Source organism: Felis catus, chromosome B2 (genome assembly GCF_018350175.1).
Source record: "Felis catus isolate Fca126 chromosome B2, F.catus_Fca126_mat1.0, whole genome shotgun sequence".
Classification (NCBI taxonomy): domain Eukaryota; kingdom Metazoa; phylum Chordata; class Mammalia; order Carnivora; family Felidae; genus Felis; species Felis catus.
The window spans coordinates 60,537,396-61,114,111 of NC_058372.1; the positions used below are offsets into that span (position 1 = coordinate 60,537,396).

Below are 576,716 nucleotides of genomic sequence, written 5' to 3' on the forward strand. Positions count from 1 at the left end.
AAATTTTTGTTTTGATAGCCTAAGAACTTTGAAATGAAGTGGTAATGGATCTTGTCACATCAAGACTTGTGCCTGATTGCAAATGCTTATATGAATATGCTCTCCAATAGCCTACCAGCTACCACTACCAGCATAGAGGTTAGTGAGAAAAAGGAAGAAAAAATTATTTTAACACAGTTCCCTATAAGCCACTTACATAGAACAGTCCAATTAAACGCTTAATTCAAAGAGGAGCCAAGATGGCCGAACAGCATGGAAGTTTTTTGTGTGTCTTGTGTCCATGAAATACAGCCAGACCAACACTAAACCATCCTACACACCTAGAAAACTGATTGGAGGATTAACACAACAATCCGCACAACCTGAACCACAGAATTCAACAGGTACACGGTGCGGAGAGATGAATTTGGGGAGCTAGAAGCCGCGGAGTGTAGGGAAGAGTGTAGGAGCACAGGTGGAGAGCGTATGGAGACTGGGGGAGCAGGGGGAGAATACAGTAAAATCACCCCTCCCCAAAAGCAGCTGGAGAGAAAGTGGAAAATTGGAAACAGCTTCAAGGACTAAACTAAAAAGGGAGAAAGGAGAAACAAGAGGGTTTAAATTCCATTAAGACTGTAAACAAGGGGAGTGCAAAGGCTGCAACTCCACAGCTCAATACCTGGCAGTACTCTGGTGGGACGGGTGAATCCCCAGAAACAAAGTGGGTCTGGGAGGTTTGCAGGCCACACAGGGAAAAGCAGTTCCACTGCTGGAAGGACATTTGGTAGAGACTGTTGAAGCCACCTGGTCCCAGCAGACCACAGAAAACAGCCACATTCTCTGATGCTGGAACAAGGGCATTAAGGGTGAAGCCTGGTGCCAGATGTGTGTTGTGATTTTCCATAATCCCTGAAAAGCTGCTGCTACTCTATCTCGTGAACTTTTTCTGGGGCGGGCTGGCACTTGGCCACAGTCTCAGGGCTCCGGCAGCAGCAGGGTCCCAAAAGTATTCCTGGGTGCAGCTGACATTTGTCCATTGCTTATTTGGGCATTGCTCCATGAGACCCTCCCACAGAGGGGCGGAACTGGTCAAAGCAGCAGTCCTTCAGAAGTAAGGGACTGGGCAAACCAGCCGCATCTGATACAAAAATCTGGAGAGAGGTACTGCCTGGGGCCTGGTCACAGAGAGTGAAGAAGCTGGGAGTGGACAAAAGCTGAAGACAGAGAATGGGTGCACGATTGCTGATCTGTGAGAACAGACTGGGTAGCTGGGAGGTGCCATTTTCACGGTTCCCGTGCATGCGCATAGGCACCTATAAGCACCTCAACAATCCACCCCAGTAGGATGGCAGTGCTATCTACTGGAGAGTGGAGCTGTTACACTGAGCCCCGCCCAACTGGGCCAACTTCACTCTTCAAGAATACAAGTCTCACTGCCGGCTTAGTCTATGGACTATAAAGTACTACATAGACTGACTTCTAGGGGAAAACAAAGTAATTTCAGTCCTACTTCAATCTGTTAGCAGGTCCATCTATCCAATTTTCTTTCTTTCTTTTTTTTTCCTTTTCCTTTTTCTCTTTTACACTTCTTTTTCTTGAATACACAAAGAGAAAAAAATCATTTTTATTTTCAATTTTTATTAAAAATATTTTTCTTTAATTTTTATTACTATATTTTTTACTTTTGTGTAAATTTTTTCAAATTCTATTTTACTTCCATCATTTTATTGTAGTCTACTTCAGTGTATTCACCTTTTCAAATTTCAAACAATTTCCTTTTTTTCTTTCTTTTTCTTTTTTCTCGTTTTCATTTCGTTTCTTTTTCTTGAATGCAGAAAGAGAAAATCTTCATTTTTACTTTCAATTTATATTAAAATATTTTTATTTAATTTTTGTTACTATATTTTTACCTTTATGTAAATTTTTCAAATTCTATTTTACTTCCATCATTTTATTTTAGTCTACTACAGTATATTCACTTGTTCTAATTTTCAAACGATTTCCTTTTTTTTCTTATTTTATCTTTTTTTTCTTTTTCATTTCTTTTCTCTTGAATACAGAAAAAGAAAAAAATAATATTTATTTTTAATTTTTATTAAAATATTTTTCTTTAATTGTTGTCTACTATATTCTTTACTTTTGTGTAATTTTTTCAAATTCTATTTTACCCCCATGATCTCATTTTAGTCTACTTCAGTGTATTCGTTTTTTCACATTTTCAAACAATTTCCTTTTTTTCTTTCTCCTCCCCCCTTTTTTTCTCTAATCTGTCAAAACACTTTCAATACCCAGACCAAAACACACCTAGGATCTACCATCATCTATTCCATTTGTGTGTGTGTGTGTGTGTGTGTGTGTGTAATTTTTAATTTTAATATTTTCTTAATTTTAATACTTTTTAATTTCAATTTTTCTACCTCAATTCCTTTCTCCCTTCAAAATGACAAAACAAAGGAATTCACCCGAAAAGAAAGAGCACGACAAAACAGCAGCCAGGGATTTAACCAACACAGATACAAGCAAGATGTCTGAACCAGAATTTAGAATCACGATAATAAGAATACTAGCTGGAGTCAACAATAGATTAGAATCCCTTTCTGCAGAGATAAAAGAAGTAAAAAATAGCCAGAATGAAATTAAAAATGCTATAACTGAGCTGCAATCACAGATGGATGCAGCAGTAGCAAGGATGGACGAGGCAGAACAGAGAATCAGCGATACAGAGGAAAAACTTATAGAGAATAATGAAGCAGAAAAAAAGAGGGAGATTAAAGCAAAAGAGCATGATTTAACAATTAGAGAAATCAGTGGCTCATGAAAAAGGAAGAACATCAGAATCATAGGGGTCCCAGAAGAGGAAGAGAGAGAAATAGGGGTAGAATGGTTATGTGAGAAAATCACAGTGGAAAACTTTCCTAACCTGGGGAAAGACACAGACATCAAAATCCAGGAAGCACAGAGGACCCCCATTAGATTCAACAAAAACCGACCATCAACAAGGCATATCATAGTCAAATTCACAAAATACTCAGGCAAGGAGAGAATCATGAAATCAACAAGGGAAAAAAGTCCCTAACCTACAAGGATAGACAGATCAGGGTTGCAGTAGACCTATCCACAGAAACTTGGTAGGCCAGAAAGGAGTGGCAGGATATATTCAGTGTGCTGCATCAGAAAAATGTGCAGCCAAGAATTCTTTATCCAGCAAGGCTGTCATTCAAAATAGAAGGAAAGATAAAAAGTTTCCCAGACAAAGAAAAATTAAAGGAGTTTGTGACCACTAAACCAGCCCTGCAAGAAATTTTAAGGGGGACTCTCTGAGGGGAGAAAAGATGAAAATATATATATACCAAATACACACACACACACACACACACACACATATACACACACACACATATATATACACAAAAAGCAACAAAAGATTAGAAGGGACCAGAGAACACCACCAGAAACTCCAACTCTGCAAGCATCATAATGGCAATAAATTCATATTCAGTACTTACACTAAACGTCAATGGACTCAATGCTCTGATCAAAAGACATAGGGTAACAGAATGGAGAAGAAAACAAGATCCATCTATATGCTGTTTACAAGAGACCCACTTTAGACCTAAGGACACCTTCAGATTGAAAGTAAGGAGATGGGGAGCCATCTATCATGCTAATGGTCAACAAAAGAAAGCCTCAGTAGCCATACTTATATCAGACAATCTAGACTTGAAACTAAAGACTGTACCAAGAGATGCAGAAGGGCATTATATCATAATCAAGGGGTCTATCCACTAAGAAGTCCTAACAATTGTAAACATTTATATACCAAATGTGAAACACCCAAATATATAAATCAATTATTCACAAGCATAAAGAAACTCATTGATAGTAATACCATAGTAGTAGGAGACTTCAACACCCCACTCACAGCAAAGGACAGATCATCTAATCAAAAAATCAACACGGAAACAATGGCTTTGAATGACACACTGGACCAGATGGACTTAACAGATATATTCCGAACATTTCATCCTAAAGCAGCAGAATATACATTCTTCTCCAGTGCACATGGAACGTTCTCCAGAATAGACCATATGCTAGGACACAAATCAGCCCTAAGTACAAAAAGACCGAGATCATACCGTGCATATTTTCAGACCACAACGCTATGAAACTCGAAATCAACCATAAGGAAAAATTTGGAAAGGTAACAAATACTTGGAGACTGAAGAACATGCTAACCAAGTAGTTAAAGAGGAAATTAAAAAGTATATGGAAGTCAATGAAAATGACAACACCACAACCCAAAACCTCTGGGACGCATCAAAGGCGGTCATAAGAGGAAAGTATATAGCAATCCAGGCCCTCCTAAAGAAGGAAGAAAGATCTCAGATACACAACCTAATCTTATGCCTTAAGGATCTGGAAAAAGAACAGGAAATAAAACCCCAAAACAGCAGAAGCCAGGAAATAATAAAAATTACAGCAGAAATCAATGCTATTGAAAAAAACAAACAAACAAAAAAAAAAACCCGAATAAAACAAAACAAAAAAACAAAAACAAAAACAAAAAACAAACAGTAGAACAGATCAATGAAACCAGAAGCTGGTTCCTTGAGAGAATTAATAACATTGATAAACCCCTGGCCCGTTTTATCAAAAAGAAAAAGGAATGGTCCCAAATAAATGAAATTAAGAATAAAAGAGGAGAGATCACAAGCAACACAGCAGAAATAAAAACAATAATGAAAGAATATTAAGAGCAATCACATGCCAATAAAACGGGCAATCTGGAAGAAATGGACAAATTCCTAGAAACATATACACTACCATAACTGAAACAGGAAGAAATAGAAAATTTGAACAGACCCATAACCAGGAAGGAAATCAAATTAGTAATCAAAAATCTGTCAAAAAACAAGAGTCCAGGGCCAGATGGCTTTCCAGGGGAAGTCTACCAAACATTTAAGGAAGAGTTAACACCTAGTCTCTTGACACTGTTCCAAAAAATAGAAATGGAAAGAAAACTTCCAAACTCTTTCTATGAAGCTAGCATTACTTTGATTCAAAAACCAGACAGAGATGCTACTAAAAAGGAAAACTATAGACCAATTTCCCTGATGAACATGGATGCAAAAATCTTCAACAAGATATTAGCCAACCGGATTCAACAATACATTAAAAACATTATTCACCACGACCAAGTGGGATTTATACCTAGGATGCAGGGCTGGTTCAATATCTGCAAAACAATTAACGTGATTCATCACATCAATAAAAGAAAGGACAAGAACTATATGATCTTCTCAATAGATGCAGAAAAAGCATTTGACAAAATACAACATCTTTCTTGATAAAAACCCTCAAGAAAGTAGGGTTAGAAAGAGCATAACTCGAGATCATAAAAGTCATATATGAACGACCCAATGCTAATATCATCCTCAATGGGGAAAAACTGAGAACTTTCCCCCTCAGGTCAGGAACAAGACACGGATGTCCACTCTCACCACTGTTATTCGACATAGTATTGGAAGTTTTCGCCTCTGCAATCAGGCAACACAAAGAAAGAAAAGGCATCCAAATCGGCCAGAAGGAGGTCAAACTTTTACTCTTCGCAGATGACAGGATATATGGAAAACCCAAAAGATTCTACCAAAAACCTGTTACAATTGATTAGTGAATTCAGCAAAGTTGCAGGATATAAAATCAACACACAGAAATTGGTTGCCTTTCTATACACCAACAATGAAGCAACAATGAACTAAATTTTGTGTTTATATTACCAATGATCAATTTGCTTTTGTTACAGGTTGGTTTCCTATCACAGGACTTAAATATCAGAAATGAACCATTCTTTCTTTATATCTGACATGATTTAAGAAATCTCTAGTGTAGATTTGCTGGCATTGCCAATGAACTATATAACTATAGGAGACAGAGGTTTTCATGGGTATTCAGTAAAAATAAAACAGAACAAAAAATAAACCACTAAAGATTACATAACTTCAGTGTATCTTAAACAAAAAGAATGTGTTTGAATATAAAATCTGAAGTAAATACTTAAACTTAAATAAATAATTACATACAAATGCAACCCATTTTCTGCATGGGTTTATAATAAGTATTCCTGTTCTGACAAGTCTTCCTCTCTGGACCCTTTCTCTCATCTAAGCCATAATACATCTAGTCACTTACCCAACCCTTAGATGCTGGTGGTCAAATGGTAAAGATAAATATGGTCAATGAACTTAAGAAATACAATTGTGTTCTAGGACATAGATAATCCATCAGTCCATTAAACACAACATTAGAAGTGGCTCATGAAGGGCTCATGAAGAGATAGGGAGAATTCTTTCAGGAGCCATTAAAAGGATACAAGGGTTGGGGTGGGGGAAACAGAGATTATAGAGTAACTGAAAAAAATCTAATATGATCATAACAAGGGGAGCAAGAAGAACAGGAGTGATGAGGCTAAAAGGTAACTGAGTCCAGATAAGCCAAGGACTTATAAGGGTATATCTGATTATAAGGGGAAAATAAGATAAAGTATTCTGAATTGTTAGGAAATGTATTTATTACTTGTAACAGTAACATGGTCAGCCTTCATTCTTTACTGTTAATAAAAAGCAAAATATTATTCAGCTAACTTTATGAAATGTATTGGTTTGTATTTAATTTGATTTATTCTCTGTGATTTGTATTTAATTTAATTTATTATCTGTTTCCTTTATCTATATACTATCTCTTCATCCAACAAACATTTTGACATGAATAAAGTCTGCTGAATTTGAGCTAGCCTATAAATTGAGTTAAAAAGGAACTTTTGTTTATGTCAAATAGATACCATCTAAGTCTTGATTTAAAACTAATTATTAGATATGTAAATTCTAGGGGCCCCTGGGTGGCTCAGTCCGTTAGGTGTCTAGGGCTCAGGTCATGATTTCTCAGCCTGTGCCTCGAGCCCCACATCGGGCTCTGTGCTGACAGCTCAGAGCCTGGAGCCTGTGTGGATTCTGTGTCTCCCTCTCTCTCTGACCCTGTTTATTAAAAAAAAAAAAAGTTCCATTCTAGGAAATTATATTCAAGGACTCATGATCAGTAATAAGAAAAAATTATTCAAATATTTAAAAATAATTTATAAAAAGTGAAATTCGTATACTGTAAAATTAACCATTTCAAGGCAAACAATTCACTGATACTTGGTATATTCACACCGATGTGCAACCATCACTTGTATCTAGATACAAAACATTTCCATCACTCCAAGGCAAAACCTGGTAACTATCGAGTAGTGTCTCTCCATCCTCTGGTAACCACCAATCTGCATCCTATCTCCATGGATTTATCTATTCCGGATATTTCATATAAACAGACTCATGCAGTCTCTTGTAACTGACTTTTGCACTTAGCATAATGTTTTAGAGGTTTATCCACCTTGTTGCATGTATCAGTATTTCATTCCTTTTTGTGGCTAAATAACATTCAATTGTATGCATAGATCATTATTTCCTTATCCATTTATCCACTGATGGAATTTTGAGCTGTTCGCACCTTTGGTTTTTGTGAGTGCTGCTATGAACATGCTTAGACATGTACTTGTTGAATTTTAAGTTTTTGTGGTTTTTATCTAGGAGTGGAATTGCAGAGTAATATGATAGTTCTATACTTAGCTATTTGAGGAATCACCAAACTGTTTTCTTTTTTTTTTTTAATTTTGTAATGTTTATTTTTGAGAGAGAAAGAGAGAGCGACAGAATGTGATCGGGGGAGGTACAGAGAGAGAGGGAGACACAGAATCTGAAACAGGCCCTAGGCTCTGAGCTGTCAGCACAGAGCCCAACGAGGGGCTCAAAATCCACGAACTGTGAGCTGAGCTAAAGTAGGACACTTAACAGGCCAGGAGCCCTCACCAAACTGTTTTCTGTAGCAGCTAAACCATTCCCACAGCAGTGTATGAGTACCAATTTCTTCACATCAGCATCAGCCGTTGTTTTCCTTTTTTAAATATTCTTAAAACCATACTTGTGTGTGTGAAGCTGTATCTAATTATAGTTTTTATTTGGATTTCCTTAGTGACTTACAATGACATATTTTTTTACTTGCCAAATTGTTCTAAAAAGTAATACATATAACTTAACCATAACATTTTACACCAGTCAATTGCAGGAGCTTCTTCACTTAACAATGGTTTTGAACAATTGTTACTTTTCCACCCTGAGAGAGTTGCAAGTTAGGCAAAAATTGATGAATGCTTTTCATCAGTCCTCACATATCCTCCAGAAGAGTTAGAAAGGGCAAACACAGTGCTTTGCAAATCAGATACACTCTGTTCCTTTCAGGACCAAGGACCTTGGTCCTACATTGAGAATAAAGGCTGCCACCTTCAAGAGTGCTTCCGGGCTGGCAGAGCCTAGGGAAAGAGGGAGTTAAAATGCTACAAAACTTTCCTACCATTTTTAAGCTGCACTTTTCTTATCATTATTTGCTTGATTTCTATAAAGTTTCATTTTGTTTTCAGTTAGGACAATGTTACTTTTGAGATTTTCTGCTTGCTTTTTCCATGTTTGAGTGAAGGGATGGGCATTTGAAGTTGCAAACTCTACCATTATGTTGATAGTACTCTCCCTCCAAGTGTTTTTATTTGTACTCTTTCTACCTGTGTGTTTGTACCTTCCTGTGTGTATGTGTAACTATCACTCCATGTTTAATGTTAGTAAGAATTTAATTTACTTTTTTAGACTTGGTTAAAGTCATTTGCCAACACAGCTTCTAACATTTTCTTCTATACCATATCACCTTAGGAAGTTAGTAACTAAGGTACAGATACTCCACTTGGGAGATTAAACTTTGCAACTGTGTAAAGACCGTCAAATATTTAAAAAAAAATTTAGTGTCCAGAACTGGAAAGATTCTTTTGTCAATAAACTGTGGAGTGATGTTCAATTATACTTACATCTTAAGCCATTTCTCCAAAATATGCTGGAACGTATGTAAAAGGTGTAACATTATGATTAACCACTGCATGAATGTTAGGAAACATAAAAACTCACACCATAAAAACATGTAAAGATAAATTTCTGGAAGAAAAATTTTTGGTCCGAAGTATGTACATATATGGAGAGAGTGTCATAATTATAAAGGTGGGAACTATGAACATGTAAGACTTACAATAACCAGGAAAATAGGACAAAGCATTGTGAGTCCAGTATTGTGCATGTGTACAGAATGCACTGAAGCAGAATATACAGAAGATATGTTTTTCTCATTCACTGAGTATGTCAACTGATCAGATCTATATGCTGTGTTACATAGTAGAGTGATGTAGACATTTAAGTTAATATTTTTTAGGATCTTAAGTGTCAGATCCCTTATTTTATTGTATTTTATTTTATTCTTAGATGACAATTCTGTTATTTTTAAGAAACAATTTTTAAAATAGATAAAATCATCTCTGATACAGATAAAAATCTGTACAGGTTTTACAACTTTATTTAACTTATTATTAATAATGCTACACATGTTACAACTTTAACTTATTATTAATAATGTCACAACCAGCTCAAAGGAGAATGCACAAATGAGATGCTTACAGATGAGGGATATTAGAAGTCACTTGCAAATGGACAGAAAACTAACTTTTTCACACTGGGGGAGGTTGACCAGAATTCATTTACATGGATATATATAATCATTTCTAAATATAAAATCTAAATCTAGATAATTTCTAAACTATGTACAATTTACAGAGTTGTGAAATAGTTTAAATAAATCAATTAGATATAAGTCCCCACTTATGCCATTAAAACTTCAAGGAGTTGGACCGGTGGGAAGTTCAACCCTGTTCTGATGGTGAGACAGACCATATCTTAGAACTAAATATCTTAGTTCTAGTCAGTATGTAAATCTGTGGAACACATAGTTATTTAGAAAGATGGTTTTATGGAAAAAAGTTAAACCTTTGTATCAATGAAAAAGTAAGCCAAAAATTAAAATTAACTAAAATGAACCGAAAATGCCACCAAACAGAGAACCATCAGCAAATTTGTGAACCAAGAAGGAGACAATTAACGTACACTTATTGGCCCAATATTGCACTAAAATATACAGTATATCATATCTTAGATTAAACAGAGTAAAAATACCTTGAATTCCAAGACAGTAATTCACAATTGATTTAATACCAGATTCAAAATAAAATTTAATTTAATTTTCAAAGAGAGTATCCTTTATCATTTTCCTAATCAATGAAATTACTACTGCCGTTTACTGCTGTATTATCTAATAAAAATGAATAGCTCCCTGATTTCAGCCTGCATTTCCTACTATATGCAGGACACTCAGTTTGTCACCAGAAATAAATTCAAACTAAAACAAAACACCTAATCTGAAAAATCCTTATAGTTTATTTAGAAATGTAAATTAGAGGTGCCTGGGTGGCTGGGTCAGTTGAGCGTCTATTTCACCTCAGGTCATGACCTCACAGTTTGTGGGTTCAAGCCCGAAATCAGACTCACTGCTGTCAGCCTGTCAATGTCAAGTCAGTTTTGGATCCTCTGTTCCCTCTCTCTCTGCCTCTCCCGTCCTTGAACTCTCTCTCTCAAAAAATAAATAAAACATTAAAAAAAGAGAGAGAGATAAATTAGAAGAATGAAATAGTATACATTTGGGTTGAATGTTTTGCTCAGAACTTACATTACTCTTGAAAATTTGGCTTCCCTTTACTATAAACAATAATGATAAACATGAATATCCATTAACATTCTTCCCTTTTATTCACCTAGAAACAAATGCAGAGTACGGATTTTATCTTTCTGAGAAATACTTATAGATAAGATAGAGATTCAAATTTTAAAATATTCAATTAAAATACAATATGCATTTCAGATTTTATTCTATGCCATTTTTTCTCTAAAACATTTGATAAATTTGAAGCATTTATTTACCTAATCTGTCATTAATGATCATGGATTATTGTAAATGACTCTTGGCAAAATATCACACAACTTAAGTTATATTGGCATTTAAAATTTCAGGGGAGGTCCAAATCAATTTGATACAATTATTTTGTACTGACATTCTAATGGTTAGTGGTTAATCTGAAGCTTGTCACATATTTGATTAAACAAGATTGCACATGAAAAGCCCTTTCAAATTGTGATAACTCATTAAAACCTCTGCCTGTACAGCAAAAGAATATAGGTCTACTAGCGAGTATTGAAGGGATTAAAAAAAATTTAAGAGATGGGTGAATTTTAATTAGAATGTGTGTAAAAATAGCACATCGAATATATTCTATCATTTTTTTTAAACACAGAAATGGCTAAGGTCCCCAAAATGAAGATTCAGTTAATTAAGTTAAGTCAAAGCTTCAACAGATATAGGAAATGTTAGTGAGAATGAAGAAAAAGTAGTATGGAATGACCTGTTTTATTGGTAAAAGAAGACTTACAATAAAATTTCTATAAGTAACTGATACTTTAATTTTTCTAAAGGTAGAATACTCAGATCATGGAATTAAAAAAAATAAAAATTAAAGAAAGAAACCACCACACACAACCCTATATTTAATTTAATAAGGTGTCCTGTACTCACATCATAAGATAAAAAAAAATCCCTATATTCAATTTAACAAGATAGTTACTTCCATTCTTATTATTCTTCATGCAATTTAGGGTCTTATTTCTATGGAAAATGAAACAAAATGTTAAATATAAAATAACAAATGCCCATTTGGTTTGAAAAATTATATGGTATATATTAGCTAAGATTCCATATTTTAATTCATTCATTTCTCAATAACTCAACAATTAAAAGTCCAGTTTAATAAGTACTCAAATACTAGGTATCTTTTCTCTTACCTTATGTCCACTTTTGATCTTGTATTAATTTTTTTTACGTTACAGAGCTTTAACTTCTATGTTAATTGCAAATATTAGTAAATTCAGATTAGTGAAAACAAAAAATTGTAGCCTTAAAATGAAATAAAATCATTTAGATAATTCCAATATCCATACATGAACATCATTACTATTTTGATATATAATCTTCATATTTAAATTTGTACTTGCATACATTTCTAAATACAAATGCAAATATTAATGTACATAGATAAATGTGTCAATCTTTAGTTACATAAATAAAAAGATTCCTTTATAAACAAATCACAGTTCTTTATGAAATCATTTAAGGCCTACTTTTCATTCAATGACAGATGATACTCATCTTTGTCAATGTGATTTTGGGGAATCATATAGAAATGTGTTCTTGTCTTGACTCTGCTCCTTACTGGCTATGTAGCACAGGCTAAGTTCATGTACCTGTGAAATACGAATAATCCTAATAGCATTTTCTCATACCGATATTATGAGAATCAAATGAGATCGTGTATAAAAGTACTTGAGGCCATCCCCACCATCCCCACCAAGTTTACCCTTCTCTTCCTCTTGACCTCCTCCCCTTCTTCTTCTTCAAGAAACCTAAACATTCTCCATTGTTGAATCATCCTTATTTTATCAAACTAATTCTGGTTGGATATTGCTTATTGCTGTTTACATGATATGTATTTCAAAATTTTAAAAAGCTTTTAATGTGTGTTATGGAAAATATATACAATATAGTAATGATCTCCTTTTTTAAGGTCTAGTGTAGAAATTCCTCAGAACGTTGACTTAACCTAACATTATAATGCTATTTTGTGGTAGATTTTTTCATTTTAACTATTGTTGATTGATTGAGATTTTCTGCTTTTGAATTTACTTAAATAATTTGCATTTCACAGAAAAAATGTTCCATTTTAATTCCTGTTTCAAAAGTTAGCATAGACATTCTGTTGGTCCTTCCTCATAAGTAAATTTCTTATGTATATAAAAGAAGAATTCTTTTACTAGTTATGGGTACCCTGTATTAGTGAAGGAACACTGTAATAAAGAATATGAATCCTTTTTTTTTATGTTTTCCAGCTGATAGCTTTTGAGACTCATTTCCCCCTCTGCACTTTTTACCCCAAATTTGAGCTAATGATGAGGAAAATCTAAAAATTTCTCCTTTGGTGTCTCTAGGAGAAGCAAACCATGTAAGACCCCTGATGCTCATGAGAGCCCTAAATCTTGTCCGCATCCAACAACTACAAAAATCTGAAACCAAGTTTCACTTATTGCTTTTTCTCATAATATTTTCAGATCAGCTTCAGACACACGCCTTGTTCTCTCACAAGACCTTATTATGTTATTAAGCTTTTTCATACCATCTTGTGTGTTTGTGTACATGTGAGTGTGTTTGCATGCACATGTGTGTGCAGAATCATTAATTTTAGCATTCAAACCATTGGGGGTAAAGTCCATCCTTTTTCTTCAGGATAACTAAAATAAATGCAAACATGACAGTATCCTTATGAATAACCTTTTAATTTGTCATAAAATCCTTAAAATAATTAATACATTTATTAAAATCTCTTCAAAATTAAGTTCACTCCAGAGTTTAGGTATCCATATTAATTTTACTGGCTGATATGAGATAAAGAGGATAGTATGTTCACATATGTGCTGTTACACAACTAAATAAAATGTCTATCACTCATTTTTGTTCTCATTCCATTTATTTTCTATAATGGTAGATGCTGAGTCTGCATAAACAACTAAAAACATTCTTTTTTGTTTATAAACTCAAAACTTATCTACCTTCTTTGTGTAAATCAAGTTCACTAGGTCTCATCACTCTAGACCTTTATCTCTAGTCAACATAAAGACAAAGGAACGCCTGGGGCGCCTGGGTGGCGCAGTCTGTTAAGCATCCGACTTCAGCCAGGTCATGATCTCGAGGTCTGTGAGTTCCAGCCCCGCGTTGGGCTCTGGGCTGATGGCTCAGAGCCTGGAGCCTGTTTCCGATTCTGTGTCTCCCTCTCTTTCTGCCCCTCCCCCGTTCATGCTGTCTCTCTCCCAAAAATAAATAAACGTTGAAAAAACAAAAATTAAAAAAAAAAAAAAAAGACAAAGGAATGCCTAAATATGATGCTAAACAAAAACATGGTCTAACTAAAGTGCAGATCTCTTTATACATAGGATTGTGTGTCTAAAAAAATAATATTTTAAAAACATTGCACTACTTCTATTTGCATACATGAAATTACTTTCAAGTCTATTTTTCTTTCCCATGAGTGGTTAATAGAAAACAAATTACTTGGGAACCCAACTCTCTTCTGGTATATATTTGAAGTATCTGTTAAGACATTGCTTCTTTGTTCAATTCAGCTTTTTTTCTTTACTGGGAATAAGAAACCTATGATGTCCACGGCACTTTCCTCCCCCAGCTGCCTATTATGGAAAGTTGGGGTTTGAGCATGTCATTGGCACAAACAGAAGTGCATTCAGTATTCACAAGGGCCTGAGAGAGCAAGTATTGTGAATTTAGGGGTCTCTGACACATTTGCCCCAGTCTCAGAATCTAGACCTTCCTTGATATCCTTAACTAACCCATAGGGATAAACCATTTGAAAGATTTGCTATTCACTTCAACCTTTCCCTCCAGAACCTCTGTCTCTTTTAGACAAAGAAACCGTGTATTTATGGACCTTCTTTTTCATATGGCTGTAATGTCTTATCACTTGTGCCTTTTTTTTCATCTTGTTCAGATACCAGATGTAGAGACATAAAAATAATGTACCTTGAGTACCTTGAGTTTCCCAGATTTACCAGGTAAATCACTAACCAGTAAGGAAACATACACAGAAGCATACAGAATCCAAAATCAAGAGAGCAAAACTCAAATACCATGCCATCGTTTGAAACTCTGCATTCTGCTGTGTTCAAGACTGTCTACCGCTAAATGTATCAACCAGGTATTCCCGGAAAGTTGTCTCAGCATGTGATTGAATTGTTTTTTCAATAGAATCAAAATCTTAAATTTACTTTTTACATTTTAAGGACATTTTCTTTCCCATTAAGCAGAAATTATATTTTTATATAAATCAGTCATACATGTTTAAAGAACAAGTGTTAAATTAATTAGTTATATTTTGTGCCTTAAAAAATGATAGGTGAGATTTTTTTTTTTTTTCAACGTTTATTTATTTTTGGGACAGAGAGAGACAGAGCATGAATGGGGGAGGGGCAGAGAGAGAGGGAGACACAGAATGGAAACAGGCTCCAGGCTCTGAGCCATCAGCCCAGAGCCTGACGCGGGGCTCGAACTCACGGACCTGGCTGAAGTCGGCCGCTTAACCGACTGCGCCACCCAGGCGCCCCGAGATTTTTTTAATTATGATGCAAACATTTGGAGTTTTGTTAATTTGTGAATAATATACTGATCTTTATCTTTTATTTTTTTCACTATTTTACTTACGAATAATGTGGCAATTACTAATTACATTGCTGTATTCATTCAAAATTCATTAGTAGAATTTTTTTAATGTTTTTATTTATTTCTGAGAGAGAGAAAGAGAGAGAGAGAGAGAGAGAGAGAGAGAGAGAGTATAAGCATGGGAGGGGCAGAAAGAGAGAGAGAGATACAGAATCTTAAACAGGTTCCAGGCTCTGAGCTGTCAACACAGAACCTGACACAGGGCTCGAACTTGTGAACCGTGAGATCATGACCTGAGCCAAAGTCGGACACTTGACAGACTGAGCCATCCAGGTGCCCCAGAATGTTTTTTGTTTGTTTTTTACCAAGTACTAGGTGATGGCAATGCAAACATGATTAAACAACTAAGTTTAACATATCATTTTACCTTACATTTAGAAAGTCCACATGTAACAAAGACCTAAAACTTTCAGGTAAAAGTTGAAGTGACTTCTCTCTCTGACATATTTAAAACCCTACTTATAACTTCACCTGTATGAATTGAGAGTGAAATGGCTTCTTAGAGAAAAAGTTGGAGTTTATTTATATATAGGGTTACTATTATTTCTATCTTTTAACCCATTCTACAGCTGTAATACATCCACTTATTCTTAGTCAAGTAGGAGCCACTGCATTATGCATCAGTCAGAAAAAGAAAACCAAACAAAATACGACAAAACACCCCAGGGATTATAAGATGCAAGTACAGGGAATTAGGTGCTTTAAAACATTTCATCACAGCAAATAAAAGTCGAGAATGAGAAGGCTTTATTGGTAACTTGTGTGCATTTAAAGAATAATTAACACCAATTCTTCTTAATTGGTTATGTTCAATTATGTTATGTTCAATAAATATAAACAAATCAATCAATGAAATCATAGTAATAGAAGGAAAATATGATTATCTAAGTTGAAAAAAAGGTATGTGACAAATTTAAATACTTTTTCATGATAAAAAGAACCAGAAAACAAGGAAAAGAAACTCATTCACATGACAAAGGACATTTATGAAAAACCCACAGCTAACATCACACTCAAGTGGAAGACTCAAAATTTCCCTACTAAATAAAAAACAAGAAAAGAATGTCCACTTTCATCACTGCTTTCCACATTGTACTGTAAGTTCTAGCCAGAACAATTAGGCTAGAAAAAGGAATAGCAGATATCCAAATTGGAGAAGAATTAAGACTATGTATACTTGCAAATGATGCATTACTATATACAGATTTTCACACAAAAAATGGACAGGAATGCCTCTAGAAATAACAAATTTAATTGCAGAGTACAAAATCAACACTCAAAAAAAGTTCTCTTTCTATATACTAGCAATGACCATATAAAAAAAGAAAATAATTTTTTTTATTTAAAATAACATCCAAAAGAATAAAATACTTAGGAATAAATTTAACCAAGAAAGTGAAAGATTTGTACCCTGAAAACTACAACACAATGATTAAAGAAGAATATAAATACATTGAAAGAGCAAATTATTTAAATAAATATTCTTCCAAAAATCATAAACAAATGGACAGTAAATACACAAAAAGGTATTTAACATGATCAGTCATTAAAGAAATGCAAATTAAAGCCAAAATGAGTTATCACTTCATACCTATTACAATGACAATTAACTAAAAAAAAAAAATAGAAAGCAACAAGTGTTGGTGAGGTTCTGGACAAATTGTAACCCTTTTACTGGTAATGACAATGGTAAGGGCATTGTGGAAATCAGTTTGATTCTTCATCAGAAAGTTAAACATTGAATTACCATATGACCTAGCAATTCCCCTGTTAGGCATATACCCAAAATAATTCAGATCAGAAACTCAGATAAATACTTGTTTATCAGTGTTCTTTGTAGCACTATTTACAGTATTCAAAAGATGAAAACAATACAAAGTTCATTAACAGATGAATGAATAAACACATGTGTTATAAACACAGTGTGGTATATGCATGCAATGAAATATTATTCACCCATAAAAAATGAAATTCTGACACAGGCTACCATAGGGATGAACCCTGAAAACATTACGCTGAGATAAATAAGCCAGAAAAAAAAGGACAAATATGTGATTCCACTTAGATGAGATATCTAGAAAGGTAAATTTCTAGAGACAGAAAATAGATTAGAGATTGGCAGAGGCAGAGGGAATGAGAAGTTATTGTTTAGTGGTCACAGAGTTTCTATGTGGAATGATAAAAAAAAAAAAAACTTTTGAAGATAGTTGTGATGACTGTAACTGTAATAGATGATTTTGAATATAGTTAATGCCACTTAGTTTTATGCTAAAAATTACAGATTTTATTAGATAGATGGTGATGATGATGAAAATTATGGTGATGGTGATATAGATAGATAGATAGATGATAGATAGATAGTACCATAAATAAACAACAAAATTGGAAGGTTGGAAGAAAAATGTTCATGGAAGACCACTGTTGCTTTCAGGACATTAGAAGTCTACAGAAAGCACTGAAATCTGCCTTTGATGATACTGGTACCTGCAGCACTGACCTGGGTGACACATCTAAGAAATCCTGCAATCTAATGTAAATTTTACACCTGTATTATGGAGAAAAAAACCTAACACTTCCAAAGGAAAAAAAAGCCTTCACCCCATCTTTTGCATTCCAATATTGTACCAGAGTGCTATGGAAAAGAGATTCTAGAAACTAAGTTATCAGATGTTTCTCCTATTTGTAGATGACCTTGCAAGAGCATGGGGTCGATTTAAAGATGATAACAAAACAATATGAAGTGGTCCATCAGCTTGTCAATTCAACATCCACATATACTTTTCCATTTAAATTTAATTGCAAATAAAAATAATAACAACTATATTACTTGTCTTCCTGACATGATGCAGTTATTCTTTGTTTAATGATAGTGCTCATCACTTCTCCAAAAAGGAGCACCGAAGACTCATTTGTCATTTGCTATTTGCTTCCTCTTCTAGACCAACTACAACCTACCCTTTGATAATCTGTAACCTAAAGATTAAATTAGAAAGTTGACTAACATCATCACACCTTTTACAAAATAATAGGAAACAGGCAAGAAGAAAAAATACATTACAGGTTAATATTTTTTAAAAATCTACATAACAAAGCAAAACTGATATGATTATAGGCATTATAATTCTTCTTTCATAGCTAGCTGTAAAGCAATATTTATTACCTCCTTCTTTCATTACTCACCCCAGGTCACTTTACTCTGAGTTAACATCTCAGCAAGTACCTTAGCTAGACAAGGTACCTTACCTGTTGGGGTGATTCAAAACTCATTTCTAGAGGTTTAGAGTTCTTATTAATCCTGCCTAAATTGAGTTTTATTTGCTTTCTTTCAGCATTTACCCTAGAGATAGTAAAAATAACCTTTCCCAAAGTAGGGAGTTCGTTGGCTTCTTAATATATGCCTCCCTACTATTTAGCATCAATTCCATTTTTTTTTTTTTTTTGGTGGTAGGGTTACCCTGTAACCCTGTAGTTACTTTGAAGTGTTAATGAAATAAGATCCCATATACTTAGTAGAAGTCTCCACTACTAATCAATAGAAAAATGGTTATCTGCTTTCTCTGGACAAGGCATTTTTCTTTTTGCAATTAAGACCTTATAACCATTCAAGAATAAGCTTTAGAAACAGGAGGTCCTACACACACACACACACACACACACACACACACACACTAGATCAATTGTATCAGAATATATTCCACATCTTGTTCAACAGAACAAACACCAACATTTCCTAGCCAGTGCCACAACTGATATGTCATTAGAATATTTTACCAGCTTATCTGGCCAATTTGTTCCTGGTGATGATATACAAGGATGGACCAGTGAATCTCATGAGTGTAAATGTTTTCTTCTCACTTCCTCACTTTTTTGTTGTTGTTGTTGTAAAATTTGTTACATGGTCAGAAAATGCCTATAAAAATGGTGAACATGGCATTTAGTAATTTCATTTATGGTTGTGCAGGCCAAAGAATTACTGGCAGAAAAGGCAATCAAAACATAGATTAATTATACTTTCCAGTGAGAACAAAGCATTAACTCTGCATATCTAATATAATCAACCTACTCATAGATGGCTGGCCAGTTCCTCCAGAAATGATCATCAGCAGTGATAATATTGGTTTTGGTGAGGTGAATACCATTTGCTCAAGCTCATGCATAAACTTCATCTTTCTTGATGACATTGGGATGGCTGGGGAAGAATTGTTAATAGAAAGGGTTATTTGTGCATCTGGTTATTGAAAATCTCTTCTGCTATGTGGGTGAGCATTCTCATAAAGACCAAAAAAGCACATAGTCATTGGTCCATTTGTGAGACTCTATCCATGTGAGTCTTTTTCACACCACCTCATTAGTAATATTTCCATTTGTTTCTTACACGTGCTTCATCATAAAGCAAGCCACTAGCAACTGCTTATGAATAATTTTTTTTTCTAGCTATCACTGTCTCTAGACAAATTTGATAGGCAGATTCACTGCTAAAGATCTATTTATTAGAGTCTTTCACTTTCTCACTGTTCTTCAGGACCACCTATGATGAGGATCACAATGCTGTGACAGTTACTTTTTATCTGGTGTCAAATATTGAATATAACAAATTATAATCCAAGACACATTTTTTTCTTGTCAGTTCTTCATAGGAAAAGTGTGTGTGTGTGTGTGTGTGTGTGTGTGTACACATATGTGCATGTGCATGTGAGCATACATGAACAAATGTGTGCTTTTTTTCCTCTGAGGTTTTAGATTTGAGAAATTTGATCTAGAGTAAGAAAAATCAGGTAGGTTTCCAAAGCCTGAGAATAGTGCCCAAAATGCTACATGTGATTACCAACATGTGGGCAGGCAAATAGATACAAATTCTCCTTCCAGAGAATTAGCAGATGTGTTACATCTTACTCCCTTTCTTTGCCTCATTTTAAAAAAAGAAAAAGAAAAGCAATTGCTTTCTTCTATTTAATCCTGTCTATATTTATTGGAGTAAAACCTGTAGAATTAAAGAAGTCCAATTTAGAAATTTCAATATTATCTCACAGTTTAGAGTAGATGGTATAATATAAAATTCCTATTGAAATAATATTGTGATAAGTTATTTCTTTTCAAGTGAAGATAATTGCTAATTCATTTTGAAACTTTACTATATGTAGATAACATTTCCTGATCAAAATAAAGTATTTTTCTATTTTAACTTAGAAAAAAAAACTTCTTTTTAAAGAGTAAGTAGAGGTAGAGGAAAAGAAAAGCTATTTCCAAGTAAAAAAATGTTGTTAACTTTAAGCATCTTCGGTATTGTTAAAATGTGACTCAACTCATATTTACCATCTTTAGCATGATTATGTGAAAACAACCCTGATTCCTTAAGTAACCATGGCTGTGAGCCAAATTAAATATTTCTGTTTTCTCAAATATCTTAAAAATCTTAAATAATGCTAGAGATTTTACAGTGGAAATACAAAACCTATCTTATTTTGTTGTGGTGGTGGTGGTTGTTGTTGTTGTTGTTTCCTGAGAAAATAAAGAGGATTCTTACTGGAAAAATTGAGAGGTGGGAAAAAGCAATGGATGAGGGCTCAAGAGCCAGACTGGCTGGGCTACTCATGCTGACTCTCCTACCTTCTAGTAGGGTGATATTTGACCAGTTTTTCTTTATGCTTTATCTGCAAAATAAGGATAATATGTATGTGTGTGTGTGTATGTGTACATATGCGTGTATGTTTGTAATATATATATATATATATATATTTATTTATTTATTTAGAGTGTGTGTATATATATATATACACATATACATATATACACTCTAAAAGGTTGTTTTGAGCATTAAATAATTTCAGTGTAAAGTTATTTAATATATATTATGAAATTAAATTTGCCTGTCACATATCAAAACTCGATAAATGTTAGGTGATAATATTATGATGAGAATTTCTGTCAGATCGAATGCAATTGAATATAAAAAATTAAATATAAAATTATTCTTAGTAAAGAATTAAAATCATGTGCTAGGCATGGCATTTTTTTATCCACTACAATGTCATCAAAATAGATTATATTCAATTCAAACTGAGGTCAAAAGAAACACATCCTTCTTCTTTTGAGGTGCATTTATATGCAAAATCTGTGCCTTTAGTGATTTTTGTGCTGCAGATCAAAACAAGTATGGTTTAAACTAGATAGATGACATTTTATGAAATCACAAAATGTGCCTTTAAACATCATAATGGCTTTAATGCATTTTAATTAGCTATCTGGCAAATCAACAGATGTACATGAACAAGCTTGCATAAATTATCTGCTAACAATAGTGTTGGTCCTTTTTAAGAGGTTGTAACACTGCCTGCATTAACGCTTTTAATACATCATTGATTTCTGGCCTAACAATGTGCAGTTGTTTTAAAAACAGTACCATTTTGAAAATGTCAACAAAATATATGTTTTCCATAATCTATGCAGATGCATAGTCTGGTACAAGTAATTTCTCACAACTGACACTAGGGTCTGTCAAAGGATATGTCACAACTTGGAGTTTTCATAGATAACGAGTTATAATCTATACCAGAATCTAAATGTCCCAATTTATTTTATATTTCCTCAAGGAAGCATTTTTATTCCTAAAGTTGCATAGCATATTGGTTTAAGGGTCACACTCTGGAGGCAGATTGCTCACACTTAAATACTGCTTCTAGAACTTCCTGGCTGTGTGACCTTGGATAGCTTATTTAACCTTATCAAGGCTTTGTTTCTTTAGTGTGTCATGTTTGGTAAATAAAAATAACATTCTTGTTGGATTGTTGTAAGGAAGAAAAATTGTATAGGCATGTGAAGATTTTTTCAGTTAAGAATTTATTTGGTTTTACATTTATTTGATGAAATGTGAAATCAATAACTTCAATCTTGTTTTTTGTCAAATATACGAAAAAAGATTATCTTTTTTAAAAAGTGTATTTTGCTCTTTATCATTGCATCTTGGAGACTTCTACTGTTGCATTGTTTCATTCAGGAGGCAGAGTAATGCTAGTTAGTAACCCTTCAGGAGCTTCCCTGGTATAATCTGAAACTTGCCCCTGTACACAGAGAACAGGAAGAGATGGAAGAAAGACACAGGCCACTCTATGTTGCTGGTGGCAGTTTTAAAAAGCAAAGGGGAATTATGTACAATGCTTGTCTTGGGTGGCAAGAAGACAAAAGGATCTCCACAGCCATCTGTCCATTCTTAAAAGTTTATAAAGAGGCCTTAACTGGATTTAGTCATGAATACCATTCAGGGGTTCTCTACACCACATCACTATCTCAAAGCTATTTTCTTGGAGGAGCCTCTTGGTATGGGGAAGGTAAGCAGAATCTGTATTCCAAGGAGGTGGGGGTAAGGAGTCTCCTTGAATCTGGGTTCAGGTCACAGGTCTATCAGCAGTCACAGATTTTTGATGATGTTCTCCAAGACTCCATTCTTCATGACCAGCTCTTACAGTATCATGTGACTTACTTTTCCATAGTGGTCCCTGAGCAGCCAGCAAAGGGTTTCATTAGTAAGGATATAGTTGTTCTGGAGGCTGTGTGGCTGCATTGGAGGTAGATGCCACAGTAGCAATACAGGCACATGCAACAGAAAACAAAGATAATTATGATAATAATTCCCCAAATCATTGAAAACTTTTTCCACTAAGAGCCCGAGGATCTAAATCCTTGATTTACTACGTCCTTTAGGCTGGGGGTTTCAAGGCGTTCATTTGTGTCCATGCGATTTAATGAAGATGATTCATTAGCAGACTTATCAGGTATTAACATCTAATATTCTGTTTGGATAATGGCACAAGAGCCTCATTCTGAGGCAGTAATAAAGTCTAAGGCCAATTTATTTTGGAGAATGGCTTTTCTTTTCAGAAACATTTCAATGTTCTGTAAGGGTAGGCTTTGTTTGCTATCATTTAAGCCTTGCTGAGTGAATTAATAAGGGCTTTCATGTGTACTATAATGTCCTACAAGCCAATCGAGAGAAGAAAGACAACAGCCAAATGATCTTTCAAAATAAAATATTCCTCCCCCCTATCCAGCCTTGAAGAGAGGGAGGTTGGCAGCTTTAGTAATTTGACCTAGTTATATATACCATATGTATTTACTGGAGCAACAGCACTGTCAGGCATGAGGAGATGGCCTGGGGGTGAGACATGCTACACCAGGAACCCCATCTGTTCCCCTCTTTCAAGTGATCATGCCCCATACCAGGTATAGTGTGTTGCAATTGGTCTAGCTTGCAGGAGGACAATGGAATCCCAGTGAAGATTGAGTAGTTCCCCTTCACCCAGTGGTGCAGAGTAATTCACCCATCCCACTGAGATGTCCCATTGCAAATTCCAGGATATAATTTTTTTCCAGGTGTGATGGGACTTGGTGTTCTTAGCAACACAGCATGCTGATTTACTGAGAGAGTTGGGGCAATTCCTATTTACCATGATTTACACAGTTTTGTGATATTGGATGTCTAGGCAAGTGTCCCCAGTCTGGTATATGGGACAACAGGCCCTACTAGTAGAACATTCAAATATATTAAAGACTGGAATAGTATTTTAGTTCATCCAGCCAAGGTGGTTTTACATGTTAACAATTTAATTGGCTGCTTTAATATTTCATTCGTCTTTTTACCCACCCTGCTACTTGTGCGATTATGGTGGAGATGGAACCTCCTTTCAAAGTCATGTTCTTTTGCCCAGTCTTGCATATCATGACCTTTGAAATGTGATCCCTGATTATTATCTATTCAACAAGGGTATCCATATATGGTATTCAGGTTATTTAATCCCCTAATAGTGGCATCCTGGATTGAATGGTGGCAGAGGAAAGCTCAGATTCGGTCAAGTGCAGTGCTCACATAAATCAAGACATATTTAATACTCTCACTGGGAAGAAGGAAGCCAATAAAATCAATATGCCAATTCTTCACCAGCTGGAAACTCTGGCAGATAAGCTCCAGATTCTTTTGGCATTTCTTTGGGACTTGTTAGAACATTTAGGAAAGGGCATCTGGGTGGCTCAGTTGGTTGTGCATCAGACTTCAGCTCAGGTCATGATCTCGCGGTTTGTGAGTTCAAGCCCTGGGTAGGGCTCTGTGCTGATAGCTGGGAGCCTGGAGCCTTCTTTGGATTTTGTGTCTTCTTGTCTCTCTGCCCCTCCCCTGCTTGTGCTCTGTCTCTCTCTGTCTCTCAAAAATGAATAAATGTAAAAAACATTTTTAAAAGAACATTTAGGAAATCCTTTACTGCATTAACTAAGTCACTGTACTTCAAAGGTATTCCAGTATCCTTGGCAACATAGTATCATATTGAGGCACTCTGGTGGCCACTCTTTCTATGCACCCAATTGGCCTTTATCTACTGAAAGGTCAGTAGTAGATAGGGCTTGTACCTGAGCAAGGGCATCAGCTTCCTGATTGCCAGGGGGTGTCCGTGCCCTATTAGCCGGGACATGAAAAAATGTGAGGATTGTCCCAGGTTCAGGCAAAGAAACCCGAATGTCTCATATGCTTCCTGACCCCACAAGGGATAATTTATGATCACCTACATTTGGCTTCCCGTTGTCCCAGACAGAGGGTTAATTCATTTAAAATAAGACAACAGTCAGGGAAGAGGGTTAGTGGCTATGGTTCCAGTGTAACCACCAGCCAGACCAGTTTGAGTTCAACCCACTGGCTGAGGCACTGGGTGCTATGTGAGAGGCTCTATCCCGAGGAGTGCTGTGTATACAGCTAGGAGCTGTTGCTGTATGGGATTATATCAGATTTTTACACCTTTCAAGAGCTGGGACTAAAATCCCACTGGTATTCTCCCCTTTTGTGGTTTTTGGCACAATTCACAATTCATACCTTCTATAGTCAGAGCACATCCAAGTCAAATGTTAGCTTAGGAGATGTACAGAGCTTTAATCTGTTTCATTAGTATTTTTGTCTTCTCAAAGGTGGTTATTGCTCTGCTTCTTAGTCCCATATGTTCCCTTCCTTTACCAGGTGGTAAAGAGATGAGGGCACTGTGCCAGGTGGATATTGAAAGTCTTCCAAAAGTCCAAAATTCCTACAGAGGCTGGCTTGCACCTCTTTCACCTTCTTAGGGGTTGGATAGGCTTGCACGTTATCCATTATAGTTTTGGGGACAACATGTGTCTTATCCAGCCAGACACCCTAAACCTTATGACAGTGCCTGGGCCTTCAATTTTGTTTGGTTCACTGACCATTTTTTCCCTTGAAGATGTTCCAGAAAAGCCTGCAGGGTGTCCTGCAGGAGAAGTAAATCTTTACATGTTAACATTATACCAGCAATGTAATGGGCCCATTTTGTTGAAGTGAGGAAGGAGAATCAATGACAGGTCCCCAGCTAACATCTCATGACATACTAAGAGGCTATGTGGGTAGCTTTGGGGCAGCACTTGAAAGGTTCATTGTCCCCCCTTCTCTCCCCAATGAAGTAAATTGATTTTAATTATCAAAAAACTGTGCTTGTCAAAGTCTTCCACAAATCTTCTTGAAGCACTTTTGCAGGAACATTTTTTTTTGTGCCATAGCATTAGATCAAACAATAACTGTCTGTAAATGACAAAAAAAAAAGCCACTTAAAAATGGCCACAGTTACAGATAGGATGAGACTTCATTATAATGTAATTGACAATGGAACTTCTACAGGAGTTTATATTTTGAAAAGACTTCCCCCAACTTCACATATTTTTTCAGTGTCTATAGACAAATATTTTGGTTATCTTTAAGATGTTCATATTTCAAACACGTGATAAGATTTACAATTGCAGAGATAGAGAAAGAATTCAAGTTTTCTCCTAGGCATTTTGGGGTAATTTCTGTTTAAAATTTTCCTTTTTTTAGGGGTCAGAAGGCATGGAACATTTTGTCTGTTTCCTCAACAATTACCACAAAATATTTCTCTTCATTTTCCTTACTTTTTAGAGATTCCACCTCATAAGGTCCTGACCAGACTTGGTCACAAGTGCCTGGATAGTAATCTGAGGCAGTGTGCACCCTCCTAGCTTTGCAAACCAGCACACTAAGGTCTAAACTTATCCTACTCTCCTGCCTTGTCCACTTGCCCTAAAACCATCAGGCTAGTGGACACTGTCATGTGCTTCTCTAGTCTTAGCTGACCTTCTAACATGAGCTTCAGCCTTCAGTAGAGGTCAGTCTACAGTGGCTTCCATGAGCTTCCTTCCTTTCCCTTCTGCAATGCATTATGCACAGTTCCACCAACAAGCACTTTAGACTGGCTGCTATTTGGGGGCATCCTTGTACGGGGCAGCCCACAGGTATCTAACATATGGGCCGTCCCTCTCTCACATAGATGTCAATGGCCAATCTGGGATTTCCCCCACGAATGTCTTATTCCGAAGGCCCATTTCTTCAGTCTCCTGGCTCACTAAACAATTGTTCATTTTGTACCTTTTTGGGAGCTTCCAGGATGTAACATGAAACTGGGCTCCTGCATGTGAAGGTCAAGGAGAGAAAAAAGAAAGAGGCCCGCCACTCCAAGTTGGTAAGTGGCTATTTTAATAAACAAAGGTAACTTACAAATAAGGCTTAGTTTGGACAGCAGCAAGAAAAATGGATCCCCACACTCACCCGCCAAATCTTAAAAGTATATAAAGAGGCTTTAACTGGTTTCAATTACATACACCATGCAGGTGTTCTCAAAATCACATCACTATCTTATGGCTATTTCCTTGGGTCAGTGCTTGAAAGTGGGAAAGGCAAACAGAACCCACATTCCAAGGACAGGGGTTGATAATAAGGAGCCTCCAAGTGCTTGGGTTCAGCTCACAGGTCAATCAGTGGTCAAGATTTTTCTATGATATTTTACAACAGTAACTAGTTTTTGGAAAAGTGTGTGTATGTACACATCTGCAATCATGCACAAATGTGTTCCTTTCCTCACATTTTACATTTAAACACTTTGACCTAGAGTAAGAAAGATTGTATAGATTTCCAAAGCATAACAATGCTCCAACCTCTTATATAAAAATATAACCTTTCTAGTGTCGGCTATGGTCCTAAACTAGCAAATGACTGCATGCGATTCCAATTAAGCTGACTTGTCACAACCTATAGTGCCTCTTATTATGCCTGTGCTTTTTGCCTTTTGCCTCCAAATGGACTTTGGTCAGGATAAGAAGATGCTGTGAGACTTTCTCAATGGCTAGAAATGCACATTCTTAAGAGAGATGAGGTAACTCATGGACAACTATTTGATCAATGAGAGAGAAAAACCATTCTCTAGCTTCTCCCCTTTCCTGTCTCTGAGCAGAAAGTACATAATGGAAATGGAGATTAAAAGGTTAGGAAAGCATAAGAAAGAAGGAAACCTCAATAAAACCTTGTTAAGTCTATTACAAATGACTTGCTTTTAAAGAATACAACTATGATTCAAATTTTATTCTCTGAGAAGGAAGCCTCTCTAAGTAGAAGGATTTCTCCAAGATCAATTAATAGAGCCAAAATTATTTTTTTCTGGAATATTTCCTCCAATTGAAATTATTTTCCCAGGACATGGAGTGTGGACAATGACTAAAATGACTGCCATTCTGTTAAGTGTAAAACTGAGCTCTCTAATGAAGATGGTGAGGTATTGACAACAGAAGACATAAACAGGTCAATGGAATAAAATAGAGAACTCAGAAGTAGACCCAGATAAATATATTCAACTAATCTTTCAAAAAGGGGAAAAACAAAACAAAACAAAATAACATTTCCCTAGTACTGGAGTAATTGGACATCTACATGCAAAAAAAAAAAAAAAAAAAAAAAGTCTAGACAAAGGCCTTACATTTTTCACAAAAAGTAACTCAAAAGGAGTCATACACCTAAATGTAAAACACAAAACCATTAAGCTCTAGAAGATAACACAACAGAACCTAGATGGTCTTGGGGATGGCAATGACTTTTTAGATACAACACTAAAGTCATGAGCCATGAAAGCAAGAATTGATAAACTTGATTTCATTCAAATTAAAATTTTCAGCTCTGTTAAATCACTGTCTGTAGATTAAGAGGGCAAACCATAGACTGAGAGAAATATCTGTTCAAGATATATTTGTAAAGGACTTATCTAAAATATAAAAAGAATTCTCAAAACTCACATTAAGAAAAGAAGCAACATGATTTTAAAAAGGGGCCAAGTAGCTCATAAACCACCTCATCAAAGAAGGCATGCAGATGGGAAATAAGCAAATGAGAAGGTACTGCACATCAGGTGTCATAAGGGAAATGCAAATTAAAACAAGTATGAGGTATGACTGTACTGCATTACTATGATATAGTTGAATGGCCAAAATCCAGAACACTGACACCAAATACTGACAAAAATGTGGAGCAACAGGAACTCTCATTCATTGCTAGTCAAAATGAAAAATGGGACAACCACTTTGGAAGAAAGTTTCAAAGCTGCTTCTGAAACTAACCATAGTTTTGCCTTATGATCTAATAATCATGTTCCTTGGTGTTTGCCCAAAGGGGTTGAAAACTGGTATCCACACAAAAACCTGCACGTGGGTGTTTATAGCATTTTTATTCATTACTGGCAAAACATGGATGCAATCAAGATGACCTTCAGTGGAAGAATGGAAAAAAAAATATGTGGTACATTCATATAGTAGAATATTATTCAGCACTAAAAATAAATGAGCTATCAAGCGATAAAAAAAACGAAACAGGAAACTTAAATGCATATACTAAGTAAAACTCATAGAATATACAAAACTAAGAATGGAGCTTAATGTGAACTATGGATTTGGGGTAATAATGATCTGTCAATGTCGGTTCATTAGTTGTAGCAAATATATTCCTCTGGTGGGGAGTACTGATAATGGAGGAGACTGTGCCTGTGTGGGATAGGGCTTGTATGGAACTCTCTGTACTCTCTGCTCAGTTTTGTTGTGAACCCAACACTGCTTTAAAAAAGAAAGTCTGGTAAAAAAAAAAAAAAAAAGAAAAAAGAAAGAAAACAACTGAGTTGTTCATTGACCTTGTTGTCTTCAGATACCACCAAATCTCTGCATTCATCTTGGGCAATACTTAATATTGTTTAATAAGAAAGTAAAATAGCCTGGAATAAATTCTAAAATACTAGGTATTAAATTGCACTCTAAGAGCAATAGGTGAGCAGAAAGTGTGAGATGTTATCGTGTGTCCTTGCACACTATAATACTTACATAAAATGGTCACATTGGAGACATGGCATTGAACTAATTCACCTTCTGAGATCCTGAAGGATACATATTTATTCACCTGGTGGGCAATGCGAAAGAAATTTCAAAAAGTCCTCAGGTTAAAACTGACAGAATTATGAAAAAAAAGTTGATTTTAATTCCTTTGGAAGATTCAACTCACAACATGAAAATACTTTGATTTGTTTCTTTTAATTCCTTTTAGTCTTTGGGTTTTGACTTGCAAGGGGATTTTAATTTCTCCCTGGAAATTTGATAATGATGTGTATAAAGCAAATGTGTGATTTTTCTATGCTACTTGCATTTTCTTTTTGACATAGCCTTAACATTTGATTATTTGAGTATATTTATGATTATGTTATTTTCACTATAGATAAAACATGTGATTGGGAAATGCAGATAGATATCTTTGGGGAAGTGAAATAAAATAGGGTATGAGCTTTCAAGTTTGAGCTTAACATGTCCTTATAATAGATGTACCTCTTTTGCTATTTGATCCATAAGGACAAGAAATCCACTGCTCAAAAATAGTTCTATGAATATTCACAAAGGGAAAGTTTGTAAAGTGTGAACCTACTCATGAATATGGGAGATTGATAGACTGCTATTCCCCTACCTAAGGGCAATAGCCATATTCCTGGTTGAACATCAGCTTAAGGTAGGAACTGAAAAGACAGGGGCTTAGAAATGTTAAAATTTCTTATGGCAATTCCTTACAGGTAATTGATCTTAAGAAATTACAGGAGCTTGGTAAACTATCTCTGAAAGACTCGTTCTTCATTCAGCATCTGTTGCCGGATCTTCAGATCTGAAGTGTAGGCCATCAGGAAGTAAAGATGAATATAGAGTAGAGTAGATCAAAGCTGGGATGGATGCACATGCATCAACTGGAATCCCACAAAAGAGAAGTGAAACTCGTGTCAGTTTTTGTTGTTTCTGACCTTAGTGACTACTGAAGGAGACAGTAGCCAGAGCCCTTCCTCAGAACTAGACACTAACTTTTGATACACTGGTGGGAATATCTGAGGGAGGATTTATGGCAAGGCAGAGCAGGTGCAGGCTCAACCATTGCATTAAGCCAATGAGATGAGTCTGTAGGTCAACAACAATGTGTGTGGATCACAAAATGACTTTTTGCTTTCCTCCAAACTCAAAGTCTCTCAAGATTTTCTTGAATCCCACCCTTATAGGAAATATAATGGTGGAAATTCTGGGAAGTAAATAGTTCAGCCTAACAAGTTAACATATTATAAAGCCACCACACTATTCTTTTCCCTGTTCAAAGAGGGGGAACTCTGTCTTTGAGACTCTATCTCTGGCTGTCTTCAACTGAATCCCTTCACTCTTCCCCTTGATAGAGGTAGAGCAAGTTACGTGATGATGGTAGTAGTATTTACTTATGGTTTTGGATTTAGGAAAAGGAATCTGTATAAATTGTGGACATAGCAAAAAAAAAAAGTTCAGCCCACTGGAGGCAATAACCTAGAAAAAAGAAACTATTCTGTTCATTCAATCTATTCTCCAGTGGGCTGGAGAGTAGCTGGTTAGCAAGTCTGCTTGGCTCTCACAACTAAGCCAAATTTTCCAATATGCTTTACAGCAGAAATAAAGCTTCCATTTTGTTTCTACATTTTTTAGAGTTAAATGTTTTGTTTCTTAATTTAGAAATTGGGATGGGAGAAGGATGACATTTATTGGCCTTTCAATGTTATAATGGAGATAGGAATTCAATATTTCAAACTGTAACATATGTACTAAATACAATTAAATGTCTTTAAAATTGTATTCTTTTAAAGGTGATACATTTTCGGATGAATTTTGGCATTAAAACTTGCCTTGAATATTGCCTTGAATAGAGAGTTCAGGTTTCTAGCTAAAATATCCAGAGGGATTATTTAAAGTCTTTGCCAAAATACTAAAAATACAAAATATATTTTTGAAAATGTTTATCTCATAATGTGAAATGAGAACTGTGCAAAATTATATCATATAGACACCTGCCGAGTGCGTATATGGATGTGTTTTCCATTCCTATAATTAATACTACCCCTTGATAGCCAGTGTTTCAGGATAAGGTTGTAGCTGTTATAATGGTATAACAGTGTCATACTATTGCTATTTGTCCTTCAAAAACCAAGATCTTGTATATTTAGTTATATCTTTGAGAAAATTTGTCTAAAAGCTTATTTTGTTCCTGATTAAAATCCTCCTGGACTTGGAGAAGTATTATCAGAGTGTCTGGAACTGGAGTGGCTTTCAGAAAGGGTATACAATTTGATCTTCCAAAACTGAGCCCCAGGAAGTATGATGACTCTTTACGATACATTGGGTTTGTAATAGATGAAGAATTTGCCTGTGTTCTATTTTGCACCTGAAGTTCTGGAATGTAACTTAATATGAAGACCCTAATGTGATTATGAACAACAGAGATATCAATGTGACATAACTAGCTAAAAACTCCCATAATGACTAGAATATGACAAAATAACATTTCTTTATGTAATTGAATTAGCTAAATTAATAAGACCACATCATTCTTCAATGATAAGTATTTATATAATAATCAAGTAGAAACTTTTACTATAATCATAGCATGCCTAGAAAAAGAGAAATATAAGATAAAACATGATATGGGAAGGAGTACAAGCCCTACAATACTTGAAGAGCTGGTAAAAAAAAAGGGGGGGGATTAGACTTAGGTGAAATCATTAAAAATCATGGATATAAGGTCACCAGGAAAGGCTCTTCTTTACAAGAGCATATGAGAAAAGAAGCTATGATAGCACTCTTTCTCTGGCAGTTCTTCTGTGATATGGGAAGAAGGGAGCATCATTGGTAAAGGACTATCTTTGATGTAGATAAATGGCCCGAAGTTGGGCTAGAGGATGGCATAGGGCATGTGGCAGATATGGAGATTTCCACATGCCTGTTTTTGAAACACAGATATGCCAAGAGCTCCCCAACTGACCTGGGCTTGTGTAGAATGTCCAGCTGACCAAATGCAATGATTCTGCTTTCAAATGATCCTACAAGATTATATGTGATTCCACATGACTGATACATTGCCACATAATTACAAGTGGGAATAAATAAGGGACATGAGCATCTCAGTGGAAGTCAGAAAAAGCCTCAAAGACATCAAATGGACCAGATTATGCTCCTAAAGATTCACTTCCTGATTATAGAAATCCAGAAGGAATCTAATTACAATTTTGCCTAAATCAATGATATTCACATCTTCCTTCAAAACTTCTTGAGTTTTGTGGATTTCTTAGTAGCATTTTAATGTATTATTATTATTACTAATTATTATCATTTGTTATTACAACTTGTTTCTAATTAAGAATTTGATCATGGAAAGCAGGCAGCAGAAAATAGAAAATTGTAAGATACTTGAAATTGGTTATTGTGTTTAAATGTGGTAAAAGACAATTATTAGGAAATGCCCATCCACAGTTTGGAGTTAAAAAAAATTAGAAACACATGATTTTCAGAGAGAAAAAAAATTACCATGCCATATCCTGTACTTATCTGAGCTCTTGTAGTTACTGAGAATATTTCTTTGGGGAAAATATATATGTTAGCTAGCATAGGCCAATTAGTAAGTACTTGGTGATTCAACTTTAAGAAACTGGAATTCTGAGTCATATTTGTCCTAATCTACATTCCATGGGACCTCCCAAAAAACTACTTTCCGTCATGCCATGAAGAAAAATCGGTAGAGAAATGCCATAATCTTTGAAGAAATAATCGTTGTAGGGTTATTTTTTTTCCTTTTCAAGTTGGGATTATAGGAGATAAGAGTTTCTATCATAAAGAAACTTTGATATCAGCAGAAACAGAAAGAAACTGAGACACCTGAGTCTATTCACTGTATTTAACGGATCAATATAAATGTGTATAAGGTTAATATAACAAGCAGTGGAGTAAGCATGCTAATTGGATTCAGCAAGTAGTATACATGCTGTGTACTTTGGATATGGCTAATTAATCATGGAGCTCTTAGGAAAGAAATCAACAGGCAACCCATTCACAGAGCTACCACAAAATTTGTATATACTGAGAAAAGTACAAGGTATCCATGCCTTTGGAAAATAAATCTAATTTAACCACCAGTACAGATAGTTGCAGGCTCTACCTAGGTCTGTGTCACCGACACAAAGCCCCTTGAATGAAGTCCATGTACCCTTGAGGAAAGACTGTTCTAACACTACACTCAATAACCACTAAAAGTTCTTTGTAGTCATTTCCAATACAATGCGTGGCTAGTTTCCAAGGAAACTGTAGACTAGGAAAAGCAAAATATCCATATACTTCAGGGATTATTAAATTCTGGAACTAATAATAATTTCAGGGAACATAAAAACATCTTGGCCAACTGTTTGTGTGGAGTTGGAATTCAGGAATGCCATGTGATAAATGAAGTGGAAATCAAATTTTGTATCACGCTAGGATTCTTGAAATTCTAAACATAACTGTTGTTTTTTATTTTTGAAATTGTGTAGAATTGCTATTGTTTCTGTCTCAAATAGCTGGTAGGATTTACCAGTAAAGCCACTGTGGATGAAGTTTTGTTTTGGTTTGGTTTGGTTTTTTTTTTAGAAAGGTTTTCATGCAAATTCAATTCCTTTGTTAGACTGGTTGTGTTCTCTTTCTTTTTAAATGATTTTGGTAGTTTTGTCTTCCAGGAATAGATCGATTTCATCTAAGTTATTAAACTTATTTGCACAAAACTTTTCCTACTGTCATGCATTATCCTTTTATGTCTGTGTGATCTGTGTAATATGCCCTCCTTTGTTCCTGATATTGATAAGTTGTGTGTTCATATTTTTTTCTTGGTTTGAATAGAGTTTCAACAACTGTTTCTGACCTTAAAGCATTGTTGGGGCGTCTGGATGGCTCAGTTGGTTAAGCATCTGACTGCAGCTCAGGTCATGATCTCATGGTTTGCGAGTTCAAGCCACACGCCTCGGGCTCTGTGCTGACAGCTCGGAGCCTGAGCCTGCTTCTGATTCTGTGTCTCCCGCTCTCTCTGCTCCACCCCCGCTTGTGCTCTGTCTCACTCTGTCTCTCAAAAATGAATAAACATTAAAGAGAAAAGTTTAAAAAAATAAAAAACATTGTCTTTTATTATCAAGTACAATATTAGCTATAAATTTTTTATGGGTTATCTTTATCAGAATGAGAAATTTCCCTTATATTCTTTTGTTGTTGTTGTGGAGTGTTAGATTTTGTCAAATATTTTACATGCATCTCTTGTGATGATGTGTTTTTTTGTTCTTTTTCTATCAACTTGGCATATTATATTAATTGATTCTCAAATGTTTAACCATTCCTGCATTTTTGGGATAAATCCTACTGTTTAATTTTTTTGAAAACAATTTCAAAAATTGGTATTACTTATTCTTTAGTTGTTTGGTAGGGTTTGACAGTTAAAGCATCTTTTATTTTTTGGAAGATTTTAAATTATGTTTCTATTTCTCTAGCTACCCTCAATCTCCCTCTTGTTCTTGCTATCTTTATGAAAGATCACTGAATTAAATTTTCATTCATATCATACTTTAAGAATAAATTCTGTTGCTGGGATTTGGAGAAACTCAAATGAAGTTGTTATACCCATATTTCTCATTTAAATCTATTTGCAATGATATACTTTCTGAGTATTTAAAAAAAATTTTTTTAATGCTTATTTATTTTTGAGAGAGACAGAGTGTGAGTGGGGGAGGGTCAGAGAGAGAGGGAGACACAGAATCTGAAGCAGGCTCTAGGCTCTGATCTGAGCAGCACAGAGCCTGACACGGGACTTTAACCCGTGAACCATGAGATCATGACCTGAGCTGAAGTCAGATGCTTAACTGACTGAGCCACCCAGGCACCTCTCTGGGTATTTTTGAAGGGTTTTGATTTTAATTTGTAGCTATTATACTGCGTAAGATGAAGTTTCTGATTTATTTTTCTTGTCATTGTTTTTGTTTCTTCAAGTAAGACATTACCATCTATAATCAGAAGTACTTGAGAATTGTTTTTTTTTTATTTTAATACTTCTTTTATTTTAGGATACTTTCAGCTTTACGAAAAAATGTAAAAATAGTACAGAGAGTCTCCATATAAACCATTACCACCATTTTATTAGTATAGTACCTATGCAACAATTAATGAACCAATATTGATTGACATCTTATTATTGACTGGAGCATATACTTTATTCAGATTTCCTTAGTTTTTAGTTAATATCCTTTGTGTTTTTAATACCCTGATGATCCTCTTCCAGGATCCCATTTAGAATATTACATTACATTTAGTTTTCATATGTCCTTAGGCGCTTTTTGGCTGTGACAGTTTCTCAGACTGTCCTTCATACCTTCCATCCTTCCTTCCTTCCTTCCTTCCTTCCTTCCTTCCTTCCTTCCTTCCTTCCCCCTTTCTCTCTTTCTTTCTTTCTTGCTTGCTTGCTTGCTTATGATCATGAGAGTTTTGAGCAGGGCTGGTCAAATGCTTTATAAAATATCTTTCATTTGGAATTTTTCTGATTTTTCCTTATGATTAAATTGAGGTTATGAATTTTAGAGAGGAAGACCACAGAGGTAAAGTGTCATTCTTATTGTACCAGGGTGCATATTATCATCATGACTTACCACTGTTAATGTTCATGTTTACTACCTGAGTGATGTATTGCTTTTCAAGTTTCTCCACTATAAATTTACCATTCCCTCCTCAACTCCCCACTTTATACACTATCCTCTTTGGAAGGAAGTCACTATGTATAGCCACACTGAGGCAATGGGGAATTATGTCCCACCATTTTGCCTATGGAATGTCTTCATAAATCATTTAGAATTCTTCCACATGGGAGATTTGTCTACTTCTCCCATTAATTTATTTAGTTATTCAATTATGCAATTATGGACTCATATATATTTACTTTGTACTTTTATTTATTTTATTTCTCAAATCATTCCAGCTTTCTCCTTTGAAAGACCTTTGATTTGCCTTTTATGTCCTTTTGACATAGCCCCATCATTGTCTCTGCATATGTGTGTGTGTGTGTGTGTGTGTGTGTGTGTGTGGTCCTTGTGTGCATATGTGTTGGTTTACTTGTTTGGTTGTTTGTTCTTGAGCACTTCTTTTTGACACTATTACACTGGAGGTTTATCCTGTATATTCCTTGTCTCAGCCCAAAAATAAGCTGTTTCTCCAAAGATTTTTAACTCATTTTGGTTGGAGAACAATATTAGAAATCAAGATCTGGGGATTACATGCGTTTCTTGCTACCAAGGAGGAGTTGCTTCTAGGCCCTCTCTGCTTATAAAGCAAGAATGTGTGTGTGTGTGTGTGTGTGTGTGTGTGTGTATACTAACAAATATAAATGCACATGCCTATAAATATTTCTGATATAAACATCTATATTAAGTCAGAATTATTTTCAAAGGGCAGAAATATGATAATATTTTAATTTAGGGTGATAGCTATTCATCTGTGAATAGATATAATGCAGTAAAGAAGAATCAATGTTGGAGAGACAATGTATGAAGATTACAGTGCAGATGGTAAGAATTCTCTTTATTTGAAATACATTAAAATCATTCAAAAATTCAGTGAATATGGATAATGAGTAACAAGGAAAAGTTACTTTCAATTTTTGTACTTTGGATAAAGCAAAACTTTAAATATAAGAAAAAATATAAGAGGGACATGTCTTTGTCTATTTTTTTCTTACCTAATGGTGGGAAAATCTGTCTGTCTCCAATCACATCATATGAACAAGGGCAAAAAGTTTTGAGAGAATATGGGAAGTAAGATGAAGACTGAATTTTTAATATCTTTTGTCTTTTGTCTTTTAATTTTGTTTAATAGAGGACTATATAAATGTTGAAGAAGAAACAAACATTGTTAAGTTCAGTTTGTTTCTTATTCATTAATTCAAAGTCTTTTGGTCCAGTATGTGAAGAAAATAAAATAGAACTCAAAGGTCAACTAGAACCTACTTTGTTCTTGAAATTAAAATACCTTTGAGTTGCATCACTATTTGTTGCCCTCTAGATGTTCAATGTCAGTGCAAAAGATCTACATTCCAAGGGGTCATCTTTAAATTGAAAAGACAGCTTCCCGGAGTTCACTTATTGTCCTACATTGCAGTTTAATATGAAGAAAATAGCCCTTCTTTTGATATGCCTCTAAATTTATCATCTTCTAATTTATTAAATTTTACTGAACATACTGTGGGTTTCCATAGAAAGCATGTATTTCAGCATCAGAAGTAATTTTGAAAGGTGAGTCAGCCTTTCTACCCTTAAAATTGATTCTTTAAAATTATTTTGGGGGCGCCTGGGTGGCGCAGTCGGTTAAGCATCCGACTTCAGCCAGGTCACGATCTCGCGGTCCGTGAGTTCGAGCCCCACGTCAGGCTCTGGGCTGATGGCTCAGAGCCTGGAGCCTGTTTCCGATTCTGTGTCTCCCTCTCTCTCTGCCCCTCCCCCGTTCATGCTCTGTCTCTCTCTGTCCCAAAAATAAATAAACGTTGAAAAAAAATTAAAAAAAAATAAAAAAATATAATTATTTTGAATAATTATTAAATTTCCTTACCGAATGTGTCCCCTTCCTAAATTTGATTAAATTTATCTCCAAATTTTTTGTCTCTCACATGCAGTAAAATATAACTCAAAGTGTTTGAAGCAGACTATCTTCATCTTTATCAAGCTGTAAATCTACCCTTGGGCTATTTGGCACCATTTTTATCTTTTCAGAAGTAACATCTCTTCATGACATCTCTAAATGCTTTTTCAGATGTTTCCAAAAGGTGACAAATGATTGCAATGATAACATAAATTCTCACTTGTCTTCTTGCCTCTTCTATGTTGGATCAATGATAGTTGAAATAGAGAAAAGTTAAAAGGTCACCAGGACTTTTTGTTTTCTGTGTGGGAGAGTGAAGAGCGTTCTTGGATCATTTGGAGTTAGTTTTAAGGACCAAAAAGAATAAAACAGAGAAGGGGAAGCCTCTTTACACAACAACAAAATATATAGTGAGAAGGCAAAAGTTGATGGAAGTTGAAAGAAAATAAAATATCTGCTGGAAAATTTTTGAGAAATAAGGACTAGCCCTCCTCTTAAGCCATCTCATTGGAGGAGAAGAGACGGGGTTTGACAACCTGACAGCTTCCCAGTCACACTGCAGGAGCTGGGCTCTTTGTGGTAGGATAGCATAACCACAAAGAGCCCAGGCTCAGGGTCCAGACTACTCAGTTGGATTCCTAGTTCCAACAATGAATGGCTTGTAATCTTTGACAAGTTACTTAGTTTTTTCCTGCCTCAGTTTCCTATTCTATTAAAAAAAAAAAAACAGAGACTATACCAGTGTCTACCTCATAGGTGTTATTCTGAAAACATAATGTACTAATATGTGCAAAGAATTTAGAGGAGAGTAAAAACAATAAGTGTCAGTGATGAACTTGTCATGTCACAGAAATCCAGCTCTCATTTGGAGCTACCTAAAAACGTATCATGGAGTCAAGTGTTTGTATATCCCATCAGTCCTTTTTTTTTTAAATGCTGAATATAGATCATTTATCATTGGTCAGTGATATCAGTTCCAGCTGATCTTTTCTTGAAATACTCTAATATAGATTAGATATCTCACTAAAAGAAAAACTACAGTAAGCCAATAATTGACAATCATAAACAAGTAGTCAATAAGATGGCTAAGAAAGGGTATGTGATATTTAAACAGAGTAATTTTAGACTGAATTAGTTTACAGATATTTTACAGAGTTCTACAATATTAAATTAAATTCTTGATTTTTTTGCAAATCAATATACTATAATTGGATTTTTTTAAATCCTAGAATTTTACTTTTATTTAAAAGGTATAAGAGCCATGATGATATAATGATTTATATTTCCCAGTTTAAAACCTACATGTTTGCTTTTATCAAAAAGATACTTTCAAAGGGAAAATTCATGAACATGTAAACATCTGTGTTCATTGAATATTAAAGCCTAAAATACCAGGTTGTCACTAATAAATTAGAACCTGATACAGAAAAAGTGCTTTCACGCATTGATATCTTTTTAAAACATACTCAGTTCTGTGCCTCATTAAGTATCATCTTTTTCTAAAATAGATTAATTTTCCCTCAAGCACAAAATTTTTCACCATTTAAATAGAGAAAATGAGTGCTTTTATATTGTACTGATTGCTCTCCTAAAATTCTTCACATCACTGAAAACTATTTTTATGTAATGTGTTCTTATATAAAATTTCAGTATATCAGGTAACTAATAGCGATATAGCTGCACATTCATTTTTTCTCTTACAATGCATATAGAGCTTCTGCAAACAAATAACATAAATAAGTGAAACATAAGATGTACCTTATATTTTGAAAGTACAATATCCATACATTGAATTACATAGAATTCTATAAATAGCTACATGGGAAATAAGTTGTAATTGGATCCATACATCCGTATATTCATTCATTTGCCATTAGAGTAGTTTTCCCTTGGCTTCATGGAAAATTTATCTGAAGTGTGCATATAAAAAAGGCCGAATCTAGATCCTGTGCCCCTTTCACCATGCGAAGACACAGCAAGAAGGCACAGGCTATGAACCAAGAAATGGGCCCCTATCATAATATGACCAGGCAGGCACTTTGATTTTGGATTTTTCAGCCCCTGGAAGTACGAGGAAGCAAAATTTCTGCTGTATATAAGCCACCAAGTGTGTAACATTTAGTCATAGCAACTGGAATGAAAAAGACACATATTTATATGGTATATTTGGGTGGATACACACCATGAGAAGGCAGAGGTTTGGGATAATTAATTTATATATTACCAAATGTCCTTTAATTTAAATATTGCTTTAAAAAATAACTAAAATATAGATTATATTATCATTATGGAAGAAAGCTGTACTTCAGGTCAGTAAGAAGATCAAATAAAGATTTTTTAATTAAATTTCAGAAAAAAAATAGGGATGTTATTTTGATATAAGTGTCCATGTGTATTTACATTTTTAAACTACTAGCAAAATCATTTCTATTTCTCTTGGGAAATAAATTAGTCAGTGCTTAGGAGGCAAGGGGGCTGTCTTTGCTAGGTGATGGGTGAAACACATACCTGACCAAATTTCATTCAAGCTTATTTTCTGTGTAAAATAGAAAGCTTATCTTTCTTGAAATTATCTTTAGAATTCGCAGTGTCTGGATTCAGAGTATTACAAAAAGCAGGGGATCCCTCTCAGTTATGCTAGTTTAAGAGGAAAAGTCTTCCATTTGAAGAAAATTAAGAAATGACATAAAAACACATAAGGTCTTTCTCCTCATCTCTGACACAAGGAGTAACTTAGAACAGAGGTTTGTTGAGAGTCCACTGCTATGTGGATTATCCGTCTCACCTTGCTCAAAATCAAGTAATCCAAAGCAGAATAGCTTGCTGGGAAATATCCTTATCCAAAAAATGTTAGCAACTCATCTAGGCAACAGATGTCTGGCTATATTTAAACAGTTGTTTAGGAAAGTCATAACTTCTTGAAATATTGAATCATTTTGTAAGGACTGGTGACATCTAAGTTACAAAAATCTATTTTTGTTTCATATGTATTTTTGTCTTTGTATATATAAGTGAAAAAAGTACCAAAAATAATATTTTTGTTATTCAGTTCTGTTTCTCAGAACCCCAAATAATAAAACATTATTTATAGAAGAATCTACATAAAAACCTGTAGTCATTATGTATAATATTTGGGTAAATTAATATTGTGATGCATGTGTAAATAAATTTTTTTTAAAAATTTTTTTTCAACGTTTATTTATTTTTGGGACAGAGAGAGACAGAGCATGAACGGGGGAGGGGCAGAGAGAGAGGGAGACACAGAATCGGAAACAGGCTCCAGGCTCTGAGCCATCAGCCCAGAGCCTGACGTGGGGCTCGAACTCACGGACCGCGAGATCGTGACCTGGCTGAAGTCGGACGCTTAACCGACTGCGCCACCCTGGCGCCCCAATAAATTTTAAAAATGTATATATGTATGTATGTGTGTGCATATATATATATATGCATATATATATAATGTATTTATTTATTTATTTACCACCCATGGAACAATGAAAAATTTTTGTTTTTGTTTTTGTTTTCAGAAAAAAACAATTGATTGTGGGCCTTGCAGTTGTCTGTCAAAATATTGAGAATATTTCAAGGAATGGCATATACCTGCATCTGTGAATTTTTGCTGTGAATACATGCAGTGTTTTGCATTTTAATAAAATTTTTCCACAAGTAATCCCAGTACCAACCCTGATCTATCTTTTCAGCTATTGTTTTGTATTCTAGACAATAATGGGACTGAAATATTCAGGTATCCACAGGTATATTAGAGACTAACTGAGAGGAAAAGATATTTATCTTCCCTTTGAGGCAAGAGAATGAAAAGGAGAAAGAAAGGTTAAGTACTGCCATGAACTTGAATTGGGACAATCAAACCTCTTATGCTTGAGCATGCATGCTTTGATATGAATTATAATTATTGTTAATTTAGGATTTATAAATATTATTAACTTAGGAAACAAAATAGAGAGTTTTATTTCCAAGAACACCAGAGAGGAATATTCCCTGCATGGAAAACTCTTACAAACCTATTTATACTACTACGCATCTAAATCTCAATATTCATAATAAAAGCTATATTCAGAAAATATTTCAAAAATGTTAACTCTTTAAAAACGATATAGAACATTATTAGCAACAACTCTTGTTCTGTAGAGAATACAGATGGGAAAAATCAGAAGTCATTCCTAAGTCCACCTTCATTATGCAATAATTCTAAGACCTGGAAATAACACCCCTGTGGCTTTAAATATATCTCTTAAGAGGCATCTATGAGTGCATTTTCCCCACCATAAACAAAACATAACCTTAGGATCAGTGTACCATGGTGATTACTTATGTATTAAGTCTACTTCCCAATATTGAAAGCATACTAAATTAATTCATCATATATAAATGAGTACAGCATCAATATATCTGTTAAGGTACTGAAGTAATATTGTAAAGGAATTAAAATTATTTTTAAAGTTATGAAAATAATAAAGCAAATCTCTTTTAAAATGGAGTCAGGAAGCCCTAAAGGGGAAGTTCTCTTGCATGTGCCACTCACTGAGACTGCCTAGCTAGCAGGAAGAAGAAAGGTAAGAATTACTTTGACAAGTGAGGACATGTTTCATATAGGAAATTTACCTCCTGCATTTAAAGAAAAGAAGGAAGTACCCTCCCTACCCTAACAACAAGGCACTAACCACCCATTACAGGGAATGAGAAACTGCCACAACCTCAAATTTCCATTCAAAGCAGCTCTCCTGGATTTTCTCCTAACCTCACAAAAGCTTACCTTTTCTTTGTCTCTTCAGACTTGCCTATGGTTCACCATAGCTTGCTTGTCCTGACTTGTTATTCCTCTGCTACTGTGTTAGTAAAATGACAGGCTATTTTACTTTTGAGGTTGACAAAGTTGAACACGAATGATTATTAGAGTTCTAGGTGACAGCCAAAAGGAACTTTAGAAAATTGAATGAAGATTGGAAACATCTTTTGGTAAAACTATGCTCTAGATTTGAGTATTCCTGACACACAGCCAAATGCATGCAAAGAAGAATGTAGTTACTATATTAAAGATACTGCATATAAATTTGCAAACTGGAAGTTTCTGTAGACATAGAGGTCATCTTATTTCATTTATAAGGCCTTTTCTCAAACTGGTCATCTGTATAAGTTACTTTGGAGACTAAGAATTATATATCTGTGAATGGACAGATAGATGATATAGATAAATAGATAGATAGACAGATGATAGATAGATAGATAGATAGATAGATAGTTAGATATAAATTTTAAGCAAGAGCTATAGAACTAGAAATTAGAGAAAAATATGCAGAGAATAATGCCATACATGAAAGATGACTTTGAATGATAGAATAGGATTTTGTAAGTGAGGAGTCAATGGTGATGGAATGACTTTGTTAAAACTGGAAATCATAAAAGCCTCCACCAGTGGTCCAGTGATAGAATGTCTAATTGCATTTGAAAGGAGGATTAACATGATAAGCATTTGTGGTATCTGTGTTTTGAATTTATTATTCCAAGTAAAATGGTAGAAGAGAATTATACACTTTGAGTTTGAGCTCCAGCTTAAACTGCTGGAAGTTTCGTACTGCTAACACAGATTTTAGAATTAAGAACAACTGAAGCAGATGATGTAGGAATGACCAAGCTTGGACGGGAAAGTTTAGGTTTCAGAAGAATTGGGGTAGAAAAAAAGCACCTTTTGTAAGAAAATTTTCACTCTAAATTCTCACCTATTTAATTCAGTGGGGGGAAAAATGTAAGGGGGAGATCCTTGTTTCCCTCTGGGAATAAGACTAGATCTCTGAATATGGATTAGAGTTGATAATGCAGACATAAGGATCTTCCCATATTGGCATGTTTCTTCTGAATACTCTCTTCATCTTTTTGTTTTTGTGGTAACTTTTCTTTTTTGATCCATGATTGCATTGCAAAAAGTAATCTAACTGCTGTCAGATTATTTGTTATTTGTTCAAATAATACATTTATTCCATTCATAAAAAGTGGAACTTTCAATGACTAAAAGTGATAGAAATCGATTTCTCATCTTGCTTTATACAGTAAATAGTTCAGTAAGTATTCCTCCTTTATGAAATAATTAAAGGAATCTGGCAGACCACAGGCTCTACCATTTTGAACAAAACATTTTCTGAGGTTGTCTTGGGGGTTGATGTCAGCTAGGCATCTGGAAGACAAAAATACAATACAGTACAGTAGGGGAACTTGGGATATTTTATATGCCAGAATCAGAAGTACACTTATCACTTGTACCACACACTAATGTTTCAAAAAGCCATACCTGATTGCAAGAGGTTTGAGAATCATAGAACTTGAAATCTAATTTTTGGTAAAGTTATGCGATGCTACAAAGGAAAGCATAATTTATTGGTGGACAGCTAACTCCACCAGCAATCCTAAATCTCAAACTAAGTCTGTTTGTTATTCATCATTGGATTGGGCTGATTCTTTATTAGTAATGTGTTAGTTGACAACAGTTTGGGGAGGAAGTTACTGATTAGTCAGGCAAAGCAAGTAGCTTCATTTAGGTGTTTTGTGTAGTAAATATGTTGTCAAATTGCCTAATAATGCATACTTTTCTCAGAAGTATCATTGCTAAATTCTTTATCCTACAAAGAAGGATTGTGTGATCAGTTTAGTTCTCTTAAACTAATTATGAGTTATACCTGAAGTGTTTATTTCTACCTATCACTTCTATCCCACCTTTCTAAATAGACAACCTGTTTCTAGTCTCACCCATACACACAGATTTCTGCAATTGGGTTGTGAACATACCTTTTGGGAGATTCCATTCAACTCACTACACTGACATACTGGAAATACTACTACTGATGTAAAGGACATGGTACTATTCTGCCTAGAATTTTGTTGTATATCTCACTTATTTTGAGATTTTGAATTTTCTATAGCCCTTTTCTCAATCTCTTATTAGTTCAGCCAGAAATAAGGAAAATATCAGTTAATTCACTTGTACACTCTTGGGAAAGTGGCACTCTCTTTTTAAGGATATGGTTATTCTTAAAAGACAATGCAATTCTAGAGTGGCTAGTGACCATTGTTCCCACAGCTTGATTAAAACCTGACTCAACAAGAGAATAAACACACCAGAGAATGTTTAAAACAGCATATATTCCTAAGACCATCATTGTATTCTTATAACCACCTACGTCTCTATCCATTACTCTTTAACTTGTTAGATATACAAATTGAACACATCCCTACCTGTTAATGCTACTTGAACTTGAATTTCTGTCAGTTATCATACAAAAATCATTGTTACTTTTAAAGAAGGTAGTATACATAAAAACACAGCACAGCACTTAAATATTTTTTTTATTTCCTTTATAAAGTGAGTTCATTTCCATGTCACACATTTTAGTTTTCTATATTTTCCTCCAGAGTGAAATAAGTTCAAAAGCAGAGATACTTCGTCTCTATGTTTTTAGTGACTAGTATAAAGCTACCATATGGAAGAGAGGAGATTCTGTGAGAAATAGTACTAATCTAATTAAATGATTTAATGGCCTGAACCACCTTTTTTGTAGAGGATTTTCCTGCTGGTTTTGCTTAGTGTAGTAAATCCCAAAACTTTATTTGGCTACAAACACCAACTGTGTTTGAGAGTGTGAATTACAGACCTGATGAACATGGAGCTTTCTGGGTTGAAGTGGGAGAAGGAGCCTAGCAGCACATCTATTTGTTCCTTTCATAAACATCTGCCAGTAAAAGCTACTGAAGTGCCTCATGGTCTCCCTTAATGTACTTGGCACAAAATACATCGTTCTTGATCAATCTATACCAAATAAAATCTATCTAGCCATCAGGAAAATTTGTTGCTAGAATAAATAATTTTTTAAGTTTATTTAATTTCTGAAAGAGAGATATAGAGAGTAAGCAGGGGAGGGGCAGAGAGAAAGGGAGAGAGAGAATCCAAAGCAGGATCCACACTGTCAGCACGGAGCCCTACGTGGGGCTCGAACTCACAAACCATGAGATCATGACCTGAGCCAAAACCAAAAGTCCGATGCTCAACTGACTGAGCCACCCAGGTGCCTCTAGAACAAATAATTGTGAAGCTACATTATCATTGTGGGATACATCACTCTCAATTTTTCTTACTTCTCTGCAAATCAGCAATAATTATGGAACCCTAGCCTTAAATTGGTCATCCAAACAATCTGAGTCCACACGAAAATAATCTGAAAATATAAATGCTTCTGTTTTTCTTCTAGCGTGAAGAATCATTGGTGGCCTATTTGTAGATGGCATTACTATGTGTAATTAATTATATAGCAAAATACTGATCATGTATTATATTTATACTATTTTCATGGAAGCCTTTAATACAAGATGTAGACTTCTCCACCCAATGGTCTAACAAATATTGGCTACAAAAACTTACCAATGCATTACCTAAAAATAAGGAAAAGCAGTTAAAACATGACCAATCTCATGTATGAACTATATGCAAATCCTATTATACTGAGTCTCATTCAGCCATTGAACTGACAGTTATAACATACAAAAGCCCTGGAAATTATTATATTTGTCAAAAGTTATCTATAATCCTTAAACAAATAGATTATGTGTATGAATCTTGGTGCTTGCAACTCAAACCAATTAATCAAGAATTCTAGATATGAATGTAATTATGTGAATAAGATAACATTAACCACTTACTGTTGTTTTTTGAGTACTTCAAATTTAAAAATTCTTAATTATTTCTAATCAAACTGAGTCATCAATAAGGATATAAAAATAAGTGGGCTAGTATTTTCTACCATTTTTTATGAGACTAGTTATACTATATATGCACTCGGTAGTGGAAATCTATCTGGCTGATTGAAATATATACTCAATTCTCCATGACATAAAAACAAACATGATTCTGTAGCAACTTGTAAAGGTTCTGCTTATAAAATTGTCAAATCCTACTCTATGGAGAATTAGACTGATTCTCTATGATCACTAGAGAGAATGGTATGTCCTATGTTTTCTTGATACTAAGATGGATAATTAAACTCTGGAGTCAGTATTTTCTTTTTTTTAATATCACTTGCTTAACCCAAATGAATCACCTCAGAAATTATTTTTTAATTAATAGACTTCATTTTTTAGAGCAGTTTTAGTTTAAGAGAGAAAATTAAACAAAAAGTACAGAGAGTTCCCACATTCCCTTCACTGTACTCTTCAATTTCCCTTATTTTTAATACCTTGCATTCATTAATATGGTTTATTGGTTACAACTGATGAGCTAATATCAATACATTATTATGAACCAAAGTTTACAGTTTAAATTAAGTTTCATTGTCTGTGTTGTTTATTCCATGGGTTTTGACAAACATATAATGTCATGTATCCACCATTACATATCATACCAAATAATAATTTCATTGTCCTAAAAATCCCTCATTTTCCTCTTATTCCTCCCTCCTTTCTCCCCCCACTCAACCACTCATCTTTTTACTGTCTGCATGGTTTTTTCTTTTCCAGAATGTCGTATAGTTGGAATCATACATAGATAGCCTTTCCATATTGGCTTCTTTCACTCAGCAATATGCATTTAAGTTTCCTCCATGAATTTTTGTAGCTTGATAGTTCATGACTCATTATGCTCAATAATATTCTATTGTATAAATTGCAGTTTGTTTATCTAATCGCCTACCGAAGGACATCTTGCTTGCTTTCACATTTTGGCAATTATAAATAAAACTGCTATAAACATTCATGTGCAGGTTTCTCTGTAGATAGAAATATCTCGTTTAAGTAGATATTAAGGGGTGTGATTGCAGAATCATATGGTAAGAGCATGTTAGTTTTATAAGAAACTGCCAAACTATTTTCCAAAGTGACATACCATTTTGCATTCCCACCAACAATGAATATTTCTGTTGTTCCATGTCCTTGCCAGCATTTGATGCAAGGTATAAATTTTAATCCATTTCAACATATGTTAAATGTTGTCTAAATATCAAATATTAAATAAATATTAAATAAAATAACAAATAAATATAATTAATAATAAATAATATATAAATAAATAATATAAATAAATAAAAAATAAATAAAATATATGAATGTTAAATAAATTTAATTTGCCATAGAATTGTTATAGCTAATTAAATGTCAATGTAAATAAAAAAGTAAAAAAAATGAAGCCACTAAATATATCTAAATGGATTTAACTACCGTATTATGTTATTTAATTTTTAAAAATGTGAATCATTATTCTTGTCCACTACCGTAATTTCAGTTATTGCCTTGCACATGAAGAGTCTGGGTTTATATTTCTAAGATATTAACTTGAGGATTTTATTTTTTAACCCCAACACATCTCCTTATATTTGATGTTCAAAACAAATATTTACATGTCTTGCATAAAAGAAATTTCATTCACATTATCTGTTGTTTCTATGGTGCTGTTTAAAACTAAAACATTACAGGGGCATCTGGGTGGCTCAGTCAGTTAAGTGTCAGACTCGGTTTTGGCTCAGGTCATGATCTCAGTTTTATGGGTTCGAGCCCACATTAGGTTCTGTGCTGACAGTTGAGCCTGTTTGAGATTCTCTCTCCCTCTCTCTGTGGCCCTCCTCCAGAGACATGCTGTCTCTGAGAGAGAGTGAGAGAGAGAGAGAGAGAGAAACAGAGTATGCATGGGGGAGGCGCACAGGGAGAGAGGTAGACACAGAATCTGAAGCAGGCTCCAGGCCCTGAGCTGTCAACACAGAGCCAAGTGCAGGGCTTGAACTCATGAGATCATGACCTGAGTCGTAGTTGGATGCTCAACCAACTGAGCCACCCAGATTCCCCAACTTAAAAAAAATAGTTTAGAAAATAAATAAATAAAACTAAAACATTATATATAAGTATATATAATTATATACACATATAATTATATATAATTATTGTGCTACTTTATTTACAACACAATATTCTATGCCCTGAGGATACAGTAGTGAACAAAAGTGTTCTGGCTACATTGCTCATAGATTTTAGAGGGAGGAGACAGAACATAAGAGAAATATTAATATAAAATATAAGGTCAGGTAAGGGAAGGGAGGTGTAATTCAAAAGGATTATTCAGGAAGGATTTCCTAATAAGGTAACATTTGAGTAGAAGCCCAAATGAAGCCCAAATGAGAAGGAGCCTTGAGGATATCTGAATAGAGATAATTCCAGAGATATGGGTGAATTCAAAGCCTCTACAGAGAAGGCTGTTTGGCTCATTCTGATGACTTATAGTCAGCTTGTGAGGCTGGAAGATAAATCTGATCTGAGAACAAAGACAAAGAAAACTGGTAAGAGTAATGAGTGTGTGATAGTCTGAGTGAAAGGAGGAAGACTAACTGGAAAGTAGCTACTGTATTCCAGACAAGAGAGCAATGTTGTTTAGAGTAGGGTGTAGTTCTAGGTTTGGTGAACAGTTGATAGATTTTTGAAGTTAAGGACTCCATGCAATTTTATTGATAGACTATGCGATAATAGGAGAGACAACATTACGGATGACTCCAGGGTTTTTATCCTGACCTAAAGACTGTACAGAAATTTGCTTTGTTAAAGATGGAATGATAACAGAAGCTACTGCTTTTCAGTGAAAACCAAGAATTTGGAGATAGGACAGAAATGCTTTTTAGATATCCATTTTGAAATGTCTAGCAAACCATTCCAATTATTATTAAGAAATTCAGGGGCTGTAATTGGAAGCCATCATTTGGATTGGATGAAATCACCTAGAACTACACTGTTCCATAAAGTACACACCAACCTCACATGGCTCTCATATTTAAATTTAATTTAATCAAAGTTAAATAAAAAAATTTAAATGTAGGTCCTCAGTTATGCTAGACACATTTCAAATAGCTACAAGTGGCTACTGGCTACCATATTGGATAGTGCAGAACATTTCCATCATCACAGTTTGAATCCTATATACTAGGACACTATTTCATTTGATGAAAAGGTTTTATTCTTTTCCTCTATAGCTCTATTTGTCACCTAATAAAAATGAAAGATTTTATTTAAGATTTAAACCATACTGACACTTAACCTAATACATTGCATCTACAGATTTATTTCTATGAATGAACTGAACAAGGAACATAAATGTTGATCTCCATGCTCTCCATCCCCACACAAAGACACATAAACACAGCTCAATTCAAAAGCACATAAGCCAGCTTGTTAGTTGTTCTTGTTGTTTTAGCAGGGAGGTTTTTGTGCAAGAAAAAGAAAGTTGTGTATATTAACACAAAGTTATAGTTCTCAAAATTACCATCTAGCCTCAAACCCTCTCTGAGCCTTTCCCAGCTGTGTATATTTGGTCAAATTATTTAAACTTTATAAGTCCTGTTTTCCTCATGGGTAAAATGAGAATAATAATGTCTACCTCAAAGTATTTTTATAAGGAATAAGAGAACTGATGGTGGTTATAAAGTGCTTTGCACAGTAGCTGGCACATAGTAAGTATAAAATAAATATTAGCTTTAAAAATATCAACAGTAATAATAACACTATACAACTATATAAAAATAAATTGTTATTACTCATATGTTGGAAAATACCATAACTTTATTAGATTTTAAGAGAAGGAAAGGAGATGTTGCAAATAACATTACCAGGGTTGGTATGTGACTTTTGGCTGTAACATTAATAGAAATATTCAAAAATTTTTGAAGCATTAGTGAAAATAGATGTAATTAATAAAACATCAATGTTTATAAATCTCTGGAATCATGCATTTAAAAACTATATATTTTGTATATTCAAATCTATATTAGAATATTTTCTCTACTTTTAAGTTTAATACCAGATTTCAATATCAGACTATGTTGCAGCATATCTAATCTTCTCCTTCATGTCAGAAGTCATTAGCGGTATAAGAAGTTGTAGACAACAAATAAAAGCAGATTTGGAAGATGGAGATAAAAATAGTACTGAATTATTGGAATCTTTGATTAATTCGCTTGATATATAGTAGTCTCCTTTTATTTGTGGTTTCACCTTCTGCAGTATCAGTTACTTGTGGTCAACGTTGGTCCAGAAACAGATGATTCTCCTTCTGACATCATCAGAAGGTCAGCAGTAGCCTAACACAATATCACAGGGCCTCTGTCATTCACCTCACTTCATCTCATCACATAGTCATGTTATCATCTCACATCATCATAAGAAGAAGGGGGAGTACAGTGCAGATATTTTGAGAGAGAGACCATATTCACATAACTTTCATTGCAATATATTATTATAATTGTTCTATTTTATTATTAGTTATAGTTGTTAATCTCTTACTATGCCTAATTTATAAATTAAACTTCAGCACAGGTATGTATGTATAGGAAAACCCATAATATATATTCTGCAGTTTCAGGCATCCACTAGAGTCTTAGAATGTATTCCTTATGGATGATGGAGGTCTACTGTATAAGTAAACCTCATCCTCCAATTTGCTATATAGGTTTAAAGATCATCAGTTTTCCCAATCTTGTATAAAGAAAAATACACAGAAATCTGGAAAATGGTCTTTGGACATATTTGTGAATAGCAGGTAAAAATCATAGCTTCTCCAATGAGCTCCTCTTTTTCCATGTCATGCACTGAGATCCCTTAGGGCTCATCATCTTATTATGCCTGTTCATCCTTAGTTAACTGAAAATGAGGAGTCCTGTGTGAATCCACAAATGTTTCTTAAACTATAAAATTACTCCATAAATGTTATCATTATACAATAATAATAGTTTGCCTTCAATTTTTTTTAAAGTTTGTTTATTTTGAGAGAGAAAGAGAGCATGAGTGGGGGAAAGGCAGAGAGAGGGGGAGAGAGAGAATCCTAAGCAGGCTCCCCACTGCCAGCGTGGAGCCCGATGTAGGGCTCGAAACCACGAATTTTGAGATCATGACCTAAGCCAAAATTAAGAGTCAGACACTTGACCGACTGGGCCACCCAGGGGCCCCAGTTTGCCTTCGATTTCTAGTTGGCTGAAATGTAGTTGCACAAATGCATTTAAGATCAGTGAATGATATTCACTGAACAATTATAAATTGAGCAACCAATACAAGCCTAGCAGGAGAATTATTTCTTCATACTGTAATGTTCATTACACACAATACCATGATTTATTACCAAGGGTAGACTATTTGCATTTCAACACCTGTTATTGGTTATAATGAGCACAATAGAAGTAGAACTAAAGCTGTAACTTATAAAGCATAACAACTCAGCACTACATTTGAGCCACTGAATACTTTGCTGAAAAGACATTCTTTTATTTACTTTGTGTTTTCCTTATGTACATATTACAATTATTAATTCTTCTTCAAGCCAAATTCAAAGGTTAAGGTCAAAGGTGATGGAGGAGACTGAGATACAGAAATTATGGAAAGAAGGTCAAATAATCAATTAGATTTTTCCCTATTTCCATCAAATATTTAATTACTTTAATTCAACAAATAATAAAACAATGATTGTTGTAAAAGTTAACATTTTTCAGAAAAAAACAATCTTGTTATTAATATGAAAAGATACAGAGCAATAGCTTCTTTATTATTATCAATGTTGTCTTTCATGGAAACAAATCACTTAATTTCAAAATTTTTGATAATACAAGGTCCCTTAGGAACACCAGTGATCAAATTATAGAAGAGAAAGTGTTGGACTCTGAGACACCAAGCTGACTAATAAGTTGCCCACATCTAAAGGGGCTCAAAATATTTGAACAAAAAAATTTGAAATGTAATATGCAACATATAAAAATAGAGTATTTTTAAAAAAATTTTTTTTTCAACGTTTATTCATTTTTGGGACAGAGAGAGACAGAGCATGAACGGGGGAGGGGCAGAGAGAGAGGGAGACACAGAATCGGAAACAGGCTCCAGGCTCTGAGCCGTCAGCCCAGAGCCCGACGCGGGGCTCGAACTCACGGACCGCGAGATCGTGACCTGGCTGAAGTCGGACGCTTAACCGACTGCGCCACCCAGGCGCCCCAAAAATAGAGTATTTTTAAAAAATGTAGGATGGAAGAAAAAGTGCATTAACTTTTCTTTGAGAGTCAGTGAATAAGTCACAAAAGAGTTTATCTTTGAACTGAAGCTTTAATGACCAAAAATAACTAGCCAGAATTTTTATTTCTGGTAATAGTTCTGTTTAAATAACTAGATTACCTCCCTTGTAAACAAAACTAAATTAAACTAAACTAAACCAGCAGTAAGGATTTGCTTGTTATGGCAGTGATGGGAAAAAGTCTTCTTAAATGTGTCCGTGAGCTGGGAGACATAAAGTAGCTTTCTTACCAAAAACTAAGGGAGGGAGAGTAGCGAGAGAGATGTAAAAATAGTGATAAAGATAGCTTTTGGGTCCCTGGCATTTGTATGTTTTGGTGAAGTTGAAATCTGGTTCTCATTGTTTCAAAGCACATAAGAACAGAATGCAAAATTCACAGCATTCCCCAAAAATAAAAACTCATAGAAAACCCTCCTCATCTCAGGATGAAAGTGTTAAAGTGTGAACCAAATAGGCTTTTTTTTTTTTTAATGTTGAGTAGAAAGGGAGAGAAAACAAAAACCATTGTCAACATGTTTTCTCATTAAAATAGAAGTCTTAAAAAACATTAAACATTTCTATTATTTCTTTCCAGGGCTGTTTATGACCTCTATTTGATTAGAATATAGAAAGGGAAAGGCTAACATACAGCACAGCTGGCCTGATGCTAGTGGCCATCATGAGATCAAAAACTATTGCTGAGTGTCTGAAAACTTAAGTATTTTCTGTCCTTTGTAAATACTCGGGCACTTAGAACAAGTTTGAGGTAGTCATCAGATTATTTGAAAAAGAAGAATGAAGGATATATTTGATGTTCTTTTAAGACATTTATTTCACAGATAATAATTTTTCTTGTTCACATACTATACATAGTTCTAGTCCTGCATTAGCTGCTCTTTGTTACTGGTGAATAATAATACAATGACTTGATTTATATTAAAATAAATATAAACTGGTACTGTTTTATTTTGCAGGTTCAATAAAATTTAGCAGGGACAGTAATGTAATAGACCTACCTCAACTTTCATTAGCTGTAGGTCCAACAATTAATATTTGTTTGTTAATCACTTTTTCATGTATTTTTTCAGTAATTTACATTATATATTTGTATAATTTGCTCCATAAGATATTTTACTTTGTGAAAAAATTACTTACAAGTAGAAATAACTTACAATTTATATTAAAAGATTATGCAGAAAAGATTATAAGGCAAGGAAAAACGTGATTTGGGGTCAATATTAATTAACTGTAAAATTGGGACAGAGATAATCCACAGGCATTTACAATTGCTATTCTTGAGTGATCATTTTAGTGCTAACCTTCTTGGTATTTAATGCTTCCAGAAAATTTGTATCTCAAGATCTATCAGGAAAAAAATGTTGATTTAACTTTTTTGGTACAGTGTCTTTGTTTAAACAAAATACTTTTATATTCCCGAAGGTAAACTTCTTTGCCCATTGCCCTCTGTATGCACTTTTCTTGCATGAGTTCATTCCATCTCTATCAAGTTATATCCCTTCCTTCAAATTTTGGAATTTCTTATAATTCTTTTATATATTTCCCACAAGGTCTTTCACAACAATCTGCATTTTAAGATGTCTAAAACACTCATTTTCCCGCCTTTCTCCTATTATATCCTTTTTCTTTACTTTATATCATGGCTAGGTCCTTCTCACTAGCAACCCTACTGGAATGAATGTCTTCCTAACCTTTCCTTATGCTAACTCATGAAACCAAGCACCAAGCACTGCCCTATTTTGCCATTATTTTGCTTGTTTATTTTTTTCTTTTTTTAAACTATTTTTTTTAATTTTTTAATGTTTATTTATTTTTGAGAGACAGAGTGTGGGCAGGGACAGGGCAGAGAGAGAGGGAGACACAGAATCTGAAGCAAGGTCCAGGCTCTGAGCTGTCAGCACAGAGCCCGACTTGGGGCTTGAACTCACGAACTGTGAGATCATGCCCTGAGCCAAGTCGGACACTTAACGGACTGAGCCACCCAGGTCCCCTGCCTGTTTTTTTTTTTTTTTAATAACCATATTCTTTCAAGCCAGAAATCTAGTTGTAACACAATCTTTCCATTCTGTTTCCATTCTCACAATTTTTCTAATAGCCACAAAGGTGATCTATGCAAATACTTCTCAGTTTTCTTCCCCATCTAAAACTCTTTAATAGACCACAGCATTTACTAGATAAAGCTGGTATGCAACATCAACTACGCCAGTGCTAGAATACATCTTCAGTCCTAACATTCTCCTACACCCTTCAAACTACAAGAAAGCCAAGTTCCCCTTATAGTTTCCCAGGCATAAGATGGAATTTTTGCAGATGTACCTTGGATTTTGCTTTTTCCGCTGCTTACAATTCTCTTTCGCCCCTCTTCCTGCATCTCCTTCATTTCCAACAAGGAACAGCCACCTCATCCTACAGGTAATTATACAGGTAATTACTTTTCCAAGAATTGATTTAGTCTTCCAGGCTGAGCACCACTCTACTGCCAAATGCATTATCTTCCATTGCCTTCAACTTTGTAAATAATAATTATTTGTCTATCTCACAAATTAGATTGTAGACTATTGTGGATGCTATTTAAGTCTCATTCTTTTTTATGTATCCTTTATATCCTCAGCCACCAGCACATTTTAGAAGTTAGAGATACCATAGAATATAATTTTCAGTGAGTGAATGAGAAGAGATACCCTTGTTTACTTATCTCAGTACAACTACATTTCTGTTGCAATTTGAGTTACGGCTTTTTGAAATGTGCTATAACTTGTAAAATAGATTCTGCTCACACATGTTTTTATTTTGCATAGAATATTTCCAAAAATAGCATGTCTTGCTATCACTTTTTCTGTTCGTTTTACAAATGAATGTGGTTTAAATAAATTATGAGTACATGAAATAGCATAAACGTATTCTTCTTGCAAGCTTATATTTGTAAGCATTGAGAACGTAATTCAATTCTGATCTTTCAAATTTTTTCTTTAATGTAACATATCAAACTTGTATATCTCCTTGAATACTTCTACTCTTCACAAATGTGAGGGTTTGGAAATCTTTGAGATTTTGTATACTTACTATTTTTTGGTTTAGTTTTGCTTTAAATAAATTCATTTAAATTCAAGTTAGCTAATATACAGTGTAGTATCGGTTTCAGGACTAGAACCCAGTGATTCATCACTTACATATAACACCCAGAGATCATCCCAACAAGTTCCCTCCTTAGTGCTCATCACCATTTAGCCCATCCCCCCACCCAACATCTTTTAGCTGGAACCCTCAGTTCCAGCTCAGTTCCAGTATAAACCCTCAGTTTATATTCTATTTAAAAGTCTCTTATGGTTTACATCCCTCTCTGTTTTTATCTTATCTTTCCCTCCCTTCCCCTATGTTCATCTGTTTTGTTTCTTAAATTCCACATATGAGTGAAATCATATGATATTTGTGTTTCTCTGATTGCCTTATTTAGCTTAGCAGAATACACTCTAGTTCCACCGACATTGTTGCAAATGGCAAGATTTTATTCTTTTTGATCATCAAGTAATATTCCATTGAATATGTATACTTCCATTGAATATGTATACATACATATGAATATGTATGTATTCTTTATCCATTCATCAGTCAATAGATATTTGGGCTCTTTCCATACTTTGGCTATTGTAGATAGCACTGCTATAAACATTGGGGTGCATATGCTCTTTTGAATCAGAATTTTTGTGTATACCTACTGTTAAAGGAAATATAATGAATCTATATATCCTTGGGTAAGGAATCTAATGAATTCCATAAACAAGATGATATAATCCAGATGCATATGATCAGGTAAGGGATTCTTTCCATGGGGAGAATGCTGGCTATGCCTTAACTCAGCAACTCTAAGAAGGTCCAGTGGTCTCTACCTGTTTTGCTACTGGGGCAAAATTTAAACCAGAGAAATCACAGTGATAAATACAGATTTTTTTTTCTTTCTTCCTTTGAATCATTTTAGGTTTACAGGAATTTTCAAATATCATAGAAGATTTCTGTATACCCTTCACTCAGCTTCCCTTAATGTTAATATCTTTTATAACAGTAGTACACAACCATATAAAAAGTAACTTTGTTACAATATCATTAACTAAACTGAAAACTTTATTCAAAGTACATCAGTTTTTCCACTTGTCATTTTGTGTTCCAGGGCCCAATCCAGAATCTCATATTAGATCTGGTTGTCATATTTCCTTAGTTTTCTGAATGCTGAGACAGTTCTTCAGTCTTTCCTGGTCTTTCATGACCTTGACACCGTTGAAGACCACAGACCAGTTATTTTGCAATGTCCCTCAAGCTCAATTTGTCTAATGTTTTCTCATGATCAGATTGAGGCTGTGCAATTTTGGCCAGAATACCAAAGAAGTGAGGCTTCTTATGCATCCTGTACCAGGGGACATTTTACTGATGTGTCTTATTACTTTTGACGTGACTCTTGGTCACTTGTTAAAGTAGTATCTGCCAGACTTCTCTACCATACGGTATATATTTTTTCCCCTGGGTGATTAAAAAAAATTTTTGTAGGATACATTTTGAACTTTGGAATCTTTTATTTTCCTCAAACTTGTGTTCACTAATTTTGCATCCATTGGATGTTCTTGCCTACAATAATTATTACTGTGTTATTCTAATGGTGATTTTCTATTCTCCCCCTTCCTGTGTTCATTAACTGAAATTTTTCTGTAAGGAAAAAATATTCTTTAATTGAAATTCTTCTATAAGGTAAACTTGGCTTTTTTCCTCAGTTTATTTATTTATGTTAGTATGAATTCATAGATATTTATTTTATTGTATGGGGTAGGATACAATGCTACTGTTATTTGATTTGTTTCCAAGCTTGTTCCAGCTTTCACAGTTGTGGTCACTTTCATGTTGGCTATCCTGCTTTTGAAATATGCCTTCCTATATTTTTGAGGACTTTCTTACTTTCTGACACTATGAGATGCTTCTGGTTCATTTTGTTCCTTCTCTATCACAGCTCTGGAATCAACTAACTCTCAAAGGAGTCATGGTTCCTTTGATTGGAAAGTGATATTTAAAAGCAAAGATTTGGGACCTTTACATGTCCTATGCTCATTTTTACTCTTGTGTCACTCTTTCTGAGCCTCCAGAGGATTGAGCTAGGAGATATAAGTATAGATACTAAGTCATACATACTTATATTAATATATGTTTGTATTTGTGTTTGCTTCATGAACATTAGACTTACAAATGAGGTAGGAAGTGTTAATTTTTCTTCTACTTTTTGGAAAAATTGAGTAGAATTGATGTTATTTTTTTCTTAAATGTTGGTGGAATTCACCAGTGGAATATCCCTGGAGTTTCCTCTTGGAGAAAGATTTTTTTTAATTTTTTAAAAATTTTATTTTAGAGAGAGAGAGAGAGCACAAGATGAAAAGAGTGAGAGGCATAGGGAGAGAGAGAGAGAGAAAGAATCTTAAGCAGGCTCCACACTCAGAACAGAGCCCCACATTGGTCTCAATCTACTGATCCTGGGATCATGACCTGAGCTGAAAACAAGAATAGGACTCTCAACTGACTGAGCCACCCAGGAACCCCCTTTTATAAATTGAATTAAATTTTATTTTAGAGAGAGACAGAGAGAGACAAAGTTTTTAATTAAAGATGTTACTTTCTTTAATAAATATATTACACACATAGTCTAGACAAGAAGTGGAAGGAAGAAGAATAAAAAGTGTTTCTCCACTATCTGTCTTAATTTTAAGAAGCATTTTCAGAAATCCAACGCAATAAATTCATTGAGAAAAAGTTAGTTTCATAATCATGTGTAACTGCAATGTAATCTAAGAAATGTAATTTTTACCTGGATACATTGCCACAAATACAAAAGTTTTATTACTAACTAGGAAGAAATGAATGGCATTGGTGAGGCAATTAGTTTCTTCCCCTCAGTAATATTAGTGATTAGCTAAACAATATTAGTAATTAGCCAGAATACTATATTAACCACAGAGGATCTGAAGTACCAGTGGGTCAATCTTGATGAATATTCAATAAATATTTAAGTATAATAAACTGGAGCATGAACTTCAGATAAAAATGGCTTTGTGAATTACAATTGTGTTGTGACATGATGAGGATGAATAAAGGTTGAGGAAGAAATTCTATGCTAAGAACATATAACTAGTAAAGCACCTAATCTAAACAACAACCAAAGCTGTGACACTGAAGCAGAGTGTAATAATTTCTACTGCATACTAGATAGGTTTCCAGTAAAGACTTCTTATAACTCTTGACACATCCAAGAGTATCAGTTACAGAGGACGAATGATTGTCTGTGTAAACAACAGGGAGACACCTTTTTTTCCGGTTCTTGTTTATGATATAGAAACTGGAAAGTGGAAATCTAGAATGGCAATGTTTTATTCTGTTTTTATGCTTAGTGTTCTGAAATATCACAGTGATATGCTTTGGTGGGGATCTTTTTTATTTATATGGTATGCATTCAGTGGACTCCTTCTGCACTTGCTTTTATTACTACTTGGATAATTTCCTCTGCATATTTTATGTGGAAATTATATTATTTCAATATTTTGCCTCCCAGCAGGTCTTCTTATTGTCTTTTATACTATTTTCATTTTTGTATTTTTCTTCTCTTTTTTCCTTTTTAAAAGACAGTCCCAAATTTACCATGAATTAAACTTTTTTCCTATCATATTTTACACAATATTATATCTACTTTGGTTTTGCATATATTTAGATTTTATTTTCAAGGCTTTTTTACCCCTCTTATCTGTGTGTCTTATTTTCCTAGACATCCTATCTTGTTTTATGAGTGTAACAATATCTTTAATATTTGAGGATATTATTAACTATGTTACACAAATATGTTTCATTTTTTCTTGCTTTCTGTATTTCTCTGTTATATCTTAGCTGTCCTCCCCCATCTTTCTTTTGTAAGAGCTTTTGAAATCCTCGATTAATCTCGGATCATTGCCATATTTAGGAAATAGTCTTTGTTTCCTTGGATAAGATTTGTCAATAGAGAGTCTAATATTAAGGTGATCTAGCAGGGGGATTGGACATTTTTGTTGAAAGATTCTGAAATGTTAGAGTTGGTGGTCTCTTAGGCTTTCCAGTTTTTCCAAAAGGGATTCTTTTATTACCAGACAATTTTGAAGGTGACAGCTAGCATTCTGGAAGCTAATCAAGAAAAATGCTGGATTTTTAAGCATTCCATGTACAGAATTATTATTTATTTCCTTTCCTTCTTTCAACTGGGTATGTTTTCCCAAAGTTGAGAATCCCTTGTTCAAGTTCCACTAACAATAATACTTGTCTTCTATCACTGTGAAGTAGTCAAATAGACTCTGTGTTGGAGATAATCTATTTGGAATCCAACTATAACTTAAATTATCTGTCACCAATTCTCTGTTTAGTGCCATTCAATGACATATTTTCTTTTTTTTTGAGTTTTATTTTTTATATTTTTAAATTTTTTTAATATGAAATTTATTGTCAAATTGGTTTCCATACAACACCCAGTTTTTCAAAGGTACTGTTACCCACATTTCTTATGACCTTCTTGGATTTTGTGGCACAATTTTACATATTATTGACTTTCTGTGTTGAAGGTTCTTATTTAGAAAAAAGAAGAAGCAGATTTAAGTCAATTATCACTCATCCATCTGCAAAATATCATAAACAAATAATTTGACATTTTTTTATCTACTCTCGTCACCTCTAAGTTCTCATTGTCCTTGTCTCTTCATGCTATTTTTATTGTATTCTAAGTGTAGGATTTGAGAATGGAGTAGAGATAAACATGTTTTATCCTCCAGCTCTAACTGCAATTATGAATAGATGTGATTTTCTTCCTTATTAGTTCTTTTCTTCTATAAGTCTCATATCGAGCATCAGTGCAGGAAATCTGTGTTTACTGCCACAGAAACATTAGAAAAATGGTGAAAAAGCCAATTAATTCTGTCTTTACAATCCTCCTTCATTATTTCTTAGTGTTTCTAGTAATTATGTATAGGAAAATGTTTTATATTTCTAAATCTTAGTACTTCTATATGAGTAGGTCAAAATATGTTCTACAACTTTGATATGTGAAAATGCCTGTTGGTGTTCTCGTTTCTCTTACCTAAGGATTAACATAATTAAAAAAAATTAATGTTTATTTATTTTTGAGAGAGACAGAGACAGAATGCGAGTGGGTTGGGGCAGAGGGAGAGGGAGGCACAGAATCTGAAGAAGGCTCCAGACTCTGAGCTGTCAGCACAGAGAGCGACGTGGGGCTCGAACTCAGGAGCTGTGAGATCATGACCTAAGCTGAAGTCAGGTGCTCAATTGACTGAGCCACCCAGGCGCCCAGGATTAACATAATTTTTAAGACAGTGAAGGAGAAGGGAGTAAAGCAGAAACATAAAGAATAGAGATAGGTGGTATTGGAATGCTTGAGAGAGATTCTGTGTCTAGTCTCCCTTCAGCCTTTTTGTCACTGGAGCAAGAATATGATATGACCTCTAGGAACATTTAGTGAAATTTAAGAGTGGAGAAAATTTTGTTTCCTCACTCCCTGCTAGTACTCTGGAAGGTGAGAACTTGGTAGAAATTCCCAGCACCTCTTTGGTGTGACAACACCGTGGGTGTGTGAACAGGAGGAAAAGGTACCTGCCACAGGTTTACCAAACCTCTTGTTACCCTAGAGTTGGATGAGGAAAGAGCTAAATATTCCTGTGACACTCAAAAACATGGATCATTTAATAAAAGGGAGAACCTTCAGATCTTGAAGGAGACTTAGCTGCATGGATTCTTCCCCTGAAGACCAACTTAGCAGTTGCTACTATGGAGAAAGAGTCAACCAGAACAAACGTGTGTAGGCCTCAGCCAGATCCCGAACAGGCAGGCACCACCAATGACCAGATGCTTTTCTTGGTGCCATAACAGAATATAAACTTCCAGAAACATAAACAGTGTCCTAGGAAGGAAAAGCAGCTAGGAAATAATTGAACCAAAGCTCGTATTAACAAGGCATAATAAAGCAAGTCTGTTTATATTGAACTGACTACAGTTTTTATTTTTTTTGGATTTTACAAAAATGAGGAAAAAGTTGTGATTTAGTTATCAAAAAATAAAGTCCTATTTTCTTTGCCACCTGGTTGTTGTTACTATCATTATTATTTTATTATTATTCTAAAAATCATATCTGTTGTGTGTCATGCTCAGAGAACTGAATATGCTGAGATTTCAAAATGAGTGTCAGATAAAAAGTTGTGATTGGAACATGAGGGGTTCAGACACTGCCTATAAGTACAAGGCAGAACTGTGGTTAACAGGCCATGATAGTTAATTTTGTGCATCAGTTTGAAGGGTGTTTTGGGATGAGATTAACATTTAAATGGGTGAACTTTGAGTAAAGCAGATTGCTCTCCATTATGTGAGTAGGTCTCATTCAATCAGTTGAGGTTTGAATAAAACAAAAAGACAGACCCTCCTGTGCAAGAGGAAATTTTCTATTGGACTGCTTTCTGACTGGACCTGGAAAGTCAGCTCTCCTGAGTCTCTGCCTTCCAGCTTTTGGACTAGAACTGCACTGTTAGCTCTCCTAAATCTTGAGCCTACCACCCACACTGCAGGATTGGGGCCAGCCAGTCTCCATAATCATGTAAGACAGTTCCTTACAATAAATCTCTTTCTATATGTGGAATCCTATTGGTTCTGTTTCCTTGGAAAACCCTGCCTGATACACAGGGATTAATTTACTTGTATTTAACTGTCAAACGAGAGATTATCATTGCTCGATATTTGCTATATTATCCCAAGATATGCTACATGATGTAAGTAAATTTGAAATGATTAGGTAAGCTCATATGATATTTTCATAGTACATAATGAAAGATTAAGGTGTGTCCAATAGGTCTTCAATTGAAAATACTTGATTCCATGTGGTACAGCCATATCTTCCCATAAAATAGTCCTAGAAATCTCTGTCAAGAATGAATTTAGGATTAGAAGGATCACTTGTGTAACCCAGTATGACATTTCTTATGCTCTCATAGAGATGATTTCATTTGGCAAAAAGATTTATGCAGCCTCTAAGAACACAAGGCAGATGACAAGTGCTGCTAATAATTGATATGGTCACTATTCAGATAGCAAGCCAGGATTCAGAAAAAAGCTCTTCCATTTGCCCAGGCTCTGCCCCACAGAGCAGCAGAACAACAGATCAATTCAGTCAATTTCGTCCCACATCCCAATGATTTGTGGAGAAATTGAACCATTTTTAAGTCTCACATTAAACTATTAGCGGAAACTGGTAGTTTAAAATTTTGCCATATTAATACTAATATGTAAGATAATTTTATTACACTGTAAAGCACATTGAATGTTGAAATGTTGTTCTCCTGATGAATGAAACTGTTAAAAATAATAATCATTTGAATATATTAGCAAGATAATGCAAACACAGGAATATGATTTGCCTCATAAGCACATAGAAATTTCCAAGGAAATATGAAAATAGAAAGAAACAAAAAAGCTACCTCTGTGAAAGTCTCTGCAAATGGTAACAGCCAGATGTCAGAAGCTTTAAGCATAGGTTGAGCAATCTATAATTTTTTCCGTCAATAAGTCTATTCCTCTCTCTACACACATGCAAGAAAAGATTTATAAAGTTATATCCAATAGAGTATGTAAACAAAAAGTAAATTTTTGCTAGAATCTTCCTCTTGGATCTTACGTGATGACATACAATTTCAAGAAACACAAAATAAAACACTTTTAGACAAATATTCTGTGCTGAAATTGCTTATAACCTCACCAACTGGATCAATAAGCTTGTAACACAAACTTACATTATCCAGCATTCAAGATATTTCCATGCATATTACATTATGCATCACCACTTTTGCTTGTTCTCTGACCCACTGTTATTCTCCCTCCTTAGCCACCTATTATTTAAAGTGATAACTAGATATAGTCGAAAATTTTGAAAGATGATTAAAAGGGACACTGCTTAATTGTGTTTCCTTCCTTTTTTTTTTTATCTCTTTGGTGATTAGTCAGTTAAATTAATTTCTGTGAGGACACAATAAAACTACTTAAAATGGTTTCTTGAAGAGAACACATTTTATGTCTGTTTTGTTCCTTGTACCCTAAAATGTTCTCTAACTCCACATAAAACCTCACTGCATTCTAGTTTTTCCGTACAAGCATTTAGTGGCCAGGGTCTATCCGGAAGAAAAGAAAATCCTTGCATTTTTGGTGTAGATCCAAAATATCCCCCTGGAAGGTAAAATGCATTTTTCCTTTGCTTGGTTGTAGCTCAGTAACAGTGAAATGTTGTGGTGACATTTTATTATTTCTTATTTATTTATTCATTTATGTATGTACGTATTTATTTATTTATTTATTTATAGAGGGAAGGCTGTATTTCCATCATGTAAATTAATTTAACATATAAATTCAGTTTGGGATTCACCTCATACATGTAAGCAAACTGCCACCCCAACATACTGACATGATGAATCCCATTCCCTGCACTTTTCTTGCTGAAAAAATGTGTGTAGAGCTTCTGTGTTTAAGCTGGGGACTATCAAATGTATTGTCATTATTTTTACTGTTTATCTTTTCTTATTAGACTCTACGTTTATGAAGACAAGAGAACATATTTACTTGTTTAAGGATGTATCCCTAGCATAATGCCTAGTGCCTGTCACAGAGTAGGTTCTGGATAAATGCTTATTGATTGATTGATTGACTGAGCACCTATTCTCTCATACATATTATATTTATTCCACTTTCTTATTCATCCTGCTCCTTTCCCATAAATATACTTTCCTCAGTGCACAACATATTTTCTGATTGGCTTATTTAACTGATAGTAAATTTGAAATACAGGTATTTTTTGTCCTTTTTTTCACTGCAATTGGATTTTTGCTATGCTATGCACTAAAAGATAAAACCAACAATAATTAATTATGTGCTAGCTCTAAGAAGCAGTACAAGGTACTATGGAGATACAAAAATTTATAATCCATGGTAAAGTTAAATCCATAAAAAGTCTAATCTAGTTGACATAATAATATTTAATCAACTGAAGGATCATTTGAAAAGTAAAAGGTTTAAGAAATAGTTCAAAACAAAGATAGAAATCTGTAAAAATATGAAATTAACTTTACTTCTGCTATCAAATTGAGCCAAAATTGCAGTAGAAATTTGAATAAAAGTAATATCTTAGCATTTGACAAATCAAGGAAATCATCACAGAGGAGATGGACTGTGACTTCTTTTAAAGAATGTTAAGAATTGTGTAGGCACACAGGTTCAAAAACAGCAGCAACTCACTTCATATTTAGAATTTGAATTTCCTTATCTATTTACCTTATTTAAGTTTTTATTGCGTAGAATAAACCCCAAATAAAACTTGGTTTTAGATACTTTTAAACCTAGAAGAGGTTTTCTAACTAAGACCACCTTCTAACATATATCATTATATTTGTTAGGTACCATTTCAAAAGTCAGATTTTTCTAAGTCCCATCTCATTATTATTCTTTATTCATACTTCATTGAAGTTTGATTGGGCCACAAAAATGACATTTTTCCTTTTCCTGCCAAGTCCCAAACTGACCAAGAAACAGACATAAAGGATAATATACCTACAGATCTACACATCGTTTTCATTATTGAGATTGTTGATAAAGCACAGTGTGATCTGGGCATGCTGCAGTAATGGATTTCCTAACATTGAAAAAGGACATTGAAAGATTTCTGACCTATTCACATGGCATGCTATTCACACAGGCCCCCCAGTCTGGGGACTAGTACTTGGATAACTTATGACATGAAAAAGCAGCCCACAAAGCAGTCCTCTGTTCAGGAAGACAAATCCTGAAAACAAGAAGAAATAAGAAGCTGAGATATGCCCACTACCTCTTTAATTAACCAATAAAAGAGATCACCTTTCTATTCAGAGTAGGAGTAAATGGGAGAGAAGGAGCTAGGAGTGCCACGTTAATGGATAACCATCCACACAGAAGGAAACATCGAAAGTAGGAATAAAATTTTCCATGAGCACTTTTAAAAAAATAAAAATTTAATGTTTATTTATTTTTGAGAGATAGAGAGAGAGAGGAAGAGAGGCAGAGTGTGAGTGGGGGAGGGGCAGAGAGAGACAGAGACACAGAATCCAAAGCAGTTACCAGGCTTTGAGCTGTCAGACAGAACTGAGCCCTAAGTGGGGCTCCAACCCACCAACTGAACCATGAGATCATGACCTAGGCAGAATTCAGAGGCTCAACTGACTGAGCTACCCAGGCGCCCCTTCCCTGAGCACTTACATGTCTCTTCCTCCAGATCATTTGCTTCTGATGGAGCTAAGATTTTTGGTTGCTTTTGTTTGTTTATTTGCTTGCTTGATTTAATTTCAGAATGAAGTGCACTGTAATGACAAGACCATTAGTTTTGATGTAAGGAAAATATGGATTCATATTAATCAATTCTTGGCCTAACAAGTTTTACTCAATATTTTACAATGGTATTATTTAAACGAACCTTTTAAAATTGGAGAACATATCAGATGTATTTCCTCCAATATGATTAATTTGTATACTCTTAGTCTTTTCTTAGAATTATTCAGAAACTTTAAATATATGAAAACGTTTAAAATACCCTCTTAGGTGACAACATAGTCACCTACATAGTATATCTTGGAAAGTACTACTTTTCCTTTGAGTATTTGGTTCTGAGAATCAATTAATACCGTGTGTGTGTGCCTGTATATATGTGCTTAATTGGATTTACTTTTGTGAATAAAAATGGAAAGCCTCCCTAAAGAGGTGACATGTGATCTGGATAGTTAAAATGAATTAAGCATGTGAAGACAGAACTGATATAACTCATGGAAGCTACACAAGGCTTGGCTTTATTAAGGAACTGAGAAAGCATGTCAATGGGATAGGATTAGACTGAGTTAGAGTAGCAATACTAAGGAGTAAAGTTGGAGAATTAGTCAGAATGGAGTTAATCAGACTTATTGATCATGGAAAGAAGTGTAGATTTTATTTTAAGAGCAATAAAAACCCATTGAAGCCTTTAAGCATGGCAATGAAAGAATCTAATTTACATTTTTAAAGGGGTGTTTCTCTATACAAGGCTGAATGGATAAGAGAAAAACAAAGTGGAATGAGGGGTTTTACTAATCAAGAGGAAGCAGATTTTGGTTTGGATGAGTAAAAAGTTCACTAAAGACTTTGGTATTCCTTTAATATTTTATAGCAACTTCCCTACCAGGGAAAATCTTACTTAGTTTCAAGTTTCAGCATTAAGATGCCACTAAGAGAAAAGATTAAATTATCAAAAGAATAAACTTGAGGACAATGGCAATTTTTATGGAAAACTTAGTCTCTGCAAGTTCCTTTTTAAAATTATTTTTTGTTAATATAAGAGTCTTTTAAAATGAAAACTATAAAGGACATCAGTAAATCTATAATTAAGATTATTTTTTTTCCATTGAAATGGGCCCATATCTGCTAATAAGATTAATGTATATTTTTTGGTGATACTCTTAACATTTGTAATTCTTATAGTTGTGATGTGCTTGAATTAAGCTAATTTAGGAGAAAAATAAATGAAATTTTCAAAGATACAACTTTGCATTGAATTATTCACTTTTTATTCATTTCCATGAAGCCTGATGTGAGTCAGAGTAAAGACAAAAACAAAAAACAGTAACAACCAAAAAATCCCAATGTTATCATTTAGTTGTTATCTGAAACAACAGAGTTGATACATCACAAGTAGGGGCTAGATAACATGGAAGGATAGATAAAACAAGGTTAAAGAAAAACTCCATGTGGATTAAGACTATGAGAATAAGAGAAGCCAGAATACTCCCTACAATTTATTCAGTTATTTACTTTTTACCCACTTGTACCTAAAATAGGATCCAACATGATTAAACATATAAACAAGTTAAACACATGCACATACACACACACAAATGAAACCTGATTCTCTGACTCCACACAGGGCAGAAAACAGCAATACAGTAACTGAGCCATTGGGCAGCCCCTAATCAGACATCAATGAAACGAATCACTGGTGTTCTCCAAGAAAGATACAAGGAATTTGACAGGGATTTCTCCCTCAGAAGCCTCCTCTGTGCCTGTCCATGCCACATCTACACATTAAGAATAGTTGGGGCGCCTGGGTGGCGCAGTCGGTTAAGTGTCTGACTTCAGCCAGGTCACGATCTCGCGGTCCGTGAGTTCGAGCCCCGCGTCAGGCTCTGGGCTGATGGCTCGGAGCCTGGAGCCTGTTTCCGATTCTGTGTCCCCCTCTCTCTCTGCCCCTCCCCTGTTCATGCTCTGTCTCTCTCTGTCCTAAAAATAAATAAACGTTGAAAAAAAATAAAAAAAAAAAAAAGAATAGTTGAAACAACCCCCATGCAGCATATAGGAAAAGCACTACCATCAATGTATTTCTCTAAGTTAGATTCCAGGCACTTGTGAGAGGTTAAGTAGAAAAATATGTTAGATCACAAGAATTATTTGGAGGTCTACTTTTCACATAACAAATTGATGATACCTGTTTATTTTACTTCTTTTTTTTTTTAATGTTTATTTATTTTTGAGATAATGTGAGAGAGCTGTCAGCCCGGGGCCCAACATGGGGCTTGAACTCATGAACTGTGAGATCATGACCTGAGCCAAAGTTAGGTGCTTAACCAACTGAGCCACTCAGGCACCCCTCTCCTTCCGTGTAAAGTTACAAATCCAAAGAAAACAGAGAGTACTTGAAAATTCATTGGAGTGTCATCAAAATTTAGAAAGTCTGTAGAACAACTTTAAATGAATAAAATCTTTCCTAATTAAAGATATAAAAAGGTAACATTAAAACTAAAATTATGTATGATTGTCTTTAATTTATGAATGTATTCTAAAAGAAATCAAAATAGAAAATGTATTTGCTGACTTTTCTCAAAGGTATTATTTACAATACATTTAGAAAAATCTACCACTACATATCTTTATGTTGATCCAACTGTGTATCGATACTACTTTTATTTTGTTGCTGTTCATAATTAATCAGATTTAGTAATATTGTTGCAGGATTTTTTTTTTACCTCAATTCCCGGGGTTCCTCATCTTGCAGCTTCGAAGAATAAAGAGGTGGACACAAAATAAGTAGCAGGCAAAAGTTTATTACAGTATAAGATCAAAAAGGAAGAATAGTATGAAAGCTGTCTTTATAGAGAGGGGACATTTGAAGGTGAATACCTGCGACTGTAGACAAGGGGCCTTGTCTTAGAAGGTTCTCATCGCCCCCTCCTCTTTTTTTCCCCCTCGTTCCTTCTCAAGTACTACCCTTCCTTATTGGCTTAATAACTCTAGCTACTGGGTTTTCCATTCCTGATTGGCTCAACTCCATTGTGGGAGAGATGGTCAATGGCCATACAGTTCCTTGTGGGTCACAGGTTTTATGGTCTACTTTTTTTAGGCAGGTGTTTTGTCAAATTCCTAAGGGGAACTTGAGGGGCAGTAGGTGGTGTCTGTTACATTCTTAAGAGGAACATTATGCCTGAGGGGGTTTGCTGTGATCAGACACTCCCAGCATTGTTTCAAAATATGTGTTTTTCCCCAACCAGGGAACTCATGTCCTAATTTTCCCTCTCTGTCTATTTTACCCTCTCTTTTCCCTATCATAATATTTATATTTAATAATTTAATAATTTTATATTTAATTTGGGAACATTCTTAGTTAAGGAGAAATTTCTTATAACATTTACTGATTTCAAGAGTGTAGGTGTTACTAAGAATTAATTCAGAAGATTGTACTAAAAAGCAAGAAAGTACAGCAATAGTTACTTGTTTGTTTTTATTTTAGTACAATCTCTTAAGAATTGACAATTATGATTGTTAAGTGCTATTTTCATCACTCAATAGATCCATTCATCTGCTTATAAATTACTAATTTCATTTTTCTTCAAAAGTATACAATTTATTCTTAAAAGGAGAGAGGTGGTCATATGTGTCATATGTACTAGTAAAATGAGAAAAACACAAATTAAATATATCATTAATTTACTTCAAATTTCACAAATAAAATGAATTTTTTATTATTTAAATTGTCAATGATAACATGGTAAATAGACTTCATCTTGTTAGTGACATAAATGCAAAATTAAATGCAGATTACTTTTAAATAGCAAATTATTTTGTATAACTCATTAATATTAAAGCCATTCTATGTTCAAAGTAGAGTAAGGGGTAAAATACTATATATGCTATAAAAAGTACTCTAAACAATTTATAATTAAGTAGATGAAATTTCAAAAGCATAATTAATGGTTAAAGAATTTAATAACAACAAAAAATGTTCTTTGAAATAGGTAAGCAGTGTTAAAATGAGTCATAAGAATGCTTACTTCCAGAAGATAATCTAGAAAAATATTATGAGTGAGAAAACACTGATTTAGAACCCAAATTTTAGCCTTTGAAATCCTAGTAATTTTTGAATAATCAGAAATAAGAGGTAGAGAAATTACATATAAGAACAACTTTGTAAGTAAACTGAAGGCATGCAAATAAAAAGAAAAAAAACCTTCAAGTTGTTTGTAACACAGAAATGTCTAAAAGAGAGGAAGAGCATGAAAGGAATATTGGGAAGCTGGATTATTAAAGTTCTTAAATACAAGGCTAAGATATATATATATATATATATATATATATATATATATCTTGTATATATATCATATATATCATATATCATATATCATATATATATCATATATATATATTGTTATAATCTAAGGGACAAATGACAGGGATAAGTAAGGTTTGCATTTGAGTTTGTTTAGGATGACAATAATGAGTTCAATCTTCTACATTTTCCCTTAAATGTTTGTACCTTGCAGATGGTTAGACATATGGACCTTCCTTTCTAGTTGTGATAGAGACTGAATTATTCAGTCTCTGAGAGAAAGGGTCAGAGGAATTCATTGTAATCTTGTGACAAGTCTAGATCATTGAGGAAAGCATGCAGTCACACAAGGGCTGTGACCAATAAGTGAGTTTGGCATTGTGGTGAAAATGAGATAATCCCAAAGTAAAGCAACAGTTCTAATAGTGGTAGGAACTGAAAAGCAAAAAGTAGTAACTGAATGTATGAAGGGAATATTTGTAAGAATGAGACAGCAAAGGAGACTAAAGTATGAATGTTGTGGAGGCCAAAGAAAATGGCTGTAGGAGTTTTTAAGAAGGAGGTAAATAGACATAGGTATCAACTCAGTAAAATGCTGCAGTATAAGTGGAAGTAAAGAGCAAGGAATAATGGGGAACAGGAGGTTTACTAGAAGTACAGTTATTTATTTATTTTTATTTTTATTTTTATTTTTATTTTTATTTTTATTTTAAGTAAGCTCCATGCCTGACATAGGGCTTGAACTCACAACTGTAAGAACAAGAGTCACATGTTTGGGCACCTGGGTGTCTCAGTTGTTAAGCATCTGACTTTGGCTCAGGTCATGATCTCACAGTTGGTGAGTTCCAGTCCCACATGGGGTGAGCACAAGCCCTGCTTTGGGTGAGCTTATGTTCCACTTCAGGTGAGCATGAGCCCACCTTGGGTAAAAACAGGAGCCCCAGGTGAGCCCCGCTTCTCTCTCTCTCTCTCTCTCTCTCTCTCTCTCTCTCTTTCTCTTTAAAAAAAAAAAAGTCACATGTTCTGACAGAGCCAGTCAGGGGCCCCTAGAAGTGCATTTAATGATACCTGTGTGGCCTGGCCAGAGTTCAGAATATGGATACACATGCCTGAAATGCTACCCAAACCTTAGTTAAGTCCAATATCTGGCAAACTCAAAGAAAACGTACTTAATATTGCCTTTTCATTTTTTATTCACATTCAGATGGAATCTTTCATCTTCAATTAGATTGTAAATCACAAACAAATAAATATGACACTCAAGGAATTGATGAAGAAACTAAATTTCAGGAAATTAACTCATTAAAAATTTCTGACAGAAGAGTAACTGGATGTGAGTGAAAAATTACAAATGTGTCATTATCGAAGAGGATAATTTAGCAAAGGAATTCTATCTCCTAGAATATATTTTACTTGAACTATTCCCAAATTCCACACTGTAAAATTTTATTGACTACCATTCTCAGATAATGGTAGTAATGTGGATTATCATTTATCTCTGATCTGGCTATGGAAAGAAGAATACCATGGGCTTTAGTGATTATTTTTATTTTACTACAGTATATTATAATTACTATTCAAAAGGAGGAAAAAAATCAAACGAAAATATACTTCACCACAATGTTTGCTAAGTAGAGTAACTTGCTTCTTTAACAACGCCTGGTTAAATGAGAACTGACTCTATAAATAATCACATTTGCTGATGTTTAGAATGTAAAACATATAAGAAAATTGAAAAAATAATAAATTCATGAGCAAGAAAAAAATTTAATTTAACATTAACTGTATAAGGTGACTTTAAAAGACAAGGTATATTGATTATTTACATTAACAAAGTAGGCATGATCTCGTGCATATATATTCTAAGTTAGTTACATTTAGATGACTATTAATTCCTGGTGTAAAGACTATAATTCTTAGACATTAAATATAAGTAGATTTTATCACAAAGAAGTGACAACAATGTGAAACATAAAGGAAATAAGAAAGATTTTGACTAATACTTGGAAAAATGACTCTTTATATTGAAACAAAATACATGAGAAACTGTAATGTATTTTTAAAATAATTTATTTTCTTATAATCAATCACTTCCATATTGTACTGTCTTATAATATATTTTCTGTTGAATAAAATTATAATTTCAAAGATTATATAATACAATTAGCTGTCCTTTTGTTTATTTTATTTTTCAGTTTTGTGTTTGCATATTTAGAATATACTCTACACGCATGTATTTGCAAAAACTGAAATTCCAGGTCAATTTTAAAATTGAATAAAAATTTTTGGGAAAAATATTTTAAGTGTAAAAGAATGGAAACATATGGTACTGAAAACATACTGAATTGCTAAAAGAATAGATTTTAAAAGTCATCATAGCAAGAAGAAAAAACAATTTCTATCACTAGGTGTGGTGGTGCATGTTAACTAGACTTACTGTAGTGATCATTTGGCAATGTATGCAAATATTGAATCATCATGTCATACACCTGAAACTAATGAACTGTTATATGTCAATTATATCTCAATTTAAAAAACAAGACTAGAAAGAGATCTCTGCAAAACCCCACATTTTCATGCTGTGCATAAGGAGACATAGTCTATCTTTTACACAAATATAACATTGTATCTGCTCACTCAAGCCATTTTTCAACCTGTTGGGAGTCTGTCTGGCTTTCTACAAAGACCTCATTAAGTATGTAATAAAGAGGCGCCTGGGTGGTTCAGTCGGTTGAGTGTCGGACTTCAGCTCAGGGCACGATCTCGCGGTTTCTGAGTTCGACTCCGTGTCAGGCTCTGTGCTAACAGCTCAGAACCTGGATCCTGCTTCCGATTCTGCGTCTCCCTCTCTCTCTGTCCCTCTCCCCTTCATGCTCTGCCTCTTTCTCTCAAAAGTAAATAAACGTTAAAAATTTTTTTTAAGTATGTAATAAAACTTTCTATCCCCTCTTGGAACATGTATAGTGATATCAGTCTGAGCATCCAAACCAAATTTTGGTTTGGGACATGCATCTCATTTCTGTGAAGTCACTATAGTGCTTCATAATTGGTTATACAAATACAATTTTAATAGTATTTGATTATCCACTCAGTTTTAAAACTATTATGAATAACTCAAAAGAGAGGTGAACCAACCTAACACGAAATTCTGGATTCAGTTTAATTTACTTTATTTTTATGGCTCCGTTATTTTGGTGAATGACTCAATTTTTTAAGCTGATGAAACTTTTTGCTGAAACTAATATAAACATCTATGTTTAGATGTTTTTTTTAGTGTTTATTTTTGAGAGAGAGAGAGAGAGAGAGAGAAACATGAGTGGGAGAGGGACAGAGAGAGAGGGAGACACAGAATCCAAAACAGGCTCCAGGCTCTGAGCTGTCAGCACAGAGACCAACACAGGGCTCAAACCCATGAACTGCGACATCATGACTTGAGCTGAAGTCGGATGCTTAACCAACTGAGCCACCCAGGTGCCCTAAACAGTATGTTTATATGGAGGCTGCCTAAAGTATACAGCTTCTTGGTGTCGGTTTTACAACTTTAACAATAATGTTTTTGATACCATATTCCAGTAACACCTGCTCTAATGGAAATGTGGGAAATTTACAAAATAAGGGATGAAATAATTTCTGATAAAAAAGTTGAAAGTCCAACATGCATAAAATAAATTCTATAGTAAATAGAATTCTTAATAAAAATATAAATCTTCTAACACTTGGGGCACTTCAAGTTAGCATATGAGTCAACATTGATGCTGTCGTCATTAAGAACAATTAGTGCTTAATGTGTGTCAAGACACAGGAGGAAGAAAATTTTGTTAGGACTCTTCTGAATGAAAACGTTTAGTTCCTGTGAGCAGCTGCCCTTAAGGCTTGACTTTCACTTTAGTAGAATGAATGCCCTTTCATTTCTCCCTCCATCTAAATACAAGTCCAAAACAGTATTTCAGAATGAAATCTGAAGAGGAACACTAAAGAGCCAGTGCAGGCCAGGGGAAGCAACAGTAATTACCCCTCGAGTTGTTTTTATTGTTTACATGAGAATAATCAATTGACCACTTGGAGTAATCAGGCAGTCAGCAGGGAATCTCTCCAGTCTGGACAAGTCAGTGAAGATACAGCCCAGACTTGCACTTGTATTATCTGGGGCTCTCTGACTCTGGGTGGGAGCCACGGCAAGGCACATCCACTCTTGATGTGTCTAAACCCAGCCAACATCAGGGAGCCAAATCTCATCACTCAACTCCGCCTGTGTGAATTCGCTCGTAAAATTATAAATTTGAACCACATAAAGTTGCTATTTTGCAGGTCAAAAACATTAAAAAAATCAGCATTTTTTTAACAGATCAGTAATATCTTTCCTTTTGATGTAATAAAAGTAATTGATACCTCTTTCAGTGTGACAGAGCAATGACCTCATTATAATTTTAACTCTGCAGCTCAAGGCTTGTGCCACTAGAATTATTTTTTGTATACTAATAAAGTATCTCAAATAGTAAAGAGTCTGATAAATAATCAAATTAAGCAATAACTTATTACTACAAGTCAAATTTCTCTGAGTTTATAAAATTTTGTAACACAAGGGGAGTTTAGAGGAAAACTGACCTGTTTATAGACATTTAGCTATTATTTGAAATCTAGATACTCATAAGTAGTCAATGAATGCTAAATATAATTTTCACAATGAGATTATTGAATATTTTTCTGGGTTAAATTTTGTATAAGAAAATTACTATGAGACTAATTTAAATCAAAATCACTTATGAAGCAGCTATAGAGTGGCATCTCAAGAGATGAATAGATTGATATTTGGAAAAACTCAATATTTTGTGGCAGGTTGTTAGAAAATGAGACTTCCAAAAATACTGTCAGAAGAACTTTAAGATTTTAGAATAACCATGCAGCTTGGGGCTTGGAAGCAGGTAGATACATACTTGAAGTAAATTATCTGTACTGGTAATCATTAAAAGTCAGGATGCACAACAAATAAGAATTTATTACCATTGCAAAACCTTCAAAAGTATCTCCTGATATAGGGCATGCTTTTGATGATAATTGAGGTACAGATAAGATACCCATATTTTTCTAATGCTAATATGTATGTATCTTTGGTCTTCTGTTTTAATCAGACAAATGACATTCAGTGAGCAACACCGATCTTGGTCTTCTCCTTGCAGTTCAAAGCAAGAGGGGGCCAGTAACAAAACAACTTTTAACATTCCACTCTTCACTCATCTTTATTGATTTACGTCTTGTTTTCAATAACCTGGCCAATAAATGATCCACTCTTTGTTTTAAAAATTCAATTTAAGAAGATATAACCAACTCTCTCGATACATTTCTTGGCATTTAGTATTAAGACTTGTGTCGGGCATTTATTTTTATAAATTTGGGGGGTGAATAAGGCTTACTCTTGGCTGCTTTCCTTGTATGTGACCGGCTTTTGCTAGCCAAACTCTGAGGCACACATACAGTGAACATTACGTAGAGTCTACTGTCTGGCAAGACAGTGAAAAGTAGACCAAACACACCAGGTCAGACTCTCCCTAAGGGAGGGGGACTTGAGATAAAGTGTTGAAGTCAGAAACAAGAATGTGGACTATGGAAGAGGATCTACCCCCCACAGGTGTATATGAGGGCCAGCTGCCCATGAGGACGAGGGCTACAAGGGTAGTACAGTGCCAAATGCTTCATTGTTGCAAGAGGAAGAATGATTGAACAGTTTAAACAATCTTTTAGCTTGTCTGTTCAGGGTTGGTTGAATGAATGCATCACTGTGCAGGCTGATTGTTTAATGCCAAGTACATTTTGATTTTTAGGAACTGTGTTGGCCTATTAAGTCAGTTAGCTTGAGTCTAGAGAGTATAACTTGAGTTCCCATAGCAGTGAAACTATAACTGCTTTCTATTGATTTTAACTAAGTTTCAAAAACTAGTTTCCCACTTTATATTCTCTTAAGACTTACCTAGTTGCTATCTTTAATTTTTCATAGTGTACAGGCTCAAGGCTCTAGAAGTTATCAACTTCATGAAGCCCACATTTCCTTAACTAAAGGAACTCATCTCTCTTGATTGAGCTGATTAATAGGAATTTTAGTAAGGGGAAGGGAAAATCTGAAGCAGGCTCCATCCAGGCTCTGAGCTATCAGCACAGAGCTTGATGCGAGATTCAAACCCAACAGTGAGATCATCACCTGAGCCAAAGTCAGGTGCTTAACTAACTGAGCCACCCAAGCATCCTAAAAAAGCTGGATTTTTTTAAAAGTTAAGTGCTTCTGCTCTTAAAATACACTGTAAAGAGAGGTAAAGAAAACATTTGCTATTACATGTCTGATAAAATACTTGTATCCAGAATATGTAAATAATTCCCAAAATTAAATAATAAAAATTGAAGAACCTAATTTAAAGTGTACATAAGATTTGAACAGCTACGTCACCAGGGAAGATACCAAGTAAGCAGAGAGAAAGATATTCAACATCATCAAGTCATTATGAAAATACCAATTAAAACCATGATGAGACACCACATCTATTAGAATGACCCTGTTAAATATTGGCAAGGAAGTAGAACTACTGGAATAATCATATCATTGCTGGAAATATAAGATTTATATCTTTGAAAGTCAGTTTAGCAGTTTTCTGGAAAGTTAAACACATACCTAATATATGCTCAATCTATTCCACTTCAAGATTTATACAAAAGAAATGAAAGCAAATTCCAATACATTGTGTACACATGTAAATGTTCATAGCAGCTTTATTCTTAATAGCTAGAAACTAAAAACAACACAAATGTCCATCACTAGTGAGTGAAGAAATAGATTGTGGTATATCCATACAGTGGAAGGTAGCTCAGCAATACAATTTAAATAACTATAGTTATACACAAAAACGTGGATGGATATCAATATTATACTGAATGAAAGATAACAAAAAGTATGTATATTGTATATTTATATGAAATTCTTAAAAACATAAACTCATATATAGTGAAGAAAACATGTTACTATTTGCCTGTGGAGAGAGTTTGGGGATGGGGACAAGGAAAAGCTAGAGGAAGGGATTGCAAAAGAGCACAAGAAAACTTCTGGAGGTAATAGTTACATTCATTATCTTGATTGTATTGATGATTTCTTTGGGTAGACAGATGATAGAAAGAGGATAGATTAATAGTTAGAAATATATATACATAGGTGTCAAAAGTTATAAAACTATATGCAGCTCAATGAATTTCAATCATACCTAAAGAAGGTTTTTCTAAAAATACTAAGTCTGTAATAAAACCATTTGTGCTATCTGGTTGGCAAAGGTTTTATAAAATGTCACCTAACTGGGTAAGTCATCAGAAAGTAAAGTCCCATTATTTTTTGCAGTTGTATGAATTCCTATGAATTCTAGAGTTTAAATTAGCTATATATATATCAAATACATGAATCTCCACTAACAGTAGTTATTCAACAGGATATTAATGTAACAGGATATTAAAATGAGAATCTTTCTCTCTCAGAGTTGACTGAATTTTTAGATGTGAAAACACTACAACTGTGGCAGGGTAACTCCATATCCAAAAACTAAATGTTAATCTGCCAGTATATGAAAATCTAAAATGCTATAAAATCCTTTTGGCTAAAATTAACTATCACTCACCTTGTGGGTATAAGTGTTGAGGTAAGAGGTTTGCACGTTGTGTATGGTGCAGGGAGCTGATAGCATTTTTTTCCTTTCTTTCTTTCTTTCTTTCTTTCTTTCTTTCTTTCTTTCTTTCTTTCTTTCTTTCATCTTGAGGAAAGTGAATTGGGGATTCATAGGAACCACATAAACATCTTGACTTGTGTCTTGGCATTGTGAGGAGGTAGGGCATGATGTTTATAACTTCGTGACTGCATTAATGACTAGGTAGATGCTTTGTTGGCTTTGCTGTAGATAAGTAAATAAACCTAATGGGGGATGGCTGCACTTTATGGTAGGACACGGCTAAAACTTAATGGATGTTCTGCTGTCCTAATCAACCCCAAGATATTTTTAAAAGGACCCTGAATAGAAAAAGGGGTAGAACTAAAAATCAGCATCTAAAATTCAGCAGAGAAGAAAAAAACAGGACAGAGTTTTTATTTATATTTCATATACATGATTCTTATTATAATGTTTTGGAAGCTCCCCATGAAGTAATATTTAGCATTTTATCAAGATTACTTACATAGAGGAAAATGGTGAGTTTTTGATTTATGAAAAGAAACTTGATGACTTTCTTTTATCTAGAACTATGAAAATCAATGTTCAATGATGCACAAATGTCAACCACAGTCCTACCAGATGCAAGTATGCATGACAACCGAAGGAAAGTCATTTAAAATAAGACGGATGACTTTTTCATATTTCCTCTAATTTTTAAAAACTATTTTCAGTTACTGAGTGAATTTTTTTATTCAGTGTGTATGTAGATTCCTGATAATACCATAGTCCTAGTAAAAGAGCAAATACGCAAGCCTGATTTTTCCACCCAAGAACGGACGGACATTTGAATTTGGGATTTGTCCAACTCCTTTTGTAAAGAAAGAGAAAATTGCTTTTTTGCCAACTTTTAAGTGTTTTTGCTTTATAGGTGTGTACTGGGTATAGGTGTGTTTGCTTTATAGGTGTGCATAGGTGTGTACTGGGGCCCATGGTTAATGCAATTCCCTGCATCGTACATGGCTTTCACTTTTCCTCTCACTCAATTGTTGTGCGATGCAAACAAGAAACAATCAGTCTTAACTATGCAATATAGGAGAGACACTAAGCAAGTCAACGTATTTTAGGGATAATGTAAAATTTTTACAAAGTTATATGTTTTGTTATTATTTTGGCAGCAGGAAGTTAGAAGGGACAACGCATCGCCTCTTTGTGTACTCTAACAAATTTCATTAGGAATCATTTGTGGCGCCCCATGTGATTTCATCAATGCTTTGTTGGAAGAAAGCAGAGGCAGAACATGACAGCCATACACAATGCACCCATGGAATAGTCAAATTATTTTGTTTCCCAATGACTTCCTCAAGGTCCATACTTTGCTGCTGTAAATTTAGAAAATTTTCATTGATTTTTCAAGAAAATGAAAGCATTACAAGATTGTTATCATTTTGCATTTCTTGAAATAAATAAACTTTCATTAAATGGAACCCACCTGTTCCATACATCCTAGCAAACATTTAAACTTTCCAGCTTGATGACTTTACTCTTCAACTTTTCAGAGGTGGGACAAATTTCACTTCATTCCTATTTAGTTTACCTTTATACATCCCAGTGGAACTAAAGTAGTGAGATGTCAAGGCAGGGGCTCAAGCAGTCACCCTGCAAATCTTCTAGTTATTTCCTCTGAATCTTTAGCAACCACTAACATATATATAAGTTAAAAAAATAGATGAAATCTTATAAGACTAAAAAATATCACTAACATATATATATATTAGTAGAACTTAAGAGAAAATCTACAGACTACAGATTCTAAAGTAAAAAGTATAGTTAGTTAACACAATTTAGTGTCTGGAAATAACAATTATTTTATATTAAAAAAACTATGATGTGTGTATATAAAATATCTCATATATACAAATATACACAAAGAAACAGAGAGTTTCTTATAAGAATAAATAAAAGTGTTTTATTTAATTGTAATTCATTACCTGATTAGAAGAGTATATTTGAAGATCTAATTTATATTTTTAATTATGTTAAATATAAATAAAGCTGTAGAAAAATGCATCTATAATGAAGTGGCAATCATATTTTATCCACTCATATTTTTCAAGATATCTTCAATAAGACTCAAGAAGATGTAGACACTATGAGACAAAATCCCAATCAAAAAAGTTTTATAAAAATTGAAAATAACAGGATTTATTTAATGACCATTCTTAATATATATTGGACACTGCTAGATTTCATAATGAGATTTTTATTAATACAAAATTGGACAATGTTGTGGTCTAAAAATAAATATACTCTCTATCTTTGGGAAATAGTAATCATGAACAAATAAAGCAACTTAGGACCATAGTGAAATATAGTAAAATAAAAATCATACCAAATTTTGAAAAAAAAAACCTAAAATATTGAGTGTAATAACTCCTAGAAATATCTGTATTCATCAAGGAACCCAATTGGCCTAATTTAACCTTGTTAACTGTGCCTCAACTGAATTGACTCTAACTTGGCCTCCTTTGGCATAGCTAGGCTTGAGCCCCTGTCATATATTTCTGTGCTTAATTTAGGCTGCAATTTCTCAGCAAATATGGTGTATCATTTTTCTACTCAGGTCTACATCTGAGTGTGATCTTGAATCATGGGAAATTCTGGATGGGTTTTTCCATGAAACATGCAGTCAAGAGAAACTTGTGAGGGCGGGTGACAATGTGAACCTACTTTCCAATTTTCTGCCTAAACCCTTCACACTAACCTCCTACTCACCAACACAAGTCTCCAATTCCCCAACTCTGCTGGATGGACTAGCAGTGTGGGGTTCCCTGTCATGTGGTGTTCATTATGCATTGTTTAAAGGAACTCAAACTCTCTATATCATTTATTTATTTATCTAATTCATCAATCTATCAATTAAAAAGCTACAGCTGTTTCATAAATGTCATTTACTTAAATTAACATGTGTCTACATGCATGAGTATTTATTTTTATAGAGTTTACTGTCATCATATTCATAGTTTTAAATTTAGCAACGATGAAGTTAGGAGCTACTATGTAGTATCATTATGTATAAATTGCTTATAATCCAAGTTTATTAAATTTTGTGTTCAAAGTCATTTTGACAATATTATTTATGGTACTTTAGGAGCCCAGGCAGACTGCCTCATAATGTAACACAACAGCATATTAATTATTTTGAATTTAAGTTACCTGGGAAACACTCAGACCCTCATATGTGCTCCCCAAACCAGGAAATAAATTTCCCACATGAAAAGTACCCTCCCTGTAATAATAAGTAAAAAGGCATTCTTACTACCAGATCCAGGGACTTTAAAACAGAAAGCTGTAGAAACAAATCTTGTTACATTTTTTACTAACCTATTACCTCAGTCCAAATTCCACTTAGAGGTCCTTACTAATTAAGTTCCCAAATCCCTTTTTTTCTTTTTTTTTTTGCATGTATTTATTTTTTGAGAGACAAAGTACAAGTTGGGGAGGGGCAGAGAAAGAAGGAGACACAGAATCCAAAGCAGGCTCCAGGCTCTGAGCTGTCAGCACAGAGCCCGACGTGAGACTTGAACTCACAAACCGTGAGATCATGACCTGAGCCGAAGTCGGACGCAGTCTGAGCACGCAGGAGCCCCTAAATCCCTGTTTTCTTTATCCTATCAATGTCTCACAAATTTATTGTCTCTCTGTCTAAAATATATATAAAGTGCTTGCCTTGGTCATTTCTTTCAGTCTCCATTTCATTATTGTGTCCCCATGCTTGCATAATAAAATTTTGTTTTTTTTCTTCCTGTTAATCTGTCTCATGTCAATTTAATTCCTAAATCAGCTGGAAGAACCTTAAGAAAAGAAGGAAAATTCTTCCTCCTCTATAGTACCTTTATATAATAATAATTTAAAAAATTACTGCAGTGGTATTAAAACAATACAAAAACTTCATCACAAGACCTTAGAAGATTTAATACATTTTTAGCATTTTATCACCTTTGTCAAAAAAGGTAATGGAAGTAAGAACAAGCACCTGTCGTGAAATTTGATCTCATTCCGTATAACAGTGAGCTCTGATATTGGCTAAACTTTATATTGTTCTGCCTATTCGTCTATAAAATAGGAACCATAATATGTTCTATTTGCATCACTGCAATGTTAATGAGGATTAGTGAATCAATATATAAGTCAAGTGGTCTTAGGACACAATTTGGTTGTAAAGAATCACTTCATAGTTGAGAGAGTTATATGATGTAGAACAGGCTTTATTGAGAATAGAGTATGTTTCACTGATTTTGTAAATTGCCCCATTACATACCAGATTTCACTTTTTCCAGTTTATTGACAAGAAATAATCTTCAAAAATGGACATGGGACATTTGTCAATGTCTATCTGTATCATACAATTGCAACTAAATAGGCACGGCAAATACATTTCAGTCAACTGGTCATTTCATACATGTTAGCCAATGTGATGATATATAGGATATAGGGAGGAGATGGGCCATTTGTGATGAATTCAATTGACTTCATTCCACACCAATGGACTCTGAATAGCTGAAGGTACCCTCCCTCCTACAACCAATCTACTGGCTAAGATTGACCAATTGCTTTTAAAATAAGATGTAACAATTATCCTTTCATATGTTTTATGTGAGCATGTCCACTTGTGAGAGGAAAGTTATGAATTATTGACACAGTTGTTTTTCCCCTTAATAAGGGAGGATATTTTTTAAACATTCTGACACTTTATTTGCACCTATAAGATATAATCAGTCTCTCCAAAACTTTACTAGAACTCTTTCAGGCTTTGATAAAGGTGTTTACTTTATGAAAAAAAAAAGTGCTTATTGAAGAATAATAACTCATGAATGCCTTTCTTAAAATCAACAAGTCAAATGTACAAATAAAGTAACTAATATTTTTTTTAATGGGGTTAGAGCAATCAATTATTTTATATAAAAAGGTGACCTAGGATTGTCCTCTGTGCTGTTGTGACATTTTTTATTAATGACTAGTCCAAAAGCAGATTTATCAAAATCAGTTTTGCATATTCATTGTTGTTACAATGGGTATCAAGAGATAGATGATATTTCATCTTATCTTAAAAGATATTCCTTCAGAAGTTATCAGCTTTATTCCCCAACTTATTCTGAAGAATTTATACTTTGGTAGGCAAAGGGCTAAAAGAGCCTAAAGCCTACCTATCTTCTAGATTCTGTTCTGGAATTGTGCTTCTGGGTATACTAGATTGTTTTTTTGTTGGCCAGAGGACAACTTGTGTGGCTAGAAGCTTTGCCACTTTTGAGTACACTGAGATAACATGTACAATCTCCATCTTTCCCTAAAGAAAGAAGCCTTGGGAGCAGATATGAATGAAATCTTCTGCTTTATTTTTGTAAACAGAGACAACAATCCTAACAGCTCCACATAAATGAGTCAGCTTTCTCTCCACTTTTCACAATCCATTGCCTATCTTAATGGTCATAAATCAGGAGTACTCTCATTTAGCTTGTAGAATTCTACACTGATACTTACCTTTAGAACTAGACATTTAACATAAGCATATCTGGTATGTTTTAAATGAATATTTTAGTTAAATACTTAGTTTTTGATTTTATAAAGGGATATCATATCACTTAAATTATCATCGCCCATAGTTCAAATCTACATAATGAAGTAAAAAGAATCCTGAGAGCTATAATGATGCATGTCTGCTAACTTCTAGGAATTCGGTAGATCAAAAATTCTTACTTAGACTGAGGCTGGGGGGAACTGGGTGTCTCAGTTGGTTGCCAGGCCAGCTCTTGATTTCGAATCAGATCATGATCCCAGGGTCATGGGATCGAGCCTACTGTTGGGCTCCACGCCAAGCACAGAGCCTGCTTAAGATTGTCTCTCTCTCTTTCTCTCTCTCTCTGCCCCTATGTCCCACTTGTGCTTGATTTCTCTCTCTCTAAAATTAAAAAAAAAAAAAAAGACAGAGGCTGATAGAGGTATCATATTCACATGTTTGTTATTTGAGAATATGTTAATTAGAGTGTAGAACCATGAGTGAATCAAGAGTCCGAATTACAATAATATTTAGGGGTCAGTGATGGATCTGGATATTTTGTTTATATGTTTTTTTCTTCTATTAGTAAGTCATCTGGAATTTATATTATACAAAACTTCTTTCACAAGCAGAATTTTTAGTTTAGTTTGTATTGATTGTTATCTCAAGCATTTTACTTCCAAATAAAGCACTGAAGATAGTCATTTTTTGGAATTAATTTGTAAACAACAAATTGCATCCAAATTACATCTCCCTTCTGCAGAAAAACTGGAATTTATTTTGAAAATCTTTGTTTATCAAATAAATGGAATCACATAAATCTTAGCAGAAAATAATTTAATTCTTCAATGTTAATTTCCATATATTATAATACAACTTTTTAATCACTGTTGCTAGATTTGCCAGTTATATATACACTATTTTAAAGTCATTGTTATTATAACTTATGTACAATAAAATTCACCCTAAAGTATTGAATTCTATTGAATTTTAGTGAATACTTATAGTCATGTAATTGCCATCACACTCAAACACAGAACAACTCCAACACTCCAAAAATTTACTTGTGGACCTTTGAAATAAATCTCATGATTTGAACTCTACCCCGGTAACCACTGATCTATTTTCTGTCCCTATAGTTTTACCTTTCCAGAAGATCATAAAAATAGAACTAAAAAATATGCAGCTTTTTTAGTTTACCTTAGCTGAGCATAAATTATTGGTGGTCCAGGTATCAGTTAATTGTTCCTCTTTTTTTCTCATAGTAGTTTTCCAATGTATAAATGCATTGCAGTTGGTTTATCCATACATTTGTTTAAGAGCATTTGGACTGTTACCCATTTTTGGCATTTATGAAATAAAACCACTATAAATGTTATAGGTAAGGACTGTCTATGGACATCAATATTCATACAAATTTGATTAATACTTAGGAGTGAGATCTCTGGAACATATGGAAAACACACATTTAACTTTTTAAAAATTGGACAAACTGCTTCCCAAAGCTGTTATACCATGCTGAATTCCCACGAATAATGCTGAGAGCTCCAGTTGTTTCTCACTCTACTCAGCCATTATTATTTTCAGGGTTTCTTTAATTTGACAATTACTAATAAGTATTTAAAGGTAAATAATCAGGGTTTTAATTTATATTTTCTTAATAATTAATGATGTTGAGCATTTGTTCCTGTGCTTGTATGTTACCCATATATCTTTGATAAAGTATCTATTCAAGTCTTTGTCTACTTTTAATTGTGTTATTTTTTCATTCTTATCCGATAATTGAGTATACCTGTATGTGTGTGTGTCCAGCAAATTTTACTGTTAGTAAATTATATATGTAGATATTTGTTTTATGTGTTTTTTTTTCCCAGTCTCTCAATTTTCTTTTCATTTGCTTAAGCATGTCTTTTGAAGGGCAGGATATCTATCTATATCTATATCTATACCTATATCTATATCTATATCTATCTAGATAGATTTTTTAATGTTGAAATCTAAACATGTTGAAATTGAAATCTAAAAATGTTGAAATCTTAAGCATGTCTTTTGAAGGGCAGGATATCTATATCTATCTATATCTATATCTATATCTATATCTATATCTATATCTATCTATATCTATATCTATATCTATATCTAGATAGATTTTTTAATGTTGAAATCTAAACAACACTTTTTTTTTGCCTTGATGAGGTGAGTATAAATTCCTTATCATGTTGAATAGAAATCATGAAAGTAGATATGCTTGACTATTTCCTGATACTAGGTTAAAGCATTTGTTATTTTATCATTCTGCATAGTGGGAGAGTTAGTCTTACCATGGGTGTCCTTCATTAGATTGCAGAAGTTTGATTCTTAATTTGCTTAGTTTTTTTGTGTTTGTTTTTGTTATTTTGTTTTTTATAAAGGTATGTTAAAATTTTTCAAGTGCTTCCTTTGCATCTAGTAAGATAATTATATGGGTTCTTAGCACGTTCATGTGGCTAAATAAATCTTTTTGAATGTTGAAACTACTATGCATTTCCAGGATAAAGCCCACTTAATCATACTTTTTATATATTACTGGATTTAATTTGCTCATAATTTTGTTGAAAATCTCTGAGTCTATGTTTACAAAGAATATTAGTGTGAAGTAGTTCTTTTCTTTTTCTTCTTTCTGATTTTGGTGTCAAGGTAATGCTGACTTCAGTAGATGAGTATCCCTTTCTCTGACTTTCTGTGAGAACTTGTGTAGAACTGGTATAATTTCTCCATTATTTGATTGAATTCATCACTGAAGTCATTTGACTATGAGATTAACTTTGTGGGAACATTTTTGACTAAGAATTTAGTTTTTTAAGAAATGTAGAACTATTATGATTAACTATTTCTAAGTGAACATTGCTAATTTGTGTTTTTTAAGGGATTTGTCCATTTCAGCTATGTTGTCTAATTTATTGTCATAAAATTGGATATGATAGTTTCTCCTTTAAATATCTATGAATCTCTATGGTGATGCCTCCTCTTTAATTGGTGATATTGGTAATTTCTGTCTTCTCTGTTCTTTTCTTGATCAATCTAGTTATAATATTACCAAATTAATATTTTCAAATAATGTGTTCTTGATTACATTGATATTCTCTATTGTTTTTAGTTTCATCAATATCTGCTCTATTTTCTTTTGCTTGTTTTGGGTTTATTTCACTCTTCCTACTTTGTTAAAAAGTTAGTCATGCTAATAGCTTGCAACTTTTTTATATAAATATTTAATATCACAAATTTATATTTAAATGCTGCTTTAGTTATGGTTTATAAATTTGGATATGTTGTATTTTTATTGTCGTTTATTTAAAAATATTTTCTAATTTCCATAGTAACTCCTTGACTCATTCTCTCTTATTTTGGCCCTATCTGCTTAAGAGTTGTTCCTTAGCTTCATTGATAGAGACTTTTTCTGCCTTGTAACTGATGGGTGTTCTGCAAGAGAGAATGTCTTGCCTCTTTCCCAGAAGGAGGAGACCTCTGATGAGATAGGGTTTAAGGGACCAGTACTGTTTCTTTCCCTTACAGAGTGTAGAGGTCTTTTCCTTCCCTTTCTTCCAACAACATGGGTCTTCACTTGAGTCCTCGGAGTGATGTGTTTGTTGCCTCTTTCTCAGTAGAGTAAGGCTGTAGCTCCATTTGAAGGAAGAGTCTGCAAATGGAATTAGGGATTCAGACCTTTTTTATCATTAATTTCCACAATGCCTCAATTCCCCATATAGAATCTCCCCAGTGTTTCTCCTCAGTACCCTGTGGAAGTTGTGAAAAAGAGCCTACCAGAAAATGTGAGCTCCTCTTGTATCCATCTCCCACCACAACCCCAGAGTAATTCACACTAGTTCACATTCTGCTCTGAGCAGTTTATTAAAATGTTATCTGGTTTCTACTTGCTTACTTGTGTGATGGTTAGAATATTTTCCTTCCATGTTTTGCAAAAGTGTGAAAACGTGCATGTGCCAGCCCACCTTGACAATTGGGGAGCTGCTTTTTTTGTTTGTTTGCTTTGTTTTGTTTGGTTTGTGGTGGGTTTTTTTTGTTTTTTGTTTGGTTTTGTTTGTGTTGTTTTTGTATGCTGCTTGGGTATCCTGCAACCTCAGCTCTCATGGGTTGAAAGAAAGTCATGCACTTGTTCATCCAAACAAATCACTGTTAGACTGAGAGTGATGTTCTTTCCAACTTTTTACATCCCAGACAGAAGCTACCACCACCTTCACATTTAGATAGCACATAATCTAGGCAAAATTAATTTCTAATATAGGCATATTTCTTCCTTTTTTTCAAATACTGGGAATTACTGTGCTTTCAATATGGAAGTAAAAATAAAGACAACTAAATAATTATTTTGTGTCTACACAATAAAAATAACAATCTAACTCCAGTTAATGGTAACCCTTCTTATTTATCTACAGAATAGCCACAATTTTTTAGTTTTCTTGAACCCGGAAAGGTTCTTTGATATATTAAACTACTAAAATTTTTAAGAGGTTAGATCTTAAATATTCTCAACATGATTTTATTTCTTTTCAGGGAATCTGATAATTAACAAAAATAATATTTCTAAAAACAAAAGACAGATTAATTAGTAGATTGTTCAGAACATATTACATATGGAATTTTATACATTAAGAAGCTATTACAAAAATAATAGCATGCTTCTAAAAAAATAACACATATTTTAATTATTATTAATTATGATCTTTAAACTATGGTCCCCGGATCAAATTCCTGACCTGATTTTGTGCAGCCTTCAGCTGATAAATGTTTTTAAATTTATTTTACATTTACATTACATTTATAGAATATTAAAACAAAACGAAATAAAGAAAAAATATGTGAGTGACTGTATATAGCCCTTTATGGAAAGATTGCTGGCCATTTGTTAAATAAAAATAATTGCATGAGTTTTATAATCATCAATGTTATTATTCAGTAATTAATATATTTAACATTGAAACCATTAGGAGGGTACTTAGCATAAAGTTTAAGAGGGCAAGAACTGGATTAAAATTGTCTGAGTAAAAATCTTCTGTCTACCATTTTTTTGTTGATTGATCTGGGCAAATCTATTTAATTGGCTTTTCCTTGTATTGCCTCATCTGTGTAATGAGGCTAATAATACTAGATATCTCCTTATTTAATGGTAAAACGTAAGTGAAGTACTGTAGCAAAAGCACTTAGCACAGTTCCCAACATATGTTAAGTATTAGTTATACATTTAAACAAATGAAGGAAACATACATCACATTTTAAATTGTGGTAATGACAAAGATGTGAAGGTTATAGCTACGAATCACAAAAATAGTGGTAAGCAAAAAAAAAAAAATCCTCTATGTTAGTACTACTTAAGAAAATACATCTACCATTTTGGATGCTATTATTTGGGTACCTTTTGGGCAGTACTTTTTATATTTTCTAATTTTGCCACTCAGAGCAAAAATGAAAACTCCATGACAGCAGATTCTTTTAATTAAAAAAAAATTTAATGTTTATTTACTTTTGAGAGAGAGACAAAGTGCGAGAGGGGGAGGGGCAGAGAGAGAGAGAAAGAGATACAGAATCTGAAGCAGGCTCCAGGCTCTGAGCTGTCAGCACAGAGCCCTAAGCAGGGTTGGAACTCAGGACCGCAGGATCATGACCTGCGCTGAGGTCGGACGCTTAACCGACTGAGCCACCCAGGTGCCCTGACAGCAAGGATTCTTATGTAATTTTTTTTGCTTCCATAGGTATTGACACATAGTAGATGTTCAATATACATTTATAAAATGACTGAAGAGAAATCTTGTTAGGTGAGCATTATAATTAGTCCTACTTTACTCAGATACAGAGGGATTAAGTGACCTGAATATAAATAGATACTTAAAATATATGAGAAATAAAAATGAAACTACCAATCTTAATTTTAAAGCTCAGAATTTTCATATTACACTCCAACTTCCATGCTTAGTCCATGGTGCATCATTGAAGCATTTATAAATTTTTAAACTTTTAAATTTCTTAATCCATTACTGCAGTTAAGGAGACTTTTCTTTATGTAGGCTACCATAGCACAGCTCTCCAAAGAGGAGCAATCTGCAATCTTCCCAGTTAGGTTTTTATAAAATAAAATTTTGGAAAAATCATTATTGATTCTACTACATAATCTTCATGTTTAGAGCATCAGGCTTGTTTTGGCCATCATTGTGTCTTTACATCTGACATTGTACCTGGCAAAGGCAAGATGCTCAGGAGGATATTAATAAGCAAATTAGTTTGGGATTTATATATTATATATATTATATACATATTTACATGTATTATATAAATTTATAGATATAAATAATATTTATATATGTAATCACTTTAAGGAGACATATCTTCATTTCTGAGTATTTTAAACCTGAAAGGATGAGTTAACTAGACAAGAAATGGCAAAAAGAATATCAAGTCCAAAGATCATGTATCATCAGGAATATGGTTAAGGCACTATGACTCTAAGTAGTTAGAGCCTAGGAAGCAAGAAAGTTACAGGTGTAAGATAAGATGGAAAGGAAAGTAGAGACTATGATGGGTCTTATGAACCATATTAAATATTTTGGAGCTTATCAGTAATAAATAATAAGCTTATAAGGAACTTCAGTAGTCAAAAAGAAGTGTCAATTTGGAAATAAATATCTAAAAAAAGTACATAGCATAATCAAAAAATATGTATTTTGAGGTTTATTAAGTTTACAGTGATGAAACCAGTATAAATTTTGAAACCACTTTTAAGTATCTTGAGTTTGGATTTTAAAATAGATGTCTTCATATATATGAGAGAATTGATTTTCCAAAATTTATGTTCACCAATAACAAACAATATTAACTTTTATAAAGTAGATTAGCAAGCACAAAAAAATTTAAGTTTTACCATACTTATTTTTTTCCTACATAGGATTTATATCATTGAATCATATGTTCTGTAGAACTGCCATTACTGGAAAAAAAATGAAACCATTTGTCTTTTGGAGTTATGACTCTATGATTATTAATTTTTATCATGGTGAAGATGTACAGATCTAGTTAATAAAAATGGAGCAGAGCATAAACAGTTAATTCCTTGTGGTGGGAAAAATCAAAAAGACTTTCTCGAATACACCATCCATGAAGGACCTAGATAAGGACTCAGCAGTGAGAGAAGAGTATGAGACAATTGCTTTGAATGCATGCCAAATTGAGGTGTAGGCATATTAATTCAAAATATGTTTGAGGGAAAAGCTACTTAAAATTTTTTTAATATTTATTTAATTTTTGAATGGGAAAGACAGCGTAAGTGGGTGGAGGGGCAGAGCCAGAGGGAGACACAGAATCCAAAGCGGGCTCCAGGCTTGGAGCTGTCAGCACAGAGCCTGACATGGGGCTGGAACTCACGACCTGGAGATCATGACCTGAGCTGAAGTTGGACGCATAACCGACCCAGCCATTCAGGCTCCCCATTTTTTTTTTCAGGGCAAAAGAAGCTAGCGTTAATAATCAGTGGTAACTGTAAATGACTAGGTTTCCCAGTGGACTGTAAATATTAACCAGTTTCCTTTGCAAGTCTGTGAAACTGCCTTTAACATTCTCATATTTCACTTTAGGAGTTTGCACAAGGAAACAAATCCTTTCTGAACTGAAATTCATGGGAATTTTTTAAATGTGGTATTGCAGTCAATCTCTGAACTAGGTTTCCTCGTCTTATCAGCTTTTATGGTGTAGTTAGGAACTATTGTGTCTATCTTTCATGAATTCATTTAACAAATATTTAATAAACACTTTTTATGGACCAGGATCCTCTAGTTTTAGAGTATACTCCAAGGAACAAAATAGATCTACCTGCTATTGTATTTGAGTAGACAAGCAACAACATAAATGGAAATATATACCAGGAAGTGGTCATTTCAATGATCAAAAATAGAGTAGGCTGTGGAGAGCTATTTTTTATATGTTTCATGTAAGACTTCTTTCCTATAAGAACTTTTTATAGATAATCAAAGCTCAGGAATTTTATATTTTATTTCATTGGTTGAGTTGAGAAGGTTTGCACAGGATAATCTTTTTGAAGACAGCCTAATAAGAATTCAATCAGTTTGAACAAATTTAATTGACAGATATGCAAGCATAACACCTTTATTTAAGCAATTTTATTGTGTTTTTTTTTGTTGTTGTACCTACCTCTAGAAATTCTAAAAGTATGGAAAAATGATCTGATTATATACTAATATCAAATATTTGGGAACATTTTTTGGAATTCTCTTTTGGAAATAATTCCAAACTATTTTTTTTGTAATTTTATATTATGTAATATTTTAAAAATATCTGGAATTTGGAGGTTTTATATTCTTCAAAAAGGAGCTATTGAATAACTGAATGGTGACAGATGATAGCTACACTTGTGGTGAGCAGAGCATAATGTATAGAGATATTGAATCAATGTCATACCCCTGAAACTAATGTGATATCTTGTGCCAACTATACTCAAAAAATTAACTTAAAAAGAACTGCTGAATAAATGAGATAAAATCATTGACTTATCTTATCTTATTTATTTATTTATTGATTTATTTATTTATATTTGATTAGCATTTGATATTACTTGGTCTGTGGGGAATTACATTAGCCTATGGTGACTCTGACATGCCAAGGAAAGTAATTTCAGAACATTTTCTTCTGTTCCCCCTTCTCCCTCTCTTTTCCCCTCTCCTTCCTTCTCCCTCTCTCATCTCCTATCCCTCCTCTTCTTCCCCCTTTTTCTTTTTCTTCTTGGAATAGTCATGCAAGTAATTTCTCATGACCTTTTGTTATTTTTAATATTCTCATGGGAAGGTAGGATGGATACAAATGGATAAAATAAAAATAATCCTCAGCAGATTTGTTAAAAATGCCTGGCCTCAGTCTCTCTCTCTTTCTCTCCCTTTTTAAATATAAACCAGAGAATTGGGCAGCTATCTAACAAGTAGATACAAATATTATGAAATAGCAAATGGTATATTCATCAAATCTAAAAGATGAGACAAAACTGTACAAATGTACTTACCAAAAAGGTTAAAGAAATTCTGAAAGAAAAGGAACTATAAAGTACCTGTAATAGTTGAGAGGATTTTTTTATTTATTAGAAGTGAAGCAGTATAATCACGGATTCAATTTCTTCACTAGTTATGGGCCTGTTCAAATTTTCTATTTCTTCCCGTTTGAGTTTAGGTAGTGTGTGGGTGTCTAGGAATTTGTCCATTTCTTCCAGGTTGTCCAGTTTGTTGGCTATAATTTTTCATAATATTCTCTGATAATTGTGTTCCTGTGGTTTTGGTTGTGACCTGTCCTTTTTCATTCGTGATTTCATCTATTTGGGTTCTCTCTTCTTTTTGAGAAGCCTGGTTAGGAGTTTATCAATTTTGTTTATTTAAAAAAAATCACAGCCCTTAGATTCATTGATCTGTTATACTGTTTCTTGGGGATTCTACACTGTTTATTTCTGCTCTAATCTTTATCATTTCTCTTCTCCTGTGAGCCTTGGGATTTTTTGCTGTTCTGCTTCTAGTTCCTTTAGGTGTGCTATTAAATTTTATATTTAGGATTTTTTTTGTTTCTTGAGAGAGGCCTGGATTGCAATGTATTTTCCTCTTACGACTGCCTTTGCTGCATCCCAAAGGGTTTGAACTGTTGTGTTTTCATTTGCATTTGCTTCCATATATCTTTCAATTTCTTTTTTAATTGCCTAGTTAACCCATTCATTCTTTAGTAGGATGTTGTTTAACCTCCATGCATTTGGAGGCTTTCCAAACTTTTTCTTGTGTTCGATTTCAAGTTTCATGATCTGAAAATATGCATGGTATAATCTCAATTCTTTTATATTTACTGAGGCTGTTTTGTGACCCAGTCTGTGATCTATCTTGGAGCCCTGGGCCAGATGGCTTCCCAGGGAAATTCTACCAAACATTTAAAGCAGAGTTAATACGTATCTTTCTCAAGCTGTTCCAAAAAATAGAAATGGAAGGGAAACTTCTGGACTCATTCTATGAAGCTAGCATTACCTTGATTCCTAAACCAGACAGACACAAAAAAGGAGAATTACAGGCCAATATCCCTGATGAATATGGATGCAAAAATTCTTAACACAATACTAGCAAAGTGAATTCAATAGCATGTAAAAAGAATTATTCATCACGATCATATGGGATTCATTCATGGGCTGCAAGTCTGGTTCAATATTTGTAAATCAATGTGATACATCGCATTAATAAAATAAAGTATAAGAACCTTATAATCCTGTCAATAGATGAAGAATAAGCATTTAAGGAAATACAGCATCCTTTCTTAATAAAAACCTTCAAGAAAGTCGGGATAGAAGGAACATACCTTAACATCATAAAAACCATATGTGAAAAGCCCACAGCTAATGTCATCCTCAATGGGGAAAAACTGAGAGCTTTCCCCGCTGAAATCAGGAACACGACAGGGATGTCCACTCTCATCACTGTTGTTTAACATAATATTGGAAGTCTTAGCCTCAGCAATAAAACAAAATGAAATACAAGGCATCCAAATTGGCAAAGAAGTCAAGATTTCACTTTTTGCAAATGACATGATAGTCTCCATGGAAAACCTGAAGACTCCACCAAAAAGCTGCTAGAACTGATATATGAATTCAGCAAAGTCGCAGGATACAAAATCAATGTACAGAAATCGGTTGCATTTCTCTACACCAATAATGAAGCAGCAGAGAAATCAAGAAATCGATCCCATTTACAATGGCACCACGGACCATAAAATACCTAGGAATAAACCTAACCAAAGATGTAAAACTGAAATAGTTTAGGTTTCTAATTAAGTAACATGATTCACAGTGTTAATAAGCACAATAATGCAAAATCCCCTTAATTAACAAGATGAAAGATATCACTAGTTTATTTGGAAAATGTGAATTTAATACTGAATGGAAGCAGTTCATGGTTTTCATTAATAAATCATGTTTTAAATGTCCTTTCTATTCTTTTTCTTCTAAATAAGGCTGTATAGATTGGAGTCTAGATTATTTTTGGTCAATGCCACTTAAATGTTCTTCTGACAAGCTCAAGTAATTTACCCTTTAAATAATAGAAACATTCTTGCAGTGTATGAAGTAAGAATACACATAGTTGAGGATGCTCAGCTTCTGAAGTCTTTTAGATGATGGTTCTTGTCCAACAAATAGAAAATTAGGACCTTTGCTTTTATAAATTTAGAACTTTGGGCAGAGACTTGCAGCCACATCATTAGATTTTTTTTTCATGTTTCTGTTTTATAGAAAAATTATCTGAATGAATTAGTCAATAGTCCCTATAGATATGACCCATATTGGTCCATACCATTGCAAGTTAAATGATATCCATGGTTTATTGCCCTGTAGGTCACTTTGGGTAAACAGTGTCAAATAAGAAACTCTCAGAAGATGATGGAGCCCCACCTATAACTGGATCATACATACTTTAAAAGTAATTTTACAATGGCATGCTCAAATAGAGGGACTTAGATCTCTGAACTTCTGTTGTCACATAGCATTAAGAACAATCACTGTTGGTCAAAATATCATCATATGCAGTGCAAGCTACATTCACAATTGCTTGCTTTTTAATATTTCTGTTACCCAGAAATTTTAATTAGCAAAATATTTTTAAAACAACTAAAGCAAACACAGTGGAAGAAAGGGAAATTAAAAAAAAAAAAACCAATAAATTGAGTAAGGCATAAAAAAATAGAAATGATAAAATTGTAACCCCAAGCATATAAACAGTGTCCATTATTAAGAAAAGCATGGCTTAAATAATCCTTACAATTGTCAATAATAGTAAGACAGAAGTTTATTAGAGAGTAAATGTTTAAAGTACTCTTTTGTAGTTCCTGGATTTTGGGGATTTAAGTCTAAAATCACAACTAAAAGGCTACTCACCTCTCAACCATCAAATTGTACATGTAACAAAGCATAAGTATATAAATAATTATAGAATATGAGTTAAATTAGTTTATAAGATTTGGAACAACCCAAATCTCCTGAATCAAAGCTAAAGAGTTAAATCCCTTCTCTCACTTTGATAATTCTTTGAAGATTCTGTTCAAGTTGAAAAAAATTAGCTTTGGTTTCAAAAGTTCCCCATGTGTCTGTGTATTTTAAGACTACCTTAAAATAAGAGTAAAGAAAATTTGATGGTAGATATGGAAAGTAACTTAGTTCATTCAGCTCCTGTGAGAATAACAAATCTTTAATAAGTTTATGTTTTAGGCTCATTCTAAATTCAAAAACTGAAAAATTGATGAGAGCCCTCAAATAATAAAACATATTTTAAAAACATTTTACCTAAATTGAGTTGAATATTAATAACTTATAATCTATCATGTGTAATTTCAATTATTTGTATTAGGTCATATGCTTTTAAATTATTGATTTGAACTTCTCAATTAATTCTCCAAGTCTATAATTTATCAATACTGCAATTTGAGAGCATTTTCTATAAAGACACACAAAACATACTTTAGTTGCTAAGAATAACATTATCAAACATATAGTATTTATAATACAATATTGAAAGAGTGATATCAAGACATACCCATTGTATTGTAATAATTAATTTTGATACTGGAATTACATATAAATTTTATATCAATGATGTTAACATATTTTAACCCTGATTAGCACAAAGATAGAATGTTAATTATTACTTAGGAATATCAGGGAAAAAATTGTCAATAAACAAAAGTTATAGATTGAATAAAGCCTAAAAAAAGAAAAAAGAAAGAAAGAAAGAAAAGTAGCTAATGTGTTCCCTTTGTCTTTTATTTTAATTTTTTTTCCCAAGGAAGAAGGATTATACTCCTTACAGAGAGATGCATTTAACTCCCCCAAACTCACACATGCACACATAAATAAAATCTATTTATTTTGTGACCTTGCAAACTTAGGTGGTTTAAGATATTATAGGTGGAAAGCTTATCACGAGGATGCTTGAATGCAAAGGAAGGCAAGTTGTGAATGGGGCACATGCAAATAATAAATGCCTTTTGTCCACGTGGGCAAGATCCATTCCAATATGTGTTTCCTCCTATTTATGTGCTGAACAAAAATAAGAAACAAAAAAACAAAAACAAGTTAACATCACTGAATTTATTTCTTCATAAAATTTGATTCCTTAGCATATTACAATGGCTAAATTTTGAAGTTGGCATGTCGTTTCTTTAATTATAATATTATATTTTTTCTTAGGGAACATTTGCTTTCTAAATATTACATAATTATAGAAGGCAGATTATAAACACAGTAAGTAATTTATAACTGTAACATAGTTTGGGAGTAACTAAATTTTCCTTAAATGAAAAAACCCAGCTTGTGTAGGGAAACTCAGTATATACAAGTACATTTCTCTTTCATCATTACACTTTCCATCTTCACAAATTCACATTTCAGACGAATTAACATTTTGTTTTGGGAATGAAAGTCCCTGTTCATCTAATATCACATAGCTATAGATACAACATAAAGCTCTCATTACAGTATATTCTAAATTTCTCTCTCACATACCTGGTACCATTATTGTCACATTTTACTTGAGAATATGCTTATAAACATATGATACGTGATTATAATAATTGATTTATATAGTTAAAGATATTTTGCAGCAATCAAAATGGAAAACAATTGCATTTTACCTTCATTTCCCCAATTCTGCATCACCCTGTTTTTTTCTAAATATCAGATATTCTAATAAAAATACTTCTTCCATCCAAAAATTTCTTTTAGCATTCCCTATAGTGCACATGTGTTGAGAATGCATGTCCCAGGCTTTTTATCATCTGAGAAAAATTTTTACTTGCCCTTCACTTTTAAAAGATATTTTCTGCAGGATATAGAATTCTGTTTGGACATATTTTTCAATCATTTTAAAGCTGTTACTACATGGTCATCTGGCATGTATTGTTGCAGATGGGATGTCTACGCAAATTCTTATCTTTGTTCCTCTCAGGTTATATGTAAGTTTTCTTTTGGCTACCTTCAAGATTTTTTATGTTTTTCACTTACTGTAGCTGGAATACGATATATATCATGTATATGGTTTTCTTGTCTTGTTCGTTTATTTAGGTTTTAGTATTATGCTTGGTGTCCTTTGAGATTCTCAGATTTGTGGTATTCTGGCTTACATTACATTGGATTAATTGTCAACTGTCATTTCTTCAAATATATCTTTTTTTTCCATTTACTCTTTCTCCTGAAATTCCAATTATTTGTAATATCATGGCTTGATATTAGCCAACAACTCTTGTTGTTGTATGTATGTTACATACTTCTACAACTATTTTTTTTTTCTCTTTGCATTTTATTTGGGTAATCTCTAGCAATCTACTTTCAGGTTCACTGATAATTTCCTTGGCTTTATATAATTTGTGAATGAACCCATCAGAAGCACTTTTATTCAGTTCTGTTACTATTTTATTTTTATCATTCACATTTGATTCTTATAGTTTCTATCTCTCTGCTGAAATTAACCATCTGAGCTCTTATGATGTTAACATTTTCCATTGTAACCTTTAATATAATTATCATAATTATTTTGATTTCTCTCTTGGTTACTTTCTTTTTTTTTAATGTTTATTTATTTTTGAGACACAGAGAGACAGAGCATGAACAGGGGAGGGGCAGAGAGAGAGGGAGACACAGAATTTGAAACAGGCTCCAGGCTCTGAGCTGTCAGCATAGAGCCCTACATGGGACTCGAACTCACGGACCGTGAGATCATGACCTGAGCCAGAGTCGGAGGCTTAACCGACCAAGCCACCCAGGCGCCCCTCTCTTGGTTACTTTCAACACTTTTCTGGGTTTTTTGAATTTGATTCTAATGATTGCCTTATCTTTTCAGATTCCTTTTTTCCCCCCTCATCTTTTGATCTACTGTGTTATTTTATTAGGTTTTTTTAAGTTTTTAAATTATTTTTAAAATAAATTAATAAAATATACGGTAGATAAAAAGACTACATACACACACATATATGTATGTATATATTTGGTGTCTAGTATAATTTTTGTCTTATTTGGCATTTAGTGAGAGATATGTTTATCTAGTTAAGAGTTTGGTTTAATTTGAAGAATTTTGTTATGAAGACCAGACTTGAAATTTGTTGTTGCTGTGAGTAATAGAGGTTTTTATGGTCTTCAAGGACTTTACACTGTCAAGCAAGCCCATGTCCAGTTTTCAATAGTCCTTTAAACTTTTCTAGTTTGATCTTCCTATATATTTACATGGCATTCATCAGCATCAGCCCCAGGTAAATAAATATTCAGCCCCCATTACTTTCTGAATATGTCTGTTTATCTCCACATTTTAGTTTGCTCATTTGTTTTATGACCTCAATTATTTGATGGGTTCAAGAAAAATTATTTTGCAGTATCTCTATTTTTCCTTGTTTTATTAATGGGAATGACACTCTACCAAGTTCTCTAAATGTCAAAACTAAAAAATGGAAGTCCTTTGGATTAATCTAAAAACTTTAGTTACCTAACAAAACTCTCTATGAATTACCGATATATTTGTGTACTTAATAGTCACATTCATTTGAACTCAATATTTGAATTCCAATGCTCATCTATTCATATTACATCTCTTGGTTTTTAGTCATTTGTTATTGTCCCCTGACATGCAGATTTGATTTACATACAATATATTGTGCATACAAAGTATTTATTACAATATTCTAGCCTCTGGTTGATACTATCTTCTCCTGAAGTAGATTTAAGTTTTCAATTTTAGAACATGAGCTGAACACTTAAATATGTTTTTGAAATGAGCTGTTTAAAGCTAGGTTACAAACATGTGTGTTGGCTCATTTATTTAATTACTCATAGAACTTCAAGAACATAACCTCCTCCAGGGTCCTAACTGGTATATATACCAAACCTTGTTTGGCACTGAACACAATTATTCTCTCCACCTAGGTGAAAATGTGGGAAAATCTCATTTTTGAACTATAACTACTTGTCACCACCTTTAACTAATCTAACAGCCTCACAGTTCCCATCTTTGTATATTGGTAAATTTTGTTAAGGACAAACCACCGGAGAAAGCTGTTCTCCCTTCTGGAACTTTTCTTTCAAATCCTAGCTACTCATTTTTTTTCTGTCTTGGCATCTCTCAGATATCTTCATATACATGTTTCTTTTTTATCTCATTATTTACAATGTGATGTTTAGAAACAATGAAAATTATGTGCCATTTCTCTAGGCAATGTTTAAAGTTGGATAGATAAATATTTGATGTTACTGTGACATTTATTCTTTAAAGCTATTATTAAACATCACAGTCTTTATCATTTAGCAAAACTTCTTTGACATTCCTGGTGACCCCTTTCTCTTTTGACTCCAGTAATACATTGTGTATACTTCTGTAATAAAACTTTATGAACTATTATATATTATGTTTTGTGTTCTATAGTTATGAAGTTCATAGAGATGAATTACAATATCTTTATATACAAGCACTCATCACTTTGCATGACCCTGGTATATATGAATTTTAGTTACCACAGATAAATAATGCCTGCCTTCCAACAGCACAGTTCACATTTCTTATATCATGGTATATTAACTGTAAAAAATTGAGTAAAGCATGAACTTTGCTACAAGATCTTTAGTACACTATCAGTATCAATATGAATAACTAATATGTCACTTCTTTTAAATGAATTTGGAGAATGAGCACCTGTCACTCACTGTATGCACAGACAGCAAAGCATGTAGTCTCATAGCTTCTATTTCCTAGCGATAACTCTTGTGATGTTTTATAGAAATATATTATTTTTGGAGTTTATTTATTTTGAGAGAGAAAGAAAAAAGAGAGAACATGAGCATGCATGGGGGAGGAGTAAAGAGAGAGAGAGAGAGAGAGAGAGAGAGAGAGAGAGAGAGAATCCCAAGCAGGCTCCAAGGTGCCACGTGAGGCTCAAACTCATGAACCATGGGTTCATGACCTGAACCAAAACCAAGAGTCAAATGCTTAACTGACTGAACCACCCAGGCACCCCACAGAAATGGATTATCAAAAGAAGAAATCAGACAGGGAAAATGTAGCAAAGAAACCAAATATGATATTTCTGTAAGTGAAAGATTTTAAAATGGCAACAGCAAAGCAAATATAGGACTTGACCAAGCATGAAGTTAAGGTATGAACTATATTGAAAGGGTTTGATGAATATTTTTTAAAAAAAGGTTAACTTCTTTGGCAAGTTTTAAATTACACTATGTTTGAGATGGAATGCTTGCTTACTTCTACTTTGTAATACATGCTTCCATTAAAAAAAAAAAATCTCAATCTCTTTGGATAGAATGCTAGCCAAAAGCATTGAATTAGTTGGTACATTGAAAACAAAAAACAAAAAACAAACAAACAAAAAAAAACAATTAGTAAGAGACTGAAAACATTTGTTTGTTTGTTTGTTTACTATCAACAAGATTGGTCCCATTCAGGAAATGGAATGCATTGATTATTATTAAGCTGTGTAGTTAAGCTACTAATGCAGATTAAGTACACTGCTGTGAAATTTGGAACCAGATTCCAAGGATTAGTCCAGGCAGATGTTTGTAGCCAATAGGATGATGTTATCTCAGAGGAAGTAACAAGGGCAAAATCTTTATACCAAAGCAACTCTCAGAGATAATTCCTGACATTGAAATCAAAAAGGATGAAATGCTCGAAGCTAATCCAAATTTATAAAGGAATGTAACAATTCACTAAAATATAGAAATGAAGCTCACTTTATATGAAAACTTTAATAGTGAGAGGAAGACAAGCACTGTTGACACAATTCGTCATTAGTTTTTAAAATAGCAAAATGCCTAATTGTCAATATTTCTTATATTTTAAATTACAGTGTACTATCTAAAGATATTTTACTTATCATTTTCTTATAAATATATAACCAATTTTAATATAGTTTCTAATGTTTCACAAAAGCTTGTAAAGTTCACAAAACAAACTTTTTTTTTCCCCATTGATTGTCTATATGCAAATTCATCAGGAGAGAAAAATCTGATATAAAAAGAAAATAAAGTTTTATTCAAACTCAGATTAGGACAACTGCCCAGGAAACATGATCTTCATGGGGAAGAAAGTCCTTTGGAGATTGAACAATTATTACAGGGTTACATACCATTTTTATATCTTGTAAAAGCTCAAAAGATTATAGATTCGCACATAGGCAGGAATCATGAGTTTTAAAGTCAAGGAATGCAAGGAGTAGGACCACGGATCAATATCTCAAGGGCAAGATGGTTTTCCATTAGGACAGTCATTCACAAAATAGGTGTACAAAGCATGTAAGCTGCCGTAATTCAGGCTTTGTGTTTGAACAAAGTTTATGTATAGTCATGCTGACCTAGAAAGAAATCTACAGTGGCTTTGCTTATAGAGCAGGCCTTTAGAGATTTTTTCTATCAATGGTTAATAGAAATTTGCAAAGTTTTAGCCTTTTATGTTCATGTACTGCTGTGCAAAGGAAAAAGCATAAAGAATTCACTTAGTAATATCGTCAAAATATGCAATGAATAGGCAAATGTATTACTATCACTTTTTATACATAAAAATAATACTAAAAGCACCATCTCTGAACCCAAAAAGTTTTTAATGTTAAAAGCATGGACAGCATTTTTTCTTATTTGATGTTTGCTGTCAAAACTTCTTTTGAAACATGAACAATTTTCTGTTGTTAAATGTGTCTCTGCATGATAAACTTGGTGTGAAAGATGAAAAAAAATCTCTTTTTTCTGTATATAATCGAAGTTAAAATTTTAAATATGAATTTTAATTTTGTAAAGATTATGTCTTAACATGCATAAAAATGATACACAAAATTTAATCATGCTAAAATGAATACAGAGATTTAAAAATATTTAGGTATTGATATATTTTTATTGCACAGGTGTATAAATATATAAGTATACATACATATATATATATATATATATAATTAGGAAATCTTCAAAATTTTATGTATATTTATTTGAATTCCCCAAAAACAAAACATTGAACAAAAACTTAATTTAGGATGCAGAAAAGATATGTAATTCCTTAAGCATGCTATAGTTACTCTTCCAGATTGCTGCTGTTTACCATGTGCTGACAAAATATTCCTTTTTAGTATTTTTAAATGTTTATCTATTCTTGAGAGAGAGCACGATCAGGGGAGAGGCAGAAAGAGAGGGAGACACAAAATCTGAAGCAGGCTCCAGGTACTGAGCTGTCAGCAAGGAACCCGACACGGGGCTTGAACCCACGGATCGGGAGACTATGACCTGAGCCGAAGTTGGACACCCAACTGATTGAGCCACCCAGGTGCTCCACAAAATATTCCTTTTTATTCTTTGGATAACTTTTAGCTTGAGTAAAGCATCTATTTATTAAATAAGGGTGGTTTTTGGAATCAAAGATTGACCATGCTAAAATAAAGTTTAGTTTTGAGAACCCTATCCATATTTTAATGAGAAAGCACAGAGTTTAAATGTTTACATATGTTATTTTTAAAATTTCCTCAGAAAGAACTTTTTTTTGTGCCTGCAATAAAAACAATGAAAACATATGTCTCAAGAAAAAATGAGTTCAAAAGACTGATAAAAATTGCAAAGTTACTTACAAACACACTAATAATAACATGGCACCTTGCTTACTTCTGCTTCTATGCCAAAGAGAAAAGAAACAGACATTAAATGGGGGAGAAGATGGATGGAGGTAGGAAGTGGTGGGGGAGAGAAGGCAGGTTTTTGTTATGTTTTGTTTGTATTGGCTTGATTGGTTAACTGACATTTCAGAATTTCTGTTTAGTAGGAATGTATACCTAAGGTTTCTCTCCAGTCTTCAGTTCAATAGCTGTATTCTAATATTTAATGATAATTTAAAAACCATACACAGACACAATAGAGAAATAAAAGTTGTCAAGATTTGCCATTTTTACGAGGATTATAATTTTATCAGTTGTCCAGTATGCGTAGGCATAAAATCACAGAGAAAGACGTTTTATCTACATCAAGCTACAGAGTTGAGCATCAAGAGGGGAAAGATACGTATTAAAGTGACTTACTGCACAGTATAACATTTTAGCTACCTTCCTTTTAGTGCATACAATCATTTATGGCCCACCACACTCCTTGGATAAATGCTTATGCACTAGAAGAGGCTACCGCTTTGCAGGGCTCTCTGTTCATCAACCCTTTCCCATTTCTTCCACAGCTTTGCTTTGCAATTTCACTTCCTACTGAAAAAAAAAAAAAAAAAAAAAAAAAAAAAAAAAGGAAAAAACAAACAAAAACCAAAACCCACAAACAAAAGAAAACAATACAACAGAACACAGCAACAACAAGAGTGGCTTCTGCTGCCTGAAATAAATTCTGGGTTTACTGCTGACTCGATCTGTATTAAACCAAACTTTCCCTATGTTTTACTACAATAATACAGAATGTGGTTTAAAATTAAGCTTGGTCTACTAATTTAGAAAAGATTACATTTTGAGTCTCATGGTCTCTTGTATTTCTTCCTTGTATATAGGTTACTCCTACCCTTGATACAATGTAGAATGCAATAAGATAGACTTTAAAGTGTTTTGCAATTATAATACTATTCAATAAGATTAAAGAACAAAATAACTTTTCAAGGATGTGAGTACTTAAAAGATAACAAAATACTTGAATTCAATAGCATAAATACTGAATACATCTGTGTGAATTTTTGAGTTACCTAAATCTGATCTTTTTTGATTTATTCTTCTATCATTATTTCTTAAAATAAACTTTCAATTTAGGTGGAGATTTCTGTCATTAATTGCCCCACCTGATAGTGGTTGTTTTGTCCTTGCCTGGACACTTTCCCCAAAGGTTTCATAATTTCTCTTCTATCTTCCGATGGGAGGTAGAAAGGTGTCTGGAAATGGAGAAAATGCGATGGCATCTTCCTAAACACTAGTAATACTTTATTTCCTGATATTTGTGGTGGCTGTATAGATGTGTTTACTTTAGAAAAAAAATATATATGTACATTCTTTTTGTGCATTTACCTACATCTCAATTTTAAAAATATTTACAAAATAAAGAAATTGCCAGAAATCTGATAATTAGTGGTGTGATGCTTTCAAAGTGGTCTGGAATCCTTACAGGAACTGTGAATAATGGGAAGGTTTTAAGAGTTCTGGTTAAAATGTAAAACTAATCAGAAGGCTACAAAATTCTGGAAATTGATAGTGGCGATGATCATAAACCACTGTGAATACACTTAATGCCACTGAATCATACACTTAAAGATGATTAAGGGTAAATTAAAAAATTAAAAAATTAAATGTAAAACTATTAACTCAAGGGTCTAGAGATGTGTTCATACTGTATACAATAAAATAATTTAGTGATTTAATTTTGATTTGGAATAGAATAATATTGGAATAATATTAGTTATTTTAGCATAAATAGCTATTGGCAAAGATTCCTTAGTTTAAAAGTGGGATGAATGTGAAATGTGCTGTTACATATAAACTTTCAAGCGTATTTTATTTATCTTTCTTTGCTTTACCTGTGTGAGGAAGGAAAAATAATTTCCCTTTACTCTTCTAGGTTCCTGGCTGAGAAACCTTTGTAATAATAATAATAATAATAATAATAATAATAATAAATACCATATTAACAGGAGAAAAACAAACAGAAGTCTAATAACATGTTAACTGAATTGGACAGTGTTAACTGGCCATATCACTTGGGCAAGATCTTGCAGTCAGTGGCAAACACTGAAGGTTTTAAAGTGTGTTTAAGGTGGTGGCTTGGGCCATTTTGAGGAGTTACTCAGTTTTCCTGGGTCTCTCCCATGTATAAACAAGGTATACATGTTATTAAACTTCTGTTTGTTTTTCTCTTGTTAATCTGTCTTATGTCAACGTAATTACTTAACCAGCGGACGAACCTAGATGGAAGAAAGGAAAACTCTCCCACCCCTACAATAGCATCCGTCATGGTGTTCAAATACAAGTGGTACTAATTGAGGTTTGGTTGTAAAGTTAAATAACAATAATCCAACAGAGTAAATTTTAAAGATCTAATTGGTTTCACCGAATGATTCATAAATGGGCAGCATCCCATTAAGTGAATAGAAAGACTTGCATGTGAAGACTTGCATGGTCTCAGGCTTTAGTAGATATTGAGACAATTTAGGAAAAGGTTTACTCCCATGTATTGAATCTTTATAGGTTCTGTACTTTTTATTCACCCAATGTCAGTATTAGAAGCATCCCACAGATTTTCAGACCCCTTGAGTAAACTGACGACTTTTGGAATTCTTTTTCTTCTATATCAAAAGTGGGTTGTAAAGAACATAATAGATCAGGTTTAGGTTGGTCAGGAAATTCTCAGGTGAGGTATCCATTGGTAGCAAAATGTCCTTTAACTTTAGAAAGGAGATGTCCGCTTAATACATTGAAAAGGGCTGCATCTTACATCAAAAGAGAATGTTTTTCAGTAAAAGGTCCCAGAGTCATTTGTATTAGTTGGGATAGAAATTCTCTCTGAACTTTATACCCCCAATAGGGAGAGCTCTTTTTTGTTTTCTCCAAGGGATTTGTTTTCCTATGAGAATAGGAGTTAAACTAGAAAGCATAGCTCTAGTATCAAGTAGATTATGTCAAAGTTTCCCATTAATTTCCATTTTAATTTCAGCTTGGGTGTTTAAGGGAATTCCTGGAGAATCCCTTGGAGTCAATCAACTCAGGGAGGGACACATGTGGGGGGCCTACCTTGGCGATAGATATGGGGCAGTTAAGTTGAAGAATTTGCATAGGACCTTAGGGGATAATCTTTTTTCCAGTGTTCTAGTTGATTACAGATGAGAAATTGATTTGGGGGCCACTGTCTTCATGACAGGACCCTAAGAAGGCACCGTTTGAAAGGCCTAGGTATTATTTGAGGCCTCTACTCTTGGATTTGTTGTGGCTGCAAGATTAATAATAAGGCAAATTTTTGTTTGAAGTCATACTCCAAGGTCATTTCAAAGTGCTCATCAGTAGTCATGAGCTCAGTCAGAGGGTTGGCTTCCCATCTATATTTTCTGCCTTTTTATTAATCCATTAATCTCAGTATATAATCCATTTATAAATAGAATAGCTAGAGCAAGTGTTGTGACCTTATATAGTGTATGGAACGTGGAATACTATTGGAAGACAGCTTCCAAAAGAGCTTTGAAGTCTGTTACAGATTCATCTTTCTTTCATTTGTATGTTTGAATAATATACCAATCAATCAGTAAGGGAAAGAAAAACTCTAGGAATGGACTGTAAAAAATCAGTTGTTATTTCACAAGATCTTTCTTAGCCATAAAGGGAACACATTGAGGATCAAGGGTCTCAAATATTGTCCTCAAGGTTTTGCCATTCTTTTTGTAGCATACATTTTTGGGTTTCACTAGGTCCTACCAATATGTGCACTAAAAGATCTAGCAGCCCAGGGTCATAGGTCCCAGTGATTATTCTAAATTCTTCAAAAAAAACTTTTGGGGATCCTCTCTAGCTTGAGGAAATTCTTTAACTATGATTCTGAGTTTAGTCTTTGACCAAAGGGTGAAATATATGTGCGGAAGTTTGTCTGAAACCTCAGGTAGTTTTATTTTAAAGTATTTGAAAAGGTTGCTATTTAGTAGTATCTTCAGAATGGAAAGCCTGTTTGGACAGAGAATTAGTAAAATGTGAGTACTCATGTAAAGAAAAGGGAAGCAGTAGAAGTCACATTGGTTTTATTATCTTTTTAGTTATCTCCTGTGCCTCTAATTTTTCACTAGGCTTTTCTAACAAGTCTTTTAATGAAGCTATTTTGGAATCTTGAATTCTTAGGGAAGCTTCATCATATAAATTAAAATAGTTATCTTATTCTATTTAATTTGGGAACCCTTGTTTTCATGTGTGCTGCTTCTTCTTCCTTTAATGTTTATTTATTTATTTTGAGAGAGAGAGAGAAACAGGGAATGAGTGAGGGAGGGAAGGGCAGAGAGAGGGGAGATAGAGAATCCCAAGCAGGCTCCTTGCTGTCAGTGAACAGCCAGAGATCATGACCTCAGCAGAAATCAAGAGCAGGATGCTTAGCCAGCTGAGCCACCCAGGAGCCCCTCACGTGTGCTTCTAAAATGAATGATGTTGTCTAATTGGAACATGCCCCAATTAGGTCATTGTAATTTGAGATTATTTTTATAGGATTTTGTCAGTTTTGTAGATACTTACAGCTTCCAGGACTACAGTTCCTAACCATAAAATAAGCAGGTTTCCTGGAAGATGGTATGCTTAACTCTTTGGAATTTAAAGATCCCATTTTTTAAAAAAAATATTTATTCATTTTTGAGAGACAGAGCACAAGCAGGAGAGGGGCAGAGAGAGAGAAGTCACAGAACATGAAGCAGGTTCCAGGCTCCAAACTGTCAGCACAAAGCCCAACGTAGGGCTTGAACTCATGAACCACGAGATCATGACTCAATTCAAAGTTGGACACTTAACTGACTGAGCCACCCAGACACCCCTAAAGATCCCATTTCTTTTAGCTAGCCTTTATCTACACAAAAAAGAAAAACAAACATGTGCTTCTTAATATCTTAGCAGTTACCAAGTGTTACTGCACCCTGGCCAAGAGAAGCCCCTGTATACACATCCGACAATTTCCAGCATGGAACTTGGGACTGGGGAATGGACTGAACAAGCAGGCCTCAACAAATGGAGACTGCAATCTGATTCCACACAAATGGGGTACTGCAGCCCATGGTTTCCAAAAAGGAATCTGGGTATGGAATCAAGAACTAGAGTTTCCAAATAAATGAAGAATTATGGTCCAAACTGCCAGCAGTTCCCATTGTGGAATTAATGATTCCAAAGAGTTGGGGAATCGACTCAAAACCCAATTAGATTGGAAGCTCAACATAAAGGAGGTGGAGCTCAAAACCAAGAGGAACTTGGCCATAATCCTCAGAAATAGTGAGAAGGGCAGCGAACTCAAAAGAAGGTTCATGAGTACCACTCCTCTGTTTCTCACTGTCCCTGAATGTCATCAGAAGTTTGCTTCAGGGGCACCTGGGTGGCTCAGTCGGTTAAGCAGCCGACTTTGGCTCAGGTCATGATCTAGCAGTCCGTGAGTTCGAGCCCTGCGTCGGGCTCTGTGCTGACAGCTCAGACCCTGGAGCCTGTTTCAGATTCTGTGTCTCCCTCTCTCTGACCCTCCCCTGTTCATGCTCTGTCTCTCCCTGTCTCAAAAATAAATAAAACGTTAAAAAAAATTAAAAAAAAAAGAAGTTTGCTTCAGATTCCACTGCCACTGCCACCAGATATGTCAAATACCAAAAATTCAACTGAATTGAACATATATATATACACACACATATACATATATACGTATATATACACATATATATACATATGTGTATATATACGTATATATGTATATGTATATATATACATATATGTGTATATATGTATATATATGTGTGTGTGTATATATATATATATATATATATATATATGTTTCTAGGTAGAGTGTAGAATCTTTAAAAATAGGCATCATGTCTGTTTTTTTCATCCTCATATACATATGTCTAGAAAAGTTTTTAGAACATTATCTGGAACAAGTATAGAACATAGAGGTTACTTAAGATATAATGGAACGACTTATTTATGGCATAAATTGTTTCAGATCAGACTATTCATATCTATTTTCAAGACTACATAAAATAGTTCAAAGAAGAACTGGCCAGAAGGAAAAAGCATTCTACCAGCCCAACAAAGTCAGAAAGTACAATGTAATTTCAATTTGATTGTAAAGAACTGTTAAAGTATCTTTGTGTACTTTTCTTTCTTATAATGTGAACATTTTTAATTTATATAATATTTTATAAATTTAATCCACTAAGGTAAAATGAAATCTGAACATTTCTAATTTATAGAATATTTTATACTTTTAATCTACTAAAAGATTCTTTTCCTATGGAGTTTAGTATACATGTATGTAAAATTATTGTTCACCATGTAGGTACAGATTTTTAAACTTTATCAATAAATATTTTATTTAATTCACACAACTATTAGGGGCTGGAGTATTAAGAAACTCCTGTATGTGAGAATTTTACAAATTAAAGAGGCCAGGGGCCTTATATTGCAATCTCTTCCCATGTGAATAAATGGTACTGGCATTCAAACGCTATTCTTCTAATGGCAAATCAAGTATTGTTTTTCTTGTTTTAAAACTGGCAGAGCTGAGATGGGGAAATATAACTTAAAGCATTTAAAGACAACTCTAAAAACAAAAGACAGTGGTGAGCAAGAGTAATAACTAAAAGTCATTTTGTGTATACAGTGTTAATTTTGGATCATTTTATTCTTAAAAACAAACCACACACACAATATATATATATATATATATATATATATATATATTTCTTACTCAAGTTTGTGCTGTAAAAACTATGATTCAAAAGGTCAGTTTAATTTAGTCCATCCTCATAAATCTCAGGAAAGAAAAGACATGCTTACAAATCTCTTTTATATTAACATTCACGGTCTTAGGTCAGCGTATCATGAGGGAGTGCTGGAACATGAACTAGAGACTAGTACAAAATTTTCCCAAAATGTCTTTCACAGCACAAGGATAAGTGTTGGGAAAGGACAAGAGAAAAATTCCCTACATGGAAGTAATTTCTAGTTTCTATTTCTGGACCAAATACAGAGAAGAACAGATTCAAAAAGCATATAGAAGATTAACATCCTTTCAAATGATATATTGATAACTTCATTAAAATTATGTTAAGGCCTGTTTTCTTTTTGGTTTTTCTTTTTTTTTTTTTTTTTGAGAGAGAGAGAGTGAGAGAGCGAGAGAGAGAGGGAGAGGGAGGGAGGTAAGCAGAGACAGGGAGACAGACGATCTAGAGCTGCCTCTGTGCTGACATGACAGCAGATAGCCTGATGCAAGGCTTCAACTCAGGAACTTTGAGAACATGACTTGAGTTGAGGTCAGATGCTTAATCCAGTGAGCCACCCAGGTGCCCAAGACCTGATTCTTGATAACAACGATTCCTTCACAGTGGTGAATGTCATTTGTTGAAGATACATTGAGCCCAAGAGAACTTAAAAACGAATATGTATTTTGAGAATGTTTTGACCAAAGGAAAAAAAATTTAAGAAGGTAAGTGTTGTTGTTTGTTTTTTTTCAATAAACCACCAGATTTGTTAGCAAATAGTATAATTTTTATTTTTAATTTCTGCTCTGAAAATATTGTTATATTAATTTCAAATTATGTTATTCAGATCCAAATGGAATTACATTTAAGAAGAGGCTTTAAATGTTAAGATTTCTGGATCCCTTTAATTAGAAGACAAATACATAATCTTAGCAGCCCAGAGATTCAAAAAGAGAGTTTATGGCTACTTTAATTTATATACTATTGAATGAAATGTCACAGAGCCACATTTCAAGATGAAAGTCACAGTCATTATAAATTTTTACTATTTTTGTTGGAGTTGAACACTAATAAAGATATATATTCAAAGAGAAATTGACAAATATAAAATTGAAATTGAGCCCATAACACAAAAGCAAATATTTTGAACAGCGTCTTAAAAAACTTATGTTTGTGATTATATAGTTTGGTTATTCATATGAATAAACAAAAACAATCTTCAAAAACTTATACTGCCACATTTTCTGCCAGATTCTAATATTTCCTCCTTTGAAAATCCAAACTGAAAGGTCATATTAAACTTCTTACTTCCTCTACTTTCAGACTACATTAAAATAACAGTAAAAAAACTAAAGAAGGAATAAAACCACAATGAGGAAGATGATATGAGGGATATTTCAAAATTTTTCTAGGACATGCAAAGAATATAAACAAATATTAACTTATGAAACATAAGACGTAGCCTTCCCAAGTCCTTAAACAGCAGAAGGACCTGAGCTGTTAGGTAGGACCTTAGAGAGGGAAGTTTTCAGTTGCAGAGGTGCAGGGGTACCATCTTGCTTTTCTCTGTGACCATTTAAAATTCTGCACTTAAAAGAGTTAGAATGCTTCTTCTCTCTCTTACAGCCTCTTCCACATTTTCACACTGAGTTGCCAGCTAACAAGTTGGTATTTAGAGGCATAAAATTGAGAGGATATTCTCTAAAGAAATGGATCACAGGAACCTGTGGAAGATGGCGGCGTAGGAGGACACTGGGCTCACCGCGCGTCCTGCTGATCACTTAGATTCCACTTACACCTGCCTCAATAACCCAGTAAACAGAAAACTGCCAGAGGTTAGCAGAACGGAGTCTCCAGAACCAAGCACAGAGGAGAGGCCCAGGGAAGAGGGGCCCCTCCTGAAGTGGATCTCTGAAGGAAAAGTGAGCGGAACCTGCCCCTCACGCCCCTGTGCACCTTGCCGATCCACCCCAGCTAATACGCCAGATCCCCAGCACCACAAGCCTGGCAGTGTGCAAGTAGCCCAGACGGGCCACGCCACCCCACAGTGAATCCCGCCCCTAGGAGAGGGGAAGAGAAGGCACACACCAGTCTGACTGTGGCCCCAGCGGTGGGCTGGGGGCAGACATCAGGTCTGACTGCGGCCCCACCCACCAACGCGAGTTATTCAAGATAGCACAGGGGAAGTGCCCTGCAGTTCCGCACCACTCCAGGAACTATCCAAAATGACCAAACGGAAGAATTCCCCTCAAAAAAAAAAAAAAAAAGTCCAGGAAATAATGACAGCTAACAAACTGATCAAAACCGATTTAAACAATATAACAGAAAGTGAATTTAGAATAATGCTCATAAAATGAATCGCTGAGCTTGAAAACAGTATAAAGGACAGCAGAGAATCTCTTGCTACAGAGATCAAGGGACTAAGGAACAGCCAGGAGGAGCTAAAAAATGCTATCAAGAGTTGCAAAATAAAATGGAGACAACTACGGCTCGGATTGAAGAGGCAGAGGAGAGAATAGGTGAACTAGAAGATAAACTTATGGAAAAAGAGGAAGCTGAGAAAAAGAGAGATAAAAAAATCCAGGAGTATGAGGGAAAATTAGAGAACTAAGTGATACACTAAAGAGAAATAATCTACGCATAATTGTTATTCCAGAGGAGGAAGAGAGAGGGAAAGGTGCTGAAGGGGTACTTGAAGAAATAATAGCTGAGACTTCCCAGATCTGGGGAAGGAAAAAGGCATTGAAATCCAAGAGGCACAGAGAACTCCCTTCAGGCGTAACTTGAATCGATCTTCTGCACGACATACCATAGTGAAACTGGCAAAATACAAGGATAAAGGGAAAATTCTGAAAGCAGCTAGAGATAAACGTGCTCTAAAATATAAAGGGAGACCTATAAGACTCGTGACCGATCTCTCTACTGAAACTTGTCAGGCCAGAAGGGAATGGCAGGAGATCTTCAATGTGATGAACAAAAAAAATATGCAGCTGAGAATCCTTTATCCAGCAAGTCTGTCATTTAGAATAGAAGGAGAGATAAAGGTCTTCTCAAACACACAAAAACTGAAGGAATTTGTCACCACTAAATCAGCCCTACAAGAGATCCTAAGGGGGATCCTGTGAGACAAAGTACCAGAGACATCGCTACAAGCATGAAACTACGGACATCACAATGACTCTAAACCCATATCTTTTTATAATAACACTGAATATAAATGGACTAAATGTGCCAACCAAAAGACATAGGGTCTCAGAATGGATACAAAAACAAGACCCATCTATTTGCTGTCTACAAGAGACTCATTTTAGACCTGAGGACACCTTCAGATTGAGAGTGAGGGGATAGAGAACTATTTATCATGCCACTGGAAGTCAAAAAAAAGCTGGAGTAGCCATACTTATATCAGACAAACTAGACTTTAAATTAAAGGCTGTAACAAGAGATGAAGAAGGGCATTATATAATAATCACAGGGTCTATCCATCAGGAAGAGCTAACCATTATAAATGTCTATGCGCCGAATACGGGAGCCCCCAAATATATAAAACAATTACTCACAAACATAAGCAACCTTATTGATAAGAATGTGGTAACTGCAGGGGACTTTAACACTCCACTTACAGAAATGGATAGATCATCTAGACACACGGTCAATAAAGAAACAAGGGCCCTGAATGATACATTGGATCAGATGGACTTGACAGATATATTTAGAACTCTGCATCCCAAAGCAACAGAATATACTTTCTTCTCGAGTGCACATGGAACATTGTCCAAGACAGATCATATACTGGGTCACAAAACAGCCCTTGATAAGTATACAAGAATTGAAATCGTACCATGCATACTTTCAGACCACAATGCTGTGAAAATTGAAATCAACCACAGGAAAAAGTCTGGAAAACCTCCAAAAGCATGGAGGTTAAAGAAAACCCTACTAAAGGATGAATGGGTCAACCAGGCAATTAGAGAAGAAATTAAAAAATATATGGAAACAAATGAAAATGAAAATACAATAATCCAAACACTTTGGGATGCAGCGAAGGCAGTCCTGAGAGGAAAATACATTGCCATCCAGGCCGATCTCAAGAAAACCAGAAAAATCCCAAATACAAAATCTAACAACACACCTAAAGGAAATAGAAGCAGAACAGCAAAGACAGCCTAAATCCAGCAGAAGAAGAGAAATAATAAAGATCAGAGCAGAAATAAACAATATAGAATCTAAAAAAACTGTAGAGCAGATCAACGAAACCAAGAGTTGCTTTTTGAAAAAATAAACAAAATTGATAAACCTCTAGCCAGGCTTCTCAAAAAGAAAAGGGAGATGACCCAAAGAAATAAAATCATGAATGAAAATGGAATTATTACAACCAATCCCTCAGAGATACAAACAATTATCAGGGAATACTATGAAAAATTATATGCCAACAAACTGGACAACCTGGAAGGAATGGACAAATTCCTAAACACCCACACGCTTCCAAAACTCAATCAGGAAGAAATAGAAAGCTTGAACAGACCCATAACCAGCGAAGAAATTGAAATGGTTATCAAAAATCTCCCAACAAATAAGAGTCCAGGACCAGATGGCTTCCCAGGGGAGTTCTACCAGACGTTTCAAGCAGAGATAATACCTATCCTTCTCAAGCTATTCCAAAACATAGAAAGGGAAGGGAAACTTTCAGACTCATTCTATGAAGCCAGTATTACTTTGATTCCTAAACCAGACAGAGACCCAGTAAAAAAAGAGAACTACAGGCCAATATCCCTGATGAATATGGATGCAAAAATTCTCAATAAGATACTAGCAATGCGAATTCAACAGCATATAAAAAGAATTATTCACCATGATCAAGTGGGATTCATTCCTGGGCTGCAGGGCTGGTTCAACATTCGCAAATCAATCAATGTGATACATCACATTAATAAAAGAAAAGATAAGAACCATATGATCCTGTCAATCGATGCAGAAAAGGCCTTTGACAAAATTCAGCACCCTTTCTTAATAAAAACCTTGAGAAAGTCGGGATAGAAGGAACATACTTAAAGATCATAAAAACCATTTATGAAAAGCCCACAGCTAACATCATCCTCAACGGGGAAAAACTGAGAGCTTTTTCCCTGAGATCAGGAACACGACAGGGATGCCCACTCTCACCGCTGTTGTTTAACATAGTGTTGGAAGTGCTAGCATCAGCAATCAGACAACAAAAGGAAATCAAAGGCATCAAAATTGGTAAAGATGAAGTCAAGCTTTCGCTTTTTGCAGATGACATGATATTATACATGGAAAATCGGATAGACTCCACCAGAAGTCTGCTAGAACTGATCCATGAATTCAGCAAAGTTGCAGGATACAAAATCAATGTACAGAAATCAGTTGCATTCTTATATACTAATAATGAAGCAACAGAAAGACAAATAAAAAACTGATCACAATTGCACCAAGAAGAATAACATACCTAGGAATGAATCTAACCAAAGATGTAAAAGATCTGTATGCTGAAAACTATAGAAAGCTCATGAAGGAAATTTAAGAATATATAAAGAAATGGAAAAACATTCCGTGCTCATGGATTGGAAGCATAAATATTGTCAAAATGTCAATACTACCCAAAGCTATCTACACGTTCAATGCAATCCCAATCAAAATTGCACCAGCATTCTTCTCGAAACTAGAACAAGCCATCCTAAAATTCATATGGAACCACAAAAGGCCCCGAATAGCCAAAGTAATTTTGAATACGAAGACCAAAGCAGGAGGCATCACAATCCCAGACTTTAAACAAACATTAAAGAAGAGGATAAACGCATACAAACCAAAAATCTGATCTTAGACAATAAGCTAATACAGATAACTGAAGATAATATTTTAAAAAGACTATAATGAATGCTGTCTAATATATTTAGAAAGGTTTTACAGACATAAAACAGGAAGTGGTTGCTACATAAAAGGAAAAACTCAGATAATAGGAAATAATAGAATTTCTTTATAATTATTAAAATAATAAGTTTAATTAAAAATTAAAATTTAATTTAAGCAAGTGGAGTCAGACTAGAGTAAAGAAGGGCAATCTTTGGGCCGCAGCTGTGCAGCAGGTCTAGAGAATAATTTCAGATTGGGTGCAGAGTACAGAATTCTTGGGGAAAATAATTTTGGGGAATTGGATTCTGGAGACTGCAGTACAGTAAAACCTTGGATTGCAAGTGACTCATTCTGTGAGTGTTCTGCAAGACGAACAAACATTTCTAATAAACTTTAACTTGATAAATGAGTGATGTCTTGCAATACAAGTAGTATATGACACTGAATGTCACATGATCACAACTGAATCAATGGTTCTTTCTCTCTCGCTGCAAGATTGTGGGTGATTGATCCCATGCTTGGATGCTTGGCCTCAGACTGCAGTGTTTGTCAGAAAACAGTGATTTTTCAGAATGTCAGAAGGTACCCACAACTGGCATTAATGTATTTTTCGTAACTTCAAAGCACCCATGGACAGTCCTTTGCTTTTCCATACAAGAGTAGCTTGGGAAGGCTTTGCTTCATTCTATGTCAGGCTTTCCTCAGCTGCTTTATTGCCAGTTACATTAGATACAGTATATGACAAGAGTTTATTAATATTGTACTGTAGTCAACATCCATGCAGGCATATACAATGGCCCCCATGCAGAAAAAGATTCCATTGAGCCAAGAGATAGCAGTGATTCTGTTAGAGATAGTGAAAGTCGTCCTACATAATAACCCTCTGCTCTCCTCTCCCTCATACCAGCCACGAAAGTTTTGAAAGGTAAGTGAAGATTAATTTGTTTATTTTTCTTTATATTTTGTATTTTCTTTATCATTTTGTGTTATATTACAGTATTATAATCATTTTTATATGAATATTTGTGGAACAAATCTGAGTTTCCATTATTTTTTATGGGGAAATTCACTTTGATATACAAGTGCTTTGGATTGCAAGCATGTTTTCTAGAATGAATTATGCTCACACACTAGGTTTTACTGTACATGAGCAGAATCTTAGGCACAATAGAAGATATGACTGAATAAGTAAGTACACACACACACACACACACCACAAATATCAAGGGTGATAAAAAGCAAAGAAAAATTACAATAAGGGCACCTGGGTGGCTCAGTCAGTTGAGATTTGGACTTCGGCTCAGGTCATGATCTCAGGGCTTGGCTTGTGAATTCAATTTCCGTGTCGGGTTCTGTGCTGACAGCTCAGAGCCTGCTGTGCGTTCTGTGTCTCCCTCTCTCTCTGTCTCTCACTCACTCACACGCTGTCTCTCTCACAAAAAATTAACACTATTTTTTTAATTGCAAGAAAAGCAAAGTCCAAATATAAAGATAACAAAAAAACACCATATCCTCCTGAGAAACATTTATAATGCAGATGAGAGATCCAATGGAATTCATAGTAAGAATACTCTGGGTCATTTACTGAGAGTTTTGTAAAAGATTAATAGATCGTAATACATTTTGCTTATATTAAATAATACTTATAAAGCAAAATCATATTGGATACGTTTTAGAATAAACACAGACAGAACACTGGTGATGTCACTATGGTTACAGAAGAGAATATACACCTTAACATGGAAAGGGTAAAAATAAAGGTTCAGTTGACTAAGAAAAAATGAAAAGTGGGAGAATTATTGACAAGAGTGCTGATACCTCATGTGGCTTAGTGGTGATTAGAAGGATAAACTCTCTGGAGCAGCAACACAATAGAGAAAATGCAAAGACATTGGTATAATTTTATTAGAAAGAGGAAAGAAAGACATCGGTTGTAATTTTTTTAAATGGTTATTTATTTATTTTGAGAGTGAGAGCAACACATGAATGGGGGCGTAGAGAGACAAGAAAGAGAATTGCAAGCAGGCTTCTCGCTGTCAGCGCAGAACATGATGCAGGGCTGGAACACATGAACCGTGAGATCATGACCTGAGTCAAAACCAAGAGTCAGAAGCTTAACCGACTGAGCCAGCCAGGCACCCCTGGTTGTAATTTTTTTAAGTCCAGTAAAATTATGCATCTAAATAATTACATAAAGATCAAGGCTATAAACATATATAATGCTGAAATATAGAAGTAACCACCAGGAAACTAAAATCAGAAAAAGTTAAAAGAGGTAGTCTCTGTTTTTTTTTATTTAAAAAAATTTTAATGTTTTATTTATTTTTTTAAGACAGACAGAGAGAGAGCATGAGTGGGGATGGGGCAGAGAGAGAGAGAGGCACAGAATCTGAAGCAGGCTCCAGGCTCTGAGCTGTCAGCACAGAGCCTGACATGGGGCTCAAACTCATGAACTGTAAGACCATGACCTGAGCCGATGTCGGACACTCAACTGACTGAGCCATCCAGGCACCCCAAGGTAGTCTCTGTTATAAGAGACTAAAGAATAACGGTTGAAGAAGGGATTATTGATTTTCATTTTTAAATTACTCTCTAGCCTTTTGCAAATGTAAGAATAACTTGCTCTAAAAGAGAAGTCATAGAGAGGTGCCTGGGTGGCTCAGTCAGTTAAGAATCTGACTTCAGTTCAGGCCATGATTTCACAGTTCTTGAGTTTGAGCCCTGCGTCGGGCTCTGTGCTGACAGCTCAGAGCCTGGAGCTTACTTCAGATTCTGTGTTTCCCTCCCTCTCCCTCTCTTCCCCTCCCCTGCTTGCACTCTCTCTCTCAAAAATTAATAAACATTAATTTTTAAATGAGCAATACAGGGAAGTTATACATCAAGTGGATTCATTAATGTCACCGCTGTGGATTACCAGGTATGTTCGCCTTCAGAAACAACAGCCAGATCTTGAGACTCTCCTAAATTGGGTCCTACTTTGGAACAGGTTGGAAGGATGAATTTCTCCTGCCATTTGTATCATTCCCCGCCCCCCCATCCAAATAACTTCAAGTAAATGATTTCTGCTTCTAAATGTCTGGTACACCAAACACTTGTTTTTGCTGAAACTTATGAGTGGGTTGGTATCAATGAAATTGTTGTTATTTATCAAGTTAGCCTGAAAGCCATTTCATAATACATGTCAAAATATTATGAATTTAGTTCATGTTTTGGTTGAAAACAATTTGAAACCTTTCACTAGGCTATACCCACTTAAAAAATCCTTATTAAAATCATCTACTATTGATTTCATAAGTTTGAGAGTTTATTTTCTTCTTTTAAATAATACTAAATGATCTTAAACCACACCTTGGCAAGAGTCATTTTCTTTAGTCATGTGTCTTCTTCCAATGACTCAGGTGAAAAAATAAAAATGCTGGATTTTCTTGTTAAAAACAGAGCCTGTTGAGGCAGATGAATTGAATAATAAGGGGCTAGTCGAAAAGCAAAGAAAATTATGAACATAAGCTCTTTTAGAAATGAAATAGATTGTTACACTACTCAGACTGTACTAAAGTTATCTTAAGTACATACATTGCAGATCTATGTCTATATCTATACCATGTCTAGCCCAAATGAATAACATGTCTGACCAAAATGCAATGCATGACTGAATGGTAGGAAATCAAAAGACAGGTATTTTGTCACCTGTGCTTTATATGGGGTTAAAAGTAAATCAGATAAATAAAACATTCCTGTAGTCACCCAGCCAGTGTGAAGAGTGAAACCAAATTGTTGAAGCTTTGCATTAGAAAAATCCACTTTTTAAAAAGCTTGTTTTGGGGACGCCTGGGTGGCGCAGTCGGTTAAGCGTCTGACTTCAGCCAGGTCACGATCTCGCGGTCCAGGAGTTCGAGCCCCGCGTCAGGCTCTGGGCTGATGGCTCAGAGCCTGGAGCCTGTTTCCGATTCTGTGTCTCCCTCTCTCTCTGCCCCTCCCCCGTTCATGCTCTGTCTCTCTCTGTCCCAAAAATAAAATAAACGTTGAAAAAAAATAAAAATAAAAAGCTTGTTTTGGGGCGCCTGGGTGGCTCAGTCGGTTAAGCGTCTGACTTCAGCTCGGTCACGATCTCACGGTCCATGAGTTTGAGCCCTGCGTCGGGCTCTGAGCTGATGGCTCAGAGACTGGAGCCTGCTTCTGATTCTGTGTCTTCCTCTCTCTCTCTGCCCCTCCCCTGTTCATACTCTGTCTCTGTCTCAAAAATAAATAAACGTTAAAAAAATTTTAAAAAGCTTGTTTTTATAATTTTCCCAGCAATAGGATTTATATGTGCAAAATTGAGACGTTTCAACACTAAAAGCCATCACACAGGCAGCAATTTCAAAGTATTCTTCACACAGTGGATGTCAGTGGGTCTCACATCAATCCTAGGTAGGGCAATTAAACTTGGATTTCTTCAGTTTGCCCATCAATAAATAATGGAAGGTACTATTCTTTTTATGTAAGCCTGTAAGTGGAGAACTAAAAAAAATCTTTAATAAATGAATGAGTGCAGCATTTCTAGTCTTTTGGAGGACCAGTGGTTCACTTACTAGATGCACATTAAGCTCATGAATATAATTAATGTCTCCAATAATTTTTTAATAAAAAAATGGTTTGACTCAAACTTTTAAAGTGTATTAAATAAAATATTTTTAAATGACAGATAATAGCTCTGGACTTTAGTTTTCCATTTATTATTAGTTTCCTGGCTTGTCCAAGTACACTTTAGTGGTTTTTCTAATTTGGCAACATGCACAAAATATTATTGGCAAATATTTAAGTAGGGTTTGAAAGCTCATTCATATATTTAGTTACTCTGAAAAATTATTCAAAAAAAAAAAGCAAATGAATGAATACACTAAATAAAGTAAAATTGTGGAAAGCAATACACTGTTTCTACATCAGGGTATATTTTGTCATATTTTTCAAATGGTAAGTTTCCAATAATAATTTTGTTGAATTGCCAAAAGAGAACAAAACAATGACTTTGGTGGGAAAACACAAATATAAAATAATGAAATTAGAATTATTGAATCTATGCTAATATACCACAAATAACAAAATCTTATGTAGACTAGTTATTTATAGGTTGAATCTAGCTTCTATTAATGTATTTTTTTGTCTAAAATGACCACATGGTTCTTTTTGGGGGGGTAAGAGAATACTTAGTAAAAGCTATTCTAATATGAAAAATCATGTCAAATGAACATATAGTTCATTAAACACCATTAGTTAACTCTAGAGACTTACAGTGAAGTATGTTCATTTTAACTTATTTAAATTAAGCCTCACTTTTTAATTTGTGTTAGCATCATCCTCACATATGCTAGAATATAATTAATTCTATGTGCATAAATAAAATTTGGTTTCTGCAAGTTCAGCAAAATTTGTATTAAGCATTTTAGTACCAAAACATATATTTGTCATTTTATAATTTTTAAAACAAAGATATGGTGAAAACTAGCAGCTGTGTAATAAAAGTCTGGTTGTTTTAGACAATGATTTTTGTCTATAGAATAAGCAACTTTCATGAATCATGAGAATACCGTTAATGACTTTAAATAAAAATAATATCGACAGAAGATGAAGCAGTTGGAGAGCTTTTATCCTCTTCATTAGACTGAATTATTTCTAATGCCTTTACATTTATCTTAAAGAATTTTGAACATCCAAGCAGAGAAAGATCAAAATAGAGACATATAAAAGTTCATTGCAAAGAAAAATATAAATTAATTGTTAGATCCCACTGTTGGGTATTATTTTATGAATTAACCATGTATATGTTTCTGATTTGATTGCAAGTGATAATTAAACACTTAGAAGAGTGAAACCCTATGAAAGAAGTTGATAGGCAGCATTACCCCAGATGCAAGAGTCCAGAAACATGTGATAAAATGAGACAGAATTTTGAAGTAAAGTTCTTACGATACATAGAGAAGTTTCTTTCAGATAAATGCCCACATAGGAAATTATTATTTTTCATAAAAGCCCACTATGGTCTATATTTCTATCAGATGGTGATTATAGCCAAATTTTAAAAGGAATATATATGGAAAGCACTGCAGAAAACATTTGTATAGACAAGCATGAGATATCTGGAAGATCCTGCATTTACTCAGATCTATACTGTAAGAAAAATAGGATCATAAAAATATAGTACCTTTGGAAATCATGTGAAAAACTTAAATATTTGTACATATTGTATTAGATAATTTACATTTATCTGAAACCCAAAAGTGACAAGGAAAATGTGACTACATATCAAAATGCAAAACAAACAAGAAAGCAAACAGATATACAGAAGTGAATCATTCCTTTGTTTAGATGCATCATGATAAAAGACAGAGAATCTTTTTGAGAATAACTTCTCTTCTCTAAAAGTTTTCCTGAAAGTATATACCATGTTTTACTATAGCTTCTACTTGACTATATGCTATCTTTAGCACATTGGATACGATGTGACAATAACTCAATTATTCTGTAAGTGTGTTTGTGTGTGAATATGAAAGTACACAAATGTTTTAATTTACTTCAGAGGATGGCCCCAGTTTATTCTCTTAATAAGAAGACTTTAGATTCATAAACACAGACTCCATATACTCCATTTAAAAAATGATGCCAGGGGTGCCTGGGTGGATCAGTCAGTTAAGCGTCCAACTTCAGCTCAGGTCATGATCTCATGGTTCATGAGTTCAAGCCCCACGTCAGGCTCTGTGCTGACAGCTCAGAGCCTGGAGTCTGCTTCAGATTCTGTGTCTCCCTCTTTTTCTGCACCCCCCACCTCCACTCACTTTCTGTGTCTATCTCTCAAAAGTAAATAAACATTGAAAAATATTTTTAAATAAAAAATAAGTAAAAAATACCAAGGGGTGACTGGGTGGCTCAACTGGTTATGGGCCCAACTCTTGATTTTTGGCTCAGGTCATGATCTCGTGGTTCATGAGTTTGAGCCCCACGTGGGGCTCTCCACTGACAACACAGAGCCTGCTTGGGATTCTCTCTGCTCTTCCCATGCTCTCTCTCTCTCTCTCTCTCTCTTTCTCTCTCTCTCTCTCTCTCTCAATATATAGAGATGATAGAGATGATAACATAAATATATATGTGTGTGTATACATATATATATATATATATTTTTTTTTTAATGAAGCCAAAAGATGACAATGAGGAAAAAAGAAGTTGGTTTTAGAAGTAAAAATTTGACACAACAATGAAGTGAGTTGTGTCAGGATGTCATCACCTTATCTGTTCTCACCCATAACAACTCTATAGTTCAGCTGCTGAGAGGTCGCCTGGAGCTTATCAATAAAAACACATGAAGAAACAACCATGGCAAAGGGACATGTAGACAATGTGAGGTCTACCTGAATGGTTAGCCTGAGCAAGGCTAAGCTTTGCTGATCTAAAGTAGCTCCCCAAAGACTTTGGGGCACTTAGCTCTTGCCTTAGGCAAGGTGACTCTTACAGGCACTGGCAAAAGCCAGGTAGTGGCCTGAAGATCATCTTTTCTGTGAACACCAGCACCCTTGTTTCCTGGCAGTTTGTCCACCAACACAGGACTTTTAATTTCATGCTGGTGGCTAGATGTCAGCTTTCAGTTAGCTAAGCCAGATTTTCAGAGTATCAATTCCTAACAACGTTCCTACAAAGACATACTTTAACTAAATTTGGACTTTATTTCTTTCATCTCCCTTTGCCTGGAACAATAGTGGGATTAATCTAACATGGGTTTGGAGTACTTTATTTCTTTACTGGCGAACTTCATTATCCAGATCCCTTGTGATCTGAATAGCACAACCCAAGGTTTCAACCGGAATTAATACTCCGGTCAGCTGGATGTTGGTGGCGTCGGTAGTGATTGTATTGAAATTAAGGACTTTCTGGAGGTAACAGTGTTCAAATTATTAGTTCTTTCAAACAAATCCTAATTTAAATAACCAAATTTAAGTGTGATGCCTTAGTTCTTACAATTTACTCATTTTAAGGATTGCTACCAACTCACACAGACCATATATTGGGAGAGGTTACACTCAGACAAATACAATTTTAAATAATGTCTAGGATGACCTAGGAGAGGTGGATTTTCATATTTATACAAACTGTGTATACCAATCTTTCAAGATCAGCTCCCAAGGGTGTGACTAATAAAATGAAAAGAAACGAATAATGAAAACATGAACCCAAACCATTTGCTTCAATAATAATGTCACATTCTAGCATTGTATTTTATGTGCAAGGCCTTAGTGATGGTACCCGTATTTATTATATGCAACTAATGTAAGTAAACACATTTCAGGACCTTCTGAACTAGTTATTCATCTGATATCAGTCATTTTCTATTCTACCACCAACTTCTCTTGATGTCCAAACTAGTCAAAGAAAGCATGAACACATACAAACATACACACAGGTCTGACAAGTAAACTTAATGTATGGAAAGGTAATCTTTTAATTTCTGTCTGTAGCAACTGACCCCAGTGCCTGTTGCCATTTGTAGTCTTTTTTGTCCAGTAGTCTGAAAACTGCACGTAATACACCTCCATATTCTTACCGGCTGCCCACAGAGTTTGTCTTCTTTGCACCTCTGATTTATATTAATCTGGGACTGGAATTTACTGTATGAAGTTGTGCTTCAGTGTTTTCTATGATTACTTCTGTTCTGCTTGCTTAGAACTGTCCTTTTTTCATCCAGAATGGAGCATCTGCTTAGACATTTTGCTGTTCTCCATGTTTTGCATGTGTCCTGCAAGCAAAGTTCTACTTCAGCAAGCATCACTTCGGTATCAGAAACACTGTGTTCTCTAGGACTTAATTTTGACATGTGACAAAGATGTAGTACATAATTATAAAAACTGGTAGATACTGAGTGTGGAGAAAGTCTGATGTCATACAGACACCTAGAGAGTTTATAACCCTTTCTTTCATCTGGTGAATGGCAGAATCCTCTGCTACTTTTTGAAGCCTCAAGTAAAGCAACCTGTCTTGATTCTGTTTACTATATTTTTAACATAGTTGCATTTTTTTCCAGATATAAGCCATGTAGGTAGGACAATTCAATGGTAGATTTTATTTGGGAATTTTCAGTAAATATTTCAGTTAATGGCATTCAAGAGGCAGACTGGAGCATAGCTTCCATTTACTTCTTTCTATGCTCTGGTTTCAAGAATAAACATCAGAATATGGCAGTATCTTGATGACTATCTCATGAATTTTCAATTATGCCTCCTGCCTATAAACTGGATATTTCCCAGAGGACTAAACATCAATGTCTATATTCTTTCTTGAACTCTCATACCCAAGGCTGTGTCATAAATTATTATTTTTAAAAATAGAAATAAAGGTGAGTTAACAGTATACATTGTTATATACATACACATTTAAGATTTTTCTCTTTTGTGAATTTATCTTTATGTAATATTCCTCTTAGTTGCTAAGAATATTCATTTTTATAAAGTCCACTTGCTCTGATATTAACATGGCCACTCCAGTTTTATTTTGATTATCATTTGTATGGTTTAGCTTTTTTCTAATTTTTACTTTCAACTTAAATATTACTTATATTTAATATAGGTTTCTTATACACTGTATATAGTTTGAACTTGTTTATTTAATCCAATGTTCGTCTTTAATTGCTGTGTTTATATCATTTATATTTTTACTGAGGAATAGTTTGCATATAAAATTTTACAAAATGCATACAATTTATTTTTTTTATTTTATTTACAAAGTTGGCCTATCATCACCACTTTCTAATTCCAGAATATTTTCATCACTCCCAAAAGAAACCACATACCTAAGAGAAGTCACTGCCATTTCCTTTTCCCAGCCCCTGGAAACTACTAGTCCACTTCCTGTCTCTATAGTTATGCCTATTTAGATATTTCATGTAAATGGAATCACAAAATCTGTGAGATTTTGTCCCTGCCTTATCTATTTACCACAATGTTTTCAAAGTTCACCAATATTGTACTTTATATCATTACTTTATTCCTTTTTATAATTACAAAAATCCCACTTTATGGGTATTCTGTTTTCTATTTATCCATCCATCTATTTATGGATATTTGGGTTTCTTCCACTTTGTGGCTAGTATGCATAATGCTACTGTGAACATTCATGTACAAGTTTTTGTGTGGACGTATACTTTCTATTTTCTTGGTTACATTACTTAGGAAGGGAACTACTGAATCATATGATGATTTCATGTTTAACTTTTTGAGAAGCTGCTAAACTGTTTCCCAAAGAGGATGCACCATTTTACATTCCACCAGCAATGTGAGGTTCCAATTTATCCATAGACTTCTCAAAATTTGTTATTGTCTATATATTTGGTGATAGCCATCCTGGTGTGTGTGAAATGTTACCTCTGATATTTTTATTTGCATTTTGTTAGAAACTAGTGATGTTGAGTAACTTTTCATGTGCTTATTGGCCACTTATATGACCTCTTTGGAGAAAAGTGTATTCAAGTCCTTTGACCATTTTTAATTGGATTAGTTGCCTTTTAATTGATGCTTTGCCAAGCAGCTTTGGGTCTTGCACAGCACTCTTTCCTTTCTGTGATATCCACCCCTCTCTATCCCAACCTGGCCTTTTGATGCCTTTCTTCTTGTTCTTCTGACCAGGAAAATGGATTTCTATCCATTTCAGCCACCTGCTCTTTCCCACATCTCTGACACTAGTATTACCTTCTGGGCAAATCCTTCAGAGAAAAGAAAGAGAAAATGGGAAACAGCTTGTAGGTCATTTCTCTGAGTTTTGATTCCCATCTACTATTCAACAGTTTTGTTTACTTTCAGAATGCTTCAATAGTTACTTTTTGCCTATTGCAAAAAATTTTTAGTTATGATAATTTGGAATACAGGTTTTGTAGGCTTACCCCTCCATGCCAGAAGAACTTTACAGTCTATAGACTTTTAAAGTGTAATATTATTTAAACTCTCAATAAAAAGACAGCTTTTTGTGAATAACAGTGATTTCCCACACACTGCTTGGAATGATATTATTTTATTTCAAAGTCCTGCTTTCTCACTCCTATAGAGGTCTGTAGAGAATAGTACATTTATAGGGATTTCATGATAATTTTTACATAGCTGCAACTATTCTGAGATTTAGCATCATATATTTTTCCATTCATTGTTTTTACTATTGTTTTGCTATTCATTGTTTACATATTGCAATTATTTTCATTTTACCATTTTTTTTAATTTCACAGGTTCTTTTTTACATATATTTTTATTCATTTTTGACAGAGAGAGAGAGAAAGAGAGAGAGAGAGGCAGAGTATGAGCAGAGAGAGAGGGAGACACAGAATCCAAAGCAGGCTTCAGGCTCCGAGCTGTCAGCACAGAGCCCAATGCAGGGCTCGAACTCATGAACCGTGAGATCATGACCTGAGCTGAAGTCTGGTGCTTAACCAACTGAGCCACCCAGGGGCCCCAGAGCCTGGAGTCTTCTTCAGATTCTGTGTCTCCCTCTCTCTGTTCCTACCTTGCTCACACTCTGTCTCTCTCTCTCTCTCTTTCTCAAAAGTAAATGAAGATTAAAAAAAAATTAAAAAAAAAGAAGGCAGCAGCTCCAGGCTCTGAGCTGTCAGCACAGAGCCCGCCGTCGGGCTGGAACTCGTGAACTTAGAGATCACCACCTGAGCTGAAGTCAGAAGCTCAACCAACTGAGCCACCCAGATGCCCCCCCCCTTTTTCTTTAATTTCACGGGTTCTTATACATTATATTTATAGAATTAAGATGCACAGTAAATAACTGTAAATTTAATATAAATTAGCTTAGTTATATACCAACATGTATATTAAATTATGATATATAATGGGAATTGTGCATTAATTATAAGACACTCTTTTCCAGTTATATTAATTCACAGAAAATTCTATAATAATATTGTTCAGTTAACAAAGAATTTCTCCTCTCTCCAAATATTTTATTTCACATATTTTAAATTCATTTACCTTGGGCATATATTTGATATGAATGAAAATATTGCATTATTGATTAAAGTCTTCTGTTTGAATGTGTCTATATTTTTAAGATTTGTAATTTATTTAAGATTAAAATGGATTCTGCCAACCTGAACATTTTGAGAAGAAATAATATTACTGGGTTAGAAACAGAACTGTTTTATTATCTAATAATATTATTCTAGGTCTTGACTTTTTACAAGTTATCAAATACATAAGATTCTTATGAATAGCTATGTACTGGCATAAGGAGGTCCTATTTACAAACCTATGAAGTCCTCAGTGATACAACCAAGTTAAAAAAAGTTTTATAGCGTATACTTTTCATGACATTATAGTCCATTATTTTTTGTCCTAACTACCTATTGTCTCTTCTTACTTTAGTCAAAGAAACATCATAACAAATTTTATTCAATCTGAAAGCATCAGACATTATGTTTAGTTGAAAATAATAGAATTGAATTAATTAGTAATTAATTAAATGATTATATACCATACAACATTCCGTGAGATATGTTTTATTGTTTATATTAAAGAAATTCATTATCTAATTGGTATTTCAATGTAGCATCTGTAAAACATATACTGTAAAAGTTCATTTGAACTGATATTCCATGAAACATGTTTACATTTTTAATAATTATTATAGGTAAAGCATCTGTTAGCTGCCTGTAGATTACTCTTAATCATGATCTGTGTTCAAAAATGTGTACTTTTTGAAAGCAAATAATATGCTGGTGGTTAATAATGCCACCCAAAATAGGAAAAGCAGCAAGCAACTCTACAATCACCAAAAGAGAAGATCAATTTTCTCTTTCTATTGAAATTGCCTTTCCCCAGGTGGTCAATTGCACTTGTCATCTGTTATTTTGGAAAATGTACAAGATTTAATAGATGAGGTATATCAAACTAACTACATTAGCAATGTACCAGCTGTCAATATGGCTTCAACCCAGCATCATCTTTTGGGAAAAACAAATTCCAAACTGCAGACAGTATACTATTAGTCTGATAGAATGATTATAAGTTCTACCATCTGTTGCACATTTTACAATTAATTGTGATTTGTTTTCTCTAAAAAATGCACATTTTCTTTGTTATATAAGAAACAAGATATTATGGAACATTTCATCGTCTAGTAATGACAAATAAGGACTATAAGATAAATGGTACCGTATATCTGCACGATAATTATCCCCAAAACTAATTACAGATATTTATTCAAAAGTAGTAATTCCATGCCAATTAACTCAATTTCAGTTTTATATGGATTAAAATTATCTCTTAATTTTCTTTTCAAGTATTACTATAATGCACCTTATGAAAAATGAAATCAAACAGATGAAAAATAATTTCTGCTAAAATTTTTATATATACTAATAATTTACTCTATGACAGGGTGCTAATCCTATCAACACAGAGTGTTGGTTTATCATTTAATTTTAATACTATTTGTTACATAGAGTATCATACAGAGTATGATGTTAAAGTAAATATCTACATTATTATTTTTCAATTTTTTGAAAAAAATTGGGAAATTTCTATAAAACTGCTAATATACACAAATTAATCATTTACTCATAATCTCTATTCTGATTTTATAGCTTCCACCATTTCAAAATAAGGGAGGGTATATGTGTCTTCTGGAACATAATGTTAATTTTAACATCAACATAGTTTTAAGGCTAATCTACAAGTAAAGTTTTAAATAATTAAGGTCTGTGTCATTTCTTACTCATCTACCTATTTTTGATGGACTAATTTCAGATGTTTCTGCTTAAAGATTGGTGAAACTATACTTCCATTCTATGTGTCTTACCCTAATGTATCCATAATCTACTTTTTTGACACAATGACAAAAAAATTGGTAGTTCTTTATTTTATGTTTAAAATCATCTGTCAAAGTTCTGGAAAGTTCTGAATTACAGAATATCTAAATCTAAAATACATGAATTCACATATTTTATAATTATGAAACTGTTTTTGAATTAGAATATTACTTTGAATACTTTTGTCAGTTGTAAACACAAATAAATAAATTCTAGGACATAGACAAGTAAAAGGAACCAAAATCTAATTAGGTAAAGATTTGTGAGGTTTTCAGGAAAATTGCTTCCTAGTTGTAATTACTATTGATGGTATTTACATTATAAAATACAGAAGGCTCTTGTGCTCATAATTACTAACTTACTGTTCTATGATACCACATTTGGGAAAGTCAATCATGCACTACTGGAAAGATGCCCAGATTTGTGGACATTTTTCATACCATACGTATCAAAAGAACAATTATTTCGGAGATTTTTTTCCTAATTTAAGGTAACATTCTTTGTATGTTTCTAGAAATAAATATTTATTGTCCCCCCAAATGATGAAAAGATGTGACACAAAACAATTGCAAAAAATGAGCTATGTTGCATCTTAAAATAAAAGTATGTCTAAAATTATTTATTCAACGGCCCAATATGTCTAGGTTTTAGAATACATTAAGTAGTTAGAGTAATCTTATCAGCTGTTAACCTCCACTATGGACTGGATTCTATTAGATATCTAGGTAGAAAAATAGGACACATGTGATTTAGACTCTGCTCCCAAAGTGCTTTAACATCTACATCGATATTGAAGAAAGCTACATGTGAAAGCATATTACTAAGTTACAAGTAATACATTGATAGTGTTGTTAAATGGTTTTAGAAATAAAAAGACAATATGAACTGTGTCAAGAAGAAACATTTCATTAAAAAATTGGATGATCATTATATCTCAGCCTCATTCGGAAGAATAGTGAGATTTTACAGACACACTGAGGATCTTCTCTGTTGCAGGTACTCTACCACACACTTTACATTCATCTACTATTTTAATTCACATAAAGGTTTCATGAGGCAGAAATTATATCATTTTATAAATAAAGAAATTAGGGGCGCCTGGGTGGCGCAGTCGGTTAAGCGTCCGACTTCAGCCAGGTCACAATCTCACGGTCCGTGAGTTCGAGCCCCGCGTCAGGCTCTGGGCTGATGGCTCGAAGCCTGGAGCCTGTTTCCGATTCTGTGTCTCCCTCTCTCTCTGCCCCTCCCCCGTTCATGCTCTGTCTCTCTCTGTCCCAAAAATAAACGTTGAAAAAAAAAATTTAAAAAAAATAATAAATAAAGAAATTAAACTTTTTAAATATTTATTTTTGAGAGAGCAAGACAGCATGAGCAAGCAGGGGAGGGGCAGAGAAGGAGACAGAGAACCCAAAACAGGCTCTGCATTGTCAACACAAAGCCTGATGAGGGTTTCCAACCACGAACCACAAGATCATGAACCATGAAATCATGACCTGAGCTGAAGTCCGAAACAACCGTATGAGCCACCAAGATGCCTCAAGAAATTAAATTTTGATGAGTCTAACTAAATGCCTCTATAAAATGGTTAGTAATTCTCTGTTAGTATTACATTTCAGCAGTGTTGTAATGATTATATAAAATTATTTATAAAAAATAATGTATGAATATAGAGTATGATTATTTTGAAGACCTGGCAGTCCTATATACAACCCATTTTGGGGAACTGCGAAGGACCTGAGATTTTACCATACTTTCAAGGTAAGTTATTTTTCTAGTTTCACGGAAAATGGAAGAAGATATAAGACTCTTGGGTCAGAGACAAAGGACAATTTATTACTAACACATAACAGCAGCCAGAGTAATATTACTGTACTGATTCCTTGGACCCCAATACTTAGTGTTATGTGGTGAGAGCCAAACAACCCACACATTCAATAGTATGTGTTATAGAAAAAGAATCCTAAGATTGGGAAACCCTGATCTTATATATGGGGCTGCTAACAAACATGACCAAAATGCCATAGAGGGAGATGTCTTATTTTCCTGGATATTAAGCAAATCCAGATACATTAAATATCTCCAGAGAGAGATACTATATCTTTCAGGGATGATCACTTTAAAACTTTTTTGAAAAGATAATCTGGAGGAAAATGGCCATTAATGTCTTTGTACATAAATGGGCATAAATGTGAACAAGAATGACCTCTATGCACCTATATCTATAATTGTATTTGATACATAATAATAAATGAATAAATGTTAATCAATCAATTAATTTATAGAGTAGTCAAATAGAAAATGAAATAGTAATTCAGATGATCATTGTTTTCTAATAAAAAGATAAGTTATATAGTTTGATAGAGCATTTTAAATATTCAAATGTTTAAAATATCTGTATGATTAAGCTAAGAAAATGTATGAAATAATTTTAATGAAAAAGAGCTAAGTCTGGGCTGGAGTTATTAGAAAATAATGTTTGAAGATTATTATTCAAGGTGACTTTGGTGGGTAAGGCAAGAGATAGCAAAATGAGGTCAGCTTTAATACCAGTAGGCCCCTGTACAAGAAAATAGAAAGAGATGTTATGGTGGGCTTCTGGAAAAGAGTAGTCCTGGTCTACTAGGGTCATGCCAAATCATGGGTCAGTAAGCACTCAGTCACTAAAGAGCAATTCATTTTTGGAGACTGTATCTAGGGAAGAAACTTAAGTATACAACCACAGAGGTTTAATATTGGTTTAGAAACTAGGTGGAGATGAATCTTCAAATGGTAAATCTTTTTACTAGCAATGTAGCAAGAAAGGAGCTGGCAGGAATTGTTCTGAAAACAAAAACTTATACCCCATACAATCAAAAGATAGTAAAAGATTTATGTAAATGCAAGATGATGTTCTGCTTGATACTATAATAAATGCTTGACTTGAAAGCTATTTTGTAGGAGAGAATTGGGGTGAGGTAGGGAGAGGGATTAACATATAAAATTGTATTCAAAAGTGGTTTTTATTTACAGATGATGATGTAGATTAAATCCGTGTTTGTCTCTAGTTTCATATTATCGGATGACTTTTGACTCATAAAATATTTAGAAGAGGTAAAATCCCGAGTTGTGGCATAAAGAAGCAAACAAAATTTAGGTCTCAGTCAGCAATGTACAAATGGAAATTTATAAAGAAATTGCACACCCCAATAGAAAAATAGGAAGGCAAAAAATAACAATTCACAGAAAAAAATATCTAAAAATTTAATAATTAATTAAAAGTAAAATCCACCTCACTAGAAGGTAATTTGAATTTTAGTAAGTGTTTTATAATAAAATTATAAAATTAAAAGTATAAGTTCTAATGACAAAGCAATGGGAAAAATGTATTCTCATAGACTGCTAGAAGAAATGTACCCTCATGCCAGCTTTCTGGAAGTAAATCGGTCAAGTGGATACATATTTAATGCCTTAAACATGCTCATTCCCTCTCCAGGAATTTATATTCAAGACATCTCAGTAAGATCCTAGTCAAGATGTGAGTGTTAATCATGTGGCACAAAATGGGGTTCATTGTTCTTTTATCATCCGTACTGCCTCTGGATCATCAGCTTTAGTCATGAGTGGGTCGTTTATCAAATAGTGTGTTAAAGTTATGCAGAGAATGGGCTTAGAATTGGCTAGACCCATGACCCAATCTGAAAACTGAAGATCTAGGCAAAGTTTTACTGAGCTTGGCCACATGGGTAAATCAATTTTACCTTACGAGCCAAGGACAGAATACAGCCAACTCCCTACTGCACAGCATGTGTGAGGATAGGGTCAGTGTAGGAAGGAAAGTAAAGAGAAAAAACTTTGGTACAACAATCTGTTTGATGAACTCAGAAAGGAAATCTAATAATACAAGTCAGGATGTATTTTAGCTCCAGCCTCTGGAAGAAAATGTGAATGCTTTTCTGCTATAAGTAAGGTTATATTTTTTCTAATTATGCAGTAAATATGTCACATTTAGACATAAAGTAACTCCTTTCTCTATCTCTGTCTCTAATTATAGATATCTACAAGTCAATCCACATTATTCATGGATTTCATATTTCCTGTTTGTTTGCTTGTAAAAATTTATTTTTAACTACAAATAAATACTCATTTGCTTTCATGGTCATTCACACACATGCTGAGAAGTGAAAAATTTGAGTAGCCCACTATTCAGGTTCCCACGTAATGTTGACCAAAGTGATGTTCTGCCTTCTTGTTTCAGCTCTCATACTGTAAAAAATATTTTTTTTCCAGTATATTTAGGGTCACATTTTTGTGCCTTTGGCTGGTGATTTTGCTACTTAAAATGGCTTCCAAATGCAGTGCTGCTGTTCTGTGCATTATTCCTAAATGTGAGAAGGCTGGGATGTATTTTACTGAGAAAATTCACATGTTGGATAAAGCATCTTTCAGATACGAGCTATATAGTGTTGTTGGGTGTGAATTCAATGCTCATGAATCAACAATATATATTAAATAAGAAGTCTTTAAACAGAAATACAGGTAAAACAAGTTTATGTATTGATTAATTAATGAAAATGTTGTGACCAGAGGCTCACAGGAACCGATTCATGTCCAGGACCCATGCTTCAGCATTACTAATTCTATGTTCTTGGTAACTTCATAGAATATAACTACCACAAATTGCAAGAAACCACTATATATATGCAATATGAGAATGCTCTGTCTGTGTCTTTGCATCTCTTTCTCTCTCTATATGTACATATAAACTGTTCCAAGTGTGTATATGTCTGTTTATGTGTGTCTGTTTACTGTATATATACACAGAAATAGAAACATGGACATATAAACACACAAAATGATTCTTGTATATATTAATATATCTAAATAAATATTAAATGAACAGATTACAAATGATTTAATTTATTATTAATTTATATATTAATGTATTTATTTTATTTATTATTTATGTTATTGAACATTTCCAAATACTTTACATTTACTATTATTTTCACATATCCAAAGAAACAAATCTCACTTAAAAATCATATTCTGTTACCTTTTAGATAAAACGTTTAAATGTCTACTTATAGGAAATTTTTAAAGCAAAATAAAAAATAATATATAAAAGTAATGACTGAGAAGATGCATTATAGCATCATTTATAATAATAGTGTAAGATTGGAAGCAATTTAAATATTTCACAGTTGGGAGATGGTTAAGTAACCTATGAAATATACGTATGAGTAAATAATTTTCTCAGAGAACATTTTATAATATGGAGAAGTGAATATATATTATTCATTCCATAAAGGCAGCCACACCATTAGATACCACAGAACACAAATTTTGTTAGAAAATAACACATGTAATATTAACATGTTGCTAAAATATTATAATATGTAATATAAAATAAATGGTGTTCAAAACATATCATAAACACTTTGTATGTTAAATAATATTAAACAATATAGAGTTAACTGTACACAATGGGAATTTGATTTCTTTTATACCTACAGTATATTCTTGTATTTTGTTTTTAGTTCAAAGAAAATGTGCTTCTTCAAGAATAAAATATTAAGTGTTTGTGACACAAGAGAATATGTTTTAAATGTTAAAATGGTCACCTCACATATTAGTTCAAGAACATGCTGCACTATGTATATGTTATTCTGAAGTAATAATATTTTCTGCTTTTTTAGTAATAATAAAATGTAACTGGTTTATTCAGCAAATTTACATACTAACCCTGAGAAGGCAACTCTAAAGTGAAGGTACATTATGTTGGGGTGCCTGGGTGGCTCAGTCGGTTAAGCATCCAACTTCGGCTCAGGTCATGATCTCATGGTTCGTGGGTTTGAGCCCCGCAATGGGCTCTGTGCTGACAGCTCAGAGCCTGGAGCCTGCTTCAGATTCTGTGTCTCCCTCTCTCTCTGCCCTTCCCTAGCTCACACTCTGTCTCTCTCTCAAAAGTAAATAAACTTTAAAAAATAAAATTAAAAAAAAAATAAAGTGAAGGTACATTATGAAACATGGGTGTTATGAACAAAATGGAAAGGAATAAAAGTTTATAGTCCCATATCCATGTAGTGTAAAAGTGTATCTAGTTGCAATGAAAAATGACGTAATTGTATAAATATGAATGCATGGGACTGTGTGGGAGATGCAGAAGAGAAGAACCAAAGGAAAAGACTTCAATAGGAAAGGGCTGAAGAAGGTGCAAGGCCTTAGGACATGTTTACACAGCTGAATGTGGCTGCAGCTCATAAGGAATGCCCAGGGCCATTAACGTTGTCCAGGGCCATGACAAGTAAGAAATTGCTGCGGCTGAGGTCAGAGAGGTTTTTTCCTGCTTTTTCCTCTAGGATATTGATGGTTTCCTGTCTCACATTCAGGTCCTTTATCAATTTTGAGTTTATTTTTCTGAATGGTGTAAGAAAGTGGTCTAGTTTCATTCTTCTGCATGTTGCTGTCCAGTTCTCCCAGCAGCATTTTTAAAGAGACTGTCTTTTTTCCATTGGATACTCTTTCCTGCTTTGTCAAAGATTAGTTGGCCATACTTTTGTGGCTATAGTTCTGGGGTTTCTATTTATTCCATTGGTCTATGTGTCTGTTTTTGTGCCAGTACCATGCTGTCTTGATGATTACAGCTTTGTAGTAAAGCCTAAAGTCTCGGATTGTGATGCCTCCCACTTTGGTCTTCTTCTTCAATATTACTTTGGCTATTTGGGGTCTTTTGTGGTTCCATAAAAATTTTAGGGTTGCTTGTTCTAGCTTCGAAAAGAATGCTGGTGCAATTTTGATTGGGATTGCATTGAATGTGTAGATTGCTTTGGGTAGTATTGACATTTTAACAATATTTATTCTTCCAATCCATGAGCACGGAATGTTTTTCCATTTCTTTGTATCTTCAGTTTCCTTCATAAGCTTTCTTTTCTTTTTTTAACGTTTATTTATTTTTGAGACAGAGAGAGACACAGCATGAATAGGGGAGGGGCAGAGAGAGAGGGAGACACAGAATCCGAAACAGGCTCCAGGCTCTGAGCTGTCAGCACAGAGCCCGACGTGGGGCTCGAACTCACGGACTGTGAGATCATGACCTGAGCCAAAGTCGGATGCTTAACCGACTGAGCCACCCAGGCGCCCCTCCTTCATAAGCTTTCTATGGTTTTCAGCATACATATCTTTTACATCTTTGGTTAGGTTTATTCCTGGTTATTTTATAATTCTTCATGCAATTGTGGCATCAGTTTTTTTATTTGTCTTTCTGTTGCTTCACTACTAGTGTATACGAATGCAACTGATTTCTGTACATTAATTTTGTACCCTGCGACTTTGCTGAATTCATGTATCAGTTCTAGCAGACTTTTGGTGGCCTCTCTGACCTCAGCCACAGCAATTTCTTACTTGACACATCTCCAAAGGCGAGGGAATTAAAAGCAAAAATGAACTATTGGGACCTCATGAAGATAAAAAGCTTCTGCACTGCAAAGGAAACAATCAAAACTAAAAGACAACCAACAGAATGGGAAAAGATATTTGCAAATGGGCTAGTATCCAAAATATATATAGAGCTCACCAAACTCCACACCCGAAAAACAAATAACCCAGTGAAGAAATGGGCAGAAAACATGAATAGACACTTCTCTAAAGAAGACATCCAGATGGCCAACAGGCACATGAAAAGATGCTCAACGTCGCTCCTCATCAGGGAAATACAAATCAAAACCACACTCAGGTATCACCTCACGCCAGTCAGAGTGGCCAAAATGAACAAATCAGGAGACTATAGTTGCTGGAGAGGATGTGGAGAAACGGGAACCCTCTTGCACTGTTGGTGGGAATCCAAATTGGTGCAGCCACTCTGGAAAACAGTGTGGAGGTTCCTCAGAAAATTAAAAATAGACCTACCCTATGACCCAGCAATAGCACTGCTAGGAATTTACCCAAGGGATACAGGAGTGCTGATGCATAGGGGAACTTGTACCCCAATGTTTATAGCAGCAGTTTCAACAATAGCCAAATTATGGAAAGAGCCTAAATGTCCATCAACTGATGAATGGATAAAGAAATTGTGGTTTATATACACAATGGAATACTACGTGGCATGACAAAGAATGAAATATGGCCTTTTGTAACAACATGGATAGAACAGGAGAGTGTTATGCTAAGTGAAATAAGTCATACAGAGAAAGACAGATACCATAGTTTTCACTGGTATGTGGATCCTGAGAAACTTAACAGAAACCCATGGGGGAGGGGAAGGAAAAAAAAAAGGAGGTTAGAGTGGGAGAGAGCCAAAGCATAAGAGACTCTTAAAAACTGAGAACAAACTGAGGGTTGATGGGGGGTTGGAAGGAGGGGAGGGTGGGTGATGGGTATTGAGGAAGGAACCTGTTGGAGTGAACACTGGGTGTTGTATGGAAACCTATCTGATAATAAATTTCATATAAAAAATAAAAAATAAATAAAATTAATTTTTTTATTTTTTATTTTTTTTAATGTTTTTATTTATTTTTGAGACAGAGAGAGACAGAGCATGAATGGGGGAGGGTCAGAGAGAGGAAGACACAGAATCTGAAACAGGCTCCAGGCTCTGAGCAGTCAGCACAGAGCCCGTTGCGGGGCTCGAACTCATGGACCGTGAGATCATGACCTGAGCCCAAGTCGGATGCTTAACCGGCTGAGCCACCCAGGCGCCCCAATAAAATTAAATTTTATATCTCTTAAAAAAACCAAAACATTGTCCAGGGCCGGATCCTCCTTCACACTTGACCCTTCCTACTGTTATAGAAACCAATTAACTCGAAATTCAACCTTGAAAAGCTAAACCATTAGATTGATTAACACACTTGCTTAGCTGACTTTATGCATGTAGTCTGTAGCAATTATCCTACTAAAAAAAAGCTTCATTCTGGAGTCAGGGCCTCATTCCAACTCAAGTATGAGGACCTTCACTTAACTGCACTTTGTTTGCAGACTCATCTTTTGCGACTCTGGCCATACTCCCTGCAACAGGACTGTCTATTACATTTTTCCAAACTTTTACAAATATGGCTCTGGAGATAGGAATGGAAGAATTATAGTGTTTCTTGCATAAGACACATATTTTTTTCCAGGAAATTCTAAGGAACAGAAGCCAGGTTTAAATCAGAATGTTAGCTAAGGGTTAATGTAACACCAAGGCCTGTTGCCTAGAAGGAAATAGGTAGGACTGAAGGAATTGCTTTTAGCAGAAAAAAGTGTAAAGAAAAACTAGAGCTTTCAAGCCCTAAGAGTCACATCTGAGTCATCTTTGATTGAAACTAAAAAGTGCTGAAGACACTGAGGCTGCATTAAAAGTAGTGACTTGGATATGGGGGAAATTTATCCTCACAGAAAATGGAAATGGTAATACTGCAATGAGTTTGGGACTATGCCAGAAGTTTATCCCAAAAAGCAATTTAGAAATATAATTAATTGTGTCTCCTTTTGACCTGTTTATTTATCAATGCATGGAAAGTACATTTTTTAAAAGTACTCTCTTCCAAATTAGATATATCACCTCAGAACTTTTCCTGAAACAAGAACCTAAATTCTTTTTTTTTTTTTTTTTATTACATGGAAAGCCCTCTTCCTTCTGCTATTTGGGAATAGTATCAACCAGCATGTATTATGTGCTTACCATGTAACCGGTATTGTAAATGCTTTATATGTATTAATTCAATTGTTATTAACTACTTTACAAAGTAGGCAATTCTTTAGTCCAATTTTATCAAATCAGTGCCATAAAGCTGTCTAGTGACAGCATTAGATGGCTGTTAAGTGTCTATGTCAGTCTGGATTCAGAATCCTGTATCTTAACTAGTATCCTAGTATATAAAATTAATAACAAACTAAATATTCCACCAAGATAAATTTTAATGCATTCACTTTGTCATATTGAATAAGTTGTATGCATTTTTATCCCCCAAAATAGTCCAAGAAGGCAAATCTAATATCATGCAAGAAAATAACCAATATTTCACTACCTATAAAACCCATATTAAGCTATTCCAGTAAACACATTAGAGGAACAAGATAGAGCTCTTGGAATCTTAATTATAAAAAAGAAAGGAATGGGAAGTCACTGTATTCACATATTAAATGCGAGAAATCTCTCCACATCTCAGGTCAAAGACACAAACAGACTCATCAATAAAATAGATTATTTACATGATCACTATGCAACGTGGATCTAATTCCAACCCCATTTTGTTCTAATAATAAAGCTAAAAGTCAGATATGTATCCTATGCAGAATGCATATTTCATGGTGCAGAGGTCATTCACATGATCCTTTTCTAACTGGTAGAAGAATTAAAAAAATGATAATATTCTCAATAAACTATTTGGAGGGTGGTGGGAGACAGAAATCTCCCAAAATAAAATATCTGCATATATGCCTCTGTTTGTATATGTTCCAAGGGTATATATATATATACACACACATATATATGTATATATATATATACACACATACAAATATATATGCCCATATAAGCATGTGATATATATATATATATATATATATATATATATATATATATATATTTGTATGTATTATTCCTGGAAGTCTCACGGTGTGTTATAATTCAAATTAAAGAATGCTTACTTTTATTCTCTGAAGTCTTGTCATGTAAGTTCAATGACACACCTAGATTTCTGGGAGCTATTTATTTTATAGATATGAAAATAAAGGGTACATAATTTTTAATTGCTTAAATTTGTAATTGTCTAACCATCAACTCCAGAGTTCATATGGACTATTCTGATTCCTATCCTTGCTCATCTTCATCTTTTTCAGGAAATAAAAGACTATTTATAATTTTTTCCCAAGACAATACTTTTGTCTATATTGACATTTATAAAACTACTTACTTACTAAATTAATTTTTAAAAATTTAATATGAGAATAGTTGACACAAAATGTTACATTCGTTTCAGGTGTACATGTAGTAATTTGACAAGTTTAAGTGTTTTGTTATGTTCACCACAAATGTAGCTACCATCTGTCACTATACACTGATATTACAATATCATTGACTATATTTCTTATTCTGTGACTTATTCCTGTGACTTACTCATTCCATAACTGAGGGCCTGTAAAACTATTTTAATCAGAGTGCTCGCCAGAATCTCTATTTGGATTTTCATCAAAATTACTCCTCTTATGTCTAAAGTACTCTGAAGTTAAACCCTTAGGTGTCCACTGAAAGATGGAGAACTGAAAGTGACAAATTCTATATCTGGCCAATGTTATCTCTTATGATATATTAAGTCTCATTTGCTTTAGTTGGATAAAATGAAAATACGGTGATGTTTTAAAAAGCTGTTGCCTGAATCCTAAAAGCAAACAAGGTTGTAATTTTAGTGTTTTGGCAATTATGATTGGCCCTGGGCTACATTCTGAATATTTACTTTGTTTATTTTTTTCCTGAACATTTAGTTTAATTTGTGTCTTTCTTCCAATAAGAAAATTTCATGAGGGTAGGGATCCTATACCTTTTGCTTAATCCTGTGTTCCCCGTATTCAGTATATTACTTGTAATGTAACAACAACATTTATTCACTGAAGGAAGTAGTAAGTGCAGAAGTTATCAAATTTAGTTCCCAAATATCATGTTTATATAAATATAAATTAATTTTATAATTTACATTATATCAATATGTTTATATTAATGTTTATATTAATATAAATTAATAATGTCAAAGATATCTTTGTATCAAGGCATGATTAAGAAATAATAAAGTATATGAAAATGTATAATGTACAACAGTAAAATATTCTCATCTCTATCTTAGAATTGTTTATTAAACAGTAGAAGCAGAAACATGGGTGATTTAGTCTGATTATTTTAATAAGAAATTGGATTCCAATCAAGTTGGTAATATTCTTGAAAACAAATTCTTGTCCAGTATCAGAAAACTTTCATTTTTATACCATTTAAAACAGTAATACACGGGGGCACCTGGGTGGCTCAATTGGGTAAGCATCTGACTTCAGCTCAGGTCATGATCTCACGGTCTGTGAGTTCGAGCCCCATGTCAGTCTCTGTGCTGACAGCTCAGAGCCTGGGGCCTGCTTCAGATTCTGTGTCTCCCTCTCTCTCTGCCCCTCCCCTGCTCATGCTCTGTCTCTCTCTGTCTCTCTCTGTCTCAAAAATAAGTAAATAAATAAATTTAAGAAAAAACAGTAACACAGTTATAAAAATTATTTATCTTTTTATCCAAGTGTGTCAAATTGCACTTAGGTTTAGTTCCAAATAAATTCTAGAATAATTTTATCAATTTTGACAAAAATAAAATAAATGGCTAATATATTGACTTCAAATATGTTTGAAACTGAAACTAAATTATTTCTACATACCAGCACAGTATTTATTCAAGATATATTTCACAAACACTGAGCTCTAGAAATTCACAAAATTTTAAAACAAACAAAATGTTTATCCAATAATAAATACTAATCCTCACTTAGAACTGTGGATTTTGTGATGCTTTAATTTAGAACCTCTCCCAAACGCTAGCCTCAAAAACGAACAGCTTCTTAGCCATCAGAAAAGGTGTGCCTGTTTGGCACTCATTGGAAGTCCCATCACCAGTTTATTTTATGACCCAACATGATGTTCTCAGGAAAAGGTTCTTTCCCTGGGTGTTGTGGCTGTTTGACCTGACTCAGAGCTCAGCTCAGGAGGAGAAACCTTATTCTCAGGCAATGAAAACAATCAGCTGCAACTGTTTAACATAGGAGCTCTTTAAGACTACAATACAGTTTGGACAAATGAGCACAGTCAAAAATTTAGGGGTAATGTCTAGGAAACAAGAAGTATACGAGGGATTTTAAAAAGCTGTGACAAATTCTTGGTAATTGAGAAAATTGCATGCATGCGCAAGAAAGACTGGAGGGCTGTAATTATTTACCTCTGGCTATTCCTGAAGCATTGCATAGGTAGGAAGTAAAGCATAAAGCGGAATTATACACTGCCTGTACATTGAAGGTAACCCTAGCACACACATGCACACAAGTTCTCTTCTAAAGGAAGAAGACCCCAGAAACTTAAGGAAATTATAAGCTGACCATTAAGCTATACTGACTCCTGGGCTCAGGTAGAACTGTTAGAAAGTCAGGAGTAAAAATAAATGTGATTGATGTAGGCTAAATGTTGGTGTCCCTCAGAATTCATATGTTGAAATGTAATCCCCAGTGTGATACATTTGCTGCGGGGCCTTTGGAAGTTGCTTACATCATAAGTATGGAATCCTCCTGATTGGGATTCGTGCTATATAAATGAGATCCCAGAGAGATCCCTTTGTTCTCTGTCATGTGAGGACACAGCAAATGTTGGCTTTTGAACCAGAAAGAGGTCTCTCATCAGATACAGATCTTCTGGCACTTTGATCTTGGACCTCGTGGCCTTTATAACTATGAGAAATAAATATCTGTTTTCTGTAAGTTACCCTGTTTAATGGTATTCTGTCATAGCAGCCCAAATGGACTAAGATAATGATAATAATAAAAGCAAACAAACAAAAACATCAGAGGCATCAGCGGTTGCACACTACTGGGAATAAAAGCTATAGAGAATTAGTCTAGAAGAGTAAATAAACAGCAATAATAACAACAAAAACAGCAATAATAACCTTTGATGGATATGATCCCAGAATTGCTACAACAAATTATCTAAAACATACAGGTTTAAACAAACAAACATAAAATGGAGATTTGCAAATAAACAGGAAATTATAGTCCATACAAAAGAAAAATAAGCATTCAATAGAAATTGGCCATGAGTGGACCTGGATGTTGGACTTAGTAGACAAACACTATAAAATAACCTTTACAAATATGCTCAAGGAATGAAAGGAAACCATGTCTAAAGAAATAAAGTATGACAACTCTATCTCACCAATATCTCAATAAAGAGATAAAGATTTTATTAAAAACCAATAGAAATTCTAGAATTTAAAAGACCAATAACTGAAATGAAATTTTATTAAAAGGGCTCAACAGAAGATTTTATTTTTTTGAATGTTTATTTACTTTTGAGAGACAGAGCATGAGCAGGGGAGCTGCAAAGAGAGAGGGAGACCCAGAATCCCAAGCAGGCTCCATGCTGTCAGCACAAAACCTGAGGTGGGACTTGAACCCACAAACCGTGAGATCATGACCTGAGCCGAAGTTAGATGCTTAACTGACTGAGCCATCCAGGCCTCATCAAGGGCAGATTTTAATTTAGAGAAGAAAAAAGTCAACTAGAGTGGTTGAATTAGGGTCATTTGAATAGCACTGAGCATACCTGGCACTCAGGTCTTGGTTTCCAACACCATTTTCTAAGGTAAGGAGCTGAAACTCTTTGGAGAAATGTCTAATTCTAGCACCAGGACAGGGAAAATACAAAATAAGCCTGAAGCACCTGGTTGTACAGAAATTAAAGAACTGCTCGCATAATAAAAGGATGCGGGCATTTAAAAGGAACACAGGAGGGGCGCCTGGGTGGCGCAGTCGGTTAAGCATCCGACTTCAGCCAGGTCACGATCTCGCGGTGTGTGAGTTCGAGCCCCGCGTCAGGCTCTGGGCTGATGGCTCAGAGCCTGGAGCCTGCTTCAGATTCTGTGTCTCCCTCTCTCTGTGCCCCTGCCCCGTTCATGCTCTGTCTCTCTCTGTCCCAAAAATAAATAAACGTTGAAAAAAAAAATTTAAAAGGAACACAGGAGCCAACCTGAAAGAACTCCCAAAGACCAAAGCTGGAATAGGTAACAAGAGTACCAAATTATAAGCCAAAGAGTAAAAGAAAACCCCTAAATCCATGGATTTTTGAATAAATTAGTAAGTAAATACACGCACACATGCGCACACACACACACACACACACACACACACATGAACAAATCTCCCTTGCCGAAAAATTCCAAATAATAAATGTGAAAAGAATCAAGGGTAGAGAAAATCATCAATAGAACCCCAATAGAACCCCAATGATGTTAAGTGAGAGTCATTGAAGAGTGTTAAAATTACTGATGAAATTTTATGGGAAGCAGGACATTTGATTCACCTCCCTCAAAAGTTGTTTCTTATTACCCCTCCATCAGAGGTCAGGCTTAACTTAGTGATTTTCTTTTAAAGATAGGGTAGTATTAAAAGGGGAAAATAGTTACTGCAGTGGATAAGGTGTAATAAAAAAAGGCACCCTGGGGTGCCTGGGTGGCTCAGTCAGTTAAGCATCCAACTTTGCTTCAGGTCTTGATCTCTCAGTTCGTGGGTTTGAGCCCCATGTGGGGCTCTACGTTGACAGCTTAGAGTCTACAGCCGGCTTCGGATTCTGTGTCTCCCTCTCTCTCTGTCTCTCCCCCACTTATGCTGTCTCTGTCTCCTTCTTTCTCTCTCTCAAAATAAATTAACATTAAAAAAAAGGGCACACACCTCTGTGTTCTTCTTCACAAAAATCCATAGTTTCAGCATGTTTGGGTGAAAACATCAGACAAATCCACAGCAAGGCACCTCCTACAAAATACCTTATTACCATTTTTCAAAACTGGAAAATTGTGAAAGTCAAGAAAATTTAAGAAACTGTTATAGTTGAAAGAGACTAATTAGATAAATTATTAAAATGTAATATGGTGTCTCAAATTGGATTCTTAAAAAAGGACATTTCTTGCAAGACTAGAGGAAAAAAAGCACCAACTACAGTTTAGCCTACAATATGGAACAAATATTAATTTCCATGTTTCAATAAATGCCCCATAGTTATGTACAATACTAAATGACAGGAAATTATCAGAGTTATACATGAAAACGTGATGTACCATCTTTGCAACTTCTAAGTAAATTAAAAAGCTTAAAGTTAATAAACTTCAAAGTTAACAAGTTCAAAAAATTAAAGATAAAAATATTTAAAATGTTAAGTTTTCAATGAAAATATTAAAATCCATGAAATTAAAAAATAAAATTATAGTTAAATATTCTGTAGTTTTAAAAGTTTAAGAATTAAAAACTTAAAATATTAAAAATTAAAATACAAATGCTTTATAAAATTAAAAATGTTTAAACAAAAATTTATTGCACTCTAGAGAGCTTCTATTTATGTCATTTTATCTTTCAATAGCAAACACAGTAAATACTAAAACTGAAAGAAATAACACTATTAAGTCACTTAAAATTAACAATAATAAAACCAGTATCAGCACAAATATTTTTTAATGAAAATAACTATATTATCTATTCAAAACAATGTGCTGAAGAAAATTGTTTTATATTTGTTCAAGTCTCTTTAATTTCTGGTTTACAATAAGTCACTTCGAGTTTCATCTGCTTCTGCATTTAATCTATTGTTATATCTTGCTTTGGTTAGTGTATATGAAGAAAATTTGGCTTCATAGCCATGTGTAATTAGAGAAACAATTTTAACAGCATTTTGAAATAATTGTGGGTATTCTTCTTTGATACTCCACCTGAATTTGACAAGTGCTATAGTATTAAACGTTAGTTGCAGTTTGTAATCTCAAGCCATATCAACAAACCTTTTGCACTTTGTTATATATTATATTTATTTGCACTGTGCATTACTTGCACTATGTTATAAATTGTCTTGAACTTGAATAAAACTTTTCCACATAAATAATGTCATAATATCAAGCATGTTTCCCTAAGTTATGCAGATTTTCCAACCTTGACACATTTCATTATATTTCATCAAGAATTATTCACTAATATCATCATCTATTTCATCACAAAGGTCATAAAATACTGCATAACTGTAAAATTCACAGTGGCAAATATAAATTTTCTACAAATCTAATTTTTGCTTAAAAATTCAGATCTTGTTTTCAGCAAAAAAAAAAAAAAATACTATCAGTGCTTTTCTTAATGTAACAGTCCCACTTTGATACTTTTTGTAAAATGTCTACCAAATACTTAAGTCTGAATAGTATATATTATTAGTCAGACATTATTTCAAGTATAAATGGTGTTCTATGAAAAATACTGGCTATTTCAGCTCACAACTAAAACAATCACACTACTGCTTTTCTCAAGACAACAATTATAAGTTGATAAGCAGCAGAATGCTCTATGTATGTTTCACATAGGATAGTAAAAAGACTTGTACTAAGGAGTCAAGATTAAATAAATGTAATATTTTCACTGCTTCATCAAAGCCCTCTTTCAGCAAAACTTTCCTTGTGTAAATGTGAATGGTGGTGAAGAACACAGGACTACTAATACAATTTGGTGCTCTGCTTCATTCAGGTTAAAGTATCTGTAATTGTACCTACCACTGTTTTGCCTCAGCAGGGAAAATATCAACACAGACAAGAAGGAAAATAATATCTTAGTATTATTAGGAAAATACTTTACTTTTCATACTCCCCAAAATTATCTATATACCACAGGCTGAGAAAACCCGGTCTAGTGCAATGGGTATCAACTCAAAAAGACAGTTCAGGTTCCTAAGGAATCGTCCCAAAGCATAGTGGAAGCTGCTTCCTAGATTCTGTTAGATGTAGGACTCTAACTGCTATATACTTTCTAACTTTTTAATCTAGTTTTACAAATTTCATGAAAACAAAAGAATAACATGTTTGAGTATCTTTCATTTTCTGCTTCTTGGTGGAGATATGTAACATTTACAACAGCATTCTATGCATCTTGGATTACCTAGTCTCAGAAATCATTTTTTTTTTAATTTTTAAACTAAAACTCATAGTATGCATAGTGTTTGGGAAATTATATATTTTACTCATAAAAAAGGTCTCATGATGGATAGATAGATAAATAGGTAGATAGGTAATAGGTAGATAGAGTGATATAAACAGGGACAGAGAGAGAGACACACAATGTTCTGATCATCTCTAATGCTGGAAAGTGGTTAGGATCTATTTGTGAACAAACATTAGTTTATAAAAGATAGATTCTAGTAACACTGAAATAGTAATGCAGCAAAACCAGATATCTGGCATCTGACATCTCTAATGTCGGCAAATATATGGTCAAATACGGGTTGATATGAATATTGCATCAATTCAGAGAAAGTAACTTCGGCTTCAATTTAAATTTCAAGATTTTAGAATAATCAGAATTTATTCAAAATTTTCACCAATATACTGAATGTACTGGAATATAATAATCAGTATGTTTATTCAAAATTTTCACCAATATACTGAATGTACTGGAATATAATAATCAGTATGTATCAAATCATTATTATCAATGCACAGTAAACTATAAAAGAAATAGTTAATGATACATTTTTCCAAGTGAAAAATCAAAAATCAAAAGATATAAAGCTGTGTAAATAAACTGTACAGCTATTTCATTTTTTTTATTGCAGTAGAGACGTAGTCTGGCATGTAGGCAGTCTTAACAACTTGATTTAAAACTCTACCACTTATTATCTGATTCTTACAAGAATTCTGACAGATTTAAACAGATTAAACAAGATTCTGTGAACTAGCAATTCCTATTGTCCCTAATGACAGGTGACTTTCCTTCTTAAATCAGTAAATTGTATATCAGAGAGGTGAGTTCATAAATTTAAATTAATCCCCTATGGAGGGGTAATACTTCTTTGGTACCTCCTCTCAGAATTATGTAGGAGAAATATTTTATGTAGGTTTGGGATTAGCGTTTAGAACTGGTGACTCACTTCCTAGTTCTGTTCTTTAGAATAGTTACTTAATCTTTCTGACTTTCCATTTTTTCTAGGTAAAATTATGAAGTAAGTTTTTCTTTCCCACAAGAATAACCTCCATTCCTTCTTCCTATAGTTTTACCACTACTTTGCAGCTAACAGTTCAAATGACATATTTTACTTATAATTTTTTATATAATTTTTTAAATGTTTATTTGAGAGAGTGAGATACAGAATGTGGGGTGGGGGAGGGGCAGAGAGAGAGGGAGACACAGAATCCAAAGCAGGCTCCAGACTTTGAGGTGTCAGCACAAGCCCAACGTGGGGCTCCAAATCAGGAAACGTGAGATCATGACCTGAGCTGAAGTCGGATGCTAAACTGACTAAGCCAACCAGGCCCCAATATATTTATTTTACTTATAAAATCCAATTAATAAAATTTCAGATTAATCATTAGATATAATTGTTTATGATGCTATAAACAGTTTTTTGAGAACTTTTGTTTTCTAAAACAAATCTTTCCGATTTCTATTTGAGAGGTACTATGAGGAGCAATGAAATATGCTAACACAGGTGTTTTGAAACAGCCAGAAGTAATATGAAAAAAGAATGGGAGACAAATTAGAGTATATGCAAACCTTGAGACCAGATCATAAGAATTTGGGGGAGAATGGATAGGATCCCCTTATGAACAATTACTAGTTTATAAAAGATAGATCCTAGTAACACTGAAATAGTAATGCAGCAAAACCAAAGATCTAAATGAATTTCTAAATTTACAGGTTAAAAATTTGAACCTGTAAAATATCGGTTACTCACCACAGAAATCTGAATAGCTATATTTCAAAGTAAACTTTCAGGGATAACAGCTTTGAGTTCACTTTGTCTATGAGTTTTTATAGCATTCATAAAATACTATGAATACAGGATAAATTCAACAAATATTAATTGAGTATAATGATTTCCGTGAAACACATAATTTAAGTAATTGGGGTTAAGACCTTGCCTAAGGCAATTCATTTTACCACCTAATTCTGGCACTGTTTCTCATTGAAAATATATTATTTGCTTCATTAGCTCTAGTTAAAGTTTCTATAACAATTATTCCCAAATAGGTGAACAGGAAAACTTTAGAGAAATTTGTACTTACTTTCCTTTGATATTTTAGTTTATCCCTTATCTCCAGATATGATTTGAATAAACTAAATCTAAAACAAAAAATAGGTTCAATAAAATATAGGGAAAATAAGTTTAGCTCAAATGAGATGAAGCGTTTAGGCTGAGAAGACTCAACATATCAGACACTATGTGATTAAAAGATAAAGTTACTGCAATTTAGCATTATTAAGTCAGGCATATTTCTTCCAAATATGTATCTTAGAAACATGGTGGAGAACATAAATAACTGACAAATACAAATCAAATTTATGTCTTAATATAATTGTCAATATCCAACACTTTTTTTTTTACAATTGTTTTAATGATTAGGTTCAGAGCTTATATTATTATACTTTCCACGTTAATAAGAGTTTAGTCTCACATCAGTACTGGTAAACCCATGGCAATAGGAGAGAAATGGTTGTCATCTTGTGAATTTTCAACTTTTTTCTTATAAGAAAAATCTGATTACACATCTCATTACACAATAGATAGAACCATGTAGACAATTTCTTTTCAGGCTTATTTAAATTTCTTCTCTTATAACCTTTCAGATGAAGAAGTCTCACAACTGTTTACCTGTTTATTTCCAAGAACTGAATTCAACCAGAGAGAGTGTTCACTAATTTCCATATTTCAGCTAATCCATTACTTTTATGACATAGAGTTTAAATAAGCATGCCAGTGAGAATAGAAGTCAGAATAAATCATAGAATTTTAAGATAACTTCAAAGGCAATTTTTTTATTATTTTTATTATTTTTTTAATGTTTATTTATTTTTTGGGAGAGAGACAATATGAGCAGGGGAGTGAGACACAGATTCTGAAGCAGGGTCCAGGCTCTGAGCTGTCAGCACAGAGCCTAACATGGGGCTCAAACTCGTGAACCGTGAGATCATGACCTGAGCCGAAATCAGATGCTTAACTCACTGAGCCACCCAGGCTCCCCAAAGCCAATTTCCTTAAAGTAGAGACAACATATATATTATATTCAATATGCTAAGTTCACACACACTTTTGGTTATTCTCCTTTGTTTTTGGTATATCAGTTGCAAATATCCACAAATCTTTACCGTTTTTGGAATTATACCTAACTTTCTATGATGAGATGGAACTTACTTAACCTTTGTAAATATAGACTGGCTTTGTGATGGGCTCTTAACAGCAGAAGGCAGCAGAAGTGACACTACACCACTTTTTTTTTTTTTTAACCTTAGGAAAACATGCAAATTTCTTAAAAAACCTTACAAGGCTGCAATACAAGCTATACGTCTATCTCTTTTGCCTTCTTCACCATATTTAGACTCTTGGGTTGACTGTAATGTAGTAAAATGTTATCTTCCTTGGGCATTCCTAGAATGCACCAAGAACTTCCCTTTTTTAAGCATTTGAACATGTAATAGCTTGTAAACATTCCCTGTCTCTTCATGTCACCAACTAAGGATCTTTAAATAAAGTAATTTAAATATCAGTTTAACTGTCATAATTTTGTGCAAGACTTCTAGAAACACAGGTTCTTGAAGTAGGACTCTTATGTACTCTATGCCTATGTTTTGGAATATTAATCACATCTGGATTTATTAAACTAGCATTTTAATGGCTTTCTTTTCTCTTAATCTGTAGATACAGTCCCAAAAGAGTAGAGATGATGTATTTCCTTTATTTCTAGACTTAGCACATTGTCAGTACTCAATATTTAATTGTTGAATGATAAATGAAAAAAGGTACTCAATGGAGAAAACACTTGTATTCAATTGATAAGTATTCCCTAATAAATTTTGGAAACAGGTGAAAGTATATATGTAAACTATCTTCTCTCCCACTGCAGATATAACATATTTATGTCTACATCCTAGATGGTGTGAATTATTTCTAGGCCTCAGTGACTCCCCTCATTGAGGTCATTACCAGAAAAATTCTCAATTCCTAACTGTGCCAAGTCTGACAACTATCTATCCTGTGGAAGGAAGACCATGAGTGAGTTAAAAATATGTTAGTTTTCTTTGCCAATTTGAAATTTTAATCTTCCATCTAATCCTTTCAGTCTTCCACATATATTGAAGTGTCTAAATAAGGTGGTGTCTAATTAAATATTCTGCTAATGATCCTGCCATGTTCTGATTTCTCTATATAAGCCCACAGGAACTCATTTATTTTATGCCAGTACCTAGTCAGTTCGCTGCCTTTTGGCTTCTTCTAAGTTACCTAAGTCTTCATTTGGAAGCACCTGTACAACCTCACCATTGAACCCATATAGCACATCTGTGTAGATCACATCCCCACCTTTCTCAGTGGTACCCTACAGCCTGAATTACTCTATGGCAGTAGAAACACAGTTTAGCATGAAAAAAAACACCTGTTAGTGTTCTTCCTAATGAATATGACTGAGATGCTTAGCCAAATGGTAAAAATACTTCTAGTAATCTAACAGCAATTATTCTGGCACATGCTGACAGAACAGCATGCAGCAAAGGCAAGCCACAGCCCGCAGCCTCGCTTGGAGCAGTTAATGGTGTTCCCAGAGAAGAGGGGTTGGGTTCATTGAAGTGCCTATGGGGTATATCAAATGAAATCTTTGCAGAACCATGGAGAAGTCAAGAATTATCAATTTTTACCCTAGACTTATGTGTGCCTAAATATGTTTGTTTCATATTTAAAAAGTAAGGTTTTTTTTCTCCTCCTAAAATGCTTATAAACAAGTAAAACTTGTTATCTGGGCTTAATATCGGGATGGTAAAATTTCATTTTTCTTCATGTTTGGAAAAAAATCATTGTTGTGATGAAAAGATGGTTATAAAATGTGTGTGCAGCATAGTAATATTCCATGTAATTAATATTTTAATGTGTAATCCTAATTAGAGCTCTGTGAAATTTTTCTTATAGATAAGTGAATCACATCACAAAGTCAAGGAATTAATAAGGGTACACATCATTCACCTTCCACTTCACCTCCAACATCTTTCTGATTTTCACTTCTCTGATGAAATTACCATCATTTTCTCATGCATCAGCTCACCCATCTATTCAATAAATAGTTCCAAAGCACCTGATGTTATATTACATGAATAAACAGCTTTACTGTTAGATCTGTTCTAACCCACTCGAGAAGATGGATGATCCAAACTCTATACCTTTTCCTTGATAGCTATGGGCTTATTTTTGTAGAAAGTTTGAGGAATCACCAAACTTGAGAAATATTGGCCACTATCCTCCACACCACTTTGTAATATCACCTAAAATATTTGGAAAGAAATTGAAGCACTGTCCTAAAACAGTGCTATTAAGAAGGTAGCTTTTCAACAGACATCATAGGTTTGGAAGGATTTATTACTGTGTGTGCAATGTCCCCTTGGCATTTTGAAATCAGCACACACTGGCCTCACTCCCAACTGCCAGTTTGTTTATCTCTTTAAGAGCTTTCTCTGCTGCTGAAGTCACTTTCTCACACATGCAGCAGAATGAAATGCTGGGAGTTAATGCTCAAGTTCAACCTTCAAGTGATACTTGATAGGAGCTGGTGTTTAAAATCTCTCTATTTGCCTGTCCATGGTCTGACTCTGCAGACTTTTCCCAGTGATGTTAATTTTAAGACATTTCAGGGTAACTGGACTCATAATGCATCCACATGAGTGCTTCCTTTCCCATTTTCCTACACTCCTACTGACTTACTCTTCACCTTGCAAATAAACTACTCTTAGTGGAATCTTTGTCCCAGGATCTGCTTCCATAGAATCCAAGCTAAGGCAATAGTAATATAGTTGTTGGAATTGGAAGTTTTATAAGTTGAAGGAATTCATGGCAGAAATGGTTTGGAAAATATAAGAAATAATTCAAAACCTTTGGAGTGAAAGTGTCTCTACTCATACTAGTACATTTTCACTTACTCAAGGATAGAAACTACCTCAATTCTGTCATTTCTGGTATGAATTACAATGATACATATTTAAACCCTTCTCAAGAAAGAAAGTTATAGTGTCAATAATTGGATCATAGGTCTCCTTTAGTGTCATTCCTTTTATTTTCATCAAGAAAATTCCTACATAAATAAATGGTATAGGATAAAGATCTTTATTTTTGAATTTTCAAAATGAAATCTTAAGCTTGGATTTTCTGCTTCCTGTCATAAGAGGTGCTGAAATGCAATCACTCTAAAAAGTCCAAGACAAAGGCTGAGGTAATACTTATTTTCTGACTGGAGATTTGCACATTACAATGTGTGGAAACTTATTTAACTTAGTGAGAAAAAATAATACGGGATTTCGAGAACTGTTTTATCATGCCAAATGCAATTCCTTAGTTAAAATTATATGTGTATTTAGAAGTTTCACAACTGTTAGGCTATAGAATATTAGAAAGGTGAGGACACAGATTTTCTATCCTCTCATTCTCATTCAAGAGTGAAAGATTTTGAGTTAAATAAAGTAAATTTCCCAAAGGAACACAACATCCCCCAAATATTACAAAGAAATGGACATACTCTTAATTCTAATATCCTAACTATCCAATTTAAGTTTCAATTCCATTATTGTAAACTTACTTTTTTATGACTTTCTCAATTTTCTTTCCTATCTATCTACTCCTCTGGTCTCTTTTACCTAACTTACTTTCAAGGTTTATTGTTCCAGAAGTTCCTCTAAATTCCCCTATTCACTATGCATTCATTTGTTCTGAATTGATTCTCTCTCTCTCCTTTTGTCTCTCCCTCTTGTCCCTCTCCCCTCCTCCCAATCTCTTTCTCCCTCTTTCTCTTACTTTCTCTCTCCCTCTCTCTCTCTGTGTCACACACACACACACACACACACACACACACACACACACTTCCGCAAGGCCCTTGTTGAGTCCTCTTTGAAAACCCTTCAAATTTATATTCTGCACCATTTATCATGGACTCCCAATGAATGCTTAATTTTGAGTAAAATAGATTTTTAGTAACATGCATCTTTCTCAAGCTTTTTTTTGAAGCATTCCCCACTAATGGTCTCAAACAATACATAGAAAGTAACTTCTCTCTTTGGCTAAGTCTTTCTACAATTCTTCCATCCCTTTCATTAGTAAAAATCATAACACTTTATACTTGAAGGCAATTTCAAAATCTTCATTGCTAAGTACAAGCATCTTTATTACACATGGAAAAGTCCAGTTTATATATTGCCAGTTGAGCGGCTCTTTTGGGCAGCTTTCTTACAAGTTGTGAGTCAAGTATCTAGACAAGTTACCATGCTTCCCTATTCAATGTATGGCCTTTGGGCTAACTAACAAGAGAAAGAGAGGTAAGATATACATACATATACATATACATATACATATACATATACATATACATATAATTATTTGTATATGTATATATGTATTTGCATATGTAAATATATGTACTTGTATATGTATATATATGTATTTGTATATGTATATATGTGTGTATTTGTGCATATATATATATAATGTTTACCATTCTCATCATGAAGTGTCTCTACCATTAAGAGTCTCTTGTGGTCTCTTTCCCCTTACCATATGTTCATCTGTTTTGTTTCTTAAACTTCACGAGTGAAGTCATATGGTATTTGTCTTACTGACTTATTTTGCTTAGCATAATACATTCTAGCTCTATCCATGTCGTTGCAAATGGCAAGATTTCATTCTTTTTGATGGTTGAGTAATATCCCCTTGTGAACTTATACCACATCTTCTTTATCCATTCATAAGTTGATGACATTTGGGCTGTATCCATAGTTTGGCAATTATTGATAATGCTGTTATAAACAATGGGGTGCAAGTACCCTTTTGAATCTGTATTTTTGTATCCTTTGGGTAAATACCTAATACTCCAATTGCTGAATCATAGGATAGCTCTATTTTTAGTTTCTTGAGGAACCTCCTTACTGTTGTCCAGACTGGCTGCACCAGCTTGCATTCCCACCAACAATGAAAGACAGCTCTCCTTTCTCGCCATCCTCAACAAAAAAACTGCTGTTTTTTGTTGTTAATTTTAGCTTTTAACCATTCTGACAGGTGTGAGGTGGTACCTCATAGTTTTCATTTGTATTTCCCTTATGATGAGTGATGTTGAGCATGTTTTCATGTGTCTGTTAGTCACCTGGATATCTTCTTTAAAAAAGTGTTTATTCATATCTTCTCTATTTCTTCACTGGTTCATTTGTTTTTTGGGTGTTGAGTTTGATAAGTTTTTTTACAGATTTTAGATACTGACACTTTACCAAATATGTTGTGTGCAAATATCTTCCCACATTCCTTCAGTTGACTTTTAGTTTTGCTGACTGTTTCCTTCACTGTGCAAAGCTTTTTATCTTGATGAAGTCCCAATAGTTCATGTTTGCTTTTGTTTCCCTTGCCTTCAGCGATGTGTCTAGTATGAAGTTGCTCTGGCTGAGGTCAAAGAGGTTACTGCCTGCATTCTCTTCTAGGATTTTGATAGTTTCCTGTCTCACATTTAGGTCTTTCATCCATTTTGAGTTTATTTTTGTGTATGGTGTAAGAAAGTAGTTTCATTTTTCTGTATGCCACTGTCCAGATTTCCCAGTTAATTTGGTATACTCACTTAGCCAGTTAAATTATCTAAATAAAATTTATTGTAACATTAAATTTTTATAAATTTGTGTTATAGGATATATTGCATACAAACTATCTAAAATCTTAGGGAAAATCATACTTTAAGGTGTAATTGGTTTTGTTTCTTCTTTGGGGAGAAATTGAGGAGAGATCCTTGGGAAAAAGTAATGGCATAGAGTCTAGAAGCATAATATTAAGCTGTTTTGTGTAATGGTTGGAGAATTGTGTGTTCTTGTTACATAAAATGTCTAGTTGTTGTTGCTTTTTAAATTTTTTTTTAAGTTTATTTATTTTGAGAGAGAGAGACAAAGGGAGAGGAAAGGGCTCAGAGAGAATCACAAGCAGGCTCTGTGCTGCTAACATGCATCCTATTGCAGGGCTGGATACCATGAGCCATGAGACCATGATCTGAGTGAGCTATTTTGTAATCTATTGGCATAAACATCTCAATGGCATCTAATCACCAATGTTGGATTTAACTTTGCCCACTAAAGCTCATATAAGATTAACTGTGAATTATAATCTACTACAACTAGAGGACAATGTATTGAGAATAACTAAAATAAGGAGGAGAAGAACCTAGAATATTCTCAGAAAAATGTGAATGTGAGAAATACTCATTTACTGTGAAAACCTCACTTTCTATTTAAATAAAATTATTTCTACAGTAGTAGGTAAAAAAAGGCCAATACCCACAAACATGCTTGTTGTGCTAATTGTTGAGACACAAAGTATGACTGGGAATCAAAAATTCTCCTCTAATGTTTTTAAATACATACTTACATCTTTAACTTAATTTTTAAATTAATATGACATGAAAACCACAACAGCATCTTCTCTCATTGTTTTTTGTTTGTTTGTTTTGTTTTTATGAGCCACTAAAAAAAATTAAATAGCTACTTTCTCATAATGCCCCAACTCCAGAATACCTCAACAAATTGATTTGATTTGCAAAGACCTGAAATTTAACATCTTTCCAGGCTTCTCCTATGATGGAGAAGAAAGATAGAAAATTGCATGTGTAAGTCTTCTTTATATATTTAAATATGGTTTCCAAATATTTTCTTCCAATTCATAATTGCCCTTTGTTGATTTTTTTCCTTTGATGCACAGAAACTTTTTAGTTTAATACAACCCCAAATAGTTATTATTTCTTTTGTTGCCTCTGCTTTTGGCATCAAATTAAAAAAAATCAATTCCATGACCAATGTCAAGGAGTTTTTCCCTGTTTACTTCTAGGAGTTTTAATATCCAAAATATATGAGGAACTTATAAAACTTAATAATAAGAAATAATCTGATTAAAAATGGGCAAAAAACAACTGAACAGATACTTTCCCAAAGAAGATATCTAAATGGCCAACAAGTATATGAAAAGATGCTCAACATCACTTAATTGTAGGGAAATACAAATTAAAGGCACAATAAGATATTATCTCACATCCGTTAGGATGTCTATTATCAAAAAGACAAGAGATAAAAAATGTTGGCAAGGTTGTGGAAAAAAATAAACCCTTGTATACTGTTGGCAGGAATGTAGATTTTACAGCCATTATGGAAAAAGGTATGGGGGTCCTTCAAAAAATTAAAATAGAACTACCATAAGATCAAGCAATCCCACTTTTGGTATATATCCAAAGAAAATGAAATCACCATCTTGAAGAGTTATCTGTACTCCTGTGTTTATTACAACATTGTTTATAATTCTTAATAGCCAAGATATGAAAATAATTTAGGTCAATGGATAAAAAATATATATTTTATTACTTTATCTTAAAAAGCCTTACAAAAGAAGGAAATCTTGTCATTTGAAACAACATGGATGTATCTGGACAACATTATGTTAAGTGAAAAAAGCCAGATAAAAACACATACTTCATAGTGTTGTTACTTCTATGTGGAACTTAAAAAAAGGAAAGAGAGAAAGAAAGAAAGAGAGAAAAGAAAAGCAAAAGCACAAACTTGAAAACTTGCAGTTATAAGGTGAATATAGCAAGGTGAGTATAGTTGCAATATTGTGTTGTATAATTGTATTATTGGAATTTGATAAAAAAGAGACAGTAGATCTTGTATTTTGCTTAAAAAGGGAGAGACAAAGAGAGAGAAGAAAGAAAGTTGTGTGGGTTGTGGATCCAGCTAGGAGTGCCCTGAAGGCTGACTGAGCAGCTGGCACTTCTCTCTAAAATTCCACAATAAAAGATTCATGCTCCAGAATGGCAAGAGGTGTGATGGATCCTGTTCTGATCACAAAGTGACTATAATCTATAGGGCTGAAGGTGCCCACACTAAGAATATTCAGGGAGTTTACTGGGATCAGAATTTCTGTGAGGTGTTTTCAGCACTTGGTGATGGTTTTTTTTAAAGTTTTGTTTGGGCCTATGTGTAACTTCTGAATGACATCCCAGAAACTGTTCCCAGTCTGGTGGTTCCATCTTAGTAAAAAGCCATGAACTGATTTCCATATGGCTTTACTGCCCACTACTCCATTCCTGTCCCACTGGGGAGACATAAACTTGAAGATCTTGGCAAGCTTGTCATCTAGCTCCATCAGCATTAAGTAACCACAACTTCTGTGGCCAGAAACACAAAGTCCTGGATGAGTCTGACCACCAGTCTGCAGCAGTCTATTTTTCAGTAAAGTCATCATGAGTTCTTTTTAAAAACCACTCTATCTTTGTTTTTGGTATTGTTACAGTCCTTCTTCACATTTTCTAGAACAAACGTTCCCAATCCTGCCTGGCAAAACAAACAACAAAAAACAAAAGAAACACACACACACACACACACACACACACACACGAACACACACACACACGCACACTGAAAGATAGATTCATGTAACCCTGGGCATCTACAAAGACTATTCAGTTGCTGATATTATCAATGAAGAAGATTCTCATGGAGTTATACATATGAGTGAGACACTTGCACATTCCCAAAATCCATTGCCCCAGCACAGAAGTGCTCATTTCCTGAAAAAAAAGCTCAGCTCAATTTTCTTGACTACAAACCCTGGTTTGTGTAGGAAAAACTCATTTTCCTCTGGTAGTGGCCAATGTAACATTCCTTGATCTTTTCCAGATACTTTCAGTTTAATCTTCTCTTCACCAAGCAAGCAGAGCAACATGTGGTTTTACTAAAGAAGTTACTGGTTTTTATTCTGCCTCACCATAGTCTTGAGTAACTTTTCAAACTTGAGGTTTTAATCATTTGATTCAGAGAAGTTGAGTACTTAGTTATGGCAGTAAATGGGGACAAATTTATATTTTCAACTTCCTTCTTCTTGGAAAACTCCTTTGCCTAGATAGCTTTATGGTACTTAGACATGGTGGCTAAAGAGTTTGTATGCAAAACTGGGTCAAGATGGCCTTGTGGTAGTCCTCCATTCACACCTCATTATGAAGTCTGAGAACTTACTGATGTTATGGGGAATATTAGGTAACTCACATTGCTTAGCTTTACTTGGTATTCCCATAATTTTATCCCTTGATTACTGGTTTTGACCTTGTAATTTGTCATATTGTTTCTTTTACTTTTTTTTAAGTTTATTTTTGAGAGAGACAGAGACAATGTGAGTGGGGGAGGGGCAGAGAAAGGAAGACCGAAAGAATCCCAAGCAAGCTCCCCGGCTGCAAGCACAGAGACTGCTGCGGGTTTCAAACCCACAAAGCCACGAGATCATGACCTGAGGTGAAATCAAGAGCCGGACACTTAACTGACTGAGTCACCAAGTAACCTGATCATTTACCTTTCTTTGTATATCTTCTTTCCTAATTTCTTCCTTCACTTATTCCCTAAATAAATTCTACTTTTGACATATCCTATGCTTTTTCTTTTTTTTTTTTAATTTTTTTTCAACGGTTTTTATTTATTTTTGGGACAGAGAGAGACAGAGCATGAACGGGGGAGGGGCAGAGAGAGAGGGAGACACAGAATCGGAAACAGGCTCCAGGCTCCGAGCCATCAGCCTAGAGCCCGATGCGGGGCTCGAACTCAGGGACCGCGAGATCGTGACCTGGCTGAAGTCGGATGCTTAACCGACTGCGCCACCCAGGCGCCCCTATCCTATGCTTTTTCTACATAACTGCTCTCAATGATAACATCTATTCCAATGGCTTTCACTAACTCTTAACATGGATGAATCACAAACCAATACCATCATCATCAAGCCCAATTCTCTACCAAGTCTCAGTGTTATAATTGCAATTTTTTTGCTGGAAAACTCCACTTGAACACAGGTCATCTCTTAAATAAATGGCAATCAAAATGATAAATTCCCTTCAAAATAATCTTATTCACCAAAGTTCTGTTAATACCCAAACATAGTTCCAAATATTTTAAGCTTACTGCTCATTGCCACATTTTGTTGCTCATCTTCCTTTTGTATTTTTTATATTCTCATCATCACTACCTAGATTATACTTTTAGAGTACTCTGACAGAATATTTCAAAAGCCTATAAACTTTTGTATTCCCAATGACAAATATATCTTCAATATAAATTCCCACATTCGCGCTTCAATCATATTTCTACTCAACTCAGAAAAATGTCATGATTCCATTTCCATTCATTTTTGTATCTTACATTTAAACCCAATTTAGCATTCAAAATTTTCTTTTTAAAATGAATAATTTCAAACACTACAGCAAACCTAGATTACTCATAGTTCTCTAACATTTTATTGTATTTATTCCTTAATTCATATTCTTCCTTCCACACATAATCGTTCCATCTGCAAAATCCTTCCAAAGTTCAATCACCATCTCATAGTCTTCCTGGCAAACACTCTCCCCCTCAACGTTCATTGGTGTGATAGTTTCCTCCATTAAATTCTACAAATAACTTGAGAATCTTTGTCAAAATTTTAGTATTACCTATATCTGTATAAGTTATAAAAATAATATATGCCTGAATTGTAGCTGTAAATTATTGAAGAGTAAAAGATAGATGCTGGTAGAGACAAGAATTAGTCCAGCAAGCCCTGGAAAAAAATTTTCAAATTAGTAAGTTTTAGAGAGAGTGCCTTGCATGTCTTCATGGAGATATATAATATACTATATAAAAACCCTGAGAAATTACACACAAAGTAAATATTTATAATTTTGTACAACCCAGAATGCCAGAATGTGCTTAATACATTTGTTAACAGAATACATAGTATTCTTTCATGAAACACCTAAAAATATTCAATGGATTCAGTATTTCTTAGTGCATTAGGAAGAGCTGTAATAGCAGAATGAAAATATGCCTTTTGATAGCTAAATAACTTTGTTATGACTTTTGATGTTTTGTGTACTTTTTTAAGGTTCAGAATTTTGATTAATAACATATATTCATTGCATTTTTTTGTCTTGTTTCACACGTGAACCTACTTAAGACTTCAGGTCAAGATGTGCTCATTTACTCAAGATTATTGATAATGACAACTTGTTGTATAATTTTTGTGATGCACATCCTGGTTCTTTCTGGAATACATTTTCTCTGCTATCTCTGTCTAGAACTGTTCACTCATTACTCCTTCAGTGAACATTTACTCAGTTAAACAAGTTCCTCTACTGAGAGCCATCATAAATGCTAATAACTCTTAGAAAGTGTTATTTAAAATTTAATTTTAAAAGTTTTGGACAGTAACTGCTAAAGCTATATATATATATATATATATATATATATATATATATATATATCATGACCTCCGAATGCAACGCTACTTTATACATACTCCCAGGAGAAATGAGTGACCATGTCACCAAAAGACAAGTAAAATAATGTTCATAAAAACTTTACGCATAGTGATCCCAAATTGGAAACAACTAACTTTCCATCATAGAATAGGTATCTAAACAATGGAATATTTGATAACAATGGAGAGGAATGAACTATTGTGTAATGTGACAACATGATGACTCTTACAGACATGATTTTTTTTAAAAAGTATGCAAGGGGCGCCTGGGTGGCGCAGTCGGTTAAGCGTCCGACTTCAGCCAGGTCACGATCTCGCGGTCTGTGAGTTCGAGCCCCGCGTCAGGCTCTGAGCTGATGGCTCAGAGCCTGGAGCCTGTTTCCGATTCTGTGTCTCCCTCTCTCTCTGCCCCTCCCCCGTTCATGCTCTGTCTCTCTGTCCCAAAAATAAATAAACGTTGAAAAAAAAATTTAAAAAAAATAAAAAAAAATAAGTATGCAAGATTACATACTATATGATGACATTTACATAAATGTTAGAAACAAAAAACAAAAATCTAAGGTAAAAAACGGCAAGTAATGGTTGCCTTTGAGGGGTATTCAATGAAGAAGGCACAAAAGAGGCTTTGGGGAAATTGAAAATGTTCTATATTTTCATCTGGATGGTGGTTGTACAAGTATATCAACTTTTATTTAAAACACTGAAGTTGTGGGGCGCCTGGGTTGCTCAGTCGGTTAAGCGTCCGATTTCGGCCCATGTCACGATCTCGTGGTCCGTGATTTCAAGCCCCGTGTCGGGCTCTGGGCTGATGGCTCAGAGCCTGGAGCCTGCTTCCGATTCTGTGTCTCCCTCTCTCTCTGCCCATCCCCCGTTCATGCTCTGTCTCTCTCTGTCTCAAAAATAAATAAACATTAAAAAAAAAAATAAAAAAACTGAAGTTGTATAGCTAATATTGGAGTACATTAGTGTATGTAAATTATACTTCAACCAGACAAAAAAAGAGAAAAATTAAAAGTATACTCGTTCTATATCCATGATAGAAGTAATTATTATTGAGAACATTCTAAAAGGCTGGCACTGTGCTAGTACTATGGGCAAAATAATAAACAATTTTTCTTGTCCAATAGCTTAAAGGCAACAAGAAATAAAAATTTACTGTTTTGAGGGGGCACCTGGGTGGCTCAGTCAGTTGAGCATTGGACTTTGGCTCAGGTCATGATCTTGCAGTTGGTGAGTTTCAGACCTGCATGTGGCTCTCTGCTGTCAGCACAGAGCCCACTTCAGATCCTCTGTCCCCCTCTCTCTCTGGCCCTTCCTTGCTTGTGTGCTCTCTCTCAAAATTAACAAATAGATCTTCAAAAAAACTTGCTGTTTTTGTTTTTTTCTACATGCCAAGGACTAGGTAAGGACTAATAAATATTTCCTTACTAGTCCCTTGTTGTGAGGAAAGTATTATTATTAATTTTTTTAACGTTTATTTATTTTTGAGACAGAGACAGAACATGAATGGGGGGAGGGTCAGAGAGAGAGGGAGACACAGAATCAGAAGCAGGCTTCAGGCTCTGAGCTGTCAGCACAGAGCCTGACGCGGGGCTCGAACTCGTGAACCACAAGATCATGACCTGAGCTGAAGTCCGACGCTTAACCGACTGAGCCACCCAGACGCCCCGAAAGTATTATTATTGATATTTTAAGGTATGAAATTGATGCTAGACATGTTGAATAACTTATCTAAAGTATTAGGGAGGGTATAGAAGTTCAGATTTTCCTTACTCAAAAAAAAAAAAAAAAAAAAAAAAAAGAAAAGCAAAGCAAAGCAAAGCAAAGAAAAGAAAAGAAAAGAAAAGAAAAGAAAAGAAAAGAAAAGAAAAAAGATCAAGCAAACCAACTGTGCATCCTTAATCTTTAGGCTCAAGTGTTTCTCTGCAGATTTTTTCACATTTATTATTATAATAAATAACTTTATATCAGTATTTTGTCATTAAAACATGCAGAGGTTCTGTCATTTTCATTTTTATATTCCTAATTTATTTTTTTAAGTTTATTTATTTATTTTGAGAAAGACAGAGAGTGTGTGAGAGGGGGAAGGACAGAGAAAGAGAGGGAAAGAGAGAATCCAAAGCAGGTTATGTGCTGCCATTGTGGAGTTCATAGCAGGGCTCAATCCTACCAACTGTGAAATCAAGACTTGAGCTGAACTCAAGAGTTGGACGCTCAACAACTGGGCCACCCAAGGGCCCCCTTTTTATATTCCTATTGCCTTGCCTAGTGTTCAGTACAGGGTAGTCATGGGTACTATCTCATGAATAGATGAATAAATATGACCCTGTAAAGCAGTTCATAAATGACTGTTATGTGTTTTTTTAAATATACATTATATGATAGCTTCTATTTTAACTATTCTATTGTCACTATTCTACTTTTTGTCTACCCTGTGGCACTAAAAATTTTTTAAACAAATGTAATTGAAAAATCACACACAGATGAAGAATTACACTAGAACAGCATGCATTACACAAATACTTTCAGAAAAATTTAATCTTTTGATAAACTACCAAACATCTCCTTTGCTTATTCAGATTTATCAGAGTTTTCAAATCATTATAATTCTTAAAATAATCATATGCCTAGAGCTCTCATATCTAAATAATTTTTCTTTGGGATTGATGATGGAGGCTGGAATGAAGCTGTCAAAAGGAAATTAATGCAGATTGCTCAGAGGGCAGGAAAACTATACTTGAAATAGAAAATATGCTTTTCTCCTGACTGAAGAACAAGTTACTATTACTGCATTAAGGTGTAATCCACTTGACAGTGAAAAACATTTTTGGAATAGAGCAACCATCATGTGAATGTGGTATTATACACCTAACATGTGCAAAAAAGTGTATTTTCATAAATACTTCTCACCAGAGTCTTTTGGTACATGCATTAGCACAAAAGTGAATAGTTTTCTCTTGATGTTTCCTTTCAATTCAAGAGATTCATAATGAAACACACGGAATATAAGTTATTTTCTCCTTAAGATTTATCTTTTTTTGAAATTTTATTATAAAATACCTTATGTACAATAAGCTGTACATATTTCAAATGTACAATTAGATGAGTGTTGACATATGTATACACATGGAACCAAAATCACAGTCAAAATACATCTATGTCACACTCAAAAAACTCCCTCATTCTTTTTCATTGTCTTTCTGCAACCAGTGATTGGCTTTCTGTCATTGTAGGTTAGTCTGCATTTTTAGGCATTTACATAAATGGAGTTAAACATTATATATATATATTTTTTGTCTAGACTTTCATGAAGTATAATGAGTTAATATTCATGTTACGATTCATTACTTTTGTTGTTGAGTAAGACATACAATAATCTGTTTATTCACTTGTTAGTGGAGATTTAGTCTGTTTCAGTTTTTAATTATTGAAAACAAAATTGCTGTGAACATTTGTGTATAGTTTTTGTGTAGACATAATTTTGTTTCTCCTGGGTATATATATATATATATATATATATATATATATATATATATAGGAGTGGAATATCTGATGAGTATGATAAGTGTATTTTTAGCTTTAAAAAAAACTGCCAAACTGTCCTCAAAATTAGCTTGTTCACCTTATAAACCATTTCTAACCCAGAAAAGGACTTTATCATTTTATACTTTTGTTAAAAATATCTTCTATGTTGGGGCTCTTAGGTGGCTCAGTTGGTTGAGCATCTAACTCTTGATTTCAGCTCAGGTCATGATATCACAGTTCATGAGTTCAAGCCCCAGGTCAGGCTCTATGTTGACAGGCCTTGAATGGACAGTGTTTAGCATGCTTGGGATTCTCTCTCTCTCTACCCCTCCCTCTCTCTTTCACTCTCTCTCTCTTTCTCAAAATAAGTAAATAAACTTAAAAAAAGTATCATCTAGGATAAAATTTTCATATTTGCTTTTATTAAATTGTATAGAATTATAATTTTATTGTGTAAAATTTAAAGAGTTTTGAAAAGTAAAAAGATAAAAATTCATAAAATATCCCTAATAGAATATCATTTATTAAAATTATATACTAGGGGAGCCTGGGTGGCTCCGTCTGTTAATCGTCCAACTTCGGCTCAGGTCATGATCATACAGTTTGTGGGTCCAAGCTCCACATCAGGCTCTGTGCTGACAACTCAGAGACTGGAGACTGTTGCAGATTCTGTGTCTCCCTCTCTCTGTCCCTCCCCTGCTTGCAGTCTACCTCTCTCTCTCTCAAAAATAAATAAACATTATTTTTAAATTCTTTATATATTATTCCAGTATTTCCTATGCATTTATGAATTTAAGCAGTTCAAACTTATATTTTATCTATTCTTTTGATTTGATAACATGTACAAAGCATCTTCTCTATGTGACACACTGTTTTAGATGCTAAGGATAAAACAAAATCCAGAATACCAAGTTCTTATGATCATGGAACAAACCTTGGTGAAAAGGAGTATACAATCATTATGTCAATATACATAAAGCCAAATAAATAAGCAATATTAGTATAGGAGATAACTATGTGCCATAGAGTGACCAAAGTGGGAAGCTGTGGAAGGCTAACAGAGAATGTGCTAGCCTGTCACATACATTCTTTGAGATGAGACATAGAGGAGGAAAATGAACCAGTCATGGGAGGAGCTGTGGAAGAATTGTCCTAACACAGCCCATTGCAAACATAATGATCAGGAAGAGGGAGCAGTCTTAGAGGAGTCACAGCATAGTGAACAAAGGAGAACATTAAAGGAGTTTGGAGAAGTGGATCACACCAGACATTTACAGTCATGAAGGTCATGGGAAATCATTTTGGTTTTATACGTTTGTTTTAAAATATAGGGGTTATACAATCTTATTTACAATTGTAAAACTGCATTTTGGCTGCTAAATTGATAGCAAGGGCAAAATTCAAATCAGGAGTAAGTGTTAGGAAACTATTATAGAAGTACAGTTGAGAGTTGAAGTATCTTAGAGAAATCAGGAGACAGAGAAAGTGGACAAACGTGCAAATTTAGAATATGCAACTGTATTCATTGTTGGATTGAATATGAGTTGCAGGAGAATCTTAGTGAGGAAAAAGTTTGAATCAAGAATAGTTCATAATCTTTGGCCTCAGTCTGACTTAAGACCTCTTGAGAAGAAGGATAGAAGAACAGGTTCTGGGAGGAGGAAAGACTTCTAATTTGAATATATTATGCTTAATATTATTTTTAATGTCCACAATGATTTTTTAAGTTGGATGATGGATATAAGAAACTCAAGATCAGAAGAGGGATTAACACTGGAGTTGCAAATTAATATTCATTACAAAAGAATATTTCAAACCATTGGATGAATGAAATTACCTATCCATGGAAAAGAGATACATGTATTAAAAAGTCAGATCTAGTTACAGGAATTCCAGTGGGGTTTATTAGAGGAGAAAACAGCAAATGAGAAAGGCAGTTAAGAAAAGTATATAGTGAGAACAATGTTGTGCAGGATTATAGCTGGTGACCCTAACAGAAGTAATTTTAGCAGAGTAGTACAATCAGAAAATAGGCAGATTCAAGAGTAAATGTAATGGAGGTGTTCTTTTCAATTGGTTCTAAAGTACATTTGTATGCTGACAGAAATGAACCTGAGAAAAGGAGGAGTCAACATTACAATTGAAAGAAGGTATAATGGTAGGGAATCATTTCTTGAAATGTAAGATCAAATGGGATCCAGGACACAAGTAGAAGGGTTTGTCTTTGATAAATGCACAGTCACAACTTCAATGAAATAGAAGGCAAGGAAGATTATATAATTTATAACATTTTTGTTTTTAACTTTATAATTAATATGCCATGTAAATTTTCTCATGTCCTTCCATGTTAAATAACATAATTTGTAAACTGTGATCTTATTTTTAATTGACCGTATTTTAATTGATTTAAAATTCTCTTTTTCAAGATCCAAGGGAAAACTAATTTGGAGAATTCAGGGAATAAAAACCAGTGGCCATTAGCAAAAATTATGTGAACATTTCTTCTGAAAGATTTCTTAATGCATTCCTAGGGCTTCTGGATAATGTTTGGATCATAGTTATATAATGCATATTGTAAACACTGTTTTATTTCTTTCTTTATTTCTTTTTTTTTATTATTTTAGAGAGAAAGAGAGAGAGAGCAAGCAGGAAAGAGAGGGGCAGAGGAAGAGAGAAAGAGACGATCTTAAACAGGATTCATGCTCAACATGTAGCCTGACGTGGGACTTGATCCCATGACTCTGGGATCACTACCTGAGCCAAAATCAAGAGTTGGACACTCAGGAGCCCCTAAACATTTTTTCCCTAATAATGTATTAACCTCAATTAAAAAGGACAAAGAGTCCACCACTTTGCCTTCCAGTGTGTGTCTAAGGTGATTTTATATCTCCAGATTAGTGGAAGTCAGAGTTACCTTTCTGTCTGTTCTTCTGAAATCCTTATAAAGCCTTCCTTGTTGCTGCGTTTTGCTGGCAATGTCACACTCGGCTCATAGAAAACCACAAATGAATGCTATAAGCAAGAGTCATTTCAACTTGAGGTCATTGATTCTCCCTCTCTTTCTCATAACCCTCACCAAAGTGAGTAATCACATAGATATGCACACACACACACACACACACACACACACACACACACACAGTTCTTGGATTCATAATATCTGAAAGTACACAATAGATATCGTACATGTGACCTATTTAAAAATATATACACGAACAACTTAATACTATTCTACTTGTTTTTAGTTAATTTTTGTGACACACTTTATATCATTTTCTTCTGTGCCTCCAGTAAAAATAGTAATGGTTAATTTTATAGTATTGAATTTCACATATTGTCCCTCAAATCTTGCTATTCTACATCACTAAGCCATGGAATATGTCCGTGCAAAAAACGTTCTGTCTCAGCTCTTATAATGGACACAATAAAGACTTGGAGATCAGAACCCAATTGAAAGCAGCAAATGGTTTTATTAAGGACAGTACACTCTCAAGGTGGGAGAAAGGACAGGCCCAGAGGTGCAACCACTCTGAGGTTATAGGCTTCCTTTCCTTTTATGTGAACAAGGTCTTGTGTCATAGACAGTGTGGTCTCTGATTGAGGCTGCTTCTAATCATCTGGGGAGCTCTTTCCATAGGTTGAAAGGGGAAACCCTTTAAGGTTTGTACCAGGAAAGATTATGGCAGCCTTCCTCCAACGGTGGGGCAATAACTGCAGTGCAAATCCATTATAATGAGTCTAGGGGTTACTCTGGGGCAGAGGTGAAAGAGGAGAGCCATGCCCTGCACCTGTGGCTCTTGGTCTATTAGCCTCAGGGTCTTGGAAATGAATAGGTCAGGATGTTGTGCCCTCAGGCTTCCAATGTGTAACCTATTTATCACTGTCCTTACCTCCAGCTCATATCTAACTAAGTGCCTACTAGTTCATTCTCCCCTTAAAGACTTGAGAGTCTGTAATCTATTGGTAAAAGGATGAAGTTTCCTCAGAGTATTCCTTCCACTGCTCATATCTAGCTTCTACCTAACAAATATACATGAAGATTTATCAACAATATAAAAAGCTGTAGCCTAATATTGCATCATATTATATTTCTTCTTTCCATACTACTGGGAGTTATAAGACCACCCTTTTCAAACTTCGTAAGTTTAACTACCATAATTATGAATAGGGACTCTTTATTATCAAGTGTGTTTTCATATTTGAATATATAATTTTTTATGCAACTAGAGTTGGATAATAAATTATATATTTCTAAATGCTATATATCTGTATTTACATTTTTCTATACCTACATTTATGCATATATAAATAGCTTTAAATATATGCGATTATATAAAATAAAGGAAGATAAGATATTGCTAAGAAAGTATTATACTTGATAAAATATCACTAATTTATATAATAAAAAGATATGATATGGATATTATATAAATCATATTCAGGATACTGAATATGGATAATTAGTCTATCTGAATAGTCTAATTATGTATGGTATTTCTTACATTATATACATATTGCAAAAGAAAATCCTTCTGATGTTTATGGAGGAAACTGTCATTTAGCAAAATCATAAAATATAATGATTTAAAGTTGATTTAAAACAAGATATTGATAAATAAATATATAATAATTATAGATTCTATGCATGCAGCACTCACTTTACAAGCACTGATTTCACTTAAAAACAACAGACTGATTTTAGTAATATAGACCCATATTTTTAAAGGCTGATTATATTTACTTTTTCAACATAACTTGGAATTATGTTTCTTTGAAACATATGTTTATTTTTCAAATGAGAGACCTGCTGAAGATATAATTTTATATTACTATAACTCAGCATTCACTTAAACTAGGTTTATATTATGTCACAATTTTTCATTCAGACTAAAAATTTTCCTTTAAGTTTATTTATTTTGAGAGACAGAGACCTGTGAGTGGCAGAGGGGCAGAGAGAGAGGGAAACAGAGAATCCATAAGCAGAGATCTGCTTTTCAATTCTCTCGTCACCGCAACTTAGGACCTGTCTCTCTACAGAGAAAGCCTTATTTTGTCCTTATAAAATAGCATTGGGTGGTGCACCTGGGTGGCTTAGTTGGTTAAGCGTCCAACTTCAGGTCATGTGGGATTCATGGGTTCCAGCCCCGCATCAGGTTCTGTGTTGGCAGCTCAGAGCCTGGAGCCTGCTTCAGATTCTGTCTCCGTCTCTCTCTCTGCTCCTTCCCACTTGTACTCTGTTCCTTCTCTCTCTGCTCCTTCCCTGCTTGCACTCTGTCTCTCAAATAAATAAATAAATAAATAAATAAATATTTAAAAATAGCATTGGGTGACGATTTAATAACATATATACCTATGTATCCATCAGTACACACACACACGTGCACGCATGCAGAGTAATTGAAAGTATTGATTTTAAGTTCACAGAGAACTTGTTTATACATCTTGCATTGACTTCACCACTTGGGTGAAGATACTATCTACCAGACTTCTTTCTTTCCTTTTTTTTCTTTCCTTCCTTTTTCCACATCCCTAGGAGGATATAGAGAAAAGGGAACTTTTGTATACTCTTAGTGGGAATGTAATTGGTGTGACCACTGTGAAAAACATTATGGAGCTTCCTCAAAAAAATTAAAAATTGAAATACCAATAATATCCAGAAATTCCACATCTGAGTATTTATCCACAGGGAACCAAAACACTAATTAGAAAGATACATGCACCTTTATGTCATTGTGGCATTATTAAGAATAGACAAAATATGGAAGCAACACAAGTGTCTATTGGTATACATATATATATGTGTGTGTGTGTATATATATATATATGTGCATGTGTATATATATGTATACACACACATATATATATATTGGAATATTACTCAGTAATGAAAAAGAATTAAATCTTACTATTTGTGACAACATGAATGGACCTAGAAGGGATTATGCTAAGTGAAATAAGTCAGACAGAGAAAGGCAAATACTATGTGATTTTTCTTAAATATGGAATCTAAAAAAATCCCAAAACAAACAAAACAAAACAGAAACAACTCATAAATACAGAGAAAAACTGGCAGTTGCCAGAGGTAAAGGAGGTGGAGGAATGGGCAAAACAGGTAGAGTGGATTAAAAGGTCCAAATTTCCAGTTATAAAACAAACTAGTTGAAGGTATATAAAGCACACCATGGACAATATGGCCAATAATATTGTAATAACTCTGTATGGTGACAGATGGTAACTAGACACCACAACAATCATTTAGTAAACTATATAAATGCTACATTACTATGTTGTACACTGGAAACTAACAATAATGTATGTAAACTATACTTCAATAAAAACAAAAAAGCAATCATCTGTAAAAAAAAAGAGAGCGAGAAAATGAAAATATGTGTCTAGAATTTACATGTCCATCCAGATTTCTTTGTATTGTTTTAAAATATGAGATAAAAAAAATGATGCCTGTCAGATCTTCTCCTAATGTATATTTCCATTCTTTTGATTCGGATAACATCAATATTTGCTTCCAAATGTATAATGGCCTCCCCTCTTTTCACTCTAGAAAAATTCCTACTATTCATCTTTATGACCTAATTAAAATATTTCTTCCTTGTAAATCCTTGTTTCACTAACTTCTCTAATATTCAGACCAAGGCAGCATTTTCCCTTTCTTTGGGCTTTTACAGCACATTGTTCATAGCATGCTAGAGCACCAATTACTTGCTTACAGATCTGTCTCTTCTAATAGACCAAATTCTTCTAAAGCAGAGAGCATATGCTATTTCTTCTGATTATTCCCAGGTCTCTGTCAATGTTTATTGACTATGCATGAATACTAAATTGTTTGTAACCATAACTGGAAGAGTCATGGAAATTTTCAAACTTAATTATAGCTGATTCTCACTGTAGAGATAAACAGATTTACTAAAATTCATAAAATTAATTTTACCATTTTCTAGAATATTATTAGTAGCCACATAATAACCTTGAAAATACTTCTGACAAAATGCCAAAATAGCAAAATTTGTTATACAATTGTGGCATAATACACAAAGCAATTTTAGTAAATATGAATACAAGTGCCTGTCTCATTTCATTATTTCAAACCAACTATCACTTTGCATTTCAAATTTGTGTTCATCAAGTAATACAATAATGATAAGCACTTAAATCTAAACATGAGTACTAATCAGTAAATCTTTTTCAAAGAAGCAAGATCATTTTAATTTGCTATATTTTAACATATTGAATAAAACCAGGACAATGTCTAATAAGGAAACAAATTACTATGCATAATGTTCAATTGTTGCAATTATTTGTCAGAAGTCATATATTTAAAATCATCATAATCTAATAACATTAAAAAGAACATTCGAAGTTACTAGTCACCTTTTGTTCTGTTTGTAAATGTTTTGCAAAGCTGCTAAATTGGATATTTTATATGTTGATTCAGAAGTATATATTACATGCAGATGTATATTAGCATTTAGGCAAACTTTGCTCATACCCCTTTGTTATGCATGCATTTTAAAACTGGTGTATATTATTGTATACCGTGTCTGGGCAACCCTTCCCCCAAGGAATTTCAGCAATTCCTGTTCATGGTACTGTAATTACTTTAGAGGAACTGCAGTTAATATTACTGATGTGTTTTTAAGACTTTAGTATTATAGGTAGATTAAAGGACAACATCAGTCTGAACAAAGAATACAATTGACAGAAAAAAACAAAACAAAACAAAACAAAGTTAAGCTACTATCTAAAAATATCTTTATTCTATATATCATGGATTTCCAAAAACAATTTATGGAACTGAGAATTACCAAAAAGGAATCAAATATTTTGAAACACAAATAAACTCTCTCTGAGCCCTTCACAACAACTACGCATTATTAATGTATTTAATATCTTTCTATATTAAAAAATGTTGACACAGGTAAACAAGAAACAAAATCCACTAAATTAAAACAAAGCAAACAAAATCTTGAACCATTACTCTTTAAAATCCTTCTCATCTGCTACCTTTCTTCTTCCCTTCACACCCAGATAAATTTATTGGAAGATTGGTCTATGTCTTTACTGTCTTTTCAGTTCATACTTCAATCTAGCACAATCTTTGTCCATTAAGACTCCACTGGAATCAACTTTATTAGTGACTTCCTAATATCCTATCCTATTTTTTAATGTTTTATTTATTTTTGAGAGAGACAGTGAGCGGGAGTGGGGGAGATGCAGAAAAGAGGGGATAGAAGATCCGAAGCAGGTTCTGCGCTGACAGCAGTGAACTCATGATTTGCGAAATCATGATCTGAGCCAACGTTGGACCTTCAACCAACTGAACCACCAAGGCACCCCTATCCTCGGAGTCTTTTAAATGTCATTTCCCTTAGTTAATCTTTCTGAAGTATCAGCTTTGTTTGCCACTCCCTTTAATTGAAGCAGCTCTGTCTTCTGAGTCACTTGAGTGTTCTCCTTTTATCATTTTGACTACTTGTCTTGTGCTTGCTTCTCAGACTGGAGAATTAGAACTCACCTAATGATTGAAACAGGAAACATTTTTTTTTCTGGTATCAGAAATGTAAGATCTGACAAATTAAGAAATTGTGTAATAACCAGGAGCCAAATGTGATGACATATGAAGAAAATTAACAGCAAAAAAAAGACAGGGTTTTATAATGACAGACATAATTTTGACATTTTCTTGACATTTTTTTTTGTTTTAGAAAAGGAATTTAAAAGAAATATCTTAAAGAAGAAGTTACATTCTATTTGTGGAGCTTGAAAAGAAAATTAGTAACTACCAAAAAGAGTGAGTACATTCTCGGACAAACTTTTGCATTTTAAGATATGGAACAATGGGATGTGATGTGATTTTCCCTAGAGTCTATTCTGTCATTTCTTTTTTTCCATTCTAAGCACTTTTTCCAGTACAAGTACGTGGATGTCTATTCCTTCAACAAAGAACATATGTTAATAAATAGTAAACATATATCACCAGTCCACAACACCTCAGTCCCAGAGGACTGAGGTCCAATCATCCACTGAATCTGTGTCTTTTGATATCACGAGACATTTTAGACTTAATTGGCCTGAGTGAACTCCACAAATACAATTGTGTCATTCACCTAGAGAAAGTTCTTCAAAACATTGTACTTAAACCTCCAGGATTAATACAAATACATTAGAGTAACATGTAAATACCGTTAATAAACAATTTCTGCCTAAATTTTTAATCTCATACCCTGACATTCAGACCAAGTTACTGTATATCCTGAACGTATCATACTCTCAATCTTTTCTGGCCTTTATTTTTTCTCTGCTACTGGCACCTTTGCTCCTCACCTTCATAGCCCTGATTCCTTCTTCATGGTTTCCTCCATTTTGCTTCAGTTTCTCTACCATTTAACTCTTCGCCAGTAAGATTTTCTCTAGAAAAATCTCTCATTTTCCTCCACACAGATGGGATATAGGTGGGTGTCCCTTATGTTCCCATTGTTTACAGTTAATTAGTGGAAGACCTACTCACTCGTTTTTCAATAACTCATTTCATTTACTGATTAAACTTTGAAGACAGTCTGTAGAGACCTTAAAAGAAGAGACTGTGTATTTCTTGTATTTTCCTGGTCCAGGAAATAGCCAAAATATTGTAGGTAAGTACATTTCCTTGGATTCACTAAAATAAATTTGTCAGAAATATTATCAAAATGTTTTTAATGAGAAGTTAAGATTGAAGACTATAGGATATAAAATCTAAAATCCAAAATAATCTAAAAACATAATCTAAGATGTGACAAAATCAAATATAGATCAAAAGGAAGAAACATGAAAAGAAGAAAAGTAGGATCAAGTAGAAGAATTCATCAGAGGCAATGGCATCAGTAATTTGGAGTGTGAAAAACGGAATCCACAGTGACCAGAGATGTAAAGTAAATCAGTGAAGAAGAGGAACCAGTAGCAGCTATTCTGCGGGCAGGAAAGTGATGCATAAAAGGCACATTTTTTATTAATATTAGTGTAGATGTGATAATCTGTGCAAACTATCCTCTCCTTTTTCAGTATTTTTTAATAGATGCATCCAGTAAATATCAACTGGAGAGGTGTTATGGTCTTAATATTTGTGTCTCTCAGAAATTGATATGTTGAAGCCTTAACCTGCACAGGGATAGTATTTGGAAGTGGGTGTTTGAGAGGTAATTAGGTTTAGGTGAGGTTATGAGGATGGAGTCCCATAATGGGATTATTATCCTTATAAGAAGAGAAGAAAGGCCAACGGTCCCAAGTTGGCAGACAAAGCCATCTGAGGACACAGCAAGAAGGCAAATGTCTGTTAGCAAGAAAAAGGGCTCTCATCAGGTACAGAATTGGACAGTACCTTGATCTTGCACCTTCCAGGCTCCACAACTACAAGAAATAAAAGTCACCCAATCTGTGGTATTTTGCTATAACTCATAATGTAAGAGGGATTCACCGCATACCACATTATTATGATAATCAAAACCTTTGACTCAGTGGGGGACTACTGTATTGGAGACATCAGCCACTACCCATTGGAAAGGAAAAGTACACTGTAATAAAACCCATTTAAAATCATTAAAATTATAGGGGAATCTGGGTAGTTTAGTTGGTTAAGCACCTGACTCTTGATTTCGGCTCAGGTCATGATCTCATGGTTCATGGGATCGAGCACCATGTCAGTCTCCGTACTGACAGTGTCAAGCCTGCTTGGAATTCTCTGTCTGTCTCTCTCTAAAAATAAATACATAAACTTTTTTTAAAAAAATCATTAAAATTCAATTAAAATATATTTAATAAAAACCTATCTAGGAAGATCTTTGACAGAGATTTCTGAGCTAAGATAAAAGTTCACCTCACACAGAATGGCACTGTGAAGTTAATATAGAGTTGTTAAAATTTAAGTCCAAAGTATTTATTTGGTAACATAAGACAAATTCTTTATTTATATCCTGATGAAATAATCTTTTAATAAAATGTATAAAGAGCAAATGCGCAATGGCATAAAGTTCTTTATGCATTAGCCACTAAATTTAATGTGCATACAGTCTTTACAAATTTTAAGGTTTAAGATTTTGCTGTCATTTTATAGAGAAATATGCAAGATTATAGTGTTGTGTATTTATTTCTCTATAGACATTTTGTCTACACTTTGAGTATGCCACTAATAAAGAAATGAATGTGTAAGGTTAAAAGCCTCATGATTCAATCTCTCAGGTTTCTCAAAGATGTAGTTAATTAAATCAAAGACAGCAATACATAGCTGTGTAATTTCTTTCTTTCCTAAGAAAGAAGGGGCTATCAAGGGTTTAGGTATATGGAATCTTCTGCCAGTTGGGTATGTGAGTACTGTAACACAGTGCTAGAGACTGATGATGAAAGACATGGGGTCAGACTGCCATGCTCAGAGTTGGAGCTCTTCAAAAATGGTTAATCATTAAAGATTGTTTAGGAGCATTTTAGTAAAGTTACTATATCTAGAAAATCCAAATCACAGAAGGCTTATAAGAATGCTTTGGCAATGTGAATAAGCTCAAAATTACCTAAACAGAAATAGTAGAAATGAAACAAAGTGACAAATATGTGATTGTGATTAAAAAAAAAATGTGTTGAATTTAGTGCCTTATAGGACAGAGAGTTACAGCAAACAGAGGAAGCAGACAGAATTCTAGCATTGAAATAAGGAAGACTTTAATGTATGCTATAAACTGGCTTATTCAATTTTCTTTCCAAATTCTTACTAGTGTGCTTTTTTTAAATAATACTATCTACTATCAAGTACATACCCCAACTTCCCTTCTAGTTAAAACTCTGAATATAATTTAGGTTCTACCAATCAAATTTACTCCTAACACAATTTACATTCAAATCCGTATTAAGTGTAGAAAACTAACTGTATTAGAGGTCTTTTTTGCTGGTTAAATATTGACAGAGGTAATGTGGTTCTGGCTTCATGATGTTGTGGTTTCCTGCATTAGCGGTGGTAATACACATATTTCTTCACAAAGCCATTATAGTCAAGTTTCTGACTCATGGTTTCACACAATAATGAGTAGCTTTTGCAATCTTAGCAGAGACAGTGTAATTTGGGTGGCAGAGAGCTGTTTTAGAAGTTTTGTCTATAGCCTATTATTATTTCTACCCTTCCAATTATGTAGTAAGCAAACTAATGTCAGGTAAAAATTCTTTTCTGCTCAAACTAGTTACTGTTTGTAACAGAAACTTAACCAAAATAGTGATTAAGAGTGTTTTGATGCCAATAACAAAGGAAGGGAAATTTTAAAGAACTTAATACTTAAATGAGGGTTAAGATGAAATTTCTATTGTAATATACAAAGATTAATAAGAAGGAAAAATGGAAGGAAGGAAGGGAGGAAAGAAGGAGGGAAAGAAAGAAAGAAAGAAAGAAAGAAAGAAAGAAAGAAAGAAAGAAAGAGTAAGGGAGGAAGGGAGGAGGGGAGGAAGGGAAGATGAAAGACAGTCCTGAACTTCCCATTTGAGAACAGAAACATGGTGAGAAATATAGATTTGAGAAAAAATTACATAGAAGTGGTAGTTGACAGTAGATAAGAGAAAATAGTATTAAATTTATTTTTAAAGAAAAGATATAGGGAAAGCACAGGGACAATGGAACACAATTTATTGTGGTTATCCCATATCAAATCCTACGTTAGTGACAGCTTAGTAAGTGTATTATAATATTTAATAATAGCACAGGCTAATGGAATAGTAATATCATTGCTTAGTAACATTTGAACTTCATTGTTCATAAGATCAAGTTGTTGAAACTATTAACAACAGGGCATATTCTGGGTACATCAATCCTTGAATATGACTTTTCATTTATAAAGACAAATTGAAAATAATGTTTCAATAACCATATGGAAGTTATGATTTCAAAAATGTTTCTATGAAGTTTTGGTTTGAATTATTGCTATTGCTTTCCTTTATCAATCTGATTAATGATGTAATTACTATGCATAAATATAATGAAAGAAACATTATGCAGATGAAATTGGACATGGGTTGCCTCAAATAAGTAATCTTCCCTTTTTAAATACTGTACTTACATTGTGACCTTGAGCTAACCATCCAACCTCTCGAAGCCATAGCCAGGTTTTCTCAACTCTAAAATGACTTTATAGATTCTTAACCTTCCTGCATTCTTTTGACTTCTGGATAATCTATAGAAGGTAGGCAAGAGTTCATACTGTTAAATCCTGTGGACTTGGGTTCATATTTTAGCTATGGAATTTCTAGTGATGTGACTTCAGTAATGTATGTCAGTTTGCTGTGTCTCTTATCTTCTATAAAGGAGAATTATAGTACCGACCTCATAGAATTATTGTCAGCATCAAATGAGAGAGTATCCTAAATACATTTAGTTGTACCTTATTTGTGCATCCAATAGAGGTCAAACATTTTAAGAGGATGCAGCTCTTAATAGCTGAACTTATATTTGCTTTACTTTATGGGAAGTTTTATTTTTGTTTTATATTCTAAAACAAATAAAACAAATATATTTTTATTTTATAAAAATAAACTTTAAAAAAGAGTATTCATCATATAATAACTTACATTCTAACATTTTCTCAAATTGTCATATTTTCATTAACAAGTAAACTATCCCTAGTATTATAAGAAATGATTATCTAGTACCATATCACTAGAGTAAAGATAATGAGACTCTCAATGGCCTTAATGGCTACCAATTTAGAAAATATGTTAGTAGTTTATTAAATATTGATTACTGAAAATGTTAATTTTAATAAGAACTTAATTTTTCATTTCTTCTTATTTTATTTTTTAGAGTTTATTTTGAAAGACAGAGAGAGAGAGAGAGAGAGAGAGAGAGAGCTGGGGGGAATGGCTGAGGGAGAGGAAGAGAGATTCCTTTGCAGACTCCATGCTTTCAGCACATAGCCCGACACTGCTGGATCTCACAAATTGTGAAATCATGACCTGTGCCAATATCAAGATCAGATGCTTACCAACTAAGCTAGCCAGCGGCCCCTATTTGTCTTTATTTTCAAAAGCAGTGGTTTCTGAAATCTAAAAATCAATGGATAATTGCAAAGTTAGAATGCTTTATTCTTTTGATCAAAGTCATGCCCTGCACATGGTAAAATTTATAATCATATCTGCAAGTAACTACAGTTTATATCACAGATTACTTGATAATCTCACAATTTCAAATGAAGACACAGAGGTCCAGAACTCCTTAATGATTTTCCAAGAATAACAATGCAAGCCAGTGACATCAATGGCATATGAAGTTTCAAGCATATGACTTCTTTTTTGGGGTGTTCTATTACATCCTTCTACATCTGATCTCAGGCATTTTTTTGAACCCACTTGGTTGGCAGATTCTCAAAGATAAAAAAAGTATGCATAATATCTAGTACTAAAAAAAGAAAAAAATACCATTACAGTTTTAGTAACATCAATGAATAAAGACAGGAAGTAAAATGAGATACAGGATAGATAAGATGGATACAGTAAGATGTAAATTTTGTTCACTTTAAAAGCTAAAGAGAGAGATGAATTCTTATCCAGAATATTAAATATTAAATAAAGAGAAAATTCTTATCCAGAATATTTTCACAATGCTCTGAATATTTATACTTATATATTCAAACATGCATCTTTGAAAAGTTTTTCATAGATCAATTCTGAAAAATTTCACTTCTTAAGGAGAGGAAGATAATATGATTATAATAGCGATTGCTTCACTTGTAATGGAAATATACATTTTAAAACAATGAATTAAACATTTTTAGCACTTTATACTGTACTTTGGATTTTTAAAAAGGAAATTTAAATTTTATTTAAGTTAAGAAAAATAACACTTTATTGGAAAACTAAAAATATAAATTATTAATAGGAAAGACCTCATAAGCCATTTGAAAAGCTTGGCATCAAAATTTCTTACTGTTCATATTCTAGGGAGTTAGTAATATGTTGACTTTATTGTACAATTTGAAAAACTATATGCTTCTTCTGAGTCCTTAGGATGATTTATGCTCATTATTTATTCATATCATAACAGGCTATGAAAGTATGTGATGACTAATGAATTGTAAGTTTGAGTGACAATTTAGTGTGGACCACTTTCCATGAGTTACATCGTATTTTCCTTTTATATACTTCTGAACATCAATGCCAAATTGCAGAAGGTACATGTGTCTTTTCTCTTTCTCTTTCTCTTTTTTTGTTAATTGATTGCTTAGTTCGCTTAAGCATTTGTTATACAGAACATTAAAACATTTACAAGTTAATACTTATCTTCACTAGTTTCCTTTCCAATCAGATAGCAACTATTAACTAGCAATCTAGGAATAAGGAACAACAAACTTTTAAATACTACATTACAGCTGCTAAAAAGACCATGGCTAGTCATTTAATAAGAGGGTATCAGTGACTGACACGTACGGTGTAGAAATTACCTAAAATGGACAGGCAGAGAGAGGGACATGATGACTGCAGATTCAGTGAATGCATCAAACAGGTTAGGAATATTGACTCTTTGTTTTATTCCTACTTAGCAAGGTCTCGAATGTTTAGAAAAGCGAATGAATCATAACTGGTGTATTAACTGTGAGGCATTCCAGGTAATAAAGACTGCTTGTAGCAAGAATCAGTCACTTTTTCATTCAGTGCTCTAAGTCATGGCAATACTGGCTACAGTGTCCCTTACAAAGGGACTTTATTAGTCACAAAGAGGAGGCAAACAGTTATAGTTAGTTGAAATACTTTGCAATTTTTCCAAGACAATCCCAGGAGAGTACACCTGATTTCTCAACGTATTTTAATAGCACCACTTTCCTTCTGAAAAGTACATGAGTTTGAAATATAAAAGTATATTATCACATTATTTATAGCCCCTACAAACCTTATCTTGTCCTTCATGAGTTTTCAAAGATTGCTAATCCCCACAAAGAGAAGAATCTGACTTGCTGTTATGATATTCTAAGGCATTATTCAACTTCTGATATTTCTTCTCAAGTGAACTTGCTGAACATATATTTTGCTATTGTTTCACTTATTGGTATTTTTAAACTATGTCTTATATAAAATGTCATTACTTTCAGATAATTTCTTTCATAAACAGCTTCAAAACTTTTAACTTTTTTCAATATATTTTTTTCTGTTCTTGCCAGGGTTACTTTCTAGCACAAAACTACTACCTTCTAAATCTCCACAGTACAATCATATATTTTAAGCTATTATATTCATATTGCAATTTGAAACTTCCATGATGTTCTTCTTCGTAGCTAATTATTTGATTACTATTTATATATGAAACATTTATTGCACCAGTCTTGGGTGGCAAATCTGTTTTATTGCTTAATATAACTAAATAGTAAGCATGTATTTTTTTATAATGATAGTTGTGAACACAAATTATTTATAGCCACTCTGCTAGATGTTAGGGAACTAACAGTGAATAAGATACATATGTTTCCACTATTTGTGATACCCATGGTATCAAAAAGAAAAAAAAAATAATGCAGACAAAATGTAATATAACATAGTTTTCTGTGGGGCTAGGACAAACTGTAATGTCTGAGAAAGCCTACAAAAAACAAAGTCTAAAGAATAAATAAGCCCTTTGCAGGTAGCAGAAAGCCATGCCAGGTTTCATTTCTGGAGATGATTCCCTCATCTGCATAAGAGGGTATGCAGAAACAGGCTGCTAGATGAACTTATTTTGAAAGCTTGAGAAAGAGTCATCCAAGCAATAGTTTACAGGATTGGTTGATTGGACAAATTGGAATCTGTAAATATTTTATTCAAGAAGAAACTTCTTGGCCTCCACATTTTCCCATCTTTGTTCTAAACCCCAAGTTTCAATCACTAAAGGAGGGGCTGAAAAGCAAAGAGAAATCAGATATGAGCTCCCTCCCCACTTAAATACTACAAGACCAATAAGGAGAAGCAGTTCTATGATTTGGCGTTTTGACTAATTGCATCTGAATTAAACCTAGTCAAATTTGTGGCCCAGACAAAACTCAAATCAAGTCTGGGAGGAATCCATAGGGTTAGCAATGTGCCCTATCAACAAGAGAGAAGAGACGGTTTGCTCTCATTAAGAAATATATACTTTTTAAAATTTTTGTAAAAAGGAAAGAGAAAAAGAAAGAAAAAGATTATACTTCAATGACATTTCTCTTAAAAAAAAAAAAAGAAATCTACCTGGAAAATTAAAGGACTATGTGACATGCAAAGTAGCAAGAATATAACCAAAAAAGGAGAACAAATATATTAATTAAATAATAGTTATAGGTGAACCAGTTATTATAACATAAAAAGTATCAAATAATTCCCATAAATTAATTTGAAAAATTGCTAGAAAACATGGTAATAATAAGCAAATTATAATATATTTTAGGAGACAAAGAAACTTAAAAATATGCAAATAAAGAACTTAAAATACAAAAAAATAAAATTCATAAATCAGAATCTGTATTTCTACTAAGGATGTAGAATGATAGGGAATAAAAGAAAAAGTTAAAAAGAAGGAAAAGAAAGAAAAGGAGGGGCGCCTGGGTGGCGCAGTCGGTTAAGCGTCCGACTTCAGCCAGGTCACGATCTCGCGGTCCGTGAGTTCGAGCCCCGCGTCAGGCTCTGGGCTGATGGCTCGGAGCCTAGAGCCTGTTTCCGATTCTGTGTCTCCCTCTCTCTCTGCCCCTCCCCCGTTCATGCTCTGTCTCTCTCTGTCCCAAAAATAAATAAACGTTGAAAAAAAAAAAAAGAAAGAAAAGGAAATAAAAATGAAAAAAAATTAGGGGAACAACAATATGGAAGATCTTTACTCTTATGTTAACGATAAAAACAAAAAATTCTAGGTAAAACAAAAATCATTTTTATCTAAGGGACTTTTGAAGATTCTATATATGTGCTACTTTCTCTTTAAAATGAAATATAAAGAAAAATGTCACCTCTCAATACTTCTACTCAATATCTAACAAACTAAAGGTCCTTTATTTTTTTTTTTAACTTTTTAATGTTTATTTATCTTTAAGAGAGAGAGAGACAGGGTAGGAGGCAGAGAGAGAGGGAGACACAGAATCTGAAGCAGGCTCCAGGCTCTGAACTATCAGCTCAGAACACAATGCAGGGCTCAAACCCATGAACCGCGAGATCTTGACCTGAGCTGAAGTCAGATACTTAAAGCACTTAAACCTGAGCCACTCAGGTGCCCCACCAACTAACTCAAGGTCCTTTAATAAGCAAAATAAAGAAAACATGAAATAAAATAACTAAGGTAACTAAGGTGTTAAACTGTAGGGTTTTTTTGACAAATGTGATCATCCAAGTAGAAAACTCTAATACATCCACAGAAAAACTGATAGGAACAATGAATAAATTTAGCAAGATTACAGGATACATTGTAAATATACAAAGACCAAGTCTATTTCTTTGTACTGGGCAAAAATGTGGAATTTATATTTTTAAATTGTGTATAACACATAAAAATTAGAATTTTTAAGAATAAATTAAAAAAGTAAATTGTAAACTGTACACTGAAAACTACACAGCATCACTGAAAAGAATAAAAAAGACTTGAATATGGAGAGATTTTCTAGGTTCATTGATCATATATTAATTATTTTTAGGATATCCACTATTCCCAGAATTATGTATTAAATGTAATCACGATTAAAAAAAGAACAGAATAAAATTTTGTATACAGTTTTAATTTGATTCAAACATTTATATGAAAATTTAAATAGCCTAGAATAGCTGGAAATTTTTTAAAAGACAATAATTAGGGTATTGAGGAGGGTACCTTTTGGGATGAGCACTGGGTGTTGTATGGAAACCAATTTGACAATAAACTTCATATATTGAAAAAAAATTTTTTTAATTAAAAAAAACTAAAAAAAAGACAATAATTATAAGATCTAATACAGTTGACACATTACTACTACATTAATCAATATAGTATTTTTATGGGAAAAGCAAAAGAAATATGGTTTAATAGACCATAATAGGGAGTTATGAGTATACATTCACATGTATAGTCAAATGATTTTGACAAAAGTTCCACCTAATATAATAGGGAGATGACAATCCTTTCAACAATAGGCTTTACAACAATTAAATATCTAACTGTACACAATAATAATAATGATAACTGGGGATCTAGGTGGCTTAGTTGGTTGGGCATCCTACTATTTTGGCTCAGGTCATGATTCCAGGGTCATCATGGGATCTAGCCCCCATCAGGCTCCATGCTTAGTATAGAGCCTGCTTAAAATTCTCTGTCTCTGTCTCTGTCTCTGTCTCTGTCTCTCTCTCTCTATTCCCCTCTCTCTCTCCCCCCTCTTGCTTACACATGTGTGTTCTCTCCCTCTCTTTCTAAATATATGTTTATATATATAATATATATAAGGATAATAATAATATATATAAGGATATAATATATATATAAGGATAATAATAATAAATATATAATATATATATAAGGATAATAATATATATATATAAGGATAGTATATATATATAATATATATATAAGGATAATAATAATATATATAAGGATAATATAATATATATAAGGATAATAATAATGTTATTATCCTTAAATCACACCTTACACAAAAATTTATTCAAAGTGTATCACAAACCTAAATGTAAGGGCTAAAAAATATAGCTTAAGAAGAAAACAGTACACTTTCCCCCTTAGGATTTAGACCTCTGGAAAGAACATTGCCTGTAACAACAAAAGCACAATAAGAGATAATCTGCAGCTTCACAAGTTTTCTAAAGCTTATTATCTATGGTCACATGATAACCAGCTAAACTGAAATGCAAGGCCAACACCTCCAGGAATAGATGCCTTCTTTGGGTATATACTACTGGACACCAATAAAAATTCATCTAAAATTCTTTACAAATTGCTAATGGCCAATTACTAATGGACAGATGAAACCGTGACGACCACAAGAACAAGAATTGTCACCTACTCTCAATCTCTTCTTTGCATGTGTCACTACGTGCTGTGAGAATGCATCCCTTCTGGGACATTTCTGGGATAGAGAGACAGTAACTGCAATAATGCAGATTTGGGGGCAGGATCACTGACAAGGCCCAATCTCAAGACCAAGAGAAGCAATATATAAGAATGAGTCTCAATCAAAATGGCAAAGAATACTCTTCTGTTCCTTTTTACCAGGCTAGCAAGCATCAACTAAAAAGTGTTGGAAAGATGGCGATAGGATAGAAAGGGGACAAGAGTATGGGGAGAACTCTGATATACAACACAAAAAGGAAAACCTAAAACTGAGGGTAAAGCATGTATTTAGAAAAACCTCTAGTAAAATAGCCCACACCCTTAACATAAGTTAATTTTAGAAGGATATGAAAAGCTTCTTGTACACTAAGAATAGCAATGGAAAACAAAAATCCCAAACCCAGGACAATTTCAGGATATATTGATAGAATCCTCTATATTAAGGCTTTATAGAACAAATTGTGTGTCCATTTCAAGGAATAAAGCCTACTTAACTCAATTCCTATTTTTCTACACAAGATATCTCGCTTTCATCAGAAACTTTCAGAGCATTAAAAAAGCAATAAAAATCAACACACTCTGAAGAGATGAAATAATCAGGTGAATTATAACCAGGTGTTGACTACAACACATCTTTTGAACTAACAGATAAGTTTTTTTTTTCTTTTCCTGTGATTACTGTATTAAATGCTCTGGTGGAAAAAAGGTGGGCAACATCAATGGTTATATGGACAATGTAGGTACAGAGATGGAATATAAAAGAAAGAATCAAGTAGAAATGCTAGGAATAAAAAAATGCAGCAGCAGACATCACAAAATGCCTTTGAGAGGTTCATCAATAAATTTGAAAGAGACAAAAAGAAACCAGCACACTTGTTAGATAAAAGGAAATTACACAAATGAAACACAAAGAGGGAATGTAAACCAGAAAAGATCATCCAAGAGTTATAGGAAAATGCCAAATGTTCCAACATAAGTGTAATTGGAAATCCAACATTAGAAGAGACAGAGAGGAGCAGAAGAAATATTTGAAGAATGGATGGTGGTGAACTTTCTAAAAATTAATGACAGTTACATGCAACAGATCCAAAAAAGTTGATAAAACAAGGAAGATAAACCCATGGGTGTGTGTGTATGCACACACACAAACACACACACACACACAAACACATACATACACACACACACACACACCTCTGAGTATATTATTTTAAGCTGCTGAAAACCAAAAATCAATTAATAAAACTCCTAGAAGCAGTAAGAGAGAAAAGATACTTTAAAAACAGTAACAAAGATAAGAATTGCAGGATATTTCTTAAAGACTCTACATAATGAAGTTACAAATAACTGGCAGAAAGAAAATGAAAATAAAATTAACCCCCGATCATAGCAAAGATAACTTCAAACAATTTTAAAAGGAAGAGATATCAGATAAACAACTACCAGCAGCAATACACTGTGTGGTAGGCTGAATAATTCTGCCCCAGTGATGTACACACCCTAATATTGGGAACCTGTGAATGTTATCTTACATGGCAAAGACTTTACATATATGATTAACTTAAAAATTCTGAGATAGGGAAATTATCTTGGATTATGTGGGTTGACTTAAGGGCAATCACAACTGTTCTCAAAACAGGGAGGCAGAAGGAGATTTGAAAAGGAAGAAAACAAGGTGACCATATTTTCCCTTTTTTATTTTTTTTCTCTTTTTCGTTTTTCTTTTTTCTTGAATACACAAAAAGAAAAAAAATCATGTTTATTTTTACTTTTTATCAAAAATATTTTTAATTTTTCCTAATATATTCTTTACTTTTGTGTATATTTTTCAAATTCTATTTTACACCCATCATCTTAGTCTACTTCAGTGTATTCATTTTTTTCAAATTCTCAAACAATTTCCTTTTTTTTTCTCCCCCCCCCTTTTTTGTCTCTAATCTGTCAAACCATTTTCAACACCCAGACCAAAACACACCTAGGATCTAGCATCATCTATTCAGTTTTTGTGTGTGTTTGTTTTTTATGTTTAATGTTAATATTTTTTTTAATTTTACTTTTTTTAATTTCAATTTTCCTACCTCATTAATTCCTTCTTTCCTTTCAAAATGACAAAACAAAGGAATTCACCACATAAGAAAGAGCACAAAGAAATGACAGCCAGGGATTTAACCAACACAGATACAAGGAAGATGTCTGAACCAGAATTTAGAATCATGAAAATAAGAATACTAGCTGGACTTGAAAATAGATTAGAATCCCTTTCTGCAGATATAAGAGAAGTAAAAAATAGAATGAAATTAAAAATGCTATAACTGAGCTGCAATCATGGATGGATGCAGTGGTGGCATGGATGGATGAGGCAGAACAGAGAATCATTGATATAGAGGACAAACTTACAGAGAATAATGAAGCAGAAAAAAAGAGGGAGGTTAAGGAAAAAGAGCATGATTTAAGAATTAGAGAAATCAGTGACTCATTAAAAAGGAACAACATCAGAATCATAGGGTTCCCAGAGGAGGAAGAGAGAGAAATAGGGGTAGAAGGGTTATGTGAGCAAATCATAGCAGGAAACTTTCCTAACCTGGGGAAACACACAGACATCAAAATCCAGGAAGCACAGAGAATCCCCATTAGATTCAATAACGACCGACCATCAACAAGGAGAGAATCATGAAAGCAGTAAGGGAAAAAAAGTCCCTAACCTACAAAGGAACACAGATCAGGTGTGCAGCAGACCTATCCACAGAAACTTGGCAGGCCAGAAAGGAGTGGCAGGATATATTCAGTGTGCTGCATCAGAAAAATATGCTTTATCCAGCAAGGCTGCCATTCAAAATAGAAGGAGAGATAAAAAGTTTCCTAGTCAAACAAAAATTAAAGGAGTTTGTAACCACTAACTAACTAACTAAATTTCATCCCTGCAAGAAATTTTAAGGGGGACTCTCCCAGGGGAGAAAAGATAAAATAGATAGATAGATAGATAGATAGATAGATAGATATAGATATAGATATATAGATATCTATATCTCTATATATAGATAGATGATATAGATATAGATATAGATATAGATATAGATATAGATATATACCAAAAGCAACAAAGTTTAGAAAGCACCAGAGAACACCACCAGAACTCCAACTCTACAAGCATCATACTGGCAATAAATTCATATCTTTCAGTACTCACCCTAAACATCGATGGACTCAATGCTCCAATCAAAAGACACAGGGTAACAGAATGGATAAGAAAACAAGATCCATCTATATGCTGTTTACAAGAGACCCGCTTTAGACCTAGAGACACCTTCAGATTGAAAGTAAGGGGATGGAGAACCATCTATCATTCTAATGGTGAACAAAAGAAAGCCAGAGTATCCATACATATATCAGACAATCTAGACTTCAAAATAAAGACTGTACCAAGAGATGCAGAAGGGCATTATGTCATAATCAAGGGGTCTATTCACCAAGAAGACCTAACAATTGTAAACATTTATGCTCCAAATGTGAAAGCACACAAATATATAAATCAATTAATCATAAACATAAAGAAACTCATTGATAGTAATACCATAGTAGTAGGAGACTTCAACACCCCACTCACAACAATGGACAGATCATCTAATCAAAAAATCAACACGGAAACAATGGCTTTGAATGACACACTGGACCAGACGGACTTAACAGATATATTCCGAACATTTCATCCTAAAGCAGCAGAATATACATTCTTCTCCAGTACACGTGGAACGTTCTCCAGAATAGGCCATATACTGGGACACAAATCAGCCCTAAGTAAGTACAAAAAGATCGAGATCATACCATGCATATTTTCAGATCACAAAGCTATGAAACTCGAAATCAACCACAAGGAAAAATTTGGAAAGGTAACAAATACTTGGAGACTGAAGAACATGCTAACCAAGTAGTTAAAGACGAAATCAGAAAGTATATGGAAGTCAATGAAAATGATAGCACCACAATCCAAAACCTCTGGGACACATCAAAGGCGGTCATAAGACGAAAGTATATAGCAATCCAGGCCTTCCTAAAGAAGGAAGAAAGATCTTGAATACACAACCTAACCTTATGCCTTAAGTAGCTGGAAAAATAACAGCAAATAAAACCCCAAAACAGCAGAAGACAGGAAATAATAAAAATTAGAGAAGAAATCAATGCTATCAAAACCAAAAAAACAGAACAGATCAATGAAACCAGAAGCTGATTCTTTGAAAGAATCCACAACATTGATAAACCACTAGCCAGTTTGATAAAAAAGAAAAAGGAAAGAACCAAAATAAATAAAATCAAGAATGAAAGAGGAAAGATCACAACCAACACAAAGAAATATAAACAATAATAAGAGAATATTATGACCAAATATATGCCAGGGAAATGGGTAATCTGGAAGAAATGGACAAATTCCTGGAAACATATACACTACCAAAACTGAAACAGGAAGAAACAGAAAATTTGAACAGACCCATAACCAGTAAGGAAATCGAAGTAGTAATCAAATATCTGCCAAAAAACAAGTGTCCAGGGCCAGATGACTTTCCAGGGGAAGTCTACCAAACATTTAAGGAAGAGTTAACACCTATTCTCTTGAAACTGTTCCAAAAAATAGAAATGGAAAGAAAATTTCCAAACTCTTTCTATGAAGCCAGCATTACCTTGATTCTATAACCAGACAGAGACCCCACTAAAAAGGAGAACTATAGACAAATTCCCCTGATGAACATGGATCTTTAACAAGATATTAGCCAACCAGATCCAACAATACATTAAAAAAATTATTCACCACGACCAAGTGGGATTTATAATTGAGATGCAGGGCGGGTTCAACATCCACAAAACAAATAATGTGATTCATCACATCAATAAAAGAAAGGACAAGAACCATATGATCTTCTCAATAGATGCAGAGAAAGCATTTGACAAAATACAGCACCCTTTCTTGATAAAATCCCTCAAGAAAGTAGGGATAGAAGGAGCATAACTCAAGATCGTAAAAGTCATATATGAACGACCCAATGCTAATATCATCCTCAATGGGGAAAAACTGAGAGCTTTCCCCCTAAGGTCAGGAACAAGACAGAGATGTCCACTCTCACCACTGTTATTCAACATAGTATTGGAAGTTTTTGCCTCTGTAACCAGGCAACACAAAGAAAGAAAAGGCATCCAAATCACCCAGGAGGAGGTCAGACTTTTACTCTTCGCAGATGACAGGATACTGTATATGGAATACCCTAAAGATTCTACCAAAAACCTGATAGAATTGATTCATTAATTCAGCAAAGTTGCAGGATATAAAATCAATGCACAGAAATAGGTTGCATTCCTATACACCAACAATGAATTGATAGAAAGAGAAATCAAGAAATAGATCCCATTTACAGTTGCACAAAAAACCATAAAATACCTAGGAATAAATCTAACCAAAGAGGTGAAAAATGTATACACTGAAAACTATAGAAAGCTTATGAAATAAATGGAAGAAGACACAAAGAAATGGAAAAAGATTCCATGCTCCTGGATAGGAAGATCAAATATTGTTAAAATGTCGATACTACCTAAAGCAATCTATATATTCAATGCAATCCCTATCAAAATAACAACAGAACTCTTCACAGAGCTAGAACAAATAATCCTAAAATTTGTATGGAACCAGAAAAGACCCCGAATAGCCAAAGCAATCTTGAAAAAGAAAGCCAAAGCAGGAGGCATCACAATCCCAGACTTCAAGCTATACTACAAAGCTGTAATTATCAAGACAGTATGGTACTGGCACAAGAACAGATACTCAGATCAATGGAACAGAATAGAGAACCCAGAAATGGGCCCTCAAACATATGGCCAACTAATCTTTGACAAAGCAAGAAAGAATATCCAATGGAATGAAGACAGTCTTTTCAGCAAGTGGTGCTGGGAAAACTGGACAGCGATATGCAGAAGAATGAACCTGGAGCACTTTCTTACCCTATACACAAAAATAATTCAAAATGGATGAAAGACCTCAATGTAAGACAGAAAGCCATCAAAATCCTCGAGGATAAAGCAGGCAAAAACCTCTTTGATCTTGGCCTCAGCAACTTCTTACTCAACATGTCTCGGAGGCAAGGGAAAAAAAAAAAAAGCAAAACGAAGCAAAACAAAACAAAACCTACTGGGACCTCATCAAAATAAAAACTTTCACACAGCGAAGGAAACAATCAGGAAAGCTAAACGGCAACTGACAGAATGGGAGAATATATTTGCAAATGATTTATCAGATTAAGGGTTAGTATCCAAAATCTACAAAGAACTTATCAAACTCAACACCCAAAAACCAATTAATCCAGTAAAGAAATGGACAAAAGACATGAATAGAAACTTCTCCAAAGAAGACGTCCAGATGGCCGATACATGAAAAAATGCTTAACATCACTCATCATCAGGGAAATACAAATCAAAACCACAATGAGATACTACTTGACACCTTTCAGAATGGCTAACATTAACAACACAGGCAACAACAGATGTTGGTGTAGATGAGGAGAAAGAGGATCTTTTTTGCATTGTTGGTGGGAATGCAAGCTGGTGCAGCCACTCTGGAAAACAGTATGGAGGTTCCTCAAAAAACTAAAAATAGAACTACCCTACGACCCAGCAATTGCACTACTAGGCATTTATCCATGGGATACAGGTGTGCTGTTTTGAAGGGACACATGAAACCCCATGTTTATAGCAGCACTATCAACAATAGCCAAGGTATGCAAAGAGCCAAATGTCCAAATGTCCATCGATAGAAGAAGGGGTAAAGAAGATGTGGTATATATATATATATATATATATATATATATATATATATATGTATATATATATATATATATATATATATATATATATACACACACACACACTCACACAATGGAGTATTACTTGGCAATCAAAAAGAATCAAATCTTGCCATTTGCAACTACATGGATGGAACTGGAGGGTATTATGCTAAGTGAAATTAGTCAGAGAAAGACAAAAATCATATGACTTCACTCACATGAGGACTTTAAGAGACAAAACAGATGGGAAGGGAAACAAAAATAATATAAAAACAGGGAGGGGGACAAAACAGAAGAGACTCATAAATATGGAGAATAAACTGAGGGTTACTGGAGGGGTTGTGTGGGGGGGGATGGGCTAAATGGGTAAGGGGCACTAAGGAATCTACTCCTGAAATCACTGTTGCACTATATGCTAACTAATTTGGATGTAAATTTAAAATAATAGAAAAAAAAATTAAAAAAAGGTAGGTAAAAGAAAGCCTGCCTAGAAAGACTTGATCTGAAAATAAATTATCAGAAAACAGCAAACGTCAACCATGTAGAGAAGAGACCTCTAGATAGAAAAGAAATTGTGTTCAAGTACGTGGAAAACAAAGATGGCTGGGACTGATCAAGAAACTAAAATATATCAATTTGGAACATGGTGATTTGGGAGACACATAGGAAATGAACAGGAAGCACTATTAGGAACACGTTTTTAGCCCCAGAGACCTTGATAAGAATTTGCATTTTAAGTGCATGGGAAACTAAGGAGGCATTAAATTAGATAAGTGATATCCTTCAATTTACTTTGCAAGAATCACCACTGTCACCACTATTTTATTTATGGGCAAGTGACAGCTGCAAGGTTAAGATCACATAGCTGCTTACATGGCAGATTTAAGGTCCAGAGCTTGATGTGTAATACCTCTAAGTCTTTCAACTTCAGTCTAAAATCAACATGTTTCTGAAGGGTAAAGACTCACTGGGAAATAGTTCTTAACTGTTTTTTCATCGAATACCTAGTTTATTAAGAAATATAAAACAAACAAAAATAGTATGAAATGATTCTAGCCTTTATAAAAGATTTTAATTTTATTTTGATCTGAGATAACACCCCATTTTGCCTCTTTATTTTCTCCCTTGTATATTTTAAATCAGAATTTCAATAGAATGTGTAAAGGATGGCCATTTGGGGGAGACAGTTTAGAGGGTTACATATATATAAGTATGTAAAGTTTCCCTACTCAATCGCAATTATACTACAAGGATAGAATTTAATGCCATGAATTCAATGAAATGGCAGATTAATATTTCCAGTATTTCATTTTTCAAAGTCCTCTATAAGTATTTACTTAAAGTAACATGAATTTTATTTCAATATTAATTTTATATTAATATTATATGAAAAACACTATTGGTATCATAAGTTCCTACATATTTTACATGTATAATAATAAAACTATAATTTTTGCATTTCTAATGAAATAGCCATCTGAAGATGTTACCACACAAAGGTTTTATTAAGTGATTTCAATGTTGAAATAACAGTATGTAAAAATGCATTTGCTGATTAGCTCAAATTTCTATGAATTATTAAAAGCATATTAAAATTTCCTATAATTTATTTACTTTCACTGGAAGATAGATGATATATTTTTGCTCAAGAAAAACAGAGGAGGTCTATATACCATGTGTTTCTACTCACTAGTAAACTTATTTATACTCACTAGTAAAATTATTGTTCAAAGATAATGATAATTAGAATTCACACAGATAAAATAATTCATAGTTCTTTGCTGAATCTATATACCAAGAATGGAATCTCTTATGTTGGACCACAATACTTACCAGTTTCAATTTCTTTCATAAAAGAAATGTAGCAGCCTGAATATTAACTTTGAAACAAATGAACTTATTAATTTCACACTAAGTACCTAATATGAAAAAATTAAGTGCGTACTCACATATGTTTCTTTATTAAATATTATCAATTTTCCTTTTGTGACCTTTCCTCTGCCTGACATTCACAGATACATGTCCAACAACAGAGTTGCAATAATTCATAAATGTCCAATGATTTTACTTGACTAGATATTATAGTTAATTAATTTTGTCAGTAACCCACTTGCCCTTTTCTTCACATCCAATGCCATTTAGAACTAGTGCTATCTGGTCCATATTGTGAGAATCTTCTTAACTTGTTTACTCCTACCAAGATTTATTGTGAAACCACTCCCTAAGACTAAATTCTATCATCACTAATTTATAAAATTCACACTTCTTTCAATGTGTTAGTGTGTGATGTGTGTATGGACATATATGCACATGTATATGCACACTTATATTTGCACATACTAATATATGTTTCCTTGTGCCACTTTTACTATGTAAACAAAGAAAATTATCTCTTCCCCAGTTTCCTAAATATATTCACCTAACAGTTCATAACATAGCTCTTCTCAAATCTCCCTTCTGAGAACTTAGCATACTGGAATAAAGGTAGCAAATTACTAAAGGCATAAAAAAATAAAAGTTAATATAAAAACCATTCATTTTGAACATATTATTAAGTATTGGGGAAAGTATGATAGATACATACAAAAAGTGAAATTGATTTAGCCCTCAGTCTAATTTTAATTTACAATCTGTGACCAAAGCAATAATATTCATGAACAACAAAAGAGTAAAGGAATTAAGGATAAAATTCCCTATTAACTAAGCTTTCAAAACAGAACATTGCTATTAACTTTTGTTTTGAAAACAATTCAGTGTTTGATGAAGAAATGACTGAACAAATGATATTTAATTATGTCGACTATGTTTGAATAGCTTATTGATATATTAGTGTATTAAAAATATGGGCATGGAAGTTTATATATTCAATTAGTACTACTAGCTAACAATTTCTTTTTTAAGTGGATAGATAATCAAATATGAGGGTAAATAATTATTCAAATAATTAAGGTTCAGTTATAACATAATCTCAAGACATTACAATAGTACCCTGGAAGTATCACAGACTATTCTATTAATTAAAATGAATCCAGAATAATGTTTAATTACTTACTAGGATGACTTGATTTTTAATTTCTAAAAAGATAATAATTGCAAAATCAACTCAGTTTCCATACTAAAAGCCCATTGTATTTAAAAAGTAAATAATCCATTTTGTCAATTCTTTTCAACTCCTGATAACGCTGTTTCTATGTGCCTATTTGTTCACATATTGTTTTAGGCAATGTCTATTTTATATTTGTAAAAAAAAAAGAAAAATAAAGATGATGGTAATTTTGTCTATACAAACTTTATTAACATGATACGAAACATCAAATTTTTAATCACAAAAGACTTTAGTGGCAGGCATACAACAAACATATCAAATGCCAGGAATTATTCACCATTTCTTTTCTTTCAAGAATATAATGTGAGCATTCTGGAGAAGCTGATTATTGTGAAACTTCTCTAAAGAATCTTTTAAGTTGATTTAGAATTGACCTTTTGGAAAATTAGCTGGTGAAATAGTCTTAGAACATTAAATGTTCCTTTCATTTCCAAATGATTAATTTAAAAAGATTCTAAAATTATTTTTTTTAAATTTTCCTTCTACTTTCAGAGATTTTTAAATTTATTTTAATTGAGTAATGTCTGGTACCAATAAGAACAACAACCAATTAAGCATTGGTTTCTATCCTAATTCTAGGCAATCATAGGATATTTGGGCAGTTTTAGAAGAAGACAGAAGTATCGTGTCAAAATCAGATCTATTTACTCATTTATTCTAAATATAGCTATTCTTGGTACTTATTCCAGATGCTGAGATCAAGCAGTGACTGTCTTTGTATTTATTGAGCTTCTATTCCATTGGGAGAAACAAACTTCATCGTCAGATAAATACATATTTAACACGTATTAGTAACCATGCTGTGAAAAAGAAATGAATGATAAGGGGAGAGATGTTGGCAGGAGAGGCCTCTCTTAGTGTACCTAAAGCAGATACCTAAAGGAAATGAGGGAAAGGACCATGCACATGTCCAATAAAATACAAGACCAGGAGGAAAAAACAAGCTTGGCCCTTTTCGAAGATGAGCAAGAAGCGAAGTGTCATAAGGGGGAGAGCAGGAGAGATGGATTTGGAGAGATAAGCAGGGGCCTTAGTGACGACAGGCCACTAGAGAGTTTGAGCAGCAAAGTATGATAACTAGCTCTTTAAAACATATCATTTTATTTACTGTTTTGAAAAGAACTGTAGAACTGAAAATCAAAACAAGCGACTTCACAGGAGAGTACGACAGTAGTCAGGGATGTGGGATAGGAGTTTTAGACGGATATTAAGCCTGATATGACATTAAGCATGATATGACAAGTTTGGGAGCTGCAACACAACCAAGTCCCACCAGCTGCCCACGTGGACAACTAGGATCAGTTTCTTAGCACATCTGCAACCACCCCAACCCAAGTGTCCTGGCACCAGAATTGGGAAGTTCTTGCTTAGGTAAGAATGGAGGTGGTGAGAGGTGATTTACTTTGAGATATACATTTTAAAAAATGTTTGTTTATTTATTTATTTTGAAAGAGAGAGAGAGAGATAGAGAGAGATGGGGGAGAGGCAGAGACAGAATCTCAAGCAGGCTCCACATTGTCAGGACAAGGGTTCGATCTCGAGACTGTGAGATCATGACCTGAGCCAAAATCAAGAGCTGGACGCTTACCAACTGAGCCACCAGGTGTCCCAAATTTGAGATAGACTTTTAAAAAGCCAACAGAAGTTACTGTTGGATTGGAGACAGAACAAGAATGAGAAAGAGAAGTTAAAGATGGCGTCAGGGTTTGGGGCCTGGACAACTTCTAACAGCAGGCACCCGTTATTAAGCTTGAGAACATTGTGGGAATGCAAGTTTGGGACAATGTAGGGAGAGGTCAGAGTTTTGTTTTAGACAAGAAATGCTGACATTTCAAATAGGTGGTTGGATATGTGGATCAGAGGAGATGGATATTTGAATTTTGAAATCATCAACCTATGTATGGTATTTGAAGCCACAGCTGCACTTTGGAATCACCTGGGATATTATACATGATACCAATCCAAGACCTACCCTAGAGTTTTTGATTTAATTGACCTGTGTATAGGCTGAAACACACTAGAAAAGAGAGAAAACCTGAAAACTCCGAGACATCCCAATATAGAGAGACAAAGAAATGATGATCTAGCAAAAGAAACTATGAAATAGTTACCTAACAATGAAGGAAATCACATCTAAACTATATTCACTTGGCAACAAACAATGTGTTTTCAGGAGAGAGGGGTGAACTTTATCCAATGCTTCAGAGCAGAGGAGTCAGTGAACTGCTAAGAAGTTTACATTCTAGTCAGAGAGACAAGGAGGTAAAGAGAAAACAGTCACAGTATGTGGTCAATGGATGCTTGCAGAATACTCAGGCTTTAAGACACGAAGAGCACCTTCCTCAGCCCTAAGGAATTAAGAAAAGCTTCTGGGGACTGATCAGCTGGGAAAATGAAGGAGCAGATGTGATCTAGCAGATTGTGGAGAAGTTTCCAGGCAGAGGGAATTGTCATGTAACAATAAAGCATAGCAATTCTGGGAGCTGCAAGCAGTTGAATGTTTTTATGGTGTAGAGTGGTTTGGGGAGTAGCAAGAGGGGAAACTGGAAAAGAATGAGATACTAAACCCTTAAATCCTTGATACTTTAGTGTGCCAGGTCAAGAAGTTTGGGTCTATAGATAGCTTCTCCTATCTGAGAAATTGTATTTATAAACCTAACATTATTTTCTAAAAGTTTGTTTATAAACATTTAAACTTATAATGCATCATTTTAACACAGGGCAATTAGGAATCACTGAAAGTGCAAATATTTTTAACCAAAATATTATTAAAGGTTAAAATATGTACATTAGAATTAAAAAGTCATTAATGACATCTTTTCAAATTTTGTAGTTACATGTTTAAGTATATGTTGGATCCTACATTCCACACATTTAAAAAATTTTTTTCCTTATTATTTCATGAATACACCTTCACCCTAAATATCATCTTATCACTGCCTTAATTTGCTTTGATTTGATTATTTTTGACCCTGGATATCCCTTTATATGTTTTTTTGGTCAATTTAATTTCTTTTGTGAATTAACCATTCATTGCCCTTGTCCATTTTTCTTCTGTGGTATGTCTCTACTTCTTACTAATTTGGGAGCATAGTTTATATATTAACCTTTTAGCTGTCAAACATAATTTAATATTTTCTAGTGTCTTGTCTTTCAGTTTTAACTTTGTATTATTATCTATATGTACATATATACATGATAATAGGTATATAGATCAATAGATACATAAATGATATAGATAGATGATAGATGCATAGATAGATAGAGGATGCATGATAGATATCATCATATCATATGTGTGTTATTTGAAGGAGAGAGAAAAATCTCCTTTTAATGTCTATATTTACCTTAAGCTCTCTCCATACTTTGGTTTCAGTGAAAGAGATCTCATTGCCCTAATCTAAGGTCCCCAGGGTTCTATCCAAATCCACTGATTGGTCAAATCAGTGGTATGAATTCCAGACTCAAAGGCCATCACTGTCCCAGAGCTTTCTGTGGGATCACCTGTAAGCCCAGTGGAGTTCTCCGTGTGTACGGTCCCATTTGTCCCTCTCTGTCCAACAGATGCTGATGCTGAGAACACTCACCAGTAAACTTTCTGAACACAGACCTCTTTCTCAGAGTCTGTTTTCCCAAGAAAGCCAGCCTACAGGCAGACATTTTTATTTCTCAGCAGTACTTTTATGGAGAGAAAAAAATATATTTTCATGTTTCTTTCTCCTAAGAAAATGTATTTATAAACCTAACATCATTTTCGAAAAAAGTTTTTTTAGAAATATTTAAAACTATAACACATCATTTTCTTACTTTTTGGGGGGAGGCCATGTTTGCTATATAATAAATTCATAATATCTCAAGTCTTGTTTCTAGACATTGATTCTCTCTGGTTGATTTTGGTACAAGTCCCTTGTTATTATTGCTATTATTTACTTATAGCAGAAGTATTGTTTTTTTTAATTATTTTGAGAGAGAGAGAGAGAAAGAGAGGGAGGGAGGGGCAGAGAGAAAGGGAGAGATAGAACCCCAAGCAGGCTCCACACTGTCAGTGCAGAGCCCAACACGGGGCTGGATCTCACAAACCATGAGATCTTGACCAAAGCTGAAACCAAGAGTCCAACGCTTAATTCACAAAGCCACCTGAGTGCCCCTGGTATTGTTTGATAATACAAGTTCACATTGCAGTGATAAGATTGTAGCACTTATTCTTGCAAATGGGCTTTGAAAATGTCTTGTTCAAAGGCCCCAGGGAGAAAAAGAATGGCAGTGAGTTTTGGTTATAGATTTTTTTTCTTTAGTTGTTGTTCTTGTATTTTTTAGGTAGGTAATCTTAGCTTTATTAGGAATGTCAGATTTGTTTATCACTCTTAGCAAAGTACTGAGCAGAACAGTAGCTCAAGAAATTTGTGAATTAATGAATTAAGCAATAATAATTTTTCTTCTTTTTTCTCAATCATAAACTATTTGGGTTTTTTTCATTATATTAGATACCATTTTCATTATATTGTTCATTATATTTCATTATATTGTTTCATTGTATATAATGCAAATAAATATATTTTGTCCTTATGTTAGAGGTAATGTTTCCAGTATTATAGTTGTAAGTATGAGGGTTATAGGGTAAATTAATAATGTTTTCTGTCATGTGGAGAAAAATTTCACTTACATCTATTTAACAAATTTTTTAACAATCAAGAATACATATTTTATTTTATATGTATTTTTCATTTTTATCCTTTGAGATATTAATGATATGGCTTTGCAACCTCCCCAACTTGATAATCATTCTTCTTTACCAGGTAATAGGTTCAATTTGATACTACGTTCTCTGGGCTTTTTGCTTTTAAGATCCACAAATGAGATGGTTCTGAATATTCTGTTTTCCAAGGTATATTTGTTAGATTTCAGTAAGTCAACTTCATAAAATGAATTGGCATGTTCATTGAAAGGTAATGAGAGATGTGATAGAAAGATCACTCTGGCTGCACCTACTAATCACTAGAGCTCCATAGCTGTGAGTGAGATTGGCCCCTACACACTTTAATGAGATAAAGTAGTGGAAGCCACAGGAGATTCAAGGGGGTATTCATGAGTGTGAGTTCATAATATCACGACATCAGTTGCTGCCTAATAACAACCAACTTCTTTCAGAATCATGTTTGGCTGATATGTTCTTCCAAAATGTTGGTAAAACTAGTTACTGCATGTTCTGTAGATAACTTAGAGACTGATTTTCTTTTTTTACAGCTTAAAATTTTATTGATGGCAGGTAAACAACCAACATCAGATATAAACATGAACAGGGATAATGTCTCAACATCTGAGTTTACTCATTATTGAACATTATCGTCTTTTTCATTTGATAGACCATTCATTTTTTTAATTCAAATTAACATTTGGAAAACTTCTCATACTCTTTACTGTGAATTATTAAAAGTAAATTCTTTTGTATTAGAATATATTTACAGTGGAAGAATTTTTAAAATGTTCCCTCCAGAGATCATTTCTCAAAACATATTGAAAATGACCCATAGCAAAAAATCTATGTTACTTACCATCACTTCTTAGTATAGACTTTGCATGCAATAAAAAGCTGCCATATCTATATTTTTAAGCTATGATAGGGCATATTTCCCCGTATATATTGATTAAAGACCAAGACTTAAGCATTTTAAAGCCTATCTTTGGTAATTTTAGTACCTAAAATTCCAGGGGTTAGGTTAGGTGGAATTTAACTTATTTGTCATATGATATACTAATTTCAACACATTATATATTGATTTGTACCTAAAACATATTGTTTGCAAAATAAAACCACTGAGCTACATGTCATGTTTCATGGTTTGTGACATATCAGTTATCCCAAGAAGAAAAAGTTTGCATCATGTGATATTTGTGTGCATAATATAATGGTCAGCATGCATAGTTATTGTTTTTATGAGAATTACATTGGCCTATGTAAATTATATTGGTTTCTAGTGAGATGAAAATAAGATTGATGTTAAACTGTAATTAATCTATTCACTATAATAGTTTATTTCCTTTGAAATATGCAAGGGTCAATGATTAGCCAGGTACATCTTTAATAAAAAAATTTAAGTACAAAAATTGCAAAATTACCTGTTTAATTTTTACACTTCTCCTTAACAAACACACACTATATATTAGAGAAGGAAGCAGATATTCACTTGACATATACTTGATTTATCTTTCTTTATCATTGAAGATTAGTCCAAGGGTGAAATTTGCTCCTAGCCACTGAAAACCATAGAAAAACACTCTGAAAAATGTCACACTATATTTTCGACCTCAAACCCCTTATATAAAGGTCTTTTGTATTAATTATTTTTTACTTCTTTTAAGTGGGTAGAGAGCACATGATTTATAAGGACATTTCAAAGGATTGAAATAACTGCTTCTTTCATATGAAAATTGTTAAATGAATTAATGAGTATTTCTTCCTTCTGGATGCTGTTGCATATGCACCACAACTGTGGAATAGGGCCAGTTGTGAAGGAATGACCACGTGCATTCTTTCTTCCTCTTTCCATTCATTCCAAGCAGGACAGTGGCAGAGAATAGGAACTTATTGTGATTACTTTCATTTAGTTCCTTTTTTGAGTCAAGACAGTGCCTTTAAACCAATAGAATATATTTAAATAAAGTGATAAATTACATTAGTCATCTACAGAAAAGAAAATTTCTAAAATATATGTAACTGGAAATTTCATAATGGAACACTTAATTATTTTGGAAAATTGTAAATAATGTTTGTATTTCTGAAGCCTTTACAATTGTCTAAACCACCTTACATATTGAATATTTCTTTTAACATATATTATGAAAAGAGAGATTGTAGACATATAACTCCCTCTGTTCCCAATCCTGGGTCAAAAGGAAACTACCCTGAAAAGAAGATAATGTTATAAAAGTAATAATATACCATAAAGTTATAATCACTGATCTAGGAAATATTTATTACAGATCTGTTCTATAAAAGATGCTGTGCTCAATTTAAGAACATAAAGAATATAGCTACCACTAACTTTTCACTTATCATGGACAGGTACATACCTGAACACATTCTACTATGATTATGTCACTGAATCTTCAAAGCAACACTTTGGCATTAGGAAAATTATTATAGATAGATAGGGAAATACCATAGAATATTTTTTTTAATTAGTAAGTAGAGAGACAGTCACAGAGAAGTAAAATAACTTGTCCAATAGTATGAACTACAAGTTCCAGAATCCACAATTTTAAGTACATTATGCACAAGATGAAGCAATAATAAGGATAATGCCTCCAATATAATACTACAAAGAAGGTTTTTAATATTTTAGCTCTTTACACTGTCTCTAACTCTATGACAAAATTACGGAATTTCCCTGAAAGCGACAATATTACACATATTCATTTTTTAATTTTTCTTATCCAATGTTTTTTTCCTAAGAGTACAGCAGTAGTAAACCTGATTCCCGTGTTTATTGAAACTTGTGAGGTGTGTGTGTGTGTGTGTGTGTGTGTGTGTGTGTGTGTGTGTATGTGTGTGTGTGTGCATGTATGTGTGGTATATTGCACACAATTAGGGCTCAATAAATGGTATACACATACATATTTCTTCAACTGTGTCAACCCATGTATCTCATAAAATATAATAATGACAAAATATATCTTGATTTCTATATTTAAATAGAGGATAACTCTTAATGTGCATGGTCTTTGATAAAATCTCTAAATAATGATAACACTTTCCTGGGGTAATTTATGATGGTTTGGATTTTCTCACTCCAAGTCTTCCACATTCAACTCCTATAACCTTGACAAAATAGTTTCTTACATTACAAAATTTAACTCTCTCTCTCTCTCTCTCTCTCTCTCTCTCTCTCTCCCACACACACACACACACACACAGACATACACACAAACACACTCACACAGGCACACAAAGAGGGACCTAACATACTCAGTTTAAAAGAGAAATAAGTATGGCTCTGGCATGCTCAAAGTAAACTCATCATGACATGAGTAAACTCATGTCTCCATGCCTAATCATGGCTACAACTAACTTTGGCAAGATTGGGGGTACATGTTAGGGAGGCTAATAGCAATATTTCAAGTCAAATGAGCCTAGCTATGAATCCCAGTTTGCTCCTAGATATAGCGACTTATCCTCTCTGAGTCTATTTTCTCAATTTTTATGAGAATATTGAGTTGTTTTGAGGCTTAAATCACATAATGTAAGTAAAATGCTAAGCAGACTTCCTGGCACATAATGAGGGCTCATAAATGGTAGCAATTATTACTTTTATTGCGACTACAAAACAGCCTTGCTGATGGTTTTGAAAATCATTAATAGCTGAAGAGTCATACTCAGAGTTGACAGTCAGGTGGCTCTGAGAATCAAATGAGGCAAATGCACATAAAATAATTCACCTAGGATCTGGCACATTTATCATTCCTTTTCTGCTACCTTTTCTGCTACCTTAGACTTACGACTAAGGGAGACGATAAAATAATGAATTACTATATTCAAATTTTGAAGAGAAGAGGAGCATATTACTTTTATAGTAATCACTTCATAGCTGGTATCATAACTGATGTCATGAAATAGTAGAAAAAAATATTCCTATTCTCAATTAACGTATTTCCCGGATTCAATAAAGGATCATTAAACGATTTTCATGGATTGTTTTAATGATGGAGCAAGAGACATACCAATAGTTTTTTACTCTTTTCAAATCAAAATTTGGTTGGCATGAAGCCAGTTTCCCTTGCTGTTTATTCCATTTATTTTATTCAAACATTTATTTTATAACAGTTAAATTTTAGTATCACCATTTGATATCTTATTTAAACCTGCCATTTTTTTGGTCCTGGAAATTCTGTCTTTTGATGGTTTTGAACTTAATTCTTTATCCTCCCATCCCTATTGATTTTACAACCTGGTAAATGATCTAACAGGAATGCTGTTGTTCCCTGTGCCTATGGCAGGATTCCTTCTTCTATGGACACTTTGTCTCCCACGTAGTGAGATTGTTGGACATTTCCTTCTGATTCCCTGGTCAGCTTCCCAGTATCCTGAACTCCATAAACCTCGGTGTATGTCCCACAGCAAAAACCAGATGTGTGTGTGAGGCCTTTCTAACTTCCAGTGTGTTGCACCAGATCTGTATGGCCACCGAAACCCTGCTGACACTTTTCCCCCAGTAAGTTCTCCAGTTGAGTCATGTCTGAGCACTCCAGGCTGTGCTCAGAACCTGTAAAATGTTGCAGGAGAGGAAATGGCCTGTGATTATACCTCAAGGAGGAAAGAGTCTTCCCTCTACAGAAATAACTTCTTCTGGTCTCATAGTTTCAGCTTCCTGTTGTCTTTAAAAATGTGATTTTTGCAGTTTCTTCCCCCTTTCTAGTTTATGTACAAAGAATGTTAGTCTGTTATGATCTATCACATTTCACTCCAAATCACAAATCTTCAATCAATTAAAAAGCTTTACTCATATCTATAGCATTATATATAAAAATAAATGTTTATAATTACTTTTATGAGAAAAAATCTATCAGAATAAAGTTCTGTGATTTTAGATTAATGTTGCTTATAAAATGTGTCAAGATCCAAGAATTTGATCTTATTTAGACATTTTTTTTACTTGCTATGCTTGCTATGCCATGCTAAACTGTTTCCTCTAATTAAAGGTAAACATTATAGAGGGGCGTCTGGGTGGCTCACTTGGTTAAGCATCTGACTTCAGCTCAGGTCATGATCTCAAGGTTGGTGAGTTCCAGCCGCACATCAGGCTCTACACTGACAGCTCAGAGCCTGGAGCCTGCTTCGGATTCTGTGTTTCCCTCTCTCTCTGCCCCAGCCCTGATCCCGCTCTCTCTCTCACTCTCTCAAAAATAAATAAACATTAAAAAAAAAGTAAACACTATAGAATACAATAATACTGAAAATTGAAATCATTTTTATGCAAATCCAATAAACTTGCTTTTACCTTATTATTATGGTTAAAAAGCTAAATAATCCATAGTTTGTATACTTTTAATATGCAGACTAGAAATTAGAGGTAAGACAAAATGTCTGTAAAGAATAATTTAATGTATGTTAATTTAATAAAAATGGTAGGCACTAAAAACCTAAAATTCTGCATTGGGTAGTTCAGGTCTGTCAGGTATAACAGAGAAAAATCTTGATTACCCCTCTGCCTCATACATACACAAAAACACAAACACACATGCACACATTCATTCTTAATTCCATTATATTCTGTCCATGTTCAGATTTTTTTTTATGATGTTTATTTTTTATTTTTATTTTTGAGAGACAGAGAGATAGAGCATGAGTGGGGAAGGAGCAGAGAGAGAGGGAGACACAGAATCCGAAGCAGGCTCCAGGCTCTGAGCCATCAGCCCAGAGCCTGACGCGGGGCTCGAACTCACGAACCACAAGATTACAACCTGAGCTGAAGCTGGCGCCCAACTGACTGAGCCACCCAGGCACCCCTTTGTTCAGATTTTTTAAAAAGAGCTATGTCTGTTCACTTATTTCCCTTAGTATACACATACTACTAAGGTTCTTATCAACACCACTTTGCAATCTCTCAAATATATTTTCCTTGTTATCACACCTATAGGAAAAATGTGAAACTAGCAACAATATCTTAGACCCAAAAAGCTCATATATGTTTATCTATGTTTAGTTTTCTTCTTTCTTTGCATATGAAGATATAAGTAAGCTTTGTAGACTTATACAGACTCCTCATCCCTTGTGGGACAACTTAAAAACTGCTCAGGGGGGCGCCTGGGTGGCGCAGTGGGTTAAGCGTCCGACTTCAGCCAGGTCACGATCTCGCGGTCCGTGAGTTCGAGCCCCGCGTCAGGCTCTGGGCTGATGGCTCAGAGCCTGGAGCCTGTTTCCGATTCTGTGTCTCCCTCTCTCTCTGCCCCTCCCCCGTTCATGCTCTGTCTCTCTCTGTCCCAAAAATAAATAAACGTTGAAAAAAAAATTAAAAAAAAAAACTGCTCAGGTATAACGTTCTACTCTTCCTTCTAACTAAGTATGAATTACAAGTGGAAAAGGATTTTTTTTTATTTAATGAACATTTTTAAAGCTCAGGCATCTCCTGACACATGATAATTTTGTATTCTATTAGCAGAAAATCAGCCAGATCCAGTATCAAAGAATCACAGAGAGATTAGAAGAGGCACTAAAAGTAAAGTCTCTATAACAGTAGTGGAAATATGAAGAGTAAAAACCTACAAATTTTCTTACCAGTTTTGGACCCTTAATTTTTCCCGCTTGATTGCCTATCTTTAGCATAGATGGATCCCACAGGGTACACTGTGGCATAATATCCTTCTCATGAAATTAAATTTTCAAAAGCATTTTTAAATACAAATTTAACTACCAATTTTCATAATAATCTATTGTAACTTCACCAGCCACTGCTTTTTGCGAAAGTCTATTAAAAACACCCTATATTTTCAGCCTTTACAACTTGACCATATTAAGATTTTGTTAAACATCTTGAGAAGTAATAAAATTCACCTAAGACAAATAAAAACTCCTTTATAACAAGTATTTTAACTGAAAGTCACTTAACACAAAATTACTCTTTATCAATTTTTTTTTTCAATTTAGTAGTTCTTCTCTTACCTTTCTTACTACTGAATTTGTGAAGATCCCCCAGTAAACCACAAAGGAGCTTATATATAGCTAATTAGTTGGAAAGAGAAAGCTTGTGTCTCAAGGGACCTAAATTTTAAGTACTCACCTACCCTTGGATTTACTATACAAAGTAACTGATACCCTTACTTAACTAATACAGATTAACTAATACAGATTAACAGACCCTGAAATGTTGATATAGTTCGTGGAAGAGGAAGACAGTAAGGAGTCCCCTCCCTGTTCAAAGCTGGAGGAATCTGGTTACATACTTCCCACTATATCTTTAATTTGTTGATATCTTATAATGTGGAGTCGAAAATATATATTCACCAAAGTTTTTAATACAAAGGGAAAATTGAGAGCATTAATTTGTAATGGGTACTTTCCGAGACTTTCAGCAAAGTCCCACAAGGAAGAAGGGATAAAGTTCACTAGTGGCTGATCTGAAAATAGAAAAATAATATTTGGTTTCGATAAGTGAGCACTCACTGACTATGACCTCCAACAGAGATGTGATGGCTGTTTCCGATGAAAGCAAATCAGGGCCAGTGTGCACAAAAAATAGTAAGGGAGTTTCAAGGGATGTGGGTGATGCTCTGACATCATCTATTGTGATCTTTATTAGTAGTAATATGTGCATGTGCGTGTGTGTGTGTATGTGTGTGTGTCTATGCATAAGAGACCATAAATACTTCCTGGCTTTAATATTAGGAAAAGACATCTGCATCATCTCAACATGACTGAATAGGGTATTACAAATTAGGGTTAGAAAAAATACTTTAAGGATGCACATGGGAGTGGTCTCAGTAGGTGCTCTGCTGAATAATTATTTATTGAATAAACTAATGAATTAATAAGAATATTTAGCACCTACTTTCTTATTCCAGTTAGGCTTAACTCTTCAGAGCAAGAACTCTGCAACCCTTCAGGGCATCATATGTGTCCGTGCACATCTTCTGCTCTATCATCAAAATACTTTGCATCTATTAGGAACTCAAAAACATACACTGCAACTCTTCACCTCAGCTGCAGCTATGTTCTGCAAATCCCTCCTGGTTTTTTAATCCCTTGATTGTGATTAAGATAACCTGTAACCAGGGAGGTCTCTAAAGACAAAGAGAATAATGGACTCTCAACCACTGTGAGAAAAATGGCCTTTTTCTGGGCCTGTGTGTGTGTGTGTGTGTGTGTGTGTGTGTGTATGTTTGTTCTGCAAGAAGATGAATGCTAAGTGAACTCCTGGTGCCACGGGTAGAGGGAGAAGATTGAAAATAAATCTTTTTCATTGTCTTCATGTTTCACATAAATTGGCTTGTTGTATGTTGTCATAATAAACCTCATAGATGCCTGTGAATCAGTTTTGTAGCCAGAAAACTAAATGAAGGGTAAAGGTCAACAGGTAATTTTTCCACAGCAGTTTGATTCATATAGAAAATTTATCTTTGCTCTTTTAGAAACTGCAGCTAACTTGAAGTAATCAATGCATGTGATGAGGAATAGTTCTGTTTTCTAAAATTATAACAATTTGAAGAATTGGAAATCAATCTACTAAGGAAATGAAAATGATAAATGAGCAAATGAGTAATCCAAATGATAAAAAATAGCATTATATTTTCTCAGTAGGACATTCATATAAACATGTTTAGAAAAATATTAACCTAAAAGAGAAAGTTAAATGGAATGATAAATTAAAATCATATGTTAGAGTAAGAAGTAATTTTGTCTATTAATAACATTTTTAACTTATATTCAGTATAATACAATTACACAATTTTTTTTTACAAGTGTAAGTCTATGATAATATGCTGGTTAAAACTTGATATTTCTCCCATGTTTCTTAAAATTAATCAGATCTAAAGACTATAAAACCAAGCCTATGTTTCCTAAAAACTTGATTGCCATTGATTTTATTAGACAGTACACTAGAATAAAAATATTTTATCATAGTAAAATGTGCTTACAATACTATGGGAACAGAATGAATCACACCTTATTAGAGAATCTTGCATTTACCTACTGTCTGACTCTTGCTTAATCTCTTGGTCTGGCTACAGATTTGCACCATGGTTTTGAAACATCCGTATTTCTGCTTTTGCTTCTCTACACTCAGTCCTAGCCACAATCAGCTTTTGGTATCAGGCTCTATCTGTTTCTGGCTATTTGTAGCAAGTGTTCTGACCATTGTAGCCTGGTGTTTTAGCATCCCACACTAAAGCAATAGGATTCTTTATAGACCAGTGCATCTGCTCCTTCTGGGTTCCCTGTAGCTTGAAATGGCCTGGAACACCAATCCTATCTCATTTATTTCTTGGCATCCTTTATAGGATAGACTCTGGCGGTGTCCTACTGAGATCGGAAGGAGCTGATACATTGCTGCAATGACCTCCCAAATATAACTGTGAAAAGAAGCTGCTTAGTTTCTCTGTAGAAGCCTAAGGGAAGCATTCCTCTGAGGATCCAGAAAGGCTTTTATAATTAACCTCTACTTCCTCAAATTTACAAAATAAATGCTAGAAATATCAGTAGAATTCTGTTGCTTCTAAGAATAGTTTATTTAATACATATTTTTTTATTTCTAAAAATTTATTTTTGAGTATTCCTTACGCTGGTGCTATATGCATGTGCTTTGCCCATCTAGTGTATGATTGAGTAAGGTGTTCACATTTTTTCTTAGTCAGCATTTAGGCTCACTGATCTTCCTCAGGCTAAAGGTAAACTCTCACAATCCCTACCAGAGATTTTTTATAATGTAAAATTATCTAAATTCAGGTATCTAGAGGATTACGTGTATACTTCAATCACCATAGTAAATGCGAAACCCTAATCAATGAACCTGCGTCAAATATGTTACTCATACTCCACTGTGACTGTGGAGAAATGGCATTCATTTATAACAAAATTCACATAATATTTTGAATAAAGTGCTTAATAATTCTGAGAAATTATACTCTAATCATAGGATGTTACACAATGTCATTTACAAACTAGCAAGTGTTCACTCTCATTTCCTGCAATCCCACTTGGCTTGTTTCTTTATGTGTTAGTCACATACACTGCTCGGCTGGTTCCTAAGCACTTTGGATGTTCAAGCCACATTCCACGGCTGCTCACACTTCTAAGATAGTCATTATTTACCTTTTGCTCACTTGAAAAATGTCCGATAATCCTCTGAAAAGAAGAGTATCTATACTGTTTCCCAGAATTTATCTTACTCCCAAGAAAATCGCCTGCTCCTCCATGTTACTTTATAGCTACCTGTATTTTAATCCACATCACATTATATTATAGTCACATATCCATCTCCTCTAATGGACAGTCTCGTAGCGAAGGGCAGAGATTTTTGCTTCACTAATCTGCATCACCTTGAACTATAGTACCCAGCCCAGTTCATAAGATATCAAATATACTGTATCCATATTAATCATATTCTCAAGACATCATCATTCATATTTTTGGAATTATTATCTGTATTATTTCTTTTACACAAATAGCACAGTAATTTAGAATAGAGTGGCACTAAAATCAGATTGCCTAAATTTGATCCCAACTCCAAATTTACTGGCTATGTAATTGCCAGAAAATTAATTACAATGTGTCTGCTTCCTTTCTCTTTTTTGTTTCACATTTATATTTATTGAGCTATACTTGGTATATGACACTGTATAAGTTTAAGGTGATTTGATTTGATTCAATTATATATTTCAATATGATTACCACAGTAGCAATACCTCTGTCACATCACATAATTATCATTCTTTTTTGATAGTGGGAACAATTAAGATCTAGTATCTTAGAAGCTTGGACATTTATAATACCATATTGTCTATAATCACTAAGTTGTGCACTAGATCTCTAGGACTTATTTGTTAATGGTTGCACATTCGTGCCCTTACACAACATCTTCCCAGTTTCCCCACCCTTCAGTCTCTGGTAACCACCATTCTACTCTTTGTTCTTGTGAGTTCCTTTTTTTGGATTTCACATATAGGTGACACCATAAACTATTTATCTTTCTTTAACTTATCTCACTTAGCATAATGCCTTCAAGGCCCATCCATGTTGTCACAAATGGGAGAATTTCCTTTCTCATGGCTGGATAATATTCTTATATATATATATATTCTTTATCCATTCATCCATTGGTGAATACTTAGATTATTTTGACATTTGGCTATTGTGTATAATGCTACAATAAACATGGGAATGCGAGATCTCTCTTCAATACCATGTTTTCATTTTTTTAAAATACATACTCAAAAGTGGGACTGTTGGATCATCTGTTAGTTCTATTTTCACGTTTTTGAGGAGTCTCCATAGTCCAGAGTGGCTACACCAGTTTGCATTCCCACCAACAGTGTACAAAGGTTCCATTTTCTCCACATCCACACTAACACTTGTTATCTCTTTTCTTCTTGATGGTAGCTCTTTTGACAGCTGTAAAGTGGTATCTCATTGTAGTTTTGATTTGCATTCCCTTGAAAATTAGTAAGGTTAAATATCTTTTCATGTGTCTATTTGCAATCCGTATCTCCTCTTTGGAAAAAAAAGGTCTATTCACTGCTTCGCTGCCCTTCCTTTTTAAAAGATCTAGATTGTTTCTTTGTTATTGAGTTGTATAAGGTCTTTACTTTGGATATCAACCTCTTGTCTGATATGGTTTGCAAATATTTTCTCCCAATTCACAGGTTGCCTGTTCATTTTTTAAAAAAAAATTGCTGTACAGAAGCATTTTAGTTTGAGGTAGTCTCTTATTGATTCTTTTGTTGTTTGTGCTTTTGCTGTCATTAAAAACTCATTGCCAAGATCAAGGCCAAAGAGCTTCATCCCTGTGTTTTCTTCTAGAAATTTTATGGTATCATGTCTTATGTTTGAGTTTTTGTTTAATTTCATGTGAATTTTTGTGAGTGGAGTTAAGAAAGGAACCTACTTCATTTTTCTGCATGTGGTTATCCAGTTTTCCCAACACCATTTGTTGAAGAGATTATCCTTTTCCCATTTAGTGGTCTTGCCACCCCCCCCCATTTTTAAATATTAGTTGACCATAAATGTGGGGATTATTTCTGTATTTTCTATTCTGTTCCACTGTCCTAAGTGTTTATTTTTATGCCAGTACCATATTGTTTTACAGTTAATTACTATAGCTTTGTAGTAAATTTTAAAATCAGAAAATATGATACCTTTGGTGTTGTTATTCTTTCTCATGTTTATTTTGGATATTCTGGGGTCTTTTATGGTTCCATACAAATTTTAGGATTGCTTCTTTCTATTTCTGTGTAAAGTGCCATTGGAATTTACATAAGGATTATGTTAAATCTATAGACGGCTCTGAGTAATATGGATATTTTAACAACATTAAATCTTCTAATTTATGAATATAAAGTGTCTTTTCACTTGTTTGTGTGTTCCATTTCTTTTTCCATGTCTTGTAGTTTTCAGAGTAAAGATCTTTTACCTCCTTGGTTAAATTTATTTTATTTTTTTATGATATTTTGAATGGTATTGTTTTCTTTGTTTCTTGCTGAGAAGTTTTGTTGTTAGTATCTAAAGCAAAACTGATTTTTGTATATTGATTTTATGTTCTGCAACTTTGCTGAATTCATTGATTAGTTCCAAGTTTTTTGAGTCTCTAGGTTTTTCTATGCATAAGACCATGTCATCTGCAAATGATGACAATTTTACTTCCTCCTTTTGAATTTGGGATGTCTTTTATTTCTTGCCTAATGACTCTAGCTTGAACTGCCAGTACTATGTCAAATAAAAGTGGTGATAGTGGCACCCTTATCTTGTTCCTGAACTTAGACGAAAAGCTCTCAATTTTTCACCATTGAGTATTATGTTAGCTGTTAGTCTGATGTATCTCTTCTATACCTAATTTATTGAGGGTTATTTAATCATGAGATTATGTTGCATTCTGTCAAATGCTTTTCTGCATCTATTGAGATGATCATATGATTTTTTTTATTTTATTAACATAGATCACATTTATTGATTTGCATATGTCAACCTATCCTTGCATCCCAGGTATAAATTCCACTTGATCATGGTGTATAACTATTTTAATATGTTTTTTGAGTTTGGTGTGCTAATAATTCACTGAAAATGTTTGCATATATATTCATCAGAGAGATTAGTCTATTGTTTTCTTTTAGTGTCCTTATGTGACTTTGGTATCAAAGTAACACTGGCCTTATTAAATGATTTTGAAAGTGTTCCATCCTTTTCAAGTTTTTGGAAGAATCTGAGAAGAATTAACATTAATTATTCTTTAAATATTTTGTCGAATTCTCCAGTGAAGACATCTAGTTCTGGAGTATTTTTGTGGTGGGAAGTCTGATTACCACTTCAATCTTTCCTCATTATTGGAACGGTGTTCTTGTAATGCCCTTTGATACTCCTTCTGCCTCTTTCCTGATTATCTCCACACTCTTAGTTATAGAGAACCCAGCTGAGTCTCACAGCACTGGGGTATCAGGACATGGAATCATTGTTTTCCTTTTCCCCTGTGGTAGATATCCTTGCTGCCTTATAGGCATAGAGAACAGTGTTGTCTTGGGAATGGGCACCACTGGTAAAGTTCTTACTGTTTTCACTGATCCATAATTTTTTCAATTTCTTTATTTTCCCCTCCAATGGAATGTTGGAATCTTCTCTCTGGAAGGTTGGACTTCTGCAATTTCCCTTTTGATACTGTGTATCTGCCCAGGTTAGCATTCTCCAGGGTTTTTTTTTCCCAACTATGGCAAGAGGTGTTGGGGCAGGTTCATTTCTCCACTGGTTCCACAGCCTGAACCATGGTCTGTGTGTCTATTTCCAGATGCACAGGGGAGAAAGACCTGTCCCGCGTCTATTGGCTTTTGATCTAGATTCCACAACTCCCACAAAGGCACTTTTGCTTGTGGGACAAAAAGGAGAAACATTTTGCACCACCATGATGTGGACTTCACTACTTCATTTCTCATCTTTTAAACAGAATCAAATAATAGTATTCACTAAATAGAAATTTAGTGAAGATACAATTTAATTAATGTAAAGTTCTCAATACAATGTTTTACAAGAAGTTAAGCTATCAATTAACACTATTTACTTTAACAATAATTATTTTGCTAGTAGTAGTAAAGTGTTTACCCTCATAATTTCTACCATATGATTTTAAAACAATCTGCTAAATCCACCATTTTTTTCATAAAATTGCATGAAAGACTATGATTATCAGGGTGGAGTCATAGTTATAAATCTAGTGTTAAAACCATTTCTATTTCATAATTCTGTATCAATGTACACCCTGGTTTCAACAGAAAAGCTAATATACAATTAAAATGTGGCATGTAATTTTAACGAGTTTAGCATGGTCTTAGGTTGAAAGATAATCTTATCCTATTTTATTTGTCCCAAGTTTGTCAATGTTTTATAATAGAGTATTTCTTTTGTTAAAATGATTAATTCTACTTTGCATTTTGTCATGCTTTCTGGATGGGCTTCCTGAATAATGCAATGACTTCCCAAATTTATTTTAAATAAAAATCACAGCCTCTAGAGCTCCTCTTAACTCTTTTCCCTTAGCATTCCTTACTTGGTATAATTTTATGATGACTGTTCATGGCTATAATTTTACAGTGTTTACTAAAGTGAAAATAGCCCTCAAGAGATAAGCCAAATGAAATAAAATTTTAGAAGTGATTTTTAATGCATTAGGAAAAACTAGAAGCAAAATTATTTCCATAATCATTTTAAAAATAACAGGCCTCTTCATATATATATGATATAAACTTTAAACAGCAAATTTGCTAAAAAATAAAATTCCACTCTGCATGGTCTTTTATAGTATATATAATTCATATTTAAAAGCATATACTTTCACATAAACACAAACTAAAGAATTTATCTCCAGCAAACATGCATGAAAACGAATACCAAACAATACTTCTGTTCATGCAGAAAGATGGTAATCCTGGATAAAATCACCTTAAAATAGAAATGGAAAGGTAAATATGGGGACAATTAAAGTGAATCTTGAGATACATAATATTATTATGTGATATATAAGATATATGTAGACATAAAATAAATGACTGAAAAATCCACAAAAAAGGAGAATGATAAATGGATTTGAAGTTTTACAAATTCATTAACTTGTCAAGGTAGTAGAAAAGTAATATACATAGTAGACTCTAATAAGTCAAATATGCCTGTTGTAATCCTTAGAATGTCTATTAAGGGACTAATAAAAGGATGTGCACTTAACAAGATAAAGATGGAGACACCAGAAAAACTTAAGAGTAGAATGAAAATAAAGCAATCCAAAAAAAAAAAAAAAAAAAAGAACAACTTGGCCAAAAACACTGGAAACATAGAATATCACCTTTTAAATATATCAATTATTGCATTAAATCTAAACAGATGAAATAATCTAATAATAAGATATGATCAACAAACTAGATTTTAAGAGAAAATGAACTATAGGTTATGTGACAGACAAACAGATTCTCTCATGTTCCACACCTCCTGATCTTCTAGTTTTCATTCGTTCATGTAATTCTTTCCACCACTTCCCCACCTTCAAGTGTGCTAAGGATCTATCTTACTTCTAACCATTAGATATATTACAAAGTTGATAGATATCACTCCCAGATTGCATTATATGCATTATATAAATCTCCATTGTTCTATCACACTCACTCTAGACACTCTTTTTACTGGCTTTATGAAGTAAGCAGCCATGTTGGAAAATCCAAGGTAGCAGGGAATTGTGGACAGCTTCTAGAAACTGCAGGTGGCCTTAAGAAGCTGTTGGTGGCCTCCAGCCAACAACAAGGTGGTATCTAGAGCTCTGCAGTCTACAGCTGCAAGGAAATGAATTCTGCCAACAACCTGAATGAGCTTGGATAGAATACAGCTCAGCCAAAAACCTTAACAGCCGTCTAGTGAGTCCTTAGAGAAATCAGCTAAACCATGTCCAGACTCATGACCCACAGAAAGTGTGAGATAAAAATAGTGTGTTTAAGCTACTAAGATGTGTTACTCATCAATAGAAAAGTACACATTCTGCTTATAAAATAAAATCCTTGAATATAAAGATGCATAAAATTTAAAAATAAAGTATGGAGAGGTACATATCAAGCAAATACCAACCCTAAAAATCATTGTTTCAGGTTAACTAAATAAAAGAAGCATAAGAGTTATAAAAGACTATTTCATAATGAAAACAGGGCCATTCTAAAGAATGTATAATAGTCTTAATTTTGTACTTAATAACAGTCTCAAAAATGTGCAGCAGAAACTGGTTTTGACAAATTTAATAACTTCAGAGTATTATTTTGAAAGAGTTCTTTCACTTACAAGTGTAAAAAAACTCAACAGAAATACTGAAAATTTGTAAAACCAATTAATAAACTTAAATTACATGCATAGGGAACATTGCATGTAACAGCTGAAGCTTGCATTCATTTTCAAATGCACAGTGTGACAACATTAACAACATGTTGGGCACTAACATTATGCCTCAACAACTTCAGACTAAAATCTTATGTACTTATATGTAAGTATTAATAAATAAAAGTTAATTGTAAAATTCTCAAATTAAAAATTCCCAAAATGTTTAACATTAATCCATACATTTATAAGAAACCTATGAGTTAATTAAAAATTAAATTTCAAAATACTTTGAATGAAATAATAATAAAATAAAATAAATATCAAAATAATAAAACAATAAAATAAAATGAAAATAATAAAATAAAATGAAAAAATAATAAAATAAAATAATAAAAATAATGAAGTAAATAAAATATTTACAATAAAATAAAAATAATACAATAAATTAGAATGGAATAATAAAATAACAATAAAACAATAAATAAAATAAAATAAAATAATAAAAATAATAAGATAAAAAATAAAAAAAATACAATAATGAAATAAAAATAAAATAAAATAAAAATAAAACATTTAAATAATAAAATAATAATAAGATAATACAATTAAAATTATAATATATTTAAAATAGAAAGTCAAGAGCATATTAAATCTAGTCATTATGAAAGGAATAAAATAATTTTTATAAGATGGTAAATAATAAAATAGAAAACAGACATACAATTAAGTAGTTTAAGGAAACTAAAAGTTGATTCCTTTAATTTATAAATACATGTGTGGGATTGTGCATGGTACACCCCAAGAATGACTACTAAAAAAGATTGAATATACCAATGATCAATTATAAAATAAAAAAATAAGAAGAGAAGATTCTACCGACAGCAAATATATAATACTTAAGATATTATTAGCAAAATCATGTCCAGTAAAATTAATAAATCCCTTCTCTTACGAAGCTTACAAAAATCATATTAGAAAAAAAAGAATATTCTCATAAATAAAAATCATCCTATATAGAAGAAACATTGGATGAAAGTAAACATCTATTCAAGACTTAAAAAAGAAAACTATTTTCAAAAATTTATCAAAAATATAAAGAAGTATGTATTGTAAATCAGAAGTGTCTACAAGAAAAAACAAAGAACCTTAAAAAAACATAATACTAAATGGTGAGTATTGAAAACTATCCTCATGATCAGGAATGAGAGAGAGATTTCCACTATCAATACTTAAGCTCAACATTATACAGGAACTTGTTTTATATTTTGTATTTCTATATAATCTTAATTTTTACAGATGTTTTCTTCATGTATTACTGAAATAAATTTGTTGCCCCTATTAGGTACTGTTGTGCCACACAGACTGCATTACTCACACTAACTTCCTGTTTTCCCTTGCAGTTTCCAGTGTGCCAGAAACTTTTATGATATCAGTTGTAAAGAAAATAATCTATGTATCCCAATATAGAATTTGATCCATATGCATTCTGGCTTGCCACAGCAACTTAATGACTTAATTTTATAAAGTATTATTTGGCCTTGGCAAAATTTGTCACATTATTTTCTGTGCACACTGTAATAGGGATTACCATATTTGGTGGATACATAGGAAGAAAAAAAAGCCTACATTAAAAACAGTGAACAAATACTTATTTAGCAAACCATTCATTAGTTCAGCACATTTATAGTGAGTACCTGTTATTTGTTGACTGCTCTATTGGTACTGGAGACATAACTGCAAACAAGTCACAGTTTCAACCGTCAGGAGTTACCATCTCATACAGACTGACTGACAAATTAATATGTTGAAGTCCTCTAACTCCAAGTACCTCAGAATATGATTGTGTTTGGAAATAGGACCTGTTAAAGAAACGATTAAGTGAAAATGGCGGTGTTAGAATGGACCCTAATTAATTCTGACTGGCATCCTGTGAAGAGGAAACCAAGTCACACAGAGAAAACCAGGGGTGTGCATGCACAGAGGAAAGGCTATATGACACAGAGAGAAGGTGGCCATATGCAGGCCAAGGAAAGAGGCCTCAGGAGAAACCAAACCTACTAACACCTTGATCTTGGAATCCCAGCCTCCAGAGCTGTGAGAAAACACATTTCCATTGTTTAAGCCACCTACTTAATGATATTTTTTAATAGCAGCACTAGCAAACTAATACATCATCTAATAAAGGCAGAATACTACTACAAATCAAAAAAATATATGATTATCTACTGTAATAAGTATTGCTATTAAAAATACAAGGTGCTATGCAAGCATGTTTTAGAAAGAATTGGAAGGGTAGAGTTATCTCATTAAACACTATTTGAATTAAGAGCTAAAATTTCAAGAGTTTTTCTGGAAGGCCAGAAAAATATGTCAAGGACTGACCAACAATATGTACCAATACCTGAGGTGAGAGTGGGCCTAGAATGAGAAATTTAAATACTAAAATCCTGGAAAATGGGGAGCAACAAAAGGAAAATATGCGAGCAGATATGGGGGAAATAGGAGCCAAATAATGCAGGTCATTGCTGTGGCGAAAACCATATGTTGTTCACCCCAACCATGTTGTCATTGTTTGAGAACACATCTAACCTATTTCCTGGTCTCACTCAGAGTTAGGTGTGCCCATATGACTGAATCAGTGAAATATGGGGATGGGAGGTGAATAGATGGCAATGATGTGTACTGCTTTCAAGACTGAACATAAAAATGTCACACTTAATTTTCCATGCCCTTTATACATCTACAGGCTAGATGTCAATGCTGTAGGCACCTAGTTATACATATTAAAGATGAAAGAGGCACCTGAAACCTATATTCCCAAATGCCAGTGAGGACAAGAATATCCTTCCCCTTCTTACTAGTATCAACCATTTGGGCCTTCATTGGACCCAGTTATGGGATGATAAATAAATTTCTACTGTGTTTAGCCATCAAAATAAAATACCTCTCTCTCTCTCTCTCTCTCTCTCTCTCTCTCTCTCTCTCTCTCTCTCTCTCGGCTGTGTGTGTGTGTGTGTGTGTGTGTGTGTGTGTGTGGTGGTGGTGGTGTGGTGGTGTTTTCAGATAGTAGCTACTCTCTTATAAATTCCAAGACCATGTCATGGATGAAGTCTGTTTTTAACTAACATCCAAATTAATGCCATTAAATGGGTTTAAGCAAAGATTGTATATTAATCTAAAATGCTTGCTATTAGATAATTCAGGCTATACTGATATATACTGTATGTGTGTGTATACACATGTGTGGAGAGGGGTATATTGCTAAAGTTGATACTGGTTTTGACATTGTTAGCAAGTCTAGAGAGGGATATTACTGGATTCATCCATGGTGATGAAAAGGAACTTTTGGAACTGAAAATAAATATTTTACTTTGGCTTCAGAGCTGTGGCAGTGAGATAATTATAAGAATCCCACATATCTGCACCTGGTCAAAAATACCACCAGAAATAAACCAAACTCAATGACATTTTTTTTCCTGACTGCATGTTTGCATTAGTTATATGACCATACATCTAAAAATTTACGAGTGCATAGTAAATGCTTAATTTTGAAATGATTTTAAGTGTTCCATCTAGCCATTTTTAAATTAACTAGCTATTTAATTTTTACAGTTGCATCAGATATATCACAAACTAATTTTCTTTGTAAAAAATGTCAACATATATTTCTTTTAGTTATGCTCTGATCCTAGTTTTTGTGTTTATTTTCTTTGGCATATATTCATGTTCATTTTCCTGGTGTTATTTTTCACTTTTAAATTATGGGTGAGAAGCTGTTGAATGTGGAATGTGTTCAGCATTTGTCCGAAAAGCTATTTCATAAACTCTGTGTGTGTGCTTCTGGAAAAAAGATAGCTACTGACTATGAGAGACTGAGGAAAACATATATAAATTGGATGAAAGTAGCGCCCAGTCACTTATATGAATTATATAATTATAATCAATATGTATTTTAAAATATTTAACCATAAGTACTAATGATATATATATATATATATATATATATATATATATATATATTGTCATCAATGGGCAAAAGAAAATTATAATGTCTTTATTATATGACTGCTTTAAGGATTACTCTGGATTTCTAGATATTACATCATTGTCTTCTTTGTTTGTGATACCTCAATTAAAGGACTGTCACCCGAAAGAAGCTTACAGTATTTTCACTTCATTTAAGTCACAGTAGATTTATCACAGAAACAGCATAGCCATATGGATTAATCACCCAGTTAGAAAAAGGAGTTTTGTATGTTAATATTACTTAAAACACCTAGGCAATTTATCCGTTAAGAATTCTTGAAATCAGGACACCTGGGTGGCTCAGTCAGCTAAGTGTCCACCTTTAGCTCAGGTCATGATCTCGAGGTTAGGGAATTCGAACTGGTGTCAGGCTCTGGGCCGACAGCCCAGAGAAGCCTGCTTTGGATTCTCTGTCTGGCTCTGTCTCTGCTCCTTCCCCATTCTTTCTTTCTCTCAAATATAAATAAATAAACAACAACAAAAAAAGAATGTTTGTAATCTAGGTTCTGGACCATCATGGCCTTCGTGAGATTAGTTGATAGTACTTGCTTTTCATAATATTGTCTGCTTAATTAGGTTTGTTAAATGGCCTGATTGTGTAGATAACATATATGTCATAGATTGAAAGACATTAATGTTGTCAAATCTATGACAGATGTGTTATTTCTACACATAACCAAGTTATATGTAAAGTGATTATTTACACATATCAATCTAACTCTCCTGTCATTAGTACGGGTCATATTAGTGATATTAGTATATCAGAGACATTTATCCAGAAAGAACATTATCCAGTTTCCCGAGGATTAGCAAAGGAGAAGTTATTATTATTTTACTGATTGTTTGTAACTATAAGATGTTTCAAATTTTGTATTAGAAAGTGTTCATCTCAAAAGCAATTAATATGATGAAGAGACTGTTATGACTAAGATGACAGAGGTCCTTCTATGCCAAGCTCCCAGTTTGTTCTTTGTGAGGGAACCACAGAAAGTCATTGAAGGGTTTAGTGAAGAGAATGACAGGACAGATTTCTATTTGGAGACACTATGCTGGCAGATGTAAGGAGAAGAGCTCAGAGAAACATTGTGCCAGATGTATCTTTCTATATAGCAAGTTTTACCTGATAATGTATGCCGTGTTAAAAAACACTTTCATTGTCAACTAAATCTAGGGATAACTGGTTTAAATTCTTAAATATAATAACTAAGTTTGATAGAATGTTGACTATGTTCAAGACACTATGCTATATACTTTGAGTAATCTTATTTTTTCTTCAAACTTACAGGTTATCTTGAGGCAAACACATGTAGCCACTGTGTTGAACTGCTTATAGCAATGGTCCAAGTCTGTTCTTGCCTCCTGTAGCTGTGCTCTTTGGTGATCTTTCTACTTTGACTCTGGGTTTTACTATGTCACTTAATTTAGCCAAAGGTACAGTAGCAAACTTACGCAAGCCAAGATGTGAAAATGACTTGCACATTAGTCTTGCCTTCTTGCTGCTCCTGGAATCGTGCTTCTGCCTGCCTTGTGAACAAGATTAGGCTAGCCTGCTGGATAATAAGATATATGTGGCCCAGTCACCACCTTCACCCCTCATCATCAGAGCTGACAGTGAGCCAACGGTCAGATCATCCAGTCCTCAGATGACATGAGCCAATCAGAATTCAGCAGAAACTATTTCAGATGAGCAGAACTCAACTGACCCATAGACATGTGAGCAGCAAATAAATGGTTATTGTTTAAGCTGCAAATTGCTGGGTTCACTTAGTAATGAAAGCTGATATACCCATATATATCTATTCTCTCCTTCTAACTTACAAAAGCATATTTTTGTTGTAAAATATAAACATGCATATTTAAAAAATACCACTACTCTTGATTCCTTGAAGTTGGGCATAGCTATATGCCCCAGATATGAATTATAAGAAGCAAGCAAAGTTTAACAGGCAAGGAATCCAAGAAGGCTATTGATTTCCCGGTTTAAAGGGATGCATCTTTTTGGCCTTTACTCTAAATGACCTCTTTCTGTTTGGGACATAGATGAGATGCCAGAAGATGCACCAAGATGTCTAAAAAATGAGATGCCACATGTTCTGTATAGAAAAGAAGGGAACTTGGGGCGCCTGGGTGGCGCAGTCGGTTAAGCGTCCGACTTCAGCCAGGTCACGATCTTGCGGTCCGTGAGTTCGAGCCCCGCGTCAGACTCTGGGCTGATGGCTCAGAGCCTGGAGCCTGTTTCCGATTCTGTGTCTCCCTCTCTCTCTGCCCCTACCCCGTTCATGCTCTGTCTCTCTCTGTCCCAAAAATAAATAAACGTTGAAAAAAAATTAAAAAAAAAAGTTAAAAAAAAAAAGAAAAGAAGGGAACTAGAAGAAGCATGTCTTTATGAAGCCCCAGCTATATCAAACCTCAAAGTAGGTACTTTCAGAATAATTTTTAACATGAGAAAAGTAATCCAGTTCCTCTGTTACTTTGTTGTTGTTTAGTTTCTGCAAATGCAGTGCTACGCATTGCTGGTTGATTTGTAAGATTAGAAAATGAGACTTAAGGGGGCATCTGGGTGGCTCATTTGGTTAAGCATCCAACTTCAGCTCAGGTCATGATTTCATAGTTCATGAGTTCGAGCCCTGAATTGGGCTCCACACCATCAGCAGAGCCTGCCTGGGATTCTCTTTCTCAGTAAAGCCCACTTGGGATGCTCTCTCTCTTCCTCTCTCTGCCCCTTCCACGCTATCTCTCCTGCTCTCTCTCTCTCTCTCTCTCTCTCAAAAATGTATATGTATAAACACACACATATGTATATGAGACTTAAGAACATTAACTAACATTCTCATAATATTTATCTATTAATTTGATTTTATTTTCAATTCTTCAAAAACATATTGACCATATGTGTACAAGACATTGTTTTAGGTACTGAGATGTGCTAAAATTTGAATCCAGGAAGTCTGACTAGAGAGTACCCTCCTTTAATACTATTCTATACAGCTTCTTCATTGTAGTTTATCTCAGGGTCTTTAATACACTGATGTGGTGTTTTTTAGATCATTTCCTAGAATATAATTTTGAAAAACGCAATTGAGAAATGCTTGTTCAAGCATCTGTAGGACAGCAAGAGAGAAGCCAGTCAGATTATCATTGGAATATTTCAGGTCAGAAGGAGTCAGTGCCTAAACTAATGTGGAAGCCATGGCTGGGGAGTAGGCAACAGTAAAGGGAAGTGTTTTAAGAGGATAGAATATCCAGTACTGTGGGGTGTGAAAGAAGTGAAAAGAGTGATCTATAATGCTATTTTTTGAGGATATAATCGAAATGAGATTATTGGAAGAGCTACAATATGTTCTGTTAGAGTATGCTAACTTAGAGCTGTCTATGCAAACCTCCATATAGTGAACATAGAGTGAAAGGGTTTGGATATATATAGGAATAATGTAAACCTGACTTAACAATGGGTATACCTTGGGTAGTGATAAATTAGAATGGATACTCGTTAGTATACTCTGTAGGTAAGAATCAGTTTCATATTAGCACTGGATATACAAGGTAGATGTAAAAATAGGGAGGAAGGAAGAATGAAAGGGGAAAATACATGAAAAATAAGGAATATTACTCAGAAGCATTTAAATTAGAGCATATTTCTTACATATAACCAAATTAGAATACCTGCTAGAAGTGCAGAAAAGCATTGAATCTTCCTATTCAGCAAATATCAGTCTGTCCCTACCATATACCATATATCATAGTGCATTTCTAGGACAAAGAGTAAAACTGTAAGAAAGATAAATCAAGACCCTGTTCAAGATGTGCTTATTTTCCATTTGGGGGATGTGGGTATTGAATAACTGAATAAATCCAAAACCTAGATATTTTATAAACACTAGTATGTGCTCTAAAAAAATTAAACAAGGAAATTATGACAACTTTCTTTAGTATTTTCAAATTTAATGGGTAATAATGTGGTCTTTGGAATAGACTATGCAACACAAATATACTTCATATGAATTCCCATTTGCTGAAAAATAGTTAAAACATCTGGAGGCTGGCAGTAAGGAAAAGGACTGTGAGATAACTTTCCATGTACTAGTTTTCCCCATATTTTCTCTGTAGTTGTAAAGTAGACTCACGCTGAAATAAATATAAGTTCTGGTGTTGAAGCTGGTACTTTCAAAAAACTGGTGCAATAATCTGAGCCACTTTCATCACAGTAGGCCAACTGAGGCAGAATTGATGACTGGAGAAGAATACTTACAGCTCTACTATGATGAGAATGTTCTCTAATTTGGGTTCCTTCTCACCATGGCTCCAGGACCTACCAGGTCAAGTGGTAAATCCACTAGTCAAGCAGAAGTGGCGGTGAGTCTTCCCTTGTGTTAGGCTGCACTAAAATTTGACTTTTTATTTATTTGGTAAATGCACAAAACAAGACAGCCAAAATGCACATATGCTTTCTACAATGTCTAAGGATTCCATCAAGTGCACCACATGTAATAATTTAGGCACAAAACTATAGAAAGTTGTCCTTCAATTCAGTGGCACTTTCTTGAAATTTCACATAATTGCAGTATGATAGACTCCACTAAGGTGGCAAGTCTCAGAGTGTGTGTGGAGTTGTGGGGGGTTAGCTCCTACCTTCTGAAAGTTCTGTGTCTTACTGAGACATATAGGATATCTATTATTTCTCAATCTATAGGAATTGTCAACATGACTTCATCAGTACAGTGGACTAGTGTGATGTCCTACTAAAATTGCAAGATAGTCAAGTTCCTTGTTATTTATATTGTACATAGCAAACCAGAGCACTGATGTACCTTTGAGGCAAAAAGGAAATATCTCATATGCCTTCCAATATTTGCCATCTTCAGTTGAATAGAGTGAAAAATTAATAGCAGCAAAAAGTCACTAGGAGATGAACTAAATAACTATAGCAAGGAACTGGGAAGTAGGTCTACATGTGTTAGCATAAGCTAATATAACAAACATCCTCAAATTCCAGTGATATCATATGATAAAAATTTATTTCTTGCTCAAACATCATCTGATGCAGATGGTTGTGGTTTTGTGAATTTCTTGGGTTGCTATATTCCCAGTGATATATGTGGGGATATGAAGTTCCTCCATCACGTGGCCCCACCATTTTTGGAGTACTTTACTCCTAGTCATGCTGAGAAAATAATGTGACAGATGTTAATGACTGTCTTACATTCAGACCTAACTATATTGTCCTTCATTTCTTCCCTCAGTTGGTCAAAACCCAGCCACATGATCTAGCCTGGATACAAGCAACATGGGGCAAAGCAATCTTTCTTTGTGCTCAGGAAGTCAGTAAAATAATTTGATGAAATATATTATTTTCTTTGACACATATTCCAATTGGGGTCAAAATTTGAGTAGGCTTATGATAAACACATGTCATGTTTCCAAAACTATCAGACTTTTTCATTGCATCTACTACTGAATTGAAAAAAGTCATGTCAGAATTAATCTTTCATATTACTCTGATGGTTGAATATTTGAGCAATTCTTTTAAGAATGAGATATGGCTGTTAGTTAACTATTTTATTTATTTACTTTCTTTTTTTTGTTTATTTTTGAGAGAAGGACAGAGCGTAAGTGGGGGAGGGGCAGAGAGAGAAGGAGACACAGAATCTGAAGCAGGCTCCAAGCTCTGAAATGTCAGCAGAGCCTGACATGGGGCTCAAACTCATGAACTGCAAGATCATGACTTGAGCCAAAGCTGGATGCTTAACCAATTGAGCCATCAGGAGCCCAAAGTTAACTATTTTTAAAAGAAGAGTAATAGAATAGCATTTGACCCTTTACATAAATATAAATCTTATATTTATATTGAGAGTATATCAATTTTAACTATGAATTTAGGATCTAGAAAAGTGACCACCATGGAGCTCTGAATTCACCTGTGCCTATCATGTAATACTATGTATATTCAATTTATCTCTTGAGACTAAGTCCCAGTGTAGTTCTGGATTCCCAAAGATTAAGGCTAAATTAGACTCAATATTCAATATTTAGTAACAATTCTGTGGATTTTTCCTTTCCTGAAAGCTTAATTAGACAGATAAATAAATATAAGATCACTGTTCTTCAGAAAAGTCTTGAAGAAAGAATGGCATGTGGCTTTTAAGCACAGTTATTTCTCTTCATGTCAAGACTTGGAAATATGCCATAACTCAGATACAGGAATTGAGGGAAGCATTGTGACTCTGTAATGTAATGTATCAAGTCAGGCCTTTGTTAACTATATTATATAATAAAATATAATAATACTCACAATAATAAAATTAATATAGTTGTTAATTTCATATATAAGGCAAATAATTCCTTAGGGGATGGCCTAACAATTTATTTTCTATAGACTCATGATTAAAACAAATTCTCTCAGAGATTTCTAAGGTTAGGCTTTTCTTAGTGATTGGATTAGTGTGTCTGTCTTATACCCAAATGTTAATCACATAAAATTTACTTCTTTTTACATCTTTCTTGTGTTTCCTATACCTGGACTCTAGTGTTCATAATCCACTCATCCATACTAAAATCAGAGAGCTCATTTCAGTTGGAACTCTGTATTATAGCATCCATGGATACATTTTTTGAAAGCATTGCTTCTCTTGGAAATCTCTTCCTTAAAATCTTGGCAAAGGAAATGCATTCTTTTTTTTTAAATGTTTATTTATTTTTGACAGAGAGACAGAGCATGAGTGGAAGAGGAGCAGAGAGAGAGGGAGACACAGAATCTGAAGCAGGCTCCAGGCTCCGACCTGTCAGCACAGAGCCTGATGCGAGGCTGGAACTCATGAACCGTGAGGTCATGACCTGAGTGAAAGTCGGATGCTCAACCGACTGAGCCACCCAGGCGCCTCAAAGGAAATGCATTCTAATAACTAGGCAATATTTTTCAATTAATTTGCTAAAACATATCCAGCATTTCAAGATTTTTCTGAGTCCAGAATTCAATATCTTTGAATCCTAAGACCTTCAAATACCATGTGATTTCTGTCTGTTCAATGTCTTTTGGACACGAAACTTGCATACACATGAAAACTGAGTCATCTGAAGAACTGTAGGATCTCTTATAAGAGCACCTGTAAGGGTAAATTCATTCCATTCTAACACTGTTTTTGTTTCTTTAGTCAGTATCCTCAAAATTGATTATCAAAACAGTCCTTAATATGTTAAAATACATAAATAAGTCTCTGCTACAATGTATGAGTAAAAACTCATTCTTCTGTATATTTTAACTCTACAGTTTACATCAGAATATGGTGAATTTAGATTCTATTTACCTTTGAAATTTGGTGATGGTAGTGTTTACCTGTATTCAAAAACTTAAGGTATATGGTTGCTTTCCTTACTTTGTAACTTTCTTGCTGAAGATAGTACAGAATCAAACAAGTGTGTGGAAGACACCAAAATGTTTTTTCAGGGTGCTTGGGTGACTCAGTTGGTCAAGCATCCAACTCTAGATTTTGGCTCAGGTAATGATATCATGGTCATGGGATCGAGCCCAATGGCAGGCTCCATGCTGAGCATGGAACTTCCTTGAGAGTCTCCCTCTCCCTTTGCCTCTCCAGTGCTCATGCGTGTGTTCTCCTTTCTCTCTCTCTCTCTCTCTCTCTCTCTCTCTCTCTCTCTCTCTCAAAAAGAAAAAAAAAAGCCTTTTCAATTTTTCAAATGGACCAGGATGCCTGGGTGGCTCAGTTGGTTAAGCATCTGATTCTTGACTTTGGCTCAGGTCATGATCTCACAGTTCGTGAGCTCAAGCACCTTATTGAGCTCTGCTCCCTGCCTGGGACTCTGTCTCCCTCTCTCTGCCCCTCCCCCCACTTGCTCTCTATCGAAAGAAAGAAAGAAAGAAAGAAAGAAAGAAAGAAAGAAAGAAAGAAGGAAAGAAAAAGGATCATCCAGTAGAGGGGGAATGCGCTGCATCTAAAGTCTATGATGTGAGGTAGATCACACTCTGGGGATGCTATGGAGGGTAAAGCTGCAGTTTGACTGCATCCCCCACACCAGATACCTGCATGGACATGGAGTCATTGAAAAATCCAGCTTTTGAATGTCAGTAGTACAGATGGAACTGACTGGTCAACAGCACTAGGTAGAAATACCAACTACCACCAAAACAGGAAGAAATATAAATAGCTCTTGCTCCTTGTCCCTATAGCTACTAATACAGAAGAATCAACAGAACAGAACACAAATCCAAAAGAGAAAAATCAAAGAAGGAAGTTAAATCGACACTCTCTGCCTTCTCCTACTAATTCACTAAATTCTGTTCTTAAAAACAAATAAAGATCACTGCACGAGGAGATGTTGAGATGTCATTGAATGGCAACTGTATTTTTCTTTGCTACACTCCCAACTCAGCCCAATGAATGCTTCAGGGGAAGTTCAAAAAAGCAAAGTTGAGTAGGAATTGCTTGCAAATGACTGAGTTCAGGCTGTTCAATCAAATCTGTAACATAAATTCATTAGTGTATTTCCTGAATCTGCACACATATTTTTATTATAATTATTTGGCTTTTTGTAAACTTCCATGTCAGAACACTAGAAAGGATTTGAACTCAGTTAATGTTCTAATTTATCAAATAAAAAATCTAACACTGATTTTTCCTGTCAGTGATTTCAGTGCTGTGGCTGGCTTCAAGAAGTATAATATCCTTTTAGTACAATGTTTCTATTTCTGCAACTGAGGTGAGAATTTAAGAATATGCTTATTTTGTTCTCTTCCTTTATTTAACCAAGCATACAGCCTCCCCCCACACAACCATGATCATGTAATTCTTCTTCCTCTTCAAATTACTCTATGTCTTTGTCTGTTCAATCACCTAGAGCTTTACCCTATAGTAAGCAGAATTCTATGTGACCATAGGTGATAACTTAATTAACTACCATGGAATGTTACTTTTACATCCCAGAAAATCAATGAGATTACCACTGCATTTTGCCCCATGTCAGCTCAATAACAAATTAAGAGTTGTTCTCATCACTGGGTTTTAGCCCATTCTATATCTTTCACTACATAGCATTTGCAGGCAACACCAATTAACTTTGGCTAGCATATGCACAATAAAGGAAATTCAATAAACCTATAGAGCAGCTCACACAATGAAAGGAAAAACTGAAGAATTCTGCATCAGAAAGAGTCAGAACACTAGTGCAGTTCCTGGGATGTAGTAACTAATAGACTATTTCTTCATTGTGTTTTCTAACCAAAACCAAATTCCTATGAGAGACTGATTGCCACAGACTGAAGAAGGTGAAGAACATTAATTGACCTTCAAGTTAAAACTGAGCAAGGGTAGTTATCCAAATGAAAATTGAAGTGTCATTACAAGAAGAGGGATTTGAGGCAGGCAAAAGCAACTAATGTTGCTATTTTGCACAACAGTTTAAAAATTTTTAAGTTAATGAAAATTTAAATGTCATTATAGAACTAAATCAGCAATAAAAATAAAGATGAAAAGTGATATTGCAGAAAAATATTTCACTGGAAAGCTTTAGAAATCATCCAGAATAGAGTAATGGGGAAAACCAGTGTTAGTATAAAGAACAGCAACATACACTGAATCCAGAATCCATCAGCACCTAATTTATTCAGAGTCCAAACAACAAACTGTAAACTTAGCACTCTTGCCTACTTTTATCCTTTTCTATCCAGTAATGGAAAAGGCATCCTATCCTTAATATAATTAACCCCTTCACCTGTGTTCTGGTATTAAATCTTACTGACTTTTCAAAGATCATATTGTATTTATGAAAACTTTCTTTCTGAAATTTTGATATGGTATGGGTATACATTTTGATATGGTACATGTATACATTTTGTAAATATGACATCTACTTAATATTTAAACAGAATCAATTTAAACCCTACCAAATATTAAAATAATTAAAAGATAATACCATTCTGAGGAATATTAATTGGTTAATGAAGCATAACATAAATGTATAATCAGTCAGAAATATGTGTGTGTTTATGTTTGTGTATGCAGTTATTTTATGATACTTGCAGAATTTCAACTAGTGAGAAAGTGATAGAATATTCAAATAAAGACAATGACACAATCAGTTAGCCATTTAGGGTATCAGCCAAACACCAAAATTAATTTCAGATAAAATAATAATAATAAATTTAAAATGTATAAATTAACAAGTAAATAAATAAATGAAACCATACCAACAAATGAAAATGAAAGAGCTTTATCACATAGCTGTAGGTTAAGGCTGTCTTGACTATGATGTCAAAGGAAGCTCCAGGAAAATTTTAGTTGAGATTACTAAATAAATTTTAAATGAATTATATAGAAACAGTCATGAAGCAAAGTGGCAATTTAAAAATATTTGCCTAAGGATTATAAAGTATGATGACTGTTGAGAGATGATTTTCCATGCTTATCTCTCACATTTCCATTTGGTTCAAATCCTCTGAGAAAGGCATTTACAGTTTAGCGAAAAGTGCTTGTAGAGGGAAAAATTCCAGGAGTCCTTTATAATCAGAATTGTCTATTTTAAAACTCTTCTTCTGTGATATACTCCAAGTAGGAACAAAAAGGATAAGAGGGAAAATAAAGTAGAATAAGGCAAATTAATGAATGAAGAGTCCATATGAAATCTGTGTGGAATAAATTGCCAACAGCCAGATAATGGGGTAATCAGGGATTATAAATCAGTTGGTAGTTATGAAACAGAAAGATGAATTAAAGCTTACTAGACTCAATGTTTTCTTTAAATTGTATGCAAAGGACACTTGTTGGTTAAAACAAAAAAGAATAGACACTACAAATACTGTGTAATATGAAGGGATGAATTTGTCCTGAACACATCAAGGAGCTTCCACCAATACTAAGTTTCGAGATTTTAAATTTTGATAGTCACAATCTTCTAGTTTCTGTAATTTTACATGAAGCATCTCAGAAGTAGAGTATATCAATGAGAACCAGGTATTTGAGTTAATTCAGACTCAAGATTATTGTATCTGTGCAACAGAAGGAAAAAAATGATCACATTATTATTCGCAAAAGTGAGGGCAATCAGAGGAGATACAGGTAATTATCTGGTTGAATAGGATATAATGTGAAATAAAGGGGAGCAGAAGAGATAGTGTGGTTCCTGGGTGAGAGTAATTATAAATTCAAAAAGAGAGGAAGAATGAGGTAGTATAAGCTTAGAACAGTAGTTATTTGAAAGACTGAGTAGAAAAGTAGAGAATCTTTAACCTGACTCTAGGATCACTGTATTTATAACAATGAGCGGTTTAGTTGAATGTTTCACTAGGGAGAAGGAATTCAGAAAAAGAACAAAGTTTAATAAGACTCATCAGGACATGATGGTACAGAGAACATTGTGAAAAGAATGCTTATGTAGGGGGTTTCACAATGGAAAAAGACTTCAGAAGATACTGGAACAGGTAGAAAAGTAAGGATTGAGGGACAGCAGTGACCCTTAGGAAATAAGAGTAAACAAGAATACTGGAGATAAGAGGGACTTACATTTGAGAAGCAACAGAGGATGGTAGAGGAAAAAAAAAAAAAAAAGTATGGATAGACTGACTCCACTAACAAGATGACAAAGCCTCATGTAGTCCTGAAGAGGTAGGCTTATTGAACGTGTCCCTTCACTTTTTCAATAGAAAAGATTAACTGACTGAATGCTCAAAAATAGACTATAATAATTAGGCCTAAGTGTAATTTCAAGGTTCTGGGAGTACTACTGGGAAAAGTCATAATGTCATTTAAAATATTATTACACACACCAAATGAGTACAATTATTTATCATTGTATTCTTAAAAAGCTTTTAAAATTTGAAAAGCAACTATAAATAAAATATGCACCTGGTAAGATTGTAAATTCATAATTGTTTGGAAAATGATTTGCCACTGTATACAGAAGCACAATATAGACAAACCCTGTGACCTAGCAATGCTACTCTTTGTTTCTTACCATAAATGATTTCAATGTTCAACAAAAAAAATTATATAAGAATGTTTTTTGTAGCACCAATGAACAATAAAACAATTTAAGCTCTCAATATTTCTAATATTTGGGTCAATATTAGAGAAAGAAATAAAAAGATGTTAGGAGATAGAAAATTAAATGTAAAAACCCTCATAAAAACAAATATGACATGACTACATATGTAAATATTTGGTAGGCAAGTTATTTCTAAGATGATAAATTCTAAAGCTCTAAAAATTTGATCACATTATATTTAGAAATTTCTGTATTTCAAAACACCAAATATCAATTAAATATAAAAACAAATTACAAATATTAGCTACACATGTGGCAGCTTAAGGATATATTTTTAATATATAAAGTTGTTTTAAAAAGTTTAAGAAAAAGGTAGAGAAACAATATATGCTTTACACAAATATATGGGATATATAGGTATATATATAGGGCGGGGGAGGAATCAAGATAGATAGTAAGTGAAGTGTGTTTCTAGAATCATTCAATTATTCTGGAAATAAAGAAAAAAATAAAATAAAATAATCATGAAATATTTTATTGTAAAAAGTTAAATATCATTGCAACAAACTATATTGGAGGACATAGAAATTTCCATGCCTTACTAGTGGCAATACAGTTGATGCAATATTTTTGGAAGGTAATTTGACAAATAGATAAAAATATCTTGAAAACATACTTAACTTATGACTAAACAAATCCCTTTTATTTTATCTTGCCCAACAAATATGGTCAATCCTTTATTATTATTACATTAATGTGTCATTACTTATAATGGTTAAAAGTAAAAAAAAAAATATTGCAATATGCATCCATAGTGGCTAATGTAACAAAGTATTTGAAGTTTTATGATGAGTGTCTTTCTGAGTATTTTCTCCAATGCAAAAAAGAAAATTATCTATCTATTTATCTATCTATCCATCTATATATAACTATATATAGATATAGTGAGAGAGAGAAAAAATACCTATATATGTATATCTATATCATCTATATCTATATAGAGAGAGTTTAATTAGTGAATCCACAGTACTTGCAAGATGAAATTAAATTTTCTTATTGGGGCATATAAAGTACCTCCTAATCTCTCTCTAGTCTGTAAGAGGTCTTTCTAAACTTATCTCCAACCAGTTCCCGATATACAGTTTGTGACAATTACATGTCACTACTTCTCAACCCTAGAATCTAGCTACTCATTCATACCATGAGAATATTGATATAACAATAAAGACAGGTCTCTGTTCTGCCTGATGTGTGATTATACCCATTGGTACCAAGTTTATTGGCTCTTCTATGGAGTCTTCCAATGCTCTCTTCCAGAAACAACTACCTGATACTACTATGGCATCTTGGCTTTTTCTATATTGTGTAACTTATTTTGTCACACTGCAGTCCTCTTTTAATTTTTTCTTCCTTTCAACCAGTAAATTTTGAACTCTATGATGGGGAAGACTCTTTTTTTAATCTCCAATGTTTGAAGTAATAGAATATGTGTAGTTAGTAAAATTGGTTTAATAAATGAATAACTAGGGGCACCTGGCTAGCTCAGTTGGTACAGCATGCAACTATTGATTTCAGGGTCATGAGTTCAAGTCCCACATTGGTTACAGAGCTTAATAAACAAACAAACAAACAAACAAGCAAACTGTATGACTGAATAAAGAGGAAAGGAGATATTATTGAAAGAATATAGAAAAGCACCAATTACATAAAAGTTCAATGACTAGAATGAATATTTATGATTTGAAATAAGGTGAAAGAGAGAGAGAAAAGGTGAATATGTCTTGATATTTTGAGGTGGAAAGGATATACACTGAAATAATTCATTTCAAATTGTTTGATTTTCTTGGCAAAATACAAAGTGATGTGCTGTTCAGAATAAGGGTTATAAATTTAGAACTGGAGCTGGTGCATTGTAACTTTTCTTGGTAAATGGTTTAATTGAACTATAGCATATATACAGAGAAGTTAATAAATCATAATTGTACAAATCAGTAAATATTTACAAATTAAGCACAGCTGAGGTCTTTTGCTTTCTCTAAAACTGTTTGAAACTGAAAGAAAACATCACTTCTATCTCAGTAAATCTATGAAATACAAAAATTTTGTGAGCCCATCAGAAAGCCAAGTTCACAAGTCAACCAGGTGAAATGATATGTGACAAGCCCTTTTTGAGTATATATTAGGGAAACATGTTTGTTTTTTACCTTTGGAAGAACATGGGAGGAGGAATTGACAGTAATTAGAGTATATAAAAATATATTAGCTAATTTTTAATCAATTATTAAAACCACTCTTCACCCACAGCATGGGAGAAGTCAGCCTGTACTGTGAGAAAGACCAAAGGCAGGATAGAAAACAACAGAAAGAGCCCCTCATCTCCACCATGGTGGTTCATAGCCATGAAATCAAGCCCATTTTTTGGACTCTTTCCTCATACAAATCAAAGTCCAAAGGAGCTAGAGTAGGGACAGTAAACCAGGAACCCAAGTAAAGATCTGTTGCTCTGGAAGAGGTGGTAGAAGCAAAGCTATTTGCCATTTGGTGAGCAAGAGGAAACACTTTCATATGCAAGGCTCTGCAGTCATTCAATGCAAAGATTGCTGCCACTGGGAAAGACACAAGATACTGTCTCATGCTCAAAGCCCCTAAAAATACCAGCTGCCCCAACTAGGGAGAAAAAGATATGCTGAGAAAGTTCAACCCCTATGTTGCAGAGTCTGTCAAAGGCAGAGCCTGGCCAGGAGAATCAAATACCACCTCCTTGATCCCATCATTAAGTCTGATACTGAATAGCAGGCAATAACAATCTACTACTGGGGAATAAGCAGAACCTAGAGTGAGACCACCACCTCTGCTGCAAACATACACAGACTGCCAAGAATAGCAGGCCAAACAAGAACATTGAGAAAAACCTATCAGTACCCCATGTCTACAAGATCCACAAAGTAGAAGCTGTGGTTCACTAAAAATAATTGAAGCCAGGGCATACTCTGAAGTTAACTCTATCGACAAGAAAATCCAAACTCTGCTTAACTCACTAGATTGACTCAACATCCCATCCTACTAAACTGACAAGAGGAAAGGTGTGCCTATTAAAATAACATTTATCTTTATCTTGACTTTTCCATAGAAATTATTGAGCATTCACTCAAAAACTGCAAGACAACCCAAAAATACAAGTGGACAAGAAGACAAAGTAGTGTATAGAATTATACTGGCAGATGCCTCAGAAGTTGGAACCACATACAAGGAGTTCAAAATAATTTCGTTTAATATGTTAAGAGATCTAGTAAAAAAATACAGACAAGTATGCAATATGAATACACCAATGTAACCATCATTCCAATCAAAATATGGAATTTTACCAGCATCTTGTAAACATTTCTCATGATTTCTTCTAGACAATATCCTTTCAATGGTCACCACTATTGGCTTGTATCACCATAGATTTTTTTTAAGTTTATTTATTTTGACAGAGAGAGAGAGAGAGAGTACAGGGGAGGGGCAGAAAGACAGGGAGAGAGAAAATCCCAAGCAGACTCTGCACTGTCAGCACAGAAACCAAGGTAGGACTCAATCTCATGAACTGTGAGACCATGACCTCAGCCGAAATCAAGAGTCAGGTGCTTAACCAATTGAGCTACCCAGGTGCCCCACCATATATAGGTTTTTGCCTGTTTTTGTAATAATAGATAGGTAGAGAGATAGATGTTATATATATATATATATATATATATATATATAGAGAGAGAGAGAGAGAGAGAGAGAGAGAGAGAGATCTTGATATTATGCAATATTTTATATCTGGGTCCTTAAATAACATTGGTGACATTCATTATAGTTTGTATTTAGCGACAATGTGCTCTTTTTTATTGCTATTTGGAGAAAATAAAATACTGATGAGAGAGGTAAAAAAGAATGGCAAATCATCAAAACTTTTTAAGGTTTCTCCTGCAAAAAATGGATGGTATTATTAAGCTGGACTGAGAATTCAGGGTAGGGGCTAGCAATTCATATAGTCAGTAAAAAAATAATAATAAATAAATTCAAGTACAGAGAATCAAAATCTATCACTTGAAATTATTAGAGCAAATGTGTTTCAAAATTCAGACTTTTAAAATATTTTGGCCACAGGGCGCCTGGATGGCTCAGTTGGTTATGTTGTCAGACTCGGTTTCAGCTCAGGTCATGATCTCATTGTTTGTGAGTTGGGATTCTCTCTCTCTCTATCTTCTCCCTCTGCCCTGCCCATGTTTGTGTGTGTGCACTCTCTCTCTCCCTCAAAATAAATATATAAACTAAAACATATATATATCTTGGCCAAAAATAAGATTCATTCTCATTTTTTATATATTTTAAGCTTTTGTAACAGTGGATAAGAGATTTACAAACTGAAGCATTTTCACTAGACATATGAAATGACAAGACCATGGTACAATTTGACTGCTAGACATAGACACTTTGCAGCTTTTGGCATGCATACCATAAATGAAACCACTGAATTAAGAATTTAGATTTTATACAAGAAATTAGAAATCAAAGATAGATTAGGGAGGAACCATGGGGAGCATATACTTGACCACATACCTGGGTGCCATGGCACAGCAACATTGACACATAAAATTAACCATCACAATGGTTAACTTGTTAAATGTTTACAAAATCCAAATTAAGTAATGACTAAAACTCTTCTACTGACCTAAATAATTTTTATTCACTAGTTATACACACCAATTCACCTGAACATAAAAACACAAATTTTATTTAATTGCTTTAGATCCATCATGATACTCTCTTACCCCTTTCTCCTCTTCTCTGAGGGCCTTATATTCTCTTGACTTTCATTAAAGCTTGTATTTCTATCATTCTTTAATTTCATTAATTGCATTCTTAAATCACTCAGGGAGAACATTTGAGTTCTGCATTGCATAACGAATAAATTGTTAAGTTGTTAAAATTCTACCTCTACGTTTTTTCTCATATTTATTAATATTCTCTTCTTCATTTCTAATTATCATTAATTATTTCCCTATAGAACCTTTTTATTTCTAATCTAAAGTATGGAAGTAGCATAATAAACAAGGCCACCACCTACCCTCCTTCACTTTGCAATCTTTTTACATAGACCCTGGATTAACTTCATAGAGCAGAATTCTAATCATGCTGATTACCTTTAACTAATTTTGCATCACTCCTTATTACTAAAGTATAAGCTCCTTTGTCATCAGTTAAGAACCTCCCAAGATCTTACCACATCTAATCTATAACTTGATATACTAGATAATTTTATTACTATGGTAAATCTATATATTTTATTACATTTAATTTATTAAAGAAACTATTACATTTTATTATTACATAAACTATTTCTTTTGGACTGTTAATTTTTTATCCTACTATTGCTGAAATTGTCTTCTAGTTATCTTAGGTTATCTGTAGATTCCCTTGGATTTGCTGAGGTGACAGTCATATAATTTGCCAATAAGTCTACCTTAGTTTTCTTCACTTAATTTCCATGGTTCTTGTAATTCTAGATATGACTAGTTGAGAGACACTGAATAAATATGTTGAGTACAAATTATGATTTTTAAACTTTTGTCTTGCACCTCACTTTAATGGGACTATATCTACATAGTTTCTGTCAATTATGTCAATGTTTGATAGATATGCTATCAGGTTGAGATTAATCTTTATATTTTTAACTGTGAAAATATTTTTATAACAAATGGTTATTAAATTATAGAAAATTAGTTTCTTCTTTTTGAGATAATAACTATTTTGTCTTCTAATCTGTTATAGATTTTCCTACGCTGAACCAAATTTTCATTGGTCTTCACATGGTTAATTCTTATACATCTTTGATTTTGAGAATTTTTATTAACAAATTCCATTTATATTGAGAAACAATATTTTTTTCTGAGAAAGCCAGAAGATGGCAAAGTAGGAGGATCCTGAGCTCATCTTATCTCCCAGATACACCCAGACAACAACTATAGGTATTGCAACTCACTCTGAACATGACCTGAAGAATGGCAGAACAGATCTTCCATAGTTAATTGTAGAGAGAAGACCACGTGAAAAAAGGTAAGAAGCAGAGAGACATGGTCAGGACAAAACCATTAGGGTAATTACTCACAAATGGGAGTAATATCACAAGTCCATAGGAGCTAGAGGATCAGGCTCCACACTAGGCAACCCCGGGCCTTGGGAACCACACTGGGAAAATGAATCCCCATAATGTTTGTCTTTAAAAATCACTGGGGCTTATGTTGGGAGTGGGGCTTAACTCCAGGAAAGCCAGAGGGTGATAGAAAACTAGTCTCTGCCCTTAAGGAGCCAGATGCTAAATAAGTTGGCCTGAGACCCCAAAAAGTAGTAGCAGCTTGGAAATCACCTGTGGCATATGTGAAGATTTATTGACTAATTTTAAGACATGTGCAGCACAGTTAGTAATCTGTAGGAGCTTTTTCTAGGGTCAGAAGTGCTGGCAGGCACCATATTTCTCGCCCTCCTCCAGCTTAGATAGCTGAATAGTTGCAGAAGTTATGGTAATTGCCATCTACCTTGCTAGGATCACTTCCGCTTCCCTGGCATTCCCCTGTAAACCCACTATAGCAGGCACCCTTACAAAAGAACAACCATCCCACCACAGCCAGCAGGCAACCCCATCCAAGACTGGCACCCCCTCCAAAGCAATTCCTGTGCTGAGGAGTAGGAAAACTAATCCCAAACACCAACACAGCCATAGTTGCAGCAGCCTGACCTCTCAGCTAGCTGCACAGGGAGCAAACCCTAACCATCATGGCACCCTCAGCTGTCAGAGCAGTTACAACAGCTCACTGCCAACAGCTAGGCTGAGGGGCAACTCTGCTCTCTAGTAAGCATGCAGCAGTTGTGACTAAGCCACAACAGAATAACACATGCAGCCCACACAGGGGATAGATAACCCTAGAGTGCCTGGTCCCAGTACCTAAGCAAAATTGCAGTACAGAGTACCACAGAACCCCTTCTACACAAAGCCACTACCTAAAGACCAGGAGAAATAGTTGATCTACCTAATATACAGAAACAAACACAAAGAGTTGGATAAAATGATGAGATACAGGAACATGTGTCAAATGAAAATACAAAAAAAAAAATCACAGAAAAGAAGCTAAACAAAACACAGATACACAGTGTTCCTGATAAACAGTTCAGAGTAATTGTTATAAAGACTCACCAAAATTGAGAAGAGTGAATGAACTCAGTGAGAACTACAACAAAGAGATAGAAAATTTATCTATTGTATATAATAACTAAAGAATACAATAACTAGAATGAAAAATACACTAGACAGAATCTACACAAATTAACAGACGTAGAAGAATAGATCAGACATCTGGAACACAGGATAATGGAAAGCAACCAATCTGAACAGCAAAAAGAAAAGAAAAATAATAAATAAGTATAGGTTAAGAGACCTCTGTGATATCATCATGTATAATAACATTTAGATTATAGGGGTCTCAGAGGAAGAAAAGACAGAGAAAGGAGCAGAAAACTTATTTGAAAAAATAATTGCTAAAAACGTCCCTAATCCAGGGGAGGAAACAGACATCCAGGTCTAGAAGGTGCAAAAAGCCTTCAGACAAGATGAATCTAAGGAGGTAAACCTAAAGACAAATAATTAAAATGGAAAAACATTAAAGATAAGATAGAATCTTAAAAGTAGTAAAAGAAAAGTAGCTACATACAAGGGAAACCCCATAAGGCTATCAGCAGATTTTTTGGCGGAAATTTTGCAAGAGAGAAAAGAGTGGCATGATATATTTAAAGTGCTGAAATGAAAAAAACCTACAACCAATTTTACCCGGTAAGATTATTATTCAGACTTGGAAGAGAGATTAAGTTTCCCAGACAAGAGTCAAAGGAGTTCATCACCACTAAACTGCCCTTAAAATAGATGTAAAGGTAATTCTTTAAGTGGGAACATAAGACCATAACAAGAAGTAAAAAATAAATAAATAAATAAAATTAAAAAATGAAAAATAAAGAGAAAAAATAAGAAATCATTAGAAATCATTGTTAAGCAAATATATAGTACAGGGGGTATAGCAATTACTTATATAGCTAGTACGAAGAGTAACACAAAGCAGAAAAATCAATTATACCTACAACAATAAGTCAAGGGATACACAATTTTTTTAAATATAAAACATGATTTCATATACATAAAACATATACTGGGAGCAAAAATGTAGTGCTTTCATGTGTTCAAACTTAAAAAAACTAGCAACTTAATATAGACTGCAATACACATAAGATGTTATATATGAATCCCATAGTAACCACAAACCCAAAATCCTTTAATAGATGGTTGTCTCCCTGGAAGAGAAAAGAGAAAAAAATGTGGATTCTTCCATCACTCTTCAGAATATAGAGATCATTTTGCCTCTGTTTATCTTTCCAGGAAGAGGAAATTTCTGTTGGAGCTTTAGCTGCTACGGTTACATACAGATACTGACTGCCCAGGTCTCAACAGAGGGCTGCCCTTGGGACACTGTCACAAGTATAGAAAGATAGAGAAAAAGAGCACTCATACTTGGTTCTAATGCTTACTAGTCACTTCTCCAACTTTTGACTTTGTTTTTCAATCTGTGTGTTTTTGATTTAATTTTGGGAGTTCTTATAAGTTGTAGTCAACAGTAGGGGCGCCTGGGTGGCGCAGTCGGTTGAGCGTCCGACTTCAGCCAGGTCACGATCTCGTGGTCCGTGAGTTCGAGCCCCGCGTCAGGCTCTGGGCTGATGGCTCAGAGCCTGGAGCCTGTTTCCCATTCTGTGTCTTCCCCTCTCTCTGCCCCTCCCCCGTTCATGCTCTGTCTCTCTCTGTCCCAAAAATAAATAAACGTTAAAAAAAAAAAAAGTTGTAGTCAACAGTAGAGATTAGGCTGTACTTGGCTTTTTTTCATCTTAGCTAAATATCTCATAGTAATATGAATAAATAAACATTTATATTGGTTTAATATTTTAAAAAACTTAGTTTGCAAAAACTCCCTTTGGTATCACATAAGAGTATTGATCTGCTGCAATTATACACTGTAAAAATAAACTTAAAAGCTGCAACTTACAGGCTAAATTATATATGAATTTTCTTTCCATCTCTTCCATGATCCTAATATTTTGAATACTGATAATCTGTTTGGTCCATTTCCTACCACTGTACCTTAGTCAATACGTGCCATCAAGAATTTTAAACATGGAGGTTTATATGTCTACATAAAATATTTTTCCTTTTTGCCTCAAATTCTTCATGCTTCAGTAATTTTATGAAATATAATCTAAATGCTTTTAAAATAAAACTTCAGTGTGGCTTTTGTTTTTAGTTTGCTCCATCTGACTGTTTAATAAGATTTAATGCTTATAGTAGTGTAATTGCAATCACATGGCTGATAAAGCATGAATAAATTATATGATTGCAAGTACAAGTTGAAATAGTTCTTATAAAATATACAGACATATTTGGTTATCATTACCTCCAGCTTTACTTGTTTTAATGTAAATCTTAATTTAAAGAGTTGAAATCCTTATCTTAGTTAATCCCCAAATCTAAGAAGTCTTTTCTGAACATGATGAAAAATATTGCTTAAGAAGATTTCATTAAAAAAAAAAAAGAGGGGTGCCTGGATGGCTCAGTCTGTTAGGTGTCGGACTTCGGCTCATGTCATGATCTCGCCTTTTGTGTCTCAGGCCCTGCTTCGGGCTCTGTGTGGACAGTTCAGAGCCTGGAGCCTGCTTTGGATTCTGTCTCTCCCTCTGATTCTGCCCCTCCCCCACTCGTTCTCTCTCTCTGTCTCTGTCTCTCTCTCTCTCTCTCTCTGTCTTTCTCTCCCCCCTATCTCTCTCTCTCAAAAATAAAGCATTTTTAAAAATTAAAAAAAAATAAACCTATGAATGGGGCAGTATATTCTCTCCCTGGAAAATTCCTAACAGAAACCAGGCAACATATAAAATTCAGTATGCACATCAGAGAATACCTTTGCATCCTTAAAATAATAAACGAGTATATATTTATGCAATAAATTTTTAAGTTTGATTTTGTGCTGAAAACTTTATGAAGGAAAAATATCATTAAGAAATTCAGTTTTCATATATCATACAAAAAATATTTTAAAAACATAATTGAAAGGTATGTTGCTTCCTTTCTTTTGTTAGAAGAAAGGGAAATTTTGATAACATTATTACTGTATTTACTCTTATTAAAAATATACATTTTAATTATATACATTTAAATATATATGTCTGTTTTAATATTTATGTATTTAAACATCTTATAACTCTATATTTACATTTAGAAAATCTTGATCATATTTAAAAATTACTTTCAGTATTTTACTGAATTTTTAATGAATGGATATTGATTTTTATCAGAATGATTTTCTACATTTATTGATATGATCATATATTTCTCTTTCCTATTTTTCAATAAAATGAATTAGGATGATAAGTATCCTAATGATGACTATCCCTAGTTTTCCAGATCTTTGCCTTACTTGGTCTTTGGATATGATTCATGATTCCTCTAATACGTTGCCAAACTCCACTTCCTAAACTTTACAGGTTTAATATACACCAATCATCAGTTTGTATTCATACTATCTTTATCATTTTCAGTACTAATAGTGTGCTGGTACGATAAAATATATTAAACAGATTTTTCTTCTTTTTATCTGGTCTAAAATATTTTAAGTAATATTAGGAATTATTTTTATGTAAACTTAAAGTCACAGAAAAGTTCCAGTTAAAAAAAAAGGACTAATGTTTGCAGATATTTGAACAAATAATTATTTCTATTTTAAATTCCTGCTTTCTCTTCCACACTGGTATCTCTTTGAAGGCACAGAAAATGATCTGCTATGTTTACTTACCAACAATAGATCTTGGAAGTTAGCATCTTCCAAGAACTTTGTCTCCATAAAGCTTGGATTTCAAGACTGGGGTCAAGCCCATGTATGTCATTTGTCAAATGACTTTCCTAAGCCATAAAATACATCTAGAAAGCATCTCAAATTGTTTTAATCTGAGGAGTTGATATAAATATCCCAAAGGATGGAAGTCAGTAAAGAAATCTTGGGAAAATTCAGAAGAAAATGGGAGAGAATATAATTAAACTTTTTAAAAACTATTAATTATTTGCAATTATGACACTATAGATGGCATAAAGTATATCCCAGTAAAATACCATACAAATTATTCAAATAAATTTGAATGGTGCAACCCTAGTTCAATGAACTACTATGAAAGCATTCTAATGAACAAATAATCTATTACAATAAAATTTCTTTGTAACTGAAATGCATACAGAATTTTCTTTCAAAGTTTTATGAAATTTATTTTTTTATTTTTTTTAATGTTTATTTATTTTTGACAGAGACAGAGCATGAGCAGGGGAGGGGCAGAAAGAGAGGGAGACACAGAATCCCAAGCAGGCTCCAGGGTCTGAGCTGTCAGCACAGAGCCCAAAGTGGGGCTCGAACTCACAGACCGGGAGATCATGACCTGAGCCAAAGTCAGATGCTCAACCGAGTGAGCCACCCAGGCTCCCTAAAGTTTTGTGAAATTTAATCATGATTGGAATAAAACTTAACAGTCTAGATTAAAATATATACATATACTATTCATAATTGTATTTAATTATTTATTTAATCACTGCTATATATGACCTGAAAAATATATTCTGTAAGGCAAAGTCCTAAGCACATAAATTTCATTATATATTTGACAAATTTAAACACAATTTATTTGACTTAAATGATCTCATTGTAATTAAAACAAAATCTAAAACCACAGTGAAGAAGGCTATGTAACTGTTTCTCCTTTGCAAATTAAATGGCACTTCCAGTAACCTCCAGTGGCAGAAAAGTCAAGACAGTGAGTGATTGCTTTTTACTATTCAAATATTCAAGTATTATATTAAATACTTCACCAATCCATTGATCTCAGGTGACTGAACCACTGAGGTAGGTCACAGCATAAAGAATTCAATTCCATTATGAAGTTGGCCAAAAAAATCAAATCAGCTTAAGTATGACTAAATATGTTTTATTTATTTATTTATTTATTTATTTATTTATTTATTTATTTATTTATACAACAAAATAACTTATAACACTCATGGTATAATAAATATGAGGCAAGAGGCTTTATTTCAAGAATCATATTATGGTTTGTTTCAACCAGCCAAATCAGCATTTACTTTGGTCAATCTAAAGTGGGAAAATATTAGAACAAGCAAACTTCTTAAACCATTATAAAACAACAGAACATACCCCTGGCTCAATGTCTTTGCCCCTCCCAAAAAATGATATGATAATATCATTATATATATACATTATATACATTTATGTATATAAATTTATATAAATGTGTATAATGTAATATTATTCAGGGATCAAAAAGAATGAAATCTTGGCATTTGCAACAATGTGGATGGAGTTAGAGTGTATTCTGATAAGTGAAATGAGTCAGTCAGAAAAAGACAAATATTATACGATTTCACTCATATTTGGAATTTAAGAAACAAAACATATGAACGTAGGGGAAGAGAAGGAAAAATAAGATAAAAACAGAGAGGGAGGAAAACCATAAGAGACTCTTAAATACAGATTGCTGGAAGGGTATACGGTGGGGGGATGTGCTAAATGGGTGATGGGCATTAAGGAGGGCACTTTTTGGGATGAGCACTGGGTGTTATATGTAAGTGATGAATCACCGGATTGTACTCCTGAAGCCAATACTACACTGTATGATAACTAGCTTGAATTTAAGTGAAAAAAGTTAAAATAAATAAACAAATAAATAAATGTATGTTCCTAATAAAACTGTTCAAAATACATAAAGCAAAAGTTGATAAAATTGAAAGAGAATAGGCAAATGCAAAGTACAGTTCTGTATCCCAATATTTATCTTTGCATAATTCATATAATTGCATAACAAGCAGAAAGGCAGCAAAGATATAGAAGACTAGAACAACACAATGATTCAATTGGACCTATTGAGATTTATAAACACTCTACACTTTAGAGTGCATATTTTTTCTAGTGAACCTAGTATAGTCAACAAAACAGAGCATATAATGTGTTATAAATCTCAACAAATTTTCAGTGATTGCATTACACAGAAATGATTTCTGACCCCACTGGATTTAAATTAATGATTATTAACATAAATATATTTATGAAAGAAAAACAGTTGTTCTAAAGCAAACAGCCATTTCTAAGTAACAAACACCTCAAAAGATAAAAAAGGGAACATTCAAAAATATTTTGAACTTAATGAAAACTAAATACAACATATCCTATTTAATATAGAAACATACAATACTGGGGCACCTGGGTGGCTCAGTGGGTTAAGGGTCCAACTTCACTCAGGTCATGATCTCACGGTTTGCAAGCCCCACACTGGGCTCTCTGCTGTCAGCACAGAGCCCACTTGGGAGCTAGTTTTAGAATCTTCTGTCCCACTCTCTCTCTGCCCCTCCCCTGCTCCTTCTCTCTCTCTTTTTCTCTCTCTCTTTCAAAATAAATAAACAAAAAAAAAATTATATATTGAATACAAATGGAAAGAGAAAACATCTTTTACTTATTGTTTTGAACACTGAAATTAAGTTCTTTCCCAATGCAACACAGCAAGAGAAACTTATAAAATGCACACAGAGTGGAAAGATAGAGGTAACATTCTGTTAGTTCAGAGGGGGAATGATTTTGTATAGAGATAACATGAAGTAATCTATTAAAGCCACCAAATTAAGAAGTGATTTAGCAGGGTCAGAGGATTAAAGGTCAATGAAATATATAGAGTCACATAAAATATGTGCAAGAACTTCATATTAAAGTACTAAAAATATTGCTAAAATAAATGAAACAAGCTCAAAAATTAACTGAAATGTGTCACAGTCTGAATTTAAAAGCTAAACTTAAAATATATGATAGAAAGTGTTGGAGAATAACTTTGCAACCTTGGAGTAAGCAAAGATTTCTGTTTTAGTAACCTAATGCTGAGACATAAAACAGAAAATCTGATGAATTGGTCTTTATAAAATATTAAAAACTTCTATTTTTAAAAGACACAGAAATTAAAATTCAGGCCACAGACTATGAACTATGAACACTAGCTTGCCTCTGTACATTCATTCTCAAATTCATTCCACTGTGGCTCCCTGGCATCTATAACTTCTTAGATTTAAAATAATTGACTTTATTTCAATTTATGTCACTCTCAGATTATTCATGTAGTCATATATGCATATGATGGGTAGCTGAATACAGCATGTACCCAAAGATCTGCTCCCTCTTTAAAATGTAATATAGTAGATAAGAATGCATGCTTCTGAATCAGAGATATTAGTATTTTGATTCTTGTTTCTACAGTTCATTGGCAATGAAACAATTGGCAAGACATTTAACCCTTTTAGCCTGTTTTAATATTTGTAAACTGGTTATTATAAAAGGGTTGAAGAGAGGTGTTTTAAAGCACTTAGCAGAGTCACTGAAAATATGTTATCCTTAATAAATATTATCTAAAAGCATTTGACTTATCTTTATTTTCTTTTTTTCCCCTCCACTCAAACTGTAATCACCAATTTCTCTATTTAAAAAAATATTTTAAATGTATTGTTTTCTATTTCACATACCATTTCCTTAATCTAGATCAGATCACATCTCTTTGGATTACTGAAACAACCTCCAAGTTTTGCTAAGTCATTATAAAGCTGCAGCCACAGTGTCCTCCCTTCAATGAAAACTGTCCAGTAAGTTTTGTAAAAATTTAAACTATAATTAACGTACACAGATTGTAAAGTGCTTCATAATGTGGCCCTTGTTTTTTTTTTTTAACTTTTCATTCTCCCACTCTATCCTTCACTTTCTATTTTTTATCTGAAGTCATATTAAATAGATTGTCACTCCTTTTCTTTTGTTCTTTCCTCTGACTAAAAACCTATAGTACCTCTCTTTTGCCTGAAGGACTCCCACTTATTTTCACTGTCACTTCATCTCAATACCCTATTATCTTATATTAGGTCAAATGCCCCAGCTATGTATCCCATAGCACTTCATATTCCTCATCAGGGGGTTTGGGAGATAATAACACTACCATTTGGTCCATTAACACCTTCAGTAGATGCATGATTTAGTAGGGCAGGTACCACATCTAACTTCTATAGAGAACATTGACCACAAGGCCTGGTTCACAGCCCATAGCTAATGTCTCATGAATGTTTGTAAAGCATACTTTTATTGAATACATATAATTCCCATAAAACGAGTCCCAGAAAATTTGGAAGTTGTCATTCCATAAAATTATCTTCTTTACCAGGTTTTTGTTATTTCATGAGATTTTTCCAGGCTCTGCCTTTTCCACTTGCTAGAGATTTTTGCTTGCTCACTGCTTCTAATTCTGTTTGGATCTGGAATTTAATATCATTGGTCTGCTCCTTTGCACTCATTACATATAACTTCCCTGTGTTCCTAGAAAGCCTCAGCCCAGGCTTCAGAATCTAGTTATCATTGACTCTGATTTAGCTAAATATTGTTCTGCCACCACTCATGCTGAGACCCAGTACTAGAAATGACAGTCTTGCCCAGAGATTGAATTCTTGCCATCTAGGGAAGGAGTAAGGCAAACCTCTTCAAACCTGCTATACAGCCTATTGAAAAACAAACCAGCTGGAAAGCTGAATAAACCAGTTTTCTTGTTACAATGTACCCAGTGCAGTTAATCCCTGCTACTTTCAGGTCATCTTCCATTGCTAGCTTTATGTCTTTATTCTGCAATCTTTGACATACTCTACATCTTATTATATGGTTAAAATCCTAAAGGTCAAAAGCATCTGGACATTAAGTACATAAATTTATTTATTATTCCCAGACCTATTTTTTTATCCTTTATTCAAATTCAGTTTTACATTCTACAGAAAGAGGTTAATATTTGACCCCAAATAAACGTATTTATGTATTATTTATCACATATTCTTGTTTGTACAACAAATAATACTATAAATTTACCTTTAAGCCATTAAATATTCTACTAAACAAAAAATATATTATTATGTTGGGCCTTAAACAACATAAATTTATTTTTGAAAGCTGAGAAGTACAAAATGAAGGTGCCAGATAGTTTGGTTTCTGGTGAGAGCTTTCTTCCTAGCTTGCACACAGCCATCATCTCACTTTCTGGTCACAACTTTTTTGTGCCACGGGAAGAGATGGGGAGCAAACTCTCAATTGTCTCTTCTAATGAGGACACTAATCCACTGGATCAGGGCTCCACCTTGTGGCCTCATTTAACCTTAATTATCTCCTTGTAGGTCCTTTGTCCAAATATAATCACTTTGGGTAGGGATTTAACACAAGAATTTTGGAGGGACACAAGTCAATCCACAGCAGAGTAGAATCGAAGTTGAATGATCTCCCAGGGAAACAGCTGAGTTGGTGACTCCATTTGTAGAGAAATAAAACCTTACTGTGCTGGTTCAGTTCTACAATATGCCATAGGGAGGGTCCCTTTCTGGCCCTTTGGAGATGAAAGGAAGGAAAGGGCAGGCTAAAATCACTAAGTCAAAGTTCTGTTGTAAATTAGAAAAAAATGAATGTGCATAATGACAACTCTTCAGGAACATATATAAATCTTAATAATGCAAAATCTTTACAGGTAATATTTTTTTAGGCTTTCAACTTTACTAAATAACATTTAACCAATAACATTTTATGTTTTATATTTACTTATTTCAAATTATATCTTCTATTTCTATCTATATCTTTAATTCACCAAAGTAAATACAGGATATTATTTGCTCTATCAGACATAATACCTTCCTTTTGTCCATTCTATTATCATATATATTTGAACAAAATAGAAACCAATTCTCTTTGCTTCTTTAGTCCTAGAACGGGTAATGGTTACTCTTCTATTAAAGCTTTTGAGTTCAGCTTTGTAAATTATAAATGTGTTTTTCTTTTTTGGAACTATTAATCAACATTGCTCTTTTGTTCTTTTTGTCTAATTCAAGTTCATTTTTTAAATCGCTTGAACCTTGATTTATTAACTTTGTAAGTTAAACAGAGTAAACAGAGGTGATACACAATAAATCAGCTTTATCTTCTTTAATGTGTAAATTTCTCAGTGAATGCATGGCAGTTCAAAGAACACCAATATATTCTGACATTTGAAGCAAGAACTGTTTAGAGTACAAAATGCTAACAGAGACAATGTCACAATACTTTTCAAGTTCATCTATTTACATTATTAACTAACATACCTGCTGTCTTACAAATATAATACTGGAACTTTATATATGCACCACAGTTCTCATCCGCTTTGTGATTTCTAAGAGTAAAATTTAATTCTTCATCCATATCTATCACCTTTTAAGACATTTCTCATTCGTAAGCAAAATATTACTCCAAAGCAATGTGCTTTTAATTCTGAATCCTCACATGGGTTTTATTAGACACTAGAGGTTTTTGAGAGTCAACCATCTTACTTGCTTGACCACCTGTCTTTCCTGAAACTTTAGTTCTTCTTCTGCTCTGAAGAGGCCAAGTAGGCTAAGAGACTAAGTAGGCTCTGAGTATCTGTCCTTAACCTACTTAATAAATGCAAAAAGAAAATATTAATTGCTGAAAGGCTACTTCCAACTCAAGTGTAATTACTCTAAGTTTATATGATTACTTTTTAAAGAATATACTTTATGTTTTATAATATATTAATATGCCAATCATTTTATCTATTTCATAAAAATTATCATTCCTTCCAACATTGATTCAGTAACAAGGATTGCTTTCACCTATTTGTATTATAAATTTAAGGCTGGGGTTTTATGTATAATTCATTTTTTTTTTCTCTCATAATGTCTTTCATTTGGATTCAGGGTAATTTATGACTTGGTGTGAGGTACATTATGTAAAAATCTCAAACATGTCTTTGCCTCCATGAATATTAGAGTTGGTATAATAATCATCTTGATCATAAAAAATACCAAATATATGCTTTTCCACCTAACTTTTTTTTAATTTGGATGAAAACTCTGTGATATAAGTAAAAGTTTCATTCCACATACATATAAAAATTAAAGCTACTAATATAAAGACTTGGTTTATAACCATGCAGATGGTAAGTGGTTCAAATCTAAGTCTGATTTACATCTTAGTTAATAAACCACAGTAAGCAACTAATGGTTACACTTTTCTTCTTTGTTTCCATCCTAATCAAAATGGTTAGCTTTCTATGCATAAAGAAATAATGAGTTGTAAAAATATAATTCACAAAATAATATTGAACAATACTTTAGAATATACTTCCCCATGCCCTCATATTCTCTTAATATTTCTCAAGAAGAATTCTCTATGTCCTGTGCATTGCTTTTAAATCAGAGTAAGTGCCTCAACGTGAGCATTGGATAGAACATTAACAATGAATATTTTTTTTACACATGTAAATGTCTCTGAAATGTTACTCCACATATTTTAGCCAGAAAAAAATTATAAAGAGTTAAGTAAGAGAGATGTTATTAATATACTTTAGTAACTAGTGGTTGTGGATCACTAGATACAGCCATTTTGTAAGTCCAATTTACTTCTCTTAACCACTTGACTAGAAGCATAATAGTGAACAAGACTCTGAGTTTACTCTTTAAGAGTTGGAAAACAAAACTATTATGCTTAAATATGGTATGATTTTCTATTATGGATGCCTAAAAGAGAGTTGATGATAAATTACTAAAGAAAAATAAATAAAAGCGCGGTCAAAAAGTAAATTTACGGAATGTCTTATTTATTGTAACAATTTTATATAAAATTGACTTTAAAAGGAATGAAGAAGAATACACTAGAATATACTAATTACAATATTAGGAAAATTGAAACAAAACTTTAAAGTGGGAAGATGGGGATGCATGGGTGATTCAGTTGGTTAAGCATCTGACTCTATTTTTAAATTTTTTTAAATGTTTATTTATTTTTGAAAGAGAGAGAGCGCAAGTGGAGGAGGAGCAGAGAGAGAGGAAGACACAGAATCCAAAGCAGGCTCAAGGCTCTGAGCTGTCAGTACAGAGTTAGACCCAGGGCTCCAACTCAGGAACCATGAGACGATTACCTAAAGTCAGACGCTTAACTGACTGAGCCACCCAGGTGCCCGAAGTGTCTGACTCTTAATTTTGGCTCAGGCCATGGTCTCAAAGTTTGTGAGATGGAGTCCCGCATTGGGCTTTGCACTGACAGCTTGGAACCTGATTGGGATTCTCTCTCTCTTCACCCCCACTCATGTTTGCTCTCTCTCTCTCCCAAAATAAATAAATAGTTTTTAAAAAACAAAAAAAGAGTTTTCAAATTTAAGAACAAAAAGTTAAATTCTTAAAGGCATCTTTTCTCTCTCAATAAAAGTAAGCTTAATTGTCTTATTTTTACATTAAAAAAATGGTTGAGGGACTTTCAGAGGATCATAGTCAAATCATTGAAAGGAGCAGAACTGGTAACAAACCATCCTACTATGACTCTACATAAACACAGAGAATGTTTTATCTTTCTTCTTTCTCTTTTTCTCTCTCTTCTCAGACTTTAGCTTCTTAGAAAAGTTTTTGGTTTACAGAAAAATTCAGAAAACAATAGAGAGTTCTTAGATACTCTACATTCAGGTTCTCTTAATATAAACATATTATATTACTTTGGTACATTGCTCATGATTAACAAACCAAAATTGATACCTTATTGTTAACTGAAGTCCATACATCATTCAAATTTCCAGTTTTGAATGCCCTTTTATGTCCTAGGATTCCATCCAGAATACCACATTATATCTAGTTATATGCATCCTTAGATTCCTCTTGCCTGTGACAGTTTCTCAGACATTTTATTATTTTTTGATAACTTTGAGATTTTCGAGAAGTACTGCTTAGGTAGGTTATAGAATATCCTTCAAATAGGATTTGTATGATGGTTTTCTCATGAATAGACTAGGGCTATGCATTACTGAGAGGAAGACCACAGACACAATGTGCAATTTTCATCACATCATAGCAAGGGTACTACTGTTAACATGATTTATGTTGACCTTAGTCACCTGCCTAAGGTTGTGTTTGTTAGTTTTCTCCACTTTATTTTTTATTTTTTTAACTTAGAGAGAGAGAGAGAAAGGAGAGAGAGAAAAGAGAGAGAGAGAGGAGAGAGAGCACACATGCAGGACCTGAACTCACTAACTATGACATCATTACCTGAACCAAAATCGGACACTTAACCGACCAAGCCACTCAGATGCCCCAATCCTCATTACCAATTTAAAAGATCTCCCCACCCTCCACCTTGGTAACCATCAGTTTGTTTTCTATAATTAAGAGTCTGTTTTTTAATTTGTCTCTTTTTTTCCCTTTTCTCATTTGTTTTGTTTCTTGAATCCCACATATGAGTGAAATCATTTTGTATTTGTCATTCTCTGACTGACTTATTTCCCTTAGCATTATACTCTCTAGCTCCATCCATGTCATTGCAAATGGCAAGATTTCATTCTGTTTCATGGCTGAATAATATTTCAGTGTGTGTGTGTGTGTGTGTGTATTTCATCTTTATTCATTTTTTATTCATTAATCAATGGACACTTGGGCTCTTCCATAATTTGGCTATTATAAATAATGGTGATATAAACATAGGAGTGCATGTATCGCTTCAAATTAGTGTTTTTGTAATGTTTGGGTAAATACCAGTACTGCAACTGCTGGATCATAGGTAGATTTATTTTTGACTTTTTGAGGAACTTCCACACTGTTTACCCAGTGTCTGTATTAGTTTTCATTGCCACCAACAATGCAAGATTTCTTTTTTTCTCCACATCCTTCCTGATGCTATTCTGACAGGTGTGAGATGATATCTCATTTTTGTTTTAATTTGCATTTCCCTGATGATGAGTGATGTTGACGATCTTTTCATGTGTCTATTGGTCATCTGCATGTCTTCTTTGGAGAGATGTCTGTTCATGCATTCCACACATTTTAAAAATTGGATTACTTATTTTTTGGATGTTGAGTTATAAAAGTTCTTTATATATTTTGGAAACTAACCCTTTATTGAATATGTCAGTTGCAAATATTTTCTCCCATTCCATAGGTTGTCTTTCAGTTTTGACTGTTTTCTTTGCTGTGCAAAACTTTTTATTTTATGTAGTCTCAATAGTTTATTTTTGCCTTTGTTTTCCTTGCCTCAAAGAAGACATAATTGATTTTTGTGTTCTTGACCATGAGATGTATCTAGAAAAAAGTTGCTACAGCCAATTTTAAAGAAGTTACCGTTTGTGTTCTCTTCTAGGATTTTTATGGTTTCAGGTCTCATATTTAGGTTTTTAATCCATTTTTTAAAAATCAATTTTGAATTCATTTTTGTGTAGGAGTAAGAAAGTGGTCTAGTTTCTTTTTTTTTTTCTTGCATATTGCTATCCAGTTTTCCTAACACCATGTGCTAAAGAAACTATTCTCTTCCCATTAGATATTCTTCCTTGCTTTGTCAAAGATGAATTGACCATATAATTGTAAGTTTATTTCTGGGTTTTCTATTCTGATCTATTGACCTATGTGTCTATTTCTGTGCCAGTTTTATGCTGTTGTGATTACTACAGCTTTGTAATAAAACTCAAAGTTTGGAATTATGATGCCTCCAGCTCTGCTTTTCTTTTTGAAGGTTGCTTTGGCTATTCGGGGTCTTTTGTGGTTCCATACAAATTTTAGAATTGTTTGTTCTAGTTCTGTGAAAAATGCTGTTGTTATTTTGATAGGGATTGCATTAAATGTGTAGATTGCTTTGGGTAATACAGACATTTTAACAATATTTGTTCTTCTAATCCATAAGCATGGAATGTCTTTCCATTTCTTTGTGTCTTCTACAATTTCTTTTATCAATGTTTTATAGTTTTTAGAGTACAGGTCTTACTTCTTTAGTTAGTTTTATTCCAAGGTATCATTATTTTTGGTGGAATTGTAAATGGAATTGTTTTCGTAATTTCTCTTTCTGCTGTTTCACTCTTGGTATATCGAAATGCAACATATTTTCTGCAAAATCATTTTGTATGCTCTTACTATTGAATTCATTTATCAGTTCTACCAGATTTTTGGTGGAATCTCACGTTTCCTAAATATAGTATCATGTCATCTGCAAATAGTGAAAGTTTTACTTCCTTCTTACTGATTTGGACACTTTTTATATCTTTTTGTTGTCTGATTGCCGTGGCTAGGACATCCAGTACTATATTGAATGAAAGTGGTGAGAGTAGGCATCCTTGTCTTGCTCCTAACCTTAGGGGAAAATCTGAGAGAGGATGATGTTAGCTATGGGTTTTTCATATATGGCCGTTATTATGTTGAGCTATGTTCCCTTTAAACGTACTTTATTGAAGGTTTTATCATGAATGAATGTTGTATTTTGTCAAATGCTTTTTCTGCTTCTACTTAATTGATCATATGGTTCTTATCTTTCCGCTTATTGATGTGATGTGTCACACTGATTGATTTGTGAATATTGAACTGCCCTTGCAACCCAGAAGTAAATCCCACTTGATTGTTGTGAATGATTTTTTTAATGGATTGTTGAATTCGGTTTGCTAGTATTTTATTGAGGATTTTTGCCTCTATGTTCATCAGGGATATTGGTCTGTAGTTTTCCTTTTAGTGGTGTCTTTATCTGGTTTTGGTATCAGGATAATATTAGCCTCATAGAATAAATTTTGAAGCTTTCTTTCCTTTTCTACTTTTTTGAATACTGTGAGAAAATAGATGCTAATTCTTTTTTAAATGTTTGGTAGAATTCATCTCTAAAGCCATCGGGTCCTGGACTTTTGTTTGTTGGAAGTTTTTTGATTACTGATTGAATTTCTTTACTGGTTATTGGTCTGTTCAAGTTTTCTATTTCTTCCTGTTTCAGTTTTGGTAGTTAATATGTGTCTAGGAATTTACAGTATCTTCATGGTTGTTCAATTTGTTGGCATATACTTTTTCTTAATATTCTTTTATAATTTTTTGTATTTCTGTGGTGTTGGTTGTTGTTCCTCCTCTCTCATTTGTGATCTTATTGATTTGAGTCATTTCTCTTTTTTTTTTCTTGATAAGTCTAGCTAGTTTATCAATTGTATTGATTTTTTCAAAGAACCAGTTCTTGATTTCATTGATCTATTTTTCTTTTTTTCCCCTTTTTTCTTTAAGTTTCTGTATCATTTATATCTGCTCTAACCTTTATTATTTCCTTCCTTTTTCTGGTTTTAGTTTTATGTGTGTGTGTTGATTTCTTCTAGCTCTTTTAGGTGTAAGTTTAATTTGTTTATTTGAGATTTTTCTTGCTTTTTGAGATAGGTCTGTATTGCTATAAACTTCCCTCTTAGAGCTGCTTTTGCTGCATCCCAAAGGTTTTAGACCACTGTGTTTTCATTTTCATTTGTTTCCATGTACTTTTTTATTTCTTTTTTTTAAATTCCTGGTTGACCTATTTATTGTTTAGTAGCATGTTGTTTAACCTCCATGTATTTGTGGTCTTTCTAATTTTTTTCTTATGGTTGACTTCTAGTTTGACAGAATTGTGGCCAAAACAATGCATGGTATGACTCTGATCTTCTTGAATTTGTTGAGGCTTGCTTTGTGGGATAATATGTAATCATTTCTAGAGAATGTGCACTTGAAAAGAATTTGCATTCTGATATTTTGGAATGTAATGTTCTGAATATATCTGTTAAATTAATCTGGGCTAGTGTGTCATTCAAAGCCATTGTTTCCCAGTTTATTTTCTGTTTAGATATTATGTTTATTGATGTAAGCGGGGTGTTAAAGTCCCATACTATTACTGTATTATTATCATTATCAAATAGTTCCTTTATATTTCATTTGACTGTTTCGTTTGGGTGTTTCTATGTTGGGCATATAAATATTTACAATTGTTATACCTTCTTGTTTGATTGTACCCTTTGTTATTATACAGTACCCTTCTTTGTCTCTTGCTACAGTCTTTGTTTTAAAGTCTATTTTGTTCAATATAAGTATTACTACTCTGTCTTCCTTTTGACATCCATTTGCATGATAGATGTTTCTTTATCCCCTCACTTCCATTCTGAAGGTGCCTTTAGGTATAAAACGAGTATCTTGGGGCGCCTGGGTGGCTCCGTCGGTTAAGCATCCGACTTTGGATCAGGTCACCATCTCACGGTCCGTGAGTTCGAGCCCCGCATCGGGCTCTGGGCTGATGGCTCAGAGCCTGGAGCCTGCTTCCCATTCTGTGTCTCCCTCTCTCTCTGACCCTCCCCTTTCATGCTCTGTCTCTCTCTGTCTCAAAAATAAATAAATGTTAAAAAAAATTAAAAAAAAAAACAAGTACCTTGTAGGCAGCATATAGAAACATCTTGTTTTATATCCATTCTGTCACCCTATGTCTCTTTATTGGAGCATTTATTCCATTTACATTTAAACAAATTATTGATATATATGTATTTATTGTCATTTTATTATTTGTTTTGTGGTTGTTTCTGAACATTTCCTCTAATATTTTTTGTCCTTCTCTTTCATGTTTTGGAGATTTTCTTTAGTTATTGGATTTCTTTCTCTTTATTTTTTCACATATTTTTTTGATATATGGTTTAGCATGAAAAAAAAGAGAAACTCGTGTAAATCTAACAAAATAAGCACAAGAGGTGTATGAGGAAAGCTATAATACTTTAATAAAAATTAAAAGAAGATGTAAATAAATGGAGACAGAGTCTATGTTTATGGATACGAAAATGCAATGTTGTTAAGATGTCAATTATTCGCAACTTGATCTACAGATTCAATATAATCTCAACCAAAATCTCAATAAGTTATTTTGTGGATATTTAGAAACTGATTCTAAAGCTAGGTAGAAAGACAAAAGAACAAAAATTGCCAAAACAATAATGAAGAACAAAATCAGAGGATTCACACTATCTGATTTCAAGATTATTATAAAGCTACAGAAATCAAGACTGCTTGGTTATGGTGAAAGAATGGCCAAATTAATTAATGAAACAGAATAGAGAGCCGGAGAGCTCTGATCTTTGAAATGGAGCAGAATCAGTTCAATAGAGAAAGGATAGTGCTTTCAACAAATGATTGTAGACCAACTGGATGTTCATATGAAGAAGGTGAACCTAAACATGATCTTTACATCTTTTGTTAAAGTTAACACAAAAGTAGAAAGCCCTTCAGTGGAGAGAAAAGGAAGAGAAAGAGAGTCTGTGGAAGTGTGGGATTGTATTTGGACAAGAGAAAAACCTCTCCAATCCATAGGCCAAGAAATGGAAAAACTGGAGAAAGCCAGTCGCTAACTTGCAAATAGCCTGAGGAATGACGATCCAGAGATGGCTGACTTTCTCTGGACCATTGCCATCCTCCAGGCAGGGATTGGAGTGGGGGGCAGCCCTGGGCTTGGTAGCTAGCTCAAAGGCACATTGGGAGAGTAGTCCCCTCCATCTAGTGCTGTGGGAAGAAGTTATATTGCCACTCCAAGGACAAAAGACCCTGTGGGTGCCAACCAGAGGTCCATGGCAGAGCGGTGCTACCTCAGAACCAGGGCTTACAGAGCATGATCCTTTCAGACATCAAGGTTTGAATCCCAGCCAAGAGCCTAGGAGGTGCGGGAGACTGTGGAGCAGGACAAACTGGCTGACTTGTGCCCACGTGGGGCTGTCAGAGTTGCTTGAACAGTGTGGTTTGGGACACCCAGTCCCAGGGGGAGAGACTCGGGCACCGCCATTTTTTCACTAACACAGTGGGGTTTCAGGGAACAGAACAGAGAGCGCCAAGTGGAGGTGGGACCCCTTACACCAAGCCCCGCCCCTCCATACCTGGCAACTGCTATCTACTGGAACAAGATTGACATTGACTGAACCAGAAGGCTCCTCCTCCAGACCAGCACAGCTACCAGTTCCAAGGCACCATCAGACAAAGGTCTGGAAGTTTTGCATTTTTCTGATGTAACTTTTGGTCAATTCTTATTATATATATACACGTATATATTTATATATTATATATATTTATATTATGTATATATTTTTTTCTTTTTTTGTCTTTTATTTTTCTTTTTTCCCTTCTCTATTCTGGTTGTTGATTTGTTTAAGCAGTCATTTTTAATCTATTCTTTACACACCTCTTCTGTATCTCCTTCTTTTTTATTTTCCTTCCTCTCTTTCTGGATTAAGCTATACAGTTTCACTGATTCTCTGCCTGGTCAATTTTTTCCCCATTCCTGTTATTTCTCTCTTTTTATGGAATAAGCCTTCTTCCATCACTCTGCCCCCTTTTTAATTTTTTCCAGGGTTACTTCAATTTTAAATCAAAGCACACATGGTGGAAAGTCCAAACTGCCACTATGAGTAAGGAGGAAAAGCAACCAGAGTCACAACAGACAGCACACAATACACTCCAAAAACACCTCCTGAAGGGCCAGGTCCTGGACACTGTATGACCCCTTTTTAATATAGTAGTACTCCCTGGGGCAGGACACATAACAAGGACACATAACATTTTAAAATATGTAAAAGCAGAAAACTATCCAAAGTGACAAAACAGAAGAATTCCCAAAAGAAATTCCAGGAAGAAATGACAGCCAAAGAATTACTCAAACCATATATAAACAATATTTCTGAACAAGAATTTTGAATAATAATCATAAGACTAATAGCTGGGCTTGAAAAAAGTACAGAAGACAGCAGAAAATCTATTGCTGCAGAGATCAAGGACCTAAGGAATAGTCACAAAGAATTTTAAAAAAATGTAAATGAGATACAAAATAAACTAGATGCAGTGACAGCAAGGATGAGGGAGCAAAAGGGAGAATAAATGAAATGGAATATAAAATAATGGAAGATAATGAATCTGAATAAAAGAGAGACAGGAAAATACTAGACCACAAGGAGAGAATTAGAAACCTAAGTGATTCAATGAAATATAATATCCTTATCATAGGAGCTCCAGAAGAAGAAGAAGACTAGAAAGAAAGGGGCGGAAGGTTTACTTGAACAAATAATAGCTGAGAATTTCCCTAATCTGGGAAAAGAAGCAGACATCCAAGTCCAGAAGGCACAGAGAACTCCCTTCAGAATCAACAAGAACAGATCAACTCCACAACAAATCATAGTAAAACTGGCAAAATACAAAAATAAAGAGAGAATTCTGAAAGCAGAGATATGCATGCCTTGACCTACAAGGGTTGACAGATAAGGGTAGTAGCAGACCTTTCCACTGAAACTTGGCAGGCCAGAAGGGAGTGGCAGGAAATATTCAATGTGCTGAATAGAAAAAATATGCAGCAAGAAAATCCTTTATCCAGCAAGGCTCTCATTCACAATAGGAGGAGAGATAAAGGCTTTCCCAGACAAAAACTAAAGGATTTCATGACCACTAAACCAGATTGGCAGGAGATCCTAAGGGGGACTCTGTGACTGGAATGCTGCAAGGACTACAAAGGACCAGAGACATCACCACAATCATGAAGCCTACAGATAACACAATGGCACTAAATCCATATCTTTCAATAATCACTCTGAATGTAAACGGACTAAATGCCGCAAGGGATAAGGTATCAGAATGGATAAAAAAACAAGATCCACGTCTACATGCTGTTTATAAGCAACTCATTTTAGACCTGAGGACACCTGCAGATTGAATGTGAGGGGATGGAGAGCCATCTGTCATGCTACGAGAAGTCAAAAGAAAGCTGGAGTAGGCATACTTATATCAGACAAACTACATTATAAAGTAAAGGCTGTATGTAATAAGAGATGATGAAGGGCATTATATCATAATTAAGGGGTCTAGCCATCAAGAAGAGCTAACAATTATAAATGTTTATGCCCCCAACTTGAGAGGACCGACATATGTAAATCAGTTAATCATAAACATAAGCAATCTTATTAATAATAATACAGCAACTGTAGGTGACTTTCAACAATGTACATATCATATAAACAGAAAATCAATAAAGAAATAATGGTCTTGAATGATACACTGGACCAGATGGACTTGACAGATATATTCAGAACTTTTCATCCAAAAGCAGCAGAATATACATTCTTCTAGAATGCACATGGAACATTCTCCAAAACAGATCACATACTGGGTCACAAAACACCCTCAATAAATATAAAAGGATTTAGATTATACCATGCTTATTTTCAGATCACAATGCTTTGAAACTTGAAATCAACCACAAGAAAAAACTTGGAAAGCCTACAAATGCATGGAGGTTAAAGAACATCCTACTAAAAATGAATGGGTCAAGCAGCCAATTAAAGAAGAAATTTAAAAAATCCATGGAAGCAAATGAAAATGAAAACATGACAGTCCAAACCCTTTAGAATGCAGCAAAGGGAGTCCTAAGAGGAAAATACATTGCAATCCAGGCCTACTTCAAGAAACAAGAAAAATTCCAAATACAGAACCTAACCTCACACCTAAAGGACCTAGAAGCAGAACAGAAAAAAACAAAAACAAAAACAAAAACAAAAACAAAAACAAAAACAAAAACCAAGGCCAGTAGAAGAAAAGAATAAACATAAGACAGGAAATAAATGATATAGAACCAAAACAAACAGCAGAACAGATCAATTAATCTAAGAACTGGTTTTTTGAAAGAATAAACAAAATTGATAATCCCCTAGGGAGACTTCTAAAAAAGAAATGAGAGAGAACCCAAATAGGTAAAATCATGGATGAAAGAGGAGAGATCATGACCAACACCACAGAAATAAAAACAATTATTAGAGGATACAATTGAAAAATTATATGCCAACACACTAGATATTTTGGAAGAAATGGAGAAATTTCTACACAACCACATACTACCAAAACTCAAAAGGAAAGAAATAGAAAATTTGAACAGACTTATAACCAGGAAAGAAATTGAATCAGCTATCGAAATCTCCCAAAAAATAAGAATCCTGGGCCAGATGGCTTCCCAAGATAATTCCATCAGACATTTAAAGCAGAGTTAATACCTATCCTTCTCAAGCTGTACCAAAAAATAGAAACAGAAGGACAGCTTTTGGACTCATTCTATGAAACCAGCATTATGTTGATTCCCAAACCAGACAGAGACCCCACTATATAGGAGAATTACAGGCAATATCCCTGATGAACATGGATGCAAAAATTCTGAATAAGATACTAGCAAACTGAATTCAACAGTATATTTTAAAAAATTATTGAACATTATCAAGTGGAATTCATTTCTAAGCTTCAGAGCTGATTCAATATTTGCAAATCAAAGAGTGTGATACATCACATCAATAGAATAAAGGATAAGAACCATACAATCCTGCCAATAAATACAGAAAAAGCATTTGACAAAGTACAGCATCCTTTCTTAATAATAAAACCTTCAAGAAATTTGGGATAGAAAGAACATATCTTAACATCATAAAAGCCATACATGAAATTCCCACAGCCAATATCATCCTCAATGGGGAAAAAGAGCTCTCCCCCTAAGATCAGGAACACAAAGGGATGTCCAGTCTCACCACTGTTTTGTTTTGTTTTTTAACATAGTGGTGGGAGTCCTAGCCTCAGCAATCAGACAACAAAAAGAAATAAAAGACATCCAACTTGGCAAAGAAGAAGTCAAACTTTCGCTTTTCACAAATGACATGATACTCTACATGGAAAACCTGAAAGACTCCATCAAAAAAACTGCTAGAGCTGATACATGGATTCAGCAAAGTCGCAGGATACAAAATCAATTTACAGAAATCAGTTCCATTATTATACACCAATAATGAAACAACAGAAAGAGAAATCAAGGAATTGATCCCATGTACAATATGACCAAAATCCATAAAATCCCTAGGACTAAACCTAACCAAAGATGTAGAAGATCTCTATGCTGAAAACTATAGGAAACTAATGAAAGAAATCGAAGAAGACACAAAGAAATGGAAAAACATTCCATGCGAATAGATTGGAAAAACAAATATTGTTATAATGTCAATACTACCGAAAGCAATCTATACATTCAATGGAAATCCAATTAAAATTGCACCGGCATTCTTCTCAGAGCTAGAACACACAATCCTAATATTTGTGTGGAACCACAAAAAACCCTAACAGCTAAATTAATGTTGAAAAAGAAGACCAAAGTGGGAGGCATCACAATCCAGACTTTAGCCTCTAGTAGAAAGCTGTAATCATCAAGACAGTATGGGATTGGCACAAAAGCAGACACATAGACCAATGGACTAGAATAGAGAACCCAGAATTGGACCCACGAATATATGGCCAATTAATCTTTGACAAAGCAGGAAAGAGTATCCAAAGGAAAAAAGGCAGTGTCTTTAGCAAATGGTGCTGGAAAAACTGGATAGCAACATGCAGAAGAATAAAACTGGACCACTTTCATACACCATGCATACCATGCATAAAAATAAACTCAAAATGGATGAAGGGCCTAAATGTGAGACAGGAAACCATCAAAACTCTAGAGTAAAGCAGGCAACAACCTCTTTGACCTCAGCCACAGCAACTTCTTACTCGACCTGTCTCTGAAGGCAAGAGAAATTAAAGCAAAAATGAACTATTGGAACCTCATGAAAATAAAAACCTTCTGTACAGCAAAGGAAACAATCAAAAAAACCAAAAGTCAACCAATGGAACAGGAGAAGATATTTGCAAATGACATATCAGATAAAGGGTTAGTATCCAAAATATATAAAGAATTTACCAAATTCAACACCCAAAAAACAAATAATCCAGTGAAGAAATGGGCAGAAGACATGAAAAGACACTTTTCCAGAGAAGACGTCCTAATGGCCAACAGATACATCAAAAGATGCTCAACATTACTCCTCATCAAGGAAATAAAAATCAAAACCACAATGAGATACCAGCTCACACCAGTCAGAGTGGCTAAAATTAACAACTCAGGAAAAAATAGATGCTGGTGAGGATGTGGGGAAACAGTAATCCTCTTGCACTGTTGGTGGGAATGTAAACTTGTGCAGCTGCTCTGGACAACATTGTGGAGGTTCTTCAAAAAATCAAAAATAGATCTACCCTATGACCCTGCAATAGCACTGCTAGGAATTTATACAAAAGATACAGGTGAGTGTTGATTCATAGGGACACATGTACCCCAATGTTTATAGCAGTGCTATCAACAATAGCCAAATTATGGAAAGAGCCCAAACATCCATCAACTGATGAATGAATACAGATGCAGTAAGTATATACAACAGAATACTACTCAACAATGAGAAAGAATGAAATCTTGCCATTTGCAAGATGGAAATGGCAGGTATTATGCTAAGCGAAATAATTCAGAGAGAGACAGATATCATATGTTTTCACTCATATTTGGAATTTGAGAAATTTAACAGAAGACCATGGGGGAAGGGAAAGGGAAAAATAGTTACAAACACAGATGGAGGAAAACCCTTATGGTTTGTACAGAGAACAAACTAAGCGTTGATGGGGAGGGGTGGGAAGCAGGGGAAAATGGGTGATGGGATTTGAGGAGGGCACTTGTTGGGATGAGAACTGGGTGTTGTATGTAAGTAATGAATCATGGGAATCTATTTATAAAGTCAAGAGCACACTGTATACACCGCATAGCAAACTTCACAATAAATTGTATTTAAAAAAATTAAAAATACAGAAAAAAATAGTGTCTTTAGAAGGATCTTTGGGTGATTTATGAAAAAGTTAAGGCTTCCAGTGACTAAACTTAAAAGTCTTTCTATTCATAAACCTAAGAATACTAAGACATGCAACTTCTTGACATCTTGCCCAATAATGGATTTGACTTTCAAGCTGATTTTATTTTTAAAAATATTTATTTAGTTCTTAAATATTTTAAGTTTCATAGGCCTTAACATGAAGTCAAAATGGTAATTATTTGATTGTATTAATCACACTGATGCATGCTGAATATTTTACTTCTTTGTATCTTCTACTATATCTTTGGTACAATTATCTTTGGTTATTTTCTTAAGGGAGTCTTCAATTATTTTGACCTGATAGTATTCATCAGTTTGTTCATTCCTTCTATATTTAACAAACCTATAAATCTTTTCAGATACTGTTCTAGGAACTAATAATAGTGAACTAAGGAGATGTGACTTTTCCTCCAGATACACCTTATATTCTATAATAAAGATACCATGGAAGTGATTAAAGTAAACTATTTAAATCTAGTGTAACATATTTTTAACTCCTTCACTCATGAAAGATTAAAAGAGAGATTTTTTTAAAAGAATAGAGAAAGAGAAAACAGAAGAAAATAAATTTGAGTTTAATGGAAATTTTAGTCTTCCTTTCTTGAGATCAACGATAACTAAAAATGCAGTGAACCTGCCACAAGTAGATTTAAACATTTCTGAAAGCTTGACTTGCCCTTGAAATAAAATTTTAAATTTAATTTCCTTATTTTAAATAAATTCTATGTCTAACAGAACATTATTCCATCTCTTTACATTAGATATAACCAAAAATATTATGTTAAGATAGCTGTTTTTGATCGCCACACAATAATGAAAAGGAGTAACAGTTTTTTTATCATCTAGCTAAAACATTTTACACCAAACCCCATTGATCAACCAAAACAGCAATAGAAGAAAATCAGTTTAGATCTCTACTTATAACTCAAAGGACTAATATATAACTTTATTATTACAATTCTCTGCTGGAGAGACTTTACATTTGCACAATCCATTTGATTTAAACTCCAGTTGCCAAGTGCCTCATTCCAAACTACATAATTCTAAATTGTTTTACTCATATTGCACATGCTTTTAAATTTCTTTACTTGTTTCTGATAGGCTTTTGAATTGGCTTTGAGAAGGACTACATATGTTACAGTATTAGTGTTATTCTTGAATACCATGGTTATGTTAAGTATTTCATAATATATTTGATTGTCTTTTTTAGGAAATAAGAAAAATATTAGCCTTTTGAGCAGAGAATGGCAAAAGTTACAGTCAGGCAGTGTGGAAAAGAATATTGATAATTTTTGCTATTTTGTTGGTATAGGGATCATTGAAAGTCACTTATTTTGCTCAACAAGGAATTAACTGCTTCCTGAAACAGTTGCTGGAATTACTTCCCATAGGTTTTGTAGCAATAGATAAGTATGCACTGAGGCAAGTGCAAAAAAAAAAATCATAGACGATAATCCACACTTAAAAATGCACTGGGATTGCTTCAAGCCTGGGAAACTCCCTCAACTTTGAGAGCATTTCCTGGCACACACACAAAAAATAAATAATAATAATAATAAATAAAAAATAAAAATTAAATAAATGAGATTTGCTGAATTCCTTCAGGAATCCGGAGAGTGGACACTATTCTCTAACTACTAATATTGATTTCTGTACACACTAGGTTCAACTTATGACCCTGCTGATTCTACAAGGCAGGAAATTAAAAGAGCAAACTACTAATTCCATCTTTTTATATAATCCATAAATAACCTTATCATTAGAGCAAGCTATCAGCTTCTCTAAAAAAAATAATATTTAGTTGTTGACTCTTTTTAGTTGTTCACTGTTGAAAAATCAGGAGTAAATATTTTTCACTGGGTGACAGACTGATCAGCATTTATTTATTTATTTATTTATTTATTTCCTATAAGAACTACCAGAAAGAATCTGGGGGATAAAGGTATTTACAGAAGAGTTCTAATGGTTTAATGTGGGAATTGGAAACTCCAACTCCACATAAACAAGGAATTAAAATAGACACTTGTTTTGTCATATTTATTTATGCTTAAATGCCTAAAACCACATTCTACTATCTATCCTTTAAAACAAACTGTCTTCCAAAGGATAAATCTATATCTATATATCTATATTACATATATATATATAGGTATATATATATATAATTAATCTCTCTCTATATATACATATATATGTGTGTGTATATATGTATACACATATGATATACACATATGATACATATACACATACAGTGGAATATACTTCAGCCATTAAAAAGGAGGAAATACTGCCACTTGAAACAACATGGATAGACCTTGGAAGCATCATGCCAGTGAAATAAGTCAGACAGAGAAAGACAAATGCTGTATGATACCACTTATGTGTGCAATCTATACAAGCCACACTTGTAAAAACAGAGTAGAATGGTAGTTACCAGGGGCTGGGGGCTGGAGGAACTGGGCAAATGTTGTGTAAGGGCACAAACTTCTTACAACCTACTAGGTAAGTAAGTCCTGGACATCTAACGCATAGCATAGAGATTATTGTCAATAGATACCATATTATAAATTTCAAAGTTACTAAGAGACCAGATTTAACTGTTTTTACATTTCTGACAAAAGAGAAATAATAATTAAGTGAAGTGATAGAGATGTTAATTAGTACTTTGCTAGTAATCATATTGCAAATATTAAAAGTAGCAAATCAGCATGTTGTACACCTTAAATTTATAGAATGTTATGTGTTATTTACTATCAAAAATAGAGGACAATAACAACATAAAACCTCTTTTTAATTTTTTTTTAATGTTTATTTTTGAGAGACAGAGACAGAGCATGAGTGGGGGAGGGCAGAGAGAGGGGGACACAGAATCTGAAGCAGGCTCCAGGCTCTGAGCTGTCAGCTTGGAGCCTGATGTGGGGCTCAAACTCACAAGCTGTGAGATCATGACCTGAGTCAAAGCTGGACACTTAACTGACTAAGCCACCCAGGTGTTCCCAAAAAACCTCTTCTATATTTTATTTAATTAATCTGTTTTTTAAGTTTATATATTTATTCTAGGGCAGAGAGAAAGAGAAAGAGAGAGAGAATCCCAAACAGGCTCCAAGCTGATAGTGTGGAGCTAGACACAGGGCTGAAACTCATGAACCCGTGAGATCACGACTTGAGCCGAAACTAAGAGTTGGTTGTTTAACCAACTGAGACACTCAGGCACCCCTCTTCTATATTTTACTATTATCATCTTTTATGGCTGTGTATTGTGAACTGCTTTAGCCTTCTCAATAGACCTACAATTATTTCACATGTTGCACAGTTTTTTCTTGTCTCTAAATGTCCACATATCCTATGTTCAAACTAATAAAATCAGTTGAGCATCTAAAACTAGCGATGAGCTTTAACACCTACTTCAAACATACTGTTGTCATGTTGCTACCAGTACATCAGTGATTTGGCAAAGTGTTTAAAATCACAGTCTCTGGGTCAGATCGCTTTGGTTTGAATTCTGACTCAGTCAGTTAATGGCTATGAGATCTAGGACAAATCACTTATACTTGTAAAGCTTCAGTTCTCTCATCTGTGAAAGGAGGGTAATGATACTTAATTCAAAGGATTTTTGGAGATTAAATGCAATAATGCATGAAAAGTATTTGGTATGGTATGAGAATAATATGTAAGTGTTTAACAATTGTGAGCAATTATTGTCATTAACTATCATCCAATACACAATTAGCAATAATTAAAACACTGAGAGAGAGAAATATTCTCCATACCAATAATTACTAAGTATATAGAGAACTTTATGTCCCTCATGTATAGGGATTAATCAGAATAATTTTAAAACACTGCATTTATATACATATGAATCAAACATTAGTCATGCAATCAACTTTTATATTTTAATATAATAAGTACAATTATATTTTGTCATGGGCAAGACTATTTCTAATTTCTTTTTTTTTTTTTTTGCATTTTAAGAGAGATGCTGCCTATGTTTACTTCTGTTCTAGAGTTCTAATTTTTATAGATATATCTGTAATTTAAATGAACATGTAAAATGAACCCATGGAAAATGGAGAGGCAAAATTGGCACTAGTGGGTCAATTAGAATGTGTGAATCACTGACTTAAGTTATTAGCCTGTATTATTTCAATGAACTTCAACACTATCTAGGTCTTATTGCTATTATCCTCATGCTTACAGAGAGGAATATGAGGCTTGGACTGGATAAACAGCTCACCCACTATCACAAACCAGTATAATACTGCTTCAAATAACAAATATTTGCTATGTAAATGTTATGACAAAAAACATGTGTGACATATTTTAGATTCCCAATAGAGAATGAATTTTTTATAATCTTTATTTAAATGTGTAAAAATAATGATTATTTTGGTAAACTTTAGGACATTGAGAATGGAAGTGGTAAATTTGAATTTAATTCTAGAAAGAGGTTGTCAAACTTTTTCTTTAAAGGGTCAGATAATAAATATTTTACGCTTTGCATGCGATATGTTTCTGTGGCACATTCTTCAATTTGTGTGTGTGTGTGTGTGTGTGTGTGTGTGTGCATGTGTGTGTGCTTGTTTACAATGTCTCAAATATGTAAAAACCATTCTTAGCTGTAGACCACATGAAAAGAATCTGCTGGTTAGATTATGCCTGTGGGATATTGTTTGCTAACTCCTGGTCTAGAACAAAAATAATTTTTAACCATTTATTACAATGCAAGTACTTGGAGGAATAGGCAGATATATAAGATAGTCTGAAATAGAAGTATGGAATAATAGTGACTAAATTGTATAATATTTTAGTATTGAATTCAAATGCATTAGCATATAAATTACACATATTTTATATATGAAACAAAGAACTAAAATGGTTTATAATTTTGTCTTATATAAGGGGTGTCGTTCTTTTGGATATGTGTATTTGGAAAAAAAGTTATGTATACCTGGTAATTGATGCCATTATGTTAGAAAAACGTTATCTTGATTTTCTGTCATATTGCTTTTACAAAATGTTTTTGCTTTAAGGATCATTATAAATTAATGCTAAACAAAGATAATGTCTTTAATAATAACTTGTGCTAAAAAATAACAAATGAAAGAAAATTGAACAAATCGCTTAATGTATTTAAATATTTAAAAGTTGATCAGAATCTGATAAGTTTCTTGGAATAATGCTGATTTTGTTATTGACAATATGACCTCTTTTATTTATGAAACACGAAGCTCTAATTCTGATGGTCAGATCGCTACTAGTTACTATTATAACACTTGCATACTTATTTTATTTATTCAAGCATTCAAAAATAGTTTTTGACAAAATATTTCATACCACACTTTATGCCAGGCACTGTATAACGTAACGGTTATAATATATTACAGTGGGAGAAATAAACAATTAAATCAACAAATACATTTTGTTGCATTGGGAAAGAGAATACAGAAGTTAGGACAATGCTATCTATATTTCAGGAACATGTAGAATCAATGAATTGTAAAGAGCTAAAACTGGCCAGATAAGAAAGCCTCCAGATAAAGGGCTACTTTAGTAATAAATTATCCTTTACACCAAGAAAAATGAGTCAATGACTGGCAATAAAAGAGGCTGTGGACAGCACAATATCTTTATTGATTATATATATAGGCAGAAACATAGGAGAACTTAAGAAAATTGTACATTTTATTAGAGTGGCCATCTGTACAGACTCGTGCAATTCATTGAAACTGGGAGGGAACACTGGAGAAAGATACTGTTTTGAGGTTATTTTGAGCTTTCAGTGTCTGTGGGGTATCCAAGGGAGGAGGCCTGGAAGACAGGCACATATTCATCTCTGATATTCAACACAGAAATATTTTAAGGAAGATAGATGTTAGGGAAAATCCAGTATATGGTGGCTATTAGAATCACAGAATTGGTGAATTATCCCTCTGAGAAGAGAAGTGAGTAATGGGAAATAATAGTATCTTATATAAACATCTCATATAATTACATATATTATGTAATATATAATATATATATGTATTTATACAGTTTCAAATATTCTTTATTTTATATGGTGTTATATATATTTTGGTAAAATGGTTTCTATCTTAAAGAATTACACACAAAATAAGAAACATGAAAACAGGGGCGCCTGGGTAGTTCAGTCGGTTGAGCATCCAACTTCAGCTCAGGTTATGATCTCACAGTTCATGTGTTTGAGCCCCGCGTCGGGCTCTGTGCTGACAGCTGAGAGCCTGGAGCCTGTTTCAAATTCTGTGTCTCCTTCTCTCTCTACCCCTCCCCGACTCGTGCTGTCTCCCTCTGTCTCAAAAATAAATAAACATTAAAAAAAAACATAAAAACAGCAATACACAGCATGTAGAGTACTTAATCACAAGAGTTTCATAAACTGCTTGGAGAATAGGATTGATGCTGTACTAAAACCCTGGAGGCATATGTAGGGGGACAAGCAGGGATCTACTCAATCAAGATAATCATACACATCAAACAGTGCTTGGTTTTAAAAAGCAGACACTTCAGGGGCTCCTGGGTGGCTCAGTAGGTTGAGCATCCAACTCTTGATTTCGACTCAGGTTATGATCTCATGATTTGTGAGTTTGAACCCCGTGTTTCACTCTGCACTGACAACACAAAGAGAGTCTGCTTGGGATTCTCTCTCTCTACCTTTCTCTATCTGTCCCTCCTCTGCTCATGCTCTCTCTCTCTCTCTTTCTCTCTCTCTCAAAATAAATAAATAAACACACACAAAAAACTTAAAAACCAGACACTACATCAAGTTGAAATATTTACATAACTTTCATTGCAGCTTTGAGTAACATTCAAAATAAATAACAGTCTGAACATAAAAAAATCATAAGTTAGAGTTAGAAAGAAATGTCAATATTTTAATAAGACCTATGCCATAGAAAATAATATGAAAGAAGAAGCCAGAATGAGATCATTATGAAGAAAATGTCATGCTAAGATGAGTGTTTGTTATATATTCCGATCACTTAAAGTTAGCTTTCTGGAGCCAAACATTGAAAGAACACATTCTAATGAAAAACATGGTATATTATAAAATCAAAGCCAATAGTTTGTATGGAAGTTTTTGTATATTTATAGCATGAGAAATTTACATCTATTATTTTCCTTCCTATAACTGTGACCTACATTTTCTTTAAGTTTTCCTTGAATATTTGGCTTTTCATTGTTTTTTTAATAATAGGATTGTTTCCATAAACTAATAGAAAATTGTATTGACAGAGTTTATTTCTGTTCTTGCTATTATAACCACGAGAGGAGATCATTATTTTAATAAATATGTATTTTTTAAGATTATTTATTTATTTTGAGAGAGGAGAGAGAGCACAAGCTGAGGACAGGCAGAGAGAAAGAGAGACAGAATCCCAAGCAGTCTCCATGGCATCAGCACACAGCCTGATGCAGGGCTCAAAATCACATACTGTGAGATCATGACCTGAGCTGAGATCAAGGGTCAGATGCCCAAATGGGCTGAGATCAAGATTCAGACGCTTAACCTGACTGCAACACCCAGGTGCCCCCAAAATATGGAAATATTTCTAATGTTCTCTATGACTATACCACAATATAGGTTTTGAGCTCATTATATTTACTCTTGTTTTCATATCTTTAAAAAATATATACTCAGAGGAGCCAAGATGGCAGAACAGTATGGAAGTTTTTTGTGTGTCTCGCGTCCATGAAATAGAGCCAGACAAGCACTAAACCATCCTACACACTTCAAAAACTGATTGATTAACACAACAATCTGCACAACATGAACAACAGAATTCAGCAGGTATCTGGTGCAGAGAGGTGAACTTGGGGAAAGAGAAAATGGCAGTAAGCAGGGAGCTGCTTTTGCAGGCAGAGAGAGGATGGAGACTGGGGCGGGGCAGGGCAGGGCTGGGGAATACAGGAAAAGCACCCCTCCCTAAAAGCAGCTGGAGAGAAAGGTGGAAAATTGGAAACAGCCTCAGGGACTAAACTAAAAAGGGAGAAAGGAGAAAGGAGAGGGTTTAAATTCCATTAGGGCTGTAAACAAGGGGAGCGCAAAGGCTGCAACTCCCCAGCTCGATACCTGACGGTGCTCTGGTGGGAAAGGTGAATCCCCAGGAACAGAGTGGGGTCCGGGAGGTTCTCAGGCCACATGGGGAAAAGCAGTTCCACTGCTGGAAGGACATTTGGTAGAGACTGTTGAAGCCACCTGGTCCCAGCAGATCACAGAAAACAGTCACATTCGCTGGTGCACGAACAAGGTCGTTAAGGGTGAAGTCTGGTGCCAGATGTGTTGTGTGATTTTCAATAATCCCTGAAAAGCTGCTGCTACACTATCTTGCTAACTTTTTCTGGGGCAGGCTGGCACCTGGCCGCAGTCTCGGGGCACCGGCGGCAGCAGCAGGGTCCTGCAAGCGTTCCTGGGTGCAACTGGCATTAGGCCATTGCTCGGTGAGACCCTCCCGCAGAGGGAGGAACAGGTCAAAGCTGCAGTCCTTCAGAAGTAAGGGGCTGGGGAAAACAGCCGCATCTGAGACAAAACTCGGGAGAGAGGTACTGCCTGGGGCTTGGTCACAGACAGTGAAGAAGCAGGAAGTGGACGAAAACTGAAGATAGAGGTGGGTGCGTGATTGCTGATCAGGGAGAACAGAGTTCCGAAAAAAGAGACTGGGTAGCTGGGTGACGCCATTTTCACCTCTCCCGCGCATGTGGATAAGTACCTAAGAGCGCTGTAACAATCCACCCCAGGGGGCTAGCAGTGCCTAGATGGAGAACAGAGCCATTACACTGAGCCCCACCCAACTGGGCCAACCTCGCTCTTCAAGAACATAAGTCTCACTGCCTACTTAGTTTATGGACTATAAAGTGCTACACAGTCTGACTTCTAGGGGAAAACAAAGTAGTTTCAATCCTACTTCTATCTGTTAGCAGGTCCATCTATTCAATTTTCTTTCTTTTTTTTTTTCTCTTTTACACTTCTTTTCTTTTTCTGAATACAGAAAGAGAAAAAATTCATTTTTGTTTTCAATTTTTATTAAAATAGTTTTAATTTTTTCACTATATTTTTTACTTTTCTGTAATTTTTTTCAAATCCTATCTTACTTCCATCATTCTATTTTACTCTACTTCAGTGTATTCACCTTTTCAAATGTTCAATTTCCTTTTTTCCTTTTTTCTTTTTCTTTTTTATCTTTTTTGTTTTTTTTCTTTTTCTTGAATGCAGAAAGAGAAAAACGTCGTTTTTACTTTCAATTTCTACTAAAAATATTTTTCTTTAATTTTTTTCAAATATTTTTTACCTTTATGTAAATTATTTCAAGTTCTATTTTACTTCCATCATTTTATTTGTCTACTACAGTGTATTCACTTTTTGAAATTTTCAGACAATTTTTTTGTCTATTTTTTCTCTTTTTCATTTCTTTTCTTTTTCTTGAATACAGAAAGAGAAAAAATTCATTTTATTTTTAATTTTTATTAAAAATATTTTTCTTTAATTTTTTTCTACTATATTGTTTACTTTTGTGTATTTTTTTCAAATTCTACTTTACTCCCATAATCTCCTTTCAGTCTACTTCAAGTATTAATTTTTCAAATTCTTAAACGATTTCCTTTTTTCCCCCCTTTTTTATCTCTAATCTGTCAAACCACTTTCAACACCCAGACCAAAGCACACCTAGGATCTAGCATCATTTATTTTATTTGTGTGTGTGTGTCTAATTTTTTTAATTTTAATATATTTTTTTAATTTTAATTTTTTTAATTTTAATTTTTCTAACTCAAAAATACCTTTTCTCCCTTCAAAATGAAAAAAACGAAAGAATTCACCCCAAAAGAAAGAGCATCAGGAAACGACAGACAGGGATTTAACCAACACAGATACAAGTAAGATGTCTGAACCAGAATTGGGAATCACGATAAGAATACCAGCTGGTGTTGAAAATAGATTATAATCCCTTTCTGAAGATATAAGAGAAGTAAAAAAATAGAATGAAATTAAAAATTTTATAATTGAGCTGCAATCACGGTGGATGCTGTGGTGGCATGGATGGATGAGGCAGAACAGAGAATCAATAATATAGAGGGCAAACTTATAGAGACTAATGAAGCAGAAAAAAAAGAGGGAGATTAAGGAAAAAGAGCATGATTTAAGAATTAGAGAAATAAGTGAATCATTAAAAAGGAACAACATCACTATCATAGGGGTCCCAGAAAAGGAAGAGAGAGAAATAGGGGTAAAGGGTTATGTGAGCAAATCATAGTGGAAAACTTTCCTAACCTGGGGAAAGACACAGACATCAAAATCCAGGAAGCACAGAGGACTCCCATTAGATTCAACAAAAACTGACCATCAACAAGGCATATCATAGTCAAATTCAAAAAATACTCAGGCAAGGAGAGAATCATGAAAGCAGCAAGGGAAAAAAAGTCACTAATCTGCAAGGGAAGACAGATCAGGATTGCAGCAGACCTATTCACAGAAACTATGCAGGCCAGAAAGGAGTGGCAAGATATATTCAATGTGCTGCATCAGAAAAATATGCAGCCAAGAATTCTTTATCCAGCAAGGCTTGTCATTCAAAATAGGAGAGATAAAAAGTTTCCCAGACAAACAAAAATTAAAGGAGTTTGTGACCACTAAACCAGCCCTGTAAGAAATTTTAAGGGGGACTCTCTGAGGGGAGAAAAGATGAAAAAAATACACACACACACATACACACACACACACACACACACACACACACACCAAAAGCAACAAAGATTAGAAAGGATCAGAGAACACCACCAGAAACTCCAACTCTACAAGCATCATACTGGCAATAAATTCATATCTTTCAGTACTCACTCTAAATGTCAATGGACTCAATGCTCCAATCAAAACACAGAGGGTAACAGAATGGATAAGAAAACAAGATCCATCTATATGCTGTTTACAAGAGACCCGCTTTAGACCTAGAGACACCTTCAGATTGAAAGTAAGGGGATGGAGAACCATCTATCATGCTAATGGCCAACAAAAGAAAGCCGGAGTAGCCATACTTATATCAGACAATCTAGACTTGAAACTAAAGACTGTACCAAGAGATGCAGAAGGGCATTATATCATAATCAAGGGGTCTATTCACCAAGAAGACCTAACAATTGTAAACATTTATGCTCCAAATGTGAAAGCACCCAAATATATAAATCAATTAATCACAAACATAAAGAACCTCATCAATAGTAATACCATAGTAGTAGGAGACTTCAACACCCCACTCACAACAACGGACAGATCATCTAATCAAAAAATCAACACGGAAACAATGACTTTGAATGACACACTGGACCAGATGGACTTAACAGATATATTCCGAACATTTCATCCTAAAGCAGCAGAATATACATTCTCCTTCAGTGCACGTGGAACGTTCTCCAAAATAGACCATATACTGGGACACAAATCAGCCCTAAGTAAGTACCAAAAGATCGAGATCATACCATGAATATTTTCAGACCACAAAGCTATGGAACTCGAAATCAAACACAAAGAAAAATTTGGAAAGGTAACAAAATTTGGAGACTGAACAACATGCTAATCAAGTAGTTAAAGAGGAAATTAAAAAGTATATGGAAGTCAGTGAAAATGATAACACCACAATCCAAAACCTCTGGGACGCTGGAAAAGTGATAATAACAGGAAAGTATATAGCAATCCAGGCCTTCCTAAAGAAGGAAGAAAGATCTCAGACATACAACCTAACTTTACGCCTTAAGGAGCTGGAAAAATAACAGCAAATAAAACCCCAAAACAGCAGAAGACAGGAAATAATAAAAATTAGAGAAGAAATCAATGCTATCAAAACCAAAAAAACAGTAGAACAGATCAATGAAACTAGAAGCTGGTTTTTTGAAAGAATCCACAAAATTGATAAACCACTAGCCAGTTTGATCAAAAAGAAAAAGGAAAGAACCAAAATAAATAAAATCAAGAATGAAAGAGGAAAGATCACAACCAACACAAAGAAATATAAACAATAATAAGAGAATATTATGACCAAATATATGCCAGGGAAATGGGTAATCTGGAAGAAATGGACAAATTCCTAGAAACATATACACTACCAAAACTGAAACAGGAAGAAACAGAAAATTTGAACAGACCCATAACCAGTAAGGAAATCGAAGTAGTAATCAAATATCTGCCAAAAAACAAGTGTCCAGGGCCAGATGACTTTCCAGGGGAATTCTACCAAACATTTAAGGAAGAGTTAACACCTATTCTCTTGAAACTGTTCCAAAAAATAGAAATGGAAAGAAAATTTCCAAATTCTTTCTATGAAGCCAGCATTACATTGATTCTATAACCAGACAGAGACCCCACTAAAAAGGAGAACTATAGACAAATTCCCCTGATGAACATGGATCTTCAACAAGATATTAGCCAACCGGATCCAACAATACATTAAAAAAATTATTCACCACGACCAAGCAGGATTTATACCTGGGATGCAGGGCGGGTTCAATATCCACAAAACAAATAATGTGATTAATCACATCAATAAAAGAAAGGACAAAACTATATGATCTTCTCAATAGATGCAGAGAAAGCATTTGACAAAATACAGCACCCTTTCTTGATAAAATCCCTCAAGAAAGTAGGGATAGAAGGAGCATAACTCAAGATCGTAAAAGTCATATATGAACAACCCAATGCTAATATTATCCTCAATGGGGAAAATCTGAAAGCTTTCCTCCTAAGGTCAGGAACAAGACAGGGATGTCCACTCTCGCCACTGTTATTCGACATAGTATTGGAAGTTTTTGCCTCTGTAACCAGGCAACACAAAGAAAGAAAAGGCATCCAAATCACCCAGGAGGAGGTCAGACTTTTACTCTTCGCAGATGACAGGATACTGTATATGGAATACCCTAAAGATTCTACCAAAAATCTACTAGAATTGATTCATGACTTCAGCAAAGTAACAGGATACAAAATCAACACACAGAAATTGGTTGCATTCCTATACACCAACAATGAATCGACAGAAAGAGAAATCAAGGAATAGATCCCATTTACAGTTGCACAAAAAACCATAAAATACCTAGGAATAAATCTAACCAAAGAGGTGAAAAATGTATACACTGAAAACTATAGAAAGCTTATGAAATAAATGGAAGAAGACACAAAGAAATGGAAAAAGATTCCATGCTCCTGGATGGGAAGAACAAATACTGTTAAAATGTCAATACTACCCAAAGCAATCTACATATTCAATGCAACTGCTATCAAAATAACACCAGCATTCTTCACAGAGCTAGAACAAATAATCCTAAAATTTGTATGGAACCAGAAAAGACCCCAAATAGCCAAAGCAATCTTGAAAAAGAAGACCAAAGCAGGAGGCATCACAATCCCAGACTTCAAGCTCTACTACAAAGCTGTAATTATCAAGACAGTATGGTACTGGCACAAGAACAGACACTCAGATCAATGGAACAGACTAGAGAGCCCTGAAATGGACCCACAAACATATAGCCAACAAATCTTTGACAAAGCAGGAAAGAATATCCAATGCAATAAAGATAGTCTCTTCTGCAAGTGGTGCTGGGGAAACTGGACAGCGATATGCAGAAAAATGAACCTGGAGCACTTTCTTACACCATACACAAAAATAAACTCAAAATGGATGAACAACCTCAATGTAAGACAGGAAGCCATCAAAATCCTCGAGGAGAAAGCAGGCAAAAGCCTCTTTGATCTTGACCGCAGCAACTTTTTACTCAACACGTCTCTGGAGGCAAGGGAAACAAAAGCAAAAATGAACTCCTGGGACCTCATCAAAATAAAAATCTTCTGCACAGTGAAAGAAACAATCAGTGAAACTAAAAGGCAACTGACATAATGGGAGAATATATTTGAAAATATCAGATAAAGGGTTAGTATCCAAAATCTATAAAGAACTTATCAAACTCAACACTCAAAAAACAAATAATCCAGTGAAGAAATGGGAAAAAGACATGAATAGACACTTCTCCAAAGAAGACATCCGATGGCCAACTGACACATGAAAAAATGCTCAACATCACTCATCATCAGGGAAGTAGAAATCAAAGCCTCAATGAGATATCACATTATACCTGTCAGAATGGCTTACATTAACAACTCAGGCAACAACAGATATTGGCGAGGATGCAGAGAAAGAGGATCTCTTTTGCATTGCTGGTGGAAATGCAAATTGGTGCAGCCACTCTGGAAAACAGTATGGAGGTTCCTCAAAAAACTAAAAATAGAACTACCCTACAACCCAGCAATTGCACCACTAGGCATTTAACCACGGGATACAGGTGTGCTGTTTTGAAGGGACACATTAAACTCCATGTTTATAGCAGCACTATCAACAATAGCCAAAGTATGGAAAGAGCCCAAATGTCCGTCCATGGATGAATGGATAAAAAAGAAGTGGTATATATATACAGTGGAGTATTACTTGGCAATCAAAAGGAATAAAATCTTACCATTTGCAACTACGTGGATGGAACTGGAGGGTATTATGCCAAGTGAAATTAGTCAGAGAAAGACAAAAATCATATGACTTCATTCATATGATGACTTAAGAGACAAAACAGATGAACATAAGGAAAGGAAAGAAAATAATATAAAAACAGGGAAGGGGACAAAACAGAAGAGACTCATAAATATGGAGAACAAACTGAGGGTTACAGGAGGGGTTGTGGGAGGGGGGATGGGCTAAATGGGTAAGGGTCACTAAGGAATCTACTCCTGAAATCATTGTTGCACTATATGCTAACAAATTTGAATGTAGATTTAAAAAAAATAAGAAATAAAACAAGTAATATAAAATATATATATATATATAAGCACACTACATAGTATGGCTTATACTATTGTATTTCTTCAGTATGTATTTATTTCAAATGAAGTATTTTTGATGACTATACTTAATAGTCAATTGATAATTGTGTTTTAGAAACTTAGTAGTTGGATAATATTTCATAGCATGGAGAATCAACAATTGAACGAACTGTTTCCTATAATGGGCATTTTTTTCTAGGTCTGTTTAAATATTGCAAATAGTGATAAATAAATATTATTAAACATATCTTATATCTTGGTGCATTTGTTAATATAAAATGGATATAAAAAGTTAACTGTTGCAATCATAGATTAATAATTTTTAAAGTATAATTAATACTGCCAATAATATTCCAAAAATGTAATAGCAATAAATAATCCTTGTAGCAAGATAGGAACATGGCTCTATGCATATGCTCTCACCAGCCTTTGAACTCAACTCACTTTAAGATATTTAAATATTTATTAATGAAAATAAAATTTACATGAAAATATAAAATATATGCCAGATAGTTTGATTCAGCCTTGGATGAAAATATGAATGAATGTAATGTTGAATTTTTATTTATATAACTCTCACTGCAGTTTTGTGTAACAATCATGGCTTATTGTAGTTATTGAGATATTTTTACTGTAAAGATTGTTGTCAAAAATTTGTTGGTTAAAAATATAATGGATAATTTTAATATAGATTCACTGCACTTGCACTGTAAATGCACTAACCAAATAAAGTAAAAGTTGTTTTAATTTTATGTTTGCACATTCCATATCTCACAAAGAACTGGGCTATTTATTTGCAAATATTCTCCTGTGAACTTTAATTGCAGTGGGTTTATTGTAATCCACTATTCAAAGCAATTCTTATATTTGATATTGTGTGATTACTACTATATACATATCTGCATTGAACTTTTTAGAGAAAATTGAATTATTCATCAAACTTGTTGTATTATAAGTACTAACAATGACTGATCTTTTTATAATTATTCCTACCAGTATCCAAATTATATAGATTTCCTCAGAGTAATAAAAATCAATTTTAAGGTGATCTTTATTACTAGATTTATGAAAGACAACATACATTTGGAATAAAATTATTTTACACAAAATAAAATATCATTTTTTTCATAATATAAATGAGGTAATGTTTACCTTTTAGCTCTTTAAATATTTTTATTTATTTAAATATTTTTATTTATATTTATCTAGTAAGTATTTAACATTTGCTTACTTTCATGTAATTTTTTTGTGTGGACATCTTTTCACATTGGGATATTAACACTTTGTCCAGGGTATATATATCATAATTGTTTCCTTTGTAATGTAACTTATTTACTGATTTTGGTTTGGTCTTCTTCCACACAGAAAATAAATCAATAATGTATTATTTTACATTTTTTTATATTTCTTGCATCCCTTAACTGGGTCTTCACTGGAAACAGTTACATAAATTCCTTTCATTTTTTTCTCATGTTACAGAGAATGTTTCTCATGTTACAGCAAATAAAGTCTTACAAATGAAACTATGAAACATTAGAAAAAATTAAGAATAATTTATATAACTGGTTCCAATGAAAACTAGAATACCAGTGGGAAATAGTGGTTAGTTGAGTCAGTCCTAATTGATGAAATTATAGAAAAATACTAAGGTATATATAAGTTTGTATATGAAATGTGTTTGGGAGTTACCTTGATTTTATAATGGTAATTAATGTTATTATACTAGCATTATTTCGAATCTGAATACATTTTCTTTTATTTGAAAAATCAATTGAAATTTCTCTGAAATATATTCTTCCTTTTTAACTTATGAATCCCTTTTGCCAATTCCAAGAAACCATTTGAGAATTATGGTTTTAGTTTCTGTAAATTTCTATAATAATTTAAAGTAATTTCTATTTTGATATTGTCTTTAAATCCAGGAAAATTGCATGCCTCTTCATATAATTCGAGGATCCCTAGTTATTTCAATAAATTTTACAGTTGTATATAGAGGACCTAAATATTTTCTGTACAAATTTTTCCTATTTTATGTTTTTCCATTATTGTAAAAGGGATTTAATCATTACTTCTAATTGTTGGCATTGTCATAAAGTAGAATGCTTGTATTTTTAACATGTTATTTTTCTGTTTCCTAGAATTATCTACTAGGACACAAGACTGAGGTCAAAGATGCAGTAATTACCTGACACCTTCCCATTCATATGGGAATCATCCTCTTACACACTTATTAAAAGTGTCTGAATCATCACTGTTTTCCTAAACATCATCTTTCCAGAATTTAGTTAAATAATGGTTAAAATAAGAGCCATCCCTCTACTTTTTCTGATTTTAATCACTGGGTCTTTTTTGTTTTGTTTCGTTTTGTTTTTAAATTGCACTTTATTTCATTTTGTTTATTTTTCAGGTTTTAAGTTTTTATTTAAATTCTACTTAAATATAGTATAATATTGGGTTCAGTATTGAGTTTAGTGGTTCATCCTTTACATGTAACACCCACTGCTTAACACAATGAGTGGCTTCCTTAATATCCATTACACATTTCACCCATCTCCCACCCACTTCCCTCCAGCTTGTTCTCTATAGTTATGAGTTTCTTATGTTTTGCCTCCCTCTCTCTTTTTTTTTCCTTTCTCCTATGTTAATCTGTTTTGTTTCTTAAACTCCAGACAGAAGTGAAATCATATAGTATTTGTCTTTCTCTGACTGACTTATTTCACTTAGCATAATGTACTCTAGCTCCATCCACTTATTAAAAATGGCAAGATTTTGTTCTTTTTGATGGCTGAGTAGTATTTCATCATATATATATATATATATATATATATATATATATATATATATATATACCACATCTTCTTTATCCTTTCATCAGTTGATGGACTTTTGGGATCTTTCCAAAATTTGGTTATTGTTGATAATGCCGCTAAAAACATTGGGGTGCATGTGCCTTTTCAAACCAGTATTTTTTGTTTACTTTGGGTAAATACTTAGTACTGTAATTTTTGGGTCATAGGGTATTTGCATTTTTAATTTTTGAGGAACCTCCATACTGTTTTCCAGAGTGGCTGAACCGGTTTGCATTCCTACCAACAGTATAAGATGATTCCCCTTACTCTTCATCCTTACTAACAACTGTTGTTTCCTGAGTTGTTAATTTTGACCATTCTGACAGGTGTGAGGTGGTATCTCGTCATAGTTTTGAATTGTATTTCCCTGATAATGAGTGATGTTGGGCATCTTCTCATATGTTGCCATCTGGATGTCTTCCTTGGAAAAGTGTCTATTCATGTCTTTTGACCATTTCTTCACTGGATTATTCTGTGTTTTTTTGGTGCTGAGTTAGATAATTTCTTTATAGATTTTGGATACTACTCTTTATCTGATATGCCATTTTCAAATATCTTCTCCCATTTTGTAGGTTGCCTTTTAGTTTTGTTGATTGCTTCCCTCACTGTACAAAAGTGTTTTATCTTGATGAAGTCTCAATTGTTCATTTTTTCTTTTGTTTCCCTTGGCTCTGGAGGCTTGTCTTATAAGCAGTTGGTATGGCAAATATCAAAGAGGTTGCTATATGTGTTCTCCTGGATTTTGATGTTTTCCTATCTAACATTTAGGTCTTTCATCCATTTAAAAATTTTTTTGTGTGTGTATGGTGTAGAAAGTGATCCAGATTCATTCTTCTGCATGTCACTGTCCAGTGTTCCCAAAGCCATTTGCTGAAGAAACTGTCTTTTTTCCATTGGACACTCTTTCCCGCTTTGTCGAAGATTAGTTGGCTATACATTTGTGAATCCATTTCTGGGTTTTCTATTCTGTTCTATTGATCTATGTGTCTGTTTTTGTGCCAGTACCATACTGTCTTGATGACTAAAGCTTTGTAATATAGCTTGATATCTGGAATCATGATGCCTCTGGCTTTACTTTTCTTTTTCAAGATTATTTTTACTAGATTGATTTTGGCCGAAATAATTACTTTAATTATATTTAATTTGTTTCATTTTATTTCTTGTTTAACTTTAAATTGAAATTAGGAATGATTATCATTTACTTTGTACGAATTTTAGCATCCTGTCGAACAATCATTCAGCTTTATACCTGTGGAACAATCATAAGTTTTATATACTTTGTTTATTTAAAAGTATATGTTGATATATTTCTTAAATTGAAACAGCCTTGCTCTGCTGTACTTGATTTTAACTACTTGATCATAATGCATATTCCAAGAATATGCTTTTGAATTTAAATTTTATTTAATCATATTTTCTTTGTGACTATTATATATAAGATAATTTTTTTTTTATTTTTTTTAACGTTTTATTTATTTTTGAGACAGAGAGAGACACAGCATGAACGGGGGAGGGGCAGAGAGAGAGGGAGACACAGAATCGGAAGCAGGCTCCAGGCTCTGAGCCATCAGCCCAGAGCCCGAGCGGGGCTTGAACTCACGGAACGCGAGATCGTGACCTGAGCTGAAGTTGGACGCTTAACCGACTGAGCCACCCAGGCGCCCCTATCTAAGATAATTTTTATCAACATATCACGCTGAGATGCTTTGCCATTAACTGTAAATATCTTTGATTTTCACATCAACTAAAACGGAGCTATCTTCTTTCCACCGCAATAGAAAATTTTAAAAAGTGTTTTAAATAATGAAAGAATTTTTGTGTTAGGTGTAAAGAAAGATGTCTTAAGGTGAAACACTAAGCTAGTCTACAGAAAGAGATACTTCATATATGTCATGGGCTAGTTTGTATCACCCCCAAAATTCATATGTTGAAGTAATAACCTTCAGTAAACAGAATGTAACTGAATCTGCAGATAGAGTCTTTAATAAGGTAATTAAGTTAACATGAAGTCATTAAAGTGGGTCCTAATTTAGTATGACTGTCACCTTCATGAGAAAAGATTAGGACATAGACACGTGAAGACCATGTGAAGACAGAAAACAATCTACAAACAAAGAGGAGAAACATCAGAAAAAACAACCCTTGTCATACCTTGATGTGTGACATCTAGCCTCCAGAATCATGACAAAATAAATTAAAGTAGTTTAAGTTACCCAGTCTGTGATATTTTTTGTGGCAACCCTAGCAAAATAATACAATATAACATACTTTTTAAATTAAACACTAATTTATTTTTGATTCATTGAATATCTAAAATGCCATATAATTTTTATCAAAAATTTATTTTTAGAACAGTTTTAGATTCATAGTAAAATTAAGGGGATGGTAACAGAGATTTCCCAGATAACCAATGCCCTCTACATGCATAGTCTCCCCCATCATCAACATCTCTTTCAGAATGGTACAACTCATGAAACTATATTGATGTATCGTGATTACTTACAATTCACAGTTTACATTAAAGTTCATTCTTGGTTTTGTACACTCGATGCATTTGGACAAATGTATAATGATATGAATTCATCATATGGTATCATTCAGAGTATTTTCACTGTCTTAAAAATCCTCTGTGTTCTGCCTATTCATCTCTCCCTGCTGCTCAAATGCCTGACAACCACTATTGTTTCCATTGTCTCCATAGTTTGCTTTTTCTAGAAGTCATACAGTTGGAATTATACAATATGTAGCCTTTTCAGATTAGCTTCTTTCACTTGGTATACAGATTTAAATTTCTTCCATGTATTTGCATGGCTTGCTAGCTTATTTCTTTTTAGCCCTGAATGATATTCCATTGTCTGAATATACCACAGTTTATTTATCCATTCACCTACTGAAGGGTATCTTGGTAGTTTCCAAGTTTTGTCACTTATGAATAAAGCTACTATAAACATCCACATGCAGATTTGTTTGTAGACATTAGTTTTCAAGTCCTGTGAAAAATACCAAAGACCATGATTGTTGGATCATATGGCAAGAGCATGCTTAGTTTTGTAAGAAGACACTAAACTGTCTTCCAAAGTGGTTTGTATCATTTTGCAACCCCCCCCCCCAAACCAATGAGTGAGAGTTTCTGTTGCTTTACATCCTCAACAGCATTTGGTGTTGTCAGTGCTCTGGAATTTGGCCATTCTAACAGGTGTGTAGTGGTATCTCATAATTGTTTTAATTTGCATTTCCCTAATGACATGAGATATGGAGCATCTTTTCATATCTTTATTTGCATCTAAAGCATACCAAGATATTTGAAAACCATACCCAACATATAGGCCATGATAACACAATTAACCTCCACTGTGCTGAATTCTAATTTTTCTAAGACTCAACAGGGAAATAAATGCAGGTCTAGAAATTAAAGAATCTCAATGTCTTCACTTCACACCTTTTCAGAGCAGAAAAGTAAAAGGATGATCTTATTTTGCAGAGGATTTCTGCCTCTATCTACGACTTTTTCCTTATTTTCACTGATGTGCCACCAATCCCTTTTTCTGTTTCAAAAAGGCCATAAGTTGACCATCTCCAATTGCCCTGTAAGTAGCCATCCTTCTTAACATCCTCCCCACACTGCTAAATCAATGACTTTTCATTTCTCAAGTTAGTAATTTAGAAAAAAAGGAAAATATGATCTGAATAATATGAAACTCAAGTGAAAATCCTTGGCTTCTAGAGTTTGTTGTTTTTTTATTGTTGTTTGTTTTGTTTTTATTACAACTCTCTTATGGATTTGTTTCCTTTAACAAAAAAATAAAATTAGTGTATTGAACCAGTTCCTATGATTTACTTCTTGGGGGAAGCGATAGATAACCACAGTTTTAAAACATATGCTTCATCCCTTGAAAACTATAATAGCAATTCAGGAAAGATATTGGTAGCTAATTTTGAAGATAACAACTACAAGCTTAAATGGTTGTTTACATTTTCTTTATAGAATGTCGGGCAGAGACCTTGTCTTTTTCATCTTTTCTTCTTAACTGATTCTAATGCAGTAGCTTGAACATTGTAATTGCCCAATAAATATTTGTAGAATTAAATTGAAATGTTTATCTCTTTAAATGACTCTTCTTGACACATTCTGACCAGTGGTGAGTTTAATAAACTGAACACTACCTCAAACTTAAACGTTGGAAATAGCGTTTCAAATTTAAACTAAATTTGACAAATTCTGATATGTTTTTAGAATTGTGATTAGAACATCATAACTTTGTTATAAACAATCTTCTGACTTTTATGAAAGAACATATTTATCATCTAAATGTTATTGAATCAAAAATATCTGGTTTGGCATCAAACTGTTTCACAGGATGATTGACCAGTTGTTAGGATTCTGTCAATCCAACTAAAATAAATACATTCTTAAAAAAATGTGAAATACTTAAAACATTAATGGATCTTATACTTCTAATTCGGAGTATTCACACTTTAAATGCACTTCAAAAGCTACTTAAAGTATATGTGATGATTTGATTGTTCAGATATAAGAAGATAGCTAATGGCAATAACACCAAGGTGTGCAACTCTACATTTAAATTTATTATATTCTTATTTATTGAAATGATTTTTATAATTTGATTTAGTGTATATAAGCTACGTTTAAAGTCACACTTATTCATCTAAAATAAATAAGCAAAATATGTATTTGGATAAGCTTTTTTTTTGAATTTCTAGACTATTTTTTTTCCTAAGGAAAGAAGCTGATTTACCTTAAATAAATAAAATAACAAATAGAAATTATCTGCTCTGGTGAATTAAGTAATGAGGTCTAGGAAATCATTTAAATCTTATCTATTTCACCAATGATTCTCAAATAATGGGAGGAGCTTATCCAAGATCCACTCATCAAAATCACTTGAAGGAATTATTTTCCTTCAAATTATACATAGAATATTCTGACCTATCTTCTATTTCCTCAGGCGGAAAATGAAACATAAGCTGATCTTTGAAAGCTGAAAGTGTTCTCTGGAAAGTTTCCAGTACCTAAGACAGAATATTTCTCCAGGTCTTCTTGCTCCTATTTCTCTTAACCACCTCCATTTGTTTAGGTATTTTACTTTTGGTCCAACACTGCCCATTGCTGATCTTTCATTATGACCCATTTGGTCCATATACAGCTCACTGCTGATGGTAAGCTTTTCTGTGTTGCTTAGTTTAAATTCTCAGTAGACAGAATCTGGTGGGTTGTCTTCTGATACACCATAGATTATTATGGAATGCCTAAGATTTATGTGTCACAAGGCAAGGTTTAATCATCTGTGTTTAGGGAGAGTTCATGTAGCACATCAAACTGCTTCTCCCCCCCGCCCTTCAAGTTTTTATTAAATTCAAGTTAGTTAACCTACAGTGTAATATTACTTTCAGATGTAAAACTGAGTGATTCATCACTTATGTACAACACCCAGTGCTCACCATTAAGAAGTGCCTTCCTTACAGCTTCTTTGGGCAGGGCACATGCTATAGCTACATCTATTACAATCCAAATATTTTGTGTTTGACCAGCAAAAACTTACCTAGTGCCTACTACATATAATATATTCTGCTAAATTATAGTAAACACATAAACTTTTTACTGTGAGATTACAGTAAAATTGGGGGGACTGAATGCATCTATAAAACCATGGATAGTGATAGAGAATATTAAATGTAAATTATATATATATATAATATATAATAATGTAAATTTTATATATATAATGTAAATTATATATATATTATGTATATATAATTTGATTTGATGATTAAGTAATTTAGGGATTCAGAAGTAAAAATAATGTCATTGTAGACACTGTATGGTCAGGAAAGATCTGTCTGAGGGACTATGATTCAAGCTGAAACTTTATCAGTCAGAGGTGGTTGCCTTTCATTCAAAGTGATCAATAGAGCACAGGTTCTGACGAGTCTTTAAAATGTATCCTTTTTTCTGTAGGACTTCCATTTGTATGTCTCATATGACAAAAATTCCCATGAATAGTTCATTTATACTGTAATTTAATTTTGCATATTTTTCCCATTAACAACACTAACTCCTTATGAAGGAATCAATTCCAGATTCCTTCGTAGTAATCAGCACAGTACCAAGAACCACACTTGTGTTCAGTAAGTATTTAAGTATTTTCTCACTATCTCATTTTACCACAGACACAAGAAATATACTTAAAATATATAAAACTTAAAAATGTGTTCTATCTTCACATTTTCCTACTTTATTTACCCACCTATCTCATAAAACAGTGACTTAAAAGTTTAGTAAGTTATAATGAATCTAACATCCCATAAGAAATGAATTTAGTACTTTTCTATGTCAACATATTTGAACTAAACAGAATTCCATTTCCTGCCCCCTCAGCAACATTTTTATATAAGCTTTCAACAGAAGATATTTTCTTGAATTTTAAATGTTAAGCGCTTTTCTCAAATATGAAATAGACTTAATTTTGTGATCTCCAATGTTAAGTCACATTTGAAAGACGAGAACCTGAATGTTTTCTAGCTTGAGAAAAGTCTTTAGTTATCTATTTTATACACTAGGTTTGATTAAGAAAGCCATTTATTTTTGTTTCCCCATCCCACAATTTTAAAAGGATATAAAATATATAGAGATGTTTTTGTTATTTCCTCTATGTTACCAATTTAATGATATCATTTTTATTTGAATATTTACTTTTTCCTTAAAATAAATATTGAATATGAAATGCTGATGTTACTTTATTGCCAAAAAGAGGCACAGCAGATCTGGGAAGCAGTCCAAAGTGCTTCAAAGTGACTTTTGTGCCAAACTAAGGCTTTTTACCTGAAGCCATCAGTTTCTGGAGAAGAAAAAAAATTCACCTTTGAAGATAATTCAGGTACATTATGAAATGATTAAACTCTTGTGAGTACAATTGAATATGCCACCTCAGTTTTATCACCACCCAAAACATCGTGCTCCCACTCCCTGGATGTGTAGGCAATTGTGATGCAGAGCCACCTCTGAGAAATGTGCAGTGCTACAGAGCTCTCCACTCTCTCCTTGTGGCTGAGAGCACACCACACAAAGGAAGGGAAAAATTGAGGCAATTGATTTACAATCAGAGAGAGTTGATTTCTAGTCAGTGGGTGGGAATTAATTGGCAAAGGTTAAAAAATTAAATTATGGGGTAGAGGTTAATCATTCTTAAATTAAGTCCAGTACATACTGAAGTCCAGCTGACTGCAATCACTGACAATTGCTCTTTAATTTGATTATATTATGTATTTTAATACTTCATAATGGCACAGATTTCAAATGGAAAGTTAGAAACCATAAAAAATAAGATTAATTCTATCTCTAAATGTATATGAATCCAGTAAGTTCAAATGCATTCCTAATATATTGAGCAGCTTATAGCTCTCGACAGTTCAGTTCTTTTCCCATATATGTTACATTTTCTTTTGGTAGGAATATTTTTCTTCATTTCACAAATAAAACATCTATTTTTATCAATTCCTTTAGTGAAATTTTCCCTTTTAAGATCCTGCTGCCCCTTAGGAACTCCAGAAGCTGTCAATAACTATTCAATCTTTGTGAGTTTTCTTTTATATTATCTCGCTACCAGTAAGTTGCTCTGAGCTTTCACTTCTCTAGTGAAATTAAAATGCTCAGTGACTTTTCACAACCAGGTAGGATTAGGAATGCCTTCCAACATCAGCACCAAAGTTTATAACTGTATACCGGCAACTAAAATCCAATAAAATTCAAATCATGCCTTAAGGATTTGCTAAGTGAAATGAGCACTTATGAATATAGTGAAAAAATATATTTTCCAATCTTACCACTAATATCAGGTATTCCTGAATAAACAGTGTTTTGACCAATATCATGTCTCAGTACACTGCTGAACAAAGACTAATTAACTACAATTACATAGGACAGGTTTCCTCAGAGTAGTGCAATCAACACCACTGTTGCAGGACAGGAATTAACTTGAACAAAACATCAACTATAAATGGTCGGTACCAAGATTCTGAGGCCAAAGATGACCAGTAGGATTTTACATATAGAAACAACACAAAGAATCTGAACCAGGGTTGAGATGACAATAATAAAAGACTGTGACCTAGAATATAAAGGCAAGGCTGTAAACAGAGAAGTATGCCAAGTTAAGAGTTAGAAAAATAAGAATTAGATTGAATACTGTATGATAAAGAGGTAAGGAGAGCACTTCAGAATGAACATCATGAGTTCTAAGAGAAAGCTGGGGTGCCAGGTGAATGTCCTGGGGGGAGTGTGGGCAGATTAAAACACGCATGTACAATATCTAGTTGCAATACTAAAAACTGGAAGGAGAGCATAAGTGGGTGAAGTCTTTAAAGATATTCCAGGCCTTTCAATATCTTGTGAGATCACATCAGTGAAGACTGAAAAGGAAAAAAAAAAGACAATTACAATTCCCCAGAGATAAATAAGATTCTCCATAAGGGAACACCAAAGGTATATTAAATGAGAGATCATCCACTATAAAGAAAGCAGAACTTAGACATTAAGAAATCATCAGAGTAATTCACCAAGGGACTGAATTTCAATTTGATGACAATATGTTCTTCCAAAAAAGTAGAAAAAAAAGTAAGAAAACCAAAAAGTTTTTGAAAAAGAAAGAAGAGTAAGGTAAAGTAATACAACTCTGTTCAACAGTAAATACACAATAAAGTCACGATTCTTAGAGAAAAATTATTTTAACCATCAAGGGATTCCACAGTTCCCTTCCATTCTCTGTTGAAGCCACGTGCCAGAAAGCTTGGTCTTATCCACATTTTCTGAAAGCACTGCCCATGCTGACAGAAAAATCTCTTCTGTAGCTATCCAAATCAGTTGGGGTACGTTTCTATCTGTAATTTTGACTGGGAAAGCAAGAAATACTAGACAATTTAAGAAACCCAGAAACATAAAGGAGGATCAAGATGAAGCAATAGCACAGCTGGATTTGATATCCATAATAAAAGATCAGGATGCCATAAAGAAAGAAGGAAGTAGAAAGTTTTTCTATGAAAGAAAGCATGGGTAATAAAATGATACTGAAACAAATAATCCAGGATTGAGTTAACAGAATGAGATAAAGATGAAAGATGTCTTGACAAAACATATTTTAAACACAATGTCCAGAAAATTTCTCAGTACATAGGGTCTCAGGGGACATATATAGGAGGTACAGTAACATTCTAATGTTTCGAAAGTTTGAAGAATAGAAATAATCTTTTATTCTCTTTCACTCTCATGATTCATGTATGAATTTGTACATATATATGCATATATATAAAAAAACTATGTGTGGTAGATATGTAAGATATGTAGTTATTTTCAATCACTGCTTAATATCTACTAATCTAATATCTTGGTCATATTATAATACAATCAATATTTCCAATTTGATAGGCATTCAGGTTGTTTCTAGTTTATCTCTTTGTTATATTTTTCCCCTTACAAATTAAACTGCCATAAATATCTTGTGTAGATACTGATTCTATTGGTGCTTGTATTACTCTAAGATAGATTTCCAAATTTTTCAAGTAGGGATAAAATGACACAGAGGCATTTAAAATAAAATTTGAATAAATATTGTCAGATTATCCTTTTAAAGATGTGTTTTATTTTCACCTCTGTCAATCAGAGCTGAATATCATTAAGTTTTTAATTGTTGACCATTTGAAAGGTGGAAAAATAACTCCCCCTTGTACCTCGCAAACACTAAAATTTATTTAATTGTTTTATTTCTATTTCAAAACAATTAGTGTGGTAATGTGTCATTTGACACATTTATTAATATTTACATTTCTCCTTTTCCCTTCCTAAATTTTGCTCATTTTTTTCTCCTCGTAATCTTGTCCTTATTATTTTATCTTTTTGTAGCGGTAATCTGTATCATAGTGATAGCAAACCTTTCTCAGAAGAGTGGCAAACAGATAAGCTCAGTCTATGATGTAACTTTTTAAACATTTACAATATATATTTTTTGCAAGTATCTGTTTCTCTTTGAAGTAGGTTTGGAATCACATTCATGTAAAATGCTCAAACTTTAATTTGAGCACTTTTCCCTCATACATAATATCTAATAAATTCAGAGGCAATCTTGTTTGGTAAATTAGCCATATATTTAGTGTTAGATCTAAAGGAAAAGTACATACATTTGTCTCTCATTCCACAAATTCCCAACAAATTCCCAATTCTCAATTCTGAAGTATTTATAGCATCTTGACTTCTCAAAGAAAAACAAAATGTTTCATCCAAAATTCATATTCTTGCATATGTAAATTCTTTTAAAGAGAAAAAGTCAATTGTACATCAAGTTAAATATGCATTTTTGTTATTCCAGTATTTACTTCTAGTAGTAAAGATAGAAGGCACTAAAGTTCTATCAATAGCACACGTTTGTCAGGTGTGAGAGGGTTAAAACATTAAACTATTTCCAGCTTTTAAGGAGTGTCATCATCTGTTGTTTCTGTTTCAAAAGTGGCTTATTTCACCACAAGTGAAGTGTTAGAAATTATAGCAGAAAATTTAGGAACAGATTCTGGCTAACTTCTTTTAAATAAAAAGCTAGCCAAAGGAAAAATTGAATTCTTGATGAGTTTAAAATAATACATTTTTAGAGGAAATATATTTTGATACCTTAGAGCATTGGTTTTCAGTGCTATGGAATACAGTCCACAGACCAAAGGCACCAGTATCACCTTGCATTTTTAGAAATGCAAATCGGGCAACACTTCAGGTGTACAGAATCAAAACCTAGAGATAGAGTCTATCCATCTGTAATTTAACAAATCTTCCAGGAGGTTCTCATGCAGTTTAATTTTTGACAATCACTGCTCTACCCCTCTTAGGAGTTTTCAATTGGCCTAGCACTCAACGACCGTGTGTGTGTGTGTGTGTGTGTGTGTGTGTGTGTGTGTGTGTATTTATTATAAGCAGTTAATTTAAATGATCAATTTATGTGGCTACATAATTTTATTATAATATCTACTGTAGGATAAGTGATGAGATAAAAAGAAACAATGGAAGAAAGACTAATAAAGCAGGTATTATACTAATAGGAGGGAAATTTGGGAAGTGAATGGAAAGGAGACGAGATTTTTGAGATATTTAAAAATTTTGGATTTATCTTAAAATTATCTATTTCCTAACCTTTAAGAGTACTTAATGGAACCTAAGAAAACAAACCCCTAATACGATTTTCTCAAGAAGAAATATATATGGTGTATATGTATGATTTTCATTTACTTCTAATGTTTATATGTGACAGTTAGCCTTGATTGTGTTCTTCCGTACTTGTCACACCATGTCCCAGCTGTCCACGTGCGGTTTTTGTCTTTCTTATAAAACCTTAAATGCTGATTAATAAATTTGTAAAACTTGCCAACATTTTAACCTGCATATCTGAATTTTTCAATATACACATATGATATTACTAATTCCCTTATTAAGTTTTTAGAATTTTTATAGGAGATAGTGTAGGAGAAAAAAGCACTCAGCATCTGAATTCCTTATTTTTTTCCCCTCATCTCCCTGACCCACTTTAACTGAAGAGTAATATACTGTACATAGAATTACATGATAAGAGATGAAAGCATGTAAAAGCTAACTGATTTACTTCTTGATGTGTAGGGAATATAAACCTTCCATAACTGATGCCAAAACAGAAAATAAGCCCGTGCTAAAGGTAACTAAATTTCACTCAGTGTTATTGCAGAGCCCATACTCTGTGCTGTGCAGGGCATGGTATGCAGGAGAGGTACAACTGAACAGCAAACACATCTTGGCCTCAGTTGGTATATCAATATTTTTTCATGGAAATTTTTTGACATGGCCTTTAAACAGTTCTGATCCTAACTATATAATATTAAATATATGTATTTTGTATTTATTTGAGAGAGAAAGAGAGAGAGAGCACAAGCGGGAGAGGGCCAGAGAAAGAGGGATAAAGAGAAAATCCCAAGCAGGTTCTAAACCATCAGCCCCAACACAGGGCTGGAACTCAAAAACTGTTGAGATCAAGACCTGAGCCGAAATCACGAGTCAGAGGCTTAACGGACTGAGCCACCCAGACACCCCTAAATATATTTCAGAGAAACAAAAAGTTCTATGAAGCCTAAAGTCAACATTTAATGAAGAAATATTCATAACTAATATTCTGTAAGAAAATTATAAACTCTAACAAAAATTCCACATTATAGATCTCTATTATATGTCATGTAAAATTTTTGAAAACATGCTTTGGAAGACATGGAGTTAATGTCTTTTAATGTATTCTAATGTCTTTAAAGTGAATGTGTCTTTATCATTGCATATTGCCATAAGAAGAGTATCTGGCATATATGAACACTTTATTAAACTTAAAGAATGAACCAGACTGATACATAAAATTGGTCAGTAATGATCTCCACTGTGTAAAAGGCATTTCAAAATTTGCATACCCCAAATAAAATTATTTATTTATGACCTCATATGGGCTCCTGCATAAGTATGTCACATATCAGCAAATGCCACCAACTATCTAACTAATTGCTGATGTCAAAACCCCAGGGATTATGGCTATGATAGAGAAGCTTTTACCATATCAATCTTGTGACAAGAAAACAACAAAAGATAATGAAAAGGAGAGTCTGCTATAGTAAATAGATAGCACCTGCAAGAATATTTTCCAATATTCTGAGGAAAAAAATCTGGAAAGTTCACTGAGGTAAGATCCACAGGTTGCAAGAGGCTTTCCCAAGTCCTAAATTCTCTGAGCTGGATGGAGGCTGTGAAGCCAGTCAGAGCCAGAGCCAGAGTAGGAGACTTTAATCATGTCTTGAATCTGACCAGACAAAATTTAAAGTTCACACTTACAACACCACCATAGGTTTTGGGGTCAAAATTTTGGAGCAAAAGTAAAAATACTAAAGACAACCTGACAATTTGCACCAGTTTTTCACTTGAGACATTTATGGTTTTTAAGCTGTAGTATGAAAGAGGCAAAGAAGTCAAGAAAGAAGAGGCTAATAAGCTCAGTAGAGCTTGAATCAGTTTGAAATAGCTGAGGAAAGGAAGGATGTAGTTTAAGGTCTGCCATGAGGGAGGATTTCTAGTAAACTATGCTCACCTTGAAGGGGCAGGAAGGATAGGGTGAGGACTAAATAGGGATAGATCAGGTATCATAACTAGACATAGTTTGCAAGTCTAAAGAAACGAATCTCTTACTTATTGAGATTATTGTTATAAGACTAAAAACACTATCAAAATAAGGCAAGCATATTATAAATAATATTATTAATAACTATCCTTCATGTGGTAGGGAAAAGTAATCAACTGAAAATATTAAATTGTATTTCATTTTGATTGCTGTACCAGCTTTTGTATTATTCTCTAAATGATAATTATTTTTAGTTGGCATCTTTTTCCTAAGCAAAAACAAGAGATATGTGTTTTGAGAATCACAAGGCACTAAGAAAATAAGTTCATTGACAAGATTATAAAACTCAGAGTTTTATAGTTTATTCTGGCCTGTATCAGTCTTGTTATAAAACAGACTGCCTTCGTTTTTTTCCGTTGTTCATTATAGTAATGTGAAACAAGTTCTTCAAAATTGAGTAAACAGTTCATATAATTGATAAATGAACACATCAGTACTTTTAATTTATAAATTTCATTTTTCATTTGATTAATCAAGCCTTTTAAAAGTTTTGATTATGCTTATTCAATTGCAAGAGGAAAATTAAATATATCAATCCCATCTTCTTTCCCTGTAGCATTTCCTCATTATAAGGGGTAAATTTTTGTTCAATATGAATGCAACCATGCCACAGTACCCATTAAAAATAATGGAAATTGCTCATCTAATTTGCCACTGACCAATGGAAAATTTTTCCCATAAGGGTAATGAAATACATAAAACTCACTGTGGGAAGAAACTCATAACAGGCTGCTTTCCTAGACTTTGGGCACCTGGAAAAAAAAAAAAAAGAACGATGATCTTTTAAAACTGTTTAACTTATAACTTGAATATTCCAGGAGATCATTTAATAATATATTATACATATAGAAAAGGAAGAAAAGCAAAATTTGAATCAAAGAAAAATGTAGACAAAAAGAAATAAATCATCAAAACTAGGAGTGGAAAAACAACGTAAAATTGCTAAATCACATACAGAAGATCATTTATTTTATAATTTCCTTGGTTGGGGTTTTCCTATATGATGTATTTTTTTTCTTATTCAAAGAAAGATGGCCTGTCTAGAATAAAAGTACTATAAGACATTATCCGTAACACAAGAATTACAGGATTAAAAAATTATGTAATACTTTATTTGGAGACAATATAAAACACAAAAGCAATTGCAATTCTTTATATATTTCATGTTCAAATTCATCTATCTCAGAAAATGAACAATTTCATATTTAGTTTTCTGGAACAACACAATAAAATATTAAAATGATAAAACCAGAATTTTAATTATAATACCATTATCTGGAGATGAGTTGAAATTTTAAATAAATGGAGCCAATTTTTTCCTCAAACTTCTCTTAGATCTCCTTGTCCCTTCTAACTTTTTTCTAAAAATAAAAGTGAAAATATTTACATCTTAAATATACACGGCTTTTTGTGTATCAACTATATCTCAATAAAGCTTTAAAAAATAAAACAAAATATATTTGAAGCAAAGGTTATTCATACTTTACCTCACTTCATGCATATTATAGTTTAAAAATATAAAGGAAGAACAATTTGTTTTACTTTTTATTGACCTTCTGATCAATAATCATTTATTTTTGTTGTTATTGCTAGTGTTGAGGGCCTCATGTATTTCCAATGACTCAGCATTGTTTGTTTCCTCAAATTTCTAATGTGTGTTATTTGGATACATCTTCTGTGCAACCTCACTGACACTAAATGAGTTCAAGATCTCATCTTGTCTTGCCTATTTATTTATTTTTTTTTTTAGTGTTTATTTCTTTTTGAGAGACAGAAAGGGACAGAGTATGGGTGGGGGAGGGACAGAGAGAGAGAGAGGTTGACACAGAATCAGAAGCAGGCTCCAGGCTCTGAGCTGAACCTGACATGGAGCTAGAACCCACAGACGTTGAGATCATAACCTGAGCTGAAGTTTGACACCCATCCGACTGAGCCACCCAGATGCCCCTTGTATTGCCTATTGTAATAAACCTCCTAACAGACTACCCTCTATGAATGTTCTTGTTTTCCAACCATCTTTTCCATCAAAATCAGTTAAATAAATAGACAAATAAATAATTTTTTGAGAAAGAGAGAGCATGAGTGGGGAGAAGCAGAAGGAGAGGGGGAGAGAGGATCTTAAGCAGGCTCCACATCCAGCACAGAGCCCTATGTTGGGCTTGATCTCCTAGCCATGAGATCATGACCTGAGTCAAAATCAAGAGTCAGAAGCTTAGCCTATTGAGCCAACCAGGTGCTCCAGAAATCAATTAACTTAAAAGTACAGTGTAAATCACTGATTCTTTTCTGTTTGGAAAAAAAAAATCCTTATTATACTATGTTACCTATAATTGGGTCTTCCACTCTACCTTTCAAAGTCATTTTCCAATGTAAATTCCCATGCACACCCCCACCCCGGGTTTTCCATTTTCTACTAAAATCGATGACTGTGTAGGCATCCAAGAATCATTCTTTCCCTCAGCCTGAGATTTTTTTTTTACTTTGTCCTCAGAATTATACACATCTTTAATATTCATGCTGGAAGTTCTATTTCTTTTTGGGCTTAATCATTTTCTCTAAATGAAACTGATCATCACTTACTCTATATTAACATGCTCAAACACTATTTTGGCCTTACTTTTATGATGGCATCAATTTTATACCAGCTGATGTAACATTTGATTATTTACATGCCAATGGCATCTGCTACATTCCCAAATCTTGGTGGAGTGACACCATGATTTCTTCATTGACACATTCAGAGCTGCTATCAGGAATGCGTGGGCAGTGTAGGCAATCAATTATTGCTCATTTAATGTCAGTAGATGTAACATCATTCAATGCCTGATACAAAAAGACTCCAAGAATTCTAAAGACATTGCCTAGTGAGAAAATCTAGAAAAAACACTAGCCATTCTTTATATATATGATTTCATGCTTCAATGTTGTTTTGTGTGTTAAGATATTTTATTTTATCAGGTTGATGGTATTTAGAGTAAAAATATTTTTTCCTTTTTAGCAATGGTTTGCTTAAACTAAACATGAGGGAAAGATGAATATAGATCATGCACTTTGGAAATATGGTGAAATGTTCTTTAAAGAACTTAGTACTCCAAAAAGGAAAGGCTACTTCAGGGAGTTAAGCTTTTCCACCTGTGGAGAACAGAACTGTGTTCTATGGCATACAAGAGCTTTATATACCACCATCCACCAACACCCCTGAGCAAGAAATACTTCTCTGGGTATCTTATCATTAAAGTCCAGGTTCAAAAATGTTTTTATCCCTTTAAAATATGTTCCCCTTTCAGAAATTAAGGCTAAAAATAAAATGTTTCCTTCCTAAAGGTCATTTATTTTTTTTACCATATCCATTACATACAATAATCAAATATAAGGCAGTAAGTATAATCAATGTCTTCTCATTCTACTTTTAGTAATTATTTTTATAATTAGAGACTTTGACTTCCTTATGTATGCTTAGAAACACAAAGAATAGATTTTAATTAATTAGAACCAACAAAAAATCAAAGTAAACTCAATCAGTTTAATTAAGCTGACTCTATAACCTAATACAATGGAGTTACCATTAAAAAATAAATTTTACCTTGATTAAACATGTACTACTAAACTGTATTATTAGTCTTGTGCGCATGTTCCTTGAAAATAAGTGTGATGTGTGTTATTCATTAAGTAAGCCAGTTTTGAAAATGAGGAGACAGACGGGAGTGAGAACATATTCTGAGTAAGAAAAATGCTTTTCCTCTCAGTCTAAGACATGATATATCATTAGAATCAGTCACAACCTCTCCTAGCTTACTATCAATGCATTACATGTATTAAGAGTTTCATGGCCTTAATACAATGTGATTTTATTAGTACTAAAAGAATTACCTTTGAAGTTATCTTCAAATTATCACAATTATAGTATTTTAATGTCAGTGAATAAAGCAGATTATAAAAAATTAAAAAGTAATTCTATACATTTAACAAGAATATAGATTTATATATTTATAATAAATGTGTAATATAAATAACATATTAGATTTAATGTTTGCCTGTAGTTTTCTTCATGAAAAAAATCATTCTTTAAAAATAATTAATTAGATATCAATTTTTCTGCTCTATTTTATTCTATGAGGACTAATGGAATGTGATCCTATGGTTTTGCTTCTGAAAGGAACTTTTTATCATCATTTCATCATCAGCTATACTGCCTGTATTATAGAGATTATTATTAAAGTCAGTATTTCCTGAGATCACTTATTCTCTAAAAGTTTTTCTGCACTGCCTTCTTCTCAAGAAGTGAGTATTTCCTTCTAAATCCCCTGATGGGTCTCCTGTTTGTGTAATCGTCAACAATTGATACCTCAGTGACTCTTCTGTTGCCCTGATAATATCATTTAGTTTCATAGCCATTAGAGGACAACTTTTGCAGCATTTGATGCCACTTTTATTATATTTGCGGCAATGAAGAACCTCTGAGATTTTTGTGAGTTCTTTACATTGAGTAAATCTAAGCAAAAAAGACTGTTTAAACATTATTTTTAGATTTTATAATCTTTCTATTCCTTTGAACTGTTTTGATATTTAAAAAAATATATCGGGGCGCCTGGGTGGCTCAGTTGGTTAAGCGGCCGACTTCGGCTCAGGTCATGATCTTGCTGTCCGTGAGTTCGAGCCCCGCATCGGGCTCTGTGCTGACAGCTCAGAGCCTGGAGCCTGTTTCAGATTCTGTGTCTCCCTCTCTCTGACCCTCCCCCGTTCATGCTCTGTCTCTCTCTGTCTCAAAAACAAATAAACGTTAAATATATATATATATATATATATATATATATATATATATATATATATCATGGCTAATATAGGCCAAGACTATAACCACAAACTACATTTGCCCACTTAATTTAAATTTAAATAACAGATTAAATAAAATTTAAAATTGGTTCCTTGATCAAATTAGCCACATTTGAAATGCTTAGTAGTTACATGTGGCTAATGGCTACTAATGGACAGCACAGACTGTAAAGTGTTTCATTGCACACAGATCTATTGAAGAGAGCAGATAACAGTTAAATGAGAATGTAGAATGTAAATCTTCTCTTTAGCATCTCATTACACTTAGATACTCATACTTAACTTACCATCATTTTTAATTAATGTTTTAAAAAGAAAAATACACTCCCCTCCAAAATGGGAAACACAAAATAAATGGTAACAATGATTATAAGCTCCCACACTCAGTGAGTATCACTTAAGTACCTTCTTCCTTGTTACTTATGAAGTCTATAGTTATATGTTTCAGACACATTTTAGAACATTCTGCTATTCTCCCAGCTTTCTCACTCAAAGCTGGTATGACTGGCCTTTGCATATGGGTCACTGAATTCTCTTTTCCATGGTCTGTATGTAAACAAATCAACTTCTAATCGCCATCAACTTGCTTCTGTATGAAGCAAAGAGAAGGAAGAGCCAGTCTTTATGCATTGCCCCACCTCCAATAGAATAGCTCAAGGTCAAACAACAATAAATCTCACTAGGAAGTTAGGGTGAAAAAACAAGATGGATTGGGGGTATCTTTGGGAAATCTGATGTTCTAATCCTTTTTTGTCTCCACCAAATGGTAAGGTGTGAGTTTGAGGCAGTTTCTGTACTGCTCAGTGCCAAGCTGTCAGCTTTAATTTCTCAGTGCTGTCAGAACACATTTTACCACCACTTCTTCCTAACTCCCCCCACATCATTTGTTGCTTCTAATCTGCAATAAAATGGAAAAATGGAGAATCTAACTTTTTAAGATTTAACAGTGCAAATAGAGCTCAGAGTGAGAGCCTCTTAACTGCAGTGTTCTGTGGTTCCATTTAAGTTATTCCAATGCTTCATACACTTTCACATTTCCCACTGCCCTCCAGAAGGTTTAAGTTGATGGACATCTAACCTAGAGTCCAATGCATGCTTTACATTACATGGTATTCAGGTAAGTACCTTGTACAAATTACCTTAAAAATAAAAATAAAAAATAAAAAATCTCCTTAAAATCAGAAAGCCTGTTAGACTTTGATCTTTTAAAAATATTACTCCAGAATCTCAAACCCTCCTAACCATCAAAGGAGGAAGCCTGCCATGTATACCAGTGAATAACTCCTTTATCATATAATCAGTCAATCTGATTTCCTTTCACCTACTCGTGTTTGACCTGCACTGAAAACTAATGATGCAAGTAAAAACTAGAGTTAACAGATGTGAACGCTCAACCTCAAAGAGACTTCATTGCCCAAAGTCACACACTTTAAGGGATGGAACTTGAATTCATATTCAAATTTTTAGTAGATTATGACTTGTATATTTTTATAATTTCAACTTGTTCAGAATAAAATTCTAGGAGAAGCAGGAAGATTAGAAGGAATTTTTATCATGAAACATTTTATGTAAGTGAATATTCTAAATGAACAAACTTTGTCCCATCAGGTGCCAATGATTTATTTTAACTTTTTTTTTGATAGAAATTCTTCCAAAAGGCAGAAAGTACATTTCACTTCCTTCCTCAACAGAGGACACAGCACATTATGTAGTCTTTTTCTTGATGACTCATCATCATCATTATGTATCTCCATTCTTGTTCTCTGCTAAAACACACAGCACATTTCTGCATATGCTTGGGAGTTTCTGTATTCCTCAATGTCAGGCTGTCAGCTGTAACTTCTCAATGCTGTCAGAATGCCTTTAACCAACACCCCTCACTACTGCCTCCCACGTCTAATTTGTTGCTTCTAATCCAACTGTAACTTCTAATCTGCAGTAAACTAGAAAAATAGATAACCCAGATTTTTAAGATTTATAGGCCAAATACAGCTCAGAATGGAGGTGGATGGTCTGCTTTAATTTAGGAGGTTCTTGTAGTTTCTTTGCATTGTTCACACTTCATACACTTGTGTGTTTTGCTGTCATCCAGAGGGTTTAAGAAGATGGAAATCTAACCTGTAGTCATTTAGAGGTGATTTACAGTGGTCTTCTTATGCAAGGTGTCTGTAGGTATACCACACAGGCATTTGTAAAAATATTTTGCAACTATTATCTTGATAGTTATATCAAACATTATGAAGTGAAGAATGTTGCATTTAATCTGCCAGTAAACCAGTTAAGAGAGCACGATTTCATTAAACCCATCTCCTGCCATCTAAAATGAATAAAACACCTCTTTGGAGTAATATACTTGTCCTGTAATTTAAATTGTCTTCCAGATGAGTAAATCTTCTAACATGAATCTGCCCTTAAAAGCCTGTGTACTTTAAGAATGACCTATGGATTAAGTCTTCTTGGGAAACTTTCCACACCAATTTGTCCTTTTCATAGTCTGCCAAATTTGTGTAATTCATGGGCATCTTCTAAAATATCTACTTTATGTCCTTTTTTATTCACATTTACTGGAATATCCAATTAAAAAGTAATTTTACATTTTCTGTAAAATTCAAATATTAATGAAATAAATAAGAGTGGAAGTGTTATGTATTCCATATTGAAGAGATAACCACATTATAATGCCTACATTCTACACATTTAAACCTAAAGAGGAATGTTTCTATAATTATTTCTCATTTATTTTTTATCTTCTTTATAAGAACATAAAAAATTTTTAAAACAAAACCCACTATACTTCCTTTAAGAAAACATCAGTAATCCACATGTGTTTATTTTTAAGGAATTGACTTTCATTTTAACTGGAGTGAAATCTTTGGGCAAGATTGTATAATTTATCATTCAGAAACTTAAGTAAGACTTCCTTTGTATTGGGCCATGATGTCTGTCTTCACACCTACAAAATAAATTGTATATAACCAGATTGAAAGGCCTACACTAGAATGTATTATCTAGATACAAGACTTGATCACCTACCCTGTTATCCAGGTTGAACTAATAGGTAGATACTTGATCTGGAGGCAATTGTGGAGAAAGAGAGAGGACTAACAAAAAATCAGGGGCCTTTTAAAATCAATCTCAGAACCACTTCCTATTTAAAGTTTGTGACTTCTTTTATGCCAGCAAAAGATAGTATTTGAGGTACATAATATCTGTTAAGTAGAAAAGAAAAAAAAGGAGAATAGAGAGCAAAAGTGTTCAACAAACATTGTCCTCACTCTATTCACTCTAAATGAGCATTTTACTAACTAGTTTTGCCTGTGGAAGACAAGACTGTATATGTCCAGAAAATTAATGTGTAGGCTCATTACTATATAGCATATGTAGTCATCAATCAATGTTGAATGTATATATGACCAGATTTTTTAAATCAGGGTTGAAGCAAATATTTAAGATTATCCTAATGGTTAGGCTGTCTATGGGAAAACTTGTTTTACATGCCCGCTATCTATCAGGGACCAACTTTAGAAAATCCCTGTCACATACCACATATAGTAGGGACTCTCTTTCTAGAAGCAATATAACTGAACCACTCTGAAAAAGTTAACATTAAATCATCAATCAACTCAGTCTCTTGTTTAAGAATAATTTTGACTTAAGCTGAGAAAGAAGGGATAACGTATTGGAATGTCTTTTGTCATGCTGCTCAACACACACACACAAATTAACTTCTCAAAATGAATTTTAAGTATTAAAAAAATTAGCCCAAATATGCTTCTATTATAAGAACAGGCAGAAATATACCATGAGCATATAAATGAGCACTGACACTTGGTGGTAGTATATATATGTGTTTTATAAGTTTGGATAAACTTAACCACTTATAAATTATTTTGAGTTATTTATATCAGTAACATCTGGATAAATGGTTCAATGTATTTTTTTATTAAAACATTTAATTTGACAAAATTTTGGAGAACTTTCCAAGAGTTAAGTTCAAGATTATCTGATTAGAACGATGTCTTTTCTGTCAAGGCTGTTATTTGTGTACTTATTACAAGAAAGATTTGTATGTGTTGTTCTAATTGAACAGAATGAGAGAGATGGGAAGGAGAGAAGGTAGTGTATGTGCACAATTATCTAAGTCTGCACTGCGTTTGATGTCAAGGATAGGAATGGTAAACGTGTATGTAGAAAACTAAGGTTTTTAGAGTATTTTTCCTCTTTTTTTTGTACATATCACTAAACTCTGAGACTCTATCATAGAAACCAAACAAAACATTTAAATCCTGCTACCTCTTAGGCTGAAAAAAAACACAATATTTGCAAATCACATATATGACAACAGACTTATATCTAGAATATGTAAAATCTTATGAATTAAAGAAAAAGTGGGGATGCCTGAGTCACTCAGTCAGTTAAGCTTCCAACTTTGGCTAAGGTCATGATCTCATGGTTCGTGAATTCAGACCCACGTCAGGTTCGACACTGACAGCTTAGAGCCTGTAGCCTACTTAAGATTCAGTGTCTCCCTCTCTCTCTGCCCCCCACCCACTTGTGCGCTCTCTCTTTCTCTCTCTCTCAAAAGTAAAATCGATAAACATTTTAAAAAATTAGAAAATAAAAAAATAAGTAAAAAATTAGAAAATCGGCAAAAGATAGGAACAGATGTGTGAAAAGGTTTCAGCACCATTAGCCATTAGGGAAAAACATATTAAAAACACAAGACATCACTAATCACCCATCAGAATGATTAAAATTCTTAAAAAAGTGATAACATTTGGCAAATGTTGTCAAGAATGCAAAGAATCCAGGTCACTTACATCTTACTGGCAGGAATGAAAATTACAGCCTCTGGAAAAGACTCTGGTGGTTTCTCATACAACTAAACTGAACATGGGCTTACAATATGATCAAACAATTAGAGTCTTGAACACTTATCCCAGAAAAATGAAAACTTCCAATCACACAAGAATCTGAAGAAGAATGTTTACAGCTGCTTTTATTCATCATAACCCAAAACTGGCAATAACCCAAATGAATTTCAACAGGAGTATAATTAAACTACAGCACATCCACACCATGAAATGTTACTCAATAATAAAAAAGAATAAGCTCTTGATGCATATAACAACTTGGATATATCTCAAAGTAATTATGAGTGAAAAAGCTAACCTCAGAAGATTTCATTTAAATAACATTCATGAAATGACAAAATTATGGAGATGGGAAAAAGATTAGTGGTTCTTAGGGATTAAGAAGGTAGGAAAGGAAGGATGGAGCTGTGGCTATAAAAGGAGGGGCGCCTGGGTGGTGCAGTCGGTTGGGCGTCCGACTTCAGCCAGGTCACTATCTCACGGTCTGTGAGTTCGAGCCCCGCGTCAGGCTCTGGGCTGATGGCTCAGAGCCTGGAGCCTGCTTCTGATTCTGTGTCTCCCTCTCTCTCTGCCCCTCCCCCGTTCATGCTCTGTCTCTCTCTGTCCCAAAAATAAATAAACGTTGAAAAAAAATTTTTAAAGGATAACACAAGAGATCCTTGGATAATGGTAGGTTGAATCTACACATGGAACTAAATACACACACACACACACACACACACACACACACACACACACATACACACACACACATAAAACTGATGAAATCTGAAAAAGGTGGTGGATTATGTCAGTGCCAGATTCCTGATTATGATATATTTATTATTCAGTTCCATAAGATGTTACCATTGGGAGAAATTGGGTAAAAAGTACAATGCTTTTCTCTGTATTTTTCTTACATTGCTTATGTATCTACAGTTTTCTCAAAGTGAAAAGTAACAACAACAACAAAAAGTTAAAATCTTTCTGATTCAGAATTCTAGTTAGTTTCTATCAGCTGACCCAGGGTTGGTGCTAAAGTAAAAAACTCTTTGCTATCACTGATCTGGTTGTAGAGACAAATCAAACAGTGCAGGTTAGTTGTGAATTAGTGTGCATGATGCTAATAGCACAGGGTATAGGCTCTGACAGTAAATAAAGCTGTGAGTAAAATTGCTGAGAAGATTTCCTTCCCAACTGTCTAACTGTGAATTCACCTATGTCCTTTAAGACACAGATTCTTCAATTACAAAATGTATAAAACAGATATAACAATACATATAGCACTGTGTTGTTATGGGTATTGTACAAAATCTCTAATATAGAACACACACACATGCACACACACACACACACACATATATATATATATATATATACACATGCACGTAAATATATATACATACATAAAAAATTTGTTACTATTTTTATTATTTCTACTCAAGCCACCTGGTATCAAGGGGATCTACGGGAGGTATGTATCATAGTAAAATTTTACAGAAGGAGACCCAGTTACAGGGAGAACTCAAAGCCAAGGAAGTGGAAGGAGAAACCTAATAACCAGAATATGAAATATGGAAGAACACATTGACAATAAACTACACATTGACAAATTAGAGAAAAGGAACCAAATATAATTACGGGGATATTAAAACCAGAGCATCAATTTAGCCATGCCAAACCACTGATATATATATTTGTTGCTCTCATCTTTCTTCACCTATTACAAAAACTGATGTACACGTTTTGGTTCAGGCTAAGCATACAGATTATGCTATGATGTCATAGGTTCTAGGATGGATCATACAAAGAACAGAGTTAAGGGAGCAGATAGGTATGATAATGTGTAAGTATCACTTTAATATCAAATAATAAAAATAACATTAAGTTTTGCATGATAATAAGAATGCAATATGATACATAATATATAATTATAAAATTACATATGTAGTACTTTTGTGTACAACAAAGATTTATTGATATTTCCCATTTTTACATATGTCTTCATTAGGAAAATGTTTGCTATCATTTCATGTATAAAATATTTTTAAACTGTAAATATGTTAGAATATTAAGTGTTCTTAGGTGTTGGCTTAAATCAGAGTGCACTCAAACAGTTGAATACTGATTATAAGATTTCTGAATTCAACCACCACATGGTTCACTCTAGAAGTATGGTTACAACTGGCACTTGACTCATAGCACACACATTTCAAGTAAGTGTGAAGTTGGTCAAAGAGGTGACAATATATATGCACTAGAATTGATGTATCGGGGACTTTGATTTCACTTTGTCATCACCAGTTTTTTTTCACTAGACCCATACTTTTCCTAGCTTTGGCTTTCTAAGAAATCTAACAATGAATTCCTAATTCCTAATAATTGCCCCTGCAACAAGAACTTTTTATTCAAATCCTTTCTAATAAATCGGTTGTTTAACTTAACTGCTCATTTATTTATTCAGTTTTTCTTCCATTCAATGTTGATTCAGACTAATTCAAGATTTGCATTACACTTAACAGCAAGGAACACTTACCACTCTTTTATTTAAGGTGGAATCGTCAAATAGATGACAAAGCATTTTATCTCCTTCTTTACATAAGCATTTTATCTCCTTCTTTACATCTTATTTCGAGTTGGACGTGATTAGAGCAAAATACTTTGTACTTTCTGATGTAAAATAAGCAGATGAGATGGCAGGTCCTCTCCCCTGAACTAATTCCAAAAGACTGGCTCTTACTTGTTTGGGGATCACTGGCTCAAGGAAACCATCATGTATTATTTGGGGTCTGATATGATGTCTCTCAGAAAAGTATACCCACAAAATTCAGAAAAATTCTCTCAATGAAAATGATGGAAAAATACAAATTCAGCAGCTGGTCCACTCCTGCCTCTGGAAGACAACAGGGATTTTCACAGCAGTTGATATAAGCTGGTTCCTATCAACATTTTATTAGATAACCTTTGTGATCTTTCTGTTCTTCGTGTTCAGCGAATTCCCTAGTCTTGGTTCATTTCTATTTACATTTGGCATAGGATCCAGGACACTTTAATTCTTTTAGATTGGTCAGCAAGGGATCTTGTAATGTTTCTCCTGTCCTATCCACATTCACATACCTAAAACTTCTCAAATTTTAATCAGAATATGACCACTGGGGATTCTTGTGAAAATTCAGACAGTCATTCACTAGGTTTGGAATGAGACCTGAGATTCTGAATTTGTTACACATTCCCAGTAATATCAATGGTCCTGGTCCACAAACCACATTTTCGTTGAAACAGTAGAGACACTACCCTCTGAAATGATGCTATGATTGCCTGAGTAGGGGCAATTAGGAACTTTGCTGTGCAAAATATATTTCAAATTATAAGCATGTCATTTTTTCCATATTTTCACTCTTTACAAGGATGATTGGGTGCCTTTAAAGCTATTTTTCCTGTTTTCAGTTTATGTATTATTAAAATATCTTGTATTAAAACACCTGCATAACTTAAAAAATCATATATACTCAGTGATTAAAATTTAAAAGAAAAATAATAAAATAATTATATTGTTGAAATACAGCACTTTTTCAGTGTTACTGAGGTATAGTTGGCAAATGAAATTGTAAGATTTTTTAAGTATTATAACTGTACATCGTGATGATTTATATATGTACACATCATGAATTAATACATCCATCATTTCACATATTTTTATATTTTTGTGTATGTGAGAATATTTAAGTTCCACTCTTTAAGCAGATTTCAATTATATGATAATATTATCAATATAGTCACTATTTATACTTTAGGTCCTCAGACTTTACTCATCATATAGCTGAAATTATGGTGTTCATTTTTCATTTCCTCTTAGAGAATAATACTCGAACTAGCTCAACTCTAGCTAACTTTGTTGTGCTATCTATATTTTCAATTATATGCACTATTTACAACTACAAACAAACCAAAACAATACAAATATTTTATTGTGTTTTACTACCACCTTAAAGCATTCAAGAAAGATACCAGCAGATGCGGCCTACCCCTACAGAGGTCCAGCCTTTGTGCTGTATTTCTGAAAGGACACCACTAGGACCTAGGGAAGAACTGTCCTTTCCTGAGGCCTTGCTCCAGGATAGCACATCTGACAGGAAGCTGAGAATTTCCTTACATCCCCTGCCTGGGGAATAGAACTTCAAATGCTGTTTTAGAAAAGAAAAGGATGAAAAATATACAATAGAGTTGTTACAGTGTTCTCTTATTATTGTTTTGTATTTTAGGCAACTGGGGGTTTAAATTTATAACAGATAGGAAATTTCTATCTCAGGGTTTCTTTCTTTCTTTCTTTTTTGTACAGCAGGATAGAGGAGTTTTCTTCATTTGTTACTTGTACTTAAGTTCACAAACCAATATTTTCTATAGTCCTCATTGAACTTTTTATGCATTATATTGTACTTTACAAGTTGATATTTTGCTTTTCCAAAATGCTTTTCCATTTTATAAGTCATTGCCATTTCAGCCTGTCAATTTGTTAGTCTTGAAAGTGTTTTTAAGCATAAGAATAACAGGTGCTGGTCTAATTAGAAATTTCAACTTAAGGAAATAATTAAATATTAAAGACATACTCAAAGATAGGACTTTGGGTAGGCTCCAGAAGAATCTTTTCAAATATAATCTCATTAATTAGAGACTCACGGGGTATGTAACATGAAATATAACTGAAATATACTGATAAATATGCATTATTCAAAACTAAATCGTGCTTGTCCAAACATTTATTATTTTTGTGTTATGGAAGCTATTTAGAGATGTTATAGTAAATTTTATTTCAAAAAACAAAATAAAACAAAGTGAATGCAGCATCCAGAGCTTTCTAATTCACTCCTACTTAGATTCTACTTTGGAAGGATGCTTTTAAATATTCAATAAATTAATAGAGTTTCATGCTACTCATTGAATTTTCTCAGGCATCTTAAAATATAGAAGGGGATATATCAGGTAGATATAATAAATTATTAGATGAAACAAGTTAGAAAATGTGAAGGATGTTTAAAGAAACCGATGTCAATCTGCAAAAGAGGAAGAGATGATTGCTATGTAAAATTGTAAAGAAAGATAACATGAGGCAGAATCTTCTGATCAATTTCCTGAAGGGAACAGAGAATACAAATAGCTGAATTAAGGAATGTAAAATTCTGGGTTGAGTAAACACAAAAAAAAAATAGTGTGAAGACATGAAAGTCCATGTAGGCTGAAGGATATAGGAATACAATGATAAGAGAATTCTATACCTTTTAAGATGAAGGTTGGGAGGAGGATTTTGCAAATAACTAAAATAGGGAACAGAGGAGGAGAACAAGTTTCAGAAGGAAGAGAATGACTCACACTTTTAATTATGCTGAATAAGATAATGATTTTTATTTTCTTTTCAGTCCCAATCAATTTATGCACATATACATGACTATATGACTATATTCAAAATGTGTATCTATGGTGAATACCATTTGATTTTAGCCTATAAAACAATAAATGCAGTTGACAATTTCGCCAAGCACCCAAAACTCTTTTTTTCTTTATTTTGGAGTCTGAATAGAAAAAATGTAATCATTTATTAGAATACTAAATCTCTCACTTTTTACTCATATCCCACTTATCTTTTGTCAACTGGTCTGCACAAACAGATCCTGAAAAGAAGCACCAAGATATAATCTTTTACACAATGTGTGCAACTCTGACATTTTAATGTCATCTTATTTAAAAATGCATATAGAAGATAATGCTATATTTTAAATTTTGAGTATAAGAATATAACAGCTGGAAGAAATAACTTAAGATTAGATCATTGAAAATTCTCTCCTTAACAAAAAAAAAAATGCTGTTTCTTAAAAAATGAGGGAATATTAAGCAAGCATGGAATAAATAATTAGAACCTAAACATTTTGTGGGAGTTAGGCAAACAAATGGGATATTCTTTTTGAAGCAATTAATTTCCTAGAGAAATGAGAAAGATCACTTTTCTCTCTTTTGTAATTGAATAGTGAGTCAAATAAGATAATCCTTTGAATCATGCTGTTTTCTTTTTAATTGGTCTATGAGCAGTTATTAAGAACAAGGCAAGAATTGAAATACATGAGTTTTATGAAGAAAGTATCAACATAACAAGTATCCAAAACATAGAGGTACATCTAATATGACAGGATGGGATAAAGTAGCTCTGCCATCAGATTGACTAAAGCCTACCTCCTGGCTTCATCACTTAATGAAGTGTGTGAATTTGTGAGAATTTGTAAACCTCCCCATGCCTTATTTTCCTTATATACTAAGTAAGATAATAATATCTACTTCACAATATTACTGTTAGAGCTACCATGTATAAAACTTTTAGTTTTGGTAATTCCTGAGCGGATTTTAAACCCTGACCCTAGCAGGGATAGGAAATTGATGCTGTAAACTATGAATACTCCAAATAACAATCATGTTCAACATAGAAAAGCAAAACAAACACAAAAGCAGATACTTTAGATATAATGTGGACATCACTTCTAGGATTTCTCCCCTAAAGACTTCTTGCATTATTAGTGGCTTGCCACCTATCTAAAAAAGGTAATCTGTCATTTATACCCACAATATGGCTTCCATTCTATGGCTTCCTGCTGCCCAAAAGCTCGGTCATCTTTTTTTTTCCCTAAAGACATCATGTGATTTCCTGTCTGAATGTATTTATTCAAACATTTCTGTGATTTGGATGGTACACTATATTCACTATATTCACTAATCTTCCCCAAGACACAAATAGGACCTTTGTTGTGATGTCTTTCTGAATATTCTTATTCCCCTTGTTATTATCCTAGCCTGAAAATATATAGCATTTTATTGGTAATTTGCCACTAAACCATGTTCTAACAGGTGATATATGATGAAATGTTTACTAACATTACTAATTAATTCATTTTAAACTATTTATATGTACCAGATTTCTCTTTACAGGTTCAAAGATTACTTTCAGAGATTATTGTCAATGAGTGATCTTGGAAAAATTATTTAACACAATTTTTTATCAAATTTTGTAAATCATAAAACTCAGACCCAGAAAAAAAAAAACTAAGTGACACACTCAAGGTCATATAATTGTCATTTCTGGGATTCAAACACATGTCTATTTGTGTGTAAAGCTGATACGTTTCCATTTATCATTGCCTTTTAATAAAAGTAAGATGAAATTTAAATGTGATAATTTGTATTTAAATCATTTAATTTGTGGAAATTTCTTGAAAGCAAAGCATTTGCACAGATCACAACTCTTAAAAGAAATTTCTCAAACTGCATGCAGACATATACTTCATACAAACGACTGTTCTACCATTGCTACAATGAAGGAGAAATATTTATGTGTGGCGCATACTTATGATTAATGCATGGCCAAATGCCAAAGTAAGCATTACCTGTTCTGTTGGTTACACACATGTGTAAAGGAATTGGGGGAGTGAGAAAAGAGTATGGCCTTTCCCCTATATATACCAAAAAGGAGATTATCTCTATTTTATTTATTTACACTGAGAAAAGAATAAATCCCTAAATCTAACTGTGCTGTCCAATATGGCAGCCCCTAGCCACACATGGCTCTTGACCACTTGAAACATTGCTTAACTAAATCGAGATATATTTTACACACCAGATTAGAAAAATCTTAGCAGAAAAGCATGTAAAATGCTTCATTAATAATTTAAATTGATTGCATGTAGGAATGATAATATTTTGTATATATGAGATAAAATAAAATATATTAATAACATTCATTTCACCTTATTAATTTTTTTACAGTGATGCCCTACAATTTTTTCCAGATTTCAATTTTTTTCTTCCACAAATACATTTGTTGATTTCTTTGTTATGAGTGTTGGTATAACTCTTTTTGTAATTTGCAGCAATAAAATAATTTTAAACATGAGCAAATACCTTTGTATTCAGCAGTTTGAAAATTATCAGAATAATCATTTTCTTTGTGCCAAAACAGCTACATTAGTTCTGAAAAACCTGTGTTCATCATTATTACCTCTTGAACATTATTTTCATTGTTCATCCAATGTTCAGAAAGATTGCTACATAGACAGTTCATAAGATCAGAGCTTCCAAGGCTGTATTACAAAGAGAACATGCCACTTTCATTGGTTTTGACTGATAGAGTTTCAGAGAAGACTTAATAATGGTATCCAGTAGAATTAAGTAAGTTTTTTTTTTTTTTGAAATTACACCTGGCAAACAAGAGCCTCAAAAGTAATTCTCTGAGTTTTCTACTTAAATAATAATAAGTCCCCGTCAATAATCTAGACTTAGCATCAGATCATTAACATGCTTTAAAGAAAACTTCCCCCCACAAATGCCCCCACAATTCTTCCTTCAAGGTATTTTAGTACAGCATTTAATTTTCTATAGAATTTAATAATTGTAAAACTTTAAAGTTTAAAACCCAATATTCATGAGTTATTTTTGCTTCAAAATAATAAAACCAACAAAATATTAGCAAAATATTCACAGTAGCAGAAAATATACATTTTCTTTCAAAATTTGTTATAAAATCATGATAGACTCATCACTGGAAATCAGGTTAGCTAAATACCTCAAATTCTGAATTCACGTTACTATTCTTCAAAGATACTATTCAAGCTCTCTATCAAAAAAAATTATTTATATGAAGAGTGGTAGAAATAAAAGATGAGAACATCATTATTCTCTGAAAAGTAAAAACAAAAAGAGTAATGGCTTGGAAGAAAAATGCATGAACAGTAGAATAATTTTTTAATCCCAAGAAGCCAAATGATGTGGAAGATGGGAAAGAAGGCAGTTACATACACTTTCTAAAATTTCCCAAGTAGGAGCCAAATTTAAGCTATATCTACATAGTTTCAAGGCTGGCTTTAATTCTTTTAGTGATTATTTTAATATTGCATCACCAGTGCTTTTGATGAAACAAAGGACTATATTTTGTGGAAAACATGCACATCAACTATTCTAAGCCAAAACAAGCAACAGGAATCAAACTTGGATAGTGAAGACGTTTTAAGAACTTCTTAATAAATTTATTTATTATAAATTTTCCTTAGGTTTATTCTTAAAATGTGTCTCAACTTTCTTATATGTTTTCTATAAATAGCAGAGTATGATAAAAGCAATAAAGACCAGACAATACATATCAAATAAAAACTCTCTTAATAGAAAGCCTTGTGTCATAGTTTCTTTTTTTTTTTGTTTGTCTATTCATTTATTTTGAGAAAGAGAGATACCACTAGGTGGGAAGGGGTGGGTGGCATAGAGAGAGGAGAGAGAGAATCCCAAGCAGACTCCATGCTGTCAGCACAGAGCCCAAAGCAGGGTTCAGTCCCACAAAGTGTGGGATCAAGACCAGAGCTGAAATCAAGGGTCACTTAACTGCCTCAGCCACCCAGGCACCACAGAGTTTATTTCTTAAAACATAAAACTAGGTACATATTACAACCAATGAAAACTTAAATATAAGTATTTCATTCTACTAAAAACAACATGTATTTTTCTGTAAAAACATATTTCTGTGTTATGAATTTTCCTTATGCAATTAGTAAAGGAGGAATGTGTGGTAGTTGCTTTGATTCATAAGCCACTATTTCCAAAAAACTAATACTTGGGGCCACCAAAAAACAATAGTCGAAAGACAAGAACACTAGAATAACTGAAATAGAAAACAGAAATATTAATCTCAGTTTCTTCCCTTTGGGAAGTTAGACTTTACTTAAGCTCTCGTTTGGTTTTTCTTCAGTTTTCCCATATATTTCTTGAAATGTTTCATATCACTTTAAAATACTTTACAAACTATGATAATAATTTTATAAGAATTACCAATGTTTCAATTTGAGCTCTTGTTAAAAAGTTACTTAGATGTTAAGTGGTCTTCTCAGGTACTCTTTCCTCAAGCGTTGGTATAGCAGAAGGGTTACAGGATCCCTAAGAACCATGTAGTGGGAGACTATGGAAATGACCATGCCTGTTGGAATCTTACAGGAAAATCTGATAGTCAATGGGAAAGGTTATAATCGCTCCATGACAACAAATAAATTGTCAAAATATTTAAAACTATTAATGTCAATTAAAAGTGTACAAGGAAGTGAAAAAACAGTAAAACTGATCTTTACATATACAATATAATTTGATAAAGATTAGGTGAATGCCATTGCATACTCATTCACTGAGAATTGAAGTGTTATATTTCTATATAAAAAAGAAAAGAATAGTTTGAACAGTGCTTGACTTCTTCTTGTGATATAATTTATATGAAGCAAGCATGATTTCTATTGTTTGGAAAATTGTCATACTCTTTTCCACGTTTGGATTAATTTCCAACATTTTATGTTTTGAGCTTTCAATATAAAATAACTCTGAATGTTCTTTTTTTTTAACATTTTTTTTTTACTTTTATTTATTTTTGAGACAGAGAGAGAGACAGAGCATGAACGGGGGAGGGGCAGAGAGAGAAGGAGACACAGAATCGGAAGCAGACTCCAGGCTCTGAGCCATCAGCCCAGAGCCCAACGTGGGGCTCGAACTCACAGACCGCGAGATCGTGACCTGAGCTGAAGTCGGACGCTCAACTGACTGAGCCACCCAGGCGCCCCTCTGAATGTTCTTTTAATGTGTCATTTTTGCTGGCATTTTCCTCCTTATCATCAGAACCACTTTCTTCATTTACATTGGTTAAGTTTACCTTCATTAATTCTTCCAGTATATCTAGAGTCCATTCAAATGGAGACAATGTCAGTATTTCCATCATTGGCACTTTCTCCTGTAACTTCATTTATGTTTGGTATAAATTTCCCTTCCAGTGTTACTGCTTTTTTTTTAAATGTACTTTTTGGACAATTTCAATTACCATATTTCAATTACCTATTTTTGTAAAACATCATACGAGTTTGTCAAGGGGAGACAAAAAGGCAACACATTACAAGCTTTGATGCCTGTTTGTAAAATGGTCAGGGCCAATCACTGACACATTTGGAAAGGAGTGAGTGATTAGTCATTGATCATGAAATGCATTTTATTTACATAGTGATTAGTGGACTGCAGCAGCCAAGTTTGTACTTCATGCAATTCCTCACAGTTAATATACTGCGATTACTAAAATTTGAACTGAGTTGTTAGGGGACTGGTGTTATTTAACTAAACCATGGTAACTGAAATCCCCACATATTCGAACTATGCAAAATGAGTTCTATCTGTGTGTGTCACAGCAGGATACTTGTATCACCTGCATAATATTTTAATTCTCTTACTTCTACTTGATCAAAATATCCTTTAAGAAGAAATAGACTGAATTGGAAGGCAAATGTATTGACAGACCAGCTGTTGGAAACCTTTGTGTGAAATGCTAAGAATCTAGAAAAAAGATCAAGCAACATTCTGGTGTAGGGGTTGGTTGGTACAATTTTTGCATTTCTGACATCATTCTTCTATTTTGAAGCAGTTATTGGAAACTCTATTTGAGAAAATAACAAAAATTATTGAATGACACATATTTAATTATTTTATATCTTTCTACTTATTACACAATTAATTACATATAATATCTTCTGGAGTATATGTTATGACTAATTCTGTGGCTATATTAACTGTATTACATAATTAATTTAATATTCACCAGTTTTGTCTCTATAGAGAATGTAGCTTATAATACCAAATAAGTAATAACATCAACAGCAGAAAAATAATTAAATAATAAATGATTAAATAATAAATAACTAAAAATACAGATGTTTACCTCAACCTTTATGAGTATTTTATATACATTAAGTCATTACTCTTTACCAAAACTCTAGATTAATATAATAATAGCCATAGCTGACAGATGAAGAATCCTAGAGAGAGAGGATAACTAACTTGCCTAAAGTAACACACAAGAAGTGGCAGAGTCAAGATCTGAACTATGATATCTGGTTTCAAAGTCCGGCTCTTAAACTTATGTCCATAAATGTAATATAAATCTGCACCTGTCTTCCACTGCTGGCATTTAATCCAGCTACATCTGTGGCCAGCTCTAAGTATACAGAGCTCTGTGGGGCCACAAGCTGAGTATGGCATGTTTAATGCTGAACAAAGGACTGAGTTACTGCTGAGCAAAATAATAAACAGCACAAATTAACTAATATTACTTGGAGAAAAGTGAAAATCAATAAAGTAAAAATGGACCAGTGATTTTGTGGGTCACCGTTTGATGGAACTTGCCTTCCTTTCCTTTTTTTATTTATTTTATTGGTTCTCAATCAGGATTAAAGTGCTTTAGGCATTTCAGGAACTATAGTAGATTTAGAACTGTTTTCATTTTGCATCTAGCAGTTGACCTTTAAAGCTTGTTTCCTCTTGGAGTTTTTGTTTTCCTACCCAATTAGGGTTGCCAGATTTAGCCAAAATCAACCAAAAAAGGAAAAATAGTAAGCTCAATTAAATTTTCATTTCAGATAAACAATAAATACATATACATAGTCAAAGAGTGGTTAATAAGCATTAAATAATTAACGTTAAAGCAGTAAGTTCCCTCATACAGTCATGATGACCATCAGTAAACACCATATAATAATTGCCATTATTATGTTTTAAAAGAGCTTAATATAAACACCTTTTGTTCTCCTTCACATTCATTCATGGAACAGAAAAAAATATCTTAATGTTTGCCTGAAAAAGTGTAGTATTAGGTTTTTCTGACACTTAGAAAATATAACTGCACAATTAGTGAAGAAATCTATACCAGCGAAAGATATACTAATTGTCAAATTACTGTAAATTGTAGTATGCTTGGTAAAGGAAGATTTTCTGACCGTGAAACACATTTTTTTGCCATTAAAATGATTTCTGACTTCTACCCTGTTATTATAAATTCATGAACATTACTTCTGCCAGACATCCACAGGGTGGCAAATGAAAATCCCACAGAAAGCAATCTTTAAATTAAGACCCTGTCACTAAGTTCCAAGTTTCATCTAAAGGCCTGGAAATTTCTTTTCTTTCTTTTTTTTTAAATGCTTATTGATTTTTGAGAGAGACAGAGATTGAGAGAGAGGACCCAAAGTGGGCTCTGCGCTGACAGCAGAGATCCAAACATGGAGCTCGAACTCAGGAACCATGAGATCATGACCTGAGCTGAAGTCAGACCCTTAACCAACTGAGCCACCTAGGCACCCTTGGGCTTTTCTTTTTAAACTGTGATAAAGAAAATTACAAATCTTTTAAAACATTAGAATTGGTTAAAAACTATCAATGAGAGAGAAAACAGCTAAATTTATTATGTGATGTTTAATTACAATTACCATATTTTTATTAATTCCATCAACAACCATCTGTTGAGACATCCCTAGTTGAAGTTATGCAACTTTGACAATAAATTGTTTTTACTTTTCTCTCAATTTTTTTCTAATTACTACATGACCAAAGGAAGTCTTTTCTTTTTTTAAAAAGTTCACATTCAGCACCTTTCACCAAAATTACCTGCAAAGTTTAGAACTAAACCAACCTTCCACATCAGCTTATTTGGGATATGCTAAACTGTTTCCAATGTAGTAAACCAGAGAGTTATCTTTTAGATATTTCTACAGTTTTGTTATCATATTTATCAGTATAACCTGCTCAGATTTTGATTAATAGTGAATAAATGCAGATAAGAATGGTACAAGTTGACCACGTCTAGTTCTTAGAAATAAAATTTATAAAATACACCCATGCAGAAACATGCATTATCATCTATGGTATCTAGAACAGAAAAAATCACTAAAGAATATCTATGTTTTAAGAACATAAAACAAAAGAGATAGATCTGGAATACTATGGATAAGTATATAAAATACATTCCCTTCAAAAGACAGTAGATGAGGGGCACCTGGGTGGCTCAGTCGGTTAGACATCCGACTTGGGCTCAGGTCATGATCTCGCGGTCCGTGAGTTTGAGCCCCGCGTCGGGCTCTGGGCTGATGGCTCAGAGCCTGGAGCCTGTTTCAGATTCTGTGTCTCCCTCTCTCTCTAACCCTCCCCCGTTCATGCTCTGTCTCTCTCTGTCTCAAAAATAAATAAGCGTTAAAAAAATTTAAAAAAAAGACAGTAGATGAAAAGATACCTGAATTTTTATTTCTTAATATTGTGTGCAATTTCATTTACTCTCAAATTATTACTAATAACTTTTGAAGAAAGGAAAAAGGAAAATTGTTTTCTGACCGCATGATGAGATGGCAGAACCACAAGGTGGAAACAACAGGGGTCACTGAGTCATAGCATGAAAGACAAGCACCTGTGAAGAGTTATCTAATTCTCATCTGACAAAAATAAAACTGTGTTCAAAGTCACTAAGGTTTAAGGGTTTCTCAATTCCTTCAGTACAGCTTATTATTTTAACTACTAGGGTCACTTTTCTTTTTCTACAAAATTAGGTATATTTCAAAAGTGGTAGAAAGAAACTATAACTAAGCACATTTATTTTTAATTCCTCCCTCCAATCATTTTTACTATTGTGGCCATACATTTTACTTTTACATGTTATAAGCCAAAGCTAATTATCATTAAGAGTGGATAAACACAAGAATATAATGTCTATTTTTTTCATTTCCAGACCTTTCCATTTCAGCATAGATTCAGATTTTTGTCTGGTATCAGAGTCCTTTTCTGAAAAATGTCTATTTAAAAGTGCTTGTGGTATATGAATTCTGGCTATGAATTCTCTCAGATTTTTATTATCTGAAGAATTTTTTTGGCCTTCATTTTAAAAATATGTTTTTGCTGAGTATATAATTCTAGGTTGACATTTTTTCCTTCCTTTTGGTACATTAAAGATGCCATGTCATTATCTTAAGGTTTGTGCAGGTTTTTTTGGTGTATTTACTTATTTTTGAGAGAGAGAGAGAGAGAGAGAGAGAGAGAGAGAGAGAAAGAGAGAGAGAGAGAGAGGATGAACATGGGAGAGGGGCAGAGAGAGAGGAGAAAAAGATAATCCCAAGCAGGCTCCATACTGTCAGCATAGAGCCCAATTTGGGCAAGGCTCCAACTCACGGAACTGTAAGATCATGACCTGAGCCAAAATCAAAAATCAGATGTTTAACCTATTAAGAAACCCAGGCACCCCAAGGCTTGTAATGTTTCTGACAAGAAGTCTGCTATAATTCTTATCCTTATTCTTTTGTATGTAAAATGATTTTTTCTCTTTAACTTTCTCTTGCCTATAAAGTTGTTTCTCTTTATCTGTTTTCAGCAGTTTGACTGTAATTTCTATTTATAGTTTTGGGGGGAGAGGAGTATTCATCTTGCTTGTATTATTCTCAGCTTCTTGAATCTATGCTTTGATGTCTTTTATTATTTATTTATTTATTTATTCATTCATTCATTCATTCATTTGCAAAATCTCACCTTTTTCTGTTCCAATATTATTTCTGCTCTTTTTGGTCTTTTTTCTCGTTCTTGGACTCCAATGATACAAATTTCAGAGTGTATGAAAATTTCCTATCATTATGGATGCTCTGGTCTGTTTTTGCCATGGTGGTATGTATTGCTTGTTTTGTTTTTTTGTCACTTTTTTTTTCTCTGCATGTTTCATTTTTCATCAATTTTTACTGACCTATCTCTAAGCCTCCAATTCTTTCCTCATCTCTGTTCAGTCTACTGGTGAATACACTGAAGGGATTTTTCATTACTTACATTGCAGTTTTTTTTTATTTCAGAATTTTTATTTAGCTCTTTCTTATATATTCTTTCTGTCTAATGAAACCCCCCCAACTGTTCACCCATGTTGTTTATCTTTTCCATTACAATTTTAAGCATATATTCATAGTTATTTTAAATTTCCTGTATGATAGTTCAAAAATTTGTATAATCTGCATCTGGTTAAGTGTACTCCTCAGGTATTCTTGCTTTTTGTGTTTTTGTTTGCTTGTTTGTTGCTCAATTAAAGTCAACTTCGTAGGAGGAATAGAAGACAGAGAAATCAGGAGTATTTACTTCTGGAAATAAATAAGCTTCTTTTGTCACTTAGCACTGTGTTAATCTACTAAGTAGTTGAGCTGTGTTTATCTTGCTTATATTTTTACCTTCAAGGCATCACAGTTTTCATGGTTGAATAGTGGGACACTATTGTCTTGTATTAAGATAGTATTCGAGATGTTAAATAATGTGATTTAGTCTTTGTACCTCATCCTTAGATTTCAGTCATTCCTGTTTGCCTGCATCATGGAAGGAGTATTTCTCCACAATATTCTTCCTCCACCAGAGTAGACTCTCATTGCTTCTAGGCCTGTGGTGGGAGTAGTGAATTGTTCTCTTGTCTTCAACTAGTACCTGGTGAGGCTTTTCCTGACCGCCTTATTTAAAACTTCATCCCTTTTGTAATTTAATCTCTTCCTATGACTTTGTAAGCTTAATTTTTCTCCCTTGTATTTATTACCACGGGATGTAATATAGAGTTTGTTATTTTGCTTTTTCTTTCTTCCACACATTTTTCTCTCTGTTGTTGTTGTTGTTGTTGTTGCCAGATCTCCTAAATGGTAGTTGGCACATATTCAGTATTTTGAAACCCTTATTGAATGAATTAATGAAATCTGGAGTCATTTGAAAATACTATGGGTTTCTTTCTATAAAGACCTGAACATTTTCATTCACAATAATAGCAGTGTAAAATAATATAGACAATTAAAATTTAGCTTTTATATTTTTCCCTAATTGTTAAGGAGTCTCTGATGTTCTCTGAGTACTTTGTGCTTACTCTAATAGGAGAAAGCCTAGTAATGGTGGTTTAACTTGCAAATAGCCACAATAAAATGTAATCATCTTAATAGCTAGCAAAAGGATTTCTCAGGAAGAATTATATATCATGAAACAACATCTTGAAAAGTAGTTGTGTCAAAAGGTATAATTCCCTACCTTCTCCTTTCTTTTCAGGATGTGTTATTATAATGTGCCAAAGCTACAGAAGAATATCAGAGGCATTTGGGTAACAATTGTGGTAGGGAGAAGAGAAAAGAAGCAAACAAAAAGTGGAAGTTAAGATGCATCAAATGTGATCAATTCCCAGAGTCCTCAAACTCTCTCAGCACATGGTGACAAATTCATATATGTGGTGGTAGAGATGTGAGGGGTTTTGGTGAATCAAGTCATGAATCATGTGGAAGATGGGGAAGAACTGATATGTAAAAGAGACAGGGATAACCATTGAGAATCACTAGACTAGGGTAATGAAAAGCTTAGAAATTATAAGACCTCTAAAAAATTAGCAAACATTTTTGAAGGATGTCAAAATTCTAGAAACCTTAGACTGTGGTTTTACATCCAGTTTCACTAAGATGTCAGGTAATGAGGAACACCTCAAATGACTTGTGGCTTAAACTCATGCAGGATATAAAGGCCAAAGAATCTGAGAAGGTACAAATAAATCTCATAAGAGACTCGGCAGCAATTCTAGAAAAAAGAATATAGAGTTGTAGAAGGCAGCCTAAACTTCCATAGTTTAACACTGGTGTTAAACATAAATCCCTGAGATGTACCTCCTGATTCCCTAATACAGTATGTCTGAAGTGGAGTCTAGAGATTTAGTTTTGCAGCTGTTGTTGAAAAAAAAAAAAAACATTATATAAGCTACGCCATAGAAATTAGCCCTGACATTTTATGGAGTGAAGTGGTGTGATGATTAATTTGTTTTAGAAAAAAAGAAAAAAATTAAGGGATGTGTGTGTGGCTCAGTCGGTTGACTCCAAATTCGGCTCAGGTCATGATCTCACAATTCATGAGTTCAAGCCCAGCATTGGGCTCTGTGCTGACAGCTTGAAACCTGGAGCCTGCTTTGGATTCTGTCTCTGTCTCTCTCTCCCTGTCTCTGTCTCTGTCTCTCACTCCCTGTCTCTCTCTCTCTCTCTCAATCTCTGTCTCTCTGCTCCTCCCCCACTCATGTTCTCTGTCTCTCTCTCAAAAAAAAAATGAACATTAAAATTATTTTTAATTAAGTGATTATCAGTCTACCATTTTGAATTTCCTTCTCAAGTTATGATGGTTTGGGTGATGATGATCCTCTGACAGATCGCCCTCAACTAAAATCAAGTCAATTCTGTAAGTGCTCTGAAAGTGAAAAACTGATATGGATTCATGTCTTTTAGTGAAATTCATGCTGGGGAAATTCATATTGAAAATGTGCATTTCATGTTCCTATTTAGCTTTCAAAATTAAGGTTCATATACCATAAATATGAATCAGACATCACCTGAAGATAGAGCAGAAATTATTCTTGAATAGATGTTTTTTTTTCCTCTATTTGTATTATGTTGCACATACATATATAGCTTCATAATCAGGGACTCATTCCTTTTATAATATTTTGTACTGAATTTATAGGTATAATTTCTCACTACTATGGGTTTTAGAAGAGCATTAGCTTCTTGCAGGCTGCTATTCAGTAATATCAGGGAGCCAAATCATTCTCAGTTAAATCTCCAGTAGAGGTAATCCTCCCTCATTTATCTAACTAGTAAATTGAAAAGAAAAAAATCCTATAACCTAACAGCATGAAGATTAGGTATAATGAAAATTTGCCAGACATTCATATAAAATGACAAATGTTGGTTTTCTCAGATGCTTGGTTCCCATTAACTTTAATATAAATTACTCAAGACAAATGGCAACATTTGGCATGTTTATCACTACAAATCGAGGAGTTTGGTGTGTCCTTACTCTGAAATATTTCATATACTTCGGGTAGGACAAAAAGTGGTCCGTTTACTCAATAAATTTTCCATTTCTAAAATCTAAAAGTCACTTTTCTTTTTACTCTTTGACTCTGCCATTTATTTATGAAACATTCAATTCTCAAGTCTGAGTTTTGGGAGTTAAAATCTTATCATTTCATGCCCAGTGTTTAATTTTCATGTAGCAAAAATAGTAAACAAACTTAAAAATAAGTTAATAAAAATTAAGCCCAATCATTCTGTCATTTAAAATCTATTAATATTGCCATGTATATTACAACAATTACACTTTCATATGTTGCAACGTATTCTTATGTTCATGTATCAATTATGAGAACATGTAAATAGAAATAACATGTATTTTAGTTGACATAACTTGAAACAAGACCTAATATTTATAATTAAGATTTGGATAGGTAGTATTTTTAAGTAAACTTCTTAAATTATTTATTAAATTATAATAGATGGTTTTGTAATTTAAATACAAAATTGTATAAAGTCTTGTTTAAACACTGATATAAAAATGATAAATTTTTTTATGTACTGACATCTGGACAATTCCACTTAATAATTTGTGTGAAACTTTTAAGCAATTTTTAATGATCAAAGAATCCTATGGAATATATGATGTATTTATACATTCCTCAAGTACATAATGGAATATGAGGATATGTAAACAACCAAGTGGATGCAGTTCTTACATTGAGAACAATCACTGTTCATTAGTAAACTTAGTAGTGCTTCAAAACATTCTTTAAGCTGGACTTTTCTGGAATATCTGGTTGTATATTCTTCTCTGAATATTGTTTGTATGCCATTATGCCCATTATACCCCCAAATTGTCTATGGTGGAATGATCATGCTTCTTGGTTCAGATTGTTATACTACTTGTGGTGCCTGGGTGGCTCAGTTGGTTAAACATTCTGACTTTGGCTTAGGTCATGATCTCACTGTTCATGAGTTCAAGCCCTGCATCACACTCTGAGCTGACAGCGCAGAGCTTGCTTGGGAATCTTTCTCTTTCCCTCTCTTTCTCTCTGCTCCTCTCCTGTACTTTCTCTCCCTCTCATTAATAAACTTAAAAAAAATAAGATTGTTATACTACTCAGAGGAACCTTGATTTCCTAATACATATTTCTTAATGTATTTATTTTACTTCAGAGATTTCACCCTTTACTTCTAAAGCTCTTGATGTCCATTTTCCTAGAAATTTCTGGACAGATCTGAATACTTAGTCAACTGCCAAAAAAAATCCTTCTATAGAAACTTTCCTCACAAATGGATTTTTTAGTGGTTGTATGGTAAGTGTGAAAAGAGTGAAAAGAGGTATATATGCTTTGGGAACTAAGAATATGTAGTTGTGATGCTCAATGAAAAAGTGTCTTCAGCATCATTAGTTATTAATGGTATCATTTTCTCAAATTATCAAAAACATGCAATGGATTGAGGAGCTTGAGGCATTTTAGTTTAAGTCTCCCAAGACCATGTGTATTTGGACTACATGCAGTCACGTTAACTATTCATGTTACCACACTGACACTCATGAAAAATGGCTGGTAACTAGAAGCCATGATGACTCACTATATCCTCTGCCATATCTTCAGAATTTATTTTATAGGTCCTAAAGCATGAAAAACAAGAAATCTTGAGCTTAGTCAACTATGGGTATGGCAAAAGAGCAAATTTAAGCTTTCTGTTTAAGTGAGCAGTGTTAAAGTTAAAGAAAAAACTTAAACTTTAGAGGCTACAGAAATTCCTGTTGAGGAGAGCCAATTTTATAGTAGAGATTTAGAATTAAGAAAGTTTGAAAGAGGGAATAAAAATGAAAAAAAAAGTCAAAATGTGTATTTTAGATTACAACACCCTTCTGACATAATGCTAGCAGCATGCTGCAGTGTCAAAAATGTCAACAGGACAAGTACGGTCTTATCCCCTTTAGGAAAAAATGCCATTTCTTCATATTTTGTACCAATACATCTCTGATTATATAATAGAATCCAGCAGGAAAATAAGATATTCCTTATTGCTAAATTTTCTGAAAGACTCCATTTTTTAAAGGAAAGGATTAAAAAGCCACACTGAGTAAAAAGTATGTTGCAGACAGTTAGCCTTTAAAAGTATGTTGCAGACAGTTAGCCTTTAAAAATGGCAGCTTCTATAAGAAACTGCAGTTTGAAAGGCAGAGCTGGTCACATATCACACATTTACCTGCTACTTACTCCTACATGTGAAGTACATAACCCTATTAGCAGCAGTGCCAACAGATCCTCAAACATAAAGGACCCTCATAGCAGTTGTGAGAACAATCAGACAGCGTGGTCCTTTTTCATGTTGGAAACCAGCATATTTCAGCTCTGCCATATTTGTAGGGGTTTTGGCATCTGTTCAGAATCTTTTTAAATGTGCAGAGAGTACTCTTCATTTCTTCTTCCATTACAGTTCTCCCATCAAACAAGCCTACATCGCTGAAGCCCAAAGGAATCTGAACCCTTACATGAAGATTAACGTGTGCTCATCCAAAAAGTAGAACTCCATGGCAGGCTTTGAACTAGTCACCCAGGAGTTATTACATGCTGACACTGGTGCCCTGGAGGCACACGCTCAGGTGGAAATGCAGCTGGCATCTGATTGTTTCACAAGTGACACTGAACTCTGATTTGAATGAGGCAGAGGTTGTGTATAAACCTGCTCTAAGAATGTCAGACTTGCAGTCATGAACTCTCGGCAATGACCCTCAGCAAAACAATGAGTTTGACTTTTTGCTCCCTCAGCAGTGCTTTGCTAGCATGCATTGTATTCCAGCAGAAGATCATCCAAATGCTGGTAGAAATGATGGACTCACTAGGAACCCACAACCCCCACGTCCATTTAACGGGTATTGCAGAACCATTTTACAGTGTGTTCCCACAAACAAAAGCCCTCCAACTGGTAAGGATGTATTCCAGGACAGAGAGCTCAGAAGGGTGGGAGACATGACACCATTAAAGTATACTGAAAACATTTTTTTTGTAGTCTACAAGGTTGTCAGATAAAAGACTTTGAGTTAAAGCTCTGTTACGGCAGAGCTTGGGAACAGTATTAGCTGAGAGAGCTGTTTCGATGCTGTGATCTGCAATAGTATAGTCGAGTTCAATCTGTGCAGAAGAAATGGGCTCTCTGCAGGGTAAGCCAGCTACAAGCTGGGCTGGGTTCTAGCAGAGGCAACAGCCTTGGCTGAAGCATGAGCTTAATGTACAAAGTGTGTGTGCTGATCAGAGTTGGAACTGTTTAGCCAGCTCATTTCTCAGCAGAGTAATACAATCTTGGAAGAAGCATCACTTCAATTTGGAATGGAACTGAAAGGATTCGTGTTTTCTGTGTTATCACACTGGTGATGCCCAGTCTCTCTCTTCTTTATTCCTCAATCTTGCTTCTTATGGTCTTTATGGGGAATGAGTGAAACTTAACAGGAACAATTCCACATGTGATTTATTATCATTATGGATTTTTTTAGCCCTTGTGATATGGTTAATTTTATTCTAGAGGCCTGTTAATAACAAAAGAATAAATGAATGAATGAGTGAATGAGTGAAAGTTTCCCAAACACTCTGATGTTGCTGTTCACCTGTCCTAAATCTCAGAGTGACCTGAATGAAAGATAAGAGATGTGGAGCCTCCCAGAGCAACTAATGTTGTTCCCCAAAGGGCATCTGGAGAAGGATGGTCTCATGTAACAAGCGCTAAATCAATAAGCTCTAACTCCTATTTACAATTCTTATTGTCCCATTTTATACATCCCATTATTGGTTGTGTCCTTAAACTAGATAAAGTTGAAGCTAGTTTTTTTTTTCCCCTGTGCTCTTGCAAGAACACTTCATATACCACCTTTCTACTTCATTAACCTGAATGTGTGTATCTTTACTCTTTTTCTCACCAGGATGAAGGCATTCAGAGGACAGATATTATTTATCTTTGTATTCCTACAACTAACATTTTGCCTGTGACATAGAAGATACCCAATAAATGATGGTTGAATGAAAGCTGAAACACAAATCTAATATGCACAAATGGATGTTATTTAGTTTGCCTGTCTGGAACTGCAAATTTCAAAGTATTTTATTTAATTTTTTGCTCTTTGACAAGAGAAGCAATGGGCAGCATTAATTAATTAATCAGTATAGATTTATTACTGTGCATAGTCTACAGAGAGTTGTAACAGGCTGAGCCCCAGGTGCGGGGCAATGACTTGGCAGAATCCCTCCTGCTCCTACGTTAGTCCATCATCCTTCTTATCCAAAAAGGGAGGCTAATAAATTATAACAGCAGTGACAGCTACTTCTGCTCACTGTTTACCATGTCATAAGTTGTTACATCACAGGCACATTAAAAAAGAACTCCATAGTTTTCAAATCTTATAAAATATGAATCAACACACACTTTCTTTTCTTTAGTGTATTATTTTCTACAAGCAGGATAGTTTTACTGTGAAAAAGAATGTGATTTGAATGACTCCAAAACAAAATCTAGATCAAAATAGGTCCCTCACTGACCCTGTCTAAAACTGCTATTTCAATATTCAATTTGAATTAGGGAAATGAAGTTTAAGTGTAACTGATATAGGACAGAGCTAATCATTTGAGACATTATCAGTTCCTAGTACCTTAGCTTGAGTTAGTAACAGAGATAAGTGGGGTTGAAGGTAATGTTATAGATGATCAAACTTCAGTATGGAGAAGTTGAGTCTTTTTTTCCCAATTATACAATACTGAGAGAGAGATAAGACTAGAACCTGGATATACTGGTACCTAATGCAAAATTTTCACTAATCCAAGCTAAGTCCAGAGTAGGGTAAGAAAATTTGCATGGGATGTATAATAGGAATGTTCTGGTTTTTCCTTCTGGGTGGCTCACTTACTACCTGTATGATGTGAAATATCTGAGGGATGGTTTTCTCATCTACACCAAAAAGATATAATTGACTTCAAAATGTTTACAATTATTGAGATTATTTATATGAAGGTTGTTTGTAAATGGGAAAGCACTACAAAATATATAGTGTATTATCACTTCCAAAGCAAGAGCAGATGAAATCCAATTGTTCCCTTCTCCAGTGAATGCTCTCAATGTTGTCTCACTTTACCCATATAGCATTACATTTATTTATTTTATAAATTTCTTCATTAAGCATGAATCCTTCTGATTTGGTAAAGTTATTCAATATTATTGAACTCCATATCTTCTTTTTTGTAAAAATTTAATCATATTTTCTATGTCTTGGGTTTTTGTAACACCTAAATTATACATGTTCAAAAAAGAAAACACAGCATGGTGCCTAGTATATAGTAAGAGCCAAAATGTTCTTCCTCTTCCTCTTGCCTTATTTTTAAAGTTGCATTTATGGTGGTTGAGTTTGGGTAGTGTTGAATAGTCTCAGGTTCTTTCTGCCTTCCCAGAATCGTTCTGTATATTTGAGAGCAGGGAACATTTTTCCCGTTTCGTAAGTACTTATTGTCTAGGTTGAAAACCCATACTTAGCAAATAGAAATCAATCAGAAGTGACTTAAGCAGTAAATAAATGTCAATAGGATCTGTTAGTCTGGAAAGAGTACAGTCAAGGTACCATCTGAATTCTCCAGACGATAAAAGATGGGCATCAAGTTGAAGGAGATTAAAAAAAAAATAGACTGCGGAACTGCTGAAGATGAATCTCAGACCTCATCTAATTTACAATTTGACCTAAGTATTTCCCTGCCTATAAATGTGACTTTACTCTAGGAACTAGGTTGAAATCAGCGTCCTAGAAGATATTCCTATTGGATGTCCACAGGAATGTAAAACACAGACTTTTACGAATTAGGTAAGTTGCACTAATTCTTGAAAGTAATAATACATCAGAAAATTTCAGTGACTTTACAAAACTTAAGTTTGTTTCTTTCTTATATGTAGTTGAGTTTTAATATTCTTGGCTCAGCAGCTTTGCACAAAATTGTGACTCAGAGACCTGGGTCCTTGCCATTGTGTGACACTGCTCTCTGACAGAAGATTTCACAACCAATAGAAGATCACATGGCAGTTTTTAATTTCAGGCTTGGGGGTGCTGGATATTATGTGGACATCGCTGTTCACATGACCCACCCAAAGCAAGGAAGCTAGGAAATGACTTCCTGTGAGTCCAGGAGAAGGATGAAACTGTGCAGGGAATATATACATTGTGTCTGCTAGAAACTACCCTTCCAGTAACCAAAGATTCTTTCATGGTAAATAAGCAGCCCCACCTGATTGCAAAAGCTTTGAAAAATGTGATTGTCCAAAGTAGCCAAGAAGAAAGAGAAACTATTTAGTGAACACATAGTGTTGCACGAGACCTAGAAGTAGAGATGGGAAGGACTTCCCTTTCTGGGAAAATTGCTGCTTATAAAAAGAATACGAGAAAAAAGCATAAGAAAATACACTTCTGCCAGCTATTAAGAAGGCATAGCATTAAGAAGGACAACCAGCAGTGTCTGATAATAAAAGGCAATGCTAAATTATTTGGTGTTCCTGAACAACTATTGTTTCATTCCTGCTTCATTTGATATACATGTTATTTTCTTGGAATATCCTTCCCTACTTGGCTGATAGGTAAATTCCTAATCATTTTTCAAAATCTAGTTTAGCCATCAGACCTCTATTAAGACCTACTAAAATTCTTTCTTCCCAAAATTCACAGAACATCTAACAACATTACAGCCACCCCAGTTCATACTGCATTTTATTTCTGTATTTGGTTACCTGTTTCTTGTTATAAGCTCTGAGAAAACAAACTGCATAAAGATTTCTTTCTTTTTTAAACCCTCACAACTAGCACAGGGCCTGGAATATAACAGATGCACAATAAATATCTATTTCTGTTTTGGATTTTTAGTTTAGTTGTCCGATCATTGACCAACTTTCCTTATCAATCCACTGCTTCACACAAATTAAAAGAAAAAAAATTATCAGAGCCACCTGGGTGGCTCAGTTGGTTAAGCATCTATCTGACTTTGACTCAGGTCATGATTTCACAGTTCATGAGTTCTAGGCCAATGTGGGGCTGTCAGCACAGAGCCTGCTTCTGATCCTCTGTCCCCCCCTTTCTCTGCACCCACCCCCACTCACACTCCCTCTATCTTAAAAGTAAACATTAAAACAAGAAAGTTTAAAAGAACATTTTATCAAATGATTAATAATGTCTTTTCTAGAAAAAAAATCTTTGCCATAAGAATTAAGATGCCTAGACTATATGTGCCTCTTTTTTTTAGGCTAAGAAAAAAAAAGAGAATATTGTAGGAGGAAATAAATGGTTGGAAGATTAGGACATAACTGAGCAAGGTGAAGTTAGAACATACAATTTTCAGTTGAACTGTACATTTAGCTACCACATCCACAAAAGCTGAAAGGACTAAAAAATTCATTGAGACACATTCCATAAGCCTACTTAGTGTGCTATATTATAATATGAGACAAGTACCTCTTTTTATCTATGATTTTGAACTTCTTATCCTCAGATCATTTGTTGGTTAGAGAAATTTTTATCTTAAAGTATTTTCATAACAACTAAAAGTCCCAACATCTTCAAATTATGTTTGTAACTTCCTAAGAAATGATAGCCCACTGGAAAACAGAAGATTTAGAAATATATAATATATAACATATAACATATATATATATTATATACATACACATAATATATATTATATATATAACATATATATAATATATAATTCCTAATTTTCCACAGCTTGATACTGTGCAGGTTGTGAAAAATTGGTATTTTTAAGTAATTATGCTTACTGGGTCTGCTTTAGTTGAAAACATGGCTAGTTTATTTTCTTAGAGAAATATTATTCTTTGCATTATTGCTGGACTAAAGTGTCACCTACACTGTGCAAATTAATTCTGAATACTAATTAAGGTATTTTTGTATGTTTTGAGGATAAAGAACAAGGATTTCAAGTCTTTTTTGTTGGATATAAAACTATAAAAAGTAATAAGCAGTAACAATTAAGATGAAGCTTGCTATTGATAATATAGTTTCTTTCCCTGCTTCCCAAAAGCCAACTACAAAACATCGAAGTCATTTCCTATTGCTTTGTCTTCCTTCAGATTATTACATTGGATTCACAGAGTCCCCCAAACACAAGATTGTTGGCATTGGTTCCTGAATCAAATTCCACTGAGAAGGAAAGATACCAAACAAGAACATTAAACTAAGAACATGATATTTTGATCTGATCATTTTGAGAATGCTGGCTATTTAACAGAATATGTTTGCCAGTGATTCTCATTTTGTGATATTAAATATAAACTATTACATTTTAGTTTTTTATGGCAAATAAGTAATCTCAACACATATCCCAGATCCTCATCCATTCTTGAACTTCACTAAAACCTTAAAGTTTATTTCAGCACTCCTTGTATTCCCCCCAGCTTTATCATTCACTGAAATCAGTTTCCTATTTAACATCATTCTGGAACAAAGAACCCATTTCCTTAGGAATGACTTCTGGCTCTCTTACTCTTCCTAAGTCAGTTATTCTTAACTTACATCTTGCCTTCCAGGTCCAGTGGTTTCTATTGTGTAGGCTGTTTGCCTGAATATTAGTCTGTTCTTGAAGTTGAGTCCCATGATAGTGTTCATAGTCTTCAATCACAAACCTTCCAAATAATGATTTAAGAGTCTTTATGACTTTTTAAACCTTCCAAAAGATTTATAATTCTTAGGCTCTTCTACCTACTAAAAAAATGTAATAACTGTCACTTTATTCATGTTGATTATTTATTAGAATAAAATCATAGAAATTAACTGTACAGTCAAGTAGACATAATTTTAGGATTACTCATGTATTTTGGACATAAGTAATTCATGAGTAACTCATGAGTAACATGAGTTGCCATACAGAAAGGTTATATTTACCTGTTCATCTATATTTTCATCCCACTTTTCTTTTTATGAGTTTGCCATTTAAACACATCTCTACTATATTGTATATTACTTTTCTAATAGCTGATACAACTATATTAGTAAAACAAAATTATTTTAGGAAAAAAATCATTACTTTATGTGATACATATGGACAAGAGCTTTAATTTACAAGAAAGTTCTAACAATTATACATTTGAATGTGCTTAGTAATATTTCAAAATATATGAAGCAGAATTTACTGGACTACAAGAATATTAACAATTTACCACGATTTTAGGGATTTTATTTTATTATCAGAATCCCTATTCAATGTAATATTTGATATATCAAAATAACATATGTAATATTTATATTAGTTATGAAGCTTAAATATAATATAAATTCATCAATAGAATAATTTATTTGTTTAAGAAGTATAATATGATCAATAGCCTATATCTTTTCACAAGGTTATCCCACCCATTAATCCCCCAAACTCAATATTATTTACATTATTGATTACATTCAATCAGCAACTGTTATTTTCAGTCATATATTTAGCTAATATGTTTGGTTTAGTGCCATATAAACAAGCACTTAACCAGTTTGCTTTCATATTCTAATGAATGAAATATACTTTTATCTGAATATCAATTGGGGTACTTCAACAGCTCTGCTATTACACACAATCTTTTCAAACAAGATATTTTTATTTATTTATTTATTTATTTATTTATTTATTTATTTATTTATATTTTTTAAAGATAATTTATTGCAAGTTAGCTAACATACAGTGTATACAATGTGCTCTTGACTTCCAAAGTAGAATCCCATGATTCATTGCTTATACATAACACCCAGTGATCATTCCAACATGTGCCCTCCTCAATTCCCATCACCTACTTCCCCCTCTCCCCCACCCCTGACATTAACCCTCAGTTGGCTCTCTGTATTTAAGAGTCTCTTATGGTTTGCCTCCCTCTTGGTTTGACACTATTTTTTCCCTTTCCTTCCCTCCATGGTCTTCTGTTAAGTTTCTGAAATTCCACATATGAGTGAAAACATATGATATCTGTTTTCTCTGAATGACTTATTTAACTTAGCATAATACCCTCCAGTTCCATCCACATTGCTGCAAATGGCAGGATTTCATGCTTTCTCATTGCCAAGTAGTATTCCATTGTTTAAATAAACTACATTTTCTTCATCCATTCATCAGTTGATGGACGTTTAGGCTCTTTCCACAATTTGGCTATTGTTGAAAGTGCTGCTGTCAACATTGGGGCACATGTGCCCCTATGAATCATCACTCCTGTATCCTTTGGGTAAATTCCTAGTAGTGCAATTGCTGGGTCATAGGGTAATTCCATTTTTAATTTTTTGAGGAATCTCCACACTGTTTTCCAGAGCGGCTTCTCTGTTTGCATTCCCACTAACAGTGCAAGAGAGTTCCTGTTTCTCCACCTCCTCGCCAACTTCTGTTATTTCCTGAATTGTTAATTTTAGCCACTCTGACCAGTGTGAGGTGCTATCAGTGTACTTTTGATTTGTATTTCCTTGATGATGAGTGATACTGAGCATCTTTTCATGTGTCTATTGGCCATCTGGATGTCTTCTTTGGAAAAGTGTCTATTAATTTCTTCTGCTCATTTCTTCACTGGATTATTTGTTTTTTTGGTGTTGAGTTTGATAAGTTCCTTATAGATTTTAGATACTAACCCTTTATCTGATATGTCATTTGCAAATATCTTCTCCCATTCTGTCAGTTGACTTTTAGTTTTTTTGTTTGTCTGTTTCCTTTGCAGTACAGAAGCTTTTTATCTTAATGAGGTCCCAATAGTTAATTTTTGCTTTTAATTTCCCTTGCCTTCGGAGACATGTCAAGTAAGAAGCTGCTGTGGCCAAGGTCAAACAAGTTGTTTGTTTCCTGTTTTATCCTCTAGGGTTTTGATGGTTTCCTGTCTCACATTTAAGTCCTTCATCCATTTTGAGTTTATTTTTGTGTATGGTGTAAGAAAGTGGTCTAATTTCATTCTTCTGCATGTTGCTATCCAGTGTTTCCAGCACCATTTGCTAAAGAGACTGTCTTTTTTCCATTGGATACTCTTTTCTGCTTTGTTGGCCATATAATTGTGGGTCCAATTCCGGGTTCTCTATTCTAGTCCATTGGTCTATGTGTCTGCTTTTGTGCCAATACCATACTGTCTTCATGATTACAGCTTTGCAGTAGAGGCTAAAGTCTGGGATTGTGATGCCTTTTGTTTTGGTTTTCTTTCTCATCATTACTTTGGCTTTTGGGGTCTTTTGTGACTGCATACAAATTTTAGGATTGTTTGTTCTAGCTCTGAGGAGAATGCCGATGCGATTTTAATTGGGTTTGCATTGATTGTATAGATTGCTTTGGGTAGTATTGACATTTTACCAAAATTTGTTCTTCTAATCCACAAGCATGGAATGTTTTTCTATTTCTTTGTGCCTTATTCAATTTCTTTCATAAGTTTCCTATAGTTTTCAACATATAAATCTTTTACCTCTTTGGTTAGGTTTATTCCTAGGTATTTTATGGTTCTTGGTGCAATTGTAAATGGGATCGATTTCTTGATTTCTCTTTCTGTTGTTTCATTATTGATGTATAGGAATGCAACTGATTTCTGTACATTTATTTTATATCCTGCCACTTTGCTGAATTCATGTATCAGTTCCAGCAGTTTTTTGGTGGAGTCTTTTGGGTTTTCCATGTAGAGTGTCATGTCATTTGTGAAAAGTGAAAGTTTGACTTCTTCTTTGCCAACTGTGGGGTCTTTTATTTCCTTTTGTTCTCTGATTGCTGAGGCCAGGATTTCCAACACTATGTTAAACAATAGTGGTGAGAGTGGATATCCCTGTCGTGTTCCTGATCTCAGGGGGAAAGGTCTCAGTTTTTCCCCATTGAAGATGATATTAGCTGTGGGATTTCCATATATGGCTTTTATGATGTTATGGTATGTTCCTTCTATCCTGACTTTCTTGAGGGTTTTCATTAAGAAAAGCTGCTGTATTTTGTCAAGTGCTTTTTCTGCATCTATTGGCAGGATCGTATGGTTCTTATCCTTTCTTGTATTGATGTGATGTATCACATTGATTGATTTGCAAATATTGAACCAGCCCTGCAGCCCAGGAATGAATTCCACTTGATCATGGTAAATAATTCTTTAAATATATTGTTGAATTCAATTTGCTAGTATCTTGTTGAGAATTTTTGCATCCATGTTCATCAGAGATATTGGTCTGTAATTCTCCTTTTTAGTAGGGTGTCTGTCTGGTTTGGGAATCAAGGTAATGGTGGCTTCATAGAATGAGTCTGGAATCTTTCTTTCTGTTTCTATTTTTTGGAACAGCTTGAGAACAATAGGTATTAGCTCTGCTTGGTAGAATTTTCCTGGTAGAATTTCCCTGGGAAGCCATCTGGCCCAGGACTCTTATTTGTTGGGAGATTTTTGATAAGTGAATCAATTTCTTTGCTGGTTATGGGTCTGTTCATATTTTCTATTTCTTATCATTTGAGTTTGGTAGTGTGTGGGTGTCTAGGAATTTGTCCATTTCTTCCAGGTTGTCCAGATCATTGGCATATTTTTTTTAAGTTTATTCATTTATCTTCAAAGGAGGGGGGCAGAGAAAGAAGAAGAGAGAATCCCAGACAAGTTCCACAATGGGCATGGAGCCCATCAGTGCGGAGCCTGATATACCAAGGTTCCAACTCACAAATCATAAGATCATGACCCGAGCCAAAATTAAGAGTCAGACGCTTAAAGGACTGCACCACCCAGGTGCTCCCAGGGAATATCTGAAATGCATCCAAATCCATTAGCTACAGTGAGAAAGAGGGCTTGGGAATAACTCAGTCAACAAGATAGGACGTTTGTACACTTTACGGATGGCATTGCCACTATCACAAGGGATAGAACTCAGTGCAAAGTTACAATAAGCCCCTGATAAAGAATAGAAACAAAGGGTAAGCACAATTGAGCAGACTTTAGGCCATCATCCTAGCACGGGAAGCCCTGGACAACAATCAGCCCTTTCTGTACATTTACACATTTTTGGGCTATTGCCAATAGTCTGGCCATCTGGTACAGTATGGCAGCAACAACTTTTTTAAATGTAAATTATAAGAAATTATTGCCTCAAAGACATCCAAATTATTAATCGAGGTCACACATGCATCTACACATATTAAAGCCATAACCTAATATATTTATCAAGGTATTTTGTGTGTTCTTTGGAATTTCAGGTACTATTGATAATGACTAAAGGACTCGTTTCACTTCTCAAAATACACAAGGCTGGGGGCACCTGGGTGGCGCAGTCGGTTAAGCGTCCGACTTCAGCCAGGTCACGATCTCGCGGTCTGTGAGTTCGAGCCCCGCGTCAGGCTCTGGGCTGATGGCTCGGAGCCTGGAGCCTGTTTCCGATTCTGTGTCTCCCTCTCTCTCTGCCCCTCCCCCGTTCATGCTCTGTCTCTCTCTGTCCCAAAAATAAATAAAAAACGTTAAAAAAATACACAAGGCTGGACCCTTGGATAAGGTATTCAATAGAATATTTACCTCCCTTACTGGCTTTAGCCTTCTAGTCTCATAGAGTGCCATAATTACTTGCTTAAACAAGTTTAAATTCAATTAAATAAAATATGGCTCATTTCATTCATTAGCCAAACAACACAGGTAAATTATAAATAGTCCACATACATGTTTGACGTTTGAATGCTGAAAGCTTCAGAGCACCAAATTTTCCTCTTTCCCACATCTGGGTAAGCTGATAAAAAAGCCCATATTACCTCTTTTGGTGCTAGTGGGAAGTTAAAAACTACACAAAACCCAGACAGCCCCACATTGTACCCTCATCCCAGCTCTTCTCCCTAACTAGAGTAAAACCACAAACTCTCATGCTTACCATCCTACTTAATATTGTAGCCTGAACACCTATTCCAACACTCTCAACTCCCCTTTATCTATAAGAGGAGGTAATATTTATCATGCATACTCTTTGTCATTTTTACTGAATTTTAAGTTCCACTGGGCAATGATATTTTGTTCTGATTTTTGTTGTTTACCATGGTTCCCCATGACTAAAACAATGCCTAGAATAGTACTGAGCACAGTAGGTGAAGAGCAAAGGTCTGCTGAATGGACATTAAATGTACCACTCTCATCTTAATTTTGTACTTAAAATCAACTTATTTAAAACTCAAGCCATCAAAGTGGTGGCTGGAAACAAATGTGCATATCTATCCTTGCTCTCATACAGTGGAATCCTAGGCTGGTCACTCTTCTCTACTGACAATTTGTAGGCTAATCGGGCATCTCCTTAATTAGATCCCCTTTCAATATTACTAGCCAAATCCTCCAATATTTTGTCCCAATTATAAAGATTTTCATTTCCTTCATTGTAGTCCCTGATTTTTAACAGGTCATTACATAATTTGCATTTCTTTTTTTATATACAATTTTTAAATGTTTATTTATTGGGGGGGGTGGGGAGTGGCAAGGAGACAGAAAATCCCAAGCAGGCTTTGTGCTGTAAGTGCAGAGCCAAATGGGGGACTCAATCCCACAAACCATGAGATCATGACGTGTGAGACAAAATCAAGAGCGAGACACTTAACCAACTGAGCCACCAAGGTGCCCCACATATTTCACATTTCTTTGGTAAATTTGATGACACTATTTCTAGAGGGGCTGATATTATGTAGCATTTAAAAGTATTTCTTAAGACAATGTTATTCCTTGCTTCTTAAATTATTTTTTTACTGATAAGTCCAAGGCAAAATCATTAAAAATGGAGGTTCTATACTATATTATGTCAATTCAAAATAAGTTCATTTCTAACCGATTCTACAATATATATTGTTATAAATTTTCTCATAGTCTGAGAAAAATGTTGATCTCATACAAACGGATACAAATGATTTCGGTGTGATTAGGGATTTGATAAAATCACAAAAGTCAACTGATAAGTAGGTTTCCAGAATGAAGATCAAAACCATGTAGCTGGTCTTTATCTATGGTTTCAAGACTATGTATTTATTTTACTGAATTTTGAAATGTATTAACTTTTCCTGTTTTGATTCTAGTTTCTGAAGCAGCATTAAAAGTTAAACCCGGGTTCTTGTTTAGAAAACTGTACTGACAAGTCAGCTATATTAACTACAAATGCCAAGTACTTTAACAATAAATACCATTTCATTTATTCTCTAATGTCTTCTTTTCTTTTCTAGCATTGATCTTTGAGTTCCAATACTCTACATCCTTTTTTTATTAATAGAACACTCTACTATCTTAAATAAACCAGTGATTTCCAAAGGACCTTTATTCTATACTACAAATCCCTGATGAAATCTTCCTTATTAAAATTGACATTTTTTTCATTCTATATTGTAATCGCATAACTATTATTTTTTTTCTTCTATCTGGAATAAGCCACTGCCACTACAACTTCACTCCTTATATTCTATATATAAAACAAACACATCAAGTCTAATTTAATAAAGATAATCATGAAACACAGAGTAAAAATAATATATCATGTATTTCTTGCCTAAGTCTTCTGATATCCAGAAATATTTTCTCTCAACCAGAAAAAAAAAGCATATTGGAAGATCAGATGTGGACAAAGAGTATAGCTACAGGACAATGGTGCCAGAATGTAATAGAACAAGAATCACTTAGGAACTAGATTTATTGTCAGAACCTCTGTGTGTAGGCTCCAGGGTCCCGCTGCATCTGCTTTAACAGGTTCTCCAGGTTAATTGTAATGTGTACATAATTTGGATAACCACCGGTATAGAGAAAGATCGGAGTTAGAAGCATTATCTTTTTCACTTCTACCTATGAGATACTACGGTCTGAATGTTTATGAAAGCCCTCCCCACCCCTGCAAATTCATGTTGAAATCCTACCTCCAAGCTGATAGTACTAGGGGGTAGAGCCTTTGGGAGATGCTCATATCATCAAGGCAAAACTCTCCTGAAGGGAAGTAGTACCTTATATTAAAAAAAGGCCTCAGAAGCTCCTTTGTGCTTTCTGCCATGGGAGAGCACACTGAGAAGATGGCCGTATATATGAGGATGGGGGCTCTCACTGGATATCAAAACTGCTGTTCTCCTTGATCTTGGACTTATCAGCCTCCAGACTTGTGAGAAATAAGTTTCTGTTGTGTATAAGACAAATAGTCTATTTTTTGTTATAGCTCAAAGATTAGAGACCATTAAGCTTTGAGACTACGGGTTATGTGACCTCTGAAATATAGAATATCCTCATCTGTATAATGAAGCCAGTTATGTCTGTACTGAAGCTAGGTGTAGGTAAATGTGTGTGTGTGCGTGTTCATGTGTGTGTGTGTGTGTGTGTGTGTGTGTGTGTGTGTGTGTTGTGTGCGTTCATGGGTGTGTTTATGTGAGAAAGAGGGGGGTTGAGAGAGACAGGGAGAAAGAGAGAAAGTTGAGGAGGAAAGAAAGAGAGAGAAAGAAGGAAGGGAGAGAAGTGAGAGAGGGAAAAAGAGATGGGAGAGAGAGAGAGAGGGAGACAAAAAAAATTAATTGTAAAACTTATTTACCACAGTATATATCACATAATAGCTTCTTAACAAACACCAGGTTCCCCCGTGCCACTTATTACACATCCTGCTCAATGAAATCTGTTCTCACAATAATTAACAATTTGAAAAAACAAAAACAGCTAATTTGATTAACAATGCTATAAGGAAACTTCCTAAATTATCAGATTCATGCCTTATTCCATGAACTATTCCAGCGGGTACAAAATGGGGACAGCACATCTGAACACAGTAGCATAATCACATTTTTATGTGCAGGAAGTACCACCTTTAAGGCCTGATCAGGGCTCCGTATGTCAGCTCTTCCAGTACTTTAGATGTCTTGCTTAACATTGTCTCAGTCCCCTTCTGATGTCTTGAGCTGGCAATACCAGCAGTGGGGTGGCTTGAGGACCTAATCTGGGCCTGCTTTACCCCTGGGGCCAGTAGTGCCTTCCACAAAACCCGCAAAATTCCTTTTCTTGGCCAGGTGGCTAGGACCAGCCTGAATTCCCCCAGGCACTAGTGTTTGTGCCATGTATCAGAATGAACTTGCCACTAAAGTAACAATAGATTGAATTGACCCTTATTCTGATTCCTATTAAAATTCAAGGGTAGGATGCTTTAACTATGAGCAACGGTTTATATGACATGTTAGTGCTGCTTTTCAAATGTGTTATTATAAATATGGTTCTCTTTTTCCTTTTACCTTTATTGTGTCCTTATTAAATCACATATCATTATGTTGGAGAAAAAGTGAACAGTTTAGTATTGTGTAGCTTTTATTTATTTTTTTAAGTTTTATTTAAATTCCAGTAGTTAACATACAGTGTAATATTAGTTTTGAGTGTAAAATATAATGGTTCAGCACTTCCATAAAATATCCAGCACTCATCACAGGTGCACGCCTAAATCCCCTTCATCTATCTAACCCAGCTCCCATCTACCTCCCCTCTGGTAATAATCAGTTCTCTATAGTTAAGAGTCTGTTACATGGTTTGCTTCTCTCTCTTTTTTTGTCCCTTTGCTTATTTGTTTTGTTTCTCAAATTCCACATATGAGTGAAATTGTATGGTATTTGTCTTTCTCTGACTTACTTCGATTAGCATAATATTCTCTAGCTCCATTCATGTTATTGTGCATGCAAAGCCACCCATCATCTTACCACCAACCACTTATCATTAGCCTCTACTCCACCTACATTATGTTGTTTATAACTGGAGCTTCACATATAAATAAACACAAATATACATATATATATTTATATATATATGACAAAAATGAAATAAAAGACATATGGTTTTGAAATTTAAGTTAATAATTTTTAAACAACTTGCCATATTGATAAATGGAAACATATATTTTATTTGCATAATTTGTTTTATTCTGTTTCAGAATTTATTTAGTTACTACCCCAGTGGGTATTTTCATTACTTCCAAAGTAAGTAACATGTTGATAGACAATAAGGTACATTTGCATTTGATTTTCGTTCATTTTGGCAATGATAATAGTGCTATGAGTCAGAAAACACACAGTCATATATTTGCTGATGGAAGTGTAAGTTGGCACAAATATTTTGAATGACAATTTATAAATATGTATCAAAGCCTTGAAAAATAAACCGCCTACCTTGAACTCAGCAATTATTTTTCAACAAACTGATTCTGTAGGAAAGGAGTGTAAGAGTAAAAGGCATATAAAAAATATATTTCAGACAATTATTTATATCATTAAACTATAAGTTAGAGTAAATTTCATTATGCTTAAAAGCATACATAATAAAAATAAATTTTCTAAATGAATACTTAATATTTTCTTCCCATACTTCAGATAGTTTACATAGCAATACTTTGGTGGTTCTTTTTTAATATATATTTATTTAATTAGTGTTTACTTTTATGCAAGCAGAAAGAAAATACTGAGGAAGAAAACATATATGACCAAATATATTGTATATCTCAAAGTAAAATAAAAAACATTAAAATATTATGAATTTTTGTAATAGTGCTCAATTGTTTTTTTTTTTTTTTTTTTTTGGAACATGAAGCCAACTTTCAAGCCCATGTATAAAAATGGAATAGGGCAAATTACTATATTCTTTATTATAACTTAGAAAAACTATATCTAAAATGGCAAAAAAAAATAAAAATAGCATTTGCATAAATTTAACTTATAATATACAAAACATTCCCTATAGCCAATGTCTACCTAAACTGTATCCGTAATATCTAAAATATCCCAAGAAACTATTTAACATTTCATTGCTAGAATGTGACTCATTTGTTAATATCAGGAAATTTCTACCAAATTTTAAAATATTTATCAATTAGTGTTATTAATTAGACTGATAGTTAAAAAAATCATGGAATAGTAATTCATCCAACATATGAAAAATTTAAATGAGATTTTGAGAATTTTGCAAAACTAGCCTATTTTTTTTTTTTTAACATGGGCTGAGTACAGGTGCTTATGAAATGGTGTGTGTAGGGGCGCCTGGGTGGCTCAGTCGGTTGAGCGTCCGACTTCGGCTCAGGTCACGATCTTGCGGTCCGTGGGTTCGTGTCCCGCCTGCTTCCAATTCTGTGTCTCCCTCTCTCTCTGCCCCTCCCCCGTTCATGCTCTGTCTCTCTCTGTCTCAAACATAAAAAATTAAAAAAAAATGTTAAAAAAAATGGTGTGTGTGTGTGTACGTGTGTGTGTGTGTGTGTGTGTGTATAAAAACTAAGTGAGCATTAACAATAAGTATTAATTGGTTTAGATGATATAAATTTAATATCAATATGGTATTCCTAATTCAATTTTATAGTTACTAATGTGGTTTACAATATAATCATAAAGGAACATATACACAGGTGATTAAGCATAATTCCTGAAAACAATCTAGAAAATGATTTGCTATTACCAAACTTTAAAATGATTTAAAGAAATGGGATTTTCATGATGTGTTCTTGTTGACATCCTGTTACTTAGCCTTATAGGAATTCCTGCCCATCACTCAGCACACCCTTGGTCAGCATAGCTCCAGTTACCATGTCAAAGTGTTTGTTTTGTTTTGTTTTTTTACTGATTCAGGAATTTAAAATTTCAACCATAGAGTTTTAGAACATAGAAATTATCTAATCCGAACATCAAATGTAATAAGCTAGACGAGAAATCCAAAACAAGAAAGAAAATAAGAGTTATTAAAAAGAGCAATATGCAGGTCAGACAAATGTTAATATCTCTAGTATAGATAATGTAGAACTTATTAATGAAAACAGATACAAAAATAAATATTAAAAATATGCAAGCCATGAAAAAGAAAATGTGGGTCTAATTAACATATAAAAAGGTGTTCAGTTTTGGTAGTTTTCAGATTAACTATAAGCTAAAGCAAAAATGACAGGTTAGCTTTCATCCCCTGATCAGTAAACATTTAAGCACCTTCCAAACTATACAAAAATGCAGGAAAATAAAAACTCTCACATAATATTAGTGGAAATGTCAAATGCTGCACACAACTTCTTTGAAAGCAATCTGGCATTCTTTTGTAATAAAAATAAAAATTACTTTTAAAAATGCTTCATTGGTTATTCAATTCATATCTTCATATAAAAGCACAATTATAAAATAATAAATGCACAAGATATTCATTCTTGCATTTATATTGAGGCAAAAACGGAAACAATGTAAATGTTCAGGAATAGCGAAATAATTTTGGCATGCGTATGCTATGTGATATTTTGCAGATATGAAAAATGTTGAATTTAATATATACCTATTGAGTTGAACAGTTGTCTAGGATACATTTTTAGGAAAGGAAAGCAAAATAGAGAATAAACACTGTTTGATCCCACTTCTTAAAGAAAGGAACAAACATTAAAAAGAACTATAAAGCATAAATGATTTTATGTTTATGAATGTTAGCATGGAGAATGATGAAGGTGAATGTATATGGATGAGAAGAAAAATCACATTTTCTTTTTTTAAAAAAATGTATAGGAGAAAATATTTCAAAGAGCAATGTTTCAAGAGAGTACATATTCTACTTTAGTTATGACATGAATATGACTTAGGTCAAATTACTTTACATTCTTTTGCTATGAAACTCCTGGAAAGTCTAGCCTAGGCAATTAGCCAGGGCATAGCCGGGCATCCCCAAAGTAACAGAATGCCAACAATGAAGAGGGAGATGAAAAGTACACAAGTAATATTGCATAGTAATTACCACATGGAGACTGGAGGAATAACACTGGACTTTAAATAATCAGATAAGGCTCTGACCATGAAAGATAACAGTGTGTGACAAGCAGGACTAGAAAAAAACATCTGCCCACTATGACAGGCACTTATAAGAAACCAAGCTTTAGTGGGTATTTACACCACTGTCCAGTCCAAATGAAGGTCTGATATTAGAATTTGTATGGCACATATTAATATAAAATCTCCATGCCAGGGATTTAATGCCAAAAGAGATTCCCTGGTGATATCTCTTATCAACTCAGCTAAAGTAAATGTAAATTTGAATTTTCATGTTGAAAGATGAAGATTCCATTCTTCCTGCTCTTGTTACAATAATAGAAGAAATTTTGTTATGAAAAACTGGGAGATTTTTCAGAATTATTTGGGGGATGAATGAATTCTTGTTTGAGTAGTAAGAAATATAAAACTAAGATAAAAGAAGATGATTAGGGAGTGGAAAGCTAGTCTCATTTTCATTCTATTTCCATCCAGGAAATGGGAAAATTAACACAAGGGATTCAAGAAGAACACTTTCAAAGGAGAAGCTAAAATAGATGATTTTAAAGAAGTTTATTCATATTTAAAATGTAAACTGATCTATTTAAGATATTCATGAAAAATTTTGATTAAAAACTACAATTAAGCACATTGGAGCAAAAATAATTTTTTAAATGTGAAAATAGTACTAAGATTAAAAATATATCAAACTAGAACTTTTTCACTTTACTCAAATTTCCTGCAAAATCCCTACCCTTTTATTCTCAGCACTTGATGCTTCTGTGATTTAATAGGAAAGCAGAGCATGTTAGGCATGCATTCTCTCAATATCGTCTCCATCTACTTCCTACTCTATTTCCTTATCTCTGGCTCAGAGAAAAAGTTATACTTTCTCTTGAAAAAGACTAATCACATGCATAATTGGCGATTTACTCTCAATATGTCTTCACGAATCATTTCATTACATTTGTGCCCCCCAACCTTTAGCAACATGCATAATTCCAAACTAGCTCTCAGAAGTTGCTATTGAACAGAGCTTATTTGGTTCTCAGAAACAGACAGTTATACCAGTGAAGATAAAGGCAGATTTGAAGGAAGAGTTTGAAAATTGAAAAGGATAAATCAGTAAAATATTAGCTGGGGGAAAAAGAAGATTAAAAGAATTCTCTCTCAGGGGTGCCTAGGTGGCTCCATGGGCTAAGTGTCGGACTTCAACTCAGGTCATGATCTCACAGTTTGCAAGTTCGAACCCCAAGTTGGGCTCTGTGCTGACAGCTCAGAGCCTGGAGCCTGCTTCAGATTCTGTGTCTCCCCATCTCTCGGCCCCTTCCCTGCTCATGCTCTGTCTCTCTGTCTCTCAATAATAAATTTAAAAAAATGTTTAAAAATTTTAAAAGAAAGAATTTTCTCCCAGAAACTGATAAGTTTTAGTAGGATAGAGGCATTTAAAACATCTTGAAGAGCTCAGTCAGTCAGTTAAGCTTATGACTCTTGGTTTCAGCTCAGGTCATGATCTCAAGGTTCATGGGATCGAGCCCCAGGACAGTTTCTGCGCTGACAGTACAGAGCCTACTTGGGATTCTCTATCTCCTCTCTCTCTGCCCCTCCCCTGATTGCACAAGCATGCTCTCTCTCTCTCTCAAAATCAATAAAAGTTTAAACAAATTGTGAAGTTGCATGAAATAAAATCGTGTCAAATGGAATAGATGGCACAAAATGCAATTCTCTCATCCCACCACGGGACAGCTTCATGTACTATAGTGCATATTAATAGAAGAGAACAAATCAGAGGTAAAACAATAACCAATACATTTGTAGAACATTTATATACAATATCTAAGGAAAAAATTTTGGTTTGCATGATGAAAGCTAATAGTTGTCAACATACGGCAAATTTTTCTGATTTAAAATTGTGTCCAAAGTGCATCTATATTGCAGATAGATGATCACATCATAGGGACCTCATACATTCCCATCATTGGCCTTCTTTGTCAGTTTATAAATACACCCTTGGATTTGTGCACATGAGCCGTGGGCCTCATCAAAGGTAATAAGCCTTCACTCTTAGTCCTCCTCATCAGCCAGGATTTGGAAAGATGAGTGGGTAGAGTGGTTCCTGCGACAAATGTGGCACACACAGAAATATGGCACACAGGCTTCGTTGTCAAGATGACTGAAGTGCAATGCCTGAGTCCTCCCTTCCTCTGAAATGTTTCTCTACAGTATCATTTATTTTCCCAGGTGTGTAAAGTGTTTTTTTGTTATTAAGGATAATTTATTTTTTGAAGACTAGTGATACCGCAGTTTCTAATCCACCAAATACCATTATTAATAAGAAAATAATAGTGATGAGAGGTATCATCATGGATTGCTTTAGTGATGTTCTGTAAGCTTTGGTGATAATGATTGCCCTACCATTGAAAATGATTGCCTTAATATTGATCTTTTTTAGGTTTTAAGACAAAAGAATAAAGCATTTATAATTTTTTTGAATTATTTTACTGCCAGTTATGCGACTAAGACAATTCCCAAAATAGCTGTTTTATTAATTTTTTTAATGTTAATTTACTTTTGAGAGGGGAGGGGGACACAAATGGAAGAGAAGTTGGAGAGAGAGGAAGACACAGAATCTGAAGTAGGCTCCAGGCTCTGAGCTGTCATCACAGAGTCCAATGCAAGGCTTGAACTCACAGACTGCAAGATCATGACCCGAACTAAAGTCGGATGCTTAACTGACTGAACCACACAGGCACCCCTCAAAATAACTGTTTTAAATAAACCTCTGTTATTGCTTACTCTATACATTCAGTGAAACATGTTTTTACTAAATGCAAAAAAATACTTCAGAATACTTTCAAATGTGAAATATTATATCAATTTTGATGAAATAATTCCTTGATCTACCCTATATACCTGTATAAAATTACATCAAATTTGTTTAAATTCTCTGCTTACATACTATGTAGATGCCTGTAGGGCAAGAGAATCAATGTAAAATAGAGGCTAATATACAATAGAATTGTTTATAATGTAATTAAACATATTCAAATTAATCTTATAATTTTAATACTTTCTTAAATATTGACATTAATATCTTCATGTATCTTTATTTTTTTTATTTTTTTAGGTTTATTTTATTTAGAGAGAGAGAGAGAGAGAAAAAAACATGAGTGAGGGAGGGGCAGAGAGAGAAAGGGAAAGAGAGAATCCCAAGAAGGATCCTCACCATCTTCATATAGCTAGATGTGGGGCTCAAACTCACAAACCATGAGATCATGACTTGAGCTGAAATCAAGACACTGAACCATCCAGGTGCCCCTGCATGTATTTTTAAAAAGATACTACTTTATACTCTTCCTACCTATATACCAGTGGTCATTAGAATACAGTGTTTTTGCTAGCTACGTGATATTTAGCTTAGGTTTAGTATATAATTCCTGCCAATGAAGAATTTATGACTTATCACTGTATTCAAGAAATTTGTATAGTATAAATTCCCCCAATTAAAAAAACTTTAAAAATATTTTGACAAACCATTAACATTTTCATTAAGTGTTTCTATAATATAAAATGTGTCTTAAATGTTTATTACAAATGTTATGCTGGCAAATCTTTTGTTATGTAAATATCTTATATAATAACCTTTCCAGATTTCTTTTACAATTCTTTGAAGACAGACAGCATACATGACTGTGGTTGAAAATGTAAATTGTTCATAAGTAAATTATTTTATTAGAACAGAAGGAAATTTATCATAGATATTTTGTGAAACTAAAGCTCTTCTATATAAACAGAAATGTAAATTCTGAAGTGAGGAAACAGTTGGAAGACTATGGATCACAGTGCACAGATTTAATGATACTGATTTGACATCAATTTCTATTTACATGAATGTTTATTTTTTATTTAAATTACACATTTTCAGACTTAATGTCCTTCCCTTGTTTTTCACCACTACATTTTAAAAGTAATAAATTTCCAACACATGTACTGTATCTTTCTCTTGTAAATTCAAAATATCCATGAGCATATGAAAAGCTCTGAGGAATCTTATGGGATGCTTTGTTTAAATAAGAATTCTTCATGATTATTTTCCACATACAAAATGTTCCTCAATTTTTTTGAATATACTCTATTAAAGTACTATTGGAACACTTGGGTGGTTCAGTCCATTAAGCATTTGACTGTGGATTTTGGCTCAGGTCATGATCTTATGGTTTGTGATTTTGAGCCCCAAGCCCCATGTCGGGAATCAGTCCCTGCTTGGGATTCTGCCTCTTCCCTCTTTCTCTGCCCCTCCCCCATGAGCACTGTCTATCTGCCTGTCTGTCTCTCTCTCTCTCAATAAATATTTTTTTAAAAATATTATAATACTAACAAATAGGTGGTAAACCATTGATGAGGTTGTTTTTGGTGTGTGTGTGTGTAGCAAATTTTAAGAAGACACGACTCAGAATCAGAAAGAAAATGGTTCAAATCCTAGCTCCATCACTGACTGACTAGAGTATATTACTTCAGTATTCAATTTCAACATTCCTAAAATAATGGCAGTAAGTCGTGCCAATAGAAATGTTGAGATGATACAATAAAAATGGGTCTAAGGCCTTTAGGAAAGTATTTTATATTATAGTAAAATTATCCCTAAATTCTGAATGACAAAAATCTCCTGTAAAAATCCTAAAAGCCTAGTATGAAAAGCAAGAATCATGAGAAGCAATCTGGCTTCCAAGAGACTTTAAGGACATTATTATCTATATAATATACATAGTGAAATTGGTGCACTCATGTTAGAATACATACTTGATTCACTCTCTTAGATAGAGTTATGGTAAACCAATGTATAAGGATACATTCATCAAAGGAGCATACAATCTGAAAGAAAATTCATTGAATTCACTTAATTAATTATAGGCCAGGAACTGTGCTAGGTACTATTTACGTGATTTTAAGTACAATCACTTTAGATTGGATAAACTTTTGCAGTCATTTCTAACAATGGAAATTATCTTGTCACTGGCTCCAAATACTTATAACCCACTGAACACAATTACCTCTATAATATACATAATTTAGGTGGATTTCACAAAGATTTGTCTTTTATAGCCCCATTTTTATATTTTCTTAAAATTGCCTAACCCCTTTTGTGGCCAGCAAATTCCATGTATGTATGTGTTTTTTAAGGTGTATAATATGTTCAATCTAGTACTGTTCTGCCATCTTATCTCTATAATACTTTATATTTTTTTAAATGTTTATTTATTTTTGAGACAGAGAGAGACAGAGCATGAATGGGGGAGGGTCAGAGAGAGAGGGAGACAGAATCTGAAGCAGGCTCCAGGCTCTGAGCTGTCAGCACAGAGCCCGACGCGGGGCTCGAACTCACAGACCGTGAGATCATGACTTGAGCCGAAGTTGGAAGCTCAACCGACTGAGCCACCCAGGCGCCCCTATGATACTTTATAATTTTACTTTGACCTATAAAACATTAAGCCATGGGCCCAACTTAATAGAATATCTGATTTCCCTTTTCTAAAATAAGTGAGATATCTCACATAACCTCATTGCCAACATTTTCATTGTCAAAAACTAAAACAAATGAAGGCTTTCAAAAAAACAAGAAAAGTGAAACACCAATTTGCCTAAAGGAGCGTATGTATTAAAGATGATAGATTACATAGATACAGATATGGATATAGATATAGATAGATGATAAGATATAGATAGATATAGATAAGATTATATAGATATAATTAGATATAAATATAGATATAGAGAGACAGATATAGATAGGAATGAAGGATGGAGAAAAGGAAGGGAGAGAAGGAGGAAAGGAAGGAAGGAAAAAAGATAATTATTTTTCCTAAACTAGGAAAGAAGATGCATGAATGACTACTAGGTGATTATGTTAGGATGCACATGATTTATGTAAACTTAAGTTCTACACATACAGTGCAAACATATTTGGGATAAATTAAAATATGTGTAGTGTGTTTAACCTATGTGTGGTATTATGGGTTATCGGGATCTTTCTATTTTATCTCCACTTACTATTTAAAAAATTCATGTGAGATGTGGAATTCTAAAGGCTTACTATGTCTGATACTCCAACACTTCTAGTCTTACTTGGAATACAAATTATATAATTCTTGACTTTATGGTAACAGAAAAGTGTATCCTCTATCTTTTAAAGAATAATTCCACTCCAATGTTCCCATGTAAAATATACTCGCCTCAGCAAGAGTTTCATATAAAAGTTGCTGCACAGCTGATCACCCATCTCCCTCAGAGTCAATTATTTTTAAATTTTCAATCTGGGCTCAGGCCTAGTCATTGTGCCAAAGGGATTTTCAATAGGGTTTGTAATGACTTGTTACTTGTGCTGAGATTTCTCAGGCAACTTTGATTCTGCTTGATCTATTGTTGCATTTGCTTTTATAGATCACTGAGGAATGTACAGCCACTTCTATCACCATGTGTAACTTTTGAATTCTAATATAACTTGCCTTTGCCCAGCAGTTGTGTTGGACATATATACATTAGCAGAGCATTTGTTCCTCTTTGGCCTCCAAATGCCAATCTTCTGTAGCATATACAATGAAAGCTAACTTGTCTAAATAAATATATTTAGGATGAACTGTGCTAGTATTGTTTAGAGGATAGAACTGGTGCTCCTTATCTATAATCCCCTTGCCAGGTGTTGGACTACTGCCTACACTATGCTTGGTTGGTAAATAAATCGTTGTTTTTATACTAAAATCCTAGAAGTTATGTTAGATCACACTTTTATGATGCACCTTAATGCAAAACATCTGTTTCACAATCTACTTTCAGTCACAAAGGTATAAAGAATATTGTTAAGTTTCTTTTTCTCTCTGACTCATTAGCTTATTGATGAGCATTGTTATGCACAGCTGTAAAGGAATGCCTTACAGCAAAAAATATAGTTCTTAAGGCAATTGAGGTAATAAAAAGAACTAGCAAACAAGAAGCCTTGGTTTCACAATAGTTCCTATGTAATTCATTTGGTATCTTCTCTCTTGGATCACTATTAAATACCTACAACTTTAGATCAGGTGTCCTTTTTCTCTTCATCTAGTCTTGTGTGTGTACTCCATGGAGTAACAGAGCCATTCATCATCACTTTTTGCAAGATAATGCCTTTGGTGGTACAGACAAAATTAGGGAGCTCTTAGACAAATATAATGCTCTACATTTTTATACTTTAATCCATCGAATTTTCTACATGGCTGTCTCAGCCTAGAAACTCTGCTTAGGCAATCTAAAGTCAGACTTTAAAGCATGGCTTATGAGGTTCACTATAACCTGGTACCTGCCTACCATTCTAACTTCACTTTCTGCCACTGTTCATTACTCACGGCATGTTCGGACAAAACTATATTGTAGTTCCAAGAAGATAATATGTCATTGCACACCTTCATGCTACTTCTTAGACTTTACCATAACACTTAGGTCAATTTACAAGACTCTTGGATGATTTCTATAGTACCAGCACTTATGGTACTTATGTCTTTGAAATCACCAGCGGATTTATCCATATTTTCTGTGACACTGAGAACTCTTGAAAGCAACGATGTCTTTTTGGTGTCTTTTATTCCAACCCCTGACTTTTTTTTTTTTCAACGTTTTTATTTATTTTTTGGGACAGAGAGAGACAGAGCATGAACAGGGGAGGGGCAGAGAGAGAGACAGAGAATCGGAAACAGGCTCCAGGCTCCGAGCCATCAGCCCAGAGCCTGACGCGGGGCTCGAACTCATGGACCGCGAGATGGTGACCTGGCTGAAGTCGGACGCTTAACCGACTGCGCCATCCAGGCGCCCCATCCAACCCCTGACTTCTAATAGTATGATCAATAAATGATTGTCTTCCTTTTTTTTTTTTTCCAGTTAAAACTTGCACTTGAGATGTCTATCTTTCAATCAAAGTAAATTACGGATAACTTGGCTTCAAATAAATTACATTTAAATATTTTTCAAACTATAAATTTGTGGGGCGCCTGGGTGGCGCAGTCGGTTAAACGTCCGACTTCAGCCAGGTCACGATCTCGCGGTCCGTGAGTTCGAGCCCCGCGTCAGTCAGGCTCTGGGCTGATGGCTCAGAGCCTGGAGCCTGTTTCCGATTCTGTGTCTCTCTCTCTCTGCCCCTCCCCCGTTCATGCTCTGTCTCTCTCTGTCCCAAAAAATAAATAAAAAAACGTTGAAAAAAATTAAAAAAAAAACTATAAATTTGTGACTATTCACCCATTAATTAATTTTAAATGGCAATTTACGTGTGGATGAACGAAAACAAGACAGGATTTTTTGGACCTTGAACTAATAGAAGTCTATCACATCATTCACCTACAAAGAACTTGAGTCTATTGGAAATTTCAACAGCTCCGCTTGAATTTTGCATTTCATTGTCTCTTGCCTTATCATGTACATAGTTTCTGAAATCATTCCCTATTTCCAAAGACATTATTCTTCAGAAGTGGATTATTCTCATAAATAAATATACTCTAGTAATTCACATTTTTTTAAAAAATTCCCTTAATTCCACATACACTTTCATTTATTGACTCATTTCTTTGCTACACTTTAAGGAAATGACATTTTTTTTCCATTTCCACTAATACTAACTCATTCAAGCTATAAGAATCCTTAAATTAAAAAAAATGTAAAGCAGATCATGCCATTCTCTTATTTAATACATACCAAGGGTTTCTATTGCTCTTAGAATAAGACCCAAATTATTTACCCTGAATTCAAGCTGAACAGGATTGTGGCTTCTCTCCTTTCTTTCTGAAGTCCTGTCACTACAACCAAATATGTGTCCTACCCATATTGCTTGTTCCAAGCTAGTGCACTTACCCCCAGCTCATGTGAGTGCTGACTACTAAAAATTTACAGATCTACCTTTCTCAATGTGATTTCCCCCAGATGACAGAACCCATTTTAGTAGGAGAGTCAGGCCTTCCTGATGGATGGTCCTGCCAATCAGTGACTAAAACTGGGCAATACGGACTAGCCTCATTGCTTTAAGGGTAAATGAAACTATACCACCCAGTTAATACTCTGAGCCTACATCTTTACTAAAAAAATTTTCCCTTCCCCGCTGTATTTTATATTCTCTTTTACAGGTTTTCTCCCCTGTAGAGTACTTCCTCTAAAAACTCATACAAAAACCTGCTTCTGGGAACCTAATCTAAGACACATACCCTCACCATGCTTAATCATTCCTTCCTTCTTCCTACCAACATTTGTACTAGCTGTTCTTTCACTGAGAAATGTTCTTCACTCACCATTCTCCCAAATATCATGATGTTCTATTTAAGTCACAATTTTGGTTGTTACTTTTAATTTTGGAGTATTTTTTATAAATGTGATTATTTTATTTATTGACAGTTTTCCTTTATGAAACAAAAGCTGCATAACAGTAGGGTTTTGTCTTCTTTTTCTTGCCAGCTTACCCACAAAATATACAAGAGTTCCTGATACACAATAACTGTTCAATGAGTACCTGCTGTACTAATGGATGCCTACAAAGCAAAGAAAGTATATTCACAGACTCAATATAGAGTTAGTTGCCCTAAGGTTTAAAATTGTCCTTTCTCATTGGCCTGGGGTTATTACACTTTTATGGTTGTCCTCTCTTTGGTTATTGTTTTCAGACTCATTTAAGTAGCCAAATAAACTAGGGTCATGAAGAAGAATTTTGTGTACTCATTCCTCAGACTACCCTTGCTATTTTCCTTTCCCTACCTTTCTGTCCCTTTTCAGTTTGAAAAGCTTTTGGGAGAGAGATACCATGGACTGTACATGATGATATGATAGATAAGGCCTATATACTCCTTTTTTCCCCGGAAAACTGTTAAGAGAGATTAACATTCACCAACTCTTCATCTTGACAGATGGGGATCTACAGTGATACTACTGTTGCATAAAGTATTAGGGTTCTCAGAGAAGCAGAATCAATAGATCTATCTATCTATATAGAGAAGTATTTACTATAAGGAAATTGATTCATGACATTGTGGAGGCTGAGAATTATCAAGAACTGCAGTTGACAAGTTAGAGGCCAAGACAGCCAACAGCATAATTCCAGTCTGAAACCAGGAGACTTGACACTTAAGCAAAACCAGCCACTGGGGGCATCTAGGTGGCTCAGTAGGTTGAGCATCTGACTTCAGCTCGATTTCGTGGTTTGTGAGTTCGAGCCCCACGTCAGGCTCTGTGCTGACAGCTCAGAACCTGGGGCATACTTCAGATTCTGTGTCTCCCTCTCTCTCTCTCTGTTCCCCTGCTCACATTGTCTCTCTTTCAAAAATAAATAAACATTAAAAAAAAAAGAAAAACCAGTGACTGGATTTGAATTCAAAGGGAGGAAGAAGCTGTTGTCCTAGCTCAAATAATCAGGCAGAAGTCATTCCCATACTCATGGGAGAGTCTGCCTTTTTATTCTATTCAGCCTTTCAGCTAATTACATGAAGGCCACCACATTAAGGAGGGCATTGGCTTTACTCAATCTACTGATTCAAATTTTAATCTCATCCAAAAACATCCTAAGAAACACACCCAGAATAATGTTTGACCAAATGTCTGAGCACACTGTGACCCAGTCAAGTTGACACATAAAATTAATCTTGACACACACAAATAAATTTTTGTTCACAAAGGAATTTTTCCCTTTTTGCATTTTTAGAATGGCATTGACTTAAAGTCAGGAGTGGGATTTTTTATACTTACAATGTTAGGAAAATTATATACACAGACACACATACACACTTTACTCACTTATTTACTTATTTACACACACGCATACACACACGCATACACACACACACACACACACACACACACCCTATTTCATATAGCCCAGCTTTATTGGATAGACCAAGAAGAATATCAACAATTTTAGATGTGTAAAACAAAGCTAAATAACTAAAATTTGACTATAAAGTGCCTCTCTAGTAAACTTAAGTGTATGCAGATTCAAGTGTTATGTTTATAGTATGTTAAATTCCACAAAATTATTATTGAATTTTTATTTATCTATTAGTTATTTCGAAGAGCTCTAAAATGTGAGAACTCTAAAATGTGCTTTCAGAGATACAAGGCAAATAATTTACATTATATTATAACTTTTATGCACTTAATATAATCTTAACATTGTTTTATTGCTTTCTTTTCCACAGAAAAGGCATTCACACTACACCTTATTTCTTACTGGAAGAAAGATATTTTGATTTCAGAATGATACTATACATTTTATCAACACAAACTTCAACGTACAAAACATGTTTATGTTCTATGTTCAAACACATTTTCACATGAGGAAGCCACAGAGCTGTTCTGCCCACAATCTTGAAACCTTATAACATAAAATGCTATTTTTAATGATCTAAAATTAGTGTCTATGAAGCATTTAGATGAAAACGTAAAGAACAGAATATAGCTATCCCATAAAAGTATACACATACAAAAGTATTTTATCACCTAATAATCATACTACTTTATTTTTCTTTCCTTGATGATCTGGGAAACTGAAGTGACATTCTCTTAAGGAGCTCTAATTTTCTGTCAAAACCATACTTTACATAAGCTAATATACTCTCTTACATTTTCTGTGGAAATATTACCATTTCTACCTAATCATCACTGAAACAATAAATCTTCCAAAGGTACAGAGTTAAGAATAGGATGGAAATAGGCTTGCTGAAATAATGCCACACACCAATATGACAAATTCTACTTTGCATGAAATACAGTAATTTTTTTTCCTCAAAAGCAGACATATTTTAAATTACAACTACCTATATTGATGAATATCTTGTGCAGTTTTGGGTGATTATATCATTTTAATGTTTCATGTATTAATGAATTAATACCAATATATTAAGCGGCATGATTGAGATAATTTGAATCTTAAGTATTACTACTCACAGAGCATTTTCTGGATAACAGATCATCACTTTTATCCCAATTGTCTGACAAGTATGAATGATTTCCAGGCCAGAGTGACTAAAATGATTTTAATCCATTTTAAAATTAATGAATTCTATTCTATTATATTGGTGCAAGAGATTTACACTCAGTGCAGACTAATGTAAGATGAAAAGATTTTATTAACATAAGCCAAAGTAGCAGGAAAATCAAAAGAAAGACAAGGTATACAGTTAGAAGATGACACCTCGGGCAGAGTTCAAAGAACTGTAATTACAGAATAAACTGTTTGGAAATAGCTGAAAATACAATCTTAGTTGCCTAGAGAAGCCAGGTGTTGGTGTGCCTTTGTCCCCATATTCACACTGTGCTTTGAGCTGGAGTTACAGTGAACATTTATAAGTCTTGTCTTGCAATAAACCCATGAAGAATATTATTTGGGAAATAAAGGATCTACATTCTATCACGAACTAGCTCTAGGGCTCTGTACTTGTCACATAGCCTCTCTGGGCCACATTAGTTCACATGTTCTTTTATTTTTAAATTGAGTCAAAAGGAATGGCTAACAAATTATGGCTATGGCATGGAGAAGATTCCAATAAATGCTGGCATTAATGCAATACATTCTTAGGACATTTGGGAAATGTTGATCATTTGTAATTTGTTCTTTCAAAAGGGCTCTGTTAGTGCTTATCAATCCTCCAAGTCAGGAAACTTCTTATAATTGCATTTGTGGTGTCAAACATTGAAGCTAAATAAAGCATACATACTTTGAAAAGTAACAGGTTGGTTCTACCAATAGCCAGTATTACAAAACTGACTTAACTTTAAGCCGGCATTTTACCATGCAGAAAACTATGCCATAAAGTTCTGTTGTACAGAATGTACAAAATGATTCATCTGTACATTGCAAAATATCTACATTGAATCTAAATACTGTTTTATTTAATCATCTCATGAAAAGGGGAAAAAAAGGTGAAGAGATATCTATTCTAAAGCATTTCATGAGTAATCAATAATACTTTTAATAAAACAAAGAAATCCCTTGAACTATCTTAAGAAAAGGGGGAACCACAGACACACTCTATAGCAATTTTGCCAAGACACTAAAGACCAAAATACTATAACCGAGAGCAAAGAAGCAAGGAAAATGGTACAGCTACTTTGGAAGACAGTTTGGTGGTTTCTTACAATGCTAAACGTGCTTATCAAATAATCTGCAGTAGTCTTCCAAAGAAATTGGAAACTTAAATTAACAGGAAAAACCTGCATACAAATGTTTATAACAGCTTTATTCACAATTGCCAAAACATGGAAGTAACCAAGATGTCCTTTGATAGGGAAAAGGTTAAATAAATTGTGGTATGTCCAGACAATGGGACATTACTCAGCACTAAAGAGAAATGAGCTATCAAGCCAGGAAGAGACATGTAGAAAACTTAGATTTCATTATTGAAGTGAAAGAAGCCAATCTGAAAACTACATACTACATGATTCCAACTATATGACATCCTGGAAAAGATGAAACTATGAAGAGATCAGCAGTTGCCAGGGGTTAGGGAAGAAATGAATAGGCAAAGTAAAGAGCATTTTTAGAACAGTGAAAATGTAGGTTTACTCACTAAACTGACGATGTAGACCTCATAAGGTTAGGCTTCTGTAAGTCTTAAGTACACCTGCAGTTTATTTTGTTTTGAAGTGAACCAAAATTCTTTCTGTTTTTAAAAATGGCTTCAATATCCCAGTAACATTTATTGAGTAATTTTTCCTTCTACTAATGTGTGACCTAGAGTCAAAAGGGGTTTAAAAATTATCTTCAATGATTTGCCAAAGACAATTTTGTTCTGCACCAACATAATTCATTTGTGGATATTTTTATTAATAGTAATCTAGATATATTTGAGCAAAGATCCACACATAGAAACACTGCAATTGTGTATGTTTCTCGTGTGGATCTTCATTTGACCTTCAATTACACCTAATATTCACGGACATTATTTTCTTCCAAATAAGATCAGATTCCTGACTGGTACTCTCTTTCCAGATGGTCTTGTGTTTGGCAGATTTGATGTGCCATGTCACATAAAAAGCTCATGAAACTGAAGTGGCATTGGCCCCATCTAATGCTTTTATTATCAGCATACACACAGCACATGGCACAGAGCCTCTCTGCCAACAAATTAGCACCTAATGTTTCTACCATCCAAGTTCAATTCAACAATTTAACTCTCTAATCCTCCATAATTTATGCTGCCGCTTAACTCCATGTAGTTCATTTTAATGTATTTTCCAAAACAACAAAAGCACAAAAACAAACAAAACAGAAATTTTAAAAAGGCAAACGAAAAAGTTCCATATGACTGATGTACAAATAAGCATCTCTTAAGTAAGTACACATGCAAAGTAAATATCTTAAACAAAAATAAAGTACTTCTTTTAAAAACAACTAATTGGCAAGGATATGTAGAATTTTAAAGGATATGAAATAGAGCTAACATACTTTGGGTGTTTATTTTAAAAGCTTTCAGGACATTTGTAAGATAGCCACATTTTAGTAACCCATATCTTTTGTGAGATTAAATCTGTCTGCTGGGAATATTCCTGCATGGATAGAATAAAGAGTACTGCAAACTTTGGTGAGGAACAAGCTATCTTTATTAAAGTATTTATCATTTTTACAGCTGGAATTGGTATTAATATTTCAACAAACAATACCAGTAAGCCTTATCTTCTCTTTGTTGACTTTAGTTAAGCACTGTCAGCAGTAGGCTGTTTAGAACAGCTTGGTCTGTTCAAGCAGAATAATTCATCTTAGTTTTTTGTTTTTTTTTTAAATAAACTCACTTTTAATATGCAGTAGGAGCACACTAAAGCAGAAACACAAACTCAGTCCAAAGGACATAAATCTTGAGAAATTTGATTGACATTATTCTTTCCAAGCTTTTGAAAGCATTCAAAATTGAGGAAGAAATGTTAAACCTATTGACACATTTCAAACATAAAGCCTGAACTTACAGATTTTCTCTCATACACCACATAGGCTACTGTACATGAAGAGACCAGAATTTATGTTCATATCTTTTTAGATATAATGTAGAAGAAAAGAGATCAATGAAACAGATAAATTCTTTGAAAACAGTAAATACTACAGTATCTTGTAAGAGTTTACCTAAATGTCACTTAAAGCTATGGATAAACCTAGAGATCAGACTCCATAGTTGAAAAATTAAAATGACTCTGAGATCAAATGAGTTTAAATGGACTATTCTATTTGGATTTGCACATGCTAAGTCCCATTGTAGAGATAGATGAGTCATAATTAAAATGGTTTGCTTTGTCACATGACTGGTTTATGAGTTTAAAAAGATGAATGGAAGTTTTAAAAAAAAAAAAAGGGGGGCGCCTGGGTGGCGCAGTCGGTTAAGCGTCCGACTTCAGCCAGGTCACGATCTCGTGGTCCGGGAGTTCGAGCCCCGCGTCAGGCTCTGGGCTGATGGCTCAGAGCCTGGAGCCTGTTTCCGATTCTGTGTCTCCCTCTCTCTCTGCCCCTCCCCTGCTCCTGCTCTGTCTCTCTCTGTCCCAAAAATAAATAAACGTTGAAAAAAAAAGTTTAAAAAAAAAAAGATGAATGGATTATCCAGGTCAAAATAATATCAAAGAAACAATGTTTCAATATTAATCAATATCGAATAAAATTACACTCTTAAAATAAAATCACTACGGACAGTGGGGGTGGAAGAGGAAAGACCAGAATATTTTCTGTAATTAAAATATGAAAGTACTAATTATTGCCTGTGTATGTACAACAAAAAATGTTCTTATATTTCAGAAGACTTCACATTGATATATTCTAATGGAAAGTGAAAAATGTATACATTTGTATGCTGTTAGGATCTACAGCTTTCTGTAATTTTTATAATGTTCTTTATGCTGATTCAGTGACTTGAGAATAATTCTTTAGCAGCATGGACACTAACTAATCCTACAAGGTGTTCAGAAGAACAGCACCCAGAGAGCATCTGTTATATGCATTGGTCCTATTTACTTGTACGACCTTGGCTTAATCACAATTCCTAAACCACAGAATGGGGGTAAAAGCACGAGGTAGTCTCTCTTGAGTGAATATATGGCTAGGTTGTTTAACTTTCAGAACTTTAAGTATCAAGATTTATGATATTCTTACAGAAAAATTCACAAATAATAAATATGCAACTCTTAAGAGTTGCTAAAAAGTGAATACACCAATGAAAACCACCAAAATTAAGAAATAGCGCACTGCCAACATCCCAAATACCCACATCTGCCCCTAACTAATCATCCCTTCTGCCCAAGCATAATCACTATCTTTATTTCTAAAAACATAATTACTTATTTATATACAAGAAAATATGCTGTATGCATTACTTTGTGTCTGGCTCATTATGTTTGTCAAAGTCATTCATTTTTTTCCCCATGATAAGTAATTTTACTCTTTAATTATTGTAAGGATTCAAATTAATAGGCACATGAATGTTTTTCCAGTGTTTCTAGCTAACATATTTTCTTTTTTTCAACACTTTAAATATTCACTTTGCTCTCGTGTTTGCATAGTTACTGATAAGAAGAACCAATGTAGTTCTAATCTTTATTCCTCTGCGGGTAAAGAATTTTTCCTTTTCTGTGGCTAATTCAAAATTTTTCCTTTAACCTTGGTATTTGAATATGATATGTTCACATGTGAACTTATGTTTGTTTGTTTGTTTTGTTATTTAACTTGCTTGGTGTTCTTGGAGTTTCCTCTTGGTTGTAGCTACTTCATATATTATTTATGCTCCCTATCTCTTTCTTCTGTTATTTCAATAATGTATATGTTACACCATTTAGTATTCTCCTAAAGTTTTTAGATATTCTCTTCTTTCTTCTTAAACACTTTTTTCCCCCTTTACATTGAAGTTTGTGAAATTTCTATTGATACATTTCAAGCTCACTGGTGCTATTCTTTGTCATGCCCAATTTACTATGAGTCCATCAGGAGTGTTCTTCATTTTGTTTTCTAAGTTTATTTATTTATTTTGGGGGGGGGAGGAGGGAGAGGCAGAGAGTGAGATATTGAGAGAGAGAGAGAGAGAGAGAGAGAGAGAGAGAATCCTAAGCAGGCTCTGCACTAACAGCACAGAGCCTGATATGAGGCTCTAACTCCCAAGCACTGAGATCATGACTGAGCCAAAATCAAGAGTTCGATGCTTAACCAACTGAGCCACCCAGGTGCCCCAAGGGCATTCTTTATTTCTATTATACTTTTTGATTTATAGATTTTTTTTCATTCATTCTTATAACGTCTCTTTACTTACACTACCCATCTATTACTGCATATTGCCTAATTTTCCCAAGAGAGTCCCTCCCATATTATTCACAGGTTTTGTTTTGTTTTTTGTTTTGTTTTGTTTTAAATCCTTGTCTGATAGTTCCAAAAGCTCTTTCCATATCTGAGTTTGGTTTTGATGGTTGCTTTGTTTCTTCAAGCCATATTATCACTTCCTTTTTAGCATTCTTTAAGTTTTCTTAAAAGCTGGATGCAATGTACAAGCTAATAGGAATGGAAGTAAATATGTCTTTTGTGTTATTTATGTCAATCCTGCTAAGAATGGGTCTGAGTTTAGTGTTTGCTGTAGCTGCAGGTGTAAAATGCTTCAATTTCCTCTATTTTTTTTTTCTTTCCTTCTGTCTGAATTTCTCTAAAAATTCCATCTTAGAGTCTGAGCCTTAAGATTTTCCAGCTAAAATACATTGTTATTTTATTGCTGCCTTGCTGATGCGGCAAATGTGCCATATTCCTGATTTAGTCTCAGTCCTGTATTGGGGCTATGTCTTTCAGCTGTGTTACTCCCCCCCCCCTTCCCCCTCTAGGTGAGACAGAAAAGCTACAGGTGTATGGAGCTGGGTTCTCTTTTCTCCTGTAGCTTAAGCATCTGGCAAACTCTCTCCTGCTTAAGAGGCCTTTATACTGGAGAACACTCTGGATATATTTCAAAATAATCATCTATTCCCTCTGCGTGCAAGAAACATGAGGGCTTTTCTGACTGTTTTCAGTGAGAAACCTGTAGGGTTCTTAAAGTCAAAATCCAGAGAAGTGAGAGAGCTCCCGAAGACTGTGACCACCATGAGTTTCATATTCTCACACTAATCTACATTTTACCTTCTTTACCTTCAGCATTGACCAGTGCTATTTTACACCATTTACACCACCAGTTTATGATTCCAGCAGCTTCGCCTGCAAGTAAGCACATTTCACTGTGATTCTCTACATTCACCTGTCTGTCCAGATTGGGGGGGGTGGGGGGGTCAGCTTGCCCTCTAACCTAAATTCTTTGAAAAGTCCTAGTAAAGTTATTGATTTTCAGTTCTTTCAGCTTTTTCTTCATTGTAAGAGCAGAAATAGTAAGTTCCAATCCTTTATGCATCAGAGGCAAAATCAGAAGTCACTGAAATCTCTTTTTTAAATAGGGTTTTCATGCAGCCACTGTGGAAAACGGTATGGAGATTCTTCAAAGAATTAAAAATAAAACTACCCTGGGGCGCCTCGGTGGCTCAGTCAGTTAAGCGTCCGACTTCAGCTCAGATCATGATCTCGCGGTCCGTGAGTTTGAGCCCTGTGTCAGGCTAGTTGCTGACAGCTTGGAACCTGGAGCCTGCTTCAGAATCTGTGCCCCCCCCTGCCCCTCCCCTGCTCATGCTCTGTTTCGCTCTGTCTCTCAAAAATAAATAAATGTTAAAAAAAATGTAAATAAAAAAAATAGAACTACCCTATGATCCAGCAATTGCACTACTGGGTATTTTCTAATGTATAATGTAATATTATTATAATATAATATAATGATATAATGTAATATTATTCAGCCATAAAAAAAGAATGCAATCTTGTCATTTGCAACAACACGAATGGATCTAAAGAGTATAATGCTAGGTGAAATAAGTTAGAGAAAGACAAATATCATATGGTTTCATTGATATGTGGAATTTAAGAAACAAAATAAACAAAGGGAAAAGAAGAGACAAACCAAGAACAGACTCTTAACTATAGAGGACAAACAGATGGTTACCAGAGGGGAGGTGGGTGGTGGGATGGGTCAAATAGGTGAAGGGGATTAAGAGTACACTTAACATGATTAGTGCTGAGTAATACACAGAATCGTCAAACCACTATACTGTATACCTGAAACTAATATAACTGTATGTTAGCTTTAACAGAATTAAATTTTTTAAAAAACTTTTAAAAATAAGTGGTTTTTCATTAAAGTATTGTAAATGTTTCAGAAATATTAAACAAATAAGTCCTCTGTCAAGTATTTGTTTTTGCAAATACAAGACATCACTGATTTATCAAGTTAAAATTTATTAGAAAGGTTTACTCATCCTGCAGAACACTCACAGAACAAGTTACTCGCAATCCAAGGTATTACAGTATTTTCTTTTTCTGTGGCTTTCCTCCTTTTTAAAGGATTCCTTTTTCAGGTCTTTTGAGAGGAGTTTTCAACTTTAATAAAGTTCAGGTTGTCATGTTCTTTCTTTTGTGGTTATTGATTTTGCATTTGATCTAGAAAACCCTTGCCCAAGCCAAACATTACAAAGATATTTCCTTATGTTTTATTCTAGGAGCTTCATATTTTTAGATTTTACATTTAGGACTATAACCAGTTTCCAGTTATTATCTTTATATAGTTTGGTGTGCCAAGTTTGCTTACTTTTCCAAATGTTCATCTAGTTTTCAGTACCATTTGTTGAAAACACATTCTTTTCCCCTATTGAATTGAATTGGCACACTTCAAATAATCATTTGTTTGGAAAGAAGGTCTATTTCTGGATGCTACTGTGTTCCACTAAAGTATGATTCCAAAACAAAACTATATTTTCTTAATTATTCGTAGTCTGTAGTAACTCAAAATCATATAATTAAAGACCTCCAAGTTTAACGTTTTAAAAATTATTTTGGCTACCCTAGGTATTTTTCATTTCTTTTTTGTTTGTTTTGGTTTTGTCTGTTTTTTTTTTTTTAATTTTATTTAAATCCAAATTAGTTAACATATACTGTAATAATTGTTTCAGTAGAATTTAGTGATTCATCACTTGCATATGACACCCAGTGCTCATCCCAACAAGTGCTCTTCTTAATACCCATCACCCATTTAGCCCATCCCCCCACCCAACACCCCTCCAGAAGCCCTCAGTTTGTTCTCTGTATTTAAGAGAGTACCGTTTGCTTCCCTCTCCATTTTTATCTTTTCTTCCCTCCCCTTGTGTTCATCTGTTGTTTCTTAAATTCCACATGTGAATGAAATGTGATATTTGTCTTTCTCTGATTGACTTATTTCGCTTAGCATGATACCTTCTAGTTCCATTCACCTTGTTGCAAAAGGCAAGATTTAATTCTTTTTAATCAAGAAGTAATATTTCATTGTGTGTGTGTGTGTGTGTGTGTGTGTGTGCGTGCGTATACACCACATCTTCTTTATCCATTCTTCAGTTGATGGACATTTGGACTCTCTCCATACTTTGACCATTAACGATAGTACTGCTATAAACATCGGGGTTCATGTGCCCCTTTGAAACAGCATTCCTGAACCTTTGGATACATACCTAGTAGTGTAATTGCTGGGTTGTAGGGTAGTTCTAGTTTTATTTATTTGAGAAGCCTCCATACTATTCTCCAGGTACTTCATGTTTCTATATAAATTTTCACATCTGACTGACAATTTCTAAAAAAACAAAAAACAAAAAACAAAAACAAAAACAAAAAAGAAAGAAAGAAAGAAAGAAAGAAAGAAAGAAAGAAAGAAAGAAAGAAAGAAAGAAAGAAAAGGAAAGGAAAACTCTGGAATTTCATTGAAATTACTTTGAATCTTTATAATGTGAGGAAAATTGACATTTTACTAAGCTTAGTCTTCTTACATGTGCATATGGCATATTACGCCATTTACTTGTAAGAGAAATCACCATATCATTTATTTGAATTTTTTCTGCAATATATTGTTTTCAGTGCAGAGGTCTGGAAACCTTTTGCTCAACTGACCTAGGTATTATGTGCTATTGTAAGTTATGTTGATATTTTCATTTTATTTTCCAGTGTTTTATTATATTTCAACAACTTCTTTACATACACTGATCTTTTTCCCTGAACATTTGCTGAATTTATGTATTATATAAGATAGTGCTGTTTTACTATTTTCTAAGTAGATAGCTGTTTCATTTGCAAATGGTGATACCTTATTTTTTTCCTAGCATTTATATTTATAATTCTTTTTATTTTTAAAAAAAATTTTTTTCAACGTTTTATTTATTTTTGGGACAGAGAGAGACAGAGCATGAACGGGGGAGGGGCAGAGAGAGAGGGAGACACAGAATTGGAAACAGGCTCCAGGCTCTGAGCCATCAGCCCAGAGCCTGATGCGGGGCTCGAACTCCCGGACCGCGAGATCGTGACCTGGCTGAAGTTGGACGCTTAACCGACTGCGCCACCCAGGCGCCCCTAATTCTTTTTATTTTATTTTATTTTATTTTATTTTTTTGCATTTTATATTTTCAAGAATATCCAGGGATCATGAACACACATATATTTTCCTCTAATAATGACAGGAAAGCATTGTGTCTTTCACCATTACGGATGATGTTAGCTATAGGTTGTTGTAGAAGACTTCTGACTAAGGAAATTTTCTCCAGTTTTATTCGCCAATAATTTTTCTCTTCTTTCTTTTTGTTAAAAATTTTTTGAACCATGAACAGATGTTGAGTTTTGTTAAATACTCTTTCTGCCCCTATTGAGGTTTATAAGTTTCTCAGATATTTTCTGTAAATGTAGCATATAGATTATTTATTTCAATTTTGAAGTAAACTTGCATTCACTGTATGAATTCTCATTTGGCTTGAGAATGAATATCCTTTCAATGTACTGTTTAATTTGATTTGCTAATTTATTTTGTTAGAAAGTTTTATTTATATATTTTTCTTGAAATGCCATTGTCAGGTTAATAGGACTAGGGTTATGAAGACAACATAAAACAAAATAAAAAAATAGATTGGACAATTGTGAAATCAACAAGTTCCTATAAATAAATAAATAAATAAATAAATAAATAAATAAAACTGTATAATAATCTGGAACCAGGATTGTGTAGGCCTGAATAAGTAAAGAGATCCCAAATGTACTCTGATCCATCTAAACAGACAAGTCACTTAGTCTTTGAGCTTGGATATAGATTGTTACACATTCTTTGAGTGTTGATATAAGTATAACATGAAATATTAACAGTGATGCAAAGAGCCACTTCTTCAGTTTGCCAAAAGAAGATTTGAGGTCAATCTATTATCCATAACTGCTTGGGCTAAGGCATTTGTTATGCATCAAAACTAGGCTATGTAATGTAGCATATCAGTCAAAATGAAAGATAGATTTTTGATGCCAATCAAAGTTTTCCAACTCCAACTCCTATTGATGATATCAATATCCTTAGAAGCCAACCCCATATTCTTGAGAAGAGAGTTATACCTTCATATACTCTGTAAGGAGAAATTAGCTACTTTGTGTATTTTATATGTCTGGAATAGTCTCATATCCCTACAGAACAATTAGCACTGGGTAGACTTAAAAGAATATGATTTTTGTATAGGAAGATCACATAGAAAATGTGATCAAGCAAATTTAGAAGAGCTGTATATTATCTCTGTGGATTGTAATAGCAAATGTACACCAGTACATCCAAAATATATTATTTGTTCAGTTATAGAAAAAAACTCATTTTAAATGTATAGTCTTTTTTTGTTTGTTTTTGGAATTGGAATTGAATTATTACTAAAAAACTGTAGGTACAAATGATGTATAAGAAATATGGTTGCAGGATGGACCAATGCATATAATCACAGTCATTAATTGGTACACAGGTATAGTTGTGCCAATCCTGTCCTAAATATTCAGTAATAAATACCATTCAGCTATCACATAAGGCAATTTATTCATTCATTAGAAGATCCACAATTAAAATTCATTTTAGTAGCATTAATTTTAGATACAGCTATTATTTGCATTTATTTACCCAGGATTTGGCAATATATGACATATTCAACAGATTTTCAAATTGTACCATTAATAACAGAGAACTGAATTAAATAGGTATGGATATGACTGAATTAAATAGGTAGGATCTTGAATTAACAAATACTTCATTATTGATACTTCATTAACAAATACTTCATTATTGATACATAAACATAGTAGATTTAGTCAAATACAAGTGAACTGAAACCACTAAATATAAAATGTCCAATCAAAGGTAATAAGAGTTATGTAAAGGGGTTTGTAACATATATTATAACTATATTCCAGGATTTTTGAGTGGAAGTTGTCTACTTCATATGTTTGTCTACTTGCTTCAAGAATCCAGGTAAGCAATAAAGATCCATGGACCGTCTGGAAAATGTCTATAGAACCTAAGTTAAAGATCTTTAGCTTTCCAATTCTTTCCAATTATTATTGGATGGTGATGTTATTTTAATTGGGAAACATGGACCAAAGTATGAATTTCTAATATAAGTGTTGTAATGGTAGTTAACAACCTTCTAAAGGTTCATAAGCAGTCTTTTTTCTTTTTTTTAAGTTTATTTATTTTGAGAGAGAGAGAGAGAGAGAGAGAGCAGGGAGAGGGAGAGGGAGAGAGAGAGAATCCCATGTAGGCTCCGTGCTGTCAGCATGAAGCCTGATGTGGGGCTCGAACTCACAAACCTGAGCTCATGACCTGACCCAAAATCAAGAGTTGGATGCTTAACCACCCAAGTGCCCAAGCAGTCTTTTTCTGATGTCTTTTCTAGTATACTAGATCAGTAGGTCATTCAATTTTAGGTCATGGTGTGAGCCAATTTCTTAAAATCGATTTCTGTCTCTCTCTGTTTCTCTAGGTAGATAGATACAGATAGATAGAGACAGAGATAGAGATAAATGATATAGATATTATCTATTGACTGATATCTTCTATTGGTTCTACTTCTAAGGAAACTCCTAACTAATACAGATTTCCAGTGCCAAGAATGGTTCTAGAAAAACAGAGTCTTAGGATTAGTTTTCTGAATTGATTCTGGAATTTCTGAAATTGGTTCTCTATCTAGTCTGATTAGATTCAAGGTATTTAATAACCGTATTTCTAGTAGTTCAAAAAACACTGATAGTTCATAGCATGATGTAGCAATAGACATATGCCAAGTATCGCCATTGGGTACCCCTAATCAAATACCTTAGTATTGTCTCTATTTGAAGTATGGTTTGAGGAAATGTGTATAGGAGCTAAATCACCAAGGGACTGATTTGTGGTGATTAATTTTATGTGTCAACCTGAATAAGCTATGGCACCCAGATTTGCTCAAACACCAGTCAAGATGTTGCTGTAAAAGTATATTGTTAAATATGATTAGCTTTTAAATGGGTAGACTTTGAATAAAGCATGTTATCTTTCATAATGTAGAAGTGCTTCATCCAATCAAGGCTGAGTGTCTTACAAGAAAAAAGATTGATATTACCGAGGAGGTTATCTGCCTCGAGATAACCTTTGGACTACAACATCAGCTTGTCCTGGGGTCTCCAGTCTACCTGCCTGCCCTGTAAATTTCAGATTTGCCAACCGTCAAAATCACATGATCATGTGAATCGGTTCTTTAAAATTAATCTCTCTTTCTGTCTCTTCACAAGCATGCATACACGCACATGCACACACACACACGCACACACACACACCCTTTATTGGCTCTTCCCAACCATCTATGTGAAAAAAATACACAGCTTCTTTTTTCTCTCATAAATACATTAGAAGATGTTGACATTGCTATTATTTATTTTAGAAATCTAATGTAGCAATTGGGTTATGGGATCCAAACTATTCTATTTATTTTTACTTATGCTATGTGTAGTTTTTGTATTAAATAATAATACATTTTGCACAAGTTACAACTAAATGAAATGCTCAAACTAAAGTAAAATAAAATAAGCCATAAAGGATCTTTGCTTATACAATGTGATTTTACTTTAGGTTATACAATTTACTCAGTTTTCTGTGGGTTTTTTTCCTCAAAAATTTAAATTATAAGACAGAAATGATAGTAGTCAATTAAGCAAAAGAAAAAAGAAAAGTGCTGAGAAGATAAAGGCTACAAAAGTTTAGAAAATAGTGATAAATTAAGAAGAGGAAGATAAGGAGATAAGAAAAGTAAAATAATTCAAGCCTAAGTAGTAAAAAAAGACAATATGAAATGAAGAAGGAAACATATTTCACAACGTTCGTACCTATTCTCAGGTTCCACATTTCTCTACCCCCTTCCTTTGGATTGGGGTTATCCTGATTCAGTGGCTCAGAATTGTTTCCCTACTCTCTATTAGCAGTGTTCCTTCTCACAATAACTGACTTCAGGATGGACTGGAAACAGACAACAAGCACTGCAAGGCTGCCATGGTATATTATCCAATGGTGAAGAAGTCACAGTTCTAGAAATCTACCATATGTAAAATAATGCTGCCTGGATTACTTTCCCATTCCAACACACACAAACGCACATAGACAACCACCTATGTAACCTCAGCTTTCTTAAATTCAACAGCTTAGAATACCCTAAACCTTTTCAGACCAGAGTATATAGTCAGTTGTATCCTCTGTCATGTGCATCACTGCTCATAAGAATGTTCTCTATTGTGTTATGGTAAATCAAAAACACTGGCATCTCAGTCCTCTTCTTTCTTCCTTATATTCCTAGATGTAGCCTTCCCAAATGGAATGAATCAAGGATGTTGTAGATAATGTTGTACTTGAAGGGTCAATAAGGACAATGATAATCAAATGGTTATTACAGACAGATTATCAAAGTTTTAAGTGTAACATTTTTTTCCTGATAATAATGGTGATGGTTTAAAAGAGGGAAAATGAGGAGAAATAGATTATAAAGTATGTTTAGTGAGTGCTTACTGTAGCTTAAACAGGATGCTAATGGCTTTGTATATCCCTTCATTTAATATTTGCATAAGTAAAATACCTATTATTACCTTCAATTTATAATGAAAAGCTAAAAATTAGAGTAATAACATTTAATATTACATGAAATCTGTGATCTAAATCAACTATTACTCATTAATCCAGATACTAAGCTTTCAAATATCTATGTGAATGTGGGAGCTAAGCTATCAGAAGACTACCCCTATAATCTACTTCATTCCATATTTCCACATCTTTGAAGAGATTGATCAAAGCTCCGACTGTGAAGTAATTTGAAAGTTTGTTCAAACAGTGTTTAAGGATGTAGTAAATATGAACCACTGAGCTGAGAGAATATAATTTTATAATAGTAAAATAATCAATGATATTAAACATACTTCAGAAATACAGCCAAACAAAACTTAGTGACAAAGTACAGGATTTTGTTTTTTTGTTTTTGTTTTTTTTTGTTTTGTTTTGTTTTGGTTTGGTTTGGTTTCTTTTAGTGAAAGACAGTATTTGCAGTGCTTAGGAGCTCAAATGCTGTTTACAATTTTAGGTCTTGGTAGATACCAGATAGGTTTGCTCCCTGTATTAGGAGCAAAATGGTCACAACCAAATCCAAACTCAAATAATATCTGCTTCACAACCTCAGTATAAAAAGACTATCTTTCTGGGTAATAGGAACTGGCATACTATGACATTTTGTGTCGAAGTGAAGTTATATGGAAAACACTGATGGCTTGACCCATCTCTGGGTCAGTTACTTTATCCAGGAAGATAAAGTAAATGGATTGGTCTGTCTTGGCCTGTTTATTCACTACTCTGATAAGACACCATGTTTATAAGGACACAATTTCAAGTCTCTCCTTATTCAATTAGAAAAAGTAGTTCTATTATGACAAGAAGAGAAAAGGACAGCTATGGGATAGACAAAAATCAACAGATATCCATAATGCTAGGTTTGCCAAGTCTGGTTCTCCTTTAGGCTCTACATGAGACAGCCTAGACTTTTGTACTTTAGGACTCATTTTACCTTGAGTTTAGTCCTCTACTCCATTATCTTTTTCCTGTCAGGTGTCTTCTGGCTATGTTCAGGTTGCATAGAGCTAGAAGTTGTGGATGCTATTCACTGCCACAAAAATAGATTTTGGTTTGTGAGTGGTGGCCAGAGGGAGAGGGTGGTGGTGGTAGAATACTTATGAGCTTAACTTACAATCTGTAGGGTGTATTACAATTTACAAAGCAAGACTAGTCAGTAAATCTAGTTGGAAGGTATGTTAAACACATGGATTTCATATTTGTCTGGAAACAAGAGATATCATAGTGAGTTATTTTGTTTTTAATTAAAATCAAACGTTTTTTTTTTTAAATACAGTTCTTCACTTAGACACTAAATGCCATGGTATGCCAGTTCCTATTACCTGTTCAAATTTTTCCTCTCATTTCTTCTATGCAGGATGTGTGGAAAGGTCAAAGATACTAGATGATCAGCATTACTCAGGGCCAATTTAATTCCTCTCTCAGTCAAATGAAGTTAGAAGGAGATGATATTTAAATCCTATCTTCATTTATAATTCTACCATCTAAGAGGCAAACAGATGTATATCCAGTAAACAACATATTTAGCTACAGCTTTTAAATGTACTATTTGTTAATAATATTTGCATTGGCAAAAAACATGCTTACAAGAATATAAGCATCCTTCTCTCTATTAAAACTCATCTTTTAATGTATATTGGAAATAGAGGAAATAATTTGCTAGTGAATCACAGAATGCTAATGTTAAATGACTAAAAAATACTATTTCTCTACTTTTACCAGTCTTCAGGAAAAAATCTCTTATGACTAAATCATTTCAACTTGGAAGCTTTAATCCTATAAAGCAAATATTTTATAATATTTTAAAATCTATTTTTCTTTTCAATGAGTATAACAATCATGTTTAATTTAAACATAAGAAAAATAATATATAGTATATTCTCTTAGGCATACAGATGGTGTTAGCATGCACATTCCATAAAGGAATAGAAGTAGATTTGTTGCTTTGTTGGACTGACCAGATCAAATCACTGTCCACACATCACTTGGCAAATAACAAAGGTTCTCAGGGGAACAACTTGAGTAAACCCCACTGCTGTCTATAACATGTTTTTTTTTTCCCATAGTTCCAGAAGCAAGAAAAGACTGACCTCTTGTTGTTGTCCCAGGTGATAGTTTTAGAAAGAGTTCCATCCAGAGGAGCTCAGAATTTTTCCCAAATGGGGGTTTTAGGACCTGACAGAAAGCTCCAATTAACCTAAGACTCCCAAAGGCTACTAGATCAAGGAAAACAACTTGTTTCCCAACTAGGGCATAAATTTAGCCCAAGAATAGGACATGATGAGTATCCAAAGGTATTCACCTTCATTCACTATGCTTGTGCTTTCCCTAAGAGATACAGACCAAAGAGGAAATTCACTTGAAAAAGAGATTGAAAAGCTCTGCTCTAATAAAAATTCAGAATTTGACAAGAAATCACTTCTAATAATAGGAAAAATATATATTGCCTGCTACAATATCTTTTAAGTTAGATTTTAAACACTAATACAATATGGTATGGCACTGATGATAACTTGAAATTATTTGGATTATCAATAAGTAATTTACACTTTTAGGTAATCACTAGATTTTCTGGAATAATGTCATATGAAAACACTTTAGTAACTTGTTGCATGGAACTATGTCACCAAAGTTCTGTCTTTATTAGAAATATTAAAAAAAATAAAATTCATTATTTAACGTTCATACATATTTTATATAAAGAGTCTAGAACTCTATCTTATAGTAATGATGTAGGTCACTCAGTTATTTTTTTAAAAAAATTTTAACGTTTATTCATTTTTGAGAGAGAGAGAGAGAGCAAGAGCAGACAGGGGCAGAGAGAGAAGATGATACAGAATCTGAAGCAGGCTCCAGGCTCCAAACTGTCTGTACAGAGTCCCACATGGGGCTCAAACTCACAAACTATGAGATCATGACCTGAGCTGAAGTCAAATGCTTAACCAACTGAGCCACCCAGGCATCCCAAGTCACTCAGTTATTGTCACTTCACCTTACTCTACGTCCCTTCTTGACTTTAGCAGATTCCATAGAAGATAACGAAACTTTTTAAAAGGACCACCTTCCACTTTATTCAATTCCAGTTTTAATCCTTATTATTCTGCCCAAATGTTTTCATTTCTTCCCAATGACTCCAAGTTCAATGGCACTGTCAATCTTCAGTATTCCTATAAAACTCCCAGAACTACTCTGTAATGATCTTAAAGCTTTCAGATAGTTAAAAAGGGGGCCAGAAGTGGACAGTTCCTCTATACAAAGGGTTTGAGACCTTGTTTGGCAGAATCATAATGACTTTAAAATTGAAACAGAATATCTGAGGCTTGGGCTACAATGCTTTGGAATATTTTTAATTTGGGTTACTAAGTTGCATATCTTATATTACTGGTATATCCTAATGTTTGAAAAATGGATATAAAAATTATGATGGTATCTATTCAGGGCATCTAGCAATACTCCAAATCTAGAATGGCACAACCAAATCTAACTGAATCCCAGTTATGTTACCAAAGAATGGATGAAGAGATTAGATAATAGATATAGAGAGACAGATAGATAGATAGATAGATGGAAAATAAAGAAACAATATTCAACTAAACAAGCTGCTTTATGAACCCAAGTTCCAGAACTTCAGTACAGAATTCTACTTGTCTGGTCTACATATATGACATGGCACATGTCTTTAACTAAATTGGGGACAGTCTACTCCCAGAGCTGAACTAATCAAGTATCTGCTATTTTTCCAAAACCCATTCCCAAATCTGAAAGCACACTACTTCAATTATATAAAAAGTCAAGACCACCAGTGCCAGAGGAATGGAGACATAGTGGCAGTGTTCCCTATAATTTTTATAACTAAGCTGACCCTGGTCTATTTTATAAGCTCTTTTTCAATTAGGACACCTTCTCTATGATACCTACAAACTGTCACATTCTAGATAGCCATATTATTTTTTACATCACAAGAAGTCTTAAAAACTTCAATAGAGTTGAGACAATGGTTTAATTATATCAACAAAGGATAAAGTGCTTCCCTCTTTCTTTAATGTTTAGGTCATATCTATTCTAATGGTGACTGTAGTGTGAAGCATCACATCTTCATAGAATGGCTTCCTAAGCAGCAAGAAAAATGATGGATGTAAAAACAAAACAAAAGAAAACAAAAAACTCTGATTTTTCTATGCATCTTCTTACTAGGAAGAGAAAAATTCCCCATACCTGCCTTCCCTGGCACTCTTTTCCATTTCATTAGTTGAATCTGGGCCATGTCTATTATAGACTGGTATAAAAGAACAGGATTTCCCTAGTAGGGTTAGAATAATCATGATTCATCTTCTAGGCTGGGCATCTTTATGTCCTATCTCTGCCTCTTAACTCCCAGTCACATATTTGCTAATAGGAGAAAAAAAACAAAAACAAAAACAAAAAACTCAGGTGGGCAGTCCATCAAAGTGTTGTTATGATGTAGCAGGTGGAAAGGGGAAATGGGTAGCTGAAGAATGATGAAGCTTATGGCCTTCTGAATTTTCCAGCCACATAGAAAAGCAAGGGGAGCAGAAAAGTAAATGTAACAATTAAACTTCAAAATACATATATGTAGAAGGAATGGTTCATACAGCTTATTTTTTTTAATTTGATAAGGGTTTTATTTGTTCTAAATTCCAATTCATTCTTAGTTCTATACCAGGAATAAAGAAAAAAATATCTTGGAATCCTCTTAGAATTTGACAAATGGTACAATACAAAGGTGCAACAAAAATATATTTTAAAGCACCTGTGCTTCAGCTTATAATGGGATACAGGAAGAAACTATAAAATATAAGACTTTTAAGAAATGAAAACTAGGGGCACCTGGGTGGCTCAGTTGGTTAAGCATCTGACTCTTGATTTCTTGATTTTGGCTCAGGTTGTGATCTCACAATTCATGGAATCAAGCCCATGTCACTCTCTGCACTGATGGTGTGGAACCTGCTTGGGATTCTCTCTCTCCCTCTCTCTCTGCTCCTCCCCCATTCACTCTTTCTATCTCAAAGTAAATAAATAAGCTTAAAAAAAAGAAATGAAAACTAGTTTGCCCTTCAAAAGTCTCATTTTTTCCAGTGCTACAGTATAGAAAAATAAATAGATGTGCAGTTATTAATGAACAGCTGCAGCATATATATCCAAAAAATTAGGAAATAATTTAGCTTTATTAAATAATTTATTAAAAAAACTGAACTAGAACAATATTCCATTAAAATTTATGATTTTCCCCAAAATGATGAGTCATATCTATCTCAGCTACAATTATTCTGTAGAATAATAGAGAAAAAATTTGGAAACGGAAATAAGTAAAGCAGTCAAAAATGCTCAAGATGCATTTGAATAGAAGATAAACACACACACACACCACCATCCCGACTTTCCTTTTTCTTGCTCTTTGCCTATCATGACTTCTTTGACATTTTAGATGTCTAGAATTTATGTTTTTTTATTATAACATTTTATTCTACTTCAGCTAGAATAGATGATGTGCCAGTTCTGAACCATAAACTCAGGAGAATACACCTGTTTGCTTGGTTCCCAATATTCAGCCACTGAATGTACCAAAGTCAGGGAAGCTGGAGAAATGTCTACTGATGCTGTAGATAAGATTAAAGCACAAGAATGACAAAGAGAATCTATCCTTTACCTGTATGCTCAGTACTGTAGACTGACATCTAATAGTATTAAATATACCTATCATTCTGGGAGCAGTTATGTAATTCAAATTTTAAAGAAAATGTAATAATAAAATGGTTGTGGATTAGGCTGTATTTCATTGAATTTTGAAAATGAACCATCAGATTGTAGTAATATGTAAGTCTTCATGGGAGAAGACACCCTTGCAGGTCAGGGAGGGGATTGGTATTTCTGTTAGGTAAATGGCTTTGCCTGTATTTCCATTATTTTTAGGGCATGAATTGAAATTAGTGTAGAAATCAAACCCCAACCTTTGCTCCCTGTGGATCAGGTATTCAATAGGGCAAGAATTCAAAATTATGAAAAAATCTGCAACATTTCCAGTGATTGCAACCCACTCATCAGCTTTGAGAATAACATGACTATTAAGAAATGAAGGGAAGCTTTTTATCTTGATGGGGTCTCAATAGTTCATTTTTGCTTTTGTTTCCCTTGCTTCCAGGGACGTATTAAGTAAGAAGTTGCTGTGGCCGAGGTCAAAGAGGTTTTTGCCTGCTTTCTCCTCTAGGATTTTGAAGGCTTCCTGTCTTACACTTAGGTCTTTTATCCATTTTGAGTTTATGATTATGTATGGTGTAAGAAAGTGGGTCAGGTTCATTTTTCTATTTGCTGAAGAGACTGTCTTTATTCCACTGAATATCCTTTCCTGCTTTGTCAAATATTAGTTGGTCATACATTTGTGAGTCCATTTCTGGGTTCTCTGTTCTGTTCCATTCATCCAGCTGTCTGTTTTTGTGCCAGTACCATACTGTCTTGATGATTACAGCTTTATAATACACCTTGAGGTCCAGGCATGTGATGCCTCCTGCTTCGGTTTTCTTTTTCAAGATTGTTTTGGCTATTCAGGGTCTTTTCTGGTTCCGTACAAATTTTAGGATTCTTTGTTCTAGCACCGTGAAGAATGCTGGTGTTATTTGGATAGGTGTTGCATTGAATATGTAGATTGCTCTGGGTAGTATTGACATGTTAACAATATTTGTTCTTCCAATCCATGAGCATGGGATCTTTCCATTTTTGTGTGTGCCTTCTTCAATTTCTTTCATAAGCTTTCTATAGTTTTCAGTGTATAGATTTTTCACCTCTTTGGTTAGTTTTATTCCTGGTATTTTATGGTTTTTGGTGCAATTGTAAATGGAATTGATTCCTTGATTTCTCTTTCTGTTGCTTCATTATTGGTGTATAGGAATGCAACAGATTTCTGTACATTGAAATTATGTCCTATGACTTTGGTGAATTCATGGATCAGTTCTAGCAGTTTTTTAGTGGAATCTTTTGGGTTTTCCCTATAGAGTATGTTGTCTGAGTAGATTAACAGTTTGACTTCCTCCTTGCCGATTTGGATGACTTTTATTCCTTTGTGTTGTCTGACTGCTGAGGCTAAGACTTCTAATACTATGTTGAATAACAGTTGCGAGAGTGAACATCGCTGTCACGTTCCTGACCTTAGGAGGAAAGCTCTCAGTTTTTCCCAATTGAAATGATATTAGCATTGGGTCTTTCATATATGTCTTTTACTATCTTGAGATGTAGTCCTTCTATCCCTACTTTCTTGAGGGTTTTTTTTAATCAAGAATGGATGCTGTATTTTCTCAAGTGCTTTCTCTGCATCTACTGAGAGGATCATGTGGTTCTTATCCTTTCTTTTATTGACATGAGGTATCACATCGATTGTTTTGCAGATATTGACCCAGCCCTGCATCCCAGGTATAAATCCCACTTGGTCATGGTGAATAATTCTTTTAATGTATTGTTGGATCCAGTTGGCAAGTACTGTGTTGAGAATTTTTGCATCCATGTTCATCAGGAAAATTGGTCTGTAGTTCTCCTTTTCAGTGGGGTCTTTGTCTGCTTTCAGAATAAAGGTAATGCTGGCTTCATAGAATGAGTTCTATTTTTTGGAACAACTTCAAGAGAATAGGTATTAACTCTTCTTTAAATGTTTGGTAGAAGTCCCCTGGAAAGCCATCTGGCCCTGGACTCTTGTGTTTTGGTAGATTTTTTATTACTAATTCAATTTCTTTACTGGTTATGGGTCTGCAAAGGAAACAATCAGCAAAACTAAAAGGCAACCGATGGAATTGGAGAAGATATTTGCAAATGACATATCAGATAAAGGGTCAGTATCCAAAATGTATAAAGAACTTATCAAACTCAACAACCAAAAAATAAATAAGCCAGTGAAGAAATGGGCAAAAGACATGAATAGACACTTCTCCAAAGAAGACATTCAGTTGGTTAACAGACCCATGAAAAAATGCTCAACATCATTCATCATCAGGGAAATACAAATCAAAACCACAATGAGATACCACCTGACACCTGTCAGAATGGCTAAAATTAACAACTCAGGCAGCAATAGATGTTGGTGAGGACTTGGAGAAAGAGGATCTCTTTTACACTCCTGGTGGGAATGCAAACTGGTGCAGCCACTATGTAAAACAGTATGCAGGTTCCTAAAAAAATTAAAAATAGAACTACCCTATGACCCAGCAATTGCATTACTAAGTATAGATCAAAGGGATACAAGTGTGCTGCTTCGAAGGGGCACATGCACCCCACTGTTTATAGCAGCGCTATCAACAGTAGCCAAAGTATGGAAAGAGCCCAAATGTCCATTGACATATGAATGGATACAGAAGATGTGGTATATATATGTATATATACAATGGAATATTACTCAGCAGTCAAAAAGAATGAAATCTTGCCATTTGCAACAGTGTAGATGCAACTAGAAGGTATTATGCTAAGCAAAATAAGTCAGTCATAGAAAGACAAATATCGTATGATTTCACTCAAATGTGGGATTTAAGGTACAAAACATATGAACACAAGGGATGGGAAGCAAAAATAATATAAAAACAGGGAGGGGGACAAAACACAAGAGACCCTTAAATACAAAGAACAAACTGAGGGTTGCTGGAGGGGCTGTAGGTGGGAGGATGGGCTAAACGAGTAAGGGGCATTAAGGAGGACACTTGTTGGGATGAGCACTGGGTGTTATACATAGGTGATGAATCACTGGAATCTACTCCTGAAAGCATTATTGCACTATATGCTAACTAACTTGAATGTAAATTAAAAGTAAATTAATTAATTAATTTATAAAAAAAGAAAAGAAAGGATAATCCATATCTTGGGGCAATGACAGATTTCTGTTGGCAGCTTTGATCAATACACATAGGTACAAGCAAATATCTCTAGTCAGAGATATTTGGGATTACCATTGAGTCTTCAGGAAAACCAAACCAAACCAAACCAAATAATAAAATGGAGTATTTTTAAAAAGCCTCAAAATTCAAGGTGATCTGTGACTCACTTAATTATTAATATAATGCACAAAACTTCAGAGGAAGGTACAAAATGAAAAGAAACAGCAAAATGTGACTCATAGTCAAAAGAAAAATAAGTGAACAAATAAATATCCATAGTTAAACCAGATGTTAGAATTAGTAGGTAGGAATTTTAAAATAACTATGGATAGTATGTTAAAGACCATAGATTCAGACTGATATGACATAATGGGAGGAGAAATTGAGAAATTTAAGGGAGATTTTAAAGCTACATAAAATAATCTATGCAATATATGAAACAAAAAATATATTAGATGGTATTATTGGCAAATTTTACCTAAAAGAATAAAGTATTAGTAACATTGAAGACTAGTCCATAAAACCACCTAAAGTGAATCCCGGAGAAAATAGAAGAATGACCTGTGGCACAGCTTCAAGCCATCTATCATGAATTAATTAGAATCTCCAAAGAAAAGAGAATAGGATAGGAAAAATCCTTTAAAGAAAATTTGTACTAAGGTTTTCAAATTTGATCAAAAACAATTTCAGTAACTCCACAAAAATTAAATATAAAGAACTCCACATGTAAACACATCCTTGCCAAATTATTGAAAAACAAAGACAAATCAAAAAAAAAAAAAAAAATAAGAGCAAAGATAAAATTAAGAATGTCATCTGATCTTTCATCAAAAAAAATTGGAATTCGGGGCACCTGGGTGGCACAGTCGGTTAAGTGTCCGCCTTCAGCCAGGTCACGATCTCGCGGTCCGTGAGTTCGAGCCCCGCGTCAGGCTCTGGGCTGATGGCTCGGAGCCTGGAGCCTGTTTCGGATTCTGTGTCTCCCTCTCTCTCTGCCCCTCCCCCGTTCATGCTCTGTCTCTCTCTATCCCAAAAATAAATAAAAACGTTGAAAAAAAATTAAAAAAAAATTGGAATTCAAAAAACAATGAATAACACTGCTAAGGGGTTAAAAGAAAAATGTCAACCTGTTATTTTATATCTGACAAAAAAATATGTTTCAAGGTGCCTCGGTGGCTCAGTCAGTTGGTCAAGCATCTGATTCTTGATTTTTGGAGTGGAGTTCCAACCCCTTGTCGGGCTCCCTACTGACAGCACAGAGCCTGCTTGGGCTTCTCGTCTCTCTCTCTCTCTCTCTCTCTCTCTCTCTCTCTCTTCATATCTTGCAGGCACATTCCCTCTCTCTCTCTCTCTCAAAATAAATAAATAAACTTAAGAATATATGTGTTTCAAAGATGAAAGATAAAGACATTTTAAATACGTGAAAGCTGAGAGAATTTGGTGCTAGCAGAATCTCAAAGGAAAACTGTTTAAGAAGTTCAAGCTAAACGGAAATGTGAGAAGTTGGAATTTCAGATTGAAAGGAAGAAAGGAGAACTGGGAATGGTAAATATATGGATTAATATAAAATATTGTAACTTTTCTTTTCTTAAATCCATTAAACATCAATTGCTGGTTCAAAGCAAAGTAACATATACACATTTACAGTTTATAACATACTTAGAAGCAAAATATATGACAGAAATATCACAACAGATGGGAGATGTAATAATGGAATTATACCACTTAAAAAATTTTACATTATATATAAAATAAAATAATATTAATTCAAAACACTAATGGAACAAATTTATATAAGGAGCAATACAATAAAAATCAATAATATAATATTTTAATATTTATAATTAATTCTAGTGATAATAATTATTACTTGATAACAGGTATTTATAATATACATTAATCCATAACAAGACAGGACATGAAGAAACTTAGAATAACAAAGAAAGGTGGCAAGGGGAAAACAAATAGCATATCAACCCTATGTGAAATTAAAATGGATTACACACTTCAATTAAAAATCAGAGGTCATCAGATGAATACAAAAAAACAAGATCCAATCTGACACATTTTTTTTTTATTTTTTTTTGAACGTTTATTTATTTTTGGGACAGAGAGAGACAGAGCATGCATGGGGGAGGGGCAGAGAGAGAGGGAGACACAGAATCGGAAACAGGCTCCAGGCTCTGAGCCATCAGCCCAGAGCCTGACGCGGGGCTCGAACTCACGGACCGCGAGATGGTGACCTGGCTGAAGTCGGACGCTTAACCGACTGCGCCACCCAGGTGCCCCCAATCTGACACATTTTAGAAGAAATATATTTTATATATATATAAGGACAGACAAGTTGAAAGTAAAAATATGATATGCCATGCAAAACCTACACATAAGAAAGCTGAAATAACCATGTCGATAGCATAGTAGACTTCAAAAAATAAGGTATTAACAGGATAAACAGGATAATTTCTTAATGACGAAAGTATAGATTCGACATGTACTAAATGTGTGTGTGTGTGTGTGTGTGTGCACTTCATAACAGTAACTCAAAACACAGGAAGCAAATGGCATGACTAACAGACAAAATAGGCAGATCCACAATCATATTTGGAAACTGTAGCATCCCTTTCTCTGTGATTGAAACACCAGTCAAACATTAGTAAGGCTGTCATATAAATGAACAACGTCAACGAACCTGATCTATTTTTGTTTTGTTTTCTTTTATGGAACACTACAGCCAATAACTACAAAATGCACATTCATTTCAAGGGCACATGAACATTCACCAAGACAGACCATATACTAGGTTATAAATAAGTCTCAATAAATTCTAAAATATTAAAATCACACAAAGCATTTTATCTGACCCCAACAGTAATAAACTGGAAATTGATTTTTAAAATACCTAGGAAATCCCCAAACATTTGAAAATTAAGCAACACTCCTCTAAATAACCCATGAACAAAGAAGAAATATCAAGGGAAATTAGAAAATATTTCAAACTGAATGATAATGAAAACACAGCATATTAAAGTTTGTGGAATACTGCCAAAGTAGTCAGACAGGGAAATTTGTGGCTTAAAATGGTTATATTAGAAAAGAAGAAAATTGTAAAATAAATGACTTGGACCTACATCTTAAGAAACCAGTATTACAGTAAATTCGGCTGACAGACTCTCTTCTTGACCAAACTTTAGTCAAACTCCTTTAAAGTGGGCTTCAGTGTCCATTTTCATTGGGCCTGCATCACCCAGTTTTAGCAAGATTCTTAGCAAGAAGAAATCACTTCTTTAGCAAGAAGATATAGCAAGAATCAGTAGAAAGAAGAAATAATTTTGGAGAGAATCCTCCACCCTCAAGATCTGATCATCTTAATATCTGACCAAATTCATCTTCCCCCACCATCATCCAGGTGATGTCTGATCACTTTGGCCTGCCTTCAGCAAGAATCTTGCCAAGATGATTTAGACAGAAGCCCCCCTTACCCTTGATGTTACTTCTTAGTTACTGTCTATCTACTGATCAACATCCAACTCTTTAACTATAAAAGTCTTTTTTGTCCATGCAGTATTTGGAATTGAGCCCAGTTCATTACTGAGGTCTCTTTTCCTCCATTGTATTAGTTCCTGAACAAAATCAGTTTTTACCGTTTTAACTACTGTCCAGCTCTGGTTTTTCTTTAATGCAATCCAAAATAAATAGAAGAAAGATAAGAAAGGAATGATAAAGATAAGAGGAAGTCAGTGCAAAAGGACATGAACAAACAGGAAGAAAAAAATCAATAAAGCCAAGAGTTAAACATTTTTGGTAAAACCTGAGACTAATCAAGAGAAATAGAGGGAGAGTAATGGAAAGTAATATACATACTACTGATATACTAAACGGCATGGATGGATCTTAAAAACAGTGGGCAAAAGAAACCAAATACAAGAGTTCAGAGAGTATATATGTGTATTTGTATTTGTATTTGTATTCTATTTGTATGAAATTCTAGAACAAGCTAAAACAGTCTATGGCAATGGAACCCAGAATAGAAGTTGCCTGGCAAAGGAGGGGTTTATGTGGATAGGGTATAAAGTAACTTAATGCAATACTAGAAATACATTAGTTTCTGTGTGGGTTTACATAGATGATATTTTCCAAAAACTCATAAAATTGTACCTTTACAATATATTCCTTTATATTATTAAATGATATATGTTAAAAATAAAATAGATGTGACCAGCAAAATCACCGAACTAATTCAGTTCTAGTCACTTAAGGGTATGGGTTCTAGTCTGCTATCTGTGTCACCAGATATATAAGTGGCACTTGTGTAATTATTCCAAAACCTGGTAAGATTAGGATGTAGACTCCCAGGTGCGCAAAAAATCAGAACAAGTGCTGGTATAGGATAGGATCTCCCCTTCCAGCAAGATCAAAGAAGGTGGTATGTAAGTTTCCGTCTGTATCCTGGCCGCTAATGCTGGTAATGACAGGAGTAGCAAGACGGCAGTAATTAGGACAGATCAGGTAAATAAAGGGTGTCTGATACTGAGACGTAGCAGGGGGTTTTATATTGATAATTGTAGTAATAAAATTAATAGCATCTAAGATTGAAGACACACCTGCAAGGTGTAAGGAAAAGATGGTTAGATCCACACGTGCTTCTGCGTGGGCTAGGCTGCCAGCTAGAGGGGGATATACAGTTCATCCAGTCCCTGAGCTGACTTCCACTATCCATGATGTGAGTAATAGTAGGAAGGATGGGGAAGAAGTCAGAAGCATCCATTATTTATTCGAGGGAATGCTATGTCTGGTGCTCCAGTTATTAATGGCACCAGTCAGTTTCCAAAATCCCAGTCATGATAGGCATTACTATAAAGAAAATTATCATGAATGCATGGGCTGTAACAATTACATTGTAGATTTGGTCGTCTCCTACTAGGTGCCAGGTTGGCCAACTTCGGCTTGAATCAGGAGAGAAGGCTAAGGGCAGTTCCTACTATGCCAGCTCAAGCACTGAATAAAAGGTAGAGAGTGCCAATATCTTTGTGGTTAGCAGAAAATAACCAGAAGCTTGTGAACATAGGTAAAACGGCCCTCTCCGTGGAACTGAGCATCCCGGAGCTGACTTCTGTAGATCTGTTAGAACCTGCTTGTGAAGGTTTACCCCTCCGATATTGGTAACTGCGCAAACCAAGCCCGAGTTTACCACATTCCTTTGGACACAGAAACTGGACTTTCCAGCTGCCCACAGGAATCAGGTACAATATGGTCTGGTCGGTTTTGGAAACATTCATCTTCACTGGTTTCAATTTCATTCCCCTCAATTTCATTCCTTAAATTGTTTACACAATTTAAATCCCACTGAGGGAAAGGGGATGGGCTGGTAAATGGGCCCATGCCAATTGGAAGGCACACAGCTACATAAATGAAGTCACTACCCAGTTCAATCAATTATTGCTATATAAAAGGGTGAGTACTCACAGAATAGTTTAATTATTCAAGAGTGTATGAAATTGAGATTTTTAGGTGGTACTTAAGTTGTCTAAACATCTCTCATTTCTAAGTCTATTCATTTAATTTAATAGCACTGCTGTGTGCTTCAGATATTTTCTAAAAATTCAGTTTAGTTACAAGTCATAATAAAGAGGACCAGTAGGGTATTAGTCATACCAAAATTACCCTCAACCTCGGGAGACTCACAGCCCTTCAGAGTTCTAGAGCCTAAATAACACTTCTAAATGAACACATCAACCTACTTCCTATTGAGTCTGAACACATCAACCTACTTCCTATTGAGACTGGCCAAGTGATAAATTGTGCTATCCTGGTGATATTTCACACACTTTAAAGTGATAATAGCTTCTTATGAAGATAGTAAAACAAACAATTCTCCAGTATGAAAACTGAATTGACAACACAGGAACAATATATTATTTGGTGATCAGTAATAGATCTTTGTCATGATTCATAAATCATTCTTATAAATAATAAAAATATTCCTCAGTAGCATTTTGAACCTTTCAGATTTCATTCTACATTATCTCATTTGGCCTGCAAAACAGCCTTAAGATATAAGATGTCAGCTATCCCCTCCATTGTTCTGTTGAGTAAATGGAAACAAAAAGCCTTTAAGTTATTACATAATATTACACAGCAGGCCAGAGGCACCCAGGGAAAGTTCCTGAGCTTTAGAATTCCTAATCCAGTAAAGACTGTTTCCTTCAGACCAGAGAGAACAAACCAGACACCTTGAGGCTATATGTGGACTGCAGGCATTTTTCTGGCTCACAGGGTTTCAGTATACACTTTTAAATTATGTGTCACAGGGACACCTGGATGGCTCAGTGGTTTAAACATTCCACTTCAGCTCAGGTCATGATCTCATGGTTCCAGAGTTCAAGCCCCGCATCCTGTGTCTCCCTCTCTCTCTCTCTCTCTCTGCCCCTCCCCTGCTCTCTCTCTCTGAAAAATAAACATTTAAGAAAATTCTCTACCTCTGTTTTTCTCTCTCAAAATAGATAAACTTTAAAAAAAGCTCTTAAAAAAGGGGTGCCTGGGTGGCTCAGTCAGTTAAATGTCAGACTCTTGATCTCACTCAAGTCAGTCATGGTCTCTGTTGGGCAGTGAGGAGCCTGCTTGAGATTCTGTTGCTCCCTCTCTGCCCCTCCCCCGCTCACACTGTTTCCGTCTCTGTCTCTCTCAAAATAAATAAATAAACTTTAAAAAAATTACTGACATAATTACCAATTCAGAGATTTCACCTAAAAATCTAAATAGCATACCTTTCTTTTAGTTCACAAATTTGGTAGTTCCTGGTGTGAAATCTGAAAATGGCTCCCAAAGACGCCTATCAGAAGAGACTGCGAGGTCCAAGAAAGAGGCCGATCATTCGGGATGGATAGGTGACAGGTTTCTAAGCAAGAGGCTTGTCCTGAGCAGCCAAGAGACAAGAAGAGCTCCACAATCACCCCGTCCGGAGGGTCTCAAAAATGAGCTCTCTCAAGTCGGCCTCCCTGAAAATGGCGCACAGACCTGGGCGCGCAGCCCGGCAAAAAGTGCCTTCCAAGGAAGGGTGTGCAAGTGGGAGGAGCCTCTGCCCTCGTCAACTGCGCATCGTGTCCTCTGCATGACCTCGTCCTACACTGCCTTGAATAAGTATATGAGAATACTCACTTTTTTTTTTAATAGAGCAAGAATTAGTTGAACTGAGTAGTGATTATTTAGGCAGCTTACATGCTTTTTGGTTTGCCACGGACCTCATTAACTACCTCATTCCCCTTCCCTCAGATACAGTTTGATGTGCCTGGATGCTCTGGGCACGTACAATTGTGGATCCCCCATTAGACTATATTACCCTTCAGACACTTGATCTCATGCAACTTTCTCTCTTTCCTTATGGACTCTATCTTTAAAATTCTCCTGACTTTTGGGAGGCACCTGGGTGGCTCACTCGGTTGAGAAACCCAACTTCAGTTCGGTCATGATCTCAGGGTTCATGAGTTCAAGCCCCACTTTAGGCTTTGCACTGACAGAGCCCAGTCTGCTTCAGACTCTGTCTCCCTCTCTGTCCGCCGCCCCCCCCCCCCCCGCCCCACTGGTGCACGTGCTCTCTCTCTCTCTCTCTCTCTCTCTCTCAAATAAATAAACATTAAAAAATAATTCTCCTGACTTTTAGGAAATAGAATCACCCTCGAAAGCTACAGGTTATTTGGCTCTGTGTCTTCTATTCATTATGATGATTGCTCTGAAACATCTTTTTTCCATATAGCCTATATATGACCACACCTCTTCTGAAGTAAAAAACATTTACTTCACAATTTACTCATGTTTTTATATTTTCTAATTGTCCCTTGCAATGCATTTATATTATTTGGGCTGCTTTGATATATAAACATTACTGCAGTGAAAGCTTTATGACAGAAAAATCTGTATTTTATTTACCTTCTGACCCCAGTCCCACAAGCAGCCCCTATACACTATAGACACTCAATAGAAAAACGTTGAAGTAACAAAATGTTTTTCCATAACAAGTTTCTTGTCATTCTCTATAATTTTTTATCAACTTAGGTTCAGAAATTTTCTCAGGAGGATGGCACATTTTAGTAGAAAATGCATAGGGTTTGGAGACAACAATCTCCTCTCCACAATTTAGCACCTTTGTGACTTGACAATTTGGCACCTTTGTGATTTTTAATGTGTCATAAAAATAAACAATTTCCCCTGCTTTAATATGAGAATGACACTACTTACCTCACAAGATTTAGTTAGGACTTACAGATAACTTGGAAAGCAGGTTTTGAGCACTGGAAATATGTGTTATGATAATTTGTGTTTTATAATGTCCCACTGAACTTTTCCTAGTATTTGGAGCAGAGTTTGATTGATATATAGGAAAATGCACTTTGCAGTCCTAGTGTATTTAATGAATTTTTTTTAAATAACTCAAGTAAAAATTCTCAACCATTTACATCCATAATTGCATTTTATTTTGAAACTGTAATTTATAAAACAACAACAAAAAATTCCCGGAGTCTCTAGGAAACTGGGAAGAAAGACCTCTATTCTGTTTTCTTTTTTTCTTTGGTCAATACTGATGTCTATGAGAGAAATCTGACCAGGTGAATCAGTACTAAAGACGAGAAGATTCTCATCAGTTATGAAAAATCACACACCTTCACTCCTGAATCACACACACTGGGAGGGAATCTGTTAGGAATTTTCACTGAGAAAACCTCTATGTAATAACCAGAATGTGGCTTTGGACAGCAAATTTAACTTTATTTAAGGCAGTGAGTTAATCAGCCAATTGGGAGCAGGCCCACTTTGCTTGCAATGTAAGATAGACCCAGGTACTTAGAAGTTTGAATAGAAATGGCAAAGAGATTGTAAAGTAGATGCCCCAGAAAACAAAACACAATGAATTATTTTTATTCACTCTGGTCCTTTCTCCCTCACTCTCCCTTGCTTTCCCTGCCTCTTCTATCTCTTATGTTCTATTCTTAGTTAATCTTGATAAAGCAAATTTTCTAGGTAATTTTTTTTTCCTATCAAGTTCCATATCTCTGTCTGCTGAGTTAGTAAGTAGGTCACTTCCACCAATTCCATTTCTGATTCAATTCAAAGCCCTGAGGCTCACTTTCAGCCGCAGAAAATGATAAAGCCCTGCTCTCTAAGAGAGCACACTGTGGTGCCTTTAAAATTTTAAAGACCAAATATGCCACCCTTTGCCTGCAGCATCCTCTCCCTCCAGAGCTCTTACATCCACACTTCCTTTGCCTTCTCAGGACACCTGTGCTTTGACCCATCTCTTTCCCCCAGTCCGTCAGCCCCCTTCTTCTGGCTTCTCTTTGTTTTCTGCTCAGAATGGATCCCAGCGTCAGTAGCTGTGATTCCATTGCCACGAGCAGTGTTAGCTTGTCATCATTTCAACACATTGCCCTTCAAATTCCCACCTGTGTCTCAATCTAGTTGTAGACCTTCTCAGCTCCTGGGCTACTGAACACATTAGGGAAAATAAAAAGTCATGTAATTTTTGGGATTGAAGCTAACACAAATTTATGGTTTCTAGCTCAAAATGGATTGCCTTTGCCACTCTGCAAAAATTCCCTTTGTTTTTCTCCCCATTATTCTCTTCCAATTGTCCTGAACACCTACTGTAAACCTGTTTCACTCTCCTCATACTTAGTCTATATACTGTGCACTGCCCATTTCCCTGAACAATATAAACCATCATCTTTTAGTTCTGGAGCTAAATAGAGGATCTGGCTAATTGCCTTCAACTCCAACACTTCTTAAGAACACATCCACTTGTTTGCTCCCTGTCTTATTTACTTTAAAGATGTGTGTGGGGTGTGTGTGTGTGTGTGCTCACACATGTAGAATACTTATTTTTCTAGATTTATCAGAATATTGGAAAATATATAGAAAGTATATGTCACTTATTTTATTATGCTTCTAATTATTAGGACTAACCCCTGAATCATCTTTATTTTGACACAGGTCTACACAAGCAATGAACAAAAAAAAAAAATGGCTTGTACATTTTTATTCTCTGTAACGTATTTATACCTTCTCACTCTCTTTCAGAGCAAATATTAACTTACTGTGACCCTTCAAAATCTACTTGAATTCTAGACTGGGATTGAAATATATTTAGAGATATATTGCAAGATTTCGTGGGTCTATGAAGCCCCAGGATCTGAATGTACCATTTTGGAATATATGATTTTTTAACATAAAATTTATTTAGGTTTAATTTATATATATTAAAGTGAGGTTTGAAAAAAATACACCAGTGTAATCCAGAAAGTTTCCTTTACCTCTTTGTAGTCATCTCAATGCTTGGCCCTAGGTAACTGCTGATCTATTTTCTGTCATAGCTTAGTTCTGCCTGTTACATATAAATGGAATCATATACTATGTGTTCTTTATATCTAGTTTGTTTCACTCAGCATAATGTTAAGATTCATTTGTATTATTATATCAATAATCTTCTCCCTTTATTGTTGAGTAGAATTATCTTATAAGGATATATGTATTTGTGACAATTTATGGAGAGTATGTTTTGGCTTTCTCATCAGACCCTTAGAAGAGAATGTTATCCAAAAGAAGTATAGGAATCACTGCTCTAGATAAAGCTCATACGGTTCCCTTCCTTGTTTTAATCCTAAGGGAAGATTTCTGCTACCGATCAGCAACAAAATTATGTTCTACGTGAAATGCAGTTAGTTCCCTGTCCTACATATTGGAATTTTAATTGACCAAAACAGTTTGTGAAAACAACTGGACAAGGCAACATCTATTTGCTCCATTTTGTTTTTTTCTCTTGTATATTTCTATTTTCTAACTCTTACTCAAGATTCAGACTTTGATTTAAGAGACAACTCCATCCTCCACACTTGGAAAGGTCAAGTACAATCAAGATAAGGCTGGGTTCCAGGTTCATGAAGTGCTGCAAACCTCTTAGGCCTGTCTTCATTGAGATTTTGTAATAAATGTTGATAATAATTCCTAGAAACTCATATTGTCCAGTTTAGCACATTAACAAAGGATATGTAAAAGGAATTTAAGGTTCACCACTTGCTTTTCAGTTAAGAATATCCTCTAGACTGAGTATCCTCTGCATTAAACATATCCCTTGAAGAGTTAAAGTAATGAGAATAAAGATACCTATCAAATGTCAGGAAATTGACAGTTTAAAAGGATTTAGTGATTACAGGTAAGACCAGATTTTTTTTAAGTAAGCTCTACAACCAATGTGGGGTTGAACCCACAACCCCAAGATCAAGAGTTTCATGCTCTTTCAAGTGAGCCAACCAGACACCCTCAGTAAGGCCAGATATCAATACAACTGACAATATAAAGACAGGAAATATTCTGAGGTCATCAAGTCAAATATTTTCCTCCTAATCCATAAAAGCCTGGCATTGTCATATGAACATAAAAGATATATAAAAAGAAATGACCAATTGAGATCAGTCCTTCAGAAATTTCTGAGACACTGAAAATGTATTTAAATGTTTTTTGTTCCTTTCCTTTCCCAACCTTGGAAATTAAGCATAAAGGAAATGATGTGACATTCTAAAAGTTAACCTGGAAATTTTGCATTTGCCCTTTGTAAATGATAAATAGTTCCATCAAAAATTAGTAAGCTCATGTATGGCTGCAAAAAAATAAAATAAAATAAAAAATAGTCATAAACTGTTTCAGCCTTGCCTATTATCCTTAATATTGAGAATGTTTCTCTCTGAGACTACTTACATTTCTCATGATATCCTTCAATGTAACTTTATTTTCTCTTTTATCTTATATGGATAAAGGTTTTGTTTTTGTGATTATTTTTCAGAGAGAGAGAGAGAGCATGAACGGGGGGGCCTGGGAGGGGGGTAGATAGACACAGAATCTGAAGCAGGCTCCAGGCTCTGAGCTGTCAGCCTAGAGTCTGATGCAGGGCTTGAACTCACGAACCACAAGATCATGACCTGAGCCAAAATTGGACACTTAACCAACTGAGCTACCCAGGCGCCCCTATATGGATGAAGTTTTAAGGAATACACGTGTATAATATATTTAAATGAAGTATGGGATTTTCTCTATAGTTATGTTTCTCTGTCCTTCTAAGTCTGCGGTATTAGTAGACTGCATTTGACCTGCTATATAGTTCAGTGTATCCCTATATTTCTTATTTCACTTTGAAAATTGACATATTTGTTGATTAAAATTTCTATTTTCTAATCTAAATTAGGTAATCTAGATTGAAGGTGAATTGGAGCCCTCATTACCTATGCCAGTAGCTACCAAAGATGCAGTTGTACAAAGCATAAAACATGAAGTACTTAGATCTTTCCTAAATAATTTTTGCAGGATGATAAACTGATGTTGTACAACTTCTAAAATATCAAGCTGTGAATATTATTGGATATCAAAAGTATGGTATCTTATACACTTTCCCTGGTTGTAAAATGCCACTGTTATCCTGTCTTTGAAAGAACACATTACTTTCCAACGCATAAAAAAAATTCTATTTGCCATCATGGCTTCATGAAGTTTTAAGGATATTATATTTCTTAGAAACCACGATGAAGTATAATTAAGATATGTGAGTAATGTGTATGGTCATTATTTTAAAAACTCTGTTTGGTAAGGAACTACATTAATATTAAATAGTAAACACAACTATTGAAAATAAAGTACCTGGAGAAATTTAGAAACCTCTTCCCTACATTTTGTTTCTTAATTTTAGTTCATAAAGCATTTTTCTTCAAATAAACTAAAATTAAATATGCCCCTAAATATTCAGATGTTTCATCAAAAATTAAATTAGTTAATTTTACTTCAAATAATAATTCTTCTATCTGATTCACCTCTATACCACTTTTAAAAAATCACAAGTATGTGTCCATTATGCTTTCTTAATAACTCATACTTTATCACCTTTGCCATTTCTTGATTTAATTATCTAATAAATGATCCTTAGAAATTTAAGGGGATATTAAATAAACATTTCCTATTGTCTCAATCTGGATGAGAATGCAAACCTGGGAACAGTAGATGACTGGTTTCACCAAAATTTCAAATAAAGATCTTGCTTATGGAATGGAAATTTAGTTCATTCCCATCCCAGGTGATATATAAGGGGAAAAGGAGAACAATTTCAGGAGAGTATTGTTAGAGAATAGAATTATTCGAAGGGAGTTGTCTGCATTTTGTGCTTCCTCCACCCATCTTGTCCACTACCATTTCAAATAAACTGACTTCAGGAGCCCTAGTAAGTTTTATACATGCCTTTTGGTCTTTCAACAGCATAGGGACTGATGTGTGACACTTTTCAGCAAAAAAAAAAATCTAAAGGTGAGAAGATATTGCATCTGTCTCTGATGTTAGAAAGATGATCATCTCGCACTTCTAAACTTTGGCTGGGTTATATGTGTACATGATAGGAGCTGAGTTGGAGTCATCTTGAGAGGAATCTGCTGTTAAGCTTTGCAACCATGAGTGAAGTGAATTCAATGGCAACAGTCTTTGCAGGGTGTCATAGTCAATACAGGATTTACAGAGGGAGCCCTAAACCATGAGCCATCACCCATTTGGAGAACAGTGCAATGTTGAAAGTCACTCATCTACAAAGTACCAACAAAAGTACCTTGTGTGTTTTGAGGCAGTATATAAAGCTCTGCCAGAAAGAGTTTCCAGAAGCTATAGTAAGATATCATCAGTTAAAATGTTGACATTTTTCTTTAATCTCCATCCCACTCCCCCGGCTGTCATCTGCCAAGTGTGAGTCAGGCTTGAGATTGTGTGGGAAGGTAAAAGGTATTAAACTGAATGAGAGCTGTAATCGTTGAAATTATATAAAAATGAAATTATTTCTTAATACCTAAAAGTGAACCAAAAAAGCTCTGAGATTTGCATGGAATAAAAAATCCTCAAGTATAGGACAGAGTGATCTGATTGAGTACCTTTGAAAGCTACTGATAAAAGGAAATAAAATCATTTTCTACATAAAAGCCTGTTGAATACAGTCCATTCAACAATTTGATAATGAATGGAAGACAAGTAGCAAAGCCCTGGTGAAACTACTTTAAATAATAATGCTGCCCAAATCCTAATATTGTCCCAACCTTTATAGTACATGCTATAGTTCAAATTACTCAAGTAATATGACTTAAAGAAGAATTTTAAACAATGCAATTCAAAAGTGTACACATCTGGATGTGAGGGGAAACATGTACTATACAACTGACGGGTGACCCCAGGGGGTAAGGTATAACAATACAAATTTGTTAATCTTGTAGGGTCAAATTTTAAAATGGGTGGTGATGGTCCTGATGTAGCGGTAGGAATGTTTGCTCATCCTCACTGTCTTTCATTCTTGCCTGCCCTGAGCAGAATGGTATAAAGAAACATTACTTGTAAGGGTGGGACTAGAGAGCCACATGAAAAAGACAGTAAAAAATCCCCTCTGCTCATAAGCACACAGGGTTAATGCTAGTCGTAGTTTGAAAACCTGAGGCCACTAAAATTGGACCAGGATTGTAGTAGCTGAGAGTTCTACAGTTGGTTTTCAAAGATCTGATTCTAAACCTGATTCATAAGGCTTCTTTTAGATTTAGAATCATCTTTCACTACACTTTTGTTATTTCTTCTATCCAAAAAGTACATTAAGGATGCTTTTTAAAAATATTTTTTTTTCCATTTATTGCTTTTCTCTGCATGTTCCTGTTTTAACGGAAAGTAAAAAGTTTCACAATGTACCCTCCTTCGGTTCACTCCACTGTCCCCTCATCTCATCATTTATCATAGCTACTATGTTCAAACTACCACCTCCATTTTGTCAGTAACAACTCCTGGCTTCTTAGCAGCATTACATGTCTTAGAACTGTTGCATGAATTTTTGAGTAGTTACTGGTGGTTTCTCCATATTCCTTCCAAATCCCATGTATAATCGTTAACCAAGGCATAGACATCATTTTTCTTTGGTACATCTTTTGTAATTTTTATATGTATATAATCCTTTATGAAAGTTCCCCTCTGCCCTTTCTCAAGGGCACAAAGTTAGCGCATCCATATGATGTCTCTAATGCCCTGTCCATAAGTGATTTATTTATTATCTTGTCAGGAGAGATTAAAAGAAAAAGAAACCTACAATAATATGCTGATGGATCATGTATAAAAAACACATGCACACACACACATGCATACACACTCATGGAACAAGCATGTACGTTTAATTTTCTAAATATTACGTTTAAATTTCTAAATATACCACTGTAGATGTATTTTATGAACATGTAAAAAATTGGTGCTATTTTTCAATGTTTTCAATGTCACTTTATTATAAGCATGCTTGAAGAGGTATAAGTATGGTAGATAACAATAAAGTGAAAATGTTTGAACTGTGGGTTTTCCACTTCCCTTGTCTAATTCATTTCCCTGTTTTCTGTAGACATTCTGGCTACCTCTTTTCTATTTCCTTTTCAAGATCATGGTTATAACAGGGTGAAGTTCTCCCAGGTCAGTGCTAGCCCCTGTCTTTTCACTGTACGTTCTCTCTGTGTATAATCTCATTCACAAACAGTTCTTCAATAACCAACCCTGCTCAGATAATTAACATTTATTTCTTAGCACAGATGTCTCCTCTGAACTCCAGACCCATATGTCTAACCACTTGTCTCAAAGGAATTTCCAACTCAATTTAATATTTTCTGCCACAACATGTGGCTCTTTAAGGAGAATTGACTCACAAAAATATAGGGAGGGGATGTAAGTTTAATGTGAAAGTCACGTTGGTTCACATGTGATGTTTCCCAGGATGATATGCATTAAAGTAATCAGTAACATGCTACTCCATAATTGAAAAGAAAGCTTTAATAACATGAAGATATTATTTTTAAGCTAAAAATTCTGTGAAAGTGCAATAAATGCCTGGCTTGGTGGTTTTAAGAATCCTTAAACTTTCCATGGCATTAAGCTGACAGAGCTGTATGTTCAGATTAAGACTCAAAAGCACTTCCTTGTATTGAAAAAATATGGAAGGCTACCTATGCATAAGATTTTTAATTTTCACAATTGTCTTCAATAATCTCTTGAAGTAAGAAATACAAAGTTCCACGTTTAAGACTACAAAGGACCTACTGATGGAGAAACAGTAAAATATCAGTGGAACTTTAACCATGTAGGTAATGTTTTAAAATTGTCTCTGAGCTTTTATTTTTGTTTTCTGTGCTTTGTTTGCAGCTTTCATAAACAATGAATATTCTCATGTAACTTAATTTTTGTAAGCATTATTATTTCTACTGCATGATCTTGCAAAATTCAAGAGATTTTAGTAGTATATCATGCACAATAACAGAAATATCTCTTCTGTCAAAATAAAGAAATATGATCTGAGCTACCCCACCTTAATCCAGTTATTTCTCAGCATTCTCTACTTCAGCAAATAATGCTTAAATAACTTCTGTACGTTCTTTAGACATGACCAGTAGCATCTATTTAAGAAGTAATCTTTATCTTCTTCCCTCTGCCGTCTTCTAGGTGTGTATACTCCTAGATATATGACTGATTCACTGTCTGCATCTTCTTTTCAACATTTGACCTAGTTAAATATTGTGTGTGTGTGTGTGTGTGTGTGTGTATGGTTTAGGTGTGTTACGTGATGATTTTTTTTTAATTTTTTTAGTATTTATTTTTGAGGGACAGAGAGAGACAGAGCATGAGCGAGGGAGGGGCAGAGAGAGAGGGCGACAGAATCCAAAGCAGGCTCCAGGCTCGGAGCTGTCAGCACAGAGCCCAGTACGGGGCAGAACTCACCAACTGCAAGATCATGACCTGAGCTGAAGTCAGACGCTCAACCAGCTGAGCCACCCAGGTGCCCCAGACTAAAGTCCATTCTGAAAAACTACATTTTATTAGGATGAAAGCAGTAGTTTCTTTGGTTTGTTTTTTACAATTTTTCTCCAGAGTGCTTCAGTCAGTATAGGTGCTCAACCAATGTTTGTTGAAAATATGTTGAATGAATAGACACCATGGGTAAGAAGCAATGAGAGGATATTACATGATTTCACAATTTTGGCATACTGAATTCTGGGTAAAAAACTAAAAGACCACATAACTGATATGATTTTTTTAATCTTTCTGATATTATGATTTTAAAAGAAAAAGTATTCTGAGGTCAATTAACTTATCAATCTTAACATGTTAATTTTTTCAATAGTTTATGCTCTGCACTTTTCTAGTCACTGGGAATCAAGGTGAAAAATTGAATAATTATGATATATTCATATATAAGTGACAATACTAGAAACACATATAATAGAAAAGTATTACATTTTAGAGGTTGAAGGAACTTTCTTTAAAAAATGTCCATTGAGCATCGGATTCTTGATTTCAGTTCACGTAATGGTCCTAGGGTCCTCCGATCAAGCCCTGTTTGAGATTCTTTCTCTCTATCCCACTGCCCTTCCCCACCTTGTACATGCTCTCTCTCTCTCTGCAAAAAAAAAAAAAAAAGTGGGGGTGGTGGTGAGGAGTACCTGGATGGCTCAGTTGGTTAAGCTTCTGATTTTGGCTCTGGTAAAGATCTCATGGTTGGGGAATTTGAGCCCTGCATTGGGCTTTCTGCTGTCAGCACAGAGTCCATTTCAGATACTCTGTCCCCTTCTCTCTCTCTGCCCCTCCACCCCTCAAAACTGAATAAACATTTAAAAAAGTAGATTGTACATAAAAGTAGATTGTAAATAAACATTTAAAAAAGTAGATAGTGAGGAAAAGTGACCAGAATTAGAAGACCCAGTTGTTAGACCAGTTTTATCACAAGCAAACCAATAACAAATCACTCTCAAGTTCAGTTCCATCTACTATAAAATGAGTAGCTTAGATACATGATTGTTAAGTCTTTCTAACTTTGAAATAAGTCAGGATCAAACAGCACTTGAGAAATGGTAAAGGAAGCAGAAGATATTTTACCAGATGGTTTTCCTAAGTACTTTAGAACAAACCAGGAAGCAGTATTGGGCAAAACAAAACAGTAAATAATTTTATTAAATCAACAAGTACAAAATTAACTGATGAAATATTTCAAAACAGAATGGTATCAAACTGTCATGGGCTATATTTAGGAGGTGATTCAGAATATTAAAGACAGGTAATGTTTAGAAACGAGTAGGCCCACCCAGAGGAAAAGCAAAAGTAAGATGCTATGGGAAACACTATGTGGTAGTTATTAAAAAACAAATTGTTTTGATTTGATTTTAAATGTGATTTGATTTAAATATGATTTGATTTTAAAGATTTATTGAGGTAGTCATAGGCATTTGTACTTGGTATTAAAGAAATATAAAGAAACCTATACATTGAAATTTAAGTGAAATTGTAGCACTTATCAAATGATGCTCTTAATACCAGAGGTTTGCTTTGAGTCTTGAACAGCCCAAAATGATTTTATTTTGTCCAATTTTTCTTAGGCCTCAGACAACCAATTTCAATTTGAATAAACAATTTCAACTAAAAAGATGTATATTATTAAGGAGTCCTTAATACTGTGTCAGGTGCTTTATCAAAGAAATTAATGCATTTTTTCCCCTCTAGTGTCCTTGAGTCTGTCACACAAATGAATTTATCAAGGTGATTGGTATTTGGGACAAGTTACAAATTTTTTTTTTAAATGTGGTTTAGAAAACCACAGAACTGGTGAGGAAATTACTATTAACCCCCAGTTCATTTTTGGCCCTTGTTTCTAGTAAAAAACAGCTCCGTTTGGGTATGGATGTTTTACAACCCTGAGGAGCATAGAACCATCATGCTAACAAGACCTCTAGCTTTTTCTACAAAATTTTTTTAGGAACAGTGCATATTTATTGACACAGGTAGATTTATATAGCATGGTGGTGTGACTCATAAAAAGAAAAATGGAGATCACAGGCTGGCCTGGGCTCTAAAATATTTTTCTTTCACCACACTGTGGATGTATTATTTATTTTCCTCCTTATCTTTACCCACAGCATCCAGGATCTGTTAAGATAAATCTATTCCTTTGCCTGTTATACCTTTTTGGTCATTAGACTACATTTTATAACAGTAGTCCTCATCATAATGTCAGGATATAATTACGTCAATGTGGTGAAGACATTTCTATGGTGGAATAGAACTGAGACTTGTGGCCCTAAAGATACCAAAAGCACTCAAAGCTCTTAAATTTATTGTGAAAGAGTAGAAGCTTTAGAGATCAGGAGTATGTAGCAGAATAGAAGTTACCAGGCAGCACAATTAACTTTTTTCTTCTTATGTTAATAATCTAATTATCTTAATATATTTATGGAAAATGCTCATTTTTACCACTCTAAAATATATATAAGAAAATTAACTGTTTTTATCTGAAGTAGGAAGTAAAGCAACACATTGTACATATTGGTTTTACATCTAAACATACATTGTGTTTGTTATCTCTTAAAAATGTTTACAAAAAATTGTCTAGGAATAATTTTGAAGAGAAATGTGGATGAACTATATTTAGAAAACTTGAAATCATCACTGAGTGTTCTTTTTTTTAATTTTTTTTAACGTTTATTTATTTTTGAGACAGAGAGAGACAGAGCATGAGCGGGGGAGGGTCAGAGAGAGAGGGAGACACAGAATCTGAAACAGGCTCCAGGCTCTGAGCAGTCAGCACAGAGCCCGACGCGGGGCTCAAACTCACGGACCGTGAGATCATGACCTGAGCTGAAGTCAGACACTTAACTGACTGAGCCACCCAGGCGCCCCTCATCACTGAGTGTTCTAAGAAGAAAACTCAAAACCATACAAAGATACAGTGCAAGAAAATGCAGGAAAAATGAATTTTGAATCCATTCTGAATATTATAGAAATAGGATACAAATTAAGATATCATAATTTTCTTATGGGTGTCTAAAAACGATGCTGAAGAATAACAGAAAAAATAATGGGAAAGAAATGGTAACTATATTTTTGTGTAAAAACAGAGAAAATTTGTATAAATTGTGAATTTGCATCAGTGAAACATATGGCCAAGAATTAATGAACGAATGAATGACCAAATGATTAAATGAATAAGTGTTTAAATGCATATATATTTTGCCAAACTGTAGAATACTTTTCTGAAAGCAAGCTCTGCTTATAATCTGTATCAAAATCATCTGGGCTGCTTGCTAATACTGTCAAATCCAGTGATCTACTTCAGAGTAAACAAAAACATAAAAGAAGACTTTCAAACCCCTCTTTTAGTGGCATAGGCCTATCTGTTACTACTATCTCTGTGGCCATGAATATTTTTTTACCAAGTACTAAAATATAAATCAAATTATAAAATAGAATATAAAGTAAATAATAATAATAATAATAATAATAATTAGAGATAGATTTACTGAATTTATAGAAAGAGTAAAGATGTTTAAGCAATATGAGAACATTTCAACATAAGGAAATGAATCATAAACAAGTGAGGTAAAATAATAGCATAGGAACTGATAAAACACAAAAATAAAATAGGTAAAAGGATTAAAACTGTATTGACCTATCTTAGGTGCCTCCTACTCTCTCAGAGACTACTGTGTTTCAGATAGTTGCAGCTGTTAGTGTGGTAAAATGACGTCTTGCAAGCCAGCATGGTTCCAGCACATGAAGGAGGTCCCAAAACTGTGCTCCTGGAGTTTGGGGTTCCTCATCTCAATGCAGAGATGAATATCTACAAGAAATATAAATTCTTAACTTAACCTGAAGAGATCTGGTGTTCCTGAAATTGAGGTTGCAACCTAGTTTTGTGATGAGGAACGATAGACACAAAATATAAAATATAAGGGTGATAATGGTAATAATACTCATGCCAATAATAACAGCCAATGTTGAGAGTAATACTAAGTCCATTTTCTAAGCATTTTACTTGTATTAATTCATTTAAAGCTTATGACAACTTTATAAAATAGCTACTTGTTATTGTTAACTTCATTTTATTTATTTACTTATTTACTTATTTTTAAGTGTTTATTTTTGAGACACAGAGAACATGAGTGGGGGAGGGGCAGAGGGAGAGGGAGACAGAGGATCTGAAGCAGGCTCTGTGCTGACAGCAGAGACACTGATGTGGGGCTAGAACTTGGGGACTGTGATCATGATCTGAGCTGAAGTTGGATTCTTAACTGACTGAGACCCCCAAGAGGCCCTAATTTAATTTAAAAATTTTTTTAATGTTTATTTATTTTTTGAGAGACAGAGACAGAGCATGAGCTCAGAAGGGGACAGAAAGAGAGGGGGAATCACAGATTCCAAAGCACACTCCAGGCTCCAAGCTATCAGCACAGAGCCCGTCATGGGGCTCAAACCCATGAACCATGAGATCGTGACCTGAGCCGAAGTCGGCCACCCAACCAACTGAGCCACCCAGGTGCCCAGCCCTAATTTGATTTTAAAGATAAGGAGAACAAGGCTCATAGAAGTCAAGCTACTTGTCCAAATTTGGTTAGAATCAGATATGAAAATAAAAGAATTAACTTTAATAAAAGCACTGGTTATCCCTAACCTAGTCACAGAATTGATTTAATTCTTAATGTTACTAAACTGCCTGGGAAGATACATACAGTGATTGGGTTAATACTTGCCAGGCCTCCAATTTTAGCTGCATGAATAAATAATCCAGTGTAATAATCTTTCTGACTTACCATCTAGGAGTGATGAACCACAATAGATGAGCAAGCCCTTGCTGTTCATGAAATGGTGATTTGGGGACAGGAAACCGCAAAATTACTGATCCCTAGATATGGGAGAAAGCCATGGCTCATCTCATTCACCTTCTCTGTGGGCAAGCAACTGAAGATGAGGATATCATAAATTATGCCACGGTCCAAGAGGAGCTGCTAGCATGGTATCTGTGTATAACCTGTCCCAGACTAGAAGAGACCATATGGTCTTTGAGAAAGACCTTCCCAGAGACAAGAGTTAGAGTGATGTCACTACTCTTCTCTCTGACATTTTACTTCAAGTAAACAAGTCTCTTTCCTCCCTTTTTCCCTCTTACCTGAAGATAAACATGCTTAGATAAACAAACATACATGTGTGGATTAATGAAGGCTGGTGTAAACTATTCAGTTTACTTATGAACAATTATTAACTTATCTAGAAATATAAAATGCATACATGTAATAGACCTTAATTAACAATTATAATTTTAGTTCTTAATTTGCAGGCCTCACAGGGGGGAACACAAGCATATTTATCACTGGGTTATTGAGTCTAGAAAACAGAAGAGAATACTGAGGTATTCCCTCTCTCCCTCTTCACTATTTGTTTGCTGCATTGCTTTCTCTATTACTTGGCATAAAGTCCTTTTATGGAAATGTTAATATATTTGCAGTCCTGGGTTCTTAAAGAAAATTGTCACTGAGAGATCTCTCTTACTATATGTTTGAACACTTTCATTGATTTCTTCTAGAAAGCCCAAAGCGTATGCCTCTTTTTGTGCACTTTTCTAAGACCAACAACTAATTTGCCACACCAGATTACCCACAAGATATCTGCAAACCCCCTAGGCAGCTGCACGAATTTTAAAATTGTAATTATCTTTTTTACTTTCATTTTGCCTTCATCATATTTCCTAATACCCAAATATGTTCTTAATGTAGTTGTATTCCTCCTATATTTACCAGTCTCTTTTTTCTAGACCACAAAATGTAGCTTCAATCACATTCTTTTATTCCATATTACTTTCAAACCTGCATTTGTTTTTTTGAAATCTATGAATAAAACATCAAATATTCTTCCATTTTTTGGTACTTTAACTGGTAAAATGCTGGTGGGTGATGAAAAATAAGTGAACAACATATAAAATGTAGCCTTACAGTACCAGCCTATCAACTTCAGAAAGATTTTTCTTGAGAGTAGAAACCAAGCATAGTATCCTCTGGAATGATTAGTATATTTCTTAACAAACAGAGTAGAAACTTAATAAATAGATTGGGCTGTTATACTAAGCTTTCCTTCTTCAATTTTTATTTGATTATTTTAGGGTTATTTTTCTCCCTTGGAGTTATGTTAAAAATTGATAAAAGAGAAAATATGTTGAAGGATCAAAAGGAGGAAACTATAAAAGAATAAAAAAGGAAACAAATGAGAAGTGTTTAATCAAAATCACTCAGTCAAGGTGGATAGCAAACCCACCATTGACCTAGTTTCTCCACTTCTATTTTCTTCCTCAGTTGAACCCATCATCATCTTGCCTCCCAAAAAATTCTTAGTGTCTTAATTAGCTTGTTCTTAGTCATCACCTTAAAAATCTCAACAGCTTTTCCTATCTGTTCTTCTAGCCATGTTTTTATTCCTCATTGCTATTTAAGTTGTTTCTATATATTGCATTGACAAATATGGTAGCCTGCATTTAATTGTAGCTCTTGAATAATATTTAAGCACTGCATAAACAAAATGCTAACCAAATACTAAACAAACTCAGTTCAGATTGTTGCCTTGCAGGGATACACATTTTTCTGGCTCAAACAAACAAACCCAGACAGACAAATTCTGTACTAAGTTATATCCTTCTTAACTCTTCATGACAAAGTACTGGGTTGCTTCCAACTCATGTGAATAATTTGTTCACAGGAATCCTGTAATCAACACATAAGGTTAAATTCAATGAAAATGATACATCTGCATTCTTCTTACTATTGCTGTTAAGACTGAGTCACTTTAGAAAATTTCCAGTACAAAATGCAGTATTACTAGCTATAGTCTTCATACTGATGCTGTAGATTTCAGGTGTTCTCACCCCCTCCTTAAAGGTAACTATGTGAGGAGAAAGATAGATAGAGGATAGATGATAGATAGATAGATAGATAGATAGATAATTTGTTTGACTATAGTAATTATTTCAATATTTATATGGATGTATATGGATATCATGCTATGTGCCTTAAGTATATACTATTTTAATTTTAAAAGTACATTGTCGTTTTGGGGGAGGAGCCAAAGTGGTGGAACAGCATGGAAGTTTTTTGTGTGTCTCGCGTCCATGAAATACAGCAAGACCAAAACGAAACCATCCTGCACACCTAGAAAAATGATTGCAGGATTAACACAACAATCTGCAAAACCTGAACCACAGAATTCAGCAGGTACATGGTGCAGAGAGGTGAACTTGGGGAGCAAGAAGCTGTGGGAAGGGAGGTGCTTTTGCAGACAGAAAGAGGACCGAGATGGTGGGGAGGGAGAATACGGGAAAAGCACCCCTCCCCAAAAGCAGCTGGAGAGAAAGTGGAAGTTGGAAAAAGCTACAGGGACTAAACTAAAAAGGGAGAAAGGAGAAAGGAGAAAGGAGAGGGTTTAAATTCCATTAAGACTGTAAACAAGGGGAGGGCAAAGTCTGCAACTCCGCAGCTCCATACCTGGTCTGGTAGTGCTCTGGTGGGAAGGGTGAATCCCCAGAAACAGAGTGGGGTCTGGGAGGTTCTCGGGCCACCTGGGGAAAAGCAGTTCCACTGCTGGAAGGACATTTGGTAGAGACTGTTGAAGCCACCTGGTCCCAGCAGACCCCAGAAAACGGCCACATTTGCTGATGCTGGAACAAGGTTGTTAAGGGTGAAGACTGGTGCCAGATGTGAGTTGTGATTTCCCATAATCCCTGAAACGCTGCTGCTACACTATCTTGCTAATTTTTTCCGGGGCAGGCTGGCACCTGGCCACAGTCTCAGGGTACCGGCAGCAGCAGGGTCCCACAAGTGTTCTTGGGTGCAGCCGACATTTGGCCATTGCTTATTTGGGCATTGCTCCATGAGACCCTCCCACAGAGGGGTGGAACTGGTCAAAGCTGCAGTCCTTCAGAAGTAAGGGGCTGGGGAAAACAGCCACATCTGAGACAAAACTCAGAAGAGAGGTACTACCTGGGGCCTGGTCACAGACAGTGAAAAAGCAGGGAGTGGATGAAAACTGAAGACAGAGGACGGGTGCGCAATTGCTGATCTGGGAGAACAGAGTTCATATACTGGAGACTGGGTAGCTTGGTGACACCATTTTCACCACTCCCGGGCATGCACATATGCACCTATGAATGCCACAACACTCAACCCCAGTAGGCTAGCAGCACCATCTAGTGGAGAACAGAGCCATTACACTGAGTCCCGCCCAAATGGACCAACCTCGCTCTTCAAGAACATAAGTCTCACCGCCTACTTAGTTTATGGACTATAAAGCGTTTCATAGTCTGACTTCTTTGGGGAAACAAAGTAACTTCAGTCCTATTTTAATCATTTAGCAGGTCAATCTATTCAACTTTCGTGTTTTTTTTTCTTTTTCACTTCTTTTTCTTGAATACAGAAGGAGAAAACATTCATTTTTATTTGTAATTTTTATTAAAAATATTTTCCTTAATTTTTTTCTTCTATAATCTTTACTTTTGACTAATTTTTTTCAAATTCTATTTTAGACCATCATCTCATTTTAGTCTACTTCAGTGTATTTATTTTTTTCAAATTCTCAAATTATTTCCTTGGTTTTTCTCCCCCCTTTTTTTTCTCTAATCTGTCAAACCACCTTCAACATCCAGACCAAAACACACCTAGGATCAAGCATCATTTATTTTGTGTGTGTGTGTGTGTGTGTGTTTAATTTTTTAATTTTAATATTTTTTTAATTTTAATTTTTTATTTCAATTTTTCTACCACATTAATTCCATATCTCCCTTCAAAATGAAAAAACAAAGGGATTCACCCCAAAAGAAAGAGCACGAAGAAATGACAGCCATGGATTTAACCAACACAGATACAAGCAAGATGTCTGAACCAGAATCTAGAATCACGATAATAAGAATACTAGCTGGAGTTGAAAATAGATAGAATCCCTTTCTGCAGAGATAAAAGAAGTAAAAAATAGAATGAAATTCTGAGCTGCAATCATGGATGGATGCAGCAGCACCAAGGATGGATGAGGCAGAACACAGAATCAGTGATATAGAGGACAAATTTATAGAGAATAATGAAGCAGAAAAAAGAGGGAGATGAAGGCAAAAGAGCACGATTTAAGAATTAGAGAAATCAGTGACTCATGAAAAAGGAAGAACATCAGAATCATAGGGTTCCCAGAAGAGGAAGAGAGAGAGAAAAAGGGGTAGAAGGGTTATGTGAGCAAATCATAGTGGAAAACTTTCCTAACCTGGGGAAAGACACAGATATCAAACTCCAGGAAGCACAGAGAACCCCCATTAGAGTCAACAAAAACCGACAGTCAACAAGACATATCATAGTCAAATTCACAAAATACTCAGGCAAGGAGAGAATCATGAAAGCAGCAAGGGAAAAAAAAGTCCCTAACCTATAAGGGAAGACAGATGAGGTTTGCAGCAGACCTATCCACAGAAACTTGGCAGGCCAGAAAGGAGTGGCAGGATATATTCAATGTGCTGCATCAGAAAAATATGCAGCCAAGAATTCTTTATCCTGCAAGGCTGTCACTCAAAATAAGAGAGAGAAAAAGTTTCCCAGAAAAACAAAAATTAAATGAGTTTGTGACCACTAAACCAGCCCTGCATGAAATTTGAAGGGGGACACTCTGAGGATATATATGGAGAGATAGAGAGAAATAAACAAATACCAAAAGCAACAAAGATTAGCAAGGACAAGAGAACATCACCAGAAACTCCAACTCTACAAGCACCATAATGGCAATAAATTCATATCATTAGGTACTCACTCTAAATATCAATGGACTCTATGCTCCAATAAAAAGACATAAGGTAACAGAATGGATAAGAAAACAGGATCCATCTATATGCTGTTTACAACAGACCCACTTTAGACCTAAAAACACCATCAGATTGAAAATAAGGGTATGGAGAATCATCATTCTAATGGTCAACAAAAGAAAGCTGGAGTAGCCATACTTATATCAGACAATCAAGACTTTAAAATGAAGACTGTATCAAAAGATGCAGAAGGGCATTATATCATAATCAAGGGGTCCATCCACCAAGAAGACCTAACAATTGTAAACATTTATGCGCCAAATGTGGCAGCACCCAAATACATAAATCAATTAATCACAAACATAAAGAAACTCATCGATAGTAATACCATAGTAGTAGGAGACTTCAACACCCACTCACAACAATGGACAGATCATCTAATCAAAAAATCATCAAGGAAACAGTGGCTTTGAATGACACACTAGACCAGATGGACTTAACAGATATATTCAGAACGTTTCATCCCAAAGCAGAATATACATTCTTCTCTAGTGCACATGGAACATTCTCCAGAAAAGAACATATATTGGGACACAAATCAGCCCTAAGTAAGTAGAAAAAGATCGAGATCATACCGTGCATATTTTCAGATAACAATGCTATGAAACTCAAAATCAACCACAAGAAAAAATTTGGAAAGGTAACAAATACTTGGAGACTGAAAAACATCCAACTAAATAATGAATGGGCTAACGAAGAATTAAAAAGTTCACGGAAGCCAATGAAAATGATAACACCACAACCCAAAACCTCTGGGACGCAGCAAAGGCAGTCATAAGAGGAAAGTATATAGCAATCTAGGCCTTCCTAAAGAAGGAAAGATGATTTCAGATACACAACCTAACCTTACGCCTTAAGGAGCTGGGAATAGAACAAAAAATAAAACCCAAAACCAGAAGAAGACAGGAAATAATAAAGATTAGAGCAGAAATTAATGCTATCGAAACCAAAAAAACAAAACAAAACGTGATTCATCACATAAATAAAAGAAAGGACAAGAACCACATGATCCTCTCAATGGATGCAGAGAAAGCATTTGACAAAATACAGCATCCTTTCTTGAAAAAAAACCCTCAAGAAAGTAGGGATAGAAGGAGCATACCTCAAGATCATAAAAGCCATATATTAACAACCCAATGCTAATATCATCCTCAATGGGGAAAAGCTGAGAGCTATTCTCCTAAGGTCAGGAACAAGACAGGGTTGTCCACTCTTGCCACTGTTATTCAACATAGTATTGGAAGTCTTAGCCTCTGCAATCAGACAACACAAAGAAATAAAAGGCATCCAAATTGACCAGAAGGAGGTCAAACTTTCACTCTTTGCAGATGACATGATACTCTACATGGAAAACCCAAAAGTTCCCACCAAAAAACTGCTATAATTGATTCATGAATTCAGAAATTTGCAGGATATAAAATTAACACACAGAAATCAGTTGCATTTCTATACACCAGCAGAAAGAGAAATCAAGGAATAGATCCCATTTACAGTTGCACCCAAAAAACCATAAAATACCTAGGAGTAAATCTAACCAAAGAGGTGAAAAATCTATACACTGAAAACTATAGAAAGCTTATGAAAGAAATGGAAGAAGATACCAAAAAATGGAAAAAATAAACCCATGCTCCTGGATACGGAGAACACATATTGGTAAAATGTTGATACTACCCAAAGCAATCTCCACATTCAATGCAATCCCTATCAAAGTAACACCAGCATTCTTCACAGAGCTAGAACAAATAATCCTAAAATTTTTATGTAACTGGAAAAGACCCCGAATAGCCAAAGCAATCTTGAAAAAGAAAGCCAAAGCAGGAGGCATCACAATCCCAGACTTCAAGCTATACTACAAAGCTGTAATCATCAAGACAGTATGGTACTGGCACAAGAACAGACACTCAGATCAATGGAACAGACTAGAGAGCCCTGAAATGGACCCACAAACATATAGCCAACTAATCTTTGACAAAGCAGGAAAGAATATCCAATGGAATGAAGACAGTCTCTTCAGCAAGTGGTGCTGGGAAAACTGGACAGCCACATAGAGAAGAATGAACCTGGACCACTTTCTTACACCATACACAAAAATAAACTCAAAATGGATGAACGACCTCAATGTAAGACAGGAAGCCATCAAAATCCTCAAGGAGAAAGCAGGCAAAAACCTCTTTGATCTTGGCTGCAGCAGCATCCTACTCAACACGTCTCTGGAGGCAAGGGAAACAAAAGCAAAAATGAACTCCTGGGACCTCATCAAAATAAAAATCTTCTGCACAGTGAAGGAAAGAATCAGCAAAACCAAAAGGCAACTGACAGAATGGGAGAAGATATTTGCAAATGACATATCAGGTAAAGGGTTAGTATCCAAAATCTATAAAGAACGTATCAAACTCAACACCCAAAAAACAAATAATCCAGTGAAGAGATGGGCAAAGACATGAATAGAGACTTCTCCAAAGAGGACATCCAGATGGCCAACTGACAGATGAAAACATGCTCAACATCACTCATCATCAGGGAAATACAAATCAAAACCACAATGAGTTATCACCTTACACCTGTCATAATGGATAGCATTAACATCTCAGGCAACAACAGATGTTGGCGAGGATGTGGAGAAAGAGGATCTCTTTTGCATTGTTGGCTGCAATGCAAGCTGGGCCAGCCACTCTGTAAAACAGTATGGAGGTTCCTCAAAAAACTAAAATTAGATCTGCCCTATGACCCAGCAATTGCATTACTAGGCATTTATCCATGGGATATAGGTGTGCTGTTTCGAAGGGACACATGCACCGCCATGTTTATAGCAGCACTATTAACAATAGCCAAAGTATGGAAAGAGCCCACATGTCCATCGATGGATAAATGGATAAAGAAGATGTGGTATAGATATACAATGGAGTATTACTCAGCAATCAAAAAGAATGAAATCTTGGCATTTGCAACTATGTGGATGGAACTGGAGGGTATTATGCTAAGTGAAATTAGTCAGTGAGAGAAAGACAAAAATCATATGACTTCACTCATATGAGGACTTTAAGAGACAAAACAGATGAACATAAGGGAATAGAAACCAAAATAATATAAAAACAGGGATGGGGAAAAATAAGAGATTCATAAATATGGAGAACAAACTGAGGGTTACAGGAGGGGTTGTGGGAGGGGGCATGGGCTAAATGGGTAAGGGGCACTAAGGAATGTACTCCTGAAATCATCATTGCACTATATGCTAACTGACTTGGATGTAAATTTAAAGAAATAAAAAAATAAAAGTAAAAAAAAAAGTACATTGTCTTTTCATTATAAAATTATGAAAATATTAATATATTAAGAAAAATAAATACCAAGCATTATGAAAGAATTTGAATGTTGAATTTGATGAAAATTAAAAAAAATAATTTTAACTTGTTATTTGGTTCATAATTTTTACAGCAAATGTTTTAAATATATTCCAGAATCTGTAGGATAATTCCATGCATTTATATTTTAAATATTATTGTTTGTGAATATTAACAGTTCTAATCACTTATGTACACACATATTGTATCTTAATGACCTTTAATTTGGCTATTTTTTATTTAATTAAGATATTTTAAAATGACTTTGGTTTAATGATAAATAAATTGAAACAAAGACAAAAAGATCAAATGAGAAAGAATTGCAAAGGAGATGTTCATGTGGAAATATGATGATCTGGAATTCTTAAAAATTGTTGCTCAATATATACTATGTAATATTGCTAAATACTAAATTATAAAAATAAAGATAAAATTATTTTTTAAAAATGTGTCTATAGCACAAGCAGCTTGATTTGTTTAGCAACCAGTAATAACGTTTTCAAATTCTTGCTTGTATCAGTTGTCTAATACTGGGTAATAAACTATCCCCAAACTTAAAATAATAATCAAGTATTTAGCTCATGATTCTGAGTTTTGGCAACCTGACCATGGCTTTACTGGACAGTAGTTCTAGTCTTAACTGTACTCACTTATAAATCTGTATTCAGTTGCCAGGTTTTTAAAGGAACGATGCTTTGTCTACTAAATTTTCTCATCTTAGCCACAGAACACAGAAAACTATTTGTGTCACTATTTTTAAATTATCCCTGAAATTTTAGATGCATATGAAATAAGATGCATTTGAAACTAGGAGCATTTTAGTTCCATACAAAAAAAGTAACTCATTACTTACACTGGATGCTTAAGAGCATTAGTATGTATTTATTTTGGAGGGGAAGCTTGAAAAGACTGTAGGAAGTCCTGAGCTGGGGCAGATCATCTCTGCTCCATCTGATACTTCATCCTCCAGCAGGCTACGTGTTCTTCTTGCTGGAGAGGCCTTAAACACATACTAATAGGACAAACTCCAGTGAACATGTACTATTTCAAGCCTCTGCTTATGCCATATTGACTACTGTCCCATTTGCCAAAGCAAGTCACATAGCCAAGCCCTGGATAGTATAGGAGGGCACTATCAAAGAGAACAGATACAAGGAAGGGTATCAGGGGGTGCCTGGGTGGCTCAGTCAGTTGAGCATCCGACTTCGGCTCAAGTCATGATCTCACAGTTTGTAGGTTCAAGCCTGCATCAGGCTCTGTGCTGACAGCTTGCTCAGAGCCTGAAGCCTGCTTCAGATTCTGTGTCTCCTTCTCTCTTTCTGCCCCTCCCCTGCTCATGCTCATGCTCTGTCTCTCGAAAATAAATAAGTGCTTAAAAAATTATAAAAAAAAAAAAACAAGGAAGGGTATCAGGTTGGACATTGAAAAAAGACAAAAGAAAGGAATGAAGGAAAGAAGGAAGGAAGGGATGGAGGAAGAAGGGAAAGAAGGAAACAATACATTGTGCATGGAAACTTGTAATAGAATAATCAAGTAAAATTAGACTATTGTTTGATTTATTTAGATAAATTTTCATTTCTTTTCTAACTTCAAAGCAATTTTCCCGGGAAAATTCCACTACTTAAAAAAAAAAAAAAACACTAATTTTTTTTGTGTGAGGTAAGAGGATGTAGGTGGTAAAAATGAAAAGATGTTTCCAGTTGGTTGAAAACTGAAGACCTGAAAAACTACACTGATACTTATATACTTTATATCAATCACATGTAGTAGATATTATACTAAATATTTATTTTGGACAGCATTTAACTCTTTAATTAAAGTTCTACTTGAAATAAGCTTAAGAGGCACCTGGGTGGCTCAGTCAGTTAAGCCTGTGACTCTTGATTTCAGTCCTGGTCATGATCTCATCGTCCATGAGATCCAGTCCCAGGTTGGGCTCTGCATGGACAGCGCAGAGCCTGCTTGGAATTCTCTCTCACCCTCTCTCTGCCCCTCCTCTACTCACACACTCTTTGTCTCTCTTCCTCTGTATGTCTGAAAATAAGTAAATAAACTTAAAAAAATAAGTTCAATATTCTGATCACTGAGCAGAAGATACCAGGTAACTTCATTTTTAGTGCTGGATGGGTGAACTCTAGACAATGGAAGCTGTATGGTCTAGTATTGGCCTATAGGACAGGTGGAAGAAGCAGCTTCTCATGGGCATACAGTCAAAAAGGCCAGTGCAAGGTGAGTCCCTGTGTCCTCATGGTAGAGTCTACAGAGATGGCTGCATAGAGACCAGAAAGGAGACATATGGGAAAAAATTAAGATGATTGATACTTGGTATGTTAGCCATACTTATTCCTAGGACACACTAAAGGCACACTCATTGGAAAAATGGAACATATACTTGAATAGGCTATGGATCGCAGAAGGTAAAGTACGTGCCAGAATTAGCTGAAACTTTAAGTGCCTGCCAAGGGTTTTATTCAGCTTTAAACTGTTGGAATCTGTATGTGTGGTTAAGTAACAATGTACCCATGTAATAGGATGGGAGAAAGGAGGGAAACAGAAGGAGAGAGGAAGGGAGAGAGTGAAACACAGAACAAAGAGAGCAGGAGTAAGCAGAAGAAAAAATAGGAAAAGGAAGAGGGTAAAAATAACAAACTAATGTTAATTAGTTTACTTTTTAATGTTTGTAAGGAATTAGCCCACAACATAATTCACCTGAAACCTTATTTTATATTAACCAAGAAAAAATGTAAGTTTTGTCTTAGAAAATTAGTGGATATTCATAATAAATTCTGAGTAAGAAGAGTCACAGAAATTTCAGCTGAATTATTTAAGGACCAAAGTGAGACGATGTAAGGCTCACTGGAAGAAATATCTTCCACTGAGAACCGCTCCACAATCTATATCTCTGTTTTCCTGGGGCAGGAAGTACCCACAAATTTCTCAGAGGCATTTACCAGCTTCTCTTCTCTATCCCTTAGATGTGCATTTGAATGCATAGTTTTTCTTTACCCTTTCCCTTGAAGTAAGCTAATTTTTAACTGAAGCTTATGAAATTGGGCGCGTTAGCTCCAAAAAGATGTCAAACTCCAAAGTGTCAAAAATTAACACTTCATATTTCATACTGCTTATACCTCTTATACATTATCAATTGAATGATGTTTTGCTTTCCCCCTCTCTTTCCTAAAGATGATATTACAAAAGAAAACTCATAGGTATATTTATTTAGATTCTCAGCAGTGAGTGCTTTCCAATATGAATTTCTTTTTAACAGCCTCTAAAAACAGCATTCACACTCAGCTAAAACACTGAAGTTATTTGCAAATAGTTTTCAACACAGGAAACATTTCTAAAACATCTGCCTGATACTCTAGTAACATGAAGAGCTAATATGACAAGCATTGTCCAATGTCTTAAAACTTTTATTGCTTGCCTGTTCATGCCAATGTTTAGTTTCTTTCCTGTAAAACATAGAAGGTAGTAACAAATTGTTAAACCTAAGAATGAAATTCAAGGTGAAACTGGCTTGGAAATTCACATTCAATTGTCAGTGGCACCAGTTTTTTTTTTTTTTTTAATTAGCGAAATTTTAAGAAAATATCATTTACATGCTACTAAATTCAAATAGCGTAATTTAGGCTATCATAATCCTTTACATCATCCTAGTTTGTTTACCGCCTGTCATTTATTGCTAGGCCTTCGATTTAAGCTTAAATACATATCCAATATTTCTGATTATCATTCACCATTCTCCACATTTTGTGGCTTCCAAAACATTTTCTTCTATATTTCTCTCATTCTTTATGGTTGGGTTAACGATGGATTAGATCCCAATATTACTACTGAATTAAGAAACTTTTCAGATCATGTGGCCTCAGGTTTACTTTTCTACTATAGTTTCCATCATTCTTTTTTTTTTAAATAATTTTTTTAAATGTTTATTTATTTTTGAAGGAGAGGGAGACAGAGAGTGAGCAGAAGAGGGGCAGAGAGAGAGAGTCACAGAATCCGAAATGGGCTCTAGGCTCTGAGCTGTCAGGGCAGAGCCCAATACAGGGCTTGAACTCATGAGCTGTGAGATCATGACATAAGCTGACCCAGGTGCCCCCATCATTCTTTAAATACAGACAAATGAATTATCCACTTTTGCAGAGGTGAGTCTGATCTTAGGATGGCTGATGGATCTGGCATCTGAACACTAAGTTATAACCATGGAAAGGAATTCAGAAATGTCCTGACTATAGAAACTCCAAAGACTTCTTTGGTAAATCAGATGTACTCTTTTGGCCTCGATTATTGTTGCTACTTGTTTGTTTTCTTTCACTCTCATTCTTTGCATTCTGAAGTCGGTCATTCAAATCATCATCCCTTCTGGTCAGTGTTCACTGCCGCTTAAAATTTGTTTTGCCAACTCTTCTCTAGTAGCTGGAAAACAAAGAAAGGCCTATGAACTATGCTTTTGCCTGGGAATCTGGAATTGTCTTTTGCCAATCACATCAGTTTACTTCATGATGATAGAAGAGAAAAGATTTATAATACCAAAGGAAAAAAAAGTGTTTTAAGAGGGCAATAGGTGATACATTCTGAGTTTTTTTACCATTTGGCAAGATGTTTCTTCAGTAGGGCATTATACTGAGAACTAGAGCCATTTTCTTGACAAGAAAGACTCAGGACAGGCAATGTAGGCATTCAAAATAGTACAGGGTTTTGTATATATGGCCCTACTTAGCATTAGAAACAGAACTTTTGTGCTGCTATAATGTGCTTTATTTACTTTTATGTCCCTGCACTTAGTGTCAATCTCTGCTAAAACAGGCTCTTCCTGCTAAAAACTGAAACTATCTCTGCATCTAATCATATTATGACTGAAATTTCAACCACTGGATGTAAACATCTTAACTCTCATTCTAGAAAAAATTTTCCCGGAAACATAAGACAATACTTTGATTCAGGACATTTCTGAAACCCAATTTATTCGTACAATATGTTAATCATCTGAATAAACCTCACATTCCTTCAGACCTTTGGCTGTTGCCACGTTGTGATTTACAAGAAATATATATAATTGATTATTCAAACGACCAAAATATATTTCTCATCTATATTAGCTCTTCATCCTTAGTTCCTGGCTCACAGCTCTCAAAATCCTTGGAATTCTCCAAGTGCTGAGAAAGACCCGAGGTGTCTTTAATTATGTTAATGAGGTGGCTTTTGGAAAGCACCTTAAAGGATGGGGGCTGGTGGCAGATGATTAGAGGGTTAGAAGGTTACAACTTCCAGACTCACCCCTGACCTCTGGGGAGGAGAAAGAAGCTGGAAGTTGAATCAATCATCAATGGTCAACAATTAATCAACCATGCCTATGAAATGAAGCCTTTATATAACCCCAAAAGGTTGGAGAGCTTCCAGGTTGGTGAACATTTGGAGGTGCTGGGAGCCTGGGAGCCTGGAGAGGGAATGGTGGTTCCCAGTCCTTTCCCATGCCACACCCTATGCAGCTATTCCATCTGGCTGTCTAGCAGCTAAAGTAGTAACTGACATACAACTGATTTCTTTTTTAAATTATTTTTTAATGTTTTGTTTTTTTTTTTTTTTGAGAGAGAAAGAGAGACAGAGTGTGAGCAGTGGGGGAGGAGCACAGAGAGACACACATAGAATCTAAAGCAGGCTCCAAGCTCTGAGCAGTCAGCACAGAGCCCAATGGGGGGGCTCAAATTCATGAACCCCGTGATAATGACCTGAGCTGAAGTTGGATGCTTAACCAACTGAGCCACCCAGGCAACCCTAGTTGGTTTCTAATATAGATTTTGTGAATAAGTTGAAGCTAATTAATGAATATTCATGTATACTACTCCAATGACCATTTTATCTACTGGAGTTTGCCTTTATTTTATAATATTTGTAATACCTGACATATTTTACTTTGAAAAATTTAGATACACGCAACCATTCTACTTCAAATTATTATCTTGTGAAAAACATAATTCCAGAAGGTATCAAATTTGGTGTGTGCTATAAATTGTATTATAAATTGAATTTTTTACTCACTTGAAATCCATGGTAAAAATTTATTTTTCAAATTATTTAGCCCCAACAATGTGTAAAGTACCATGTTAGACATTGTGGCTAAAACAAAGAATAAGAAAAAAAATTAACTTTAAAATTTATCATAAAAATTTTGGAAGAGGGCTATAAAACTGGTTGTTGTTGTTGTTTGTTGTTTTCTACAATAGAAAAAGATTTGACCTAAATTATCAATATTATTGAATATATTCAGAGTTTTGCTTTTTCTGTCTAGATAGTTTGGCAATACAATATAAAGTATTTGGTCTCATCTCATATAAAGGAATTTTATATAAAATCTATTTATTGACATCATCAATGGGCACTGTGGTACAGAATACATAAGCACTATACACAAAGATGTTTTTCTGTATCAGGTATGTAATTCAAGCTATGCAAGAGTAAATAAGCAAAATTTAATATATATTTTGGAAAATATTTCAAGTAACTTAAGACAAATTTCCAGAAGAAACTACAAGAGTTCAGTGTTATTTTTCTCATAAGAACTTCCTGTCTGTGTTTATAACAATTGTCTTTATAACAATTTAAACAATTGTGTTTATAACAATACTCTTGCTTTGGTTAAAAATGCCTAAAGCTGTGTGTTCCTACATAATTTATAAGTTTTTTTAATGAAGAAAAACTGGTGTATGAATACATATACACATCATAAAAGACGTACAGTTTATAGGTTTAATTCAATGTGTTATTTTTTCCCGACCCATATTTCTTTAAATGCATAAGTAAAAGAAGGTTTGAAAAAAATAGCATATAAATCCCTTCAGATAAAGAAAGTGAGTCTAGAGTTTTTCTTCTAAAAACTTAAATCAGGTAGGCAGGTACAATTAACAAATTACCTAAAAACAGATGTACAAAGTATATTTACGGCAGGATGATAAAAATCCACTAAAATACTCTTACCTGTTCATAAGTATTTTGAATGATCTTTCCTTGGTCATAGTGTTTGTAATAAATAGTCCCACAGTACCTAAAGATTACAAACTAATCGTATTTTCCCTTAAAATTTTAAATTAAAAGACATGGAAAATACGGGATTTTGACAAAGAGCACTGAGCTTAAAACTAAGAGCTACGGAGTGACTCAGTCAGTTAAGCGTCCAACTCGATATTGGTTTAGCTCATGATCTTGCAATGGTGGGATCAAGTCCCAGGTGGGGCTTGGAGCCTGCTTGGGAATCTCTCTCCCTCCCTGTCTCTGTGCCCCTCCCCTGCTCTCTCTAGACCACTCCCCGCTATCGCTCTGTCTCTCAAAAACAAACAAACAAACAAAAAAACAACTTAAGAGCTATGGCTGTGTATAAAACTGTTAGTCATCAGTAGAGTGAAGGCTGCAGAGAGAGGATGGAACACAGGTAAGAAGTTGTTTAACTAAAAAAAGAAGGCATAAGGACAAAGAAAAAAAGGAAAGATTCCTTGGCACCTTATTACAGCTAACCTTGATATTCCCATGAAACCCAGATGGTCTTGATGCTGGTGAGTTTGTGGCATATAATAATGGAACTCAGTCCATTGTGGTAGGTTGAATAGCTTTTGTTCTTTGAAGCTGAAAGAACTATAAAAAAAAGTCCAAAGACATCTGGATGGCCAACAGGCACATGAAAAGATGTTCAACGTCGCTCCTTATCAGGGAAATACAAATCAAAACCACACTCAGATATCACCTCACGCCAGTCAGAGTGGCCAAAATGAACAAATCAGGAGACTATACATGCTGGAGAAGATGTGGAGAAACGGGAACCCTCTTGCACTGTTGGTGGGAATGCAAATTGGTGCAGCCGCTCTGGAAAGCAGTGTGGAGGTTCCTCAGAAAATTAAAAATAGACCTACCTTATGACCCAGCAATAGCACTGGTAGGAATTTATCCAAGGGATACAGGAGTACTGATGCATAGGGCCACTTGTACCCCAATGTTCATAGCAGCACTCTCAACAATAGCCAAATTATGGAAAGAGCCTAAATGTCCATCAACTGATGAATGGATAAAGAAATTGTGGTTTATATACACAATGGAATTCTACGTGGAAATGAGAAAAAATGAAATATGGCCTTTTGTAGCAACGTGGATGGAACTGGAGAATGTGATGCTAAGTGAAATAAGCCATACAGAGAAAGACAGATACCATATGGTTTCACTCTTATGTGGATCCTGAGAAACTTAACAGAAACCCATGGGGGAGGGGAAGGAAAAAAAAAAAAAAGAGGTTAGAGTGGGAGAGAGCCAAAGCATAAGAGACTGTTAAAAACTGAGAACAAACTGAGGGTTGATGGGGGGTGGGAGGGAGGGGAGGGTGGGTGATGGGTATTGAGGAGGGCACCTTCTGGGATGAGCACTGGGTGTTGTATGGAAACCAATTTGACAATAAATTTCATATATTAAAAAAAAAAGTCCAAAGTTCCCCTGAACTATTTCGCCTGACATACTTCAAAACCCTAGAAACCACTTTTGTGGCACAGCTTAAAACAATTGAATGTTGACAAAATAGCAGTTCATGAGTGGATAAAGATTTTATGAAAACAGTTTAGAAAAGCTAATGGAAATAGTAAACATGCCAAATATTACTGTTACCACCTTCCCATCTCCATTGCATTTTCACTTCACTCCTCAGTTTCTGCTACCTGGCTATAATCTCAGATACTAATTTGAAGTAGGCAGCATCATTTTAATGATTCTAAGAGCATTAGTTGGGTTGTAAAATGACATAATACGCTCCAGTATCTATTCTCACTTCCCTCCTTGGAACTGACTCATAGACATCTAGTTATATAACATTTTTCTTCCAGATAGTGATGAACTTGAGTCTAAGTTCCAACCAGGTGAATGGGATCTGAAGGAATGGGTGCAAATTCCAGGCCATATGCTTTAAAAACAAATTGCTTGTTCTTTGCTCAAAATGTAAATGTGGTACAAGACTACTTCAAGCCCGTGGATGAGGACAATAGGTATAAGACGGTGGAAGTGACATGATAGAAGGAACCAGAGTGCCTGGATGAGTTCATGGATGACCTACACCAAACCTCTCACCCCTAAACTACTAGATGAAAGAGAAATAAGTTTCACATTCCTAGAATTATCTGTTAAGGATTAAGAACTTCAGTTAATTGCTTTTTTCCCTCCAATTATTTTCACTCTAAGCACTGATTTTTCCTGCAGTAACTTACATCACCAAGTAGTACTTTATCTCCTACCTAGAAATATGCTATCGAAGCCACATGCTATCCAGTGTTTAAGGATACATTTAAGTTCATAATTCAATCAAATTGAATAAGAACACAGGATATAAATAAGAGTTCGTAGCTTGATATAAAGGAAAACATAAATGAGAAATAGCATAATTTAGTCAAGCTTTACAATAGCACTAATTGAGAACCCTTGATACAGCACTTCTATAATCTCACAGGTTCGTGAGTTTGAGCTTCACATCTGGCTCTCTGCTGTCAGTACAGAGCCCACTTCAGATCCTTGGTTCCCCTCTCTCTCTGCCCCTCTGCCCCTCCCCTGTTTATGTGTTCTTGCTCTCTCTCACACATTCTCTCTCTCTCTCTCTCTCTCTCTCTCAAAAATAAACATTTAAAAGAAAAAAAAGTGTTAAGTGGTAAAGATTCAAATCCAGCTGTCTGAATACAGACGCCATGTTCCTCAATAATATCTGTGCTCCGTCTCACCTGGATAGACTGCCTTTCCCCCTGCTAGTCTCTCTATCCCTACCAGTATCCTGTAACTAGCCTCAGGAAATCCTGCAACATGGCTATGGTCACGCAACATGCTGATCACACTGTCAGGATTCCCAAACTGTTGCTACTTTTCCCCTTTTCTGGTCTTTCAGGGGATCTGAGTTACTAAATGAAAGATACAGAAAGTGAGTGTAATTAGATTCAGAAAAGAAAAACACCCCAAATAAATGGTCATACAAGGTTTGAGAACAAAGGAAAATATAGAAATGCCTACAGCGTCCATCAAAGACTCCTCCTTTTTTTTCCTTTTCAAACAGTGAATCTCCACATATGATTAATTTACTGTTGAATATGTGAAGACTCACAAAAGTTGTTGAGATATAAACGGGATGAGTCAGATTTTGTCCTGAATTGGTTCACTTTCTTATTCTTTCTACTTCATACGTCCTTATTTTCATCTTTAAATTAGGTACAATAATGTGGTTTTGGCATTGATGTCCACTTCAGTTTGTGAAAAATTCCAAAAGTAAAACATGGTATAAATATTAACATACACAAAAGAAAAATTTCTCTCATTATATAATATATACTAATAAATATACATTAGTATTAGTATTAGCAGATATATATAATTCTTGTTGGTCCATTTTTGCATTTAACACAGGAATCTCGTATTTTATTAGTAAAAACACTACTTCAAACTCTTAAATATGGCCAAGAACAATTATTGATGCACATACAAATATAAACCTAATTTGACTCTGCATAGATTGAGTCTAAACATTGCATATTATTATGGAGTTTCAAGGTTTTCAAAGAATTAAAATGACAAAATTTTTATAATTTAAGAACTGAGACTAATAGGAAACTATGTTCGCCAGTATATAATAATATTCAAAGTATATCTGGGAAGGGAACACAAAGATATTGACAGACTGTCTCCATTCTATGAATTATCATCTTACTATGTCAGATTAATTATTAACACAGGAGCTTAAATTATAGAAATACTTTTTAAAAATTACTTAAATAAAATAGTAATTTATTTTATTTTTCCAAACATGCTTATGTCAAGTTATAATTAAATTCACTAAGATTTTCTTTGATCTATTATACACTTAACTTATACTACAATTAGAAAGTTCTATGACAATAAAATATTGTACAAAAATGAACACTAACATTACTTGAAATGTATCTACATACTTTTGTGTTTATAATAGATTTGTACAAATACTAATATTCACAAAGAAATGAAACATTAAATGAATGTATTAAGATGTTTATTGTTGTCCCCAAAGTGATCTGGACGATCTGAGTAATTTAACTTTAAATAAAACATTTGATTAATGTATGTAATAAATGATAGCATGGCAAAATAAAAATCTCATGATAAAAATATTGTCTTAAAGATGTTCTACTGAGTCTCATCTCTCAGGAGAGGCAATTGTGGCCATTATAGCTATTGTTACAGAATTGAAACATCAATTCTATTTTGACTTATGTGCATAATGATGGGTTGTTTTAAATGATTAACATTAAGTTTAACTCATATAGTAATCAGTAAAATTTTGATATTAAAGGTTTGATTTACAATATAAATTTTAAAAATTAAATTAAGGCAACTACCCCAAATTTATCAATGTCAAGCATTTACTAAAAATGAAGTGGTATGGATCAAAGCTAGCACACTGTACATAAATAATCAAAGCAGGATAGTTCATAAACTCACATGTGCGTATGACTACACATGAAATACATCTCATTAATCAACTAAATATATATGAATTCTACGATATGAATAAGCCTAGGGTCTTTTATCACAAATTCATATTACAGGTTTCTCTCATGGTCTGAAAGTAGAATATTCCTATACAAACTTTCATAAGTGGAAATGGTGCAAAGCAAAGAAGCAATTACCATTAACTTATATGAAAAAACTTTTGAGTGTTTCAGGAGTCAAAATAATAACCTCTCAGGCTTTTCTGATATCTGCTAATAGATGCACAAAATATATCAAAATAAGGCACACAGGTACAGTTGAAGGCTATGGCAGATTGATGATGAGATGCTGAGTGTAGTTCCCAATGAAGGAGCTTGGTGGCGCCACTCTCGTTGGTCCAGGGATGTGTGCTGCCTCTACAAAGTTTCCCTGCAAAAACAAATGCTGGATGCTATTTTCAATTTCATATATATATATATATATATATATATATATATATATATATATATATTTATTTATTTATTTTTGTAAAAGCAAAAATCCTCTTTGTATTTTTTTCGGTTAATGAAAACAGGTACTAATGTAGGTAGGTCTTTTGTAAAAGCAACATGGCATAATGGTAACTTTCAAAAAGCAGGTGTACCTATATAAGATGCTTAAAATAATACATGGAAGAAACCAATATATAAATAAGTAAATACATCTCATTTATTTACTCAGGTGTTTGCTTTTAATTTTATTCAAAAGTTAAAATAAGAAATTGTGTTATACTATTCAGGCATGTTATTTAAAATTCAAGTAGGATAAGCATTAGAAAAGCATGTATTTACATGAGGAAAAGAAAATCACAGAATGTAGTTAGAAGAGAAAAAAAATATGCACAAAACATGATTAAATTTTCTTAAGGACATAATAATCATTTAACAAAACATAATCAAAATGTAATATTGGACTACAGTTATTAAAACAGCCAGAAGAGAAAATAACTCTATTAGATTCCTTGCAATGTCATTTTCCATAATTTTATGTGTCCATTTAAAGATGAAAACTTCTTTATGAAGTGAATATGTCTGTAATTCACTTCATAATTCCTCTTGAATTAGGAATAGAATAGAAACATTCTATAATGTTGCAATTTTAGAAGGCTAAACTTTTGGGAAGGCTACAATTAAAAGAAAAAATGTAGAATATCTGGAAAAGTAAAAGTGCTTTAGAACAGGTTTTATCTGAGATCTCAACTTATCCTGCATTTGCAGAAACTATAGTTCATAATGTACTTGTAAATTCTTGTTAGAATCAATCTAAAAATGCTTCCCTCTCAGTCTTTCATTTTCTCTCTGAGTGTGTGTGTGTTTGTGTGTGTGTGTGTGTGTGTGTGTATCACATATATATGTCACATTTATATATGTACATACATATGCATACATACAAAGTAAGGCATAGGTATTTCTTCTCTAATACATATATTCTCTACTGCATGCTAGAAATTCTATATGTTATCTCACTTAATCTTTATATAACCATTTAATCTACATAAAATTATTATCCCTCTTATACAAATGAGAATAGAGGACCTCAGAATAGATGATAGATAGATGGATAGATAGATAGATAGATAGATAGATAGATAGATAGATATAATTAGCTAAAGTCACATAATAAAACCCCCACTAGGACTAGTGTGGTATAATGGAAAATAAGTTAATTTTTTTAACGTTTATTTATTTCAAAAGATAAAGAGCATGCAAGCAGGAAAGGGGACACAGAGAGGGAGAGAGGCAATCCCAAGCAGGCTCCACGCTGACAGCGCAGAATTGAGACATATTTTTCTTAACTGCAAAATGAAAGTAAAAAATACTTAACTTGTATGATTATTACAAAGATTAGAATCAACACATACCAATTGTTTATTATGTGACCTTATGCCAATAAACTGATGATGTTATCATGTGTATCATTATACAAATATTACCCATAACCACTATGTGCATATTAACTACTAACTGCCTCATATAAACTAACACCCACTCACCCACACACAAACACATCTCTTTTCTTTAGAACATAATATAAGTCATTTGAAATTATGCACTAATTTAAACAAATTATTTGAGTATTAATTTTCACACAAAATCTAGTAAATTCTTTCAAATTAATCTATTGGACACACATCTTTCTAAAGGGTTTTTTTTTAATCTTTTTTTTAACATTTATTTACCATTGAGAGACAGAGAGACATGAGAGACAGAGACAGAGAGACAGAGCATGAGCAGGGACGGGGCAGAGAGAGAGGGAAACACAGAATCTAAAGTAGGCTCCAGGCTCTGAGCTGTCAGCACAGAGCCAGACATGGGGCTTGAACTCATAAGCTGTGAGATCATGACCTGAGCTGAAGTCAGACGCTTAACCGACTGAGCCACCCAGGTGCCCCTCTAAAGGGTTTTATCTTTAATGAGAAGTTCTATAATTTGTTTAACCTTGACTTTTATAATAAAATTATAACAAAACAATAACTTGAAAAAACAATTGACACAAGTAAATTGACTTTAAAATTTTCTCCCTCTATTTGTAAAATTAAACTCATGTACGTTATTTTGTAATATGGAATAGAATTGTGTGGAGATAAAAGAAACATGTTTAAGGTTGAGAAATTCACTGAATGTTCATGGCAGTGTCAAGATTTCCAAGAATATCAGGCTAAATTCAATCTAATAAAATAAATATGGCCAGCACATTCATTGTAGATGCCTGCATAAATAAATATATACTTTTCATAGCTGTAACATTAATTTTGATATAAATTTGTAATATTCCTTAAGGTGTTCATTTCTAATGTGAGACACAGAATTTCTGATCAAAGCATTTAAAGTATTCTCCTGTGTCATCTGATACAATTTCAAAGATGTAGATGGCAAAGTTTAATTCAGAAAAGTTTTTAAGAACAGTTACAAATAGGCTGTGTCCAGTTATCTCTTCAAATTTCAGTTAGAAAGAAATATACTTATGTAATTAAATGCAGATGAGAAGGTAAAAAACTAAGAGTCCCTCTTCAATACAAAGTCAAAATTCAGTTGCCAATCTTCATGCTTTCGTGAACCTTCAGAATATCTAACTGATTTAATTTTTCCCATAAATAAAAGTATATTCAGGTAGGAGTTTTACGCATACTTTCCAAAATCAGACACAATATTATAACAATTATAGGAACAGTTCGTGTATGTATCAAATATGTTGGCTAACCATGGTCTTTGTCAAACACATTTACAGGGATGGAGTACTAAAAGATTTGTGTTTGTGTTTTCACTCTACTTAGAATGCGTGCTTTCAGATTCTGGGTCTGTACACCAAATGGAAGTGTCAATTTTGAAATTAATTAGTATAGGCCATGGAATAATTAGATGTACATATTTATTCTAAAAATCAAAACTTAAAAACAGTTTGTATATATCTAATACAGCTTCCTTTTATAAAAGTCACTTTTTGTTCTTTGACAGCAGAGTAGATGAAGAAAATGACTCTCGTGTGGACACTTTCTAGATTCTCCTGTGAGACATAGAATCTAATTATGCTGTCGTTTGCCTACTGACAGAGCCAGTCTGTGTGCCATCATCATGATACTGTGTCTGTAAGCCAGCAGTTTCATAACAAGATTTGCCTCACTAATGTTTGTCTATTTCTGTTAATTTGTGATAAACTTGAGGGTGATGGTGTGTTTCAGGGTGAATTCATTATGACAATGTCTGTATCCTGTAAAAATTTAAAATATGAGTTTAAATGAATCTTTTAATAATGAATTCATGATCTTTTAAGCATCTATTGTAACTTATTTTGCACACACATCTATATATACAAAGTTATCAAATGCTGACTGCTATGGAATCGATTGCTCTAGTTTTTCATTTTAATTTTCTTATTACTATATCCCTTTGTTTATCCTAAAGATTACCTAACATCTGAGCTGTAGCTGATTTAACTTTACAAGAATGGAATAAAGTAGACAGGAAGGCAAGTTGAAAAACAAGTATTTGCATTTTCTATTTACCAACCACACTACTTAAATGATCCATAGTAAAAGAAGCAAAAATAGCTGAGGAAGACAAAGACATTGATTTATTTTTTCAAAAATAATTTACATTTTCTTTCATTTATGTAATTCTATATATATTTTAAGCTTATATCTTGAAAGGGTTGAATCTCCTTTCTGAAAGAGAAAGTAGAAGTATTGTGTATGAATTTTAACCGAAGTGATTTTCAAATTAAAGAAAGTTGTTTGGTAGCATTCCATATACAAAATATAATATCGCCCTAAATGAGGCCCTAATGAGGACAGGAATTTTTCTCTCCTCTTATCACTGCTGACTCCTTCATGCTATGGGAACAATGTCTGGACTGTATCATAGTAGGTAATAATAAATATATCTGTACCAAATGAATTAGGAAGTGAACCCACATGGCAGCTATGGAAACAGCAGTTTGTGTCCAGGTTCAATGATACAATATTTCCACTATACCCTTGGCAAGTCACACTGTATCTTTTATATACTTAGCATGTTAAAGGGTATTCTCAAACTTAGGGCATCTAGATGAAGAGGTAATTAGCAGTAGTGAGACTATTCAAATGAAGGATAAATGGCCTTGAAAATATTTAGGGGAAGCTGAAAATTGAATATCAGACTATGATTTTAAAAAAGTAAACTTGGGACGCCTGGGTGGCTCAGTCGGCTAAGCGTCCGACTTCAGCTCAGGTCATGATCTCGCGGTCCATGAGTTCGAGCCCCGTGTCGGGCTCTGTGCTGACCTCTCAGAGCCTGGAGTCTGTTTCAGATTCTGTGTCTCCCTCTCTCTCTGCCCCTCCCCTGTTCATGCTCTGTCTCTCTCTGTCTCAAAAATAAATAAACGTTAAAAAAAATAAAAAATAAATTAAAAAAAGTAAACTTTCTATGAAGTTGCATTGTAAGAGTTGGATGAACACAGAAAGATACTGAAATAAATCACATATCATGAATGAACATTCTAGGGCTTAAAACTGTAAAATAAAATTAAAAAAAATAAGATAAAGACCCTACAATATTTCATCATCTCACGCTCAGTTAAAACAGCAATGCATGTTACACACTGTTTGTGTAAATGAACTAGCTTATAGCACAGGCCTCATAATATGTTGGATTTTAAACTTTGTAACATGGGATGTGCCTGTAGGCTTAAACTTTGCTATTCATTAAAGATTTTCATTCTTATTAGAGGAAGGAGAATTTTAAAACACAGACTAATGCCCTCAGACCCCGCCTTAAATTACAAAAATGAGTATTTTAATCAATTAAAATAAATACTGAGGGGCTAATTCTTGACTACCAGAATGCCCTTTAGGCTTGCTTCACGGGATAGCATATGAATGATGAATCATGCATTTTTAAAGGCCAACCATGAAATAAAGATGCTATTGCTTTAAAAAATGTTTCTAGGGTCTATTTAAAATGGGGTGAATTATTCCTCAGGATTTTATTTTCTCAGTGAAGAATGAGATCTCCATTGATTTTAAAGGGAGAACAATGTTCTGATAGCAAGAATACCGGAGTAGATATGAGCTTTCATTTTATTCACTACTTTGTCAACTGTTCATTCTATCCTTTGGGAAGTTTTTAAAACATCCACCATATTCAATACTATATTGGTAAATTTTAATGATGTATTTTTCCCACACAATCAAAACATAATTTCAATGTAAAATGTTTTATTTAATATGTTTATAAAAACTTTAAGTTATTTCATATTTATCTTTAGTTTTCCCATCAGAAAACATTAGAATGTTTTCATTTAGAACGTTCTTGGAATATTTCATCCATATTACAATATATATAGATAGTTTTTTTCAAAATTATATTTTATACACTAGGCTTGCTGGACACTTCTGTGATAGGGATAACATTTACCATTCTTTTTTCTTTATTTGTTACTTGTATCTTGTCCTGCTTTAATATAACTCTCCATAGAGGTAGCATAGATTGGTGGTTAAGGGTACAAACTCTGGAATCAGACTGTTGTGTGAAGTCTCTTAACTTCATAGATGAGGAGTAATGTGACCTAAAGTTACCTACTGTATCTGTCTTCTATATCTGTATTTATTCTTTGTACTTGAATTGCCTACTGAGTAAAAGAAAAATAATAGTGGAATTAGATAATTAATAGTAATAATAATAATATCTCCTATGGTTATCTTAAAACAAATATTTAAATATTTGTAAATCATTTTAAAACTTGCCTGCTACATAGAGACTACTAAATTAGTGATACCTAAGATAATTTTTTGAAAAGCTCATTAATTCATTTTTCCCTCTTCCACACAATGTACATATTCTGTGTATTGTCACATCAAACATATCTATAAATTACAGTACTGCTACAAAGTATACAAGCCTATATTTTTCCCTTTTTGAGCTTTAGCTCAGACTCCAGATAGGAGTTCCAGGTCATCCCTCTTATTGTCTTCACTGTTCAACTATTGAAAGGAAAAAAAAAAATCCAAGTCATTCTGTAAAGTAACTAGGATTCAGAGTATATCAGATACAGAACCCACATCCAATTTGTCTGTGGGTGCAAAGGCATAGAGACAATAGAAACAAACACACCCCTGAAGTTTTGTCTATAACTGCTTTAAAAGCTTCGGTTTTGTAAGAGGTATCATTATTTACCTTTTATCATGGGTAGCTTTAGAGTTGGATTTAAATTACCTAAATGCCTTTGTATAATACAGACATTTTCCCTTTGTTTCCTAGCCTTCTCTGATTCATCTATCAAACCTTTCTGTTACACTGAGAGAAAATGATTGGCTTGATGCTAACAAATATAATAAGTTGGGAGCTTGCTAAGACTCCTTGGGCTCCATTCACAAAACATAATTTTAAATACAAATTTCCTTTTAGGGATTTTTTTGTGATTATAAAAGTTTAGATATTTTTAGGGTGGATATATTTCATATCTAGACTATTGAAAGCTTTTAGAAATATTATTTTCTAAGTGTCAAAATTTTCAACATGTAAATCTTCTAAATTTAAAATTCTTAGCCCTTTGCCATATGGTTATTAGATGTTCAGATACTATTCTTCCTTTTAAAAACAAATAATTATTCATTTGTTTCCTGAAGCATCACAGGAGTTATATTGGCTGCCAAGACTCAGGTCTCAGTTGTTATACTGAATGATTGAAATAATCAGCCTCCAGAAAAACTGGGAATCCAATTCACTCTTTCCCTCTGTCTCTCTGTCTATTTGTGTGTGTGTGCATGTGTAAGTCTATCTCTGTGTGTGTCTGCCTTTCTGTGTCTCTCTGTGTCTCTTTCTTTCTCCCTCTATGTATAATATATACCTATATCTATACAGATATAGATACAGATTATCCTTTTTCCTCTATGGGTAAGATGGGATTTTTTGTTTTTTACCTGAATCTTATTTCTAGATTTTCTGTGTATCTTGGTAGCTGTTTTTGCAGTTTGAATATGGCATTCCATGGTACAGACTTGTTTTGGCATTTATATCCCTGATGGTCTCTGATCTTCCAGGATCAGTATTTTGCTATCTACCCTTCATTTTGGAATGTCATCAGCTGTTATAACTTCAAATATTTCTTCTACTCTGTTCTCTCTTTCTTCTCTGTCCAGTGTTCCAATTACATATACATTATACAATTTGGGTTTGCCCCAGAGTTTTTGAATATTCTGGGCTTTTTCTTTTCCCCTTCTTTTGCCTCTTTTCATTTCAGTTTGTAAAGTTTCTATTGACTTATAATTTAGCTCACTCATGCTTTAGTCAACTGTGTCCAGTCTACCAATGAATCCATCACAGGGGTTCTTCATTTCTGTTACAGTGTTTTTGATTTCCAGCATTTCCTTTTGATTCTTCCTCAGAGTTTCTGTCTCTCTGCTTACTTTATCCCTCTGTTCCTTTGTATTGTCTACTTTTTTGTTAGGACCCTTAACACATGAATCATAGTTATTTTAAGTTCTCCACCTTATATTGCCAATGTCACTATTATATCTGAGTCTGGTTCTGATACATGCTTTTCTTTCCCAGACTCTTTTTTTTTTTTTTTTACTTTGCCATTTAGCATGACTTGCAATTTTTTGTAAGCCAGACACTTTGCATTGAATAATAAGAACTGAAGTTAAAAGTCCTTTACTGTGAGGGTTTATGATAATCTAGCTAGGGGTTGGCCTATGTTTATGTTTATTGTAGTTATAGGTGACATGGTTCATAGTATGCCACCCTAAAACATGCTGCTTTAGCATATTGATTATTTCGAGCTGAAGGCACTTGAGAAAGAGCCAGTTCAGGAAGGGCTCTCTCTCCTCCCCCTTTCTACCTAAAAGCAGGTCAAAAAACGCCCCATGAGAAACATGCCTTCCCTGTACAAAATACAGAAGAACACTCTGATCACCAGAGACCCTGAGTTGATGCTGAAATGAACCTATACAAACAAGTCTACTAAAATAACCCTCACTTTCCATTACTTCCCCCTGTATATTTATCAATCACTATGCCACAATTGACTCCCCGTAGCCCACCCCCCTTTGTCTTGTCACATCCCCACTGTCTCTGTTTTTTTTTTTTTTTTTTGTATTAAGAGGTATGTAATCTTCTGAGCCTAACAGCTTCTTTGGGTCTCCATTTCTCTTATGAAGACTGCTATACACACACAAAAATGTTAAATAAATATGTATGCTTACTCCTGCTAATTTGCTTTATGTCAGTTTAATTCTTAGGCCAGACACACAACCTAAGAGATTGGAAGGAAGCTTTTCTTCCCCGTACACAAGTTTCAGGGAATTCAAATCCTTTTTAGGGGATTTTTTTGCCTCCTTTCCTTAAGTACGCCTCCTGTGAGACAGACTGCATATTTCAGCACGTGCAGCTATAATCCACTATCATTATGGTGGAGCCCTGTTTGTTTGACAGCAACATGTGAGGGAAGGAACATGTTCTATAATTTTATTACTGAAACCTAATCTTCCGGGGGCCGTGTCTGTGTATCTCCCAATGTGTTTCTCTGTTGGTTTAGCTTTTTCTCCTCTTGGGTAAAGACAGAGGCTCCAGTAAAAGCTTTTTCCATAGACAATAGGCCTTTCTTACAGAAAATGCTCCACACATATTTCAGGAGGATTATTCTCTTCCTACCAGAGACAAAAAGTGATCTTTTTTGAATCTTCCTCACCAGAACCTGGTGGAGATTTTGGACATTAAATCTATAGAAGTTTTGAGCTCCACCAAGACCAGGGCCCCCTGTAGCTTACCACACTCCAGCAATTTCTCAAAATTAACAGTCAAATATCTTAATAGCTTATGCATCCAGCCACTTTGTTCCAAGTGGTCATACCTCCCCTTTATCTCTGAACTCATCCATCTCCAGAGGTGGCAGTTTGCCCTACAGTCTCAATTCTCTGAAACTCATTGATATTTAGTGTGTTCAATTTATTTTTATTTATTTATTTATTTATTTATTTATTTCTTATTTATGTTTATTTATTTTTAAATTTTTTTTTTAGTGTTTATTCATTTTTGAAAGAGAGACAGAGACAGACAGAGAAAGAGCACAAGGGGGGTAAGGGGCAGAGAGGGAGGGAGAGAGAGAATCCCAAGCATGCTCCACATTGCCCATGGAGAGCCCCACACAGCGTTCAAACTCAGGAACCATGAGATCCTGACCTGAGCTGAAACCAAGAGTCAAATTCTTAACCACTAAGCCACCCAGGCACCCCTATTTTATTTTTAAGGTCAGGTGTGATGACTTCCAAGCTCTTCATATGTCAGAGTTGAAATTGGAAATTAATTTTTTGATATATTTGGTAGACACAAAAACAATCACTATGCTCAAATCCACTGAGAAGTATGTTATGCAACTATAAAATAATTTTAAAAACCAATCCCCATTCACTAATTTACATATTTTAGTATATAGTATGCTCCAAATATCATGCTACATACTATGAATTAAGTGCGCAAATTGTTTACCCTGTATTTTATAGAGTTTATCAGGTATTTTGTGAAATGAGATTTATTGACAAAGAACTATAGTAGGATGAGTTATATTTTGTGTTCTATCTATCTACCTATCTATCTCTCCCCCAATCTTCTGAGAATTTGATAATAAAATACCATGGAGATATCCTGAAGTGGTGTGATTCCCTACTATGGTGGTACAAGCTAACATTTACAGGAAAATGAATTAATAACACTGAAGGAATATTCACAATTATCTCTATTCAACTGAAACTTGAGTAGTTTAAGTTATAATTAGTCAAGCTAATTAGAAAATAAATAAAAATAAGCAGAGTGTCAAATAAGCAGTGTAAAAGTAATTTGAATTGATTGTTCTTATGATAGTTGGAAAATCACCTATGTTATTGAATAATTATGCCTTCATTAATCGCTTGATTTTGTGTTGTGTTTTGCAAAATGACATAAATTATATATTTTGGCCCTTTTACACATTTTCAGATCCACACTTGGAAAATTTTACACTCAATATTTTTGAAGTTTTAATTGGTACCTTGTATCAGCCTGAATGACCTCCTATTGCTTCTTACCCTTTGCCAAATCGCATAATAATCCTGGGCCTCTTAAATGAAAGAAAGTTCTTCCAAGATTTATAAGCTCATGACCTGCTATTGTTCTTTTCAAGGCACTGTGACCTTCTTGGCGCATCATTCATTTAATAAAATGAATTCACTTTTATGGTGGTGCTAAGTCTCTGTGTTTAGAAAATCAGTGACCTTTTCTCTCATAATAACAGTGTTTTTACAAGTCTAGCGCTCTTAAAACTAAAATTGGTTGAGAATTTTTTGCATTTTTTTCTAACTGCAGGAAAGGGAACAACATCAACAACTAGTGCCATCTCCAGCTTGAAATTTTGCCAAGTTGTATAAATGCTCAAGATAGACCTGTATTTGGTTTTGTGGGTTATGTAAATAAAATGTCATTCACTGCCTATCAAAGGGCACCATCCATAAATGCATTCTTCCTCCCACAGAGGATTTATAGTGAGTCTCTCAGAGACTATTGATACTTCTAGTTTTGTTATGCAGAGTTGTGATATGGATGCTTGTTGTATATCATTGTTTCTGAGTATGTATGTTTGTTTGTTTATCTTGTTCTTCCTATCTGATAACAATGTTCTTGGTGTTTTTGTAATGTTTTTATCTTCTAGGCCAGAATTTTTATCAGCATTATGTGCACTTTAGATAGCAAACGTGAAGTAGTCTGCAATGTTCTTCGCATCCCCCTCAGACCATATTTCTCCAAGGTCCTACCTGTAAAAAAAGCAAGTTGTTCTGAAAAATGTTTCTCTCAATTATGGACGTTATGGTTTACCACCCCCTTGCCCATTTTGACTGATGTGTGATAGCTGCTTTGATAGTCACACGATGAACAGATAGTAGCCTTGCAAAATATTTAGGAATATAAATAAAGTAAATTTACTATATCATGCTTTCACATAATAATATATTAAGGTTTGCTTGATTACAATTAGGGTTTGCTTTATTATTAGTAAGTTTAGTCAATTATTGTACATTTAGTGAAATCTAAAAGGAGAAGCAATGTCAGAGACATTGTAAAAGGCATTGAAATTTACCCTTCCAATGCTTTATATCATTTTAGTCTTAGTAAAACTAATTTCCTAACTTTTATTTTTTTCAGATTCCCAAAGTCAGCTCACACTCCTGGAAAAATGAATATGTCCAAGTTATAATTATTTCTCAGTGGGGATTAAACTGGGATTAAAACTTGCTTAGGTAACAGTAGAAAGTAGGAAACAGCAAGTAGAAAATACATATAATGGCTGTCTGGGTGGCTCAGTTGGCAAGACATCTGATTTCAGCTCAGGTCATGGTCTCACCGTTTGTGAATTCGAGCCCCATGTCGGGCTTTGTGCTGACAGCTCAGAGCCTGGAGCCTGCTTTGGATGCTGTGTCTCCCGCTCTCTCTGCCCTCCCCCGCTCATGCTCTGTCTCTCTCTCAAAAATAAATAAACATTAAAATTTCTTTTAAAAGAAAATACACATAGGGAAATGTGAGCAGTAACCATAAGTTTGCATTCTCAAAAAACAGAATATCTAATAACAGCACATTTTGATTGAGAGCCCTACACTGAATCTGGCACTGAACTGTCCCACTTAGAAACTTCTCAAAACCCACTCTATGAAATTAATACTATCATTTGTCTCCTTTTATAGATGAAGAAAATGAGGTTCAGAGTTTTCAGGAATCTTCCCTTATTCTAGGATAGTACAGATTTTAAACTCATTTATTCTGAGAACCTGAAAGTCATACTCCCTTTCTCATTGCTAATGAGTGCTACCTGTGAAATGTTTGCATTACTTCACATAACTTTTAAATAAAACCAATGGGGAACAATATTTCTTCAGATATAGAGAAAACAAAATCAAAGTTCAGGAAGGGTAAATGCATTTTACCAGGTATATCCCACCAGGGAATAGCACAGTGAGGACTTGAATCTGGTTTTATTTTACTTTTTAGTCTGTGTTCTTAACTCCTTTAGTGATTGCCTTTATAAAAGTTGTTCTTTTTTCCTCGAAGATAAGCAATATTTACTGTCTGGTAGTATGATGGCCCAGTTGCATCTTATTTTCATTCTTCAGCTGTCTGTTGAAGCTAATAGTGTTTTAAAATTCTTATCTAATGTGATATATCTTTTTATGAGTTATTGTGGAGTGTTTCCACTTTATTTTTCTCAATAAGATAATTTGTGGTCTGGCAATACATGCATTTATAATACTGCTATTGTTTGAATTATCATTGTTTGTAGCAGCAGGAGTGTTAAGTTTGATAGATGCCAAAGAATATAAAAGGTAGAAAAAAATCATATAAGTAAGTCTTAACAGGTCCAGATGTTGAGAAAAGTTATTTTAAACATTAATATAATTTTGAAAACTAAGCAGTCTTTTTTTTGTCCTCTGTTACAGTTTCTAGAATAAGTGTTAATGATTAAAATAATGATTGAGTTTATGGATTTAAACATGATGGGGTGGCACAAGCTAAGAACAGGCTTGTCAGCTGAGAATACAATTCTTTTGGAATACTATTGATTATAGTTTCCAGGGAAAGAACACTTTATACATCATTTATTATTTCTAGCATCAATTTTTATTACCTATATGTCAAACAAATGGAAAGTTTCATCTAACTGAGTACTTGTTGACATGAGTGTATACTACAATCACACTAGATTCTATCACAATTTACAATAAAGAGAGCCTCTGGATGTGAGAATTAGGATAGGTCTTAAAGCAGAAGAATGTGCTGGCAATAGTATTACAAGATGGAATTTATATTTCATATCTACTTCATGTAGCTATTGATTATCTGAGAGATATTCTTTCCTACACAGTCCTGGAATCCCGCTTGTCTTCTTCCCATTGCTTTTCAACTAGCTCCATCTCAGGAGAAAAAAATACCTTGTAGGAAAATCAATGAGAGTAACACTGAATACTGAAAGTTTTACCACCATACTGGCTTCCCAGGTGCCAGGACACTGATTTACTTCAGCAGGCTAGAGTATTAAGAATACTAGTTTTATAGGCTGGAAGTGTTTGCTGTAATGTCCCAATGAGATAGAAAGTAGGCAGCCTTCCAAGTCAAATTTGGAGTGTTACAGAAATGTAGGATTGCAGACTTGTACCTCACACACCCACATAGCTCCGAAAAAATCTGGCAGAAATGTGTTAGTCTGTGTGAAAGTGTGGTCCTCATTAGATTCTCCTTGGCGTGAGTGGCTCCTGGGTGGCTCAGTCAGTTAGGCATCTGACTCTTGATTTCGGCTCAGGTCTGATCTTATGGTTCCTGGGTTCAGTCTCTGCCTTGGCTTTTGCGCTGACAGTGCAGATACTGCTTGGGATTTTGTTTCTCTGCCTCTCTCTGCTCCTCCCCAGTTGTGCTCCCTCTCTCTCTCTCCCTCTCTCTCTTTTTAAAAATAAATAAATAAACTTTTAAAAATTAAAAAAAAAAGATTCCTTTTGGTGTGGATGTTGAAAATATGGAATCTTAGGCTAAATCACTTACCTACAGAATCATAAAACTGGGTTTGCAATTTCAGAATATCTATTTTGAGTAGCACCTTATATGATGTTTATGCTGACTAAGGTTGGCAACTATGGTCATTAGTGACTTTTAAGTCAGACAAACATGGATTAGAGTAGAGACTTTGCCCCATATTAGCTGGAAGGCTATGAGCAAGTTAAGTGATCTAAGTCCTGATCTCCATTATAAAATTGTGAAAAGAGTGATACTTTTTTCAAATTGTTCCTTCAAAGATATACTGAGATAATGGGTAAAAAGCATACATATTACAAATTACAGCATGAGTACAATAAGTAAGAATATATTATTATTAACATTATTATTATTTTAGATCTTTGGGAAAGCTACAAGAATGGTGCTACTTGATTGAAATGAAAGGCTTGGAATGTGTTTCTGGAATGCAGTTGGTGTTAACACCACAAGAGCCACCACCATACACATTTTCTTAGTAAATAACTTTAAGTGTTTTTCCCCTGCTTCCACATTCTGCCAATTTAGCCTCTGAAATAAATCTCCACTTCTATCCATTTATACTGCCCTACCACTGTAGCCCAAACCAACTCTCCTCTTACTGGGAATAAAGCAATAGCCTTCTAAAGAAAAACATAAATAATCCTTGAAATACAACGCTGGCTGAGTCTTCTAATAATACTATTAAAAACAACATCAACAACTCCAAAGTGATATTAAAAAAAAAAGAAAGAAAAAAACATCACGAATGCATTTTTTAGAAAAATACAAAATTCTCACACATTCTGGTCCTTGCCTATCCCTCCGGCCCCATCTTAGAAAATGTGCCCACTGCAGATCTATTTCTTAGTCACACTACACATTTTCAAATATGTTTGATGAGCTCTTCCCTCAGGAATGTGTTCATGCTGTTTCTTTCTGTTGTGGGTTCCAACTCATAACACCTTTCATGTTTCCTGGCTATCTCCAGCTAGATTTGTAGGCCTTTGCCCAAATTTCACTCCCTCAAAGAAATAGTCCCTAATTACAACTTAAATTAAATTCTTCTGCAGTACTTCCATTTTTCTCTCCTTGGACTCTAGATGTAGTTGTTTCTAATATATACCACATTTACATTTATACTTATTTAAAAAAATATTTTGGCTAGTTTATTTCTTGTTACTATCCCTTATTACACTCCAATCTTCATGAAAACATAAGATCAAACTGTTTTGTTCTTCAATATAGTCCTTACCTGAATAAATGATAGGAGAGTTCAGATACCCCTTTAAAACATATATTCCCATGCTGACCCATTTGGTAATCTTCTATTCAAAATCAAGATATTTTTAAAGTTCTTGGGAAGAAATGTAGCACAGTACCATTGTTATTATTTTAATGAAAAGCAAGAAAAGTTACAGAATTTTTAGAACCTCAGCCTTTATGGCCTCCTTTGGGCAACACTCTTTTAGATGTTGAAAGCATAAAATTGGTTTAGCACTCAAGTCTTCTTTCTGCAGATTATTTCTATGGATAAATTAGCAGGCCTGAATAATTCTTTCCTTTAGTAAGTACTATGGGACAAGTAATCTAATTACTCCAGGGTTTTTTTGACATTAAGTGAGGCAATTCAAGAAATCACTAACAATATCCACGTTCAAGATCTCAAAGTATTTTATTGAATGCCTTTTCTCTTTCTTTTTTTTTTCATATCTTTCATTTCTTAGAATTTAAGTATGGATGGTTTAAAGATAAAGCAAATTATTAGTGCTTTTATGCGATTGTGTCCATGATGTTATAACAAAATTCAGATCCCTTATAATTATACAGAAAAAAGTTGACTTTGGATCCCTATCATTTAGGAGAGTTAAGGTCAGGTATTCTGCACACATTTTATTCAATAATAAAATATCCCCAAACATGGGATACTATTACTCACATTTTACATGTGAGGAAACTCAGGTTTAAGTTTTAATTATCATACTTAATATTCAGCCTATTCAATTCATTCATTTATCAATTCATTCACTTCTCTTTCCATTTATTAACTCATTCAAAACTGCTAAAGCCATATAGGTAAATAAAACAGAGGATTCATCTCATTCTACAGAAAAAGACTAGGAATACAAATGATAACTAAGTAATTATATATAAAATATTAAAAAGTATTAAGGGTTATAAAATAAGGGCATATAAATAATACAAATGGATTAGTGAGGTTGGTGGAAAACTGGGCAATTTCAGATATTGTGTTCAGGACAATCACTTCTAATTTTTCCCATTCCAATAAAGATTTCAACAAAAAAAAAAGCAAGTGAATTATGAAATTATCCAGGGCAGTAGCTTTCCAGGAAGAGGAACAGAAATGGTGAAGTCACTAAGGCAATAATTAAATTTGGCAGTTAAAGAACATCAAAATGACCTGTAAGTGAGCATTGATAATGAGATACAGAAATGACAGTGAATGGGGTAAGAGTTATAGTCCTTTAAAATATAGGTCCTTCTAGGGACCCCTGGGTAGCTCAACTGGTTAAGTGCCCCACTCTTGGTTTTGGCTCAGTTCGTGGTCTTATGGTCTCTGGGATAGAGTCCCATGTCTGGCTCTGTGCTGACAGTGCAAAGCCTACTTGGGATTCTCTATCTCTGTCTCTCTCTGTCTCTCTTTCTTCCCCTCCCCCACTTGTGTTCTCTCTCTCTCTCTCTCTCTCTCTCTCTCTCTCAAAATAATACATAAACACTTTTTAAAAATAAAATAAAATCTAGGTCTTCAAAAGCTATAGAAATGTCTTTCAGTATTCTCCTAAAATGGAAGGTGAGTTTTGAGCCATGAAGAAGCATGATCTTTTTTTTTTTTGCCTAATCACAATTACGTCTTTTCTTGAGACGTAATTGACATAAATTTTACCCTTTTAAAGTGTGTAATTCAGTGGTTTTAGTATATGCACGGAGTTGTGCAATCATCACCACTATAATTATCACCATATGTTATCATATTCTCTTCATCCTCCAAAAGAAACTCGATACCCATTGACAGTTATTCTCCACCCTACTCTTCCCCCAACCCTTGGTAACAACTAATCCTTCAGTGAAATTTATATATGTGATATATATGTGTGATTAAGTGTTTTGTGTCTATCTTCCCCACTAGACAGCGAGAGTCATAAAAACAAGGAGAATGCTCGGCATATAACAGTCATTCAATAAATATTTGTGGTATAAGTAAATGTGTTATACAAAAAAGTACTTCTTTTTTTAAAAAAAATATGTTTTTATTTATTTTTGAGAGAGAGAGAGAGAGAGAGCATGAGTGAGGGAGGAGTAGAGAGAGAGGGAGACACAGAATCCAAAGCAGGCTCCAGGCTCTGAGCTGTCAGCACAGAGCCTGACGCGAGCTTGAACTCACGAGCTGTAAGATCATGACCTGAGACAAAGTGGGATGCTCAACCAAACGAGCCACCCAGGAGTCCGTCAAAAAAGTACTTCCTAAAAATTCCCAGTTAAATTTTACTTGCATAATATCTTATTAGTCACATTCGCCTCTCAGTAATTTGGTGAATATTTTTGCAACCTATTGGAGTTTTCTAATACTACTTTGTTAAGGAGAGTTACATATTCCTTGGGCATTATACTCACATCCCAAGTAAAGTAAAATTTAAATTTCCACTTAAGGTTTCTCTCTCTTGATGCACCATTTTGTTTCAGTTGTAACATTCATCAGAAGTATAATAAAAACAGCTTTTTCAGGTTTTCAAATAATGACCATGGTGGTTTCATCATGGTGTGGATCTAGCCCACTTATGAGCCCAGTATAAAACGTCAATTTTCTCAATCATTTTTTCTCACCATTATTTCTTGTTTTCTGGGAGAATTGAATTTGAATTTTTCCTTGGGGTCTTTTTCCAAAGTAAAAATATTGTTTTGATATTTATTTTTGTTTATTTTTGTTTTATTATGTTATTGACTATTCAATGATGAGCTGAGAAAGACAAAGGTGTGATGAGATGAATAAAATGGAAAGAAACTACGCCCACTCTCTGACTCAATGACATGATCCTGCACACTGTCCTGCAGCAGACATAAAATTAATTTGGGTCCATAGTAAAGTGAAATATTAATTCATATCCTAGATCTTGAGTTTGCTTGCAAATAGTGAAAGCTATGAGTATCACATACATAAATGCTAAAGTTTACTGAAGAAGTGGAAAACTCAGATGCCTATAGAACCAATGGAAGATGATTTGGTTAAAATGGAAGACAGCGATATGTGGTGAACTGGGGATATTACAAACCACTTAAATGTAGGAGTTACTACTTCTATGTGGAAATACTGCCCCAATATTACTAGATCTTTTGATTTTTAAAGAACAAAACTAGGAATTCAGATTATTTAAATGAAGTACCTTCCATCTTAAATGTTACCAATAATTAAAAAAAAAAATACCAGCATATATTTCCTAATGCTCCATGATATAAACATCATAGCTCTGGGCAAATTTTGTACAATGAGTGAGATCTGGTCTTCTGTATTTTCTTCTTTCTTTCTTTCTTTCTTTCTTTCTTTCTTTCTTTCTTTCTTTTTCTTTCTTTCTTATTTCCAGTGGTATGGCAAATCAATCACAGTGGATGAGAATGGAAAGGGTTGTCTAAGGTAAAATAGCGCCTCTTTGGGAGAAGGCTCAAAGACCTTTGAATAAAAAGCAAAGGGATAATTAAAAGGGAAAAAAAGCATTTTATATTGCATACATAATTTCTCTTCATATAATAGAGGCAATTCTATCTTTATCTACAACATTGCTTCCTAAAGCCCCAAGGAAGACATCTCTGAGCTCATGTGGGTACTGAACCTTATCATTGGCATGCAAAAGCATTAGCCTTTGGCAAAAAGGGAGGAGTGAGAATTAAATCTTCAAAATAGCTTCAATTATAGCAATAGGATTAGTATGTAGTATTTCTCTCTGAGTTCTCACATGGATTTAAGATCTATTGCTTTTTTTTCCCCATAAAGTTTTAAAGTGTGTCTCCCTTTCTTGAAGAGAACAGCATTATTCTTAATTAAAACTCCTGAGAGAGCTTTAGAGGTCTGTAGTTCAGATTGTAGTGCTTGAGTCTTTTCATTTAAGAATTTAAGCTCATCCTGCCAAGTTTCTGATTTTGTTTCAAGATTGGTGATTTGAGGGGCATAGGAATCAATTTAGTTTCAAGTGTTTGGATAGCTTGTAATATAGTTTATAATGATACCTCCTTAACAAGCTACATGGAGATTAAAATTTTGTTATGCCAGTAACAACAGCAAGAAGGGTTCACTGAAAACTTATGTAATTATTTTTAAACATATATATAATCATTACATAAACATTTCATAAAATTGCATTACTTGGTCTGCAGGCACTGAGTATCTTTAAAGGTACCTACATTAGAATAAAGATGCTCAGTGGACAGAAGAAATATTTTGTTGTGAAAGCAAATACAAGTAGTTTATACAGTCAGATGGGTACACAGGATTCAGGAGATATGGGATCTAGTTCTGCATCATCTACTGACCTGGAATAAGTCACTTAATATTTCACCAAATTCAAATTGCTCAAAGAAAAAAAAAAGAGGAAGTTGAATTTGACCTCTCCAAAGTCATCTTTAGTCCTGGAATTCTGCCTTTGTATGTCCTCTGTTCTTCAGTAAAATGTTATTGTTGTGAAAGACTTGGACAAAGGGATAAAAGAAATGTGCATCAAAATTTCTGACCAACCCATTGTTACCACTGTGACCCTGGAAAAATTACCTCCTGTTTCCAAATCTCATTTTCTTATCTACAACATTTAGAATTAGAGTAATTCTTATCTTATAGACTATTATGAGGGTAAAATAGTTTTTTTTAAGTTTATTTATTTATAGGGGAGCCTTGGTGGCTCAGTTGGTTAAGTGTTGGACTCTTGATTTCAGTTCAGGTTTATGATCTCATAGTTCATGAGAGAGAGCCTCACAACAGGCTTTGTGCTGACAGTATGGAGTCTGCTTGGGATTCTCTCTGTCCCTCTCTCTCTTCTCCTCCCTCATTCTCTTTATCTCTCAAAGTAAATAACTTTTTCTTCTTTTTTTAAATTTTTTTCAACGTTTTTTTTTATTTATTTTTTATTTATTTTATTTTTGGGACAGAGAGAGACAGAGCATGAACGGGGGAGGGGCAGAGAGAGAGGGAGACACAGAATCGGAAACAGGCTCCAGGCTCTGAGCCATCAGCCCAGAGCCTGACGCGGGGCTCGAACTCACGGACCGCGAGATCGTGACCTGGCTGAAGTCAGACGCTCAACCGACTGCGCCACCCAGGCGCCCCTTCTTTTTTTTTTTAAATCAAAAGTCCATTACCTGAGCTGAAATCAAGAGCCTGATGCTTAACTGACTGAGCCTCCCAGGTGCCCCAGAGGATAAAAGAATATTTTTTAAAAAGGCATATAAAGAATTTCAACAAAGGTCGCTACATCAAATATGCAAAAAAATTAAAAGATTAAAAATTAAAAAAAAAAAAAAAGGAAAAGTTACCCTCAGGGAGCCAGGTGCTCCAGAGCTCCTTGCCCTTGGGGTGTCAAATTCAAGAAGTGCAGCTCAAGGGTCAAATGTAATCTTAAAATACTTTGAGTTTTTTATTGATTATCTTAAACTCTGAAAGTAACCAGAGTTCTGTGTGTGCCTAAGTTTTAATCTCACCTACCAGGCTTGCAAGTATGAACAGGAAGTCAGTAGCACCTTACTGGGACAAACACACAATGATGCTTCTCAGTATTCTCTTTAAGAAAAGTAAAACTGGGGCACCTGGGTAACACATTTGGTTAAGCATCCATCCAACTCTTTTGGCTCAGGTCATGATCTCATGGTTCAAGAATTAGAGCACTGTGTGTGGAGCCTGCTTGGGATCCTCTCTTTCTTTGCTTCCCCCCCCCACCCCCCTGCCATGTACTCAAGGCTCTTTCTCTTTCTCTTTTTCTCTTTCTCTTTCTCTTTCTCTTTCTTTTTCTTTCTCATTCTCTTTCTCTCTCTCCCCCTCTCTCAAAATAAATAAGTAAAATTAAAAAAAATAAAAGTAAAACCATTCCACATGGAATTGATACTCTATGGAGCTTTGAATCCATGAAGAGTCTTAGTGCAGGGCTTCCTAAATGTTTTTATGCCTTGCTTAAACATGTCTCTACTGCTCAGCTTTTTAAACATGTAAATGGTATAAATTTACCACAGCTTAAGGTCCTTTTCTCACATCCATGGAATAATATTTCCTATGTTTTCTGTTCTATCCATTCTTTATTTTATCATAAAAAATGAATGTATATTTATTCTTCTACTCAGGCCTTTGTTCAGTCCATTATTGATACATATGTCGCTGGGTTAGTTATCATGGTAAAGGATGTAATATTTTGTGTAGATACCTTCAAAATTCGTTTCAGCAAATGGTATGGTATTCTGCAGTAGTGTTTTCCAATATAGATGGGCAATTGCAATTCATGTTTCCCACAGTCCTAGTGGGAGAGAATGAATCGCAGGAAATGTTAAAACTTGAAGGTGTCCTAGTGATCTATTTGCTCCAACCTTCTCATATTGAAGTTTGTTCATTCCACAACATTCACTGAGACCAGCTTATAGTGTATATTACTTTTGAAGCATTGTTTAAATCCTATCCAAGACCAGGTACACAAGTCACCAGATTATCGCACCCTGATTGGTAGAAAAGTGCTGGAGCCTTGAACAAATCCCTTCCTGGACTTTGCCTCCTTTTTTCAGAATTGTCTCCAATTGCTTTCAAACCCAGATATACATAAGAACAGATTAAGGAAAAGACAAAGTTTAACCAGTAATTTCACTAGGACATTTTTTCCCACTTCTATTTAGTTAACTCACACATTGCTATATACTTCTGTTTTTCTCTCTGGAACACGTAGTCTCAAACTCAATATTCTCTGGGGGAAAAAGTTATTTCAAAAAAGTAATTTCTCTATATTTCTGGTTGTGTTTCAAGAAATCTATCAGCTTGTACAATATCCTGTTTTAGTCCATGACAGCACAAGTGCAAGATTCAGGAAGCTATAGTGAAAATGCTCCCACATGTGGCTAAGTGCTAGGTCCAAATTCCGCCACCACAACCACGGTTTTAGTGTGGATGAAGCCATAATTTTCTGCCTCCTGTCACTTGTTCTATTCCAAGCTCAAGCCTTTACTTGTATTTTTAGAAAACTGTAAAGGGAAACTTGTTTAAATACTAGTCTACTCTTTATCTCTGCCATCACATGCATTGCTAATGTTCTAATACCTTCATTTACAATATTTATGGGAAAAACCACACTTTCCTCTAATGCTACCCATCATAAGGATGAAAATGGCCTGAAAACTTAAGTTTGACACGCTGGCCACACTCAACCACCTAGATCAGTGAAGGACTGAAAGCAATGTGCCCTGCAGTGCAAAAACCTAGGAAAGGTGTTTTTCTTCACATCTCACCAATTTATCCTAAAGAATCAATATGAGTTTTCAACTTTCCTAGTGCATTCACTCTTGTTTAATTTGAGAGTGCAAGAGACCACAGAGAAGTCTTTGGACATGTAAATTAATAATTTCCTACTTTTCTGAATACTTTTAAATTACTTTGATAATACAAGTATCATCACAACTCAGGAAATAAGTATTAGAAAATAGCAACGTATACAAAACAGCTGGCTTTTGGAAAAAAAATTTAAACACATGCATGACAAGACAATGAAGTATGTTAAAATAAATTTTTCATTTTATCCATCATTTATTCAGCCTCATCTTGTGAGAACACTATCTCCAGAAACCAACGATGAAATTAAGAGTAGAAAGAGATTAATTCTTATCATTAAGGATGGTTTTTATTATCACAAAATATGCTATTTACATGTCTACTTATACTATTTGAGGGTGTATGAACTGTAAGGGCTACAGAAATGTTGATGAAAAAGATAACTAGAATACATATGAGGCATAGAACTTACCCTATAAGATTTTATTATGTTATGGAGAGAATAGAAGATGCTCATACAAATGAGAATTAATTTTAGGTAAGGAAGAAATGATGAATGGGCCTATAAAGTGTGAAACTAGCCATATTGCTAGGTTTTGCTTCCTGGCAAAGTCCTTTGTTGAATAGGAACAAGGGTTAGCACATTTTCTCTGCAAAAGGACAGATTACAAATATTTTATGCTTTGTGAACCATAAGGTCTCTGTGACACATACTAAACTCTGCTGTGGTAATGCAAAAGCAACCACAGAAAATTAACATAAACATATTAGCATGCCATATCCAATAAAAGTTTATTGATGAAAACTCCTATTTGAATTGCATATAATTTTTTTATATTATGAATTGCTAGTATTCCATCTATTTTTTCCAACCATTTAAAAATGTAAAAACCAATGGCAGACTAGATTTAGGCTGTGGGCCATGTAATTTGAGACCCCTGAATTAATATATAAACTTATAGGGAAGAGCGGAGGTTGGCAATTTTTTCATTCTAAAAAAGCTCTTGTGTTTGGGATAGGATAATGGATGGAAGACCTTGTTTTTCTTTGATGGTATGACAGATAGTGGAGATGTATATCACATGTAGAAGCTAAAGCATGTCTTTATTCAATATGAACTTTTTCCAGTGGTCCTTTCTTTCTTTCTTGTTCTTTATGCAGTGTCTACCCTTTCTTTAGTCTCTATAACCTTTCCTTTAGTAATGGTTTAAATATCTGAAATCATTTAGCTCTTTCTTTACTCCCTCTGGCCTTGCATTTTCTTTGTGTCTCCATATATTCTAGCCAAAGTTTAAATAATAGAAAGGTAGACTAACAGTAACTAGAAAATCTTGAATTTCATAAGAAGCAAGCCAATATGATTTAGCAAAGTTTTTAGGGAAGTACCAATTTAAAATATTTAATAGTCTATCTTTGATAACCTTGCGCATGTAATATTCTGTTAAAGTTTCATTAATTTTAACGCAGGTATCTATGAGTAGACTAAATGTGCTATTATTGATTTTACACAAAATAATATATTGTTTTTCTCTTACTAAAGCCTACTTCCTCTTCACTCTTTTTTTCTAGCTTCTCCCTACTTCATGTTTGATTTATTTGCCCACATGGTAGATTAAGGATTTTATAAAGAAGGAAGTCTTTTCTAGTTAATTGAAATCACTTCAAGTACATCTGTTCTCAAGGATATTTTACCAGACAGGCCCCTTCCCACACAAGCACACAGGAGCAAAAAATAACAACTGTAGACTCTGAAGAAACAAGGCAGTTGCAGGGGTGGCTAAAACAATCAAGAGAGATGAATCATTGAAGATAATACAAGCATGTACATCGCAGGTCAGAAATCTGACAAATTCCTTTTGAATAAACATTTTGAAATATAGAGTTTGAGATTTCATCAATCTATTCCTAAACGCAGAGTACTTAAATCAATAGTATTTCTATTTTGCAATACTATGTGCCATAGAAGAATAAATGCAACCAAAGAAAAAATATCTTTCCTGATATTACTACCATTTCTGGGAAGAAAATATTAATGTGGTCAGATTTATGAATGTAAAAATTCAATCTTTCTAATGTTCTGATTAGAATAACCCACTATTTACAAAATCTTATGAAGTAAATAAATTTGCCAAAACCCAATCAATGCAATGACTATAGCAAAAAAGAGATGATATCAATCTAGTCAATCACATGCATGTTTGATTTATTAAATTAAAGGGTGCTCTTATTAAAGGAATATTTTTCTCTACATAGTGATGAATTTATGAATATATTTATGTGTTAAGCAGAGAAAATGTGTGTGAATCTCTTTTACTTTTCAGTTATCTTTATTTTGTATTATGCATTTGTATTATATACTATAAAAATTATATTATGTAAGAACATTTAACTTAAAAAAATTTAAATACATTTTTGGAGCAGTTCTAGGTTCACAGCAATATTGAGCAGAGGGTACATTTTTCATGTACCTCCTGCCCCCACACATGCAAAGTTTCCGCCATTACTAACATTTCCTACTAGAGCAATACATGTGTTGCAATTGATGAACCTACATTGACACATCATCATCACTCAAAGTCCATCGTTTACAGGAAGGTCACTCTTGGTGGTGTATAGTCTATGGATTTGGGCAAATTTATATTGACATGTATCCACCATTATAGTATAATACAGAGTAGTTTCACCACCCTGAAAATAATCTGTGCTTCAACTTTTCATCGCTTCTTCCCCACAAATCTTTGGCAATCACTGATTTTTACTGGTCCACATTATTGTGAGTTTTACTTCCAGGTACCCTACTATATTCAAGAAAAATTGCCACAAGACTGACAGGGAAAGTGGAGATAGAAAATATATTTTTAAATACAGGAGTTTATTTTCGAAAACAAAAGCCTACTCTCCAGTGAAAAGGACTTTAACAGAATCTTAACTCATGGAGGCAGAAAGGCAACTACCCAATTCCAGATCCCTCTAGCCTACTGGTCTCACCTAAGTAAGGGAGAGAAAAAAGGTAAGAAATACTACTGAATGACACAGACCAGGGACATAGGCCAACTGGATGACTGAAAATTAATCATAAGATTATAGGTCTTTAGTTTATTTAAGCAATGTTTCAGAATTTTCCTTGTACAAGACCATGCACATATTATGGTAAATATATTTCTAAATCATATATACTTTGGGATGTTATTGTAAATATGATTATAAAATTTCATTTTCTAATAGTTTGTTGGTAAAATATACAAATGGAATAAATTTTTACATTACTTCGTACCCATAGATGAGTTTAAATTTATTTACTAATCATAGTCACTATTTTTGTAGATTCCTTGGGGTTTTTCATGTGAAGGATCAGATTGTGTGTGAACAGTTTAACTTCATATTTTCCAAAATGTTTTAAGTACACACTTTTCTTGACATATTTCACTGTTTAGAATCATTGGTACAATGTTGAATAGAAGTGGTGAGAACACATATCTTTTCCCTTTTCCTCAGTTTTAGAGAAAAAAAAATATTTAGTCTTTTGCACTAAGTATAATAATAGCATAGAATTTTTGAATATTCTCTTTACCAAGTTGAGGATATTTCTATATAAGTTTAGGTTGCCAAGAGTTTATTTATACATGGATGTGGAATTTTGTTAAATGATTTTTCTGCATCTAATGATGTAATCGTGACTGTTCTTTATTTATCAATATTTGTGAATTACATTGAGTTTTGCAGGGGAAACCAACCATGTACTTGGTTATGTTGTTACCATTTTATATACTAATGTATTTGATTTGCTAATAATTTAAGAATTTCTATTTTATATCTATGAGGAAAATAGGCCTTAAGATATCTTTTCTTATTTTAATGTGTTTTTATTGTTTTGGTATCAAGATAATACTGGCCTCAAAACATGAGTCTGGGAGTTCTCCCTCTTTTATCTGGTATTATGTTCGAAGTTCAGCTCATGGCTCTCCATATTTAATTTATTTTCTAGCCTTGTGGAGTTTCACCCTATACATTTGCAGAATATGATTCAATCCAAGATCCCAGGAACACTCTGCAGATTTCTGGAGCTTTCTCTTCAAAACTCTCTCTGTTCTAGTGCCAGTCTCCACCAAATCCCATTATCTCAATCTCCCTGAACTCTGGTTTCTGTCTCTCCAATTCAGAGAGACTGCCATCCTTTGCCTGGGCATTTCCTTTTTACTCTGCAGTCTGGGAACTGACTGTGTAGAAAGCTAGCTGATTATAAGGCTCAGAACATTTATTTCCTTTCTCTCAGGGATCAAAGTCCAATAGTGTCTGTTTTTCAGTAACAGATAACCTTTGCTTCTTATTTCTCCAGTTTCCTTCCTTCTTTCCTCCCTCCCTCCCACCCTTCCTTCCTTCCTTCCTTCCTTCCTTCCTTCCTTCCTTCCTTCCTTCCTTCTTTCCTTCCTTCCTTCCTTCCTTCCTTCCTTCCTTCCTTCCTTCCTTCCTTCCTCCTGTTCTTCTTTCTTTCTTTCTTTCTTTCTTTCTTTCTTTCTTTCTTTCTTTCTTTCTTTTCATTCTTTCTTTCAAAGGGCAAATCAAGTAGTAGCATGTTTGTATCCTGTAGTATTGGGTTCAAAGTATAGGGAAAGGTTTAGAAGGAAGGAATGTTTTGAGGACCAAACTTCTTGATTAAAAAAAAAGTGTATGGGATACACTGAAGAAATAGAAAGTCTAGTCTTGATAGAAGGAGGGAGAGTTTAATTAACATCGGAATTAACAGAAAGGGAGACAGAAAACTGGTAGCAAATAATTTCAGTTTAGTATATTTAGTGGAAAAATATTGAGGTTTCTTTGGCATGATAGTTTCCATTCTTTCAGCAAAATAAGATGCAGATTTTCAATTTACCAATTTTACATGTTGGACTTAGATATATGTACTTTCCCAAATAATCACTTTTATTATCTAGGTATGTGAGATATGACAGCATTAAAGGTATAATACTAAGAATTTTTCTAACTTATAAAATTTAAAAAATTTTTTTCTTAGGAAAAAAATCCAAATATTACAAAAATAGAAGAGTATTATGAAACTTCAAGTACTCATCACCTAAATTCAACATCATAAACTCATCAACAATCTTGATTAATTTGTGCCCTTTACAATTCTCTTCTCCCCAATAGCATTTTAAAGCATAGTTCAGACTTTCTTTTATTTTATTCATTAATAATTGGCATATACCCTTAAGGCAGGGATTTATTCCACCTTCAAAAATAATAACAGTAATTCATAAATATAAAATAGTCAGTATTCAAATTTGCCCAATGGCTTTGTCAACTATTATTATTTTCTAAATATTTTATTTGGATATGAATCATAATAATGTCCAAACTTTGCAATTGGATTGTTTTTCTCTTAAGTCTCTTCTAACCTATAGCTCCCTCTTTTTTGTGTTTTACTTTTAAAAAAATATAGAATGATTATACTGAGAATCATCATGATGTCTGAATTTGGCTTCTTTGATCATTTGGTGTCTTAATCTGTCACCTGAATTTTTATTAGTCAGTGATTACAGACAGTCTCTTGATCATATTTAGACTATATTTACTACATACCTGGTATTATGAACTTTTATAAAAATGAACATAATGTAAAACATCTCTCCTTTTGTTATGATAATGGCTACTGGTGATCATTGCTGTATGTTTTTCCTTTCAACAAGGTTTGCAAAATGGTAATGTTCAAATTTTATATTCTATTTATTAACTTTTTTTTGAGAGGGAGAGAGAGAGAGAGAGAGAGAGAGAGAGAGAGAGAGAGAGAGAACACATGCAATTAGGAAGGGCAGAGGGAGAGGGAGAGAGAAACTCTTAAGTAACCTCCAAACCCAGTATGGAGCTAGAAGGCAGGGCCTGATCACGGGACCCTGAGATGTTGACCAGAGCTGAAATCAAGAGTCAGATGCTCAACTGACTCTTTAAATTATTTTTATAAATAGCAACTTTTCTTCATCAAATATTTGTTTTTCTTCACTGTTTATAGAGGGCAATTTTTATCTTCTCCCCTTTATTAACCAATTCTCCAAATAATTAGTTTGTTCTTCAATAGTTTTTAAAGGTGCTTAGTTAGTTGTGATGTTTAATTTTTAGTATCATTAATTGATGAATTTAATGTGCTTTACTCCATGGAAGTTATTTTATTTATTTATTTTTTAAATGTTTATTCATTTTTGAAAGACAGAGAGATACAGAGCACAAGCAGAGGTGGGGCAGAGAAAGAAGAGGACACAGAACCTGATGCGGGGCTCAAACTCACGAACCCTGAGATCATGACCTGAGCCGAAGTCAGAAGCTTAACTGCCTGAGCCACCCAGGTGCCCCTCCATGGAACTTGTTTTAATGATTTGTCACATTGCCCCTGGTTAGATCAGTCGTCTTTACATTGGTCCCTGAGTATTCTTAACCTTTGATAGCCTCAGTTGCCTTTGATAGCATCTTTGATTTCTGGTGTGACAAAATGTCCCAAGCTCATCTGTATATTCCTCATCACTTCTAAAATAAATCACCTCTCAGGGGCGCCTGGGTGGCGCAGTCGGTTAAGCGTCCGACTTCAGCCAGGTCACGATTTCGCGGTCCGTGAGTTTGAGCCCCGTGTCGGGCTCTGGGCTGATGGCTCGGAGCCTGGAGCCTGTTTCCGATTCTGTGTCTCCCTCTCTCTCTGCCCCTCCCCTGTTCATGCTCTGTCTCTCTCTGTCCCAAAAATAAATAAATGTTGAAAAAAAAATTTAAAAATAAATCACCTCTCTCAGGAGCCATTGTTTCGAGTAGAAATGGGTGTTTGGAAAACTTAATCGGCTATCTAAATGTCATCATTGCTGTTTGGGTCATTGTTTTAGCTTTTTAGGTTTACAGAGCTAGAACACATCTTGACCATAAGACAAAAAAAAAAAAAAAAAAAACAGCTCCTCAAGCTTGAAAGGGCAGGGAAACAGATTCTCCAGTCTTAATGTCACTGTGAAGATTTTTTTTTTTTAGAAAAGATTAAAATTTTAAAAGTAGATTTTAGGTAAATTAGATTTCCATCCATAATGTGAGTAGGACTCATTCAGTAAGTTCAAGGCCTTAAAGAGAAAAAAGACTGAGGGTCTTTGGGGTAGAAGGAATTTTGGCTCCATACTGCCTCTGGACTCAAGTTGCAATATCAGGTCTTCCCTGGGTATACAGCCTGCTGGTCTTCCCTACAGATTTTGGACTGTCCAGTTCCTACATATGCATAAGATAATTCTTCAGAATCTCACTTTCTCTTTTTTTCTTTCTTTTATACACATACATGCACACACACAGACACACACACACACACACACACACACACATACTCTTTTGATTCAGTTTTTCTGGAGAAATATTATTACTGTAGTTAAGTGATACCTTTCTTCCTTGCCTTTTTCCCTTTGGTAGATGTCTATTGTTATTCTATGCCTGACCTATCATTGTATTTTGGGAAGAGATAACTTGTTTCTTAGTTGCATAGGCTAATAGATAGAAAGGAATATTTTCCAGGATGGATCATACTCAAATAATACCTGATTTATTATTTAGGTGAGATTTGAGACTTTTGAGATGACAATATTTATGTTGATGTTGATGCTGTAATAGGTTGGTACTTTTTAGGATGATAGAATAAGTGAAGGTATTTTGTACATGGTTTGTATGTGAATTGCTGGGGCAGAAGGTAGACTATTGTAGGCTAGATAATGGCCCCAAAGATACCCAGGTCTTAACCCATAGAACCCGTGTGTATTATATATAGTAACAGGGACATAACGGACGTGCTTAAATTAAAGATCTTGAATTATGGGGATTGTTCTAGATTGTCTACATGGGCTATAAATGAAACTACAAATATTCTTTAAGAGCAAGACTGACAGAGATTTGACATAGAAGAAGGCAATGTGATCACTGAAGCAAAATGCTACAGTGCTGGCTTTGAAGGTGGAGAAAGGGATCACAAGCTAAGAAATGTGCCTCTAGAAGTAAAAGGCAAGGAAACTAATTCTTCAGGGCGATTCTATCCCAGTGAAACTTCAGACTTCTGTCCTACAGAACTCTTAGAGAATAACTTATTTTAAGCCATCGAAAAAATGTGATAAATTGTTACAACAGCCATAGGAAACTAATAAACATACTATTCCCTGTTCTACTATATCAGAAATCTCAGTTCCTAATATTACATAACAAGAATTCATTTGCTTTGTGCTATGACTTTTATGCATGTCTTATAATAACAATACTGCCACTACTGTAACAATTTAATACTGAAAATAATTTAAGATTTTTTTTTTCATTTCTCTCTTTTAGGGTATTTCCCACTATGGAAATACAGTCAAATACTGTGTTTTAAAGTAACTTTGAATTATGCAAGAAGTCTCCATGCATATTAAGTATATCATCATTGTAAAACTTCTCTCTTTTTTGTTCCAAGGGCCCTGGAATTACTCCAGACTGTCAAAGTCTCCAAAACTGTGTGAATACCTCATTGCTTGGGAAACTGGAGAAGAGCGCTCCAGTTCTAGGTCATTAGTTTGAGAACTTTTTCTTCCTACCCATAAAAACTTTTCTTAAGATTCTTAATTTCCTCTCCCAACATGCCAATAGTGAAGATGGCCAATTGAACACTTACAATATGGGCAGTATGCATAGTGGTTAGTGACCTGGGATGTGGCTGAGAATGCTTGTGTATAAATCCTCCTTTGGCAATTTACCACGTGTGGTAACGTCAGGATAGTTGTTTAACCTCTCTGTGCTTCAGGACTTTTTGTAAAATACAAGCATAATAATAACAGTACTCACTAAATAGGGCTAGTGTATTACATCAGCTAATATATATACATAAAAGTCTTAGAAAAGTGCCACATATGTAATAAACAGTATTACTATTACCACCATGGCTGAGATAAACTGTTCTTGAATGTGAAGTATTGGAATGACCAAATGCATTTACAAGTAAACACATTTTATAACTGAAAAAACATAAATTATAATAGTTATTTTCTCTATGCTCATACATCCAGTGTAATACACACACAAACACTTATACAACACATACGTATACCCCCATGTACATACATACATTTACATATTTGTTTGTCTTTAAACTCATAGAAGGCCACAGAAGCTTCACATAATAAAATGATCATTCAAGGAAGAGAGGAAAAAAGGCTGGCAAGGTCAAAGATAGGAAATTCATTTCTTTAAACAAATCTAATTTTGTTGATTTGACTTTAAGCTTGCATAAATAATTTGCATAATTTTATACCAGTAGAAACTTTTTAAAAGTGCAACTACTGCATATCAAAGACAAAATGAAAATTGAACATAACTATATATTAAGTTTCAACTTGTTCTTTTCTTAGATAAATGGAAATTTAATCTGACATGTTTCTCTCTTTAATTTTAAACTAGAAAAATATAACCTGAAATTCTTCCATAGAAGTATTTAGAGACAGTCTGTATTCCTTTTCTTTTTTAAGCTGCATAATAAAACATTGAATGGATGTTTCATGGCATATTCAATTAATTCCATATTGGTTTTTCTTTCTATTATGCTCTTATAAATTATGCATTTGTCTTTTTTGTTTGTTGTTTGCTTTTCTAGTGTGTCTTTGGGATAGATTCTTAGCAGTGTGATTGTTGAATCGAAAGATAAATGCATATGTAATTTTACTACATAGTGTTAAATTCCCCTCTGGTTGAATTATTTTATATTCCTTGAAGTGATATATAAAACAGCTTATTTACCTACAGTCTCAACAGAAAAATGTGTGGTCAAACTTTGGGATTTTACCCACTTGTAAAATAGAAAATACTCTCCTGAATGTAGTTTTAATTTACATTTCTATTACTATGAATGATGTTGAGTCTCTTTTTATACCATTAAGACAATTCACATTCCTTTTTTTGTGAATTCCATTCATATTTCCTACCTGCTTCCATCAAGTTTTCAGGCTTTTTCTCTCAATTTTTCAAAGCTCTTTATATATTAAGGATATCACTTTTGGTCTCTAATAACATTAGCAAATAAAATTTTGTATGGTGTTTTAGCCATCCAAAACCTTGCTTGTAAGTGAAGTTTATCAATCATTCTATTGTTGCATCGGGATTTTATTTTATTTTTTTAATTTTTTTTCAACGTTTATTTATTTTTGGGACAGAGAGAGACAGAGCATGAACGGGGGAGGGGCAGAGAGAGAGGGAGACACAGAATCGGAAACAGGCTCCAGGCTCTGAGCCATCAGCCCAGAGCCTAACGCAGGGCTCGAACTCAAGGACCGCGAGATCGTGACCTGAGCTGAAGTCGGAAGCTTAACCGACTGCACCACCCAGGCGCCCCGCATCTGGATTTTAAAGCATCAGTAGGAAAAAAATTATTCCATTCCCAACTTAAATTTATCCATGTTTTCTTGTACTACTTGAAGATTTTAGATTTTTGGATATAAGTATCTGGTCAGTTTGGAATTAATTTTCTTTAGATTATGAGAATGTGTTCAATTATATATATTTTCATACAGTAAACCAGTTATCCCTTTAAAGTTCATTAAAAAGACCATTTTTCCTGCAAATTAAAGAAGCTAACATCTCTGCATTTTACATTTATACATACAACTTGTTTGTATATTATTTTATTTGCTTTGTTGGTTCTGCTATTAATACATCATTATCATAATCTTTCTAATTATTGAGGTTTTAAATATGAGCATTTGGTAAGAATACAACCTCTCAAAGCCATTCTTTCTAAAGTTTTCCTGGATACTCTTGTTATATTGTTTTTCAAACTGATTGACTCAAAATAAACAGACAAATAAAAACAGACCTTAATAGTATTCTTATCAGTTTTACATTGAGTTAGCTTACAAAGAGTGACATTTTTATGGTGTTGAATTTTCTTATTTAAGAGCATGATATGCCTTTTAATTTTCTTAAGCTATTTTTGTGTCTTTTATAAGATTTTGGACATATTTTTGTTAAGCTATGGTTAGGCCATCGGATATTTAAAAAAATATTTTCCTAATATTATTCCTCAGTGATTTGGACTCCTCTGCACATATTTTGGGGTTCATGGAATTACCATGCCACTTGGTTTTATTGCATAAGTTGGATGTAATAATTTTTCTTAGTTTTATTTTTTTTATGCTTTATTTTGTGGAATGACTTAGGGATATTCATAAACTATACTGCTGCCACTGCCACTTTGCCTGGCACAATTAGCATTCTTGAATCTACATATTTCCTTTTTTTTTTAATGTTTATTTATTTTTGAGAGAGAGAGAGTTGGGAGGGGCAGAAAGAGAGGGAGACACAGAATCTGAAGCAGGTTCCAGTCTCCAAGCTGTCAGCACAAAGCCGGACGCTGGGCTTGAACCCACGAACTGTGAGATCATGACCTGACCCAAAGTCAGAGGCGTAACCAATTGAGCCACCCAGGCGCCCCATGAATCTATGTATTTTCTAATATAAAACTGCCTTTACCAAATATGCAAAAATAATTCAAAAATTAAATGATAATTACCCCAAGGACACATCTAATCACAGAAGGAATAGAATGTATAGAATTGTGACCTCAAGTGTTTACTAATTAAGACAGACAATATAAACAGAATCTACACGGAACAAAATAATTAAGTTGGAACCAAAGTTTCCAATTCATTCTGTCCAGTTGTTCCTCCAAATACGTGATCTTTGGCCTAGTTATTATTCCCCACTTTAAAGAAAGCAGATGTTTTGATTCTCAGCCAAAATTTCTGTTTAACCCATATTTTTCATGCACACAAGAGATATTGTGAATTATCTTATAGCGCTGTCATGCACACAAGAAACATTGTGAATTATCTTATAGCACTGGCCTTAGTGCAACTTAATCATAGATAAGGAATTACTGAACAAGCATGGGTTGTTAACATATAACTACGTACAGGGAGAAGGTAGGGAGTGATTGCTACCCAGAGCCAGACAGTGGAGGCCATTCTTATGCTTGACAACATGGTCTCTATAATCATAGTGGGTCTGAACAATTATCTGAGGAAATCTAATGCTAACAGGGCAATGCCACAATTTATCGTGAGTATATATAAGAAGAAATGCATCCCATTCTCAGAATCTGAGACTAGGTTGAAGTAAAATTCTGCTAGTAGATGACTGTTCATAACAGTGGCTTACACATGTTACTATATTTTTCTCTCTCAAAAGAAATCAGGAGGATATCAGTCTGTAGCAGCTCCTTCTGTCTTTCTGCTCAGCCATTCTTTATTTTACATTTATTTATATCTTTTGAGAGAGAGAGAGAGAGAATGAGCAGGGGAGGAGCAGAGAGGGAGATGTACGATTCTAAGCAGGCTCTGTGCTGTCAGTAGACAGCCTGATGCTGGGCTGGAACTCACGAACCCTGAGATCATGACCCTTGAGGCAAAGTCGGACACTTAACTGACTGAGCCACCCAGGTGCCCCTCTGCTCAACCATTCTCAGTAGATGACTTTCTTATGTGAGTTTACCTCACTTTCACAAGATGCTGACTGAAGACCCAGGCATTATATCTGGGGTCAAGCAATCAGGAAGAGAAAGGAGGAAGACAAGGGAAATAAGGGACTTGCTAGCTAAATTGGGACCCTCTCAAAGGTGGTCCTCATAAGCTTTAACTAGTGCCTTCCACTTACACTGCATTCACTCCTCGTGGCAAGGAAAGCTACAAAATGCAAGCTGTGTTTTGGCAGGCACACTGCTAAATGAAGTAAAATTGGTGCTGTATTACTAAGGAAGATGAAGAGAATGAGTGTTAAGTTGGTATCCATCCTCTCTGCCATGGGATAAGACTTCATTTGCTGTCTGTCCTGTTGCTTCTTTTTCAGTCTGAATAGGAGGAAGTGACTGTAATACTTGTAAGTCAAAATTTGAAGAAAGCATCTTAGTAACTTTATTATACTTTCCTCCCTAACTATAGGTATCATTAATACTGAAGTGTCTTTAAGAACCATGTAAAACAAAACGTAACAAGAGCACTTTGAATGACTGGATACTCCTCTGGAAATGAAAGAAAGAGCTATGACATTCAATCCTTATATAAGTAGAAAGCTTTTGTTTCTTTGTATACCAACATGTTTTAGTATTCTACTGCCTTTTGTTTAGGAAATCAGTTCAGCAACCATGCAAAGTTTAACACCCAAGGCAGATCAAGATGAATGTAGCCATTCTTACTAAATAGGGCACTGTTTGCTCTATGGAAAGAAGATATATTACCAGGGTGGAATGATATATATATTTCTGCAACATCTTGTAACCACACTCCATTAGAAATGATTACCACCACAATGCTGCATGGTCTGATTTAGGTTCATATTTCTTTAGAGCACCAAGGGCATGAAAGAAGCCAGCTGCCAGGACAGCATGACCCAGTCTACTGCTCTGCCTGACCTATGTCAGGAGCAATCTCAATCAAAGCTGTAACGGCCACCATGTTAGCCAGGAGACTTCTAACACTGGTGACTTGTTGTTACAGCACTGGATCTAAAAATAACAACCGTCCATCAGTGTCAGTGCATGAAAAATTGAATTTCATCAGAATTTAAAAGAATTGTAGACTAGACTAATGCCGTAAAGTCTTGTGACTGTAATTTGTTCTTTCTATTGCAGCAAGCTGGCAGCGTTCTAACATTTTACCAGTTTTTCTAATCAGAGGAGAAATGACAAAAGAATAGTTTTCAAAGATATTTACTCATTTTCATCACAAACACCTGAATATGCATGCAAGAGTGTTTTAAGAATATGTTTTTTTGAAATAATTTACCACCAGACAATTGCTCTCTTCACCTTTTGAATGCAAATAACACTGAGAATATTCTTAAATACTTAACCTCCTTCATGAAGAAATTTAACAAATATCTACTTCTAAAGTCATTCTGACAGATGTGAGGTGATATCTCATTATAGCCTTGATTTGTATTTCCTTGATGATAAGTGATGCTGAGCATCTTTTCATGTTTCTGTGTCCATCTGTATGTCTTCTTTGGAAAAATGTTTACTCATGTCTTCTGCCCATTTTTAATTGGGTTATTCATTTTATGGGTTTAGAGTTTTATTTTTTTTTATAATGTTTTTTAACGTTTATTTATTTTTGGGACAGAGAGAGACAGAGCATGAACTGGGGAGGGGCAGAGAGAGAGGCAGACACAGAATCGGAAACAGGCTCCGGGCTCTGAGCCATCAGCCCAGAGCCCGACGCGGGGCTCGAACTCACGGACCGCGAGATGGTGACCTGAGCCAAAGTCGGACGCCCAACCGACGGAGCCACCCAGGCACCCTGGGTTTAGAGTTTTATAAGTTCTTTATATATTTTGGATGCTAACCATTTATCAGATATGTCATTTGCAAATATCTCTCATTTCATAGATTGCCTTTTGGTTTTGTTAATTGTTTCTTTTGCAATGTATTTTCTATGCAGAAGCTTTTTATTTTGATGTATCACCTCACACCATCAGAATGCCTAAAATCAACAACCCAAGAAACAAGAGGTGTTGAAGAGGATGTGGATAAAGGGGAAACTTCTGCATTGTTGGGAATAAAAACTGGTGCAGCCACTCTAGAAAACAGTACAAAGTTTTCTAAAAAAGTTAAAAATAGAATTGCCCTATGGTCCAGCAATTGCTCCTCTAGGTATCTACACAAATAATACAAAAATACGAATTCAAAGGGATGCATGCACCTTGATGTTTATGGCAGCATTATTTACAATAGCCAAATTATGGAAAGATCCCAAATGTCCACTGACTGATGAATGCATAAAACAGATGTGGAATATATATATATATATATATATATATATATATATATATATTACCCAGCCATATAGAAGAATGAAATATTGCCATTTGCAAAAACATGGATGGAACTAGAGAGTATTATGCTAAGAGAAATAAGTCAGTCAGAGATTGAGATATACCATATGATTCACTCATGTGGATTTTAAGAAACAAAATGAGCAAAGGGAAAAAAGAGAGAGAAAGAGAAGAAATTCAAGGAACAGACTTCTAACTGTAGAGAACAAACGGATGGTTACTGGAAGGGAGGGGGAGGGGCATGGGTGAAATAAGTGACTTGTGATGAGCCCTGGGTGTTATATGGAAGTCTTGAATCACATACACTGTATGTCAACTAACTGGAAGATAAATAAAAACTTCAAAAAATAAATCTAAAGTGTATGTCAAAAGACATATTGAAGTCATAGATTCATTTGGGGATGAATACCCATTACTAATGAACCCAAATTTTAACCTTAAAATAGCATAAAATATTTCACAAATGAATCCTCAGCATGATCCAACTTTATTCTACTACATCCAGCTACATGGAAGTTGCTTTCCAATAAATTTTGAGAATTAATTAAACTGAGATTTTATTAATTGTTTTGATGGAGTAAATCTTTAACAGAATTAGAAACAAATCGACCACATTAATAGAGATGATTACTACAAATTATCAAGCCAAAAAATTTTAAGTAAATAGTTTAAAAATAGTTAAGTGAAATTTTCTACTTATTGTAGTTAAACATGGATTCTTATTTACAATGGTTTGATTCTTAAGTACAAAAGGGACTTTGAAACAAAGAAATCTCTTTTTTCTCTTGCGAATATGTTTCTAAAAATTACTGTATTTACAGAAAGAGAGACAGAACTAGACAGAGAGAATCATATGAATAGAGGCAATTAATTTTTTAGGAGAGATTGCTGTACTTCTATTTATCAGTTTTGCAGATTTGTGTACATGTATAAAGAGAGATAATGTAAAATATACTCTAGTCTGTTGAATGCATTAAAACATGTTGGAAAGAGGCACCTGGGTGGCTCAGTCAGTTAAGGGTCTGACTCTTGATTTCAGCTCAGGTCATGATTTCACAGTTCGTGAGTTTGAGCCCCACAGCCAGCTCCGTGCTGACAGCAGACAGCCTGCTTGGAATTCTGTCTCTCTCCTTGTCTCTCTGCTCCTCTCCTGCTCATGCTCTCCCTCTCTTAAAATAAATAAATAAGCATTTTTAAAAAATCCATTTTGGAAAGCCCCTGACTTGGAGAACTGGTACAGACATTTTAGCTATGTCCTTGTGATAAAGCAGTAAAAGGGAGAAGATGATGTGGATAAGACATGCAAGGAACAAAATAAAAACTGAATACAAGCTAGCTTATCACAGAAGATAGTCATTTATAAGAAATTAAAAAAAAAGTATCCATGAAACACAATATATACAATAAGCCCAAGAGCACAGTCTACAAAATAAAATAGATAAAATAAAAATTTGCTGTTCTTCATAAACATAAAGGCAGATCTCAGTCATGTCATGCAATGAACACTTAGGTGAAAAAAAAAACAGATACAGAAGTAGAAAAAAAGAAAACTGTAAAAGGAGACAGATTAATACAATAGTGGTTATGATACCTGCCCTGTATAATTAGAAACTGGGGAGCTCTAATTTCATAAGAGTCTTGATAAGTAATAAGACAGTGTAGTTTTTTCCTAGGAATATTACAATAGAGAGAAAAGGCCAATCCAATGAAGATTAGAAAAAAATACCAAAATGTGGCCACTAGCTATGACTGAGATTTCTATATTCCCCCTTCTAAACTGTTTTATATTCTTGCTGTTTCCACTCTTGTATAGGTGATAGTACAAGTATTTATAATGATGCCCAGAAAATCTGGTATTAGATCTGTAAATAGTTCATTTATATTATTTTCGTTCTTTCAGCTACTTTCTTTGTATATAATACTTTGAGTCACAAAATCTCATTCAGATTTGCCATATTAAAAACACCATTCTCAACTATTTTAGAGAAACTTAAATATTAGGACTAAAATATGATGAGGTTGCGGAAGTTTGTTTCATTTTTATTTTGTTTTGTTGCTTTCCTTGCAGGCTAGTTGCATCAAAGAAATATTTGTGAACTATTTAGAACTACAGGACAAAAAGATAAATTCAGTATCATGTAGGTTAGAAATCAGAGAAACCTAGTAACAAATTCAGGCTCTGACTATTACTAGCTGAGCTGAGTATAAACTTTTATTCATTCATTCAACAAGTATTCATGAAGAAACAACAATGTCAGGCACTATTCTAAGAGCTGAGAATGCTGTGATAAATAGAGTACATTAAGTCCCTATTCTCATTGACCTGATGGAAAATAAGATAATATAAAAACTTGGGGTGCCTGGGTGATTCAGTGGGTTAAGCGTCCAACTCTCGATTTCGGCTCAGGTCATGACTTCAGAGTTGTGGGATCAAACCCTGTGTCAGGCTCCATGCTGAGAATGGAACCTGCCTAAGATTGTTATAGTACATCCACTGGAACTAAATCTAAAGAAACCTATTGTTCTTATGATTAAATATTTTAACAAGAATTCCTCAAAAACATATTTTCCTTCTTGGTTCAAAACCCTCAAAACTTAGTACTTTTAATATAATGCTGTTTATATAGAGGGGGCTAATGAATCATTATTATTTTTTTCCCTATGAATATTTCTCAAACTGGGACTTATTCTTCCACAAACTAGTTGTTATTAAAAAATAATAATAGAACAAATCTAAGGGACTCATTACAGGATAAAATTATTTTTTATTATACTAAGATTTAGTGATACTTTATAAGATAATACCATGTATGTATATGCCTGCTAATATAATACTTTGAAACTCAGATTTCTGAGAGCATACAATGGTGGATAGAACAAAGAAAAATAATGGAAACCTTTAAATGTATTGATAAAGCCTGTCAGACTATCATAACATTTATAAACTTTAATAGATCTACGAAAAATTATTTTCTTCCTATTTTGAAGTATTAATTTTTGGTTAATATAACATTTTAAAATAGTACTATTAAACAACAATTATGGTATTAGCCACTCTGCAAACCAGTTAAACCTATATATAAATAACCTCCAGTGCCTCATGAAGTATTTCTTGGAGACTCTGACTAGCAGAGTAGGCACTTTCTGGGTCCAGAAAGTCAAAGATAGAAAATTTTACATCTTGACCTGTCCAAGTCACTTTAGGATTTAACTAGGCCAATTCTAGCCTGATGATGTTTAACTTAGTCAAGAGATTTTAGACCAAGAGTTCCTAATCTGGAGTTCATGAGTAGACTTTAGAGGATTTGTGAACTCAAATGAGAAATATTTAAAACAGTTGTTTTTTTTTCTTTTTTAAAACAAAGTATATTTATTTATTTTGAGTGAGTGGGAAAGAGAGAGAGTAAGGAAGGACCAGAGATGGAGAGAGAGAATCCAAAGCAGGCTCTGCACTGTCAGTGCAGAGTCTGATATGGGGCTCAAACTCACAAACTGTGAGATCATGACCTGAGCCGAAATCAAGAGTGAGACACTTAGCTTACTGAGCCACCCAGGTGCCCAACAGTTTTTTTTTTTTTCTTATGTTCACTAACTTCTAACTAGTATTATGCATTACATTCAATTTTGATTGTAGGTAATTAACAAGATCAGTATTTGTTATACTTGAGATGTGAGGCTTTGTCACCTCCATCAAAGTTATTGCAGGCATCTCAAAATATCTTTTACACTTGTGCTACCTTATGATTACAATAACTGTCAGATTTGTTAGTAAATGTTATCTTATGTTTTAGTAAAGAAACATATATAAAATATATTTTAATAATTTGTGAACTATGTTCCAATATAATTGATACTCATTGTAATCTGAAAACTGTAGAATACTTATGAAATAAATTGAAGACACAAAGAAATGAAAAAAAAATTCCATGCTCATAGATTGTTAAAATATCTATACTACCCAAAGCAATGTACACATTCAATGCAGTCCCTATCAAAATAACACCAGCAATTTTCACAGAGCTAGAACAAACAGTTCTAAAATGTGTATGGAACCAGAAAAAAACTCAAATTGCCAAAGTAATCTTGCAACAAACAAACAAACAAAAAAGCAAAGTAGAAGGCATCACAATTCTGGACTTCAATCTGTATTACAAAGCTGTGATCATCAAGACAATATGGTTTTAACACAAAAACAGACACACAGATCAATGGAACGGAATAGAGAACGTAGAAATGGACCCAAAACCAAATGGTCAACTAACCTTCAACAAAGCAGGAAAGACTATCCAATGGAAAATATATAGTCTCTTATATGCTTTTAAAACTATTCTGGGTGGATATCCATAGACTCCACCATACTTCTATAGTAGTTCTTGGCAAAAAACTAGTTAAGAAATTGTGTGTTGGTTAGATAAAGCTGACTCAGAGTCTGCCTGCATGATACATCAACTGATAAGCAAGTGGCATCAAAGTTTCTTATGATAACTGTAAATCTGTCTACCTGTTTTCAGTTCTAACTGAAACTTAGTTTTTGCATTTTTTTTTTTGACATTGTGTTGTTACATGCTTACACATTTAGGATTGTTATATCTTCTTGGGTGATTGACCCTTTATCACTAGGTAATGTTTCCCTTTATCTCTATCTTCCTTGTTTTGCAGTCAGGTTTATCTGAAGTTAATATTAATTCTGCTTTCTTTGATTAGTTTTATTTTATTGTTTTAATTTAATGTTTATTTATTATTAAGAGACAGGCACAGAGTGTGAGAAGGGGAGGAGTAGAGAGAGGGGGAGACACAGAATCTGAAGTAGGCTCCAGGCTCTGAGCTGTCAGCACAGAGCCCAATGTGGGGCTCGAACTCACAAACCACAAGATTATGACCTAAGCCAAAGTCGGTCTCTCAACCAACCTAGCCACCCAGGCGCCCCTCTTTGATTAGATTTAGCATGGCATATCTTTCTGTGTCCTTTTATCTCATTTTAAACCTGTCTTTATATTTAAAGTTGTTTACCTGTAGACAGCATATAATTGGATCTTCTTAATTTTTAATTCAGTTTGACAGTCTCGGTAACTTACCTGGTATGATTATATCACTTGCAGTGATTATTGATATAATTAGATTGAATTTTCTTTCTTCTTATTTTTGTTGTTCATTGCTTTTGGCTTTTGTTTCTTCTTAATCAATTTTTCTGCTTCCCCTAGTTTAAACTGAGCATCACTTATGATTCTATTTAAACTCCTCTCTGAACATCTCCTTTATATATTAAAAAATAATTTTTGATAGTTGCTCCTGGAATGACAATATGTATTTTGAAATAATGTATATCCATCTTCAAATAATATTCTACTTCTTCACATATAGTGTGGGTATTTTATAACAAAATAATCACTATTTTTCTCTCTCATTCCTTAAGACATTGTTGTCATTCATTTCCCTTTTGCATATGCTATAAATATCGAATACATTGTCACAAATATTGTTTTAATTAAGTTGTTTTAGGGCAGTTAAGTATAAGTAAATTAAAAGATTATATTTTACTTCACATACTCCTTTTCTGATTATTTTCCTTATATTTATACAAGTTTCCAGTTCACATCAATTTTCTTCAACTTCAAGGACTTTCTTCAACATATTTTGTGGGGGAGTTCTACTGGTAATGGATTCTTCAGTTTTATTGCCTGAGACTGTCTTTATTTCTCCTTCACTTTTTAAGAAAATAGACTTAATATTTTAAAGTTTTTGATTTACAGAAAAATTTAGATTTAGAGAGATTTATGGTATGTTAGAATTAACATACTAAAATTGACATATTATTATTAACTGAATTACTTAGTTTATTCATTTTTCTTTAGTTTTTATTCAAAGTCTTTTTCTCATTCGGGATCCCATATAGAACACCACATTACACCCACTCATCATATCTTCTTAGGCTTCTCTTGTCTGTGATGGTTTTTCAGACTTTCCTTGTTTTTGATAGTCTTTACAGTTCGAAGGAGTACTGATCAGATATAGTATAGAATGCCCCTCTGTTGAAATTTGTCTAGACTTTTTCTCAAAATTAGACTGGAATTATGGGTATTTGACATGAGTACCACAGAGATAAAGTATCATTTTCACCATATATATATATATATATATATATATATATATATATATATAATCACAGGTATTTGTTAACAGTGTAATTTATGACTGTCAATATTGACCTTGATTATCTGGCTAAGGTAGCAAGTCTCAGGTTTTTCTACTGTGAAGTTTCTCCTTTGCTCTGTTTTCCTTACCCTACTCTTTGGAAGCACATAACTGCACAGCCAGCATTTAGGGTGTGTTGATTTATGCTACCTCTCCTTAAAAGGGCAGACAGTGTACATAAATTATTTGGCATTCTTCTTCAAGGGATACTTGTGACCCCCATTTATTAATTTATTTAATGATATTAAATTTAAGATTGCTAGGGTATAGGATTTATATCAGTATAGACCCATGAATATTTATACTTTGAATTGTGATCCGATACTACTTTACTTTTCTTGCTGAACAGTTTCATCTTTATGAAAGAAGTGGAGTTCTTTCAGTTGCCTCCTGTGTCCCTGTCATATGCCCCCCATCAGTTATTTGTTTTCTTTTCTCTGTCTTTAAATTTTTTTTAACATTTATTTATTTTTGAGAGACAGAGCACAAGCTGGGATGGGCAGAAAGAGAGGGAGACACAGAATCTGAAGTAGACTCCAGGCTCTGAGCTGTCAGCACAGAGCCTAACACAGGGCTTGAACTCTCACGAATTGCAAGATCATGGCCTGAGCCAAAGTCAGATGCTTAACTGACTGAGACACCCAAGTGCACCCCCTTTTTTTGACATTTCTTTCCTTTCTGGCTTTATAAGATGCTCCATACTCATGTAATATATTCCCAGTTCCAACCCTCAAATCAGCAGTTCTCCAAAAATTTCAGTTTCTTGTTTTGGAGAATGTTATTAGAAATCAAGATCTAGGGGCTAGGTATGCTCATTGTCACTAGAATGTCAGTCCTTTTAGGCCCTCTCAGCTAACAGAAAGGCAATGTATTTATATTACATTCAACATGAGTTTAGGCTGAGTCTCCAACTCAAATCCATTACCACATGGATTATTCTTTTTGTTTTAGAGTTTATTTATTATTTTGAGGGAGACAAAGAGAGCATGAATGAAGGAGGGTCAGAGGGAGAGGGAGAGAGAGAATCCCAAGGAAGCTCCATAGCCAGTGCAGAGCCCAACGAACTCCACAAAACTGTGAGATCACGACCTCAGCTGAAATCAAGAGTTGGATGCTTAACCGACAGAGCCACCCAGGCACCCCACCACATGGATTATTCTAGCTTCCCCTTGCTTATCTGTGAATACTCTCTCCAACAGTGAGAAACCCACAATCTTTGATCCATTTATGTCATTGTTCTAACTGTATCCATACTATGATATAAAGTATCATACATAATAGTGTCATATATATAAATATAAAATAATGTAAGTATTCTTATACAATTCTGATACTATAAATATATATACATACATACATATATATATATATATATATATATATATATACACATTAATAGTATCATAATTGTTTACTTTTACTCCCATAAGAAACAACTTGATCAACTTCATCACATCATATTGAGGGAATGTGTTATTAACAGTAGTTATATTCGTGTAAAAATTACCTTATTTATATACAGTTAGTTTTTGTTAATATTCTTATGGACTGCACTCAATAATTACTTAAGTTAGCACTTTTTCCCTTCACTTCTCCACTGTGGTTGTTTCACAACCACCTTCCTGTGCTTCACCTAGCTAATCTTCACTCTCTCCCCTGAGCTGCTGGAAACCAATGATCTTTTTACTGTCTCTATATTTTGTCTTTTCCAAAATTCTGTATTATTGGAACCATAGTTTTTCCAATTAACTAAAGACTATAGTATATTTATATCTCCTTGGTTTTTACCTGATATCCCTTGTCTGTCACAGAATCTCATCCAGAATATTGCCTTATATTTAGTTGTTATGTATCTTTATAGTCCTCTTGACTAGGAGAATTTCTCAGACTGTGTTGGTTTTGTGACCGTGACAATTTTGAAGAATACTGGCCAAATAATTTATAGTTGCCTTTTTATTGTAATTTTTCTGATATTTTTCTCATTATTACATGGGGTCATGTTTTTGTTTGTTTGTTTGTTTTTTTACAGGAAGCCCATAGAAGTAAAGTGTCCTTTTTATCTCATGCTATCAAAGGTATGTACTATCCATGATTTATGACCATTGATGCTGACATTGATCACCCAGCTGAAGTAGTGTTTGTCAGTTTTCTGTACTGTAAAGTTTACACGTTTTTAGTTCTTTCCACTCTGTACTCTTTGGAAGAGAATCAACATCTGCAGCTCACATTTTAGGAGTGAAGTGTTATGCTTCCTTCCTCTCAGGATGAATGTAGGTAAATTATTTGGTATTCTTCTGTATAGGAGACTTGTCTCTTTTCACCATTTATTAATTTACTTCATTACTTTTTATATCAGTATGGATTCATGGATATTGATTTTATATGTTGGGTTATAGGCCAATACTGTTTTATTTTCTTGCTGAAATTGTTCCAGGTTTGGCCACTCAGAACTCTTTAAGTGGCTTCGGTGTCCCTTTAACATAACCCATCAATGATTTCTTTTAAGAGAATTCCTTACTTTCTGGCAAAAGTTACTCCAGACCCATCTTGTGTATTTCCTACCTCTATCCTAGAATCAGCCATGTCTCCAAGGAGCACTGTTAGTTTTTTTTTTTTTTGGAAAATGAGTATTACAAACTAAGAGTAGGTATGCTTGTTGCTTCCGGGTGTTTCTTTTAAACTCTTTAATATGACAAAACAAAACAAAACAAAACAAAAGTGTGTGTGTGTGTGTGTGTGCACCGTGTGTATATACACATTCATATAAATATCTTTATATAAAATTGTTTTTTTATGTTATGTGAGTTCTTAATAATGTATCAACTCTGATCTACTACCAAATTGATTGTTCTGCTCTCCTCTCCTTGCTTAGCTTTAAATTCCTACTCCAACAATGAGAAACCAACTCCTAATATTACCCATCCATTTTACTTAATTGTTCAACTCCCGTACACGTGTATGTTAGCATCAAGAATATTAACCCATACTTCTATGGAAAGTGGCTTTATTAACTACAATTCTTATGAGAAGCTAATTTTGCCTTTAGTCTTACAGACTGTATTCATTGTCAATAATATGTAACTCAGCATCTTTCCCACCACCTTCAGTAAAGTTGTTTCATATAATTGTTACTGTTAACAAATTGTTTTTTCCACAACCTCCCAATTTTTAAATTTGCTTTTACTAAGGTTTCCTTTTTGTGTTATACAGTTCTATAATTCTTGACAAATGTGCAATGTCAAGTATTCTCAATTATAACATTACACAAAATATTTTATTACCCTAAATATTTTCTGTTTTACCTGTTCTTAACCTCTGGCAATCAATTGATATTTTTATCACCACCATAGTTTTGTCTTTTCCAAAATGTAAATAAATGAAATCACACAGCAGGTAGCCTTGTCAGATTTTTTCCCACCTACCACTATATGTTTACATTTAATGTTCTATGTCTTTTTTGTGGCTTCGTAGATCATTTCCTTTTCTGAATTTTTTTTAACATTTATTATTTATATTTGAGAGACAGAGAGGGGCAGAGCACAAGGGGGGGGAGGGTCAGAGAGAGAGAGAGAAAGAGAGAGAGAGAAAGGGGTGGAGACACAGAATCTGAAGCAGGCTCCAGGCTCTGAGCTATCAGAACAGAGCCAGATGCGGGTTTCCATCTCACGAGCTGTGAGATTGTTACCTGGGCTGAAGTTGATGCTTAAATGAGTGAGCCACCCAGGCGCCTTGATCATTTCATTTTATTGCAGAATAATATTACACTCTATGAATGTACCTCAGTTTATCTATTAACCTACCGAAGACTTCTATTAACCTATTGTTTCCAGTTTTTCTCAATTATGAATAAAGCTGCCATAATCATTCACCTGTAATTTCATTGTAAACATGAGCATTTTATTATTTTTTTTAATTTTTTTTTCAACGTTTATTTATTTTTGGGACAGAGAGAGACAGAGCATGAACCGGGGAGGGGCAGAGAGAGAGGGAGACACAGAATCGGAAACAGGCTCCAGGCTCTGAGCCATCAGCCCAGAGCCTGACGCGGGGCTCGAACTCCCGGACCGCGAGATCGTGACCTGGCTGAAGTCGGACGCTTAACCGACTGCGCCACCCAGGCGACCCAACAACATAAGCATTTTAAACTTAACTGTGTAACAATTATGGAACATGATTATTGGATCATGTGGTAAGAGTCAGAATTACCTTACGGTGTTGGTAAAAGAGCAGTAGCCATGTCTCCTATTTCATATCTGATATTGATGAGCTGAGTCTCTTCTTTTTTTTTTTTTTTTTTCATTTTTCCCCACCCTTAGTTAGTCTGGTCAGAAGTTCACCAATTTTACCAATTTATCAAATTTTTAAATGGTTTTAAAGAATGTGCTTTTGGTCTCTCAATTCATCCATCTCTTCAGCTATCTTGATGAGGTTTTATCCTAGGACCTTAGTTTTCAGATAGTCTAATAAAAGCTGTTGATATCTAGTACTCTCAGCATTTTTTTTTTGTTTCTTTGTTTTTATGTTTGGATAATTCCAAGGTTTTTACATATTAAAACTGAAACTGGAAGTTGTTAATTTAAATATATTTTTCTCGCATTTTTATTGTTACTTCTCTGTCACACTCTTCCTCATTTGTGATTTTAATGCCTCCCTGTGTACTTGCTGAGTAGCAGTATCTCTAAAAATTCTATTCTGCTCCTGTAATTGTTTCTATTTCTTTCAGTCACAGATTTTATTTCTTAAATCATTTTTAATCATTTTTCATTTTGTGCATTTTCTTTAACTTCCTTTGATCCAGAACAGCCCTTTCATATTTAAGAATGATGCCTAGAATTTGGGGGAAGGAACTCTATACATGTAGGCAGGATCTGTCCAATATCATTTTTCATTTTCTGTGTGTAGTCTCAGAGCTGGTCACTTTGCTGGACAGAAAGTAGAAGTCTCTGCTGTGGGTTCATTCAACTTCCTTAAGAAAGAGTGTTGATTCATAGCTCTTCGGCATCCTCATTATGAAGTGAGGGGTGTGGAATTAATAGAATAACTACTTTGTGTAACTTCAATTAACTTCTTTGGTTTTCAGGCTCATGACTAACCTCTGATATTCCTAGTGTTTCCAAATACAAAGCCTTTCCAAGGCTACTTTGGGCAGGAACACTGACTTCTCTGAAGAAAACTGTGTAAGTATTCTTAGCTGCAACTCTGTCAACCTACTCTATCAGTTACCACTCCCCTTCTTAATTTAATATTCCTGCAATCTGTTAAAATCTCTTCTGATTTTTGGGGCGCCTGGGTGGCGCAGTCGGTTAAGCGTCCGACTTCAGCCAGGTCACGATCTCGCGGTCCGTGGGTTCGAGCCCCGCGTCAGGCTCTGGGCTTATGGCTCAGAGCCTGGAGCCTGTTTCCGATTCTGTGTCTCCCTCTCTCTCTGCCCCTCCCCCGTTCATGCTCTGTCTCTCTCTGTCCCAAAAATAAATAAACGTTGAAAAAAAATTAAAAAAAAAATCTCTTCTGAATTTTTTTTACTTTCTAATAATTTTCACGATTGTAAACCTATACACTGTTTATTTCTATAAAGTCATTTAATTATATCTTAGGAAAAAGGTAGAAGAGATATATGTGTAAATCACCTTATTTAATTAGAATTTCCACCTGAGACGCTTGAAGCTTAAACAATCATATAAAGAGCTTATTAAGAAGGATACTAAATATTATCACTTATTTTAAGTATCTTTATATTAGACTATTCAATAAATAGTTCAGAGAAAGCCATAGCAGCCCAGATTATTTTTCCATAAATGCATTGACTTCCAAAACACAAGTTCATGAATTGTTTCTTATTTCTTACGAAATTTTGGGAATTAATAACTCTTTTAACTGGCAATTTTTTTTATTTTTCCAAGTAAATGTTTTATGAAAAAAAAGGAAGAAATGTTGACTAAAGCTTTTACTTCAGAAATCTAGACATTTTATCACAAACACTGAAAAAAGATTTAAACTGCTAATAATGATCAAGAAAGATAGTGCGGCACCCTACACATCATCTTCATCCCGGGCTTGTATAATTCATAGCCTGGCGCTGGGAACCAGTTCTTAACACAATTATTGAAAACAATCACACAGTTACAGTAGCTTTTAGTAAGCCTTTTATTATTCTACATATTTGGTTTGCTGTGATGGAATTTAATCGAGCTTTCCTGATTCTCTCCATTGACTTTTTAAAACAGCCCCAACAAATATGTGGACAAACATTGAATCACAAAAAGCCAGATCACAACTGCTATAGCAAAATTCACTTTTTATTTGCTGACTGGCCCACTGGTGACTGCAAGCAGCACCTGGAGGCGGGGAACACTTGATATATACATTTAAAAATATGCCCTGTTTTTCATTTTTTTGTTCATTAATATGTTTGCTCTGCTGAGGAAATCTAAAAACAAGATTATTAGATACAAACCACCTTTAAAGAATAGATATTTCCCCCTATACCAGACCTATTATTAAAGTTGATACAAATAACAAGCTATATTAGTTACTATAATAAGATTTGAAACATAATGGGCAAACTTGATATGGAACAGTTGCAGTTTATTCCACAATAGTTGCACCATCTTAATGTTCTAATATAGCTTGAAATTATAGATGAACATTGATTTGATTTGAAGCAACAAAATTCAGAGGAAAATTGATAAAGATGTGTAAAAGATTTCCAAAAACTATCAAAATAAAAATTTTGAAAATTACGGATGAAACCTAATGCTTATTCTAAATTAAGTTTTACCCCATTTTAAAAGCCTTAATTTATTATTTAAAAATATTTAATTAGTATAAAATAATGGAGAATTAAGAACAATGTTTTAAATAAAACCCTAATATCTTCTACAATTATATTTAAATGCAACAGGGATGCTATTTGAAATTAATGTCAAATTGGTTGTCAGACTTTTAACTTCAGACCTAATTTCAGAGTCAGTAAGTTTGTCTATAAAAATGATTTCAAATATTTCAGTGAGAAATAAATTTAATAACATCTTAGGATTTATCTGCTATGGATTTAACTTGTAATAATAAATAATTTCTTTTAGCCCCAATTGTTTAACTGAGTTTGTTAAACTAGCTTCTATAATCATTTCACCCCCAAATGCTGGTATTGGAGCAGATCACATGGGAATTAAGGCACTTAAAGGGGACGGAGGGGACAAACAAACAAACAAACAAAAAGTGACCTCTGGCCTCAAAACCAGAATTATTTCTATTGTTGTTTCCATCATTATGGTGGCAAAAAGATAATGAAGGAAACAAAATAATCCACCAAAAAATGATAAGAAGGAAATAGCTGATGACTGTCATGATCATGACTCCTTAGTTCTTCAGGCATGACTGATGTTTATCCTTTCCTTCAAAACAGTCTATATTGTAGGAATTCTGAACCAATTTACAATAGACAAATTCACAATAAATTCTATGACAAATTTTCTTGGACCTATCAAAGAAATGAAGTCATAGGGAGAGAGAGAGAGAGATTGGACCTATCAAAGAAATGAAGTCATAGGGTAAAAGAACATGTGGAAAAGAAACCTGAAGGAGACAAAGAGGCACAGCTGAGAAAGCTTACCTGGAGATAAACTTCTGGAAGCGTAAGCTGGTAGGAACATTTATGGTAATTCAGATGAAAGCCTGGAGGGCTTAATGTGGACTACCCCGAGACTACAGTCTTATAGAGGCTACAGTCTTATAGAGGCTACCATAATATCAAATTGCATTTGACTTCTGTGGTCTTCAATAATATTCACTGTAAGGTAGGATACGTGGCTTGTGGAAAATTAGGAATGATTAGAACTGCATGGTATTGAAATCATGAGAATAGATGAGATCTTCTTGGAAAGTAAAAAGAAGAAAAAGAGAAAAGATTGTAAGTTTAACTATAGTTCTAATTATAGAACTATGGTTTAACCTACAGGAACCACACAAGCATTTTACACGGAAGAAACAAGAAAGATCTCCTGATGGTTCTGGTAGAACTGGAATATGTAAATATTGTGAATAAACTCAGAATGTCCTACATAAAAAAAAAAAAAAAAGGCCTGCTGTCCAGGAAAAACACTTTACATGCCTTATGCCACCTGGTGAAAGGACTTTTCCCTGAATCCAGACCACTCTAACCCACCTATCTCACCTGAGAGAGGGAAGAATAGAGCTAAAAACACTTAAAAATCACAACCCAAGAAGACAATCCCACTAAATGAGATTTAATCTTAAAATGATAGAATGCCTTTTGCACCTACACATGACCAATCCACCAACAAGGTTCCAGCGTAGGAGCTGAAAAATGCACATTCTAATTAGGGAAGAGTTCTTAGAGAAGCCAAAAGGTATCAAGGGACACAAAAAACAAGGCCACTAGAGAAACTTGAAGTCTTTAGCACTTGCATCTACAGAGAACTAAACAAACCCAACTCCTAGCCATGTTAACATAACCTCCCTGCCCCCCTCAACACCTATTTACTTTAGTTTTTATCACCTTATCTGGCATGTCCAGATTTCAGCAAAAAAACTGTAAGGCATGCTAAAAGACAAGAAAAGGACAATCTGAAGGGGAAAATAAAGTATCAGAACCAGACTTAAATATGATATCGATTTTGGAATTGTCAGACAGCATTTAAAATAACTATTGGTTACAAGGGTTCGGGGGATATTTTAGGGTAATGAAATTATTCTCTATGATTCTATCATCGTGTGTGCATGACATTATACGTTTGTAAATTACCTTTGAAATTTACAACACAAAGTGTGAAGTTTAATGTATGCAATTTAAAAAAATGGAGTTCAGCGAATCCCAGGATGGAATGTAAGATGTGCCAAAATAATCTAATTGTATTACAGATCTAGGAAACAATATCACAGAAGTACTGGGGAATTAGATATTCACCTAAGAAACTCTGGAAGTGAGTAGACTGTAAAACTCAAGGCAAAAGGAATCATACACAAACACTTCAGTTAATAAAGTTCTTTTCAATAAGGTACAAGTGAAGGGTCCTGATGCTGATACATGTGTGCATAAGGACTGAATCATTGTGTAAATGGGAGAGGCCACATTTCTCGCTGATAAGGTGAGAGTTCACAATAAGCAAAGCAAGAAGCTAGAATGAGCCAATGATGATGAATTAGAATTTGATATCACGTTTAGCTTAATATAGATAGAGATGCGTACTATAGAAATGCAAAGTGTGTCATAAAAAGGACCTTTACAGTGGAGTAACTTGACAAGTACTGACTCAGCTAGGTGCTCAAAATCTCCATCAACAGTGATAAGACACCTTGATAGCATCTACCCTTGATAAGATGTGATGAAAATGGCATTTGACTTCAGTGGTCCTCAATAAAATTCATTACATGGTATGATATGTGGCTTGTGGAAACTTAGGAATGATTACAGCTGTATGGAATTGAAATCATGAGAATAGATGAGATCTTGGAAAGTAAAAAAAAAAAAAAATGAAAGAGAGAGAAGGTTGTAAGTTTATGAGAAACACCAACAATAAAAATTCCTTTTTAATAAGAAATTTAGGGCGCCTGGGTGGCGCAGTCGGTTAAGCGTCCGACTTCAGCCAGGTCACGATCTCGCGGTCCGGGAGTTCGAGCCCCGCGTCAGGCTCTGGGCTGATGGCTCCGAGCCTGGAGCCTGTTTCCGATTCTGTGTCTCCCTCTCTCTCTGCCCCTCCCCGGTTCATGCTCTGTCTCTCTCTGTCCCAAAAATAAATAAACGTTGAAAAAAAATTAAAAAAAAAAGAAGAAATTTAACCACTATAACTGGTAAACTTTAACCAGTATAACTAGAACAATGGTCTCTGAGACCCAGAATGCTTCATTTTGGGTGATGGTTGATTTGTGTTTGAGTTCCTTTACAGATCATTAACATTTCCTCATACCGCTGTTTGGTGCATCATCTTTGAATATTTTATCATGGAGTATTTAGTCATAGATCCCAGGCAAAGCTTTGGCCATGGCACAGCTTTATCTTTCCTATTTGAACACATTTCTGCTATGGTCTCTTTGCAAACATTTAAGGATTATATTATCTTTATAAGATGTAAACTATGGAGAGGGCTTTCAAGACTCAGGCTTGTGCAGGAATTCCAAATAGAAAGTAGATTCTAGTGTTTGAAAAGTTCTAAAATTTTATACCCAATAGTATACGAATAAGATATGCCATAAATATGTATGAGGAAAAAAAAAGCACCTGTGTTATATAATGCATTTTCTCAAGATAAGACTGACTAAACATAGGAAGATATTTTAACTAATTCTGCCCTAGGACACAAAAGTTACTTTTCAATTTATATGTTTTTCTTTTTTTCAATTTTTTTAAGTTTTTTTTTTTTTTTTATTTTTGAGAGGAAGACAGAGAGTGTGAGTGGGGGAGGGGCAGAAAGAGAGGGAGAGAGAGAATCTCAAGCAAGCTCCACACACTGTCAGCATGGAGCCCGATGTGGGGCTCAAACCCACAAACCGTGAGATCACAACCTGAGCCGAAACCAAGAATTGGACACTTAACCCAGGCACCCCTGTTTTTCTTTTTTATAATTGAATGTCACACAGATTGTCATAAACTGATTTTTTTTTAAATTCTGTTCTTTCGCCAGTTTTGGAAACTGCTGCCAGAAAAGCATATTTTGTGTAGTGTAGGAACCTGTAGCCATATAAGCAGCTTCTCCACTTTGAGGTGTTTTATTCTGCAGGACATCTGCTGTGGCTTCTAGCTGTTCAACCACCAGTATATTTGAAACAAATAGCCATCCCTAAGTGTGCAAGCCTTTCAGCATTTAGGTATAAAATGTACATACCTACTGAGTAAGAAAGAGATTTCAAGAAAATAGAGCCAGTCCCAATACAGATATTCACTTCAGACGAGTCAACTCCACTGTAGCAGCAGTGAGATGTCTGATCAGGATGTTTAGCTCATAGTCATCTGTTCATTTTCCCTGCTAACTCTGATGAAACAAATAACTTAATAAAGTTCACATAGGAAAATAAATGATAAACTTTAAATCCACCAGAAAATCTATCGTTAAAGACAGTATTCCATAAATCTTTGTCCAGAAACAAATTCTGGTAGTTAACTGAGAGCTATAAGCAAAATCAAGCCTATGGCACAGAAATCAGGCCTAACTTGTTTTTCTAAGATTTCTTTAAAGTCTCTAACCATTTCAAACTATCCATTCTGTGATTGGCTTTCCCAATAAACTGAGTGTAAATTATTTATTATATAAAAGTATTAAATTAGGCAATATATTATGATATTAATTCTCTAAGTTATAATTTTTTATTAAAATTCATGTTTTGATGCCTTTCAGGTAACAAATTCCTTTTCTTCTCTTTTATTTTTCTTTACTATTGATGTTTTTACTTGTTTTTGTATGGCTAGAAACCTATATTATACTGTAGGGGTCTAAATATTTATTCCTTGAGGATCTATTCCAGCCACTGGAAGATAATATAATTTAATATTTTTTCAATAGAGATAGTGATAGATGATAGATGTTAGATATATACAGATAGAGATAGCATCTCTGCTTATTCTCTCTCTCTCTCTCTCTCTCTCTCTCTCTGTATATTTTTATATATACTTTACATAAAAATATACATGTATATTTTTATATATACTTTACATAAAAACTACCTATATTTCTTTAATATGTATTTTTCTTCCCACGATTCAAAATATAGTAAACAAGTATGAAAAAATAATAATAAATACACCTAAGTTTCCTAATAATTTAATATATTTTTCTCTTGAGAAAGTGCCAATTTCATTTTTTTTCAGTTTTTTTATCTTGCCTACTTAGTAGGTAATGATAAAATCTAAAATGAATGAACATATGCCAAAGACAAAAGTTTTGCTCTTTCTAAAATAACTATGATACAAGTAGAGACATGACATACGGGCATACATACAAGTATTCATGTAGTTGACTTAAGCATATTGGAATATGAAATCTGAAAAATAAGGACTCTCTTTTTAGAAGTTTTTTTTTAATGTTTATTTTTGAGAGAGAAAGGCAGAGCATGAGTGGAGAGAAACACACACAGAATCCAAAGCAGGCTTCAGGCTCTGAGTTGTCAGCACAGAGCCCAACGCAGGGCCTGAACTCATGAACCGTGATATCACGACTTGGGCTAAAGTCTGATGCTTAACTGACTCAGCCACTCAAATGCCCCACTGTGGACTTTCTTAATAGCTTCATTCTAATATTTAATTTTTAATTTTTTTACTTTATTTTTTATTTAAATTTTTTTAATGTTTTTATTTATTTTTGAGACAGAGACAGAGCATGAGCAGGGGAGGAGCAGAGAGAGAGGGAGACACAGAATTCGAAGCAGACTCCAGGCTTTGAGCTGTCAGCACACAGCCTGAAGTGGGGCTCGAACTCAGACTGTGAAATCATGACCTGAGCCAAAGTTGGCCACCCAACCGATTGAGCCACCAAGGCCTTTTTGAGAGAGAGAGAGAGAGAGAGAGAGAGAGAGAGAGAGCACACTGGGGTGGGGGGGGGGGGGAAGAGAGAGGGAGACAGTGAATCCGAAACAGGCTCCAGGCTCCCAGCTATAAGCCAGAGCCCAACCCAGGGCTCCAACCCACAAACCATGAGATCATGACCTCAGTCAAAGTCAGAAGCTTATCTGACTGAGCCATCTAAGCAGACTTCTAGTTTTTTAAATATTAAGAACCTCTGAGTAGAAAATAAACAATAGTTAGTTATAAAAGTTTATTTCTTCTCTCTCTTCTAATTTATTATTCCCTTTTCAGGTTTGAATACCTCTCCATATATACCATTAAAGAGAAGTTCTTAAAAGTGTGGGATAAGGCATAAGATTCTTCTCTCATTTAAATGTAAGCCTTGGGGCTCCTGGATGGCTCAGTTGGTTAAGTGTAGGACTTTAGCTCAGGTCATGATCTCGCAGTTAGTGAGTTTGAGCCTGAATCTAGCTCTGTACTGACGGCTCAGAGCCTGCTTTGGATTTTCTGTCTCCCTCTCTTTATGCTTTTTCCCCACTCTTGTGCTCTCTCTCTCTCTCTCTCTTTCTCTCAAAAATAAATAAAAAATTTTAAAAATTAAATAAAAAAACTTTAAATATAAATCTTATGTAAACTCTCACAGTTTCAAAGACATTTGAAGAACTAATTCAAAGACATTTGAGGAGCTAGTTCAAATAGAAATTGCTTTAAGTTTAAAAGATAACTGATTTTTCTAATCATTTGATCATATACCAGTTAGTAATCCTAAAAATCCAGACATAGAAATGAAAGAAATCAGCCCACTCTCATGAAATATCCTGAAGTCATTCTGACTTTCTGACAATGGTTATATAACCAGCTCCAGGAGGAAGTCACTCAATATACTTAGGTTCAGAATCTAATTCTGGATTTCTAAAGGTTATTTCATTAATTCCAAATATCACTTAACCAAGAAAAACACAAACTTAAACACATAAGTACTTTTATTTTACTGTGTTTTAATGCCAATCTTTGATTTTCAATTTTGTGTCTTTCCCTTCATTAACATCTACCAAACTTGATGAATAGTTGAACTCTTGCCTCTTCCTCTGTTAGTTCTTAGGCAGAATACTGGATAGAATGAACTCTGAAAAAAACACTAGGAAAGCACACACGTAAGTCAAAATGTTCCTTGGTTTATTTGCATTTATTTATTTATTTGCATTTACTGCTTTTCCTTATGTCATGAATATTTGAAAATAATAACTTTGGTTATTATAATTAAGAAATTAGCATTAACACAGTACAAGAGGTTGTATGGCAAAGTACTTTAAGGATCATGAGATCAGGATCCAGCCCTTCTGATTATTAAACAGTGGTGGTGCAGTGGGAAATTTATTTAACCTCTGCATGTCTAAGCTTTCACAAATAAAAAAGGTTGAAAATAGCATACGACAGTTTTAACTTTAAAAAAGAGATAGAAATGTAAAATATTTTAGAATGAGGATTTTCATATAGTAAGTTCTGACTAAACATTGCCTAATAATATTAATTGCCACATATTTTTTGTTGAGATTTATTGAGATAAGATAAACTAATGGCAAAGTGAATATGATGGAGGGTATACTACAAAAATTAAACAGAGAAGCTTGGTAACTTGAACTATTAAAAAATGCTATAAAGAATATACAAGTTAAACTAAAAGCAATGTTATTAATGTGGGGTGGTCAAGGAAGATTTCTTAAAAGTAACCATAACAATAATGGTAACTCAATAATATTAAGAACATTTATGATATTTTTTAAAATAATGAATTAACAAATATTAAATGCTTCTAGGTAGTTTTGTTAGCAATTTATACGTTTTTCCATTCTTAATGAAAACCTTATGAAGTAATTCATCATTTTTCACATTTTATTAGGACATTAAGTGAATTGTCTGAGATCATATAACTGTTGTGTCAGATTTAGATATTTAAGCAGACTTCACACTGAAAAAATGTAAAAATAAATCACAGAAAATATGGCATGGTTTGGGAAAAACACTGTGATGTCAGACTTCTAAGAAATCAGATTCCACAAAAGTTTATGTAAATCAAAGATCTTGTTCTGGGGTAAATACTTGTAAGTAATCTGAGTGAATTTTATGATACATTCCTACCCTTACTCCAGTTGCTTGTACTGATTTACTTTTATTCTCTCATCTCCTACTTTTTTCCCTCGCATTTTCATAGTCCTCTTACAACACACTAGTGGGGGACATTTTTAGGATTATCTTTCTTTTCTTTTTTTCTTTTTTTCCTTTTTTTTCTTCAAGAGAGGAGCATCTGACTTCCCTCTGGGACCAGGAGACAAATGAAACCAATTGACCACCAGAGAACTGATCCCCAATTTAAAGGCTCATTAGTATTGTGCTCTAAGCAAAGAAAGGAAATGGCAGCTCCTTAGTTATGTGCCTATTTTACACTAAGCACTAATTTAGTTGTTTGAAAGTCTTTGATAAGTTTCATCCAGTGTGCTCAAAAATATATATATATTGTAAATCAAAGGCAGATTAGTGGAATGATTGTTATATCTAATGAATTCCTTCTGGAGCCCGTACATTACAGTGGACATGATACAGAACTTAGAAAATCTAAGTTTTGCTTCTTACTCTGCTATTTTTGAGATATATTTGACTGGAAAGGCCACTAGGTATTCATTTAAAAAATTAAAAAATGTTTTAGGTAACTATTACTTGACACGTACCATGCTCAGTGCTGGAGATACAAAAATGAGCAAGAGGCTCTAGCCCCTGACTTCTAGATCCTCTCAGCACCTCCAGGGAGAGGGACAGGTAAAAATATATCATTAACACAGTGCATAAGGTGTGTAATACGAATACAAAGAACTTGTTCAGAGCCTGGCCTATTGTGTTAACCATACTACCTCCAACAGTGTTGCTGGCAATTATGAGGCATTTGATAAGTTTAAATAAATGAATTGTAAAATGAATCTCATTTTCAAGTCTCATCGGAATGAATGAATAAGTGATTGAACCTACTTGAAGGAAACCTGATAATAGATCAGCTTAAAGATTAGTAAGATTTTCCTAGGAAAAAAAGGCATTCTAGGAAAACAGGCAATATAGGTAAGTTCATGGAGGCCTAAGGCATGACCATATGTCAAGTGTCAGGGAAATTAAAAAATGATGTTACAGGGGTGCCTGGATGGCTCAGTCAGTTGAGCATCCGAGTTTGGCTCAGGTCATGATCTCATGGTTTTGAAGTTTTGAGCCCTGCATCAGGCTCTGTGCTGAGTGCTTGCTCAGAGCCTGGAGCCTGCTTCAGATTATATGTCTCCTTCTCTCTCTGCCCCTCCCCCACTTGTGCTTTGTCTCACTCTTTCTCTCAAAAATAAATGAATGTGAAAAAAATAATTTAAAAAATGATGTTACAGACCACATAAACCTTAGTGAAGAATTATGGAATAAAGTTGGAAAAAAGCAATTTGGAAATAGATGGTGAAGAATTTTATATTTCAGACTAAGTAAATTTTATTTCATTATAGGTTAAAATGCATGTTATTTTAAGTCATTCCAGTTTTAAACCTCAAAATGAGAATAACGTGAAGCGCTTTGCCTATTTTACAAGGTGATAATAAGGATGTCAATCTAAAAACAAGAAGTCTGTTCAAGAGGCAAAACATTTATTTGGGATCAACTAATTACAATTTAAGGTACACAGACTTAGGTAGAAACCCAAAGAATGTTTTGACTTCAAAAGGTATATTCAAGGTTTTTATGGGCAAAAAAAGTTTAGGTAAGTTGTTTTTAAGAAGAGTTTATTAGTGCTGACAAATGGGGCTAGATTTGTATGCCACCAATCTGTCAGGGAAAATGGTCACTAGGCTAAGTAATTAAGGTTCATTTTTTTATCAGTATTTTCAAATGGGATTTTCTCATTCTTGCTGACTTCTTGGAATGTTGGAGGTTTGGCCCAGTTCAGTGGTTTAGGAGACACGATATGTGAGGCAGTTCCTCTGAAATGGCTGATTTGGTTGTATTTTGAAAATGGCTCTACTCGTTATTTTTTGCATTTTCTCATTTTGATCAAGATCTTTTCATGAAATCATTCCTGATAAACCATTTGAATTGAGTTTCTGATTTTTGATTTTCAGTCCCTGGTTGCCAGGCAGATCCTCAATCTCTCCTTGTCAGGAAGGCTCATTCCTGGTTTGTCTCATCCTACCTTAGAGGGAAAGTGGGAAACTTGGGAGCCTTTAGGCCACATCTGAGCAACAAGAGCCCCAAGATGGAGGAAAGCTTGTTGCCATGTCCCATAAAATAAACAAAGTTTGCTAAAGTTCTTTTAATTGACCAAATAAACACTACAAATCAATTCAGAACATTGGGTGACCATTATTTTCATAGAATTTCTACAGCACTGTGAAAACGATAGTCTTATAATAATAATAATCTTTAGAACCACAAGCAAGATGCTAATTCCAAATTGTAGAATAGCTCTAAACCATGACTTCAACTACAGAAGTCAAAAGACCAAGAGCTTTCCAGAGATGTCGATTGTAACCAGTGGGTTTGTTCTCTAATTTTGTATAATTGTGTTTCAACAACCCTGAAAATTTATCCAACTACAGCAGGTGGTATTAGCAATGGTGTGGATGCCACCTTGCTCCCCTAAGATATAGTCAAGAGCAATTCTGTTACCCAAAACAACTGGCATGAGTTTAGAGATTGACCTGGGGCAGGTATTATCTTAGTAGATTGAGCAATATCTCCCAAACTTTTAGATAAAATTGTGATCATGTAGTCATTCATACTAGCAAGCCACCATGGAAAAAAGAGTCTCAAAAATCTTACTCCTTCATTATCAGAGACACCACCTGACAATTCTCACTTTAATCTGTGATGTAGAGTTCAGGGTGATGTCCAAGGCTGAGCCTCTGATTGATTATGTAATGAAATAGATATAGCCAATTATTCAACTGTGCAATAACCTCCAAGTTGATAAGAATTTAAGCAATGTGTCCTCCATAAATTGTTCTGCCATGTACAAGTAAAAATAAGTCCTAATGGGCCACAGATCATGGAATTATCATAATGAGATTGATTGAACGAAGGATCTGAAGGATGCAAGCAATTAAGATAGTTATATGCAGGTGTAGTAAAATTATATTGACATAGAGATGTAAAGGTTGCAAAGGAAAAACTGTTGAAATCTGTGATTCATGGCAAGCTTAATGTTCCATTGTTACAAGTGTTAAATCTCTAGAGATTGGAATGGGTAGGCAAGAAGTTCAGACAGAGTCCAGGTAAGTTTTACAGGATATGAAGGTTTAATAGTATATTTAGCACAAGAAATTAGGGGAGAAATGACAGAGAGGTTGGTAATTAGATGTACTAAAAGATCTCTATCTTCATATATAGAGTGAAGCTTCTGATGACAAACCCAACAACTTGTCAAATCTCCTTCATATGCAAGGAAATGGGAAATGCAGACAAGGGAGTTATCCTTCCAGGAGAAGACAAAGAAGGAAAGGGAAAGTAACCACTAGAGCTGATATTTGGCCTCTTTTATTATTATCTTTTATCTTCCTCATTCACAAGGTAGAAAGGGACTGATCAAAAAAATACATGCAAAGAAAATAATTTCAATAGCTAACACTGCGGTTACAATGTTTTCTGTAAAGACAAGAATGTTATGGTACATTCCAAATCCAAGTGTTAATAAGGGGAAACTTTCTAGTAGGCAATTAACAGATAAAGGGCAATGAGGAGGAGTGAAAGCCTAAAGATTGCAGAAGTTTTACTGAAATAGTCTGACTCTAAGTTTAAGTCACAGATCCACTGACTAACTTTAAGGCTATACAGGGAGTGAAGCATAAAAATTATAAGTAAGACAATACTAATAGTATGAACAAGAACCATAGGGTATATGGGCCTGGCTTAGAATCTCAGGAAAGCTGTCAGCATCAGATGTCATCTGCTTCAATTACTGGTGAGCTTTAATTTTAATTCTCCCTTTGATTCAGCAGTCCAGCAGAGAGTAGAAACTTTCTTTAAATGAGAAACATGAATCCAAGAATCAATACCTTTTAGTTTTGTAGCACAAAAGTTAGTTAAGAGTACCTGATATGGTCCTTTCCACCTAAATTGTAAGGAATCCTTTTGAAGATGTCGCTTCCAATAAACAAAGGGAACTGGTTGTAGGTTGTGTTTTATTTCTTTGTCTTCCCGGAGCGTGCTGTGAAAAGATTGTTCTCTAGGGCATGATTTTTGTCCATGACCTTAATTAGTCCCTTACAAAAGTGGAGAATATCTCCTTTAATTAACTAAACATCAAATGCAGCTGGGGCCAAATGCATGGGTCTCCCAGTTACAAGCTCCAAGGGATAGAGCTTATGGTTTTGGAAGGGAGCAGCTCTTAAATTCAATAGGACAATAGGAAGTGCTTTAGGCCAAGTCAATTTTAATGTTTCCATAAATTTAGCCAATTGTGTTTGAATGATGTCATTTGTTCTTTCCACCAGTCCACAGGACTGAGCATGGTAGGTACAACGGAAGTGTTGTAATATAAACCAAAAAGAGTATATTTGCTTCACAATGTGGCCAGTAAAGTGGGTTCCTCCGTCACCATATAATTTCAAGGGTATGCCCTAAGCAGGTATTATCTTTTCTAACAAATTTTTGCCAACAGCTGAGGTAGTAACATACTAGCAAGAAAATGCCTCAACCCAATGAGAAAACACACACCTCATGACAAGGACTTAGTTGCAATCATGAGAAGGTGGTGGGTCCATTTGCCAGATCTCGAAAGGCTCGCTAGGTAAATCGAAATGGCTGAGAGCTGTCTGAATCATTTTCCCTAGGTGAAATTTTGGACAAAAAGTGCAGGTTAACAGCACTTTCTTAGCAGCTTAGAAACATTTCCCACTAATATTGCCTCATAAAGCTTATAGTTTGTCAGTTGCCCAGTGAGTCATTTGATGGGCTATTTCAAGTAATTGTTTGTGTGGGTTTTTTTTTTCCCATAGATTCTGATAGTACTGGCTTGTTATTTGGATCGTACTCTAAATTTGTCAAGGAAGTGAAAACAGAATGGTCAGTCCAATAAAGTTTTTCTCTGTGTGCTATGCTGGCTTAGGCATCCTTTATGAAAAGATTCAAATCTTCTTTAGGAAAATAGTATTTGCTTTGAGGTTCCCAGTTTCAATAGAATTTAAAGCAGGCTGATTTTACTGCTTGATCATCTAAATTATTTCCTTTAATCCCACCCTCATTAGATCATGACTTGAGCCAAAATCAAAAGCCGGATGCTTAAGCAACTGAGCCACCTAGGTGCCCCCAAAGCTACATTTTTTGAATGTAATACCCCCAGATTTAAAAAAATACAGCATCCAAGGCAAATCAAAATCATGAACATCTATGAAGTTGTAGCAGTAACTGTTTTACCTTTTGCTTAAACGTAAAGAGCTCTATCTGGAGCATAAAATTCTGGCTGTTGGTAGCCATTGGTAAAAGAGCTGCTTCCAACATTTGGAAGAGAGTGGTAACAGTACATCCAGCACAGTTTTTCCTTCCATTATTCCTATATAGGAACTATCAGAAAACCAAGAGCGTTCGCATTATTAGTTTTCTGTGAGTCAGCTCTAGGTGTCAGCTGTTAGTCAAGGTTAGAAGAATCATGGCATGTCTACACAACAGGTGAAGGGAGCAGAGATTCAGAGAGACCTCCTGTTGGAAGCGGGCCCAGGCTTGGCAGGCAGGTGCAGCAGAGTCCCTGAACCCTGTCCCAGGCTCCGAGGCTCCTCCCAGTAGCCAGCCAGTCGGAGGGAGCGGATTTCCGCCCCTCCCTCGGCTGGGGTCCACGTGACAGGTGCACTGCCGCTACCTCCACGCAGGGCCTGGTCCGCCCCATCGCATGAGATACGGAGTGTAAGTGGAGCAGAACCTGAGCCGCTCCTCAGGTGGCCCTTGGAGGTTGTGGCAGAGCCTGCCTCCTGAATGACAGATCCTGTGGAGGATGTTATAGCTGTAATCTCTTTAAAAAGAAAAAAAAAGGCAGCGAAAGATAGTGTAGAGCTAAGTTAGAAAAGGTGAATCGGCTTACAGAAAGATGTTGAGTGTGATGAGAATTTAATAAGGCTTCTGCACAAGAAGCAAATGCTTAAGGGAGAGCCCATGACTATCTCTCCTGTTGGTCTGGTTAAAGCAGTTGTAGCTGAAATAGCTCTCATGCAAAGAGGAAGTCCTTTGGCTACTGGGTCTAATACTGGCTATAACAGCCAAGAGGGCTATGTTGAACTCTGTATTTTTGAATATGGGCACCCAAGGCAATTCCTTCTTTCCCTGTAGAAAGGGAAAAAAAACCACACACACACACACACACACACACACACACACACACACAAAACAAAAACAAGACTGATAATTAGGGTGCCCCAATAGGAGGGCTGAGAAGCCTTTTCAACTGGCCAAAAGCCATGTGAGTATTTTCTTCCCATTGTATCTTATTTGTCAGATTTTAGTAGAATATAACAGAATTGGGTTATAAAAGACAAATTTGGTATCCAGTTCTTATAAGATCCTGCAAGGCCTAAAAATTCTCCAAGGTATCTCTTCTTGGTTTTTGTCTGTGGGAAACTTAAAATGCTCTGGAGGCTGTTGGGGTGCAAGAGGAGACCTTGGTCAGAGATCAAATGCCCCAGATATTTTAACTCATTGAGTATGCATGAAATGAAGTTTTTTTTTTTGAGACTTTGTGGTCTTTAGTTGCTAACAGTTTAAGGAGGTAGATACTATGCTGCTTACATGCTTCATTGGAAGAATAGCAAAAGTGAAGAGCATCAACATACTGTATAAGGATTAATTTTTTTGTGGGAAAGTGTCACCTGCCAAATCTGCATGAAGATTTGTGAAAAATAAGGACTGTCTGGGTAGTCTTATGGCATCACACTCCAAACATATTTTTGTCCTTCCCAAATGAAGGCAAGTAAAAACTGGCATTTATACTAAAGAAGGCATTACAGAAACCAAATTACAGTGAAAAACTTACTCTTTGTGGGAATGGAGTCTGGAGAGTGTGAAGGTTAGGGAGAACTGGGGGTCAGGGAATTTAATGTTATTGTTGGCTTTGGGTTCCTGGACAGACTTGCACCCTTGTCCATGAGGTTTCTTTGCAGAAAGGATGAATGCTTTACAAGGGCTGATAAAAGAGACTACAAGGTTTGGAGACTTGCATTCCTCTATAATTGGTTTTATTCCTGCAATAGCTTCAAGGTTTAAAGGATATTGCCTGATATTAGGAAGGGGTTTGCCTGGATCAACTTGAAACTTAACTGGGGATGCAGAATGGATCCACCTGATATCTATCCTAGGTTTTCCCCTAAGTCCTTTAGGAACTTTTTCTAAGAAAGTTAAGCTCTCAGTGTCCTTACTAGCTGCTTTAAGGGGAAAGAATATTAGAGGTATTGAAAGGTTTCCAATGCTGACAGTTAAAAGAGGGGTTGAATTGATTTTAAGAATGATTTATCTTTTGAGTTGCCTGGGTAGCTCAGTCAGTTAAGTGTCCGACTCTTGGTTCCCACTCAAGTCATGATCTCATGGTCATGAAATGGAGCCCCACGTTGGGCCCTGTGCTGAGTGTGGAGCCTGCTTAGCATTCTTTCTCTCTCCCTCTCTGTCTGCCCCTCCCCTGCTTGTTCTCTCTCTCTCTCTCTCTCTCTCTCAAAATAAATAAACATTTAAAAAAATAGAATGATTTCCTTTTTTGGGGAAAGGAAATGGCAATGTGGTATTTTTCTAAGAAGTCTCTCCCAAGTAGATTGACAGGAGCTAAGAGAACTAGTAAAAAGGAATGCCTATCCCGAAGAGGTGCCTAACTGAAAAGGTAAGGAAAGAGACTCATGAGCTGTTAAGGGTTTATTAGAAATTCCCAGCAATGGAATTTTTATCAGTACAGGATCGTTTGAGCATGAGCACAGAAGAGTTGCTCCAGTGTCAATTAAAATTGTAAGAACCTCATTTCTGATCATTAAGGAAGTTTCACCCAGATGATTAAGGTGCAAAATCAGAAAAACCTCTTGTGTTTCCTGGGAGTAGCCTCTGTCCATTAGAGGGCTTGAGGGCTTAGTGCTAGAAGATTGCCTTTGGTGTTTCTGTGTAAGACACTGTCTGGGTTTTTTACAAACCTGGGTGACTCAGTTGGTTAAGCATCCATCTCTTGATTTTAGCTCAGGTCATGATCTCATGGTTTTGTTGTTGTTGTTGTTGTTGTTGTTGTTGTTGTTGTTGTTTTTAACTTTGAGCCCTGCTTGGGTTTTGCACTGACAGCATAGAGCCTGCTTGAGATTCTTTCTCTCCCTCTTTCTCTGACCCTCCCCTGCTTGAGTGTGTTCTCTCTTTCTCAAAATAAATAAATAAACTTAAAAACATAAAAAAAAACTAATTGAAGCTAATTATAGCATTCATAAACTAGTTTATTAAGCTTTTGAGTACATGTCTGGATTTTTTTATTCCAATCTATGGCTTTAGGGAAGATATGGGGAATGGCTTCATGTAAAGCTTTAGCAATGCACCCAAGAGGTACCCTGTCCTATGGTAAGACCCATTGGAGATCATCTAATGACATTCAGCCTTTGGCAACCAATGTTGAACTTGACCCTGTCCAACAAATAGATGGATCAACTGATAAAGATCAAAGAAACCAGAGTGGTAGGTTTGGATGAAAATATTAAATTTGTCAGCAAATTGATGAGAGTCTTCAGAAACCCTTGGAAACTCCTTGGCAATAGCTCTCAATTCAGCCTCTGTCTAGGGAGAATATAAAATGTTCAGGAGTATAACTTTTAGGTCTAACCTTGAAAAGGTTCATTGGAACAGGACAGTGTGAAAAGGATAAAACAGGAAGATCTAAAGAGGTCTTGGGATATTGGGGGTAAAGAAGGAGTTTGGCATAACAGGGACAAAGAAAAGCAGAAGAGGGAGAGAGAGAGCAACCCAAAGCAGCAGGAGGAGGCTGAAGAGAAAAGTAATTCTGTAAAGCCTTATGATTCTTTTCAAACTGAGAATTTTTCTCTCTTAAGTTGGAAACAGTATTCTGAAAAGAGGCAATCAGTCTTGAGTTCATTTTAAAGTTTCCAAATACCAATTAAGCATCCTATTTGATTTGTCTGGTTTTAAATCTGTGGTTCTCAAGTCAAGTTCTGTGAGTTCAAAAGAGTCCCAAAGTGACCACTGTAATTGCAATTGATCTTTGGAAATTTCAGTCCACTGGGATAAATATTTATAAGAAGAAGAATCCTAGTTCTTAAACATGAAACCAACTGGACTTGCTGAGGGAGGAACCTCTTGAAGAAATTTAGAATAAGAAACCAGTTCAAGAGGCTAGCATTTATTTGGGACCAAAGAATTGAAATTCAGGGTACACAGATTTAGATAGATGCCCAAACAGTGTCCTGGTTATAGGAAGTGGACTCAGGATTTTTATAGACATAAAAAAAAAATGTTAGGTAAGTTGTTTTTAAGAAGAGTTCATTGTTCTGACAAGCAGGGCTAGATTTGTACATCACTGATTGGTCAGGCAAAGTGGTCCCCAGGTAAAAGTTCATTTTTATCAGTCTTTTCAAACAAGATTTTCTCATTCTTGCTGACTTCTTGGTATGTTGAAGTTTGGCCTGGTTCAAAGATTTAGGACACAGGATGTGCAAGGCAGTTCCTATGAAATAGCTATTCCAGGTCTATTTTTAAAAGTGCTGAAATTATGAAAAGACCCAAAATGTCCATCGACTGATGAATGGATAAAAAAAAAAATGTAGTGTGTGTGTTTATACACACACACACACACACACACACACACACACACACACACACACACAAATGGACTATTACTCAGCTATCAAAAAGAATGAAAGCTTGCCATTTGCAATGATATGGATGGTGCTAGGGTATATTATTCTAAGCAAAATAAGTCAGAGAAAGACAAATACAAATGAAAAATATGATTTCATTCATATGTGGAATTTAAGAAACAAAACAGATGAACATAGGGGAAGGGGGAGAAAACAGAGGCAAACCAGAAAAACAAACAAACTCTTAGCTATAGAGAACAAACTGAGAGTTACTGAGAGGAGGTAGGTGAGGGGATGGGTTAAATAGGTGAGAGTATTAAAGAGGGCATTTGTTGTGATGAGCACCGGGTGCTGTATATATAAGTGATGAAATCATTAAATTCTACACTTGAAACTAAAAGCAATAAATCAATAAATAGTAAAAATAAAAATGGCTCTACTTATGTCATTTTTATAAGTATAAAGCAGGTCACTTAATTTAAATACATTTAAGAAATGCTATTTAAATATAAGAACTTATTAGTAACTTATCTTTGAATATTAGAGAATAAAATTATTGAGCACTTTAATATACAAAGGAGGGGCAAATATTGGTTAGGGGCATAGCATGAGATATTTATTGCATTATTCTATTATTTTTTAATAAAATTTTTTATATTTATATTTTTAAGACCATATTCTACTCTATCTTTGCTGTTTTTAAACTTTTCCTCAATCATTTTTGGTGTAAGGTATTATACGCTAATATACTAGAAGAAAGGGCAAGTCTAATGTTTTTCTCCCAATAGTGTACTTTGTCAAAGTTTAATTTGTTATTTAACATTTTTGATTATTCTAATTTCTAATTAATGGTGTATTAGTGTTTTTAGGTGAATCTCGTAGGTTCTTGATGTCATGGGTTCCTTTCTGTGTTATGTAAGGCATTGGATAGAGAGACGCTCTCTAGATGAACCAAATAAAAGTTAAAAGCTAAATATTTTGAAATGAAATTCAGAATGTAAAAAGTTAATCTAATTGATTTTGGATCCCAATCATGTTTATGGTCCTCAATTATGTAAATTAGATTAAATTTTTTAAAAATGCACATTGATATCATCTTTTCATCTGTGGAACGGATGTCCTTACCATACAAAAACACTAATACTAAATATCAAGACTGTCCAATATGTCTACATAGTATCATAGCTTTAGGATATTTCTCATGATATGTAATACTTTTTACTATGTCAGGCCTTTTGGTATAGTGTTTATGATCACATGTTTCATTCAAACACAATTAGATTTGACATCTATCCATGATGATGACTATCTGAGTGAATTGGATTTGCTCAGTTTACCATTTCCATGTAATGTGTTCATATTCTGCAATGGTCAGGTACCAATGCCTACACAAGGAAAATTAAATATTAAGTAACATATGTATAAGACTTAAAGTTTATGACACATAGTAAATTTTGGTTGTTAAAACACCACAGTGTCTAAAATATGCTATAATCTTAGGAGTGCCTGGGTTGCTCAGTTGGTTAAGTGTCCAACTTTTGATTATGATTCAGGTCATGATCTCACAGTTTGTGAATTTGAGCGTTGCATCAGGCTCTGTGCTGATGGCGTGGTTCCTGCTTGGGATTCTCTCTCCCCTCTCTCTCTGTCCCTCCCCTGCACTCTTTCTCTCTCACTCAAAATTAATAAATAAATTTAAAAAATATGTTATAGTATTTTTAAACAATTTTTTAAATGTTTATTTTTGATATATATATAGAGAGAGTATGTGTGAGTGGGGAAGGGGCAGAGATAAAGAGAGAATCATACAGAATCCAAAGCAGGCTCCAGACTCTGAGCTGTCAGCACAGAGCCTGATGTTAGGCTCGAACCCACAAACTGTGAGATCATGACCTGAGCCAAAGTTGGACACTCAACTGACTGAGCCACCCAGGCACCCCAACATATGCTATAACCTTAAAAGTTTCCTTAGATTTCCATTTTTTAATGTATTTAATGAGAATCATCTATAAAGTGTTATTTTTATTGAAGTCTTTTAGAACTTTGGACAGTGTTACGTATTCCTTATACATGTCCCACAGAGAGTGTGATTTTACATATTTTTTCTTTTCTTTTTTTTTTCAATATATGAAATTTATTGTCAGATTGGTTTCCATACAACACCCAGTGCTCATCCCAACAGGGTATTGAGGAGGGCATATTTTTTCAATAATCTTTAGGAAAGCTATTGTAAGTATAGTAACTGTGAATCCCCCAAATCACAGAATAATCTTTCAGAGAAGAGTCTTGTGTCAGCAATTTTAATATACTACATATATAGTCTCTTTTTTGAAGATACCGGCATTTTATTTTGTTTTTTATTTTTATTTGTTTATATTTATTTATTTTTGAAAGACAGAAAGAGAGAGTGCTCAAGAGAGAGAACCCACAAACCACAAGATAATGACCTGAGCCAAAGTCGGTCACCTAACCAACTGAGCCACCCAGGCATCCCAAAGATACTAGGATTTTAAATGGTATCAGAATTCTTGCTGTGAAGAAAACTTTTTTTTAGATTTACTTATTTTGAGAAAGAGAGAGTGTATGTACACACACATGCACACATGCACACAGGCAAGCAAGGGAGGGGCAGAGAGAGAGGAAGAAGTAGAATCCTAAGCAGGCTCCATGCTCAGCCCAGAGCCAGAAATGGGGCTCTATCCCATGACCCTAAGATCATGACCTGAGCCAAAATTGAGCTGGTTGCTCGACTGAGAACCCAGGTGCCCCAAGAAAACTTTTTTAAAGCCAAAATGTCTCAAAATTATTTGCCCAAAAAACTTTCTCCCATATTCTACTTTTGTGTGTGGGTGCATGATAGCAACTATCACTGTAATCATAGATAGAAGGGCTAAACCCACCCCTGATTACCTTGCTCCCCTACTCAAACCCTGCAATGTTTTCTCAAAACCACAGAGGAAAAATCATTCTTCCTATGGTTTGTAAAGAAACACGTGATTAAGCTCCTGGTCTTCTTTCTGTCTTCATATTCAGATTTTGGTTGGCATCATTCCACTGCAACCACATAGAGTACTTCTGTCCCGAGACTTTTCCCTTGTTGTTACCAATATCTGAAATACACTTTTCTCAGATAATTGCAGCTTTATTCAGGGCTCCAATTGGCTTTACCATTCTACCTATAATGGCATTCCTGTAAAAGGATCTTGTCCCTACCTTCTTATATTTTCTCCTAATATTGATCACCTACTCCCTGAAAATTATACTCAATATTTATATCATTAGTTTCTGTCTCCCACCACATCAGAAACATAAGTTCTATGACAATAATCACTTAAAGCTCCTTTGTTTATTGTTACTATCCATCAGTATGTAAAATATGACCAATATACAGTAAAACTAAAATATTTATGAAATATTTAGCACTCAGCTCATCAGAATTCTGAACTTAAAAGTTATACCTGAAACAAATAAATCTGTTTAAAGTGACTTAAATAAAATCAGTTTTGAGCTATCTATATTTTATCTCATCCCTGAATTAGGTGTGATTAAGTTAGTACTTCCAATATTGAATTTAAGGTAACAAAAATCTATCTTTTTATAACTCGCATCCAGTGAGAAAGATGAAACTGAGAAAAGGGAGGAAAATACTAGTTTTAAAGTTTATTTATTTGTTTTGAGAGAGAGAGATAGCAGAATAGGGGGAGGGCCAGAGAGAGAGAGATCCCAAGCAGACTCTGCACTGACAGTGTGGAGCCTGATGTGGGGCTGGAACTTATGAACTGTAAGATCATGACCTGAGCCAAAACTAAGTGTTGGACACTTAACCGACTGAGCCACCCAGGTGCCCCAAGGGAGGGAAATTATATATTGACTTATTCCTAAAATAACAAAGGAATGGAAAGAAAAATGTGAAGAACATTGGAGACACTATAGAACCCAAATGCATTTTTGTTTAAAGTGTTCAAAGATGGTTTTCGGTACTAATTAGTGGAAATTAAATATGAATTATTTGTGTTTGTATCTCTTCTCTTACTGGCAGTAGTTATTTTGGTAACACATGTAATTACATAGCTTTTTCTTATATTACCATCCAAGACAACTCAGGATTATTAGGAAAAGCAGGGTTAGAAAACATAACACACTCTAAACTATTTCTTAAATCAATCAGATAATTAATGTTTTTTTTCCCCTCCCACATACTATACTACAGTTGAAGTGTTTACTGTTAAGTGTAAGTTTCAAATTCTAACTGCACATCTGATGAGTCTAGATATTTAAGCAGTTATTATAGAAAACTGACATGTTCTTATAAAAAGCAGAATTCAGTCTCTTACCCTCTATTTACTCAAAGGACAAGTTTTACAACTGTGTTATCACCACCAACCAAAGTTGATTTAAGAGACATGATGTCTTCTTCTTTCTTTTTAAGGCATGACTTCCATAATAATTGATGCAAGAGAGACCCCTAGCAGCATCTACACATGCTGAACTCTTAAATCAATGATATTGGCTTCATTCCCAAGTAACAGGTGTACCTACATTGATTAATCCTTTTTTGCCACCGAGAAAAGGAAATACGACATCAGGGGCATTCACCCTGACTTTTCCAAATATTCATGGTATGATGTAATATTTGCAAAAATATAGGTAGCACTTCACATTTTCACCCTGCACTGCCTAGCCAACCAAAATGGATGGAGTCATAGGTGGCAATAAAGCAGCAACATGGATGCTAGTCAGGATGAAATAATACTTGGCTGGAAACCACAATATTGAAAACCAAAATCCCTGACCATTTGTCTATTCTAGTCACAGATTTGCAAAAGATATATGGTAAAAGGGTATACAAGACAAAAAGTTTCCTATTTTAAAAATTAATATATGATACCTCAAATTTATCAGCAACTTTGAGTAGCCACTGAGAATAGTTGGAAGAAATGGGTTCAGTGGTGCCTTGACTATGGACTCTCTAGATGGACATGTGAAAGATAAAAATAACCCCACGGTGAGATACCAAAGGAGGAAGAAAGCAATGATAGTCACAGTAGAACCAGTCAAATCTATACCTCATACCCCCTCTGGGATGAGGTTTCTTACTAAACAATAAAGGGCAGCCTAAGATCTTCTTACCATATTGTCCAACCAGGGACATTACAAAGAGAGACAAGAGGATGATATATTTCCACATTTTCAGTGGTCCAATGTTTACCACTCACTTGAGCTGACTTGCATTTGCAGCAAAGGATGAAAGGGAGAAGAAAGCTTACTCTCTTTAGAAGCCAAAATTTTTCCTACCTTTTGTTCTTTATTTTTAACCTACTGGGCTTAGAAGTCAGACTGTTTTCAGCCAGAAATATTATATCTGTGAAGGAAAAAACTCAACACAGTACAGTATCAGAAGTATTTTACCCAAACCTTCCTGCATTTTTTATTCTTATTAATCTAATATTCATATTCACCCAGAACAATGGCATATACATTTTAGCCACAGAGGCCTCTTAAATGGAACATAAGAGGACGATTAAGTTGACTTTAAGAACACATACATTACAGAATGAAATTTTAATCTTCTAGATCCCATCTAGAAGTGCCAACACATTTTCTATCCAAACTCATTCGATGAGGGTTACACAGTGGACACTATATAATAGCGTGGTGCCAATAAGGAGGGCTTCAAATTTGTCCCTACCTCATAAACTTTGACAGTGGGAACCTCTCACATTTTCAAGTGAACCTATTGATTCCACAGTGAAATTAATGTTCCACAATAATATAAAAGCATCTGACCCACTCAGTTTTCTTATTCTGCTTTGTGAAAGCCAGAGAGGTTTCCCTCAGTACCTATTTGGAGTTTCAATTAGCAGGCCCATCATCCTCTCTAGTGCTTGTTCCCATTCACTCCTTCACCACTGAATAACCCCAACTCCAATTTTCTTTTAGGGGCAAGAAGAGACATAAGAATATAACACCAGCTCTCTATGAAAAAAAAATAGAACAACAAAACAATTTCAAAATCATAGGCGACAGTTGCTTACAATATTCACACTAATTTCTTCTTAAAATATAATTTTTCAGCAAATCAATGTTTCTAGAATCCAAAACAATTCAATCTAGAATCATATAGATAATTATACTGTATCAAGCTTTACTGATAATTTTAAAGATCAAGTAATCTGGAGGCCAGACAAAGCAGGGAGAAAAATCATCCCATGTGACTCTTCTGTGGGCCCTTCCTTTTTCACATCATACACATGATTTCTGCTCCAGAATAATAGGAGAGGTTTTAATAAGAGGTTCACAGGTTACAGCAAGATGTTATGAAACATCTATGTCCTATACCCCATACAGCATACAGCAAGATGTTATGAAACATCTATGTCCTATACCCCAGAGAGTTGCAAAGTTTATGTAACATTCCCTGTAAATTATATTTATTTTACTTATGCAATTCTAATCCAGGGACATTAAGAGTACTGCATAGATAACGACTAGTATCATTCATCTATTTCCCCAATCAATTATCATATATACAAGGAAATTACACTCAGTCACCTGATTTTTTTTTCCTTCCTCCAGAGTGTCCCCTCATTCATTAATCATGGAAGAAATTGATCACACGGACAGGACCAGGCCTGGGCTCTGGTGGGGAGCAAGCCACTGCATCTAGCTAGACCCTGGGCCCTGACTAGCTCCTCTCTTCTGTGCCCCCAGGCCCATAGGCAGCAGCCGTGGCACCTGGCCAGAATGGCATGATCCTGAAGCCCCACTTCCACAAGAGCTTGCAGCAAGTATGTGGCCACATGGTTCAACCAGCTGGCATGGAAGTTCTGCAGACACAAGGCCTGGCAAGCCAGAGCAAGCCCCATCACCCGCATCCCCTGTTTGGACCTGTCTGGATCCACCTGGCCCATCATGAGGTGCCCTATGAGGAAGTAGCGCAACAAAGTATGAGCTGGCTGGGGTTTCAGCTTGGAAGAGTTAGGGTTGCTGGCATTGACAAGAAGGTGGCATGAGCTATTGGGATCTCAGTGGATCCAAGAAGGCAGACAACTACACAGAGTCCCTGCAGGCTAATGTTCAGTGGCTGAAGGAGTACTGCTCCAAGCTCATCTTCTTCTCTAGGATGCCCTCTGCCCCCAAGAGGGAAAACAGCTCTGCTGAAAAACTCAAATTGGTTACCCAGCTGACAGGACTAGTCAAGCCCACAGGGAATGTCTATAAGAAGAAGAAAGCCGGAGTCATTACAGAGGAGGAGAAGAACTTCAAGGTGTTGACCAATATTCACATGGCCTGTGCCAATACACTGCTCTTTGACATCCAGGCAGAAAGGGCCAAAGAAGCTATAGAACAGGATGTTAAAAAGAAAAAATAATGTGCCGGGGTGCCTGGGTGGCTTGGTTGGTTAAGCGTCCGGCTTCAGCTCAGGTCATGATCTCGCGGTCCTTGTGTTCGAGCCCCACATCGGGCTCTGTGCTGATAGCTCAGAGCCTGGAGACTGCTTCGGATTCTGTGTCTCCCTCTATGCCCCTCCCTTGCTTGTTCCCTCTCTCTCTCTCTCTCTCTCTCTCTCTCAAAAATGAATACACATTAAAAAAAAGAAAAAAGACAGTGCCATTGCAACTTATGATTAGTAAAAAGAGAAATTGATCATAGGCTGGCTGTTATAACTTTTTCCTGCCTAGTCTACCATCTAACCTAGGTCAATAACTCCTTATCACATTTAAAAAATTTTTTAAATGTTTATTTATTTTTGAGAGAAGGTGGGTGGAAGAGAGTAAACAAGAAGGGGAGGGGCAGAGAAAGAGGGAGACACAGAATCCTGAGCAGGCTCCAGCTCTGAGCTGTCAGCACAGCCCGACACGGAACTCGAACCCACAAGCTGTGAGATCATGACTTGAGCTGGAGTTGGATGCTTAACCAACAAAACCAGCCAGGCACCCCTCCCCCTATCAGGTTTTAAAAGATATTGAACAACATTTTTGGCAATAATATATCATAAAGAACATGGCTACTAAATCTAAGATGACCATCAGAATCTGAACAATCCAGTGGGAATAGGAACTATCTATAATGCATGATGTTTAATTATACTGCCAGGTATTTATGTACCCAAAGGATACATAAATTCAAATTTATGTACATGATTTGTACCTTTGGGTATATGATTTGAAGGGATATATGCACTCTGATGTTTATAGCAACATTATGAACAATAGCCAAATTATGGAAAAAGCCCAAATGTCAATTGACTGATGAATATATAAAGAAGTGGCATATATTACTCAGCTATCAAAAAGAATGAAATCTTGCCATTTGCAATGATGTAGATGAAGCTAGAGAGTATTATGCTAAGCAAGATAACTCAGAGAAGACCAATACCATATGATTTCACTCAAATGTGGAATTTAAGAAACAAAACAGAAGAACATATGAGAAGGGGGAAGAGAAGACCACTAGAGACTTTTAATGATAGAGAACAAACTGAAGGTTGTTGAAGGGAAGTGGGTAAAAGATGGCCTAGATGGGTAATAGGTATTAAGGAGGGCACTTGTTGTGATGAGCACTGGGTGTTGTATGTAAGTGATGAATCGCTAAATCTTACACCTGCAACTAGTATCACTAGATGTTAATTAACTATAGAATCTAAATAAAAACTTGGAAGAAAAATTTTTAAAAAATAAGCATGGTATTAACACCATATAACTCCATAGGCCTTTTGATATTTTTTGACCAGCTCTTTTACTCTTTTTCCTCCATCATTCACACTTATTTGAATTTATTTATAGGCGTTGATGGAGACACTTATTTTCATCTATAATTTTCTACAGCCAAGTTCACATTTCCTAGTTGATCCATATCCATAGGTATTTCTACACAGGTATAAAATCAGAACTTCATATAAACTGCTACTAAGTTTCTAAAAATATTTTCTTATCCTGTGGATCATCATTGAAATAGTCAGATTTTTATTTAATTCTATCAGTGTGCATGCAAATCCTTTGATACACTATGTAACTGAGGCAGAGAGATTAGATGTTGGATATAGCACATTTCAGTTAAAATTGCAATGCTGTTTCTGCTCAATAGTCACACTTTCCAAGCACCATACATTTCCATTACCCAGGAAGGATATTACAAGTCACTCTTCACTAAATTTGGGGTTCCATCTGGTTTGTGGATGTAACCATATATCACATATCATAGTACAAATTTTTATAGACACTGGGTTTCCAAGCACAAAGTCCTATAAACTACATAAGACTAAGTAGTTCCAACCTTTTCCTGTATAGTTTATATATATGTCAATCTGTTAAAATAACAATAGTATTAAATTATGATGTCTCTGTAATCATCAAAAAGGTATCTACCAAATAACTGAAATGTGGAGGGGAGAGGAGTAAAGAATGAGTTCAAAATTAAGTGACCATCGGCTTAATATAGACCGCTATGTTCAAAAGATGTTATATATAATCCAAATGGTTACCACAAATAAAAAAAAATAGGTTTTCAAAAAATAAAGAGGAGGAATCCAATTATATCATAAAAGAAAATTAGCAAGCCATGAAAGAGAGAAAGAGAAGAAAGGATCAGAGAAAAACTACAAAAACAACCACAAAACAAGTAACAAATGGCAATAAATACATATGTATCAATAATTCCTTTTACTGCAAATGGACTAAATGCTCCAATCAAAAGACATAGGGTAATAGAATGGATTAAAAAAAACAAGGCCCATCTGTATGTTGCCTTTAAGAGACTCATCTCAGACCTAAAGGCACCTGAAGATTGAAAGTGAGGAGATGGAGAAACATTTATCATATAAATGGAGGTCAAAACAAGGATGGAGTAGCAATACTTATATCAGACAAAATATACTAAAGCAAAGTCTATAAAAAGAGACAAATAACACTATGTAATAATAAAGGGGACAACCCAGCAAGAAAATCTGACAAGTATAAAAGCACCCAAATACATAAAACAGTTAATAACAAACATAAAGGAACTAAATTATAACCATACAATAATAGTAGGGGACTTTAATACCAGACTTCCATCAAATAGACAGATCTTTCAAATAGAAAATCAACAAGGAAACAGTGGCTTTGAATGACACCCTGGACCAGGTGGATTTAATAGGTATATTCAGAACATTCCATCCTAAAATTTCAAAATACACATTCTTTTCAAGTGCACAAGGAACATTCTCCAGAATAGATCACATACTAGCCTCAACAAATTCAAAAAGCTCAAAGTAATAGCATGCATCATTTCTGACCACACTATGAAACTAGAAATCAACCACAAGAAAAATGTGGAAAGACCACACAAAAACATAGAAGTTAATCAACATGCTACTAAACAATGAATGTGTCAATCAAGAAATCAAAAAGTACATGAAAACAAATGAAAATGAAAACACAATGGTTCAAAACATTTAGTATGTAGCAAAAGCTGTTCTAAGAGGGAAGTTTATAGCAATACAGGCTTACATCAAGAAGCAAGAAAAATCTCAAATAAGCAACCTAACCTAAAGGAGTTAGAAAAAGAACAAACAAAACCTAAAACCAGTAGAAGGAAGGAAATAATAATGATTGGAACAGAAACAGAAATAGGGGGCCTGGGTGGCTCAGTTGGTTAAGTATCCAACTTCAGCTCAGGTCATGATCTCGCAGTCCATGAATTTGACCCCTATATTGGGCCCTCTGCTGACAATAGCTCAGAGCCTGGAGACTACTTCAAATTCTGTGTGTGTGTCTCTCTCTCTCTGCCCCTCCCCTGCTCACACTCTGTCTCAGTAGTGCAGTAGCACTGTCTCTCAAAAATGAATAAACATCTAAAAAAAATAAATAATCTCTGAGACCTGCTCAAGTTTTATCTAAGGGCAAGGGAAGATGGTCCTCATCACATGGATTCTTAAATGGAAAATGAAAGACAAAATTTTATTTCATTTAGAGCACATCAAGAGGAGCTTGCTTGTTCAACAGTTTGGTTTATATACAGGTATATATACATTCAATGGTATATATACACTAAATTCTCCTAAAAGAGACCTTATTAATATATAAATATAATAAAAACAAAAGCACTGTGTATTAATCATCTATATACTGGTTTAAATGTTGTCCTTGTAATAACAAAAATCTTTTACAAGTGTTATAGGTGTATGTAATTAGAAGATCATTTCCTATTTCCTGCCCGTTGAGAACACATTACATATAATTGGATGTAAGTTGACATATTTATCAAGCACATTTTTTAGTTTAGTGTTAATTAATTCATTTCATAGAAGGAGAAAGTGAAACATAATATGAATGAACTGTTTATCTATAATACTTCAAGAGTAATAGGCATAAAGTCAAGAAAACCAAATTTCAGGCCATAATCTTAATGAGTAGATAAAGATGTATCAGCATGATCCAGGAACCTCTGGGCATCCAGCAAATTGGCCGTATGCTAATTTCACTCTCAAAGCCATTTCCAGAAGCTAAAATGTAGCTGGACTGGGAAATACTTGTGCTGTGCTCCTGTAAGCCTGGTATATCCATGTTTTTGAAACATTTGGAGACAGAGTGAAGCAGACCCAGGAGGAATTTCTACAACTCCCAGTAAACAGGAAACCCCATTTTATAAATTACAGATTATCAAGGCTGGTTGCTAATCTTTAGGGTCCCTTTTTTTCTGACTTCATGCAGCTCATTTATGAAAACCCACAGAAGTGTTATAGAATATACTATGTGTAATCCCCAAACACATTATTATTTTTAATAATTGATATTAATATAGAGCCTCAAACTATATGCTTTCGAAAACACATTTGCCTTTGATTATCCCAACAATTTTCTTTATTTTTTAAACATTTATTTATTTTTGAGAGAGAGAGAGAGTGAGAGAGAGAGAGAGAGAGAGAGAGAGAGAGCAGGGGAGGGGCACAGAGAGAGGGAGACCCAGAATCTGAAGCAAGCTCCAGGCTCTGAGTTGTCAGCACAGAGCCTGATGCTGGTTTTGAACTCATGAACTGTGAGAGCATGAGATAATGACCTGAGCCAAAGTTGGACACTTAACTGACTGAGCCACCCAGGCACCCCGTAACAATTTTCTTTAGAGAATAATTTGTTATTCACATTTTGTATAGAAAGAAGTAGACATAAAGAAGTTTTGTGATTGGGTCAAGATACTTTCATTCATATAACAAACACTGTGCAATTCTTAAATGCAAAACAAAGAAGATGTAAGAGAATTAAAAAACAAACTTTCCTGGTCATTAAGTAGCCATGATAAATATGCAAAGATCTACTATAAAAGACTAATATAAGTGTCAATAGGAGAGGTCAACAAAATGGTGCAGAATTCAGAGGATGATGTAAGAGGCTATGAAAGCCTTCTTATAGAAGAAGATTTTAGAGTTAGATTTCAAAAGAATGCAGAATTTTACAGAGAAATAGAACGAGGAAAGGAAGGACATTTCAGGAAGAGGCAGTAGCACTATCCACTCTCAAAAGCATGAAGCCCATTTTATGTCCCTAGAAAAACAGATATGCTCGTATACTAGGAGCCTAGATCTTCTAGCTTGGCTCCTGTTCATTCTTCCCACAACTCCAAGCTTTTTCTGAGCATGAGGAGGTTTCTCTAGACTGCAAGTGACTGAGGACTGAAAATGAATTAAGTTCAGTCCCCTGGAGTTTAATTAGAGTCCCTCGGGGTGTCTTTGGAAAAGTCTTAGAAATGTCTCAACATTAAGATTCAATCTGGAGGCACACCACTGGGCCTGGAATATTACACTCCAGGGTCATCTGTCAATCATTTTCCATCTCCTGGTAACTGACTACAGAGGAAGAATGTAACTGGATGCCCATGGGGGGGGAGACCTTCTGAAACTTCATTGTTGATAAGTATCTAATTTTTTGATGGTAATAAAGAGAAAAGACAATCAGACCACGGGGAAAGCCAGAACTGAGAGTGTCTGAATAGGATGATAAACTCTTCTACTGGTATGAGTACTGTATGAGAATTGTTAATATTCAGTTCTCTAATATCAGGGTTTTAAAAATATTCTTCTCCCTCCCCATATCTCCTTAGCCTCACCACCATATATCTTACAGAACCATCACTGCAGTTACTTTCTTTTATAAGAAAATAGATTTAGAAATTTTGCTCTCTAGAATATATACTTGAATTTGCTTTCTCTTTTCTTTTTTTGCGAAAGTCATTTCCTACTGCTTTTAAAGCTTTGATTTTTTAATGATTTTTATGAAAATCATGAAAAAAGAACAAATGTAAAACTGTGTGTCTCCTTTTCAGACTTAACTTCAATGTACGAAAGCTCATGTTGCTCTGGTTTTGTGCAAGAAATAGAATATTTTTAGTAAAATAGTAAAGGTTGAAATAAGGCAGTCTCATTTTATTTCTGCAAATATTATAAGATACACCAATAGAGCTAAAAACTGATATTTCATCATGCTTGTTTTATCTCTGCCATTGAAAGAAATAAGTTTTATTTCTTGTACAGTGAATTGTATATTCTTTTTTCTTTTGTTCTCCATTTCCTTTCTTCTTCAAACATTTTCATAAATAATTTTTACCATGTTTTTATTTGATCACTAGGATATGATTTTGAGTTTGCTGGCTATTATATCTAAAAAATGAACACTTTATTTTAGAGCCATGAAATATAAGATTAAAATATATATATAGGAATCATTCAAATGACTATATAATTGAAACATTGATGAGATTAGAACCATTTAATTTTCAAAATACTCTCTTTTTAAAGCCAATTTTTTCATTATTTTAATTTGAAATCAAATGAGTCTTTAGGCACATGTATATAATACTTACAACATAAGTAACATCTGTTGCCACACACTAAATTTCTTTCAAAGGGCCTAAGAATTAAAATAAATAAAATGAATCAAATTTACATAAGAAAAAACAATTTTTCTATGGGGTTAACTTTTATACTATATAAGGGAGGAATTTCATTCAGTTGATATTAAGACAAACTCAGAAACAGTGGTTTCAACTGTGTTAAAATAGAAGTTGATTATTTCTCATACACAAAAAAGCCCAAAAGTAGACAGTCATATTCCTTAAGCTCTGCTATGTTTGTGGTCTGACCTTCATTCTCATTATCAGATAAAGGTTGCCAGATATCTGAACATCATATCTCTGTTTCAAGCTAGATGAAGAAGAGTAAAGGATTAAAAAGATGTATGTAAGATAAATTTTCCCCTTTAAAAAGCTACTCCAGAATCTGATCCAACTACTTCTGCTTCTATCTCATGATTTAGAATCGCTCCATTAAACCACAGATAATTATAAGGAAAACTGGGAAATGTATTGCTTTTATTTAGGTACATTGTCATCCTTAATGAAATTGGATTTCATCTCTCACATATTCTATACTTGCCCCTAAGTTGATAATTTAGCAGTGAGTTTTACAATGTGGGAAGAATGTTGGCTTGAATTGCAACTCCAGAAGGACACTCAATAGGAATAAAATCAAGTACTTATATAATATCTTATGAGCTTCATAGGAGAAAAATGATTAAGAACTTGGAATTTGGATCAGGCTGACCTAGATTTTATTCTTGATAATATCACTTATAAACTATATAAACTTGACCGGTTATTTAATTTGCCATCCCGGTTTCTTCATCTGTAATATCTGATAATAATTTTGCTAGGTTTTATAAACATTATGTAAGTTAAACCATGAAAATGCCAGCAGAGTGCCTGGCATAGAAGAAGCACTAAATACAGCTTAGCTATTATAACAATATGATTAAGAAATTTGCAAATAATAACTGAACTATGTAAAATATAGGAATGGTACCCTTCTCAAAAACATAAATTCCTGCTTCAGGAATATTTACAGGATTGTTCTCGGACTATTTTTCTACTATAGTTCCACAAGTTTTGTGGATTTGCATAAGGCACTCTATGAAAATGGCAGTTAAAGAGCACTTTATTTAATAGTTGAAAATGGCATGTGTGTGGGTTAAATATTTTTTGCATTTGGCATTTTAGCTACTTTGAATACAGTGATGATGTTTGAAAATGAAGGCTTGAGTGCTATACTTTCTGATCTACTTTAAATTAGAGCAAAATAAAAATCTATTTCACATTTCCCCTCTCTATAACAGAAGCAGGTTGGAACACATGTATGTGATGCAACCAATTTTTATTTAATACTTGAATAAAGAATAATTACTAAATGATGCCTACAAATGCCTTTATTAAATATTCCAGGTATAAAGAATGGCACCTAGGTGGCTCAATCAGTTAAGTATCCGACTTGATTCGGCTCAGGTCATGATCTCATGGTCATGGGATTGAGCTTCTCATTGGGCTCTGCATTGACAGCATGAAGCCTGCTTGAGATTCTCTTTCCCCCTCTCTCTCTGCCCTTCCCCCGCTCGTTCTCTCTTTCTCTCTCACTCTCTCTAAATATATATAACAAACATTTAAAATATATAAAAAAAGAATGTGTCCAGAATATGAAAGTGAGTAGGATTCTGCCATCTATTCTTGTGAAAATCCTTCTTGATCCTGGAACACCTTTTTGTTACCTCTTTTGAAACAAACACAGAAAAGTTCCTATGTCAGTAGTTACATGGGATCATGATATCTAGGGAGATTCCATTTAACCAAGGTTAAAGATGGACTGTAGAAATAAAGATTTCACTCCTTTGTTTCCATATGTTGAACTCAGTATCACTAAAAATGAGACATTCAGGAATAAAAATTAGAAATCTGCATCTGTCACTCACTTTGAACAAATATCTAAAAATTACCTGTACCCAAGTCCCAATGTATGGGGATAATAGTGTGTAAGCTTTCTGACACAAAAAGTTGCTGTGATTATAAACAAGAAAATTAAGATATTTGTCATTTGGACATCCTGTAGCTTTCAGCATCACTATGCATGTCATTAGTCCATGAATATCATTAGCAAGACCAGAACTATAGCTATAAACACCAGTTCAGTATATTGACAAAACAAAGTAAAAAAAAAGGGGGGGCATGGTATATAGTGGGGACAGAAATAACAACCAGTCTTTTTCCACAGGAAAGTACATAATCATTCCATGTGACATAAAAAAATAAGAAAATGAGAATCTTACTCCTATAATATGCATTTCAAATTCTAATTTTCATATCATATTAATACATATTTTTACATCTTTCACTTTAGGCACCTTTGCTGATGAAGAAAACTCATTTCAAAAGTTAAGAACTTGAGTTTTCCTTTTCATAAATCAAAGTTGCAAATAGTTATAATATCATAAAAAGGCATTAAACTGGTAAACGGGTTTTACTAGAGTTTATACACCTCACTGAAGAATAATAAGACTGATATTTCAGGGCATTTATTTGAAAAAGTGCACTTGCAGAGACTTTCTGTTGAATGTGATAAATTTCAGATGCACAAACCTTACAATAGAAAGTCTGATAATTTTGCCTGTTTGTGATATAACCACTTTTATAAATGTCACAGTTATTTATACTGTAAATACCTTTTTTATTCATTTACTGACAAAATAATTCCTATCCCAAAGCAGAGATATTCTTAAAGTTACTTTAGAATCTATCATGTACTGGTTATAACCGATAATTGAATAAGCTATGTTTTAAAACGATGTATTTGTAAATTTGTTGGCATTTCATTAAACTAACAGTTGATTTCCTCTTTCTTAAACAATGTCATTGCCTTCCCTTGCCAGGCTGCAGCCTTTCTCTTTTCTGTCCTAAATTTATTCACAACTTTTACCTCTAAATTACCACCTTCTTTGATTTTATGTTCTATTTCCAATTTAAAAGTCCTAATTTTAGCTTTCACAGTTCTGAGTGGTCACACTTCCTTAGTGGGGACATGGCTTCTCTTTCTGTGTCAGGCTGTTTTACCTAACTCTTCACCATCTATCCTTTCCTCTCTGAGCTATGAAACTCCACTTGTGTGCACCTTGGAATCAGCTGCTACCTCAATAGGAGTTTCTCTCTTTCCCAGGAAGGCTCAACTCCAGATGCTTCTTCATAAGGGACTTCTAGCCCTCTTACTTAACCTAATTTTCTTTAGGGTATCAGTTGCTTATATATGCAGACTTGCATATCATTTTGTATCCTTGTCTTTTTCCTTTTTAAATTTTTTTAAATGTTTATTTAGACAGAGAAAGAGAGACAGAGTATGAGCGGGGGAGGGGCAGAGAGAGAGGGAGACACAGAATTCCAAACAGGCTCCAGGCTCTGAGCTATCAGCACAGAGCCCGACGCAGGGCTCGAACTCAGACTGCTAGATCATGACCTGAGCCAAAGTCAGATGCTCAACCGACTGAGCCACCCAGGCGCCCCCGTCTTTTTCTTCAATAATTTTCAAAACAAAGATATTCCTTGAATAAGGTCTTTTCATCTGTTTTGAATGATTTGGATAGGTAATTCAGAAATAATTTTAAATCATTTGAAAGAAAAACTTAAATTGACACGTTAAACACTCACATTAAAAGAGTTAATTAAGTACAGGTGCATCTTATATTATAAGCAAGGGATCCTTGAAGAAATTAACTGCTTCTCCTGGAAGAGATAAATATGGATGACCTATGACATATTTACAGATACTCGATTAATTTTAAGAACTTAGGTGTTAGGGCACGTTGGTGGCTCAGTTGGTTAAGTGCCCGACTCTTGATTTGGGCTCAGGTCATGATCCCACAGTTGTGAGACTGAACCCCAAGTCGGCTGCTGGCTGAACACGGAGACCTCTTGGGACTTTCTTTCTCCCTCTCTCTCTGCCTATCCTTCGCTCAGGCTTCCTCTGTCTCTCAAAATAAATAAATAAACATTAAAAAAAAGTTAAGTATTGATCATAATAAGGAAATAGTATAAACCATGACTACTATTGTGTAATTTAAATTTGGTGAGAGTAGAACTTAAGTGTTTTCACACACATGCACAAAAAGATAAATATGTGAAGTGAGGAATGTGTGAATTAACTAGATGGGTAGAATAGTTTCACAATGTATATGCATATCAAATCACCATAATGTGCACTTTAAATATCTTACAAATTTATTTGCCAATTATACCTCCATAAAGATGAAAAAATTCAATAATGAAACATTTAAAATTTCAATTAATTTGCCTTTTCAAATAAGGTATCTGTACTTGCTTCAAATAATTTATTGTTTTTCCCAGAGACTCTTTTATTAGTATATTTTATTTCTCTACCTTTTGCTTAGAAGTTAGAACAGGCTGGTGGCATGATTATGCATATGCATTATGTAAAAACAACCCAAAGGTAAAAAATAATAATGTACCAAGAAGAAAAACACATGTCAGAGCTACCTAAGGTCATGAAATGTAAACTATGATAAATTCAAGAATTGTTTATTACATGTCAAAATAGTAAATCTCTATGAGAAAAGCTTCAGTGAGATTGTAAAGAATGTTGAAAGATTACAAGGAATCAGTAAAAAAAACTCTCAGAAAGCCAACGTTCTAGAATAAAACACGGCTAACAAACACTGCCTCTAAACTTTAGCAATATTTAAAGAAGGGATATAAATATTTCAGTCAAGTTCTTTTTCTATGGTTTTATGCATGTTAAGAAGGCATTGTATAATAATTCGATTTCAATCATTTATATTTTTCCCAATTATTATTTTTAAATCCATGTTTTCCGGATAAAGAGATTTCTACTACTCTAGAATGTCCTTAATAAAATTCCATATTTATAGGGAGAATATAAAAGTTCATTTTAGAAAATGTCTTGAATTATTTAAAACAGGCCCCAGAAGAGATAAGGCACAAGATATCTTTTATAATCTCACAGTTGGCTTTGAAGGTTATCTGAATAGTAACATCAACTTCTCTTTCCAAAGGTTCAGTCTTACAGCAAATTTACATGAACATGGATTGTGCTCTTAGTTCCCTTTAAGAGAACTCTTTGACCTCAAATATTAATATGACCTAATTATCGGACAAGGAGCTGACACAGCGGGAGCCCTGAGCACAGATAAATCTTGCCTAAAGCTTTACAGGGTCCAGATAGCTCAGATTTTTCTGCTCAATGTAGATGTGGAAAGCTTGGGGGGATAGAAAGCATGCATAATAAAAAGGGATCCTTTCTACCCGATGTTTGCTCTATCCTTGCCTAGCATATGAGAGGCAGCCGTGTAACGCTCTGCTACTCAACATTTGGTCTGCAGAGCAGGGACACCTGGGAGCTCATTAAAAATGCATAGTCTCTGACTCCAACCCCGACCCATTCAATTAGTATTTACACTTCAACAAGTTCCGGGGTGATGCATCTGTGGAGTCCTGGGACCCCTCTAAGAGCATGCACTGTGGAGCCAGATTAGCTGAGTTCAAGTGGCCTTTCAGGATGGGTAACTAGGCAAGCTAACTTACATTTCTGTGCTCTGTTTGCTTTATCTGAAAATGGAGAAAATAATAGCACTAAGAAGGGTTAGTGTGAAGACTACAGGAGTTTTTCATGTAATAGTCTTAGACTGGACCTGGAATAGAATAAATGTATGAAAGTGTTTGCTGTAACTGTTGTTAATCCTGTTCAAATTGCGAGCATATGTTCTTTTCGGAAGAATAAAAGAGGAAATGGGATAGAGATTGGAGGATGGAGTGAAGTGAATGTGAGATGGAGTGAGGTGAAATGAATGTGAAGGAGTCTAGCTCACTTCCTGCTTTGGGGCTGGAGTTGACCTGATTTGGGGTGCTGATGTGCAGTTTTTTATATCACTGATTCAGGTGAGTAAGTAATCGCACATCGACTTCCTTCCCCCATTACCGAACATCCCAATTATCCCTTATTATCATTAATTAAGATGATGAAACTGTATTATATACAATTTTGAAGAATAAAGGGAAACACCCATGAATGTACCGTTGTAACAATTACTTTATTTTTATTATTGTATTAAGAGTTAGACGGGGTGCCTGGGTGGCTCAGTCGGTTTAGCAACTGGCTTAGGCTCAGGTAATGATCTCGTGGTTTATGAATTCAAGTCGCTTCAGATCCTTTCTCTCCCTCACTTTCTTCCTCTTTCAAGAATAAATAAACATTGAAAATTTTTTTTAAATAGAACAAGTGTTGGGAGCAATCATTTACTAATTGACACTAATTGATACCATATGGATATGCTCATCCATATCAGAATATGTATGTGCCAACATTATGGGTGTTCCTTCTGAATGACCCAAAGCTCATTGGATGCAATGAATATATTTTCCCAACTTTGTGTTCACGGTATGTTGATTTGTGGATGAAATATCAAAAGATCATAATGAAAAGTTTAATCTCATGGTAGGGTATTTAAATTCTCATAGCTCTGCTTATGCTGTTTGGTCATTTTTGATATTATTCTGTGAATTCTAACATATGTAGCTATTTTTGCCTAACAGTTTGAAAAACAATTCTAAACATTTCTAGAAGTACCATATATATTTTCAGTTCTGAGTATTTAGAGCTAAATTTATAAAGAGAGTATTAAAAAGTACAAGCATTTTCTACTTTTGCTCACTTGAGTTCTACATTTTTACTGACCTCGGTGTTCTAAGGACAGATTAATGAAGTTTAATAAACCAGAATAATGGAGTAACATGCTTCAATATAATTTCGGTGTTGTAGACTCTCTTTTTTGTTGTTTTTTAGTTTTGGTTTTGTTTGCATTTGTTTCAGCTTTTTTCCATACCAGTAAATTTTTTTTTTTGCTTCAGAATGTATTTCACTATAGGTTTCAATTGTGTACACAAATATTTAAATTGTATTCATTTACTATAATGATTCATCTACAGTTTTACCTAAAAATTTATGTATTACTACAATGAAGAAAATCCTCCTATTTTTCATTAATAATGAAAAAAGTATAAGAAGAATTATTTCCATGTGGATTTTCTTACATACAACTTGTTTAGAGAAAAAGGAAATGGGATTATAGTGAACCAAAACTCTTTGAAAACTAGTGAAGTCATTTGACAAATGAAATAGATGGCTGGATTCATCCATCCTTACAAGAAAGTTAAATTGAGTTGAATTCTGAAATAAAATAAATTCAAATATTGTTTGCACCCATGAATGTAAAAATGCTGAAAATGCAGAGGGAAAAACAACCGTGATAAGAGTATGCTTGAAAAATTTGACCTATTCAGTTTTAATAGGCTATTTAGAAAAATGTGCATTAAAACAATAAAACAGTGAGTGCAAGAAGTGTGAAGATTCAAATTCAAAAGTTTAAAAAATGGTTGAAATATAAAAGGTTCTTTTTTTCTGGAATAAACAAAAAAACATTTACTATAACTACTGAATATGTCAAGAAATATGACTAGAAATATAAATGCACTTGCATATCATGTGATGTAAATCCAGCCTTCAGAGAAAACCACCGTGGGTTTTGACTTTGGAGGATAGTGAAAAAATTTTATATTAGTTGTGGATCCACATAGCCTTTTTTCCCCTTTGTCTTTCATTGAATATAGATATAAGTTAAAATGAGACCTGAGGACTGCTCAGAAATATATAATAAACCACGTCATTCTGAAGATCCTTAATTGACGGCAACTTACTATAAGGTGGCTATGTCTCCATACTAGTAGGACCATTTTTAGGGACAGCATTGATGATAACATTTGTTGAGACATGTTTGTTATGTTGCTTATAGATATAATATCTAAACAAAGAACATCTTTAGGGTAGAAACCTGAACTCTTAAGGCAAAGAATTTGTTAAAACTGAACATGAGCATTTGGAGATATTAGTGACTACGACATGTTTTTATATAACATACTATCTTCTCCCCTTAAATGAAGGGAATTATGCATGTAAACAGGCTACATAAAATGCACAGTAAAAACCTTTAAGACAAAAGTAGTTTCAGGACGCCTGGGTGGCTCAGTCATTTGACCGTCTGGCTCTTGATCTTGGCTCAGGTCATGATCTCAACAGTTTGTGAGTTCGAGCCCCCACTTTGGGCTCAGTGCTGACAGCGCAGAGCCTGCATGAGATTCTCTTTCTTCCTCTCTTTCCCTGCCTGCTTTTGCTCTCTCTCTCTGTCTCTCAAATAAATAAACAAGTATATTTTTTAAATGTATTTTGAATTTAATTTAAATTGCCTGCAGTTCTCATTAATGGCTGTATTGAACTGTAAAGCTTTTTTTTTTAAATTTATTTTCTATGAGCTTAAAGCCTTAGGAAATTTGACATATTCATAAATGAATTAATGCAAAGATGAAAAGTTGCTCAGTAACTAAAATTTCTACATGCACAATCATACTGATTTCAGTTTGTAAGTATTTACATATTTAAAACATAATGCTCTTATTTGTTTTAAAATTATGTAATTATAACTAATTAATGGCATCATTTAACTATATACATTTTTAAAACTTTTTTAAATGTATTTGTATGGTCACATTCTGAATTTCACTTATTTATAGATTTTATATTTAAGAACTCAGAAATTTATCCACAAGTGAATTTGAATGTACAAGAGGTGTTTAAGGTTATTAAGAATACTTTTAGAATTTCAGCCATTTTATTTAATTTATTTATTTTTTATTGTTTATTTATCTTTGAGAGAGGGAGAGAGAAAGCTCAGGGGAGGGACAGAGAGAGAGACACACACACACACACAAGAATATGCAGCAGGATCCAGGCTCTGAGCTGTCAGCACAGAGTCTGATGGCGGAGCTCAACCTCAGGAGCTATGAGATCATGACCTGAGCCGAAGTTGGACGCTTAAAGGACTGAACAACTCAGGTGCCCCATCACTCATTTTAAAATCTGGATTAAGTAGATTATAAGAAGATATGGCTAGATTTGTTAACATTGGCTGTTACTCCAGTTTAATATTTTTATTTAATATTTACTATTTTTATTAAACTGGAGTAACAGCCAGTAGCAAACATTTTAATAAAGTTTGAATGAGGTAAAGGAGCATACAAACAGCGGTTCCTGGGTGGCTCAGTCGGTTAAGTAGCCAACTTTGGCTCAGGTCATGATCTCATGGTTTGTGGGTTTGAGCCCCACATCAGGCTCTGTGCTGAAAGCTGTGCAGACAGCTTGGAGCCTAGAGCCTGCTTCAGATTCTGTGTCTCCCTCTTTCTCTGCCCCTTCCCTCCTCCTGCTTGTGCTCTGTCTCACTTTCTCTCTCAAAAAGAAGTAAACATTAAAAATAATTAAAAAAAAAAAAGGATACAAGCAAATATCTGGGAATAGCACATCTCTGGTAAAGGAAACATGTTTCCGAGGTCCTGAGAAGCTTGGCTTTCCTAACGCAGGAGTATGACTGGAGTGGAGGTAGCAAAATCATGGGTGGGAAGGGATGAGGCTCGAGATGTGACAAGGGACTAGGTCACTGAAGACTTTGGCTTCTCACCCTGTGTAAAATGGGAGGCCATGTGTTACACCCAGGCTTACTGTTAAAGACCATTTTGTCCCCAAGGGGAGAATAGGCTGTAAGGGCATAAAAGTGAAGCAGTTTATTTAGAAGCAATAATCCAGTATATGAAGACCACTGGTCCCTTAGTGGCAGTGGCAGAAGTGGTAAAACAGGGTCAGATCGTGGATGTAGTTTACAAGTAATGTGAAGAAAATTTACTGAAGGATTCAGTGTGTTCAGTTCATCATGTGTTTCTGATGCTGCAAATCTACTCATTTTATTTATTCATTTTTTTGAATCTACTTTTTAAATTCATTTTTCTTGACATGAATTTTCATGCAAACTTTTACTGCTCTGCTAAAATGACATGATTGTTATGATTCAATAACAGAAAAACACCTTCAGTTTCACGTGACTCCCAAATAAGAAATGTGACGATTATCCGCAGCAGGATTATAACAATGAGCAGAAGAAAATTAGACAAAATAAATTGAAATCTGGTACATGTGGAGTATAACTTTAAAACTAATTATTGTTATTAAAGCACCTAATTTTCTATACTTTCTCCTTCTCTAGCCATTCTAGTTAATTTTACTATACACTCTATTTTAGTCCTTCACTAGGGTCCCTCCATATTCCTTCTGGGAAAGATATAAACATATTTATTTCTTGAATTTCCTTACTTAATGAGTTTTCTCTTTTTTATGGGTTATACCTGTTTTACCTATCAGACAAATCTACTTTAAAATATCTCTTGCACAATTTTTCTCCTAAAATGGTCCATAGAGCACCATTTATTTATTCCACTATTTGAAAACACTTTAGGATTGAGCTTGTTATTTTTTGATATTTAAGAAATTTATGCAATGTTATATGTTAAACTTTATGCAATATTTCCTAATAATTCTAATTCAAGTAGAGTTTCTCTATGATTTCCCACATAATTTTAATGATTGTATAACATCAAGTGGCAGAAATTTAATTTTATAATGCCACTTGATTAAGATCAAAGGCAGGGCAAAATTGGACAAATAATAATACCTATGAAAGAAACATGTCTGGCAAGATTACCAAATCCCATGTGGTGCTGATACCAAGCTATTCTGCCATTCTTCACAAAGAACATTTCTGAAGCTTCTAAAGCTAAATGTTGATCCACTCAGAGGAACTCTGAGTGTCTTGATGGCCTCAGGAGATAACCCCCAAGGCCCTTCATCGTCTCCACTGTACTTGTACCCATCAAATCTCTTATCTTTGTGTTTGTTCCACACAAATAGTTTCTGAATTCCCTTTGTCTTGTACGAACCTTATTGTAACAGTTGTTCACGAATGTTTTTTAAATGGTCAGAGGGAGATCACTGAGAGAGGGATATGAGGCCGCGGGCACCTCACGTCACATGTAAGAAGGATCCCATCACATAGTGACAATTTGGGGCATTCCTAGCTGTCAGCCACCTCTTGTGATTTTCCCTTCATTAATACTTAAATCTAAACAAGAGGGTATACTCTGTAGGATCACATGATCTTGCACAGCCTCCTGGAGAATCCAGGAAAGAAAGCATTTAGGGCCGATATGTAAATAATATGTATTCAATAATTTAAAAAAATGTATGAGAAAGGAATTTTACTATATATCGCCAAAAACTTATTATAACACATAAATAGTCTGAAACCCCTAAAGATAAATGTCGACACTTTGAGAAACATAATTAACCATGCAAATCCTAGAACTCATACAATTTTATACCAAGAAAGAATGAGACGTGCTGAGAGTCCCCTTTGGGGCCAGAGCTTCTTTTGAAAACAAGCATTTGGTCAGTCTCTACATGTGGATTTATTTCTACAGCATGATTTCAAACAATTGAAATTCCACAGAAAATATATCTACAAGCAAAACCCATTTTTTTTTTCCTTATAGTCACTGGTGTCACAGTAACTAGGGCAGCATTTCAAAGGTGTGTGTGTGTGTGTGTGTGTGTGTGTGTGTGTGTGTGTGAAATCACTGTAGATCTTGTCAAAAAATGTTTTAAGAACTACATTTCAACTTATTCTTTCTATCAAACTTGATGGGGTAAAAAAAATACAGAACTTATTTATCTTTATGATAATGCTCACATTTGTTTATATTTCCTTAATTGGACATCTCTGCTTCTGTACTTCTTAGTCAATATAGCATCATCAGGAACTGAGTGACTAAATAATGTGCTGGGATATCTCTATGCATAAGATAACCATAACTTGCTTCAAGATAATGCAGTTCATATGAATCTCCCAAAGATCAATATATGTGGGAAAGGGGAGCAAGACAATTGAAATGAAATGAGAAAGGATGCAGAAAACTGAGGAGAAGGGGAAGAAAATAAAATGATGAGTTGCTGGGGGAAGAATAACTGGTTTAAGGCTAAAAGGAAATGTGTATGTCTGTATCTGAGTACCTAAACCACTTCTCAATAAACTCTATGGACTATACAAACTAGATACATCACCAAAGAAAAATTTAGGGAGGCATCAAAGACAAAAATAATTAGTTTACAATGCTATTGAATCTGGAATTGGAAATCTGGGCTGGTAGTCAACATTATGCCTAGATTGATATTGTTAATATTGAAAAATGTGTGTTCTAATTTGTGTTTTTGGAATCACAAATAATCACTCCCTTTAAAGGGACACTACAATTTAAAGTCACCTAGGGGCACCTGGGTGGCTCAGTCGGTTGGGCGTCAGACTTCAGCTCAGGTTATGATCTCATGGTTTATAAGTTTGAGCCCCACGTTGGGCTCTGTGAACAGCTTGGAGGCTAGAGCCTGCTTCAGATTCTGTGTCTCATTCTCTCTCTGCCCCTCCCCAACTTGTGCTGTGTCTCTCTCTGTCTCTCAAAACTAAATAAATGTAAAAAAATTTTTTTAAATCACCTAGACCAATAAAAGACAGAAATATACAATTCCTTGATTTTGATTCTACTTGGCTTCCACAGGTTCTGGGAGCAGCATTCTGTTATGATCACAAGCCTTCCTTTTAAAAGAGAACAAATGTACATAATTGTCTATGAATTTGTTCACTTTACCCTCACTATCTTATCTATATTATTAGCTAAGACAAAACATACATTAACTGTACTTCCACCACTTGGATTTTACTAAACTTATTTTGGGGAAACCCACCCTAACAGCAGATGGAAAAGCATTGTGCAGAATTACTGTGAAAAAAAAAATCTCATTTTCACTTCTTTCTGGACTGTACCAAAAACATTTGAAAATATGCAGGACTTCAATATTACTATAGAAAGCTCAAATTGCTTTGATTTAAAATGTCATCATCAGGAAAAAATAAGCCAGAATTCATAATCTATGGGGCCTATGCACATACAAGCTAATCACATTCAGTACTTTTGAGGTCAGGATTCATATCTGAGTCTGAATCAATATTAATATTCCTTCTCGGCACTTGGTAGATGAAAAATGTTTTCTGCAAAAGGAAGAGCTTCTATTACTTTTATTAAATAGTAGTTAGTTGGCTGCACTTTCCTTGGATTTAAAAAAGATAGTGTGGAAATGGCTGTGCTTATAGTTTCATCGTTTGCAAGAAGTGCTTTTGAGAAATGATATTTTAACTTTATGGGATTCTATGACTTCACAATAATAGTATTTTCACTCACTTCAATATGCTTCTTCCTCAGAAATCTAACAGTGTTAAAGTATACTATCTCACTGGTCTTCATTACAATCCCATTAGGTCTGAATAGATTCCTATTTGATAAATCTTTGAAAAACTTGCTTTAGATGAAACATACTTATTGTTCTCCCAAGCATAGATGAATCCAATCCTCGACCAATGTCCTATATTAGAATGGGAGCACATGAATCACTTTTTCTAAATCCAAGTTCAGAGACAGAGCTTCCTTCTGAACTTATATGGATTTTCCCTCCCAAGGAATAATCATCACAGGGTCCTGAGGCAGCCAGAGTAAATTGTACAGGGAATAGTTCTGCCAGTTTCACCATATTCTTCCCCAATGCACTCATCAGCTTCCCTAACCTCTTTAAACAGTGCAGTTTTGCCAATAAAAAGAGAGGATGATGTGAAGAAATATCAGAGAATTATTTTTCTTCCATCCTCTGGAGCTAAAGATAATTTTCAGTGGAGATAATTTTAGAAACATTTAAAACATTTCAGTGCATGGGAAAAAAAAAATCCAAGAAGCCTGTTAGGATAATCACATGCTTCTTATTGTGCATCATTCTGCATTCATTCATTCTGAAAATAATACTGCATTCATTTCATTGTTTATGAAAAGCCTCTCCAGTTGCCTCTGATGGGAAAGCACGTAATTATTTACATAGTATTTATGTCGTCTGAATGTTCACAGCCGTCACCCCAGTCACCCTGTAGGATATGAAAAGCTGGTCCTTGTAAGACACATTTGGCTTAGCAGCCACTGTCTCTAAAATATGTTAAGAAGGTAAGGTAAGCCTATTTCAGAAATAAGTGAAACCTGAGGAGTTCAGTGACAGGTCTATATTTCACAAACAAGCACAGTTCAAATGTCACTTGTAAAAGACTTGCTTTTTCAAAACCTAAGGTTTTTAAAATTAAGAAAGATTTATTTTTTACTCTTTCTAAAAAAATAATCTTAAGGATAGCAAAATAATATATTTTATAATTATTAAGAATTTGCAGCACTGAAGGTTGGATTCTTCTTTGAGATCTTTTAAAGCTGTATTTTAAATTCCAGGGAAAACAAAACCAAAACCAAAAAAAGTAATTTTTAGCCGTTTGGTAAAAATTTGATTATTCATCAGCCAAATGGCCTTACCTGACAAAGAATCTTGTGTCCCCATTTGTTTTTCCTCCAACTTTACCCCTCAGGAAAAGTTTATAGCAAAAGGAAATAAAGGAGGCCTTTGAGAGTTACTCTATTCTATTGCTTGTGGCTGAATTTTAACCATGTTTAGGTTTTGTTTCCGTGGCTTAAAGTTCTACCTCTTGCCCTAGTTTTCCAATTTTCATTCAGTTCCACAAACAGATCCCTATTGCTCAAAGTAAGACTGTCTTTTTGGTTGATTCATTAAAGCAACCCTTTTATTTCTCACATCGGCAATCTGTATCCAGACTTCAGGATATGTCCCCTACACCACAGAGATTGCACTCACAATCCTAAAGTAAATCATTTGGAACAACATACCTGGGAATTACACCAGATATGCTTTTCAGGACTTATATTTTCTTTTGGGTTTATTTATGTAATGCTAGAGCAGAAACAAATTGAGTAAGTCTATTTAATAGAGACTCAAAGCTCTGTCTCGCTATCAGTGAAGACAAGTCCTGTCAGGAAGCAAAGACTTAAAGATGCGTTCTGCTCTCTGCTCAGTGATGTAAGTAGAACAATCTTGGACAGAGGGGCCAATATCAGACAATAGAACAGCTAACACAGAGTAGTGAAGCAATTAATTTCTCAGATGTTAATTCAATGTTGCAAAGAAGAAAAGAAGGAAAACAATAGAACTATAGCAATCTTATAAACATTATGTAGACAATGGATTAATAAAGAGTAAGAAAAATGAAAAGGAGAAATATACTTTCAATTCACCTCATGCTAACTTTGATTGGAAAAAGCGTAGCATTACAAAACTGCTTTCATTTGCTCTATTGTTTTTTATTTTATTTTTGTAATGGAAGAAAACGCTGATATTTCAACTCTGCCATCTCAAATCAATCATTCATCTTCCCCAGTCAACATGCTGAGATAAAAGGTGTATTGCAGAGATGGATATTGTGTGAGATTTGTATTTCCTTACAAGATAAATCAGTAGCTATTTAAATGCTTCTAATTCAACACTGTAAGAAAAAGGGAAATTAAATAACAAAATCAGTCCCCTGCAATGTGACTTTGAGGGCAGTGACTTCAAAAGAGAATCATTTCTCAAGTTACACTACCTTTGCAGCAGAGACAAGCACCACTAGGCTGGTTTGAAATTAGTCACACCTCTTCCAAGTTTCCATGAGTATCCACACTTGGGGGTGTTATCCTAGTAACTTCCCCAGTTTGGTTTCCCTTTAAAGCCTGAAGCAACTTAAATGTTCCATTTTCATTTTTCTAATGTAGAAGTTCAAATTGTTAAAAGTACAGCAGTTAAGTCTGAAAAGAAGAGGTTATCAAGTCCTTTGGAATCAAATCACCAGCTCATCCTCTCTGAGTGTTGCTGTGTTTAAATTCAAATGCTGAGCCAGCTTCTATAGCCTCCACAACCACTCAGAGAGAAGTTAAGAGTTAAATCTCTTAGTATAATTAGAATTATTACCTCCAGAAATAATGAACCAGATCTTGCTGTTCCTTATGTCGGTAAAACAAGAGGATGAAGACAAGGGGCGCCTGGGTGGCGCAGTTGGTTAAGTGTCCGACTTCAGCCAGGTCACGATCTCACGATCTCACGGTCCGTGAGTTCGAGCCCCGCGTTGGGCTCTGGGCTGATGGCTCAGAGCCTGGAGCCTGTTTCAGATTCTGTGTCTCCCTCTCTCTCTGCCCCTCCCCCGTTCATGCTCTGTCTCTCTCTGTCCCAAAAATAAATAAACGTTGAAAAAATAAAAATAAAAAAAAAAAGAGGATGAAGACAGATAAAGGACCATTTTTGAAAGAGGGCAAAGTACACAGACCAACCAAATGCTGTAGTTACTGGATGCAAGGAAAGGCTCCTGAACCCACACAAACTGAATTTGCATCCCCAATAGATCAAAGTCCTTTCTTCTCTTTTCATGGAATTCTTACTAACTTTCCCTGTAAAAATAGTTGTGGCATCTGAGGTAGACGCAGTTGTGAAAGTAAACTTCATGAGCATAAAAACAAATAAAAGAAGAATAGAGGCAGCAATTCATATTCACTCTCCATGGCCATTACTGCTTACAAGCTATAATTTTATTAGCCTGAGACCCATATGCAATGACATCATTTCAAAAGCTAGTTAAGTCAAACTTGAAACCAATCAGTTCATTCAGAGTACTGAAAAACATCCTGAAGTGTACCCAACTATTTTTATAGTTATTCTGTTCAGATAACTGTGAGCATCCTATTGGAATAAAGGAGGTGACTTATAAGTTTTATAAAGCTACTATTATTAATGCCTCTTTAGCTAACGAAGTAAAAATTCTTCATGGTTCGTGCACTTTAGGCTGTAAGTATGAGTAGGTAGGACCCTATTGAATCATTCATTTTAAATCTAAAAAGCAATTTTCTGCAAGTTAGCTAAATGCATGTAGTCTATTAGTATTTAGGTTGTCTTGAGGCCATGCTCTTCAGTTATACAATTGCATCATCAAATTGAGATTAGCTTCAAAGTTCTAAAAATGTTTTTTAAAGCATGAAAATAAAAACCTATCAAGAATCTCTAACTGCAGTGAAAAGGTTGATAAGAGCTAAAATTGATTGTCATGTGGAAGAAAAATTCAAAATGCTAAAGTTATTTTCATGTTTTTATATAAATTTAAAAGTATGTTCATAAAATGAAAGAAAATACAAGACCTTCTTCAATACAGATGTATAATGTTTAATATTTCATTTGTCTTAAAAGGACAGATCACATATTGATGACACTTAATTTTAATATCTAGAGGAATATAACATTGTTACTTGATTTTATTTTAGTGTCTTATTAATACCCACCTCAGGCAACTAAAACACTTCAGCCCTAGCTTCATGCATCATCACACAGCAAAGGTGTTTATTAATAGACCATTAAAATACCCATGTCATGTTTATCTTAAGAATTTATTTGCAATATATGTGTGCTTGTCTCTGACAAGTAGTCACTATGGGAAGAGCCATTAATTAAATTGATCATAAGTGATCCAAATGCTGCTAGAAGAAATATAACAGGTGAAAGCATTTGTCTGCAAAGGCTATATCTTTTCTTGATCTGTTTATTCCTTCCAGTATTTCTGGGCTCATTATTTTCATTGTATGTCTCCATAATCAACTTGAACTTAATGTACATCCTAGACATTTCTTCCTACCAATAGCTGACATTTAGTTAATGTCTTTTTGAATAACTTATAAATACTAATAATTTTGCTTCTTATTCATTAGTAACTTTATAATATAAAACAACCTCATTCTAATACAAATTACTATTATGTGAATTAGAATGACACCATAGAGTAATATTAACTAACACCGTTTGAGTATACTGAGACATTTAAAGTATATGATTACCTCTTCTATTGTTAAAAATATTGACTGAGCACCATTTATAAAAGAATTACCTTAATTTTCTTTCATTTATGGTTGTATTTATCATTCTTTTCCTGTTTTCAAATAACTGCATTTGTATAAAGCAGTGGAATTTATATCATCATTCAAGGAAGGAGTTTTGGTGGTATTGATGGAGAATAGTTGTATATGTATTATAAATTGGTTTTAGCATGTACAAATTATCAACTAAATAGCAGTTATTTTGGTAAGATGGTATATAATGGAATATTAAATATTCCATCCTCCCTAGGAATAATTTAATTCAAAAATAAGTAAAGTAATATCACTCTTTAATTATCTAAATGTCTCTGTTTTCCAGACCAAATATTCATTTCCCCTATTCTTGATGTGCAGAAAATGTTGTAAAAGTGCATCTACATAAAGGTATTACTTTTAAAAATTCTCACCGCCAAACAGAAGACCTGAAGCCAAGAGAATACATTCACATCATAGTTACTTTCTTAATTAAGTGTTATTTATAATGTTTATACGTAAGTTGATCATTTACTTATTTAAATTTTTATTAACAAGCATATTTTGAGAATGTTTAGGAAGAGTGCTTAGAGCACTGAATGAAAAAATAAAACATTATTGTTTACATGATTAGTTTAAATAATTTGAGGAGACTATAGACACAGAAATAAATCATACTACTATGGTAAAAAAAAATTAAGAATAAGGATATATAAAAAATACAAAGTAAGCATAGGAACTCTAACAAACACTTAAGTCTCTACTAAATGTTAGTCTTGTCCTTTGAGAATCAAATACTGATATAATATTGGCTGTGCAAAGATTTATCTGGGGAAATGCTAGGGGAGGACAGTAATGAGGGACCAGAAAAGGCTGAGACATCTTTAGAGTGTCATTGCCACTCCTCACAGGAGGAGCTATAAATGGTGTATTTCCGTTGCAGCTACAGTACACAACTGTGTCACATGAGTTCGGGGTTGCCCACCGCATGATCCCCAAGGGACTCTTTCCTGAGGAAAAACCAGATGTTGATGGGATGAGCCACAACCCAATCTCAGACCAGCAACTCATTTTTTCCTTCTTCCCTAATGCTTTCCAAATGTCCCTCACCCTCACATATCAAAAACTAGATATACTTGATAATTAACCTTGTGATACAACCTTAACTTTCATTTTTAAGGCCTCCAACTCTTGCTTATCACATCCTCCTCAAGTTAGCATTGCTCTATGTATCTGTTCACAGATACAATGGGGAGAGTGAGTAGCAGAAAATACTCAAATGGATCACTTACATTCCAAATACATTTATTCCTGCCCTGTTGTGAAATCCAGTCCTACCTTCTCCTACAGATCAGGATCAATGACACTTTCAGATGATGATTCCTCTTCTTACTTCCTGGTGCCTAGGAACAAGGTGTCCAAAGTGCCCTGGCAGCCTACTGATGTACAGTGCAGCAGAAACTTTACTGTATTCCCTGGCAAAAGGGTAACTATCGAGCCCAAGGCTTCAGGGACAGGAGCACAAAATCTCCTAGTGGGTCACTGGAAGTGATGGTGCTGCTATCACTTCTACTTCCCCTTTGATTACCAGATCCATGTATTCTTTCTACAGGGGATACAGAAGTGTATAGAGGCCTCTCACTTCATGCATATACTGCAATCCGAAGGGTAGTAGCCATCCTTTCATGGTGTTGCCCCTCACCTGGTGCTTTAGCTATGCTAACAAAAGGCTTTTCTATGAGTGTATGAGACTGACTGCTTCAGCATGGTGGAGAATATAATACAATCAGTGGATCCCATGATTGTTGTCTCTCTCCTGAAACCCCTTCACGCCAAATTACTCTGCTGGTCAAATGCTGTGATGTGTGGGATCTATGCTTGTGGACCATGCCTTCTGGATAGCAGTGGTGGCTGAAGCTCAATAGGAGAGGCAATTCTGTACCTAGAAGAGGTCTCTCTTTAGGAATACAACATGCTGACTCTTCCTGGATAGAAAGGGTCCAGTACAGTTGAGTTGCCACTGAATGGCTGATTGGTCTTCTTTAACAGATCTTAGTATTGGTCTCTGTTTCTGTACAGTTGTATCAACCCTGGTAAGTCAGGGTCCATACTATTGGGATAAGACTAGCTTCCATCTCTGCCACTGAGTCCACTCTGTTCACATACCAATTGTGCTAATGTTGGGGTATTCTATGATGAATATTGACTAATGTCAACTGACCTAGTCATTGTGTTTATTTTGTTGTTTAATGTATCCTTCATGGCAAATACTTCCTTGTGGATGTTGACATGCAAAACAAAAATCTTCACACCCATACCCTTATACATATATATATGTGTGTGTGTGTGTGTGTGTGTGTGTGTGTGTGTGTGTGTATAATCTTTCTTTTCTTCCCCACTGTAATTCCAAGGCCACCCTTGAATATTGATGTAATGCAACCACCATCCATTTCTAGCTTACACAAAACCATACTCAAACGCAGATCTTTTCTCCTCCTTCAGCTGCTCCTGTGGTGTGAGATCTCCTCTATGGCCAAGTTGTGAGTTTGAGGAATAATGTTGGTGCAACTGTTGTGGAGCTTGCCATAATCTGCGTACTGTGTGTTCTTTCACCATTGATACTTTCAGGCACAAGCAGCAGAGCTTCTTGTACTTCCACCCAAAACTGATGCAGAGCCCTTTCCTCCTTCAGATGTCACCTGAAGCTACCAGATTTCAATGACATCCAACATATGGGCTGGGGCAATATTTCTAGGTGTAGAATGTGTTGGATCCAAATCCAAAGGGCCTATAAAATTCTGTTGTTCCTTCTATGTGGTAGGAGCCATAAGATACAGAAATTTTTCTTTTACTTCCTGAGATATCCTGGCATGCCCCTGACTGTTGGACCCCTAGACATTCCACTAAAGTACTGACCCCTAAATCTTCATAGAGTTAGTCTCCCATCCTCTGGAGCTCCTGTGTCTTAATAATATTTCCAGTGCCCTAAAATCTTTTTTCTTATACCATCTAATTACCATAATGTTATGTTATCAGTGCAATAGATCACTATGCTGTCTGTCCTGTGGGATATCCAAGCATTCAATATTTCATTAGATTATACTATAATAGGGCCATGCAGTTTGCTTATACTTGAATAAAACTATAAATGAATATTCTTTTATATCCCATTTAAATATAAACTGTTCCTGATCCTTTTTTATTGGAATGGAAAAGAGCATAATTATAAAATCAATGGCCATATACCATGTACCTGAGACCTTATTAATCTTCTCTAAAGTGACACCATGTTCAGCACAACAACTGGAACCAGTGATACTACTTAGTTAACCATGCATTAGTGCATAAGCTTCTACAAACTCTCCAAGATTCTGCAGGGCAAGACTGGAATACTTAATATATGATATGATAAGAATCAAAAATCCCTCATTATTGAGGGATTTGACCTTGTTATTCATATCTGTTTTTCCCACTTTGGATTCAGTATTATTTTTGGCTTACTATCTTGGTCATGGGCATTTTCAGAGGTTTTTGTTTAGTCTCCTTCCTACGATCTCTTACCTATAGGCCAGGGTCTAATGTGGAGGCTAGTCCAATTGCCAATTATATTAATTCTGATCATATCCTTAGGGGATGGTAGAAACAACACACATACCCAATGCTGATTCAGAGCATATACAGCCTTCTGGAGAATCTTACCCCAGCCCTGCAAAGTATTGCCACTTTGTTGGCACTGGTCTTCCAAAGGCCATTTCAGCATTCTATCATGCCAGCTGCTCCACGATTGAAGGTAACATGATATGAACAGTGAATTCTATGAGCATAGGCCCATTGCCACATTTCTTTTGCTCTGGAGTTCCTTGATCAGAAGCAATGGTATGTGGGATACCGTAATAGGGGGATAAGACATTCTGTAAGTCCATAAGTAGTAGTTTTGGCAGTAGTTTGGCAGTAGTTTCCTTCCCCACATTGTGTTCAGGGAAGGAAAATCTGTATTCAGGGTGTCCACTAAAGTAGCAACAAAATACTGCCACTTCCATGGTGGAAGGGGTCCAATGTGATCAACCTGCCACCAAGTAGCTGGCTGAATATCCTGGAGAATGATTCCATACTGAGGACTCAGTGTTGGTTTCTGCTGCTGGTAAACTGGGCACTCAGCAGTGGTGGTAGCCAGATCAATCTTCATGAATGGAGATCCACTTTCTTGAGCCCATTCATAACCTCCATTCCTGCCAGATAGCACTTTATTCGTGAGTCCATGGGGTGATGACAGGGATAGGTAAGGAAGGAGGCTGACTGGTATTCACAGAATAAGTAATCCTATCCTCTTGGTTATTAAAATTTTCTTTTGCTGTGCTCATCCTTTGGTGACCATTCACATGACACATAAATATTTTCACGTTTTTTGACCACTCAGAGAGTCCTATCCAATATACTTCTTTCCTAAATTTTTTGGTCACCAATTTTCCAATTTTGTTCCTTCTAAGTTCCTGACCATCCAGCCAAACCACTGGGCACAGCCCCATGAAATGGTACATAATACGACGTATGATCCTTTCTCCTTCCAAGCAAAATGAACAACTAGGTGCACTGCCCGAAGTTCCACCCCCTGGGAGGTTTTTCTCTTAACTAATATCAAGGATGTCCCAGATAAGGACTGAAATGCTACTGCTGTCCACTTTCAGGTAAGGCCTGCATATCATTTAAAGATTGCAGAGCTATCTGTAAACCAGACCTGAACTTTTTCTTCCTCTGTTAACTGATCATAAGGAATTTCCCATATAGCAATAGATTCAGGATGGAAGAGAAAAAGCTGTGTAGCAGTTATAGGGAATCTGTGCATTTGTACCTCTTCTTTATGTAGCTTACTTCTGTCTTCAGGGCCTGCTAAGGCCCAATCACATATATAGCACTTCAATTTGATGGTGCATTGCTGCTGTGCATGTGAATTTTTATGGTTTAGTGGGTCAGATGCCACTCAGCTGATGATAGACAGCTCAGGTTGCATGGTGACTTGGTGATCCATGGTTCAAAGACTAAGTAGTAAGCTAAGAGCTTTTTCTGAGAAGGAAAGTAGTTATCTGCAGAGATTGGTGGGGTTTTGCTAAAATTTCCTAAATGCATACACCTATAAGGGTCTGTCAAAGGCTCTAAACAGCATCCCTAGCTGCCACCAACACTTCAAGCACCACTGGATCTGCTAGATTATATGGCCCAAGCAGCAGTGCACCTTGCACAGCAGCCTGGATCTGTTGCAGAGCCTTCTCCTATTCTGTGTCCCAAGCAAAAACTATCAGCTGTTAGGATCACTCAGTAAATGGACAAGAATAAAACACCTAAATGAAGAATATGTTGCCTCTAACATCCAAAGAGGCCCACTAGGCATTGTGCCTATTTGGCCATAGGTGGAGTCAGATGCGACAATGTATCCTTTACCTTAGAAGTGATATTTCCACATGCCTCACACCATTGGAACCTTAGAAATTCCACCAAGGTAGAAGCCCCCTGAATTTTTGTTAGATTTATTTCTCACCCTCTAACATGAAAATGTCTTACCAATAACTATAGACCAGTTGCTGTGTCTTGCTCTTCAGGTCCAATCAGCATAATGCCATCAGTGTGACATCTTGTGCAAAGGAAAGATAACCAAGATTCCTGAGAATAAAAGTATGACATAGGCCTGAAAAGTTGGTATACTTGTGAGGTAGAAAGGGAAGTTGTACTGCTAGCCAGCTGAAAGAAAGTGCTTCTGGCATACCTTATTAGAAAGAATGGCAAAAAGGAATTTGCCAGATCAATAGCTACATACTGGGTACCAGGGGATATGTTAACGTGCTTGAAGCCACATCTGGTATAGCAGCTTAATTGCAGTCATCACCTTGTTATGTCTACTCTCAGCCACTGTCATTCTCCTAGTTCCATCTGTCTTTTGCACAGGCTAAATAGGGAAGTTGAGTGGATATGCAGTAGATATCAACACCCTAGCATCCTTCAACTCTTTGGCGGTGGCACTAATATCTGCAATTATTCCAGGAATGCAATATTGGTTCACTATTTTCCTAACTAGAGGCAGTTCTAGTGGCTTCCACTTGGCCTTTCCCACCACAATAGCCCCGAATCCATAGGTAAAGGAACCAATGTAAGAAATCTGCCAGATGATGAGTATATCTATTTCAACTATACATTCTGAAACAGGGGAAATAACCACAGAATGGGTTGGAGGACCCACTGGACCCACTGTAAGATGCACGTGAATTAAAAATCTATTAATCTCCTGAGTTCGATAAGACTCTGCTCTCACTGGTGAGCCATAGTGATGTTTTGGGTTTCCTGGAATTAGTGTCAGTTCAGATCCAGGGTCCAGTAATTCCTGAAGGCTCTGATTGTTTCCATTTCCCCAACGCACAGTTACCCTGATAAAAGGTCCCATTGGGGAAGGCTAGAAGAAAGGTTAACATTATAAAATTTTGGTACTGTACTGGGATTCTAACTCCAGGGGATCCAACTTCCCTTCATTCAAAGAGTTCTGGATCTGTAAACTAACTCAAGTCTGTTAATTGATGGAAGGACTGTGACTCTCTGTTTTTATGATTCAGATACTCCTGGTACTTAGATCTGTATTAGCCAGGGTTTTCCAGAGAAACGAAATCAACAGAGTATGATATATATTATAAGGAATCAGCTTATGTAACTATGGAAACTGAAAAATTCTTTGATATGCCATCTGCAAACTAAATACCCAGAAGAGGTGGTGGTTCAAAGGCCTGAGAGCCAAAAGCCAATGGTGTAGACTCCAGTCCAAGTCTGAAGGCCTGGGAGCCTCAGAATCTCTGAGGGTAAAATATTGAAATTCCAGCTCGGCAGTCCATTTAAACTTTCTGACTTTTTATTCTAGTCAGGCCTTCAACAGAGTATATGATGCTCACCCACATTGGGGAGGACCATCTGCTTTACTCACTTCATGAATTCAAGTACTAATGTCTTCCAAAATACATTCACAAACATAAACACACTCAGAAATAATGTTAAACCAGATATCTGAACACTTCTTGTCCCAATCACCACAGCACATACAAATCAACCATCAGAGTTACCATCTCCCCCAGATTTCAAAGAGCCACCACCATAGCAGCCCATTTGCCTCATCCTCTGGAAACTTTTCTAGAACATCAAATCTCATATTCTGAGAAAGTGCCCCCAAATCAATGAATTATGACATCCATTTGTATATTTTACCCCCTTGTTCAAGCTATCTAAAAATCCACTCCAAGCAATATTTCCTGTCTCTTGCTTGCATATTCTTGCAATCCTTTCAGTGTATAATCTCTTTCAAGCTCATAATATCCCCAGTCATGATACTGATTTTCAGCCTGAGAGCCAAGAAAGGAGTTTGGAAGAGCCTTTGGGCTGATGGTGGGAAATATCATTTCTTCCTAGACCTTTGTAGTGTCTTTTAACACAGCAGACATACTAACTCTTACTAGGGAAATGTGGGTCCACCTCTGCAAGCCCAGAAGGTTCATGGGGGTCTGCAACATGCTCAGAGGCCTCCATTTAGTTGACCCATTCCAAGTTTTCAAGCCCCAAGTTTCCCATACTAGACTACTGGCCTCGGCATTGGCTAAGCACTCAAAAAGAGTCATATTTCTCAATCTATTGTATTGCTACCCTGCTGTTCCTGCCTGTCAGTTCTTCTCCTATAAGAGATGTCTGCTTTCTAAGTTATCAAAGACAACTTTTGACTTTCACACTTTTCCATTAACTGCCTGCTAATGACCCTTAGTTCTCATTAGCCATCATCAGGTGGTTAATACAACTTAGTAGTCAACTAACTCCACTCTCTTTGTAGGCATCTTTTACACCATTATATTTGAAATGCCCAAATAGCCACACCTGCAAAAGCATTCCCTCCATATTAACATTTGCCAAGCTGCCAGTAGTAAAATTTTTAGCAATTGGGGTCCTACTTAAGCAAGAGATTCTCAAGCCCCACCTACCACCAGGATGGTGTTCTCTTTGCCTGTTGCATGATGAGTGAGCTAGTCCCAAATTTCCATCTTAATATCTGTTTCCTCAGTTCCACTTGTGTTAGTCTGGGTTCTCCCAAAAGCAGATGCCAGGACAGGATCAGATGTACAAGAACTTTACTGGGGAATGTGCTAGTAAGAGAAAATGGGAGGGAACTAGAGGAGACTGTGAGAGCCATTAAACTCTGATGAGTCTGATCGCTGTCAAGGAGAGAGGAAAGGAAGAGTCATAGCCTACAGTGAAATTCTTAAAAAAGTTTCAGCAAGGCCAAATCTTTAAGCCAAAATTACCCATCAGAGGAGCCCCAAGTCTCAGAATAGTCCTGCCTTATACACCTTCTACGTTCTGTCACTGGCTGGGAGCAATGCTGGAGAAGCATAGCCTCAACATGAATGTGATGTGGTAATGACTTTCAGATTATGGCAGCTAGAGCCAGCAGTCAATTATGCAATCCTCCCTAGGAAGTCTGAGAGGTGTATTTTTTTTTTTCAACGTTTATCCACTTTTGGGACAGAGAGAGCATGAACGGGGGAGGGGCAGAGAGAGAGGGAGACACAGAATTGGAAACAGGCTCCAGGCTCTGAGCCATCAGCCCAGAGCCTGACATGGGGCTCGAACTCACGGACTGCGAGATCGTGACCTGGCTGAAGTCGGACGCTCAACTGACTGCGCCACCCAGGCGCCCCTGAGAGGTGTATTTTTATGGCAGCCACATATTTCTACCACTTATGCTGAGACATTTCTTAACAATGACACAGACATTTTATTTTTGTCTAAAAGAAGAGAGTTTTTGAAACTGTATTGAGCTACTGACACAGACATGTTTCATCCTATTGGTTTAGTAAGCAGTGAATAGCATCTACAGTGACCAGCACTGGTGAAGGAATAATATGAAATACATGATGAGAGGAGTAAAAAACAATGATTCCTCAGGTTAAAAAGATGGAAGTAGCATATCTATATGTAAATGAAGCACTGAATAATGTGAATGGACAGTAAATTTTGCTAATAGAGTTACTGACATTTCTAAGTGCAGTTTTTCTCCTTCATTCATCAGGTCATGGTATCCAAGATAAAAGTTTAAAAGGAGTCAAAACCATTATGCATACTATATTAACAGTTTAGTTAATCTCTAATTTGGGTTATCTCTAGCCATCTAAGTAACCAAAGTAAGTCATGACTCATGAGAAAGTTTGTATTTTCCAAAATTAGCCCTACTTAATTTGAAAAGAAAAAAAAATAGAATTTCCATACTATAATCAAAGAGTTTCTGTGTCAATTCATGTTGCATAAAACATAAAGCTTGCATTAAAAATATTTCATTTGCAAATAGGAAACAAAGTTTGTCCTGCATGAAATCCATTTTCACCTATAGGTCCTACTGAACCCTGCCAAGACACTAATATTCTGCTCACATTGTAGGTTTTTTTCTTTTTCCTTTTTTCTTTTTTTTCTTTTTTTCTTTTCTTTCTTTTTTTTTAATGAATGCTAAAGAGTCAATGAGCCCATTTGCCATGTAGAGAAAAAAAATAAAAAAATAAAAATAGATGCCTCAGTAACAGGTATAGAATGAACAAGCATATATTTAGCTAAGAACTCAGCTATCTCGGAAAATATGTCAAAATTGACTTTCACAATTTGATCCCAACCTCACATCAATTATCTGAAATTCAGTGGGAATGCCCATTTCTATGACAATACTATATTCAGATAATGGTATTAAGATGATGTGGTTTTGTTCTATATCTGGGCACAGTATATCTGCTATTGCATAAGGACAATAATTTTATTCACTCATAAGCCATTTAAATAACAAATGAGGTATATATCGTTTGTGTGATTTGTTTGTTTATTTCAGCAGTATGCCACAGAAGGCTTATGACCACAGAAAACCCAGGAATGGATTTAAGTACAGGTCATTCATGTCACATAGAAAATGAGATCTGGGGCTGTAAATTAGATGTCTGTATGGTGATTTGATGCATGCATGTAAACTCTCAATGGTCATTTGGGTTCACTATCTTCTATTTCAGGGTCACTACAAGGAGGGTCACTTTTCTCTACTGCAACTGATAACAAATGAAATGTATTATATACTTAATACATGTTTGCATTTACCTTTGTAGAAGGAAATGAAATGGGGTTACATTACAGTAATATGAAGAGTTTGAAAGTATAAAATTCAAAGCAAATACTAAATTTTTCTAGTCCCCCTATATGCTACTATAATAAGACCAGAACTGAGTCTGGTTTCTCAGCAGAGGGTGATTAATATCTGTGCCTTAAATTATTCTATAGCTGTAACAAGAAAAATATTCAAAGGTGAAGTAAAAGGTTACTCATAGAATTAAAAATATTAATATATCTTTTTTATAGATTAAATTAAAATTATAGACATATTAATCAATATATAGACAAATATAAATATGATTTTAGACATATTCATAAAGCTTTGTTTTAAAAATTACATTTTTACAGTAAAATTCTCCTTGGACTGAAACTTGGCTCACAGGATTTCAGTACAGATGGGAAATACATTTTTAAGTTATATATATAAAAAATAAAGCATTCTTTAGAAAAGAGTTGAAAATGAAAGATGTTTATAATTTTAGGATGCTTTCTGTTAATTCTTTTTGAAGGTGATTCAACATCTTAACATTTTGGTTCTTAATTCAGAATGTGGTTTCTCCGTAGGCAAATTTGAATGGAGTGTAGGGACAATTATTCAGGTAATGAAGATAAATAAACTCGTTCTAAATGAAAGTGGGTTTATTGGTTCAAATTATCCAGACTGGGTGGATAAATTAATTGAATTAGTTAGTGAATTGCTCAACACTTCACTTTGAATGTGTGGATACCACCTGAATAATACTGTAATGGGATAATTAAATGATAACCACATAAATATGTGTGCCTCAATACAAAGAAATTTTGAAGTGAGTGAAGTTGCAATAGTTTTCAATAAATGAGTGATTCAAGTGAAAATAAAAGTCTATATGTCTTATCTTAATAAAATTTAATTACAAACAAATTTTACCAAATGTTTTACTTTCCTTTAACCCAAAATATAACAAAATGAGTACACCCAAGGAATGATAAATATGCTTTCAACATTACAGAATATCGTAAGACTAAAAGGCTCTATCCAGGTAATAAAGCTTTGTTCTAAATATAAATTTAAATATCACATTTTTATGGCTCTGAAGGCATTTTTCTCACACTAACATTTAAAAGGAAGACTCAGCCATTTTTCTTAGCCAACTATATTTCCCCTCAGACGGCAGACCCACCATTGCCAACTCTTAAAATCATTGGAGTTTCCAAGGGAGAGGACAGCAATTCAGTTTGAGTCTTTACTTACTCATATATGAAATTAAAGTAGCTTCATTTACTTTATTTGTGAATATTATATGAGCTTATATATAAAGAAGTAGTTTTAAACTATATTAATCTTAATTTTTTTTTACATTTATTTATTTTTCAGAGACAGAGAGAGACAGAGTGCCAGTGCAGGAGGGGCAGAGAGAGAGGGAGACACAGAATCTGAAGCAGGTTCCAGACCCTGAGCTGTCAGCACAGAGCACAAAGCAGGGCTCAAACCCACAAACTGTGAGATCACCACCTGGGCCAAAATCGGTCGCTTAACCAACTAACCCACCCCTAAACTATATTATTTTTTAAAAATGATATTAAGAAGGGGAGCCTGGGTGGCTCAGTCAGTTAAGTGTCTGACTTCAGCTCAGGTCATGATCTCACAGTTTGTGAGTTCCAGCCCTGTGTCGGGCTCTGTGCTGATAGCTCAGAGCCTGGAGCCTGCTTCAGATTCTGAGTCTCATTCTCTCTCTCTGCCCCTCCCCCACTCACACTCGGTCTCATTCTCAATCTCTCTCTTTCTCTCTCTCTCTCTCAAAAAATAAACATTTAAGAAAAACATTTTTAATGATGTAAGAAAATGATAGTAAGTGAAGAAAACACAAATCTCCGTTGGAAACAGGAACTGTTCAAGAAATTTTAAAATATGAAAACATATATTTTTAAAGATAGTTTTAGGAGTTTCTGGGTGCCTTAGTCAGTTAAGCCTCCCACTCTTGGTTTTGACTCAGGTCATGATCTCACGGTTTCTGAGTTCGAGACTCATGTCAGGCTCTTCACTGACAGTACAGAGCCTACTTGGGATTTTCTTTCTCTCTCTCTCCCTCTCTCTCTGCCACTCCCCTACTTGTGTGCTCTCTCTCTCTCTCAAAATAAATTAATTAATTAAAAAATAATAAAAATTAAAAAGGTATATTTAATTTCTACTGTTTTATATTCAAAAATGTTCTTGTTGAAGACAAGGAATTAAATATATAGAAATGTAAAATCTGAAACATAAAGCTATTGAAAATAAATAAGAAATAAATAAATATAAATAATAAATATAAAATATGTATATAATATATAATTATATATGATAATTATATAAGTAATATTGTATAATATAATTCTATTAATAGTGTATAATATATATAATATATTTAATGCAAATATTATACAATAAATAAAGATTATATAATTATATAACAAAATATGATATAGAATATAACAATCTTATATATTAATATATAAATAATTAATAAAATAATCATAAGATCAATGAAGAAAATTACTAGTTGTATGGTTTGTTTTTCTCTCTATCTGTAAATAAATGGAGAAAGCTGCCATGCTGGAAGAAATACAACCTAACATGGAGTGGAAAGAAGAAATAGAAATAATTCCTTGGTAACAAACAAGATTTGATTCAATAAATTGCTATTGAACATGTACTAGAGTGCAAGTGATATTCTGTATATTTATAAAGAAACTCTGAGGAAATATCACCTATTTGAATATAAACAAAGTTTGCTTTCAGGACTTCAAGCCAAATGTTATCAAATCCTTTGTATCTCTTCTAGTAGCCCCTTGAGTCTTCCTCATTATACAGAGAGCTCCTAGGTCAGTATAGGTTGAGTTTAGATGATGTTAGCATCTTTGGGTATGAATAAAGCACATATTTTTGAGACTTCTAAGTAAAGTGTCATAGGGGGCATTGCTTTGAGACAAGATACATAATCTTGAGGTTATAAATAAAAGGAAAAGAAAAGAAAAAGAAGTAAAAGGAAAGGAGTGATCTAAGAATGATAAGTTATTATCTTCTGACCAAGAGATACTTAATGTTTCCCTCCACTTAATTAAACTTTAGATATTTTGTTGGCTGACTATAAGGCCCTCTTCCCCCTTTCTTAGAACGTTTACTTTAGTAAAATTGCAACTGTAATCCTTTCTCTTTCCCTTTGAGATGGATATCTTCTATAACTCAGTATTGTCTTTCTCAAGGACCTGAGAGCTATCCCTTTGAAATGTATTCATCAAGAAAGATTGTGCTCCCCCCCACACCCCCATACCTAGCCCTGCCTCCCAGTCTCTGTGGAAGTGTTGGAGCCTAACTTGAAACAATGAACAAACACAGATGACCTAATCACATTGACCAAACCAGCCCATCATCCTGAAGTACTTTTCCACTAGCTCACACAGCACTTAAGAACTCTCCTGCCTTTTGTTTCAGAGGAGTTAACTTTAGTCCTTCCCCCCCTCCCCATTGCAATACAGTAGTCTTGAATAACACCTTTCTTGCCTGTTTAACTAGTCCCAAGCAATTTTTTTTTAACATTGGGTAAAGACTGCTATAAAAACAACCACCTCCTCTCCTCTGTCTCAGTCAATGAAAAAAAAAAAAAAAAAAAAAAAAAAAGAAAGAAAAAAACAGTTTAAATCAGTTAAATAAAATTGAGGATGTAGAGAAAACACAGGCAACATTCCTTGTTCTCACCAAATGATTTTTATTTGCTTTGTAATTCGGTGTAACTCAGCAGTCTCTTGTAGGTAGAGGACTGTTGAGAAACTAAGTATTGAATCTAATGCTTCTTTTTCTTTGTATATACATATATATTTACATAACCAACAAAACAACATCCTACTGAGAGAGTGGAAAGAATAAAACTCTGGGCTAGTTCACTAAAGGTTTAAGAGATACTATTCAGTGTTTGATGGCTAACTTTTAAGTAGTTTTTAGACACTGGCTGGCAGCGATGCATACAGATGTGCTCTGCATCTAATTATTTGGTACACAGACTACCACTGAGAGAAATTTCCCAATGTTAATAACTTCAATTCAAAACTCTACAAAAAAAAACATTTTGTTGCTTTTCCTGGAAATGTTATATGCTAAAAGGAAGATTAGCTTCTAGGAAGATAGGAAGAGATAAAAATGAGATTTGCAGTATAAAACTTGTTAAAAGAAGGGATAACATCAGAGGAAATAGCAAATGATAATGGATACATTTCTAAGTAGAAGACCTAATTGTTTTATACATTTTTCTGATTATAAAACAGATTTTGCTTATGCTGTTTGTAGAAGATCTGGAATATATAGAAAACACTAAGAAAAAAAAGAATTGTCATTGACACATTTATTCAACAGACAGATACTATACAATTATTACCAGTTCTTCTGTTAAATTCTGTGGATTCTATGATAGATGGTTATAGATTTATAATCCTTGACATCAGGTGCTTGCATATAGCAGAGGCAATAACCAGATTAATATATAGAATACAACATGATAATTGTAATGTATTGGATTCTAGGTAGGATTTTTGGGGGAGATGAATCTCAAATTTTTACAATATAGGTAAGCAGTTGACCAGATAGGGAACAAAGTAAAAACATTTTAAAAATTTAGCTGCATTCTGAATTTCTAATTTTAGTTATCTTACATAACTCTTTTTTAAAATATTTTTTAACATTTATTTATTTTTGAAAGAGACAGACAGAGTGCGAACAGTAGAGAGGCAGAGAGAGAGGGACACACAGAATCCGAAGCAGTCTCCAGGCTCTGAGCTGTCAGCACAGAACCTGATGTAGGGCTCAAGCCCAGAAATTGTGAGATCATGACATGAGCCAAAGTCAGACATTAACCAACTGAGCCACTCAGGTGCCTCATGTTATCTTACATAACTTTTATATGATTTGCCCACCAAGACAATGCACATGTACTTCAATACAATGCAATAAAAATGATAAACACATGTAAAATCTATAATAAATAAAAATATCAATATGGTCAAATTCAATGTAGATGAATCATATACTGTTCAGATGTACAAGAAATGAAACTTTTTATCTTTCTGTAACTTCAACCTTTTGTGATGCCTTCCTAGTTTTTGTTATTAGGAACAATGAAACAAGATGGAAAGATAATAAACTACTCAATTAAATTAGTGTCCCTTTATTTTAAACATTCTTTTAAGGGAAAAATATTAACTCAGTTCATAATTCCAGTCCCTAAGAAGAGAGTTTTATTTTACTAAAATGTAATTTCTTTCCTTCTCCTTTATTCAGAGGTAGAATATGGGTATACAGTGAAGATTATTTAATGTCATGATTTAAGGAGTTCTGTGGTATACATGTTGTATTGAGGTTCTTGGTGTCCTTCCCTGATATATTCTTCATTTAGTCAGACCACTGAGTCCCATGAGTTTCTGCTGAGATATAATAGATCCCACCAGAGAGCTCCCTTGATGCTTCTATGATGTGAGAACACTGCAACCAGAAGAGGGCCCTCACTAAACTCAACCACGTTGGCACTCTGCTCTTGGACCTCCAGCCTCCATGACTGTGTGAAATACATTTCTGTTGTTTATAGGCCATTGATTTTATAATAGTTCGCTATAGCAGCCCAAATGGACTGAGACACCAGGGAAGGGTGTAAGATCAGTAAAATCAATGTTGGAAAATAATTCAATCAAACCAAATGTGGGAAAATGTAGTAGAGAATCAGAAACCAGATTGCTGAGATTGATAGAAAACAAATAAAGCTCAGAATGTATTGGACACTCTGATATGCTAACCAGATCCACAGCTGCCCCAGGAATGAAAGATTATTCTCCCCAACTCTTGGTAGTGCTGATGAAAGATGGGTCTCAGATGTCAGGCCTCTTTAGAGATTTCCAATATTGAAGAAAAATACTTTGCCCAAGTTCATACCTCCTTCCAAGGACAATATGTATCCAGTGACTGATTCATGTTGGGTATGATGCCATAAACTACTCACCCAAAGTAGATCAACTCTAAAATTCTATCCCAACTTCAGAGCTTCCAATGGAATGGGCTGAGAACACAGTAGTTTGTTGCTTAAGTTATATAGTAGAAAGTAATTAAAGATGGCTGAATAAGCTGAGGACTTTTGCCCCAACAAGAATTCATTAACCACTCTATTGTTTCCAGACCTGAGCTGGTTTTACACTTGAAACATACTGAATGAAAATCGAGGTTTTTAGAAATAAAGACTCTGAAATACTATAGCAAGTGTATATGGTTATGCTTCCCCAATCTTTACCCAAAGTGGTCTACAACTATTTATATAGATAACGGCACACTTGAACAAGGGATTGTACAAGTGGAGAATTTTTGGGCACAGTGTCCTATTTTACACCTATATCTAGAGACCAGGTATGTGTGTGTGTGTGTGTGTGTGTGTGTGTGTGTGTGGGTGGTGTGTGTGTACTATAGGGCATTGTAGTGAGTGTAAATGTCTGAAAATATCCAAATGATATCATATTCTAAAGGAAATAGCAAAAATTAGTGCAAAAATTTACTGGAGTAAATGTTCCCTTTGTAACTTTGTTTACTTCACCAATTTTCCCCTACAAAAATCACACAAACCTTAGAAGATGACAGTGGACTACCAGAGATTCAACCAAGAAGTAACACTCACTGTAGCCTTCATGACAGATGTGGTATCTTTGCTAAAGCAGATTAAATACCTCCTAAGGTACATGGTATGTAGGTACTGATAAAGCGAATGCATTCTTTCCTGTGGTGTGAAGGTAGAGAATCAGAACTACTTCACATTCACTCAAAATAAATAATAGTATATATTCATATATTTTGCTGTGTTAATTCTTCTTCTCTGTTATAATATAATGTGGACTGTAACATATCTGGACTATTGAGATATCCCCCAGAACATCAAACACGGGTGAAACCAGTTGGTGATATATTAATATCATCATAACATAGCAAAATGTGGCCAGCACATACAAAGCCTTGGCAATTCACAGCATTCCAGTGAGTTGTGTATAAACATTGCAAAGATTCAGAGATGTAGCCCATCCATAATTTTTAGGAGTTCAGTGGTCTGAGTCATCCCAGGGCATTGCTTCTATAGTAAAGGACAAACCATTGTATTTTGTACCTCCTTGCCTAAGAGGAAAACACTGAATGGCAGGTTTCTTTGGGTTATGGAGACAGCATGTTGCACACTTGGAAATGTGCAATGCAGAACAAGAAGTTAGAGTTATTCTTGACCCAATAAGTTTTAAGTTCAGGTGAGCATAGCGACTATCTATTTAAGATGGAAGAAGCATATCTAGGATCAGAGGGCACAGGCAAGCTCCACAAACAAGTAGTCAAAAAAGCCTATGTCATACACCACTCTTGCACAAGTACTGTCTCTCAATTCACACCCACATGGGGGATACTTTATTACTATGGCAAAAAAAAAAGCCCAGACTTGGATAATAGATAGATCAGCTCAATACATGTATACTTAGCATAAATGGACAGCAATTGACAACAGTTTCATTCAGAAGGTTTCTTTAAAGACATTTGCAAGGGAAAATCTGCCCAATGGGCAGGATTTTGTCCTATACACCTGTGTATCCATTCTGTGTTGCAAAATAAGTGACTCAAATTTAGAGTATATATGGATTCATGGACAATATCCAATAATTTTCCTGGTTGGTCAGTGATCCAGAAGGATAAAGATTAGAAATAAGGATCAAAGAAATACACGGCAAGGAGTGCTTGGGTAGCTCAGTTAGTTAAGCAGCCAGCTCTGATTTCAGCTCAGGTCATGATCTCATGGTTTGGTTCATGAGTTTGATCCCTGCATTGGACCCTCTGCTGACAGCATGGAGCCTGTTTGGGATTCTCTCTCTCCCTCTCTTTCTGCCTCTCTCTGTCTCTCTCTGTCTCTGTCTCTCTCTGTCTTTTTCTCTCTCAAATAAATAAAAGTTTAAAAAAAATGTAAGGGGCACCTGGGTGGCTTAGTTGATTAAACATCTGACTTTGACTCAGGTCATGATCTCATAGTTCTGAGTTCGTGCATTGCATTGGGCTCTGTGCTGACAGTTCAGAGCCTGGAGCCTTCTTTGAATCTTGTGTCTCTCTCCCTCTTTGCCTCTCCCCCCTTGTGCTTTCTCTCTCTCTCTTTCTCTCTCAAATAAACATTAATTTTTTTAATTAAAAAAGAAATTCAAGGCAAAAGCATGTGGTAGGATATATAGGAGTAAGCATAATGTGTGAAGATCTTTGTATTACATAGTAACATGTAATATGCACTTTAAATATACACACATTGTGTGGTGTCCCCAGTAGGTAGAATATTTTGCTTGAACATACAAGGGCCAAGCACAGGCGTGGTTCCTTTTACTACCGCTGCCAATGACCCACTTAGAGAATTTGTGCTTTCTATTTAGGCCTTGTGAGTTCAGAAGTTCTGGTTCCTGGTAGATTATGTCCACTAGGGACACTGCAAGAATACCTTTGAACAATAAGTCATAGCTACCACCTGAGAACCTTAGGATCTTCACAAGACATCGTCAGGCAAGAGTACAATCTTGGTAAGGATAACTAAAGTGATGGAGGGGAAATTGGAGACAGGATTTTTGTTACATAGTGGACACAAGAGGAATATATATTATGTAGATAATTCATTCGTGTGTTTCTTAGTATTCTCTTGCCCAGGTGACAGCAAATAAACAAGGGTAGACACTGTGTCTTGAAAAGGACATGGTGCCCAAGGGCACAGATTATTGAAGGTTGAGGATTTGGAATATATCCCCAGAAAGGTCATTAGGGCCAACAGAGATGCTGTCTGAGGGGGTGTGGTATCTAGAATGGATAGTAGATAATTACATAATTTACAACCTGTGACCAGCTACAGTAGCTGTTCACAACAATGAACACTGGGATGATAGTTCACTCAATTAAGCCTTATTTTTAAAAGTTCCCCCAGGAGGAGGAACCCTCTGGAGTCCTATTGGCACTACTTTCAGACCTGATAGAAGGAAGTGCATTTGAACAAAATAAGAGTGATTTGTGGTGGAATCCATGATGCAGTGTCCTGAAAAAGGCCAGCACTAAAGTGGGGCAACGATGAACAAAGGGCACAATGTAAGGAGATACTCATTCTCAAAGAAATACAAGTCAACACCTTCTTGAATTTCTTTCCTTTGGTACCCTACTCACCTCACCCTAGTCTCTGCCCTGGCTCAAATCCTTCTTTAGGAATAGAGGATTTATTTCCCCAGTTACCGGGGATACTACCAGAACACAGTCCTCAACTGTCAACCATCATTAGGAACAGCTTTTGTTGAATCAAACTGCTTTACTCAAAGTCACAATTCTTATCAGTAGCATCCCATAACCCAAAACTGCTGGTCATGCAGAAATGTAAATGCCCACTGCCCTCTCCCTAACTCAAGACAAATCTGATGGTCCATCTCAGCATTAAAGCTTTCTGTGAGGTATCTGAGACCTTCACTGGGACCAAAACACAGCTCATTTTTTTTCCCTCTCCCTAAACCTACATTCCCCTGTCTCACAGGTGTTCATCTGAAGAGACCTCTTCAATTACCTTCCTGCACAGTAAGCTTTTTTCAGAGTCTGCTTCTTAGAGGAAATCAACTTGTGAAACTAATAATAAATAACAAATTATATTTTTGTTAATAAATTTCAGGCCTTTAATCTGGATAACAGTATTATTATTAAAGCATCCTACATAACGATCCACTTTATTTTATTCATTGTACTTACTATCTGTGTCAGTTTTGGTTTGAAAACCTCCATACAATTTTTCTTTTGTTTTTCCTTTCCTTTCCCCACCTTTCATTCTCTCTCTCTCTTTCTTTTTTTTTTTTTTTCATCTTCCACTTCTTTTTTTGAGGGTGGCCACATGACTGTAAGACACTCCCAGATCAGAATAGGGGCTCTCTAATTGGAATTATAATTTCATAGCAGGTACAATCTACATTGTTCTAGTGCCTGGACATGCTCAGGGGGAAGGTTAAATTTAAGAGCTATTTAATTTGCATGCCTAGGTTAGACTTGAAAGTCTATAAGGACTTATTTATGAAAATCCTTCTTATTAAGGGCATTCCTCTCTTCTGCTAATATGTATGTACCCAAGATCTCTTGGCCTATTTCTTAAATAATTCTCATATCCCATTCTTCCAGAGTCCATGTAGACACCATAAATATTAGCCAAAGCAGAATAATTAGATGTAATTAAATTGACATGCTCTCCCCAAGGCCAAACTAGTTAGATAAAGATTCATTCTCTGGACTAAATAATTAAGAAAATGCTATATTCTCTTTAGACTAGGTGAGCTTGGAATACAGTCATGGCTTCAGGCAGATTTGTGGCTCGACTTCTCATCTTTTGGGTACAATCATTTGTATAACACGTACAGCATTACAGCCTATACAATTCCTATATTCCTATTCTCACCGCAAAAAATTCTGTCTGAAGACCATAATAGAAGTTTACTAGATTTTATCTGGATGATAAAATTGGGTTTGATGCACTTTAACTAAGTCTCCATTAATTGTTTACCTAATTGGATCTATGTCTTTCTATGCATACAGCTCTGTTGACATTAGAAAAAAACATATATTTATATTGTAATTTGAAGTTAATATTTCTATAAATTATTATTTCAACTTGAATTTAGACAAATTATTTTGAAATAATTGGGGCAAGTGATTCCCTATTCAAACAGTTTGGATATTTTACCCAACTCATGACAAGATAATGATTATTTTTGTTGTTGCTAATTTTGTTAAACTGGTTTCTGAAATTTGTATTTTTCTACAGAAATTGAACATTAGGAAAGCCTTTTTGGAAAATACTGGGTTAATAAGATGGAGAGGGAGAGAAAGAGGGATATATTTGGTTAATTTATTTCCTTGGATACATTTTTTTTTAGTGATTGAGCAAATTAAACTGGCATTTTACCATCAATTTAGTGTCCATTAAATCAGCAATCAAGCCTATCACTATAATATAAAAAATGTTGAATAATGTTTTATCTATCAATAAATTAAATTAAATCATTGCACCAAGATTTAATAAAAAGTCTTTTGGGTATTATTTTTCATAATGTTTTGAATATTACAAACATTTAAAGAAATATAATTTTTTACCTACTATGTTGTTTGGCAATCAGATTTTTAAAAGATTGGACTTGAGGTTTAGTGTGTGATATAGTTCTTATTTTAATGTTTTAGTGAAAAAATAATAAATATATGTTCATGATTATATTTTGGATAGAAATTCTCCTAAGATTGTAGGTACAAAGGAGATGAGTTCCAGGGAAAATAAAACTTCTGAGCCTTATTAATCAACCAGAAAAAGTGAAAACAGTTTAGTTATAGAGGTCCAGAATAGACATTTCACCTATGAAAAGTAATGCAGTTTAGACTCTGGATTTCTTAACTCAAATGTTGTAGCCATTATTTGAGTTTTCTCCTGTTTTTCAATTAGTGATAGATAGACTTACAGAGTTGGAGAAGCTGAGGTTTGGCTTAGCTGATCATGTGAAAAATTGGATATTCGCCGGTTGCCACTCTGAATTATCCTGACATTTGAAAAGTTTGTTCCAACCAAAAGTCATTTTGAGCAGGTGCAAAAACCTCTTATTTACCAGATAAATGAGATCTTCTTTTTCTCTCACCTTTTATTATACTCTAGTATATGTCTTTTAGATGCTACCAATTCTAATCAGTGATTTGACAAGGGAAGAAACTCAGTAAACCTGCTTACTATATGACAAAGCTAAAGGCTTTGTTACAGAGGGATTACTGTCTATATTTCTAAGACTGCAAAAGTATGGCACTGGCATGAGAAAAACTTGCAGTGGAAAGGTCTTAAATCACAAGGAAATTGGCTTAACCTTTGTCTAGATTTTTTTTTTAGAATCTCACTAATATTCTAAGCTCTATAAGGATAGAGGCACTGTCTTTTTTTTGTTTAACATTCCTTACTCATGTATCCTCAGTGCCTTGCAGAGTGACATATAGTAGATACTCAATAAATATATGTGAGGCAATGAATGTATAACCTCTTTAGATTTATTTTCAAAAGTTGAGTACTGCTTCAAAATTAGGTTTCAACTTACCTTCCCTTTATTCAACCCTTTCTCTGCATCATGTAATTTTTAATTTTTTAAAATTTTCTTTTAAATTTTTTAATGTGTATTCATTTTTGAGACAGACACAGAGACAGAGACAGAGAATGAGTGGGGGAGGGGCAGAGAGAGAGGGAGACAGAATCTGAAGCAGGCTTCAGGCTTTGAGCTGTCAGCACAGAGCCCCAGAGGCCTACGTGAGGCTCAAACCCAGGGACCACGAGATCATGACTTGAGCCAAAATCAGACACTTAACTGACTGAGCCACCCAGCTGACCCTGCATCACATAATTTTTAGGGACAGTCACATACATTTACCCATTAGGTTTCCCTGAAACACTGCAAGGAAGGATAATTTTCAGTTTAAGAGTAAAAACCTGAAGCACTTCTATATTATCTGGCAATTCCAAGTAATCATAGTCAGGATACAAAGTCTTTTAAATTGATGGTCCATAGTCAAATCATAATGGCTTCTAAAAGTAGTTTAGAAAATAAAGAATAGGAGTAGACCTATTCTTTTATTTTTCCTATTAAGGAAGTAATGAAGTAGTAAGAACAAGTTCAGATTAAGTTAACACAAAGAGCAAACCTTGGTGGGTTAGGTTCTGAAGTAGAGAAGGAGAAGTGAAATGACTAACGTTGTCTATTGGACTTCATGCCATGTAAAAACTACTACCGTCTAATACTCTAATAAAATTTAGTTTTCAAATTATGATTTTGCCATTGCCTAAAAATGAAAATAAGACACCAGAGAATCTGACTAATTCAAATATTCTTGGATTATAGTTTCAGTTATCTAATCTTCCACACAAAATGAAATGAGTATCATGAGTGTTTCTGACTCCAGCACAGACTCAGTTGGCTGCAGTGTGGTCATTTGGCACGGATGCTATACCTCAAATGTAGGAGAATGTCATAGTATTTAGTGAATAAGTTAGGCACAGATAAATGATGGAAATGCTACTATTGGAGGGAAATAAGGTAAAGGGATTCTGATATTATAAAAACTACAAGAGATAGAACCAAATATCCAAGAACTCTATTTTTTACATTAGTCATTCCAAACATTATGTAGAATCTTACCACAAATACCTTTCCATTTCAGGATCTGGATCCACTTCAGAAAATTAAAAAATATATATATCTATATATCCATATCTATCTATATCTATATCTATATCTATCTATGAATCTAGGAATTGGCTGATATACATGATATACACCTGGTTGATTTTATAGATTTGGATTTTCCCACACATAGATGAATCACCATATGTTTATAGTTGGGCTGGGCAGTCCCATTTTGCAACCCTTGTCCTGTTGTCACATCAAGTTTAGAATTTGTTACAGGTTTTTCATATTCAACAAAGTATTTTTTGTTATATAGTTGATTTTGGTAGACTTCCACTTTGTAAACTTCTGCCGTAGTCTTATCTACTAATGTGAGACACTTGTAAACTTAACAAAGCTCCCAAATTTTACAACTGGCCAAAACCGAAAGATAAATAAAAGGTTTCTTTTTTTCCTCTAACTCTTTCTAGATACTACATTACTAATACCTCTCTTTCAAGAATGGCGTGAAAGATTCTTAGTCATGTTACGGTTTGTGTTCAGATGTGAGCAGTGGACTGTGTGCTTCTGTTCTCTGAGCCGGTGAGGGAAGTAGTTTATGTGGCAGGAAATATGCTGTACTAACCAGTGAGGGCACAGCCTGTGCCTTGGCATCTGAAATGAATGAGGCCACCAGGCTGAACAGTTAAGAGGGCCAGGAGCAAACATGAGGAATTATTGTTACGTGTATATGGAATTTGGGAAATAAGGTTTCAGTAGTCCTGTTGCAGAACCTATTAAGAACCTGGATGCTTAAAATCTGAATACTGTTGCCTCAGAAGTTTCATCTTTCACTGAATGGTGTAAGACTACTTATTTGTTTTTCCTGATTGCAATACTTTAAAAAATGTTACAATAGATCTCTTAAGTAGTAATGTACTAAAAATATAAACATCCAAGTTTAATGAGAAATAATACACTGAATTTGTTTCCTTAGAATGTTGAAGATAAATAACTTTCTCCAAATGCACCCCGACTTTCTCCAAATGCACCCCGACATTTATCATCCAACAGGGACACCCCTGATCACATGTAGAGCACAAGAAACAAAAATGTTAAAGTAACAATATTAGCATCTAATTCATGTTAAACATTATTTTAAGACAATAGTACTGAAACCAAACAGGATTTAATACAGGCATCTATAGAAGTTGCATACAGGGAAAGCACGACTTCTCATTGAGATCAAATGACTGTACTGATTAATTCTACTTGTTTTTGATTAAAAGTTTTTTAAGAGTTTACAAAATAAAAAGTGATGGCTATAAAGGTGTTAGATTCATGAACAGAATACTTTTGCAAATAGTTGAATGATGACATACTTATATCCATATTGTTACATAACTGAATAGCTTGATTTTGTATTTTGGAAGTTAATGCATTTAATGTCATCTTCAGGTTTTATTGTGATAATTATTGCAAAATAATTATATTCAACATTGAAGATATAATTATCTTTGTAATGATTATATGAATACACATTTTAGTAAAGCATATTGTCATGGTAAAAGCAATTATCCTACTAAGTTAAGAAACCTCTAGAGCAGAAAAGTGCTTGATATTGATTGTGGTTGGCTATATAATTCAAAATTGTATCTAAATAACTTTAATATTCTAACAATAAAAATTGATGTTTACAGCTGTCAAAAGTTATAAAAGTTGATATTTGCACAAAGAACTGAACTACAATATTTTGTGACACAGAAATCAAAATTAAACAGTCAGTTAGATAGTATATCATTTGTATTTCATAACCATCTCTCAGATTGTAGGAAACTATGGACATTTAAAAAACTACTTTACTAATTGACGTAAATATCATGCAGTGGTAGTGATCCCATTCATACCCATCCATGTTGCATTTGAAACTTTATTATTTTAGTCTACTGGGTATATTATATTCAAATATTAGATTTAACCATTGATATTATTAGTCCTGGATTCTTTTATTTTTGAGTAGTGAGATTGCAAAAGTAGTTGATTGTAGTAATGTTAATATTGCTTTCCTCTAATTGTGCCATCGATTTTCAGCCAAGACTCTTGGGTCCTTATGGGCTCCAATACTATCATTAATAGCAAGAATTTAAGATTTTGCTGTAAAAACCACAGAAGGAATTAATTCATCTCTTTTTTTTCAGAAAAAAATTTAATTATATTTTATAATATTATATTTTAATTATTCTCTACCGTCAGTGAAATAATTTTTAAGTGTAGATCATTTTTTTTATACACTACATTTCTCTCATTCAAAAGGAGTTTCAGGGGCACTTGTTTGGCTCAGTTGGTTGAATGTTTGACTTTGACTAAGGTCATGGATTCACAGTTCGTGAGTTCGAGCCCCACATTGGGCTCTATGCTGACAGCTAGGAGCCTGGAGCCTGCTTCAGATTCTGTGTCTCCCTCTCTATCTCTTCCTACCAAACTTTCTCTATCTCTCTCTCAAAAATAAATACAGATTCTTATCAGTGATTTTCTAATACGGCCCTCCCTGACCAGAATATTCCAGTGCATGCATACAGCCCAGAAGAGCCTCCAGGTCCAACGATCATGCCAATAGGAGGGTGATCCAACTAAAGCATCTGGCACCTACTGATACATAATTCTCCTTGTGTGTTCGTCTGGATCCACTACACTCCATTAGTGAAGGCTGGACTATAATCAATAATATATGAACTACATGTTTGTATTCTGGAAACACTAACAAAAATTGAAGAATGCATCCTGACTCAACAGAAACTCCACTCATCCACACCTGCTAGAATCCCATGCTGAGATGGGCAACAATCCTGGATATTCCCCTTTTGTAGCACATTCTCTCACCATCTCAGAGACAATGAAAGATGAACATTATGGGACAAATGCAACAGACTTTTCTCCTTTATTCATTCACTTAGCAATTTAGTCAACAAATTTTTATAAAGAACCTAAAAATGTCATTCACTGTACTAGAGCTAAGGATACATTGAATAAGACAGACTTGGTTCCCACCCTTCATGCTTAGTGAATAGAGTAAATAAACTAATAAATTCCCATAACAGAAAAGCTAAAAGAGTTGTAAGAAAGAATACAAATATCTCAGTGACCATTTTTGTGTGGGGTAGTGACCTCCCTAACATTGAGTGATGAGGTAAAGACTCTCTGACAAGGCAATGTTCAAACTGACAAATGAAGGCTGAAGTAGAACCAGGTATGACATAGAAGAAGTGTGTTCTAGTACAGATTGGTCAGTGCAAAGGCCCTGAGGCTGAAAAGAGTTTGGAATTGTCAGAGAACTTAAAAATTCCTCTTAGACTGAGACATGACGTGTAAGGTGAGTTTATGACAGAAGATAGGGCCAGAGCATTAGACAAGGATATATGAAGCAGGATCCTATAAGCAATGGTAAGGATAGTGTGATGTGTAAGCAGAGAAGTAATATGAAATGATTTACATTTTTAAACATTCTTGATTACTGTGTGGAGAATTAATTGGGGGAAGAGAATAGACATGGGAGCTATAAAAATAATAGCATGAGCCTATTGCAGTGGCATATTCCATTTGTCTAATATTGGAAAAGGAATCTAATCACTTTAAAACAAAACTGAGAATCCTTCTTTAATGTATTTATTTATTCTTCCATTTAGAGACATGAATGGTCAGTTATATCTATCTATCTATCTATCTATCATCTATCTATCTATCTATCTATCTATCTATCTATCTATCTATCTAGTAGTATGTTAAAGTTGAAAATAATTCAGCTTCCACTTTTTTATTGATATAAAGAAAACCTTGTGAAAGATGGACATTAAAAATATAGCTGTTATTTTTTTCTATTGCAAAAGTTTTGTAATTCAAACACATCTGATTTATATTGATTTTAAATTTAGCACAGAGAAAACACTTACATGCTCTATAACATTGTTAAGCATCACAAATAAAATTAGAACATGAATTGTCATTGTTTTTCTAAGTTGTAAATTAGATGACTCACCATGTAGGAAAAATGGCTCCATGATGGTTGGCTAGTTTATAATTTAAATTCTAAGTTAGGCATTATGATGTGCTTCCTGTCAGAAAATTTGTGGTCTGGCATTAGATTATGTATTCTTATCTTGAGCTCAATTAAGCAACAAAGTACTGAGTTCATTTAGTAAATAAAATTCAAGAAACAGCAGCTGGCTTTCCCCCAAAGTATTGTGGTTTTATACTGTGCTGTGTATCTCTATCACTTATAAAACCTTCTATGTCATAACCTGCTCCTTACAGACCATGTAGTTCCAAAGTTTTCCCTTTTTTACATGTATACATTTCTTTGAATTGTATTTTACAAGTCCTATTTCATCTTAGAATAGAAACTTGAATAAACATGGGTAATCATGAAAAGTTGTTTTGTTGAAAGAAATGAGGTCCAGGGAAAACAGAGAGCTTTAGTTAAAAATAATTGTATCTAATGAGTCCTAAGTGTCTAGATCAGGTTGTCATGAGAATGCCTCATGTTTATATACTGTTAATTTTTCAAGGGGGTATTGATTTCTCATAAAATTATGTGTTCCTCTGCTCCATGTTTCTATAGGTAAATATCTTCCTTCATGGACAGTCACAAATATTCATATCATTCCCACTGTATGCTTAGGCATTTAGATATGGTGCTGTTGAAAACCAGCAGAAACACTAGACCAGGCCCATGACCTCAAACATTCTTACTTTTGGTAGAAATAACTCTTTGTATGCATACAATATCAATATATGTGATTATTTTCTCACTGGAGTATAGGCTCCAGAAAAGCAGTGGCCATGTTTTTTTTTTTACAAACCACTGAAACCCCAGATCAAAGTTTATAAGCAACACAAAATGGACATGTGAAAATGGGCTGGATGCTTAAGGAAAAGAATTTGGAGAACCTGGAGTGAAAGAATGCATTTAAAGAATACATTTAAGAAAGTATATTGTAGAAACACATAACCTACTAAGAAATCAGTTAACAGGGGTTCTGTTATTTAAAATCTGAAATTAGAAGGGCACCTGGGTGGCTCAGATGTTTAGGTATCAGGCTCTTGATTAGGCTCGGGTCATGATCTCACCATTTCTGTAATCGAGCCCCTCACTATGCTCAGTGCTGACAGCCTAGAGCCTGCTTGGGACCCCTCCTTTCCTTGCTTTCTGCCCCTTTCCCATTCATGAGCGCGGTCTCTCTCTCTCTCTCGCTCTCAAAACAAATAAATAAACTTAAAAAATAAAATAAAATCTGAAATGAGAATGAATACAGTTGAAAATTCTCTGCTACAGATAGAAAGGCTATTATGTACAAGTCATTTTTTAAAATTCAAACTATCATGGAACAGGAACAGTGTCAATCATGCAAAAAAGAATAGAAAAATATCCACCAATGCATGAAGAAATTTTAAAAATAAAAAATAGTATTTTAAAAATAAAATAACAATACATTAACAGAACATTAAAAAGTCTCAATCACACCTGGGTAAAATTTTATGTAGATTTTCAGTGAAGAAAAAATGAAAATTGCTACTTGGATCCCAATATAAGGCATATATGCTTAGTTAAGAAAATTTTACATATAAACATTCTAGCACTGACTTAAGACATTAATCTTTCTTTCGTATACACATGCCTCTACTTAAGAAATCTCTCCAATTATTGTTCACATAGATATTTGCACCAACTGGAAGTTTGCTAGAAATATTCTTGGACCTAGAGAAAGTAATAGTACCTACTAATCAGCATTATCAGCAATATTCCAGACTTCAATGAAAAGTGACCTTCGACCACAGAGGCTCTTGACAGTGCTGGCAGGTAACATGGCTATTGGAAATCTGGGCTATGAGGCACCCATAAGTGCACAATGTGGACAGGGATATCTGATAGCCGGCAAAGAGCAGTGAAATGATGAGAGAAGCAAGCTGAGTGCATCAGCGTAAGAAGAAGTAATAATGATGCTGGGCTAGAATTAGCCTTGAGTTGATACTGTGTGGTCAGACACATCCCTCACCAGTTTGGATATTTGGGAAAGAAGAAAAGAAGAATTTGGTAAGCTGGTTAGTGCTCTTCCCGCTGCCTCTGTCTCCTAATTTCTGGTACCTATAAATATGTTACTTTACATGGCAAAAGGGAGTTTATTGATGTGATTAAATTAAGGATATTGAAATTGGGAGATTATTCTCAATTATCTGGGTGGGGCCAATATAATTACTAGAATTCTTATAAGAGGGGTTAGGAAGGTCATAAGTAAAGTCAGAAGATGAGATGTGATGATGAAAGCAGAAATCAGAGAGAGAGAAAGTGGATATGAAAATATTACACTTCAGGCTTTGTGGAAAGAAGCAGAGGCCATAAATTGAGGAATGTTAATGGCGATTCTAAACTGCAAAAGGCAAAGAAACAGATTCTCCTTCAGAGCCTCCAAAAGGAGTGAAACCATGCTGATCCATTTTGGACTTCTGACCTCCAGAATTATAAATTTAAAAAAAAATGTGTGTGTATTTTTTAAGCCACTAAATTTGTCATAACTTGTAACAGCAATAGTAGGAAACTTAGAAGGATGGGGGGAAGAGTTTCTGTCTAATTTCTATGGAAGAAAGAAAAATCACTGTAAACTCATTATGTCTCCAAAGCCTAACTATCATGCAAGTCTTTTTAGCTAGTGGGGAGTAGGGTAGCAGAAACTGGGAGAACTTCTTCTCAGCTTAGAGTAAATCAAAGAGATAACAGAAGTCCATAGACTAATTTTAAAACATCAGATAATAGTAAATTCAAAAACAAAAAATTGAATGTGAGCTTAAAGTTGATTTGATACCAATGGAGTTTTAAAAGCTGACCTTTGATATTTGCTATAGTTCTTAAAAACTTCAGGTGTTATCTTGTTAGAATACACAGAAATCTGTCAGTAAGCAGCACAATAATCCCAGTTTTATAAGTGGACAAATAGAAGCCCATGCAGTAGAAGTCATTTGTCCAAATGTGTCCAAAGTCACAAAATGGCATTCTCCTGGCTCAAAATAAAAGGGTATTTCTAAAATACTATAACTCTCTCTGAAATTATTTTCAATTATTATATTTTATAATGCAATGGATATGTTGCCAATAGGTAAGCATCAAGGGGATGTTAAATAAATGAATCATCTTAATGAGCATTAGCTAGAAAGAGTGTCTGATAGGGGATGAGTTTTGACTACTAGCGAGTATAGTACAAAAAGAATGACACTTGGGTCTACTTTGAATGACACCATTAAGTTTACACGACGTATTCAGGGTAATATTTTGTTTTAATTTTTCTAAGATTTAACTGTGAGAATTGTCTCAACCCATGAATGTTCTCTGCATTGCAGCTCTACCAGCCCCCAGACCATTCCTGATTGTCCCCTGGGACTTCACTGAAGATCTGAATCACCCTGGAAGCTACCCAACCCATCTGCTTGGAGTCTGACATGCCAAAGAACACAAGACATCATGCTGTCCCGCGACTTTGCTCTCAGTATCTGATAAAAGCAAAACCAGAGCCCTCTGAATTGGCACCAGGACCTGAGAGTCTGTGCTGTCTTGTCAACCTATGAGTGGAGAAAAGGACCAAAGCATTTTCTTTGCAAAGCTTGAATCATTTATTTCAGGGATGCAAGAAAAGGCAAGGCATGTCAAGTTTACTTTAACATCTGAAACTGCAAAACTAACGTATTCACTTAATCGATGAATATTTATTGGCCAGACCCAATGCGAAATGCCTTACAATATTGTAAACAAAATAGACATGGTCCCTGACTTCCTATAGTTTTCAGTCTAGGCTAGGAGACAGTTAATAAACAGGTGAATGAACACACAAATACATAGTGACAACTTAGAAAAACAACCCAGAAAAATACTTAGCCAGAATGTGTGGGGGTTTAAGAAACTACTTTAGCATAGATGGTCAGAAAGAACTATTCTGAGAGAAAGGTTGAAGTTGATACCTAGGATGGAAAGAAGAAACAAGTAGTCAAAACGTTGTGGAAGATGTTTCATACAGAGGGGTTAGCACTGGCAAAGTCCTGGAGAGGAAGGAACCTGGCTTCACACAGAATCTGCATGACTGGAGAACAGTGACAAAGAACAACAGTGATACAAGAACAGATCAGGGAGAAGGTAAGTAAGTTCCTAAGGGGATATTGGAGGAAATGCAAATCAACTCAGATTTATTCTAAATTCAGTGGAAAGTAGTGGACAGTTTTTAAGCACAATCTTTATCTAAAAAAGACACAAGGTTCTAATTAAAATTCACAAGAACTGTGAATAGTCCATGTGGAACCTGAGAAGTAGTGGCAGAAGGGGAAGCTAGGTTAGAAAGTATTTTTTATGTTTTTCATTGCTTAGTGAACTACCTAGCAATGAGTATTAAATACATATGTGACAAATGAGGTAAAGGAAGGAAGGGGGAAAGGAAAGGAGGAGGAAGGGAGAAAGGGAGAGAAGGAGGAGAACACAAAGAAAAGATAAAATAAGTGGAGTTATTTCCAACCACAAATTAAAGGCTTTAATATAAAGGTTAAATTTGGACAGAGGCAGAGCAATAAGGCACTAAATCCTGAATAAGTCACTGTCACAACAGAATAAAAAAGAGAGAATTTAAACTGATAAATGTAAACAAAAGAAATCCTAGGTTTGTAAAACCATTGCAGAGAGATTGAACAGGATCTCCACAGTGAAATATTCATGCCCTGGCTTTAATATTTAATGTGCATTCGATATTAATGGAAGTTATTTAACCTCATTGAATATTAGTTTCACCATTTATAAAATGAGGTCAATATTAGTACCTATCTTACTGAGTTTATATGAATAATACTAGATAATAACATTTGTAAAGTGCTTACTATAGTGGTAGGCATATAGAAAACATTGTAACAAAATAATGAAGCGAGTAATGATGCTAAATATTGTGATAAAAAATGAAACCCTTATTTTCCTGATAAAAGAGGTATTCTTTTCACAGTAAAGAATGTTTAAATTGTGTCCTTAAGGCATAAAAATTCTAGGCATAATCCTAATGCATCTCCTTTTAAAGCATTTAGGCTTCTAGTTTTCAGCCATTCAACAAATATTTACTAAACAGTTAATAAATTCCAGATTCTGTGTTAGGTATATCCTAACTTTAAGAATCTTGCAGTGTGGGAAGGAAACGTATACAGGAATGGTAACTGCACCATTGGTCTACAGAGTACAAACTAATGACATTATGAAAAGCCAAAAACACCTCCACATGGACAGAGGAGAAACAGCAACACAGATAGGGTCTGGGTGGTTAAATGGAGGAAGTAGGTGCTATAAGTCAGGGCCACATTTTTCTTTTAACCTAAGAGAAATAGAAAGGCATAGAAAGGATTTAAGAAGTGAAACTACACAAGCAGGCTTGCATTTTCAAAACCCTTTGGCTCTAAGGGAGATAGTATTGAAACTCTAGGTTAAGGGCGTGAGATATTGATGCTTTGAACTGGGGAGGTGGCCATGGGGACAGACAAAAGTTAGAGTTACAGAGTGAAGGAGAGGGAGAATCTGGGTGAGCAACTGACAGGATGTTGTTGCCTTTCTAAAAAGGGACAAATGTAGAGGAAAAACAGGTTAAGTGAGTACATGTTTGAATATTTTTTGTTTCAGGTGCATGAGAGCTATCCAGGAGGATAGATCCAGTTGAATACACATGTCTAGAGCTCAGAGGGATGTCTAAGTAGCAGATATAATTTAGTGAGATCTAAACAGAGCTAAAAAAATTGCTGCTTAAAGTACAAAACAAAAAAGAAGTTGAAGCCACACTTGAGATGAGATCTGCCAACAAAGGGAATATAGAACTAAATGAAATCAGGGTTCAGATCTAAGCCCTGAGACCCATGAGTATTTAATGTTTTCATAGTTGAAATATTAGAAGAGGTGGAATGATAAAGGGACACTCAAAAGAGCTGTTATTGGAGGATGAGAAGATGGCAGTGAATGCCAATTCCTGGAAGTCCAAATGAATAAAATTTCTAAGCAGAGATGTCTGGTCACCAGTGGTAACTGCTGCTAAGGAAAACATAAATATGTTTATTGAATAGAAGAAGTTGAAGAAAATAAGGGGATAATTATTAGAACTTTAGATGGATAAAATAGCATGTACAAAAAGTATAATGATGGGGGCGCCTGGGTGGCGCAGTCGGTTAAGCGTCCGACTTCAGCCAGGTCACGATCTCGCGGTCCGTGAGTTCGAGCCCCGCGTCAGGCTCTGGGCTGATGGCTCAGAGCCTGGAGCCTGTTTCCGATTCTGTGTCTCCCTTTCTCTCTGCCCCTCCCCCGTTCATGCTCTGTCTCTCTCTGTCCCAAAAATAAAATAAACGTTGAAAAAAATTAAAAAAAAAAGTATAATGATGTACAGTGACTACAAAGCTTTGTAAATGATTATAGCGTATTGGGTGGGAAAATAGGACCAGACAAAAGGAGAACAGGAAAATGACTTGTAAGTACAGCAAGGAGCCCATGTGCCAACACAGTAGTTCTCCTCCATATCCAATATGAAACTGTTAAAGTTGGGGTGTGTCACAATCAAGCTTGTATTTTAGAAAGACTACATTGATTATTCTGACAGTATTTTGGAAAATCATCTCAGTGAGAAAGGAGGAGTTCTAAACCAACTTCCACAAATCAGGTGAGTAGTAAAAAGGATATGAAATGAGCCAAACATGTAAGAAAGGGACAGGAGGGGTCAGGTAGACAGTTGACACTTCTGCACTTGGGGAAGAACTGGATGAGAAGAATGAGATGCAGGAAACAGCTATCAAGGATGAGCCTTCAGTTTTAGTGTGGTACAGTTGAGGATAGAACATCACCATTCACCAAGACAGGAAACCAGAGGAGAATACTGTTCATTCATTTAGTGAGCTGCCACAATGTTTACTGAGCTGCCACAATAGTCAAGGCACTGGAGATACAACAGTGAACAAAATAGACAAAATTACTAACCTAGGTTTATATACGACAGCCAAGAAGCGAAGTACTATTTCAGTTGTCTCAAATTGGTAAAATAAGATCTTTACTTTGGTAAAATCTCAAAATGAATGGCCCTTTAGGTGACATTTTGAGACTGAGGATTTGCCTTACATGAGTCAAAATTGCACCATGCGGTATATGGAATAATTACAAAGAAATCAACTTTAAACATATTTTTAATAACTGGCAAAATGTCTGAGTATTCCGTAACTACAACAGAAGTAACGCCTGCCTTAAATATACAGTGGATTCACTCTGCTCTGACCCTGCACAAACAGGCCGCTGAACAGCAATAGTGAACTAGGGAGACTTCAACTTCACGTATTGTATTCATGCAAGAACTTACCACCTCATCTAGAGGCTCTCCCATTGCATTCCAGTTTCTTCTTGGTTCTTGATACTTTGTCTCTCATTTTACTCTTAAGTCTTTCCTTAGAACATTCTGTCAGCATTTGCTATCTCTGTCTTTTAATTTTTTTTTAATGTTTATTTATTTTGGGAAAGAAAGAGAGCACGAGCAGGGGAGGGGCAGAGAGAGAGAGGAAGACACAGAATCGAAGCAGGCTTCAGGCTCTGAGTGGTGAGCAGAGCCCAACTTGGGGTTCCAACTCAGAAACTGTGAGATCATGACTTTAGCCCATGTCAGACACTTAACCGAACGAGCCACCCAGGCACCCCCTGTCTTTTACTCCTCTTAATGCTAAGCCTCCTACATAATTTGAATTGCTTTCCCCATTCCAACTCTTCCTACAATTAAAATACCCTGATTTTGCCATTTTAGGGCCAGATTTCAAGAATTCAAAGCTCCGCTATCCTTAATCCTTAGCTGAGGAGACTTCAGGCGACTAATATCTGTATAAATCACAAAGGACATTTTCTTCTTAACTCCAGCACTGGTCAAATATTTATTAGCATAGTGGGTTTCATTTGACATCACCTAACTGAGTCATGATAAAGAGAATTTGGAAAGAAACCAAAGAGGAGTAATAAAAATGATTAACAACTGGAGAAATGGGCCCTGGGAGAAAAGGCTAAAGGAACCAGGTTAGTAAAGCCTACAGACATGAATGTTAGAGCTAGGGGCAGAGACTCAAACACTATAAATAGTGAAGAGGCTCTTGATAGTGACGAAGAGCAAGTATTCTTTCCAGGAAGTAACAGTGAGGATAGAGTTTAGAGCAAGGTGTTTGGCTTCAGAAAGGATGTCTTGATTTAATGGATTGTGAGGGTTAGGTCTCTTCTCTGTAGTTTCCTTGTGAGGCTGTGATCATTTTCTCATTAAGGACATTCATCTTTACTGACAATTCTGTCACAGTTGTTTAAGTAAAGGTAAAGGGGGTAAAGGGGGAAATCTAGGATATTTGGAATCTCTGAAAACATATTACAAAAGACTTTCATAGCCTGTGTATCTATAAATGCCCACAATATTTCACTAAATAGATGTGGTTTGACAATGGGCAAGGGAAGAAAACACTCCTTTGATTAAAAAATAATAATATTTCACTACATTTAAATATCTTGGCTTTAAATCATCTTGAATCTATTACTATGCTACAAAGTTCGTGAACTTCATAACTTTTAAAATGTCTCTCATGTCTTCATAAACTTTGGGAACAGTTCAGCTCGCATCAAGTGGCAGAATGTTTGGAAGGAGGCAAAAAAGGAAACCTTAAACTTGAAGTGTCTTTTCCTGGCTATGACATTACGAAACAACATTCAACCCATTTTATTTTGTCTTGCCCCTAGGTTTAAATTATGGGAATTTTATTGTATTTAGTGACTACATTTAAAGAAAATACATCAATATGTTGGCAATCCCAAGTTCAGTTTTAGTAGCACTTATTAAAATACCTAAATAGTATTTGTGCACATCAAAGCTTAGAATAACACTAAACATTTACTTACTGATTTTGGAACTCACTTTTTATTAATATTTGTGACTCATTGATGCCACTTCTTAACACAGAATTGCAGCTATTTTCAAGTGTTTCTAACAGACCAATTAATATTTTGACTTTTTTTTTTTTACCAAGTATTCCTATGGGAGTATTGCATGATACTAGGCTATAGAATCAGGGATTGAACAAATATTGAGTGCTCATATAATTCATTCCATGCTCAAATTCGCCTCTGCTACATTAAACAGAACATAATAATACTGAAGGAAGCACTATGCAAAATTAGTTAGTCACAGAAATTCTGTGTGATGATATTATTGCCTCTTTTTTTGTACTTCTGCCCATGTTACCACAATGTCATAAATCCATTAAGAATATTAGTCTAGTTGCACAAGAGTCCTGTCACTAAAGAGCTATAAAAAAAGTACAAGTATGTTCCCTTTAAAACATTTAAGAAAAATATTTATAAAATGTAATTTCATAAAACTCTCCAGTGCTTAACAATAGCACATCCATGAAAAATTCTCCCCAATGTTATAACGTCTATTTTCTCTTGGATTAATATATGTGGAAAAAAAAAAAACAACAGTTATTATTTCACATAACAGTGTTTAAAATTCTTGGCAAACATTGGTAAATGGATGCTTGGTATTTATATGTGTATGTATATACACACACACATACATATACACATATACATTTATACACACACACACATATACTTAAATTTTTTTATTTGTTTTATTTTTGAGAGAGACAGTGGAGGGGTAGAGAAAAAGGGAGACAGAGGGTCTGAAGCAGGCTCTATGCTCTCAGTGTAGAGCCTGATGCAAAGCTTGAACCCATGAACCATGAGATCTTGACCTGAGCTGAAGCCAGATGTTTAGCTGACTGAGTTAGCATATATATATATATACACACACACATATATATATACATATATGTACATATATGTACATACATATATATATAGAGAGAGATGTGTGTATATAAATATGTGTGTATGTGTGTGTGTGTATATATATATATATATATATATATATATATATATATATATATATATAATCCTGGTGGTAAAATCTTTGATTTTTTTAGTTGTCCTTTTTGGCACGTGTGTTCAGCTGATAAGAGTAGCCCTCATGTATGCATCCATGTTCTCTATGTCCTTTATGAACAGACTTTGAATAAGAGAATAACAAGAAGAAACATAAAGGTGGAGTTAAATCCATTAAAAATATGTACCAAGTCCTTAATATGTAATTATCAGGTTAATTAACGAGAGCAATACGATGAAAAAACTAAACATACTACTAAGGCCTTAGAAAAGTGTACACAGGGGTGCCTGGGTGGCTCAGTTGGTTGAGCTCCCGACTTTGGCTCAGGTCATGATTTCACAGTTCGTGGGTTTGAGCCCCGCATCGGGCTCTGTGCTGACAGCTCAGAGCCTGGAGCTTGTTTCAGATTCTGTGTCTCCCTCTCTCTCTGACCTTCCCCCACTCATGCTCTGTCTCTCTCTGTCTCAAAAATAAATAACCATTAAAAAAATTAAAAAAAAAAAGAAAAGTGTACACAAGTTGGGAAAAATAAACATGCACAAATTAAGCAATCAGCTACATAACATTTAGAAAACACTGTGGAAAGCAATGAGACAGAGAGATCACTTTCATTTTCTTATTAAATCTTTATGATAACATTTGGGAGTATTCATGATCGTTGCCACTTTAAAGATAAAAAAAAAAGCTAAGGCTAACTTTATTAAGATCACAAAATCAGTAATTAGCAGATTTGGTCTTCAAACACAGATTTGTGTCCAGTGCCTGGGCTGTCTTTAGAAGACTGTGTAGTCTCCCTTACTAATTAATAAAAGTCACGAGAAATTATGGAAGACGAAAGGATAATTTTCCACTAACTAGATGAGGTCAACTCATACCTAGGTTTCATTTCCATATCTACCTAATGACAGGATTATTTTCAGGTGATCCTAAAGCTTCTTTCCATTACTAGAATTTAGTAGAGGGCCAATTCTTTGGTCCTCATATGGACTGGATTAATTGGTGTTGTATTTCTTAAAGAGGAAAGAGCTAAGCTGATTGTTGAAGGGTGGAAAGTACCAGGACTGAGTGAGGAAAAGCCACGGTTCAAATTCAGCAGTGAGATGGGACAGGGAAGAGGTACATGTAACTTGATCAGCATGTATTTGTTGGATCAGAGGGCAAGAAAGTCAGGTAGATAATGCACAGTCACAATTAGGAAATGTTTGAAAGCAAAAATAAGTAATCTTAAGATCAAGCCAAAAATGTGCATAAGATAGTTGACATCCATGTGGTAATCAATAGATATTATAGTATTTGGAGGTAGCCTAACATGGAGAACAAGAATGAATATAGAGCCCATAGATCTCGTGTACAGAAATTGGTAGTACTTCACTTATTCCTCATAACCTTCTTCCCTGCATTCTAATGTACTTGCATTTGTATGTCTTGTGCAATTTACCTAACCACATATATAGTGTAAAATATAATTAATCTTCCAGCTTCTGTTTCTAATGTTTTTTTGTTTAACTCAGACTCAGTATCTAACCTATCTTTATTGTTTATTCCCACCCCCACCCTTTGCTTCAGATCACTGTTCAAATTTTCAATAGGCACTTTCACTTCTAATCCTGTCTTCATCCTTATTCACACAGCTTTGGGTAATTTGTAAACTTAACCCATCTTAGTTACTAATGAAAAATTTTAACCACTAGGGTATTCACAATTGCCTTCTATTAATCATGTTTTGCTCTGTATCCCCAGTGACAGATATTTGAATAAACAGTTGTGATTATAGCCCTGCCTGATCGTGTGACATCCTAAGAGCTATGTTATTTCAAACTGATGAAGGCTGATAGCATCATATGAGGCAAGTGAACATTTTTCTACACCAAGATCAATGGATGTCATGACTTAACCATAATATACATATAATTACCAAACATATAAATACAATTGCTTGACAACCTTTTTGTATTCTAAATTTGACAATTTCGAAGTTATATTTCACATGTATTTAAGAAAAATAGTTGTTGAATGCAATTTTATATTTTACATGCATTTAAGTAAAATCTTTTGTTAGCTACTAATATTTGACATATCTCGCTTTGCACAGCTGAATTTCATTTAGGCTGTGGTTTTCATTGTTTTCCCAGATTTTTCAAGTGGGTTTTTAGAAGTCTCAGATAATGACAATAGCATGTCACTCAATGAACTTCTCTTAAAGGAGATGAGCTCTCTCTTTTCTCTTGAGATATTCATAGCATAATGCAGAAGGTGTCAGAAGTAATTAAAACGAATGACTTTCTATCCAATCAAATGAAATTTACCTTTTGGAATTTTGACATTTTTCCTATGTTATGCATGTTTCTAATAAGAGCAAATCAAGTGTGCATCTGCTCAACAGGAGTGGAAAGAGTCTTATATATAGCACTTTAGAGTAATTAGTTGGGAGAATAATGTAAGGGTTTCAAATCATTAACAGCCTGTGTGTGCCAAATGTTATACAAACAGGGTTAGAACTTAATGGCCCTAAATATTGGCACTTGATAATATTAAAGCAAACCAAGAAACAGACTCTTAACTATAGAGAACAAACTGATGTTTACCAGAGGGGAGGAGGAGGTGGAGGGGGGTGGGAGAATGGGTGAAATAGGTGATGGGGAATAAAAAGAATATTTATGATAATGAAAAAAAAGAATAAACTAAACTAAACTAAAATAGAATACAATAAAATAAATAATAAAAATATTAACAAGTAAAAAGAAGTTATGTCATTTTCATGAGCAGAAATCTAAACTTCTCTGAAAAATAATGTTGAGTAACAACAAAAATAAAAAGTTCATAATTTAAATTATGTGCTCCAACTGTATTTTCTGGGAAGATTGTACATAGCGGTTTCTGTAGGAATGACCAGGTAACTTCCAGAAAATCAGTTATTCCATTGAACAGAATGTTTATTATCAATATTTTGGTTGATTAGTTTTCTGAAAATGATTTCCTGTAACAAGTTTCATAAGATTTAGATCTAGTTGTATCATATACTCATTCACTCAATTGTCTGAAAAATCAGTTGATATACATAGCAACATTTCTTCAAACTGTATATGCTAGTATGTATTTAATATAGGATAACTATCATGAAGGTTACCAAGTTGTTGATGTATTTACCCATTTTCAAGATGCATTACCAATACTCTCATGTACTAAGAAGTGGACGATAAAATTAGAAAAGCTTGCATGTTTGTGTACATATTCTAAAGCTCTGGTATCATTCTTTTTTTTTTCTTTTTCAAAGCTGTGGTATCATTCTAATTTGATGTCATCCAGCCTTCTCCAAGGCCTAACAACATGCCCCTAAGGGGAAAATCTAAATCCTGAGAAGTGAGTGCTTTCCAGTCAAGCAGTTAAGGCAGCCAAATTGTTCTCTGGTGTTCTGAATTTCATTTCAAATGATCTCAGGTGTCATGTATAGAAATTAGTTTTCCAATTTCAAGGAAAAGATGTTGAGTTTTTATCAGCATAGAAAATTGCACCCTATCCGAGTGCCCACCACACACAGGCAGAATTTGACATTAGAACCCTTGATTCATTTTCCCCAGATTGGTATCACTTCTCTAATTAGACACAAACTCATCTAATACCATCAGCCTGATATGTAATGAGAAGAGCCTAGTCAGAGGAAACATCTAACCAAGGCCCTGACAGAATGGGAAATACATTATGCCAGCTGCTTTCCAAGATCACACTAAGTCTTCAGTTTTAGAAATGTTACAATGTGAGGATTTGAGTAGCTATTAACACACAAAGAATGTACGTGGTGTTAGCAACATGACTGACAGTGATGAGCATTTTCTATTTCAGTATGAAATGTTATAAAATATCATAGAGCAGTGTAAAATCTCCTTCATAAAAATATGTTGATTCTTTATCATAGCACGTATTTTAACAATTAGTAATAGGTACGTTACAGAGTTTGGTAACAGACTTGAGTTTAGTGCTACTAACTAGTTACATGAACTTGGGAAACATAATTGTTCTCTTTTTCATTTCCTTGGTTAAACAGCAACTATGTCAGACTGATGTAAGCACATGACTTAATTGTCATGTGCTTGTAAAGTGTTCTAGCACAATATCTGGTGCTTCTGAGCCACTAAGCAAATCTTAGCTGTATCATCAAAAGACACTTTCAAAGCCTCCTATCTTCTGGCTTACAATTTTCCATTCCTAATACATACAACCTCAAGTTTCTGTGACATTTAGGCAGCAGGCTTTATTATTAAATTTGCCACAAGAATGTTACAATACAATCAAATCACATCTTACACTATAGAGCTATGTGCAATTTGTTGGCAGAAATTAATTGGTCTAGAACAGTGGTTATCATAGTTTTTCAGTAATGGTCCTCATAGTAAATATATTTAGTCTGGGGAGCCATCGTCTCTCTGTCACAGCTATGCAACATTGACATTGCAATTCAAATATAGGCATAGATAATGCACACATAAATGAGCATGGCCATACTGACTCTGCAGGCAGTAGTTTGTAGACCCCTGAGCTAGAAAATAACCTGAGAAATTGAATAAAATTTATTAAAATTATGTAGTGAATCCAAATATTCTATACATGATTCCAACAATAGTAATAATAATAAAACAAGATAAAATTGTCCAAATGTTCAATTTTTCTTAAATGCCTCACTACCAATAGTAAATTTGTCAGGAAAATAACATGTATTCTAAGTATTTCAAACAGGAAGGGATTTAACACAGGGAATTAGAGAGCTTGAAAGGGTTTGGGAAGTGAAAGGGCAAAGGGCCACTGACTTTCCAGCAATCCAGGAAGGAGAGAATCATAGAAAATAACTGCCAATGGTCTCTAACTAAGTAAAACATCTAAGTAGTCGACTTACAGGAGGACTTCTAGGAGCCAGTGGCACAACCTCCAGCCTGCCCGCTACAGAAATTAACGTGCCTGGTACTGGTAAGGCAGTTGCTTAATTCCTTTCTGTTACAGCTTTCCATGTTTTAAAGAAAAAAAAAACTTTTGGGGGCACCTGGGTGGCTCAGTCGGTTAAGTGTCATTTTCTTGATTTTGGAACAGGTCATGATCTCCCAGTTCATGAATTCAAACCCTGCATTGGGCTCTGTACTGACAGTATGGAACCTACTTGGAATTCTCTGTCTCCCTCTCTCTCTCTTTACCATTCCTCTGCTCATGCTCACACTCTCTCTCTCTCTCTCTCTCTCTCTCTCTCTCTCTCTCTCTCAAAATAAATAAACTTTAAATTAAAAAAAATAAAGCAAAGCCTTTCATATTAGAATCTAAACCAGATATCTGCTGCTAAGAGTCTGGAAAGTTTAGTTCCTATGATTCTTACTCCTGATATGCAGAGAAACTCTTAGAAGAATAAAAATGTTAGAGGGTAGGAATAGGTAATAGCTAGCTCAGTGTTATCCATGAGTAAAATGAAGATAGTGGATTTTCAAATTAATATATGCTTTGGTACTGATAAGAGAGTGGCTTCCAAGTTTGAAACTGGAATGTGTAAATATCAAAATCATTTCAAGTTATATAATAGCAAGATGAAATTTAGCTAAGGACAATACATTTATTTTTACTGAAAGCAAGGAGTATATTTTTCCTCAAGGGGAACCAAAATCATTTTTTTTTGCATTTAGAATGTCCGTGGTTACAAGGAAAGTGAACAAAAATCTTTAAAAGAATTGCTTCATGTTATTGACAAAAAGAGAGTTTTCACACACACACACACACACACACACACACACACACACACACAATAGGTAGGCTGAGTGTTTTGGGGTAGAAAGACATAGGATTGGTGGTTTATTTAGAGATGATCCCAGGAAGCTAGAGAGATGGCAAATGGAGTCAGAGCAAGATTAATATGCAACATGAGAGTACCTTTTCACTTTCCCTGCTGTGTGCAACAGAGTAGGACTCTGCCAGAATATCCTGAAATGTACAGTGTGCTTTGCAGAATTGTCTGCTGAAAGGCTAAATGATCCATCAGCTCTAACCTCCCAGTGGTTCAAGGCACTCCCAAGAGCGCTAATTTCAGAACCCCCAGGCTGAAATGCACTGGGGCTACATAGGCTCCCAAGGCCTTGGGGAAGAAGGGCCAGAGGTAGAAAGATACTCTGCTTGAAGTGTCATGCTGTAAATTCAAGGTAAGTCTCACTTGCACTCTTCACCATATAGCTGCTGTTCAAATCAGAGGTGAACCAAGGACATTTGGCTCAGAGAAAATAGAGTGACTGCTACCATTTACTCCTTCCACTGCTCAAATTTCCTCATGGGGAAATACTTGCTGTACACTCTTAAGGTAGTACTGTAGAGCCCTCCTCCCACAGCACCTCCTTCAATCATCAATTTCTGGATCTAAATATTGGCTCAGACCTGGAACTTGGCTAAGGGCTCACAATTTTACATTGTGATCAGGCATTAGTAATTTTTGTCAATTATTAAGAAGTAATATCTCAGTGTAGTTTAAATTTTATTATTTGTTTATTATGGGTAGGATCCAGAATACCTTTCTATGTTTAAAGGCTATTTTTATATCTGTCCCTGTGAATCATTTATTCATGGGTTTTACCCATTTTTTAATGAAAAATAAGGCTTTTGGATGCTTTTTTTCATCAAATTTTAAGGATTCATTCTTATGTTAGATTAGCACTTTAAAGAAATGTTTATTTATTTATTTTGAGAGAGACAGAGTGCAAGCGGGGGGAGGGGCAGAGATAGAGAGGAGGGCAGAGGATCTGAAGTGGGTTTGGTGCTGACAGCAGAGACCCCAATGCAGGGTTTGAACTCGTGAACCATGAGATTGTGACCTGAACCAACGTCAACTGCTTAACCAACTGAGCCACCCAGGCATCCTGAGATCGCCATTTTGTGATCTATATGCAAATGTATTCTCCTACTTTGTCAGTTTTCTTTTGACTTTGTTTATGGTGTTTGTTGTCACAGTACAAATACTTAAATATATAATTACATTTGACAACCTCTTTCTTCCTTGCATTTGGATTTCGAGGCAGTTTTAAAATCTTTCCCCATATATTTAATAGTATTTGTGCACTTGACCTAAAAGTAGTTAAAATATATTTTTAATATATTCTGTCACTTTGTCACTGAGTTCTCTTTAGTATCTGCTTATAGGAAGCATTCTTTTTATTTGACCCATAGTTCTTCAAAATCATTGTATATCCACTGTAAAGTATGGCCTTTCACTTTTTAAAGGGTCTTTCTCTTCTTTCATTAATTTTGGCCTCAGCTGTGTCTCGTTTGATAGCAGGATCACCATTTGTGCTTTTTTTTTATTGTGTCCATTTGATTGGATACCTTTACTATGGACCAGAATCTCTAGCCAGGATTCCTGTGACAGTATCCTAACTGGTCCTTCATGCACCACCCTTTGCTCAGTTTATTCTCAACACAGCAGATGAGGCAATCCTTATTAGCATTAAGTCACAGTGCATCATTTCTCTGTTCAAAGGTTTACAATGACTCCCTATGTCACTCAGAGTAAAACTCAAATTCTTTAAGATGGCTTGCAGTGTCCCAAGGGCTCTTGACCCCAGTGCCTCTCTGGCACCCTCTTTTACCCTTTTGCCCTCCCTACTCCAGCCACACAAGCCACCTTACTGTTCTTTGGAATTCCCAGCCATGCTCTCACCTCAGGGTTTTTATGCCAGCTATTCCTTCCAGCTGGGGGCATTTCTCAAATGTCTAACTGGCTAACTTCCTTGAAATCTTCAGGTCTTTCCTCAAATAGGAAATTGGAATCCTTCCCTGGTCATTTGATTTAAAATTGCAACATAACCTCAATCCATCTTACACTGCTCTGCATTTACTCATTTATTATATTTATTGTTAGCATGCCTTTCCCTCTAGAATGATAGCACCATGAGGACAGGGATCTTGCATAGTTTATTTACTGATGTATACTAAGAATCTAGAATGATGCCAGCACATAGTAGGGGCTTGATAAATAGGTATTGAATGAAGGTTTTTTCTTCCTCTCTCTAATCTTACATCATGGGGTACAGTCTCATAAAAAACACTAGAGTGATCTTTCAAAGTATAAGGCAACCACACTATATCCTTTGCTTAAAACCTTTTAGTGACTTCCCATCACCTTTAAAATGAAACTTAAACTCTCCTCATGTGAGGAGAAAGGCCTTTCGTGCTTTATTTCTGGACGCCCTAACATTTCACAATTCCTATCACATATTGTGAATTCTAGCTATGATAAATCACTTGCATTTCCTCAAATATACTATGTTTCCTTACAACTCTGTGTCCGTGCCCTTAGGTGTGGTGGCGGTATAATTTATTGTCCAAACCAGGGCACTTCTGAGAGTTTAAGTGGATGTTATTAATAATTGTAAAATGGGACTGTCCTAGACAAACAAGAATGAATGGTCAGGCACTTTATCCTTAGGCTTTCTGCTTGAAATGTCCTTCCTAATTTCTTTGCCTGATTCTGTCAAAGTATCTTTCATGTTTTAGTCCCTTACCACATCCTCACATATGCTTTTTCACATCCCTGGTCTAAACTAGACAACCTTCCTTTGTACCTAGTAATACCAGTCATGCCCTTATCCTAATCACTATACTCCTTTGGCCCTAACAGACTGAATCCTTGAAGGCAATAACCACACTATTTATGCCTCTATTCCTAGCACTAGATACATCATATACCAAGTTATGGATAACAATGGCATAATATTGTGATATAGTAAGCTTAGGAGTTGAGCTCTGGGCTGTGGAGCCAAACTAGTGGGTTTAAATCATGGCTTTATCAAATACTAGCTGTGTGATCTTGGGTAATTAAAGTCTGCTCATAGAGTGGTTGTGTATATTGGAATGAATAGCCAGAATAAAGTAAGAACTCAGTAAACCTTAAATATTTCAGCAGTATTTCAATAAAAAATTGCTGAATAAGTAACTAGTTTACTAAAATAAACACTAATAATCCTAATTCTATAATTATATAGAATTATATTCTATAACCAATATTCTCACTGGACTCTTGGGTGTAAAAATACTCTTACATGTACTATTTCATTTGATCTCTTTCTCCACGAAACCCATCCAGAAGAAATAGCAGATATGTTTTAGTGTTCTCAACTTATAGTGAGGATATTCATTCAAAGAGTTGAATGGTTTGCACAGAAATTGGGAGTTACTATGTAAATTAGCTGGAGCACACCCATGGATCTCCACACTTGCCCCATTAGACCTCTCTGCTTTAAATAGATCTTCCCCCTCCTCCTACCAATCTCCATGCTTCCAGATGAGATTCCACCTCATGCAGGAACTTTCTCCTAGTCTGATTCTGCCACCTCACCATCCATGGCCTGTGACTCTCCCCTGATCAGCACAGTTTGTCAGCATTACTCTGCATCACATTCTGCTTGTCTCCCTGTTGACCTGTTGTCTCCGTCAGGACTGTGATTGTCTTCACCCCAGGAATTGTTCTTAACAGGCCGTGCTTCTCAGCAGCTAAAACAGGATCTCACTGCTATGCTTCTATAAAGCAGTTATTCAAAAATATTCATCGATATTAAACACAACTCTAATCCAATATTCTTTCCAAGATTACAAGTGGCTGTTGAAAATCACCTTTAGAAGATACTGCCACAAAAAATATTTTTCAGTGTAGATTTCCCTCTTTTTGATATGGTGGCAAGTCATCCGTCCATGCAAAAGTAAGACGATAAATTTTTAGTGCCTTTAAAATGAATGCTGTACACACACTCAAACTCTCCTCCTAACCTAACTGTTCATAAATCTGTGAAAGGGAAGGTCCATGTTACTCAGGAACAAAATTTTTGCCCCTGAATGTAGATACTAACTGAAATGTAGACATAGGTTTTCAGGGGACAAATTGAAATGGGTAGAGCAAGAACCGTCTCCATGTTGGTATATTAAATCTTTGACAGTTTCCTAGAGTTAAACGTATTTTTTCCGAGGAAATGGGCTTTCCTATAGCCCAGTCGTCTGGGTTAATGGGATGGCGTATTACTAAGAAATCCACTGTATTACTGTCCTTTCGACAATTAAACTTGTGGGTTTTTTCCCTATGCAAAGTAACTTAAAGCACCAGAACTAGCAACGGACACCTGCCAGTTTAGACCTTAAATCATATTCCTGATGATACAGAATAGAGGCACTTGTGCAACATACTCAGAGGATATGACATTCTCCGGGATATAAGATAATGTTACTTTATGAATTTTATTTTTTTAATTTTTTATGTTTATTTTTGAGAGTGAGAGAGACAGAGCATGAGCGGGGAAGGAGCAGAGAGAGAGGGAGACACAGAATCCGAAGCAGGCTCCAGCTCTGAGCTGTCAGCACAGAACCCAACGTGGGGCTTGAACTCACCAAGCATAAGATTATGACCTGAGAGGAAGTCAGATGCTCAACAGACTGAGCCACCCAGGCACCCCTTACTATATAGATTTTAAAAAATAGAATACTTGCATGTAATTGTTATAATGCACATTTTTGAGGGATGCCTAGGTCTCTCCCCCACTCTTGCTCTCTGTCTCTCTCTCAAATCACTAAAATTAACAAAATAAGTAAATAATGTGCATTTTTGAAGCAATTGTGAAACTGGTCTGTGATTTTTGATGTACTGTGTTGTAAATCCAAAAAGAGCTTGTTGAAATTTATTTTTTTAACCTATTGTTTCAGAGTGTCTATTTTGATTTAAAATTTGTTATACCACGCAAACAAAAAAAAGATTTTTCCATAAAATGGAAAAACATTTGGATTAAAACAAACAGAATTTTAGATTTTGACAAAGAAACATTAATCCGAAAGGTTATACTGGCATTTATTAAATGTTTGTTCTGCACCAAGTATTGTGCTAAGCACATCACATGTATGTTTTTCCATTTTTGACTTACAGTAACCCTATGGGCTAAGTACTGTTATTTCCCATTTTATATAAGAAGAAAATAAATTAAAATCATTTTTCATATTTTGTGTATTGTGTACCTACAAAACCTTATATCTAAATAGTAGAAAATATAAAAATAAAAATTACAAACCATATATATGTATATATATATATATATATATATATATCCATTTATCTCAGTAAAACCGTAGATGATACATAAGAAGGAATATTAGAATAAAATACAGTTGTGTTATTCCTATTTTCTTATTTATACAAGGAAAGGGTGTATTTTCTACACAACCCAAGTAATGTGTTTCTTTTGTAAAAAGAAATCCTTCTTCAAATTATTTTGTATACATGGCTCATTCATATAGTTTTGCTCAACAAAATTTTATTTTATTATATATTCTCCTAATAGCTGGTATTGAATACACTTGATTTTTTTCTTTTCAAAGGCATAGCTTTGATCCTTACTCAATTTTGAAACAGTTTCCATTCTACTAAGATTTTACATGCTAAATTAAAATTTTTGTCTACTTTTACAAAACAAAACTGAATGACAAAAAATAGAGGCATCATTTTTTATATTTTTATTACTTATTTTCACAAACATTTCAAAGTGGCCCACCTGGTATTCTCACTATTTATACACAATTCTATGACTATTTGCAAGATTTTACAAAGTGTGTACATGCCTCAAAATACCATTAAAATGTTTGCCCCCAGCTCATGTGGAATTTGAATCTGCTTAGATAATGACCTATGGGCTGTTGCCAGCAGATACAGAAAACCATGATAATAACCTTTGCTGAGTGTCGGGCCTATCATTACTAGAAAGAACTAAGTTTTCTTGCACAGCGGTGAGTTAAAATGCTTCTAGAATTTAGTTTGGATTTGACATCTAACTGCCCTTTCTTATATGGATTCATATTACTTGGAGAGTCTTCCTAGGGCAGCAAGTCAGCCTCATAATTTCCTTCAAGGTGGTTTTCTGTGGCTCTCTCTAGCCTTCCTCCCCCTGTTCCATTAATATTGTGAATAAGTTTGGGGCTTCCAGGAAAGGAGAAAATTAAACTTCAGCATCACTATGGCCCCTGTCTCTGTTATCTTCGGTCTTGTAGTTCTCATATTCCAACAGTTTGATCTTTCAATGATATTTAGAGAACATAATTTAATTTGCAAAATCCAAAGCTTTGCCATGGCTTTATAAATCCATCAGGAATCCAAGACTAATGCCGTGGCTGCTGCTGCAAGAATTTCCGACAATCAGAAAATGAGAAAAACAAACCCCTTGCTCCAAAATATGAAAGGAGAGAAAGCAGGAAACCCTGTTTAAGATGGCTCTTGATTCTCAGGTGCTGTGGTTTAGGTACAAATGTATTAAACATTATTGAAGTTAGTTAGACATGACATGTTTTAAAACCTATGAGTATCAGTTAGCTAACATGCTTTAAAAAATTTCACAAAAGCATGAATAGAAATTATGTAAAAAGCATATGAGCATGCCCTGATATTAGGCAACACTTCAACCTGTGATGCTGTGTGTGTGTGTGTGTGTGTGTGTGTGTGTGTGTGTGTAATATTTTTTGATTTGTTACTCTAAAGTTCTATCTCTGGTCATTGTTTAATAACTGAATAGTTATGTTGATTATTATTCCTTACTTGGGACAGCGAGTTTTTAAAGGTTCCATCTTCTACTAATTTTCCTATTTTTCAGGGATTAATACTTATTTGAGCATTATTTAACTGTCTACAAAATGCAAAAGCCCTACAAAGTAAGAGTTATTGCTTTTGCATTTGACAGGAGTAATATTTGTCATGCTGAAACTGACTTTCTAAATGTGTCTTTACATACTACCAGTTTAAATGTTTTATTTTCACTTATCTACCAAAGCAAATAGTTGTTCAATTCTATTATCTGGCTTTTAAAAATTGACCAGTGGGATTATAGAAATGTTCAATTGCTGAGAAAATCTGATAAGAACATTTTTGTGGTATTTTTATGAGCATGATATTATACTACATAATAAATTCAGTAGAAAAAAACTGAGTTTAATGTATATTTCTCTAATAATTAAAACAATGATGAGAGATGGATTTATCTAGCTATATAATGGCAATTACACAGAAAAATAATGATCTTTTTCTTATAGGATGTAGCCCACACCAGGGTGGGAGTTTCAAGTGTTTCATTCATTTTACAAATATTAATTAACATTATATTAATATTATTACGATAATATTAATAATCCATAGAATAATTTATTTAATAAAGGCAGTCTTTTTTTTGTTTATTTATGTATCTTGAGAGAGACAGAGACAGCACAAGCAGGGGAGGGGCAGAGAATACCAAGCATGCTCCACACTGCCAGCTGTGGAGCCCAATGTGGAGCTCAAACCCACAAACCGTGAGATCATGCAGGACCTGAGCTGAAACCAAGAGTCAGATGCTTAACAGACTGAGCCACACAGGTGCCCCATAAAAGTGTTCTTAAGTAAAGGACCAATCTGCAAATGCAGATCAAAGCAGGGAAACGATGGATAAAAGGGGGTCTGATGGAGCCCTACATAATAGGTGATTTTCTCATTTCCAGACACAACTGCACACAATTCCATACAATCACAATTTTAAAATCACCACATGTGAAGCAATATTATTGACCACTGACATGATCACTGATATTTTAAGTGTTAAATATTAAATTTTTGGAAGTCCAAATATGATACAATGTAGACTCCCTCTTACTTGACATGATATTTTATACACCTCTTATCTTTTCAGTAAAACATGTTTAAAAAGTAGATAGTTTAAAAATATTTTGCAAACATCATTAATTTCTCCACCCATCTGGAGCTAATTATCTCTTTATTTAAAGTCAAAACATTTTAAGTGTGAGCCTTAATAAATTTGGATTGTCAAACTCAAACTGTATACAAAATTTTTATAGAAACTCAATGTAAAAGATTCATATTTCTGTTTTTTGTAGACAATAGCAATGCAGATAATTTATATATAGAAAGATAATGCCTTTCTGAGACATAATATTGAGATCACCTTGCATAAATTTGAAAATTTTATAAGTTAATAGCTGATTGGCATATATGAAAAAAAATTCATGGTGTTGTGCTTTCCTTATCATACCTATGCAGATTAATTCCATAAATATAAAGTGTTTATATATATATACATATATATGCATATATATGTATATATATATTTATATAACAAGGAAAATCTATGACACTATCATATTTGGTTTTGTAGGCTTGAGAATTCCAAATTTTTTTTTTAATTTTTTTTTTCAACGTTTATTTATTTTTGGGACAGAGAGAGACAGAGCATGAACGGGGGAGGGGCAGAGAGAGAGGGAGACACAGAATCGGAAACAGGCTCCAGGCTCTGAGCCATCAGCCCAGAGCCCGACGCAGGGCTCGAACTCCCGGACCGCGAGATCGTGACCTGGCTGAAGTCGGACGCTTAACCGACTGCGCCACCCAGGCGCCCCAAGAGAATTCCAAATTTATAATGCTGGAAATGACAAACAAGAATAGACACCCTGGTGCCAATTTTGATTTGAACTTATATTTTTAAATATTTCTAATTGCATACTTACTATGATATTTTTATAAGAGAAAATCTTTTTCGAGTGTCATTGGAGAAAAAAGCTATATTCTTGGAGGTTGTCAATACTTCTAAGAGAGAAAAGAAGAAATAGGAGAAGAAGCCCTTCCACTCTGGAAAAGAAGAAACACCAGAAGAAGGAAAGAAGGAAGGAAGGAAGGAAGGAAGGAAGGAAGGAAAAGAAAAGAGAGAATAGGAAGGGAGGAAGGAAAGAAGGAAGGAAGGAAGGAAGGAAGGAAGGAAGGAAGGAAGGAAGGAAGGAAGGAAAGAAGGAAGGAAGGAAGGGATTGAAGAGAAGAAAGAATAAGAAAACATGAAGGATAGAAAAGTCTTCCTTACCTCAGATCCCAGTTACATTCAATCCACTAGAGTGCACAGGACTAGAACATTCTTGAAACATGTAATGAGTATGAGCATGAGTGTGGGCATGAATATCAATTTTATGTGCAAAAGGAAACTAGATATTTTACAACCAAAAATAAATGTAAAATAAAATTCAATTTGGGTAAAAAAAGTTCTAATCACCCATATGTGAAGTACACAGGAAAATAAATAATAAAGAATTAGAGCCATTTATGGACAAAGACACAGAGAAAGAAACACTAAAAACTCAAAGTTAAATTCTTAATTTTCTTTAAAAAATGAAAATGTGAATTAATAGGCTTTGGTGAATTATTAAAATGTTAACTAAATTATTTATTTTAATCTTGAGGAAATGTCATTTAAGCCACTAAGATTGACAATAATTTTAAGTCAGATATTATTAGAAGTGATGAGTAAATACAATAATTGGGAATCTCATAAGCTGCTGGATAGAGAATAAACTGATAAAACTACTTTGTAAAACAATTTTGTATATTCTGTAAATCTAAATATGGACATACTAACAATATAACATTCCCACTAAGAGGTGTATATTTAAAACATACTATTGCAGAACTATACCAGAAGGCTTTAAAACATATATACATATATATATGTATATATTCATAGATTTTTAAAAAATCATTGATCACACTAAAATAGACACAGATAAATAAGACATAAACAATCTATAAACAAAAGGATGAAAAAATTAATGTCTTATATTCATACAAGGAAATTTTATACCATAGTGATTATGAAAAACAACTTTTTGTCTCATCGTGAATGAAGCTCAAGGAACAATAATGATACCGAGTGGAAAATCAAATTGATACCCTGAGTAAAGAGCTCAAAAATAGAAAAAAAAAACTAGTTGTAAAGCGTTTATTAATACACTTTTATGTACTAATGGTCTACCTAAAAGTAAGGAAAGGGTAAACACAAAATACACAATAGTTTTTATACTTGGAAGGAAAGGATGATATTGGAGAAGGGTCTACCTCATTAGCGCTTTGTATCTGAAGCTGGATGCTAAGTACACAGGTGTTCACTTTATATTTTTGCCACAATACATTTTATATATTCTTTGAGTTGGTATAATATTTCACAACAAAAAAAATGCTTTATAGAAGTACAGGTATTGAGAAAGCCAAGGCCAATATCTTACAATATTTGTGTGGTTTGAAGAATAAACAACGTGGAGAGACCCAGGCTTTTACCAATTAAGTACTATGGTGACTCTGTTTGGAAGTTCCTAACCTTGGACTGCTCAACAGAGTGGCCCAAAAACCTTTATAAAATGCAAATTATAGGCTTTATTCCAGCCTACTACATTTGAATTTTTAGGTATAGGCCTCAAAGCCCATATTTCTTAAAAGTTCTCTAAATGATGCATGTGATCAGTCAGATTTATAAATCACCTATTTTTGCTACCAAGGTATTGCCTTTACATCTTTAAGTTTTATTTGTGTAAGTTTGAGATATGGTTTAACATTCTATTCTAGTTTCCAGAGTATGAGATACTACAAAGGGTAATTAGGTTGACTTTATAGTAGCAACATTCAGAAACAAAGCACCCAAAGACAAGTACAAATATCTCCAGGAGTGTTATGGTGAATGAGTGAGATTAGGAATATTCTTTCATTGGAAACAAATAAATTGATTATTCAACTAAATGATAGCACCAATTGTGAGCATGGAATTTACTTAACCTCTCTAAATCTATCTTTTCTCTTATTTAAATGCAGACATTTTGTTTTATTATTTTTATTATCCTAAGATAAAAACCATATGGTTAAGCAACAGAAAGAACGGCTGTAGTTCAAGGTTATGGTATACTTAAATTCTTTCCCTTTGTGGGATTTGTATATCCAATTATGACTTTCAGAATACTTAGTTTGGCTTTGGAACCAAGGGTATTTAGAATGTTTTTACTTTCTGCAAGAGGGGCAAATTATTATAAATAACCATACTAGACTCTGTAGCATCCTTCCACAACTTACCCAAACATCATATCAGTTTTACTGAGCATCAATGCAGTGGTTTAGGATTTTCCTAAAATCCTAAAGGTTTAGGATTTTCACCTCATTTCTGTGACAATATATTGAGGGAAGGCAAACCTCAGCAGAAAGATCAAATTGTGTCTGCTGTTTATTTTTGCAAATCAAGTTTTATTGGAACATGCCTGTGCCCATTAATTTGCATAATGCCTATGGCTGCTCTATAGTGGTAGAGTTGAGTAGTGAAGACGGAATCTCTCTGACCCACAACGCCTAACATAGGTACTATGTGGCCCTTTACAGAAGAATTTTGCTAAGTCTGGAATTATGACTGTTCTCCTGATCTGATTTCTTAAAATTAGTCAGGATTCTCAACTGAATTCTATGGCAGTTAATGGTGCACTCAAGTAAACAAAAACCAAGGACTTAAAAATGGAAATCTTGAAAATGCAGTATTCACGATTCAGTGTGTGAGTAGTCATCATAATGCAAACTTTGTGGGGCTTTCTTAAAAAATTAAATGTAATTTTGCATGCTGAAATACACAATGGTTTTTAAAATGTAGTTATTTCTTCTCATTTTTAAAATGTTTTAGTGTTTTTTTTAATTGGGGTCTTGATTAGCAGATGTTGATTGCTAGTGTCAGTCACAGAGAAAATAAGTTGCAACATTTTAATTATATACAATAATAAGTGATTTTTTAGTAGTAGAGACATAAGAAGATCAAAATGTGTCCTCCTTTACAATAGTGTTTAAATTTTTGAACATTTAAGAAAAATTTTTTAACATTTATTTGTTTTTGGTAGAGAGAGACAGAGTGTGAGAGGGGGAGGGGTAGGGAGAGAGGAAGACACAGAATCTGAAGCAGACTCCAGGCTCTGAGCTGTCAGCACAGAGCCAGATGTGGGGCTTGAACCCACGAACCATGAGATGATGACCTGAGCTGAAGTCGGACGCTTAACCAACTGAGCCACCCAGGCACCCCTAAATTCTTGAACATTTTATTAAAATATAATATGTATAAAGAAAAGTTCTTAAACAATGAAGTTATTGTTGAATGAATTTCTACAAACTGAACACAACAATGTAAGCAACGTCTAGATTAAAAACAAAACACAGAACATTATCTTCTCCCCAGAATCTCCTCTTGTGTTTCCTGTCACAAACCCATTTATACAACATGTAATCACTCCTCTGATTTCTAAGAGTTACAAAAAGATAATGTGTGTGTATACATATATATGTATACACATATATATATGTATATATATATGTATACACACACACACACACACACACACACACACACACACTAGAGGGAATAGCTTATTTCAATTTCTGTCTATATCACCATACAGAAATGAGAAGAAATTAAAATAATTCAGAAGACTAGATAATCATAAATTGTTTTTTTTAATTTTTTTAATGTTTATTTATTTTTGACAGAGAGAGAGAGACAGAACATGAGCAGGGGAGGGGCAGAGAGAGAGGGAGACACAGGATCTGAAGCAGGCTCCAGGCTCCAGCTGTCAGCACAGAGCCTGACGCGGGGCTTGAACTCACAGACCACAAGATCATGACCTGAGCTGAAGTCGGACGCTCAACCGACTGAGCCACCCAGGTGCCCCCATAAATTGTTTAAATAACATGTGAGCATAGACCTTATATTTTTCAGGCCCTTGGAAATGATGATGGGGAAGGAGTTAAGTTATAATAACAAAAAACACTTTGGCACAACTGAGCAAATTACTACTATTCACCTCTGATGATAAGCTTCTCATCACGTTGGCTTTGTACTCGTCACCCCACTCTTCTTAGTGTCGGCAGAGTTGCAAATACACATCCAAATGCCTGTGTGATGACCCTTATCCAGCCTGCAAATTGATCTTTCTTCTCCCTCTGTCTCAGCTCCACATTATTGCCCACATATACCTCTGACATACG

At 34.5% G+C, this 576,716-nt stretch overlaps 1 long non-coding RNA gene and 2 pseudogenes across 1 annotated transcript; 1 reads left to right on the forward strand and 2 right to left on the reverse strand.

Annotated features, from left to right (window-relative positions):
* Positions 1 to 96,849: 96,849 nt before the first annotated feature.
* LOC123385420 lies at positions 96,850 to 386,763 on the reverse strand. Its single transcript, XR_006597883.1, has 3 exons — positions 386,237 to 386,763; positions 296,214 to 296,259; positions 96,850 to 97,230 (listed from the first exon to the last, which is right to left on the reverse strand). It is a non-coding gene; the product is annotated as an uncharacterized LOC123385420 (long non-coding RNA).
* Positions 386,764 to 487,628: 100,865 nt separating this feature from the next.
* Positions 487,629 to 496,302, forward strand: LOC101085124 (annotated as a pseudogene).
* Positions 496,303 to 522,022: 25,720 nt separating this feature from the next.
* Positions 522,023 to 528,175, reverse strand: LOC101085376 (annotated as a pseudogene).
* Positions 528,176 to 576,716: the final 48,541 nt, after the last annotated feature.